This window comes from Ischnura elegans, chromosome 3 (assembly GCF_921293095.1).
Source record: "Ischnura elegans chromosome 3, ioIscEleg1.1, whole genome shotgun sequence".
Taxonomy (NCBI): Eukaryota; Metazoa; Arthropoda; class Insecta; order Odonata; family Coenagrionidae; genus Ischnura; species Ischnura elegans.
Window position 1 is genome coordinate 8,994,858 of NC_060248.1, and position 488,035 is coordinate 9,482,892.

General features: G+C 39.6%; 9 protein-coding genes and 3 long non-coding RNA genes across 22 annotated transcripts; 8 read left to right on the forward strand and 4 right to left on the reverse strand.

Annotated features, from left to right (window-relative positions):
• The first annotated feature begins 22,417 nt into the window (after positions 1-22,417).
• Positions 22,418-65,602, forward strand: LOC124155425 (cytosol aminopeptidase-like). Of its 2 annotated transcripts, XM_046529224.1 has the most exons (11): positions 22,418-22,546; positions 22,719-22,837; positions 32,140-32,306; positions 35,216-35,390; positions 42,028-42,130; positions 48,812-48,992; positions 55,507-55,653; positions 56,161-56,352; positions 59,672-59,821; positions 65,246-65,322; positions 65,407-65,602. In XM_046529224.1, exons 1-11 carry the CDS (start codon positions 22,451-22,453, stop codon positions 65,554-65,556), a joined length of 1,557 nt encoding a protein of 518 aa, XP_046385180.1. In that variant the 5' UTR covers positions 22,418-22,450; the 3' UTR covers positions 65,557-65,602. The 2 variants fall into 2 exon arrangements, with proteins under 2 accessions (XP_046385180.1, XP_046385178.1); XM_046529222.1 differs by lacking the exons at positions 22,418-22,546; positions 32,140-32,306; positions 35,216-35,390; ... (5 more) ...; positions 65,246-65,322; positions 65,407-65,602 and adding an exon at positions 23,522-27,634 and having other exon boundaries at positions 22,749-22,837.
• Positions 47,328-47,797, reverse strand: LOC124155429. The gene is made up of 2 exons (XR_006864188.1): positions 47,676-47,797; positions 47,328-47,535 (listed from the first exon to the last, which is right to left on the reverse strand). It is a non-coding gene; the product is annotated as an uncharacterized LOC124155429 (long non-coding RNA).
• A 174-nt stretch (positions 65,603-65,776) lies between the features above and the next one.
• Positions 65,777-218,895, forward strand: LOC124155422 (regulator of G-protein signaling loco). Of its 2 annotated transcripts, XM_046529217.1 has the most exons (15): positions 65,777-65,889; positions 67,271-69,903; positions 187,593-187,718; positions 191,825-192,136; positions 193,186-193,452; positions 194,362-194,550; positions 194,919-195,185; positions 195,930-196,205; positions 197,259-197,456; positions 198,099-198,186; positions 198,861-199,072; positions 200,274-200,357; positions 201,281-201,500; positions 215,613-215,704; positions 217,379-218,895. In XM_046529217.1, exons 1-15 carry the CDS (start codon positions 65,868-65,870, stop codon positions 218,348-218,350), a joined length of 5,958 nt encoding a protein of 1,985 aa, XP_046385173.1. In that variant the 5' UTR covers positions 65,777-65,867; the 3' UTR covers positions 218,351-218,895. The 2 variants fall into 2 exon arrangements, with proteins under 2 accessions (XP_046385173.1, XP_046385174.1); XM_046529218.1 differs by lacking the exon at positions 187,593-187,718.
• Positions 218,896-219,686: 791 nt separating this feature from the next.
• On the forward strand, positions 219,687-231,870 carry LOC124155427 (uncharacterized protein KIAA0232-like). Of its 2 annotated transcripts, none has more exons than XM_046529233.1 (7): positions 219,687-220,009; positions 220,442-220,929; positions 221,021-221,195; positions 225,015-225,300; positions 227,357-227,420; positions 230,550-230,646; positions 231,279-231,870. In XM_046529233.1, exons 3-7 carry the CDS (start codon positions 221,050-221,052, stop codon positions 231,868-231,870), a joined length of 1,185 nt encoding a protein of 394 aa, XP_046385189.1. In that variant the 5' UTR covers positions 219,687-220,009; positions 220,442-220,929; positions 221,021-221,049. The 2 variants fall into 2 exon arrangements, with proteins under 2 accessions (XP_046385189.1, XP_046385188.1); XM_046529232.1 differs by having other exon boundaries at positions 219,689-220,009; positions 221,024-221,195.
• A 4-nt stretch (positions 231,871-231,874) lies between these two features.
• On the forward strand, positions 231,875-256,689 carry LOC124155424. 3 transcript variants are annotated; one of them, XM_046529219.1, is made up of 5 exons: positions 231,875-233,436; positions 236,599-236,842; positions 243,601-243,816; positions 243,931-244,067; positions 252,228-256,689. In XM_046529219.1, the coding sequence occupies exons 1-5, from the start codon at positions 231,875-231,877 to the stop codon at positions 252,577-252,579; spliced, it is 2,511 nt and encodes an 836-aa protein (XP_046385175.1). In that variant the 3' UTR covers positions 252,580-256,689. The 3 variants fall into 3 exon arrangements, with proteins under 3 accessions (XP_046385175.1, XP_046385176.1, XP_046385177.1); XM_046529220.1 differs by having other exon boundaries at positions 243,934-244,067; XM_046529221.1 differs by lacking the exon at positions 243,931-244,067 and having other exon boundaries at positions 252,228-252,281.
• LOC124155428 lies at positions 255,633-269,077 on the reverse strand. The gene is made up of 3 exons (XR_006864187.1): positions 268,831-269,077; positions 268,092-268,241; positions 255,633-258,985 (listed from the first exon to the last, which is right to left on the reverse strand). It is a non-coding gene; the product is annotated as an uncharacterized LOC124155428 (long non-coding RNA).
• Positions 259,735-291,303, forward strand: LOC124155426 (ornithine aminotransferase, mitochondrial). Of its 6 annotated transcripts, none has more exons than XM_046529230.1 (8): positions 269,419-269,541; positions 273,159-273,333; positions 274,266-274,410; positions 276,781-277,005; positions 278,281-278,504; positions 280,886-281,137; positions 283,124-283,379; positions 290,698-291,303. In XM_046529230.1, the coding sequence occupies exons 2-8, from the start codon at positions 273,295-273,297 to the stop codon at positions 290,859-290,861; spliced, it is 1,305 nt and encodes a 434-aa protein (XP_046385186.1). In that variant the 5' UTR covers positions 269,419-269,541; positions 273,159-273,294; the 3' UTR covers positions 290,862-291,303. The 6 variants fall into 6 exon arrangements, with proteins under 6 accessions (XP_046385187.1, XP_046385184.1, XP_046385186.1 ...); XM_046529225.1 differs by having other exon boundaries at positions 269,435-269,541; positions 273,159-273,390; XM_046529227.1 differs by having other exon boundaries at positions 269,459-269,541; positions 273,170-273,390.
• A 29,511-nt stretch (positions 291,304-320,814) lies between these two features.
• LOC124154949 lies at positions 320,815-327,256 on the reverse strand. Its single transcript, XM_046528712.1, has 3 exons — positions 327,137-327,256; positions 323,717-323,877; positions 320,815-321,281 (listed from the first exon to the last, which is right to left on the reverse strand). Exons 1-3 carry the CDS (start codon positions 327,149-327,151, stop codon positions 320,993-320,995), a joined length of 465 nt encoding a protein of 154 aa, XP_046384668.1. The 5' UTR covers positions 327,152-327,256; the 3' UTR covers positions 320,815-320,992.
• Positions 327,257-335,599: 8,343 nt separating this feature from the next.
• Positions 335,600-344,016, forward strand: LOC124154950. Its single transcript, XM_046528713.1, has 3 exons — positions 335,600-335,697; positions 339,900-340,048; positions 343,645-344,016. The coding sequence occupies exons 1-3, from the start codon at positions 335,683-335,685 to the stop codon at positions 343,937-343,939; spliced, it is 459 nt and encodes a 152-aa protein (XP_046384669.1). The 5' UTR covers positions 335,600-335,682; the 3' UTR covers positions 343,940-344,016.
• Positions 344,017-357,037: 13,021 nt separating this feature from the next.
• LOC124154951 lies at positions 357,038-366,797 on the forward strand. The gene is made up of 3 exons (XM_046528714.1): positions 357,038-357,166; positions 363,032-363,192; positions 365,862-366,797. Exons 1-3 carry the CDS (start codon positions 357,155-357,157, stop codon positions 366,277-366,279), a joined length of 591 nt encoding a protein of 196 aa, XP_046384670.1. The 5' UTR covers positions 357,038-357,154; the 3' UTR covers positions 366,280-366,797.
• Positions 366,798-385,989: 19,192 nt separating this feature from the next.
• LOC124155430 (epidermal growth factor receptor-like) lies at positions 385,990-430,630 on the forward strand. Its single transcript, XM_046529235.1, has 15 exons — positions 385,990-386,148; positions 403,966-404,301; positions 408,726-409,039; positions 410,707-410,856; positions 413,993-414,294; positions 415,165-415,400; positions 418,464-418,596; positions 420,107-420,223; positions 421,792-421,892; positions 423,778-424,001; positions 424,189-424,332; positions 425,725-425,839; positions 426,377-426,600; positions 428,282-428,425; positions 429,606-430,630. The coding sequence occupies exons 1-15, from the start codon at positions 386,040-386,042 to the stop codon at positions 429,696-429,698; spliced, it is 2,742 nt and encodes a 913-aa protein (XP_046385191.1). The 5' UTR covers positions 385,990-386,039; the 3' UTR covers positions 429,699-430,630.
• Positions 430,631-471,174: 40,544 nt separating this feature from the next.
• On the reverse strand, positions 471,175-472,079 carry LOC124154952. Its single transcript, XR_006864057.1, has 3 exons — positions 471,605-472,079; positions 471,312-471,375; positions 471,175-471,241 (listed from the first exon to the last, which is right to left on the reverse strand). It is a non-coding gene; the product is annotated as an uncharacterized LOC124154952 (long non-coding RNA).
• Between the last annotated feature and the right edge of the window lie 15,956 nt (positions 472,080-488,035).

A 488,035-nucleotide genomic window follows, 5' to 3' on the forward strand; every position in this document is an offset into this window, starting at 1 on the left:
GATTACTGCAGATGATACCTCTTTTAAGTTAAATAGGGTAGTTTCCTTCATCAAAGAAAACGAAAGGCATTGATTCCGATTCGTTACCCACCATTGGTGTATTCATAATATATAAATTATTAGGTTTTAGAAATACCGGTTGACGAATGGCTATGGTCCATTTTTATCCTCATTTGAAAACGGCCAGATTGGCGCCCATGCGATGCCACTCCACGTGACGTCACAGGGACCTAGTTTCTATATGAGAAGATAGGAGTTATACATCGTCTGAGGTTACCAATGCATGCATGAGGCACAGAGCTCAGGGAAACATGTCTTAATAATCACTTATTAAAACTGGCTAAGGTCGGAAAGTTTTCCTCGTTTGATAAGTTATTAATAATCCTTATTTAAGCCAAGCGCTACCAGCCAGCAGGGTACTCAGCTACCCGCTAGCAGCCTGCGTCGTATCAGTGCTCAACTCGCCTCAAGGTCACCTCACAGGGCGGCAGCGGGAACCAGAAATACGCCACACGGAGAGATTTCCCAGCATTCATACTTACGCGTCGCGTTTTCGCGCGCTTGAAATTTTTCACTTTTCATTTAATCGCGAAAAATAGATATCGTCATTTAAAAATCTAAAAGCGTGAAATACGTACTCCAGGAGTAATAATCTTTCGATTTAAGCAATAAAAAAATAATAGGAAACCACCCTATTATTTCGTGAATTATTTCGTGAATTGTCACATTTATTAAGGACTTCATGTCATGTCATTTAATTGGTATTCACCCTTAACTCGTAATAAAACCACTCTTCAGCCCGTGGATGTAGATAGGGCACGTTCATCGCGCTGTTTCTTCATCTTGAGATTTGCCTTCGTCCAGGGGAAAATAAAACTCCCTCATTTGCGTCGCGTAAAACAAAATGAGTCGAGATGAGGAGAGGGGAGGTTTTCAACTCAAACTGGAACAAATGACTGGAGACGCGAGGGATCTTTTCTTGAAATCATCGTCTCGCATTCTGTTATTTAGGCTAAGCTTTTTTCGAAGCTTTCCAGCCATCATCAGGAATCGATTTCGGCCTTTCTAAACCAATGCGAAATGCCACGCGTTCAACGGAGGCAAAATATTTTTCCTTTAAGTTAATCTAATTGTCAAATGATTTCCAATGATGTTCTTAGGACATCATCATTGACTTATTAATACTTCCACACCTTTGGTTTGACTCCTTCGGGTTTGTCCCGTTGCTCCGCATAACGGTTCATTGACATTTGACCTCAGCATTGCCATTGGAGGTCAATAGGTTGACAAGAGAGATCATCGGGTCTTTTCAATGACTTTTTCACACTAGACACTTTGCGTGCTATGGGCGTAATACTACGCAATTCTTCTTTTGAAAAATCGTGGTTGCCATTTTTTTAACTTTATCTGGTCCTACAAATGAAAAAAATAACAACATTCAATATTTAAAATGATACCAAAAATATATATCTCGTATCAAAAGTAGGTTGATAAGAAATAGCAAAAAATAATTAAGAAAAATGTCAGCACTGTTGTGTAAATCTACGGTAATATAAGTTCAGCACGGTATAAGGTGTTAAAAACCTAAAGTTGGGTATGTTTCTTGTCCTAATATTACGGAACAAACTTAGGTGGCATTTATCTCACGCATGACTTCTAGAGATCAACAAGTTGGCGATACATGCATCTGGACTGCACCACCGACACATTGAAAACTCAAGTTTCGGCACATACGTAATCAAATTTCTCTTTTGCCACTCTTCTTAAGGTCGATTTAGTCCCATACTGTGACCATATTGGTCATGGTTGGAATTTTTTTGCAAATAAGTGCAGTCCCATTTTTTTCCCCACGTACAAAAGCGTTGGAAACGGCACTTTCTTTCATTTATTCAGATTTTTTTTACCTTGAATTTTTGAACTTTGAAACCATATAAGGCAAAATCAGCTTTTGAATTTGGACCCCCATTGTGCTGTCATGTGATCAGAATCGTCGAATTTGATCATCAAATGAAGCCGACGTTATTGTTAATTCCGAGGAATCATTATTCACGGTAATAAATAGAAAAACACAGTTGCTAAGCGAATAAAAAAAAATTGAGTTCGAAACTGCGCGTTTCACTCTAATTTTCCCGTTAATTCAAAATGAACCCCTTCACGATAGTCTTCGCGCCAATTTCACGAGGTAATATCCGCGCTTATTTTTTTATGATCGCCGCCATCGACGTATGGGTAACTACTGGAATCTCATCCTGAGTGCTCCGTAAGGAAGAATAGGTTAGCTTCCTTCATCAAAGAAAACGAAAGGCATTGATTGCGATTCGTTACCCACCATTAGTGTATTCAAAATATAAAAATAATTTTATTATTGAAATCCCAGTTTAGACGAATGTTAATGGTCAATTTTAACCTCATTTGAAAAAGGCCAGATTGGCGCCCATGCGATGCCACTCCACGTGACGTCACAGAGACCTAGATACTATACGAGTAGATAGGAGTTTTTCATCGTCTGAGATTACCAATGCATACATGAAGCACAGAGCTCAGGGAAACATGTTTCAATTACCTATTAAAATTAAAGTTTCACCTATTAAAATTGCCTGAGGTCGGAAAGTTTCCTTCGTTTGATAGGGTATTAACAATTCTTATTTAAGCCATTTAATATTACCTGTTAGCAGGGTACTCTCCTACCTGATGGCAGCCTGCATCGTAGCGGCACCAAGGTGGCCTCACACGGCTGGAACCAGAATGATGTCACCCGGATTTTCCCAGCATTCATAATAATTCGCGCTTGAAATTTTTCACTTTTCATTTAATCGCGAAAAATAGATATCGTAATTTAAAAATCTAAAAGCGTGAAATACGTACGCTAGAAGTAATAATCTTTCGGTTTAGGCAATAAAATAATAATAAGAAACCACCGTATTATAGCTATTTCTTTCTATAGCCCGGAATCTCTTATTTTAGCCATTTTAGCAGCTGACCGTAATTATTCCATAAAGGTAATAGCATGGCTATAATTGTTAGGGAATTATTCATCTATAAAACTATTTTCATACTTTAAGACTGTCCAAAGGTGGACTACCATTCATATGGTTTCTCAAATGGGCTACATTGTGATGGGCTTTTTCAAAATCTAACCTACAGATAGAATCTTCAGCTAAGAGCCCCAAAGAATAAATTTTATCGATAAGTCAATTTGATTTCTTTCACTATTTTTTTATCCCTCGCGCATAAAAGATGTGACTTCCACGAGATGCGCTCGACTAGGTCCTCCATCGATATATTATAAAAAAGGCTATATGTTTCAAGAATAATTTGTTTCTTAATGACAGGGGCACGAAGCATTTTCCCTTGTGCCCCTTCTTTGTGGTCTCAATTAGATATCGTAGGATGTCTGGCGGGGTGAAGTCCCCGCCTGTCAAACCAAAGGTCACGGGTTCGAGTCTCGCCTGGGTAAGTTACCCTTATCCATGAGGGCATGGATGTTTGAGTGCGTCTGATTGTTTTTGTTATCTAAGACTCCGATGTAAAGGCCGGATTGTGCTGTTTTTGGTGGAGTAGAAATAAATAAATAAATTTGCACAGCGCTAAAATTTATTGCCATTGCAGGTATTGACCGAAACTGTCGAATCTATTATGGTTTGGTTTCCATGTGCAATTCATCACGAAATCCGGCTGATTTTTTTTTATTTTGACACGTGTACAGGAGCTTGTAACAGCCAAGAAGGACGGGGATGAGTGGTTTTGACGAATTAAGTTTTATAGCTTCTTGCTCATCACTGTTATCAATGTATTCCGTAGCACATTTTCGTGATCTAGAGTAAATAAGGCGATGAAGGCGGGCAAATGACTCGCTGTCATTAAAATTCCTCTCACGAATGCAATTTTTTTTTGATCCCGATATGCCTATGAATATGATATGATAAACAAAGGTAATATAATCTTTGAGCAATATTATCCATATTATCGGAGGATAACATTGGAATGTTTAATGGAATGAAAACCGTTCAAATATTGTCGCTATGTATTCTGAGGTGTAGTAGGTGAGTTTTAATTATCCGCGAATAAATAGCCGGGCGTGCAGAAAGAAATATGCGGAAAACCGGGCCTCAATGAGAGATTGTGTTTGAGGACCAGTTATCGGTCAAAATGACCCAATATTTATCATTTAAAAATGTCAGTGACTTGGCATCATAATTCAAAATAATCAAGTAATTTGCTAAACATCGTTGCCACGACTAAATGCTAATTCACTAAATGCTGTGGCCACCGTATCAGCTAGCTGTTTTGTTTTGTTTCTGTTTCATATATAATTTTATTACCTTCTTTAATTCATTTTTACCGTTTTAAGTGCACTTTAAATTGTCATCCTTTCTGTGTGTTATACCATTTTCTTTAAAAACGTAAACGCTGGATGTTACCGAAACCATGGAGTACCCAGTCAACACGGCAATTGTGGCCACAATGTGGCCGTACTGTGGCCATAGTGGGTGGCCATTATGGCCCCAGAATGGTTTTGACCTCCGGCCATAGTATGGCCAAAGTGTGGGCCGCCATAATGTGGCTTAAGTATGGATAGTACACTTTCTTTATATCATTGTAGAATCAACCAACTTCCATTTTAATAACTCACCAACAAACCTGTATCAATAGCAACCGTAATATACTTATGTTTACAAATGTTTGGTTTGGCAATCTGTGGGCCTCCTGAGATGTTTCGAAGCGTGGCCATTGTTGCGCATGTATTTGGCGAGCCAAACTACAGTCGGGCCATAATTAGGCAACCTGTGGCTAGCCATAGCCATAGTTGCCACAGGCAAACCACAATTCGGCCACATTGTGTCCATAATTGTTGTGTTGACTGGGCAAGTACTTACTTACTTTATGCCAAAACTGACGAATTTTCCGCCTGGCTACGTGCCTAAGAGATAATGTATCTACGAGAGAATGAAATGGAATTTCCTTCGCTGACACCTCCTTCAAGTTGCAGCTCGTTTTGAAGATTCTAAGCGCCAACCCCCATTATCAGTGTCCTGCCCAGTCGACGCACAACTCTGTCGCTTCGAAGTATCTCTAAACGCTCGCTCGGGGGCACCACCCCAATTCAGGCCCTATCATCCACCTCTCTCGCCCCTTCGCTGCTTCTCGCGACAAGGATCTCACCGTCTGCCGCAACCCTTCCCTCCGAGGCATCGTCAAATACTCGTTTCGTCACCACTTTCTCGCCCTGATATCGGCGCCGAATTTTCGGAGCTTATCGGAAAGCGGCCATGCAAACCGTCGACGAGTGATATCGGAATATGAGGCAGATGACGTCACCCGAAACGGTGGCAGGGCATTTTGTCACGTGAAAAATGGCCGGGAAAAACCACCGAGAGATTATGACCTATGTTTTTTATTAAAGACTTCGCGGGTCATTACAGCTGTATTATATTTCATGAGAGGGGATGAGATTCCTAAGGGAATAGTGATAATTTTTCTCTAAACAGAGTTAGGGACAGATATTAGGCATAGAAAACAAAGGCGATCAACAATATTTTTGGTAGTGCATTTGATTTTCCACTTGATGTCAGCACAGAACAGGGACTCACTCGTATCCCTTGGCAATCATGTTTTAGTATATTTCTTATATCAACTACATTGAACGTTATATGCAAAGTTGCAGCCATAATTTTCTAGATTTTCCGTAAATTTCACTTGAGGAAACAAAATAACAAAGTAGGTACCTAAATTGTTAGTAGTAAGACAATCAATTGATATCGCGGCAAATTTAGTAGATGTCCTTCGTGTCGTCGTCGTCTAGAACGGATGGTCGAAACCCTACGCTCTTCAATTTTGTTATCTTAAAATCGCCGGACCAACTGTAGTGCAGAGGGCATATCAAAATATCCTTTACTTCATCTGCTAATATTTCACCCTAAATTAAATTTAAAATTTTAATAATTAGATTCCAAAAATGCTCAGGCAATGGTGAACATCATTTTTTTTAATTAAAGCCCCAGAAATTTCTTTGATTACTCAATTTAATATTTCGCTGTTTTTTTTCATTGGCCAGGATCAAGACGCTTCATTTCTGCTTCACCGGTCTTTCTTCCTGACTTCACTCTCATTGGACTATCATCTCAACAGTATCACGGTTAGTGCTTAATTTCGGCCGGAAAGGCGTTCCGGCACCCACCCTCAGGGAAAATTGGCTGGTGTCAAAAAATGTCATCGTTTTATTTATATTGGGTGACACATAATTCATCACTGTAACTTACGTTACAAGATTAAAAAACGGGAAGTTTTAGGGGGTCTTATATTTGGTAATAATAATTGGGCACTTTTTCCAGTGTTTAGTTCACTCACTAAAACCCAGAACGTCGTGGATTTTTAGTTGCCACGATATTCGAATAGGTGTTTATTGTATTAATAAACTTTATTAAATCATTAATTATAAGATCTATCGTCAAAAAAGTAAAATTACCAGCAGCAAAATAACCAAAGTAGTCTTTTTGGGTAGCTTTTATTTCATAATATATAGTATTAAAAAACATTGGTCCTACCCAAAGAGCATTGTCCGTGGACAGACAGGGAAGAGGGGGGGTTGTTCATAGGAGTGTGTAGAGAAGAAGATTGTCCGGTACGTTTGGTTTTTACTTGGTTTAGTGAATGTTTTAACGTTGGAAGAAAGATTTAAGTTCAGTTTTTTTTAAAGAGCAAAGATCATCAGTCGTTTCCTCAAAATATTCAACCACCATGCTCAAAAACCGTATTTATATCCGCCAGTGTGTACAGTCACTGCTCTGGGGCATGTCCCACTTCATACTCAAACTAAGCCGTAAGCGAAAGTCCTTCCTATTTCGAGTGCCGACTTACAAGGGGAATACACGACCTTCGCATCGCCGATTGAGCTCAAATTTTGCGATTCGGTATTTTATGGGTACAAATGTAATATGCCGAAGCGAGACGACGCACTTCTCGTAAAATTCCGAGAAAAAAGCAATTAAAAATCGTAAAAAATGAAAAAATGACGTTGTGGAAAAAATGCCTTTTCTGCTTGTTCGTGGTGCCGCAAATCACTTTGCTTTGCATGTCTTTATGATGAGTTCCATCCTGAAAATTGCAAATAAAGGATTAACTGGAGTGGTGAGTCAGTGTACTGGCCTTCCACATCCAAATCTCGGTAAAGAATTAAGGGGCATTCCTAAATTCAATCCCTGCGTGTAATGTGGATTACACTAGTTGTGCAGTACACCGTCCGTCGGATGGGACGTTAAGCCGTGGTCCCCTTGGCGCCTTTCGTTAAGAGCAGGCTAATTCCGACGCCGGGTCCCACCCTTCATCCTCAGTTCCTAATCCCAAGCTGATCCATTCCTGATTTAAATATTTAAAAAAACTCTTTTAAAAATATATTCCATAGTAGTAACGAAGATAAGAAAACGAACTTTAAAAATTTAAACAATAAAATTCTTAAAAATTTACACAAAAAAAGTTCCTAAGTTTCTTTTGTTTTAATGACCTATACTCCAGGAAATACCATATTATAAAAAAAAGTTCCGTGAGCGAACGTCGAACTCGCTACCTTCACACCCACAGTCGGACGCCGTATCCACTGGGCTGCCGCCCACTTGTTTCATTGACGTTTAATTGAAAGAAAAAACGGGTTATGTAGCGTAGCGTTCATTTTTTACGATTTTTAATTGCTTTTTTCTCGGAATTTTACGAGAAGTGCGTCGTCTTGCTTCGGCATATTACATTTGTACCCATTAACTACCGAATCGCAAAATTTGAGCTCGATCAGCGACGCTAAGGTCGTGTATTCCCCTTGTTAGAAGATGGTTTGTACTTCTGGCATTACAGGTTGAGTGGGGGTAAGTGCCTTTGGTGGTCAAGAAAGTCCACATCGAGACCTTAACTTCGGTCTTACGTTCTTGACGTGGACCATTCGGTGTCCATTTCTGTGTGAAATATCTTCGTTTCGGGTATTTTTAAATGAAAACTGTCGTGCTAAATATCCGAAAATCCGATTCAAAATGCGGAAAAAGGGCTTTCCGTGTACCTGAACTTGTCTCAATACCGCGACATCGAAACAGATTTTTGAAGGAGGGATAGACCTTCGGCGAAAAATGGCTTTGGCCATTTTTTTCCGGCCCCTTTCTTTCCGTTTCGTTTCCCTTTCATTTCCGCTTCCACTGTTATTCCTTTCCGTTCTCTGTCCGTTTACTTTCCCTATAGTTTCCTTTTCGCTTCTTTTCCCTTTCCTTTCCGTTTCTATTCCGTTTCTTTTCCGTTTCTTTTCCGTTTCCTTTCCGTTCCCTTTCCGCTTCTTTTTCGTTTCCTATCCGTTTGCTATCCTTTTCCTTACCGTTTCCTTTTCTTTTCCTTTCCTATTCTTTTCCGTTTCCTTTTCGTTTCCTTTCTTTTTCTTTTCCGTTACTCCTCCGTTTCCTAACATTTTTGTTTTCGTTTCCTTTACGTTTCCCATATCTTCTACGTTTCCTTTACGCCTTATACCGTTTCTTTTCCCCTTCCTTTCACTTACTTTTCCTTTCCGCTTCCCTTTCACTCCGTTTCCTTTCACCTTTCATTCCGTTCTTTTCCATTTTCTTTCCCTTCCCTTTCCGTTTCATTTCCCCTTTCCTTTCCATTTCTTTTCACTTCCCTTTCAGATTCGTTTCGCTACTTTTCGGTTGTCTTTCCCTTTCCTCTCCATTTCATTTCCGCTTTCCTGCCGTTTTGTTTCCGCTACCTTTGAATTTCCTTCAGATTCCTTTACGTTTCTTTTCCGTTTCGTTCCCGCTTCCTTTCCGTTCGATCTATGATTCCTTTCCGCATCCATTCCGCTTCTTTTCCGTTTTATTTCCACTTCATTTCCGTTTCCTTTCCGCTACCATTCCGTATCCTTTCCTCTTCCTTTTCGTTTCCTTCTCGTTTCCGTTCCCCTTTTTTCCGTTTCCTTTTCGTTTCTTACCGCTACCATTTTCATTCCTTTCTATTCTCTTTTCGTTTGCTTTCCGTTTCCTTATAGAGTCCTCTTCCCTTCCAACCGTTTCTTGCCCGTTTCTTGTCCGTTTCTTTCTGTTTCATTTTCGTATCCTTTCTGTTTCCATTTCATTTCAGTTCCGTTTCCTCTTTGTTTCCTTTCCGTTTCGTTTCCGTTTCCTCTCTGTTTCCTTTCCGTTTCCTTTCCCTTTCCTTTCCGTTTCGTTTCCATTTCCTACAAGCGTCCTCTCCATTTCCTTCCCGTTTCGTTTCCCTTTCTCTTTCGTTTCCTTACCGCGTCCTTCCCGTTTCATTTCCGTTTTTTTTCGTATCCTTTATGCTTTCCCTCCATAACCCTTTCATTTCCTTTACGTTTCGTTTCCGCTTTCTTTCCATTCCCTTTCCATTTCGTATCCTCTGCCGTTCCGTTTTCTTTCCGGTTCCTTTCCGGTTTTTCCGAATCTTAGCTATTCCATTCCGCTTTCTTTCCATCCATATTTCTTTTCCATATCGTTTCCTTTCCGTTTCGTTTCCGTTTCCATCCATTCCCTTTTCGTTTAATTTCCGTTTCTTTTCCGTCCCCTTTCCGTTCCTTTTCCAATTCCTATCCGTTTTCTTTCCATTCATCATCCGTTTCCCTTTCCTTTCTGTTTCCTTTCCGCTTACTTTCCGATTCCTTTCCGATCTCCATCCGTTTCATTTCCGATTCCCTTCCGTTTCCTCTCTATTTCCTTTCCGTTTCTTTTCCGTTCTCTTTCCGTTTCCTAATAGTTCCCTTTCCATTTTCTTTCCGTTTCCTTTCCGTCCCCTCCCCGTTCCCTTTCCATTCCCGTTTAATTTCCGTTTCCTTTCCGTTTCCTTTCCCTTTTCCGTTTCCTTTCCGTTTCATTCCATTAACTTTCTGTTTTCATTTCGTTTCCTTTCGGTTTCCATCCCGCTTCTACTCCGTTTATTTTCCGTTTCCTTTCCTTTCCCTTTTCCGTTTCCTTTCCGTTTCATTCCATTAACTTTCTGTTTTCATTTCGTTTCCTTTCGGTTTCCATCCCGCTTCTACTCCGTTTATTTTCCGTTTCCTTTCTGTTCCCTTTCCGATTCCTTTCCGTTTCCAATACGCTTCCTTTTCGTTCTCTTTCCGTTTCCTTTTCGATTCCTTTCCTCTTCCTTTCCGTTCCCTTTCCTTTCTCTTTCTGTTCCATTTCCGATTCCTTTCAATTCCCTTTCTTTTTCCTTACCGCTATATTTCCGTTTCCTTTCTGTTTCCATTCCGTTCACTTTCAGATATTTTTTTTTTCTTTTTGAGCTTCCATTCCGATTTCTTTTCGTTCTCTTTCCGTTTCCATTCCGTTTTGTTTCCGCTTCCTTTTCGTTTCATTTGCGTTTCATTTTCGGTCTATTTACGTTCACCCACCGCTTCCTTTCCGTTTCTATTCCATTTCCCTTTTGTTCCCTTTCCGTTTCCTTTCCGTTCCCTTTCCGTTTCCGTTCCGCTTCCTTTCAGTTTCCTTTCCGCTATTTTTCCCTTTACTTGCCGTTCCGTTTCGATTCCTTTCCCTTTCCTTTCAGTTCCCTTTTCGTTTCCTTTCCGCTTCCATACCGGTTCCTTTCCGTTTCAATTTTCTCTCTTCTAGCTATGATTCCGTTCCCTATCCATTTCCTTTCCGTTTGGTATCCGTTACCTTTCCGTTCCCTTTCCACTTCCTATCAGATTCCTTTCCGTTTCCTTTCCGTTCCGTATCCGCTTCCTTTCCGTTTCCTTTCCGCTTCTTTTCCGTTTCCTTTCCTTTCGCCTTTTTTCCCTTTCCGCTTCTTTTCCGTGTCCTTTCCGTTTCCTTTCCGTTTTTTATTCCGCTTCATTTTTGTTCCCTATCATTTTCTTTGTTTTCCTTTCCGTTCTCTTATCGATTCCTTTCCCTTTTGTTTCCCTTTCCTTTTATTTTCCTCTCCGTTTTTTCCGCTTCCTTTCCGTTTCCTTTCCGTTTCCTTTCCGTTCCTATTCCGCTTCCTTTCCTTTAAATTCCGTGTCCTCTCCGTTTTTTGCATTTCCTTTCCGCTTTTTTTCCGTTTCTTTTACATTTACATTCCATTTACTTTCCGTTTCCTTTCCGTTTCCTTTCCGTTTCCTTCCCGTTCCCTTTTCTCCATTCCGCTTCTTTTCCGTGTCCTTTCCGTTTCCGTTCAGTTTTTCATTCCGCTTCCTTCTTGTTACCTTTCCGTTTCCTTTCCTTTTCTTTCCCGCTTCCTTTCCTTTTCATTTTTGTTTCCTTTCCGCTTCCTTTCCGTTCCCCTTACGTTTTCCTTCTGCTTCCTTTCCTTTCCCTTTCCGTTTCCTTCCGCATCCATTCCGTTCCCTTCCCGATTCTTTTCCGTTTCCTTTCCTATCCATTTCCGCTTTTTATCCGTTTCCTTTCCGTATCATTTCCGTTTCCTTTCCGCTATCCTTCCGTTTTATGTATTTCCTTTCCGTTTCCGTTTCTCTTCCATTTCCTTTCCGTTTAATTGATGTTACATTTTTGTTTCCTTTTCCGTTTCCTCTCCCTTCCCTTTCCGTTTCCTTTTCGCTTCTTATCCATCCAATTCCGCTTCTTTTCCGTTTCCTTTCCGTTCCATTCCCGTAATCTTTCTGTTTCCAATCCGCTTCCTTTTTTTCTCTTTTAGTTTCCTCTCCTCTTCCATCCGTGCATTTTCCGTTTCCTTTCCGTTCCCTTTCCGTTTCCTTTCCATTTCCTTTCCGTTTCCTCTCCGTTTCCATTTCGCTTTCCTTTTGTTACCTTTTAGTTTCCTTTCTTCTTCCATCCGTTCTCTTTCCGTCTCCTTACCTTTCCGTTTTCGTTTCCTTTCCGCTTCCTTTCCGTTCCCTTTCCGTTTCCTTCCCGTTTTTTAGCGATCCCTTCCGTTTCCTGTCCGTTTCGTTTCCGTTTCGTTTCCGTTCCCTTTCCGTTTCCTTTCCGCATCGTTTCTGTTACCTTTCCGTTTCCTTCCCGCTTCCTTTCCGTTTCCTTCCCGCTTCCTTTCCGTTTCCTTTCCGCTTCCTTTTTTTCCTATTTAGCTCCCTTTCCGCTTTTTTTCGTACTCTTTCCATTTCTATTCCGTTTCGTTTCCGTTTCCTTTCCGTTCCTTTGCGTTTCATTTCCGGTTTATTTCCGTTCACCTTCCCCTTCCCTTCCGTTTCCATACCGCTCCGTTTAAATTTCCTTTCCGCTCCCTTTCCGTTCCTTTTCCGCATCCTTTCCGTTACCTTTCTATTTCCTTTCCGCTACCTTTCCGTTCCCTTTCCGTTTCTTTTCCGTTCCCTTTCCCTTTCTTTTCCGTTTCGTTTCCGTTTCCTTTCCGTTCCATTTGCGTTTAATTTCCCGTTTATTTCCGTTCACTTTCCGCTTCCTTCCGTTTCCTTTAAGTTCCCTCTCCGTTTCCTTTCCGCTTCCTTTCCATTCCTAATCCGCTTCCTTTCCGCTTCTTTTTCGTTCTCTTTATGTATACTTTCCGCTTCCTTTTCGTTCCCTTTCCGCTTCCTTTCGGTTTTCTTTCCGTTTCTTTTCCGCTACCTTTCCGTTACTTTTCCGTTTCAATTCCACGTCCTTTTTGCTCCCTTTTAGTTTCCTTTCCTAATTGTTTCCGTATCTTTCCGTTTCGCTTACGTTTCCTTTCCGTTTCCTTTTCGTTTTCTTTCAGTTTACTTTCCGTTCCCTTTCAGTTTCCATTTCGCTTTTTTTAGTTCTCTTTCCGTTTCCTTTTCGTTTCCTTGCCACTTCCTTTCGGTTTATTTTCCCTTACATTTCCGCTTCTATCCGTTTTCTTTCCGTTTCCTTTCCGCTTCCGTGGCGGACGTGTGCGTTGTCGTGTCGTTGTCAAATAGAGTAATTTGAGTGTGTTATTCGCAGTTAACCATTGTTTACTGCAGTTGTTTTGATTTCTGAAGTTTTGCTGAATCCATTGGTGGTGGAATTATCGAAATCAGTTGATATTTGCAGTTTTTGTGATCTTTTTTGTGACTGGCATCAGCATTCCGTGAGCACCCACCTTTAAGTCCCATCCCCTCCCCCTTTGGGCAAGGGTGGCTCCGTCCGTTTTTATGGGCATTGTGTTCGATAGTGCCTACTGTATTGCTTCGCTGGTGCGATTTTCGACTTCCCCAGTCCATTTTTACTGAAGAAGAAGAGTGTTTTTGTGTTCACAATTGTCGGAGTGAATTTTTCATTTTGTATATTTCCCAAGGGTATCTCGGTGTTTATCGTGTTCCATCAGCATTGCTGAGGAAGTTTCCAATATTTTCGTTTCTTTGGCTTGTTTTTCTGTGCCCTGGTGGGGGTTATATTTAGTTTTTTTTCCATTTTGATAACGAGCACGTTGTGAAGTTCCAACGAGTGATAAATTTGAGCAAATCTTATGTCCTGTGCGTTTATTTTGGTCTGTAGGTGTGCGCAGGATACTAAACATTGCAGTTTAATTCCCAGAAAGTATCTTTGTTAATTAATTTTTGGGTTTTTTCCATTTTTCGTTTTTTTTACGTTTTGGCACGATCCTGTTTTGTTTTCGGTGCTATCATGCCCTTATACCCTGAGGTTTTTCCCTACCCGATTATTTCTGGGCTATACCCGTGCGCGAACAGTGAAAACCCGAATAAACTTTGTCTATTCTTTGTGGAGTTTTCGAAATTCGAAAGTTAGGGCGTTTGTGTTGGGACTGAGGTGATCTCACATCCCCTAATAAGCTGTGGTTTACTTTGTTTGGCCTCTTTTTCGGTCTTTTCCATAAGTGATCAGTGCAAACCCCGACGCACTAAGTCAAATTTTTGGCTGATTTATCGATTTTAGAAAAGTTAGGAACGGTTCGTGTTCGCCCAAAGTGACTTCTTACAGTATTTCTCAGGGGTTATTCTTGTACTGTAAGGGCCCATTGGGCCCCAGGGGAGCCTGGGGGCATTGCGTCCCCTTCTCCGTCCCCGAAACGGGGACGTGGGCTCACTAGGGCGGGCTCATCACCCTCCCTCTTGGGCATTGATGGCGCTGGCCCCGTGAGTCGCCGCAAAGAAGGCGGTCGCAACCTTGCTGCAAGTGGTCAAGAGGCATCATTCGCGTGCCTTCCTTCTCCTGCCTCTCTCCAACAGGCTTCGTCACTCAGCATGACCAGCCGTAAGGGAAAGCAAAACATCACTTCTACTCCCGCTCCTATCCCACCCAATTCCCCATCTCCTCTCGTCAAGTCGCCCGAGGCTTTGTCATCCATCGTGACCAGCCAGGAGCGCTCTGCTGATACCGCCACCACGTCTGCAAAACCGCCCGTGAAAACCAATCACCGCAACAATTCCCCTGAGGAATCTAGGCCGCGCTCCTCTGGTGCACCCTCCGGCGCGGCGGGGGCACTCGGGAGAATTTTCAGGAGCCTAACATTTCTTTGCTGACCCCGGGTCAGACGTATGCGGGTGCCGCCTCGAACAACAGCAATGACATCTCTGATCCTCTCGACGAACGCCTTCCGGATCGGAATGCGGCTATCCGCAGAGGGTCTCACACTCGATGATCACCTCCGGGACCTCCTACCGCTGGTAGGTGCTAGGGACATCCTCTACGCATCCAGAATAAGTCACCAGCGGATCTCTGTATACCTAAAGGAATCATGGATGGCCGACAAGGTGGCGTGCTCCCCCCCCCCCCCCACTCGTTTACAAAGAGAAGCAAGTTTCGTGCCGAAAGTACGTTTCCGGGGCCCTCAGAGTGTTCCTCTCGAACGTACAGCCGGATATTCCCGCCCGTGCTCTGATCAACGTACTCTCCCGTTTTGGCAGAGTCGTCGGGAGGATCAAACGACTGGAGGCGGCATGTCACGATCCCAAGTTCGTCCACGTACAGGGTTTCCGCAGGATCGCGAACCTGGTGGTGGACAATGTAGAAAATCTACCATTAAGTGTTCCCCTGGCTCACCTCGGAACCAGGTACAATATATTCCTCAACCTCGAGGATATTACCTGCTCCACCTGCCACAACCAGGGGCACCAAAGTGCCGGGAAAACGTCGGTTCTGCCCAGGCGCACGCCACAGAGGGGGGAGAGCCGCAGACGGTGTCGGAACCTCAGCTCGAGCGCAGAGTCCCCGGGGACCCAAGTATTGGGGAAGCTGGTGACGGCCTCTCACAAGTGGATGTCGAAGATATTGTAACACTACCATATTACGTAACACTACTCACCTGCAATTTATTTGGTTTCGTGTTATCTTAGGATATAAAAACACACTTAATTATAAAATAGCATGCACAAAATATCACTTTTACACTTTTATATTCAGAATATCAAGAAATAAGACTAATTGAGCCCAATTTACAATCGATCATTAGAACAAACAGATTGCATAACTTCCAATTATATTCCAATGGGCTTTTAACTCTTCCCCTTGTGTATTGGTTATAATCATTCAAGTCTACTAATCGGGTTCACTGCTCGCGTCTCCACTCAAACACTACCGGATAGTACAGTACTCCACAACTCCACACTCTGCCTGATATCCTCCTCTGCGATCCCTGTCTCTCGATCACGCGTCCTTCCTTGTATCGGTTCTCTCTCTCTTTTGGGCGCCTCCTTTTTCTTTGCGTCCTCTCTCTTTCTTTTATTCTGCCGATCTTCTTAAAACACGTCTTATACGTAGCTCTCCCAATACAACGACTCTCGCTTGTGTATTTTCTCTCCGCGTCCCTAACTACCCATTCTTGCCTCATCACTACCGTTGTTAATTTCAAATTATCTCAACAAACAACACGGTGGCTTGTTTACATTATGTTACAATATGGAACTCGGACCCTCTTCTTCGGCCTTGAAAAAAATGCGCGAATCCCCGCCGCGTAATACAGCCAACAAGCAGCATATACGGAAGACCGGATCATCGATCGCAGGTGACGACGCCTATGACGACTCTGATGTCGGTTCCACCGGTTCCGACGTGGAGAGCGATCATGCCTGGTCCCAGTCCCCGTCCCAATCCTTTACTTCGTCCGAAGGCCTCCCAGATTCAGTTTACGCCAAGATCATAAAAGCATACACGACCTGGGGCGGAATTCTGTACACCGTACCGACGATTGTCGGTGTCGGTAAGCCGGTCCTACCGATAAGTCTCGGTACGAGCGATTCAGGAGACACGTTTTACCGACGATTGTCGTTATCCCACCGACAGTTGTCGGTAAACCCGTCGGTACATACCGACGATTTCAAAACGCTCGGTAGGACCTACCGACAAATTTTTAGCAACATGGCGGACTTTTGTTTACACTTTTCGGCCTAAGCTGACGATTTTAAATCATAATCTACGACGCTAGATCCGTGGAAGCACTCTAATTGTATGTTATTTATAATAAAAATGATTGATTAAACACTTGAAACGTAAAATTTACATAGTGGGAGCAGTATTTAACTTTATCAATGTTACACGTATATTACATTATGCGTTCCAATAGCGTAAGGTATTTTACATTATACATATTCCGTAATTTTAAGTATGTAACGTATTGCTTTGCTTTTAAATTACTCACAACAAGACACGATAGGTATCTATTGTTGATTCGTAAAGTTTGGATCCGAAATTAATTTATATTTTCAATAAAAACGAATGCCTATTGATGCACTTTCAATGAAATATATACGTGGACATTTCGTTCACTTTCATATTACCTTCAATACCCTATGTGAGCATCTGAGAATGGGGTTTATAATGAAAATAACTCTCCTACCTTCGTAAGTACTCTTGAGAGCATCATACAGCAACGACGAAATAGAAAAAGCATATTGCTACTATATTTTAGAAGAATATAAATGGCATCACTTAACTCCTCTCACTGATGTCGCGACGCGTCGTTACCGGTGCACAAAACTTCCCGTAAAATTAATGCTGAATTTACTTCACCATACTAACCAAACACCGTACGGGACTTCAAGATAGATTTTCATTATTACTATAAGAGCACTGAGTAGGTACGTACCGTGTATTCCATCGGTAGAAAGGGGCAAATAAAAAGAATGATTGCACGAAACAAGGAAACATTTAATGAATTATTCATCATAAAACTACAAAAATTACATTTCAACACGAGAAAACCTTCATACTTTCAACGGTATATCACAAATTAACACTGATCAAGCGTATTTAGTCAAAGTCATATCAACGCAAAGTTTGAAATAACACACAAATGGTATCAAAATGCAAAAGTTAACACTTCCAAATAGATAGCGAAAAGTATGTCACTCAAGTTCACAATCACAACACTTGACGCGATGATACTGATGATACCTTCCGTGACATCCGCGGAATCTCGGTGTTTTTCTCAACGAATGTATTTTAAATAGCCCAAAATGTGAATTCAAGCGACAAAAATGTTTTCTAATTAAATAATTACCCTTGTGGAAGTATCGGACTTACGGCGAACAATGAAGCCAGCGATGTAAACAAGCCGTGGCTCAAGATGAAGGTACATTGTTACAATACTAATAAAAATAATTTCGTCACTGCTAATCGCAAGAATACGATTATAATAAGCGTAGGTGAACAATTATGTAGCAGACAAAGTCCTCTTCAAGACAATTATACTTGAAAATTCCAATACATTGAGCACCATATGTTGCCGGTGTTCTTCTATCAACGACCGTTGAATCCTTGAATATAAAGGCTTTTTTACTTGGGCTAGAAAAAATCCGATGGTAAATACAGCAAAATCTCGGAATACAAGCCACATCGTACCAACGGGAGTAAGAAATTGTGTTCGCAGAGTGATTAAACATCGTAAATATCTCACAAAGCAGTGATCAACTCTTTTTAACTTCTTCGCGGGCTGACGAATAACAAATGGCGTTTTCGGAGCCTCATTTGTTTAATGCAAATAAAGGAGAAATATGATTGGTCGAGGCGCCTAGCCTCACGTGCGGGTGCCACTTTCGTACCGACAAAAGCAATACGTCACGACTTTGTCGGTTGCACCGACAATCTGTCGGTAGCGGCGCTTTGTGAATCACATTTCTATCGGTGCTACCGACGATCGTCGGTAGCTACCGACACCGACGATCGTCGGTATCCGTGTACAGAATTCCGCCCCTGGACGCCTACCTCGTGAGGCTCGGCGTCAACCGGAATTCCCTGGTGGCGAGACTCAGGAAGTTCCTGGCTGATACCCCTAAGACCGGCAAACACGGTCGAATTAGGTACCGCTACCGCAAGCTTCTCCAGCGGCTCAAAGCAAGCTTTTCGGAGCAGTGATGGCGGGCAACACCACGAGACGTAACGATTCCTCCCTCCAGTTCACCGTCGCTCACGTTAACGCAGAATCCCTGAGGGCTCATTGGGCGGAGTTTGCTAACGTTTTCCTCTCCCGACGGGATTCAATCATAGCAGTGTCGGAGACCCATCTTTCCAGTGCGATCAGTGACTGTCCATATGCCTTATCTGGATAACTCTTACGCAACGACCGACCGTATGGGTATGGTAGCGGAGTGGCCCTATACGTGCGCGACCATTTTACAGTTAGGGTTATCGAGAGGTCGCGCGCCTCACAAACTAATCGGATGGAATACCTCATTGCCGAAGTGGTTGCTGCGGGAGTGAGGGTCTTGGTAGGAGTCTCATACTGTCCCCCTAAAATGAGGTCCCCGCAACAGGTTATGGCGCGGTTTTCCGCTATTACCGCCGACAACCACTACTCCTCCGCGATACTCGCAGGGGACTTTAATGTCCGTATAAATAAGTGTGACTCGACGGCGCGGAGTTTTGTGAGAGCGACGGAAGACTATGTGCTTTCTATAATCTCTCGGCGGCCTACATTCCACACGCTCTATTCACACAACACCCTCGACTTTCTGGTTGTCTCCGATCCTCGAGCAGTAACATCGAACGGTCAAGTTGCGGTGCCAGGGATATCGAGGCACGACCTCGTTCATTGCACCCTCCGTATTGCGGTGCCCGCTCCTCCGCGTAAACCGGTGCAATTAAGGAGATAAACCTTCCGGACCTTCTCAGTGACCCTCTCCTTGACGTCCTCGAATCCAACTCGGAGGATGGGGACGTCAACGCTAACGCGGCTCTCCTCAGGGACGTCATTACCGCCGCGATGGACAAGTAAGCCCCCTTAAAGACGAAAACAGAGAGGCGATCTCCTGCACCATGGCTCAAAGCCAGGGACGAGGCCTATAGGCGGTTCACCAAGAAGAAGTACACCTTCACCTGGGAGGCTTACAAGCGGCTGAGGAACAGCATAAAACAGCTCATCCGGAACGCCAAGGGGAGATATTTCAAGCGACGGCTCCAGGAGGGGCCAAGAGGATTCTGGAGGACAGCGGGAGCAGGGTGGGGCGAGAAAGGAGCCTCTGGATGACCCTACTGTTCCCCATGCGGCGCTCCTGGAGGCCTTCACTTCGTCTCCGGCGGATGGTGTCGCCCTCTCCCAGCGGCCCCCCATCCCTTCCTTCCCCTACCCGGAGTTTTCTTTCTCTGCCATTGCCGGAAAGGACGTCGAGTCGGCCGTGGCCAAGTTACAGTCGAGGACCCCCGGACCTGACGGGATCACACCAGCTATCATCCGCATCTTACCTCCCGCCCTCCGACGACCTTTGGTCCACTTGTTCAATGCCAGTATCCTCCGCTCTCAATACCCTGATGAGTGGAAGGCCCCGCAAAGTGTATTGCCCCGTATTATCCCCCTCCCCAAAGTTCGGACGCCCACGGCACCTGGACACCACCGGCCGATCGCAGTCGGCAATTGCTTGGGGAAAGTCTTTGACCTGATTACGCTGGAACAGCTTACCAAGCACATCGGAGACAACGAGATGCTGAGTGCGGTGCAGTCAGCGTTCCGGGCTCACCATTCTACCCAGCTGGCCCTCGTCGGAGTCTTGGACCCCATCCGGGAGGCCATCGACCGGAGAAGGCTCTCTCTCGCCGTGTCTATCGACCTCTCCAGAGCCTACGACTCCGTTCGCCACGACCATGCTGCTGGAGGTGATGAGAGGCATGCGGTTCGGGCGGGATGCGGTGGAGTGGCGCGGTCGAGAGTTACCTGTCGGGGCAGCGAGCGGCCATTTCATCGCGGGATTCCTTCCCTTTTCCTTTCCGCTTCTTATCCGTTTCCATTCCGTTCCCTTTCCGCTTCCTTTCCGTTTCCTATCCGTTTCCTTTCCACTTCCTTTCCTTTTCCTTTCCGCTTCCTTTCCACTTCCTCTCCGTGCCTTTTCCGCTTCCTTTCCGTTTTTTCCATCCCGTTTCCTTTATCTTCCTTTCCGTTTCCTTTCCGTTACCTTTTCGTTCCCTTGCCGTTTCCTTTCCGCATCATTTCCATTACCTTTCCGTTTCCTTTCCGTTCCCTTTCTGTTACGCCTTTGTTTTTTTTCTTTTTTTCCCTTTTCTTTTCCGCTTTCTTTTCAATTCCTTTCCGTTCCCTTTCCGCTTCCTTTCCGTTTGCTTTCCGTTTCCTATCCGCTTCCTTTCCGTTTCTTTTCCGTTACCTTTTCCTTTCTTTTCCGTTCCCTTTCCGCTTCCTTTCTATTTCCTTTACGTTCCCCTTCCGTTTCCTTTCCGCATCATTTCCGTTTCCTTTCCGTTTCCATTCCGCGTCCTTTTTGTTCCCTTTTAGTTTCCTCTCCTATTCCTTCCTTTCTTTTTCCGTTTCCTTTCCGCTTCCTTTCCATTCCCCCTCCGTTTTCTTTTCTCTTCCTTCCCGTTTCCGATACGTTTCCCTCCGTCCAGCGCTTCATCGTTTCCTTATCCTCTCAGTCCAATTCACCTTTCCATTCTTCTCCATCCCCACATCTCGAATATCTTCTATCTTCTCTCGTCTTCTTTCCTCAATGTCCCCGTTTCCGCACCGTGGAAAGCTACATTCCAAATCAAACTCTTAACTTACCTTTTCTTTAAACGCTTACATTACTATCCTCTCAGGAGCTCATGCCTGTTCGTGTACGCCTCTTTTGCTATAGTGCACATATACTACAACTGAGTCGTGAATTTTGGGAAGAATTAACAATAATGAGTTGCTTAACAATATCGTAATTTTTATGTTTCTCTGGAATAACTACGGAAGGTCTGGCGTTAGTATTATCATGCTTAATTTCGAAAAAAGTCAATGCGGGCCAAGTAATTTGTTTAAAAAAGTAAGCTATGTTAAACGGTTTGCGTTAAAAATGCACTAATATATTGACAACAACTGTTCTAATTTTCAAATTCTGCATTCAAAAAAACCTTTTTTTGAGGTTTTGTCCAGCTTTTTTCGATTTCAGCCCACTGTGCGGCGGTTTTCGCTTCCCTCCGGTTCGTTTACGTGGCAGGAAGGAGTAAGGAAGCGTATCCTAAGCGAGGATATATATTCCATTGCCTTTTCGAAAGGCAATAATTAGGGACATACATATATGCATTCCGTAATAACTTTTCCTTAAAAGTGCCATGCAATAGGGTCTCGAGCATTGACCACTTGCACGAATTATTGGCATAAATTATAGCTTTATCTGTACTTGCATGTGCGACTATAGTCGTAAAGCAACTATAGTTACTTTGTAAATGTGTAGTTTGATTTGTAGATACTCGTAGTATGTTATAAATAACATCTGCAGGTAAGGCCAATTACTTTTTCTGTGAACTTCCCATACATGACCGTTGTTTCATTTATTACAGAAATATTAACTCCTGGGCTCTTAGAATTAACTTCCTTAAACCGGTAACTGAATATTTACATTCCAGTTAGAATAATGAAGAAGGTTTAGCACTGAGAGAAAATTTCATGATGCAGAAAATGAATCGTAGTGTCCTCTTAATATAATACAATGAAATTAGATATAAATGTTACTTCGTTACAACTAGCATTACTTTTTTAGTAAAACACGCAAATTACCGATTCTTATAATTGTTCGTTGCACTATAACATTTCATTTTAATGAGAATTTCTTTTGAACCATAAAAAAACATTTTAAATACCTTAAATTTACTCCCACGACTTACTTAGTTATTTTTTCATCGCTTCATGTACAATCTTAGAATGCAGGTAGAATATTTATAAACATGGTTTTTGTACAATAAAATATAAATACATGATTCAAAGTGTTATTTTAAATTACCTTTAATGTAACCTTACTTTTTTGTGGCTGAAGACCGTTTATGCAACGTAGTTTTATGCTATAAATGTCATGGTACAATCTCAATAATTATCGAAACGGGGTCATCATCATTGTTTTACGACTCACTTTGGTGCCGGTATGAATACTGTGGAAGCATCGATTTTGGTTTTTTCTCATAATATATTCATTAATAATAAGCTATGCCGAATCAATTTTCAAAGGTGAAAAAAGTATTTTGTTATATCTTAATTGATCACTTCGATGCTGGAAGCTAGCCTTCGTTGACGCTTATTTATAACTCGCGGGTTTGATTTAGCGCATTCAGAGGTGAATCTTACAGAGAAATTTTTCATACAGCTCTTGTTTCTATTCGCAACACGATTTGTTACCGACGCAGAGGATTATGGGATTCTGTCCGTGATGGCTACTCGGATGCTGTTTGTGGCGAAAAATATTAGAAAGGAATTAGTGTCCACATCTTACAGGAATTATTCTTCAGACGCTTCTGCTGTCAAAGTATGTGTTATTTCTTTTCGAGTGATCGGATTAAACCTAACTGTTGATGGTTAAAATTTAAGTTTGAGCACACCTTCTGGAGCGCTAGCAACCGGAATTATTTGAAAGTGTTTCTTCGTTTATACCTAGTTTCTTCTCTTTTTTGTGAAAAATGACCTGTTTTGTGTTACAGAGAGGATTGGTTTTAGGAGTCTATTCTGACGGGGACAAGAAAGGAGAATTGAAATTGACATCCTCTGCCGAAAACTTTAACCAAAAAACTTCTGGGAAATTTGGATGTCTTCTTCAAAAGTAGGTCATATTTGGAGTGTACCGCTGTATATTATCGTATTTGCTACTATTATTATTTAAAACTTCTGTTGTTGAGTAGTTTAACAATATCGATGTGGTTGGCTACTGACTTCGATTATTGCTGTTTTGCCTCTCTATTGGGAAGCTCTGTTTTCGTTTGGCATGTCATCCTTGAGTGCGGGATAGCTGGGTTTAATCTTGCAATTTTTGGGTAAATGTGTGCAATGAGGGTCTTTTTTATTATGTTCTCGAAAACAGCCGTTTTCGTGCAGTTCATTTTGTGACTAGAGTGAAATCCACGGTTGGGAATTTTTTCTTTAAAAGTGACACACTGCACTCTGTAACCGTTTTTATTACTAAGAAGAGATTTTTTTATTTGATGATAATAACAAAAAATTTAATGTTTGCATCTTTGTAATTTTTTGGCCCACAATATCAGGTGCTTAGTGCCCTATGAAATGCGTAGTGCTACTCCCTAATGTTGCGTATCCAATTCAATGTGGGAATAAAATGTTTCCTATTAATGAATTTAAAGCTCTATTGACGTGTTAACAGTGAAAAGTATGCCGAGTAATTCTTACTAAGTTCAGTAAGCTGACCTGAAACAAGAATGGTAATGCTTATTGAGCATACAGCGGGGAATTTTATTAATTTGCTCAATACTGCGTTATTTCGTTGTTTCAGATCAGCTGCTGACCTCTGAAGACTCATAGTGTCCAAACTTCTACTAGCTTTTGAACTTCCTGTGTCATCATCTCTGAGATATGGCAAGCCGGAGTGGCGCAGTCCCTGGTGGGACTGGTGGAAGCTCTCGTGGCCGGGCTTCCAAGCGGCATCACCCTGCTGTCTTCAACGGTATTGGAGGCTCTGCTGAGGATCGCAACAATGACTACTTGTGTCCCATATGTTTTGACCTAATAGATGAAGCCCATATAACTAGATGTGGCCACACGTTCTGCTTCAAATGTATTTGCCGAAGTCTTGAGGCTAGCTCCCGTTGCCCTAAATGTGGATCGCCTATCCCAGATATTGACTCTTTGTTCCCAAATTTCTTGCTCAATGAACTAGTCTCCAAATACAGACAGCGAACTAGTGCCTCAGGAAGGGCAATTCAGGGTGTAGGAGAAAGCACTGAGGGTACCCATGAAGGTGGATTAAGAGATTTTGTCGCTTCCGAATCTAGACGTCTATCACTCCCTGATGTCAATGCTCTCCTGGAAGTCCTGACTCAGCGAAAACATCTGCTTGAAGCCGAATCATGTGCGGCTCAAAATCGGTTGCTTCATGAGTTCCTGAGACATTTGTTGAGACAAAAGGAAGAGCAACTTGCCCAGTTGGGCAAAGAAGTTGCTCTTGTTCGTAAAGATCTTGCCCAAGTTGAGGCAATCTTGCGGGATGTTCAAGAAAAATGTCCCAAAGTTAATGACAGTGGAATTGAAGAAGGTGCCACCTCTCAGGTGGAACAGCCAAAGGAGCGCCTCATTACTGATACAGTGGCATTGACAGAGAAGCCGATTAAGACAGAGCCGTGTGAGATGGCCTCCGAGGGAGCTGGGGCGGCAATCAGTGCAGGAGCTCCCTCCAGCGATGGCTTCAATGGCAATGCTAAGGGAGATCCTGCATCCTTGGCTGCTCGAAGGAAACGAATGCATGCCCACTTTGATGACTTTGTCCAGTGTTACTTTGCATCTCGTGCAAAAGAGCTAATGTTTGGTCCTGCGTCCATTGGAGAGGCAGAAAAAGTCCCTGTTGATGGACATGGTTCAGGTTCCTCAGCTGGTTCTGAGGGCCTCGATCTTTTCCGTGAGAATCTTGTCAAATTTTCTCGATATAGTACACTTCGACCTCTTGCTACTTTAAATTACTCTTCAGACATTTTCAATAATTCCACAATTGTATCCAGCATTGAATTTGATAAAGATAATGAATTTTTTGCCATTGCTGGTGTTACCAAACGAATTAAAGTGTTTGAGTATGGGACAGTTGTAAGAGATGCTGTTGATATTCATTACCCTTGTGTGGAAATGGTTTCTGGGTCTAAGATATCATGTGTGAGCTGGAATGCATATCACAAAGGTACCCTGGCAAGCTCAGATTATGAGGGAGCTGTGACCATTTGGGATGCTGGGACCGGATCTCGACTCCACTGCTTCCAGGAACATGAGCGTCGATGCTGGTCTGTTGATTTCAATCGAGTTGATGCACGACTGGTAGCATCTGGTTCCGATGATGCACGGGTGAAACTGTGGTCGCTGAATGCTGAGAGATCCATTGCCTCCCTGGAGGCCAAGGCCAACGTGTGCTGTGTTAAGTTCAATCCCAAGTCATCTTGCCACCTAGCATTTGGATCAGCTGATCACTGTGTTCACTATTATGATCTCAGGCATCCCCATGAGCCCCTTGCTGTGTTTCGTGGCCACCGTAAAGCAGTATCATACGTGAAGTTCTTGAACAAAGAAGAAATTGTATCGGCATCAACAGACTCACAGCTGAAAATGTGGAGTGTGGGAGCAGTTGGTGGAGGTTCTGGTTCAAAGATGTCGGGAACAGCTCCTTCATGCTTGAGGTCTTTTGTTGGTCATGTAAATGAAAAGAATTTCGTTGGTCTAGCCACTGATGGGGATTATGTGGCGTGCGGCTCTGAAAATAATGCTCTGTATGTGTACTATAAAGGCCTCTCCAAGCAGTTATTTAGTTTCAAGTTTGATGCTGTAAGGAGTGTATTAGAGAAGGATAGAAAAGAAGATGATGTTAATGAGTTTGTCTCAGCTGTTTGCTGGCGACAGAATTCCAATGTGGTTGTGGCAGCTAATAGCCAAGGTATCATCAAAGTCTTGGAATTAGTGTGAGTGACTTAACTTCACCATTAGGTGTGCTTCAGCAATATTTTTTCATTTGATTTTGCTGATTTATCGTGCTTAACATCTTAAGTTGATGTTTTATTAAAATAGATCTGTATTTTCCTCTGAGCAATGGTATTTGCACATAATTTTTGCTATGTGTCTTTTGATTGAAGCTAGGAGGAAATGTCGATTGTGAGTTTCATGTGATAAATGTTTCAGCACCTTTATCCAATGACATGGTTTCATTTCTACCGTGTTTTATGGAATTTGCTAGAGAGGACTTTAGTTTACACTTGCTGCATAATTGTAACCTACATTAAAGCATCTGTTTGGATGGTATAGTGTGATTTGCCTAGGTTAAATTGTGTCATAACTCACGGGCAATGTAATTAGATAAGTTGCTTCTGCATATTGTGTGTTTTCCCTCTGGTGTCCCTGCACAAAATTATGAACAATGCAAGTCATGATGCTCACATTTTTACAAATGTTTCTTAGATTTGTAAATATGTACAGTTGGTTTTTAGATTTTTCATTTCCTGTTGTTCAAACCATTTAGCCCCTTAACTAATATTTCACTGCTGAGGAAAACATTTTATGCAGTTTTGTCAAATTGTTTTTGTCATTTTTCTTGGTAAAATTAGTGAAGTTTTTTTAATCATTTTAATATTCTGATTGTATTTAACTCTTGATAATCCTTCCTTAAACTTTACATAAAGTGATATACATGTATCACATTTCTTCCATATGAGGTTTTTTTACACTTCACTCACTTACTACTCTTTAAAATGATGGTGTGTTACCGAAGTAGTCTATTTTTGATCAATGACGTTGCTTTTATATATTTAGCTATTGAACTCCTTCCTTTTCATGCATTTCCTTTTATAGTCTTCCAGTGAAATGATGGTTAAATAATTACTTGACGATATTTTTTACAAAAATTCATTGGTGGCTCATTAAGTGGCCATTGCGGTATGAATCTCGATGATCATGGATTAAAAATCAACTGATACTTGAAGAATATATAGTTTTTATTTGTATATTTCACTTGTGAAGTAGAGTTGTAATGAATGGATGTAGAAGAACGTGCTTGAAGGAGAGAGTAATTGTTAAAAGTTGCCTTGGTGGCTGTAGCTTACGCTGCTGTGAGCTGATCATAATAAGCAATATTTTTATACAAATAGCTCAATTTTAATTCCATGTTTACTTGTACCAAATCATTTATGATTATTTGTTTAATGTGAAGAGGTATAAGTTTATGACACTTCATGAAAAGCCAAGGTATTGGTTGCCAATTAAGTCACTTTCGTTTTTTATAAGATTGTTTGGATTGAGGTAGTATGGTATTTGATAGAATAAATGGTGAATATTAAATTGTGTATTGTTTTCTGTGTGTTTGAAGATGAATTTTTGCTGCTTTTGCTGGAGTTGTTTAGTGTGTGTTTATCTCACGAAAGTGATTCTAACATTAAATGTACATGTTTGCCAAGAAATTGAAAAGTGGGAGTGTGGGAGTAATATATTTTGTGCTCAATTTATGTACAAGTGAGATGAAATGTACATTTCATAGGCCTGGGGTGAAAGGAAATAATATTAAATCAAATAATTCTGATGTTTATAAATGTTATCTTTGTTGTTTCTTGAAAAACTGAGATTTAAATTATTGTGTTGTATTGTTTCTCTTCAAAAGGAGTTCACCTTGTTAAAAGCAGACTTCCGTAATTTTACTGTCACCAATGGTCATTGTGTACCATGAAACTTCTCTAAAATTTTCATTGCTGTTGTTGATTTCATTTTTCTCAGCCTCCTATTAAAACCTAGGTTATGTAGCTGGATTTTATTAGCCATTTGTACAAATGTTAATGCAGTATTATTTGTATTAAAGTTATTTGTGCAGCTATTTACATAATTATGTATACAGTAATTGTTTTTAAATAAAGGATTGGATTTCAAATTACTTATCCCTTTCGTTTCGGTTACGTTACTTTTAGTTTTTGCTGATGCAAAATAGATGACACATTCAGGGTATCTGTTTCCAATTCTGCTACCATTGACATTTGTTTGATCCTGCCTTCTAAGCTGTTGGGGAGGAAAGTTAACTTAATTCAGCCATCCCTCCTGAAATGAAAACCATAAATAAAAATCAATAATAAAAACCAATACATATTAAGTACATAATGAACGTGGATGTCATTTCTGGCATTCCTGAGTGGCCTGGTGGTCTTCGCATGTCTAGTTTAAGAGATTGATTTTATGCACTGATGTAGTGCTTTCGTGAAAAGAAAAATGTTTGTCAAAGGCAGAAATATTGCTATTTATTCATAAAGGAAATCAAATAAGGAAAATTATGAAGTGAACCATTCATCACTAAATCATCGTGTTCACCAAAGTTGAATTTTACTGTTAGAAATGTTTTAGTCCCATAAGGATTCAAACCTGTATCTCTCAATTGCTGAATACATTTTCCCAGTTTTTTTTACTTGGTTGTCATTTTTAATGGCTAGTAACTGATGCAATTCTGTGATAAAGTTGTTTTCATCGCAAGTTTACATACAAGTGCAGGACATAGTTCGAAAAGTAAAATGACTTCAAGTGTTACTACAATCACGCTTAGGATGCCATGAATTCAGGAGTATAATAATATGCTTTGCCAACAAGTAGGTTGTTTAAATGATGCTGGCTGAGAAGGAAGTGATTAAGTGTGGAAATATGGATGGTAATTTGTTAAGGATTATTGAGGCTGCTTGATGAGGGCCACGTAGGGAAAGGGAAGTGGAGCTCTGGGATGAGTGGATGTTAGTGCTACGTATATTGTCTGTGGTAGGGATGCACATCATGGTGAGAGGTAAAAATTTTGGGGTTTTGTTTTACTAGTGTGACTCAGTTAAGCATATAAAGGGATGGAAGTGTGAGGATGACCAATATGAGGAGGATCTTGGTGAGACAATGAGCACTTAAGAGTGTTGTAGTACACAAGGAAGCAGCAAGTACAAATTGGTTTTGTGTGAAACATTGCAGAGCCAAATGTAATCATTAATACTGCCCGTAGATAGTAGGTTCCTCCTATTCTGCAGTAGGGCATAAATCTGAGGTGGGAAACATCTCCCATCTACCTTAGCCAAGTTGTGGTGCAGTGCAGGCTGTGGTCACCAGAGACAAACTTAGACAGCACTGATTAAAACGAGTTCAGTGACCTGGCAGTGAGATCTAGGAATATTGCATATGTGTGTCTTTGTTTAGTACAAGGAAAAAGTACCCTACACATTGTACTGCATGGAATTTTAAATATCTGGCTATTTTAAAAATCATATGGAGCCTTGCCCTTACACATTTCAATGTGGCAATACCCTGCTACTAGGTGCTTTACCCAAGGTTGGATAGTTAAGGATAGAATTTACTCAAGACTAAGCCGTAGCCCAGTGTATGAGACATATTCTGGGTAGGGAGGTCAATTTTTTCCCAGATCTAAGTCTGTGCAAGGATTTTTTTTAAATAAAGCATGTCCAGGGAGTAACTAATCTACCTGCTGCCGTGGGATAGATGATGTTGTGAAACCTTCATTGGCCTAGCAAGGCATTTCATTGAGTCTATGAGTGAGTTTGATGTGGAATATGGAAGAGTCGGTAATGTTTCATTTAAGCAAAGCAAAATGTTAGTGGTGTATAGGTCTGCTTCTGAAATATCGATAGCCGAATGTAATACTAGATTCAGGGTAATTTTTTGAGCCTGTATCATGTATTAGAAAATAATAAAGGGAGAAAATACTTTGTGATCCACTTACATATTGTGTTGTTTGGGAAGGAGGGTTTGAATCCTTAATATTGTCTTTGATGTGTCAAGGAATAAGGTCTTGAACATACTGAAATATAAATTACTGCCCATAATGACATGGCTGTGTAGCTTTTTTTGAATGCAATTTATCAATTAGGTGGAGTTCCAGCTTGATCCAAAGCTTAGAGTGTGACTAGTGATTTTGGTCACAGTCATGTGCAAGGGTGCAAAATTATTGGTGTAAATGACGTGTGTGTGTGACTCTAATATCACTTAGAAATACTTATATCACTTAATATGTTGCTTTGGAAAACGTCTGTCGCTAAATAGTGACAGAGTAGGGTTCATATCTTTGTGAGAGTGCCTTAGTAAGCACGACCACTGTCTACTGTGCCACAAAATTGATGCCACCATTTTGTTCAGTAAACCCAGTCTGCAATTTGCCCTGAGGGAAGATGGCTTGTTGGTGTGATGTAACTGGTAGCACTCCTGACCGGCAGTCGGGAGATCTGATTTTGGATCCCATCTTGGCCAAATGATTTTTCATATTGAATTTTGCCCTAGGGGTTAATTCCTGCTTGGTAATTCCTGCTGCTAGTGGAAAATATTCTTTAATCACTGTCACCAAGTTTTATTTTGTCTCTTAACTTTCTCGCTTTGTTATTTACTACTTTGCCCTCTGTTTGTGACTTGCATTCACTTTTGTGAAGGGCCTCGTCTTGCATCATAGTTAAAAGTTTGGTACCCTTTAGTCAGCATGAAAGTGCTCTTTCAACCAGGCTACCACAATCCTCAGGGTGTATGAAGTAAAAACTTACCAGCATTTTCATGTATCATTAATTGGAAAATGTAACCACAGTACTATTTTCTCTCATGTAAAATTTATAAATTTCAGAAATTCCCAATTGCTAACGTGTAGTTTAGATACCATGAAAGTTTCTTAATGTTGCTCAAGTTTAAAATAAGTAATACAACAAAAAAACAAAGTACAACGTGTTGAGCATTATCGTAACATTCATCTTCAGCTTTGTAATTTACAGTTTTATATGTACAAGATGCTGGTACAGATACTAAATTTTGTATTTTTAAACATAATGATGGAAGAAATTTACTGTAATTCTTATTGCTAAGTTGAAAACTTTGTTTTCATGCCATGTGGTATTATCTCATCAGTCGTGGCATTGAAATGTTATTGAAGTATTAATTGATAATCATTGTTCTTTATTTTATGAGAGGTGACATGATGTGGTGGAAGTTATTTTTATTATTTGAATTAGACATTGTAATATTTCCACTGAATAAATTTTTGCACAACGCATTTCATTGTTACGAGAACATTTTCCAGTGTATCATGTGGAGCTAAGTTCTTCCGTAAATATCCTTGAGCAGTAGGGCATATTTTAGGAATATAATGCGCTTGGCTGCATATAATGCACTGACACAAGTTCATAATATTGTATGGGGACTATTGTAAAGGGGAAAACAGAATGTAGATGGATATATACATTTTTTCATAAAAACTAAAATTCCTGATATTTTCTGAATTCACCTCGTATTTAGATTCTAGGGCTATTTTTGCACATGATACAAGGTTTCCAGTGTTGGCACTTTAGCTGATTCAATGCTCTCATATGGAAGCTTTCAAACAATTTCCTGTGCTACGGCAGCAAGTGATGAACTTGCAGTTGCTGGCACCACCCGTGAGAGAAATGAAAATCACTTTGTTCGTTCCAAGCTGTACACTCATTGACACCCAAAATGGTGTTCAGGATAATGATACAAGTATGGAAACCATGGTCAGTGTCAATTAATATACAGTGTGGAATATTCAACATAATTTTTATTTCCCTCTATCGATTCACAAAATGAAGACTTACCTACATAGGCCACCATTGACTTCTGATGTTTTTAACTTCACATTTTCCCACAAATTCTGACTTTGATGGTGGTGGAGAAAATATTAAATTGAGATGTCTCCGAGATCATGTCAGAAAAAAAACTATATATGTATGTCCTGGCAATGCCAGTGCGTGTGAGCATGATCTGTGGCCAGTGCTGGAGCTCAGGCATCAGCATTAATGGCACATCTGGAAATGGCCAATGGGTTGAATTGTAAAACAACAAAATTGGTGCCATTAATTATAATGAAAAGAAACATAAATGTTTATATTTATCTGTTTTAAATTACAAATGTCTAACTTAAATTATAGGTATTGCTGTAACACAGGGTTCATACTGGTCAGGACTTCAAGTCAGGGAAATAAGTTAATGGTCGGAGAAAAGGGCTAGAGGTGCTGCAAAAAGATGAAAATTGTGGTTTAATGAACGGGGCAGAGTTAGAGTGGTGAGGCGGGAATTTTGTTTGCATCCTGGTCTGCATAGAATGTTGTAGCTAATGGTGTACTTGGACTATTTAACTTCATTTCACTGAGTGCTTTGCCTCATTTTTTTCCCACAAACTCGCTATACACAACTGCTTTGTCATTGATATTTAGTCAGGAAAAATTTAGAAATTCAACTGCAAGTCAGGGGAAATGAAAGTGGAAAGTTGGAAGTATGAACCCTGTAACAGTATCTTTGTGCTTTTAAGCAAGTTTTCCTTGAGAGATATGATTTATCTATTTTCTTCTTTAATAGTTGTTTGTTGAGGCAAGTGTGTTCTTCAATTGTTTCAATTATTCGCACCCATAGGTCAGGCCCTCCTCTGAAGAAGGGAAAGTCAAGGGTTTTGTTTGATCTGGACGAATGCTTCAGCACAGTGGCCGTGGTGGGGCTGGGGAAGCAGCAAGGATGTGCAGAAATAGACGAGCAGGAGAATATTGACCAAGGGAAGGAGAGCATTCGAATGGCAGCATCAGGTTTGTCATTGAATTCTGCTACATTCATGTTTTGCTCCTTCTTACGCAAGTCAACATTCTTTTAAAAAAACTCGATTGAGGCAATGCTGTTGTCAGAAGAACATTTATCATTCTGGAAAAATCATCTGCCATTGCTAAAAACAATACTTTTAATACCTAAAAACAAATAATTTAATTGCAGCGATGTAGTTTTTCTTAGTTTTCCGCTATCTTTCAATGCAGGCCATTGTTGATGGTCAGACAGTTGGACTGAAAACCACTTAATTGTGTCAATGCGTTCAGAAAACCTGTCATGCATGCTACTGGTTGTCTTTAGGTGAGCCTATGAGTAATTTCCTTCCTCAAGGGAAATTTTTTCCTTTCTGTAGAAACATTGAATCATGGTTTCACTAGTAGTAGGACCCGCCCGCCTCTGTGACGGTGTGGGATTCCTCGTCCCTTCCTTTCCACTCCCATCCACTCCTTGGAGGTGTCGTCGGGCTCCTATCGCGGCAGCACTTCCTTCCTTTCTTCTTCCATGTCCTCCCCCTTCCGTGATGAGGATGAAAAAGGAGAGCTTACAGACCCTGCCCCGGGAGTGTAACCCCGCAAGCCCGCCCTGGAGTTTCGTATCCACTGTCTTTAGGTGCGCATGTTAATGAATTACATGTACATAAGCCTCTGAGATTAGAAAAAGATTGCAATGCATCCTTGTCCATCTCACTCGTTACATGTTCATCTACCTCTGAACCCTCTGGTGACATTGTGACTTCAAAAAGAAATAGAATGAACTCATCTTGCCATAATTCGTAATAAAAATATGATACCCCTTTCTTATTTTCCCATTTATGAGGTTATTTTCTACTTTAAATATTTTGGAGCAAATGATGTGAAAATGAAAAAATTTTTGGCAGTGAAACTTAAGGTGTAGAGCTCTGCTAGCTTTATCCTATGATCGAGGAGGTGCTTGTGCCACAGTCCAGCAGCTGCACCCTTGCTTTCACTGCTTGCCTTGTTGACTGCACGAGAGAGCTGCCGCGTTAGGTGCATGGGAGGAGGGAGTGGCAAGCTGGGAGGGGATGCGAGTGGCATGCTGCTTCTCTCCCCGCCACACCACGTGGGCGTTGAAATATTTTCTTTGCGGATTGGCATTTTGTGGCTTAGAGGTGGCAGATACATCAAAATGCACAAAAGTTTTTCCCTCAAGTTTAGTGATATTCATCGATTTGTCTCCCTACCTCATAAATGGCTAATGAGCGAGGGCCAAGGGTTTACTTCGATGCCTCCAAATTTTTTGGCCTTATTTTGATCAGTTCCACAACATTTTTCATTGGGCAAGGTATCCTTGAAAATATTGCTTTTTCCAATCCTCTCATATGTTTGAGGCACTAAGATGTCCCATAGAACTTTCATTATGAAATTAGTTGAGTTAATAATCTGCCTTAAATCGAGAAAAGAGTTGCTGTAGTCTTTGCAACATCTTCCTTCATTAGTCTGGGATCTCATGGAAAGTACAGCTCAAGGTGCCACAAACACATGTGTGGACAAAGGTATGTATGTATTTAGAAAATTTGAAACAAGTGCTCTCATAGGTAATTATTATGAGGCTGTTATTGTGGAGCTACATCATAACACTGTCTTTTCAAATTTATTTGTCTCTGATTTCATGTTTTTATACATAATAATATCAAAAATAACGTTTTGAAATGTCATTTTTATCATAAAACACACTATTATTACCAATATAATGAGGCACTTTTTTATTTTGCAAGAAAATTTTTTTGCTGTGTGATAATTTGTTTTGCAACATGTACAATTTTTTTCTTGCACTATGCCTAGCACATAGCACTTTATCGTAACACTTACGCAGTCCTTAAAAAAGCATTACAGAGTGAAATGAAAGGGCACAAGAAAATAGCAAACAGTCAATTGGCCTCTAATGGTATTAGTAGGTATGCAGCCTGTCCCAGTCATTCTAGTGTTAATTGCTGTGTACATTCCATGGATTTCCAAAATTACAGAGAGGTGAAAGTGCTGATGTGGCATACAACTCAACCAGTGGTTACCTTACACCTCCGTTGTGCAACAATCCTTAAACAAATTAGGAAACATTTGGTATGGTTCAGGTTGTCATCCTTTGTCTACCATTGGAAAAACTAAGAATGTGACTGGTTATGGCAAAATGCTTAATTTTCTGTAGGTAAATGATTTTACTCATTATATATCTACTGAAGATTAGCCACCATAGAAACTTGAAAATCATCAAAGAATCATTTAATCCGGTTTGAAGTCATGAACTGTTCAGCATTTTGCCCTTTCTTTCTTCCTGCGGACAGCGATTTTTTTCGGCTCTGGCTACGTTGTAAGCTAGATCAGTGATGATCGTGAGTTAATGCTGTCATGAGTAAGCTCAAATTGTGATGCAGTATTGCTCTCTGCAGGATAACCACTCTCCTCGATGCCTATTATAGGTTTATCAACTTACGAGCAATGTCTCGGAATGCATATTTTTCATATATCAAGGAGGTTAATTCATTTGCATATATTATACACTTGACTCTGAAGATTAGAAGTGCAGGAGATTGAAAAGACAAGAAATTTTGACGAAGTATGTTTTTTTTTCTTTCGATAATTCCTAAAAGAAACGTTCACACGAACTCCGTTATTACGAACCTCCAGTTTTTCGGTCCCATGAACTTAATGATAACGAGAGTCTACTGTAGTCATTGACTAACCATAATACATATCGATGGCTAAGTTCTAACAACAAGTTATCTCAAATTCGGCAGGTTTGAGACAGGTATCTTAATTGCTTATTTTGTTTGTTTTTAATGATTATCGAGGTTGATTAGTTCTCTTTTTTTTGTTGTTTTAACATGAGGAAGTGGCCAGTAATTGACAATGTTTTCAATGTCTATTCTCATGAGTAGCAGGTTGTAGGAGTTTGAAGGAGTTGGAGGTGGATTTCATCGAGCTGGAGGATTTTGGTCAGGCTGAGGCTGCTGCCGAGGGTGGCGTCCTTGGCCTCTGGACGTACGCTGGCTTTCGCTGCAAGACCCAGCAGAAGAAGAAACCTCACCTGTGCCCACATGGAGAGTTAGATCGGTAATTATAGGACTGAATTAGTTCAGATAAGATGCTGCAGAAGTTCACCTCACGAGTGTTGACCATATTTAGTGAGAGGAATGATTTTTCATTTCAACACCTGATTTTAATTAATATGAGATTATATCCAACTTCAATCAATATGAGAGTATGGGCAGTATTCCAGAATGTTACTCAAGTTGTGATCCTGATGCAAACTTGACTCGGATGCCTTGTTGGTATTACGAGACCTCACTCAAGTCCCAACTCAAATTGAGTCGCTGAGTTCCAAGATGTCTACTGCCGTCACCCCAGGTTTTTAAATTAAATTATTATTATTATCAAATTTTTCTACTGATTAAGAGAGGTTTGCATGTAGTATTTAAGAAATATTCTGGCAGTCTACTATCCCTTATGGACTTCCACCTTCAAATTATAATAAGGCCTACTCCATATCATTCTACCTACAAATCCTATTCTCTTCCTTCCTCTCCCTTATTTACCCTACAACATTCTACCCTCTTACATTGACTTCTTCATCCCCTACCCACTAAGTACTCTCTCCATCCATACTTTCTGTCTACTCCGTATCTCATCTAAAAGCTGCCTCTCCTCACCCACCACCTCCAGCACTTCATCTTTTCCCCTCATCTACGTCCACTTCACCTTCTCCATTCTTTGCCACACCCACATCTCTAACACCTCCAGTCTTCTCTTGTTGTATATACTAAAGCTTCTAACTAATTCACTGATTGGACGATTGATACATCCAGCACAACCCTAAGGGTTATGGTTTTGAAATGTTTGGTAGTGAAACTAAAAAAAAAGGTCATCGGGAAAAAATCGGAAAATTCAAAAAAGTCGATTCTTTCAGGAGCCTTATGTAACTAAAACTTTTTCACTGATGTCAACATTTTCTTAATGTCTCAGTTAAATGATCCTCCACTGATGGAAACTAGATTTTTTGACGATTTTTTGGTGGAGTTATTTTTTGACGAAATCTATTCGAACATAGTCAAGATTTTTTGAAAATCGATAATTTGTTTCTTATGGCACTAACTTTAGAATTTTTTGACCCACTTGCAAAAATTGTTAGATGAATTCCTGGAAATGCAAAACACTGGATTTTTTGTCTGATTTATAGGCTATCTTAGAATTCCAATATGTCGAACAAATTCTGAGGACGATTTTTGATTTTACATTGCTATTGCTCAATTTCGTGTTTTGGCCTTGAGGCTTGGGCATCCTCATATGTACATACAGTAAACTCTTGATTTTACGAAGTCAGTGGGACCGGAAAATTGGCACTTCGTAAAATCGAGTTTTGTAAATTCAAACCTTTTTCGTAAGTCACGAAAAAAATGTTCGCTTTTGTTTCTTCCGCCGTTTTTGTCTTTAGTGGTCTTATTTAAATGTTTTCGGTGGTTATTCTCGGTATAATTCAAAGAAAAGGCTTTTTGCTATCGATTTATGATGTGAAAAATCGTTAAATAATTATACCACCATAAAATTCCCATTTCTTGTTCATACTTCAACATCAACGATCGCTAAAGAAATTCCCGACCAGTTTAGAAAACGTAATCAAATAATGAATTGCAATGTTTATTATAAGAATTAACAGTTATAAATTTGTGGTTAGGAGCCAATAGCTACTATTAAGTATGCAAAAGATAGGTATTTGTTTCTGACGCCCACGGAATTTTAGCGGCAGCCGGCCTAACCACCATTTATGTCGCCCTCTATCGCTCAGTGACGAGAAAAAAAGAAAAACAAGGGTCTTAGCCCGTTTCCAAAATAACCTTCGTAAGTTAATATTTCGAGTTACTTCGTATTTTCAGCAGAATGTGCTCTATTTTCACTGAGATTAATTTACGATCATAAATAACGTAGGATGTGATTATCTTCTGGCGAATATTTGAAGTAAATTCTGTTTGAGTTCTCTGTCCGACTACTGTGTTCCATCATCTTCGCAGACGTTGCCATAAAAGACTTAATTCTTCATCAGGACTGTATTCTTCATACCGGGTGTGAGGTGACCTGTTCATAAAGTATGTTTCTCTCCTTTTAAGCCGACAGGAGCAAGGTTCCAACCGGAAAACGACAGGAGAAACATCTTACAGTATCGGAGAAATATAGATAGAAACGTTATTATCCACATTGATTGTTTTCCTACAAGAGACGTTTTATCATTTCTCAACGTGGTTAAGTATTGGTTCGCTAGCGTGAATTCCCAAAAAATGACACGCAAAAACCTGTACCGTCACCTCATTTAGTTTTCGTGTTCCTTTCTCCGCCGTATTGAAAGTTAGGCAAAGGATCATTGACATAGAGAATAGATTTTCTTAGTTTTAGCACTAAAACATAGTCGCGCCATAATCGTAAATAAATATAGTGTGGAAAGAGCAAAGAAATTAATTTCAATTGAAAAGTCAGCTGAGAAGAAGAGAGACAATTATAAGCGCGGCACCATTTTCCCGATAGTGGAAGATACTTCTTCCGCCTCTCTCCGGTTAATAACTTCCCCCCGTTGCAGGTAAAGATGAACCATGCCCTTCTCCACAATCGGGGAACGTTCCCAGTGGGTGGGGTGAATAAGAGTGGGATGGGGATTGCCTGAGGGAAGAAGTGTGGTCAGCACAAGGAATGGTGAAGGGGGCAGGACAAAGAAGGGTGGGGAAATGGCCTTCAGCTCTGCCTCAGTCGACTTTTGGGGGCCGTATTTTTTTGCGACGCACACAAGCTCAGTCTCCTTAGGGAGGGAGTGAATGGGAAATGCTGGGGAAGGAGGGGTTTGGGATGCGTAAGGTGGGTGTCAGCAAGATCTGCCAAAGGCGGCAGGAGGGAAGGGACGGCTTTGGAAAGACAGAACCCCAGCATGGGAGAACGGGGAAGCGCGTGAGAAGAAAGTTCATGGTTAGACTTGGAAGTGCGTCTTCATTACGAGAAGCCTGAAACAAATTGGCGGTAAATAGAGCCCAGTACTTAAGATATTTAAGTTGTTCATTCACAAAGGCCAATATATACACGAAAAGATATTATGGCGCGGATTGCATGTATCAACGTCCATTTCGGGATGTTATTAATTTCTGTTCCCATTTATAAAAGTAGCAAATAGATTTGAAAGAATGATAATCATGAATAAAAATATCTAAATCGATATCCAAACGCACATGAGCAAAATAGATGAATGTATACATACCGATCCATCGCAAGTAATACCGCTCAAGCTTCTTCCGGTATAGGACTTTAAAATTCTGGATAATGCCTTGGTCCAAGGGCTGGGACTTGCTAGTCGAGTTCGGGGGTAAAAAGAGGACTCGAACATTAGCCAATTTTAGACCTTCCACTTATTTATGAACGGTGGCATTATCCATTGTTAAAACAATTTTGCTGTTCTCTCCAGCAATTTTTCTCTGTAGACGTATAACCATTTGCTGGAAAATTTCTCGGGTCATCCAGCTGTTTTTATTTGCATGGTAAAAAACGGGGAGGGCTTCCAATTTTACATGTTTTAAGCACCGTGGCCTTTCAAATTTCCCAATGACAACGGGCTTATTTTGTCCGTGCCCGTTTGGTTGACGCAGAGCCCCACAGTAACACGCACTTTACTCTTTTTCCCCCATGGCACCTTTGCCCTTTGAAACCCAGGGTTGCGTCAGGTAATAGCCCAGTTTCAGGGGCCAGCAAGGGTGAGCTCGTCGAGGAAAGGGTCCCGGATTAGGGACCCTTCGAAGTGCTTCGGCGAAAAGTAGTCAAGTAGTCTTCGAAGTACGTTCACAGCAGTGCAAAGGGTTAATTAGGGGTGTACGAAATACTCCGCGCGACCTTCCTGACATGTTAAACTACGAATTATTGTCGATGCTATGTTTACGAACAGGCACGTAAATAGGGGCATAATGTCAGCCGCGATATTTTAACTTAACTCCTACTCCCCCTAAATTCCCACAGTGAGGTTTTTGGCGACCCATTTCTCTCCAAAGTTGCATTATCATTTATGATTTCGCACTTTTGATGGACCACAGTTGGAAGCGCTGATTTTTTAGCTACTTACGCCGGCGTAACTAGTTTTGTTGACAAATTTTTCGCCGTAGTTCGTATAAACGAATGCCATTTGCTCCTAGGGACCGAGCCGAGGTTCGTAAATTCAAAACATTTCGTATAATCGAAACTTCGTATAATCGAATAGCGCCATGTATTTAGCATAGGCTTTTCACCGGGACCGCAACATCACTTCGTATAATCGAAAACTTCGTAAAATCCTGCTTCGTAAAATCAAGAGTTTACTGTATTTGGAATCTGCAGGAAAAAAGCGTTGAGGGAACTTTCTGCCATCATGGTCTATCCTGGAATTTCAGTAATGCCGTTGGTTATTTCAGAATTTTATTCTGAAAAATATCCTGCGTGTGAAAATTCTTTGTTGTCATTTTTTTGTTGGGGAAAATGTTTGGATTTTCTACGTAATCGTTTGAGTAATATCAAATCGACTTTCCTAAAATGCGATTTTTCGCTCGTAACTTTTTTCCTTAATCTGTATACATATGTTTATAAAAGAGGATGTCTGTTTGTCTGTCCGCAATGCATTTCTATACGGCTGCACCGATTGCAACCAAAGGAAGTGCATAGGTGCACCTCATGCTCCCAAAGCCTGTAGTGCTACTTCTGGTTGTGTCTGACATGTCCTTTTGCGTTGTTTTCTCATTACTATTTGTTATGTCACGTCATACGACATCTGTGTTATGGTAGCATATACTTCCTGCCGGGTGGGCACACCTCTTGACACATTAAAAGGCAAAACATAGCTCAAAGGATTCTACACTTGACTATTTATCCTCTTGGTGCAAACCTTTTCGCTGGAGTATGCATTCACACGACGCTTTTTTGTCTGCGCACGCACGGACACAATATAATAATCATTGTTGTGGAGCAGGGTATAAACTGATCCCATGTTTGGTTTGCAGAAATAGTTTTTGCTGTTGTTTGCCGTTACATATGTGTACCATCATCATATCTGCTTTGTTCCTTCACCTAAAAATCCTGCCATTGGATCATAAATTCCAGGTTTCCCACTTCTCTGGGTACTATCCTTCCCATGCAGTGCAATGTGGCCTGCTAGTAAGGTATAAAACTGAAACTAATGTCTAAATTTAACATTAGGGAGAAAAATCAAATAAAAATTATAGCAAATGAATCCAGTTTAATACAATTGATGATATAATTAATGCATATATGCATTTGATTTATGCAGTCTGCAGCATTATTTTTGTAGCAGAGGAAATTAAATTTATATAATGTATTTGGGCAACAATGTGTTAATTTTACATGACACATATAATGATATACATTGCTTCATTTTGAAGACATATCATTTTAAATTATATCGGTACCATCCAATTCCGTCATATTGTTTTATAGTTACATTATTTTTTGATGAGCTGTAGGCCATGAATAAAAATAGTTTATGTAAATGAATTTTTTTCATTTACCACATTTAATCTAGCTCAAGTGAGTTGAATCGAAGTTAGTTTCTAGAATACGACCTGTAAATGAGACACAACTTGAATTTTAGACCTGAATGACCAAGCTACATATAGTGAGGACTCAAGAATGAGTCATTTTCTAGAATACAGCCTTATGTCCGTTGAATATCTATATGATTTGCCACTTTACCAGTTCAAGTACATGTTTGTTTGTCTTGTCCACTCCTAAATACATATTCTGAGATTTTGACAGATCCTAGATAATGATGCACCAGTGTTGACACAGGGTGGTCTTGAATAAAAATTATGTGAATGTATTACATGCAAAGTTGAATCATTTCTTGTAAACTTAAAACTAGTATTTTTGTGTTAACATTTGGGACTTACTCGCCTTCACTACGGCTGACTTTATTATGCATTTTTACAAAAAATTTGTGTAATGTTTCAATTTTGTCAATGAAATTTAGATTTTTAAATGTTTTTAAAGTTTAGATACCTACTAACTTACGTTTAAGACCTGAATGACCGAGGTAGATTAAGGACTCAACTTTGAGTCAGGTTCTGTAATACATACAATCATAGGTCCATTGAAAATTAGCTTAAGTGCATTTAGTGAAATTAATGACTTCATGTATATTAACTCATATGATCACTATAGTGTGTCATGTGCTTTTAGTTTGCACATTGTGTACATAAAAATAGATTTTTGTCCTCCGACCAGAAAAATATATTCACATGCTATTTATATGGTGATGAGCAACTGCTATACCATTTTTCCGAACTGATGGCGGCTGGGTGGAAAATAGAAACTAGCCAATGAGAAGCGCTGCCCCTTCCACCTCTCCGTTCCCCTCCATCCCCTTCCCATTTCCCCTTCGCTCCCCTCCATCCGGCCGACCGGCGTTGCCAGCCTTGGGAATAACGGTACCTACTTTCGGGGGCGGCAGAACGAGTGCCGTACGATCTCATAAGATTCGGCTTGGCAACACTGCTAGCTGGAGAGCGATGTGCACTGCACGGAGTTCGGAGAGAGACTGTGGGTTCTTTCACACTTCCTCCTGTCGCTCTTCTGTGATTGGCTAGAAGAGCGGGTGGGTTTCGAGTAACCTCAAGGTCAGCCGCCGTCAGTTCAGAAAAATGGTATAACTATATTTAATTTGTTGCCTGTTTTTGTTTTACAGAGAATCCTGGGATAAAGGCATGGTAAAAGCAGAAGCCCAAAATTTTGCACGGCTTCTGATGGAAACACCAGGGAATCATATGTCACCAACTATATTTGCCCAGGTGTGTTGGCTTTAACGATTCGGTGCAAGGTATTCTGTGGGAATATTGTTTGTGTAAATAGTTAGTACAGCAAGTCCTTTGTTCCAAGCTAAATCCATTTGGTGGTGTACTCTTGAAATAATGGATTTGAATTAGACTCTTAGGCCCGTATTCATAGTCGCGTCTTGAGCATTTGCTTGATGAAGATCGCCTCAAGCACGAGCTTATTCGCTAATTTCGTTTCATAGTCGTCAAACAAGACGGTCTCAAGTCATTGTTGAATGAGACGAGCTTGATCAAGCTCGCCTTGTAATAAGGCGAGCTTGTCCGCTTTCATAGTCGCGCCTTATTGTAAACAAGCAAATGCTCAAGCGCGCCTGTATTCATAGTCGTCAAAGGTTGTCTTGTTTATCAAATAAGACAACGAATAAGATCGCCTTCGTCAAGTCGACGTCGACCCCGTCTTGAGCAAATGCTCATTCAAGATTGTGTTACGTTACCCGCTAGAATCCGGACAAATTACAGTTTTCTGATGTTTTTACTCGAATTTTATTACTAATTATGGAAATTATTAGTATTTTGCTTCGAAATTCGGCGAGTTATGAAGTGTTTCGAAGAATAGATTAGGCTGGAAGGTATGGAAAGGAGTGGTGAATATATTCCTAAAAAGAAGGTTTAAGGACGTAAAATTGTGGCTGATTCGTATCCTGCGGGTTATGCCGCAAAGTCTAATGTAATCTGTGCCAACTTCTCGGACGACTTGATTCACTTCATTGCTGTCACAAAATGGGAAGTGGACAACCGGTAAAGTGTGTGTAAAACATTGTTTTTCATTGCAAGGAGAGGATACCTCGCCTTATATGCTTCAGTAATTACACTTCGAATATCAATGGGTCTTATTTGACGTGGATTACGTGTTCGAGTGGAATATTTCATAGATAAAGTGGTGTCTGAAAGTGCGAGTAACATACCGTTATCTACAGTTTGCGATTGTGCTCCTGGGCAAACCTTTTGTGGCATAAATTGTTCCATTTTAATTGTTTTACACATTATTAACCTTGACATTATGCGTATTTGATTATTCATGACAGTAACATACTCTTCAGAGAGTACCTAACGTTTAAAACAAAGTCATTGTACTGGAGTGCTTGTCAATCAGTTATGAAATATTTTGTTCCTTTTGAAAAGAAATACGAGTATATCCTTTAGTTGCACTGTGTAATTCCTGTTCTTCCAGTTATTTCTAACTTCTCCAATTAGTGGAATGCATGTCTGTTCCTACCAACATGTATTTTGTGGATCTTCGAGAGTGCAATAAGAATGAAATAGGCATACATCTTGAAATAAAGTAAATAGCTGCTGCTTTGAAGACTGCTGTAAAACAGTCTTCGATGGGACCATTGTGGCAGTGTATAAGTTGTGGTATTTTAGTTGTATTGTGATGAAATATTTTGTGCTCTAAAATGGTGACAATTTTTTAAAATGCTCTTCGAATATCAAATTAAGCTACAGCTTGAGATTGGCCTAAGCTTTTAATATGTGTTTACATTATGCTGCTGTCTATTTTAAGAGAGCCTATAATAGTACCTTGTATAGCACATCTTTTGAGTACAAGTGATAGAGTAAGTGACGATAAACGAATTATCCCTGCCGATACTTACTTCCCTTGCCAACATAGAGAAGGTACAGCTATATTACCTATTTGAGCTAATAGTACAATCTCTTCATGTCATACTACCAGTATGGGGTCTTTCGTTTAACAAATTTGCCATGTTTGCATTTTCTTTTCACCCACTATCACTTAAATGCCAATTTTGAAAAATATGCTCTCAATAATGAACATATTTCTATAATTAGAGGAACTAACTAGTAAGTATTGCCTCTGGTGTTTGGATTACGATACCATAAATGTGAGTGATACTCGATTAGTATTATGTAAGCATAAGATATGATTGTTTTTAAGTCAATTTACATATTGTAGTAGGCCTACTCCAATACCGGTACTTCCCCTAAGTATATTTCACAATCAGTGGGGAGTATTTACCTCTCTGTTTTTGTTATAGAATCAATTGTGGTTAATTGTTCAATAAAGTTCCTTCAGGGCTGTGGTTCTTAACCTACCTAGGGCCATAATACTAAAATACTTTTCTTGCTGCCATTACCTCCATATAAAAAGCATGGAATTTTATTCATTGCTACTTTTATTGTATTTATTATCATTGTAATTTTAAATATTTTTTCGTGATGGTTTCGGAAAACCCTTGTGAAAGGGTCAGTCCACATCACAAGTGGTCATAACCGATAGGTTGGAAACCTATTCAATAAAAGAAGAGCCTCTTTGAATTCAAATTACTGAAAGTAAAATCCAAACTGATTTCCAGGAAATGGTTTGGTATGATGTCAGGCTCCCATTTAATCATTTATTCCTGCAAAGTTGTCAGAAAACGAGGTTTTCATGAAAATTATATTCTTCAAATCTTTGATATAATTACAAATGTTTAATATTATTATATTTTTAGAAGCAATGTAACTCAATGACACAATTGCTGTTGTACATAACAAAATAATTCTAACACAATACAATTTGTTGATTGTAAAACATAAAACAATGTTTTACAATCAACGAAACACATAACACAGTAACACATCTGGGATAATGAAAGAAGCAACAAAAATTCATAGTTCATTCTTTTGCATTAGTTTCCTATAGCACCCTCTTTTCAAGGCTAACTCGGATGTAGCGAAGCCTTTTTCCTCCCTCTGTTCTTGATGATGCAGGAGCTGTAATAAAGTTATTTACTTAGGAAAATTTACTCAGTTTTATAATCAGGGAACTACCACTAAGGGTTATATTTATTACTTGTGTGGTATGCCAGGTGGAGACTGCATATTCTAATTTATAAGAATCAATCTTGTGATCAACAGAAACACTATAATTTTAATCTCTTATATAAAACTGATAAGGTAATTTCATTTAAAGCTCATCATGGCCTCTAAAATCAGGATATGAAAAAAAAGATTAGCTATTTACTCCGGAAATCATTGAGTTAAATTCCAAAAATTTTATAATGCTAAGGTATCCATAGATATGATAATAGTAATAGTGTTGTTTCTGTGGTTATTGAATGCTTTATTTTTCATTCATTCTGATGAGTGAACCTAATCATTCAAATTTTCATTGCATCTATTTGCTGCCTTATGGAGAACCTGGTTGAATGAAAGTATTCAGAAGTTGAATTCTTTACACCGGAATATGTATAATGACAGCAGGGGCTGTTTGAGAAGCTGGTCCAAGGTGTAGAATATTATTGAAAGGAACAGTCCTGGTTTTTTTTTCCTGAGACCACATAATGTAGGTGGAGTGTAACTTAATGCAGATGTTACATTGGAATCACCCCAGATAGTGTGGTGCACATTAATTGGAATGCCTGTAGAGAGTAGGTACTCGAGTACAGGAAACCAATATAACTTCATAACGCTTCTAAATACATCATATTTAAGTTAAATAGATTAGAATCTTATTTGGAGTCATATTGGCAATGCTGCTAACTAAAGCCTTATTTTTTCTTTGTGGAAAGAGTGTTTGGCATTTGGAAGAAGAGGTTTCCATGCCTTTCAAGGAGTGTTTCCACAAAACTTCTCTGGTCAGCAAGTGTCTTTTTAGCCTGTGCTGCACAACTTGAGCCTAATATTCCATTATGTTCTTGTAGAAGATGTTCATAGAGAAGATTAAGTGGTTACAGTTGATTCACTGACATGCATCCAGGAGATGGTTTTGCTATACGACAAGCATTAATTGATCAAATCTTCCTTTAATTTGTGAGAAAAGAATTATCCCTTAAAAGCATATATTATATCATTAATATTTTCTTGTTTGCAGTTAAAATTTGTAAATGTGTATTTAAGTAATCACCAACAAAACCATTCCTAATTTTGGATTCATTAACAGATAATGCATGTACCTCGGTGAAATATTGTGCATTAGTTTATTTATTGTGTTTTGGTTAATGAATAAGAGCTGATGGACACCAACCTCGATACTGACTTCACCAGCCTAAAGGTTATGTATTTGTCTTACAAGCTCACAACCCATTTTTTATATTTCTCTCTCTGATATACATCTAATCAAAGCCATCTCCTCACTGGAATGAACCCATGATGAAACGTATGGTGTTAGGGCAATCAATGCTGCAGTCAGGGTGTCGTAGGGTGAAATTATCAAAAAATTAAAGGTTTACCCATTGTACCAAACAATGCCTGCTTTGCACAGCCGACAGAAGTACTGTGTAATTAAAATATATGTTCACGTATGATAAAATCAATCCACCCACCTTGATCTAATGATGCCTCACCACACTGTGTGTCATGCATGCCCACCTCCACTTCATTTGCATCTACAATTAATAAATGAAGCAAATAAATTGTTATATTTAATAATGTAAACAAGTTTAACATCTCTCCCTACTTACAACACTGATTGAAGTTTATTTAGCTATATTTTAGATTTTGTAATTCAATAAAATACTTGATAATGGTAGGTACATGATACTTAATTGATTCTTGCCTTGTGTGCATTTGCAAAAGGAGAAGTATGAAACTATAAAATTTTATATCTTTCAATTTACATACTTGAGTTACCATAAAATAATTTTAAAATAGAATTTAAAATGTAACTACAAATAAATAGCATGTATATCCATCATTAATACCCATCCCTTAAGCATATACCTCACCTGTGGATATTACTTCAATTTTTTCACCTATTTCTTGTGATATGAGGTCTGCTTTTTCTATAAAATAAAAAATAATGACATTAAAAGAATGTTGATGACTTTCATAATTAAAATGCTACCAAAAATGAAAAATTAATTGGCACAGCAATGTAAGGTTGACCATCATTAGCCATAATATCTGCAGTTTAATTATTCCAAGGATACCGAATACATGTTAATCAACTATGAGGGACAGTGATAAAAAGCCACTAATACAACATGAAATATTTCCGAAAGCCCTATAGTTACATCAGTTTGTTTAATCTTCCTAATTTTAAAATCGTATTTTATTTATCTATTTCAAGTCTCAGCTATACTTTATTTTTATTTCACTTCTATTTACATATACATTTAAATATAATCCGCAAGTATGCATGCACATTCTTTAAGGAATAAATTTTCATGGACATATTTTCTAACTATTTATGCAACACAAAATATTTACTTGCAATTTCATCAGGAGGCATGTTGGAATTAAAAAGTATCAGGGTTCTATCCATCAAATCCGGAACAATATTTTGTACCTCTGCATCAATAACCAGGGATTTAGGTGGCCTGCCTCCGCCAGTTTTCATACGATTTTGCTTTTCCTTGGTCGATGCACTCCTTTTGTTTTATGTTAGACCACCATGTTTTGAGTTAGGCCTCCGATCGCTGCAACATAATAATTACCTCTTATATTAATGTTGCAAAGGCCATTGAAATGAATGACTTTTCGTGCTTTCACATTTTACCGGTAAAGTAAATGAACACAGAGGTATTCCATACTGTAAAATTATAAAATGTTAACCTACCTCTCGCGTTATGACAGACGACGTGTGGTACATCTGCGTTATTTGTCGCCAAACATCTTCCTTTCGTCGATGTGTTGCCATATCTCCTCTTTTATCTTCTTTTTTATACATTTGCAAGTATATCCAGGGATACTTTCCTTTCCATTGGAGTATCATGTCGATATTTATTAGACGCGGATGCCGTGATCGCGCTTCCGTGAATGTTATTAAAGTCACTTGAATTTACCGCGGTAGTGTGGCGCTGGTTGTCAAGTAAACAAATGTAACGTCTTCGGTGATTGGTCGATCAAATAAGCATTTGCTTGAGCATTTGCTTGACGAAGCTCGCCTTGTTTCAAATAAGGCCAGCTTGATCAAGACCAGCTTCGTCAAGACGAGCTTATTTGTTGACTATGAAAGCGGCAACCAAATAAGCTCGCCTTGACCAATAAGGCGGTCTTCATGAAGACGGTCTCAAGTAAACAATCAAGACGCGACTATGAATACGGCCCTTAAACCCCCAGAGTAAATATGATTTTGAGTACGGGGTGAGTGTGATATTTGAGGTGTATTGTGAAGGTGAGCAGTGAAAGTTCAGGTGAATCTGATGCTAGCCAATTTAAAGATTGTTGTGTATGTTATATTTATGTATGTTTTTATCAAGTTGTTCATACGTAATTTTCTAGATGAGTATGTTTGATAATGGTTCTAACATACTAAGGTGACCATGCATGATGATGTTTACGATTTACTTTGATGACAGTGTTAAATTTACTTCGTCGACTATGTGATATTGTTGTATAAATTATATTGCACAACTATTTTTCCATATTATATGGTAAGATGATAAAATAATTTTTTAAATAAATAATATACTGTATTTATATGAATATAGTCCCTCCTTTTTTTCCAAAACTGCCCATGGTAAAAGTAAAGGGGGGTCTATATTCAAACTCTCTTTTTGAATTTTTCCCCAAAACTGAAGCCTCAAAATTAAGGGGGGATTATATTCAAAGGGGGACTATATTTTGAGAAATACGGTTTTTCCTTTTCATTATGATAGCATTATATACATGCATACTGTTCTTTGTTAAGGAAGTAAATTGAAAACTGGTAATATTAAGCAGAAAATTTGAAGTTAGTGTTTTATTTGACAGGTAGCTAAAGAAGAGCTTTCAAAAAATGGCGTGCATGTCGAAGTTCGGGACAAATGTTGGGCTGAGAGTATGAAGATGGGATCATTTCTTAGTGTTGCCAAAGGATCGGCAGAACCTCCAGTGTTCCTAGAAATTAAATATTGTGGAAGATCTGATGAAAAAGACCCCATTGCCCTCGTTGGTAAGTGCCCTCCCTCTACTCCACAGGTCATCGTGATAACTTCCTAAAAATATTACATGGATGCATCTGTATTTAATATCCATATCAAAGATTTCCTTCCATTACCAGCCCTTAAGATGCATTGACCAGTGGCGCAGCGAGGGGGGGGGGGGGGATTCGGGGATTAAAAAAAAAACCCCAGAGCTCAGAGAAATTTTTAAGTTTAATCCATTTTACTTAATTGGATTTATATTACTAATAGAATAGTGTAAGGGTTAATAAAATATCCCTCAGAAAGCAGTAAAACTCACCATTTTGAACCATTTATCTTAACATTCCGCAATATTTTAATCTCGCACCTACCGCTTATCCTGGTGGGTATTTCATACCCCCACACACCCCGGTAATAGTTGCACTTAAACCTGTCCCAGCCTTAATACCTAGCTGCGCCCCTGGGATTGACCGCTATGATATTTGATATAAAGTATATCCTTAAGTTTGTTTTTTTTTTTAAGAAGCCAGCAGCAGTGATTTTTATACACACTTCTAGCAATACAGCAACAATAAATTTTATTGGCACTGATAATAATAACACTTGTTGGAATGAGCAAGTATCCTTTTGTTGTGTGCCATTCATTGAATTTTTGGTATGGTTTTTGTTTGGTTCTTTTATTTGAGCAGTGACCAGTTGTGATTTTTGTTTTCTAATTTGTTTTTAGAGGGAACCAAGTTTTTCTTTTAACCACATTTTTCTTGACTAGTTAGTCATTGTCAAAACACTCGTTCCTATGAGATGAGATCTAAATAAGTTTGAGCGATAAAAGTTTTTGCAAACTGGATTTCCACATTTTTATAACACTGACTTTGCAGTTCAATAGCCATCATCATACCTTCACGTACTAAGTTTACATAAGACTCGATGACTTATTTTTAGTCTTTGATGAAAGTAAGCTGTGTTGCTTCATAATTATTTGGCACATGCATTGGAAAATCTTTCTGATTGTTGGTCTAACTAATCCTATGTCTCTTCAGCTGCCATATCTTTGAGAACTTCTGTGGCCACTCAAATCCAAGTCAATTTTTGGCCTCGCCAACAAGCACCGTATAAGCTTGTGTAAGAGGCGCACACATGTAAGAGGCGCACCCCTATTTTGAGGATCGAAGCTATAAAGAAAAAACATTTTGCGACATTTTTTTTATCCTATCGTGCGGTGTTGCAGACGTATGTCTGGAATTTCGACAGTTATCGAAATGTCCTCTTTCAGTACTATTTGAAAGAGGAAATTTTGATAACTGCGGCGGCATAAGAGGGAGTTGAAAGAGTTCCGATCCTCTCTTTGCATACGCCATCGCTCTACGTTGCTTGTCCTACTCACGAACAATTTTGTTTAAAAGCTCTCGCAGGAGTATTGCAATAGAATTGCAGCCGTGGAAAATTTTAAGGCAAAACACGACAGGCAAATGGCATGAGCTTTCCCAAGAGATTGAACAACAATCGGGGCAATCTCAGCGCCGTAGGATAATAACCACGTCGTAGATTTAAGGCCCCTTGCACACACACCGATTTTGGACGGCCGGTAAAATATCGGCCGTCCACATTCCAATAGTGAACAATGGGAGAGCATTGGAGCTTGCACACGTACCAACCACACGCCGGCACCGGCAAAATGCCGGTTAGCTGCCGGCTATTGTCACTGTGGATCGCCGACGCCGGCTCAAAAACTTAGCAACGTATCGTTTGACCGGTAAAAATCCGGCGTGTGTGCAAACATCGCTTCGCCGGTAAAATATCGGCCAATATTTTACCGGCCGTCCAAAATCGGTGTGTGTGCAAGGGGCCTAACGGAACTACACTCGGCTCTCCATCAGCTAATGCCTCTGCCGTTTTTTTCCTTTCCGAGACTCCACAGGAAAATATCAAGTTACAGGGGAACAATGGAAACGTGATTCATCCCTACCCCATTCCACCGACTGACCTTTTTCGGTATACCAGGTTCAATTCCCCGAGTTTCTGGAGGTCAAATGCTACGTGAGTCACCTTCTGAGCTCGAAGATATCTCGATATCTTTCAGCAATTGTATGACACGCACGAGGTTCTAAAAAGAATTAGACCTAACGCGACGTACATATATCTTACAGCATTTAAGTTTTTTGAGCTCTAATTGATTGACACAAAGATTTATAGCTAAAATAAGGCTACTAATATTCAACATAGTCCAAACAGCACAATTTCGGAAGAAACAAGCGTAGCATAAGCGCATTCAAACAAGACGAGACGGACTGGAAACTCAGGCAACGCAAACTGCGTATATCACTTTGCTGCGCCTTCGCCCCTTCGCTTTAAAGGCAACGACGTCACATGCAAGATCGGACGTGTTCTTCCCTTGCTCCTTCGCTCGTAGCTTTAAATACGGAGGGGAGGGAGCCCTCTTCCCCTCGACCTCTCCTTCAGCGCTCTTCACTTATAAGCATTTCCGATTTCTTCTATCCACCATTAAGTCCAACAATGAGCACACTCGTTCGAATTTTTTCAACCGCAGGTTTTGACACCAATATTACTATATGCAGTATAAATGCTGTGGGATGCCCACTCGTGGCAATAAATTTAGCGCGCGCTCCGGAGCGAATCACCCCGCGCGATCTTTTCAATGTTCACCTCTGGGGTACCGACGTGACCGCGCGATGCTTGCAAGAAATTCAAACAGGAGCATTTTAAAAATACGTCACTAAGGGAGAAACTCCCCTGCCTGCCGCTTGATTTTGACCCAGGGTTTCAGATGACTGACTCACGCTGAAAACCAAGGCCACTCAGTTCCCCTTGAACTTGCAACCGGTGAAGGGGAGGGGGGGAAGATAAGAAGTTTGTGTAAGAGGCGCACCCCCATTTTCGGCTGCAATATCTGGGAAAAAAGGTGCGCCTCTTACACGTGCTTATACGGTAGTCTCCAGATTCCTCTGTTCTCACCATGTCAACCTCTCCCCCAACTATTCAACCACTTGGTCATTCCATCTTAGTCTTGGTCTCCCTGTGGACGCCTTGCTTCTAGTTGACCTCTCCACGCCCTTCTTATTGCATCCTCCTCCCTTCTTGTTACATTATCATGCCACCTAATTTTCCTACTTCTTATCACAGCCACAATATCCAGTCTTCTGTACGGGTTCCTGAGCTCTTTGTTTTTCAGTATTCTCTCTACTCCTTCAAATATTAGGCAGCTCTTATATCCTTCTCAATATATTTTTTTTTCAAATGTTATAAGCTTCTGGCTTTGCTAGGGTCCATACCTCCGCCCCATTCAAGAGACCTGGCTGTATGATGACTGTGTATATTCAAATTTTTGTATTTCTTGACAGGAGTTTAGTCTTCTGTAATTTTTATTGCCTCCAGTAGCACCCATTACCTGCATTTAACCTCATTTCTATCTCTTCTTCTATTTTAGTTTTGCTGTTAATTCACAAATACTTAAATTCTTCAGTCATTGTATAACTGTAAACTCGCACGCTCCGCGCGCTCGTTAAGGGGCTCCGCCCCTTAAAAACCCCGGTTCCGGCTTCGCCGTCTATATTTGTGTTCGCTCGAAGACTTTTTAAGTTCAAATAATCTCACCTCAGCTAGGGGCCGGCTTCGGCGGCCAGGGGGTAGGGAGGCGCCACACTCATTCCTCGGAACGGCTTCGCCGTTCCTCGCTGAAGGGCGGCTTCGCCGCCCAGGGGTTCAGTGTGCCCCCCCGGGGCTTCCCCGCTTAATACTCGGAACGGCTTCGCCGTTCCTCGTCTAAGGTCGCCATAGCCGCCCAGAGGGCGAAGGCATTTCGGAGCTGTTTCACCGTTTTTTGTTTGAGGGGAGTCCACAGCTTCTGCGCCGATTGAACATCGGGGCGGCTTCGCCGCCCGAGGGTTACTGAAGCTCCTCCTCGCCTACGCCAGTTACTCCTCGGAACGGCTTCGCCGTTCCTCGTTCTGGGGCGGCTTCGCCGCCTTGGGATTGAGGATTTTTTTGTGTGATGTTCCAGGAGGTGATCGGGGGTTTTCTGGTATTTTTCCCGTATGGTTTACGGTGGCTCGCCCTCACCAAATATTCCGGATCTAGAGCTCAGAGGGGACGGGAAGTGCGGCGTAATGTTTGAGAGAAGTTCCCAAATGGGAGACTTAATGGCACATTTTACATTTGGGGGGTATTTCAGGGGGATTCCGGGGGTTTATGTGTGTATTCCAGGTGGTCACCATCCGTTCAAATACTTTCCGTGGGGATGAATCGTTGGGGGCGGTGGTATACTCACGAAAAGTGCCCAAAAAGTAGAGTAATATGAAAATTTTATTTTTAGGGGGGTGTATGTGGGTTTACCGCGGGTTTATAGGTTTGTCCTACCAGGGGTCATCAGTCGTCGACATCAATACCGTAGTGATGAGTGGCAAGGCTTGGGATAGTGGCGGAATCGTGACGAAAAATACCCGAAAAGGCTACTTATATGCAAATTTTAATTTTTAGAGGGTTTCGGGGGGTTTAAATATGACGATACCATATGGTCATATTCATTTGCTGTCATATTTAACAGTAGTGTGCCCTATGAACTCCATATTTGAGGAGTAATACAAAAAAAAGGAAACCAGTCCCCGAAAAAAGTGAGTAGTGCCCACCATTTTTATTTTTTCGCGTTTAAATCCATTAAATCATTTACTAGATGTTTATGTTTTCTGAAAGACAATTCATAGTTGTATGTAACTACAAAGTTTGAAAGAAATCAGTCTGGTAAAAATTGACAAAACCTTGTGTTAATCTTTTGGAAATCGTAATTTTCGGTGATTTTCGGAATACTTTAATTTTTTTCTGAGTAACCAAGCACGATGAAAGAAAATTGTTACCTACATTTCGTAGACGAAGTGATGAGCATATATAATAATCATTTTCGTTGTCCAACACCTTAAATTAAGTCGAGGGGAGGGGAAAGTGTGAACTTTTTTTCGAAAAATCAATTTTTGGTCGCCATTTTAGCTGTAACTTTCTCAAATGGAAACTAATAAATTTACTTTATTACGTGCCCACGTTCATCAGCTTTCAGGAAATACATTAACGATCTTTGTGGCACACACCATTCGCGCGCAGTAAAATAAAAACCGAAAGACTGCCCCCGAAAAAAGCCCAATTTCGGCCATTTTGTCGTCTTAGTGACGACACGTGGCGGAAACTTCCGGTTTTCGGATTTTTCCTCCAAATCATTTCAGGTTCCCCGCACGCGTGCCAAATTTCAGCTCTCCAGCACGTCTGGAAGTGGTCGGGAATTTGTATCCATCAGTCAGTCAGTTACCCCAAGCGCTGTATATAATAGAGATTGTATCCTATAATATACAGCGTTAAATCATTTGGCTCTGCCACTCTTCCAATTTTCATATTTACAGTTTTGTCTTCATTCACCTGTAATCCTACTTTTAGTGCTTCTTCTAAGAATACTTGTTTTAATGTTTCCAGGTCAGTTTTACTATCTGCTATTAAGGCCTCATGGTCATGATATTGCTTTAGAAGGCTTTTCTAGAACCAAGTTGAGCACAAGGGGGAAAACTCATCACCTTGCCTTTCTCCTCTGGTGATATTGAAAGTGTCTCCTTATTCTTTTTCTATTTGGACCTTTCCTTTCGAAACTTCGACGTAGGTACATTTTTAAGTGTCTAATTGTCTTTTCTAGAATTTTGTTCTAAGCACATCCCATACCTTTGATCTAATTCAACTATAAATAGGTGTTTTAAAATCAATAAATAATATGCATAAATCTTTATTATGTTCGAAGTACTTTGAGGCCAAGGGCATTAGCTCTTTCATAACAAATACTTGGTCATTAATTGATTTCCCACTCATAAATCCTACATAGTGCTCACCAATTATTTCTTCTTCAGACTCTCTTAATACCGTTAATGTTACTGCAGACAAAATTTTATAGGTACAGTTAAGTATAGATATTCCTCTATAGTTTGAGAATTCTAATTTTGCCCCTTATTAGTATGTATATGGGAACTATGTATAACTGCTTCCTTCCATTTTTTGGGCATAATTTCCAGGTTTCATTTCCAGTCTTTACTCTATTATTTTATGAATGAGCTTAATCACTGGCCTACCACTGAACTTAAATTTTTCTACTGGAATTCCATCTTCACCTACAGCTTTTCCGTTTTGAAGCATCTTGACTATATTTTCAATTTCTTCTACAGTTGGCTTTAGTTCTACAGCGTCCTTATTCTTCCTGCTTTCAACATCTTCTTGATAATTTCCATTATTTACATTCTCACAGTTCAGTAGCTCTTTAAAATACCCTTTTCATGTTTTAAAATCTTTAAAACCTACCTATCGTTATTTTTGTAGTGTTCAATTCTCAACTCTGCTACTTTATCAGGTCCTTCTTTGGTTATTTTGATACAAACAATGATTTGCTTCTACTTGATTTCCTTTGGTTTATTATAATGTCTTTTGAAGACCCTCCGAGTTATGTCTGACATTTCATTTTATTTGAACAATTGAAATTAACCATAGGCTCTTAATACATTACAGGAAAAGGTGTGACATTTGATAGTGGTGGGATCAGCCTTAAATCTCCGTCAAAAATGGATGAAATGCGTGCGGATATGGGTGGAGCTGCATGTGTGGTTGCGACAATCAATGCCCTTGCCTTGCTCAAAGTTCCTGTGAATGTGATGGGTAAGTGAGTAATGAAATATCTGATGTATAGAGTCTGTCAGTAGCTAGCTCAGAGAACTACTGTATGCATTTTTATATTCACCTAAATAGAAGACAACTCCTAGTATAGATGGCGCTTAAAACAGAAAATTACCAAAATTTATTTTTATTGTTACTTTGGTCATATGCATTGTCTATCTAATATGTATGCTAGTTTTTTATACCATAATAGTTTTACAGTAAAGACGTTCTTCGTACTGTATATAATATAATGGAAATAAAGGCAGTATTAAATATAAAATTTAGGAGTAAAAGTACTGAGGTTTTGTTACACATCCTCAATTCTTTGCATAGCTTTGCCTTACCATGAAATTTTACTTCATTTTTTACATCAAAGACAAGTTTTGACATTTGTTGGTGAAATTACCAAAAAGTGTAATAGTGTTGGCATGCATTAACATGAATGTAGTTGTTTTCTTGGTCTCACTAGTGAGCATTTTTTATTACTATATACTTCTTTTTTTTAAGGATTTATCCCACTCTGTGAAAACATGCCTAGTGGAACTGCCAACAAACCTGGTGATGTTGTAATTGCGATGAATGGCAAATCAATCAAAGTTGACAATACAGATGCCGAGGGAAGACTAATCTTAGCTGATGCTTTGTGCTATGCTCAAAGTTTTAATCCACAGTTCACCTTAGACATTGCTACATTAACAGGTAATATTGATTTTTTTTATTCTTTTATAATATTCTTTATTTTTCTTAAAACATCCCATTCTTGTCTAATGGGTTCTATTTTTTATAATTAAGTCTCAAACGCTAAAACTTAACAATGGCTCTGATGTAGGTGATGACTATCATAATTAGGGATGTGTCGATTTCACTTTTTTTCGATCCCGATTCCTTCAAATCGATTCCCGATTCTCGAATGTGATTCCATCGATTCTTATTCCTTCTAACTGGTGGGATATATACTTGTCTATAGCATTGCTGTCATTGAAATTTAAGAATTGAATGGAATAAAATAAAATAACAATAGCCGCAGTGGCTGCATTGTCGTTTGGCCGTGGTGGCTAAACAGTAATGTAGCGTTCATTGCGTCCATACATACAAGAGCACCCTGGCGGGTGCGTGGTGGCGGCCAAACGCAACCTGTCGAGTCCGCCTGGAGGCCGCGGCAGCTTATGCCAAGCAAGTGTCTAGGTACTTTCTCAAGGGTTGCATTGATGAAACTGGGCTATACAAACGCGAAAGTGTCTAAATTTTTTTATTATTGACGCAGATGCGTGTTAGTCTAGAAAAGTTGTATATAAAAAACCCGCTCTCTGCGCGTATTTATAAGAAAATTTTTTTTCACTGGAAAACTCGCTCTCTGCATGTTTTTATAATCATCAGACTTCAAATATCATTCGAAAATAAAAAAATATGTTTCGATCTATTATAAGTTAAAATTGGTGGCCCAGATGAATTCTCCGATGATGATTCATAATCGCAATAATTTGATTTGCCGTGACCAGCGGTTAATAAAAGAATGAAAAACGCATGCATTGCTTCTCTATCCCATAGTTTTCAATTTTTTTTCTCTGAGAGTTGCTCATGAACACGCGCCATTTCAGGGTTCGTCGGTTTGTTGCTCCTGCCGACATTTTCATGTTTCTGAGGCATCTTAGGTATGTTCGTCGCAGCACCCGCGTGCTGGGCGTATCCTCCGCACGGGCAAGGTTGACACCGCGACCGCTTAGGTGTGTGGCAGCCTTTATGCCCCAAGCTTATAGTGTATGCTCAAAACCTGGAATCGATGGAATCAGAATCGACTTTAGGTGATCAATGCTCGTGAGTCGGTGGAATCGAGAATCGACATTTTGAATCGACTCATCCCTAATCATAATACATATGCAGTAAAACCTCTTTGCATTGTAATGGAGGGGACCAAAATTTGGGCAATTTGATGTATGGAGGTTCAGTATAGAGAGGTTTCAGTGATATGCACCATTTTTTCATATCCTTTGGAAATGAAAGGCACTACTCTCTTTAAACCATTATATTCATGCGTTTATATAAATATGTATGCATTAGTGAACATATATTTATTATTTAATGATAACACAATGCGAGTGATATTGTGTGATTTTTACCATGACTCAAGAGAAAACGATGTGATCTATCTTAATTCAACAGTCATTTAAAATGATTAGGATAGTTGAATATATTTTTTCTTATTTACTGTTAGGTATGCTCTCATATGGAACAAAATGGCCATAACAAATGGTTAACGTGAAAATTACAGCATATTAAAGGTGTAAAAGAAAAAAAATAAGTATGAAACATTTATTGCTGAAAATGTCATTCAATGTATGTAATCGCAGCTGCATTAATGGTCTCTAGTTGTCTCAGTACAATTTGCGGAGGTAGTTAGGCAGTCTTGGGGGTGTCTCTTTGGTATGATAAGTGGAGGTTTTATGAGATAAAGGGGTTCACTACAAATAGGTTTCCCATAAATTTACATGTAAATCTGACAGGACCGTAGGGGTGGTATGAATTATGGAGGTTTATGATATAAAGAGTTTCACTACATAGAGGTTTTACTGTAATCCTTTTTTTTATTGTCGATTCCGAATACATACTAAAGACAATGGTATTCTGTTTTAACATCCTCTAAATCTACCTATATTAGCCGATTGATTTAAAATGGTTCTTTGCTTCTGCCTTTTCCTTGAAATCAGTTCAGAACCAAATCCTTTACGTATCTCTAATTCAATATGTTTAAGACCGTTAGTACAATAAAAATGGTTTTGATTATTACACCACTTTGTTTTCCATGGTTATTTTGTGAATTTCTTCAGTATTTAGTGTAATGATAAAATAAACTATAAATAATTTTTTGGCCAATGTTTCACGTAATTGAATATTAAACATCCTCTGCGAGTGACACTTAAAAATATAAATTGTAATTTACCTTCCCTATGAGGGCACTCAAACCTCAGAAGGACTTTATCCTTGCTGACAGCTCCTTGCCGCCTCTCAAGAACCTATCAAGTAGAAACTGCTCCAACTCTTCAAATGTATTTTATGATTTGGTCCTTCCAGCAAAGTTGTAGCTGTCCCAAAGGTTGTTTTCCTTTTGGAAATTCTTCTGATACAGCATTAATCATTGTGGTACGTTCTTTCCTCGATACCTGGCCTCCTCAATCGAATCTTTATTGGTTTGCGTTACCACATCCCGGTCATTATGTAACTCTCATAGGTCTTTGTTGGTATGGATCCTATACATTGCATCATAATTGATAGGACCATGAATGCATCTGCAGTTTTATTTACGAACACCATCAGCTTTTTTTTTTTGCAATAAGTTGTATTTTTAAAATTGTATTTATTTTTTTTCTTCATTATAGAAATAGAAAAATATGTACATATATTTAAAAATTAAAATGAAACAATGCCTAAAATACTTATTCAAATATGTGACGGTGTGAGAGGTATCCGATCATTCTTTTCCCCCACCCCAACTCACCTTATACATAAGTCTATCTAATTACATATCTTCAACCTCTCAATGCCCGCTACCCCCTGCTAGCCACCACATGAGCTTGCATGCACAAGCAAGGTGAGAAGTACTTTGAGCTCAAGCATATGAGGGCAAGCGGGTCAATGGGAAGTGAGGGAATGCTTCCAGACAGATAGAAAGAGAAAGGTGTCTGAGGCAGTCAGCATATATCCTTGTGTATGGTGACGTGTATGCAAATGTGTAGTGGAATACATACTACAATATGAAAATCAAATCAGAGTTTCCTTCCAACATTCCCTTCCCTCTTTCAAGGCATCCATGCAAATTTTGGCCAGACAAGTTTTTTTCACCATTTTACCAAACACTCAAGAACCTTACAGAAGAAATATTTTCTAAATGCTTATAATGTGTCATGAAACCTCTAGGCCATTGAGTCATCTGATTCTTTGATTCTCTGCCCATTCTCTAATATTTTTGTGTGAGTAACGACCAGTCTGCTTGAAATTTCTAATCGATCTATTTCGATTACAGGAGCCATGCGAGTAGCTTTAGGTTCTGCGGCCACGGGGGTGTTCACCAATTCCTCCTGCTTGTGGCAGAAATTGGAATGTGCTGGAGCACTGACAGGTGACCGTGTCTGGAGATTTCCTCTGTGGAAACACTATACCAAAGAAATCAGTGGTAAGAAATAAATTGCGTTAATTTCCCCTCATTAGTGCCTAAGTGATCATATTATATGCAAACTTGACTAACTTCTATAATGTAAACTTCTTGAGACTAGTAAATAATCAGATTGAGGTTTATTTTATTCAGGTTAGTGTGGTTGGACTACAAAATAAGCAGTGGGTAAATTAAAGACTAATGTTTAGGAATTTACTCATTAACAAGATGCTTTGTTGCTGTAGCCATATTATTAAATTTAATTTAAAGCCATATTATCAAAATTTTTACTTTACGACTCAGATGGTGGCTATTTAAGATGATGGACAACAGACAGAATGGCTGAATCTGGGTAGATGGGCATAGCAGGGCTGCTTCCTTTCACCAGCTCTATGAAATATATTTATATATTGAGGAGGTAGACAGTGAAACCTTTTAAAGTGGAAAAATGACAGGGATTGAATGACAAGTGATAAAAATCATCAGGTCTGGTGATGATATGATTATCCTTGCTAATGACTACTGGGCACATTTGAGGACTGATAAAAAGTTTAGAAGAAGGAATGAAGGACTGAAAGTAAATGTTGAGAGAACAAAATGTATGCGAGCAAATAATGACAGAAATATGAATGTTATGATCAATGCGGGTAGAAAAGAGCAGGTTAGAAGATATGGATACCTAGGAGGAATACTGGCTGAAGATTGGAGGAGTGAGATGGAGATAAAGTCAAGAATAGCAATTGGAAAGGAAGCATTTAATAAAAAGTGTGTGGCTGCAATGTGGACCTAGAACTGAGGAAGATACTGGTGAAATGTTATGCGTTTTGAGTTATGTTTTATGGATGCAAAACGTGGACCATTGGAAGAAGAGATAGGGATAGGATCAACGATTTTGAGATGTTTGGGTGTGAATTAGGCTGGAGAGAGTGACATGGGTGGATGAAGTACGAAATGAGGAAGTGCTGGGGAAACATTGGAAAGGAAAGAACAGCATGAAAGAAAAGAGAATGGGGAATGAATTTTGCATTTTTTGAGAGGGAAGGGTATTTTAAACACTGTAGTCGAGTGGACAGTGGAAGGGGAAGAGGAAGAAGAAGGCTGAAGTTGACACACTAAGGGAACGACGGACAGATCAGGGAGAGTAGGTCTGGGATAGGAGGAAGTGGAGACAGCTATGGTGTTTGGGACCTGCCAGTGGGTGGACAACCAATAAATGATGATTATTAAAGGGATATTGTCATCATAACATAAGGAGGAACAAAAATGGGGCAACTGACATACTTTTTCTCCATACAAGTATCACACTTATGTGGAGATTCTTTTTTATATATATTCACCAAAATCAAGAGGAGAGTGGTCGTCTATTGAAAGAGCCTTAGTTATCAATGCACTCTTAAGCGATGAGCCAGCAAATTCAGATGGGTGGAGTTAATGAAATTCTAGTGACAGCTTAGCACAGGGGTGGCCAACCCAAGGACCACATGTAGCCCTTCTGGAACATTTTTCTGGTCGGCACAATTCATCTCACAGTTACAAACATCACACAGTTTCATAATGAATAAAGTATTGAAAACTAATATACTAAAATTATAAATGTTTTATGTTATCTGCATTTGCATATGAGAATAATTATATACTTAATAGTAACAAGGGCGTACCCAGGATCATAACTAGGGGGGGCAAACCATGGTCTAGGAGGGGGCAAGCCAAGTTGTGACATTTTAGCATGGGAAAGGTGAATGAAACCAACATTTTAAGAAAATTATAACAGCGCTTTATTAGTCTATGATAATAATTCCTTGAAAAAATAGTTTTATTTTAGTTACGTATCGTGTACAAATACATATTATTTCTCGTGGGTTAAAAGAAAATTTGTTGAATACTTTCGTTTCAATTCAGTACTGATTTTGCTTAAAGACTCGCGATTTTTGCTTCCAAGGGGGGCAGCTGCCCCCCCTCCCCATGCTAGGTATGCCCATGAACAGTAACACATAACTCAATACATATTTTGGTTTTTTACTCCAAAAAAAAAAGTTTATTTTGGATCTTACTTTAATACATGCACATGTAATTTCACTTGTGGGCCAGACAGTTATGATACATTTCTAAAGTGGCCCACTAGATAATGAGAGGCTCAATGAAGAGAGTTAACCGACCTATCAATCAAGAGAGGAAGAATTTAAATGGTAAATTTCACTTGGTTACAGATTATACTCTGGTTATTAAGGCTACCATATTATAAGGGCTGCCACTTGTTTGGTAAAAATCACCAGCAGGGTTATTCCACTAATCATATGGCCGGGCCATAAGTCGAAATCGACCATAACTATGGCCTCGAGACATACGTATGGCTTCGAGCGATTCTACTCTGAGCGAAAGGCCATAAGTCGGGCGGTAGCTATGGCCTAAAGGCCGTAATATTATGGCCTGCCTAGGAGGCGGTCATAACACGGGCCATACGAAATAACATTGCTCGCCTAAGGTGTTATAAAAGAAATTTACGAAGTGTCATCGATTACATAGCGATTGTTTCAAGAAATATATGAATATTGTGGGTGAGCACATACGGATTCAACGGGCATTGGCTAGATATATTAAAAAAAGACGTCGATTTCATAAGGAGGATACGGGATACGTGTAGGTAATCCGTTCGCATACGATGACGATATTTTCATTAACTATTTCCGTGCGTCAAAAGTTGTTACTTAATTTTTAAGTAGATATAGCGGATGAGCTAAAAGTTCGCTTGTAGTTAAAAAGTTAGGAATACTTTTAACGGATGCTCTGCTAAAGTGAACGGAGGAACGGGCCCGTTCCTCTTCCCGGAGCCGGCTTTTATTTGCTTTCTGTGCTACATTCGCTAGCAGATTCCTTACTTGTTTCGAAAAGCTGTAGGTAGTTTGAAATATCCGCTATTAAATGTTTTATATTTTAAGATTCTCGTAGCATAACGGTTCATGAGGGAGGATATCTAAGAAACATAGGGCAAGAAATTTTTTTTGGCAGTAAGGCAATCTTCAGTAAGTCGATGCGTAAAGGACAAATGTCGTCCACAAATCAAGGAAAGAATGATAGTCTCATATTGATGTTTTAACTTTATACAGCTACCGAAACATAAGCCTCTGATAATAAAATTAATGAAACTTAAAGTTTCAATTTCATGTTTAGATTTCGTGCATTGGCTGGATTTATAAGGCTTTTGGGGGCAAATGATACCAGCCATGAGACAATAGTTACACCATTGGAAGGAGAGGAAGGGGGTTAGAACTACAATAGGATGTCATGTTCTAACTCTATCCATTACATGCACAATTCACGAATATTATAATACTGTACGGTACAAATTTCTTCTGCTTCTTCTCGCCCGTGATTTGCGTTCTTCACTTGTTTTAAAGATCTTCAGCGTCTGCCGCTAGATTAGTGTTTAAAGAAAATCCAAATTTATCCTTTAATAAGAGTCCATTTCGGTTAAGGAACATATAATTAATTTTTTATTCACGTTGGAACAAACTTCCTTCTCAAAAAAATGACTAGTATATAAAAAAGTGAACCAAACTTATAGTACCAATTATAATTCTCATACTCGCCTGCAGAAAGGGCGTTAAGACTTTTGGCCGGGCCATACGATAAGGCCCCTAGAGAGTGGAATCGGTTTAGGCCGTAATTTCGGGTCAGACCATAAGAAACTTACGGCCGGCCATACGTATGGCCCCGTTTAGTAGAATAGCCCTGCAGGAACAGACACAATAGAAGAATTAGAATGTATTTTGTCTGATTGATAGGTAAAGAAAGTTGTTTGAAAGGGCCACTCATCGGTGGCATTTGCCAAATAATTCAAGATGTGCATCTCTTTAAAATGCTGTAATAAAATGATGCTCCAAGTTGAGGTAATCTTGAGAAGATTTGTTTTAAACATTCGAAACTGGTTCTGGTAAGGAATGAACATGAATACTCATTACTTTATTATTGGGCAAGTCCTTAGTTATATACTGCAATAGATCTTGAGATATTCTAGAAAACACCCTCTGGGCCATATTATTTCCTCTCCTTACTTCAGCTCTAGTCGTAAAGAGCAATTGGTGAATGCTTCAATGCATACAACCTTACCTGTGATGCTAGTGGACCAAAAAATGCTTAGTGCCCAGTAGGTGGGCTGAGAGCCTAGCTGGGTCTTGAGTCAAAAAAACTCGAATACAGTCACTCTGTACTGCTCACAACTTCCTATAATCTATGGATTATGGGCCCAAACGACTTGGAATACACTCCTTTTCTAAAATTTTCCATAAAATCCAGTTTTCACCTTCGTCAAATGCATGTAAAATTTCCAAGTTAAAATGAGATAAATGGCCACAGGTTATTAAATGTTTTGCAAATATATATTTTTCATCACAGTTGAACCCTTTCACTGCTGTGAATGTCACCTTTTCTTCCTCGCTGCCATGCACTTGCGCTGCATGTGATGGGCAGGTTTCCAGAGAGTAAGCAACAGCGAAAGGGTTAAAAATGCTTTTATTTCATTCCTCAAATCTTAGATAAAATTCCCTCCCAGTCTGGCCAACATAGTAGCAACTACAACCATTTGTGTCAGATCTCAATAAATAAACACCACCGGTGAAATCTCCTCGGGTTTTTGACCATGTGAGTTGCTTGTAGGCCGACATTTTAGTAGCTCCCTCTGCCATCATCCTTAGGGCATTTTGCATTCTTGGGCAATATGTAGACACAGATATCCTTGCTGGATTTTTCCAATATGAATATTACTGCTTTACCATTGAAATGAAGCCTGATTAATGAAAATAAACGACTGAAAGTCAGGGAACTTGAATATGGAAAGTTGCTATGAACCATGATGTAACTCATTTTTATTTGTACTAGCCTGAAATAAATCTTCGTTAAAAAGTTGCTCTTCATCTTTGAATGGTCACTTTAACATAACTTTGTGCTGTAGCATTTGTCAGTTTGTCAAGGGGCTTCTAGGGAAGATGGGGTCTGTGAGGTTGCTATGGAAATTATATTACCTTTTCTGTAAATTATGAGGTACGACTTATCTTGCGTGTGCTATTTAATAAATTTTATTTTCGTTGCACAAGTGCCTTCCAAATGTTCCAACTTTGGTGTTAAGTTCGTGGAATTTATTTTTCTATCTCCATATTATTATAATATGAAATGACCCAAAAAATATCATCTGCAGAAATTTTATGAGCACAATTTCATTGTACAATTATTTAATAGGCCCTTACAAATAAATTTTCGTGTGTTAAAACGTGGTTTTCCGCTGGAGACTTCAACGGAAGCAACAACCTGTTGCATTTCCGGACGTCGTGACACCTTCTGTCCTACGTGGCAGTTAACATTCAGTTTCTAAATTTGGTTTGCTATGTCTCCATAACAGACGGGAATCATTTTTGAGTGTGTTACATAATGATTTTTCGTTACTTCTTGCAGATATCAGTGGAGCCGATTTAAATAATCTTGGAAAAGGAACTGGGGGTGGTTCTTGCACTGCGGCTGCATTTTTAAAGGTAAAAGTACCATCGTTTATTCCTACCTACCATTTGTCAGCTTTCAGTTGTGGGTGTGTTACTCATGGACATTGTTTTCCGCAGGAATTCGTCGCACGCGGGGATTGGATGCACCTCGACATCGCCGGGGTTATGAGTTCAACGGGTGAAAGCCCTCCATACATTTCCAGAGGGATGGCTGGCCGCCCGACACGTACATTAATCGAATTCTTGTCTCAATTCTCTGGTCAATAATTCCTGTTCTCGCCCTGGTAAATTTTTAATAAACAATTTCAACACAGTTGTTCCGCTGTCCTTGGCATTTATTTCCTACCCACCTACGAAGTGCAAACATTTTGCCTTGACTATGATTGCAGTCGTCTCTCGCCTGCTCTCGCCTGCAAGCCAATGTTAGTTGGAATGCTTGTCTGCAGATGGCGTGGACGTGAAATTGGAGCCGTTTACCGTGAGAGCGCCCGAGGCGAAGTGTTTCTGTCTGGAAATGGCTGTGTTGGAGTCCTTTTGAGTGTTGAATTTTAAAGTATGGTGCATTATGTATCCAATATATGTCAGTTTTAGTGGAAAATAGTAAGTACCGTTTCGACCTAAAGTGCATATGGAATTACTTAGTTCGTAGCCCGAATGCCAGCTATGCGAAGCCATGTAACGGGCGAATTTGAAGTTTACGTGGGCTAGTTAATCGTATGCACTATGCTCTCTAGCCTAATTAATGAGGTAATTCGTGTTTTCCCTTTATTTTATTGGCTGTTCCTAATTTTTTGACATGCCTAGGGGGCTACTTGGCTCTTTTATTTTTCGTTTCTGCTTTACGTGAATGTCAATGTTCCCTTTATTTACCTTTTACTGGCTAGTTTTCAAACGTAATTTTTTCGGTGATCCCTGTCCCATCCTTTAATTAATACCTCTCTAGTAATATTTAGTGTTTAGTTATATTTAATACATATGTTAACATTAGTAATTTTGTTAAATTTTGACTGCACAATAACACGAAAATATTTTTGTTTTGAAATCCGATTCAACAAGCCATGTTATGATTTGTTTATTTGGTCACAAAATTTGGCTCTTGTTAACGGTAGGAGTAGTTCTACCTTGAACTCTCTCTTCGTTTCAATCATAAAATATTCTTAGAAATTTAAAAAATGTCACTTATTGCCTAGTCAGGTAAGTGCATCTTAATTTTTACATTTATTGGATGGTTTCTGCCCATGGATTTTCCATACTTTTTGTTATGTTTTCAAATAGGAGCGACAGAAATGGTTTTAGGATAAGTAACTCGGGAAACTTTTCTGCTCATAATTTTATTTGAAGTAATGTACAAACTTATGTTCATGTCAACATCTATTTCTGCAAAAGGTCTAAATGCACCCATATGTGTTTAGACGCATTATTTCTTAAATTGTGAAATCATTAATATGCTTAAGGGTTCTATTTCTCATGTAGAAATGCATATAATATGAACTTGTATTCATTTATAATTTGACGTTTCTTAAATACTGCATGATTTGGACTATTTTGAAACTAAAATGATCAAAATATCAAAGCATTGAAATTATAAAAGTCGGTTCTTGAGAATGATTGTAAAAGTCTTGCATTTCCTGTGAAATAAGTGCAACTATATGGTACAAAATTGAGTCACTCACAGTGTTAATTATTTTATTAATTTTTTATGAAGCTTAGTAAGTTTATCAAATCATGTTATTTAACATTGTTTAGATACAAGGTAAAATGTCTAGAATTTGAGTTGATGATAATTTTGGAATGTATAAGTTGAAACTTAATTGATACAAATAAGGTGAAGCTATACTGCTATTTATCTTGTACTATTCTAGAATATTATAATATAGTTTTCCCTTGTTGATGTTTCTTTTTTGTGCATTTGGTCCTTAAGATGGTAGAATGAATGTGTTTCTATTGAAACTTGCATCATTAATAATATTACTTTCTGCAGCTCCGCTTGCAGGTGGAGTGCTATCACCAAGAGTGTTAGAAAATCAACAAGCCATGCACCCAGTCTCCACAGGTGTTCAACGTCGCCGTCGACGGAAACTCACCCATCACCACTCCAGTCACCATGGGCACCACAGTCACCATCACGGTGGCGTACGCACTGTGGAGCTCCGGCGAGGCAGGGGTGGTTTTGGCTTCACCATCTCGGGGCAACGACCTTGCATCCTCAGCTGCATTGTTGCTGGTAGTCCTGCCGAGAGGGCCGGCCTGCGACCAGGGGATCATTTGGTGTCGGTCAATGGACGTGGTGTTGCAAGGGCACCTCATGATGATGTGGTTCGCCTCGTTGGTGCTTCCGCCCCTCTCCTCACCCTCAAAGTTGCCGAGACATACTACTTCTCCCCTTCCTCAGACACCACTGCCTCGGACACAGAGGCTGCCTCTCCGGTCGCATCTTCATCTTCATCTGATGGTGATGATGGGGAACTTAGGGAGAAGTCCCACAGGGGTGAAGGGTTGGTCAAGTTGTGCGGTGCCATTGGGGGGAGAATCCCTCCCCCGGACAGGTCTTACATCAGACCCCGCCCCCCCAGGTTACGCCACCTCCACAAATCGAGGACTCGTTCGTCTGGGGGAGTGCGGGTGCCGGGAGGGGGTCGATCCCCAAGTGCAGCGAGGGGTGTGTCATCGTCCGCGGTGCAAGCCACTCCCGCCAGGGCGGCGCGGGTGGTGCAAGACCTGCGAACGGGAGCTATGTTCCAAGAGATGGCCACCATGTGGGGCCAGCAGACGGAGTCCCAGGACCACTGCTTAGGCCTCCCCATCCCACCCTCCATCCTGATGCCTCCTCCCGTCGTGATACCCAGCAGGCCTCCCCTCCGGAAGGAGCGCAAGGAGAGGAAGGAGAGGAGATCGGGGGGTGCCGCCCTGGCCGTGCCACGGCACAGGGAAAGACTGCCCGCGATGCCGTACGCGTCCAGGGCAGACATTCAGGATGAGGTATTGGACGGGGACGAGGTGAGGGGAGAGGGGCTGGTTGGGGAGGTGGGGAGGAAGGCGGAAGGTGTGCTCAGCCCCTCCCCCATTTACAAGGCTGTCGTGGGTTATCTGGGCAGCATAGAGATGCCGGAGGAAGGGCGAAGGATGCAGGTGGTCAGGGGTTGTATCAGGAGGATGAGGGCAGAGAGGCGAGCACACGCTGTGGTGTTGTTATCGGTGCGTTCTGGGCGTAAACGACGAAGGTGCGTGGAGGTTATGTCTGCATCGGGTAACACGTTAGCTTCCTATCCTGCCAGCAGAATAGCCGCCCTGTGTGCATGTGGTGATGCAAGGTTTTTCGGTTTGGTGGTGACCACTTCTGCTGCTTCACTCGATGCTGATCACAACGTGAGCCACCCTCCCTCTCTCCCACTCACCGGTCGCAGTTCTTGCCATGTTTTTGCCGTGGAGCCCGGGTTGCGTCCCCACGAGGCCCATGCCGCTCATGCCCTTGCGTTCGGGATCAATTGTAATGCCGGTTGTCTTGCCTTCCCCGACTCAGCCATTCCGGTCCTTCAGTCCATAGCCACAATATGTGGCGGGTCCATTTCCAAAGGAAATCATTCTGGCACTGCGTCCGGCACAGATGACTTGGATTCTCCGGGAGTGCCGAACCGGAGGAGGAAGGCTAGGGCAGAGAACGTGCGTGCCTCGTTGGGAGACCTGCTTCTCTTTGTCGACCCCAGTGCGCCCCCTGCTCTGGCTTCTGTGACACCGTCGCTCAGTAGCGGAGGCGGTCGGCACCCTAGCAGCACATCTAGTAACTCTGATTCCGGCATTGGTTTCCGAGATGACCGTGGTGCCATGGCTCTTGATGTTTCAGACCGTGAGGCGGCAGTGCCCCACCTCTCTCACCAAGGGAACACGCCCCCCAGTTGCCCTTGTGCGTCTGGTGGACGGCTGACTGTCAGGGCAATGCCCGATCCTGTGATTGTCAATAAGTGCCAATATGCTGATGGTAAGGAGGGAGAATCCACTGGAACCAAAGAATGCACCGAGTCGTGGGTGGCCAACCCTGGCTCTTCTCTTGCCGCACCACTGCCTAAGCCATCTTCTTCATCGTCTCTCTCTTCGTTTGGCCATCGTCCCACACAGCAACCCGAGAGCGTGATTGAGGATCCAGTTCTTTCGTACAAATTGAGCCCCAAGGTGTATGGCCTCCCTGTTCCCCTCAACGTGAGTGATGGGGTGAGGTCTCCCGTGTCTGGTGTCACCAGCCGAGACGAGAGGAGGAGACGGCGGCGCAGGATGAAGTCTTCGAGGGAGCAGGGGATAAGTCACAGTTTGGAGGACATTAAGCCTCACGGCTCGTCCAACTTTGAAGAGTCTAATAGAGAGTCCCTCATCAGCCGCGTTGGCCAAGGTTCGTTGGAGTGTGTTTCGGATTGGTCGATAGCGAGCAAAGTGACTACCCCTGCGCACCACATGAACATGTCGGGCAGCGGGGGCGGCCTGTGGGGCAGCCTGCAAGACATTCGATGCCTTGAAAACTCACCGTCTGCGTCTCGACATCAATTTTTGAGCCAAGCAGAGGTTGAAGTCGAAAGGAATGCGGAAGAGGAGGGCGATGGTTGCATGTCTGATTTGGAGCAAATGGTGAGCCAATGCTTTTTAACTCATTACACGTTTTCAAGGACCATTTTGCACGTTGGGCTAGTAAATAAGGATAGTTCAGTTCCAATCGTTTGTTGGTTCTGATTCCAGTTTGCGTCTTGGCATCAGTTTTTGATCCCAAACCTTGGTTCCGGTTCTTAATGAAGTGTTTCATCTTCATTCCTTAAATTTAAAATTTTTTCATGACTTTGGTAATGGTATCATAATATTATAAAATCAACCACTCTCTGAGCTTAGTTATGTTCTCTCTGGAGTGTTGGTGGGTAAATATTTATTCTGTGCTGAGTAATGCCAAATTTTTAATCCATTTACGTTATTCTACCTTTTTTAAAGTATAATACTCATTAAATTTATGTGAACAGTCTGTTTTTTGAGATGAAAAATAACATTATTGGAATGAAGTTAAATGACTATTATTTTAAATTCTTAAGGACAGATTGTTCAGAGTAATTTAATGAGTTTACTTTAAAAAAATAAAAGTAGATGTGATGAAGGCAAATAAATTCAATGAAACATTGTCATTATTCTAAAGGAAAGAATATTTATTTCCTCACCAACTTTCCAAAGTGAACATAACTGAGGTATGATAAAAACTGCCTGAAATAACACATCAAATCACCTCAAAAGTGATAAGTTTATTTATCGGCACTCAATTTTAAGTGTGATGTGTAAATTATCACCAAGAATAATTTTCAAATTGGCGCTCACTCCAATTATTTTAAGTTTATTTAGAGTTATTAAGGACTTTGTTAAGGGAAGAGGATGTAGCTAGGATTTGCCGTGCTCACTCTAAGTGTATATCTCATGACACCATCATACTACTCATAGACCTGTTTGGTTCCTAATGTGCTGCCTGGTCTGATTTAAATTATTCCCCCCAACATAAGGTGGTCTTGAATTGTTTGAGATTGGTTCTGGCCCATAACCTAGGACTCACCTACGAATGAAGTTATGAGCATTTGGAACCTTTTGGAATGATTCAAGCACTACCTTAGTAGTCCGAGAGTCATTGTATTTTAAACAGAGAGTTTCAGCAATAAGGTTGTTGTGTAAAGGAAAGAAAGGAACGTAGGGGAGAGATGACAGACTTCATGAACGTAATTTAGGGGACATAATTGATCCTATGCTTGTATGGAGAAGTGAAGTTTACGTCTGGGTAGGGACTGTCAGGGGTAACCAGCAATAATGATTATACTTAGTATATTCTTCACTTCCTTATTTCAAGTACCAACTGTGGTTCAATGACTAAGCATCATAGTCGTGGTACTTGATAATCAAACTAAAAAATGTTCCTTAATTTGATGGCCATGTACGGTGAATACATGTCGTTGAAATAGCAGTCAGTATTTGTAACAAAAGAATGTGGAATATTAAGCAATAAGGAAATCCTAAGAAAAGCCGGAGAAAAGAGAAGTCTTCTAAAACCTTCATGGAGAAGACGTGACAACTTAGTTGGCCACATTATGGCACATGATGGCCTGATGAAAACAATGCCATAAGGGCAGATGGTAGAGAAGAAGGTCAAAGTTTGAGTTACATAGGAGAGGTTGTAAGGATGTAAAGAGAAGAAATACGTCGCTATGAAAAGGCTAGCGGATTGGGGTGAGGAATGGAGAGCTACGTTAAATTTATATCAGGATTTTTTACTACTGATGACTATGAATATACATTATGTCCTATGGTTTTAATAGAGCTATTGCCTCAGTCTTTGATAATCGCGCAATAGGGTAGTTTCCTTCATCATAGAAAACGAAATGCAATGATGGCGATTCCTTACCCACCATTAGTGTATTCATAATACAGTAGATTCCGGTTAATTGGGACACATCGGGACAGGCACACTTTGCCCCAATTAAGCGGCTGCCCCAATTAAGCGAACTATCCCATACATGTTCATAAACAAACTTTGAAATGATAGAAAGAAGACTAAAGAATGGTTATAATGCAAACAATGTTTATTAAACTATTAATTTGTTTAATAAATCAGCGAGATTAGTTAATTTATTAACATTTTTAAGAATGATAGTAATCTTGAATGTTGAAAATATTTTTCACAGTCTCAGGCGATGCTGGATGAAAGTCATTTATTAACTTCTATTTAAGACAAATTCACGGTTAATTAGTTAATAATATGTGATTCCATAAATTCCTAAACATGCAAGTACTTTCATTTCAAATCGTATCTCCTCGCTCAAGGAATTTTTCTAATGTTCTCTGCAGCATTCTCGTCATCCTCGTCGTACGACACAAGTCGGCACAGAAATCCAATGACGACCTTGGGCTATCTTCATTGCCTTTCACATGAAGAAGAGTCGCAAACCCTCAATGAACCTTCTTGCATCCAGAGTTATCACTTAGCTACGTTCAGGTGTGATTTCATCTCCATCACCATCCTCACCTTCAGCTTCAATGTTGCCTGTGTAATATGGTTTCAGCAATATCAAGTTCACAGTTTTCATTGGTCCAAATTGCAGTGAATATAATCGAGCTCTTCATGGCTTGTTATGTGGCACAGTTTTGAGTTGAATACATTTTCAGATTCTGCTGTAATGTTGTACACTGCACTGAAACTTTAGAAATCGCAATGAAAAAACAATGTTGAATTTTTTGACATTTGACATCGGGCCATCTTTTAGCCAGAAACAATATTGCTTGCTGAATGTTCACCTTTGAGCTTAGCGCGTTGGAGGTGGATGATGATATCAGAAGGTTATATTCTATAGATTCTAGAATATTATCTACTTATTTCCCACGGTAAAGTGTTCTCAAATTTTTTATGATCCCCATATTCATTGGTTGCTCTAAGGACGTTATGTTTCCAAGCAGAAATTCCAACTGATAATTTTTTAACACACATTTTGGCAATTAGCATGTGCCGTACAGTTTTCAAGTACAAGAAGAACCTTTCTTGATTTCCATGCTAATTCTATATCCCCACTGGTCAATCATTGCGTAAAGAGACTCACTGTCTATCGCTACCTTGCTATTGGCTTGGCACTCTGATGGTAAACTGCTTATTCTTAACCCTTAAAAGCATTGAGGCTTAGCACTTTCCAGAATTGCCAGAAGAGTTTTTTGTCAGTTCACGAAACATTTAAACAATACTAAACAGTGACGCGATTCATCGATTTTTTGAAGCCCTTTGGTCCTACATGACTGTAATAAGAAGAGCCATTTGGTGTTGCTCGGTATTACAGCCCCGTTTCATTGGCATTGTAAATGCCATCAGGGCAAAAATTCAGGAGTAACTTGGGCAGTTTGTTCAATTTCCACTCCTCTGCACTCACGACATTAGCACTTTTTTCTCCGTTAGCTCTCTTGAATTTTATTTCGTTTTTGGTCTTCCATCGAGATGCCAACCATCTGTTGCCTTAAAATGGTCATGACCAAGTTTCAAAGCTAGTTCCTCCGACTTCTTATTTAATATTGGACCGCTTACACAAATCCCTCGATCGCTTACAATGGAATACCATTGATCAAAAGCGTCCTCAACATCTGGATCCTTACGTTGACGCTTGCGTTTCATAGACGATGCTTGCTTTCCTTTTTGACTCCATTCCTCTCTTAGTTTATCCTGTTGCTTCAATAACTGAGCTATCGTCAATTTTGGCCTCCCGGTAATCTCAGCCAAACGGAGATGACTGGATTGAGGATAATCTTTATTTCTGTCGCGTACCTATTGCAAATTTCAGCGAGTAAAAGGTCTTAACGTGGTATATTGTTCAATAAATGGAGCGTCACTGAATCTCAGAACTAAAAAAATATCACTTATCCTAGGTTCACTTAGATCGTAGAGCACGAGATAAATCCCACCAAATATGCGCACCATTTAAACTGGTTTTAGACTGTTAGTTCATAGATGACTAGGTACAAGTGAAGAGAAAAGTGTCTTTTGTGGATGCATAGACTACTGGGAGAGTGATGGGAAAAAGAGAAAGGAACGAAGAAACGTAATTTTCCAATAGTGACTACTCAGTTGTATAGAGGAAAAGGAATTAAAAGGATAGATTTCATGAGTAAGTTGAATTTTGTTCAAGATGCTGCAAACAAAAAGCTCTTTTAAGCGAAATTGTTCGCCTCGTACCGTCTCCTATATTCAAAAACAGCCAGTAATTCTTAGAAATTGGCCCGTACTCGCTCTTACACCCGGGATAGTTAGAAAGAACTAATGACACCACGGGTGTCATTAGTTCTTTCTAACTATCCCGGGTGTAAGAGCGAGTACGGGCCAATACATTACATTACATACTATCTAATACATTTTTCCCGGTGTATAGGCATTTTATTATTTTATGGTACTTGTTTCATTAATACCTATACTTTTATTAAGCATTTTACTTAACATTTAACACAATTTCGATAGCACAAAATTTCTGATAAAACAACATGAAAGAAGTGGTTCAATTTATATTGGTTCAAGGTATATGAATGGTTCAAGTATGTAGTCTTAGCTAATACAATCAGCAAACGGCAAAATCCCCACTACCTTATATGTGTATACTTCGAGAGCCATTCCGGGATTTTTGCATTGTCAAGTTTCTCTACACTAAATAAAGCCTGCTGTTTTTAAAGTTTTGCTGCATTAATCCACAAGCCTGAATTAAAAAGTTTGTAATAACCTTTCAAATTTACAAATTGGATGAATGGATGCACATCAAACAGAAGCAATGAAATTATGTGCCTTCTTATATAGAACTTCTACGGAAATCCCACTGCTAACTTCACATTAGTTTTTAAATATTGCCTATTTTTGCTAAATGCATAACTTATAAAAGTGGCCTGTAATATATGCATGTAAGCTATAAAACAGCAAGATAACCTTCTGTAGTTTGAAAGTAAGATCATATGGGATGGAAGGCTCAGTTCAAGAATAATATCTTCATTAATTATTGTTGCAACTGATACTGTGTATTGCAAAAATCCCTTTTAATCGCACAAGAGGCCCTATAAGTTTTGGGACTGTTCCCTGATGTCACTTTCACAAGGTAATGTTAATCAGGGCACGAAGGATGCTTCATGGCTGATTGGGACACAATTTGTGTGAATTAATAATTCTTTAAGTTCTTTTTTCTTCAATTTTTAGCCTGGATATCGAATATCATTTCTAAAACAAGTACAACTACAATATTATCAAGTATTTGAAAATTTTTGGCCCTGACCTATATTGCTGTTTCTGCTATGCTAATTTTTATGGCGTCTCCTAAATGTTTGCATGTACAGTGCACTACACGCCTTTGGAAAGAGTAATGCATAATTCCAATTCTGATGAAAGGGAACTTGTACATTGCAATATTCTTTGCTATCATTGCCTCATGTAGAAGTTTCTCAGTGGAGTTATTCTTGATTACTTTTAATTACGAATCAGTTTACATTCAAGGTCGTGTGTTCTGTTACTGTTGAGCCCAACTTGTCTGTATTCCCATGTCCCTTTCGGGTAACCTCATGGCCTATTCATTTTCTTCATTCTTTCTGAGAAATTTCTCCTCTTCTCACTTTTTTTGCTTTCCCAGCATTCTTCTGATTTCAGAGTTTTCACTTCCCCTCTTTCCTTACTGCACCCCTCATCCACACAACATTTTGTCTCTTTTTTTGGATTTTTGGGAAATAGCTTTTATAATATGCATTCCACTTGTCACACAGGTTTTTTTTTAAGGAAGCAGAATTGTCAATCTTCATGATGACCCTCTGAGTCCTCCTTATCTCATTGCTCAAGCAACAGCCATGTACTAATTGACAAATGCAATATTACTAACTATACATGTATTGTTTTAAGCCTTTCAAACTTTTGCATACCAATTCGCATGGCCAGTGTGGGCTTATGTGAGTGGCATGGAACTCTAAATCGATCCCCATAGCACTCTTCACCTCTTGAAGCCTAAAAAAAACTCCAGCACTTCAAGTGCATGACCTGTTTTGAAGTGTAGAGATGGGCAAAGTCATTCTTTTCAAAGATTCAATCTTTATGAATCGAGCCGCTAGAATGATTCAATCACTTCATTCTTGTGATTCTCAATGAATCAAAATATTCTCTAAAGGCAAGTGTCATTATCTAGAACTGTAAAATTTGTATGGTGTCATTTTTAAAACTACCGTCCTACAAACAACTATATTTTGAAACAGCTAGAGCTTGAGCTTAATTTCTATGGCTTGCTCTGCTCTCTAGGTTGAGCAAGTTTGAGCAAGCTTCTTGTCGCATTTGCTTGGCTTGGTTTCTTTTTTGGGTAAAATTATCGAATAATCTTTTGTGGTGAAAATTATTATCAGATTTTAATGTTAAAGTTTTACTGCTAGTAAAACTGACTGGCAGCTTTCCATAAAAGGCTTAACAACAAAACTGGTTACATTACTTTTGTTATCTTTGTCAGTGAGTGACTTTGTCTCCAGACGATGATATTGTAACCCGTTATCTCATTGAACCTTTTCATATAAAGTTTTCCATCAGATAGTTATCAATATGCCAATCTCCCTACAGTTAAAGCCAAAAACTCGCACTATGCATCTTTTTTCTTGAGTACTCTTTTATTGGAATATGTTTTGGCATGCATGCTCTCCAGAATCTTTGATGATTGATTGAGTGGCCTGAATTGGCTCTTGGAATGAAGATAAGACTTTCATTTGTGTCAACATTCGATTTATTTTTCATGATGTGGTGAGATTGTTACGCATTTTTATATTCATCCCCCTTAATGCCATGGATCAATTGAATCCAGGAAAAATCGGAAAGATGGTATTCGTTGAAGTGTTTCTACAATTTTTCCCAAATTTTATTTCACTAGCTTAACAAACAATGTTTGAAGATTTTATTATGATAATTTAAGAGTACTTTAAACCTTCTTGTTGAAGCAGATACGTTATCACTGAAACATATTGCAAACCAACAAGATGCGGCTGAATGTAATGCACTTCTCCCCCCTCCCCCCAACTCCTCTAATAATGGCCCATAGATAATGCCTCTAATACCCTTCTGTCGTTCTGAATGTTCTAAATGCTGAAGATTTTAGGGAAAGTGAGTGGAATTTATGGAAGTTTAAACTCTTGGGGATATCATTCCCTTTTCTTCCAGACTTTTGATTGTCATTTTAAAATTTCCTTTGTTGATGAGATGACTACTGTAATCTTCAGTATGAGGAATTTGTGTTAGACTGTGTTGGAAGCGGAGCCAGAAATTCTTGTTTTCAACTTGAAACAGTAGAAGGTTGAGTTAGTCTTCTTCCTTGTTAGAATACAATCAAATTCAGTTAGAGCTTTGATAAAGGAGTGGAAATATGTATTAGCTGGTAGGAAATTTGAGTTGAGAGCTTTGTGATAATTGAATCAGGATTATAGGTTAATGATAGCACTTTATACCTGCCAACTTCTTTCTATGTCTTTTTTTCATTTGGTATGAGGATTGAGCTCCTTGCGCTTACTACGTTCTCAGTGTTAGAAGATGAGTTGACTCTCCTGCTTGAAGTTGTATCATTGTGGTTAAGGGACGCTCCACAAGTTATGGCAGAAAATTTAGGCACTATTAATTTTGTGTTATGCCTGCTTTATCCTGTGTTCAACTTCTAATAGATTCGCCCTACGAGCTGAGCTAATTTTGCGTGTGCCTTGTGAATTTTTACCAATTTTGTTCCCACTCGTACAGTGGGTCATCAATCATGTAATTCTACGCTTATTTGGTAATGAAAGGCATTTTTCAATATAGGAATATTTAAATGCACTGATGCTCATTGAACCGATTCCTTGTTCTGAAATAATGCAGATTAAAGATATGTTGATCCTGATGAACAAATTCATTTCATGAAGTGAGGGTCTGCAGTGCAAATATTAGACGTGATTGTGTCATAAATGCAATGGCATGTTGGCCTATGAGTTAAAATGATGTGGTATTGATCAAGGGGCGCCAGGATGAAATCGCAGCAGGTAAGCCACCTGCAAACAACCTCTAAGGTGTTTATTTGGTTCTTAAAAATGCATGCTGGTGACTCACAGGGTGCCATTACATAGAAAAGAAACTGTCTGCCCCTCCCTGAGTGAAATTCAAACTCAAGTGGCTGAGGGAGAATTTGGAGGAGGCTACCCGCAGCTTATATCTTTTGTACTCTAAGGGAGGTATGTACTCCAGCAACCACAAATATCTGTTTCACTATCTGTAGGGTTTGCAGATCTTAATTTTGGGAAGGGTGGCATCCTCTTATCATTCAACCAGTGGTATTTCACCTTTAAATATGTGGGAATAAAATTATGCATTGCGTAGACTGAATGCAGCAGCCATGCCCTCACAGCACATGGTTCCAGTGGCACAGCAAAGGGGGGGTTTTGGGGGATAAACGCCACCCCTCAGAGCTGAGAGAAACTTTTAAGTTTAATCAATTTTACTTAATTTGATCAATTTACTTTTTGAAGAGTGTAAGGATTAATGAAATATCCCTCAGAAAGCCATAAAACTCACCATTTTGAACCATTATACTTTTAAAAAATTTCTGGGGTAGGGCCCCCACACCTCCCGCTTATCCTGGTGGGGATATCACACACCTCAGGTCTAGTTGCGCCTAAAACTTCTTTTGTACTGTAAGGGAGGTATGTACTCCAGCCACCACAAATAGCTGCTGTGAATCGGTCAGTAGGGTTTGCAGATCTTAATTTGAGGTAGGGTGGCGCCCTCATATCATTCAACCTGTGTTATTTCACCTTTAAATATGTGGGATTAAAATTACGCATGATGTACACTAAATGCTGTCCCCTAGCCTTAATTCCTAGCTGCACCCCTGCGTGGTTCATTCCAGAGTCCTCCATATTTTACTCTCAACACTACTCTCTATCCAAGTCAAGTAATCCCATGCCCTTCCATTACAAGAAAGGTATTGTCAGCCCTTGTTAGGCTAGACATCGTTAACCCTCAGTTTAAAGCATTTGGGGCGTGAAAGGAAACAGCACTTGTCGGTGTGAAACTTATTTTTTCTCGGCATTAACTGCGGTTGCCTGCAATCTTCTGGGCAAATATAATGCTTTTTTGATGTACATTGAATGTATGAATAATGTCGGTTATTCAAGAAGAGTCGAGATGTTTTCTGGAGTGCATAAGAACCAAACTATATAAACATTTGAAATGCAACAACTATGGGATCGTCGAAGGTGAACTGAAAACCCTGAAACTCATTGATGGTGTTATTAGAAGTGTTAAATGCTGACGAATCGTACATTTCTCTTAATTTTCAATCAGAAAATAGAAAGTAAACTAACTCCACACGTGTTGAAACCTCTGCTTCAGGGTTAGTTACTGCTGCCATTAGTGGTGTGCCAAGCAACGCCACAACAATGAGTCAAGCTAACTGCGACGACTCCACTCCTTAGTTAAGACAATCTAGAAGACTTTACTTCATTCAGACCATGGAATTTATTTCTTCTTTATTGTCTGGTGGGGCTTTGGCCCCTGCCCCCCTCTATTTCAGGGGTGGACTAACTTAGTAGTTTTATGGGAGAGGACATATCCTAAATTTCAGGGCGCTTCGGTGGCTTACAGTCAGGGATGCAGCTAGGAATTAAAGCGGGGGGGGGGGGGTGCAACTAATACCGGGGTGTATGGGGGTATGGAATACCCAATAAGCGCTAGGTGCGATATTGACGGCTTTGTGAGGGATATTTTATTAATCCCTACACTATTCTATTAGTAATATCAATCCAATTAAGTAAAATGGATGAAACTTAAAAAATTATCTGAGCTCTGGGGTATCCCCCAAAACCCCAACCCTCGGTGTGCTACTGCTTACAGTAACTGCGATAATTTTTCTGATGTGTGAGATCTTATATGCCCCGCTGATACCAGTGGCTTTTAGGTTGTGTATCAATTGTTTTTAACCACCGTTTGTTTTTATCCGCTTAAATTAAATCATTCACTGTAGAGCAGCCTTTAAGATTGCAGTATCATCTGTTTTTTTCCAGAAGTAGTGGTTGCCCCTTCTTAATCCGCCGCTGGCCTACTCTCGCCCTTGGTCTGTGGTGAACTTTACCCTAATCTATCCGAATCAACCTTCGGTTTAAAGCATTTGGGGCGTGAAACGAAACAGCACTTGTCGGTGCGAAACTAAATTTTTTCTCGACATTAACTGCGGAATTGTCGTTCAAAGAGAGCCGTTTCCAAGCAATGGACCGAATCATGTCGCCCGCCGACTTTCCGTGAAATTCCTCCTCTCATCCGCGTGTGTGATAGCTTCGGAGAAAAAAGAAGCAGCCCCCTGTCGTACATTTTTTTTTCGTCTTCCTCGTGGTAACACCGCTGTGGATGTCACTCGCTGCTGCTCACAGTGTCACGTCGTCTTAGGAACGGAGGAAAAAAATCCCAAAGAGAAATCTCGCTGCTCCTCTTTTGAGTGAGTCTCGGATGACAACGCGGTGTTCATGTCGTCCGCTAGATGGCGCGACCACCCTCTCGAGACCCAGTCACCAGAAGAGGGGAAAGATGAAAAAGTGTAAATTTTTTTATTCGTGTTGTTTTTCCTACGATACCCTCATATTTCGAACTATTCATAAACCTTCAAACTGTTTTTTAATGCCAATATCCTTCGCGAGCTTAGTACACTGCATTGTTCAATTCTAAAGAGAGCATTATTTTTTCTAAAACATTCAAGGCACACTCAAGGACGTACTGAGGATCAAAAATTAGGGGGGGGGGCAAGCTATGGTCGTTCAAGTTGTGACATTTTAGCATGGAAAAGGTGAATTACACCAGCATTTTAAGAAAATGATAACAGCGCTTTATTACTTTTTTGTAAATATTTGCTCTAAAAAATATTTTAGTAGTCTTATACTTATGTCTTATGCTAATATCATTTTTCGTGGGTTTAAATTAAATTTGTTGAAAACTTTCGTTTTAATCCATTCCTGATTTTCCTACAAACTTACGTGACTTTTGCTTATAGGGGGGGGGGCAGCTTCCCCCTCCTGCCCCCCGCTGGGTACGCCCATGGGCACTATTAATTCAAAATATGTGAAAGTTTCGTAACAGTCATAATTTAAGAAGTAATACGCCAAGTTTGATTCGTAAATAACTGCAAAATGGAAGGTAAGGGGTTTTAATCAGAATATCGGGTGAGGGGAAACATCTCTACAGTATTGGGTTATCAATGTTGCGATTCGGAAAGTTTTCTTTTGGCTTATATGTTAGGTTGGTGGGCTTGCCTCTGCGGGAGGTGGCAAGTCTCTTTGTTTATTGTAGTGTTGGGAAAAGAACGACTTTTTTCCCCATGGACGTTTTAAAAAGTCGAATAAAACACTTTTTTCACATTTTTTCCTGTCTTGAATTAATTTTTTTCTCTTGGAAAGGCATGCCTTCTGAGAATTAAGTTTATATTATTCCCGAAAAATATACATTGATATGCTATCTTTTCCAAGGATCAGTTATTGTATAGAAATTTCGCAGTGTAAAATGTCACATTATTGCGAAATGTATGTATGTATTGAGATTTATGTTGTCTTTAAGACCAAGTATGCGCAAAATACAGGCCGAGGAGTATTTTAAATACAAAGTAAAAATAGTATTTTCGAATGAGTTGCATAGGACAGGTTATAAAGTATGTGAAAAAGAAGAAATACGTCGCTATGAAAAGGTTAGCGGATAAGAGAGAGGAATGGAGAGCTGCGTCGAACCAATCTTAGGATTTTAGACTAATGATTATGATGAAATACAAGACACATTTGAATGGAAACGAAGAGATCTTGAAAAAATATAACTTGCCTAGGCGCGTTATGGATTGTTGCAAACATGAAGAAAACGATTCTAGCGGAAACGAAATAATATCTGGAGCATAATGTAACAGAAGTGTAGTCAGAGCTACTTCAAAAGTATTTTACAAAGGTATCTTTTATCATGGAAATACCGCCCAGCCCTGTTTAAAACCACGCTACAGCATTCATTGTCGGTGGTATCAAACTCTTTATTTTGGGGTATCGTCGTTAAGAAACTGAATGAATGAGTTAATTACATGTAAAAGGTACTAAATAAGTACGACACAGTACGAAAAGCACAATCAGTAAAGTTAATGAAAAAAAACTTTTTTTTTCACGATCTTTTCAAGCCAATTAAGAAAAAAATCTTTTTTAAAGCGTTGTCAAAATTGTCGTGTTTATTTCGAGAATGCCATGGATCAGAGCGTTGGGTTTTGCGACGACCCACCTCTCCGGGAACAAATATTACCCCGATTACAATTACAGATGAGCGAAAGCACCGCGGCATTTCTTTCTCTTCCGCGTGTGCCTGTGTGTGACCAATGGCGTGACGAGGACTTCAGTGGATGGAGATGAGATCGAATAGTACGCCACAGCAGGTAACATTCAGAGATAGGTGGGGAATAACTCAATTGCCGGTAGCCATTACATTTCAGGTACCTATTTCGTTACATTTGAATAAATGTAAGTGTTACTTGTAATGTACTCATTGCTTCCTGAGAGTAATCGTTAATTCCCATTACCTCTGTAGAGACTGTTGTCTGCCAAGAACCTTGAGTGAACTGACATGTTCCTAAGCGTATAACTGCCAAATTACTAACTGAAAGCAATTTGTTAGAACTTGCATTTTAACGAAACATACAACACACCCTCCTGCAGGAATCTCTTAAGGTTTTAGGATGCGTAATTGTGGCTGTGATTAGTTACTTTTTGAAATTGTAACTATTACTTCTATCTGATTACAAATTTTAATAAGTTATTGTGCCCAGGTACTATACCCGTCTCTGATATTAATACACGAAATTTCTTTGTATTGGGTGTATCAATTAAAGAAACCTATTGAATTATTAGAATTCCTTAATCGTGCAAAAAAACTATTATTTTTAATGAATCATAGATTCGAATTCAAAAACGACTCATTTAACTACCGCATTTCAAACAATAATATAGCTGTTGTAAAGAGTCGCCGGCCGCCCCCGGTAGTTAGTCGCTGTCTGCAACCATTCGGCAACAGTATTTGCCTTTTTAAAATGCTAGAAAAAGTTCACATTCAGGTATAAAAGGAATAGCCAGTGGCTATTCACATGTATAAGGAATAGTCAAATATCACTCAAGTGGTCTCACCTAATGTGTTATTTGGATGCGTGAAGATAGAGTTCATCCCGATTTCAGCTTGTAAATGTCACTCTTTCAGGGTTAGGGGGTGCGGGTATAATTATTTCGTGGTGTCCGAAGGCTTCACCTGGGAGTCGAACCCGGCACCTTTTGATCGGCAGCCGTGTGCTCTACCCACTGGGCTACCTGGCTCTCGTATTGAAGCATGCGAAACTTTTTAGAACTTGCTGATATGATATAAATGCGAAATTATAAGCATTACTTGATTATGAAATTTGTTTGCTTTTGATTGTGTTGTACGTCGAAAACGTATTCGCATATTGAGTTGTACCGCCGAGTCACATTTCTGATTATTTCTCTCACACCACCTCCAAAGTCTATTGGAGTTGGTGTACTCAATTTTTCGCTTTCCGCTATGAATTGCAAACGTTCTGTTTTCCATTTAAATGGTTGTTTAAGTTCCATAAGAGGTGTCATTTATGGTAGTTATGGCTCCTAATCAGTTATATCATTGTTGAATTTGGTAGCAATCGTCTCTTTATTGTAAATTTTAGCATGGAAAACAGTATTGTAGATGTATCGGTGGCATTTTTGGAATTTACCTTTGCTATGGAATCGTTTTAAGTTGTTTCTATGTTATCGTAATGATAACAATTACTAAATGTTTTGTGTGCCACTAAACATTAATTGTGATTCAATCTCAGTGAGATGTGGTGCACTAAGGCTACTTTGGCGCCCGAGGCTAAATAAATGGGAGCCGCCCTACCTTTAATAAGTGTGAAGGATTCAAATTTGGCGTCATACCTTGGTACGCTGCAATATTGCACTCATCACTGCGATTCGTGTTGAGAGCGGGAGTATGTTGTTGTGGTGTGGGCAGCGGTAGCCCTTGCATTGTAATCGCCCCCCCTCCGCCTCTCGTCCATTGGTCCAATTGAGAGAGCGTGGTAGAGCACAGCGGGGGAGGGGATGGAAAGAAAGCGGCGGCGGTGGAGTGAGAGGGAGATGCCTGTCTCCGCGTGGCTCGTCGTCCCCAATCCACCGCGGGCCTCCGCCGACGACGAACGCCCTCTGTCGGTGCGTGGGAGGCAGCGCAGCTCAGGCGGGCATTTCGGCCACCCTCGCCTCCGGATGTCACTATCCCGGGTGTGCATTGTCCCCGCTCTCGGAGCGACCCACTGGCGGCGGTGACAGTGGCACCACTTTGAGCCGTGGTGTCTTTGTCGCAGTGGATATCATTGTTGCAGTCCGTACCCGCGATTGCATTGTTGGAATTTATAGCGGCGAGAGCATTGTTTTTCTAGGCAGCTGCAATTGCATTGTTGAATTTGATAGTAGCCGCAATCAAACTTAAAACACGGTTTTCAACAAAGAGTGCCTTATCATATCGCAAGGGTGTACAATCGTTGTTGCAAAATTGAATTTGGTAGCAGCCACAGCATTGTTGGAATTGGCGGCGGTGATAACATTTTTGCAACTTTTGGTGTTGTTAGTATTGTTGGATTGAGTGTGTTAATCGCAAGAGTATGATTGAGTGTCCCGGTGGTCGTGAGTTCGTCTCCCGCTGTCGGATAATGGTGTCCGTGTGATTGCGACCAGTGAAGCACCAGTGGGGGTGTACAGGAGGAGGACTGGTGTTCGCGGTGATGGTGGGTGGTGATGGTGAAGCGGGGTGCCGGTCGGTGGGCTGGAGGTCCTTGGGTCGCCCGCCCTTGCCGCAGCCGCCTACAGGGGGGCCCAGGGGGTGGAGTACCCCCGCGACCCGCCCGCCAAACCTCCCCGTCCCGGTTCGTAAATATTTTGGTCTCTTGTCTGGTGGGAGACGGCGTCATACGGCTTCTCACTCACATATCCTTTTCGAGGTTGGGGGCATTGCTTGTGAGCGGTAGCAGTGGACCCGAGTCTTTCTTGGCGTTCGAGAGTAGATGCTCCATTGGACCGAAATGTTGGTTCCTGAATCACTCTGTTTTTATGAGGAGCTAGCCTAAACCGTGGACGTCACATACATGTTCTCATTCTGCTTCCAAATCGTACGTGAATAAATATATATCGGTGATTGAATGTGGTCGAGAAATTAGGCGTAACACCTGAGTTATTTCACTTTTAATTTTCAAATGATTTATCTTCCAGTTTTTTCTATAATGGGCATTGGTAATAATTTAACCATTGCCAAATTTTTGCGTTTTCTTTCATTGCTTTGTGGCTAACATTACACTAATTCGTCATCGGGGTTATTCATCGGACGAGGCAGATATGTATTAATAATTATTATTGTATATTTTGAGTTAGTTGTGTCTGGTACTAGAATATATTCTTCGTTCGTAAGAAGACGCTTTATCGGCCACATCTTGAGACATGATGAAAAAAATCGTCGCGGGTGAAGTGGATGGGCAGTACGGAAAAGGAAGACCTCAAATATGAAATGTATGAAGCAGGTAATGGTGTATGTGAAAGAGAAGTAATACTTAAGCATGGAAATATGAGCTGATTGGAGAATTTAGTGTAGAGCTGCAGTCAGACCAATCTTAGGATTGTTGACCGGTGATGATGAAGATGATGGTGGGGTAATAATATTTGCTATAATAAATGTACGTTCAAGATTTGAGTTCCTTTCACTCGTGGTGAGCATTACTCTCGAGCTCTTCGTAGGGATGAGTCACCGATTGATATTCTTTCCACTCATGCGTTCGTCTTCATTCTTCTATTGAGTGCACGTGTGCTTTTGTCTTCTGCTGATGTTATCGCCGTAGGTGGCTCCACCACCGTGTAAGAGAGCGTTCCTTAGACGAATACTGATAGTGAATGCAACGGAATAGATGAGCCTCTTGCCGCGAGAATTTTGAATTGTAAACCCCCCCTCCCCGCCCCCAAACTTTGGGAATGTGATACGCTCGGAACTATGTATTATCTTTAGTCGGCCACTGGATGTGTCGTCAACTTATGTTATAATCGAATATTTATATTCGTTGTGATTCGTTTAATCAAATTCATGACTTCCCAATGGCGTTCTTTGGGAGTGAACAAATATGTATTGTAAATATCGAGGAAAATTGGATAGCTCTGAGCTCATCGCCGCTTTTCGGATATTTTTGAAAACCAGTTCGTTGTCTACGGTTGGGAGAATTCGAATTCGAAAAGAGCTGAGATGTCCCCGGAGCCAATAAGAACCAAACTACAAAATTTTGAAGCGAGACAACTATAGGAGCGTCATAAATAAGGTGACACTCATTTATGGAGTTTTTAGAAATGTTTATTAGCAACGCAATCCATGTCTCTTAATTTTCAACTGGAAAATTCTAAGTTAACTCCACACGTATTCGCGCCGATGCATCAACACAGTCCGGCGTATATGATGTCCCAAGCAATGGAGGTCTGCGATTACTTCAATTCATAGTGATATTTAGGCAACGTAGAGGACTCTGCCACAGGGCGGACTGGGGTCCCCTTGGTAATGCCTGTGATTCGGCTGACAATGAGTATCGTTGCTTGGAATCCGCTGGAGGTCCAGGCTGTTTTGGATACTGGCGCCTCTAGAGCGCCGTATGCTCCCCGTCTTTAGTCTTTACTTATTATTAGGGCGCCGCTGTGTCCGTCTATTAGAAATTCAGGACGTCACTCACTGGGGCTCTTGAATCCGTTACGGCACGTGTCCTTAAATTCAGTCAGAGATAATGGTGCCTCGTTTCATCTCTTAAGGCAAGCCCAAAACTTTCCTGGATGAGTAGTAATCATTTGTGTAGTTGGTGTCACCCAAGTTTTCTCGTAAATTTATCCTACTACATTGTATTTCGATGTCTAAGTTCTAACAACACGTATCTCAAAAATAGCAACTTTTCAGGAGAGCAAAAAAACGATTAATTTCTTTTACTTGCACACTGAAATTAAAAAGCAAAAGTTCACAAAACTGAAAAAGAAGCATTCATTTGCCAAGAAAGAGTTGTTCTTTACATGTATTTTTTTTAAATGTCATTACACTTTGTTTATGATAGCTGACTCGAACCGGCCGAATTTAAGATACGTGTTGTTAGAACGTAGCCATCGATTTGTCTTATTGGGAAAGAAGATGTTTCTCTCGATTTGTTTTAGTTTATTCCAATCTAATTCGTTTAACAGTCCCCTCTATGCAGGGACTCCCTGTAAGATGATAGGCTGCATGTAAGTTATGTGTGCATGTAATTAATTTTATGGTCATAGGGACAGCGTTTCATTTAAATATTTTGCTATAGCTCACAACTTCGTTATATCGCCTAAAGTGTCTTGGAAATACGTAATAGCGTGTTTTGGCTAGTATTTTTTCTCGCCATTATGGCTCTACCTTCGCCGTGGCCAGCTCAATGGGCTTCATTCGAGGGCTTATTCTCACAGTGAAATGGAGAGTCAGCAGTTGGATAAAAGTGATCCAAGTACAGAGAATTGTGGTACTGCGGTAATTATATTGAACGATAAAAGTTGTATTTCTCAACGAACGAGGACGTCAATTTTACAATCCGTCGTGGAAACCCCATTCGGCTGGGAAATTGGCTGCCCGTTTTGTGGTTTTGAATCCTTGGGTAAGGGTAGCCGCCGAGGGTTGTCACTGATTCATTCTTCCATCTTCATATCCCTTGTTGATAGTTCATTTTTTTATTAATGTTCCCGGAATTTACTTTCTGATATCAATTCCATGGAAGAGTATCTGAAGCAAACAAGACTCAATAAGATCTTCCGGTTTTCTCCATTGTCGGTTCACTATTATCTCTGTACTCTTGCTCTCATTGGCTTACTGTCTCGTGTTTCTTTTACTTGGGTCAATATTTGTTTTTCGAGACCTGCGGCTCGATAAAGACTTGGGTGTATTCCCTCGAAGCTAGAAACTAAAGTGATTCATGAATGGATACAGTTACGATTTTGAAGGCATTTTGTCTTTGCGTTGCAGTCACTTTTGAGCGCGCACTTCCTACTATTTTATTGATTAAAATTAGTTTCATGCTCATTGTCAGTGTATTGCACAAAAATAGGTATTTATAAAAGACTGATCTAGGCTCTACGTTAATGTCATAAGTTGAAGCCAAAATTACGTACAGTTAGAAAGTAGTCACTAAATATATCAGTAGATATCTTTAATGCAAATGCTCTTTATAGGAGCTATTCTATGGCTTGGGCGACAATGGAATTTCGTGATCTATCACGATATTGAAATACATCAGGAATCCGATTTTGAGTTTTTAACACTGGTGATTAATTTCTGTCCAATGTATCCAGCCCGATATTTCTATCGGTCCCGGTTAAAAATATCTAGCCCGATGAATTGTCGCCTCCCGATTAAATATCACGATGTATCATATGATATTTCCATGGGGTCCGATAATTATCCTCCCGATATTTACTGAAGATATCGACGTTAAAAATTAATGTCAAATTTTGGCTAGCGCCCAGGCACCTGCCCAGGGTGAATCGCCTGCGACACTTGGGCTCACTTAGCAGAGGGAGTGGACGTTGGATATTAAGGTCAGCGAATCCGAAGTATCACGGCTGTGGGAAAGGAGGAACTTGGCGGAATTTCCACGCTTCGCACTGTCGTAGCCTGCCTCAACTTTCTCCCCGAGTTGGTTAAATGGGATCATAGCACAGCCATGGTGTCTTTCAAGATCTTCTCAATGATCGAACCTCCATCCGATCCGGTGGTGGTGCTCCGTGAGATGTCCTTGGGCGCACCTAACGCGGGGGGGTGGGGGGCAGGAGGGGGCAGTTGCCCCACCGTAGAAACAAAAATAATTTATTTTAAATTGAAATTTTTGAACAAATATCCTTCAAATCCAAGAAAAATTATATTAGTATAAATGTTGTAATCAAAATAAAAATATTTTAAAACCAATAAAGCGCTGTTATAAAGTTCTTGAAATTTTGGTTCCATAACCTTTTTCTGTTACAACTTGAACGACCGCGGCTTGCCCCCCTCCAGTTTTGATCCTGGGTACGCCCCTGTGTATGACTCAACCTACTTCCTTGTCATTTGATAAGGCTGATGCCGTTGAAGGCTAAACTCAGCTCGTCATTGAAGTTTTTTTTGTGAAATTGGCAATCACTGGTGGTGATAAGGATACAATTCATGTGGACCTATGTTTGGACCTTCCTTTTTTTTGGCAGTGAGACATTGGCGGTAACAGCAGGAGAGATAATGTGACAAAATAAAAAATGTTTTTTTATAAATATCACGTTTTATTAAAAAAAGAAAATAACTTCCTACTCCCCCTTAAATTGTTAAAAATTTCAAGCATGGTTAATGGCAATGTTAAAATTAATTCTAGAAGAGATTTTCAGATATAAAAAAAGGAAAACGTGGTGCGCATGTAAGACTACACGTATTCGCTTTCGCTAAGAGACAAGTCTCATTTGTTCTGCTAAGAGATAAATCTAATAGAGCTGCTGGTATTAACTTTATAGTACACAGGCGGAGAATATGGGCACCGCTTGTTCTCTTTTCAATTTCTCTCTTAATAGTTGTGAGACAAAATTCAAGTTTATTTTTTCATTCAGAAAATGGGATGAAAATAATTCCCCCTCATCACCGCCCATTCTTACGTTTTTTTACGCCTGCTATCACGTAGCTTATCAATCACTCGTGGGACACTACTGTGTTGATAGCAGTAGCGTACTATCGTTTCTGATCAGTAATCTTGATATTGTCAGCTATAATACTCAGCTTCGACGTGATCGCAAGGCTTATGTAACGTTTCATTCCTTCTAGATCGAATCGAGAAGCACCTCGTCCTCAATGTATTTGCACTTTTTTGCAGTGCTTCGCAGTGCAGCGTAATAATTGTTGCCATAGTAGTGAACACCGACCTGTAAACCATTTCGTTGAGAAGTGGGAAACAGGTGGCGTCACGACTCCGTTTCCCACATGTCTCGTGCGTTTCGATGGTAAACATTTAATTATTTATAATAATATATTTATGTAACGGGTTAATTGAAAACCCTTTATATTGTTGTACATTGATTACGAGTATTCAAAGTAAAAAGAAAGGAAAAAAAGACTCATCAAAAATATCATGGCAATAGTAACAACTGAAGTAAGACAAATTTTAAAAAAGAATATAGATATCACGTTACATAAAAAAGGCAAAACTGTCAAGAAACATTGCTTCTCACATATCTTTTGAAGGTGCTTGAAGAGGAGGCAAAAAAGTCAATCTCCCTCAGGATTTCATGTGCATCTCTCATTGCACGGTATAGTGTGGCATCTAAATAGAGTAATTATTCAGTAGATAAGGAACAGTAAACAAATTTCTCAGTCTGGTATTCATCAAATTGTGTATTGTGTCGCGTGTCTTGCGCACGATCAGCGAAATGGTGCACCATTGCAATGGTGCAATTATATGCTAAGAAAAATCGTTCATGGAAGGCTAAGTGACCTTTACTTGTGAGGTTAGTTAAAAATAGTCAAACGCATTTTGATACGAGCCTAATTTTTCCTCACGGGCTCATTTGTGTGTGAATGTCCAAGTGGTGCATACATGGGCATACCCAGCAAGGGGCAGCTGCCCCCCCTAGAAGCAAAAATCGCAAATTTCTTAAAGGAAAATAATATTTTTTCAAGCAAATAATTATATAAAGTAATAAAGAGCTGTTATAGTTTCCTTTAAATGTTGGTTTCATTCACCTTTTCCATGCTTAAAGCTGACCTTAAACTTGAACAACCATGGTTGTCCCCCCACCCCCAAGTTTTGATACTGGGTACGCCCTTGCGTACATACTATGGGTACTTGTGTTTACCGAAGAGGTTGCTATCCACCCGCCCTCTATTTACTCCTTATGCCTGAATCACACTGTAATTTTTTCCGTCCCTTCCGAGGGATCGCTCCATTGATGGCGGAAATATACCCGTTACAAGCAATCGGTTTCCGCGATGTCTCCAGGGATGAGGATCCCGTCCCTTTTTTCGTCCCTGAAGCCATCGCTGGCACATTCCCTTAGCGAAAAAATGTTGAAATTTCAACAGTTAATTGGGACCACTGTTAAAACTAACAGTAACAGTTAAAACTAACAGTAACAGTTAAAACTAACAGTAACTATTAAAACTAACGGTAACTGTTAAAACTGACAATAACTGTTGACTCTAACAGCAACAGATAAATCCAACAGTTATTGATGAATTCAACAGTTACAGTTGGATTCATCAGTGGTCTCAATTAACTGTTGAAATTTAAACAGGTTTTTTCGCTAAGGGTTCTTTCAGCCAATCAGAACGTACGGCCGCTGACAGCGATTGTAACGCCACTCTTGGCTTATAATTGAATGACAGGTGTAAGCACTGAAAGAGACGGAATAAGCAATTTAAAAAGGGAGTTAGGTACCGTGAGAATCAGAGAGTGACGAGTCGAGCGATCACTCTGTTCGTTCCTCAAAAGCTATCGCTGGAGTTATCACTCTGAGGGACGTAAAATATAGTCGTGTTATTCAGGCTTAATTCTGAGCGTAGTCACAGTCTACAAGTACGAGTTGAGCGTAATAATCGTTACTATAGCAGTTAACTTCGACTTTCGATCCCAGTTGAAGTCGTTCCTTCGAAAGAATGAGTGTAGAGCTGGGTCGACGACGACGGTGATGATATCGTATTCATGCGGCGTTCGTTCTTTGAGTTCTCCTCTCCTCGTCGCATGAGCAGACACACTTCCACTAAATGGTTGAAGGGCAATGACTCTCCCTCCAATTACGATCCATCCACTCCGCCCCTCATCAGGAACATCGGGTGGGCCTCCATTCTTTCATGGTCCTCCGTGACGTATTTCGTCCTCCACACGTCTTTAATAGAATTTCCGTGGCTCAGACCAGAGTATTCCAGTGTCATCATTTGCATTTTGCCGTTTAAATATGAAAACGTTACCTCTATATTTTATATACTAGAAAATTGATTTGACGAAACTTTTATGTAGCTGTATAGTTAGCTGGTTTTTTGCTTTGTTACTATATTATATACATATTTACGTCAATTTTGATTTATTAGGTTACAACATATTTTGCTTAAACCATCAATGTCTGTCATTTCGAAGTTCGAATTTATTCGTTGCGTTAATGTGCTTGGTCCGGAGGCCAAACCATGTTTCTTTTCATGGATTTCACTGTAGATGTTTTTTATCTAAAATTAAAGCATTGCAGAAACTTGTCTTCCGTATAATGATTGGTGGTCGCCAGAATTAAGATATCTTGCTGGTACTCCACTGTTAAATTTTTCATTCATGACAGTAATTTCATTTTTGCAGCCATCAGATGGTTTTGGTCTGTTCTGTGAACACTTGGCCATTAAAAAATCAGCCGTGTGAAAATTGACCATAGTTAATCGTAATAGATGTTTTGCTGAAGTGTGCGCTATTTATATGACAGAATATCAGAGATGTCTATTTTTAACTTGTGATGATAGCTCACTTCCTGTTCGTGATATCTTGCGTTACGGGAGTGGTTCACAACATCAATGTATCAAGTTTTTTTTTATTTTAGCATCCACCAGTTTCCTCTGAGTTAACAAGTACCCTAGTTATTTTAACATTAAAATAAAAATATTTATTTCGTAATGGAACTCGGGTTTTTATTGCTGTGGGAAACGTAGGGATCCAAATGTTTGCTTGCATGTTTTTTTTCGCATTTTCGATAAATATTTTCTGTCTATGTTAAGTATCTCACGTTATTTTATTATTATTTTGTGAATAGTTTACTAAATTCCCGAGAAGACTATAACATCTATAAAAGTGGAATTGGTGAAGTGGAACTTTTGCAGTGGAATATGCTTATTTGCTACTGTAGCTCCTCGTATCCAGGCAGTGCATAGTAATGCCACTTTGAAGGTATTGATTTTTTTATATTTTCAAGCAAGTAATCATAACCAGTTATTTATGTGCTTATTTAAAAAAAATAAATGCGTTCTTTGAATTGACATGGATTATGTGAATTTCGTAGATAATCTAGATAATTCGCATTATATATCACCGTATATATATATATCACCATTATATATTGGACACGTATCACCGTTACCAGCCGTATAGGTAGATGCTATATATTAGAAGTATTATTGATCCAATCTGTACGTAACTGTGTTTGAAAACCATTTCTATAATAAATTTTGACATTGAATTAAGTGTGGAGTATTACCCACGTCTTACATTATGAAAACCACATTTGCTGCTGAGCGGTCTCTTTCATTGGTAGTCATTAAGACGGTAATTGTTTTTCTTTTTTTTATTCGATAAAATCTGGCGAGTAATCAGCGTTTGAGTTAATTTGGCGCGAAATGTTCTTCTAAAATGAGCTCGTTTATTCAGTGAAGAGTGGACGCCAGCAAGAAGTCGTCAATGGCGACTTAAACTCCTCGAGAAATCATCATTACGCGGCGCGTTTTCATTTTTTTTACGAGGTCATTCCGATTGAGTTCGGGGAACGTCTGCTCAGCAGTTGTTGAGCTCGGATGCGACCCCGCCGCGTGGGAGCCTTGCTGTGAAATGTATTATATTTTTATATTATTTGCCCTTAAATCGGCCATAATTGATTCTGCGATTGGGAGACTCAATAAGTTGTCCCATCGTTTGCGGAATAAATTTAGCGTAATGTGAAACGATTCTTTTTATTTTTTTCAGAGTAAGTTGCTTGAATGGGATGAACAGTGAAGTAAATTTCATGTTGCATTCGCAAAAAAATTCAATCTATTATTCTATGCATATGGTTCTTTGACTGCTGTCAAAAAAATGGGTTAAATGGTTGTTCATTTAGGCCCGTAATTGCAATTCACTGAAATAATTTTGTACATCTGACGTAAGCAAAAGACTTTGCCGTGTAGGTATTGTCTTTTATGTTAGCAATTAGAAAATTCGAATTTACCGCCCACATTTCATGACATGGTGGCGTCATTAGAGTTCTATCTCATCGTTGCTATAGCATTCAACATCTACGTGTGAACCATTAGATTAAGGATTATTAGAAGGCAGGTTACGTCACTAGTATGGTCCCAACACCCTCGAGTGTCTCAATGGTATACAGTGATATTGAGTCACATGACTCTCGTAAGATTAGCAAAATGATGCACCATTGAAACGGTACATTTGAGTTCCGAGAAAAATCATTTAAGGGAAGCGTAGTGACGCTTGATAGATGAGTGAAGTTTAAAATATTTTAATTGATACAATTATTTTGATGTGAGGCCAATTTTTCCTCCCGGGCCTATATATGTGTCAACCATAATCCATTTATCCCGCTTGTGTTTAAACCTTTTTGTGACTGCGGCATCATGAAGATATATAATTATCCACCAATCAGGCTTCGTCAATTATCGCTTCCTGCTCCTTACAAACCTCCTTTTTAGTCCTCTACGCTTCTTCCCATTTTGATCTCGTACATTTACCACGTACGTATGGTTACACGTGTTTTCTGAAGAGGGTGCTACCTACCCGCCCTCTACCATTTCCATGACCTTTACATCTTAAAAATATTTGTGGCAGATCACTGACGAAGCTAGGATTCGTCAAGCTTGTCGTGGGAAGATTTTCGGGTGAAAATGTAGAAGAAAAATGCTAATTCACACTCGTAGGGCCACACCTTGAACATGCAGTGAGCAAATGGGATCCGGCGAAGAAACACGTGGTGCGTGAATTCGATAAAATTCGAAGGAAAGCTGCTAGATCCGTCGGTATCTGCTACGAACGAATGGAGACGGTGAAACGAATTAGGCTGTGAGCCGCTGGAGCGTTAAGCTTAAATTACTCGGGCAAATGAGATTGGACATCATTCAGAGCGCTATAAGTAATTGGATATCTTTCGGAGCGACACCAAGAACATAAAATGAGAAAAGCCCGCTATAAGTCCTGGTCGGACAGGAACTATAAATTAAGAGAGATATTTTGCCGAATAGATAGTTATGGGGATTCGTTTTTCCCCCAAACAAAGAAAGAACTCAAATTAATGCTTTGCGTAACTTACAATTAGTTAGGGGATTTCTTTTCTATGTGTAAAAGGCTGGTGTTTTAGCAACCCCCGCCACACGCTTATTGAGGCGGCTTGAGGGGTAGCATGTAGATGCTCCCTTAGGTGAGATCCTCCCCCTCCAAGTAGACGCCCTCGCTCGTATAACCGCGTGCGTTATCAGGTTTCCAAGTGTAAGCACGTCCGTGACGAGGGGCAGATATCGCATTCCTGGGAGCTGTGGGGGAGGTTGTTGGTGGCAGGGGGTAGTTGCGGGGAGAAGGGTTGGCTCTCCTTCCGATCGAGCGACCAAGAGGACAGGGGAGGTCTTGATGGGGCTAAAAGGTGTGGCTTTGGCAGTGCTTGGAAGAATTCCTCAATTTTAACGTGGGAGTGTAGCGAAAACATGGCGGCGGCATCATCAATCTAGCTGTAGCTGAGAACGAAAAAATGCAGATGCTCCGTTATTATATCAGTCGATTGAATACATACATAATTGAATAATGAAGACCTGAGTACAAGTTCCAGATAATGACCTTTTTTTTTTTTCAAAAATGAAATTTCTGCAAACACAAGCTCCTCCTCCCCTTTACCAGCAGACATTGTTACTTTCAACAATAGGTTCCAAATAATTTCAAAAGACATTATTGTAAACTTACGTTCTACGCTGTTAGTGCAATAACAATTATATTGTTGTCATTTTTTCCCGAAACTTCACCTTTGGTTATGAATGATTCTTGCGCGCATATCTTCAATTTACTAATGACACTTCTTTATTCGAATTGAAGGTTGTTTTCGATATATCAGGATAGGGCTTATCCTGGTCAGCCTCAGGCGTTTAAATTTCACATTTTAACGTATCGTATAAAAATAAAGAACTATGTCGTGATGCTATGTCACTATATGCGTGCGACTTTTTTGGCATTATCAAGAAGTAATTTAGACTTTTTTTTAGATAGTATATTTTAAAATTTGGCCTTAACTTCGGATTCTAGTAAGTACCTGTATAATATCACACGATCATTTCTCACGCAAAAATCCAGTGATCGTTTCAGCAATGATTTTCAATGACACGGAAAATGATTTCTTGAGCTGTCATTTTCTATGTTACACGGTCATTTGAGGCGTCCTTGACTTCGTTCGTCATTATTATGCTCATTGGTGTCCTTACAGTGTGCTTTTGGTTTTAAGCGCTCATTTCCTGCTGCTTTACGTGTTCAGAGATGTAAAACGCGACGGCGTTTAACGATGGAATTAGGGACGGCGATCCCTATAATTGTCGCCATCCCTGAAAATTATTATTACGTCCGGGAGTCATCATTTGAGCTGTCATTGCCACCATCCCTAAACTCGTACGTGAAAAATCATCGTGTTATTTATGCTTAAGATTGGATGTTGGTTTTATTTTGCCCATTGCTGTCCATTTTTCCCATGTATACACTCCTGATGGTGATTTGTAAAAAAAAGGCCGTAAGGCATCTTCATTTTTCTGTCGTAAACATCAAATAAACATTAATAAAAAGGCTGAAATTAAGCACTGCATGAAACAAGTGACTTGCTACGCAGTCACGCGCACGGGTGCTAAGTTATACGCGCTAAGTATGAAATTGTCCATGGATATTCGTTTGGATAAGCCGGGATTCGAACACGGATCTTTTCCTCCGGTCAACTCCTTTTTCTGTTATAACCCATTCTTAGATTCGCCATGTTGGTGTAATTGGAAGCATACGTCAACTGAAATCGGGAGATCCGGGTTCGAATCCCCCCTAGTCCAATTGATTTTTTGGTGGCGATTTTCATCTTTGTTATATATGCTGAAAATACGTTAAAATGATGTATGTGGATAAGAGTAGATGCGTTAAGTGCTTGAGTTACCAATACCGGTGAGGAAACTATGCCAGAAATATTACTATCAAATGTGACATCCTTCCATATTAGGAATAAAAATTATGGAATGTGACGAGCAGATTGGTGAATCATGTTATTGGCAAACCAAAAACGCCTTTTTTGATCCCTTTGAGCAACTTCAGCGCCGTTTCAATGAAACCAACATGGTTTGGCTTAAGCTGTACGTGAGCATGTGACTTGATGGAGAATGGATTGAATTAGAACAAGGTTGGATGTTGTTAAGCGAGAGATTGACCAAAGAAAAACTAGTTAACCTCTCTTTTTTCCCGATGACATCAGCAGCTCTATGGAGCGATACCGCGGTAGCAGACTTATTTGTTATCCAGGCTGTACAGTGCAAATCGTAGTCTCCGAGATGTGTATATATAAGCCGGAACACTACTTCCCCACTTTTTTGGACTCCGATTTTATTTCGTCCACTGCCATGCTGTTGAAACTTCTATCATCATTCTGTTATCATCTTTTAGGGCGACTAATTACTTGATTACACCGCAATGCTATTGATTTATGGACTTCATAATTTGTTTTCGACTTCGAGGGAAATAATTTATCAATTGCCGTGGAGTTTATGGCGACGCGTCGCGACGTGTCGTTTTTACTGATTATCCTTGGAGCTTTTTTACGCTTTATGGCTATCAGGCCTAATGACCATGTTAGGTTTCGTGGATTGGTTAATTTTCGAAATGGGTTGAAATTCGCGTTTATTTCCAGGAGGAAAAACTCGTGCGTATAATGATGATAACCACGGCAATAGGGCTGAGTTTACTATATTGGTTCTAACGTTATGATTGAGCCTGAATCATCCGAACGTTTTTCCCCATCCATTGGAGTTACAGCTCCAGTGGTAGGTATTTTAAGGGCCACAAGAGTGATCGCTCCATCCCATAATTAAAACCGGAACATACGACATTGGCATACGTAGGACACATCCATGGTCGGAATGTGGGCCCAAACTGACTTGGTGATTGTAAATAGGGGCTGCATGTATTGTAATTGTGCTTGTAAACAAAATAAGGAACATTTGGCGCTTCATTTACGTTTAAGTCCTCTCACTATAGTGTTACCCAAACGAATTTGCTAGCTGATGTACCAAATACTGTCAATAACTGTCCACCGCAGTCTCTTCATGTACCAGGATTATGCACTGAATTATCTGCAATTACATAATTAAATAAGTTGTATTAGGTTACATGTTCCAGGATTATGCACTGACTTATCTATGATTACATAATTAAATAAGTTGCATTAGGTTACATATAGTTAATACCCGATACTCACTTAACTTTTTACTCTGAGCCTGGTGTTAATTTTCCACGAAGAGTTTGATGAATGAAGAGTTCGTCTGGCCTCCTTGCCCCTAGACGATCGGGTGTAGCATCATGAGATTTCGCTCCCAATAGAAATGCGGGAATTAATCAATTTAGCAAGTTACAGTGTACCTGATCGTAAGTTTCGTTAATGAAAGTTATTTCCGTCGGTGTAAAGTGCTGGTGTCGTGCCCTATTCCTGCCCCATCTTGTGGCCTCTCTATACCTTTGACGCGATCTGCCATATTGTTCTACCTAGGATGAAGCTGAAATGCACCGTTCCTTTGATGTACTGGTTGCGATTATATCAATGATTTCTCAAAGTACAGTCCGACAATCCCCTTTTCAGCTCACACGCGAAGAATGTTTGTTGGATGTGTAACTTTCAAAAAATGACATTTTTTTAAAAGGTAGATGCCAACAAACGCGTTAGTAGATCACTATGAATGCCTTATCAACGACAGGTTTCTGCTAGATTCGCATTTATGCACTGACGCCATCTCCGAATATTTCAATCCCTGAAGCCCCGTTACAGTAAGATTCCACCCTCATCCCCTCCTTGCCAGCGTGATTTTTGAATTGTTGCGAAGGGCGTGGGTGAGTGAGTGCTGAGGCGACCGTGAGTCTCTGCTGGCGATGGGACACTCGTGAACGACCGACATCTTTCCTGTGATCCATTGATGAACGGGATCACACAACCGAACTATACGATTTTTTTTTTTGGCCGTTTGCGACCGACGTCAGTCGTCGATAATCGTCGGTCGTGATATTATAATTTAACAAACACGTCGATCAAATGATCAAATCAGGTGGTAACATACGGCGTAAAAATATGTGTAGCTCAAAAATTACGAAAAATGCGTAAATTATATAATTATTATTGATGTCGGTCGTGATCTATCGTACAGTTTCATCGGTCGTGATTGACGAAGTTAGTTTCCGACGGTCAACTATTCGCGATTGACTCACTCGAGTGAACGGTGAACGGTGATGGCCGTGGCCGGAATGGCTGACTTGGCGCATCACTAATCTCTGCTAGACTGGAAGGAGTCGGTCGCGTTTCTCTTCTTCTCTGTTGCGTGTGAACGGGGCGACCCCTCTTCCCCTCTTAATCCCCGCTGAATCGTTTCCCCCTCCTTTCCACCACTCCACCCCAACCCCCTGCATTCCGGCGGCTGTGCCTGTTCCTCTCTATCGCGCACGTATGTCTCTCGACCACTTCACCTCTCGCCCTCCAACCACTGCCCCCTTGTCACCTTCGTTTCAATCGGAATAGTTCAGGAGAACGTCAACAACATGGGAATTAACAATCGGAAGACTCTATGCCTTCCCGGCGTGCAAGTATTCTTTTTGAAGTCCCGAGGTCAAATCTGTATGTAATCAGCGACCTCATAAACCTATAAATACTCTAAAGTTTGGTTTCCATAGGTTATCGCGCCGAACTTTTATGCATTCTGGACCACCCTAAGTAACTTTCCATGGCTAGAATTATCTGTTGATGCTCACTTGCTGTAGTACGTCACTTATTCATATGCTTAGAGCTGATATTAGGAAACTGGTTAGCAGAACTTTTTGTGCCCTTGGTATACTGTTGTGGCGGATTATTGGGTACTTCCGAGTTTGGAATCTAAAACGGATGACGTCAGGTGTTTAATCAAAAACGGGCATTGCTTGGAGTTTCAATAAGTGACCGCCTGCGGCGCGCGAGTAACACAACGGGCTCACTTCCACGCAAGCGGCTCATTTCCATCGTGTCATTATTGTTTACTCGATTAATTAATGTCTCGTTGACATTCATTTGTCAAGAATCAAAATCTCTCCGAATGTGAGATGGTGATTTTCTGTAGATATTGCCATTATTTGTGAATTCTGAAGCTAGTTAAACCTGTTGTCGATGAGGTCGAGAAGAAAGCTACTGTAATGCTCTATGCTTTATATTTTGAAATGTGGCTGGAGCCGTTTCCCTCAATGGTATTCAGGTTGGAGGGAAATCATCGACAAATATCTACTGGACTTACGTTGCGATATTTCAATGCTCATAAATTTCAGCGATCCATAACAAATCAGAAACTCTAATGCGGTATTTTACTTCCTTATAAACCTTGTTCATTCATTTTTTCTTCGATGTTGATGTGAAATTTGGCAGTAGATAAATTGTGATGTTTTATTCCATGAAGATTAATTTTAGTATGAATTCTTGAGGTTCATGTAATTCTGAAAAAAACGTAATTACGACGTTTCCGAAATTTATTTTCCATTTTCAAAGCTATTTGATGAAAATAAAGGTTAAACGAATAAGAAAGAGATTAGGCATTAAAAATCTATTTTGCAATGCTAATATACCCAATATAACATTTAAAGAAAGAAATTTTGAAAATGCAAATGAAGGAAATTGATGTGACATACCTTTTATTCAGTTGTTTAGTTTTTTGTTAGTTGCCTTGCTACGATATCATATTTATATTTTTTATGTTTACATCAATTTTGATTATTTAGATTACTATATATTTTCTTAAACCGTCTTCGTCAGCTCTCTTACTTTTCACTCAGTGTTTGTGTGTTTTCATTTATAAGCCATTTATTTTCATTATCTTTTTTATAAATTGTTAAAGAACTCGCGGACTCAATGGTGCATGCGTGGTGAATGATAAACCCTGCCTCGTAATTTCACTAATTATTCTGATAGCATCTGAGAACAGCTGCGTATCACTTCACACTCACTTCTTTTACGTACGTGTGCGTGTTTTCCGTCCTTTGATCATTTTTTCTTGCCCTTTGTCCCATGCGGTGGAGAATTTAGCACTTTCTTCGGTCCACGGCACAAGAAATCTTCGACTTCCGTCGAGAGAACGACCCCACAGTTCGTCTCCGGGTAAATAAGTTCTGTATCTCTCTCCCCATCCTCGTCCTGTGATCATTGCGTCATCTCGAGTGTTCGCATCGCCGGAAGTGAGGACAGAGAGGCATAGTGCGTGGATTGGGAGCAGTAGATTATATCCCGAAGGACCGTAGGGGTAGAAATTGTGCGAGTGGCACAGTGTGCATGTACCTACCTGCTTGCTTTCTGAGAATCGAGTCAAGGCTCTTTACATCTGTATTATATTCCTGTGAGACGCCGGAATAGGGTTGGAGATGGAGGGCGTGGAAGTCTGTTTATCTTCTACATTCGTCCGTATTGCACAGCATAAATCGATCGATACCTCTACTGCATAAACGCTCAACAATCGACAACCGAATCAAATGCGCTCGACTAGATAATCCTTATTGTACTAGATGAGCGGATTTGATTCAGTGGGCGATTGTCGAGCGTTTATGCAGTGGAGGTATCGAAATCCTGTAACGCACTAAGATTTTCGGGTGAAAAAGTTAAAGACAGGTACTATTCGCACTCGCACTCGTTCGACCGCACCTTGAATATGCAGCGAGCATATGGGATCCGGTGCAGAAAGACTTCAATCCGTGAACTGAATGAAATACAAAAGAGAGCTTGCGCGATTAGTTAAAATACTGCTGGAGAATCCGAAATTTGGCAGTCATCATGAGTATCGCGGCGGAAAGCTATGCATGAATGTAACTGCTACTGGCGTTCAGAGAGCGTTACACTGATGTTTAACGAATTGGGCTGGGAGTCGCTGGAGACTCGGAGGCTGCGCGCTAGGCCGAGATTGCTTGAATAATAGGGTGATTTCCTATATTATTTTTTATTGCCTAAATCGAGAGATTATTACTCCTGGAGTTCGTATTTCACGCTTTTAAATTTTTAAATGACGATATCTATTTTTTGCGATTAAATGAAAAGTAAAAATTTTCAAGCGCGCGAAAACGCGACGGCTAAGTACGAATGCTGGGAAATGCCAGTGTGACGTGATTCTGGTTTCCGCTGTCGCCGTGTGAGGTGACTTTGGGGCGAGGGTATGTGCTACGCTGCGATGCAGGCTGCTAGTAGGTAGCAGAGTACCCTGCTAGCCGGTAGCGCTTGTCTTAAATAAGGATTATTAATACCTTTTCAAACGAATGAAACTTTCCGACCTTAGGCAGTTTTAATAGGTGGTTATTAAGAGATGTTTCCTTGAGCTCCGTGCCTCATGCATGCATTGATAATCTCAGACGATGTAAAACTCCTATCTGCTCGTATAGAAACTAGGTCCCTGTGACGTCACGTGGAGTGGCATCGCATGGGCGACAATCTGGCCTTTTTCAAATGAGGTTAAAAGTTACCATTAACTTTCGTCTAAACTCGGATTTCTAAAACCAAATAATTTGTATATTATGAATACACTAATGGTGGGTAACGATTCGCAATCAATGCCTTTCGTTTTCTTTGATGAAGGAAACTACCCTATTCTTGATACCCGACTGAACTGAATCTGCTCGGACCACCACGAAGCTTTTTCACGAAAGGCTTTCTTTCGTGATTGGCCGCCGATGACCTAGCCGTGCATGGGCATCTTTTTATAGTTGCCAGTTGAAGTCGCATTGACCCGATTCTGAGGCGATAGTCGTGGGATGGAGGTCGCCTGTTGCTTACTGTTGATCTCGTTTGCTGCCTGACAGCATCCTTCCTTAGGAGTCGCGGCGAATCGATTAGTCAGGACTGATTGACGGACGGGGTTAACTGGATCGCATTGTCCACTGACTCACCGCCGCTGACTGCGTCCCTCATCTCTGAGATGCCATCAATGCCCTGTGATTATTTCCTAATTACTTGTGCGCACCATATCTCAAAAATCAATGCGACCTTTGATGACATCACTGAGCTCATCAATCCATAGCTATTGAAGAAACGACGTTTCTTTTTGCATTTGGAAGGAGGTATCTTTTTCGCTCCTATTACATTAGTTTAGTATTTATTGGGAGTGTGGAACTTTCATTTTTTTATTATTCTAAAAACATGCAATGCAAGGCTATATCAAAATAAGTAAAGGGCTTGGTTGTAATTAGGTGGAAGTTTGAAATCATGATTATAGAATAACACAAAAGCCTTTGTACTTACTTTGTACTACTTTGCTTCCACACTATAATCAAACTAACACCTACCTGGAATTCAACGGATAGCAATCATTTTCAATGTGTCAACATCACTTTGCCGGTGTAATCCGGTGCATCGGTTTGCCGGTGTATCCGTTGCAACCTTGAATTGTTTAAGTTTGATTAAAGTTAGGGCAAATTACGAAAGTTTTTGTGTGCTTCTCTCAACATGCTGTATTAAAATACATATCACTAGATAAAATAAATACCGCCCACCAAAAAATGCTTATGTGACTCATTTTCTATCAAATGAATAAATGAAATAGTGAATGAAATTTGAATGAAATTTGGTGAGTTCTTTCATATTTTCATGCTAGTTTTAATAATGAAAAAGTTCCGATTTTACGGAATATCCTTAAGTTCCGAATAAAAGGTGCCCTATCACCTGTCCTACGATTGCTTTCATCGGGCCATGAAATGCTATGGCGTGGCCTACTACGGTTTCCCGTCTTCTCCTTAAGATATTCGGAAGTCTTCTATTTTCTCCCGCTCTTCTCAGCACTTCCTCGTTACTTACACTGTCGATCCATTTTGTCTTCATCAGTCTTCCAGCAGCACCACATTTCGAATTATTCAATTCTTTACTTCTCTGCAGCTGTCAACGCCCAAACCTCGCTTCCATAGCTCCATATGCAACATCTGATGAATTGCGATAAAGTTTATAAGCCCTTAAAAAAAACTTATATATGATGAATGGAGATCCTTACTTCTATACTTGTATTCTCAGCCGTAATTGTATTCTTCTTTTGTAGGAAGTCCTCTTCTCCTCGGCTATTATACTGAATATTTAATTCTTGCTTCGTCCATCGTCGGAAATTCGGCTTCCTAGATAGCAGAACTCTTTCACCTCTTCAGGCTTTTGTTATCTTAGTTTAATATTTGTCAAGGAGAAGACGGGACAACTTAGTTGGCTATATAATGAGGCGTGATGGCCTGATAAAAATATTCTTATAGAAGGACAGGTGGAAGGGAAGAAGGGCAAGGGACGGCCCGAAATGAGTTACATAGGACAATGAGTTATGAAGGATGTGAAAGAGAAGAAATACGTCGCTATGAAAAGGCCAGCGGATAGGAGGGAGAAATGGAGAGCTGCGTCAAACCAATCTTAGGATTTTAATATAAGACATAAGTCTCAGGCGTTACTTTGTGGAATTGCTTCATCATAGCATAAAACAAAATTACTTTGTTCTATTCCAAACTTTATTTTAAATAGCGCGACCCGGCTTTTAGCATCTAATGCTATCATCATGTGGATAGCATTACATGATGATAGCATGAGATGCTGAAACCCGGGTCGTGCTATTTAAAATAAAGTGTGGAATAGAACGAAGTAATTTTGTTTTATTCTTAGGATTTTAGATTAATGAATACGATGAATGTTTTTCCGGGCCTTCTTTCTCTTGCTGTATACTAATATCGTACTTTTCATTTTGTTGATTTTCAACTGATATCTGGCCATTCTCCTTTCCATTATTCTTCGATAGCACCACTTATCTAATGTTTCCACTCTTTGACTTCTCTGCTGCTGCTATCGTTCATGCCTCGCTCCCACGGAGGAACATGCTCCACGTGTATCATCTGATGTGTTGCATCCTTATTTCTACGCTTGTATTCTCAGTTAAGGCCAGGTCAAGTGTTGTGAAGTGTATTCGCTCTCCCTTAGCGGACTGACTTATTTGGTGGATCTTCGGGTGTGAATGGGCTTTGGAAGAGGCCCCCCTCCTCATGGGCATCTCAACCCGTAGCCCTTCCTCCCGTCCGTGTCACGGAGCGCGTGCTTTGGTCAGGTTTTCCGTCGGGACGATTAGAGTAGATTAGCCCGAGGCGTGGCGGAGGAATTCCGGAGAGAGCCAAGCGGACGAGATTCCCGATCAACTGTACTTTTTCGAATCCTCCGCGATATCATTATATATTATGCGCATCGCGTAGGCGAAGATTTCTCTGATCTGTGTGACAGTATACAGGGTTTATCAGGAGGAATCTGAAATATAATACTTCAGGAGGTGGTAGGGGAGGCAATTTTAAGCATTTTTTGTTTATAACAATGGGGTTGCAATTCCTAGGTTACTGAGCCATGGCAACGCAGACATATTGTTGGATGCACTTCGCAGTTACCATTGTCTATGGTATCCAGCCTTCACGTCATTTTATTTAATGATCTGGATTTTTAAGGACATAAAATTATTAACGTTGGACGAAAATGTGCTGTAGTAATTATCTGAAACAATGTCAGTATGTGTGAGAGTGGGCAATCGTATATTTCGTCCAATCTTAAGCGTCAAATATTTTAATTTTTTAATTTAATGCAAACATTCAATGCAATCTAATTTTAGCCATGTACTTAGCTGTTCTCATTTCCCATGGTGGTAATTCACTCGTGTGCTTTTTTAAAGGCATTCTAATGATGAAGAGACTCAAGTTAAACTTGCTAAGAAGAACTTATTATCAGTCGTGAAATTTTCCGTATTTATGTGAAGTTTTCGTCATGATTTCAACGCTTTTCATTGAAGATGTCAATATTTGTAGTTTTCGGATATTCAAAAATTAAGTTGCTGAGGGAGAGAAGACTCGATTGACTGAGGAAGAATTGCATTCATTTCGTATCGTTTGTAGCAGATTGTTTGAAAAGAAAAACATTTTTATGTTTTCCTTTCCATTTAATGTCTCATCAACATTTAATGCGCGGTCACGTGGTGTGTAGTGACGTCACGGTTATTGCAGACCACCTTTGAGGTTTGGATCAATAATAATTATCCTTTCTTGAAAGACGTGAAGAACTCTTCCTTACCTTCCCCTCCCCGAGTTGTTTTTTTTTGCTCTTGCAGCCTTCAGGAAATACCAGAAAATATACTACATCATTTTTAGATGTTCTTAGTAAGTCAAATTGTCATCGTTTTAATTAATTGTTCATGTTCAATGCAAGATCTATTTCTTGCACCTACGTCAAAATTCTCCATGTAAACCTACCTTGGCCAATTGAATACTTGGATGACAGTTATTATTATGAATAGGTTTAATTTTACTTTCAACCATTCTCAAGTTTGGTATTTAGGTGTATCGTGTCACGGTTAACGCTAATCAGTCACAATGAAAGCGGTGGTCAGTCAGTGGATATATCTCGGCGGCGTGTGCCGAAGCGAGCCAGCTCATTGCTTTCTCCAATTCCAGTCTTCCTCGTGCGTGGATAGCACGTCCTTTCGGTCGGCTCGCGGGACGTGACAGGTGTCACCTAACTCGACGCTGCGGTTTTGCTATTGTGCTCTTCCGCGACGCATTTCCTCCTCTCTGAACAAGTGAAGGCGACAAAGCGTGAACTCTCTCTCTCTCTCTCGCTCGCTCGCTCGCTCTGAAAGCCAGGTTATTTTTCTGTGAGGCCATCCGTCGTCACGTTGGGTATTGCAGCGGCGGCACGGAGGTAGCGGGGTGGTTGTAACCTGTGGTTATGTCCTGGCCTGCACTCAGTTACCTGGTTACCCGGGCGTTTAAGCGGGTTATTTAATTCCCAGTCGCTAACTCAAGTTAGCAACTTTCGTTACGATTGTTGCATAAGTCTCCTTGTGGCTAGTTAATTTTACCAGTAGCTAACCACCTAATAGTGCTAGCTAGTAGTGCTAATTTTAGCACTAGCTAGGAACCCTTAGCGGTGGAAAAAGCAGGACAAAACACTCTGGTTCGTTAGTGATTGAGTGAGGAGAAGATATGAAAGGGTTGGCGTAGAGCCTAGGATTCTCACCCACTGGATCAATGCGTTTATTTTCCTGTTGGGGAGAGTAATATCCTGGTAGGTAGAGCGCTTGGCAGTTGTTCGAGTGGTCCGGAGTTCAATCCCGGTTGAAGCCTTCGGACACTCCCAAATGATAATCCTAGGAGTGCGAGGTGTCCCAGGGAAAGGAACGGCCATGAACCCCTGCCTCCTACCCTGAATTTGTTACATTAACACACCCGTGGCTTAGTCTGTAACGAACTCTACCCTCACCTATTCGAACCACCCTAAGGGTTGCATCACTGATTGTGAGAGTGAGTGCCTTTCTAGTCAGCCTGTACCCCAAAAGATTTTTTCATTTTGCGTTTTACGAAAGATGGAAGTTCCCTTTTTGTATGTTGCTGGATATTAACGGTTTTGTGTGACTTTTTCGGCGTGATGCTCATGGCTTGACCACGGGAGGGTAACGAACAATCTTTTGGTTTCCACACCGAGAAATTCCAAAGCTGGGGGTTGTAAACGCGTGGTTATAAAAACGCCTCCCTTTAGCTTAGCTTTTCCTGGTCGTTACTGTTACCACCATAAAAAAAGCATTCGTGCTCAATGGCTCTTCCGTCCAATATTACAGACTCCATGGAAGGCCCCCATAAATATCAACTCCTCTCCATTCTTCTCAATTCCAGCCCACATCTCGTATGGCGTCTGAGGGTCCCTCCCCCCCTCCCATCCGCCTGTACTTGATTTTCGTGCATTTAGTCAGGCCTGAATCACGCTATTATTATAATCCGTCTCTTCCAAGACATAGCTCCAGCGATCGCTCCATTGATGGCGTAAAAATGACCGTTTCTCGCGATCATTGTCCGCGATGGCTCCAGGGATGGGAATCACATCCCTTTTTTCCGTCACCCGGCATGTCCGTACTCCAATCGTTGGGTCTGCCTTTCTGCCGATCGTCAGTCAGTCAGACCGCTGTCAGTGATTTTTTCACCTAACTTGCCTTTTAATTGAATGACAGTTGTAAATGTGGAAAGTGACGGAATAGGCGATGTGAAATTACATGACCGTGTGATTCACAATATGATGGGTCAAACAGGGGCGCAGCTAAGAATTCAGTCTGAGGGGGTGGGGGGTTTAGGTGCAACTAACACCGGGGTGTGTGGGGGTATGGAGTACCCACCAGGATAAGCGGTAGGTGCGATATATTAATAAATTGCGGAGTTTTAAAGATTAATGGTTCTAAATGATGAGTTTTACGGCTTTCTGAGGGATATTTTATTCATCCTTACACTATTCTACTAGTAATATCAATTCAATTAAGTAAAATGGATTAATAAACCTAAAATTTCTCTGAGCTCTGGGGGGGTGGTTTATACCCCAAACCTCCCCCCTCCTGTCGCTGCGCCACTGGGGTCAAAGAGCGATGATTTTTTGGTCCTCGATAAGCTAACGCTAGAGCTATCACTCCGAGGGACGGAAAAAATGGTCGTGTGACTCTGGGTTTGAGGATGTTAAAACGGAGGAAATAAGGTTTTCGGAGTGATGTGGTGGCTTGAGTGTTGGGTTCGCATTCTGTGGTCGAGGTTTCGAATCCCGGCGGGGATTATTTGATTTGCAGTACAGTGCTTCTTCAATTACAGTGCTCTCCGTCCGTCGTATGGGACGTCAATCTGCGGTCCTCTTGGCGCCTTTCGTTACGGGTAAACTTAAGCCGGCACCGGGTTTCTCTCGCCCTTTCCTCATGGCGCAAAATGTTTCAATATACATTATATGTCTTTCCATTTCTTTAGGCTTATTGCCGCTTCATAATTCTAACGATCTGATCGTTGGATTAATTATTCTTCCTTATAGAATAATCCTCCAAGATCGTTAGAACATTAATGGCTTTGCCTGGTTTCGCTTATAGTAGGGCCCTCTTCGCTTCTATAACGTTGAGATGTTTTGCCCTCTCCCGTTCCTTCCGCACCTTTCCTCTCCCAGGGCCGTCGTCGGGCTCCTATCGCGGCGGCGCCTCTTTCCTTTTCCCTTCATTTCCTCCCCCTCCCCGAGTGTCAGGGCGTATAAGCCACTGGCTTGGTTCCCGGCCCCGGTGCGTTGTATCCTCGAAGGGCTCCCCTGAGCCCTCACACGTTGCCGCTTCATAATTATAAAATATTTTAAGTTCCTTATAGCAGTACATATTTCTAAGACGAATAACTCTCAGTCTAGTGAAAAAGCCATGGAATGCAATTTAATAATGATATTCTTTTGGCGTTTAATCGCTGTATTTGGTGAATTGATCGTTGAATCCTATTTTGCATTTGTGATTGAATCATTTTGTGTTACGTATTGGGAGAAAAGCTCGGTCTTCCCATTGTGTGCGAATTGTGAGTCGCACTTGTTTCTTGAGTCACGTGAATTATTGCGCAGGTCGGTCGTGCGATTTTCCTTTCCCTCTCAATTAATGCATATTCTGCGTTTCCGGGACACGCCGACCTCTTTGTAGTGACCGCGTGGTTGCGTCCGTGTCACGTGATGTCCCCTACCCTCACCTCTACCCTATGACTTCACCCCATCCCCTTCCAATCTTTATTTTTGCTCCGCACATTGCAACAGAGGACTCCCTGGTCGGACACTAATTTTGCTTTTATTTCAATTTATTAGCGTGAGTCTTTATGGCCCTTGAGGCATTAAAAGCACAGTAATGCAAGTTAAAATAGTCAATGAAAATATATATGAGCATAATAACAATAAAAAGTTATAATAGAAGTAAGGACTGTGTTGACGTACGAAAAGCATTGTTTATCGTGCGAAAATTTTGAACAGAGAAGACAAATCACACGCAATACCGTGAAAAAATAGTGAAAATTGATGAAAGTCTGAGCATGTTGGAAATATGTATAATGATTACGGGGAGTTCATGAGTGCCTACATACATATAGTGTACTAAATGCATAGTTATGGGTCTATTGTCTGAATAGTCACATCGCGAGGATTAACTCAGGGGAGTTGTAGATTTTCGGAGCACTTTTTATGGAGTTGGAAAAAAATTCTCTTTTAACGATGTTGTTGATTTTAATTTTTTAGAATAAGGATTCCCACATTCTAGCCGCTATTACGGCGAAATTGTTGAAATGTGAGGGTCATTGACTGGGAATATGGATAAGCAACAACTAGCTTCTATTATAATAACAACTTTAAATCTGGCTGTATGACCTATGGTAAAATCTTCCCGATCGTATTCTTACACCATGTTAATTAACCGTGGAAGTAAGTTCTGGAATTTTGTTCATCTCGATTAACGAGGAGAATCGTTCTTTTCTGTTTTATAACTCAGAATAAACCTTTTGCCGCTTAAGAAAAGTATAAACTACTTCGAGAAATACAATTCTTAAATACGTCTGTTGTATCCATTTCAGATTCTTCCTTTATCTCGTCTGATCCTAATTTATAATTGCGTAAAAATAATGAATACCCGCAATTAGTAGTGCGGAGCAGCCATCGATCAATCGATCATTTCACTAACTCCATTTCAATGATTGTTTTCAAAATTTGAGTCCCTATTGATCACAGAGTAAGTTGATCTCTCGCATTGACGAGTCAACGATTCTTTCGATTCGTCGACATGAACAGTAGAAGGAAGTTCTTGAATCATTTTGTCGTTTCATAAAGATCGAGTCTTTGTAAATAACGACTTCGCCCATGTATATCTAAATTGTTTAGTCCGATTGATTGTTGTCTTCAATCAATCCACTGCCATCTCGCGTGATTCGGTGGAAGCTCCCGGTGCCCGCCCGTCTTCCTTCATTTCTACGGTCGCGTCGTCGCTGTTGTGTGAATTGAAGGGGGGGTAGGGAGAGGGGTCTGTCTGTGCATTGGACAGGACCGACCGCCCCGCCCCGTGTGTGTCGTGAGGGTAATTGGAGCAAATAGATGAGGTACGGACGGCGGAGTGGCAATGTCGACATGCGGGTAGTTGAAGGGTCGATCCTTTGTACGCATTTTTTTTTAATTCTTTTTCTGTCGTTACAATTTTTTAATGCCTCCTCCCTCGTGTGCTGCGCTCCTCGCCGCGTCGCTGTTTGCCGGGAAAGGGAAGTGAGAGAGGCCGCACGTATCCGGTTGCGCAACGCAGTGAAGACAGAGAGAGAAAAAAATAGAGGAAAAAGCTGAAGTGGGTATATGTATATACATATGAATCAGCTCAATCTCTCCCCCCCCCCCATATTAATAATAATAACACCCTGCATTTCGGAGTCTCAACCCTTGAAGGAACAAGGGAGGGATAAAAAAAAACACCGCTTTTCTTTTTCTACATTTTAAGTACTTTTCACCAAATAGTGGTGTACAGTCTGTCCCATTGATCTTGTGTCATTTTTGACCTCTAATTTTAGTCACTTACCCTCGAGTTACGTGGTAGATATGAAGAGTAGGGTCTTCAAAGCCTAGACGTCGCCGCATGCAGCACTAGGCAAAATCTAGCCGCCTTGTCGTGTTTATTGGTTCTTCCCCCTTGCTGTCACTGAAACAGTTTCTAATTAGCAAGATAATTATCGGCGCAGCACCGATTCGCGATGGGCATCCCGGTTGCAGCTCCCGCCAAGTGCGATCTGAAGTCTGTCTTTAAGTTCCTGCATGAGAAGTCGAATGCTCCGATTAAAAAACATCGCCAATTAGAAGAAGAGTGTTGTCCCAAGTGCATAGACTTGAAAAATCTACGGAAGTGGTGCAGAAAATTTACTGCTTACCGCCTCCACGTTCATGGCTTAGATTGCTTGAACAATTGATTATCTTTAAAGATATCCAGAATGGATATCTTTCAGAGCGACACGGAGAACATAATATTATAGCCACACTGTATTTCTAGGTCCGATAGAAACGATAAAAGAGAGATGTTTTGTCGAACGGATAGATATGGGAATTCGTTTTTCCCCCGAACCATAAAGGACTTCAATAAACGCTAGTCCCAACTTCGTCAGAGCATTTCTTTTTTTTAAGCTGTAAATGGCTGTAAAATCTAAAATTTATCTTATTGCAGGTTCGCAGATCGCAGGTCCGAGTCCCGATTGTGTAGGTCACCCCTAAACAGGGCATGGTGATCTGTATTCCGCCATATATGTATCTGTTATAACTCCCCGATATAGAGGCCAAATAATGCTGATTTTGGGCTAATGAATGTACATTAAATAAATAAAAACTTTGAAATTTTCAAGTTGGCTACAACAGACCCAGCGTAGCATTCGCCTCTATCTCAAATTTGAAATTTTATTTCAGTGTTTTCTCAGATTTATTTGATATATTTTGGGTACAGACGATGTAGACAAAGGTGTATTCTGCTCATCTTAAATATTTACAGCTGATGGAGGAATTTTTGATGATTGAGTGTCACCAAAAAGACAACATATGATCGAAGTTAATGGTTTGCGGCGTTACTTGGTGGAATCTATTCATATCGAATGAAAATTAAACTTTGTTTTTCCACATAAATACTTATTCGATCACGACCGCGGTTTCGACGCACTGCGTCATCCTCAGGCGAGGAGTACATTGATAGGCCGCGGTCGTTATCGAATAAAAATTCATGTGGAAAAGCAAAGTTTAATTTTCATTCAACATGTGATCGGTCGAGAGGGCAGTACGCTTCATCCAAACCGGTTGAATACTTCAATGGAAACAAGATGATCCCCGTGTCGGTCACTCTGCTTTTATTTTCGCCATCAGACAAATTCTGTAAGGTGATTAGCAATGGTATATGCGCACTAAATCCTCGTTTGTCGCCTTCTGCAGTGTGTCACGAGTGTGGTGACTCTGTCTGGTCTTGCGCTACCCTCACTTGAGCACGCTGATTCATTCGCCTTTAGAAGTAGTTTCCTTTCAGGCCTCTATGTCGCCTTGCTCGCGTTTTACCACAGCAGTCGACACCATTTGCCCGCGATTTGTTTTCATTGTAGTATTCGTGGTGCAACTCCTCATCACTCTCTTGTGATTGTGAGTGAAAATATTATCTCTATGGAAAATATTCCTTTCGACGGCTGTGCATCGTGTTGTAGTGGTCATTAAGACCTCGAGGCTTTTCAGTTAACATGAGACACAAGTGTGTGTGTGGCGAAGATTTTTGGATAACCCCAGGAAAGTATCGCTGATATAACCCATCTTCTTGATAGCAGTTCGGGAAGACACATATTTTCTGTGGAGGCATTTTTGCCTTATTTTTTTGAAGTCCTGGCGTGTGTTAAGTTCAGCCGATTGGTAGATCTAATTCTCTGGAAGTGCTTTAAGGTGGGTGTTTACTCGGTATCACTGTGTTTTTCTACGCAAGTATTTTTGTGTGGTTATTATGACCTAAAAATGAATTTAGGTGGTCATCTATATAATAATTATAAAATATATTTGGCTGTTAAGAGAAGTATGTAATACGACAGTATCATAATTTCTATGCATATTATTCTTCTCGGTGTAATTCGTATTTATAATAGAGACATCGTTGTGGTGAACCGTATATCGTCATTCGTATTTATAAGTCATAAGAATAGAGATTCAACCCTAAGGTTGGTTTTGTTAGATGAGGGTGGAGCTCAACCTGAACTAAGTCACGGACGTGTGAACTTATCACATTCAGTGTTGGGGGTCCAGTTCCATTCCCTAGTCCACCTCGCGCTTTTGATTGGGCTATCTGGAGGATAAACCGGGGATGTGAACCCGGGACTCCTCGATCAGCAGCCAAGTGCTCTACCCACTAGGCTTCCACTCTCCCCCTACTTTCTGAATAGAGGAATTATTGCTTGAAAATTTAGCACTATTCGCGCACCTTTCCTTTGTATTTTATTAAATACACGGATTTATTCTTTCTTTCCCGGATCCCACACCCTTGCTGCATATTCAAGATTTGGCTACACGATTGCGAAATAGCAACTGTCTATTAATTGTTCATCCGAAAATCTTCCCACTACACGCTTCTTCAAGGCTTTGCCGCAAATATTTCTCATGTGTTCTCCCCACAATAGGTTCGAAGTCGTCGTAACTCCCAGATATTTCTCTTCGTATGTCGCCTTCATGATAATACCATACACAACACACATATACATAGATATAGATGGACTTCTTAGGCAAGAAATGTACCCTCGTGCATTTGCTCTCAGATTAAGTTCCAGACCCCATTCTCTACTCCACACATGAACGTTGTTCAAATCCGTTTGTAGAATTTCGGCGTCGTCAGCAAATGAACGCATTTTATTCAGTATTCGGTACAGGAGACCGTTTATATATGTAATGAACGAAAGGGGTACATTACACTTCCTTGTGGGACACCTGGTGTCACTTTCGCCACATCAGAGCTAATTTTAACAAGAATTACTTCTTGCCTACATTCACTCAGAAATTCGCATATCCAATTCACATTTTTTTGTTTAATCGGCATGCCTGTAATTTGCATAAAATATTTTGGAAATATGAAAATGTGGACCGAATGTTCGGAAGCTGCTCTTGTCGAGAAATGGAGTGAAGGGGACTGCATACAGGAGACCACTTCTCTCGTTCGTCTCTACCGCAAGAGCTATTTTTTATGTTGCTACTTTGGATGCATTTTAATCATATTATGTCTGCAGCGAGGCGAATAGTGCATAGGCATCCATTCATCCTCAATATTTGCAATTGAGTATTTGAAAGCGCCAAGAATAGCCCTGAAAAGAGCCCTCGATAGGCCTCTCTGTCACGAATATAAATTTCGCTAAACAGCCCGCCTTTATCATTGCTTATTTATCCAAGAAATTTGAATCGCTATGCACTCAGCGACTAACTTACAATTTTGAGGTGAATACCTGCAATTTACCACGATTTTACAAATTATACGTACAAGTGTACCTTGAAGATGAGATAGTAAAATTGATACTTAACCCGTAATAAATTTTATGATCGCGGAAAATTTCAAGTTTACATTTCAATATGGAAAAATTCACTCCATCACCCTTGAATATTAGGATTTTTATTGCTAATATTCTATTTTTTTTATTTTAATCCGCCTGCGTGTTATTCGTGCAAAAGTTTTTTTCGTGAGATACCAGCTGTGTGTGACTGCCAATTCCTTATTAGCGTCGGGTGTGTGGTCGATGGTCGTGTGTTTATATATGCGCGCGGCACGTGCAGTGATTCTCCTTTTACAGAGCATCGCCCCTCCTCGTATCTATCTGCACATCCCTCCCTCCCCTTCTGCCGCCAATCCCTTATATGTTCTTAAATCACGGGCAGCGGCCGTCCATTGGCGTTTCTCCTTCCGAATGGGGACGAAGTCTTTCCGAGCGCTGGACGTTTTTAATAATTTATTTGCACTCACTGGGGAAATTTAAGTAAAAAACTCCAATTTTAGCGTGTGTCCTTGTGGAATTCGGATCGCTCTGACGTCAGCGACGCAAGTGAGGATTTGTTTAAATCCATTTAGATGTCCGGTGTGTGAGTTGTCCTCTGGGGAATCCTCTCTTTTGGGATATTTGTGCTTCATCGAGAGTTTCATTGATATAAGTTTGCCATTGTATTTCCTATAGCATCATTATAATGGGAATTTTGGGATCACCTGTATGCAGCAAAGGTGTCAAAAACGGAGTGTTTACATTCGTAGCTTTGATTTAAGTGATGTAGCGTTCGATACTTTCCTCGATTCTATTTTCACCGACGATTTAACATATGGAAGACGTCGCCCCAGACAAGGTACACTAGAAGGAAAGGATCAGGATGGATAGTTTAGAGCAAATATATATTGTTTCGGGTGTAAAAACTAATGAAAACACGTTTTTCTATTTCTTTACGCATAGTAACCCCCCTTGGCCACCAAGTTAAATGGTGATAGTTAGTTTGTCATTGCAGTTTAACTGAATGGGCTCGTTTTCCAATATTCTCCATTTTTTATTGTGATACAGTTTGGTAACAAAGAGGCTCATGTTTTACCATCTTTCGATCCATCGCTATCCGTACTCTGTTGAAATATCACCCTGACCATTTGCCGAATAAGGGATGTATGTTTTCTACTAATTGTAAAATTTTGTCTGAAAAAAGGGTCCGCCATTTTGAGTCGTAACAGCACTGAATATTCTCAAAAATGTCTTTAACTTGTGCATGTTATTGATTAAGTGTTCTGTTTACCAATGGTAATGTTTTTTTACTTCTTGGAAATCCTTCCATTACTCCTATGCCAGCTTAACTTTTAAGATTTTCGGCTTAAGTATAAAGCACCATTACGGAATACCACGTTTTTTTCGTGTTATTCCCCACTGTTCCCCTCAACCTACCACGGATAATCCAAAACAAACCATCCTAACTACGGTTGCTATGTACCTACTAGTCCCGATTAAGCCGCAGTGCAGCGAAACATGTTGACTGTGTTAAATTTTGCGAAGGTCAGTCTCTTATTCGCGATTCGTGGCTTCTCCATTTTAAAATTTCGGGCCGTCCTTGCATTTGTGGAGAGGTGTGTGTTTGGTGTTTTCGCAACGTGAGTGTCAAGGGAAAGCGTGTTTCGAGAGATGGGGTCACAAAGAGTGAGTTGGGAATGCAGTCTCACTTGGCGAGGGAGGTCCAAATTGAGGTCGACCCCCCTTGCTCCCTCGTCCCTCCATTGACGGCGTGATGTTTTCATCTACATGCGTTCTACATTGCAAGCCGCCTTAGTAAGCGTTTGGCGGGGGACATTAGGCCCTCAGCCGCTAAAAAAAATTAAAAAATTAATGCACTTATATGTATCTCATTGTCAGTTATAATGGCCTCGATTAAGTACCACCGTGACCATTTTCCGAATATGAAAAATATATTTTCTACTTATTGTAATATTTTTGCTCATTGCCCCTTAAAAAGGTCCGCCAATTTGAGATGTACGGAAATATCCAGAACTTGTGCATTTTATTAAGTGTTTTTACTAATGGTAATGATTTTTTATTACATGAAAATCCTTTCATTAGTCCTATGTTAGCTTAACTTTTAAGATTAAAGCGGGCGTTGTTTGGGAAAGTGTTTGAGCTTCTGTATCTAATGTAAGTAACGGGATAAATGACTTTCAATCACCGTACCTGTTTGTCCAAAGTTTCAAGAAGCTCAGCCCAAAAAAGCTATTTTGGACTTTTGTCCGGCGACTTTTTATTTTGGACCACTATTCGTCGCCGTCTACTTGAACTATTTATGGCAAAAAAAATCGAAAACCCATTCGCGGATAAGTTGATGACGTCACTAGTCCTTGTTTAGCCAGCGCTTCTTAAGATCAGACACACCTCAGGCTCGGGCATAGTGGTTTCCCACGTGGTTTCGTTGTATGCACATATTCAGTATATGATTTATTCCCTCAATGAGGGAAAGGAGGTTCTTCCGTGAAGAGTTAATGAGCCTAAAATCAAATGACGTCACCAACTCATGGAGAGTGGGCAGCAAATTTCGCGATTTCAATGTATAATAATGGGAGAATTGCTGAATTATAAAGATTTTGTATTATTTTATTTATCCCTCCATTCCTTCTACCGAATTCTTTCATTTATTTCTGAATTCTGGTGTGAGATGACGACCCCATTATCCGCGTATTTCAGTAATAGAAGGTGAGTTCATATCTCATAGCGAGTTGTTTTTTTTTTCAAAACTTCCATGCAGTCGTGGCTTCAATTTTCCAGATACCCTTAATTAGCCTTTCCCACGTTTCCTTTTCAAAGTGAAAGCAAGGTTGATGACTGAGATGAAAAATGTATTCCTTTTGAAAAGGTCATCGCCTTTTTTCTCTGCCCATGATTTATTGCCTTATGTTTTAATTGTCGAAGATAAAAGTGGTAAAGGCCACTCTAGATTATTGAATCTAATCCCTATCAAAGCTTATTCAGAAAAATAAGATCTCGTGTTTTTTTCATATTGTGTCATTTGAGGAGAGGAATGTTCTGTATCAGAGGTATGAATAGAATAGGGTAGTTTCCTTCATCAAAGAAAACGAAAGGCATTGATTGCGATTCGTTACCCACCATTAGTGTATTCATAATATACAAATTATTTAGTTTAAGAATTCCCAGTTAAGATGAATGGCAATGGTCAATTTTAACTGCATTTGAAAAAGGCTAGATTGTCACCCATGCGATTCCACGCCACATGACGTCACAGGGACCTAGTTTCTATACAAGTAAATAGGAGTTATACATCGTCTGAGATTACCAATGCATCCATGAGGCACGGAGCTCAGGGAAACATCTCTCAATAATCACCCATTAAAATTACCTAAGTTCGGAAAGCTTCCTTCGTTTGATAGGGTAATAACAATCCTTATTTAAGCCAAGCGCTACCTGCTAGCTGGGTACTAATCTACCTGCTAGCATCCTGCGTCGTATCAGCGCTCAAAGCCTCGCCCCAAGGTCACCTCACTTGCGGCAGCGGGAAGCAGAACGACGTCACACGTTGTTTTCCCGGCATTCACACTTAGCCGTCGCGTTTTCGCGCGCTTGAAAATTTTCACTTTTCATTTAATCGCGAAAAATAGATATCGTCATTTAAAAATCTAAAAGCGTGAAATATGTACTCCAGGAGTAATAATCATTCGATTTGGGCAATAAAAATATAATAGGCAACCATCCTATTCAAGCTTAACGTGTTACCGGATTTGGTGAGATATGAGGAGGTATATATCGAAATATTAATAAGATTTTCTCTTATCTTGACCTCATCTAATTAATGATTAAATAATTTCTGGAGTATAGGTCATACATATAATGCAAAAAAGTTGTTAGCCAACGTTTCGGTTTCAATAAACAAATACATATGTGCAAAACTAAGCCCTGATGAAGGTTTGAAAATAAACCGAAACGTTCGCTAAACAATTTTTTGCATTATGTATGACCTATACTACAGGAATCATTTAATCATTATATGATAATATGGGTCAGTGTCCGCCAAATAATAACTCGATGGATTGGCTGAATATAATGAGACTCGGCGGTTACGTTGGAAACAAAATGGAAGGAAAAATTGATGGAAAAAAGGAATATGAAGGGACAAGTACCGATGAAGAAGGATACGGAGAAGAAGAGCCTTAAGGGGGTATAAGAACTAGGTTAGGAGAGATATGGAGGAATGGAGGGCGTTAGTATGACATTGATATTGAAATGCTGTGTATTAAAATTGATGGAAAAGTCCTCAGAGGAAGACCAAGGGGCAAGAACAGATAGGACAGTTTAAAAAGGATGCGAGGAAGAAGATACTCTGGGAGGTATAAAAGAACTTGGTTGGGAGAAAGATAGGGAGACATTGAGGGCCACTCTAGGTATGTATAACGATCTTAGGATTGCAATTCACAGAATGAATTAATGAAGGGAATTTTTCTATGGTACATATAGCGATAACATTGACATATACACGAATAGCTTAAAATGTTTTGATTACTGTATCTTGCCGAGGTTTTTCTTTTACTGCTTCATCATTAATCATTTATAAGTCACTTAACCTTTGATGGGAAAAAATAATAATTTTTTAATGCGTTCCAAAAGTATAGACACCTCTAATATAATTTCTAGAAATAATTAAGTTTTACAATGCCTTTGAGGAAAAGCTGTGTCATCCACTTTTGAATTTGCTTTTTTGGATTTGATTTTCTCCAAAAAGAAATGCCATCGAGTATTAGTTGAAAACATTGCTCCTCAATCTGCGTATGTATAATAGTAAATGCTGTTGCCCTTATCTTTAATATACAAATCATGAATGAGATTTTGATGTGTTAAACATACTGGGGGTGTTAGGACAGTGCCGTTAACGAAAAAAAGGAAGTTTTCTAACAGAAAAATGAATTCTCATATCTATCCGTTCGGCGTAATATCTCTCTTTATGTATCGTTTCTGTCGGACTGGAAAAATACTGGGGTTCCAATTCTAATCTCAAATTTTCAAGAATTATAAACCTATCGCGCAGCCTCCGAGTCTTTCGCGACTCCCAGCCTCGTTCTTTATTAACTGTTTAAAGATCTTTGTTCGGCCGCAGATCGTTTTGACGAATGGTAGAGTTTTCCCATGTATTTTATTCAGTTCACAGGAGCCGAATCCCATGTGCTCGCTGCATATTCAAGATGTGGTCGGAAGAGTGCGAAATGGCATCTCTATTTTATCGTTTCATCCGAAAATCTCCCCGCGTGTCCATGTGGTTAGTAAATAAACTCGAAACGTGCGTTCGTATGTGTAATGTATGATTATGACGCGTCATTACATAATGTCGTCATGACGTAAGTAATTACAGTATCGTTTACCATTTTCAAAAAAGTTGAGCAGTCACCGATATTACTTTTCGAGCGCTGCACTTCACGCCGACGTTATGTCTCCCTTTCATTTGCAGTGGCTAAGAAGTGCTCATGAACTGGGGACGGTGTGTCACGACTCAAGATGGTTACCATCCTTCCTCCATTAAAAAAATTGTGCTCTCAGTTTTTTTCTTTGTGTAGCAAATGCCGCCATTTATCCTCCACGGCCACGTGCAAAGCTCCGTGTTTTTATAGATGGGCAGTGAAAGGATAATAATAAATAAGTAGCGAGTAAGCTATTCCTGTCGTTGCTATCACTTTTCGGGGGTGGCGGTGCGTGTAGGTAGGTACACAAACATTCACCCCTCTCTTTCCCCTCCCGGAATTGTGGGTCCATTTGGCATAACGGGCACTCATACATCACGGATACAATACCCACGTCATATTAAATCTATTTACAATCTATCGGATGTATCCGTAATATTGAATTTCATGACTTTCTCCATTCATTATTCACATTTTCCTAGTTTTCACCGATTCTTTTAAATGTCTACTTTGCTGAAATATTCTAACCTTCTCAGTTGTATACCATACCTTACCAATGAGACCACTCAACCTCAGAAGGTTTTTTTTAATACGTATCGAAATAAGACCGATAAAGCAGGAGTGATGCATTCTATTAAATTTACGAGTACATGTAGTACCCGAATAATCAATTGAGATTTTTTTTTAGTTTCGTTTTTGGAAGAATACGTATGGCTTGCCACTACTGAGCAAATTTTCGTGCCGAGCAACGTGATCGTTGGAATTAAGGAAATTGTTTCTGCCAACTCCTCGAATTTTCCGTGACTTTACTCCACTGATTTAGATTCCATATCACTCTTTTTTTTATCGGCTGGGCAATTCAAGTTCGACGAGGCACAGGCATTACTATTAAACAGGCATAAGTTTTACCGGAGCAATCAGAACCCCTAGACCTAGATCATTGTCGGAGATGTCAATTTCCAAATCTCTAGGCTTTGCTGAAGTCCACCGACTCGGCCGGTGTAGTGCGATACGGAAGGTAACGGGAATCTACCTCACTACCATTCATAGCATTGCATTTAGCATATAACATGATGGCATCCCTCCCAATAAATATTCTGTTGGTAAAATGGTTACCCCATCGAATCTCCCGGGGGGGGGGGGGGGGGGGACTTCATGCATGGAAGAGTACAAGATACGAACATGGAATACATCATGTCGAGCGGTTATTGAGAACAAATGTTCGCTGAGATAATATTAGACGTGAAAATAGAGTGAGAATAATGGTGCGTGCAGTTGATATATTAGGAGGTACATTTTGATTGATAAAGGATAGAAGTATCAGTACATATTGATGAAATTTCCGTCCCAGATGTATCATAAATTCCAGAATATGATAACTTTTCGCTTCAATAATAAATTGTCCGTATAAGCAATCCAAAATAAGAAAACCGCGTATCTGTCCTTACAGACAAGTAGAGATTTTGGTGATCTTCCATAAAATATAGATTGCAAAAGTCGAGAGATGTCTTCTCGTCCCTTCTTAGATCCCTCTCGTTCTAATCTGGGGAGTATCTGTTTCGCTTATAATATAAGCTCCTTCCAACTACCCATGCACGCTGTTATTCTACCCTACTTTGCCGATCTTGGGCACGTGCTCCTGAGCAGTTTTTTCTCTGAGCAGTGCTAAAAAAAATAACCGCTTTGCTTTGCTGGCTCGCTTGGTGTTGGTTCGCGAGGGCTTTTACGCTCATGATGTGCATCTTGCTCCTCCGCAACAAACACTCTTTGAGGGCCATGTGGCGTCCTTGTGGAACACCACTCCGTGCTTCGACTGCGCGGGAACGGAGCCTGCTCCTCATTTTTTCCTCCCGCCGATGGGCTCAAGACGGCGGTGCTGATTGGCCCTTTTAAGGCGTGACGTCAAGAGGTAGTTGAGAGAGGAGGACTGAATTTCCGGGCGGGACAGGCACTCGGGGATGGACTAATTTCATTTTCGGTCTATTAAAGACACTCCGCGTCCACAACTCAGTTCATATTATATGGGTATTTAATTCCCTTTTTTTCTTGAAAATTATTAGCTGTAAAATTTGAGGTTATTTTTGTGACCAGGAATTGAAATTGTTGTTTCATCAACACTCGCTATTCAAATATTTAAGTCGATGTGGAGTATTTTCCACTTTGCATACTTTGACATAATTTACTTCAACTATGTGATAATAAATGAGGAAATAGTCGGGAAAGAGGAGTTCGCCTCTCTATGTTTTATATTGTATCACCACTTTTACATCATAGGACATATTTCATTATTATTGCCATCAAAATGACTCTTGTTCTTTATTTTTTATGGCAGATTCATCTAAATCTCTACTAGGTTAGGAATTAATTAAAGTAATGAGCATTAGTCTTAGGTCGAAATGTTATCAAAATGTAAAATAAACAAGTATCTAAACTGTTTGAAGTCGTGAAGAATAAACGGAACGCGTCTCTATAAAGAGAAGGTGAAATGAGAGAACGCAACTTCAATGAAGAATATGTGTCGGTTATAATTCTAAAATTTGTGGCTTATAATTCAGCAAAATTCCTTTTACCATTGCTGGCATCATTGGGTGCACTAAAATTTGTTGACGTTTGTGCCAACAAGTGACAAACGTCATCAAACTTTATTTTACTTGATGATGCCGGCAATGCTGAAACGTGTTGTGCTGAATTTTAACTACAGATTGTAGAATAGTCAGTAGATATTTTAAAAATGTGATGTTCATGTGTAAGACAGTGTCTTGTACCAGAGGATGGTTCTCGAAACCGAAACGCGTCGTGCGCATTGAAATATTGTGGGAAAGAGCAGCCATATTTTATTTAAATATATCGAACTTCCACCATATAGTGCCTGAATCTGTTGAACTTATGAGATATTTGAAATTAATATAAATGAATTAGGCAAAGCCCTATGGCTGTATTTTTTTAATTAATAAGTTGTTAAGTATATTGCGAACTATTTTATTCGCTTTCGGAAAGGGTTATTAATTTTTTTATCAATTTCAAAACGGTTAGTCATTGGGGATAGAGCGCGTCTTGGATCCCTTGGTTGTGGAGGGGTTGTGTCGTCACAAGGGAATCAATTCATATCCGCCCATTCACATCCACCCATTCATTCGGCCTTCTCCTTTACATCATCCCTCACTCTCTCTCTCTCTTCTGCAGTCACGGGTCGGTTGCGTGGTCCATCACGCCCCATTCACGATCCTTCCTCCATTCATCGATCCCTCTCTCTTACTCCTGCAAATGCTTCCCACGGAACAGTTTTAAAGGAGGAGTGGGACTGTTGTATTTTTATTTTTTAAGATTTATTCGATCGACTGACTGCATTAAGAGACTAACTCCATGACTGAACGATTCAATCTGCAAATACTTAGTCGAGATGATCACAACGTGCAATTCTGATTCATCGCCGTCGCTTTACGAGACGGTAACACCTGGGTCGAAGCAAAACATCATCAGCCTCAAGAGACTCGGGGGCTGCGCGTTACGCTTTTAATTCTTGAGAAATTTAGAATAGATATCTTTTGGATATTAGATCGCCGCTATATTTTCTGGTCCGACAGAAACGATAAATTAAGAGAGATGTTTTGTCGAACGGAAAGGTTTTTTGAAATCGATTTTCGACCAAAAAATAAAGGACCCAAATAAATGCAAGACTTAGAGCATTTCCTTTTCATCTGTTAGCGGCTGGTATCCCAACATCCCCCGCCACACGCCTATTGAGGCGGCTTGTGTGGTAGTATGTATTTGTACAATATAGGGGGGACAGGAATGAGGATCTATATTCCTCGTTTGTGGATGCCCTGGTAAGGTAGCGAAAACAGGGAAATAATTCCCGAGCTAATATAAATGAGAGTAAATGTCACCCGACGCTCCACAGCTATACGGAAAGATAGATGTATTCGATTCTGTTCGATTGGATTCGACTCAACTATTTTTTTATCGATTCTAATTAAGTAATTAGGGAATTATTTTGATTGGCAATATTGGGATTGCTGTGACTTCCAAGTCAACGGCGTTTGCAATGTAAATTTTCGATGCTGTCTTTAATTGTCGGTAACATTATTCCCTCCGTTAATATTTTGTATTTCAATCCTGCCGCGCCAATGGCTGTGAAATTTACTTCAATTGCCTTGAAAAGTCAGTCTTCACTGCTACATAACTTTTTCTTTATTAACTTTTCATTTTGTGCTCTAATTTTATACGCGCACTACATGACATATGGCTTGATTAATCCTTTTGTAAACTTTTTTTGTTATACTCTGCGCCATCAACTGCTGAATTTTAAAAAATTCAGCCATATTATGAAGACAGAATATCCTCAGTATAGGTACTCACCAAATCTAACTTCTAGCTCAAAACTTGAGAGAGAGAGAATATGCAAAAGTATACATCAATACGAGCACGTTACGACGTTGAAATTTATAGGTAGGTAGTCAAGAGGCCCGTGGAATCAATCTGATTTTGTCCTAGCTGGTTTTAAAATAATCTTGACATTCTGCGTTTCTTTATTTTAAGGTCATTCCAATTTTCAGTAGTTTCCATGTCTCTCACCCCCTCACAAGATATATTCTCCCTGGCTTTTTTTCGTCTTATCTTTTCTCTCACGCCTAAGATTTTTAAATATGGAAATAAATAAAGTTAACTATAAATATTAATTTGTAATTCATGTGAAGGCTGTGTAACTTTCTTGGCTGGCTGGTAAATTTACGACAAAGACAGCGAAACTTTAAAATTAAGGTGAAATGTATAAATTAAAGAGGACAGTGCTAATATTTATCTATTGATAGAGAAATATGTGATTTTTGGCGTTCTATTATGTCCATTAGTTAGAAAAGGATATCCTCTTGTCTTCACTTTCGCTTTTGCTCTTCTTTTTTTCTATTTTTTAATGTATATTTTTTCTCTTTATTCTCTTTGCAGGTAAGTCGGCATGGTAGCGCAAATAACATCCCAACCTGTGAAGTGTTCCCGATCACTGGTGAGGTGCACTGTTGTCTCTGATCACCCATTATCATTTATTATTTTTCGTGGATGCCGTTTTGATTGATAGCTGGGGGCGATGTTTGTTTCACGTGTTGGATATACATTTCGCACGCATATAGCGAACGAAGAAAGTGGTCTTGCCAATCACGATCACGATTGTTATAAAATGCAGTCGCAAAGTGAACTCGTAGCTTGTGAAACGAATTCAACTCGTAGTAAGTTTCGCTCACAGGGACCATCCAAGTGGAGCAGGTGTACATTTTTTGAAATTGGTTTAAACCTCCTGCACATATACTTTTTATTCTATGCAATATATTTACGATTCCCATGAGCTTTATTTTTCCTGGCGATTTCGTGGTGCCTTCATCAATTCTTGGGTTTACCTCTCCCGATAGGTCCTAGTCCCATTATTCACCTAGCGCTGGTAAAATCGTAACATAACATATCGCTTGCCATCTGTTTTATGTTTCCAAATAAACCTCTTCGGCCTATCTTAAAACATTAAGTGAACGTTTAGTCATTATTCCGTTACTCATGTCACACTTTCAGGTAATATTCAACCCGAAATTTATCTTTCAAATAATGTAACTTCCGGAGGGTGATCATGTCCGTCAAAGTTAGTAGCTGCATGATACGAAGCTGCTGTTTAACGAAGCTCATAGTTTAGGTATTTTTCTATTCTTATAGTTTCCGTTTTTGCAATATTGATGATTTTTCTTGTTTATCGCGATTAATCAGTTGACAACAAATAAATGAGTCGAAAAATGTACTCCAGTTGTAAAAAATTGCAATGTATCTTTCCAATTTTATCTGTCGGGCCTGGAGATATAGTTCTGAGATGACGCTCTCTGCATTGCTTTGCTTAAATGTCCATTCTTAATTACTCGAGCAATTTAACATTCAAGACGTGAATTTATCGTGACGACCTCAAGTTCCGCGACCGACGCGCCGCCCGGAAGAAAGTGGAGACTCGTTGAAGTCTTCTTCTCTCGCGAATCCTTGGGATTTAATTACGTGCGGCACTAATGGTTGCCGTGGAAACTGAGCCTGGAGTACACAAACGCTTTCCCTGTGAAATTGCTCCATAATAAGAGATTCCTTCCTTCTGTTTCCTTTAATTCGTGGGACTTGGACAAAAAGATATTCCGAACCATTTCATTGTTACCCTCATGTCAATGGATGCTGTTAGACCTCGCTTTTTTTTCTCACGCGCCTTGTGGGAAAACTTAATAGGTATTCCTTCTTTTCACGTATTTTTTTATGCATTACTGATATGGTAATGCTTTTCGCTTGTTGGTGAGTTCCTGAACAGCGCGAAAGAAATATTTTTACGCATTTTTATTTAATTCACAAAAATAGTTATATCAGTTTTTAATGAAAGGTATTCGGTGCATATTTAGAATTACTTCCGTTATTTTGGCTGTTGATGTCTGTTTTATTCTTAATTAATATATTTTTGTCGTGGTCTTTTATGAAATTTTGCTCAATTTTTCCTCTGTACGGGAAAAGAAAACTAATTGTAAGTTCTGAATTAGGAAATATGACCTGCAGTGGCTCATACCTGAGACAATCAGATGAAGACAGAGGGCGCCAAAACATTTAATTCGTAAATTAATTTTGAAAAGAGTATTTTGGCGACTTTGATTTGTTTCCTGTAAATTCTTAGAAATCCGTTGTTTTCGACAATGCTGCCATTTCACGGTTGGTTATGCGTGTGGATTAGGTAGATAGCTCCGTATATCCTAGGAGAGCCCTATGTTAATAAGGACAACCACGGGTGCTAATATACGCCTAGGTTGAAATTCACTTCACATGAAAAAGCAATTGTTTTAGACGGAATCCGGAAGTGGGTCTCCCGATTGCCGGTTAGATATATCAGTTATTAAAATATTATATTTATTGCTCATTTAATATCTACTCTAAGATGGCTTCTGGTACAGCAATCAGTAACTCCCTTTGACTTCAAATCATCCTTCACATTCTGTAGCCATCCCTTCCTTTGTTTATTGTTCGTTGTTCTACTTCTTCTTCTTCCGACCCCTTCCGTCTTCATATTAAGCATTAGCTTGAGCATTCTCCCCTTTTCCATCCTTTTTACATGACCCAGCATAGCCATTCGAGGTGAATTGGCAAATTCTCCATCTCTCGCCTTCTCTTATTGGGCAATAGGATCTCCTAATGAACTTCAGTTAAAATTTTCTAAGGGTCTCTTCGTCCTGACTTGATAATGTTCATGCCTCAAATCCATAAGTTACAACTGATCTAAATTAGAGTTTGTATGCATACTCAGCTTTGTATTCCTCGGTATTTACAATTTCAACCCTGGTGCATATTTTTTCAGTTAAATGAGAATGACATTTGCTTCGCCTATGTATTTCAGAGAGCCGCTGTTGTGTGTAGGCGCTGCTTCTGGTTTTTAGAAGCTTCCCTTTACACTCTCTGCATCCGTTACTTTTTCCCACGGAAATCCTTTCTCATTCGCTCACCGCCCCTCCATTGTTTTAGTGGAGCGCTTGAGCGGTGACCCCTGTCGCTCTCCGATTGGTGCCTATGTGCACTATACATACATATAGGGACCACATCATGAATCCGTGTGTGCATGTATGTATATCCTCTTCCCACATCAGTCCGTTTCCTTTCTCCACACGACTTGTTCATCCGATCAAGTGCGCCCCTCCGTAGAATTAGTCTCACCACCCAATTTGACGGCTAAAGAGGAAGCTTCCTCCTGTGCGGTGAAGTCTGAATCATACACGATCGTGTCTTTCCGTCCCTCAGAGTGATCCAGCGATAGGTTTTCAGAGATCAAAAGACTGATCGCTCGACCATTTCATCCTACCCGACACCACCGTCCTGGCCCAGGGTTCCGACGCGGAAAGAACTGCTGATCTTCTTCAAGCACAGGTCTATTCCTGCGAAGAATGGACTGATGAGTGGAAATTACCCATCAATGCCAGCAAATGCTCCCTTGTAGTATTCTCAAGAAAGCCCTAGGCAGTCGAAGGTCCACGATGTCTAAGGGCGTAATGTAAGCGTTACACAGACGGTTAAATAATTAGTCTGGGAGCCTCTATAGAGGCTCGGAGGCTGCGCGCTAGGCTTAGATTTATTGAGCAATTGAAAATTGATATCTTTTTTAGAGATGCGGATAATATCATCTCAGGACCCTTCTATGTTTCTAGGTCCAACAGAAACGATGAATTGAGAGAGATATTTTGCCGAATTTTGAGGTATGGGAATTCGTTTTTAACCAGAGCAATACAAGGACTATATAATAAATGCGAGTCGGAACTTCGTTACAGCATTTTCTTTTTGTTTGTTAAGGGCTGATGACCTTACGCTATACTCCTATCAATGCGGCTTCCGGAGTAAAATGTACAAATAGATTATGGCAACAAAACCATTCCCAAATATTCTATAGTTAATACCAGGTGTGGTAACTAAATACTAAAGTATGAGTGTTGATGGACAAGAAACTCACCTGGTATCTACCATCATCTAGTCATCCGTTCAAAAATCAATGGACATCAGCTCCGCATTATTCCCTCTAATAAATCAAACCTCTCTGCTTCCGACCATAACCAAAGCAGCAATTACAGGTGTGCTCACGCACGCTTCTCCTGCCTGGCTGCAAGATGTTACGACGCAACTCAACCAAAGATTCAGACAAGTGTAAACAAAATCATGAGGCGAGTCATCGGCGCACCGTGCTTCGTTAGCAACATTAACATCCGAAAAGATCTAAAAATGACTCCCATCTTAAAGATAGTAAAATATGCACTTCCATTTTTTTTCGAAAATCCTGCTCTGCCACTTCAAATAAATTATTAAGTCACCTCTGGGACTACGAGCCTCCTCTTAATTCCAAGTACCGATATTTGCCCTGCTTCCTAACCATAACTAATCCCAAACCCCAACTAATCTCAAAGCCTTATATTCCATCGTTCTATAGATTATCAAATGGTGAATATTTTTGATTTTGTTAAACAAATTTTAAGCCAAATACCAGGGAGACTGCCATTTGCCTGGGACAAACATCAAAAACTATTACTACTCGGACTTAGCCGGTATCTAGCTAGTATTTCCTAAGAAATTCTACACCAGCAGAGCAAAGGATACCAGGATAACATCATTAAAACAGCTCTTGAGCTCCTCATACTTTCTTCTGCTTCCTCACTGCACGGCGGTCTACATGAGGTTTTGCCTGTTTCCCTCTCGTTTTGGGCAAATTCCAGACCAATAACCATCCCATAAGAAAATAGTTTCCGAGAAATACCCTTTTTACAATTGCTTCTACATGTTCACTAAAAAAATTAAACTTGAAATAACCTTTAGACAAGCCGTGAAGAGGAATATTCCTTAACGGGGCCCTTGCTGTGCATAATGTCTCAAAGCTACCAATTCAATGTAAATATCCATGTACCCTGGCTGCATTGGAAATAAACATTTATTGACTTGACTACCCGGCATCAACACCTTGAGAACGGTGGCGAAGTAAGCCTTTGAAACGTCGGCAGCTGGGGACCTGACGCGGTGGGAAACCCGAGAAGAATTCATTTCATTAGTTCGCCAGGAAAGATCTAAATACTATGAAATCCTGGATGGTTTTTCTCGGTACTTATTTAAGGGGCTACAGAGCCCTCTGTGTCTCTGCCCCGAAACATTCATCGGTGGGCTTGCCTTCGTCTGAGCCTTCATTATCATTCATGCCCTCCAATTCAGTCTCTCTCTCTTTCTCTATCGCTCACGCGCTCCCCCAATCATCATCTAGCACGAATTCATCGCGGCGCGGCAGTGGGGCGATGGGAAGTGAGGCTGAAACGGAACTCGCCGCCCCAGCACAAGAGGTCGTTCACCGAGAAGAGCCGCTCTTCATGAGAATTAACGATTCGGTCGTCTAGAAATGTTACAGTTATACATCTACATTTTCGTATGAAGATTTTCACGGCTTCTTTTATCAATGTTGGTGGTTGTTTTCGGGAATCGCTGCGTGAAAATTCAAAATCGAGTCAACAATGGGTTAACGAAACCTATAAAAGCTCGGGACGAGAACGGTTTCCTCCCATTCTCTTGATAACGCTCCCAGTAGGAGGAGTGAAACGTTTAGTAAGAAAATGTTACCTACGCAGCAATACCCGAGAACCACCACCAACATTTATACATCTACATACTACCGCTCAAGCAGTCTCAATAGGCGTGTGGAAGGGGGTGTTAGCACACCAGCCGTTAATAATTAAATAAAATAAATGCTCTAAAGAAATTACGCCTAGCATTTATTAAATCCCATATTCTCGCTGCACATTCAAGGTGTGGTCGGATAGAAGCACTCTTCATCAAGTTACACGTACGTATACTTTCACTTATAGATAACGAGCAAGGGTGGCCCATTTAGAGGAGTCCTTAGTTTTCCTCTTCCCCAAAGATCTTTCGTGAACCTGCTTTCGCCTGGGCACATCCATTCATAAGCGCAGTTAAGATAACCATGCAATTACTCGTGGAATCAGAGTCAGGCATTTTTATATTACTTTATCTCCGTTTTCAACGCGCAATACGGGGTAAAATGATTGTGGCAATGTTATGCACCTTACGTGCCACTTCTCCGGATTAAGACACGGTTTAATAACGTCTGAATAGCGCTAATCATAAGATGATGTGGCCTTCCTCTTCACGTGACGGTGGCTGAACGTTCTAGTCAGCCTGAATTCTGATCAAATGTAGAAGATGAACAGAACTTTCAACCACCTATCGGTCAAGTTAAAGGCCATATGATCTTATCGTGAGCGTTAACCGGACCTAAGAATACGATTGACCATAGAGTAGCAAGAATTTGGATATTGGCATTGATAAAATCAATTCTCAGCTCTAATTAAGGTCTCTTTGTGAAGGTGGTGAAGCTAGATTCTTCTCAATATTTCCGAAGGGCAAACCCCACTATCTTTCATAATTTGAATTCTGAATATAGACGAAAATAATAGATTATTTTCTGTTTACCGGCCAATTTTGCAATGTGCCTCTCCGATCGTCCTGGCTGTGCTCCTTCACGCCCCCTGTTTAAGAATACACGATCGTGTGTATGCATGTGAGTCCGCCTCTGACCTTGGGGGGCATTGTGTTTGCGGCTCCAGAATCCGTGATGCGCTCCCTCGCTTCCTTATCCCGATTAATATTTATCAGGGAGGCCTCCTTCGCTGCATGTGCTGTGCTCCCCTTTGTCACCGTGGCTGCTATTTATAAGGACCGTTGTTGTCATCTCAACCCCCATCCCCGACATCCCACTTCCTTCCTTCTCTCCATTCTAACCTCCTCTGCCCACAGACTAACATGAAATGGGGATCTCGCCCGCGCGCTCATCCATCGGCTTAAAAGGCAGTCAGTCACATTTTCGAGGTTCCTCGCTTTTCGACGGGTACCACAACCACAACTTTTTTATCAATACGTCCTTAATACCTCGTCACACGTATTATGAGACGCCTTGCGGGGTAATATGTACCTAGATTTAGGTAACGTTGATGCTCAAGCTTTGCGATGATTTTCGTGGCCAGTCAATCGAACGTTCCATTTCATTAATTGGCTTAAAAACAACACCACCACCCATTCTACTCATCATGACCTATCATCTCCTGAACCAAGACCGTCGTCAATGAAAAAAAATAAAACGTTTCAGTGCTGCTCCTTTTGCCTTCTTGATCCGCCAGCATCCGTGCGTACGTCCCAACGTAGCTCTCTCCCCCTCGCCACGCAGCTCCGCCCTTCTTTTGTCCTATCGGTGAAGTCGCGGTCCCCAGACGCCCCAGTGTCTACGAATTTCCATAGCGGGACGTGTTCTTCCATCTCAATTCCTTCGCCTGCCTATCTCTCTGTATGTACACAGCATTTGTTTATGTTGATAGATACACATTGTGGATTGTGCCTTGTAATGCAACACACCCTCGCGTTTGAATGTATAAAGCGTCGCCATCTTGACGAATGGGAATGGTAATTGGATGGGATGCACGGTGGCTTGTCGGTTGAATTGATTTTAATGCATAATGTTTTTTCCGCAGTTCCTGCCACTCAACAGTCCATCTCAAACTTCACATTGGTAATACAAGCTATACTTTGCGCGTAGCATTCTTTTTTTCCACGCATTACGCGTGGAAGCTAAAGTGTTATCATCGAGTGCCTATCATTCGACAATCGATTGAATCGATATCATCATTGTTGCGCGTGTGAATGGCTAGGTTCCGATAAGGTTATTGGGGAAAATATATATGCTTTCTGGGGATGTGGGCATAAAACAATGCGGGAGAAATGGGAAATTTTACAACTAGAAGAGGAATTTTAGCTGGCTTTACTCCGCAGAAGAATCTACCACAGAAAGAAAACAATTGCCTGCTGGTGATGTAAACAAAGGGTTCAAATGATGAAATCATTATACATTGTATGTTCCACTAGAACCATTATACATTGCACGATCAGATATTTCAGCCACCGCCTGGTTAAGAGAAAGGTTATATCATCTCATGATTAGCGCTAACCAGACGTCATTAAACCGGCAGAGTGGAACCGAAAGTGCATTACACTGCCACAATCATTTTTCCCCGTATTGCGCGTTGAAAACGGATATAAAGTAAAATAAAAGATGTGTGACTGATTCGACGAGTGATTGCATCGTTATCATAACTGCGCTTATGAATGGATGTGCCGAGGCGATAGCAGGTTCGCGAAAGATCTTTGGAGTAGCAGGAAAAAAGCACTCCTCCTCTTGGGCCACCCTAGCTCGTAATCTATTCGTGGAAGTATATGTACGAGTAGCTTGATAAAGAGTGCTTCTGTCCGAACGAGTTAGTGAGCTTAGACTGTAATGGCGTCCCCATCTCGTGAAAAGTGGGCGGCAACTCGTGTTTTCTTCGTTTTTTGAATTTGAAAATTACGATAGAAGGGCTGAATCAGGAAGATTTTCAGTCTGCCGTGACTTATCTTCCTTCCAACCGATTTATTGAAACGAATTGGCTGTGAGTATGTACGAGTCGATCGGTCGCCGAGTGCAATCCACACTATAAATACAATTTTATCTCGAGACGACCAATTCCTTTTAAATACTAAGTTCCACGTTCTTGCTACAGTGCTGTCAATCGTTTCCTCAACCTTGCAAAGTGAAACGTAAGCCACATTGCGCATTGTACGTTCGTTTGTCCTCGTATTGCGCGTTGAAAACGGTGATAAAGTTGCATCATCGCGTGCATCTCGAGTCGACGAGTGATTGGATCGTTATCATTTTCTGTGCTTATGAATGGGTGTGGCCCGATAATGCGATTTGTGAAGTACGATTTCTTTTGAATGAAAAAACAATTCACTCATTTTTTATTTAAGCCTGAATCATACGATCATTTTTTCATCCCTCTGATATGTTTCAGGAATTAAAAGAGAGATCATTCGATCCACGATTTTCTGAATCTCTTGATTATTCCCTCTGTCAGAGTAGCCATCCCTGTTTCAATCGCTGTTTTAGTCTCTTTGCGTATTTACAACTGTCGTTTAATTAAAAGCCAATCATGGCGTGACAATCGCTGTTGGCGGCCGTGCATTCTGATTGGTTGAAATGCGATACCAGCGTTGGTTTCAGCGATAGAAGAAGGGACGTGCTGAATGATGGGAAAAGGGATGGTATTCCCATCCCTGGAGCCATCACGGAATATGATTGCATGAAACGGTCATTATTCCGCTATCATTGGAGCTTTCGCTTGGAAAGGACAGAATAAATGGTGTTGCAATTCATGCTTTATCGTTGCATTCAATGTACAAGATGAGGTAGACGTAAGCATTACTTGTTTCTACAACTTTGTCTTTTGAACCCTGCCCGTCCTCTACCTCGCTTTCAATTCCTCCTCCTAATTCCGTGAATTAGTCCTGTTACTCCTTTCTCTCCATAGGGTGAGGTCCATTAAGTACTGCTTTTGTCTCCAAGACGATCTCAAGCGCTAATGGAATATCGGTTTTTTTCGCCACGGGTGATTCGCTTTTGGACCGTTTTAGGGAGCGTTTGTTGCGAAGTGTCATGGCGGCTTGTTTACTTTGAAATGAGCACGAAATCGAAAGTAAATGAAAGACTTAAGTTAGTTTTGTAGTGGGGTTTATGTTTATTTGTGTTTATTTCTTGTTCTGACCACTTGCTGCCATACTCACTAGTTCAAGCCAGCCGATGAACAAGCCGAATTTCCAGCAACCAAAGTCAAGGAAGAGTTCGATCAAGAATTATTTTTCCTGCGTAAAGAATGCCGCTTGAATATTTCCATTGTAATGTGTGCTTGGCGTCACATGCCTCACTACCCTACGGCTTCCCTTTTAACTACGCAAAAATTACGCAAGCGTCGTGGGAAAGATAAGTTCTCACGAGAGATGCTTCCTCTTGATGAAACGCTTTCGACTTCTGGATGGAGGGGATGGATGAAAAAAGTACCAGCGACCCGTTTCACGCATGAGAATGCTGTTTCCCAATGACAAGGAAGCTAATCTTCATTCCCTCCATTCACTTATTCATCCATCCTGAGTGAATGTATCGTTTCGCCATCCATTATCGTCAAATATATTTCGCCTGCATTCATTTATCTGTGCGTCATATTCATTGATTTTCTCGTAAGATATGTACCTCAGTAATTTATATAAGGAACGTTAATTGTCCATCTTTTCTCTATCATTTACTCGTTGATCCTACGTAATTCCGTACCTTGTCCGTCCTCAGACCACGAAGATTTCGTTAGCATGGGATTAATAGTTATTTCCCTTATGGGTTGAGACTCCCAGAATCACTACAATCACTTACCCTTTGCAGGCCTCGGTGTCGGTGAGTTGAATTCCTCACCTGCTATGCCGAAGGTCGCGGGTTTGAGTCCCGCCTGGGCTTATTTGTCCCTATCCAGGGCATGGATGTTATTTTGCGTTTAGTTGCTAATGCACTAGAGAAACCCAGGAGTAAATGCCAATTTGGTGGTGTTTTCCACTGCATTGGAATAACGTTTTAAAATAGAATAAATGTACAGCAATAGAGTATGTGCACATTTTTGGGAAGTGATCTTAAAAAAGAATTTACACCTCAATTAGGCTAAATTCCGAGTCTGAGAATAGAGAGGTACTTTTTAAGCGAGATATTAATTATTAAAATTTGCAAAATTAATGATGCGCTGAAACACCAGTCGGCCATATTCTCAAGGCTGTGACGTCATTTTGTTCGACGTGTTCTCAGGCATTCCTTATTCTTTAGGGTGAGCCCCTCTACAGCGTATACTGAGTTTGGAAAGAAGCCATGGAATGCCTTATGAACTAGATTTAAAGTGTGTACATGCCATCATCTACATCTTTTAATTCATTTGTTTCTCGGTTACGCTGACGACAAGACTATCAACTTTTCTACCTCGAACTACCTAATCGTATTTCTTACTCCTCGGTTCTCGCACTTGCGTTCGTTTGCAGATTTATAGTGACATTAAAATTAAGAGACACTTAAACAGTGATGATCCTTGAAATAGTACGACTTAAATTTGTGAAAACTAAGTCACTAATTAGTAACTAACTTAGTAACTGTACCCGTACTACCTACTAAAAAACGGAAAATTAATTTTCGATAAAAAGTGATAGTTTGGGTATTCAAAATGTTTGTAATTTAATTCCAAACACAGTGATGCTAATATTTTCCAAATCGGATGTGAAATAAGCTCATTATTACGTATCACACGTCGGGACTACTTTTTGGAAATGCACCGCGCGCAGGGATTCCTCGCTTAATGGATAGTCATAACAAGACACTTGTGCCTTGAAAACCAATAAACTTATGCTGTGAAGAAATGTAAAATGAACCAATTATTAAATTGTGCTAACAAATGCTTCGAGAAGCATATTGAAACCGAATGAATGAAAAGTAATCGTCTCATCTAACTATCAAAAATTTGATTTCCAGCCCGAGAGATTTCCGTCATTCATCCGGACCAAGTTTTCAATAACCAATTTTTAGATATACCTCACAAATGCTATTCATAAACCTCAACCAAGCAAATGTACATCTGACTGACATATCTATGTTAGCGAACTGAAAATAACTTGTAGAAACATTGAGATAATCAGATCTCTGCTTTTGAATACATTAATTCTACGAAAGAACAAATACGTCGACTAAAAGTGCGTTTTTTTTTTAGAAATTAAGATCAGATTACTGCTTAAACTGGACCAAAATGTAACTTCAGTTATTTGTGCTTACGTTTAAAACCTTAAATAGCCCAGAAGAAGAAGAACCCAGCTCAGTAACGGCAATTTAATAATTAACTATGGATATTCATCCAGTCACCACGGGCCATAACTGAATATGAAAAATTATTTTTCGTGAGTCAGTAGGTTAAATAATAATAGAATAGAAAATAGTTAAATAGATAGATTAAATTATGATCGGTATTTGAAATGACAATAATACAAATATCGATAGTTATCTACCTACCGGCACTTTTACTTCCGTAAACCTTCGAATCGTGCTAACAAACTTTTGGCCAATTACCTACTGTAAACAATCTCACTTAATTCACTTATGTTAGACCTAATTTCCGATGAGGTTTCCCGTCCATTTCTCTTTATTATGAATGAGACAAGACAACATAAAAGCCCCAGTTCAACATTAAAACTTCGTGCCGAGGCATGTAGGTATAGTCCAACATAATCAGCACGGTCAATCATTGAAGCATCCACCTTCGGGATATTATTTGAAGAAACCCTCACGAAACCTGATTCCATGATAAGCACTTAAACGTATTTCCCTTTACACAGATCAGATCCACCAACTTTTTCCAATGCACACGTAGTTTATTGAACCATAAACACGATAAACACCTTGCACGCTGATGAGATAGACCAGAATGACGTCACATACCGAGGAGCCAATCGATGAGCGTTTTCGTCTGCCTAATATCGTTGCGAAAACAATGCATATTAAATAGCAATTATTAAACAAACTAAGCAACAATTAATGCTGTTAATCGAAAGTAATGATATTTACGATACACTTTATCGAATAAACTGCATTTCAATCGTATTCCTCCCGAGTGCACATACTCTATTGCAGAATGCATTGCAACGAGTTATTTAAAAAAAATACAAATAGATCACTTTACAATTTAGTTGTATGGAATGGAAGTTTAGAGTGAATTAAAAATGCCAAATAATAGAATACAGCCCTCAAGAGTGGAACAATAGCAACGTATCATATGTAAATGAGTGATGCCAATCCTGAGCGAAAATAGACGAATAAGTGCCAAATAACTCAACCAAAAAATAATATCCAATGGAAAATGTCCGATACAAAATTCCGTCACGCGGAATGGAAGGCCTATAATATGTATACGACCAACTGAACGGCAAATGATGGAATGCAGGTCGCAATATATGGTTCACGGAAGCAGTTGAACCACGTCCGTACCCTTTAAACATGGCCGATTGCCATTTGCTAATTTTAATAGGAAGAATCCCAAAATTCGATTGAAATAATGGTGCATTGTGAGGACAAACATCTATGGGATTAGACTCCAGTAATTTCATTTTCCAAGTGGCAATCTCATCCGAATTATTTGAGCAGGTAAAAAATATTGCGCAATTTACCAAGTATTTCAATGGAGCGCAATTGTCGAGGCTCTTCTCAAGATGGCCAGATGCGCGATACCTTCCCTTCACTTGATTAAGAGGTCTAAACATTCCATTGTTTTCATTTCTGTGAAAAGACCTCTTTTTCGATTTAAAAACCATGTACATCAAATCGAAGCTCGTTTATTTTTTGCGTTTACCCCCTGAAAGATCGCTCGTGAGTGCCGTGGCAACCGCTGTTGACACGCTTTTGATCCTTGCTTCGTTTTTCTCGTCTCTTGCCTTTGCTATTGGGTCTTCCATTTTTATCGTTAAGTTTATCGCGGAAATAATTAATTCATAAAAATTCGTATTGGGTGGAATATATATAATTACGTATTCGTTTATGGGGCTGTCTCGTAAATAATTTTCGAATGTATCCGAATGCTCTTTCTTTGCCGTTCTCTTTCCTTTGGGATCCTTTTTTCCTCGACGTCCTGTTTTCATTCGGTCGCATTGAAATGGGAGTTCATATTGAAATGGGATTAGATTGCCGACGGGCCGCTTAATACGATTCCCCGATGCCCAAATGCTAATCTCGGTCGCAGACATATATCACCCGTCAACCGTGGCTGTTTTTTTTAACATCTGCTCCGCGCGCCTTGTGTTCTGTTAATCGTCCGTGGACGACATAAAAAAAGCGGAAGCCTATCGCTTCCCTCTCTCTCTTGTTTTTTTATTTCCTCTTGTGCAGCGTGCCAATGGGACCCTACCTTCGATATTTCAAGGCTAGCTCCTTTGCAGGGGCAAAATATTGGTCCCAGTATCACGCGCTGAGGAACTCCACATCATTGGCTAAACTTTGGATGCCGCCATCACCATCTTGGACGTAGGAGTCCTAATGTTTTACCATAGATACAGATTATCAGGCGATGGCTGGTACTGAGTCAGTTTTTTTTCTTATTATCAAATCATCTTCATCATCATCGGTCAACAATCCTAAGATCGGTTTGACGTAGTTCTCCATTCAGGTCTGTTATCAGCGAATCTTTTCTCGCGTACATTCTTCTCTCTCACAATCTTCATTATCTGTTTCAAGTATTTTATCCGAAGTTTTCCCTCTCCGTTCTTACCATCCACCTCCTTCGTGAGGCCGTGTTATTATACACGGAATCTAATGATAACAGTCGGCGTTTTTCTATTATGCAATCACCTACTCAGTGTTTCAACCCGAAGGTTGCTTTGAATAGGTGAGGGTATAGCTCGCCCCAAGTATAGCGACATGGATGTGTATTTCTTGCGTTCTCTACAAGAGGGGGGCAGTTCCTTGCCCTGGGCGTCCTAGCATTCAGAGGTTTTTTTATTTGGGAGTGTCCGAATGCTTCATTCGGGATTGGAACATGAAACCTCTCAATCAGCAGCCAAGTGCTCCCAATCACCTTCTGTATTCATTTTTCTTTTCCCGTACCTCCATGGCGAAGTGAGTGAGTGCTGTGGTTCTGAGCCGCTTGCGGGGGCGAACTGATTTGACTGTCGGCCGGAAGTGAATGTGATTGGGGGAGTGGGCTGTTGATTCACGCGACCAATGAACTCTCGCCCCCATGTGACTCTTCTCTCGTTGCGCACCCCTCCGTGGACCCCTTCCTCCCAATTCGCATCTCTACTCTAATCCTTTACTTCCTTCAAACCGAGGAGCACTGAGTGAGTACCGTGAATATTTATAATTAAGGGATGGCAGACTTCGCCGTTATACTTACCTTTGCTGAAGCAGGTCGCGCCGCGGCGCCACCTGTCTATCTTAGGCTACTAGCGAACGAATTCTGTGTAAACTTACGGAGTTTCTTAATATTTTGACTTCCAACAGAACATAAACATGGACAGCTAAGGCGAAAATTATGGCCTTGTCAGTGGGAAATATTGTTAATTGTATGTGTTACAACTGCTATAGAGTATAATTGCATTGGAAAAGACCATACCTATCGCATGTGATTTTAAATTGCGTTGTCCTCATTTTAACTGGTTGAAATCAATTTCATTCGCGTCAGATAGATAACTACAGTAAAATATTTCCCCAATAAACTAAAATTAAACATTGGATGCATTAAAATATCACCAACTAATATAATGTGTTAAAATCTTAAAATTGTCGAATACTACGAGGTCCTTATTACCCTTCAACTAAATTTTAGCCTTCACTCCGGAAAGGTTATCCTTTTTCTTTGCAGCTCCATGCCCTGTAGAGGATCCAGGGACAAAACATGGCCATTTCCCTAGTTTTCACGAAGATATTATTAAATTCCTCTGTCGACTACAAATAACCGCCGCAATGCAATGCGACAATCACGGAAGCCTCGCATCGCTCCCTGCTGCCATCTGACGTCCAGCATAAAATAAGTGAAAATAAAAACAAAGAATGCGCAAGGAGCTTTTGAGGACGAGGGGATATCGACTTCAAATGTATATATGCCCGAGTGTTAAGCGATGTAGTGAAGTAACGGCTCATGCGATTACTACGTTATTTATATGGTTATAAACCCTGTTTTAGTCTTCTCTGAATAGTAGCAATGTAGTAAATGATGTTATAGTTTTTTTAAGACAGAATTATTACTCGAAGTGAGGGAAAGTACCAATTTTTTTCATTGGCCTTGCGATCATGGTGTTTCTGACCTACTAAAAACAGGAAATAATGATTACATTAATTGGAAATCAATACCAGGGGTGTCATGCCATTTCAAATCACCCTGGTTGTGTTGCTCAACATTTTTAATTGTCCTGATTTTTTTATCATTGGCTCCCTACAAGTAGGCAATCACAAAACACCATTTGAAAAAAATTTAGAAGCCATACTTCTTTTTGGCAGCCATTTTTAAAAGAGCGACTGGGCAAATTTTGATGAAAAGTATGGTTTGCATAAAGTTTAATTTCGGAGCTATTTTAAAAGATATCAGGATAATTAAAAAATCAGTTTGTTCATTATGAAAAGAACTTTTGGAAACAATTTTTTTATTTTTCTATAATAAAATACAGTCAGTCAAAATCTTTCCGGAAAAACTCGGGAAAAAGTTGTCAATACTAACTTTTTAACGCCCTAAATTTTTGTGAAGGAAATGAGACTCACTAATAAAACGTTATTTCCGAGTTGATTGATTAAAAAAATCTGGATAATTAAAAATGTCTAGCAACAAATTTAATTCATTTTGGGTGATTTGAAATGGAATGACCCAGGGGTAATAAACTCTGACATGAAAGCAATCACTAAGTTTCATCTTGCAGCAAGTGCTTTTACTTAACTTTCTGTTTATGTCGCGAAGTATTTTTTTTCTCAGGAATAAGAAATCGGAGTAATTTGTATTGTGAATCGTCGAACTTGCTCGGGTGATCGCGTTGAGAATTTCATTGTAGAAACAGTGCTTTCCTATATACCTATTGGATTGGCTTTATTTGAAATTAATTTATTTCATAATTTTTAACGCCTCAGTCCGTTCCGTAGAAGTTTGATGTACGTGTCCGTTTTTTTTTCGATTTTAATGAGCTTCTAAAATATCTGCGGCGCGGCTTTGACAGCAAAGCGTTCCATTAATTCTCAAAATTTGTATCAGAGTGTTACATTTGCGATAAAAGCATTTAAAAACTATAACTCAAAGATGTAATCATGTCACGGTTATAAAGTGACTTAAAATGTCCTAGTGAATTAGTCCGAAGATAGATAAGACGTAATGGAATCCGAAAATCAATCTGGCTGAACGAGAGCTCAAGAATTCATAATGGAAAATTCAAGTTCTCATGCAACACCGCTGCATTGCCTTTCTGTAAGTCTAATAATGTCGTAAACAAAGCAAATCTTCGTACTTATTCACTTTAGCCAATTAGTAGTTCAACTTAATTTTTCGGTGAAACTGCTGGTACCCTCAAAGTCTTGATTTTTGATAATTTTCAAGAGAATGTAGTAATCAGGTTTTTCAGTGTGATGTAATTTGGCGTATTTATGTGCGATTTCTAATTGAAACCAAAGCCCTTGCGCGACTTGTGTGACTTTAGCGGCTTTAGAATAGTTTTACGGAGTTTTTACATGAATGAACTTGGGGTATGTATGATGTTGCTTGTAAAGTTACAGAAATCGCACGATACGTGGAAGGTATTGTGACTGGAATTTTGATTCTTTCTCCTTTCGCATCTTATTTCTCCGTGAGATTCGAGCCGCATTGCCTTCAGCGACGCTATCGGCGAATTTGTTAACGCATTAAAATGTGCGATGGATGACAACACCCTCGGTGGCAAAGTGGAAAATCCTCCCTTGCAATATTCGTTTTGGGATTATTGAGATACCTATATGTGTCTGACCGGTTTTAATACTCATGTCCGCGGACCTCAACTTGTTTTGGCCTTTATCAATGCCACCTTTCCTTTACTTTCGAAATACTCTTTTTAAGTGTTGTTGAGTGCATTGACGGGGGTAATATCCCACCCACCGTCTGGCTGTTGAAGGGAAAAGAAGCCCAAATTCTATCGAGGTCAGTCGGCGTTTTCAAACGACCTGAGAGTCACCTTGCCTCGTTTAAAATTCAGAACTGGGGGCTCTTGCATCACTTGCGAGAAAGGTTTCGCAGCCGCTCTGCTGTTATCGTATTCAGGCGCCGAATATGATTCGCGGAACATTTTTGCATCTCCATCTGCCGCTCCAACGACGGCCGTCTTGCCCGTGGAAATTTGCGTTTTGTATGTATATATATAGCATTGAATGATCTTTTTATAGAAGGGTCTTCTTCCTCTTCTTTATTTTTCGTGAATTTTTCATCGTCTTCGAGGGGGCGAGCGAGCTTCGGTCAGAGTCACGTTGGTGTACAACACAGAGAAGCTAACATCATTCAGTCACAGTTACAAACACCTATGGTATGGTTAATACGTCCGAAGATAGATAAGACGTTATGGAATTCGCTTATCAATACTGGCTGAACGAGAACTAAAAATTTCATGACGGCAAATTCAAATTTTCATGCAACATCACTGAATTACCTTTCTGTAAGTTTTATAATGTCATTAAAAAAATAATTTCGTACTTATTCATAAGGCTCATTCATTAAAAGCTCAACTTAATTTTTTTCAATCATGGTCATTCGGCCGAGCGAGTTTAAAATGTTACTGTTCTCAAAATTCAAGTCACAATACCTTTCTGCTATCGTACGATTTCTAAAACTTTACCAGCAACATTATGCATACCCCAAGTTCATTTATATCAAATCTCGGTAAAACTATTCTAACGCCGCTAAAGTCACACAAGTCGCGGAAAAGCTTAGATTCCAATGAGAAATAGCACAGAAATACGCCAAATTATGCCACACTGAAAAACTTGCTTACTATATTCACTTGAAAATTATCATAAATTATGACTGTGAGGGTACCAGCAATTTCACCGATAAATTGCACGTAATGTAATAGGCTTATCAATATGGTGTGAACGAGAAATTGGAAATTCAGGGAAGCGAATTCAAATCCGCACTATATACCACAAGATAACCTACTGATACGTCAAATTATGTTCTAAATAAACAGTAAATTTCTTTGGACTTGTTCACCTTGGCCAAGTAATAGCTGAGCTGAGGCTACTTATTGGTGAGTTAACGAAAAAGGGATGGCTCTTTTCCACTCGATTATTGCCTACCGTACCATGCGTTTATCAAGTACACTGCGATATAGTTTTGTCGTAAACTCAATGTGTTGTGCCCTTCCACTATATCTCGCCTGTCTCATATTTATTCGGAATACGCGCGTGGCAGTCCAGGCAAAGCTCTTTCAAGGACTTTCTCTGGGATTTCGAAAAGCGGAGTGTAATACTCTGTTCAATGGGAGTTGCCTAAAACGGAAGGTTAATACGGCTCCAGAAACTGACAATATCGGTTTGTATTTGAGAAACTCGTTGTACAGTAAGCGATAAACTCGTGGAAAAACGCCATCTGTCTTTTTCGTTGACTCTGGATGCCCCTCCAATATATTTCGCATGCTCCAGTTACAAATTCTCAGATATCAGTCCGACTTCACGTGGGCCCCGCACGCTAGCAGCATATCCAGTGCAGGGATGCAGTTTGCTCCCTGAAATCCCCTCTGATTTGCCCCCCAAGCACGAGCGGTGCCCTCCGCTGCCCACAGAATGACCGTCCGTGTCACCCGTGACGTGACCCGCCCATCTCTCCCCTTCTCCTCCTCCCATTAATTCCTTCATTCATACCGCTGTGCTCTCATCGTGCACGGGACGGAGTTTTGCCACATGCGCTCAATTGGACGCGGTTGTCTCGCCGCGTGATTGGTCACTCGAAAAGTGCACAAAAGACCTCTGGGCGAATTTCCCGTCGTCCGCTCCTGCTTTCGCAACGACCACAAACACGCGGAGGAGAGAGAATGATGATTGACCGGGCCGAGGGTGGGATAGGAAGTGCCAAGATTGAAAAAAGGCGCCAGCACGTGACCTTCGCGGGAATAAACTGTGGTATGTTATTCTTTTTAGGTGTCCATCAAGGTAGCGGCGTCGGCCCACTTTTGTTCATTATATACATGAATGACGTCTGCTCCCGAATTAAAAGTAAAAGAGGTTTATTTTCTGACTACGATGTCATACATCGCGAAATTAGTGATCACTCTGACTTTGAAGCTATATCATCGGATTTTAATTATGTTCATGTGTGGAACCATGGGTGGGGACCAACCTAATCCGAGCATATGCTCAGCGTGCATTGTGTAGCGGTAATCCTATCGAGGGGAGCACACAAAAGAAATATTTGTGGCAGAAAGCTGATGAAGCAAGGATTCGTCAAGCGTGTTGTGGATGGTTCATTTTTTTCCTTTTAGTTCGAATATTATCAAGGGATTTTAATTTAAATCTTTAGTGGAATTTAACATTTTCTTTTTCTTAGTTCAAGTAGACAAAATATTTTTAGATTATTTTTTAATCTACTGCAATAATGTTACTGAACTCTATTTTTTACATTCGCTCTGCGCCGAATAGCCGGAAACAATTGCGGATTGTCGCAAATCGTTTGAATTTTTGCTGTTGCTAAGCGATTAATAAAAAATGTTAACTGTCGAAAATGGCGGCTCATATTTCCGCTGAAGAACTAAGAGTACCTCACGAATGCATTGTCATCTGGTGTCAATCAATACTAAGAATCACTTTCAAGTCGAATGTTAATTGGGAAGTGAGTTTAATTTGAGCTGCAAGAATTTTCCCGGTGGGGCAAACAAGCAGACAAGAAAGTGAGTTATTGGAAATGTGGAAAAAGGAGTTCTATCGTAAAATTATTTGTAAATCTTGGTGTTCTAATGAGTGCCACCAGAGCTAATAATTATGATATCTATCATTTGCGCCATATTGGGGAAGGGTGGAGAGTAACCCGGCGACAGCATAAGCCTGCTCGTAGCGAGAGGAGTCAGGGAGACCACGGCTTAACGTCCCATCTGAGGGACGGAGTGATGCACTTGGAGCCCCCCCCCCCCGTCCCACAGAGCACTCGAGTAGGGAATCAGGCAGTCCCTGAAAATTCTCCGCCATCACCAGAATTTGAACGCAGACCAATGGGGAATTCCACTGAAAATGGATGGTTATACGATTAAAAAAGTATCCTCTTCCCTGAAAATTACACTGAAAGCAGTTCTAGTCTAACCTACGTATTATTCTTAAGATTCCACTTTTAAAATTTTACAGTAATCTTGCGACCATGAATTAATCTACCTTTAGAATGTTCCCAGAATGCGCCTTTACGAAGCCGAAGTCAGCTATCGCGCAGTACGTACACCGTAAAATCTTTAAAAGCATTCACAACTGTTTTTGACACACCCTTCAAGTATCTCAAGCATTCAAATCAGTATCGTCGTGGCTGTTTTTTATGGCCGTTACTGTTTTGTTATTGCCATGGAGCAGATCTGCTTACCCGCATTCTGACGTCACAGGTCGTTCTTGTAGCACGAAAGAATTTAGTAATTTTCGCGGACTTTGAAGCTCTGTAGCAACAAGAACATTAAGAATTATAAAGTCATATTTTTCATACGTTAATATCTTTAACTTTCTTATGTGCATATGTTAAAAAATAACTATTTTAATTTTATGGGAGCATGTTGGGAAACCAATTGCAAATGGAGAATAGGCTATTTTCCTTCTTCAAAGAAAACGAAAGGCATTGATAGCGATTTGTTACCCACCATTAGTGTATTCATAATATACTAATCATTTGGTTTTAGAAATCCCAGTTTAGACGAATGGCAACGGTCAATTTTAACCTCATTTGAAAAAGGCATTGGCGCCTATGCGATGCCACTCCACGTGACGTCACAGGGACCTAGTTTCTGCACGAGTAGATAGGAGTTTTACATCATATGACATTACCAATGCATCCATGAGGCACAGAGCTCAGGGAAACATCTCTTAATCCCTTATTAAAATTGCCTAAGGTCGGAAAGTTTTCTTAGTTTGATAAGGTATTAATAATCCTTATTTAAGCCAAGCGCTACCTGATAGCAGGGTACTCTGCTACCTACTAGCAGCCTGCATCGCAGCGGCGCACATATCCTCGCCCCAAGGTCACCTCGCACGGCGACAGCTGGAACCAGAATGACGTCATACGGACTTTTCCCAGTATTCATACTTAGCCGTTGCGTTTTTGCGCGCTTGAAATTTTTCACTTTTCATTTAATCACGAAAAATAGGTATCGTCATTTAAGAATCTAAAAGCATGAAATGCGTACTCCAGGAGTAATAATCTTTCGATTTAGGCAATAAAAAAATAATAGGAAACCGCCCTATTCTCCCGTAAATTTCATAATGTGCTACCCCAATAACTGTCACCAAATACTCTGTATTCTCTTGTTCTTTTTACCATGTATGTATTCGTATTTCGAGGAAATGTGCGCACAGCATTCGCACAATCGGTCGCAAGCACTTAACTATTTATCCTGTCGTCGCTGGCTGTGGATAAATTGACAAATTATTCGTAGGAGAGGACAAATAGGCTTGATTGTGTAGTCAGAGAGCGGTTTTGTGCTAATCGTTGAGAGTCTGTTGAATCTTCGTCCTGCCCTTCGACTGAACCTAGGATAATTGATGTCTTGAGTGCAAGCAGAGTCCGACCCGCATAAGGAAGTGAATTGATGCCAAATTGCATGACCTTAACCATCGCCATGGCGACTCTTCCTTGCATCATTCCTGCCTTCCTATTTATCGCACATAACCCTGTCTGAACACTCAACAATGAAATGATCATGTGATGCCAAGTGATTCCACCCCCCCACCCCCTAGTGATGCCAAGATAATTGCGCTTGTGGCCATCTTGACAAGGATCCCGATAATCGCGCTTCATTTAAATGCATTGGAAATCACGCTTCTTTTAGGATCGTTTCCCTGATCAAATAATTAGAATGAAAGATTGCGACCTGGGAGGTTAATTACTTGGATACCATGCGACAGTCTTTGTAGCTCAAAAAACACTATCTTTACGATGGTTGCGTTCCCTAGCAGCCCGGTTGTTGGGATAGTGTATTGTTGTTAACTTCGGTGGCGGCAGGGTAAAGACCTCGCCGGCTAATCCAAAGGTCGCGGGTTAGAGTCCCGCCTAGTTAAGTTATCTCTATCCACGGCATGGGTGTTCTTGCGTGTACAGTTATAAATTGTTGGGATAGTCGATTTAAAAGGCCATATTAAGTTGTTTTCGTGTAATTAGGAAATAATCGGAAAGGAAGCAACTACTCTGGTTTAGCCATGTTAATATGATGAATGACACCAGATGGTCCAAAGCGAATATGTATTGGAATGGAGACCTCCAGGAAAATTGAAAAGATAAAGAGTGAACTGGAGAATACAGGGAAATCAGAGAGAGAACATTAGAATCAAGAGAAATTAGGAAAGAGGAGTGTCATGACTGGAGTATCGAACCACGTGTTTGAAATCAGCAACCGCGTCTCCGTGTCCCCGATTGCTAGCTTACGTATTTTTGTGCTTGTGCCGCTCAGTAGTCGCAAATCGACACTGCTGTCCAAAATTAATAACGTCGTTATTTCACCCAAATCAGGAACGATAATGGTTGAGTACTAATAATGTCGATCGCCTGACTCTGATTTGGAAATTTATTTCATTCTTTTCTCCTCATTTTCACATTTTTTGAGCTGTGACACAATTTTGAGGAAATCACGATGTAGAAATCATAGTGATGGGTTGTTGCTAGTTGTGTACGCACAACTTAAAACAGTATAATTTTGAGACAAAAGATTTAAAAATTTTAGTTTAAAGCCATAACATGAAATTTGGATTCGGAAACGGGATTCCAACCTGCGACCATCAGCATAGTCGGCGATCCGTTGCGATTCTTGATGATTGAATTTTCTTTGGAGTTAACTTTTTCTCTCAATGAAAATAGGGGATGGATGAATTTTTATGGGATATGAATACGTATGATTACGTTGCTGACCGCGTTGATTGCTTTAAGTTGCGCTATTGTGACAGATCGGACGGAGAGTCGGGATGAATTTCGCCAAAAATTAGCAGCGTAATCATGACGTTAGGACCTAAGGGGCAAGGTGAGGCCCATGGTATATCCGAATCCGTGGCTTAGTGAGGAGCGCTAAAAGCAGCTTGTGCTGTATTTTTTTAATTCTAATCAAAACGATTGTTGCTCGCTCCTACCTCCCTAAGACTGTTTATAGATGGTGCTGGCGTGTAGAGTGCAACCGTTTCTCGCCTTCCTTTTCCTTTTGGCTCCTCACCAGAGGATTTTATTTGACAGCGCCCTCTCTCTCTCTCTCTCTCTGCCAAAATGTTTGCACATCCAAGTGTCTCTTCATTCAATGAGACGCATTTTCAAACGCTGCTTTGCTTTTTTTTCCTCGACAGCCTCGCTCGTGTTCCTCATGTAAAGAACTCCCTGGGCGTCTGCGTCTATGTTTCATGGTAGCCTTAAAGTATGCTTAAAACGAAAGCAACCAATCAATCCTCTGGAAAACTTAAAATATCAGAGATTTGTATTATTTTTACACAGTGGCCAGGGGCGCAGCTAAGAATTAAGGCTTGGGGGGTTTAGGTGCAACTGATACCGGGGTGTGTGGGGGTATGGAATACCCACCAGGATAAGCGGTAGGAGCGAGATTAATAAATTTCGGAATTTTAAGATAAACGGTTCAAAATGGTGAGTTTTACGGCTTTCTAAGGGATATTTAATTAATCCTTACACTATCCTATTAGTAATATCAATCCAATTATGTAAAATGGATTAAACTTAAAAATTTCTCTGAACTCTGAGGGGGGTTTTAACCCCCAAAACCCCCCTCGCTGCGTCACTGACAGTGGCTACCCTGTTTTAGCCTGCACGAAAAGTATTTTTTTATCTTGCCGTCGCTGACGTATCTCTTTAGCATACTGAGAATTTCATCGTCTTCCTCCCTTAGTTTTCCCTCGGTGGTGCTCAGAAAGCACTCTTTCACGTTAATGGATGTCTCCAGCATCCTCCCAGCCTCATTGAAGAAATCTTTTTCGTGCGATTAAGACTTTCGGATGAGAGAGTAAAAGAGAGGTGCTATTTCGCTCTCGTCAGGCCACACCTTGAATATACAGCGAGCGTATGGTATCCGGCGCAGGAAGACATAATCCGTAAACTCAATGAAATACAAAGTAATTGTGCGCGATTCGGGCAGTAACTGCTACGGGCCTATCAGTCGAACGAATTGGGTTGGGAGCCGCTAGAGACTCGGTGGCTAGCCGCTAGGCTTATATTGCTTGAGCAATTGAGAATGGGTATCTTCAAGAGCGACAAAGAATTAGAACTCGGCTTTATATCCAAGTCCGACGTAAACACTGAATTGAGAGGGATATTTTTTCGATCGGATAGGTATGGGAATTTATTTTCACCTCGAACAATGAAGGATTTCAATACTTATATGCTCAGCGGAACTTGGTTAGAGCATTTAATTTTTATTTGTTCACGGCTTGTGCCCTGACACCACCCGCCATACGCCTATTTTGGCGGCTTGTGGTGTATTATGCTGATGTAGCTGAAGGCCATCGCCGCACAGGATCGCCTATTTTCCCAGGTGGGAAACAAAATGATTCTACTCCTGCTTCTCCTTCGTTTCTGTAAATTTGACTCAACGTTCCGTAGTCAAGTGATCGAGTAACTCCAATAGGGTGGTTTCCTATTATTTTTTTATTGCCTAAATCGAAAGATTATTACTCCTGGAGTACGCATTTCACGCTTTTATATTTTTAAATAAGGGAGGCTGCTAGCAGGTAGCTGAGTATCCTGTTAGCAGGTAGCACTTGGCTTAAATAAGGATTATTATTACCCTATCAAACGAAGTAAACTTTCCGACCTTAGGCAATTTTAATAGGGGATTATTAAGATGTGTTTCCCTGAGCTCTGTGCCTCGTGCATGAATTGGTAATGTCATATGATGTAAAACTCCTACCTACTCGTATAGAAACTAGGTCCCTGTGACGTCACGTGGAGTGGCATCGCATGGCCGCCAATCTGGCCTTTTTCAAATGAGTTTAAAATTAACCATAAACATTTGTCTAAACTGGGATTTCTAAAACCAAAAAATTTGTATATAATGAATACTCTGATGGTGGCTAACGAATCGCAATCAATGCCTTTCGTTTTCTTTGACGAAGGAAACTACCCTATTGACTCCTCTTTTGCTTTCCCTCTGTCTGATCTCATGACTTCTCAAATTTTCCAAAGTAAGCTTCACTCCCACAGTGTTGAAGTCACGCTACCCTTATACCTTCGGGATAAAAATCACTTCTTTTGCTCGAATGTTTAGCTCTCCTTTGAAGGGATGGGAGGTTTAGGGCGGCTGTGCCTTTTGTGTTGGAAAGCTCTCCGAGGAGAAAATTGAATCGATCGTGATGTCGTGATTACTCCCCAATTATCATCTCGTCTCGAAATGAAAAAGGCTAGGAAAGAGTTGTCGGCTCTTCCGCGCCTGCGTCACGAAGCACGCGTAAAAATCACTCGGATTCAAAATCGCAGATTCCATGGAGCTGGGGCATACTCAGGGCCTTAGTCCGACGTCTGACTCAAACTTGAGTCCTCATTTAACCTCGGAAAGTTGAGTTTGAATTATATTTTTACTCTAGAAACTATCTTCAACTCAACTCGCTGGAGCTAGGTTAATTGTGGTTAATTTCAGTCGTAAAATTTACAAAATAGTAAATTTAACTAAACTTTTGTCGACGATGGCCCTCTGCTCTTCAAAAACTTGCATCATTGGAACATAATATCTCGCGTGGGAGGCTTTTTACGGGAGGTATTTCATTTAAAAAAATTGAGATGAAATATTGTTAAATAAGAGTTCAAAGTTTTGGATGTAATTTTATTGATGCATTTATTCGGCATTTGGATATTTTTAAGTTGATCATTTAAAAAATTATTTTTCTCCATCCAGCGTACCCAATTTTTATTTTAGTAAAGTTTGAATTCGTACGATCATTGTATGGAGAAACTTTAAATACAGATGTACGTATGAAGAAAGTATTGTTTGTGACATCGTTATTTCTTTGTTTTTTGACAAATTGTCTCAAGCGGAACGAGTTAAGTTTATTAAGATAGGTTTACCTATTTTAGATATTTCGACAGCCCCAATAAGTTTTGCCAATAATGAGATGTGATCTAATAAGCTGTATGTTGGAACATCGATTTGATCTCAGTGTCGGGACTAAATCGTGCGCAAATAGTTCGCGCATACATACGTACCCTTCGCGTCCGCGAAAACAGGTTCCTACCCAGTTTTCGAGTGTCAATTGTTTTTTGGGACTGTGCGCATCCTTTCATGGAATGCAGACGGATGAGCGATTGAAGCGACATGAGGACTTCAAATGAGGAAAACAGACGTCCCCCCGCCCCTCAAACCCAAACCCCACTTTTATTCCCTCCCTTGACGCGCTCTTGCCCGAGTCTGTCAGGGGTACCAACCCACCCGATTTTCTAACTATATATTCACAACATTCTATAGTTTTACAATTGTTTTTAAATATTATTTTTTTCAATTGTGAACTTCTATTTTGGTGACAGAGGAATTGTTGTTAAGTAGTTATATCATGTTTAAACTGTGTTTTAATTATTATTATTATTATTATTATTATTATAGTATATTACTCTATCGATTAAGATAGGTTTCCACGAATTACTTAAAAATCATCATAAAATAGCAAAATTAATAGTTTAATAATTTGTATATTATGGTATTTATATTGTCACTAGTTAAATTATATGGTAATTGAAAAAATGAGAAAAGCACAAGGGAGAGAACCTTCTGATGAGCCACATATTGATGAGAAGGACTCAAATGAAAAGGAAACTATGACCTGCTTAAATACATATCTTGTTTCACTCAATTAAGCTCATCGCCGCACTGCGGACGTATTTGAAAACCGATTAAAATGTGACCAAAGCGGCGAGGACAGAAATGCAGCTCCCACGGGGCGGATCGGGGTCCCCTTTAAATTTGCCATGAGGTCAACAACATGAAATCACTCGATTATTTTTTCCGTCCCTTCCGAGGGACAGCTCCAGCGATCGCAACAGCTATAGCTCCAATGATAGGTTTTCATGGATAAAAATATTGATCGCTCGACCCATCATTTCATAGGTCAGCCGATCATTCCCTTTTTCCATCGCTTATTCCGTATATTCTCATCGCTTATTCCGTAGTTACAACTGTCGTTTAATTGAAAGCCAAGAGTGGCGTTGCAATCTATGTCAACGGCCGAGCGTCCTGATTGGCGGTACACCGGCGATGGTGTCAGCGACGGAAAAAGGGACGTGTCGATTGATGGAAAATGATCATTGCGTGAAACGTTCATTTTTCGGCCATGATTGGAACGATCGCTGAAGAGACGTCGCAAGGACAGTGCGGGAAAAGTGATGGCGTGTGATATGATTGAGGCTCGAGCAAAAGAGAGATGCCGGTCCTCGTCCCTTCGTTTCGAAAGCGGTTGGTTCCTTCCGGCGGGAAGCGCGCGATCGTCGCGGGCGGACGGATGAGGGCGCAGTCGGCTGGTGGACGCTGTCGCAGACCGGTCGAAAGTGACTCTTCCTGCATCCTCCGCCTCAAGTAGTATTCTTGTGATTATCCTTGTGAGGGGGCCACCGTGAATTTGCTGTGGAGAATCTGAACGACCGCGATGACGGATTCATAGTGGATGGGAGCTGCTCTGGAGTGTCCTCTGCCCTCTACACCCTCTCTATAGGTGCGTTTCCATTGGATAGTTATCCACTTACCATCTTGCGCGGTTTACCTAAAGAGGAAGCATTCTTTCTGCTCGATCGGTCTTTTTGGTGACCCAACTATTATTATTTCTCATCCTTTGTGTTCTTCCAAAGTTAGTGTATTTCTTTTTTATCTTCTCTTTACATTAATGATTGTATATTCGATAAACTCGATTGTTTCAGGCGTAACTATGTGAAAATCCATTGTAAACAATAAAAAGGTATGGTACATCAGGAATGGAAGTTTAGCAAATGAGAATATTTTTGTCAACTATTCCCCCCCTCTTGGAAATTCCCTTGAAGTTGAGTAATGCTCCAACCCCAACGAAACCCTCCCCTACCAACGCGTAATAGCAACTAAATAAACAACAAAATAACTATAAAAATTAGGATTTCTGTACCTGAAGATGTCGCCTCTGCGACGAAACCGGTCGTCTTAAATAAATTGTGTGAAAAAGTACCGTACCATTTAATTGTTTTGTTGTATATTCGCTTATGGATGCCTGTGTGGATGTGAATTTGATATGCGCGCGGACTGAATGGTTGATTTCCTCTACTTGGGATCGGCGTCCCCCGAAAAGCATGTGCTCTATCCATCCAACTTTCCGTGCGAGTGTGTTTCAATATTCTTTCCATTCATCTCCTCCTCTATTTGTATGATGATGGCGACTCCCCCTGATAATTACAGCATGATGATATAATTTTTGAATGAATAGTTGATGTTTCAAAAATAAAAACATTAAATACGATAAGTCGAGAAGGAGGAATAAGACACGGTTTTCGGCGTTACTTAGTGGAGCTGCTTCATCATAGAATAAAATAAATTATTTTGTTTTATCCCACACTTTATTTTAAATAGCACGACCCGGGTTTCTTCATATCATGCTATCACCTGATGATCTGCAGAAACCCGGGTCGTACTATTTAAAATAAAGTGTGGAATAGAACAAAGTATGTTTATTTTATGAGAAGGAAGTATTCTTCCTGTGAAGAGTCCAACTTTCACTCCTTTTCCTGTGATGCTGATCAAAGTAGAGGACCTCCCTTTCCTGTGAGTTTTTCTTAGGTAAATATCCTTTTTCAGCCTTCGGCATCTGTCCAGTTCTCCCTCCACTGAACGTAAGTGATCAGTTGCCTCTGATATAGATAAACCCATTGCTCGGGATCAAGTGAGAGAAGCTAGGCGATTTCAAGATTAGCGGATGGACATTATTTTTGGCGTTTAAGTTGACATCAGTGTGTGTTTCAATTTGTGCAATGGTCCTGCCAACGATTTGGATCATCTAGGCTGACTTTAAACTGACGACCAATGAGAGGCGTTGGCTCATGAGCCCCTTCGGTTGAGCCAGGGTGGGATGGGTAGCTCCAAAGAGATTTTTCACTTTTAAGATAGTGTATTCTTTTTCATACCTTAAGTGAAAACTGTGTTCTAATGAAACAATAACTCGTTTTAATACCCTTAATTTCAGTTTTGTAACGAAAGATAAATTCGTTTCTGCAGCGAAAGCGAATGACGCTCAATATACGATTATGGGCGTAATTCATGGGAATATGTACTTTCAGCCGTCAGTCAATAATGCGATGAACCTTGTTATGTTGTGGAATATTTGAGCTCATCACTGAAAAATGTTATTCTCACTGAAATTGTGCACATCTCGGGAAGTATTTCTCAAATATATCTACCATCCGGTTTTATCTTTCTTCGCTGTTATCGTCGCCTGGATTTAAAGGCTAAAATTTCCGTCAGGCATCGTTTTTCAGAAGTTTCGTATAAGATTCACCACACTTATCGCTTTGCTCTCTTTGAATATGTAATTTAAACATGCTATTGATTACCGTCGTCAACGAAAGCTTAGGTTCTGTAAAGTGCGGCTCCGATCATCTGGTCCTCATTTTGCTAAGGGGCAAAATATAACTGCAAACTGAAGTACAACCAGCACAATAAATTATCCGCATTGTGACATAGTGAGCATAGTAAAATGCTTCGTGTTTAGAGGAAAAGTACACAGTTATCACCTTCAAATAATTGCTATCATCTTCGGCTTACGCTACTGTCGAAACTTGTGAATTCTGACACGTGGTTATTTCCCGTAGAAGGTATTGTTAATAAAAATTTATTGTATGACATTTTCTTATAATTACAAATTCGATGGATCCTAGATTTCCTTAATTTATCTCATCCCTTCATGGCCTTTACATCAAGGCATCTAACAATCAATAACAGTGGGCTATGAGAAAAATTCTTGCCCTAGATTGGGATGTTATTGGGAAGTTATTCGGATGGGACTCGAACCCGTGACTTTCTGTGTGGTATGTGAGGATAATAACCCATCGCCACCGAGGTCGGCAGCTGGGCACTTTGGTATTTGAATTAGGTACCGTCCGGTCTACCCACTAAGCTTCTACGTTACTCTGGGTGGATTACGTCACCAAAAACGCAGCTTCCCCTGCCTTGTACCGTTTTTCGTTTCACCTACCAACCGGTCAGCCTTTGGAGCTTTTTGAATCGAAGCCTTTCATTTTCTCCAACCGCTCACTTTCTCTGAGCCATCCTACAAACCCACATCTCAAAATAACTTTCGACACTGCTTGCAAACGGTGTTGTTCGCCAATCTCCCATATTTCCCACCATTGCAAATATATCTTCTGCGTCAGTGTTTTCTTTGTATTTGTCTGTAATTTACTTTCTACCCCGCCCTCGACCGCATAATTTTTTGTTTGTGGTTTCCAGGACAACAATTTTCCCCTGAGCCGCATTCCTACGTGAAAATTTTTTGCCGTTATTTTTTTTTTTTGTCTTACGAGTTCTTAAACGTGACTCCCCTCTCGCCCCCTCGGCATACGATATCCTTCAGGTTTTTTTTCTTCCTCGGTCTTGTTCACGCTTGTCTTTCACCAGTATTTCTGACCCATTTGGCTTCCTGCATCAAGCGCTGTCTCTTTCAATCGTTCCGAAGTTCTTCGCACCTACATCTACATACTACATCCCTCAAGGCGCTCTACAGGCGTGTGGCGGGGGGTGGAGATATCACAGCACCTGCAATACATACTCGACTTCATCGCAATTGCTTTTAAAGCAACGGCAAAAAATACATCAAAGTTAATTTAATATTTTAGTGTGTTGAGATTCGGTTGAATCTTTTCCAAGGTTATGCGTCTTAGGTGGGCGATTTTCGCTGGAAGTGCTCGTTATATGTAAGATGTTACATTTGATATAATTTTTTTCTCTGGAGTACGCGCTTTGGGAATTATTGTCGCTGTCTTCCGGCGTTACCGCTCTTAAGTTTATTCGAACTTGAAGATCTTTGATACCGATATTCAATATTTCGTTAAGATTTTCACTGCTGATATCCTCGGAGTCTACTTCAAGTTATTTTTTTACAAATCCCACTAGATGACCTACCATTTAGTGTAAACAATATATACAATGCTCAAAAATCCTATTTTAAGTATATTATGACCTGTCCCTAAATTGTGCATTTTTTCAGGCATAAGTAGTAATTCTTGGTTAAAATAAGGTGGACTAAGTGAGTTCCAATATATATTGCGATGACTTTCAGGTTGAAATTCTGGTAAGTGTTATTCTGACTTCTTTGATATTGCGTTGATGCCTCGTGAAAATTATTTGAATGGCCTATTCTGTCGCGCCTGTCACTTAAGAAATTTTTGCAAGGGGCGAACTTCATGGCCATTATTGAGCCCTTCAACTCTGTGAAAGTACCTCATTTCGACTTCCTTATGGCATTCGGTCACTCATTTATTCAAAACATTTATTTACTGTGTCGATACGTAAGAATTCTTATTCTTCTTATGGAAAACCTTTGAATGAACGTTATAACCGATCATCCTGTATCAAATGGTGCCCAGATATTAGCTAAAGAATGTTTATTTTTATGAAAAGCTCTCAGATTTTGGTCTCGTGCTTACACTTTGATGCGAGTGAAAAGTTGAAAATTTAATTTTGTTTATAGGCTGGCTGAAATTCGAATGTGTTATCTTATTTTGATAGGAATGCACTGGAAATTTATGTAAATATGGGGCCAGGGCATATTGAAATTTGTTTACGAGGGAAGGTGATAGCCGAGGTGGGAGGAGGAAGGAAAACAGAATAGGCTTCGTGGATGTTAGGCTGAGATTAAGAATGGAATTTTGTAAGAAAACGCGTGCATCTATAGACATTTGGTAATTCTACTTCCTCCCAGTTAGCTGCAAGTTTAATTTGCACGGTTATTACGGTAGCAAGTCCGTCGTAGTCTTCCTTGAGGCGCAGAACAGTATGTCATTGGGATATCCCTACAATGTGAGCCTTGAATGTCAGGAGTGAAGGCAGTTCTACACAAAATCGCATTTTCTTAAATAACTCACATACGGTAGAAAGATGTAGAGCATGGTCTTACACGGATTACAGTCTTAGGAATGTTCTCGACAGCGATGGTCGTATTCGGAAATGGCGTTCGAGCGATGATGATTGAACACTTGAATGCCATCCATCCGAATGTTAATTGTTCGTGTAACTTTTACTTACTGGTCGCCCTTTTTTGAATAATTGTATTTTTTGCAATTGTACACATTTGAATTTTTTACAAATCCAGCGGAGCTAACAATTTAGTAGCATCATCCTTGCAGGACCCAAACCGCGTCTGGCATATCAGTTTTTTCGCAGAAGGTAAATTAGTTCTCTATATTTTATGCGCAGGGAATGCATGTATTGATTCTATTCTCCCTATTATGGTTATCGGTGGAGATGAAGCCAATATTTTGTTTCCTGGAAGGAACATCTCAAATCTCGCGTGTTTTTCCCAGGCGTTTTCATAGTTGCCTGTTTTGGAAGAGTGGTTGTATTGTTTCTCATTGGTCTCGAATGTGTGCGCCGCCGTCAAAACAGTCGAGAGAATGAGCGTTGCACCACCTTCCTCTTTATGCGCGCGTGATTGTGTCCGCGCGATAAATGCGTCCGTGGAATTGGGCTAATTGCATTGGCGCCCTGCCTCCCTTCGCTCTGATGCAACGCCGTCCGATCGGACGATGCATTATGGTGATCGCTCTCCTTCTCATACCGTATCCTCGCGAGACTTGTCACATGGGGAGATTATCCTCACTGCTAATAGCCATAGACGGATTTAAAGGGTGGTGAAACGGGGGCACGTGCCTCCGCCCCCCCCCCACGCTTAAAAAAATACGCTTAAATTTTTAATGCAATTATTATTAAATTTTATATTTTAATGTAAAATTTATTGATATTTACTTATTAATAACTTTTATATTAAAATTAAGAATATATTTTGTAGAGCAATTGTTACATGTAGTTTTTTATCCCAAATATGAAAAGACCGTAAAACCTGTCACACCCTGGTGCCCCCCCCAGAAATTAATCCTGAATCCTGAAGCAGCCTTCGGCTACCTCATGACGTTCCACATCTAGTCGACTGTTGGTACAGGCTCTTGTGGAGATTGGATTCCCACGTTAATATCCATTAGCCATCCGAGGCGTTGTTGCCTAATCAAACACGCGCCAGTAAAATGTTAATTTTACTATCTAATTTATCATGATTTATTGCAGTACAAAAAAGGCCAAATTTTTAGGCGAAAAAAGTTAATCTCCATAAAGTTATGCGTCGTGACCTAGGTACATCGTCAGGATGCTAAACGACAGCGTGGAGGTTTGGCAACCCTGTTCTCCGTAAGTCCTGTACTGTCAAGAAAATGTATTCCACTCACCAGCTGTATACAATTGACAAGTTGCCGAAAATCAATTATTATCTCAACGTTTACTAAATTGATTACAGCCAATAAGGGATGGGTAATTTAAGCTTATAACATTTACGGCATTGATGTTATCTACAATCAACACTTTTTTCCTGGCTTTTGTGATGGTACTATTCAAATCATGAGTATATTTGATTACTGCTAGCATATGTAAGTCTTTTTGCCAAAAGCAGTGGGTATAATTTTATTTTATCCCGTAAATGTAATGGTAAAAATAAAATATAAAATAGTCCCTTCGCTACTTTTTGAGCTGCTAGTAAATGAAGGCTAGAATTGTGTTCAAATCACTGTAGTTATTTCATAATCGTTTTTAAGTAGACTCACACAGCTAGGAAAGTACCATCTTAGAATTATAAGGATTGTATTATCCACATCCTGTGTTTTTAAATTTTGATTTTCAAGCTCGTTGGTTTTCGCCTGTCATAGCAAATTTATTTTTTTCATTTACATACGCCCAAATTATTTGTTATGTTTCACGCAATGGCGGACACGCCTTACTAAATATATAAATTGCGTTTTTTTTGCTGTGGCCGCAGATTGAAAACGGAAGTACATATCTTTCTTATCCATGACTCACAATCAGATTCGTCCCAAAAGTATTCAACCGCAAGTTTCCCGGGGTCATGTGATGGGCGTCTTGTTCATCGTAAATGGCGAGTGGAATTTCCTCGTGGTCGCGAACGTGATAGAGCGACACATCTCCGTGCACAGCGGATACAATCACACTCAGTGTATTCGTGATTGCTCATCGACCCAATTGCGATAAACGTTTTTAAAGAAACAGAACTCCGTGCGTGGGCGTAATTTCATTCGCTTGGACTTCGAGGTCATTCATCTTTTCTCTTTACAAAAACTCCATTCTGAGCGTTTCCAGGATTCCTGTCATGGGATGATCGATTCCGGGCGCGATTCTCATGTCTTCATTACGCCCGCGCCGTACGATTCCGTAAAATCTTTGGCCGATTTCCAATTCACGTGAGTAAATACCTTGTACTAACTCAAGTAGATCTTCGTGGCGTACCGACTAACTGAAACGTGCCAATGTACGACCGTTGCGGTCGTACTCCGATGCGGCCGCCAACGAACTGTATAACAAAACAAATCGCTTAGAGCTGCGTTGTGCTGAAGTATATGCATAAAATTAAAGGATAAAAATAGTGACTAACTAGTACATGAAGACCTCCGTGTCGGCGGGAATAAGTCTTCGCCTACCATACCGACGGTCGCGGGTTCAAGTCCCGCATGGATGGGTTGCCCCTTCCAGGACATTTTTGTGATGTTGTCTGTGATCGTCTTTTGTTTTTGTTAAAACTCCCGATGTTTAGGCCTCATTGTGCTGTTTTCGGGGGTAGTTGAGATAAATTAATGAAAAAAGAGAAGAACGTGAGTCTGATAATAAAAAAAATTATAAGCTTCACCTGTATTTTTTAAACCTATAAGTACAGCTGAATTTGATAAAATAAAATTTTAAGATCAAATAATACCAACCCCGTATCCTCAATGTTTACATAATGATGTTGGTACAGCTCCTTAGTAAGCCTTTAGCAGTACTATTCCTATTTTGGTAGTGAAATTTGTCCGAAGTCGCAAACGTGACGTAACTTCTGGAAACACAAGTACGCTATTTAATAGTTGATTTAAAGCCAGCCTTTCATATTATCCGCGAGATGTCGTTTTTCGAACCACGCCCTCAATCAGCGCCGTACTAATTTATTGTGGACTATAGGTACCTGTTCCACCATCAGGTCCCAAAGAGCTTGCTGTCGGTCCAAGTGTCTCTTTTCACTTCCGTGGGCTTGGTATTCGATACATATATCGGTGGCAGGGTGACAGAATATTCTCTAGACGTGGGTGGGCTTGGCGTCTCCAGAGAAACCGCACATGAGCTACGACCGCTGAAGCGTGGCAGATGAACAGCCGCCTCCTGGATTTTCGTTCGTCCACTGTTTCACCCGCAGCGGAGCGACCCAGCCACGAATATCACTACAATGCAATGGCGAGGATTCACCTGTCTGCCCGTGGATGCGATTTTTATTGAAATGGGTTGACTGTAATCGTCACCCGCGTGTCTGATGGCAGAGCGATCCGAATTGCAGGTGGAAATAATGTACAAGCAGGGCTGTTAACAGAAATTTATATTACTTACTGATGATGTGATGTATCGAGTTCTTAAAGTTTCAGTTGTATTCTCCACAATTTTAATTATTCGATTTCAAATATTGAGAGTAAATGGATGGTTCTACTTTCTTTGCCTCGCTAAGGACATTTCTACATCTACATAGTATTCTGTTTGGCAGGGGATGGCCGAGCACCATCATGGAGAATGCAAGAGGAACGCCGCATGCAAACCTCACGGTCATAAAAATATTACGCATAATCACAAAAAATACGTGCCCATTCATGCAAAGTCAAAACTAGTCGGCGGTTAGTAATTCCTGGAGTAAATCCAATCGGCTTATATCACGGAAATTTCGTCGGACGACTCGTCCATCGCGTTCTGGGCAAATAAATAATTTTGGCTGAAAAAAGAGCGTTGAGATGTGATATCTATTCTCAATTGTTAAATCAATCCAGCAATAAGCCTGACGAACAGCCTCCGAGCCTCTTTAAGAGGCTCCCAGCCTAATTCCTTTTTAACTTCTGTGTAACCTTTTCTGTTCGCCCGTAGCAGTTTTTGACGTATCTTACAGCAATGGTGGCAGACTGAGGCCTTCTCTATACAGTTAAGTCCCTTTGGACCTCAACCTCATATCTCCAACTTCCCTCTGCTGAGCTCTATTCGCTTGCGTAACTTTGATTAGCTTTCTCCTCCGTAGGCAATTAACCTGCGCTCGACTGCCAACCCCCTCCCCCTTCCCCTCCCCCATATGCCCATGTCAGTGGATATTAATCATTAAATCGCTGACCTCGTTTTTTAATTCTCGTTTTGTCGCGAATATGACTTCATCATTGTTACTTTTTTCGCGAAATGGTTTTATTTACGTCGCACTCCTCTGGTCCGGGGTGATTTTTTTTGTCTCTCTTCATCGGCCGCTTGTTCATCAGATTATTAGGTGTTATTCTCGTGGCCATTGTTTCCTCAATCACTAAAAGTATTAATAAGACGCGAATAAAAGTATTCTCTCATAAGCTAGTGAATATGTGGTCACCCACCGCGCATTTAAATAGTTAAGAAAAAAATCCTTCCTCATGTCGCTGTGTTCGACGAAAGTTTTCCTAATTTCATGGTGAAATAAGATATAATTTATAATATCAGCCTAAATTTATACTATTTTTAATATAAGTAATATTTCCGGTCTCGGTGGCGGCTGGGTGAAGTAATCGCATGCCAAGCCAGAGGTCGTGGGCTTGAGTCTCGCCTGGGACGGTTTCCTATGGCCATGGCATGATTGTTCGTGTACGCGAAATTGTTTACTGGTTGAAAAACCGCTACGTAAAGGCCAGTATGAGCTATTCGTTACCATGCCAGTCTGTGGCATAAATAAATTATTGCCGATAAAATTCATCGAACTCATAACTTTTCGGTGCCATTCCTGGCGAGAGAGTGTACTCTATTGTAAAAGTTGAGAATAAACTGATCGCTCCGTACTCATCCCCGTGCTAATGATATTTTTGAAAACCGATTATAATCCACTATAATGAGGCAACACAATTCAAACCCCTAAGGAGACGGAGTGGAGCCTCCTCTCTTGCAATTGGGTGGTTTGCTATTATTTTTTTATTGCCTAAATCGAAATATCATTACTCCTGGAGTACGTATTTCACGCTTTTAGATTTTTAAATTACGATATCTATTTTTCGCGATTAAATGAAAAGTAAAAATTTTCAAGCGCGCGAAAACATCGACGGCTGTATGAATGCTGGGAAAACCCCGTGTGACGCCATTCTGGTTCCCGCTGACGCCGTGTGAGGTGACCTTGGGGCGAGGGTATGTGCTTCGCTGCGATGCAGGGTACCCTGCTAGCAGGTAGCGCTTGGCTTAAATAAGGATTATTAATACCTTATCAAACGAAGCAAACTTTCCGCCCATAGGCAGTTTTAATCGGTGATTATTAAGACATGTTTCTCTGAGCTCTGTGCCTCATGCATGCATTGGATGCGTAATCTCAGACGATGTAAAACTCCCATCTACTCGTATAGAAAATAGGTCCCTGTGACGTCACGTGGAGTGGCATCGCATGGGCGCCAATCTGGCCTTTTTCAAATGTGGTTAAAATTGACCATTGCCATTCGTATAAACTGGGATTTCTAAAACCAAATAATTTGCATATTATGAATACACTGATGGTGGGTAAGGCATCGCAATCAATGCCTTTCGTTTTCTTTGATGAAGGAAACTACCCCATACTGAGGTCTCTCGGTCCCTGTGGAGTGGGAGGGACGGCATCTGCGTGAGTCGTGCGCATGCCTCTTCAGATGGGGAGGAATAAACGCGATGGGAAGCCCTCTCACACGCGAATAATTCGTGGCCGAACCACTCTCTCCCGTGTGTCGATGCGTGCTGCTGCCGAGGCGGAATTCCGTTCCCAAGGAAACGAAAAACAAGAGAGAATAGCGATGGGAATAGTGCGGGGTGGGAAGAGCGGCTGTTGGTCTCCATGGAGTTATGCCGCCGATGAGGTGAAAGGCGATGCCATCGCTGCGGACAGCTCTCTCGAGCAAACTAGATATCGTCTCTCCCGGATGTAAAGAAGCAAAGCATTCCGCAAAGGACGTGTCCTTGTCCTCTGCCATCCAGAGCTTAAGCGAACTATGCTGGTCTTACGGTCGCAGTCGTATTCCGCAAATTCCATCATTTTTATTTTTCTCAAAAATTTGTTTTGAGGTCGAAGTAACTTTTCTTGAAACGAGCGTGGTTACCTGTAATATCTTTCCATCCCAATGCAGATACATAGCAAGCAGTAGGCTTAGTCTAAGAAGTTGAAGTAAAAGAACGGGCGTTACGATGTTTCCAGTTCCTGAGGGGCAACATATATAAAATTCAAGTTTTTAAATTTTTCTTTTTCGCCCGTCGTTGACCCACCCAATGCTCATTAATTTTGCCCACAAAGACGGGTTTTAAGTACAATTATAAGTTATGGTGAAATTGAAGCCCCGAAGCTAACAGTATATATATTTAATTTTTTAAATGAAATTCGACTTAATACTCCTCCTTGCCATCAGCAAAACTATATTTTTGCATAATTGCCGATACCTTTTGTGGGTAAATTTAATTCATTTTACTTGAGATCCTTATAATTGTCAATCTATCAATTTACTTGGAAGAAATTTTTTGCGTACACCATTGAACTACACAATAATTTATATCATCCTCCATATATGACAGCACTTCAAACAGAACATATCTAACAATAAGTTTAATGAAGTGGATGGTAGTAGATTGCAGTGTATATGTACATTTTATTCTTGTGGGCCTCGGTGGTGGTGGGATAAAGTCCTCGCCTGCAAGCCGAAGGTTGCAGGTTCGATTCCCGCTTAGTTAGGTTGTCCTTGTCCAGAGTTTTGGTGTTTTTGATTGTAGAAAGTAGAACTTTGTAGTTTTTTTGGTCTCCCCGCTGTAATGCGCTATTTTCAGAACGGTTTAGGTTTTAAAAAAGACTATTTCTAAAAATGCTTTGCATATCTTTCAAAATTAAGTGTTAGTGCCTTGTTAGTTTCCTCGTTTAACTCAGGATATCGCAAAATGAAACTCGCGAAATTCCATTCAATTTATTATATTTAAACGATCGGCGCGTGAGGCACCTTACTACTTAACATTCTTACTGTTCTCCTCTGCCAATTTTTACATCAATGACTTTCACGTGCTCTCAAGATGTGTGTCGATTCGTGGAGACTTATTGTTGGACCCCATCCCTCGCTCCACTTAACCTCGCCCCTCGCTCGCATTGCCGCCTTCATCATCTTCATTGGGAACCATCTCCAGCTATTCCTCTCCGAACTTTCCCCTCCCTGCATCCCTCCTGTAGCCACTGCAGACACGATTAATCAAACGTCCCCCGCGACGTCGCAGTGACGTCGCGGACCCATATCAATTTTCTGTGTAGTTTTAAGATATTAGTATGGGTACAGGTAATACACTGCTTGCAGACATGTAGACTACGACACAAGTATCCCAAATACATACACACTGCCTCATCAAATCGCTTGCCTATGAGTCTTTTCCATGCCTTAATCTCCTTCAAATCACAGGTCAATAATTATTGTTTCTGCAAGTTTTGTCTACATTTTAAATTCGCTGTTGCAGATTTGTCATTAAAATAATAGTAAAAAGAGAAATGAAAAAGCGACAATAAAATAAAAAATCTCAAAATAAAAAAAAATTAAAAACAGTTGTTATTTAAAATACTTATGTAATAACTATGATAATAATAATTACGAATAGCAATATTCAAAAACCCTGTTAATTATTTAGTTTTTAAGTTAACAGACGACGACAGAACATATGCGCTGTCATTTTTTGTACTTTTGCTATCTGACTGGTTGAGGTGAGACTGGCTGACCGGTACAGTTTTTATGTTCGCACCTTCGGCACTGTCAACGAGTGAAAAGATATTAGTATGCAGCGGAAGGGAGGAGGTTAGGACAAACATTAAACTAGGAAAAGAAGAGCTTGAAGAGGAGAAAGAGTTTTGCTACATATGAAGCCTAATTACCAACGATGGACGCAGCAAGAAAGAAATAGTCAGTAAAGGCGAAGAGGGCTTTCTCCAAAAAGAAGAAAACGTCTTCATCATCACCTTCAGCCTTCGAAAATGCTTAGGTTGGCTTGACGCTGATCTCCACTCAATTCTCCTCTCAGCTGATCTTTTCGCACCCACCTATTTTTTTCTTTCTCAGATGCTTCTTCACGTGCTCTTAATATTTTAGTCACTTTTTTATTTTCCTTTCTTGTCATTTACTTGTCCCTAGAAGATGGTCTTCTCGGAGTCATCATGTTTAAATAGCCTTAGGATGAAAATGAAAGACAGCAGTAAATTTTCTCACAATTTTAATGTTGACCGACCTGGTAATGAAACTTGATAATTCCGCAAAGTGTCGAAACCTTGTCGGTCAGCATTAAGATTGTGTGGAAATTTACTTCTGTCTTTCGTCCTCATTCCAATGGACATTCGGCATTTCCATTAAGTTTCGCCGGATACTCTTACATATGCCTCTAATGGTCTTACAATAGTTCACCCTAAACTTGGACATATCAAGCTCTTTTCTTGAATGGGTGTTTTTGAGTTCCTTTAATTCGAAACCTTAAAGATCTTTTCGTTAATGCGAATTTTGGGTTCCTTATGACCTTCCGCGTTTTCCTTCGGTTACTGCTCGATTGAATGATTGGCCAATTAAACGTCATTAACTGCTTGATGCCACTCACTTGAGAGGTCCTTGATTTTTTTCCTGCTGCGGCGAATACGTCAAGGTGCCTCCGGGAATATTCTTCCTCGAATGGGTCTCGCGACCATTTCCGTGATACGTGTGGCAAAAAAATGTTTGGCAAGGAGATTTGGCGCGGCCATTCAAATCTCGTGAGTCATCGTCATGACATGGAATTGGAGCGTTACCATCGCATCTCCATGGTAATACCTTGAGCACAGCGCACGGATGATTGGCAGGGGTTGGAAATAAAGTTGGCCTAGGTTCTCGTGGTTCATAATTTCACAAAAAAGAAACAACTTGAACGCCCAATGAAGAGGCCCGATGTTTCGCGACCTCTAATGGTATCTTTTTTTTGGGGGGAATGGGCTCGTTTACCGATTATTTTTAAATCGTATTGTGATAGAGTTTGAGTAGGTGATTAGTGATTGCGTTTATAAGGTTAGGAGGAAAAGACAACTTAGGGGACGTGGAGGTATGACAACGGGCTGTGATCAGAGTGGAGGTTGAGCCGAAAATCTTCCCACAGAGGTTGCCAACTCTCCAGTGGCAGATCCATGTCGTTTCGACAGCTGTTTCAAAGTGAGGAATTCTCCGTCATGTAAGCTTCAACCGCGGTATCCGGTGTGCTCGTGAACCGGAAAACACTTGTGAAACGCTTGGAACCATATTGAGTAAATTTTCCTCCTGTAAACGGTGTCATTAATTTCATTTAGCGTCAGCGAGCGTCTGCTGTCTCATATATATATGTGCTCTTTCTTTGGATATTGCTTATGGACAAGGATGTTGATTTTCTCGAGTTCTTCTTTAAAAAAAATTCGTGTTGACGAGTATTTAAAGTATTTCGAGAATATTGAGAATTACGAGACGTCTTTTTTTCAAGCAGTAAAATCAATGTGTCCGTACTGTTACTGACAGGAATTTGTTTGTTTTTAACGCGTCTCTAACCCGATCACTGGCTGTGTTGGTATTTTTCTGTCCGAAGAAGTCGTGTGGAGAAGTTTAGGGGAATTGCTTCGGTGAAGTGCAGCTTGATCATCGATTTAGTACCCCTAAAAGTATGTGCAATCGTGTATGTGGATGCAAGGATGAATCTTCTCGGAATACTAACGTTGTGGTGTCCTGTATCCTTCTTGTAGCATTGCAGTACTCCGATAAAATCAGTGAACTTGCTCAAAACTGCAGCAATTGAAACCGGACCGCTTCGCTATCTTTGTCTTCTGATTAACCTGCTGCCACTCACCAGAGAAGCCAAATTGTTAAGGGTAACTAGCCCCTTCCTCCCAAAAACTTCTGCAGTCATTGATTCAATCTTTTACCAAATCTTCAACTTCTCGGAAAACCTCTTTTCTGTTATTTCTAGTCATTTCACCGATGTCTTTCTATTCAAATTTTATCCGTTCATTCAGTGATTCTATCTGGAGTATGGTTGGGATGCGTTTTTATTTTTAGACATCCGGTCCAATATTTTAATTCCCCTTGCGTGTCAGACTGAGGAAATGTTTGAAAAAATCGCCAGCTGACCGTAATCGGATGACCATTATGAAAGATAAAATAAATAGGCTGCAGAACGGAGATTATTAAGATGCCGTTCGACATCCAACTTGTTTAATGATCCTGCATGGATATTTATCCACTTAATAATTTTTTTGCATAGTTAGTGTCAATGTACATCGATGAGAGCTCACACCGCCTGCTGTCATGTACATATGCTATGTCTTTTTTTTTCAATAGCTACGAAGACGTTAAGTGCTACATGTTGATGAAAACGAGGAGCCCCAGCCAATTATACCCCCTGCCAAACATCCTTGATGGAGCTTTATAGCTGGGTATATTGTAGATATATGTAGATGTAGATCTCTGTGTCGCTCAATTATTATTTGAAATACGATTCGTTCGGAATTCTTTGATCCATGGAGCCGCTGGTCGTAAAAGTGATTCCAGCGCCATATCATCTCCCCTCGGAATTCAGTTTGGTGAATTTTAAGTAGCTCCAGGTATCGCAACACTCTCTCTCTCTCCTGTGCGTGCTGATTATTCTGCGGGCAGTGTCTCCGCACTATCGTCTAGAGTTTCCGGTGACCGAGAGGAAAGGAAGGTGTGTTTTCCGCGAGAGAACAGTACGCACTTGTGCGCTCATTTGTCTTTTTAGTCGCCCCGAGGCGTAGCTTGTCCACCCAAGTGACTTGGCATAGTGTCGCCGAACGTTCGTAATCTGTGCCCAGTGCGTGTGCCGTATGGAGTTACATCTGAGGAATCCATGAAGGAGGTTGCGTAATCGCCCGACCAGCTGGAAGCGGACGAGAGGAGTTCAGCACTGAGGCAGGCGAGGGGCGTCATCGATGGGCAATGCTGTATTTCCTCCCGCTTCGATCGGAACCCATTTCCAAGAGGTGACCATGATCGTGTGTGATGTTGTGAGAAAGCTCGGTAGGCTAGTGGGTAGAGAGTATTGGCAACCGATCTAGGGGTCCCGGTTTCAACTCCTGGGTGTATTTCAGCGGTGAGGTTTACGGGATATGTATTGCGTGTGTGTCCATCTTCGTAGACAACCGTTTCGCCAGAATTCCCGCAAGTTTCTTCAGGTAGATGAAGTGCAGAGAGAGGTGGTAACGACGGTCTTTTACACACATCCGTCAGACGTCTTTTCATTGGTCCTTGTAGGAGGCCTGAGACTTCTCATTGGTCCGTCTTCCATGGCGTTTCATGTTTTTCTTTCTCCGATTTGTTCCTTTTAAATGAAATCCACGAAAACTTTCGACGGATGCGAGCCGTCCAACTCGCGGAAAAGAGCGCTCGAACCGACTCGGTGCCTGCGAAACTGTTGTCTACACACGCGGTGATCATCCCATAAATCTCTCAGCTAAATCCGCAAAGAGGCCTTGGGAAAGGAACTTGCCCCGATGTGACTTAGTCTAGGGTGAGCTCCGCCCTAAACCAACCGTCGGGTTTAATCAGTGAGTGATGGAGTCACCAGGTATTGTGTGTTTTCAGTAGGTTCCTTCATCAAGGACTATTCCCAAGAGTACTCAATGGAGTTAGGCCCAAGTCCGTCGCGTAGAAAAGAGTTTTAAGACTATGAGTAAGTTAATATGTCCCGAGAAAGATCGGACGAACGGAAGCTCCTCCATTGCCAAGTTTTCGTATAAAAGATACAGTGTCCGGCGTGATACAGTGGAAATCTTTGATTTTCAGCTTATTAAAGCAACTTGTCTGTTTCCACACTCTTTTATTTTCACCGACCATGGTTTCGGCAACTTGTGACATTACCAAGGCACATAATAGGCAAGGCCTTCATAATGGCACAAGTTGCCGAAACCACGGTCGGTGAAAATAAAAGAGTGTGGAAACAGACAAGTTATTTTAATAAGCTGAAGTTTTCGTATCTTTACATTCATATTTTTGATTCCCAAGCAATGTAAAGTTCGATTGCTTGCAGAGCAGGAGAGGTCTTTTTCAACCGGAAAGACTTATTCGGAAGTGGACGTTAGCGGTTTATTATTTCTGGAACTGCGATTTCCATTTTTATCGATATTTAACCTCAGGCCACCGAACTGTAATCAATGGAATGTTGTTAACACTCTCTCCTCTATTGATTCCAAGAAGTTGCGCATCCGGCCATCTTGAGGGAAAAAACAAGAAAATATCACCCCATTTGAAATAGATTGAACGTGGCGCAACTTAATTAAATCTGTTTACGCGATGAATTAAGGAGGATGAGATTTCGAATTCGATGATTAATTACTTGGACCCATGCGGCAGTTTCTCTGAAGTCGCTAAGCAATTAAGAATGCTCATGTATTTGTTTGCTATAACGCGTAATATTTTTATGACCGTTTGGTCTGCATGTGGGCAAGGGAGGCGGATCCAGGATTGTTTCGTGGATGGGGGGGATCCAGTATCCAATTTACACTAGATAGAATGATAATTTTCCTTACCCCATTTAGCCCCCCTATCCTATGTCCCTATCCTGAATCTGAAAGAAAAACGGCCTTCTCATATTTCAGATTAAAAACAACATACAAAAATTACTGTACGAAATATTCCCTTTATTTTAATTTTAAAGTTATGAATATGAAATTAAACGATTGAGGATATGTCATGCAGAAAGCAAAACGAACTTAATGATAACAGTAATGATACAATGAACCGTAATTATAAAAAAAATCTAGTCCATTTTTTAAGCGTCTGGGAGGGGGGGCACGTGTCCTCCCCCTAAATTCACCTCCGCATGTGGGAATCCTCTTGCATGCTGCAAACTGTTGATTGATCACCCCCCTGCCGAATGCCCTAGAGGTGTCACGTAGGGTGTTTTGTGTATGTAGATTTCCTTTCAGGGATGCCGACTTACAAAAAATATTGGGGGGCTCAAACCGGGGATCTTGCCCCGGGAAATTTAATAAGTAGTGAGTTTTAAGTTTTTTAAGGATTTTATAAGAGTCTTATGATCAGCATCAGAACCCTAATGACTCGAATCTCGATATCTGGACACTCCGGGGAAAATCGACAAGCCTGACGCGTTTATTCCTCACACCCATGACGAATTTTTTAGGGGGCTCGGGCCCCCTCTGGCCCCATGGAGTCGACGCCGCTCTTTCCTTTCCTAGAGCCACGGCGCTCATCGGTGATTTTTATTCTGGAAGTGTTCGAAAGATGCACCTAGGATTGGAACCCAGAACTTTACGATCAATAGCCAACCCACTAGCCTACCTCGCTCCAGGACCGTCTAACATCTGGTACCATTTGTCTCCGTTAAATTCCCCATTCGCAATTAAGTAACTGGGTAGCTTAGTGATCTGCACACTGTCCCAGAAATATATACATGTCCCTCGTTCGATTCGATATTTTCTCAATGGCATTTTATTTTGATTTCACGGTCGTTCGCGCGGCATAATTGAAGAAGCCGAATCAAATATATGATAATTGATATTTTAGTGATCGTTTCCGTCCATCCGATTTGCATGGTGCTGATAATAATACTAATGATATTTTCGACGCCTTCAACTGTTTTTTCGTCGCCTTGGATACATTTTTGGCCCTCGTAGTTTTGGAGCTCAATGTTTGCTTTTGTAACTCTGGTGGATGTGTTTGAGTGCCGTGTTATCGTCAGCTCAATGATTAGTCCCTCCTTTGCGAACTTATATCATCCGATCCGTTCGGAATGGTCGTATTTCCGTGAGGCCTGATTTTTCCGGCTTCCCTCCATTTTCTCTTTATGGCGACCTCTTCACGAAATCGCGCTAATCGGAGATCTCGCTAATTTTCACCCGATGAAAGCGTTTGTTTTTCCTCGCATATCATCCGTGGGTGTTAGTGTGTTGGCGTAAAAATATGAATTTCCTGTTCAAAGCATCCATCAAATGGGCTGCATAAATAGAGGAGGTTCCCATTCCATTCCGTAGCAACTTGATCAATGTTGCCACTTCGCTCGCTTTTTAATCGCTTTCTAAAAATATCCTCAGCGCTGCAATGAGCGCAGAACTATCCATTAATTCCCATTCGTAGCAAGTTAGTAATTATTAGCACTGTTAGAGTGAGGCCTCACTTGGAATATGCTGCTAGCGTATGGGACCATTACGAAGTAGGACTAATAGCTAAAATCAATCGAGTACAGCACAGGGCGGCCAGATTTTGATGGGTTGTTACGACAAAAAGTGCAGCGTTTCCAGTATGTTACGCGAGTTAGGATGGGAATCTTTACAGGAGCGTAGATCGAAGTATATAGGCTTAACTTACTTAGGAAATTCGAAGAAGATATTTTCTCAGACGATGTGAATCACATCCTTCGTTTACCATCGTACTATAGTAGACGTGATCATGAGAATAAAGTAAAATAAATAGATTGCAAAACAGAGAGATTTAAAATCTCATTCTTCCCTCGTACTATTAAGGATAGCAACGTTGTCTCAATTGATAGAATTAATGACGTCGCTCGCTAGGATCACTCATTGCATGTTTTTTTTCATAGTACTAACCTTGCATATATTTGCTCTAGAAATTACTAACCATTAGCAAGTTTTTTTTTATGAATAAGCATGTACATTTTGCTAGTATGCGTAATATTTCTATGACCGTGTGGTGTGCATGTGGCGTTCCTCTTTCATGCTGCATGTTGGTGATTTGTCACCCCCTGCCAAACACCCTAGAGGCGACTCGCAGGATGTTTTGTAGGTGTAGAATTCCTTTCTTATAGCCACGACGTTCTTCGATGATTTTTATTTTGGGAGTGTCCGAAAGATGCACCTAGGATTGGAACCCGGAACTCTACGATCAATAGCCAACCCACTAGCCTACCTCGCTCCAGGACCGTCTAACATCTGGTACCATTGGTCTCCGTTAAATTCCCCATTCACAATTAAGTAACTGGGTAGCTTAGTGATCTGCACACTGTCCCAGAAATATATACATGTCCCTCGTTCGATTCGATATTTTCTCAATGGCAATTTATTTTGATTTCACGGTCGTTCGCGCGGCATAATTGAAGGAGCCGAATCAAATACTTGATAATTGATATTTTAGTGGTCATTTCCGTCCAGCCGATTTCCATGGTGCTGATAATAGTACAAATAATATTTTCGTACAATATTACAAATTTTATTTACAAATATTACAAACAAACAAAAAAATTTCGTATAATAGTACAAATAATACTAACCTTGCATGTATTTGCTCTAGAAATTACTAATCATTAGCAAGTTTTTTATGAATAAGCATGTATATTTTGCTAGTATGCGTAATATTTCTATGACCGTGTGGTGTGCATGTGGCGGTCCTCTTTCATGCTGCATGTTGGTGATTGGTCACCCCCTGCCAAACACCCTAGAGGTGACTCGCAGGGTGTTATGTAGATGTAGAGGTATAGTATTGGAAAGGTGTAAATTCGATGAATTATTACGCCACTAACATATTTTTTTGTTGACAAGAAAAAATATATACAGTCGAATTATAAATTTGAATGATCTGAAATGTACAAGTAAGTGACTAAACAAAAATTATGCAGGCACACAAATTGGAAATAGCAAATGTATATAGGCATATGCTATTAAATGAACAACAAAACACTTTTTAAGAATCGCAGGCATTGCATAGGGAATAGTCAATGAATGAATTAGCATACAACATTAACTTTAAATAATCCATTTAAACTCTTGTAAATTTTAAACGCCTTTGAAAGAACGTTCTTATGGCCATAAATGAGTCATAATGTATGTCTTGAAGATCTGAAGGATATAATCATGATTGATGATTGCCAAAATCGGCCAAGCTGCGATCATTTTTTCTCCTTAGGTGTTTGTCTCCAAATTCAGCCTGAATTTTCGCAAAATGTTAAACTTTTTGGCTCGGGCGGTGGTGGTTAATATTATCCGATTTTGAAAAAAAAAACAGTTCGAATAAAAGACCCCTGATATAAGTGGACAACTAACTTGTGTAGGGCGAAGTTGATCCTGAAAAAATCTCATATCGGCCCACCCTACTACCTAAACATGATACGATATCGCATATCCACCTTTTAAGGCAGTAAGCCAGGAATTTCGTTCTGGGGGCGGTGGGTCCAAAACCAGGGGGGGGGGGAATTGTTTGAAAAACAGGGTACTAAGTAATGGGTTTTAAACTAATTTTAACACTTTTCATAGTCGAAAAATCTTCATTTATGAAAGAGATATTTTTTTAATCACGATTTTTCAATATTTGGTTTTCTTTTTATGAAGGAATATATTTGTGTTTTTATATTTCGGGTGGGGGTCCGGACCCCCAGGATACCCTCCTGGCTACGCCACTGTTTTAAGGGTCTTTCTCTGGCGTATGGTGCTCTTATATTTATCTTCTTCTTTCACTCTGATTAGTACACCAGCTAATGCCTAACCTAACCCGACTATCTAAGTACATCCCGCCAGCCACAGGTCTCTTAAATTTAGGTGCTGTATCTATTATTTAATGTTTAAATGCCTATTTCGACACCTCTGCATCTAACCCTAGTGCTCTCCACAATCTCCTCTCATCTCTACTTGGCGTAATGGAAAAATTTCGACTCGAATCGACGTACTTACCGCGTGTATAGCATACTCAAGGTGGAATTTGCGTGGCGCGATGACGTCACAACTTCGCCATTGTCTCGGCCCCATGATGATAATTGGAAGTGAAGCGCGTGGAATGTTTGTGACCTTTCCTTTGTCTCGTATTCATACTCAACTGTATCTTCGCTGGGTTTTTGGCGTTGAACCTGCTCCTATAATTAGCATATCATTAGGAGTCAACGGTATCTATCAAGATGTGGAACAGCTTTTGAAGAATAAAAAAATTTAAGGGTAAAGATGATGACGGCGATCCAATCTTCCTTAACATCATTTAACTTTTTTATGTGATTTTCAACTATTATTCTTTATTCAGCGGAGAGGTTTATGGGATATGCATTGCGAGTATCTACCTAACAGTTTCGCCGGTATTGCAGCTGACTTCTTCAGGTTGATGAAGTGCAGAGAGGTGGCCGTCTTTTACTCGTCCGTCGGAGTCAGGCGCCTTTTCATTGGTCTTTATAGAAGCCCGGAGTGTTCTCATTGGTCCTTCTGCCCTGGTGTTTTCTTTTGTTGATTTCATAACTTTAGTGGGATATAAACGTTATTCATTTTTTTTTCCTTTTTTGTTTTGGTTTGTTGGTCGTTGTCGTCGTTGTGTTCGTTTTCGGAATCTAACTGGCGTTTTGCAGCTGCATGGATATTTATCCACGTAGTAATTATGTTATTTTTTGGATGGCTGGTGTCTTGCATGGAGCAATGTATGATCGGTGAGAGCTCGCACCGTCTTTTTCTGTATTTGCATGTGTAACGGCCTTTTTTTTCGATGACCACGAAGGCGTAGCGTACTTCATACTGCATGTTGGTGAATACTCACCCCCTGCCAATCATCGTGAGTGGCTCGCAGGATATTATTCTAATATCGATTTCACCTCCTCCCACTCATTTTCGCCAGATGATAAAAAATGAATACGGGTCTCATTCGCCGGTTATTTTTTCATCGTCGATCGTGACAGAGTTTGATAGCTGAGTGGATACGAGTTTTTTTTCCTCTTTTCATTCATTCCTGAGTTATTCGCAACGAAAAAGCAACGAACTTTCGCTGATGAGTTGATGACGTTATAGACTCCTGCCGAGGGGGTCGCTTTCTCTCAGCTCTTCTCCTACCCCGAGTATCGGTTTAGGGAGTGTTTTTTAAATGTTTTTTTAACGCTGTCGTCAGCCATTCCTTCCTTGAACAAACGGTCTCCCTGAACGAGCTAATTAATCGGAATGACTGAAATGACGTCACCAGCTTATGAAAAGCTTGGCGGTGATGTTCTCGTTTTCCCGTTTTAAACTAACCATAGAATAAATGTTTAAACCTTCTTAACGTCTTTCTAATTATTTAGAAGATAAGTTATTCATGTGTAGGTCTGCAAATAAAATACTTTATTTTGCCAGCGTTTCGAACATGATGGTTTAAATGAATTTTTATGAAATGAAAGGAGATATGGACACTCACTATGAGTGATAGTACAAAAAGAGAACTACACACATTCGGTAAACATTAGATATTTAAACATTTTTGAGCAGTATAAGAATATACCTACCTTAATGAAATATAATGGAGTTTACGTTTTTTTACATTGTTACAATTAATTTTGGTGTATCATATTTACTGAAACTCTTCATTTCATTTCTTTTGTTGTAGCTATTTATGTTTTTTTTATGCATAACCCATTTCTTAAGATAATGTTTTTGTTAAATTATGTTCTGTGTATAGAATTTTTCTGCTTTAAAAATTGAAAGTATGTTTCGATAGAAAAGATGAATGGGGAAGAATCAGTGTCATCGTAACCTATGTTTCCCCTCTACCTTCAGCGACGCGGAGAACATCATGTAAGACCCTTACTATATTTGTATGTTCGACAACGATAAATTGAGAGAGATATTTTACCGAACGGATAGCTATGGGAATTCGTTTTTGTTCACTGAGAAATGAAGGATTTCAATTAATGCTGGGATGAACTTCTTTAGAGAATTTTCTTTTTATTTGTTGACAGCTGGTGTCCTAACACCCCCCGCCACAACCCCTATTGAGGCGTCTAATGGGAGAGTATGTAGATGTGGCTCTGCCGTATTCTTTTAATGAATCGCTATCACGGGTATATGTGTGGGCGAGTCCATTGAATGAGTATAATAATAAAAAAAAGAAAAACGCGAGCCGTTCCTCCTCCTGTCTGTCGTCCATCCCGTCATCTCGAGGAGGTTGAAAAAATCTGGAGGCGCTCTATTCGAGTTTTAAGCGTTGTCAGCAATCCGCCATCATGGTTTGACAATATTCGAACTTAAAATTTCAAACAGTGTACGTATATAATCACGTATTCTATTCCTTACTTATCGCCTCTGATTTATAAAATGAAAATGCAACAATTACTCCTTGATTGTCGTCGGAGTTTTCCGATCGTTCGTCATACTACATTATGTGTATATTAAACTGTCCATATAGGGGTAATCGCACCAGTGAATGTCCACTTTAGAAGTTAAATTACAAATTTTGATTTTAGACGAATGAAATGTCGTCTAATTGCCCCAGTATAGAATTTTCTTAGTCTTGAAGGTTCATGTATGAAATTAATACCTTTCTTCTCAGTGCAAATGGATAGAGATCAAAAGTACAGCGATGAAAGGAAATACTCGTAAAAAACCCAGTGAATGTCCACAAAATCCAGTGAATGGCCACAGGTAGTACCAATGAAAGTCCAAGCCAATGAAAATCATCACTAAGTCATGAACTAAATCATTTTATTCAGAAGTTCAAACAGCTTCGAATAGTATTCAACAAGTATATCATTCCAACTTTAAAATTTCCACTCAAGATTAATTTTAAAATTGTTAAATAATTAAAAAAACATGATATTGTTATATTATGATAAGTATTGATACATAAGTTTGCTGAATGAAATCTGGATATTGTCAATAATTATTTTTTTGTTTTTTGGTGGCTATTTCTTGCTGAATGTTCTTACATGATCTTTTAGTGCTCTTCGGCTGTTTCGGTTCGTGGAGATGGAGAACGGAATTTTCGACATTCTCTTTATCCTCTAGCATTTTAATTTTCAAAGCTAGAGCTTCTGCTCGGGCCTGCAATTTCCTTTTCGTTTGTTGGTCCTTTTCCTTTCTCTTGGCTGTGCGCTCTTCTTGGAGAATTCTTTTCCTCTCTTTTTCGTCAGCCTCTTTTTGCATTTCCTCTTCTCTTAGTTCTTTAAACTGTTTTGATGTTATAGCATATATGGGTTTATTCTTTGCTTTCCTTTTTCGGTCACTTGTAGCAATGCGTGGGAAACTCAGGTGTTTGCTCCAAATTGTCTCATACTCTTTTTTCTTGAAAGTTACCTGATTCGAACGAGATTCTAAAGGGGTTAGTTCTTCTTCTGAGGTCTCATAAGTGTCTATTTCGGGTGAATCTGGACACGGGACATTGAAATTCTGAGGCTGATGTCGACCATTTTTCAAATTGTATTCGACGGGGGCCACTTCATTTTCGGTATAACATTCATCATTTGAGGAATTTGGAACCGCCGAAAGTAAGGAGTCTTGGTTCTTTTCTGGAAAAACCTCGAAGATCACTTGTGTCGGGTTTTCCTCAATTATGAGGGTCTCAAGCACACCTGTCTTACATGAAAGAGATATCTCGCCGTTATTCTGGAGATTCTCATAATTTTCAATTGGGATACTATTAAGGCTATCAAAAATCGTGTCATCATAAGTCGAAGACCTGGTTGTGGGGTCATCAATGGGTTGCTCCTGTGGGTGGGTAATTTCAGTTAAACTATTCGTCTTGTGTTTGAATTTCTTCCAGATGTTGTACAAAACTGTTTGGGATGGAGGATTTTTCCCTGATTTTTCAGCATTTTGAAATAGTTGTAAAATATCTGGTGGGATGTCGGCTTCGATTTCTTTAAAGACTGAGGTTCCCTCACCAGCACTATCAATTGAATTTTGGTCAGGTGCATAAGCAATTGTTCTGTGTCTGTTCGACATACACTTGGAGTAATCTGGACGGTTTGGATTGAACGGAAAAATACCACAAGTTTCAAATGATTTTCTTATGAGATCGGGTTTCATTGCTGAATCATAGGCTATCTTGAATAATGGAGCAAAATTTATTTTGGTAATTGGTTTTGTGGACTCTTGGGTGTGTTTTATCACCGTTTCTTTCCAAGCTTTCTTGAGGGGTCGGAATATGCCAACATCACATGGCTTCATAATATGAGAGGCGTTCGCTGGCAAGCAGAATAAAATAATTTTGTTTTTCACTCAAAAATCATGTAAGTCTAAGTTTATGTGCGAACTATGGCCATCAAACAGCAACAGAACAGGGAATTTCACCCCCTTTTCTTCTAGCTCAGGTTTGAAGGCATTCGCAATGAACTCATAAAAAGTAGCACTGGTCATCCATCCACTATCACTTTTTCCAATAACAAAATTTTCAGGCATTGATGCGGCTATATCTCGAGGGATTTTCTTGTAAGGATATACCACCATCGGAGATATGTCTTGTCCAAACGCGGAAAAGGTACAAAGAGCCGTGATGGACTTTTTCTCTTGACCCGATTCAATTGCATAGACATTTCTTGTCCCCTTTTCCGCTAAGACTTTGCCAGATTTTGGGCACAGTTGGACTCCCGTTTCATCTAAATTAAGAATGCGCTCAGGATCGGATAGAATATCGTCGCAGCCCTCTTCCACTAGGAACGATTTTAATTCGAAAAACCACGTCCTTAATGTTTCCTCAGTAACAGCTGCACGAGCTTTTGATAGTATTTGTGCATACCTGAAGCTTATTTGGGGATGTCGTTTAAGAAAAAGCTTCATCCATTTCACTCCTGGTCGGTCATTCGTGAATGGATTTTGTCGTCCAGTTTCTTGCATAATCCTTTGCACCGCATCTTTCACATCGTTAGTACGTACTGGGTAGCCTATTTTAGCTTTTTCTAATATCCACTTTTCAATTCTTGACTCCTCTTGGTCCGTTAAAATACTTTGGGGTCCCATTTTTCTATGGCTGGGCACCTTTTCATGTATTTTATTGAGAAGTGTCGACTTCGGAACTGCGTATTGCTCGGCAGCCTTATTTGCACTCAGTGATCCCGCCCGTACTGCTGCCACTGCATTTTCCAATTCTTTTTCGGTATATCGAAATCTTGAGTAGGGCCTTTTCTTATTAACTGCTTCCGCCATGCTACAGAAAGCGAAAATATTCTAAATTAAGATCCAGAAGTTCGGTGGTAAACAATCATATCTACCCCCCAGAAAATCGGGACATTCACTGGTTTTCTACGCGTTCCAGTAAATGATCGAAATGGACATTTACTGGTATTTCCGCTTATAGCCGATACCAGTAAGGTGTCCGCCAAATTTTAAATGTAATAATTATATATTTTTAAGATTAAACATACCTGAATGAGCTTCAATTAGCAAGCAATCAAATACATACAACGCTATCACCTAGTAACCAGCGTAAATATTTTGGCGAAGAAAATACTTGGTAACCTCTTGTCTTTATCGACTTTTCAAATGCCTCTCGATAATTGAAATGCCACGCACTCGTTTTGGAGATCAAAATAATGTTGTTATAAACTTCCAGACGTTCAAAAACAGAATGAGAATATATTGGGTAATATTATAAGAAACCAATTTACCCAATTACTGCGAGGAATAAACGTGTAAATCTTTTTGCATAGAAGATTCACTTCTGCCGGACATTCATTGATGCATGGACAAAGACTGGTGCGATTACCCCTAGTCATATCGTGGTGATAATATATCGTCGTGGACTTACTTTCGTACTATCAATACGACCGGTCCGCCATCGTAATATTTCTATTGGCTGTAATCTTATTAATTAGCAGTAGAAGTGCAGGGGAGTGGATATTTTACACTTGTAAAATGTTATTTTCGGCCAAGCTATTTGCAAAGCGGAACCGTGGTGGTTGACAATAATCTTTCCTCGGGAAAAGATATTCGAAGTATATTTTCTCGGAGCCTTCCCATAATGATAGAAAAAAGGTTTAAACTGCGTTCGTTTGCGATGGTTTATTTTAACGTAACAGCGATCATGGCCGAATATTTCACCTAATAGATAGTATTGACTCTTAGGGGATTATTATCAATGTTTTGGTGTCAAAGTGGGCGTGGCTATCCTACCCAAGCACCCCCATTCTTGCCACACTGCGCTCAACGCTCGGAACCAGTGGTGCCCCCTCCAGTGTACATATTTACAACTTCCTTGCGTCATCTCCCTCCCTTCTACAACTACCCCCCCGCGATTCACAATACCAGTGCTGCCCTCTTTCGTGCCCCTCCCTTCTTCCTGCTCTACATTGTCAAAAACACGACCCTCCCTCCCCTAACACTCTATTCCCCCCCCTTCCCCTCCTTTTGTTTCCCGGAAACGCGGTCACAATGCGTCCACCTCTCTCTCTCTCTCTTCCGGAAGCGAACGCCTTCTTCTTCTTCTTCTCCCTCAGTCGGTCGTCTTATCGTGTTTAATCCGAGCAGCAGCCAGATATCTCTGTCTCGCACTTAATGTGGAGCACTCCTAGAAACTCGGAAGAATGAATTCCCTCTGCTGGGGACTTCGGTTGTGCTGGGCTCTCGATCCTTAAAACTGCGATGAAAGCGACTTGGGCTGCCAGCCATCAACATGTTTAGTGTTTTGAATTTCAAGAGTTATACCCGAAGTACTACTTCCGAATTGCTATTGCTTATTTACATGGGAAGAGGGGAAAAATGGTTGGAAATATTAGGAAGTTATTTAACCTCATTAATATTACTTTCCGGACACGATCGTCTTGAATTCCCATCCTGCATTCGTATGACTGTGGCATGTTTTGTAGTATTAATCATACTTAAATTAGAATACGCTTAACTGAACAATTATTGTTAATTTTAAACCCGACTGTTGCTTTAACTCAGCAATGGTAGATTAAGATCGATTATTTCACCTCCATCCGGATGTAAGCAAGACAACGAAACATATAAGTATGTTATTTCCAGTGCTAAAACGAAATGGGATGAATTGATTATCGAAATAAAGAACATTGTAATGTAAAATGCTCACTTGAACTTCTTTATTAAATTCTACCGTCGAAAAAGCGACAGCTTTCTGTAATAAATTACAATGAGTGTCCCTTGCAATCTTACAACCTATGCCGAAACGGTAATATTTTTGTGCTAACAACATTTCGGACTGAAAACGTGGCAAGGCTGGTGGCGTGAAACTTTTGTCGCCTGGCTACCCCTGCGGTACCCATAGTAACGAGTGATTAACGCGGCGATTACCGCTAGGTGTCTCCTCCATTGTCGATAGTTCATTCGCACAGGTTGACAAATTAGACCGTTTTTCTTCGTCACCAAAGTGAGCATCAATGATGACACTTTCGAAAACTCCATAATATTAATTATATTCTGACAGTTGTAATCTTGATCAGTGAGTTCTATAGCGGTATGTATGCCTTCATAAGACAATCCCTTCCAAGTTTGATCTGAGGTTTCCGCGGCTAGTCTCGGCTTCCGGGCGTTCCAGACGTTTCATCTCAATGTTTCTTTTCATTTACACCTTTTCATCATTTTTTCCGTAACTTTGTATTTACTGACAATTTCTATCATCATCTTTCGGCTTGTTGATTACGCCGCATTGGTCAACATGGTATTGGAATATCGTCGACCTCTCTGAATATCCCTTTTAGATAATCTTTAATTAATAGCACCAAGGGTGAGATCTGCCAAGGAAAAATATTCCGCTTTAACTCCTTCGTAAGTACCCATTGCTATTTGTTTCTTTACATGGGAAGAGGTAACTAGGGTTGCAAATATCAAGAAATGATCTAACATCATTAATACGACTTTCCGGACACGATCGTCGTGAATTTCGATCCTGCATTCAATTGACTGTGGGGGCCTGGGAAGAAGATGACTTGATGGTGTGAGTGGTTTGCATACCCGACTGTAAATCGGGAGTTATGGCTTCGTGTCCCGGCAAGTTCAAAATATCTTCCCATGGCGTGATTCTGCTTTAATTGTTGATAGGCACGCGTGTGCGCACTAGGCTCGAATTCGGAAGATCTGCATTTGAATCTTGGTCAAGGAAAATGATATTTTCTCTGTAAATTCTTTTCTCTCGCTCGGAACCTTTGATATAACTTAAAATTTTTAAATGCCTCAAAAAATAACTCATGCAGTGCCCATCAATAAGCATATGTGCAGCTAATTGATCACGTTCTGCTAACAATTAGCACAATATAAAAAACACCATCTCCATGCAGCAAATAATTATATATGTTTCTAACAGTTATCCTCAATTTGGTATGGCTTTTATTTAAGCGCAAATATTAGTGTCATAATTAATTATTTGGAAGTTAAAAATGAACCTATTTTATAGGTATTTTTAATATTTTTATTTTTATTTACCGAAAACTTTAATATGTATGTATATCAGGTTAAAGGTAATGTATTTTAGATATAGGCAGGTGTTGATAAGGTTTTACTCTGTATCCCGTGAAAACTTTCAAGGTGATAGTAGAATTATCAATGGACTAAAGGCCGATTTATAGGGGAAAATCAATAAATATGCGTTAGAACTGACGATAAAATAAGCTTCATAGTACCGTAGTTCGTAGAGAATCGATAGTTTGGACTGGACGCCAAGTAACATTCTTCCGCAGAAATGTAACAGCTAATTGCCAGACGCATACGGTGTTGAAATTCAGTTGGGTTGCTTCTTACAATTATCCGAATCCATTTACTTCTCAATTCCATATAATATCCATGTTATTATCCATTCTGAGGTGTCTCCTTCCACGATTGACGGTTAGGCATTAAAAAAAATGACGACTATACTGGGCGTACCAAAGTTTCACGCTAATTTTGGAAGTTGGCTCAAAATCGCACCAAGCCGCACGCTAATATTTTTGCTAAAATGTTTGCGCCGCCATTTGATGATCGCGCTAATTTCTCGGGGCGAATTGTTAATTTGTAATTATTGGTAATTTTTGGATGCTGGCAATTGTTCAGTGAACGCGACGAAGGAAGAGGAAATGCGATTGTTGCGTCGATCGGGAGTCGATGATGCGTTCTCTTCGGTTCTCTCTCTCTCTCTTTTTGCCTTTCCACTGTCGGCTGCAGCCGCCTGTGTAATGTGCGGAGGGGGGAGGGAGGGAGATTGAGGGGAATGGCGATGGAGGAGAAGTGTGTGAGGGGTGAGTGTTTTTCGCGAACCCCTTTTCGCGCGCGCTCATATCTCGCGGTGCCTTGGCCCGCGAAGGAGGGACTCGTCTCCTTCGCTGAGGCGCAAGTGCGTCATCGTCCCCGTCTCTCCTGTGGATGTGCGCTATCGCCTGCATCTCGCGATGGATATCTAATCAAGACACGAGGGTACGTCCAACTTGTCCACCCTTTCGGTGCGATTCTTATCTCGGACGAGACGCTGTTGAGTGTCTCTCCTCCTCCTCCTGTCTTCAGTCGAGTTCAGCTGCTCCCCCTCTTGGGTGCGGTCGCCAGCCGGACGTCCGTATCTGCGCCCGAGACACCTAATGATCCTTGCGTCTCTTGTATAGTGTGTGGTGGATTGAACGGTTTTATGTATGCCAAAGTATAGGAAGTGTGTATAGGAGGAGAGCATTTTGCCGGTGGGACTCTCACGCAATAGGTTGTCGTTGTTGTTTTCCGCTGGTGACCGTGTACGGACGTTGACGACCTTGGAAAGCTTCCATTGTTGCGTCATAATGAATTGGATTAGTCGGGATTTTGACGTGATGTTGATAGTTGTCCAGTTGTCCGTTCTTTCAGTTCATTTTTAACGGGAGTGTTCAGCACTAAATATTGTGTTCCTTCGACTTATTCATTTGTGTTGGATTGACCAGTTCTTTACGTTCAGTGAGGGAAAAGCCCTGGGAGTGTTTTGTTGGTGGTCCACCTGCTAGTGGCTTCCTGTGGACGATAAACGGCCTTGGAAAGTATCGATAGTTGTATCACAATAACTGGATAAGTCGGAATTGTGACGTGATCGGATATTTTCCGTGGTTCCAATAGCTTTCTGTGGTATTCCGTCGGTTGGTGTTCCCCAACTCGCCCGCCTGCTGTGTTCACGGACACAATATCCGATTGCAGCGTTTCCATTGAAGTGTTGTTGATGTTATGAATGCATGTCCCTTGGGCTGTGAATTTTTAGGCATATCTTCGAGGATAAGAAATTATTTGTGTGAAGGTCGCCGTACATCGGTGGCTGCAAACTCGAGGGAATACTTTCCAAGCTATTCCCCACTCTCTCCGTCCTCATTGTTCCCCTATCACTAAACCACTGGCCCTATTTCGGGAGTCCACGAAACTTTCAAAGAGCGAACAATTACGTTGTGACGTGAGGACCTTGAAAATTCAAAGCGATGTCAACTAAGATTATATACACATCACGTTCACCAAAAATTCCTTGCTGATCGTGGTTATTGTTGCGTCACAATAAATTTAATTAGTCGGGATGGTAACGTGATTGAGAACATCATTGTTGATTGTTGTCCAGCAGCCCGTTGCATGCCCTTGCAGATGTGGCCTCTGGTCTTTCTTTGTCCATTCCTTATTCCGGTGGGCTGTTCTTGTCTTTCGCGTCTCCGCTACCCCGTTCTTGCCTGCAACGGGGTTCGTCTCGGCTGATTCTCCCCGCTTGAGGACGTTCGCGTGTAGCCCGTCTCGGGAGACCGTAAGGTTCGTCTCTCTCGAGTGCGATATATTCCTCATCCCCTTCCTTCCGCAACGAGCGGATGCCGGCCTTTCTCCCGGGACGACCTCGTCTCTTTCCATCCACCGGGATTTCCGCGATCGTCTTCTGGGAAAGACCGAGACGCACGCTTCAAGCGCTGACCGAATGCCTTTCCGATTCTGCATAGTCGACGTCGGATACTCGGAAGCGAACTCCGGGCTCCCTCGCCTCGCCCACTGTCGTCATCGTGCCCCCGCGACAATGCTGCCGGCGACGACAATGGAACGCGGCCCGAAGTTAATAATGGAAATTGCACTTGCCTCTTAGCGGTCTGGGCCACCAACCGCCCACGCTCTTATCCGTGGACATTGCTTATCGGAAATGATATCGTAGCGTCTTGAAGCGGTTTGCGAACACTCCTAAAAAGTATTTTTCACCTAAATGTTCACATAAGCAGTAATTAATATCCCAGATTCCCATAAATCTTAACGTTGCTAGTCGGGGTATTTTGTTTATTTTTCCCGTCTTTAAATGGTAGGTGAATTGCAATTAAAATTATATATTTCCTTTGAAGGTCAATGTTATCTGTTTATCATCCCAGTAGCCAAGTGATTGATTAGATTATAGCTGCCTGACAATCTTCACTTAAGTCGTACAACTTACCTCTCTTTGAACGTGTCGTATGTCTGTTTTCTTGCTGTTGTTTTTGTGGTTTCTTCATCTTCATGAGTGGTGAATCGAAATAGCGTTTTCGAGAGAGGGAGCTATCGGTTGAATTCCTCCTATTTTCTTCTATTAGGGAATCCCAACCGCAGCAAGTGGTGTGAATAGACTTGTGTCCGAGATATGTGTCGCCTCATCAATGATTTATTGCTCTTCGATTGGCTGGTGCATTAATATCCCTCATTATTCGGCCGTGGGAGTGTGGAATGGTGTGTGCGGCGAGCCATTCCTCAGCTGGTGTGACCCCCTTCCCCCTGGTACTTCCCACCTGTTGCCGCCATCCGAACGCCCACCGACACGGAATAATTTAAGCTCTCTCCCGCATCTGCGCCTCGTACTTCCTCCTCCTACGTACGAGCGTGTTTTTTTCCTTCTTCTTTTTTTTCTGCTCGCCCTCCAAAAGTATTTCAGAGTCACAGGTGTCGCGGAAGTGTGAGGCAGTTATTTCCTCCTCCCAGTGAGGGGGCTCCGACAGTCTTTTGTTTAAGTCCGTCGTCGCTATCTCTGCGCTCCATCATTACGCATTCCACCTTCCCCGAATGTCACGGACCCTTATGCTGCTTATAAAAACGGACGGGCAGGGATTCTATTCGCTCCCGTCATTCTGTATACCCAGACCCAAACAAGTAAGCCAGAGATCACTCTTTAGTCTTCGACCGTCATCTTCTGCTAATAAATTTTCATCTACATTTACATTATTCTTATTTTATTGCCATTCCAGACTACAAATGACGTAAGTGTGGATGATCAAAAAGTATATCTTATGTTAAAATTTCTACGATATACTTAGTTTGTTTCTTTTGAATTTCTTGTCTTGCTTGTACCTTATTTCTTCTCAAATTCCAATAAAAACTAAGCAAATCCGTGGCCCTAAGTTGCCACTCATAACATTAACTGCAAGTACAGTCTCTAGGGAAGTGATGGAATTTATATCGCACTTCTGCTAGTAGATTGTTCGTTAATGCCACTTCTGTCCGAAGACTTGGGTGTTTTTCTCGAACCTATTTGGTACGTGAGCAACTCCATTGACGGGAGATTTTTTTAACATTTCAATCTATAATTGTAGTGTTTAATTAAGTTGTGTTAGGTATCTCGTTATATCTGCGTGTATTATTTGTTATGGTACTTTTACATTGGGACTTAAGTCACCAAATTGTAATCCCTGAAATAATTCGGTCGAGTAATTAGGGGTATCGAACCGGAAGCATCAGTGCTCGTGAGGTGGTGGGTTGGACTCTTAAGGGAGAGGTTCTCCGGAATCGTTTGCGCATTCTTGGGTGTGTGTCGCTGGTCTGTTGTTTCGGTTTCCACGAGCGACGTTCGTCATCCACGGCCTTTGTTGCGCGACCGCCATTCCCTCGCGCCGCCGATGACTCAACTCCTCGCCATCATCGACTGCGTTGAGTAAGTGGCGACGGTGAGAGGCCGCCTTTTCTTCTTCTGCTGGCGGCGCTCGGCTCCTTCTTTGCGATGTAGAGTTGTTGGCGTCAGGATGAGTCCCTACCGCAGGTCCCCCGTGCACCGGCTCTCCTCCTGTAGCGTCCTGGGTTCGGTCCCCGACTGCGCCAGTCCGCCTCCGTCGGGCCGCGAGGCGAAGGCCCCCGTGGTCAAGGGCCGCGGTCTCAGCCTCAATTTCGAGGCCCTGGATGTCGTGGTGAACCATGTAAATGCCTCTTTTGGAATAATGTTGTCGCGATTGTTCGAGTTGTGTATTTCCTTTCATGTGGCCGCCGCATTACCCAACCGCCGCGGCGCGCCGTCCGTCCCCTCAACTCCCTCTCTTCGCGTTCTCTGTGTTTCCCATCCTTTTGCAAGAGGATGTGGCTTACTTCATTTTATCGCGAAAATAAAAATGAAGTGGTCATGTTTGTTCGGTGTGCGTTATGTCATTGTTGAGTCCATTTTTGCTTGGCCCGTCCCTCCTCCAAGTGTGAATTGTGTGTTTGTGCTCAGAGAACAGTGCCCAGTGAAAGTATTCGTGGTCCCCTTGTCGTGTTTGTGTTTCGGCCGATGAGTCGGCTTGTTCGCTCGTGGCTGTGATTGTAATGCTTCGCCTCTTGTCTCTTTGCTTCGCGCAGAATCACCAGCCGCTCAAGAAGTGGAGTAATGCCACGTGCTTTCGACGAACCTTTGGTGCTGGCGGACGAAGGCTCTCGCCCCGATTTGTGAACTACTTGACGGCGTCCGATGACGATGTTTACAAGGTACGGCGACCGCACGGCATCCACTCCCAAGAAGCCCCACCCCCTAACCCCACTAAGTAATAACGAGGGAATTCGAGACAAAAGAATTAGTGACGTTTCCCTACATGCACTCACGATGAATCATTTGGCCTTATAATATTTTCTAAATTGACTTTCGTGTTTTACTTTAATAAAAATCCTACAGTTAATACTAAGGATAGACGGCGCACGGAACTACATAATTAAATGATGCCCCTCCCCCTCTCCCACACCAACGCTTAGAGGCTGTGGAAATCTGGTGCCTTCACCCTTTTAGGATTGCCGACCCGTTTCCCTCCCCTCCCCTTGCTCTTCACTCCACTGCCAAAACCACTACACGCACTTTCGTGATTTTGTAGGGTTTATGCTTGTATAATAAAGGCAAATTCCTATAATAAATGGTATTTTAATGATTGAGGTAGCTTTACATTATCGTTTTTTTTATTACCCCACCACTCCCCCCCCCCTTAAATTGTACTTCCCTCTTCAATTCACAATGAGGCCTCTTTCATTCTGTCCATAAATCTCATTCTGTTCGTTTCCCTCCCCCGCTTACGCAATATTATTTCCTAAAACACTGTTTTTAACATCCCCTCCCAGCTTTGTATTCACTCCACCAAGACCCTCCCTCTGTCTCCTTAATATCTCCTCTTTGGAATGAACTAGCATACCTAGAAACAGGAATTGTCTCATGCTTCAACCACCACTATAAGCTGTATGTTGCTGGCAATGTTATTGATGTGAGTTTGAAATTTATCAATTTTTTATGACCCTGTGTCCAAACAATAGAAATGTCATCCATATAATGCAGTCATTTTCTCCCATTTAGATGTTGCACTTACAATAGCTTTTTCAGAGTAATCCATTCATAAATTTGCAAGAGAAGGCACTCTTGATAAACCCGTTCACATGATATCCTGGGGAGGTTTTGGGGTGTGCAAAAAGGATAAAAAGTAAAATAAAAAAATTGATTTTGAAGATGGCATTACGAAAGGACTTTCAAGGATCACAACAACTTCAAAACTTCATATTATGATGCATGTTTTTCTGAGTTCCTGAACTCATCACTCATTTGAGGTATTATGCATACCCTCATAAGCTTTGTGACCCATTCAGACTCTCCATAAGCCTTTTAACCCATTACCACTCCATCAGGTCACAGAATTTTTCCTTCCATTTGAAGTAAAATGTGTTACGGCATGAATCAGAAATCTTGGCTGTAGTCTTTTATCATGCTCATACATAACTTCAATAACAGCCTCTGTACCATCGTTAATAAAGATACCGCACAATTTTCTAAAACATCACTCCTCGTTAATCTTTTGTCTTTTAATAGCCTCTAAAAGTGTTTTGATTATATTAACTGTTGATGCTTCCTCCTCAAATTTAAGTTGAAGTATCCCTACCACATACGTGGGTGCTAAATATTAGATTTGTGCCTTAATCCCTTTGATGATAAGTCTTAGAGGGATTCCTTTTTTGGGTTTTTTTGTTATCAGTAGAATCATGAAGAAGATTTGATAGACTTGCCTCAAAAAACACCCAGGAGAGTATTAGTGGCTTGGAAATACAAAAGAAACTCATCCAACATATTACTAATTATTATTATTTAGGGTTATGTTGGATGGATCTCTTGTGAATTTCCACTTGACTTATATTCTTGTTGATGATTTTGTGGTAAGTCTCCTTATTCTTCTGGTTGCATCTTTGTGATTTCCTTTTAATGACTGCTGTTTATAAATTCTTGAATATCCCTGGAGTAGTCTTTGTTACCCATAATAGTAGTGGCATTACCCTCATCAGATTTTACTGTCGCAATGTCCTCTTAATCCTTTCTTAGCTTCTCTAAGGCTTCTCTTGCTCCTCGCTACAAGGCTATTTTCAGAGATGATTCTAGAGTTTACTAATCCACATTCAAATAAGCATTAGGTATGATGTTTTTTTTACCCTATCTTTCTTCCCAATTTCCGTTTGTTCTCCCATGGACGGCTGTTTAACCCCCTGCGCTGTAATTACGAGTCTAGCTCGTCATGAACTTGCGAAGCCAAACCGTGCAATTATGAGTGTATGTATCTCGTCATCGGATTTTCATAATTTTAACACTGTTTATAGGAACAATATAATTATTTTGAAAGCTTAACAATGTCAAAACATTCATGCTATGCTTAAATAATTTATATTTCATGAAATAATGATGCATTGGAAGGATTAAAATAAAATTATAAGAGTAGCGATAGCTCTGTTCTCCATGTTTAATTATCACATTTTATTTACAGTTCTACGTTGATTACAAATCACAAAATATCATTTCGTTAAGTACCATTTAAAAGAGAGCCGCAGAAAAAAGTAAATGGAGAATAGGAGTGCGATATTCGGAAAATAAACAGAAGTGGAAGGGGTTGACCGTAGAGCATCTTATATGTACTACATTCAGAAAAGCAGAGTTCTATTTGGAGTCTATCTGTTTTCCAGGAACCTTCATTCATACAAGTTCCACTGTACTCTCAAGACTTCATCACATTATCATTATTATGGGTCTGCTTAGTTATCTTCATGCTAGGAATACAATGGTACTTACTTCCTGCTTGTCATTTTTTATTCATCTGGTGAAAATTGTAAATATGCAGTTAGTTTTCAGAATAATTTTAGTCCCCACCCTCCTTTATGCACCAAATTCTCTGGCCATGGATTTCAGTTTGTAAACACTCCTGTGGAACAGATCATTATTATGAAGTGGGGGACTACTGCTTAGGGCCTTGAAATTCTGGCATGGTGTGTGTCAAATAATTACCCTTTTATGTAAGTGATTAGAAGGATGCTGCAATCCCAATATCCCATTTAGATAGTCTCGTTAAATGTCAAATACCATTTCAGCCACACCTCTTGAGGTACAAGAAATCCTCATGTTAGGGAAAACTCTCAAAATTGCTTTTCATCCTCACTGATAGGATGCAGAGGTTTCTCATGAGATTAATTGAGAACTTGATAGGTTTTTCTACAGCCTTTTTAACGTAAGAATCTTATAGCTAAACATATATTGTTGTTCTGTGTGCATACTTTTCTCTCATGAGAGGGAGACCTGAATTTATTGAGCTGAGATGAATCAGAAACGCCGCCATATTTCCAAACACAGCCTTTCAAGCTCTATTTTTAAAGGGTGGAATGTGATGCTAAAACTGCTGTTGTTTTCTGTTGTGCTTTATATATTCTGAGTGAGATGCACCAAAGAGTGAAAGTAAATTCAACAGTGAAAAAGAAATATTTTTGCATACATAGATAAAGCAGTTGTGAAGAATAATTTATTGTTCCAGGTTTTGATACTTTATTAATTTCCAAAAAAACATGCAGTGTTCTAAATGTGAGAGGGCTAAAGAAACTGCCCTATTCATTTGAATCCTAACTATGTGCAAATTCAAATGTTGGACAATTAAATCTATTTATCTTCTTCGTTAAAACTTTCGCAGGTGCTCGTCATTATGATTAAAAACTTTTGGGCTATGTCGCCGCGTCAATGCTTTGGGTGGCCCCAACGTTTCCCGACCGATGCTGGTCGCTTTTTCAAGGGATTATGGAGAGATGGAATTTAAGATCTTTTATATAGGTGTCTGTGTCAGGAGGTGGAGGTAGGGGAGCTGGAGGTTGGGGGAGTGGGTTGCTGCTTGTTTCTTCTTATTACGGGTTGCCAAGTACGGCTAATTTTAATGCCGGTGTCTCTGTTGAAACACCGGCATTGAAATTTCAACAGAGACACCGGCATTAAAATTAGCCGTACTTGGCAACCCGTAATAAGAAGAAACGAGCAGCAACCCACTCCCCCAACCTCCAGCTCCCCTACCTCCTCCTCCTGACACAGACACCTATATAAAAGATCTTAAATTCCCATCTCTCCATAATCCCTTGAAAAAGCGACCAGCATCGGTCGGGAAACGTTGGGGCCACCCAAAGCATTGACGCGGCGACATGGCCCAAAAGTTTTTAATCATAATCTATTTATCTTCTTCATAACAAAGTGTCTTTTTATTTAGTTTTTTTCTTTGTGAGAGAGTTCATAAGCCTACAGCATATCTTTTTGTCCTATTTGTTTACAGTTGTTGTCAACGAGGCACTTGCAAGATGAGACGCAGAAGGTAGGCAGTGCATGTCCAATTGTGAGTGAGCCCACTGACACCAAGGCAGAAGAGAAGTCGGCAGATTTGAAGGCAGAGGGTGGGACGGGGCTGAAGAGCGATGCCACGGTAGCTGCCCCCCAGGACGATGGCACTCTGATGGGTCCGCCTCCTCCCCCTCCACCGCCCCCTCCCCTCGCCGAGGAGAGGGGCGTGGACATCGGAAGGGTGGGGGGGTGGGCGTCCTCGTTTGAGAAGCTCCTCGAGGACCCCATCGGCCTGCACACCTTTGCTGTTAGTTACCACTCTCTTTAGCTCTTTGACGAGTTGAGACTGAACATTACTATTTTATCTTTCCAGCCACTGCTTTGACAAGGTTTTCTAAACATGAAGATGTGTGCCAATTTTCTGTACAGTAGACCACTATTTACAATATTAATCTGACTCAGAGGACCAATGTTAAAGCAAAGTATTATTTCCAAGTGAAGAATCAGTTGAAAGTGCAATAGTGCATGATAATGTTGCTATGTAATAAAATGTGTTTAAAAAAATAAGGCTTGGAATTATGTAAGCAATGTCATTGAATGGGTGGAAACAAAATCATCATAATATGAAATTTTAAAAACCAGACACAAAATCAGACCTGATCATATTAATTATCCATCATGATTCAAACCTATGTTAAAGCAGTAATCTACTGTACGTAGATTTGTTTTATTGTGGATCCTTTTGGACTGTTATCAATATCAAGATTCTAAAAAGGTTCAAAGGCTTTCATAATTTTTCTGAATCTCTTTTTACATTCTTTTGGGATGCTGTCAAATTATTGTTAAATGTTGATAACAGTTTCACCAGGGTAGTAGTCTTCAATTTGAAGTATTGAGTCAATTTCAGTGCTTACTAATATGTTGGTCGGGTAGAGTGTGCCGGTGTGGTGGTGTCTTGTGCCTCAGGCCAATCACAAGTTGTCACTGCCTGGGCAGAGTCCTCTTGACCAGCTTATAAGGTCTTAAATGGCAGCTCATTAGTTTGTTCTTTGAGTTTATTTTATTTTTATTTTAACCAATTTGAAAATGGGAAAAGTTAAATTGTAGAAGGACTATATACTCTCTTTTTCGTTACAGCAAAAGGGACAATTTTATAAAAGGTATTCACTCGGTCGTAATAGTTAAAGTCATAATAAGATGTCTCATGATAATGACTACATTCCAATCATGTATTGTGCACATTCATTGCTGAATTAAAATCATCTGTTGAATAGAAAGGTTTTCTATGTCTTTTGCGGAATGGCTACTTCTCTCTTACAGTTAGCATCACACAATTGTGTATTTCTCCTCGTACAGGAATTCCTGAAGAAGGAGTTCAGTGCTGAGAACATATACTTCTGGGTCGCTTGTGAGAGGTACCGCAACACTCCCAACGATCCCAACACCAAAAGCGGAGAGGGCAAGGCCAGTGGAGGTCAACAGTCGAGGAGGGCAGCCTTGGCCCGTGACATTTTCAACCGCCACCTGTGTCTTGGAGCTCCCGAACCTGTGAATGTGGATTCGCACGCGCGGCAAGAGACGGAGGAAGGTCTCGGTGGTGCCCAGCCCACTCTCTTTCTGCAGGTAAGACGGCAGGCAACTCGGGTGATTTCCAAAGAATATCTGAGCGAAGGACACAGCTCTCAAGTGCTCAAAGCAATCGCATGTTAAGATAGTTTTCATGTAATTATTATGTATGTAATTAAAATGTGTATTGTTCTTATTTTTCTGAAAGTAATTGTTAATATCTAATATTTATATCAAATTATGAAAAATACATTCTTGCTCTTTAACCTTGAAGAAATATTTTTAATATCATATAGTAGTAACAGGTTACATCAGCTTGTTCCTTTTAAGATATTATCGGTTCTTGTCACCCTGATGGCAAATTATAAGGCTACTGTTGCCAGTTGTTGATTTCTCTCCGTGTGTTTGATGTGTGAAATTTGTTTAACCTGCACTTCTATCTTGAATAGGTCTTTATTGGGCTGACCTTATTTTGTCATGCTAAACTCTCGTCTCAGAACCCTCTTCACCTTTTTCTTGAGAACATCATTTACTGGTCACCCTAAAATCTAATTGAGGGCTCTTATATGGAGCTCTTTTATGAGCTCTTAGTGGTTTGGACTAGCTTATAACTAGCATAATGAGTGAAATACGATTCCATGCTGTCCCATTACATTATACTTGTGAAGTCCTCTTGATCTGGGTAAGTATGTATTTCAATTGATGAGCATTAATCTGTTTGCAATTCAATATCCATTCCTGGGATAAATATTTAGAACTCAATAAGTCCATGGCATATATTTTGAGAATGGGTATTGAGTCCATACCCGAAATGTCAGCAGTGGTAGAAATGCTTATCTTGTGGTAAGCCTCAGAAGGCTTATCAAGTGGTAAACATATTTTCCGTAACATGATGACTAATGCTGAGGGCATACCATTTTGTTTGGGTAGTGAAGATTACTCATTTTATTGTCATTTTCTCATCAGGCACAGAAGCAAATCTTCAATCTGATGAAATTTGATAGCTATCCACGTTTCCTGAAGTCAGAGCTGTATAAAGAATGCCTGCTCAGGGACATGTCTGGGCAGTCATTTTCGTTCGGTGCGAGCATGACACTTGATGCAGATTTGTGCCTGAACACCAACCAAGATGGTGATGAACTCCAGTCTGGGAAGGTGAGTTTTTTGCTTTATGATGCGTACAGTGTAACATTTAAATCTAATCTCCCTCTGAGTGTGTGTGTGTGTTAAAGAGATCAACTTGCAGAACTCAAAAAAAAAACTTTTATCATTAAATTTGATTAGGTAGTTTTGTTAAATTAGTGATGCCATCTAGGATTTCTGAGATATATGTCCCCATAAAATTGTCCTGCAAGAAATGATCACTTTTGAGAACCATTGTTAATGAGGGCTTGAAAAAATATCAATATTTCGAGATCAATAACTCTGGGATGCTGTGACAAACAGTAGTTGAAATGTACTGCATATTCTGTACCTTTTCTATGAACAAAGTGAATCAAACTGTCTCTTGATGAACTTTTCAGCAACTTAAGAAGAGTCGCAGTGATGCTGAGGAGAGGCGTCGCAAATCCTTACTTCCATGGCATCGGAAGAATCGATCCAAGTCGAAGGATCGAGGGGAGACTGATTACCAGAAGATGCGGGCCGCGGCTGCCGCTCTGATCCCAAACAGCAGCAGTCACACTGGAGGGGACGATGCCAGCTCGAGCCGGAGCGATTTGGCCAGCAGCAGATCCTCCTTGGCTTCCTCCGATCTTGCCTTAATTCAGAGGGGTGCCCTCGCCCGACAGGTACCTATACACATTTCTATCAGACAAGGATCGAGTCTTCATTCATTGGTTCACCCGGTTGTTGACCTTTTAACGAGAATTGGAATGGAAAGAATTGGCTCATAATTAATTTCCACAAAAAACATTTTGAAAATTTATGTTGTGCATAATTTACATTGCCTATTTAAAATTATAAGCTTTTAAATCATAATGTTAAGCTCTTGAAAATTAAAGAGTGAAAAAGAAACGCTCAAATAAGTACCTGGACTGAGAACCAAGTCCGATAATTCATCGATGCCATGAACCAAACTGGAATAGGAACTGACTACAAGGTGAAGCTGACTCATCCTTAACTTTTGTAGATATGTGCTTTGAATTTCATTGGAGGGCTGAATTGAGTTTTAGATCTATTTGTGTTTTTTGTGCATTATTCCCTTTCCTTAAATAAGGTACATTTTAAGTCTTACTGGCGTGAAAATTGTGGTTTTTCCTCCGCTAACCCCTTTGGAGCCTTCTGTCACTTAAAGTATTCCAAAGTATTGCATGAAAAAAGTGACTTAGTACACAGTCACATGCATTTGATTGAAATTGTTTTATCGTGGCAAATTTCATCCTTAGTGTATTTAACTTTTTGCCTGTGCGCATGACTGCAACCTAAGTTGCTTGTTCCACATAATACTTTAGGAGTTCATTTGCCTCCACTCCAATTGACGCTTCCAATCAGTGTGCCCTTCTCACTCAGCTCATGAAACTTTGGCTTTGCAGTCACTGACGTCGTCCGAGTGGAGTGCCGAGAGGGCCGGCAGTGAGGGTGCCGTGAGTGGGACGGCCGTGGGGTCTTCGGCCCCGTGTCCATTGTGCAGAGTCATCCTCCCCGATGGTGCCACGACGGTGGTGAACACGGGTGCGTCTCGGAGCATCCTTCAGCCGCCTCCGACGAAGCAGACCGTGAGGGAGTTGGTGAATCGTCTCCTGGAGAAACGCGGCCTCAAGTATACTGCTTTTGAAGTGTACTTTTGCGACAGTGCTAGTGATGGAAAGGTACGTGAAATTCCATTCATTCACTCTACATTGTGGCTAATTTGTTTTATAATTTATGCCCAACTTTGAAATGGCTGATTTTACCACTATGCAGACTACTACATTGTACAGATTCCTTGATTCCCAATGCAGTGGTTCATGGTTCAAATCAGGGTGAAGGGGAAATTTGTTCCCATGCAGTTAATGTGAATTCCTTTGCTGCTTGTGTACCAAAATATAAATTTTCTTCATGTACATTATTTTGGTGATACATTCCATTTAAAATATATTTTCTTATTTTTTTAGCATACGTATTAGTATTATTGACATACATAGTTGATTTTTGTTTCCAAATGTCATTGTTAAGTTCCAACCCCTGAGGTTGGCTATTTAATCTTTGAAACATTTGTGAGAAATTAATTTACTCTGTTATTAATCAACATTCTTGGGAAATAAAAACATAACTATTGAACTTAGTGGTCAAGTTATTCATTCCTTGATAACTTTTGTTCATTGCCATCAATTTTGGGTTTTCAGTGACCTAGTCACAAGATTTCCTATAACTGTTTTTAAGGTCATTATTGTTTACCTTAATGATGGGACAGCAGATGTGTGAAGGTGTCTCTTTCCCTTTTATATTTCCATGTTATGCGTCATTGAGGTCACTCTCATGAAAAGTCTCAAAACCGCTTTTAAATTTGGTAGAATGTATGTACCAAGTCGCAGTTCACTTATCATTTTTATAAATAAACTATTGAAATTCTCAAGTTCTTCAGGTAATGCTTTAGTCTTTTGCTGGATTGCACCGCTATTTTGTTCCAATGATGCCAATAGATGTGCCATATTTTGCCAATACCCAACCGGGATTGGATTGAAAATGGTTTGCTATAGACTCACTGATCATTATAATAATCAAATCAAGAGCTTATATTTTAATATAGAGTTTTTATGTTTTCCGTTTTATGCCAGCTTATTTTAATTTTCTCCTGGTTAAGGTCGTCTATTGAATTCCCTGACAAATGGAGGTGTGTGATAATAATACTGTTTTTTTTTTTTTCAATTAATCCCTCGCAGCCTTTAGATCTCGAGGAGGACATTCAAATGTTGGGCAGTCGAGAGGTGCGAGTGGAAAGGAGGATAATTTTTCGGGTGGATTTGCCGAGTCGTAAGACCATTGGGGTCAAGTCGGGTCCTGACCGCACGCTGGGGCACGTCCTTCGTCCAATCCTCCACAAGTATGGCTATCGCCTGGAAAATGTGGCTCTTTGTTTGGTATGTACCCCTCCTCCATTGGTCAGCAGTCCATAGTTAATTTGAAAAATATTATGCATGTTCAATTTCTAAATTCTTTGGTAATATGATTTCATAATTTTACTTCCATGTGTATATATCTAAATATTTTTTAGTAATTATGCCAATCAAAGTGATGAACTGATAACTAGTTGCTAAAATTTGCTGGGTGTCAACCATCATGAAGGAGCAAATGTAGGAATCATCGGGAAAAAACGTTTCTATTGGGTGCTGTGAATTCCATATTCATTTCCCTGTTGGGATTATTTTGCACATAAATGGTGGTTCCTTGACCCTTGCATGCTGAAGCTGCTGATATACTTGAATTGTAAAGTGTTTTAAAGAAATAAAATCTATTCCTTTACTTCCTGTGTCTATCAGCCATATGATGGAGATAAGTTGTAATAATTATTGTCAAGGAATGTGATCTGTGTGGGTCTACCTTGTTAGCAGTAACCACAGAACTGTTAATTGTTCCATGTCTACTTAAGATGTTGGGGGAAGGAAAGTTATTCTTAAATCCTGTATTATTTTTGTTTCCTTGAAAGTACCATTTAATATTTACGTGCTAAAACATTACTGTTTATCCCTAAATAACTCTTTCCCCACCAAACACTCTTGCAGATGAGTGAGAATGAAGTGCTGGAACCAAGCGTGCCTGTCACTGCTGTCGACGATGAGAAGATCCAGGTCTTGACCAAGAGTGGAGATGGTAAGTGGCATCTTGTAAATCAGGAAGAAATTTTTTTAAATGCTTCCTTAAAATTTATTAAAACTTTCCCAGGTGGTGTGCTTGCATAGAGGCAGGGTTGCCACACTTAAGGACATTTTTAGAATTTGAAGCGTTAGCAATGCACATGAAATCATGAAGGTCACAGCATCAGCGCAGGTTTTCCTTTGAGGCGACCCCGCTTTCTCATTTCATCATCATAATCAATTCCATGTTATTTGTATGTCGTTGAAAGCAATACATTTTTATTTCTGGAAATTATAATTCAGGGGAAATTATGGAATTCCATCGTGTCTGGAAAATTGTAACATGTAAGGGTAAAGGAGCAGAAAAGTCTGCAAACATCAAATAAGTTTGATTTAAGAGTCAAAAGGTGATTTTTTTCTCATCCTTATGAAATTCTCTTTGGTAAATTTGCTGACCACTTCTTTATTCATATGCCTTTTGAGTATTTTTGAGGTTTTAGTCGAAATTTAAAAAAATTTGCCTTATACTGGCAATTTCCTTTATTCTTAAAGCTTCATTAGTTTGATAAATCAAAAGCCAACAACACAAAGTAGCAATAATTTATTCGAGACTCAACATAATTAATTAATCGAAGCATTCCAGTGTTGGTGTCTGCATGTAACACTTGCCTCTTAAATGTTTCCTTGCAGGTTGGAAGCCAGAGACGGGTGCTCAGGGGAGTGGGCGCGTGGATGGCGGTCGTCCAGCCGTACAGGGCGCCCCCACTCTTGATGAGATCACGAACCGCGTGTTTGAGGAGCTGCTAGCTGGCAAGGTGGCCGAGGAGAAAGCGGCAGGGCCTTCGTCCAGGCACTGCAATGACGAGGGCGCCTCCACCTCGGAAGACAGGGCCTCTGTCAGGGTGAGTGGATGCAGAGGTGGCTTAACGTGTTTGCTACGCTCTCACGTCCCAAGTTCAGACTGTGGTGGAATCCGTTAATGGGTCCCTGGTACTCTCCATTCTGCACAGTGTGTTCCTTTGGGTGTTCCTGTGCCGTGTGACCCACTCTTAGGTCTAGCGCCACCTAGAACATGAACCTAGAATAACTTATTAACTGTGTACTGAAGCTTTCATCCAATGGGGCAGAGTAGAGGGGAAGGGAATGAATATGGAGCAACCACTGTCCTGGCCCACAGCAGCAGAGGAGTACTTTATAGGTTGTGAATTGTGATGCACTTCCAGAGCATTATCTCAAGATGACGTCATGAACATGCTAGACTCAGTGCTGGTAATTTCTGCAAATCTATCACCATCTGGGCATCACACCAAGTCAGTACCAGATGAAGTCATCTGGGACATACCAACAGAACATTTTGATTTACAATGCATCCAGTTTTTGGTAACCCTGTAGCATATCGACCGAAAAATAATTTATGTACCTTCATTAAATGTAATTTGAAGATGGTGAGCTTCATAGTTCACATTTTTAATCATAGATTGATTCCCTTTGGTGTTAAATTATTATGTTGCAAATTCTCTCTTTTCTGAATAAGTTCAACAGATTCAGGCTTCAATTGGTGGAAGTTAGACATATTTAAGTAAATGAAAGGTCGTAGCACTTTTCCACAAGAATTTTTAATGCGTACAACGCGTTTCGGCTCACTGAGCCATCTTGTACCAGACGATGGCTCAGTGAGCCGAAACGCGTTGTACGCATTAAAAATTCTTGTGGAAAAGTGCTACGACCTTTCATTTACTTAAATCTCTCTTTTCTTACTGCTGCAGTGAGTATCTTATGGCTGTCCTCAGTGTGCCATATGAATTTCCTCATATTGTTTCTTACTTTAGTTGTGGCATTTATATTTTATTATATCTTTTTGAGTAGAAGAAATGGTGGAAGCCTAAAATCTTTTGGCAAATACTGAAAGTGTGGCTTGGTTTGTGCACATTATGCTTGATCAGTGTTGTTCAATCTCTTTCATGTCCTTTGTAGCAGTATTTTTTGGCTTAACAGAATTTGTAAAATGTTATCTTATTTGAACACCTATATTTCTTTAATGACTGACATTTCGGGCATGTAACTGATATTACTCATGGTCTCACTATGTCATTTCTATTTCAGTCGGAAGATTGGAGCTCGGAGCATTCGTCAGGAATATTTGGACGATTTCTGCGTAGGGATTCTGCTAACATGGATAAATCAAGGGTAAGCCTGGATATGATTTTATCATTACATGCTTTTGGGACAACTTAAAATGGAACTGGGAACTGGGAAGTATTTGAAATAAATTGGGATCGATGGAGTCACAGAATAAGATTGTTTCTCCATGGCATTGAATGAAACAAAATTTCTGGGATAGTCCCATAAATTTTGATCCAAGCAAATCCTAAAGATACCGACATTTTATTCTAGCTTAATGTAAGATAATTCACAGGCTTTCATTTCTCAAGTCACATCTCATTAATTTTGCATGCATTAAATAGTATTATCTTATTTTGTATTTTTTTGATCGTAGTATTAACTCATTAAATCTACAAAAAAATCTCTGGTTCATTTTAGGGTTAAATACTTACTTAGACGTTGATGAAGGTATCGAAATTTCCATCAGTAGTCAGATATGTAATTGGTTTGAGGAGCTCTCAATGCTCCACTATCTGCTAACTTTTTCTTATTTATGTATTTCTTCTCTTCGACAACCTTAATGTGTTTTTCTATGTAACTCAAGTATAAACAATGACAGTATTATAACATAAGACAATATATTCAAATATTTAAACTCTATTAACTATGAATTTCTTGAAAAAATTGCTTTAAAAACAAGATATTGATTATATTTTTGGATTTTTTAAAGAATTCGTAAAACAAATAACTCCTCAAACCTCTGCAAAAAAACTGCCATTTTGGAAATACCCATTACTCTGCTCTGTTTTCCATTTCCACAAGACTCTTGAAATTGTATTTATTATTTGAGGCAGCAAACTTTTGTCTACCAAGTTTCATCAAAATCTTAGTGGTCAAGGTTCAACTGTTATATAAATGCAATGTAGAATGACCCGGTAGCTTTTTATCATGTTTATTTCTCATTAGGGACGCTCTAAATATGTCAATTGTAAAATCTTCTTTTCCAGGAGTCAAGATTGCAGAAAGCCAAGAAGGGAAGCATGAAGAAAATGAAGCCGACTGTCAACGATGGGTTGTGCAATGCCGGTGTATCGGGAAGCTCAAACATTTCCAGTGCCGCAGCAGTGATGCGAACATTAGCCAGTGATTTTGGTGTCGGTAGTCGAGTTCCTCCCACGCCTAGACTTAAGACTGGGGTTCGACCCCAAGGTCGCTCGGAGAGTGATGGTGAGAAGCGTTCAGCATTTTTCATTCATATTTTCTAACTTGAAAGTATGACCCATGTCACTGGGTGAGGGAGAGTGTCGTCATCATGACAGTGTGTGATGTGCGTTTTTTTTTCTTATCCCCCGAAGAAGTGCGGTAATCATCCCTTTTCTACGCATAAGCATGAGTCTGTTGGAATTGGTGGGTTTGACTTTCTTGGCTGTGTTTTTTCCTCTTTGCTCATTTCGTTGGAAATGTATTCTCATCGGTTTCTGCCTTTATTCAAGAGGTGTTCTTCTTATGCTTGTACATAGTCTCTAAGTGAAAGTGAAGTTTTTTAGAAGTACAACTTCTATATGTATATGAATTATTTTAATAAGAGTAAATGATCACTTTATCTTTAGAAATTTTGGATATTTTCATTCGTATGCACTGGTTAAACATCATTAGAAAGTAATTGGTCATGCTTATGTCATTAGCGGTCAGGTTTACTCTTGCCTGAACCGTTTCATTTTTTCCACTGCACCCTTTTTATTGCCTATGCACAATTTATTGCACTATTTGTTGCTTAATGCGCCCTTGAGTTGAGTAGTGAGCTCCCTGTCAGTAAATTTGGTTAGTGGTCTCTGTGGCATAATGCACAACTGAAGAGGCTTTTGGGTTGCCACTCCATGCCAGGTCGTCTTGAAGATGGTACATAATGGTTTATCCAGCCATCCTGGTGGCATCTTCATGCTATTCACCACTTACATTTTTCCTTAATCCTTGTCTCTGTCTCAGTCATTAAGATTCCCTGCATTTGCTGAGCTCACCATCCCAAATTCTGCCTTCTTTATAAAGTAGCTGCTGTATATTTCAAAATTGAGAGGCTTACAAAAATGGAGTTACACCTCACCATAGTTGCATCTTCCACCAGTGGTCAAATAAACAGGGATTATTTTTATTTTAACTGAAAAACACTAACTAAGATTGCAAATTTTTAACTTTCAATGAAACAAGCTGTCTGCTGATGCATACATTTTTTCCTGTAATTATATATTTCTGAGATATATGCTTTCAAAATGAAGTTGCTTCGATTTTGAAATGTACAGCAGAAGTTTCCTCTCTTCACCCATCATGTCTAGCATTTTGCTAGCTTTCACTTTTGACCTGTAGATGCTGGTGGGAGGGAGGAAGAAACCTCCATTGGATGTTATGCATTCCATCACTTTGCTTATGCTTTGAGGCATTTGCATTACATCAATCTAATCAAATTTAACCACTCACACGGGCATTAATTGCTTTTCATAAGAGACTGGACCTCTTGCTCCTGTGTACATATGTGGGCATTATGCTCTTAACAGACTTATCCTTTCATCTTCTTCAACAACTGTTGCAAGAATCTGTCGATACCAATTGATTGGTAGTTTTAACAATTTGTGTCAATGTGTCTGGGTGAGAGAGTTCTGGGGACAGATTTTTTCATATTCATTATTAACAACCCTGGAGAATCATGACAAAGAACTGGTCTAAAATAGCTAAGGTATTCAATTTGGAATTCCTTTTCGATCACAGATAAATTATTACACAATTTTCCCTGATTTTTTTGCATGATTAGAGAAGCGGGTGGTAAATAAAAATCTCCCAGGTGCTCTGAGACGTGATACTTTACCCAAGCAAACAATTTTATGGCATTATGAAGAAACAGAATGGTACCCCTGGAATCCTGACTTTGGTGGAATATTGAAATAAGGGCCTTTTTTGTCTCAATTTATGACTTGAAGGAATAGCTGCAGATTTATTAAAGGCAGGACTTTGTTGTATTCGGATTTGTTATAAATGGACTCCATGATATCGTACTGGATTTTGCTGATGCTTGATGTGATACATTAGTTGAAGTGGTTTTATTTGGCTTTGGTGATGAATATTATACATTTAGCAATAGGTTGTGATAAGGGCATTTGGAGTCAATAGTTGCGTGGCCAAACATCATCTGATATTCTGACACAAGTTGATTTGTAAGCATATAAAGTTTGTGGGAGATTAGGTTCCGTTCCCTTTACTCCTTCTTTTGGGCTGTTGGTGTGGTATTTGTTGGAGGCAACCAACAGCTGAGGTCATTTGCACTATGAGGGGGGGTGGAGAGAAACCCAGCTTTGTCGTTAGCCTGCTCTTAACGACCACAGTTTATTGTCCATCCGATGGACATAGTTCTCTTCTTGAAGTGCCCTCTGGTGCAGTCAGGCAGCCACTGAGAGATCTTTGCCACCGCTAGGATTAGAAGCCAGATGGTGGAAAGCCAGCACTCTACCGAACATATCAAACCTATCCCCTCGTTGACTGTTACAGCTATACATATTAGACAGCTTCCCCTATGAAAAAATTGTATAAACCTGTTTCAAAATTTTATACAATTTATACAATTGCCATGGCAATGTATAAGATTGTATAAAATTTTGAAACAGGTTTATACAATTTTTTCATAGGGGTTTATACTTTAGTATAATGGTGAGAGGGAGGTTAGCAAAAGAAAAGTTAATAGCAAAAATAGTACCAATAATTTAGCGAAAAAAATGAAGTGGATCTCAATGCAATAGCAGCTGAAGCCTCCTCTGAATCAAAATTGAATTTCACCCGGTACCATTTTGTTGTCGTGTCTCTTTGGTGGGTGATGGCGTCCATTAATTAGGTGAGGTTGTGTTTCGACCCGACCTCATGCTCCCCTAATCTAAATTGAGATTTTTCAAAGTTCTTATTTTTAGTGTAAATATTATAGTATGTGCTCCATTCATTTGGATTTGTTAAAAAAAAAACATTTTCTTAGTTATTTTATTTTAAGACTACTAAGAATTTATGCAATCTCATGTTGAATGTGGAGCCACTCATAATAATAATAATCTTTATTGTCCAGAGACCATATACATGATATAGGATTCGTCAATTTACAATATAATACAGAAATATTTTTACAATTATGATTATCTTTACTAAATGTTTACACAAAATGATTTACGATAAAAAAGTCATTTCAAGTCAGATAAAAGTCATTTTGACATGTCTTGAAAATATTCCTCAGTTGAATAGTACAATTTTTTATGTAGCATTTTTTGAACTCTATGTTTGAAACAGTTTATGCTATTTATGTCTCTTATCTCTTTGGGCAATTTATTATATATTCACAGACCTATAGCTTTAGCCCCCTGAGTGGTTGCTTTGATGCGGGTATAGTTCAGGTGTAGTGCATCCTGGTTTCTGGTGTAATGATGGTGAAAGTCAGAATTCCTCAGCAACTGCCTTAAGTTTGCTTTAATAAATAACAAAGTTACGAGTATGTATACACATGGGAGTGGGAGGATATTAAAACTCTTAAATAAGGGGCTACATGGTGTACTTTGAGGTGCAAATGCCATAAGCCGGATATCTTTTTTCTGCAGTTTGAAGACTTTTACTGCTGCAGTGGTTGATCCCCAAAAAATTATGGTATTAATAATTTGTGAATAGAATTGACCATAGTATAGGGTACGCAATATCTCACTGTTGACAGTATATCTAATTGATTGCACAAGGAAGCAAGTAGAACTAAGTTTAGTGGTGAGGTGGTATTCTTCATTTTTCAAAAAAGTCTGTGTTTCATTAATGTTTCACATCTTCCTAGCTGCACTTTGTAATCTTAAAGACTTATCTTTTCACAGATGCACCATAATAATCATAATGGCTCATTTTGAATGATTAACAGCACTGGCCGAGCTATCGAGTAACGATAAGTCAATGTTTCAAAAATTTGAAATGCACAGGACCTGATTCATGCCTAGAAAACAATATCATGAACGTTATTTAACGGAAATACCTTGGTAAGAAAGATAAAAATTTACTCTCGCAACCCCATCACAACTTAGGTTCCAGAAATTTGGACTCATTGCATAAATTTGGATCACATGCAATTGAATCTCGATACATTCTTAGAAAATTTTAGGTGGTCTCGAGGGAAGGCAAATGATTTCCATCATGATTAGTATGGTTGCAAAGAAAAGTTTGCACTCCGTGCACCAGTGGAACAGTTGAATGATTCAAGTAGAACCATATGTTTCATTGAGAGCCAGCTAATGCCCTGATTTGCTCCTTCCGTCACGTTTACTGATTGTCAAATGACCCTTGTTCTCTGTTATCTCCTCTACACAACATACCATGGATGAAATCACGGTGCTACAACAAGTCATTATGAGATGAATGAATGACATTCACATCAATGTTGTATGGAATTGGTGGTAGTATTTCAATTCTGATCACTTTGAATCGTACACACAAAACGGGCATTCAGTGCTAATCACATTTAAAGTGCTCGTCTTAGTTAGTGTGATGGACTTCATATCAATCTTGCTTATCCCTTCTGTTACTTATGACAAGTATGTGTGGTTTCATCTGTTCGTCTTTTTCAACGTTGGAATCAGTCAGTCAGTACATAGTGAATGATTTTTAACCCCCTTCTCATTGTCTTGAATTTTTTGACAATTGTTTGCTTCTCATGGCAATACAATATTCAATAATCAGACTTTGAATGTTGTGACATTGTGCTCTAATTAAATAACTCAATTTCCAAATGGAAAAGTGGTTCCAAATTTTCACAATAGGGTGGTTTCCTATTATTTTTTTTTTGCTTTAATAGAAAGATTATTACTCCTGGAGTACGTATTTCACGCTTTTAGATTTTTAAATGACAACATCTATTTTTCGCGATTAAATGAAAAGTGAAAATTTTCAAGCGCGCGAAAACGCGACGCTTAAGTATGAATGACGGGAAATATCTCCGTGCGTCGTATTTCTGGTTCCCCCTCCCGCCCGGTGAGGTGACCTTGAGGCGAGGCTTAGCGCTGATACGTCGCAGGATGCTAGCGGATAGCTGAGTACCTTGCTGCAAGGTAGCGCTTGGCTTAAAAAAGGTTTATTAATACCTTATCAAACGAAGAAAACTTTCCGAACCTAGCCAGTTTTAATAGGTGATTATTAAGACATGTTTCCCTGAGCTCTGTGCCTCATGCATGCATTGGTAACCTCAGACGATGTATAACTCCTATCCTCTCGTGTAGAAACTAGGTCCCTGTGACGTCATGCGGAGTGGAATCGCATTGGCGCCAATCTGGCCTTTTTCAAATGAGGATAAAATTTGACCCTTGCCATTCGTCAAAACCGGTATTTCAAAAACCAAATAATTTGTGTATTATGAATACACTAATGGTGGGTAACGAATCGCAATCAATGCCTTTCGTTTTCTTTGATGAAGGAAACCACCCTATTGATGGCATTAGTTCCTGATAGAACGTTTGACATGAAAAGTTGTCGGAGGAAAAAAGTTCAAGCCAAGTCCATTCCAAAATTTTGTTTTTAAAATTTTAACTTTTTATACACTTTACAATCATTTATTATGAAATATAATGCTAACAAGGATTGTTTTGAGATTAAATATTTTCAAATTCAATGCCAAAAAGTAAGCGGGTAACAAAAATCCAGTGAATGGTTCACCAGTAAAAAGTAGGGAATAAAAATACAATAAATAAGTATTAAGAAAACACCTTTCCCAAAAAAAATATAAAAGTAATGATAGTAAAAAAATAAGCTTTTCATCTCTCGGAGAATAAAGCATGGGTGCTGATTAGGTTTAGATATTAATATTGTCTGCCAATTTTACCCTTTAATTGAGGCTTTAATTACACTCATTTCTTACTACCCTAAATAATTACATAATTCGCTGCTCAGTGCGTATAATGAGTATGCCTCCTCATGCTACACCATTTTACTCAACCCTATGCACACAAGATAATGAGTTCGGTGCACTTAAAAGAATCAAATATCAGTGTAAGGATTTATTTGGAACCAGTTTATGATGGAATATTTATGTTGTTTGCCATAAAGTTTATCCTTGGGATGATGAAGCAGTTCTGATGCCAAATCTATTGATTTGACTGCCATCATCATTCATTGCTGGCTGCTGAAATTCTTTGGCTAAGTAGAGAGAGGGCTGCAGGCCCTTGTTGATGTGTTAGACCAACAGTGTGAGGAATATGGCTTGAGAATCAACCACAAGAAGACCGTATTTGTGGGGTTTTTGCTAAGCAAATTTAGCTGGGTATATGAGGATAGTTGGGGGAAAACTTGAGCAGGTGGAGCAATTGAACTATTTGGGCAGCAGACTTGAGTAAAATGGATACATCAGTAAGGACATTTGGAAGGGAATTGCATAATCAAAGGAGGCTCTCATGAACAGGGGGACCTTATGATAGGATCATTATAATAAAAATTAATTAATTATAATTGTTTATTCTTACGGGTGTTAACCCAATGTACAGAAAAAGTGTTACATTAATTAGCATATAGGCATAAAAGAGTGTAAAGAAAATACATAGTTGTGAAGAATCTGATCTGGAGTGTAGCACTCAACGGTGCAAAAACAAGAACACTTAACAGTGTGGAAATATGGGCATTTTGGAAGGAGAATGAGAAAAGACTATAGGTGTCCGAGATGATGGTATTGGAGGAGAATGGAGAAAGTGAAGTGGACAGAGAGGGGAAGGAAGGACAAAGTGCTGGACATAATGGGCGAGGAGAGACAGCTTTCAGATGGGATATGGAGGAGACAGAAGGTGTGGATTGAGTGAGTACTGAGCAGGGAGAGGGAATGTTGAAAACCGTGTTAGAGGGTAGAATGTTAGGTAAATCAGAGAGAGGAAGGAAGAGAATGGGTTTTTAGGTAGAATAAAAGGGAGTAGGCCCTAGCGCGATTTGAAGATGGAATTATAATCTGGGCTGGCTGAGATAACTTGCAGAACACTCAATGTAGACCTACCTTAAGTGGTAGAATACTTCATTAATAATAATTTCTGATGTGCACATTTTCATTTTTTGAGGATTTGCAGTACTCAATTTGTTTCTTATAGGGTATTGATTGTGTGGATGCTTTCACTGTTGGCGTTGTTTTGCTAGCTATAAAACCTCTGTATTTATCAAGATGGGAAAAGTCCAGCATGCAAAAAAGCTAGCAAAAGAAAGTCAATTATTGGCTGATGTCTAATACATATTTGTTTCCTGTACTTTATGCAAAATGTTTTTTGTGAATATTCTGTCCTGATTTGGTGCTCAGTTCCAATTCTTTCTTCTTATTTACACATTTCCCATTTGCATGTGATACCATGCCTGAATCACTTTGCGTTCATTTTTCATTCAAGTCCTGAGACAATTTGAGTATTGTGTTACATTGCTGAAGCCATCATTTAACACATCATTCTGTAACTTGCGTTGTAATGTGGACTATCATTTCAATCCTTCGATTCAAAGTATTGTTTTTTCTTTAACAAGTGGCTAAATAGTATATACATTTGATCATGTGCACTGATTGGTAGCAAGGATTTCACATACCTTCACAATGACCTTGTCATCTTAATGGTCTGGAGAAAAATCTCTGGGTCATCCTTCTCATTAGTCTGTCATCTCATTCTCCAGGAACATCACATCTGGTTTAGCTAGTGGTGGCTCTCGTCGTTTTAATGATGGCTTATGATTCTTCCATTCCTATCTTATCTCCACCCTGGAGTCATTGTTATAGGTTTATTATTGCAACATCACTTTCTTTCCATTCATCCACCTCCTGAGGTCCATGGTGCAAAAGTATGGAACTTGTATTACCAGCCTCGGGGGTGTATTCTGCAGGATCCTCATTCGATTGTCATTCAAACGTTTCAAAAGTAACTGCAGCATATGTAACTGATACTATCCCTGAACCTGAGCATGAAAAATAATAACGTGATTCAGGCTTAATATTTGTAATAATTTCTTTGATGGGGTAATCTTTGATGTTTCCCATGAGAGTGAAATCTCTTCCACTTGATAAGAAAGCAGGAGCTAATGCAAGTCCATCCATTGTCATGTTTACCAACCTAATTGTCTGAGATTGGTCTGTCCCACTCATTCCGAATTGGTAAGCAAGAGCAGTTTGATCAGACCAGTGCGCCAGTGGGCTGACTAGGCTCACTTTCGAAATTCATTACGGACGGGGCCCTGTGAGAGTGGTAAATGCAATGAGGTGATCAATCCCAGTTGCGAATCGCAATCCTTCTTTGTCTCCCAATGGAAATATATGAATAAACTACAAACAATAAATATAAGAAATGATAGATTATCTGTACTTGATAGAAAAATGCACAGTATGGAGCTAAACAGAAGGAGCAATTGGTGAAGATTGACGCATTAAATTCATGTTGGTGAATGCAACATTCCCTGTCAGTTCACTTTCTTCTGATTCGTCTGAAGTCATAACCATCTGAATTTAGTTGTTAAAATAAGAAGTAATATATTGTGGGAATTCCTTGATTTGGCAATTCAAACGCAAGCACTTGTGCAACTACCCTCTCTTCATGGTGAGAATATGGATCCATTATCACCAATTAAAATGAGGAAAATATTTCTTGCTCTGCCATGTCAGGGATCGAGTATCTTGTGCATGTATGTAATTGAAGATAATGTTTGGAACCTGAGAAATCAGTGATTTCTTGGCTGTGTGTGAGCTGCAGCGGACGAAGATAGTCCTCAATTTCCTACCTTATAATTGATCACTATGAATCTTTTATGGAAGCTAATCTTGGCTATGTACTTCCTCCAATGTTTTGAAGTTGGATTCTATTGGCAGGAATCAGCGACATTCCTGCATAATAATCAATTGGTCATAGGGTGATGTTCATTAGTAATTTTATGCATCACAAACCATCGTGTAGTCCTCAGCCAACTTATCACTTGATTTAAACCAATCAGTTGTCTAGATTATAAATCAGACCAGACTATAATGGATTTCAAAAAATAAAGTAACTCATTACTCTCCATTTAATGATCCATCTCTTACTTCTCGAGCCGAATAGTGTGAAAAAGGGAAAGTGGCTTACTTTTGGCAGATAATGTGATAATATCATGGTCTCCCACTGAATGGGTATACACTTTTGAGTCACTCCTTGGCCTTGTACTTCCACCACATGGGGTTCATTGTCGTTATTCCTTCATTCAAGAAGCGGTTCTCCTGGAATGAGTAAATGAACCAGAGCTGAAACAGCATCACAAACTCATGAAAAGCGAGAGGCAATTTTGGTGGTACATATTATATTTTAAAATTATGGAAGAATGGCTTAATAAGAAAGATTTTTTTCTTATAAACTTATCATTCCATTCCACCTACAGAATTCTTTTAGTAAATTCTGATTTTAGGTCATGGTGTGAGTGATCCAATTGAGGAAGCTGAAATATTTATCTCTTTTCCTGTTATCATAGTGAAGGACATGTTGCCAAGATGTTGGTTTTCTCATAAATTCTTCTCACATAAATCCTGTGTTCACCAGAACAATACAGATTGACTGTTTTGAGGAGACTCTTTCACACCCATTTTCCATCAATGTCTTTACTTTATGGACGACGCACTTCCAAGCTTTGTGGAGAGTACATTCTTCATGTGCGTGAATAAAATCTTTTTCCAGCCAGATCTCGATAGCCTCCTTTCCAAATTGTTCCCGGCTACCAGAATCCAGTGGCGGCTCGTGAGTCAAATGCTAGGGGGGGCGCACTCCACCGGGGGGTCATAATTTTTTAATATTTCGTGTATTTTATTAAGTTTTTACGGCTATCTAGGAATTAAATTCTGTGATGCCATACGTTCCGTTTTTTTCAACAAAAATACCTAGTTTTCCTAATAAAGCTTGATTAATAAATACTAAATACAGTAGACTCTCGGTCATACGGATCGGCTTAGTCCGGACTCTCGATGATACTGATCAATGATCTTGAAGACTAAAAATATATTTGCTGCGATATTTTGCAAATACAAACGAAAATACGTAACTTTAGGTTTTAGCGCCTACATTCTTCGTGCGGATATGCCCGCAATACACTTATGGTGTTCGTTTTTCAATCATAATGCGTTATTTGTCAAATCTATTCAACATTTGCAATGATTTAGGTAGCAATGACACTTGTAACACCTGAGGAGGGAGGAGAGTGTCACTGACTTCCACTAGGCAACAAACACTACTAGAATGCGCGCGCTTTGCTATTGCAGATGTAAACTTTGATGGCGGTGTTCGCGTTGCTTCTTGAATAAAGTATGATTTAAAATCAACAATTAAACATTTCTCACACATTTTAAACAAAATATGAAATACTCACAGGCCTTTCGTTATATTGCAAAAGTCCATCCTTCTTTCATTCTGTCCAGCAAAGTGATCAATTACACGTTCGTTGAAATCAGCGCTGGACAACAATTTCTTTCTGATTAAACACATGGCAAGGGCACTAGTCTATAAATAAACAAGGGACGACACAAAATAGGCCGACGAAAAATACGAACAAAAAGAACAAGGTGCCTGGACACAGAATTGGGACAATTTTTCCCTATATTTCCCTTAAAAAAACGAGCACTGTTGATTAATTCAAAATTGTCTTCTTGAATGTACACACAGCACTAAGAAACTTCTTAATCGGCAATTAAGCACAGTTAACCCCTCAAAAATGATGTCTGAACTCATTTCACTCCGTTCTTTCCGAGAGTCTTGCCGTTACTATAAGGAAGACTCAAGGGAGTTAGAAGTCGTGGTCCACTAATGCTGATTCAGCTGAGGGACGAATTTAAGGTCAGCAAAGGCATTCAAGCAAACAAAGGACGTCACGGACCATCTCCTTGAGTCTAAGATTCATATGTGGTAAACACACGAGACGCCAACGGGTCGCATTTGGAATAACCGTGTCTTCGAAATCATTGCCATGATATAATAGAAAATAAGTTCTAGATCGTAAAAGAAGACGACTCGACTGAGCCACAGATGGGAGCTGTAAGGATTTCCGCATTGATATGAACTCTTCGAGGCCACATAAATCAGACCCAAGTGGGCATTTTCCGTCAGACAGCTACCGCTCTGCCGCGGAGGAATTAGGTGAACATGAACTAATACAACAAGGACGGCTAGAAAAATGATGAACCTACACACAAAAGGTGCATTGTACGCGGCACTTCATGACATTAATTGAATGACTCTATTTAAAGTCGCGCTTAACGATTTAAATTATATTTAATCCTTCACCCTTTCACGCACGCAACTATTTCTTAAATTATAAATCAGTGGGGAATGTTAGCTGATTTTTCCTAATACTGCAGGTCTTTTGATAAATTTATCTGAAAAATAGGTACCGCATTTCTAATCATCGGGAAGATATGAATACATTGTTAAGGCCTAAATATTATAATATTAGTTTCCCCAAGGTTCTTGAAATTCGTAATCATAACAGAACTGTGTCAAATACTAGAGAATAGTTTTCCTTCGTCAATACGGCTTTTAACTGGTTGGATTTTATGTGTTCCGGAATTCAAACACCAAAAAACGCAAGCATAATGGGAAAATTTATTTACTGTAGCAATACCTACCAGTAATTAAAAATTAAAATCGTATAACTACACCCAGTACAGTGACCATTCTGATTCCGTACGCCCCTTTTCTGTGGCAGCACCAAGTAGACGCTAGATTATACGCCCGCCGGCCTGCGCAGCGATGTCAGCTCACTCGTCGCTCTGCGCATTTTCGGACGACGTCCCAAGACTTCCATAAGACACAACGTTAGACGCGTCATAGCACCAGCGGCCCCCACCACTACCACTCTCCATATAACTGCATGGGGATGGATTTGGACGTTCTGGCCAGCGCCCCACGGCTACAAATACGAACTTCTCGCGCTATTTCTTTTCGTGTGTTTCCAACACTTTCGATGTATGGGACTGAAAAAACGCTTTGATTAATCAGATGTATAATTATAAATTAATGGATATTTATTTTTTTTACTTTTTCAAATATTTGGGAGGGGCGGCGTCCGAGAGTCCTTATGGGCAAACCGCCACTGCCAGAATCTCTGCTAACAAGTTAGGCATAGTATCAGGCTGCAATGTCCCCTGAGGAAAGGTTATGCTTTGCAACCACTGGCTTAGATGTGCTGAAAGCTATATCTATTTCTTTGATTCTCGTCTGTATTTTTCAATCTGTTCCCTTGATAGTAGTCATGTGGGTAGAGCAATTAGCTGCCCATCAAATTGTCCTGGGTTCAAATCTTAGTTGAAGCCATTGAAAACCCCAAAACGAATCTCCTCAAAATGCAAGTTAAAACATGGTAAGGAACTGATCCTCTCACCTTGAACGCATGACTTTCATATGCTTGTGGCTTTAGCTTGAATCATGCAATCAATTTTCCCATTCCCTCTGGGCAATACAGCTCCCGTGATTGCTCCAGTGATGGTGGAGAAATGACCATTACACACAATCATTCTACATGATTACACCTTTGGCCATCGCTGGCACTGGCTTCCAGCCTATCAGAATCCGCGGCTGCTAACAGCAATTGTAAAGCCACGTTTGGCTTGACATGTTATGACGTGAGGGTTGCCTTGTTAATGGAATGATTGTTGTAAATGCTGAAAGTAATGGAATAGGGGAGAGTGTGATTGACCATGTGATACAGAAAATGATGGGTCAGTGAGCGATCACTTTTTTGATCCCTGAAAAGCTACCACAAGATCTATCACTCTGAGGGACGTACAGTGTGTTTCAGGCTTTTGTCACGGGATTGCTTGTACCCTTTGGGCAGGAGCAGAGAAATTGCTTGGGTCACTTTCCAAGCACCTGCATGTGAAAGGGTTATGAAGGATGTCCGATCACTCAGAAAGTATGGCACTGATCAAAACACGAAAAATTGGAGGGCTTATACATCAGTTGGGTTTATTTCTTTTTTTTTTGTTCATTTGAATGAGAACTATTCCTGATTTAAGTAACATACTCAGTTAAATCATAAATGTCTCCTGTGATGACTGGTTGCTCAGGATATTCTGTCCCAGTGATTCAGCAGCCACTATTTTTATAGTGTAATTATCTGAAGTAGTGCCAGAAGCCCATGCCAAATCAGTATTTCTTCATCTTTTGAAGGTGCTCCTAATTAATTCATGGGGGAGGACTATTTGATGACTGAAAGGAAATTTTTTCACAATGCTTCTTGCACATACAGGTGATAGTGTTTTTAACTTGACATGAAGGTATTAGACCTCATTAAACTTCTTGTTGGTGTCATTTTATATTTTAAAAATTGTAAGCATGTCTATAGGTACCAGAGTCAAGAGCTTCAGGAGCTGTATATGCTGTATTTTCATCAGTGGTGTAACTAGGCATATGCTTTGGTGGCGATCCCCCCCCCCCTCATAGGCAAAGGGGGGACTGGGAAATTTTTTGAAAAATGATATGTCCAAAATACATTTTACATAATTTTGTCACGTAAAATTTAACTTAAAGCAGGTGCAGTTATTACAAGTCAAAACTGGACAATATCTTTAAATATTTTTTTTGTTTCTCTGAGGCTTTGGGGGGGGGGATCTATCCCCCTCATACCCCCCCCCCCCCATAGTTACGCCACTGATTTTCATCTTAAATAATTCTAACTTATTTAGAATATCTGTATGTTATTATTTGCCAATATAGGAGCATCAAAAAAGGGTGATTTCCCATAGATTTTCTTGGTGACATTTCATTGTCTTTGCACCTTGAAGTGTTGCCCAATACGTATTACCTCAATTTTTTTAGAATCTGAGAAAATGTAGTCATGTGTATGTGTGTACAGATTGAGTTCTTGGCCCTCTCAGAAATATTAACCCTTTTTTATTCCTATTTCAAGCATAACTAGACATGAAGTGAATCCAATTCCCTAAATTCAAAAGTGTTTAAGGTCATTTTCTGGGTTCAAACCTTCTCCAAATAGTTTTGCCCTTGACAACTGGCTAAGAGTGGCCAAAAGATGTTGTATGCTGACATTTATGTATATTTGTCTAACTTTTTTCTTGATAGACTTAATGTCCATGCTTTTAATGTATACTTGTCATGAAATGGTGAAAATGAATTTTAAGTTTGAGCTCTGGGTCATTTTGGTGCGTTAGGTGGCAGGTTGCTAAGGGTTGGTCATTCAAAAAATTGTCTTCCCATCTAAATGATAGTTTTTTTATTGTGATGAATAATCAATGAAGGTTGGTGATACATGTTCCTCGTTTTATTTACCAATGATCGACCAAGGCAAGACTAAAAGTTGTTTTTTCCATTGTCTTTTCAGAACTCTATGAAGGCCTCAAACGTGCTCAAAGGAGTCGCTTGGAAGATCAGAGGGGAACTGAGATCAATTTTGAACTGCCTGACTTTTTGAAGGTTAGTTTGAAAAATCGATGTTTGATCCTTGGCCTCAAGTTTAAAGCTTCTAATCTAAGAATACATATTTGGTTGATACAGGCATTTTCATCAATGTACAAGTTCTAATTCTCTCTTGATCCTGAGATTGTTTTTTTTAGCTGCCATTAAGTCTATTCTCTTTTTCATGTTTTTAGTTTTTTTATATTTAAGCTGCTTAGTTCCTATGCATTAAAATCTTAATGTACTTCAGTGCTTGAGAATGCATTTACATACGTGCCTTCAAATACATATAAGCGTGTCTAATTTTAATGCACCGAGTTACGGCTCTTAAATTTTAATCTTTTATTGTTGAACGTAATATTTTTATCACAGCTAGCTTATTTTTATATTTTCATTCTATTTTTTATCAAATCATAAGTATTTATGCCAAATGAAGAATACGGTTAAATTAGATACACATAGTGAAAATTGAAGTGGACCATTCTAGTTGTAGCTAGTGGGTACTAAATGCAAACTAATGAATGTATGATTAGAAAAGAATCTCAGGTTATATACCATACCAATATCTCAGGTTATATACCATACCAATATCTCAGGTTATATACCATACCAATATCTCAGGTTATATACCATACCAATATCTCAGGTTATATACCTATACCAATTAGCAAATACATAGTCCTATTACAGTTAGCTGTTTGTGTTCAACATATGTATCACTTGTGGTATGTATTTTTCCCCATTACATATGTGCCCTTGTCTGAGTGCGCGTAAGATTTTTGGATTTTATTTTGGGGAGAGGGGGCTTGAAAGTGCATTTGAATCTTTATGAGGACAATGTTGAAGAGAGGAGTTATATTACCTTCAATTGAGTGTGTTTGAATAGTGGCTCCTGTCAATTCACAGTGATGTGCCTTTATGGATCAAGTCACAGGAATTTTTTTACCACTAGTACTACTCCCATAGCCATTTATACCTTAAATGGTATTTAGCCTTGCCAGCTGTCTGCCTCCAACTCTTTCTAACTTCTGCATCTGCCTTTCCGACTTCCATTTTCCCCATATCAATCAGCACCTCATCCTGCCATCTTTTACTCAGTCTTCCTGGAGGTATTATTCCATCAGGGCTTTCTGCCCAAAATTGATTTACTAAGGCCTCTTGCTCTCTTCGTAATATGTGCCCTGCCCAATCGCAATCTATGGCTCTTAGCTTCAGCTATGACATCTGGCATTTTTTTTGCAAAAAAAAAAACTTTTTTTTACCAATGGTTATCTAATCGTTTGGCATCGTGGTAATATAATAGGCTTAATTTTCTCATTCAATAGAATGATAAAAATCCACTTTGTTGGTGTGGTACACATTCCACATAGTAAGATGTATGATTTGTACAATACTAATATGTACTTAGTATGATGCAACATCTTCTGCTATTAAATCATTTATATTGTGAATTTTGATCTCATGCTTTTTCTTAGCATTCAAGTTGGAAAAAAATTTTATTATGGCTACTTTGTTTTCCCCTTACCAGTTAAAGCATCTGGATATGAAAAGTTTGTGATTTTACTTTGCCTCCAGTATTGCTGGAATGCAATGTTTTACTGAAGCATTCAAATTAGCAACCATGGATTCTAAAACTTTTGTTATCTCCTTGTGAAAAATTAACGAAGTAATTTGCATTGCTTTTCTTTTCAGGACAAAGAAAACGCTCCACAAATCACGAAAAAGAGTCGGAAAGGTCGACGTGGAGATGATGAACGCAAATTCAGCTTTGAACCTGTTGAACTGGGAATCAAAGCAGCCAGACCAATCACGGCTCCTCTCACTTCAAGTGCAGCTTTTGTATCAAGATTATTGGATTGTAATTTTAATGGAGAAGGGATCATTCCCACGAACCGCCAAGCGGAGCGCTATTTCTCAGGCAAAGGGGCAAGATGCGTGTCGCTCCCTCCTACGCAGACTCCTCTTGTCTTCAAAGATTCCCAAACGGACAACGAGAAGAGTGGTGAGTGCAATCAGTTAAATGGCTCAGCCGTTCCTCATCAGCTGGGAAGCAACGACAGTGAGGGCTCAGATGGAGGGAAAAAGTTTTCCTCTGTCGGTGAAAGAGTCGAGAATCAGAGTGATCTCGATGAAACTTTGAAACCATCCACCCCTCCTCCCATGAGTCCAAGTGGAAAGGGCGAACATTCGGGAACTTCATCTCCCAAATCACCAGTGTCTCCGCAACATTCCAAAATGCCTTTTGGCTCATCCCCGTCCGAGTCTTCGTCCCTCGTCGGTTTATCGTGCCCTCCCAGGTCACCACTGCGACCAGAACCACCCATGCCTCCCCCTCCGAGAACCAACTGTGACCCCCCTCCCTTGCCTCCAAAGCCGAAGAACTTGCCTGCATCGGTGCCATTGACGACTGCTCCCACGGCAGTGACAATCACCAGCAAAGTCCATCCCCTCTTACGTGCCACTCACACCTGTAAAGGTTGGGGTGCAGTGAACCCTACCTTTTGCCAGTCTTCGGGAGATGAAGGAACTGGTCTTAGTAGCCTAGCAGCTGAGAAAAGTGTTCCAGTAGTTCAAGAGAGTGCGCTTAATTCTAAGAGAGATCCAAGGGTTTGTAGAAGTCGCCGAGCCATTTACTTGGATCAACCCAGCAGTAGCTTTGTATAGTTTCTCAAGTGTTCAAACATTTCATTTGTAAAAAGTATTTAATTTTCTTTGCTGTGAACAACTTAAGAAACAGTGATCATAGTTCCATGTGCATTGCCTCTCTGGGATTTGCATTTCATATCTAGCAAGTCCATGATAATCAAGCTCTCTTGCAATTTTATTCTGTAGCAGTATTGTGGATAATTATGGTATCCCTTAGTATTTATTTTAATTGATCCCCATTTTGTCCTGTGATATGCATTTGAATGAAAGAATAATGACACAGTAAATGAAAACCTATCTAAATTGTATATGGATTATTTCCTCTGTTCTATTCTTCACAATTGTTTTATGCCCTGTTTTCAAAATATATTGTAATTAGGGCATTGTTATTATAATGTATATCAGACTGACAGAGTTTTTAATTTTTACGGATCTGGTAAATGGTGCCTAAATTGGGGGATCTTCTACTGGTTTATTTTAGCTAGGAATGATTGTACATAGAAAATCTACATATTGGCATGTATGTATTTGCTTTAAATAACAGTAAAAGTGTGTAATTAAGATTTTCAATGTTTTATTTGATTGGGAAATACTTGCTCCTGAATGTTATCCTCCAGCAGTGTTGGCTAGGATGCCATCAACTAAGAAAAACCGAATTTTACTGGAGCATTACCCGCCTTGATTCATATTTATTGTTATTCCACTCCTTCCCACCGCTTACTATCCGCAGAAGTCGACGGCCATCGAATGTCCTTGAGATGCGGTCCCTCGCAAGGTGAGTCACGATAGCGTCGTGCAAGGGCATTGGTCCCATGTGTTCAAGGAAATATGCGGCCATTCAACCGAAGAAACGTTGACGCAGCGTACATTGTATTTCCTGAAGTGGGTGAGGTTGTTTCATGAGAGTCAATATTTATCGGCAACTGATAACTCGTGACATGTTTACTACGCGTTAATTTAACGGGCTGGTCGAGGATTGCCGATACACTAATCGTATCAATGAACCTCAAGCATTCCTATTAATAGCACCGTACGTATAATGCATACTCATGTCTGATTTCCCCTCAAGAAAGATCTTAATGAGACTTGAGCGCCAGTACGTATTGCACCAAGCATTATAAAGTAAACACTAAGCGCGAATTATAAAGTAATCACTAACTACAAAAACAACCCATGCTCAGGAGGGTTCAATGAAGGCAGTATTAATGTAAAATGCAAGCACGAATATGTACTCCATCTATTCAGTTGAGCTAGGTTGAACAATGAAGTTTGTTAGTAAACTTTCGGAGTCAAGCATTCTCGAAATTCCTCTTCCGCTTATATTAAACACGTGACCATGATGCTGGTTATCACCTGATGCTGAGTCAAGCTAGCCTGCTGCGATTTAACTGCTAGGGCGCAGGAAATAGGATTATCTATAATTAAGCCTTCTATTTCACGCTGGTTCATGCTTTAACTCGAGTACGAGTCACAAAATTTGTTTTAAAACATGCAAAACAGAATTTATCGTTAGGCAGATGAGTTTTTTCTGCCATCTATGTGCAAGAGGCTGAACTCAGCTCCACACCTTCTTCTTGCAATCCTTTGTGGCGCCATTGGCTCGCTACCATGTCAGTGCTAGTAAGGGGAGTGTGATTTCGCATCGGGGACTTGCTGTCATCCCAGTGAAACTTTAAGGTAAAATTTGTTTTTCAACTCAATTAATTTAAGTGCACAGTCTGGCAATTTCATTTAATCAGATTTTGTAGTACAACATTATTAATCATGTAACGCACAATGTCAATGTCGCAATGTTGTTATAGTGTGACTCAGGAAAAATGAATCCATGGTTTCAAGCGGCTGCTGCATGAAACTGGTATTTCTTCAATATAGTACACCATAAAACCTAGCTATTTGAATTATTTGGTGATTTCGCTAACCAATAACATGATATTGACTTATGAGATGTGTAGGTGAATGAATTTAGTTGCTATCATCCTTAATTGCGACAGTTGTCATTGTTTGTGACTTTAGTTAGGTGTGTTATTATTAATTACATTGCCCTTACTGTTGTGTCATGTAACGCAGGAATCAAACTGTTTGTGTGCTAATAATCTTTATTTCTTTCAGTTTCAGAATGGGGATGAAGAAGCTGAAGTCAATGGAATAGCGATGAAAAGAGAATGATTCCCCCAGCGAAAGCAGATTTTTTACCCCATTTTTCAGACCTAGACCATGAATAAACCCCAGTTAAGTGTTTGATTTGGCAATTGTCATCTTCATATTATTTATTTGTTAATTGCTATCAATATTGTAATTGTATCGTCACTAAGTGTGGCCAAGCATATGAATATGAAACGCATCTCCCTGATTCAATCTTCCTTCCCTGCGCCAAAGATGACATTTGTAGAATCTCAGATCCTTCATTTTGATTTATATAAGATTGGAATTAGCTATGGTCATGAAGAATAAGCATAAAGTAAATCTAGTTGACCCTAATTATAAATACGACGTAGGCATAAGTTTGGAATTTCGAATAGGAGAGGAAATACACTTGTCGTCGGAATACGAAGTTGTAAGGAGTGACATGTTCCCAACCTTACTGCTCTTATGCTAAGGTAAAAATTTATGTCTCTTTGTATTTATTGCGCCGTGATTTGAATGAATTGTCTCTAACCATGTTTCGTGTATTTATTTATATTTTTATGGCAGCGTGAGACGCATAAGGTTGCTGGGATATGAAGTACCGTGTTGGTGGAGGGGGTGCTGTTGGTGGGTTGGTACGGGTTGGAGAAGCAGTGAGCCGCGCTCCACCGGAGCTTCGCGAGTGGTTGGATGCGAGGCTGGAGCAAGTGGGGGTGGACCCTTCCCCGGCCTATGCCAGGTACGTGCTAACTAAGATTGCACCTATCTCAGGATGGCCACACACAGTTGGATAATCAGGAAAAACGATTACCCACATTTTCCACTAGCAAGAATGACACATTCTTGGAAAATCATTTGCCACAAATTTCAAGTGGTGATCTTCCCCTGACATCACATTATCTTCAATGTTTGACAGTCCTGTCCCCAACATTCTGTTTAGGTGTTACTCCATGACTTTCAATATCTTCTTTTTAACGCAGCGATTTTACCTCATTTGTTCTTTAAATAGTGTTTGACCACTCTAATGCATGTGTAACGTATGAAAATGAATGTTCAACTAAAGACATGTCATCAGTATGCCTATAGAAAACAGAAAATATAGTCTGGCATGCCTAGAACTGTCGGATTGGAATGTGGCGATAGTTGAATTATCACCCTGTCCATGTCATTATTTGAAAATTCTGAGAGTCGCCTTGAATTAGCTGATCTTAATGACAGCGATGGACTTAATGTTTCTTATCCCTTTCTCTGCTTTTGTCAAATATCTTTCTTGCCCATATCTCTATGCATGTGATGAATGTGCCTTACCATAGTAAATGTTTATATCTACGTGTTTCTCATCACATTGTAAGTGAGATTGTATTCTTCCTAGTTTTGCTGTATCAAGGTCAGTGTCAACTGGCTCTCCAATCTCCGTCCTGTGCATTCTTTTTCATCTGCTTGCAGCTTGTCCCTCTCTTTCCATCATATTTCATGTGATTTCTCATCCCTTCTCTCTGTTTAACATTCCCCCAAGTTCCTGCTTGATAAACATAAATTCTTAGTATATATCTTTGTCTAATTTTTTCTCGCAATATTTCTTAAATGTTTCCATTCTATAGAAATTGCTAGTTGCATTTTTTCATGTCATGACTATTGTTTCTCCTCTTTCATTATTATGGTCCATATTTCAGCCCTTTAAAAAACCATGCTCCACAATTAGCAGTTAGCTAGTGTTTCCAGTGGTCCATGTGGATGTTACTATGTACCTCTTTACACACGTATAGCTTTTCCGCATTGTGCATTACCTTAATGTTTCTCACTACTTCCCCAGTGTACAGCTACCGGGGCATTTATTTTGGTTGTTATTATTTGCTGCAAACTGAAGTTAGCTAAGGAATAATTTATTTATTTATTTATCACATCCCCCGTAAACAGCACATAACGGCCTTTTACAACGAAGGTTTCCAATATGAACAAAGTACAACACAAACATCCATGCCCTGGATAGGGATCACCTTCCCAGGCGGGATTCGAACCCACGACCTACAGTTTGGCAGGCGAGGACTTTACCCCACCGCCACCGAGGCCGGCAATAAGCTACTCTTTTTATGATTGTTGTGATATGTTCTTATAGGTGTTAGATGTAGCCAACCTTTTTGAAGTTATAGAATTAGAATAAATGCCCAGGTCTGTATAGTGTCTTGTGTTATGTGAGTGACATTTGACCTGTGCCCCCAGCTGGATTTTGCTCTCCTTAGGATGGGCAATGAAAATTAGCATGATGTACAGTGCCGCAGTGCCAAGAAAAACCTTGGGAGAGGGAGAGGTTGTCCTTCGGTTCAGTCAGAAAGGAATGTGTAGCTCATTGCAGAAGGGAATATAACAAGCAAAGTGATATTTATTATTGGGTGCATATGATGAGTCTTGGTCTCAGGGCAAGTGTGAATTTTTCACTGAGTTGAGTTACAAAGCATTATGCAGTCGTCCTCCATGGAAGGCATTTTTGTGTGCATTGCCTGTCATGACGTGTCAGAATGAAAATGTAATGCAAATGCAGAATGCAATTGAAAAGTGATTTTCTGGCAACAATTAGATATTTTATATTAAATTCTGACTACTATAATTAGTCTTACACTGAGTTACACATTAGCAATAGGGTAGTTTCCTTCATCAAAGAAAACGAAAGGCATTGATTGAGATTCGTTACCCACCATTAGTGTATTCATAATATACAAATTATTTAGTTTAAGAATTCCCAGTTAAGATGAATGGCAATGGTCAATTTTAACTGCATTTGAAAAAGGCTAGATTGGCACCCATGCGATTCCACGCCACATGACGTCACAGGGACCTAGTTTCTATACAAGTAGATAGGAGTTATACATTGCCTGAGATTACCAATGCATCCATGAGGCACGGAGCTCAGGGAAACATCTCTCAATAATCACCCATTAAAATTACCTAAGTTCGGAAAGCTTCCTTCGTTTGATAGGGTAATAACAATCCTTATTTAAGCCAAGCGCTACCTGCTAGCTGGGTACTAATCTACCTGCTAGCAGCCTGCGTCGTATAAGCGCTCAAAGCCTCGCCCCAAGGTCACCTCACTTTGTGGCAGTGGGAACCAGGACAACGTCACATGGAGTTTTCCCTGCATTCATACTTAGCCATCGAGTTTTCGCGGGCTTGAAAATTTTCACTTCATTTAATCGCGAAAAATAGATATCGTCATTTAAAAATCTAAAAGCGTGAAATACGTTCTCCAGGAGTAATAATCTTCCGATTTAGGCAATAAAAAAATAATAGGAAACCACCCTATTTCAACCCTGTATTCGGACTTAGAATGAGGGCATATGTGCATGTTAAATGTCAAGCGTAGAATTTTCAACCTTTTCAGGACTTTTTCCTTGGAAAAATATTTCTTGACATGGGCTGTTATTAACTTCTTGGAACTTGAAGTTTGCAAATTTACTCTTACAAAAGATAAATTTATAAAGAATTAACTAAACCCTCTCTTAGAGAATATTTTATTTTCTAATAATATTGATGTCAAAACTATTTATTTAAAAATATTCTCAATTAATATATAACCTTTTAACACTACAAAATATCAAAAAGTTAATTCATTCCCCAATTTTTCAATTGCTAATAGCAGTCTGTGTCTCATGGATCCTACAATTCTGGAGCTTAATTATGGAGATACATGTTTCCACTCCTCTTCAATTGCGGTCCAAAGCTTTTCTTGATTTCTTGGCGTGGGGGAATGCATCCAGGATAGGAAAAGAATAAGGAACATGTGAATAGTGGCTAATTCCCCAAGGAGAGCATCTCCCTGAAACTATTATTGGCATCAAATGAACATTCTCTGTCAACCAGTATTACATTACAGTCTTATATATTTGATAGAATATTGCCAGGAAAATAACCAGCAGTGTGTGCTACTTGCATTTTCCTTAAGCACTATATTTATCCAAGAATAGACCCCCTCTGAATAGACCTCCCTCCCCCTTTGAGGCTTCAGTGTGCGGAAAACAATTTAAAATATACAAAGGAATATCGTCCCCCTTTTACTTTTTCCATGAGCATTTTTGGAAAATAGGGGGGGACAGTATATATTCAGATAATTAAGGTATATTGTCTTATAATTCTTAGTTGGGTCCATGGTTTGATTTCTAGTGGAGGTGAATTTTTCCCTATGTGATCTTTGCTACCATTCATTTTTAATTTATTTATCTTCAGATCTCCCAAAAACAGTGCATTTAAGGCCTTCATAGCAGGGAAAACTTAATGAATAACGACATGTGACGTTCACAAGCACCCATTCCCTGGGTAGGGACAACCAGCCCAGGCAGGAGTCAAACCTGAGACCTGCAGTTTGTCTGGCTAGGATTTTGCCCTGCCGCCTCTGAGGGCATCAATGTTCATGCGGCACGATTGAAATATGACTAAACAAAAGTGCGTGGTTGAGAAAGACCGGAGCATATGAGGTGTTGCTTTCATGGTTCCAGAAATGCAGTGATGCGAGGGGCGTGCATATAAAGTGACGTCGTAATGTAATTATGGTTTGTGATTGTTTCAGGTATGTGCTAGGGCTGTTGCTTGAGGGTGGCGAGGAGGAGGGGGCGTTGGGAGAAGAGGAAGGGGGAGGGGGGAGGAAGGGGCGCGGGAAGCAGGCCCCGGTCGGTCTGTCGTGGCCTGGGGAGGGCCCTGCTCACGCTCAGTCGTCCAGGGTCATTGGCTCCGAGTTTGGCAAGTCTCGCAAGAGGAGTCGAGCATCCTCCGGCAGATACCATGGAGTGTTTGGAGATGGGGAGTTGAGGAAGAGGACTGCTGCCATAGATTGCCTCATGTCTGCATCTGATCAGGTTGGCCCCCTTCTTCTCTTCCTCCCCACGTTTTCACTCTTCAGTCTTACATATTTAATGGTGTTCGCTTACCAGGGAAATTGGTGTTTAATTCTTCATGAATTTTCAACAATGGTGGAAGTTTGGGAATTTCTGGTTTGTGTGAGCATTTTTAAAAATCATCGGAACAACGAATCCTTACTAGAATGAAGTCAAAAGTAATAACATTAGATAGGTGTTCCTTCTCTAGCTGAAATTATTGATGAGGAACCTATTTATTCCTTTTTTTAATTTTAAGATTATTGATAATAGAACTACAACTTGAAATTTCATAACTTTCACCTTGTCAAAGGAAAGTGGAAACAGTGAGATGCTTTATATTGATTTTATTAAAGTGTCAGGTTTTCACTCTTATTTTTTCTGCTGCTAAACAAAATAGGTCAGGGGAAATTGTTTAATATTGATGAATAAATTGGGAACCATTGATTTTAACAGCGAGCCATCATATCTGAGCCAGGGACTCGAGACATCATCTCACATAAATTTTCTCTGTGCTCTGTGAATTGTAGCGAATGAAAAATCTGTTAATTATAGGCTGAGCATCGCAAAAATAGATTCTGTTTTCCCTTCTAATGTAAAATATCTTCAGTAGGCTTCATAACTTCAGAGTAGCAAATAAGTATGTATGCAATTCAGTATAGTGGTACCTCAACCTGTCATTCCCACTTTTATCATTCACCGTTCCTGGTCCAAATTATAGTTCCCTAGAGACTGTGCAAGATTTCCATGCATTAATTGTTCCCAGAGGTATTTTTTTCCTGCATCCATTGCTCAATTAAAATGAACGGAAGAATTCGCAATGTGCCGTTTACTGATAACAGCAACAGACACACAGGTTGAATCTCCCCCAAGAGATGGAACTGCCGTATGGAAGAGCTCAGTGCCATAGGATAGTAACTGCATTAAAATTCACTAACTCTTGATTTACTTTGTGGTACTCCATTATAAGTTTTCCTGGATTTCACACAATTGCTTGTACCACTTCTTTTTTACAGAAATGATGATAATTCATTGAAACCGGGGTCGCGCTCTGTAAAATAGAAGTGGTATAAGTAATTGTGTGAAATTAAACGTTAAGGAAAACTTACTAACTGCACTGCTCATTTCTAAAAATCCTCTATCCTCCTCCGTGTTTGATAGAAGAGAATTTTTACATCAGACAGAAGTCCGTCATAGAAGTGTAAATGCCGAGATGGTGTGCTAACATTTTTTTGCTAGGTGTCGTATTCCATTAGAATATTTGAAAGAGATATTATTTGCACCAAGCATATGCACAAAGTTTTTCTCTAAAATGCAAATATTCCTGGAAACAGCTAAATTCCTGTAGGAATCCTGAAAGAATATCCAAATTGCTCACTCCAATCTTGTATTTCCAGCTCCATGGACAATCATGTCTAACATTCTATCATTCATCATTTTTTTCGTCCATCCCCTTTAAAAGAATATTAATACATTCCACTTGGTTGAGGTTCTACTGTACTATTGATGGTAATGTTAAAGTTTTCTAATAAACCCTTGAAGTTACTTGTGATCAAATCGTCCCTGAATTGCTTTTCTCCCAGAGTTTTATTGCAACAAACAGGGATTATATTCTGATGTTATCTATGGTAATAGTTACATTCTACTTTTATGTCCAGGAAAAGTGTCATCCCGACTGAATCATTTCATGAGATTTTGGAGGAGTAAGGACGAGAGCAACCTCTTTTTCTGTCCATGTTTACTAATTTGTATTAAATTGATGAGGTAGCAAAAATATAAATTGTAGTGCCTTGATGATACTCATGATACTTATTGGAGAGAATTGAAAAAGTTCTCATAAATGGTAATTAATCAAGTGAGTGCTGTCTTAATGTTTTTGCAAAAAAAATGTACAAAGAGACTGCAATAATGAATTTTAAATGGCAATACAAAGTATTTTTTCCTATAATTGTTTGAGATGAAGGTTACTATGTTTTATTAATTTTATTATATGTATGAAGTATATTTTCTGTTCTGAAGACATCTGTTTTTATTGCAGAAGAGTGGAATAGAGAAACTAGTTGATGAGCTGTGTGTTAAACTGAAGCAGATACAGAATGAAGGTCAGTAGGTGTGAAAGAAAACTTGTTTTGTTTGTAAGACTAACGTTCCTTATCCTCATTGCATCCCCGCCTCAATGACACCATAACTCATTGTGAGAAGATGATGGTACTTGGTACAATTAAAATCGATCATTGAGAGGCTTGGATCCTCTGCAACTTTAAATTTCATTGGCATTTTTCATAAGAGATATTTTAGAGAAATTTTTACGGACTTAGCTCATCTAAAATATTCACTTGATTGTAACACATGCATATGACTCATCAAACTTAGATTTTTAAGCAGTAAAAACAGTAGAAAAATAAAATGGATGTGCCAATCAGTTATTTGCTCGATGGGAAGTGTTGAACGTCAAGCTACCACAAGTCCAAGGTGTTGATCAGAAACATACTGACGAAGGCATATTAAGGAACTCAAGGAATATACTACACACATTTTACTGATAAGATGTATACCTGGACATTAATTGTTGTAAATTTTCTAGTGAAAAAAAACTTGATACCTATTATTATTAATGAGAGGTAATGGTTTTGAGTCATGGTATTTTAATGTCACTTTTTGTTCAAATCTGTAATGCCATTTGTGCATGTTTCGTTTCTCAATTTTTTTCAGTTTGTTTCACTATTCTTTATGTTCCTCCCCTTGTTTTAAACAAGTACACCCTTGTCTTCATGTGATTTGTATTTACCAGTATTAGCCTTTTTGTGAATGCATACATAACCTTTATATCTATCCACCGCTTTTTTTCTGTCCCTACCAGTCACTCAAAATATAAAACTTTAATTAATTCTGTGAAAGGAATTCTGATTGATTGAGGATTTAGATGAATGACTTGAGCAGCAGGACATTGGCAACAATAATAGTTAATAGATAGAAGTAAATGATGAAAGAATGAATACAATAATAGTTAATAGATAGAAGTAAATGATGAAAGAATGAATACAATAATAGTTAATAGATAGAAGTAAATGATGAAAGAATGAATACTTCTTAAAATAAATAATTATTGGCAGCACTTAATGGAAAGCCTGAATAGCATGCAATGATGAAATCTGTTCTACAACATGTTAATCGAAACATAATTTTTTTTATGAATTTAATGATTACCAGAACTTTTATTGCCTCTAACGTCCATTACTACCTTTGAATATATTTATGATAATTATGAAATGAAGTTTAGAAAGCATTTTATAATTTTGTGCAGGAATCTAATGTACTATTAATTTTTATGTTAAAATGCTTGTTTAAATGCCAGATTTTAATTAACAATGGGCAACGTGCTGTCTTCTTATTCTGAAGGAGATGAGTAGTTTTTTATTAAAGTAAAATGCTGTCTTTGAGTAAATGGAGTGTTGTCTCAAAAAAAGTGTTCAACTCAGTAGCTGATGCTTACGTTTCTTTTTTAAGTGGCATTCATAGATTTTTAATGGCTTGGAAAAAACCTTAAGGAGAGGGAAAGATAGCTTAGTAGACCACATTGGTGCATGATGAAAACAATTGTAAGACGGGTGGAAGAGAAGAAGGGTATGGGATGGCCCAAAATGAGTATGACAGGTTATAATAGATGTAAAAGAGAAAAGAGAGGAAATATGTACATCCCTGTGGAAAGACTAGCGGAATGGAGGGCTGCATCAAACCAATGATCACATTGCTGATTTATGATGATGAAATTTTTCCCCGAGTACTTTTTTAGAATAACCATTAGTTGTGCATGACAATGCATCTCAAGGTGTGGAAGTGCACCAGTCTTAGGATTGCTGGCTTATGATAATGAATGGTATAATGGGGGAAAATTTGAGATATAGGTTGGTCAAGGCAAAACAATTTTCACCCATAGGGGCAGCATATTTGTTTAATCTTCGCTGTGCATAACTGCAGTCAGTAAATGGCTCATGCCAAATAAAAATTTTACTCCTTTTAAAGGTAAAAGTTATGGGCCCTAGCACATGAAAGGCAGGGAAGGTTGTCAGGGATAAGTTAACTGTGGGACCTCTCCTTAAATGTCTGATTGATTGATGCTGTTTTCAGTGAAGTAAATCAATGCTAGGTGCTGTTTTATTGTTTGTGAACAATAAGGCTCCAAACAGAAATTTCCTCATTTATTGTTTTTTAATTCAATATAATGTTTGAAGGTTAGATTTGAACTGCTTTTGTGAGAATCCTGTATTAAGTCTTGTGTCTGCTCTGCATGTTTGTAGCTCTGTATTGTCTTCAGCATCTCCTGGATGAACTGTGTGTAGGATAAGTGTACCGTATAGTTTGTAGTGACAACTGATGATAAAGCGGGACCCACTGAGTGAGTTTGGTTTACAGCAATAATATCTACCAGATAAGGTGATTTTTGTCTCATTAGCTCAATTCATAATGAAATAATGTATTTTACGGACACGTATCCTCTCCCGTGGGCTACAACCTCATAAACATTCGGCCAAAAGATCACTCTAGGAAATAAAGAATTAAAAGGTCATTTTGAAAGACAAAATTTCTGAAAACATTTTTTAATGAAAACAAATTGTGTTCTCACAAAGAGTTATAATTGCATTTTATCTTAACAATTGAATCATAATACAAATATTTCATACTAATGGAATATGAAGTAGGTGATAAAAATTTTAACGAACATTTAGAACCTGTAAAAGTGTTGAAAGAAGCATATGATTATTAAGTAGATTGTAAGAAAATAATTCCCATTTATTTCTTGCATGAAGATGGATTGCGAATCAATTTTAATGTCCTTTCATATTCTCCACTTTTCCCTTTAAATCTCTCCCACAAAGTGGAGACATTTATTTTGATTCATTTCAAGGCTTAAGTCATACTTATCGTAATAACGAAACTAAACTAAAGAACAATATTCAAGAATTGGTGAAATGGTGACATTGAAGTTTTTTACTATAAATAATGTTTAACTCCCAACAATTATGTTAAAGGAAGCCAATATTTTTGTAGGCAGTTGTGATAGTTGCATCAATTTTTCTGTTTAAAGTTGTATGGGTAACTAAGAGGAGACCCATGTAAAGTTTCTGATTCATTTTAACAAGGTCTTGTCCTAATAGAGAATAGTGAATTGGTACAGGCAATTCGAGTTAGCAGAGTGTTTTGATCACCAACCTCGATTGTTTTCCTTTCAGCTATTGATGGGAGCAGTTTTCACTTTGAATTATCCCAAGTTTCTGAGAATCCAAATGGGAATGCAACCAAATGCTCGGCTCAAGATCAAGCAGAGAAGTGAGTACTCATTTGAATATCTTTTAAACTGTCATTTATAAATGTGCAGAGCTCTCACACACTTCCAAGAAATGTGCCTGCCGGTATCAAAAGGTCTTAGATAAAGAAAACTATGTGTGTATCTTTTGAGATAAGGAGTTGACTGATTGTGGCCTCTGTTGTGGTGCTAACGGAAGTTGGCATCTAAGGTTCTTGAAAATGTGACTTGATCGTATTCAATGAATTGAAATTTTATCATATCTTTGGAAGCTCTGAAATGCACTGATAGCAGCATTTAATAGTGTTGGGCAACAGAAATTGGAGATGTTTGATAACATCCAATTGCTGATAACAAGAGTGATATTCATTCTTAGCACTATTTCAGCCTCTCTAACACATTATTGCCAAGATGATGGATGTATTTATTGGTAGTATCAAGAAAAAATTAGTTTTTCCCTCATGGAATTATTATATGAAAAGCTTATTGCTTCAAAGGAAATTGAATTGATGAGTTCTGGAAGTAGGGGGCGTATGTCAGGTGAACTATGGGCTGCTTAGTCCTTTGTTTAGTTTAGAATTCAGTGCAATGATTGTGTTGCTGTGATTTTGTTTTCCTCTCTTTCAATTACCCTCTTCAAATTATCCTCTTTTAGGTACTATGCTGCATTCCCTCCACTGAAGAAGTTAGAGGACAGGTCAACTAACAGCAGTGTGGCCATGTCTTTTGACAGCACCTGTGCCTGGAACAACAGAAAGATATTGTCTAAGTGCGTTGGAAGAAATAAAAAGAATGAAGTTTGGCTTACGGATGATCAGGTGAATGAGACGCAGAATGGTGAGAATAAGGAAAACTTGAAGAAGAAAGTCTACAGCAGATCTTTTGGAGATAACTCTGTTTGGGGTGTAAGTGGCAATGGAAGGGAAACTAATTACCAGGCTGGCCTGAAGGATTTGGGTAGTAAATTTATGTCAAGGCATCAGAGGGTACCGTATTTCAAGTCCCGTCGAGATCAGGGAAGATTTTGCAAAGATTTCACCAACGAGAACGAGGATTTGGGAAATGGGAAGGCTGATCCTGTGAGGATGGTGCTTATGATGGCCCTTGCATCGTCTGCTAAAATGTGGTCTGGCAGTTCTCAGCGTTATTCTTTGGGGGAGAGCGAATTGGAGGAATCCCTTGATTTTGACAAGCAGCAGGTTCGGCGAAGGCTTTATGAGTTGAAAAAAAAACGTGTGGGAGAATGAGAACATGATGGATGAGAAGTTTCCTGTGGAGAGTGAATCCGACGACAAGTCTCTTGCCAGTTTGTTTGCCAAGTTTGACCGTCGAATGGAGGCTTTATGGGAGCTGGAGCCTGACAGCGAAATTCCCCCCAGTTTCTCCCTTCTTGCAAACATGCCAGCCGACCAACACACCAATGCTTTGAATTCTAAAGCTTCTCCAAATTACTCGTTCATCCTCTCGGGGACGAACATCACCAGTTCCATTTGGTCTCAGTGTCCCATCAACAGCTGCCTGACTCCAGGCTTGTGCAATGTGGATAATACGGATGGGAAGGAGGCAACTCCAGATAGCTACAATGGCTCGAGGGTCGTGGGGAGTGAGCTGAAGAAGCTGGCAATCAAAACAGGCCTCGTCACTCCCCAGCTTGAGAATTTTCGCATCATATGGGAAGAGTCGACGACTTTGTTTCCCCCTCAGTTCATCGGAGTGGAGAAGGTTGTGTCTGCTGAGGCCGAGTCGTCTGCATCGACAGTGGTGAAGGAAGAGGAAACACAGGAGCAGCAGCAACCCAATGTGGAGGGAGAAGGTATAATGCTCAGTCCACTTGTTTGCTACCACACGGTGACGAAAGAGAGCTTGGAGGCTTTGAACCACAGCAGAGAGAAAAGTGGCTTCACAGAGGTCACCCCTCGCCTCGGCTCCAAGTGCAGCTCCTGCTCAGACGTCAACCAGTTGGAGTCAAAGCCAACCGTGCCTCCGACCTCCACCTGCCCCTCCACGCAACCTTCCAAAGCAAACTCCGAAGAAGACGAAGAGGTGGAGGAAGATCTGCTGACCTCGGCTCGGACGCACTTCCTTCCCATTCGGCGTCTGAGCGTTGATTCGTCGTCTGGATTGAGCGAGTCAAACGGTGGAGGGGTGCACTATGAGGATGGCACAACATTTTCTATTCAGTCCGCGTTGGAGAAGGTTACTTTTTACCGCAGTGAGAGTGGGAATTTGATCCTTAAGGAGGAGCCAGAAGAGGGTGAAGATGGCAACTGCAAGACTCCAAAGAAATACATGATTTACAAAGGGGCGATCGGCTTGAAGGGGCGCGGATTTTTGGCCGATCAAGACAACAGCGGTTTTTTGCCCAAGTTTTTAGTTAGACAAAATGAGAAGTCTTGTCAAACGGATGAAAGTGACGAGAGCTGCAGTGTTGGTGTTGCTAACTGTTGTTATGCCAGCATTGCTTCCATTGAAATTGGTGAGGAAGAGGTGGACGTGTCTAAGGGGGAGGAGTGTGAGTTCTTTTTTCCTGGAGATGCGTATCTGGCTGATGCGTTGGATGGCATGGATCAGGGGGAGGAGGAGCAGCCCAAGGTGGTGTCGGTGGTCGAGTGGTCCCTGGGGGAAGAAGTGCCCCCCGCCAGAAGACCACTCTCGGAGAGTGGCAGTGAGGGCAAGGAGGAGATGTCTGCCCTCTCTCAGGACACCTCTTGGCCGACCGTCCCCTCGCTCCTCTGCCAGTGCTCTTCCTCATCAATTTCTGCATCGAATGCAGCGCAAGTGTGGGAGCAGAAGGCATGCAGCGGGCAGTGCTGGTAAGGAATTATATTTTGCCATTGCCTATGGTTTCTGGCATAACTTCATGAAATCGATTCATTATGAAAATGAATTATTTAACTTTGTTATTTCACATTCCAAATACATCAGGACCTGAAGATGAGTAAAAACTTGAAATTGGTTGTAAATTTTATTATTAAGCTTTAAGGAATTATACTTCACTTGTTTTGAGCAATTTTTTAATCCTAGCTTTAACTTATGCTGCTATCCTGTTTACTCACTGTTGTTATCTTTTATTTTTGAAGGAAGGGCTTTAGGTCTGTGCAATCTAAATTCTTGTGATATTGCTGCCTTATCTCGCATTTTAATGTCTTACATGTTGACTCTTTCTTTCAAGAAATTTGTCTTTTTTTTTACTCTTGATGAATTGTTAATTATTCATGTCTAGAACTTATAGAATTTCACTGTAAGAGTGAAATTGCGATACATATAGGTGGTCCGTGGCTTTTTCTTGAAAAGTTGAAAAGGTTGAGAAATTAGGTGTGGTGACATGGAGGTGATTCGATGAAATAAAATGTGGTTGTCAATTTGCACTCTTGCATTTCCTTACTGATGCAGAGCAACATTCACTTTAGTTTTATGGATCTTTTATAGACTCTGTGCCCGCGAGCTAGGAAGTCATTCAGATGAGTTGTGCATAGTGATTTAATCTGCACGGTTATGTGCATTGTATCCGTGATACTTAGACGTTTATTTGCTCATGAAATAAACCTCCTGCACCACTTTTTGGAGTTGATTTTTCCATTGTCACTTGTAAAATTACTGACCCGGATGACTTTCTAGATAAATATTTATGCACTCCTCTCAAGAGATATACCTCGCAATACCAAGTATGTAGCGTGGCAGAGATTTCTTGGACTCACTGTACCTGTATTTTTACAGGTAGTCCTTGGCCTTTTGACGATACACTACCATTCACTAGTTAAAACGTGATTCACACAGTATGCCTCATTCAATAAAATGAGCTTCCAGGCTATGTTTAGTGAGTGGTTAATCATCCTCGAGAGATATTTGTCATAATACCGAGCGTGCACCATGGAAGGAACTTTTTGGCCTAGCTACATCCAATTTATTTTCCTTGTACAGCATAGGCCGTTTGATGGTATAAAATACTATCACTCGCTATTAGGAGATTCTCGCAATATGCTGTTCTGCCTGTACCACTTTCACTGAATCACATTCAAATAAATTTCAAGGTATTTAATGGAACATTTCTAGTGGTTGTTACAAAATGGCTTTTCAACTGTCTTCTCACATATGTATATATATATGGGGTATATACTGTAGAACTTGTTTAGTACGTTTCTGAAGGGACCACAGAAAATTAACGTTCTAACCAGGAAAACGTGCTAACGAGGAAAGTAAATAATAGCAGTTGGGGTAATTACAATCTGTGGAAAAGTCGTCATAATTACATCTACTATCGGTAGTTCTCGTAGGATCGCCTTCCTGAACTCTTTTCGCCTTTAAAATGAGCGCTACATTGAAAAACAATACCATGTGAATAAAAATCACAATGTTTCATAGATTTCTTGAAGACAATTACATGAAAACGGCGTCTATCTCCCGTGATTTATCCTATATATATTTATAGGAAGAAGACTAGTAAAGCTAAGTCATTTCTTCTTTCTCAAAGCATACTCGGAGAATATAACAACAACCCTGAGTATGACAACTGGTTGTTTTTAAATATCATAACAATTGGACAAAATTATATTAACATTAAATTACGGCAACGGCCGTATACATTTGCTTCTGGAATGAAACCATATCGATTGTTATATTAATCGATATATCGATTGGTAACACGCAAGATTATTAGATTACGACGTAATTACAAGAAGATTTTATATTATACAGTTGAAATTTACTTTAAAAATTTGTCTAATGTCGTCTGCTTTCATGCCGAGATCAAGTATTTTTAAACTAAGCTTCGCGTGGAGATCCAGAGCATCATCTGCTCCCGCAGCAGTAATCAAGTAAATGCGCACGTACTCCATAGCCTTGATGTCGATTTTACGTGCAGTACTGCTTTGGATGAAGTGGGAATTGGATAAGACTCACTTCTTCGTCATGATAACGCGTGCAATAGCAACAATTGCCCACTCGTGAAATTTGTGCGCAGTGGGCACTCCAGAGGCAATAGAAGGTGAGGAGCTTGGGGTGGGGAAAATCGGGGCTTCTCATTGGCTGCAGTTTAGTTAGTCAGACATTCCCGACATTCCTGATTAATGGCCACATTTTATTATTCATCACGTCCCAAGAATTGAGAAATACGTTTGGATAAATCACGGTCGAAGAAAGAGATGTGGAATGAATGCAAGAATGTCAATGGCTAATAATAACAAATTAAATCATGAATTCGGAGGTTTACGACCCTTAAGAAGATACTAGAGAACGAATTGTGGGTTGCGTTGCGGCAAGCAATTGAGTGTACTAACCAGGAAAGCGCAATTTTTTCAAATGTACTAACCAAATACTTTTACTTGTATTTTGTTCGGATGGTACCCGGGACCGAGAGAAATCGCCATACTAAGGAGGAACGTACTAACCAAGTTCCACTGTATATGTACTCAGCATATGTCCTAAAATGCCCTCTGCCGAAGGAATGGCAACTACTCCATAACCCATCTCCCTGAGGAATTGAGGTTCTCACTCCGAGGCTAAGACTCGTGTGTACCCAATAATAAAAATTACCTTGCTGGTCGAATTCCTGTCCCCGATGAGCTACATACTCCTTTTTGACTGCTCTGTCGAGAAGGCCCTTCATCTTAGCTCTGAGGGGTTGTTGTTCCAATGCAGTGGGATCAATGCAAGAATTTGGAAAAAGATCTTGGCTCCTATGTGGTAACATTTTTTTGTCCTGGATTGAACAAAGTGCAGTGTTTCATCAGAAATGAAGAGGTTCTATGTAAATGCAGAAATTGAATGTGAATAAAATTGTGTTGAAAATCACAATTCTTATTTCCTCAGTCACGTCTAAATTCCACAGAGTGGAGCAAGTAACAGTTTAATTGGTATTTCAACTAAAACTTCCCTAGTACCTATGCTAATGAAACTTAAAATTTTCAAATTGTCAATTTTTAAAAATCAGTTTCCCATATTTCATGGCTGGCCTGTGCTCATTGTCATTTCCAAAGGAATAAAATCTGGAGATCGTCGCCCATTGCCCGCGACTGCTCCCTCCAAGAGATGGACTTGATGGCACCCATCTCACAACTTGCTGCTGCCACAGGCGAGCTGGAAATGCAAAGCAAATTGCTTCGCCAGGAACTGTCCGAGGAGAGCGAGCAGCTGTTTGCTGACCTCCACATGGTCCGGCAGATGTATCTCGGGATGGATTGGATGGGGCCTGACGACGAGCAAGATGATCTTGATGAGGAAGTAAGCTGATGAAAAGCTTGCCATGTAGTCATATTTTTGTAAACCTTCTTCGTTCTCATTTGTAAATGTTTTTCTAACTTAAACAAGCTGTCCACTGTCAAGTAAAAAATTACTTAATTGATTATCAATTTTCGGTTAGAGAATCGTTGGATGATTGTCACTGTCTGTTGCAAAATTGTCAAATAAATTTAGAGACTAATATCTCTAACACCCAATGTAGTATTAAAAATATAGTACATTATACAGTAAACTCTTGATTTTACGAAGCAGGATTTTACGAAGTTTTCGATTATACGAAGTGATATTGTGGTCCCGGTGAAAAGCCTATGCTAAACACATGGCGCTATTCGATTATACGAAGTTTCGATTATACGAAATGTTTTGAATTTACGAACCTCGGCTCGGTCCCTAGGAGCAAATGGCATTCGTTTATACGAACTACGGCGAAAAATTTGTCAACAAAACTAGTTACGCCGGCGTAAGTAGCTAAAAAATCAGCGCTTCCAACTGTGGTCCATTAAAGTGCGAAATCGTAAATGATAATGCAACTTTGGAGAGAAATGGGTCGCCAAAAACCTCACTGTGGGAATTAAGGGGGAGTAGGAGTTAAGTTAAAATATCGCGGCTGACATTATGCCCCTATTTACGTGCCTGTTCGTAAACATAGCATGGGCAATAATTCGTAGTTTGACATGTCAGGAAGGTCGCGCGGAGTATTTCGTACACCCCTAATTAACCCTTTGCACTGCTGTGAACGTACGTCGAAGACTACTTGACTACTTTTCGCCGAAGCACTTCGAAGGGTCCCTAATCCGGGACCCTTTCCTCGACGAGCTCACCCTCGCTGGCCCCTGAAACTGGGCTATTTTTTAATGCATTACCTGACGTAACCCTGGGTTTCAAAGGGCAAAGGTGCCATGGAGGAAAAAAGAGTAAAGTGCGTGTTACTGTGGGGCTGTGCGTCAACCAAACGGGCACGGACAAAATAAGCCCGTTGTCATTGGGAAATTTGAAAGGCCACGGTGCTTAAAACATGTAAAATTGGAAGCCCTCCCCGTGTTTTACCATGCAAATAAAAACAGCTGGAAGGCCCGAGAAATTTTCCAGCAAACGGTTATATGTCTACAGAGAAAAATTGCTGGAGAGAACAGCAAAATTGTTTTAATAATGGAAAATGCCACCGTTCATAAATACGTGGAAGATCTAAAATTGGCTAATGTTCGAGTCCTCTTTTTACCCCCGAACTCGACTAGCAAGTCCCAGCCCTTGGACCAAGGCATTATCCAGAATTTTAAAGTCCTATACCGGAAGAAGCTTGAGCGATATTACTTGCGATGGATCGGTATGTATACATTCATCTATTTTGCTCATGTGCGTTTGGATATCGATTTAGATATTTTTATTCATGATTATCATTCTTTCAAATCTATTTGCTACTTTTATAAATGGGAACAGAAATTAATAACATCCCGAAATGGACGTTGATACATGCAATCCGCGCCATAATATCTTTTCGTGTATATATTGGCCTTTGTGAATGAACAACTTAAATATCTTAAGTACTGGGCTCTATTTACCGCCAATTCATATTTCAGGCTTCTCGTAATGAAGACGCACTTCCAAGTCTAACCATGAACTTTCTTCTCACGCGCTTCCCCGTTCTCCCATGCTGGGGTTCTGTCTTTCCAAAGCCGTCCCTTCCCTCCTGCCGCCTTTGGCTGATCTTGCTGACACCCACCTTACGCATCCCAAACCCCTCCTTCCCCAGCATTTCCCATTCACTCCCTCCCTAAGGAGACTGAGCTTGTGTGCGTCGCAAAAAAATACGGCCCCCAAAAGTAGACTGAGGCAGAGCTGAAGGCCATTTCCCCACCCTTCTTTGTCCTGCCCCCTTCACCAGTCCTTGTGCTGACCACACTTCTTCCCTCAGGCAATCCCCATCCCACTCTTATTCACCCCACCCACTGGGAACGTTCCCCGATTGTGGAGAAGGGCATGGTTCATCTTTACCTGCAACGGGGGGAAGTTATTAACCGGAGAGAGGCGGAAGAAGTATCTTCCACTATCGGGAAAATGGTGCCGCGCTTATAATTGTCTCTCTTCTTCTCTGCTGACTTTTCAATTGAAATTAATTTCTTTGCTCTTTCCACACTATATTTATTTACGATTATGGCGCGACTATTTTTTAGTGCTAAAACTAAGAAAATCTTTTCTCTATGTCAATGATCCTTTGCCTAACTTTCAATACGGCGGAGAAAGGAACACGAAAACTAAATGAGGTGACGGTACAGGTTTTTGCGTGTCATTTTTTGGGAATTCACGCTAGCGAACCAATACTTAACCACGTTGAGAAATGATAAAACGTCTCTTGTAGGAAAACAATCAATGTGGATAATAACGTTTCTATCTATATTTCTCCGATACTGTAAGATGTTTCTCCTGTCGTTTTCCGGTTGGAACCTTGCTCCTGTCGGCATAAAAGGAGAGAAACATACTATATGAACAGGTCACCTCACACCCGGTATGAAGAATACAGTCCTGATGAAGAATTAAGTCTTTTATGGCAACGTCTGCGAAGATGATGGAACACAGTAGTCGGACGGAGAACTCAAACAGAATTTACTTCAAATATTCGCCAGAAGATAATCACATCCTACGTTATTTATGATCGTAATTGAATCTCAGTGAAAATAGAGCACATTCTGCTGAAAATACGAAGTAACTCGAAATATTAACTTACGAAGGTTATTTTGGAAACGGGCTAAGACCCTTGTTTTTCTTTTTTTCTCGTCACTGAGCGATAGAGGGCGACATAAATGGCGGTTAGGCCGGCTGCCGCTAAAATTCCGTGGGTGTCAGAAACAAATATCTATCTTTGGCATACTTAATAGTAGCTATTGGCTCCAAACCACAAATTTATAACTGTTAATTCTTATAATAAACATTGCAATTCATTACCCAGATAGCACAAAGTAAGTGAGTTAACCGTTTCTTATGGTTTTCTTACGGAAAAAATTCATAAGCAGCTTATCGTAAGCTAAGGGACTTATATAATGCAAGGGTAAGACGTTAGGGGCGTTTAGGTAAGGAATGCCGTCAAATATCCTCAGGCAATGTAAGTCACTTCTGTTGGAGCGCCAAAGGCGGCTGAACAGCGTACTACACATGCTACGCGGCTCATCTTGACATGAATTTAAAGGCTATTGGGGAAATTTAGCGAGTTTTTAGAAGGGCTGAACAACTGATAACAGATTTTCCCGTAAATAGAAAAAAATTAATAACTGCAAGCAACCGGCTAGTGAAGATATAAAGCATAATACAAGTACTCTATCCATGCGGCGGAAAGAAAAAAAAATAACGTGAGAGTGGAACCGAACGTGCGATCCTCGAAACCGAAGTACCACGCGCTGACCACTACACCACAGCAGTTGTTGAGAATTGATGGCGTAGTTACTAACTAAATATCCAATTATGTAAAAAAAACTTGTTTGGCATGTGCATGAAAAACTGAATTTATTCAAGGTCCATACATTTTAACATTTATGAATTTTAAATTATGGTTTGATAACCCGACGACTACAATACGTATATTAGATGTTCCTTCCAGCATTTTTATATTATTCTACGTTTGTATTCTTGTGAAATTGTGTTTTTCTTACGACCTTCGTTAAGCTATCACTTCATAAATGTGAATGATTTTCAAATTATGGCGGTATGATGTTATTTCTCCTCATAATATAGAAGCGCCAATAATAAAAACATTGTTTTAATGCATAAAGGCCTTAATTAACACTCTGTAACGATGGGATAATAACAGCATCTACGGAAGTGCTGAAAGTTTGGCATCCATTTTGCCATTACTCTGGATGTTTGTCGCCCTGGCCGTAAGAAACCCATAACAAGCTTACTTGAGATGCGACTTCCTTATTTCTTCCTTTCACCTTATCTCAATGACTTATAATGTGCTAGCTGGGTATTTGATTACGTTTTCTAAACTGGTCGGGAATTTCTTTAGCGATCGTTGATGTTGAAGTATGAACAAGAAATGGGAATTTTATGGTGGTATAATTATTTAACGATTTTTCACATCATAAATCGATAGCAAAAAGCCTTTTCTACGAATTATACCGAGAATAACCACCGAAAACATTTAAATAAGACCACTAAAGACAAAAAACGGCGGAAGAAACAAAAGCGAACATTTTTTCGTGACTTATGAAAAAGGTTTGAATTTACGAAACTCGATTTTACGAAGTGCCAATTTTCCGGTCCCACTGACTTCGTAAAATCAAGAGTTTACTGTATCAACCTTTTCCAATCGGATGTCATTGAGTGGCATTCGACATAGCCTATCTTACTACAAACTCACATGTCGAGTAACACTCAACTAGCATGATTAAACGGTTAAGGTACAGCAGACTGCCGATTATGCGTGCTCTGTTGTATCTGTACACGAGTTTCACTCCCCACAAGAGTCTTAAAAAATTAAATCCAATGCAAAAGCACCAAGATTGTTGCATTTTAAACTGAATTTACGAAGGCTTATGTTTTCCATTAGAAATCCCCACGAAAAAGGTAATTATTTTCTTTACTTGCTGACAAGGAATGTTTCAAGTTTATCTGGACATCTGCTCTAGCATTGCGGAAGACGATGAGAGGCAGGAAAATACTCTTGATTAATTTTAGAAGAATTTTCAATGGTTAACCAATAGAAATATAATTATAGGTTAGAAAAATAGTTATGTACGATCTTAAAATCTATTTTTCATGTCACATATGTGCAATTATTGCCATGGCTGCAATTGCAGTTGTCCGATGTAGCCTTGAATGTTAATGCAAGATTACACCAGGCTAATTAAATCCATTAGAATTTCCTATGTAAAATGAAATTAGTGGATTTACCTGCTGACTGTGAATTTTATCGAGTTCACTCAGACATCTGCTCTAGCATTACAGATGACGATCAGCGGCTGGAAATATTCTCTTGATTAATAAATATGCGATCCGTAAATGTATATTTCATATCGCTAGTACGCCATTATTTCCATGACCTTGCATGCGGTTGAATACGGCCAAAGGGAACCAGAGATTTTGTCGCAGTCAGGAAAGTATATGCCATGACTAGTCAAGGTCATACTAGAAAAGATGGGAGTATAATAGAAGTGTATGTAGCCAGGGAATTGGATGGAGAGATAGTATGAGTCATAGCCAGGCACTCGCTTTCTAGACAGTTTGCCAGAAGCCCTGTTTTCTTATAACTGCTGCTGCAAGATGGCGTGCCAGTTGCCTTCACGGAAGTTCTGTGATTCTATTCCCCTAGCCTTCTTTTCATTATAATTCAAAGAGTATATGTGCACTTGAACTGCAGTAATTCCAATTTAAAAGGTATGCATGAAATATCATATTAAAATATTAACTATCAGATAACATACAGTCGATTGCTGGTTTTCTCTGTGATAAATTATTTTGAATTCTTATCGTGTTAGTCAGTGTGCAATTGCTCTCAATGACCATGGTTCCACGTCCCGCAGCATCTGGGCCACATGCGCGAGACGCGACTTCGCACTGTGGTGCCAGACAGTGTAGTTTCCGACGTCTCGAAGTGGTTTCAAAGCATTTGTGCAAACCACTTTTCTGAATCCATGATTCTGCAGCCACAGTCGCGTGGTTTTCGAGATCCAGGTGTTACACGAAAAATAAAGAGTACATGTACAATCACGTTATCGCTGCTAAAAAGATTGAGATCAGGAAAAAAAGCTCTTGATGATTCTGGAAAGCAATCTAAAATGACAGATACCGTGTGTAAATGATCATAGAATGTTTGATTTGTGTGTATCATGAAAATTAATAGATATTTAAGAGAAAGTTTGGTTTATAGCATGTGTTCCGATTATTCATACCGCCCCTCCCTTATCATTACTGCAAATAATCAGGACTGTGCTGTACTTACATGGGCATAATGAGCTTTGTTGACTGATTTTTTGCCATTGTTCGTATGAACAAATTCCATATGCTCCTGGGGACTGAGCCTGTTGTTTGCAATCATAAAAATTTTCGTATTATTGAAACTTCATATTTTCGAATAACGCCATGAATTTACCCCAGGTTTTTCACAGATGACCGACAATTTGGCTTTGTATTGTCGAGACTTTACTGCATTGGTTTGCAGTGCTTTCATGCTCATTATTTTATGACCTTCTTTTCATTATAATTCAAAGAGTATATGTGCACTTGAACTGCAGTAATTCCAATTTAAAAGGTATGCATGAAATATCATATTAAAATATTAACTATCAGATAACATACAGTCGATTGCTGGTTTTCTCTGTGATAAATTATTTTGAATTCTTATCTTGTTAAAGGAGACAATTAACCTGCTCTACTGTTTTTATCTTTATGAGGTTCTTGAATTTTGTACGTGAAATCAGTGGTTACATGAATTGTCTTATCTCTCATCTTAAAATATAGCATCGAAAAGCCCTGAAAACAATTTTGTTATAACATTGGGCTTGCAATTTGGTTAGTGGGCTTCTCTCAAGGCTAGCAAATAATTTGTAGCAAGTGATTAGAGATATGCTCAATCCTGGTGTGCTTTGTTATGCTTTCTTTCTTTTCCTTTTGACTTCCTACATTTTCTGATCTGTTCATGGTAATTTACTCTGATTTTTTTAATGCTCAAATTTGTCATTTTTTGAAAACTTGTGCGAATTCTTATCCACCAGAATAATTTACTATAAATTTTTTAATTGCATTTTTAGATTGAAAATAAAAGTCTTCCATGCGATGAAATCTTGCCTGTTAGAAAAAGGAACTCATCAGGATGTAAAAAAGTTTCAGAGAATCTTCTAAATCAGGCCCTTCTTGATGACAATATTGTCGCATCGCACGAGAAGGTGAAAGCAAAGAAAATCCCGTATTCAAGCTGCTTGGACTATGATTTGATGGAGGAAATATTTGGGCCCTTGGACCCTGAGGTACGTACATCCTTCGCCTTCTTTCTCTTTTTTAAATAGTGAATGGCTGTTGTCATTTTCTTCCGTTTTTGTTTGATTTATTTTGTAGCTTATGCGTTTGCTTTATATTTGCAGCAGATGGACAATTTGCTTACCACAAATATTTCCCCAATGGCACCTAAAGGGATATTTTTCTCTTTTGAGCTCGAGGCCGAGTGGAGGAAAAACGAGAGAAACGCAAGCATGAAAGCATGCCCGAATGACCACAAAAGGTGGGAGGCGTAGCTTTTATCTTCCCCATGCACTGATAATTACGCTGGTATTGAGCATCATGTTGTTTCACATCCTCTCTATCATTTTTCCATTCTCTTCTGTAATACACGTAAGCAAGAGGCACACTTACAGGCTACAGCAACATTTTTCTGCTTCTAAACTTAGTGAAACCTATTATTTGGCACTTATCTAAAGAAGTTTAGATATGGTCCTACACAGTTTTCAGATTCAAATCAGGTTCGGTGACGTCCTCCATTCTCCATATGCTAAGTAAACCAATTTCTAGCATTTATCATGACCCTTTCCAGCATTGCAGTGATTGGGAGTGTGGCAACATTATTTCCTTTTATAAAATGCACACCATTCAGTAGGTTGTCATGACAGAATGCTAGTGGTCTTGTTCAAGAGGCGTGACTATAAAGTTATGTTTGCGGGAACATAACTTGAAGGTCATGTCTCTTGAGTGAGATAACTATCTTTCTTGTACAGCATCAACCGACTAAATTGTGAGCAATTTAAATAAGAAAGTAATGTTGGTGCACCCTGGTGAACCCTGCTATGCTTGCAAGAGTCATGACAAATGCCAGAAATCGGTTTACTCAATTTATGGAAAATGATGTATGCTACCAACCTGTTTTTAAAAACTGTTGGAAACAAAACTTAAGATATTTGCCTAAAGATAAAAAAATGATTATTCATCGAGTGAGTTTCATTAAATTTTGAAAATAGAAAGTCATGTTGCGGCACCCTGTACAATCAATCCATTGCCACATCCTGTTTTCCCATGAGTATGAGGACCTGCATCTCAAAGACCACTAATATTATTTTGAACAAAGTGCTTCATATTATGTATAGATTTTTTATTTTTGTGTTGAATCTATTTTGATGCAAATAATAATTTTATTACAAGGGGATAGAATTTTAGATTTATTCACAAATGTAGTAGCCAATCGCTTTCACAGTAGACAATTCAAGTTACATGTTATTTCACTCACCAGTAATTTTATGACGAAATTTTTATATGGTGTATTTAGTTTTAAATATAAATGAATGGTCTGGACATAATGGTCTTCAAACTGAGGAGACAGAAATTTGCTGTGGATAGTTGGATTGAAATTTCTATCATCTAATGGTGATTGAAATGGCAATTTTCCACTTAAAAAGTATTTATTGAAACTATTGGTTTTGGCCCAAATGAAACCAACGTCTCAACAAGGTTAAATGAAGTGAAAAATTGTACTTACATTCACCAGCAGACTTCAGAAAAGTTACTTCATATCCATCAAAGTATCTTAACTTAGAGTTTCAGTTTAAGCATGAATAATAGTTACTCTTTAATTGATAAGTGTACCACAAAATGGCTGGGGAATTTTACTATATGGGAAGCACACACCTCATCAGCTATGTATAATTAATTAATAATAATTTAGGTTCAGTTAATGTAAGAGATTAACATTCTAACATTCTCTCTCTTTTTTTTGCATACTACACAAGGGGGTACCCAAAAATAACTGGACAGAAATCGCTGTGCATGTTGCTCTTATATTTTGGTCTTCTACCTCTAGATGGGTGTAATTTCATCATTTCTGAGTCAGTATGCGAAACGGCGTGACTTAGGATGGTTTTACCGAGCCCCTGACAGTTTACATTTCAAGAATTTTTTGGCCTCTTACATTTTTGAAATGGCTGATATGTATTCGAGAGCAGCATGGATATTTTGTTCTCTGCTTGGTGAAATTGAGTTGGACACTGTTTAATATGTTGCCTACAGATTATATAGAACATGCCTTTAAAAGAACTCAAGTGTACGAGTGGTATTCGCAATTCAAACATGGCAACTGGTCGATAGAAAACATTCAACGCTCGGTCCAGCTTTCCAGGTCCAGAACTGATGAAATTGCAGAAAAAAAGCTTTTGCCCTTGTGTACGAGGATAAGACGCGAATCTTTGACGAACGTGCTGAACAACCTGGTCTTTCGTGGAGTTCATTGAAGCCAAATTTAGGTTAAGGTCAGCAAGTATGGCGAATCGCGGCAAAATCCATCCCCTGCTTGTTGACTCCTGATCAAAAAGAGGCATGTGTTTCTGCTTGCCGCAACTTGAATACTTATTTGGTAAAAAATTGCATGATAATGCTTCCTCACCCACCTTACTCACCAGATCTCACACCCTACTATTTCCTTATGTTCCTCCGAATAAAAAAGATGATAAAAGAGAAATGTTTTCATCACATTACAGAGGTGTAAAGAAAATAGAATACAGCGCAGCAAGGCATCAAAATTGATGAGTACCTAAGGTGTTTCGCACTTTGGAAAAAACGTTTTAACCAATAAATTAGTGTAAATGGAGAGTATTCCGAAGGTGACTAAAGTTTTTAACACAAAAAAATGTGTCCTGTTATTTTTGGGTCCCCCTCATAGATACTTCTACATAGATTAGTGTAGTTATTCTACCCCAATTGATTTATATGTACAGCTTTGCATTACTTTCTTTTCTAAGTATATTGTGTGATGCAAGCTATAGTGCTTGACAAAACTTCTTACTGCTCTTTTCTTCCTATAGCAGTAAAACTTGTTTGACAGAAGAAGCATGCCTCCAAAGTTCAATGCTGTAATTTATACAACTCTGAAAAAATGAGAAGTAGAGACAGCTTAAATACTCGATTGGAATCAGCAATTTTAGTTTCTTTAACATTTATGTGTGTACACATGTGGCTGGTTTTAGTAGTTGGTCAAATCTGCCTCAGTGTGATACTGAGTCAGCCGTCTGTGTAATTTGGACAAAAGTCATTTATTTTGTAATGTGGGAATGTTTTAAAATGATAATCATGTCTGGAACATCCTGCACCATGTAAAGGATCAATACATCGAGGAAGGCTAGAAGACATGTTATTGGCTTTGAAGGTGTGATTTGTCCTCTTTAAGCTTAAAAACTTAGCAATCACACTGAGATTCCGAAAGTTAGCTGAAATTTTATCCATTAATAATGAATCAATTGAATGTGTTGTATGAAAACCATGAAAAAAAGAAGCCAGAATTTGATTGTGTGGAGAAGCATGAGAAAAGGCATGATCTACATTAGATGGAGATGAGTTTAAAAGTACTTAATGCTTTCAAGTTATATTCAATTTCTCAGTTAGGTTAGCCAACCACAGATAATTTACTTTGATGCCTTTAATATTGTGTGCTGAACATCTGGAGTGAGGGGAGGGGGGGTGTCTTCCCTCAGAAATAAAAGTGGAATGAGAGTGAAGATTCTGGGAGGGGTGGGAGTGTAGACTCAGGCAAAGAGGCAGGAACCAACCAATGAAAGGAGGGAAGATACCTTGACAACCATATCATCTTCCTTTCAAGTCTTTATGAACCCAGCAACTGAGCCTCGAGGGCTTCACTTACTCCCATCAACAGAAATGGTGTTGTTCGATAAATGTGTAGTTATACAAATATAAGACTGAAAAATATAGTGCATTTATGATAATTTACCATCCTCCCTCTATGTTTGACCACAATTTCAACAAGATTCAAACAGGAGCATAGCCCAAGTAGAAAGACATCCTCATTCCCCCAATCCGTGGGTCGCCCCTAAAAATTGCCCCCCTCTTGCCACATTCTGAAGTATGATGAAAATTTTCTTAACGCTAGAACTGCTGAACTTTCCAACCCTACCAAAACCGCGGCATGGGACTTTTTTGTCCCATTGACAAAATACATTGATCCTGTCATGTTTAAGTATAATTGACGGTTTGTGGTTTGCGTAAAAAAACACGTTTTTAGGTAATGTTTAAAACGTTTTATTAAGTATAACTAGGAATACAGTAAACTTATTTTGACAGCAAAAGTGTTGTTTGTCAAAAGGGATGCAGCGCTGGGCAGAGGTGATGCGACCGCCGCTGCGTGAGTAGGCAGCCGGCGCAGTGCACAGATTATTCCCTTCTGCGCTTCTAACTGGCAGAATAACGGTATCTGTGCATCGATCCCCTGAGTAATAAAGTGTTATTATGCTAAATACAAAATAAGTGTACAAAAAAAACTGAAATTGTATGTTTTCCCCATATGGGACAAAAAAGTCCCATCCCACGGTTCTTGGTAAATCGTCGTTTTTCTCGCGAACCAAACATCGTACAATATTTCTGATATAACCTTTCGAAAGAGCTTAGACCATATAAGAACTAGACCCGCCATTCCCCACCCCTACCCATGTCTCGCCGTGTGGCCAACATCTCCCCTCCGCTCCCTTCCTTCCCCACCCACTTTTAAAGCGGCGTGACGTAACGGTTGGGACGCTCATCGTCGTAGCGCATGGCTACGAATGGGGATTCACTGTATCACTGCGGTATTCTGACCATTTTCTTCGCGATTTTTCAATGAAAAGTACTAATATTTATTGCGTTATGTACGAGAAGTATTCTCTCAGCCATGGTTGGATTGGTGAACTTACAATTAATGAACATTGGCATTTTTCGGCATTGGCAGCGACGAAAAATATTGTGGCAGTAAAATGAAAACAAAGCCCTTTGTAACCTTCCGCAGATTTTTTCTTATCTCGTTAGCGATCTAGCATTATTCGGAACATCGTTATAAAAACATGAAATCTTGTACAAAAGTTGTAAACGGGGGGAATTTTAGAGAGGAAAAGGGTCATGGTGTAAAGAATTTGCCGGTCATTCACGAAGTAACGCGGCAACGCCTTCGCATATAGTAATTTTTAAACGGTCAATTATGCGATGCAAATTGAGCTGCGCGCTAGCGCTACTAAAAAGGGATGTCAACAAATCAGAATTTATATTATTTAGGTAAGTAATTTAGTTATTTCATAAATGCATAATTTTTTACTTAGCAGACAGCTCTCGTGTTATATATATTTTGCGATGGTGGAAAAAGGTCTAGCGCCGGCTTTGCAAGTGACACCTACGATTTACGTACGCTACGGAAAATTCTGGGAATAAATAATACCTATTAACATATTTATAATTAGAAAGAAAGAGAGGATTGGATTAAAATAATTTTAAAAATAAATTTGCTTTATAACAATCAATTATATTTAATATATTGAATAACTTATTAAATATTTTTATGTAATTTTGTACGTATGTACTTACAGAGTTTTCAATAAAATTTTTTTAAACAATTTACGACATAATTTAATTTTTTATATTCTTGTCACAATACGTAAGAAAAAAGGATGTGGATTCAAATATCATCTAAGAAGTGAATCTCATTTTATTAAAAAAATCCAGACGCGATTACTCTGTCAAATGTGTGAAATGTAACAGATAAATTTCTATTTTTCACGGCAGTATGATATTTCGAAGCACTTGGAGACGCAAGACCATAAAAGATATTTAAATACTGCTCTATCTTCCTCCAAAATACAGAAATTTTAAATAAAAACAATTTATGAAAACGAAGAAAAGAAACTAGCATTAGCAGAAGGATGTATTTCCATTCTATTTTTTATAGTCATTCCTTCAGATCTAAGGACTATACATCACAAGTTATCAAATCGGTTTTGCAGCGCACATGATACATAAGGCCGTTCAAACAGCTGCTTTTTTGTTGCCCGCAGATGTGGAAAATATTGTCATTAAAATATATTTCTATTTCTACATTACACTGTGCGTCTTCAAATGCTGAAAGAATTTTGTGAAACTGCGTAAGTCGCATGTATAAGAAAATACTTGGTTACTGTAAAACGCGCTAGTTACCTCTTTCGTCAGCTGTAGATAGAATTTTTAAATTATACCACACCATGAATTCCTACTTTCTATATCAGGCTTAATGTCCTAGAATTGTAGAAGAGAGTTTTGATAAAGAATCCTCAAATTTAGCTAAAGTTTAAAAACAATCAATCACCTTTTTTTAAAAATGCTATTGAAGTTATTGAGGGATATAAAATTTTGGTAATCGAAGTAGCGAATGAAGTTTAAAATATCTGAATCAAAAGCGGTCAGAAAGTCAAAGCGGTCGACTAAAATCTCTATGACCTTTGACCCCCATTATGACTTTCGGAGGTCAAAATAAATTGTTGTACGGATGAATGAACTGCGTAACCGACTTTGGGACCCTTCAAAACCTATGGTTTGACACGTTGGTTGTCATGATGGCCAGACATTTAACTCTATGACCTTTGACCCCCATTGAGACCTCGGTGGTCAACAAATCAACAATAAGGATCTATTAACTGAAAAATCGACTTTGGCACCCTTTAAAACATATGGTTCGAAACCTGGGTGTCACGATGGCCGGACGTTTACCTCTACGGCCTTTGACATCCGTATTAACCTTGGAGGTCAATTAGTGAATAATACAGGTATTTGGACAATACCAATGACTTGGGTGCCCTATAAAATCCATGGATCGACACCTTTGTTGGTATGCTAATCTTTTTGCCCCCCTTATGACCTTGACGGTGACCTTACTGGGTCAACGGTTGAATTTTCGTAAATTAAAGTGTTTTTTTTTTCGGGTTTCTTGTGTCCGAAAACCCAAGAATTGACATTTTTGGTCAATGAAATGTAGACATTTTTCAATCTCGATTTTTTACATTAAAACCACATAAGGCAAATTAAAATTTTTGGTTTGAACCCACATTTTTATGTCAAAAGGTCAAAATTGTAAAAATTTTCCTTAAACTCAACAAAACTTAGGACCTTTCCCCATAAGTGTGCCAATTTTTATGAATATTGCTCGATGCAAAGTTACTAAAATTACGGGTCAAAAATGACACACAACCGTTGGGACAGTCTTAATATTCATCTTCTAGGAATGCCACCGTTAGGTTAATCTACTAGTAATAAGGAATATTTCAAAAATAATTTTGCCTTTTTATGGACCCCTCCCTTCACCCTTTGTAAAATATCGTAGGATTTTGCTCCACGCCTTCTTTTTAATCTCACGTAGGATTTTTCAAAATGTGTATTTTCAGTGTAAATACGTTAATCTAGGCTTCATTGTACTGGGCTTATAAATAAAACGATTTGTTTAATTATTTTTATTGAAGATTACCGAGATCGCAATAAACTGGTTTTTGCGGAAAAAATTACGTGATACTTGCCAGGACCCCTTCTTTTTACCCAGAGGGGGTGAAAAGGTATGGTCTAGGGGGAGGAAAGCCATGGTGTAGGGGGGGAAGCCATGTTCTAGGAGGGGGAGGGCAAGCCAAGTTGAGACATTTTAGCATGGAAAAGATGAATGAAACCAACATTATAAGAACATTATAACAGCGCTTTATTAGTTTATGAGATCATTTCCTTGAAAAAATAGTTTTATTTCAGTTAATTAACTTATGTTAATACATATCATTTTTCGTTGGTTTGAAGAAAATTTGTTGAATACTTTCGTTCCAATTCAGTACTGATTTTGCTTAAAGACTTTTGCGATTTTTGCTTCTAGGGGACAGCTGCTCCCCCTGGCCTTCGCTGGGTACGCCCATGTTTACATATGACATTCTTAATCAATTTATTTAATACGATCGCTTCTAGCTTTATCTTGATTTATTTAGCTTTTTGCTCACAGTCAAGGCTATAAAATGCCTTAGTTCATCGTAAAAATATATTTATTAAGTGTATAATCATTTTGCGTGCCCAATATCGTCACTTTTCAGCGACTTTGCAGCGAATGAGCGTTAAAATATCTCAAGCGCGCATACGGAATATCGTCTGCAGTCCCAACCGTGACGTCACGCTCCCTCATCCCACTCACTTCCCCGCCGTGCGATGTTGGCCACAGCGTTCCGCCCGAATGGCACGTCTACTTACTTAAATGGTCTAAGCGAAAGAGCATAAAAAAATGAGTAAAAGTAAGTAAATTTCAAAGGGATCAAACCACTAGTGCATGAATGGCATACATTTGCAAAGGGCGATGGGACAAAAAAGTCCCGTCCGCGGTTAAACCCTCTACGGCAACCTTCTATCTGTTTTCTTGTCTCTTTTACGTTTGGCTGGACTGTAACTCGACGCACACTTCACCTTAGATGAACATCCTGTTGGTAGCTACTGGCAACCTATAAGTTTTCACTCACACCCTGCTTGAGATGCTTGAACATCAGATATGGAAATCTGATGGAGGGTTGTATGCTTTTGGTGCAGCTCCTGCACTATAACCTTTCGTTTGGTATTGGCGTGTATTTGACCTTTGGCTCTCTCTCGTTGTTTGGTGCAGGCGTCGCCATTCTTCAGGACGAGGACCACGGCGTGACCTGTTGACTCATTCAAATCAGCTCCAGTTGCAGAGGAGGCGCCCATGCAGCTTCTTTGTGTCTGACGGAAGCTGCCATCGCTCTCATTGCCGCTTCTCTCACGACCTCAGTTCTGTGCCGTGCCGCTTCTGGAGCGATGGCTCCTGCCTCCGCGGTATCGCCTGCCCCTTCCTCCACTCGTCTGCCTCCTCCCCTGGCTCCCCCTCCCTCTCCCCTCCCCCCCACCGCCCCCGCAAGCAACACTACATCCCCATTTTCCCCACTGCCTTCGAGCCTGCCTCGGACGACCCTTCTATGAGACCCATCACACTATAAATTTTATTTTCTCTTATTTTTGTCTCCTGTGCCAAGTCTTCAGAATTTGATGTCGATAATGCCATGTTACTCTTCCTAATTAGTAAATGATACTTCAAAATTTATTATTCTTGTCCCCTCCAGGGGTTAAACAGTTTGTTCACCTATATTCCAGCTTTGCATGTGGTCTCATAGAACTCATTCCTACAATTTAAAATGGTGGGGAAGAAAGTTCCCTTTTAAAATTTTATACTGGGAAGAGTATAGGTTTTTTTAAATGTATTAATAGATTTGGTTTTTGTGAGTCTTGATTACTTCTTTAGTACACAATTTCTTTTTTCCACTGGCTTGTGGCATTCCTGTAAACTTGATATTGAAAGTTACTTCATAACAATTTCCAAGAAATAAGAGTGATTCACTTTGCGTGACTTGCGGATGTGAATAATTTTGTTAATTGAACGCACTTCATCATGCTGTTTGCCGTACAACCTCTTGGTGGTTGTCATGGCTCTTATCCTGTAAAAGTTATTTGAGACTTTCGTTGAGAAAAAGTTTTGTCATTTGCTAGAAGCTACAGGAAGGAGTTCCCATCTAGAAAAGCCAATTTTCTGGCTTAGTAATAATTTGATTGTGCTTGTTGCTTTTTTAAGGCTACAGTAGCAAGGCATCATTTCAGTAATCAATAATTTTAAATTATGTAATAATTCTTTGGTATGTCATCACTATTATTTAATTATTCATAATTAAAATTTAAAATGTGCAGGAATGGCTCTTGTATTGAAATTATAGCATTGATTTTAGTTGTTTCTACAAAGTTGCCAATCCAAGACACACAACTTGATGCAAGGCAACAGAAAACAGCTTTTATTTTACTCATGTGCACTGGCAAAATGAGGATTTGCTTTTGTGAAGATACAGGCTGTGTAATGCCGCTGCAACATCTATAGAGTACTTAGTTGCTGTGTTTTAGTTTCTCGTATGTATTGCCAAGTTAAATGGATTGTTTTCAATGCATAGAGTATGGCCTGCACTTCCATGATGTGATTGTAATTTATTCAAAATTGAGCATATGTAGGCCTGCAATTTTATTTGTTGACTCCATATTTGTTAAAATTTTCATGTAGTTGCCATTGATTTTTTGTTTTAAGTCGCCATTCCCGTTAAAATGGATGAGCTAGAGAGGGAAGTTGAGTTGCTGAAGGTGTGCTTTGTTAGCATTGCAAGCTGCTTCCAGGAAGGCAGTTGTTCAAAGTGCCCAATGAAAAACTTGTTTATTGATATCCAAAGAAAGTGCCACATCATTGTTGATTATAGTACGTGGATACGGTGTTATCGAAGCTTAACTATTAATGTTGAAGATGAAGAAATGTTCAGTTGTGGCACCATTTTATAACTTAAATTATTTTCTTTTGAGATGGTAAATATGTTGATTTGTGATATTTAAATGTAAAAGTATTTAGTAGACAGTTGCATTTCTGATAATGGTGTAGTTACAGAATAATTTCTTGAGTTATAAATCTTTGTTTCCTATGCTCATCGTGGTATGAGTCAAAGTAGTCAATTGCCAACAGATTAGAAAAGCGGCAATATTTTACTTCACCATATCAGAAACATGATGCAGGATGCCCCATGGAGACCTTTATTCTTATTTCTGGGTCTGTGGGCATCATAATTAGTGTAATTTTTAGTGACTAGGAAAGAGTTAAAGATAAATCCATTAATTTTTGTTGGGTGACTTAAAATTTGGACTATTTATTCTGTTAGCAGATTTCATAATTAGGAATGAAACTAAATAAATCCATCAGTCTCTGCTTCCAGGTCCACTGACAATATCATATTTACCACTCATCATCTTACGATTTTAAGGCAAAAAATCATATGGCTCTTGTCTTGCCAGTATTTCTGGCATTAGAAACAATAGTTTTTCAGCATTATCTCAGTTTTACGTGATGAATGTGGTTCATTTTTATTTTTTGTGTGCACCAAATTATACTTGAACCGGGTGTTCAATGGCCACCATGCAGGAATCACCAAAACAAATATTATGTGAGCTTTCCGAGTGGGGTTCTACCTCAACCGAAAGAACACAATTAGTTGTGTAGAATGTTAATGTTTTTACACCTTTATTTTAGAGAAATGTTGATGCAATGGTTGATTTTTTAAGGTCAGCATTTCTGTGTTGCACTTTTTTGTTTTAGAGAGAAGGATATCTCACTGTGGAAAAATCTTTTGTTCAAAACTTTTCAAATAAAAAAAATTAAAAAGGAATGAAAGGTTTTTCCAAAAAAAAGTGTTGTAAATTATGTAAATGAGTTTGCTCCTGTGACTCAGGTTTATTCATGTAATGAAAATTATAGAAATTCTTATGCATTCAAAATCACAAATGATGTGTGTTTTTTATGCCATGTGAACCTTTTTAGTAAATCATTTTGGCAGTGTATCACTTCAGAGTGAAAAGTTTTTATGGAATACTGATGGCACACAGCAATAATATTTTATTAGTTTTAGTGAATGAGCTGTGTTTGCCGACTGGCTGTTGAGTTCTTGGTGTTGTGAATACTTTAAAAGAAAAATTTTTACCATGCCGGTTTGTCATTGTCAGTGCCATCGTTTCCATCCATTATGTTTACAGTCTAGAGTTTTGTGTTACTTTGACGTGGACAAGAAAGTGATGTGAATCATGTGTTGTTTTACATATACATACAAATGCATCGAACACTGTTCGGGAAGAGCTAGGAGGAAGTGTCAAGTGTTATACTATTTGGAAGGAATAATGTGTATCGTGAGCACATCGAGGGATAATTCTTAGTAGCCTGTAATCATTACCTTCTTCCTAAGCCATAGTTTTTCAATCAAAATTTAAGTTTTTTGTAATTCAGTGGTGATATGCGGAATCACCCTGATGGGAAGGTCTCTTATTGATGGATCTAAGTGGTATCATTAGAATGCATAAAATACTTTTGCAGAAATTTAGTCAACGCATATTATTTGGAATCAAATGCTGAATTGAAAACCTATGGTTTCCATAAAATGTAATGTGCTTGCTATTTCCTGCCAAATTTTTGGTCATCACGTGGTATGATCTTGCCAAAGTACATAAATACATACCAGCATTGGTTCATTTAAACATATTCATTGTATAAAATGCACTTCAAGAAGCTCAAAATTCTTACGTCTTACCTTTTGACTCAACTTCCACACTTAAGTGGATCGGGCCCATTTTTTTCTCAATAATGCAGTCTGAATTTTTACTTAAGGGATGCAAATTTCAATATTTCTGTACTTGTTACCTTAGTCTATCAGACTGCATGTAGCCAATTTTTTGCATTTTTATTGGTTGACATTGGTGATTGTATGCAAAAGTTAGTTTTTTTCCTGCTCTTGATTACATGCATTAGTATATATATTCTATAACACCAGATAAAGGGTTGTAGACTATTCTAAACTGTAATTTTATCTCCTTTGTAGGTGTGATTACACATCTCCAGTTCCTTAGTAACCCATTTGTGTACCCACAACTCATGGGAGATAATTAGCATTTTAGAAATGTGTTGTGTAAATCCCTATCTATTTGACTGTGTACTGCATTAGTTTTTCCCGTTAGATCTACTAACTTTCGGGATCACTCATCTTTCTTTTGGTCCAATAGGAATAGAATATCTTAATCTCATTCTCAGCCCCTCATTTTGCAAATCTCATATCTCTGAAGACACAATTGATGTGGGTGCATGTTTTTACAGGCGGTAGTTTTGTCATATGAGGCAAATCTGACATTGTTAGTGTCAAATTGTAAAGTAACTTTCAATTATAGTTAACAGGCTTGTGTGAATGTGATTTGCCTGATGATTGACGAGGTCCTGTTGGCAATACTAGTCTGATAGTTAAGGTATTTCTTTTCAAGAAACAGTTCCCAATGTTATTTGAAGTGTTTGACAAGAGATGAGAATGATCCTACACAAATTTTTGATTTATTTATTTCGGCTGATTTAATCATGCATTTTTGGATTTGATTGTATCTATTTGGATTTATTCTAGACAAAATTTAAACTGATGTTTCATGGAAACGATTACGATTTGAATTTTTTGAAATTGTAAGTTCTTTTCAAAGTTAATAAATCCTCTAAACATCAATTTTCATTTCCTTTTTTTTTATAAACTTACTGTGCTGTCAATTTATGAGTAACCACATAGGTCCTTATGAGTTCTCCTGGTAGTGCATATTTATATACATCGTGAAATGTCTCAAGCAGTGGTGTTACCCAACATGAACATGGGCGTATTCGTGTGCAATGTTAGAGAGTCTGCAGTCTTAAGTGTGAACTTGCATGCACACATTTCTCAGTGCCTGCAAGTTTTAATTTTAAACAAAAACTGAAAGGTGTTCAAAACACCATTGGATTTCATCTTGTTTTAGGCTAAACTTTAATAAATTGCTTAATGTTTAATATAGGTAGTGCATGTGAGCTTAATACATCCATCTCACCCTTTTTATTGAGCTAACTAAAAAAGGGAAAGTACTGCTGCGATGGTGGAGATTTTTCAGACTACCCAATCCCTGCTTACATTCTTTGTGCAGGGGTGTTCAAGCACAGCACTGGGTCTGTCGGATGGGATGTTGAGCCATGGTAACTTTCTTTAACAACCGGCAGCTGCTGCCTTTCTCTCCTCTCTTCCTTCACAAATGCCTCAGTAGTCACCTCCTCCAAATACCTGTACATAATTAGTACACTCAGTGGCGAGTCAGACCCCTGCTATCTGTCACCTCAACTAAAGGGGGAAAAGGCATAAGAGTGGGACCTCATGCATCTTTCAAGTGTCTTTGGCTCTTTAGCTTTTGCCGAGGAGATAGCTAATTATATAGAGTGAGCCTAAAAGTTACAAATGTGAGGAGTCTCAAATTTGACCGGATATGATATCTTTATTGACGGAGAGAGAGAGATAGGGCTGGTCCGAAAAGCTTTTTATCATGGATAAACGAGGTTAATGTTCTGCTTGACATTTTTACTTCAAGTTCAATTAAGAAACTAATGACAATCATACTAACTTCTGTTAATTTAAGTTTTACTTCAGTTAAGAGCCATATGGAAATGAAATATTGCTGAGAATAGGTGATCTCCGTTCATGAGCATAAGTTAACACACCTAATGTTGCACCATTGGAGATCCATTGAATGTTTCTCTAGGAGATCCAGTCAGCTTTTATACACAAGTACATATAACCAGTGTTCCCATTTCAATATCTGATGAGTATTACTGGCTGACTGAAGTCTCCTGAATTAAACAGATCAAGATCTAAGTGTGCAAATGGAAATGGGATATCACTCTGAAACTCTATGTCTGAGATGTACATTACCTGAACTATGCTGTGCCCTAAGTATTTTGGCCACAAAATTCATATTGTTCTCGTTTATATTTTTTAAGCTACAAATGGTAACGATCCGAGTCCGTTACTCACTTTTCCCCTCTCCCTTTCTTTCTTCCCCTCCCACAATCTTGACTTGATGTTGCTGGCAGAGTGAAGAGATGCAGGCGTGACTGAGGATATGAATGGAAAAAGACTTTCTAGCAAAGATAAATGCACATTGATTGTGAGCTATGGGAGGGGCCATTGGACCTGCACGGATTTTGCCATTCCTGTGTTGCACCATCTAAACCCCCCCATGTCCCACTTTTTCCAAGGATTCAGAAGCATGTAAGATAGGTATGTGCTGGGGGTGAATTGTACTCCATTTCCCTGAGGAGGAGATGCAAAGTATTACACGAGGCGATTGGCAGGTGCAAACTGGTAGTCTGGCATCTTGGTTCATACCTTGGAATTTTAGCTACCCTCAACGGTGGCCGAGCTTCTCAAATAAGTCTTCCTGAGTAAATATAAGACGATGCGATGTGGTTGGCAGGTGCCGATTTCGAGCACGGCATCTTCAGTGCTCACGACTTTTGAGAATCCGGGCAGCAACGATCTTCCAGAGAGGAGATTCAAGGCATTAAGAAGAGATTAGCCGGGGCTAATTGAAGTGCGGTGCAATTGGTGCTCAGTAGTTTGGGAAGAAGGAGAGTAAACCCCAGGGGACTGGAGCTGTTCTGTATGGGACCTTAGGTCACGCAAATTCATTACTGCCCCATTATAACCCCTAGAACTCTATTCATTATTCCCAGTGATTTTTCAGCAATCAGAGAGTTGAGTTGAGGTGACTGGGCCAAGTCAAGCCTTGTCCAAAGTGCCCGTTACATTGTAAAGTAAAGTACCTATCCTACATGGAAGTACCAAATGCGACCTCGCACAACTTTTTACTTTCAAAGAGTGAACTTGGTCAATTATAAAGATTTCTATGTTTAAGCAAAATAATGAACTGCATTACAATTTTCGATGTTGTTAAATAATGTCATTTCTTCTTGCTGGTGCCTGAAGTCAGCATTTTGTCCACGATCTACAAAAATTGATAATTTTTCGAACTTCATTAGTCGATACAATAGTTATATTTGTCATTGTTTCATTATTATGCCAAATCCTCTCAATTAGTTGAATACATGCAAAGCTGTGAATTTGAATTTAGTAATGAGGGTTATTTGTGCCACCCAGGAGCCGAGAGGCTGTGAAACCATAAAGCATAGCACCTTCAACAATCAATAGAAATACATAAATGCATAAGAGTAATAATTTCATTGCTAATTTCTATTGTTTACAGGCTACACATATTATGAACAATGCATACTGGTAATGAAGGGATTTTAGTGGTTATGTTTTCAAAATTTTTTTTTTGAGTGATTTGTAGATGGTGAGTCCCTCACAGCTCAATTTTTTTAGTAAAATCGTATATGAATCGAATCGACCTAGATTCGATGGAGCCATAAATTTAACCAAAAACCTATCATAATGAGTTTATTAAATTAGAGAAAATTTACTCTTTTCTGTAGTTTTTATTTCGAAAAATGAGTTTCACGAATGAAAGAATAACACAGACGCCAACTACGATTATTCTCATGTTTTCACAATCGAAATTATTTGAAATTTTGATGGGTTATTAATTGTCGATTGAAAATTTTTAAGAGAGTCCTGTAAAGGTGATGTTTATGGTACGTATTTGTTGTGATCATCCTACTATGCTAGATATCCATATATCCATGTTCAAATTTTTCCGCCCGCGAAGTCCGAAATCGGGAATATCGATTGCCAAGTGTTTGCAAATCCGTCATGGATCAACATGCGGTCAGGGATGTGCTTCAGGGATTTGTTATTATTTTGTGTGTTTGGTTCTGCGTTGTTGTCATTGGATACTTTTACTACAGATAAATGGACTTAGTTTAGGTAAAGTAACTTCATCTCTTGCCTGCCGCGATACAATTTTTTTGTATTTATTTTTACTAGTATATTTTCTGTTTCCTGCTCGGAAGGCTACTATCAATAATATTAATGGTGCTCAATGCTCAATTGAGCAAAAAATTAACAATAATATGATAGTTTAATATCTTTAAAGTATATTTATATCGTTAATGTTTAAGTAAACTTGCAGGCTTGTCAATTTTGAAGCCCATATGGTTGTTGTGGAAGCGTCGGCATATGCAATATTTGCCGTGTCTTTCTTGGTGTCCTTGTCATATTTTAGCTACGAAATTTACCACATAATTATGGCCGCTTAATTAAGTTGTTCATGGAATGGAGCAACGGTGGATCATCTTTTGAACGCTTACTATGTCATGAAATCTGTTGACTGCCGATCTTGGCATAGCTTTTGATGATAAACGATACTCGTGTATTGTACCAAGTAGAGGCCCTTATGCTAATGGTTCATGTCTATTTGTTCAATATTTTGAGGACGGATGATTGGCGTAATGGCATGCATCTACGATCCATTGCATTTGGACGTTAGCGTATTTTTCTTTAGCAGAGGATCCCAGAGTTACCTGGGGGCCTGACACAGTTTTGTTTTAGGAGTTTTCACCCACCTCTTCCCGCAAACTTAAACTACTCCAAGGTTGTCGGGGGAACTAACACGATTTGGACCAACTTGGAGTCAGGATGTGCTTCTGGGATATGTAACCATAATTTTTTGGCTATGCGTTATTGTCATTTTACTGCAGTCAAATAGACGAACTTTAGGTAAAGATGCTTCATCTCATAATTGCTTCTATGCGATTGAAGACACAAGTGCGAGATCTAGAAAATAACTAAAAGTTAAGTTTCGAGAACAAGGAGAAAAATAATGGTTTTTCCACTTGGAGAGTAAGAGCGTAAGATTTCAACAATTTCTACTGAGTTTAGTGGGAAATTATTGTTGAAAAAACAGTATCTGCAGGTAAAGGGGCGGAGGGCTTCAAGCATTTGTGGAAATCTCATCATTATCTGGTTCTTGCTCTCAGGTTTACAATTATTTTGTTTTTTGTTTGTATTTAAATCTATATTTTTGATATTCTATTCCAGGAGTTCCCAAACTTTTTTGTACCACGCCCCCCCGCGACACATATCAGCTTTCCATTTTGCAATACCCTATTTCCACGGTGCCGTACATACCAACTCCTACTCGTACAAGTATATGCCTACTTGATACGGTGAGTAGCTAGATTCTTTTGTTCACTATTGAATGCGGTAACACAGAATGGAAAGATTCACTAATTGTACGTATGATGAAAATTAAAACAAGTATTACATGAAAAACGAATATAATTACCTGTAACCTTCTTTGATAAAGTTTACAACTTTATTGAAACTTTACAAAAACAATTATGAAAACTTAGAAAGACTTTATTTCAAAGATCTGAGGAAATTATTTTTGTAATTTTTTTGTTTATTTCATTTGGGAGTCACGCCCCCCCTGGAATTTCTCCACGCCCCCCAGTTTGGGAACCCTTGTTCTATTCAGTAAGGTAGCTGACTTTTGACAAGTGGACGAGCAATTTCTGACTCCGAAACCCTCTCTTTACTGACTTGAATTATTGTTAATGCTCTTGGATCCATTTTTTCCAGTATTTTCTTGCTCTTCATACATGATCTTTATTATCCGTGTGTCTCCTCTTGATAGCTCAATTATTTCTCTTCATAACTTAGGTACCATGAATTGATATTTTTTTCCTAGTATTTTTTTCCTTTATATCATGTCTTTCTTTCATATTGATTTTATTGCTCCTTTTATTTAGTTGGGTGGTGGTGTGATTCTGCTTGAAGATGTGAGTTGACAGCTGCTTGTAGATATAAGTTGATAGCTTTCCTATGTATGCTTGGAGACCCATCGTAACCATAAGTATGATATACCTTCATACAATGAACTATCGAGCATTTGTGCCTATTGGCAAAACACTAGCAGTTGTGTTTCTCTCTGAAACAGATTGGTTGTGTTTCAGTTGGCGATTACTCGGGGGTTTATGGGACCTGGTACTTGGGGGGGTCCCGGTCTCCGCTTGGAATTGAGAATTTAGAAAAAAATACTTGCCCCTATCTACCCTCCGCCACGTAGAGTCATCATAGATATTCCTATCCAACTGCCATTACTATCATATGTTCTTTATTATTTAAATTGCATAGGGGCCTTAGGACCTTCATCCTCCTTACCTTACCTTACATATTTTCTCGTGTGGAGACTACCCGGTTTTCTGATGCATAGGAATTGAGAACAAAATATAAATATAGGCAACCCACATACCCAAACTTCCACCAAAGAATATTTCTGGATACCTTGCACATTTATTTGTTGTACGAAATATTATGCATGGCTTGTGCTTAATTAAAAGTGATTAATCCAACCTTACATTGGGAGGCTCAAGTTGTTCAAAAATCCCCTCCTCTCCCTCGAATACTGAATGGGAAATACCTTTAATATCAAAGTGGTGGTTGACGAGTTGACTTTGTGGAAGTCCATGGATAGTGATAATTGAAACAGCAGTAGTAAAAAAAGTGTGGAAAAACTACTATTGCTGTTTTATTATCACTACATTCGATATGGCCTTAAGTGCACTCCCTCCAAATACATGTATGCCTTTGCCATTTGCATGTTTCCTTCCCCCGTCCAGCGTATTCCCCTCTGGCTACACCATTGCTTTGAGATATATATGTATGTAACGCCTTTTTACTTTGTGTCATTGTGTGCTGAGTCTTGGAGGAAGTTATTTACTTAATTGACATGCATGCGTAATTAATTTGAGCTGATGATTAGCCTGAGAGGATATGTGTAGAGAACTATGGGAAATCCAAATTCCAATTAAGGATGAATGGAAAGTATCTTCTAAATCCGTGTCTTTGATTTTCCTAATGAAGAGGAGAATAGGTTCCCTATGACAGTTGATTAACAGGCTTCGGAGATGTTTTCCTTGTAATTTGAATTGCTATTTGAATTACCAGTTTGTGGACAAATTGATCCGCTTGAAATGATATTTCTCCTTTGGTGTTTTTGTTATTTGTGTGCTTTGGGAGTGACTTCGTGGAGGCTTACCGCTGCTCTTCCATAGATTTTGCATTTTGTTTGCTTTTTTTGTAATTTCGATTGTGACACTACACCTTTGGAATACAAAATACATTTTATTTTACAATGTACTTGGCTGAATTTTTCTTCAAAATCCGTGTGCACAAGTGTTTTCTCACGGAATGAGGTCGGGGAAATGAAGAAGTCGGACTGGGAATCTGGAAAAAGTCGGAGAAATCCTAAATGGATAATTGGTGTGAACCCTGGTGAGGTCTATAGAGTTTAGCCTCATTCGCCTCGAACGGGAAGAACCTTTTGCTAAGCAAAGAAATCGATCACAAGGGTGCTCATGAACCACGCGAGGACGAGGAGAAGCCGAGACATGGTGACCCCCTCTGCAGGAGTCGATGACTTCATTAACTCTTATGCGAAACGGTTGAGGTCGTCGATTTTTCGCCGCGAATAGCAGGAGAATTAGACGGCGGATCGAAATAGGGGAAAATACGTTTATCAATTCAATATCTATCGTAATCGATAATTAAAAAAAAATGGGTGAACGAGCCCATTGAGGATTGTAATCGTGGGATAAGGGATCGTGTTTTCCTCATTCCCGGGGTTAAAGTTAAACATCCCAGGCTCACGTGGAATCAAAATTAAAAAAAAGAAGAGGAGCTGCAGCTGCTCGGTCACTCATTCAGTCTATATGAAAATTACAAAAAAATTAAGCAACTCTAAGTTTTGGAATAGGGGAGCTAAACCTATTGCTGATGCATTGCTTGATTAAAGGATGCTGCTGTAGCACTGAAACCTGTTTTTCTTTTAAGTTTTACCTTTTTCTAAAATTGAAAATAATTGAAGTTACATAAGAGTCAGTTTCATCGAAAAGTAAGGCAATGACCTTGTCGACCAATATTTATTTATTGTCGATTGCGATAAAGTATGAAGTGCAAGGAGACCCTAATCTTTCCGTATTTAGATCCGTCGCCCACTTCACAAGCTGTTCGAGAAAAACCGGTGGCCTTACCTGAACCCTTCCGTAGATAAGTTGATGACGTCGTGAGCGTATGAAGAGCGTCTTGCCGCTACTCCCGCGCATCAACCTTCCGTGAAACAAGTTGTCGTCTGCGCTCTAGTGAACGATTCCTTTTCGTTAGTTCTCCTGGAACGAGTGAATGACTCTTCGCTCTAATGGCGTCACCAACTCATGAAACTTGCGCGCGCACTTTCGCCCCTTTTTAAATCTTAGCTTGCGACAGAGTGACAGACTGAGGGATCTTTTTTTTGTCGTCGGAAATATCTTTCCCATCCATCCATCCATCGAACTATTGAAGTGAATTGAGATATCGCGTCTCAGTGACCCGAAATATTCCCTGGCGACAGACATTGCTTCAGCCGTGACTCCTTACTCCTTGTATAGAAATTTTTTGGGGTAAATTATTCGTTTTGACATGCATGAGATGGCTTTCCTCCTGAGGAAATTCGAATTTGTTGTCACGTGTTCGCTATCGGAGGAATGAACCATCCTATGAAGTGTTGGCGGAGGAGGACAACGTACGAGGATAAGATGGCACGCATTTCAAAGTGACCTTTCCGCCGTGTGCATTCGAAGACCACTCGATGGGAAGGGAAAGTAAAACGGCTTTGAGGACGATAATCAATAACAGTGAGATGGAACGGTCCGTTGACGTCACGATGTAAAATTTCCATTCAAGACGAAGAACGAAAACCATCGACAGGAAGAAGTGTGCTAGTGTCCGAGCACGGGACACTAACACTTCTCTCGGGAGACTGGTGATTAGAGCTCCCGATTTGACGTGGAAGGCGTCAACGAGTGAAGGAATTCATTAGTTTTAGGAAAGAGCGATTAAGTAAACAGGGTTCGCCCTTTTTCGCCTTGTCAACCCCCGGACACAAAGTTGGTCCCTTTGCGTCGAGGCTCTTGCTAATTATACTTTTAAAATAGTTTTGAGTCCAGCTTTTCAATGTTATCAAATTGTAATGTTAATAATGTATACACTCGGTTTTAAGAATTTAAATTGATTGATTGATATTTATTATACTGATTAATATTTATGAAACTCCTTCCAAATCGTGTTCTGGCCGCGTCACTGGTTACGTTTGATCTGCCCGTTTCAAAATAAAGCGACTCGGGAGGAAGGAAGCTTTTATCTCGTTTAAAAGTAAGTGCACGGAAACAGTGGCGCAGCGAGGGGGGGGGGTTTAGGGGGATAAATCCCCCCCCCCAGATCCCAAAGAAATTTTTAAGTTTAATACATTTTACGTAATGGATTAGTATTACTTTTAGAATAGTGTTAAGATTAATCAAATATCTCTCATAAAGCGGTAAAACTCGCCATTTTGAACCATTATTCTTAAAATTTTCTGGAGAAGGGTCCCCACAACTCCTGCTTACCCTAGTGGGTATGCAATACCCCGCATCCCAAAGTATTAGTTGCGTCTTAAACCCCCCATAGCCTTAATTCTTGGCTGCGCACCTGCACGGAAACAAATCTAGTGTAGGTCACGGAGAAAGGCCCTCCCGTCCGCTAGCACAGACCTTCTGGTCGGTGCAAACATCTCACTCGGTCTGTCGCAGTTTTGTAATGTCGAAATTCCAGGGTTGATCATCGTTTGTCATACATGCTAACATTTTAACGTAGTATGACGACAATCTTTTTACTCTTGAAGGATTTTTGCTGTGGCGGTAGACGCACTGGTTTTCGAGATAACTTTACTTTGTCAAATAACTAACAAATTATCAATTTTTTAAAAACTTTGTGATTCTATTTAATCCTCATAATTTAGTCGCTCTTAATAATTAAAAAGGATGTTGGGTTATTCGCGAGTGTAACGAATTTTCAGACCACCGAAGTACTTCTGCCGCCTACAAGTGAGAATACGGCACACTTCTTTTCAACCTTACAGTTAAAAATGGGGCTAATATTGGGATTATATTATTTTGCTATTACTATGTAGCTAAAAATAAAAAAATCGATGTTTTTGCGTTTTTTTCTCCTTGCAATCATGTTTTACCGAGGTTCACAGTTTCAAGCACGTGTCGCTTTAATTGTTATATGGACAGTATCATATAATAGGATAGTCGAGGGCGGACTCACATACACTCAAAGGTACCTGTTAGAATTTTTGTATTTATAATCTGAAATTTTGTATTAGATATTATAATGATTTTTTCATCATACCATCAAATTGTCAATTGGGTATTCAGGCTATTTTATTTTATCTTCGCTGTTGTTCTGTAACTCTATTCAAGTGCAACATTTGATATTCATTCTTTAGGTAATAGATTAGCCAAATAACCCTGCCCCCATTATGACCATCGCTGCGGAAATATACGCAAGAATTTTTAACTTTTCTAACGCTTCGATCTTTTCACCATTTATTTGGTAATAGCTATTGATAGTTATACAATCACTAGGAATGTACAGCTTTGTGGAGTTGGCCGGGAGAATCCACAGCCGTATTGAAACTTGTATACCGTAACACCTTTAACAAAAGGTTCTTCACTAAAAAAAATAACCAGAAACATCCTAATTTGTTTCATTCAGTACTAATAATTTTAAAATATTGTGGTGTGTAGTAAACCTATTCTATTCTAAAAGAAGATGATTCTCTGAGTGACTAAGAGGATTGTCTTTCTGCTCTTCACCTGAATTGTGGGCCCTCATGTCACCTTTAGTGGCTTAAACATGGGTTTGGGACAGTTGACGAAGAAAGGTCTTAAGTGCCCAAGCAGTTGTCAAAGACCCATTCCCCCTCCCCCCCTCCCAAAAGTAAATATGTGCACTTAAGGGGAGACTGTGGAAGGGTGTGGTCAGAAAATAAATATTTGCCTGCCGAAGTTGGGGGATGCAGGCGGTCGTTACTGTCGGACCTAAATATTTAGTCTAGGAGATATATCAAAGGCTATTAGGCAAAAATTAAATAGGTATGTTTGGATAAACACGGAAAAAATGCAAGAAAAAAATATTGATCCTCTCCTATTTACTCAATCATGCAGTCGATTTCCATCAAGTTGATTTCCTCCTAATTAAATCTGTGCATTCTTCGAAGTTGTTTAACTAGCTTGGCTATAAACAGAAATCATAATTAGCACTTGTTTCATAGCTCTAGTTTTTTATTCTTACTCTTATTCAGATGTGGGTTTGTTGGGACCATTGGGTGTTTAAAATATCAAGTTTTTTTCTATAATCAGGTTCAAAAAAACTTTCATTTGAGCATAAATATTACAAGAACAATCGGTCGGGGACCTAATTGCTGAATTGCTTGAGGCACCATGTGAAAGAAGGCTCGATTTGGGCATCATTCTTTTCTTTAACCCAAATAGCTTTCCTTGAGTTTCCTTGCAATAGGAGTATTTTAAGAATTTCTAGTTTTATCCATCGGAAGCTGTTCCAGAAAATCGATATTGAGAAGGGAATTTCAACACCAAATTGATAACGGAAATACGATTTCTCTGAGGTTTCAATTTGGCTTAAAAATTTGCTTTCACTTTGCTCTGACCAACTCTTTTGAGTTTCCCTGGTAAAAGGGAAGGATGCTAGAGACCGCACTAGTGGTTAGGGGTACTGAAGCGGGGCTGGACGACGCTGAAAAAGTGATCAAATTTCTGCCTACAGTCAACTGGCCGAATGGTTTTGCAAGGCAGGATTGAAATTCCATCAAATAAATGAACGCTTAAAAATTCAATGGCCAAGCGACCTCCCAACACATCGTCCTGGCTTCGCCCCTGCCTATGAGCTATGCACACTGCACAGTGCTGCAGTTGGGCCGGTAAGGCATACCCCCTAAAATTCATACTCGTTATAAGCGTACCGGTTAAACTACCTTTTTAAATCTGTAAAAAATAGCCCTACTGTAAGTTGTCCAATGGATTTCAGAAATAATCATTTACTTGTCCAGAGTTATCTCGTAGCACAACTTGGAACTAAAGTAAGAGTTGGAGTTTGACATTTCAATTGCTGGCGGATGTATAATACATCTTCAGTTGTTGGCAATTTTTGGCGAGTAACGCCAAAAATTTTTCCCAACTACAGCATTGGCTATGCGTTAATTTTTTGTCGCCTCTCTACATATACCCTGCTGATTTACCTGCGTGGAAATATTTTTTTGCGCTCCTTTGTACCTTGTCAACTTTCTGGATCTTATAGTTTTTCGTTATCCGTCATTTTTAGGGCAACTTGTGGCTGGAGAGACATCACCCTCACTTCGCGTCGCTGCTCAAGTCGTGGAATGCGCCTCTGTCATCGGCTGCTCTTCTCAATACTCGAAACACCTAATTGCAGTGTAAGTCATGCCATGAAATAAATGCGGGAACAAAATTAGGGTTTTATCGAATTGCCAGTTTTTGCGGTATGGCCACCAAATTTAGGATTCATCACGTATTACCCGTCGCCCGCAATACTAGATGGGACGAAAGCGCTGCGGCAATATTTAAAGTATAAAGAATACAAGAACTATCTTGAATAGGATTGATCGGGGTACCTCGCTACCGGTTGGGGTATGATGTTTATGATAGGGACACTATTTCCCTAACTTTTACAGGGAAAATCACCTGCTCATTTGCTATATTTTCTAATATTTTGCTTACAATTAGTTGCTTGTTGATTCGATCGTGCATTGTCGTCTGTTATGTTTGCCGAAGAAGTCGAGGTACTCATCCGTGGATACACATATCCCTAAACGTGATGATATTTTAATTATTGTTGCAGCACCAAAACTAGTTTTGTTTATTATGTGTAAGAAATAATCTTAAATTTAGTGGCCATCCGACAAAAAATGTCGATTCCTTAAAACCCTATATCACAACAAAATGTATGTAGCATTTGTGTAAAGGATTACATCTGCGGCGTAGGATGACTTACGTTTGGATACTAGTCGGCTCTGCTTCATCGACATCAGGTCAAAAACCTCACTCTTTCGCTGTGGATACTTGGAAGAATTCCCAGCATTGCCCGTATTCCATCGATGCAGAGATCCATTGCCATGCACTCATCGTGTCGTTCGTATATGTGGGAAGCCCCCTAAATTCTTCGTTGTTTTTGGCTTTAGAACGTCGTAACGAAGTTGATCACTTGTGCTGCTTTTGAGTTTTTGTAATAATTTCTCATTTTAGCTGGCATCAATCATCAGCCCTGTTATCTAATACCATTGTTGCATCTCCGAAGCGTGAAATTGTTTAGTTCCTCATTTGTTCCTCATTTACGCGGTTGTGTTGGTAAATTAAAATCGTTCTCCTTTGGATGGTCTCAAATTACGGAGTATTCAATTTACATTTTTTGTCGAAGTTTCCTCTTGTTTCTTCTGTCTGAACATGTCCGTGTGTGCGGTATATGTGCGCGTGTGATATCCTTGAGTTCAGTTTTTTTAATTTTTTCGGAGGGTTTATTTTTAAAGAAGTAGCCGTCTCCCCCTGTGAAGTCTCCTAGCCGAGTCTTGCAGGAGAAATCCCTCGTGATCGGTGTGGAAGAAAGGTGATATCGTGTTTCGAATTCTGATCTGTCTCTCATCTTTATTCCGTGGGAAGTTGAACGGAATTCGCCTGTGTAATCCTTCGGCTGATTGTCAGCAATTGAGTATCCTTTTATACATCGTTACTTCTGCAAGCCGATTATGTGTTGTGCTTATGATTTTATTTATTAATTGCCGGCTGATTAGCTGTATATTTTCCATTATGTCTTGTTGGAGTTGTTTTTTTAGTTGGCCTGAAACAAATCATCTCCCGCTTTCACCTCTTATCAGTTCGTAGACGTCTTTGAAAATTAACTGGATGGGAAATACACTCTTGAAAAGTACCGGTTGTTGCGTTAAATGAAAAGTAGTGTGGAAATTGGTCAATTATTTACAGTTATCGCCTTGAAAGAGGCCCATTATTGCCGGGAGAGTGGTCATTTTTGTTTGTGCAGATGTCATCACTAAACGCTATTGGTAACTGGGTAATCGGTTTTTCTTTCATCAATTCAGGCTTTCCGTAAAGAAGTCTTACTTCATGCATCCCATAAACGTCAATAATTATGTAAACGTTTAGCTGTAAAGTAAGGATAAAAAGTCTCGGTTAAGGGCTGCTTAATCTTGAGATTATTAGTTTTTGTTATTCTACTTATTCCACGCCCACCCTGTTCAATCGTTTACTCTTATAAAAAATCGAAGTTGAGTGACCTACCCCTATATTTTCTAACTCATCGTCCCTTATACGTTTTTTTTTTGTTGTTTGGCTTGTATTTGGAGTCCAGCTGTGTGGACGTTCTTACACGACGTATTTTTTGCGCATATAGTTCACTGAATGCAGCTGTCGTTGCAAGTGGTTGTTTGGCGCTGCGTCGACATAGATACGTTTGACGCAAAAGCAAGCGGGTGAGATAAAGGAACGGTATGTATGTTCTGTGTTCCGTCTTCGCGCTTAGGAATCGCGACACGGTCTCTGGAATATTGTGCGTCGTAAACATTCCGTGTCTGTTGGGAATGGTTTTACAAAGGGAACGAGTGAAAAAAATGCTGGGTATTTTTTTTTCTAGCCCAAAATCTTTCCATGTGTGGTCATTGCCCTCCCTTCTTCAAATTTTGCATCACTCTTCCCTCAGCCTGCGAATCGTTTATAAGAGGACTCGTCACTCGCTTGAACGGTCAAATTTTGCCTTTTTCCGTGGCAGAACAATCTTCAAGTTCGAAAATTCCACTGAGGAAATTTCTTTGTCCTAACCAGGATTCGAACCCTGATCTGAAGAATTAGAAAACCACTTCGTCCACATTTGCGTTCCAATTGCCCTACCACTTGAACTACCAATACAGCTTCATCCTCCGCTGAATTTTCTACTGCTGCATAATACCCTGCGAGACCTACCCTATGGCGTTTGGCAGGGGTTGAACAATAACCAGAACGCAGCATGCGAGAAACTCCTCGCATAGTCATCAAAATATTACGCTTAATAACTAAAACACGCGAAAATTCATGCGAAGGCAAAACTTGCCATCGCTTAGTAATTTCTATAGTGAGTAAATCCATGCAAGGTTAGAAAAATGGAAAATATAAACTTGCAAATAGTCGTCGCAGTGACGCGATTATTTTATTAATCGAGACACCGTTGTTATATCCGATAGTACGAGGAAAGAAGGGCATTTGAAATCTCTCCGCTTTGCAGTCTATTTCCTTTAATTTCTTCTTGTTATATCGCCTACCTTATTATGACGAGAAACGAATGATATTTTTCACGTCGTCTGAGAAAAATTCTCCAAATTTGCTTATTTTTAGTAAATTTAGCCTATATTTTATTCTACGCTTCTGTGAAGATTCCCATCTTAACTCTCATAATGTATTAGAAACGCTGCATTTTTACCGTAATAACTCTTCCCAAATGTAGCCGCTCAGCGCTGTGATCTCTTGATTTCACCTATAAGTCCTACTTCATAAGGGTCCCACTCCCTATAAAAGCTGCATACTCCAAGTAAGGCCTTACTACAGTCAGGTAGCTATCTCTTTCACCTTTCTTTGGAATTTACCGATAATTATTTTTACAGATTCCGGTTTACGGTTGGCTTTCCCGCATGCATCGCGTTTTTTGTTAACCCCACGAGAGATCCCGAGTTATGGTGACCTAAAAGTATTTTACGAACTCGGCCAGTGACGTAACTAAGAGTATGCTTTGGGGGAGCGATGGAATGGCAACGGGGTTTCGGAAAAATTTTTGAAAAAATGACATGCCCTGGAAGTACAATTTACATCATTTTGGCACTTAAAATTTAACATTGAACGTATGCAGTTGTTATACGCCAAAACTAAACAATAGTTATAAATATTTTTTTCCTGTGAGGGTTTGGGGGGGGGGGGAGGACATACCCCCTCATCCCCCCATAGTTATGCCACTGGACTCTGCAATAAATAGTTGGATCCCGTTAGCGTTGTAGCTCCTCCTTGAAGAAACATCCTTTTCCCAAAACTTATCGCCATTGAGTGAACCCTTGTCAACATTTACCTTAATCTCTAATGTAGAAATTTTACTTTTAATGGAATGATGAGGCCGAGGCATAGCCACAGGGGGGGTTTCCTGGTTACAACCCCCCTTGAACATTTATTACCTTATTTCAATAAATACCCGTACAAAATTACTGTGTTGGAGTCCTTAAATTCACGTTTTCAACTCCTAATATCCCATAAATTTGCCTCCCTTCTTCCTGGGGTGTTTTCCATAAACCCCGGGCCCTCCCCGCTAAACCCCCTCCTATTTCAAAATCCTGGCTACGCTACTGTGCTGAGGTAAAATTTTAATATATGAAATAGAGTCAAATATTGGAAGAGGTATAGACTGGATGTTATATATGATGGCGTAAGTTTCAATAGCACAATGCATCACGATGATATTTGAAATACGATCAGTTTGATTTGGGATGATGCTTATCCCCTTTAGCGCAGTGTCACTTAACTAGTGGGAAATGATAATACTTTATCTAGCCCTCTGCTTCAGCTAGATAGTACATTATCTAACCTTCGGCTAGATCACATATCACTCGGGTTATAAACTGCTTGGGCTGTTTTTTTATAATAAAGTCCGTCCGTTGACTTAGGCCCTGAAATCGTAAACGCGCATCTCGAATGTTCGTTATAAAAATTTGATGGAGTTTTCCCTGACCTACCGCCGCCGTGTCACGGGTGGACGTCCTGTGAAATTGCGAAGGCCCTTGACGAACGCGACTGACCCCTATAAGACTCCGCAGTGGACGGGAGGTGTCACGATTTTTATTGCGATCGTAATTATTAATGTCTCGGATGTTCAGGCCCCGTGCGCGAGATTCGACCCGTCCTACGTGGACAGTGTGTTGTCATGCACTATCTCCTCGTGGGGGCAAGCGTGAATAGACTATTTTTAGTTCCGGCGCGATTTATGCAATGGCACTGGACACGACTCCTCCCGACGATGTTGGTGTTGGGGCGACCGGCGAGTTGACCGCCGCGCCGTGGCAAGGCCAGGAGCCGGCGTCCAATTTCCAGTTGACCTTGCGGAAAAATTGACTCCCTCACACCATCACTCCCTCCGCGCCGTGTTTACGCTAGCGAGAGCCTTTCTTTCTCGGGGAATCGTGTGTGTTGGCCCCTCTCTCTCGAGACAAGTGGATAGTCTTTGTGACAGTGAGCAGTTCTCCATTTTAGCAGTCGCTCTTGTTTGTGTGAACTCTCCTTAACTCACCCCTCCCGCATCAGGGTGTTTATAGTATCCGAGGGAGGAGAGGTGCTTATCTCTGATATCGCTCCTCGTCTGATTGTAAGACGCGAGGGAGTATAAGAACCCGGCTTCGCGGTCGCTGAAGAACTGTTTCGCCAACCGGCCGCGCAAGACATGATGAAGAGGTGTGGCGTCCGTCTCGGAAAGCGACTGGTAAACACCCTCACTACCCTGAATTTACTGCGAGGACGCATTCCTCCGACACAAGCGGTTGTATTTTGTCTTTTTTTCTCTACGAATTACTCGTTTCAAACTTACTTTACCATTTAGAAATTTTCATTTTAAATAAAGTAAACATTTTTCTACAATTGGGTCCAAAAAAAATTACATACTAGGAAATAGTAAGGGAAATTAAAAAAAATTGAGTTACTGGCAAATACTGAAAAGACTGTCTGTATATCCTAACATGTTAGCAAGATAGTTTAAGCTGTAAACGAGCAATTCGCCGCGAAATAAAGACTGGTTGAGCGATGAGTTGTGTTTTAGTTACTTTGTGGTGATTTATTTTGCGTATTTATCGGCGTTTTCCCGTGGCAGTGACTCATCGGCGCTCTTCTCTCGCCGCTCATTTGCGAGTTCTTTTCACAAGCATTGCCGGCGAGGGTTTGTCGCGGATTCCTGTTACTTTTGCTACCTATTTTGCCCTCGTTCGCGGAGTGGGTGGATTTCGAATTATGAATGAACCCTCACCTCCACGGTTTTAATCCAAGTTCCAAAGTCTCATGCCAACCCCATCACGTATATATTTTTTTGAATGGATATCTGTCCTTTATTTTTAATTTCAAATTCAACCCTTGTGCGTAATTAATTACCTACATTAATGAGGAGGCAAGGACGAATAGTAAAATTGAAATCTTTGAATTTGTATTTCAGAATTTAAATCAAATCTCATCTGTTAAAGGATATTAATTATTGTACTTGAAAACCTCTAAAACTAATTCCAATCATTGAGTGACTACCAATTCACCATAGTCTTTTATGTGCTAGATAACAGGAATTAACAAAAATGCTTTTCTTTACCTTTCATCGTTTTTAAATCTTCCCATATTTTAAACTATTTTATTGTTTTAATTTTTTTATTGCAGTGGAAGAGCCTTCTTTCCAAGACTGGAGATGTTCATCATGTTGGCAATCGAGCGAGTATATCGTCGATGGAAGTGATTGCAAGGGAAGACAAGCATGGCGCTCACAACTACCATCCACTTCCTGTAGCCCTCTCCAGAGGAAAAGGTTAATTTCTCCATCTAACATAATTTGGCATCAATAATTATGCTTCCAAAATGCAGAAACAGCCTAGAGTATAAATCGTGAAAATTTCAATATTTGTAATTTAGGTAGGGTTGCCCTGCATCTGCCAATGGGAAATTAATTCTTGGTGTGGTTTAGGTTTGAAAAATGAGAAGTGCACACAGAGAATCGAGGTTTGATGTTTTTGCTTATTCTCACAGATAATTAAATATAGTGATGTTTAGGTCTCCTTTCAGTCTTCAGGTTTTTTTTTATAGTCTGCATCCAAATCATGTTTATTTGTAGTGGAGGAAATATCATAAACTTAACAGGTGTGAAGATTCTCTTCAGAGTATTAATCAGTGATATGTAAGCTCTGTGGTTTCAGTGATTGATGATATGTGCGTGGTAGTGGTTATTCTGCCATTTAAGTTGGCAGTAGCTTTGCGGACTATCCTCCAAAAAATTTGATGGGATTGATGGGTGTGTTGACGAGTGAAGATCTAGCTTTTGCCTTGTTTTTACTGTGTTGCTAGTCTGAGACTAGATATCTACACCTTAAACCAGAAGATGATGGCAGGGTAATCAGCCAAACTTGTGTCACTCAGCCAATTCATGTGGAAGAATACCAGTGATTGTATGGAGAGCATTTATCAACGATAAATTGTGTTAGTACAGGGGAAAAGCCCAAGTCATATACCCATGAGAAAACAAGTTTTTTTTTGTAAAATTGAATTTTTTGTCTGTTCTAAGGATTTAATAAGGAATTATTAATCAAAGTTCATTAAGTCAGATAATTAAGACGGTGGTGTACATATGTAGGTAGACCTTCATTTGGAGTGAGTGGCGTTGGGACCCTTTGTTTGAATTCCCCTGATCTACACTCCACCATAATTAATGCCCGTTAATTAAATAATTGTCAGGGATATGGGTACATGGGCTCTCTTTCATCAAATCACAAGGTCAGTGTACTATGTAGTTTGCTGTTTATCACAAATGATTCATCTCTGCAATATCTCGATTGGCTTAAATTGCACCACATATGCTTCTTGTTATCAGATTTGAAGCTCATCCGCTGTAATGTGATATGTACACATGTGAAGTAGAATATTGCTGTGTTGCAAGGAAGGAGAGGAATTTCTTGTCCACGACGATGAACTTGGTTAATAGAAAGATAAAACAGACAAGGAGGTGGCATTAGTTAAAAGTACTTTGGATAATATATTATAAAGAATTGCATTCTAAGGAAACAGGATGGAATAAAGAAATATGGTTTAAAGTCTTGAATTGTAAACCTTTTAATTTGTTAACGATTTATAAAGATTTTTTCAAAACCCATCAGTTATTTGAGGCAGTGTTTTGTGGTTTATCTATGGATGTCAGGGTGAAGGGATGCTTTTCTGCTTTATGCTGACCGAAAGAAAAATCAGAATCTACGAGTGAGGCCAAAGGAACCTGAAAACTGTTGTTGGCATGTTGGCTTTGATTTGAAGATTCCTCCGCAATTCAATTACCTCGTGTAGTGGATTTAAATTTTTTGTATATTTAGAGTTTACCGTCTGTGCCCTACATCTCTCCAGGGGATAGTTAAAGTTTTGAGCCAGTGATACTTCATGAAAAATGCAAAAATACTACCGGTTGAGTGCAGATTACCAGTGTGTCCTCCTAAAACATTAATCACCAAATATTTGAGGCTGCATTGCTACCTGAATACAATTCACACCATTACTTTGGCAAGATTCTATCTGATATTTTAGTCGATGATGAAGTTAAACCGTAAGATACCAATTTAATCTCTTTAAAATATTGTCTTTTCCTTCATTAAATAGGGTTGCAGAGTAGTAAGTAATCTAATAGTACCAAATTTGACTAGATTGTAGATACAACTCTCTTTTGTAAGTGTCGTTGCCCACCTGCCCTCTGTTCCCTTGCCACCTATAATCCATTTTCGCTTAATCAGTGCTCTCCTTTTTCGTCTGCATTTCCCTCCCCAGAATGTCGAGCCCTTTTCTCCATCCTCAAACACATTTATAAACTTGGCTTCATCTCATCTCTCTGGTTATCATAAGCTTCACTTCAGCTTTTGACCAATTTTTTTGCCATTTCCTGTGTTGGCTTTTATGCATTTTCTTCACATATTTGTTTGTATTTAGCCATTGTAATTTTCAGTATTACCCTACATGTACATTTTTAATTCAATAAATCAGTAAATAAGTGGGAAAGTTCAAAACACGTGTATTGAAGCTACATGGTTGTAGTTATGTAGAACCTTGTAAGACCGGTGCAATGGCATGGCAATGTCGTGAATTGCTTTTTAACATGTCTTGAGATGATATCCAGTGGCGTAGTTTTAACTTATTTGGAACTTTCCAGGGATATTTGTTTGGGATGTTGAGGGTAAGCAGTACTATGACTTCTTGAGCGCATATTCAGCCGTGAACCAGGGACACTGCCATCCAAAAATTGTGCAGGCTCTGACATGTCAGGCGGACACACTGGCATTGACGTCGCGGGCCTTCTATTCAGATGCACTCGGCGAATATGAAGAATATGCCACTCAATTATTTGGATACTCGAAATTGCTGCCTATGAACACAGGTAAGGCTATTTCTCGACCCGTCTCTGTCATTAGTCAAGAGTTTTTGACATAACGTTTTGGATTGGTCATAAGCCACTCTTAGTTGCTTTGTCAACCAGTTCTTTTTCTTGCACTGTAATCCTGTACCAAACCATTTTTTACTAGTTTGGAACCGGACCCGATACTAGTTTTTTGTTTCCATGTCAAAAGTTCTCATAGTTTGCTTTTATGGCTGTTATGAATCTTTTTTTTTTCTAAGTACAAGTGCTCTTGTTCAATAAGGATTTGATTTTTGTGAACTCATTCTTAGGATTTTTTTAAATCCTGTTGTTTGATCTCTGTTAATTGCACAAAGTAATGGAAAAGTCTGGTTGTTGTATAGTCTTTTTGAGCACCAGCTTAAAAATATTTAAATCTGAGAAAGGTTGGTAGTTGGATGTTATTTCAAATTATCTATAAGTTTTATACTATGCTGTTTTTATATATTTTTCTTGAAATTTCTTCAAGTTTAAAAATAATTTTTAAGTTTATTCATCCGAAAACATACCAAAATCATATCATAGTCAAAAAATGACTTAATATTTTTTCTGGATATTTTTTAATTACATCCAGAAAAACTGGAAATTTGATGATATTTTCAAATGCTCAGATTCTGCTCATTTTATTTTTGCGGGTGAGCTGGTGTGGCCTAAGCAAGTGGAGGAGATGAGGGGAGGGAAAGTTTCTCGACACGTGACTTTGCCTTTGCCAATCAGCAAACAGCAGGCGTGGCCTAGTGCTTCAGAAATTCAATTGCTCTCAGGCCTCCATTGTGTTAACATCGTGAGTCTGCTCAAAGAGCAGTGTTGCCAAACCTCACATGTTCTCCTTGTATGTGTTTAAGTATGCCTTTCACCAACGGCGCTGCATTCAGCATAGTAGCCGACAATGCCGGCTTCTGTGAAGGGATTTACGTCAATACATTCCAAATGAGTAGGTATATTGTCTTGGCAGTGGGCCTGAAATACCTGTGACCACCCATTACTCACACATATTTTGTGATAAACTATTGCGGCTGTGTACCTTTGGCAACGTTCAATTTGCTCCTGCTCTATGTCTAGGTATTGCCCCTCCCCCAACAGCAAAGCCCTCTGATAGTATTTGTTTGGGCTCTCACGAAAACTCACTAGCAAACATTAACAGGTTATAGCTGATGGAAACTGTAAAAGCAGTCACTACATAGCTTTACAAAATCAATATCCATGCCTGATGCAAATATAGTGTGTATTTGATTTTGATATTTTTGGGTCCTACAGGTGTGGAAGCTGGAGAAACAGGATGCAAGTTAGCCAGGAAGTGGGGATATTTGAAAAAGGGTATTCCGGAAAATCAAGCCAAGATATACTTTGCTGATGGAAATTTTTGGGGAAGAACCATGTCTGCCATTTCTACGTCAAATGACCCAAGTTCCTATGAAGGCTTTGGGCCTTTTATGCCTGGGCTGTGCATAATTCCATACAATGATCTCAATGCATTGGAGGTGAGGATGATTTCCTTTTGTATTTTTCTCAACTGAGCAGGGTCAACTGATTGTGATAAAATTACGTATATCAACTTAATTTAGCCAAAATCTCTACATCATGGATTAATGTAATTTTGTGCCATGTGATCATTCAGTTTGTTACACAATACTCTTGTTCTAATTTTTATGATATTGATGTCTAATGGAGTGAAAAAGTATCTGAAACAAACTTAGTGCGATCATTATTGGTGGATTAGGAAATTGGTTTTCTATCTGATGGAATGTTTTTCTAAGGCCACATTTACAACGAGAGAAACCACGTGGAATTGCCCTCCTTTTTTCATGGCATGTGTAAGTCAGAGATAGAACATGTGCATTGTAATTACCTTGAGTGTCAATCGTGCAGGCCACCTGAATGGGCCACAATAGGTGAACTGACTTTGAAATTATCCGTTTAACCTTCTTTCTGAAAACTCCCCCAATGTTTCCCAGCCCCATTCTTTTTTTAATGTTTGGAAAGGAAATTGCTTAGCTTTTCTACAAAACACACACTTTATTGCCGACTAGTTTCGGTTACACTGTACCATTATCAAGACTAGTCTTGATAATGGTACAGTCTTGATAATGGTACAGTGTAACCGAAACTAGTCGGCAATAAAGTGTGTGTTTTGTAGAAAAGCTAAGCAATTTCCTTTCCAAACATTAAATATGGAATTCTACAAAGTGAAGGCCTCAACAATTGAATTCATCCATTCTTTTTTCCTTTTCTCCTTGCGCAATTCCTTGTTGCACTTGGGCAAGGTCCAACAATAGTCTGCCTACGCTTCCCCTGTGAAAAAAGAAAAACAATGTGTTGTGTTTGAATTTCCCTCTTTGGAATACGGCCTGAGAATAGCATGCCTTGTGGAATGAAATTGAATTTTTTGCAGACTGAGAGGCAAGTTACACTTTAAAGGGGTCCTTTTTCCTCCAATAGTACACATTTTAAAATGAATTGATGAGCCACCAGAAGTCTTTGTGTATTCACAGTAGCAGATATACTGTGCTGGTATCACTATTGAGCAATAATAAAAAAAATATATGCAATAAGATTCATTTGTACATTGTGTAGTTATCGTGCAGCAAGGCATCACAAGACTTCTCACTCCATGACGAGATTTTTGTGTTATCTTTTCAGGCTGCATAGTAGGACTCATTCTTTTTTATGGGGAAGTGCATCGTTAGAATTTTAGATTGGGCACTACAAAAAACTTATTGTAAACTGGCATTGAAATTCTGTAAAAGAATAAATAATGATAATATGTAATTATGCGGGAATGGTAACAGGCATGGTGAAACTTTTGTGAAAATTACTCTTCTTTTATCTAAAGTAATACTGATAATATTCTTTAATGAAAGAGCTAAATCAGTGATTTAAATAATTTAAACTGAAAAGAAACATTTTACTGAATACACTTCTGATTGTGGCTAAGGGTACAGAGTTCACATTACATCATTGAATTTTCCTGTGGAACTGGAGAGCGTAGTACAGGAACAGGGTTCCTAAATGTTAAGCGGTGCTAACTCAGAACAGGGTTAATCAGGTAGTGGTTGTATTTCTTATTATATTTTGTTATGTCTGGCATAAGTGAATGCAAAGGCCGTTTTCTTGCTACCTGATAGTGCTCATGCCATTATTAGGTTGCGTACTTGCATTAGCTAGTTTGTTTTCAAATGTGATGGAGGAGAGATTCTGTCTCAATATAGAAAATCATCTTTGGCACATTTCATTTGTGTGTGCATGTATGTCTTTCAAATCATTGAAACCAAGAGCCTTTACTGGCACTAGCATAGAACTTGCGGAGTTCTGCCCTTGGCAGTACAGGTGCCATGCCGGGCATCATGTGTCATGCTGGTGCATAAGAAAATGGCCTCAAAGTCTACAAGCCCCTAATTGCAGACTAAAATGTTTTAATAGCAATGGCCTCCTGGGAGACCTTAAGTTTTTAAAGATATTATTGTATTTATTTCAATTTTACATGAACATTACATAATAATATCATAATATCAGGTTTTGTGTGGCCTTTGTGCTTTTCGCATTCATTTCTTTTAGCATTTTTTTCTCCTCTGGCAGTTGGCGAGAAGAAAATCGGAACAGGTGACATCACTCTTAAATCTTTACACCTTCTTTGCATATTTGAATTTGTGACTCATTATGCATTGTGTGGTATTGGTTCATGAAATGAATATTACTTGAAAATATTGTGCAGTAAACTACGCAGTTTCAGGGAAGATGTGAATAAAATAACAACTTTGTAGTTGCCTTTGTGTCTATTTTCTTGTGCCATTGTTTATTGTGATTTGTGTATCTCAGCATTTTGCCTTTGTTCCCTATCTCAAGTATGATCTCTTATTTTCAGATTGCCTTACAAGATCCTTATGTGTGTGCCTTTATGGTGGAACCGATTCAAGGAGAAGCAGGCGTGGTTGTGCCGTCCGAGGGTTACCTCCGTGGTGTGCGAGAACTTTGCACCAAGTACAATGTTTTGTGGATTGCGGATGAAGTGCAGACTGGTTTATGCCGAACGGGCAAACTGCTGGCTGTTGACCACGAGTGTGTCAGGCCCGACATTCTTCTGCTGGGGAAGGCACTGTCGGGAGGCATGTACCCGGTATGGGCTATTATTTCACTTTATTATAATTTTAGGTCTTAAAAAATGGCATCACTTTAATAAAATTTTAACATACACTAATTCACTGCAGAGTATTCAATATAGCAAAGCATAGGTCTATAACACTTTGAAGCTCAACTCTTTTGTAAAGCACTTCAATGCAATTCAATGATCTTAATATCGCATTTAACTTTGAAAATAGAAGTAAAACTTTCCATCATTAATTGTTTATAGGAAAATTATAGGGACATGTGAGTAGTGCCTTTTTATCTCGAGTCAAGCATGGCAATTTCTGGACCAGGCAAAAATAACAATGCATGCACCAACAAATTCTCATTTCTCCAACCCCCTAGCGAATTTTCTATTGTGCATGCTAAGCCTGATGTAAAAAGGAAAATATGATGAGTAACGTTAGTGGTAATTATGACAGAATTTGAAGATTAAAAAACATTAACGTGTCTTAAATAGTTCCTTAAGCGCAATTGAAATGAATAAACCTCTAGTAATATATCGACATTTTAATTTAAATATTTAACTAACTGCTAGCCCTGAGTAAAGCCATTTGCATAATTATAATAAAGATATTGTATGTTTATAAATCATGTAGGATTTGATTCTTTCAAATTCGCATGTAGAAAAACCAATTGTTCTGCATGTTCAGGCTGTAGGTTTTGACTTCTGTCTCTATATTACAGTATAAAGGTATTACTGCCCACAAAAAAAATTTTTTGCTATGAACTTGTGTTGCTGGAATGGACAAGTACTTTCTTGCAAAAATTGCAAGATTTAGGAATCTTGGGAGTTTTTATTAACACATTGTGTACGGATGGAGAGAATTCTCGTCATTTTTTTCCCGAACGTTCCGGGATGGATGATGAATATTCTCGTCATTTAGGCGCGTCAACCTAAACAATTTTAAAGCGTACAATACATATTCGTTAGTACGTTTTCAGTTGTTGTTCGTCATTCATAATGAATTGATGCATCATAATGTTTGATTGGGTAAGTTGTATTCTAAACATTAGCTTTTTAACCATGTTTAAACCAAAGGCATTGCGCCCTAATAGGCACATATTTCCAATCTCAGCACCTCCACCCAGAATTCCTAGGAATTTAAATACCCCGGTACGCAACGTGTTAAAAATTATATCAACGTTTTTGATGTATCTTGAATCTTGGTGGAATTAAAATGGACGAAAGGAGCTAACTATAGATCTTAGCTCTTTAGCCTAAAATAAACCATTATTTCTCTCTTCATTTAATCATTCTTAGCAACTCTTATTTAGCAAGTTTAATAAGGAAACTTAATTTTAACAGCGGAATAAACATCGGACATAAGTAGTACTCAAACAGGCTAAAGAAATAGATAAAACACCACTTGTGTCCTCAAACACGGGATTAACCAGTATTGTTCATTGCAACCTAAAAGCTGCACATGTTTTTGTGAGAAATCTTAACAATTTGTATGCTAGCACCCACGTCAATTGCTATAGAAGTTGCTACGTATTAAGCAGGTTGAAACTCCCAGGCCCAGGCAATAGAATGGTTAATATACTTCACAGACCATATTCTTACGTGAATTTGATGATAGCTCCCTCTTGTCAGCTAATTTCTGAACCTAATGGCCTCGACAGCTGTGTAACCAAAACTATTCCACTCGAAATTCGTAATGGTACGTGTAGCATCATGTACGTAGGCATTGAAATCAATCATCAATTTTTTCTCTCGCAAACAATAAAGACAGCATATTTATAGGATACTGAAAACATTTTGCATACACATCCACAATACTTCTTTATTCAGCACTGCATTCTTGAGTGCAATAATTTATAACGCAGTACTCTTGTGAAAGTAATAATTAAATAAACCTGGCAAATCATTTGAAAAGGGCATTTTCTAGCTACTAATTGTCTTAGGAATGCATCCTGTGGTACATTTATTGAATTACTTGGTCTCTTCTGTGGCATGAATCATTGTTCTTTTCAGGTGTCTGCAGTTTTGGCCAATGATGATGTAATGCTGTGCATAAAACCTGGAGAGCATGGCTCGACGTACGGAGGAAATCCATTGGGCAGCAGGGTGGCTATTGCTGCCCTCCAAGTCTTGCTTGAAGAGAATCTCGCCGAGAATGCCCTCAGACTGGGCATCAAGTTCAGAGAAGAACTTCGAAGGTGTTTACCTGAAAGTATTGTGCCAATTGTCCGTGGCAAAGGACTTCTCAATGCGATTGTCATCAATTCAGGTATGCATTGGTATATAGTATTTTAATACAGAGAGGTACTATGGGTCAAAAATATTTCTGAATGAATGGAGTGGAAACCACAAATACTCTTTGAAGATATTTCGTGTCCTCCATTGATGCCACTTCAAACTTTTTGCGTGTAACATTCAAAAGAATTATTTTTGGCAGAGCCTTGAATTAGCTAGGATTCATCAAGAGTTGGTGTCAAGGGAAAGTTCTCTGATGGAAAAGAATGAGAGGTGCTATTTTTACAATTGTCCATCACACCTTGAGAATGCAGCAAGGATGTAGGATTCAGTGCAGAAAGACTTAATCTTTAAACTTAATAAAATACAAAGGAAAGCTGTGTGATTCGTTAAAAACTGCTACTGGCATACAGATGTTAAGCGAATTAGGCTGGGAACCGCTATAGACTCGGAGACCATGTGCTAGGCTTAGATTGCTTGAGCAATCAAGAAAAGATATCTTTCGGTCTGATTTGAGGAGCCTCATATTAGAACCCCACTAGATCCAACAGAAACAGTATGCTAAGAGTGTTATTTTGTCAAATAAATGGGTATGGGAATTTGTTTTTCCCCCAAACTATGAAGGACTCGAAGAAATATTAGGTGGGACCCAGTGCATGCATCTCTTTATTTATTAATTTTTTTGTTATAAGACATGGTCTCAGGCGTTATTTAACTGGTTAACAGGTGGAACTGCTTCATCATAAAATAAATTACTTTGTTCTATTCCACACTATATTTAAAATAGCACGACCCGGGTTTCAGCATCTTGTGCTATCATCAGGTAGATAGCATTAGATGATGATGGCATGAGATGCAGAAACCCGGGACGTGCTATTTAAAATAAAGTGTGGAGTAGAACAAAGTAATTTATTTTATTTTTTTGTTTTCCACAGCTTGTGTCCTAACATCCTCTGCCACACGCCTATTCAGATGGTTTGCAGTGTAGTGTGTAGATGTGATTCTATTCCAAGGTTACCCTTATGAAAATAGTCATTCTAGCACCGGTATGGTCTTTACCAAGATCCATGATGTCTACTGCTAGAAAGACTACAGAAGAAAATAAAATTTCCCACAAATATCTTGTGCATGGTGTGATCAAGCACGGTCAATAAAAAGTCACATTCTTAATGTTCTGTTTCACTCTACTCTCAGATGAAACAAGTAAGCAAGCACAGTTATTATTATGTTACGGTAAGACAAAACAAGCGTAGGGAAAAAATGGATAACCCATACGGTGGCCATTAGTTGCCATGGATGGAATTGTAGAGTGCATTTTGGTGGCAAAAAAATTGTTTCATCACATATGAGATATGGTGAGCCGATTAGCTAAGTTTTGAGACCCTCATGTGGCACGTGCAAGCATGCTGGTGTGTTAGTGTTCCGTTGTTGCTACAAGACTTTAGAATGATATCCCATGAGAGATGAAACTGAATTTTCTACAGAAGAATTTTTGGGAAACTTCTTTGACTCCTAGTACATTCCGAATATATGCATTGTGGACTTTTTATCTGTACAGTAGACTCGCGTTAATACAAACAACATTATTACGAATTCCTCGTTATTACAGAGAAAATCATTGGTCTCGACGAAAAGTCCTATCCAAGCTATAGTAAAAGAAATGTTATTACGAAATTTTCGTTTTTACGAAATTACGAACCTCAATCCCGGTCCTGGCGGTTACAAAATGAACTTTACTACGAAGTTCCACGTATAAGCTACGGTATTTAGGTGGATATTCACTACACTAAGGTTTAATAATCGCACCACGTTTAAGTTCTCCACTGTACTGTGCCCAAGAGCGTCAATTATGGTTCTTTATTCAGTTTACATGCAACATCATATAATACGCTTCATTCCTATGGAGCCATGGTGACCCACTCATAACCGCTCGTAAATTGGACTCACATTAGTCCTCTTCTTATGCACATTCGATTTACGAATTTTCAGAGATATGTGCATTCAAAATTTTCAAATTTCGAATTTGGCGCCTTTCGATTTGGCCATTGCTACGCCCTGTGGCGTTGGGTGCATTCAGGGGGGAGTGGTCACTCCTTGATCAGTGAGCGGACTGAGGCGTCAGAGCTTACTGAGCGATCTCATACCCCCCTGGATGGTGAATGCTCAGTGAGCGCTTTGGTGGGGAACTTGAAATGCAAAACATTCAATACGGCACCCAGCGCTTGTGTATACTTTCGTCTAGCGGCTGCGAAATATCCTTTACTTCCTGTGATAAGTTCATACCTAGTGACTCTGTCTCGAATATATCTATCACTCTAATGTACGGGCCTTAAGGATTTATCGCTAACAGTTCTTAATGAGTCGCGTGATATTTATTGGAAATGCCTTTTGTGTCAGTCGTCCAAACATTTCGTTGGGAATCTGGTGGCTGACATTGAACTATTGAAAAAAGAGGTCGTTGAACTTAAATGGACGTATTTCCCATGTTTAGAAAGCAATACTTTCACATTTGCTAATTCTGTGAAATCCGCTTCTTATAGTTTCTTGAATGAGATCAAATAATTGCTCAAGGGCATCACTAGACGTTTATATTATTATCACAATGAACTGTTTGTGAACATTTGGTTAACCGGTCAAATTAAAAAATGCTGGTGTTATCGTACTAACCAAATGTGACGTAACTTTTGAAGTGAGCTATGTACCACATGAGCTTCTAATTGAGGAATGGACTTTGAATGTGCTCGGGTTAATGTTCCTGCTTATGGCAAATAAATTTTTGTTATCTCTTCTTATTGTTCGCCAGAGAGTAGTTTTAAGTGTTTTTAAAATCGCTGAACAACTTGCTTGATGCCAACTTTTTATTGACACAATAGAGATAATATATTTTTATATGACTGGTGATTTTTATATTGATTTGCTCACAGATCATATGAATGGGGATGACTTCCTTTGTCTTTTGAAACATTAGAATTTTAATTTGATATGCCCTCTCAACATACTTCTCATTCTGCTACCTCAAAGGACCATATCGACAATTGGGCAGGGGATATTTTGCCGTATTTCATCCATGCATTCTCGCGTGTGTTGTAGAAAGTCACCGCTTTACATGACGCAATTTTGATTGCAACTTCATACATATGTCAGCTATTGTGCAATGACGTCCCCCGTGTAAAACAGCCTGAAGGCAATGTTGAAGCAATTACTTAGTTAATCCAGGAGAAAAATTACTCACGCCTTATTTTTTGACTAACCAGGCAAATAATATGTTGCGATTGCGATAATACGATTTGTGTAAATAGATATATTTGAATTTATCTGAAGCGTATGAAACATCAATATAGAATTACAAACACATTTCAACTCGAAAATCCCTTTTTCAGCAAAGACTACATCTGAACTACATCTGGCGTACGACAAAATTCCATCACAGAATAATATTTGGGCTACCTAATTTAGTAAATAAATACATAACAAAAGGCCTTCTGCCAATCGCATTTCATATGCCTACATTACGAATAAGTCATCCAGCGTTCGATACGTTACAACATATAATTAATATGGCTGCCCGACTCGACAGACCTTCGGCACCATTTTGAACTCGCGCCGCCGCTCACTGCTTGGTGAGCGCTTGATCATACCTGGGATTACGCTCACAAATATGGCGGCCGCTCACTAGTGTTCGGGTGGTGAGCGGTCGCATCCAGGGGGAGAGCGGTGGTTCGCTCACCAACCGCTCAGTGAGCTTAGCTCCCCCTGGATGCTGCCATTGGTGAACTCTCACTGAGGGCACAATCTGGACAAAGTATCATTGAATCCGGTGTGAATTTAGGAACTGTTCAGCGTTTCCACCGTTCTTCATCATCGTAGGGAGCTATTTTTTCGGCTCCGGGTGCGTCACAGGTCCAACTAGATCAGTTCGTCACAAGTTCACTCCGTATCACGCGTTCGTAAGTGTAATGCAGTGTTGCGTTATGCAGGATAACCGTACTCCTCGATTCCTTGCATACAGTCCAGCCGGCGAGAGTTGTCCGATGACGGCACAATAGGAGGGGAGGAGAACCTTGCGCCAGCACAATTTACAGCCAATCGCTGTCCCCCTAACGCAGCTCACTCCCCTGCCTCGCCCGGATACCAAAATAGAACCGGGGGAGATGTCTCACAAAAACAAAAGAAAATATATAAATCCACGTGGATCCTTCCCGCATGGGACCTACGGGACAAACCTATGTCACTCTCTTCGAACAATTTACAGAAATTAAAAATATTCCCCTTCTTTGGAAATAATTGCGGGTGGGGGGGTTGCCGATTCGACCTGATGGGAAACGTTCGGATGCTTATGCACTCTTCCACAACGCATTCACGGAAAGAAAAATGAACGGGGTGAAAGGAGTGGCGAGGGATATTTTTCCTTATGATGACCCGTGAAGGAGTTAAAACAAAACACTTTCAGCGAAACAAAATATAATTCAAACAATAAAACTGCATGTGACAAAATAAAAAGAAACACTCTTATAAACTAGTGATGTATGAGTTGGTGAAAACAATTTATGACGCATCAATGATAAATAAATAAAAAACACAACAATATAACTTGGTTTTCGAGATGAAATTGAAATGGCAAATGATTACAACAGATTACAGTTCGGTTGTGAACACGTAAATAATGATACACTTTTTAATTATTTCTTGATGGGGGAGGCAAATGAAAGTCCATCCCAATGAGTGTTAAATTTTACTTTGGTGATTAATTTCACTTTCACTGAGTAACGGGTGCGTTTCGTGACTGTCTGTCTTGACACTCGGCAGAAGACAAAAGGGGGCTTTAGGGGGTGGGGGGATAGTTGCGATCTTACTTGACCGTTGTCCGTGGTTAGACCAGGTTGGATCCAACAAAATCTCGTTCCATTTACTGCACACTCCTTTCTCCCTTGTTGGAGGAAGCTGTATCCAGAACGGAGGGAATGCGTCCTCTTCAGCTGGTCCTTGCTCCTTCGGACAGGGGGGGTCTCTTATTTCAGACCAATCAGTCGCGTGATTTGTTAGGCCCCTCGTCTTCTCTGCCGTGTCGCACCCAAAATTCGGGCATGGGCTCCGCCCGACACTCACTTCAAAATAATGCCCTTTTCTTCCACGTGCACAACCTTTTTATAATCCCCATCTTGGGGTGGGGTAACGCACAAGAAAAGAAGGAGGAACACGTTATTCACGGGAAAAATCCGAGTTCCCGTCCTCCCAAACACACTCACACACAACACTCATAATCTTACATAACCGACATTCATCCCCACTTACGCATTCACGCTTTCCTCCACGGGCCGTGGTCTGGGGCTGGGGTTGGGAAAGTTTAGCGGAACGGAGCGGGCAAAGGGAAATGAATGCGCCGAAATGAATGCACCTTGTGAAATGGTATCTGAACCATTACAATATGAAGCACTGAAACGAGCTTGATCCACCAAAACAAGTGATTCCTCCCCTGAGTCCTTCACGCTTGTCGACCCTTCCGGCTCCTTTCGTCACGGCACCCATTGTAGGCGTTTCGCTTTCTTACCTGGCAGCCTTGCCCCCCTACCCCAACCTAGACCATTCTGCCTGTCATTGGACAAAACTCGACAGCTGGACTGTAGGTTTATCAACTTAGGAACAAGGTCTTGGAATGCATCTAGTTCGCACATCGGACTTACTGTATTCAGGAAGATATCAACCCTCGATTGCGTCATGCTGCATTCTTCTGTTAAGAAACTGAAACGAATTTTCCTGTTTATATATTTTCCACGTAATTTAATCGCGTTTTTAATATACTTTTTTTTCGGCAATTCCAAAAAGAAACATTCATACGAACTTCGTCATTACGAACCTCCGGTTTTTCGGTCCCGTGAACTTCATAATAACGAGTGTCTATTGTAATGAGAAATTGGTACTCCATTGTGAATTCTTGAGGTCCAGAAGAATAATTGCCGTCAAGATATTGAAAGCCACATGGGAGGAGAGAGAGAGTTAGCCGAGGGTTCATAGCTTCTGTCCTGGGTTTAAATGTATGGCAAAGCATTTGCGGACACACAAACACAAAATTCCTCCTAGAGCAAGTGGACAAAGGGAAGGAAAGAATGCCTTTCCTTTCCCTGAACGTGTGAATTTCACTTGCCAGTGGCTTAATCCAGGGGTAGCTCTACCTTCACCCATCAAAGCCAACCACGTGTGAATTACTAAGTATTGTTTCAAAGCAAGATTCTTTAAGGGTTACGGAGACATTGTGACAATGTAGGGAGTGTCCAGTTTAAGTTGGAGTTGACTTTGAGAGAGAAGGGAAAGAAACACCCACTTCTTTCCTCCACTCATTGAATGCATTATTGTCGTTATCATGTTGCTTAGTGTGGGGTGAGCTCAGCCCTTACCTACCTGAAGAAACCTTAAGGTGCTCAATGATGCTCACCTTGTCAATAGTTCTGACATTTTTTGTCCCTGATACTGCCACATACTGATGCGACAACAGGCTATTGTAGCTCTCGCTATAAAGAAAGACCGTTTGGACCTCATCAGTATTATTTTAATTCTTTTGTACATAAAGCCAGTCTTCTGAACTCTCTCTTATCATAGTCATAATCCTATGAATTTCTCTCAGGTTTTGGACTTATATCCCCACAGGGGATCAATTATAGTAATTCTCTGCAATTCATTCTTAATGACTTTGGAGGTCTCTAGAGTGGGTGTAGACTAAACATTCTACTGTTGGCAGGTAAAGCAAAAAGTCAGAAATATTGTGCTACCTTGTGTGAAGCAGAAATACACTGACTCTTATGATTAATATGGCCACGCAAACTCAATATTTTCTAATTTGACAGTTGGACAATCCATTTATGACTCATGCAAAGAAATGTTGTTGGATGTGTAACCTAAAAATATGTATGCATACTATTCCTTGTCAAAGTTAATGATTATTCATCATGTGGATGAATTATATTGTTTTAACATAATTGTTGAATGCCTCAGCTGTCTCAGATTACAGCACCATTTGACTGCTTTACCAGCCAGCCTGAGAACTACAATGTGTGTTTCCAGGACAAACTGAATCATAGGGGAAGTTGGCCGTGATTGGCAGAGCTGCGTGTACATGTTATTTAATGATCATAGGGAAAGTGCAAAAAATTCTGGGAAACAAAGATTTTTTGTCAGGGAATTTGACTTAGAGATTCCAGGCACATCCCTGCAGTATTGAGTTTGAGGACAGCATAGTAAATTAGTGTGGTAAAGTTTTTGGCACTACGTACTTGGCCCACGTGTGATGTGTGTGTTTTCTTTTACCTTTCATACTGTGTAGCTCTCACGTTGATTAATTGATCTTCTTTCCGTTGCAGAGCATGATGCTTGGGACATTTGTGTCAAGCTGTTGGGAAATGGTTTGCTTTCTAAGCCCACTCATGGTGACATCATCCGATTCGCTCCACCTCTAGTCATGGATGAAGAAAATTTGAACAGGGGTATCGAAATAATTGTGAACACTATACTCAGCCTTAAATAACATATTGTTATTGATAATACTCGCAAGAAAAAGGCAACCAAATACGAATGTTCCCTCCAGAAAAAAATCAAAACATTTATTTGAACGGAATTCCATATCTGCTTCTTTATATTTATATTGTGTACATTATTATGTCAATCCAGTCAATTGTGTGTTTTAGTCAAACTTCCAATACTTACTTAACTACAAATAATGCTACTGTGATACTCAAACAACAAATGTTTGAATTTATTTGCTTTTTTTAAGGAATGAATTAATTAATTTTCCTAAATCGCCAGCATTTTTATTATATTTTTGCCATTTTTTTGCATTTAAATTTGTGTGATTTTTTTGCTCTCAGGCCTGCGTATGCTCATTATACTCAATCATTAAAACTTGTCAATATTGACCAATGTTATCTTAAAATTGAGAACATAACTAATAAAACAATTTTGTCAAAGAAGTTTTTTCTTCACTTTATCATCAGCGTTAGTCAACAACCCTAATATGTATCTGTTTGACCCAGCTCTCCATTACACTCTCCTATCTGCCATCCCTTTCATACTTCTTCTCTTTTGAATTCCATAATTATCTGTAACTCATTGTGGATCTACGATTGTTTTCATCCGGTCATCATGTGTCAAAACGTGGCCAGTTAAGCTGTCCCGTCTTCTCCTTAACCTTTTATCGTCCAATGTCGAGGCTGGCTCAGCCAGTCTAGTGCTACAAGCACTAGGTTTGTCGTAGCATAAGGTCTAACTTCGAGTTGAGCTCAACATCACAAGGCGAAGCGATTTGTGCTAGGGCAATGTTTCAAGAGATTACCTGATTTAGTGTACCAGCCTCGAATGTTGGACCGCGAAGGATTAAGGTTCTAGAAGACTTCTCTTTTATCTTTTTCTTCGCATTTGAACAATGTACATTTTTGTAGATCTCCTAGATTTATGTAACATGGATCATGGTTTATGTACCAAGTTGGCCTAAAAATGGTGAATCGAAATTTTCGCTAAATATCTTCTCTTGTGGCATGTTACAATTATGTCGCGTTGTGGTGATAGAAATTTAATATGGATACATGCACAGTTGGAATTCTGAAAAGCCTTCCTTCGGTACGTAATTCTCTTTGCATATCGTTTTTACTTTTTTACTTTTTAACTTTGCATATTGTTTTTGTCATAACTTTTTGGGGTGCTGAGGGAAAGCCTGGGCCACCCAGGTCCCCCTCTTTCATCACCCTGTTGATGATTGTGTATCCCTCATTCCACTGCTAGGGCATACCCAGGATCAAAACTAGAGGGGGGCAAGCCGTGGTTGTTCTAGTTGTAACGCAGAAAAGTTGAGGAAATCAAAATTTCAAGAAATTACAAGTGCTTTATAATTTTTTTAAATTATTTGCTCAAAAACAAAAAAAAAACTCGTGGCTGAGCTTTAAGCCACCGAGTGCGTCCACCGGGTTGCGGATGGTGGGTCAACCTCTAGATATAGAGGTTAGCTGCGGTATAAGCAAGTTTACTTGTCGAATAAGCAGTCGTGGACAAAAAGCGGCGGTTATCCGAGGTGGTATGGGTCTATCCCTGGGTGAGATAGGCCATCTAAATGATACATTAAACCTGTGAAGATACCGTGACTTGGCGATGAGAGGCCGCCAACAATTATGCCTCACATCACCCGGAGGAGAGGGCAGCAGCTCTTCTTCATATGAGTGAAGGTGGAGATCACGATGGTCAGTACAGCGACACTCATTGCACTTCAGGTGTGGTAACATTTACTTTAACGGCTGTAGTACTGCGATGTGGAAGGCAAGGGGAAACCACCACATTATTATCCCGTGGAGGCGCAGCTACTCCAGCTTTAAATTGTCTGACATGAAGGCCCCGAATGAGTTATATCGGACAGGTTATAAAGGATGTAAAAGAGAATAAATATGTAGCTATGAAGAGATTAGCGGATAGGAGAGAGAAATGGAGAGCTGCGTCAAACCAATCTTAGGATTGTTGACTAATGTTGATGCTCAAAAAAATATTTTATTTCAATTAAATGTTTTATACAAATATCACTGTGATTTAATGAAAATTTGTTCTAAATTTTCCTTTAGAACTTAATTTATTTTTGCTTCTGGGGGGGGGGGTGTTGTAGCTGCCCCCCGCTGGGTACGCCCATGTACCACTATGTTATTTAAGCGATGAACCATCAGTATTAAGGCCGTTTTGCACGGGGCATGTCATTACCCAGGTTAGCACTGAAAACATTTTTGAAATATAGCAGGGGCTATTTTGCACCTCGTTACCATGAATTCTCGCATGCATTCTAGCTATTCTCTGGTTTACTGGACAACTTTTGACTGCGCCTTCGTACATACGTCAGATTACATAATGACGTGCCCCATGTAAAACGGCCTTACGAGGTGGCCAAGATCAAGGATAGGATTACCCAAAGAAGGGAAAACCCATGACATTTTATACTGAAACATGTACGAGTGATATTTATATTTTTATTCGTTAAGATTTTCTTTTTGTATTATGTTGCCAGAGTCAAATTGTGTGTTAAAGATTTTTTTTTCGTGTTGAAATATTCTTATATTGTATAATTAAATATCCTTGCATCATTTCCGATACGCATGCAAAAACTTGCCGGTATCCGAAAAACAGGCCTTTTGCTTAGAAGGGCAACTAACTTCCAATTTTTTTTTTAAATATCGTATGAATCCATTTAATATTTTGGAAGAATACATTTTTACCATATATTTCACGTATGCATTTCGGGAATAAGTACCATGTGGAGTACTTATCTCCCTGTATCCCACGCCAGTGGAATCCGCATCGATTAATTCACACGCACTGCCCTTCTTTGGATGACGAAACCCCATTTTATAGCATTCTTTTCCATTCACTCTTGACTTTTCAAGGTTTCTGCTTCGCGGCAGGCGTTCTTTTAGAAGAACAGATGGCGCCTCAAACGAATGAAACGTTTCTCATGGAATACCTATTAAAGACTGGAAATTTAAAAGAGTCCATCCTCACGCCCATAAATATAAACTCAACGATCACGGCTTTTGTGCACTTTTACGCGGTATCGACCCATTTGACACATTCCGATACCCTATACTCCTCGTTCCATGGCCGTAATGCGCTCGCACGTGCGGCATCTGTCTGTTGATGTCCTTTAAAGTATACCAAGGCGAATGATTTTTTCTCTGTGGATCTTTCGCATGTTGATGTCGGTTGCCATGGCACGCGCGCGATGATTTTCGAGTCCATGGGAATCATGGCGAGAATGTGCGGTCCACAGCTCTCTCGCCATGGCTCATCCAATCAATCGCCTCCGTTTCTCCATTCTCTCGCTATCTTTCACTCTCACGCAGAGGCTTATGGGGTGTGGGGAGGAGAGGGGTATTTGGAGATTTTCGGTAAAATAGCCGAGCTTCCCCTGACATAATGCTGCGATGTTGCCGTGTCGCTGGAATTCACGTTAAAGGTAGCATTTGGCGCGAAATTGTTCGTCTTGTTTTTTGCCAAAAATAAGTCTCGCAGGAGCTTCATGAAAGTGAGCATCAATTCGCGCTCGGAGAGGATGGACATGGACGATTTGGATGCGTTGAAAATTTAAAACTGCGTTCCAGGGAACCACTTTTAGAGAAAGTATCACCGATCAAAATTGAGTTTAGTATGTGAAATACAACCTCTTTGCCTTCACTTGGTTGATTTGTGCTTGGTCGTTCTCGTAACTCTTAATTTAATGGCAATATCTTCAGGAGTTTTCCGCAATTTTCATTTGCTTCCCTGAAAATTTCCCGTCTGAGATGTGACCTAAGAAATCAGTAAAACCTGATATTGTATTTCGGCACCATGGAATAACATCATTGAGGTATAAACCTTTATTTAGTTCGTCTTTGATAAGTAGCATCATAAATAATAACCATACCAGGGGAGGATCCAGGATTTTTTTTTCTGACCGGGGGGCACAAGGGTCTGACAGGTCTTCTCATATTTGAGATTAACAAATACAATAATTAGTATATAAATTATTATCTTTGTTCTGATATCAAAGTTATTAATATTAATTAATTAAATTAAATGATAGAGTCTCCGTAATACACAACATAAAAAGAGCGCAATGATAACCGCATTAAAAACCTCGTCCATTTTTTAAGCGTCTGGGGGGGAGGGGACGTGCCCCCTGAATCCGCCTATGAGATTTACGGATGAAGAATTGAAATGAGAAACTCAAGTCGATTATTACTCGATTATATGAAAGCGAAAAACATAGCGGTCTTGTTTTACTTAATATGGAGGAAATTCTATTTTGCGGAGACGTACAAAAAATGCGACTTTTCACTTCCAATCAAGATATTATGCCTTCAATTTTTATTGGCTCTGAGTTAGAAAAAAAGGAAAAAAAAAAGGTTTTGGCCAATTTTTTTGTAGCGCTACGACTTGAATCTGTGTCAAACTTAGACCATATAAGAACTTACTTAAATGGTCTAAGGTGTCAAAAAACTTCTGATCTTGATTCAGCGCTTCGAAGGCCAATTAGAGTATATTAAATCTAAGCTACTCCGATGCTTCATGAGAAAAACTGCATTTTGAATGGGCTGCATACCCAGGAGATACACTTACTGAAATACCTGAGATGCATGTTTGACAGCAATCAAGTATGTTAAGTAATATTCACATCCAAATACTGCGGTTCATAATCTATTTAACCGAATTAAAGGTGATCTACAGAGGCCAATTTCGCTCGTCTTTTATACTATACGTCAATACTGTCAATGAAAAAAAATCAAATCATCATGTCGTTTGAGTAGATTCTCTATATAAATCAGAATATCTAGACAGTCATGAGCAGCCTGCATTCTTGATTTCAAAGCCGTATCTTGATGCCGATTATGGTCCTTGGTTTATCGGATACAATTCTGATTGGCTATCATCTATTAAGTTATCACGCGAAGCAAGAGAGCCATTGTTTGTAACGACTTCATAGAAAAAGTGAACTGAGTTAGGTGCCCTTTTTGATATAGCTACTTAGTGATATGGGGATATTTCATTGCTCAAAGAATTTAAGACCCAATACAGAAAAACGCTACGTGGGAATGAATTAGGTTCAAGACATTAAATGAGGAAACTGTATTTTGTGGCAATAGGCCGCACCCGGCAACGGTCTGTATGCATGTGAATCAAGTTTTGCTCATTTGGCCCCTGGAAAACCTGATTCCAGGTTAACCGTCTGGGATTCAAGGTCGACAGAAACACGAGAAAAGCAATACTATAATTGCCTATTTTGCGATGTTTGGTGCCTAAATACATTGGCGTTGCCAGGAATTTTGTTCGTGGGGGGGGGGGGGGGGGGTCCAAAACCAGGGGGGAAAATTTTTGAAAAACAGGGTGCTAAGTAGAGGGTTTAAACAAATTTCAACACTTTTCATAATCGAAAAAACTTTATTCGTAAAAAAAAAATATTTTGTAAATTCATGTTTCTTCAGTATTTTGTTTTCTTTTATGAAGAAAAATTAGTGTTTTTATATTTCGGGGGGAGGGGAGGGGGGTCCGGACCCCCCTGGCTACGCTTCTGCCTAAATATCTGCATTAATTATGCATTCCATTAGTTTTTTTACATCCCCTTTTTCCAACAGAGAAATATTCCCACCGCCATTAATTTCTTCTTTTTTTACATCCGGAGATATCCCCTTGCCAACCTGTTAGGACTATCCATCCATGTAATGGGGAATTTTCACATTTTTTGAAAACTCTGTCAACATGTAGTAAACCTCTAGGAAAGAATATCTACCGGGGGAAATTTCAATACTAGCGGTAGTTTTTAAGATATTAAAGGTCAAAGTGGAGGAGTGGGGGGTGCGAGCGAAAGTAGTGTGTCCAAGAGGTGTGACGTCATTTCTCCCCAAGCAGAGTTGCTAACGTCCGAGGCGTGGAGTTTGGAGATTGTTGCGGTATACGTACGCCAGGAAGACTGTATGTTTACCTACGTGAAGTGCTGTTTATGTCGAATAATAAATATTGCGTGGTACCTATGTGTTCAAATGCACCACGAAATTCTAATAAAATATTCGTTCTTATGCCGAATAATAAAGCGAGAAGAAAGAAGTGTGATAAGGCAATGAAGAGGAAGAACGAGCTGTCGACGAAAACGACGGAATTTCTTCGCGACGATCACTTTAACTTAAATAATTGCAACAGAATTATGCTGAGAAGTGACTTGAGCGTGAGGTGCGGAGGCCGGCCCTTATTTTTCAGAAGTGAGAAAAGTTTGTACTGAGGACCCTCAATTGAGATTTTTGGGGCCGAAAAGGTGCCACTTCTGTGTAAAACGTAAAAGTAAAGCCCTTTGGAGCCGATTTTCTGTTTGTTTTGACCTATCTCTAAGCGTTTACGAGATATCGTCCGTCGTAACGGAATTCACCCCCAAGGGCGCTACCATGCACCGCGGCGCCGCTGAGGTAGGGTCCGCACCACTTACTAGAGACTTACCCTCCACCCCCTCCCCTCCCTCAACAAAGACTTTCCTTCTGATGACAATATTTACATGCTAGTGGTACAGAATTGAAAAGGTTGTTCCTCTTGTGTCATGATTAATGTTTTTAAAGCCTACATGTCAATCTTAACCCTTCAACGCCGTCCTATGTACTGTGCGCCGACCCCATAAAACTTAGTTTGTTGCCACCATATGATCGCGCACCATTTTTGTTCAAAACTGCTCTTTATGTACAAAATGTTATAAGTATTTGATACAATTGTGTTTTCAAAGAAGAAAAACGAGGCAGTCAGTTCACATTTATGGATCAATGTGGAGAGATAGTTAGTTCTAATTTATAGTGCGCAAAGGATAGGTAGTGCTAAGTTTTTTAGGATTTAAGGAGAAAAGTGGTGAAAAAACTAGTTTATCATGAATACACGTCACGTTCATTTTAATAATAGGCCAAAAAGAAAAAGCATGAAATCAAGACTAAATTCAGAAATTGAACTGGTTGGAAAAGAAAGTGAAGAAATACTTGGCTCAAAGTTACTTACAGTGAGAGAAGTACGGTGTGTTTTTTCTATAACGTAAAGGGTTTGAAGTGTATCAGACTTAGTGCGAGAAAAACAGTAAGGAGCAAAACGGGAATTCCTGTTATTACGGAAAATAAGGCGATTGAAAAGTTAGAAAAATTACACAACGAATGGATGAACATGCGACGACATAAAGAGAGAGTGGAATCTACCGTGGAGATATAAAGAAGAGAATCTTTCGTAACAAAACTTGATGATTTGTTTGACATTGCAAGGGGCGGTCCCATTGAATTTTTGACGCACGCAGTTAATCTCTCGGATAAATGTCCGTGGGATGAAGAAGTATAATGCTAATGCAATCAAATAGGAGCACGAAATGCAGTTATTGGTGGAATAGATTTCAATATGCTCAAGAAGAAAGAAAAAGTCTGGTTCTCCGCTCCTTGTGCTGCATCTGCTCCCAACAGTGACCTTAAGATCCTAAAATTACGAAAGTGTTAAACTGGACATAGCAAAAGAAGGACAAAAGAGGTTTTCAAACCACTTGTGGTACCTGAATGAGGAGTTGGTAGGTTTTTCATTCTTTGACGATTCCTTTTCTGGGTGTGAATAGGAAAACGTGATACGCCATATGAGGACACGTGAGGGAAAATATGATCCACCAAAGATGGCATTCTATAAACGTAAAGGCCTGACCACGGTGTCTATGTCAAACTTTGTCATTACTAATTCGAGAAAGCTATTTAATGCATTGGAAATATGAACTGCATTCTTTGATGTGCCCACACATGAATGGTATGAACATCCTGATTACAAGAACGATTTGCAAATTATTCGGGGTCTTCAAGCGGTAGATAATTGTGCAGAGAGAGGGGTGAAACTAATTCAAGATTTTATGTCAGTCACGTAGAAGGAGGAGAGCTCCCAAAATTAATTACTAACAATAAATGTGAATTTTCATCGTAGCACAACCCCTGACGTCCGCAAATATACTTTCAAAGCCAAAAATGGGGTGTCAGTGAAAGATTATAAATACGAAAATGTATTTTTTTTGTTAATATGTATTGTAATTCATGGACAAGTGAAAATACGAGTAAATTGATCACTTTTATTGGAAGTATTGTCATGGCATTTAAATTCTTTCTAATGTAAGCACATTTCTTCAAAGACTACATCATGCCATCAGGAGCAAAGTCTTTGCCGAGGGAGGGGAGGGAGTGGAGGGGAAGTCTCTAGTAAGATGTGCGGGCCCTACCTCAGCGGCGCCGCGGTGCGGGGTAGCGCCCTTGGGGATGAATTCCGTTACGACGGACGATATTTCGTAAACGCTTAGAGATAGGTCAAAACAAACAGAAAATCGGATCTTAATGGCTTTACTGTTACGTTTTACATAGAAGTGGCACGTTTTCGGCCCCAAAAATCTCAATTGAGGGTCCTCAGTACTTAGGGCCCTTGGGGCACGGGTTGCCGTTATTTTAAACTAACCAAATTTTAACATGTGAATATGAACCTCATTTGGATCATTTTGAGACTAGGAAAACATAACTTTTCTCACTTCTGAAAAATAAGGGCCGGCCTAACGTGCAGTTGCCCTGTTCGCGTAGTACTCGCCTGTCGCTTGCATGCTGTTTTTAATGAGCTATCGTAGGTTGGAAAAAAACGCCCACATAGTTTCTGATATTTTATATTTATAATATTTTTTGAATTTATCAGTGATTAATCATGATAAGAATACTTAAAGGGTTCATACAGTAGGCTACCCTCCCTCTTTCCGAAATCAATTGATTCACATGCATAGTATTCCAACTGAACTCCCTCGAAACCATATTTGCTACCTAGGAGTGTACAATTTGTAAGAAACTCACTGATGTATAATCACTTCCTCCTCCAATCAACTGACTTAGTGCCTCAAGAGGAAATACAACCTGAGGAAGTGGTGCAAAGTCGAGGTCAGGAAAAGTCATGCCAATTGAAACCAGAAACAAAAACTGTCGGTGACTAGAAAAAAAACCTGTTTCCGCCAATGCCACTTCTTCTCCTATGAAGTTCTTCCGCCTGGAAAGATGGTATTGCAGCTAGTGAGAAATGCATTTCAACTACTGAAGAAGAGTGTGAAAAGCGATTTGGCGGCAGCAGCTCTGACTTGGAATCAGACTGGGAGATATGTAGGGCCAAGTACACTTTATTTTTTATGAACAAAACCAGCGTTGTATTCAAGGGTAGACAGTGAAAATTATTTTATTTTCAATTTGCTATCGGAAAAGACAGGTTACTTGTTATGGTTATGTTTATAAAAATTAGATTAAAAGAATCCTTCAATATTTTAGCCTAGGAGACTTAATGTCGCGCCCTCGACAGTAGCACGATTTTTCTACGCTTCCATTATTCCGGTGGCTAGTTTTTTGCAAAAATCTATTTTTTTAGGTGGATAAAAATAAGATGTTGCTTAATATGCCAATTCCCTTTCCTGCTCGCTATTCGTATGTAGAGTCAACTCTTGATTGTTTAGAAATAGAAATTGAAAAGCCAGGTTACCCTATTTTGCAAGGTTTAACATGAATGGGAGCACCCATAAAAAATTAAAATAACGCATTTTCTCTTGTATGGATCAGTTTCTTTACTGCGATTAGTATATCAAATTGCGCTTAGTTTATTACGCTGCGATCGGTATCAAGTGAAAAAAGTGAATTGCGAAAGAAACTCTAAATCCGTTTTTTTTACACGAATCAGTGCATTATACTGCTGATAGTAAAGGAAAATAGAAATAATATTTTTTAAACGCAATTATTTCAAAGTAATCATTTTTAACATAAATGTAAAATTAATGAAATGTTTACAGCTCAAATATTTCTATCTAAACTCGATAAAAAAATAAATAATATGATTTTTCTTTAGAACATTTCATTTCCAGGGGTTATGGTGACCGGGCAATAGACAGTGTCATTCTCATAGACTGGATTTCTTGAGCAAATTTCAAAATGCTGTGGGGTAGTGGTAGATCGTGGGTTCAAACAAACTGCTCACTGATTCATTGGTAAAGTTTGAGAGTTAATTAGACCACCAAGTGTTTCCAAGAATGTAAAGGGCTCTAAAGATGAAGTTAAGTTAACTAAGCAAATAGAAAGCTTTAGGATCCATGTGGAGAGAGTAATAAGAAAGGTCAGAGAATATAAGCCGCTTGTCCTTCATTCCTGAATTGATAACCATATTGTGCATACAAGCAGGATTAGAGGATAGCTTGGAAAGACAAATACTTCTACCATAACGATATTTCGGCTCTGCCTCAATGATGGGGAAATATTGTAGGTAGCAAAGGAAAATACTTTAAATGGTAACATCGATTTGTTTAACGCCGACGAGGCGCCAAATAAGGGACAAGTCGTCTCACTACGCATCCTTTTTCACCTTCTACCATCTTCCGATTTATATAATCAAAGATGAACGCCCTCCTAGCAGCACACGCGGGATGAATTTAGCTGCATTCGAGGCGCGGGAGGGGGAGAAGCGAGCGGGGAGGGGACGGGAGCGGCTTGCTGCTCTTGTATCCGCGACGCTGCGTGGGCGTTGGAATATTTTCTTCGCGGGCGCGGACTCAAATTAAGCATTTTGTGGCTAAACGGTGGCAGATACGTCAAAGTGCACGAAATTTTTGTTCTAGAAGGGCAGTAACTCGGCAAAATCTATAGGGAATGACCATAAAATATTATATTTTTTGAATTATGACCCTACCCCCTAAATTGCATTTGATCGAGGGTCAGGGGTTCACGTAGAGGTCTCAAAATTTACAGGCCTTATTTTTGATCGGTCCCACAACTTTTTTTCATTGGGCCAGATGGATTTGAAAACAATCGATTTTTGCGATCCGCCCTAGTGCACATCCCATACGCATTGGTCTCCTTCTTCCCCCTCTCTTTTCGCTTCAAATTCCAAACACTTCTTCATCACCCTCCTCCCCATTCTATCCTTCAACTCAGACGCAGTGTGACTTTCTCAGGGACTTTGCTGCGATGGTAACAATCGCTTGACCGCGGGACTCAAAGACGACTGCGTCTTCCTGTCTAGCCCGGGCTACTGGAAAGAGAAGCGCGTGGAAGTAGTTCTCCTGTGGGCAACATACTGGTTGACCGTTGCACTTGTACATTTCAAAACATTTCGGGAATGTTATCTTGCCAAGTAATTGCCGTCAAGATTCATATCTGGGGTAGTGCAATGACTTACTCGAGTCTTTTAGTACTTAACTCGTTTGAAGTACTTTTTGGCACTCGGAAAGAAAGTGGCATATTCCGTGAACTATTACAATCTAATGATTCTAAATACTACTACCTCCGAGGCTTTGATCGTTGTTCCTCTGTCGTATAAAACATCTCGCGATAGCATTCCAACTGAGCATATATTACACCATAATATTAGTATTATATCTCTATTATTACCGTATATCCCCGTGAAATGCGGATCGCTCTACCTCTTTTGTTTAGCCGTTTAAATGCGCGGTGAACGGCGTTGCCATTGGTGTTTAAGTTTGAATGAGAGAATGTGGCTTGGAATGCATATTGGAATGGTATAAGTAATGCTTGTTTGTATTGTAGTGTAGTGTAGAACGTAGTGTAGTGCTCGTCCCCCTCAAATCCAACTGCGTCCTCAACGTGGAGAGGGGGTGTAACAGCGCACAGTCATGTCTCACTGAGGTTGTCAAGGAGATACACGTAATAAACAGTCGCATTTTGTTCGCCGGTTTTCTTGCTTTTTTCACATCATTAGCGGAGTAATTTGATTTAACGAAAACTCTGCTGATATGTTTTAAAAATGTAAAACTGGGGAATTAGTTTCCACACATGACTTTGCGCTGGCTAATGCAGTTGGTAACTCATCGTATTTGTATTTATTGCATATGGTGCAAATCTATAATAATTTGTCAGAATTTTGAGTGCCTTTTTAAATCTCCAGGGATTTCATTTCTTTTAATCATAGTCTTTGTTTGTTCTTGATTCCCATCATAATTCTTGAGGTGAAGTCATCCTGTACTAATTTTGCTGTAAATTCTATCTACAAAATTGTATTTTTGATTATACACCTTGATGTTTGCATTGAAATTGCATGATGTACCAATGTTTAACTCAAGTCTCTTCCTATGTTAGTTCATGTGCTACCATGCAAATTCATAACTTAAAATTAATACCTATTTATATTTTGTAAACCTTACAGAAACATTAAATATTCATTTTTATTTTCTTAACTGTGCATCTTGTAATTTTCATGGCAATTTAACCATACAGCTTTATTTAACTGGAACATTTAGGATCTTAATTCATTTGCTAATATGGGAAATCACAAGTTAAATTGTCTATCTATATAACCATCTGAAAAACCAATGTATTTTTTACTTGTAATATTAAGAGTTTATCATGTTATTACTACCTATTAAAAATTCCAGTGAAATCATTTTTATATTTAATATCTTCCTAGTGTATGTGTAGTGGGGAAGATAATTTTTTTAATAACCTATTTTTGTATTTGCGCCTATAAGAAAAATATTCTATCACATAATCGTGTCTTTTAACTTAAATTAATATAATGTGATGCACTCATATATAACTTTTGTTAAGTGTTCGGTTCATTTGTTACTGCCAGGAATAATTATAAATAACTTATTTTTATAGGCAATTTTTTGCGTGGAGTATGTTGTTTATTGTAAATATGTAATTAAGTGTGGAATAGAGTGTGTAATACCGTGTATTGAGAGTATGTTGTTTAGTTTGAACAGGATGAATTTTTTGTGGGAATGTATGTAATGTTGCGTGATGTGAGCATGTTGTTTTGGTGTGAATGACAGAATCTAATTTAGTAATATGGGATTATAATGTTCAGTGTGAATGAGGTTATGTAATTTAATGTGGTGAGATTGAAATTGTTTAGTTGGAATATGAGTGTATATTTTAGTGTGATGTGAGAAACTAACCCATGTCCCTAATATCTATAAAAGTCATTCCCCCCTGAGAAACACCCTAGGGGTAAATCATAGGTTCGATTCAGACCAGTTTAAAGTCCATTAGAGCTCCTACACAAATGTTTCTGGCTGAAGAATACAATCGCGAAAACAGTGCGCAAGGAGATGCAGCGAACCTATACGAGGTGAGAGCATTTATCAGAAAAACTTTCCATTTTCAGCAAATTATTGACTAATATGTGGACAGGATAAGTACTATGGGTTAGTGGTACATCCACAGTAGGTACCGCAAGCTACTCCCAGAGGCCACCCATTAACACGAAGCCTAACACCTCACATCAAGTAGTGCCACACCAGAGAAAGAAAAATAGAAATTATTTTGATCTTGACGTCAAATGTATGAACGAGTATAACATTCTTCTCGTATCACGATCTCTTACTTTAGATTGCCATGTTACGTGCGTAAAGAAAGCTAATTGACATTTTATTAGCACTACTCTATCACTAACCGAAGGGAAGACTCAGCTTTTCTGATGCAGTAACTGAAGCCAATGCGGGGAAATGAGCAGTACGGGACGGCGAAATCATGAACGAAATTCACACAAATACCTCGCTAACTCACCCGCTCCTAAGTGCTGTTGCCATTTTCCGGAAGTCCGCAGCCACATTTTTAGCAAATTTCGCCCAATTTTTATCGCAGAAACACGGTTGCAGTCGGAGCGGTCAGTTTGCGGGAGGGAGCTCTTGAGTGCCGAGGAGAAGGACCAACAACCGTAAGCGACTTTGAGGAAATCTAAGTATGGGACACACCCTACCTGAGGTCTACCTGAGAAATGTACTATATATAATGCACCTTAAACGACAATGCTTTAACCAAAATATATTTATCTGGGAATAAACAGTCCTAAAAATATGGTAATACCCGAAAGGACTAAATTAAGATAAACAATAATTTTCTGGCTATTCATTCCCAAAGAAAGACCACTCCTTCGTTCACTTTTATCCACCCCCAGTTTTCCCCTGTTCTCTCCGTCCATTAGCATGGAGTTTTAATAGCAAGTACTTTCATTTGAGTTTAATGTTGAAAATTATACCACGTATGCAAAAATATTTGAACATGTAGCCTCCTCTCTTTCCCTTAATCGTGCTGCATACAATTTTCCGTGTAAGTTAATCTGCCACTGTATGCACAGTCAGAGGACACAGAAAAATTGGTTCTCTGCTCTTAGTGGTGCATAAGGGAATACATATATTGCTATGAAAAGCAAATTTCAGCACCAGGTGCCAGTTCGGTTAACGTCATCTTAGATGGCTAACGCCACCTGAAAATTACGCTAACCGTCGAAACCATGGTCGTTATTTGATGGAAAATTCTGTGGATGAACAAATTTTAAGTTATCCATTCAAAATTTTCAGCAGTTTCCACAAATTATCACCGGAAACCACCGACTTTATCACGATTGATCGGAAAATGAAAACTTTCTTGGTCACTCAGCTTCGAAGGTATTTAATGAGTAGCTGAGAAACCACGGAAATGACTGAGTAACAGAACTAAACGGAAAGACATGTAACAGAAAAAAATGAACTATTAAGTCATTATTGAGCATTCAATTCATAGCTGTGAACGAACGGTTATCAGTGAACGACATTAATGTGTTACCCGAGTATTTTTTCTGGCACCTCAATCCAAGTAGTGCCACAGCAGAGAAAGAAAATAGAAATTGTTTCGACCCAGACGTCAAAAGTAGAAACGAATGTATTATTTTCCATGTATTGGGAACTCTCACTCACTCACCGAAGGGAAGACTCAGCTTCTCCGGTAAAGTCATTACAGCCAATGCAGGGAAATGAGCAGTGCTAAATGGCCACATCATGATCAAAACTCACTCAAATACCCCGCTTACTCACCTGCTCCTAAGTGGTTTTGCTATTTTCTAGCGGTCCGCAGCCACATTCTTAGCAAAGTTCACCAAATCGATAATTTTTATCGCCAAAACACGGTGCAAAGACGTACTTGTTCGTACTATTGTCGAAAATACCGTGAAAACAATTTTTGTTGCATTTGGCGGTCGTAAAATCTGAAATATGTAGTCGGAGCGGTCAGTTCTCGTGAGGGAGACTATGCCCCGCTATGAGGGCTGATCCCCTGTTCTCTCCGTCCATTTGAATGGAGTTTAACTAGCAAGTACCTTCTTTTGAGTTTAATGTTGACAATTATGCCACGTAGGCAAAAATATTTGAACATGTAGTCCCCTCTCTTTCTCTTGCTGCATACAATTTTCCGTGTTGATCTACCGTCTGTCTAATATGTACGCACAGACAGCGGACACAGAAAAATTAGCTCTCTGCACTGAGTGGCAGTGACAGATACATATGGGGGCGCCGGCGGTAACATTTTCTTTTAATTTGCATGTGACTTGATTATTATTCATTACGATAAAAGCATAGGTAACTCAAGATATCTTTTGCGCCCCCCTTGAGTTTTTTTCTGTATCGGCTACTGCTTAAGTATGTACTGTGTAAGGGAATACATATATTGACATGAAATGCGAATTTCAGGCATTCAAATCACCATAATTCCCTTTAAGTGTATCCCAAAAATAAAGCTACAGCATCCAGCAAGCAGAATTCTGTGACAAGTGGTTGCAACAAAAATACTATCAGTATTGATACTTAACTCTTGCTTTGCAGAATAAAGAATCGGTCCAAATCTACCTTACTAAAACATCTAACACGAATAAATGTTTTGGATGGAATTTTATTACCACATTCAATGAATGGGAGAGAAATTGAAAAATTTCAGCGACATGTATTGAGCGAATTATTCTGGTAGTCAATGTAAGACGACATTCATTTTATTTATTCTTCCAATATCGATTTTCATTCTCGCATGCAGGCTACTTAATTTTTTCTATCGTCAAATATCCTAACGCGAAAAAATTCCATAGAATGATTTCAGAACAAAGGAGAAATTTTAGTTTGTCACGAAGAGAAAAAAATATAAAGAAATAAAAAGATCCTTCGCAACAGGCTCGAGGTGCTCCGAAAAAACGGTGCGTGAGGAGTCGAACCCCATACTTCCACACTTCATGTGCAGTTGTCGGAGTGACCGCAGCTAGTTTGATGAGATTCTCCTGAAGGAGGACATTACGACTTCTTGAGCGTAGGCCTTCAAGGGCCAGGGAGGACCGAAGCCGCTTCATATTAGACCCTCGTGGAACAACGGTAGGAAGACGGCATTCGACGATCATAAGTCACTTTCATCACAGGAACTAACAAAAACGAAAAAAAAGATTAGATAGTATGACCATTTTGTCTGCCGACTATCATTTCTTTCCGCGGACTTACTGCCATTATTTTGTTCACAGGAATAATTTTCCGTAAATATCTGCATGCTCCCAGGGATGCCGACAAACAAAAAATATTGGGGGGCCGAAACTAGGGATCTTGCCCCGGGAAATTTTATAAGTAGTGAGTTTTAAGTTTTTTTTTAAGCATTTTGGAAGTCATATGATCAACATTAGAACCCTGATAACTCGAATCTCGATATCTGGACACTCCGGGGAAAATCGACTAGCCTGACACATTTTTTCCTCACACCCATAACGAATTTTTGAGGGGGCTCGGGCCCCCTCCGGCCCCATGGAGTCGGCGCCACTGCATGCTTCACGAATTGACGAGGTACATTTCATGAATCTAATCTACAAAAAGTAGTTTTAGGAAAAACTATAACAAGGAGAATGAGAGATCAACAAGTGAATACATCGGCAGTAACATATGTAGAAGTCAGACTTCACCTGAATTATATGTTGTGGGTTATCTGAGCATGATTTTCACCCTCCTTTCACATTTTGTGCGATCTTTAACCCTCTCACGCTGAACCACGACCTTAGCCGACGAGCATTCTCATACGCAACTCATACATTCGCTGAAGGTGGCTAGAAGACAACCTCACCTTGACGTCGATTATAGTCGGCATGAATTTTTCAACGCTAACGAACGAATGTCGACTGTAGCCGACGCGAGAGAAGGGAAGTGACCTCTGATATCGGATGTATTCAGGCCCTGCCTGCGACTCAACTTAGCGAGATCTCAATATGACTTCTCGGCATTTGGGCCCGACCCCATCACTCATATACGACACTTCTCAGAGCAGGAATCTGTGCTGAAGTGATTGAATTGTCGATGATTTTTCCAATAAAAATTTCTTGCATAGTCAAATTCTTTTGATCTGAAATAATTTCTGTGTTTCTTTCTTCTGTGCGTAAGCAATTTTTGAACGAAATTCTCGCGCTGATTTTAACGGAGTTCGAGAGTTAAAGTCTTAGTATCTCATGCTTACTAACTTTGTTGAAAAACTGTACCAGAATTAGCTTCAGCGACAGAAAAAAGGACTTGCTAGCTTAGGAATTTGACTTATGATGATTATTAAGGGGAGAGGGTGTATATATCGTGTGGAGGGCGAAATATCGTTTTCGATATACTGTTTACATAGCTTCCATGGTCGACGTGTGAGCATGACTCTGCACAACGTTAACCTTTTGTTCTCCTCCGACCATTTATAGTCCTCCGTTTCTCTAAAGTATCTATACTACTCATCATCATCGTCATCATCTGGAGTTAGCTCCTCAAGGAGTTAGCTCCACTCCTCAAGGAGTTAGCTCCACTCCTCAAGGAGTTAGCTCCACTCCTCAAGGAGTTAGCTCCACAGATCGCATCTTACTTAGAGATCATATTCAAGAAGTCACTCTCCGAAGGGAAGTTACCGCTAGACTGGAAAATTGCAAGCGTTACACCCATATTCAAAAAGTGAAACAGACATGACCCAGGCAACTACCGTCCGATTTCATTAATATCGATTATAGGCAAGATACTTGAGCATATCATCGTTAGCAATATCATGACTTTCTTGGACTGACGTAACTTCCTCCATGACTGTCAGCACGGATTCCGAAAAGGTAGATCATGCGAAACACAGCTCGCGCTCTTTCTTCACGACGTTTTAAAATCTATTGAACCAAAAAGACAAGTTGACGCACTATTTCTAGATTTTAAGAAAGCTTTCGACACTGTACCTCACAACAAACTTTTATACAAATTACAGTCATGCGGATTAAACGAGACGGTTGTAAACTGGATACGCGACTTTCTCAGAGATCGTAAACAAAAAGTAGTTCTTGACGGAATTAGCTCTGATGTTGTAAAAGTTACATCAGGTGTTCCACAAGGAAGCGTAATCGGCCCCCTGTTGTTCATTATATACATTAATGATCTCTGCTCCCGCATTAGCAGTAAAATACGTTTATTTGCTGACGACGCTGTCATCTATCGCGAAATTACTGATCACTCTGACTATAAAATTCTATCATCTGACCTAAACAACGTTCATTTGTGGAGCCAAGAGTGGGGACTCGAACTTAATCTGAGCAAATAAATGGCGGTACATTTCTTGCGGAATTCGTCCTACTCAAAACCATGTTTATGCAGTGCATGGTATTAACATAAAGGCAACAGACGAAGTGAAATACCTGGGAGTTACGATAACCTCGAACCTCACGTGGGGAACAAATATAAAGAATATTTGCGGCATAGCCCTGAAGAAATTAGGATTCGTCAAGCGTATTGTGGGAAGATTTTCGGATGAGAAAGTGAAAGAAAGGTGCTATTTCGCTCTCGTCCGACCGTACCTTGAATATGCAGCGAGCGTATGGGATTCGGTGCAGAAAGACTTAATCCGCGAACTGAATAAAATAACAAGGAAGGCTGCGCGTTTCGTCAAAAACTGCTACGGGCGTACAGACAGCGTTACCCAGATGTTAAGCGAATTAGGCTGGGAGCCATTGAAGACTCGGAGGCTGCGCGCTAGGCTTAGATTGCTTGAACAATTGAGAATGGATATCTTTAAGAGCGACACAGAGAACATAATATTAGAGCCACACTATATTTCCAGGTCCGATAGAAGCGATAAATTAAGAGAGATGTTTTGCCGAACTGATAGATATGGGAATTCGTTTTTCCCCCGAACCATAAAGGACTTTAATAAACGCTAGTCCCAACCTCGTTAGAGCACTTCATTTATTTTTTATTTTTTTAGAGCTGTAAACGGCTGGTGCCCTAACACCCCCTGCCACACGCCTTTTAGGCGGCTTGCGGGGTATTAAATAGATGTAGATCTGCAGCTCTACTGCCTGGTGAGAGCCTTGGCCTCCTATACTACATGCTTCAATTCAGTTCTTCTTGCTTTATCATTTTATCTAGTAAATCCCATTGCCTTCTAATCATCCTCCACATCCTGTACCCATCTATTCCGTGGTCCAGTGGCGCAGCGAGTGGGGAGTTTTGGGGGATAAAACCCCCAGAGCTCAGAGAAATTTTTAAGTTTATATATTATATAATTACTATTAATACTATTACACTGAGTTCTAAGTTTCTACAGATCAGTTTAAAGTTTCAGATCTACATTTGGAGCATGCTCCTATACGGAAGTGAGGCATGGACAATGATCGCAACGGAGAAAGCAAGGATAGAGGCCTTCGAAATGTGGTGCTACAGAAGAATGATGAAAATCAAATGGATCGACCGAGTTAGTAACGAGGAAGTCCTAAGAAGGGTAGGAGAGAGGAGAAGCCTCATGAAAACCTTAATAAGAAGACGGAACAACCTTATAGGCCACATCTTGAGACATGATGGCCTGATGAAGACAATCGTCGAAGAACAAGTGGAAGGCAAGAATGGAAAAGGAAGACCTCGAACAAAATATATGGAACAAGTAAAGAGAGATGTGAAAGAGAAGAAATACGTAGGTGTGAAAAGATTAGCTGATAGGAGAACTGAGTGGAGAGCTGCGTCAAACCAATCTTAGGATTGTTGACCAGTGATGATGACTATTAGTATTATATATTAATATTATTACTTATAGAATAGTTTTAGGAAACCGAAAAATTGCCATTTTGAACTATTGATTTTTAAAATTTTTCTGGAGGGGGGCGCCCCGCAACTCCCGCTTATCCTGGCGGGTATGCAATACCCCCACACCCCAAAGTATTAGTTGCACCCAAAACCCCCCCTAGCCGTTAATTCTGCGCCCCTGCCGTGGTCTACCTCTTCTTCTGACCCTTTCCATCTAGCCTTAAAGTATTAGCTTGAGCATTCTGTTCTTTTCCATCCTATTTCCAAGGCCCAATCATGCCAGCCAAAGTGACTTCGCAAAATTCTATCCAGATCATGCTAAAATCCATTGCATGGGTTTTTCTCCTTCTGTTGTTAAATGGATTACTTCTTATCTCTCTGATCGGAAACAGAAAGTAATTGCTAATAATTTGGAATCCTCTTGGATCCACCTTACTAGAGGAGCCCCACAAGGCTCCATCCTCGGTCCACTTCTATTCTCACTTTACATCAATGATTGCTCATCAGGACTAAATTGCAAGTATCTCCATGCAGACGATCCACCTCTATGCAGACGATCTACAAATCTATTTGCATTCCACAGTCAATAATTTAAGCAATAGCTTGATGTCTATCAATGATGACTTAGCATACCTCCAAGAATGGTGCAATAATAACTTCCTATGCATAAATCCTAATAAATCTCAAGCAATACTAATTGGTTACCCAAGAATTTTAGCGAGAGTGCAGAGGGATAAACTGCCAAATTTACGTATCGCCGATTCCCCAATTTCTTTTTGCGATGAAGTCAGAAACTTAGGATTAATTATTGATCAAAATCTCTCTTGGGCATCACATGTAAATAAAATCACTAAATCTGTTAATCAATCACTTTATCCCCTATTAAAATTTAAATATGTCATCCCTACATCTCTTAAAGCGCAATTAGTATCTAATTTAATATTACCTTTCTTTGACTATTCTGACATTGCCTACCAGGACCTTTCTCAAGAACTTAGTCTTAAGCTTCAACGTTCCATGAACAGATGCATTAGATTCATATTTAACTTACAATTATCGGACCATATAACCGATTATATTAATAAACTGTCATGGCTGAAACTTGACTCTCGACGCCGGCTGCATACTCTTTCTCTACTATATCAAATTCTAAACACAAAAACACCTCCTTACCTATCATGCGAATTCAGGAGTCTTGACACTGTCCATATGACTAACACAAGAGGGAATCACAATCTTGTTATACCTCATCACCGAACTGTCATTTACAACAAATCATTTACCGTTACTGCATGTAGGGAATGGAATAATCTTAACCTTTCAATTAGGAACTCATCATCATTGGCATCTTTTAAGAGGAGGCTACACAAAGCACTTTTCACCTCACAACAAGTAGGTATACATGACACTGAGCAGCACCTGCGACAAAGTGATATGCATCACTGAATGCTTGTATATATATACATGTTATATTTTATATCTTAATTGCTTGTGTAATATTTGTGTATCCTATGTATCTCATGAACTATGTTGTATTTTGCATGTAACATGACATTAGCTTTCACTCAGTAGGTTTTCGCAGGTTTTTCACGCCCCCCTTCTTGTGTGGGCGTTTTCCTGCAGTGGGTTTTTTCGCTGAAGGATATTACACCCTTATCCTCATGTTTTTTCCCACCAACTTAAATCTTTTTTACACAAAAATTTCACATATAGTTGTTTATATTTTTTGACATTTCACAAACAGTGTATATTGTATATTCTTGGTACTGTAAACGTTTGTCTAATATTTTATAATATGCTTGCATTGACGTTATCGAGGGGTTAGGTGGAAGAGGGGACTTTCCAGTCTCAACCTCGCCCGAATAAAGGCATTTTATTATTATTATATCCTCCCTTCTCCCGTATCCATTTCCCTCAATGATATCCATGTCTCACGTCCATTCGTTTCAACTGGCCTAAAAAGTGACTTATAAATATTCAGCTCTGTATTCTTGACAGTGGAGTTAATTTGAGCTGTGTTATATTCGCAAAACATGTCTCGTTACCTTCCACTACCCTTTGGTTGATGTATTCAATGGATGTCTTATAACAATACTCAGCTTTCTCTCACTCTTACTTCATGATCGAAGTTTTAATCGCAGATATAACACTGGACAGAGAGTATTTACCGTTCTTCCCATTCAATGCACATTTTATTTTTGAATGTTCAGAATTGTCTACCTATTATGTTTCAGAGTTGTGGCAGTTAAACAGATCAGTACTGCTTGAGGTTGATTCCGCATAGCATTGAAATAAAGACCATTCCATTAATCGTGCGTAATTTTTAATCTCTAATTTAAGTCATAAATGGTGCGATTGTGGTGAATGCAAATCAGAAGAGGTTTTATGTTTTGTTTAAAGCAAACCAAATTTCACAACTTTTACACAATGACCTCATTATATGGCTACATGGATAACAATATAGTTCATCTTACGAGGTTCCATTGTTAATAATTTTCAAAAAAAGACAGTGTGAATTTCTTGGTGAAAATGACATCTCCCGTTTTTTTTGGCCATGGGAACAACAATGGAACAATTTTTATATGCAAAACAAAATCCATTCATAACCCTCGTAGGGTCAAAGGTGTGTACACCACCGAGGTCAAAGCGTTAGCAAAAGAATAAGAGACCGGATAGTGACATAGCAGTGGATTACGAAATGTAATCAGCATTTATATCTGCATGTCGACGGTGGCTCGGCGACTCCCAGAAAGATTCGCTATCAAAATTTCGAACTATAGAATTGAAATATGCAGCCATAAGAGAGTATAACTTTCTTAGTGTCCAATACGGCACCCGCCGTTCTCCGTATCTTGCAAATTATATTAATGAGAAAACGGCAATATATTCTTTTAAACCTATTCCAACATACCCCGAAAATAGCTCGCAATGCCTTTTACAATGAGGATCCCAACAAATAACAACTGTACAAGCACGAAAACCCATGCACTGGATAGAGGCAACTTGTCCTGTCGGGACTCGAATCCGGGATCGTTAAAGTAGCATGCAATGACTTAACCCCGCCTTCATTGAGGCCGGCAATATAGCCCCTTGCACATTACACGTTTTCGCCCGTGCGGGAAAAAACCGCACGGTTTTAAATCGTGCACGACTGAAACCGTCTGGTGTGAAAGAGTGCATTTTTTTACGTGGATCACTGATCAGAAAGACGATACGTTAGCTTTGTGTCCCCAGTGGCACTGGACGGCTGCGATGCGACTAAAAATTGTGCCCGTGTTTTAACCGTACAATGTGAAAGGTCTCGTAAACGTCTTCGGTGAACTAATTAGAAAAAGGCCCGTTCCTCCTATATGGGCAGAAGGACGACTTAAGTCGTAGTGATACTTAACCTTAGGTGCTCTATAAACACTTTTAGGCTCCACCCATTGGAACTTAAGTTTGAATTTAGGAGCGACTCTCGTAATCAACTGTTACTTTCAGAAAATAGCGAGCACAAGGTAATTAATAATTACAATTCTAGCAATTTACCCGACAAAAATTATCAAAATTCAATAGATTACTCAATTACTCTCTCTGCTGATAGCTCTCTCCCTCTCTCTGTTTTATCCCTGCAATTTCTTAAGGGTTAAACGATCATCCCCTGAGTGTCGACCAGGTGAGGAACATCGCCGAGTGGACAGCACACTCCAAGCAGTGGCTCTCATTCATCCTCACGCCCTCTACTCCTTTTCTTTTCTCATCTCCACTGTTTCTGACCCACGCCTCCTCTCCTCCAATCACAGCGCTCCCTTTGCCTCGTTTTTCCTCGTTCCTCCGATACGGACAGGAGCATTGCGACCATGTCCCGTGGTGGCCTGACGGCGGTTTTTCAGGTTTCCCGCCGTCCTAAGGGCAAATACCAGGCCAATACCACTCCCGTACCAGTGTTCAACCCCAGTGGTGCTGAAGAGGCGCAAGCCTTAACAGCTCCGCGAGATGTATATTATTTTTACTTTGTTATCCTGTTTATATTGTTATTATCTCGTGGAATAAACCTTGTTGAACTGAACTGACCAGTCTGATTGCCCCCCCCCCCCTCCTTCCAAGTGGAGCGCGGGGAATGGACGACAAGAAGAGCAGCCGCCACCGCCGTCGCCAAATAAATTGATATCGCCATCGTTTAAGAAGCACGCCACAATAAGAATAACAGCAATAGCTGATTATCATGTAAAGTAATTGGATATACATTTACCAAAATTGCGTTGCGTTAGTCAGGTCTACACTCCTATCTTACACTCCGTTTTTGATACAGCTTTATAACATATTGTTAACCACCATTTCACTTTGAAAAAATAACGGTAATTACAGTACTGAGACCCCTGGGAGGGTGGGAGTTTGCATCTACCTGGAAGGATGGGCAGGAGTAATTTTACCCTTTAAGTTTTCTAGCTTCATGCACACTTCTGTCTTCAATCAGTCCTTTTGGATTATTTTCATGAAACGGAGTGAATTATACTGGTACAAAAATCTCTGCAAAACATGTAAGTAATGAGGAACTTGCATGGGTCGTAGATTGCTCTAAAAACTATTTTGAATAAGTCAAATGGATACATTAGCTCGCAAAAATACCTTCAGTTTCTCCATTCAACATCAAAAGAAATAAAAAAATTGCATTTAAAATCGAGAAAAATTTCTCTGAGCCGACCACTGCGCGAAGACACCCGAGCGTTGCCGAGGCCAGGCGTGACGTCATAGGTGCCTAAACAACCGTGGGGAGTAGGGAAATACGCTGAGCGCTTGGAGTAAAATTTGTTTTGAGGGAGTATTTAGCCGCTAATCGTCACTTTATTTTGTTCTGTTATTCTTGGGCAAGTTTTCCTATTGCTATTGTGCCTAGATTATTACTTGGGATATTAATAATGCGGCATCGGGATGATGAAGTACAAGCGTTTCACTTCGTGTTTTAGTTATCAGAAAAATGGATGATAACGTTGCCACTCGTTCGAATAGTACACCTGAAATTCATCTACGTCTACATAATATCCCGCAAGCCGCCTATAAGGCGTGTGGCATAGGATGTTAGGACACCAGCCTTTTTTTAGGACACCAAAAATTGATGCCATGACCCTCATGGAATTTGTTAAGACAAATTATTGCTATATGTTGGCGGCAAATCGAGTTGTAAAAGAATTGTAATACTGGAGGATAACGATCGTAAGCTGTGCTGTTGACATTAGAGTAAGCTGTGCTGTTGAATTTGGCAACGCCGGATTAGCGGAGAAGGTAGTCCTATCCGTCCTACGGTACGAATGCACAGCAAAACAGTCTGCACACAATCCACATGTGAGATCGCGATCGGTTCCGCTGCCAACACACACACAAGCTACAACCTATTTCAATAATATAGGTAAATCCATAAATAATATGGACAGACTTCGTCCTGTCAAAAAAATTTGTAATGTGGCAGTGTTTTGTTCCTACCTTTTTTATATTCTTTGCAAAAAATTATCCTGAACAGAACCGTCACCCTGGTAATAATTCGGTGTGAATTAAAAATAATTAAATAAAACACTATAAGCATTTAAAAGTAAGTAATTTTAATCATGTAAATCATAATTATTAACAAAAAAAATTCAGTTCTATCTTCACCTTGCCAAAATATAATGGGATATTGCAGTGCATCATATGAGCGGTGTGTTTCCTTTATACGTTGTAATTGATCATTCCGACGATGTAAAACAATATCACGGGATTCAAGGTTTTCTCCAACTACAACGATAGCAACTTCATCAATAGTTGGTGCATTAAAACGTCTTGCATGTTGACCCGCAGGTGTTTTATCAGCTCTGATTACAATTTTGTGATTGTCAGATGGCATCAGATCAAGTGCAGTTTTAAACAATATAATCAATTGATTGTGTTCATGAAAAAAAGTTTGTAATTGTTCTACAATAGGCCTCTTTACTAAATTGTTATATGCACAACGCTGATCTATTTCTTGTTGTGAATTGCCCATAAAATAAATTTGCAGGAATTCATAGTTGCTAGCTGGCACTGGTAACAATGAACCTGCTCTGTGATATATTTGGCCTTGTATCTGTAAATTAAAAATATATATATTATATTTGTACCAAAAACACTATAAAATAAAATAAATAAGCAATGTGTAGAATAAATTTATGTATTGTCAGTGATCAAACTTAAATAATATTTGTTATTATAAATTATATATCAGAAAATATTGTTCGCTAAAATAATTATGATTAACTGCTTTAATACATACCTTGAAAGTTGGCATAAAATTTTCCCGAACCACATTTGTTGCCCCAAATGAAGTCATTTGAAAGCAATTGTTATATTGTTGGATATTTTTCAAAAAGTGTATGGAATCTGTTCCTATTCGTGAAACCAATGAGTACAATGGCTCTGGTGGTGGATTCAATGGTATTAATTTCACTTTACCATTTGCGCAACACAATCCATTGGCTTCGTTTTTGTATTTTAATGCTTTACAATGTGAGCAAACCGAGTTCATAGAACCAATAACAACACATTGGTAGTTACTGTAGTCAATTGACACATCGTAACTGAAAGCAGCTCGATTCAAATTTGCGCGATTATTACTTGAAAGTCGTGCTCGCGCTTCACGTGTTTGTGATATCCTAATTCTTTCATGTTCATTTCGGTCGTCACGTTCTTGTGCAGTACGATTAGATCGGTAATTAGCTTGGTTTGTAGCATTTCGTGTTCTTCTACTTAAATTGCCTCGTCTTATAGGAGGCATTATTAAAATATTGTGTCACATGCAATAACTTTTTTTTCATAGGTAGATAACAAAACACTGCAAACAAAACAAAAGCACACTCAGTAGAGTATAACAGAAAATCCAAGAAAAACAACACCGGCAAAGGCGGCAAATCGACATTGACAGTTGTTTTTTTAATTTGTTTTTTTTTAAATCTGATATGTCTTGAAGTCAAATCCTTTAAAGCCATACCAATGTTTTATTTTTTTTTGTCGCCTGCCGAAAGTAAAACAAAAGAAATAATATCGTGAATCCAACCAAGTTGATATTATTATATTTTGTGACTATTCAATTTGGTCGGGTCCGCGATCACTTTTTTTTAGTTTCGGAACGCGACATTAAATCCTCCAACGACGTATTCTGTGCTCCAACGCACACACGCACACTGTTTTGATAGATATTATTGAATTTGAACTTTGTATAGCGGTAAGAAAGTGAAAATTTACTTTTTGACGTTAGGAACACACCTACATTTCTTAGATAACAGTGAGTGCTTGTAATTTAATATGAACTTTATATAATAATAGCAATAAAGCTCACATTGATTCTACGTTTTAGTTAGAAAACGTATGTATGTGAAAAAGAAAAGGGCTTTTTTTAGGGTTTTCCCGGCAATTATTCGATTTTTTCTCGCCGTAAGAACCATCCTTGAACTTCAACGAACATTTTAAAAAAAGAATTGGCCAAATTGGTCCAGGCGTTGTTGAGTTATGCGCTTACCAACACATTTTGCGATTCATTTTTATATATAAGATTATATAACTTTTGGTTTAACTGCTCCAGTTTTATATTTTATGCCCGTACTCAGATATTAATATTATAAATAATGCAAAATATGAGGGCTTCCAAGCCTCTATCGTCGGATATTTATCTTTAAATATAAAATAATCAACACGTCTAACAAACGAAGCTCTCACAACTGCTGGCAACTATTATAAACAATCACAACAATAGCTTCGCGTGATGTTTAGGCTCATCGAGGCTTCGTCGGCAGTGGCTTGGGGGGTGAGGTAGTTTTTCCCGCGCTTTAAAATTCGTAATATTTATCATTAAATATCTCGCGAAGGAAAACTCAGATATACATGCGGTTTTCTTTGTTGTATTCAGAAAATAATTTTCTATCCGCCTGTGAAATAAAAAAAATTCATGCAAGTTCCCCATTGTCTTAAGTAAGAGTAACATCGGATTTTTATATAGGTAGTTTCGAATATTTTACATAATTACTTTCAAAACGTTTTTAGGGATTATATAATATGTCGGTAGAACAACAATGTCAGTTAATGGCTAATTATCTTCGGACTAAAGTGTATCGCAATATCGCATATCTTATATCAAGTTTAAAATTTATTAATATTTATTCGACAAATTACGGCGTGAATTTAGAGCACTTTCTTTCCATGGATTAACTCTGACGAATTCAAAAAGAACGGCCGTCTCCTCTTCGAATGCTTTACTTTCTGTTTTCTTTCCTCCTCTCCCATTTTGGTGCTGCTTCGCCTTCTTCTTTTTCTGACCTGCTTTCAACCAACTTGCTTTCACACACGCATAAAATAACGCCAACCATGGTCGCAAAACGGTGGTCAGAATCCCAACCGCGGTTAACGGTAACTTGTGTTCACACCTCGTCTTTGAACCACGGTCGGACGTAACCAGCGTGACAAAGGCGTAGTGTGAACGGGCCATAATTGAATTTAAAACCATACTGGGTTAAGTCAGACGGAGACCACACTCAGTGGTTCAACCCTAAGATTCATTGGATTAGTTAATGGCAGAGCTCACCTCGTACTAGGCCATTGGCGTGTGAACTTCTCACATTCTGGGTATGGGGGTCCAGTTCCTTTCTCTGTGTCTTCTCGCACTCCGAGAATTATCATTTGGGGATGTCCAAAGCGTTAATCCGGGATCTGAACCCAGGACCTCTCGATCAGCTGGCAAGCGCTTTGCCCACTAACCCACCATGCACCCCAGGGCAGGTTGCCTGATTATGTTTTGCCTGCTGTTTATTTAAATGACATAGTGGTCCAACTCTGCCTGAAACTGTTCTGTTTATTATCACCCTCTCTTTACGTGAATGATACTCACCATTGCTTAAACAGTTAATTGTTGGTTATTCCTGTATTAACTTTCAAACCGTTCAAAAAATCTATAGACGGATTGTGAATAAGACACCAATAATATGTGAAACAAACATATTGCTGAGCATTGAAGCCGAGTGAAAAGTTTTGTTACTATTAGGCCATTACACAAGTATGGTATACATAATAGGGTGGTTTCCTATTATTTTTTTATTGCCTAAATCGAAAGATTATTACTCCTGGAGTACGTATTACATGCTTTTAGATTTTTAAATGACGATATCTATTTTCCGCGATTAAATGTAAAGTGAAAATTTCCAAGCGCGCGAAAACGCGACGGGTAAGTATGAATGCCGGGAAAACTCCGCGTGACGTCGTTCTGGTTCCCGCTGCCGCAAGTGAGGTGACCTTGGGGTGAGGCTCTGAGCGCTGATACGACGCAGGATGCTAGCAGGCAGCTGAGTACCATGCTAGCTGGTAGCGCTTGGCTTAAATAAAGATTATTAATGCCTTATCAAGCAAAGGAAACTTTCCGACTATAGGCAGTTTTAATAGGTGATTATTATGACATGTTTCCCTGAGCTCTGTGCCTCATGCATGCATTGGTAACCTCAGACGATGAAAAACTCCTATCCTCTCGTGTAGAAACTAGGTCCCTGTGACGTCACGTGGAGTGGAATCGCATGGGCGCCAATCTGGCCTTTTTCAAATGAGGAAAAAATTGACCATTGCCATTCGTCTAAACCGGTATTTCTAAAATCAAATAATTTATATATTATGAATACACTAATGATGGGTAACGAAACGCAAACAATGCCTTTCGTTTTCTTTGATGAAGGAAACTACCCTATTACTGTGTATAGCAGAAAAAGTTATCCAAGTCATTGCTCAAGGTACATTGAGGTTCATTAATACAGTTTGTAATAATAATTAAGATACATTAATAGAATTAATGGCGTCACTTGCTAGGATGACTCATTGCAAGTTTTTCTTTCCATAGTTCTAACCTTTCTAGTATTTGGTATAGGAGTTACTGACCATAGTCAAGTTTTGCCTTTATTTGAATATGCCCGTATATTTGGATCATATTCGTAATATTTCTATGACCGTGCGGTGTGCATGTGGCGGCCCTCTTGCATGCTGCATGTTGGTGATTTGACACCCCCTGCCAAACACCATAGAGGTGGCTCGCAGGGTATCATGTAGATTGGGCTAAGGGACTCCGACCTTTTATCATCCAGATTGATCATTAGAGTTACCATTTAAAGCATGAGTGATATATTTTGAGCAATACTACATCTTTCATTTATTGTTAGTTCATCAGTTTTCAGAACAAGTTAATCATATCTTTCAGCCTTAGAGGCACGTAGCAATCGCTGTTCCTGCGGCACCCAACACGGCCCCCAGCGGTCCCCCGGATAATCCGCTCGCGTTACTTCCTAGATTAGGCAATGGGGGCATCGCTCCTCCCGTCCCTGACGAGGGGCCCCAATCGCCTGGCGCGCCACTCTCGGGTTGTGCGGTAACTCGCCCTCGTCGGGATGTTCGTCGGGAACGAGCCCCGGGTACAGCCTCGTGGAAGTGGTTGACCTTTGTGCCTCAGTCTGGGTGATCGGCTGCAGAAGTGTGTCTAGTAGATTCGGGACTTGGATATTCAAATTTAGTCCCTTCTTGTCCTCCTCTACATTCTTACCATGGTTCGATAAGACTTCTGATGGAATTAAAAACCTGTTACGAATAAGAAAAAATTATATAGTTTGAGCATGTTTAAATCGATGATGACTATATGCCACAACCTTTGAAAAACGATACGTGCGAGTCTTTTTCGCTTTCAAGAATGAATACTAAGTGCGGAAAATCACTGAGGAATGACTTTTTTTAAATGGTTTTTATATAACTTACTCAAATGATGGAAGGAAATTTAATTATATTTAAAAGAAAAAATATTTATCATCCACCTTGACTCTGGCAAAATAAGAAAAGAGAAAAGTCTCAACGAAGGAAAATTTCAATGTTTATGCAAGATAGTTCGCATTGTTTACCTAATCAAAGAAAATATGTGCAAAATTACTCCTAATATATTTTGTATGCTTTGTAATGTAATTTTGCTGCCATGAACGAAAAAGATCTTATGGAAAGAGTGAGTCACATCTTAGGCATTCACTCCCAGTAGCCTCAGCGACGATTATACATAATATATGCCCGTCCATCTCCTTAGGCACATTGCCGCTTCTTATATTTACTGTTTTTTGCTAGCACATATTTTTTAAGAGATAGGACTCTCAGTCTAATAAAAAGGGGAGCGGATAATATAAAGAGAAAGTAAACGGTACGTATAATGATAATTATAAAATTAAAAATAGTGGTTAAATAATAATAACAACTTTTATTATATGACTTAATAACGATACACATTGGGTGCTTTCCATTCATTGACACACGTCGACACAAGTCGACTTGCGTCGCGGTTTTCGTGTTCCATTCGGTGTGTGTCGCCGACTGTTGTGACACAAGTCAACAAACGGTAACGCTCAGGAATAGGAGAGCTATAAACAAATGACGCGAGTAGACACAAGTCGACGCGTGAGTCGCATGAATGGAAAGCACCCATTGTGTGCTTTGCATTCATTGACACACGTCGACACAAGTCGACTTGCGTCGTGGATTTCGTGTTCCATTCGGTGTGTGTCGCTGACTGTTGTGACACAAGTCAACAAACGGTAACGCTCAGGAATAGGAGAGTTATAAACAAATGACGCGAGTAGACACAAGTCGACGCGTGAGTCGCATGAATGGAAAGCACCCATTTATTGCAATGGATTTGATAGTCCTTTAAATATTGATTAATGAGCGGCTTAAAATATTCTTAATAAATGTTGTACATAACATTAGAATGTAATCCACCAGATAAAATAAATAATTTCACTTTTTATTTCAATTATCTTTGAAGTTATCAATATTTTTATAGTATCATTATAATATTGATCAATATCTTTGAAGTTATCAAATTGAAAAAGTTTCTTTTAAAACTTGCGATGGATGAACATGCTTTGACATTATCAGGCAGCGAATTACATCTGCGGGAAATAGTGACCATGAACGATCTATGGTGCATCTCTGTATAATGGTGTGGGATCTATATTTCGCAAGGATGAGTTCTTGTAGAACTTTTTTGTTGTATTCATTTTTAAGACAAATTTCTTGGACAAATAAGGCGGACATCCTGCCATAAGAATGATATGTAACGTAATTAGAGTAAAATGGACTCGTCATCCACGTGCTTTTAACCATTTAAGAATTCTGTATGTCTCACTTATATGCTCCTAATAACCTTAAAGGTCGCATATAAATCATACTAAAGCATTACTGCTAACTAAAGCCTACAGTTATACCCTCGTCTATATAAAATATCATGCTACAGAAAAACTTGAAATGTTGAAAGGTTATTGCGCTTACAAATGACTATCGGAAGTTGAAGGGAAGTTGCTTCTTGACCCTTATCAATTGATGAAGGTTTTCTGAAACACTTAGTTCTAAACTGAGTGACCTGAATACGTATTCTTAAGCCCCTGATTGAAAAGTAAACTATTTCGCGGTAAATAGGTAAAATGCAGGATGTAGAGGGATACACAGAGTGATGGCAGATGGAGAATAAAATCCTTACATTACTCTCCACGGATTTGTATCGTAGACCTCCTCACAGCCTGTTTGAATTAATCCTAAATTCCACGTAGTGTAGCGATACCATCTTGTTCACACTTCATGGGCAAAAGGCTAAGCTTAGAGAGGCGTTTATGGTTTTGAATATTTTACTTGGCTTTCTATAATTTTGTAATCTCAATACCTGGTAATAATGATATTTTATATCGACATTTAGCGATAACGATAACTTTTATCGAAACTATCATTATAGGGCCCGAAAGAAAATCGGGAACTTGATGGGCAACATAGGACATTAAAATAAATCTTCTTTATATAATTATTGTTATCTTTCGTGATGATGATACAGTTACGATAATTTTACTTTCTTAATTCTGTCGACCCAGTGGAGAATCAGCAGAATCATACCCTGATTGTAAGATAAGCTCAAAACCATGACTTTAATTTAATCTTTATATTTATCATAAATTTTAATTTATTCTTTAATTCAATTAGGAACTCACATCAGACCGTTCGAACGAGGCAGAAGTGCAGCAGAAATGGAGCCGATTAAATGTGTAATTGCGGTAGGATTAACCTTCTCTTCCAAATCAGAGGTTCCAGAGGGCAGTGGGGAGGCAGGGGAACCAGCTGCCATCGAACCCACGGCGGTTGACAACAACACCTGCGTGCAACATGCAAAAGAGGAAGTATTAGCAGATGTAGCTACACATTCACAATCATGGTGAATGCGATGTACTGTGGTGGAAGGAATAGCGAGAAGAGGATTAAGAATAAAGACTACGAAACAGAGAGAGATTCAAGATGTCGTCCTCAAACTTTCAGGGATCTCTACTGATCACAAGTCGTAAAATTAATCTCGCCACTCACACGTACTAGGGTATCAATTATTATTCTCACTATCCTATCACCGAAGGTGCGGTTGAAATAGCCGGTTAGTCCACTGACTCACCACGCCCAGTCAAGTAACATAATGAATGATTTTTGGCGCATTTGTTTGCATAATGTAAATTTAAGTGCAAGACTGGAGTTTTTTCTTTTTTTTGTTTTGGTAGTTGCATTCGAAAGTGCGAATTCATCATATTTTGGAATATTTGTTTTTCATTTGACGCATTTTTTCTAAGATTTGTTTTTCATTTGCATGCTAAAGATTAGTAGGAGGTTAAGACCTATGATTTTCTCATAAAGGAGATATTAATTAGTGAAGCCGTAAATGTAGTAAGGATATTTGTGCCATTGTCCCAAATATCCAAAAGAAGTGTATTATTACTGCCCATATTCCGGGTTTGATGAAATGAAATCTATCGTTAACCCTGTGGTAATTTACGCATCCGAAATGTACGCCATCAAAAAAACAATGTTCAAAAGGCAAAAATCATTCCAAAATAAATTTATCCGTTCCCTATTCCATCTGAGTAAATTAATTAACATATCACATACCGGAAACGCTTATTTACTCACTTTTTTGGTATACGTGCCTACCTACTGTTGAATTATTCTCGGGTTCTCAACCAGGTTAGCTCAGTCGTATAGTCGTAAAGAGTTCATTCCCGAGAAGGATTCATCACTATAACTCACCAGGAGAATTCAATTATGCCAGGAATAGACACGGTGATGAATAATCTCCCGCAATGCACAATGTTTGCGAAAAATCCACATAGAAAAAATAATTTGCCTTGACCGGGATTATTTTGGAATTTTCCGCACAAATTGTGCATTGCGGGTAACTCCCGTAAAGATATCTCCGTGGCTAGTGCCGGTATACTTAAATTCGTCTAGAGCGAACACCACTTTGTGTTTAAAGTTCGGTCTTGGCTCTCCGACTGTGGCGTTGTGCGAACTAATTGGACTGCTAGTCGCATAATATGCTCAGCAGTCCAGCAACACCTTGTCCGGTAGAGTCCACAAATATCCACAGGGGAGAATGACGCTTCGATAGCTCAACTGGCTATAGCACTCGGCTGGAAATCGAGGGATCCCGGTTAAGGAGAATGATTTTTTCTCCGTGAATTTTTCGCAAACCAGGAGAAACTAAAATCGTTTTTGCCAACCTATTGTTCGCTTATTAGTATTTCCCCTGCCGAACATCCTATGCGTGGATCGATGGTGATACAGAAGTAGTTTAAAACACATTCTAGCCCGTCAATTTCACATCTACATCTAAATAATATTTTTCGAGACACCTTTTGGATGTTTGGAAGTAGGTGACCAATCTACAGGATGTAGCATACATGCACACCAGAAGGTCATTAAAAAATACACATATCAACAAAATCAACTCGTACACATTCAGGCTGGCTATGTGAGCTCCCACTAAGCGTGTATCGCTCAATAATAACCGAGACCTCAATATAAACACGCTCTCATGGAAAGCTAAAACTTGCCAATGTGCAGTGGACTGAAATCGAAAAATGCTGGATTAAATTATGATATGACCTTTGTAAAAGTAGGAATCTACAATTTTCCAACGACATTTTTTGAAATGATTGCCGATTAATTAAATCGATATCAATTTCCATTTATATTCACAACTGCACCGTTACAGGCGAGAAAGGCTTATAAAAGGACGGCGTTTTTCGATTTTCTTGAAATGTCTTTAAAATTTTGTACTTTGTGATGCTATTGGAATATTTAGATGGGATATCAAAGGTGTCCATCTAATGATCTATGCATTTTCTTTGTTTTAACCTAGGTTTAGAGATGAGATTTTGAAATGAGTTTATATACCATCATGTCAAATAATGTTGTACGCTAATTTTGCGCGTATTTTGACATAAAATTAAACAAAACTTGCGTTTATAACAAGTGAACGTCGAAATATTCTTAATGGGGATTAAAAAATGTTTTGAAAATAAATATATATGATGAAAATTTAAAAACCTCTTGCAACGCCGGAAGGGACAGCAACAGATGTGCCAAACAAAATTGCAAAGGAATTATTTAGACGTGGGCTATAAATCGGAATCCATTTTTAAAAAATTCGATAAATAGCAGACGAGGATAAGGTGGTTCAAAAATTAATCTTCCTCTTTCATCCAATATTACATAAGTTTAAAGTATTTAAAAAACTTCTGAGCTGCCGACCCCATTTCATGAGTAAGTGACTTCATTAGGGATCTTATTGTAATTAATTCGCTCTGGTAGGACTTTTCATCGATCGCTTAAAAAAGTGCAAACAACAACAGGCCACACACGGCACAAGGCCGAGGAGTATCGGAGAAGTGGCTTTATCTCGATTTGAGATAGTGCCGTCATCAAAATATTATAGTGAAATGCTCATTTCGATGTCGATTTTTCTAAGTAGGAGACGGATCGAACAAATGAAAAATCCTCTATCTATAATCCTCCGTCTATTTATAAAAAAAACCTAATTCAATCAAAAATGAAATTAAATTGGTGAAAAACAGCAGATTATCATGTAAATTTCATATGCATATTTAATGGTTCTCCAAGTAGTACGCTTGATCGGATGTCAGGCCGGTGTATCGATTTATGAAATTAATGGCGTCACCCGCTGGGATTAATCATTACATCTTAATCTTCCTCTAGTTTCCCAACCTTGTATGTTTAGGCATTAAAAACCGTTCCGAAGTTTTGCATTTGCATGAATTAGCACGCATTTTTTGTTATTATGCGTAATTTATTAATGACTGTGTGATGCGCTTATAGGATTCCACTTGTAAAACTCATGCTGCTGATCGGAGCCCACCTGCCAAAAACCGTAGATGAGTTTCGCAGAGTATCATGTGGATTTAGTTCCTCTAGGTGCCTTTAGTTAATAGCAGACTAATGCCGATTCCGGGTCTCTCTTCAGCCTTACTTCTGTAGCGCAAAAAAGACCTAAACTGTCGGTCGCCTTCCCAAAACATGATACTATGTTTTCTTTGATCGTGCACCTCGCAATGTACCTGAAGGTGACTTACCAGGGGTAATAACATCCTTAAGTTGGTACTTCAATCCGAAAATTCACCAAATAGCAGGCGTTGAAGTCTCTCGAGTGAAGGTACCTCTCTTAGCTGACTCCGGCTGGACGGTATTGTTTCCAGAAGCGATACCTGCTCCCTTATATACAACGATCTCCCCGTGTTCTCTCTAAATACCCTCTTTTTACCCCTTCCCCCGTTGCAACTTAACACGTGCTCACAAATTCACCGCTGGACGCCGATTCGACGTTGCTTTTCCTCGAAGCTAAATCAAACCTCCGATTGCAGAGCGGATTAGTCAGGCCATTCGATGTTTTTAATTTATTTCCCGAGCAGTAATCGAAAGACTGGGATGAATAAATTCCAAAACACGTGAAACTATGGCAACCAATCGGGAAGTAGTCGTACAGTCTATCATAATTTCCGTCGCTTTCGATGTTCATCCAATATCAGCTCCATCATGTTCATCCATCGGAGAGACCTTCATAAAGACCTCCGTAACATCCCGGTCCTGCAAAAAATTAAATAAAATTCAAGCATCTTCAAAAAAATGACTTCACCGCATCTAAAAACATTTGAATGGAAAATCTCTGGAATAATATGCAAAATCCAATAGCGAGGAACAAAACCGACTACTCCGTTTTCCTTCCCAACCACATCCTTTCCCCTTTAAATGTCACCTCCCAGACTTTAATATTTTACCTAAAATAACCGTGTTGAAATGCAATGGAGACAGCCAAGTAGGCTGGGACTATCGGAACAGACAGAACAGAAAGTATGTCCCCAATATATTTATAATTATTAATTTTGCATCTCTGTTTCGATGGAGGGTCTGTTATGAACTTTTTCTATTGTCCTCGTGCTTGTGAGAACTACCAAGAGCGACTTTCCATCTCCCTCGCGTACTCTAATTAGTAATACTTACTATTAACTCAAGATCATAAAGCCGATTGAGTCATTGGGGCCACGCCAAATCCAATAGCGAGGCACAAAACCATTCCCAACCAAATCCTTTCCCCTTTTAAATGTCACTATTATTTTATACGCTATCGCGCCCGCTCAAGGGTTAGTATAATAATAATAAAATGCCTTTATTCGAGCGAGGTTGAGACTAAGAAGTCCCCTCTTCCATCTAACCCCTCGATAGCGTCAATGCAAACATATTAAAAAATAGTGGACAAACGTTTACATACAAAGGATATACAATATTGTGAAATGTGAAAAATATGAACAACTGCGTGTGAATTTTTTGTGGAAAAAATATTTCTGTTTGTGGGAAAAAACATGAGGATAAGGGTTTAGTATCCTTCAGCGAAAAAACCTACTGCAGGAAAACGCATACACAAGAAGGGGGGCGTGAAAAACCTGCGGAAAAATTAAACTCAAAAAAATTAAGCGAGGGGGGGGGGGGGGGTTCATCTTCAATATTTCCGAATGATTGTGAAAGGCGTCGGTTACAATCGCACTCAACTATCCGTAGTAATGTTTTTTCCTTTCCTTAGTATCGGAAGCATTTGGGAGCAGCCCTCCACAATCCACCGGAGTGGTGGGTAACCAGTAGCCATATTTGAATCCAGTCATTTTCAGATGCGTAGCAATTTTTATTTAAGGGAATGATTAAACTATTCGAAAAATGGATTATAATTCATTTTAGCCTTTTCCTTATGCTACCAGTGAGCTCTCGTATATATTTTTTTCATTTCGCTCAATTGGAATGTTTCACAACGAAAGGAAGAAACATTACTACCAATAGTTGGGTGCGATTGTAACCGACGTCTTTCACAATAATTCGGAAATATTGAAAATGAAACTCCCCCCCCTCTCGTTTAATTTTTTTGAGTGAACTCGATGAAAATATGGCCACGCATTCTTTTAACGTCTTTTCACCGGATTTACTGCAGTATTCGCATGAGTCTAGCATGGTACCACGCCAATCCGTTCACGATTAGCGATTATTCTTGTAAGCAATCGTAATGGCCACAACAAAATCGATGCTTCGGCGCACATTCAGATCCCCCTGGATACCCAAACGCTAGAGTAACAATTACAAATTATACTCGCGATTACTGCCGCCATCTGGATAAAATCGGAAATAGTAATTAAGAGATGAACGACAGAATGACGTAGGGAAGAACTTCGCATCATAGCCATGATAAATATAAACAAAAAAATGGTATAATGTTCACACTTTAATATACAACTCCATTACACCGACCAAAATTTCGTTACTCTAAGGTTAAAAATGGCATAGAGTGTCGTACATATGGTCTGTAGTGGAGTTGTATGTATTTAAGTGTATAAATTACCATTTGTTATTTATATTTTTCATGGATATATTGCAGTTCACTACGTCAAGCCTGAACCGATTTCGTAAGTACCTATCATAGCTTTGAATTCTATTTTATGAGACTAACATATTGACATAAAAACCAAAGGAAGAATATATAAAACAATATATGAATGAAAAGAGGAAGGTTAGGGGGGAATTGGGGAATACAGTGAATATGGAGAGAAATGGAAAGGAGAGGAATGAGAGAAGAGGGGAGTGTTATGAGAGAAATGAAGAAGGCAGAGAAATGGAAGCGGCGTGCAGGAAAAGGACGACAGTCGTAATCAACCAGCTCCACAGAAAATTCGCTCACATGGGTATCATAAATAAATCTTCTACTTGCCTTAGGGTGGGCACACAAAAAAATTTAGCTCGATTTTAAAAGAAGAAACGATAAGGCCTGGTTACTCGGTACATAAATACGTACAAGTTAATGTCAAAATGCACGAACGCGTGAAACAGGCCGGAAAGTATAGTTTGGGAAATAAACAAATGATCAGCGATATATTACATCAAGAATTTACCAGTTCATTAGGTAAGCCGAGTACAAAGTAAACGCTGCGCGATATTTAACCCTTTCGCTACTAATGACGAAAATGTGCGGCTGGACGTTTCTTGACCCGGGAGACGAAAGCCACAAGTTTTCGTCGGAGATTTTTCGCGAAGTTTTCGGGTTCGCGAAGTCTTACTTTAGGGACCCAACGAAGCGGGCCGTACCCTCGAAAACCGGGAGAGGGTACCCGGACCCTTCGCCTTATATTACCCCTCTTCGTGGTCAGGGACCACGGCCATTCAATTGTTCATTCAGTCAGTTTTCGAAATATATGTTTGTTCCTTTCTCAAAAAAATATAAAATAAGAATTGAATTATTAGAGCAGCGTTTACAATTTTTAAACGGAATTGTACGACAAATATTGACTTATATCTCGATTTCAGTAAAAAAATCAACGAGGAAATATGGGAAGCATTTAATCCGTTAATATTGAAGATAAAGCTTCGTTCAAAACGTGACAATGTTCACAAAAAATGAGGAATTCATTTCAGTTTCCAATTTACGTGCAAGTAACAATTATCCATATAGCTGAATCATATAAAAAAAGCATGATTGAGCGCGAAGCAATGCCGCTGCTAGGGTTATAAACCCCAAAAGGAGGGAGCCCAACTACCATCAAGGACTGAGGTAATGCAGAGTCCCCACTGGGAGGAGGGGTCGAAAAAGGTTGGTGCTGAGAGTGTGTGAATATCCGCGAGACCCTTCTTAATGAATGTGCTGAAAAAATGCTCCATACAGAGGGGACGGAAGAGTCCGGGCTCTATACTTGGGGCTCAGTAGAGCAGTCATAGGTACTGAAATGTACCAGTACCAGCTGTAATCGATATCGGGGAGTAAAAGTTTGGCATCCTCTACTTCATAGCTACCATAAAATGAGGGACGTAAAAAGTCATTCTTTACTCAGAGTGCTGAGGATAGCATGGGATGTCTCGAGTGTTAACATTAATGGCGTCACTCGCTACGGCGACTATTTGCATGTTTTTATTTCTCCATTGTTCCAGCTTCCCATGGATTTGCTATTGCAATTACTATTAAACTGTTTGCAATTTTGGACTTTGCATGAATGTGGGTGCATATTTTTTTCGATATGCGTGATAACTTTTATGACCATGTGGTGTCAACGAGGGAATCCTTTTGCATGCTGGTGATTGGTCAACCCCTGCCAAACACCCTAGAGGTGGCTCATAAGGTGCTGTGCTGGTGTGGATATAAATAACCGCTGCAGAGCAAGTGAACAAAGTGGATGAGGACAGGCTCTGCTCCCAGCAGCATACCCTCCACACAGATGTCTCGGTCGGAACCAAGGTCACGCGCAGCATCTGTGGACGAGACGGCCTTGGGCAATCCCAGAAGGAGCCCTCCATAAAGGAAGAGATGTATATTGGCGATAATACCCGCATGGGGATCTAGAAGAACAAGGGCCCGGGCGCATCATTCGCCGTCTCTCCAATTGAGGAAGCGGTCGCTAACATTGTTCCTTTTTCACGAGAAAACAGAAGGTGGTCGACGGACTCGCGGAAAACATATGCAATAGGTGTACATCCAACATCTCTAATACTTCTACCCCACTTGTTAACCTTATCCTATGCACTGTATCGTGCTAGGAATAATACACTTGGTGACGTCACTTGCTTGGACGAGTCAATCCATAATTATCGTTTTTCATTGTTCTAATCTTGTTTTGATTTAATATAAGACATGGGCTTAACCAGTGATGGGCAGAAAGGAGCAGCTGCCTCCCCTCCCTAAAAGCAAAAATCGCAAATGTCTTTAAGGAAAATAATATTTATTCCATCTAATAATTTTAAAAACTAATAAAGAGCTGTTGCAGTATCCTTAAAATGTTGATTTCATTTACCATGCTTAAATCTTACCTACAACTTGAACAACCATGGGTCCCCCCCCTAGTTTTGATCCTGGGCACGCCCTTGCTATAAGAATTACTAACCGCTGGAAAGTTTTGACTTTGCAAGAATTTGGATGTATTATTTTCAATTACACGTGATATTTTTATGGCATTTATTTTTCGTCGTGGGGCATCTCCATTGGGGATCAATGTTACGAGTTATTGAAGGAAATAAGCATAGTAGTTCCAAATGTTGATAGCCGGTTGAAAAGAGCATTTTACATATCAAAGGTTAAAACAAATTATTGTTTCAATACGCCAATACGAAGAATTTGTGTAGCATATAACAAAAATTTCAACGATCTAGACCTGTTGATGCGTAGTTTTCCGCGACGTTGTCTAGATGAACATCATCTAGACTTGTATCAAAAGAAAGACTGCTTTGTAAAAGATGTTAAGAATATGTTTCGCGACTGTGATAGTATTTAGTTAATATTTTTCAACATTTGTTATCATGATTGCTACTATTTTTTGTGGCTGCGACCAATTGATTTTCAATTATTTCTATAGTTACATTCTTGGATTGTTCACCCTATAATTATGTATATGTTGGGTGAGCATAAAACGTGATAAATAAATAAATCTCTAATGCGTGTGGTCTGCAGGTGACGCATGCGGTTGGTGGGGCGGTACGGAACACAGAGTGCAGTAGATTGCAGGTCGTGGCTCATGTTGGAGCCAACGACGCCATGGACCGTGGATCATAGGAGATCGTAAATTCTCTCACGGAATTGGACTTCGAAGTGAAACGGATAAGTGGTGCCGAAGGGGTCGACATTTGTAGTCTTGTCCCGAGGATCGATCGTAGCTCTCTGGTTTGAACCGAGTGGAAGGCATTAACCAGAGGCTTCATCGCTTTTGCAAGGACGTTGGAGCATTGGATATAAGGCCGGCAATCCGATGTTAGTTCAACTTGTAGCGGGTGGTGTATTTTTGTAACGCGGATTTTTTTGGCAGGTAATAGGCCAAGGTGTATTCCTTATAGTGGGTTGATATATACTGGGGAAAATTCAAATGCTTTCAGCGACAAAATGTCTACGGAAATCAGAATAGAGTAGGTACTAACAGGAGACCAGGTTTGCCTTTACAAGAATTTGCACAAATTATTTCCTTTAAGATAATAATTTACGACCTTGCCGTATGCATGTGGGGCTACCCTTGCATGTAGCGCTGTGGCGATTGTTCACCCTCTGCCAAACACCTTCGCAGTGTCTCGAAGGGTATCTTGTGTATGCAGAGACATTATCATCAGTCAAAAATCCTAAGAGTGCTTTGATGAAGCTCTCCATTCCCAATTAAGGACTGTTGAATCCGTGAAATATCTAGGGGTTAGACTCAATAATGATCTATCGTGGAATAAACATATTCGGGAAATAACAGATCAAGCCAATCGTAAATTGGGTTTTGTTAAAAAAATATATGGAAAGTGCGACGACAGAGTGAGAGAAATTAGCTACTTCTCCCTCGTTAGACCCCATTCAGAATACGCTGCCAGTGTTTGAAATAGGCTTAATTACAGAGTTAAAACGCGTGCAAAGAAGAGCTGCCAGGTATGTGAAAGGTCGTTACGATAGTCTTGTTAGTGTAACTGACCTCTTAGATAAACTCGGATGGGAATCTCTGTCGGACCGTAGATTGAAAAATAGAGTAAAACTTTTAGATAAATTCAAGAGCAGTGTCTTCTCTGACGAAGTTAACAATATCTTACGAACGCCAACATACTACAGTAGATCAGATCATGTAAATAAAATAAGAGGGATAGACTGTAGAACAGACAGATTCAGAATGTATTTTTTCCGCGATCAATTAGAGATTATAACGGCAGCGATAGAACTAACAAATAGATTAGATGACTTTGTAGTGTAGCCTATTAACTGATGCGTACTTTAATGCATGTTTCCGAATTTTATTGTTATTTCTAACAGCATGTGGTAGTATAACTTTTAACTATGCGTAACGTTTTTTTGTACCGTGTGGTGTGCATGTGGGAATCCAATTGCATGCTGCATACTGGTGATTAATCACCCCCGGCCAAACACCCTAGAGGTGGATCGCGGGGTATTATGTAGATTCCACTCTCCTATCCGCTAGCATTTTCATAGCGACGTAATTCTTCCACTCGAAAAGTCTCCATCTTCAGGCCACTTCATTCCGATGATTCCTAGCACGTGGAGATTCGATATTTGCATTTCCACCTTAAGGCTTTATCGCTTACCGCAGGTCCTGAGTGATCTGACGTCCCATGATCCTATCCTCATTGCTTTATCACAGGTGACCGATATACCCTCTCGTTGGAGTACATAGTTTCGACTCCTCGGGTTAATTATGCGGTGGTTTCACCTTACCTTCCACATCGCAGTACTATAGCCGCTAAAGTTAGTGTTACTACGCTGGCAGTGAAATGAGTGTAGCTGTACTGATAACTGTGGCCACTACATTCACAGGCTTAATGTATCATTTACATGGCCTATCTCACCCAGGGATGGACCGATACCACCTCGGAGAGCTGCCGCTTTTTGTCCACAACTGCATATTCGGCATGTTAACTCGCTTATTTCGCAGCTAACTTCTACGTTCCTAGGTTGACCCACTATCCGTTACCCAGTGGACGCACTCGGTGGCTTAAATGTCAATGGCGAGATGTGTGGGATATAAGCAATAAAACTGCAGTTTTTAATGAAATTGTTATTTTTAAGTGAATTATTTATAATTTAAGAGTTCGCGTACAAGAAAACTTATCATAAATTGTGGATTTACCAATTTCCTGTAAAATAATCTTTTAAAAATATTGATAGTTATTATTTCAACTGTTTTAGCATGCGGAGCAGAAATGTCTAACCCATGGGTTGCCGAACCTGGCACATATTTTACAATTTTTCAAAATCTTTCTATTTCCCATGTTATGGCATTTTAATCAATATTTGAGACGATTAGTGGATATACTTGAATAAAATTTCGACCTGAAAACGAAGAAAGTGAAGTTAGGTTTCCTAGATCCAAATTCTTACCAATTACAGCATCAAGCCTTCAGTTGAGAAATATTAGTGCTCGTATATCCCGCTCAAGTCTTAGGATTAATGTTTCGTGAATTCTCTCTCTGGCGCAAATATATACAGGAACCTGCGCACAAAATACTCTATCTGTTATAGGAATACGATGTATATGACTATCGTTAATCTTTTGCTCAAAATTTAAGAAGAATAAAATGCTTTGAAATAGAAAAATGAGCCATGATGAATCGCCAATTATTATCTCATCCAACCAGACTGTTTCCAACCAGTACTCCTCCTCCATTGTTCTAAACACACTTATCTTGAAGTGACATGAAGGTTTATAGAGTGTACGTATGTAAAATATTGATTGGCTAATCGACTACTTCCCGATAGTTTGCCATAGTTTCACGTGATTTGGAATTCATTCATCCCAGTCTTTCGATTACTGCTCGGGAAATAAATTAAAAACATCGAATGGCCCGACTAATCCGCTCTGCAATCGGAGGTTTGATTTTGCTTCGAGGAAATGCAACGTCGAATCGGCGTCCAGCGGTGAATTTGTGAGCACTTGTTAAGTTGCAACGGGGGAAGGGGAAAAAGAGGGCATTTAGAGAGAACATGTGGAGATCGTTGTATATAAGGGAGCAAGTATCGCTTCTGGGAGCAATACCGTCCAGCCGGAGTCAGATAAGAGAGGTACCTTCACTCGAAAGATTTCAACGCCTGCTATTTGGTGAATTTTGGGATTGAAGTACTAACTTAAGGATGTTGTTACCACTGGTAAGTTACCTTCATCTACCCGTAAACCCTAACACCAATTCTACATATATGTATTAGACATTAGGTCATAAATCAACGCTGATGAGGAAGGAATATCATTAACCCAACTAGGTGTTATTATATAATCCTGATCTTAACAAATAATACCAATCCAGGAAATCATTAAAGCTCCCTCCTAAGGATGACTAGATGTCAGCATTGAGTATGAAAATAGGTGTACCATTTAACCTACAAATATTAGTTATGCAATATAACCAACAGAATTCAGGCAGGGGTAAGGTATCTGAAGAAACTTATAATAGGAATTGAGAATTCCTGTGAAAAGTAGAAAACTACTATAATAAAAATTATTTTGCTGTTTCTTTGCTTTGGATAATTTCTCTAGTAGCTTCTCCAGAACTAAAATTAGAGTTATGATATGTAAAGCGCGGGTTGATAGCAACCTATTTGGTAAACGCGAGTTGCCATCATATGACGTCATCACGTTACGTGAGATATTTATACACCAAATATACCGGGAGGGAAAAGTAACGCATATCAAAATGAATAACAATGTATTAAAATATTTTTTAGCTTTTCTCACCAATGGATGGTCTCTGAGCTTCCATTGAATTGTTTTCCTTAGATTGGAATTAAAGTTGTGATGACATCCGCACTGTACTAATCATTACTCCACAGAATTGATCGTATTGCGCCGGTTACAGCCGAAGTGGCATCAGAAATATCATAGTATGTCATTTAATGGGACCTCTTTATGTAGTTCCCAGCTCTTCCCGGTTCTAATAAAACCCTTTCTCTTCCTTCACCTCAAACGTTTACCCAACACTCTTCCCCCTAACAATGTTTTCAACATCCTCTTCTCGCTTGGCACTCTCTCCGTTCCACACGTCGGTCTCATCCTTATCTCAATTAGAGGCTTCCTCTCCTCACCCACCATGTCCAGCACTTCGTGGTTCCTTTTCCTCTCCTTCCAAGCCACCTTTTCAATTGTCCTCATCATCCACATATCATGTCTGTTCTTATTCTACGCATAAGAGTGACCTTGTTTTCGTATCGTTAAGCGCAACACTCAAGAACACACTCATAAGCTATGAGTCGTTTGTAATATGGACGCAGAAATGGAATGTCGGGAAGAAAAATAGCATGGATAGGAATTCCCGTTCAGTAATCCAAAAGACGCCGTGATGCCGACAATCCCCTAAACAGAACGACATAATTGTATGACCGAGAGCGTGAAAATAGATATAACATTCCCTTGAATGTAAAAGTATGCCTATTGAGCACTATGTATTCATTTCATCGGGCATACCTTTTAAACGATGTAAATTATGTTGGCATAAAGGGTTTGAAGATGAAATTATTCTGAGAATTGGGCTCAGAAACCACATTCGTCGCATGAGTTTTCTACATCTACATCTACAAATTACCCTGCGAGCCACCTCTAGGGTGTTTGGCAGGGGGTGATCAATCACCAGCATGCAGCATGCATTTGGACTCCCACATGCACACCACACCGTCCAAGAAACGTCCCGTATAATAACAAACTATACTACTATATGCTGTTAGAAATAGAATATAGAATAGAAATTCAGAAACATGCAGTAAGTTTTACATAGGTTAGTAGGCTACACTACAAGTCATGCAATCTATTTACGCGTTCTATTGCTGCCGTTATAATCTCTTATTGATCGTGGAAAAAATGACATTCGGAATCTGTCTGTTCTGCAATCTATCTCTCTTATTTTATTTATATGATCTGATTTTCCGTAGTACGTTGGCGTCCGCAAGATATGGTTAACTTCGTCAGAAAAGACACTGCTCTTGAATTTATCTAAAAGGTTTAGTCTATTTTTCAATCTACGGTCCAGTTTTCATTGACACGCCACAATGAACAGCACATATCATCGCTTACCATGCATGAATTTCGTTATTACTTAAACAGCTAAAACTGTGATAAGAAAAACGTCGTCATCAATCGATTACGATTAGAAATTCCTGAGCTTCTAACACTCAGCATATGTAGCCGAGCCCCGGGCACATGAGGTAAAATATTAGCGTAACTTTCGGCGTCGCCAGCGGTTTAAAAATATTTAATCAGGTACATCGTATAATCAATAATGTTTTAACGCAATTTATTTTCTATTTCTTGTCAAAAATCATGAAAAATAAGCGTCCGCCAATATGTGACGTAGATTCACCCAATCTCAGTTCAACATCGCTAATAAGTCTAATTATGAAGGCTGCTCGGGTTCTCCATCGCTTAATCTCCCACGTGTCTGCCGATGTTCCGGGATGCGAGTCGCACTCAATCCTCAGGGTCGAATGACGGCCCTGAATGTCACTCGTCCCTGAAGATGCAGTACGACTCGTATCCCGGAGATTCGGAAGGAGAATTACCCGAGCAGCCAGCATACGCCGGCAAACCATCAGACCTTTTTTCATCGCTTAACCTGCACAGTATGGGATACGGTTGGGTTCATGTTTATATGATTTATCTGATTTTCATATTTTGGAATGATTATAGTTTTTTATGCATCGTTATGTTAATGGTATAATTTTGCAGGCATGCAGTGCCACCGGGCGAATTATCGATTCCTTTTCACAACTTTCAAATAATTTAAAAACATACAGGGGAACATGGGGCAGAACGGGGTACGGGGTAGAATGTAGCTCGTTTTTTTTGCTACAAGGAGGTACTGTAAACTATCAGATAATATTGGAATTATATTAACCAGTAAATTTACATCTTCTGCAGCCATGTTGGTTTAGTTAATAGACTTTTAACACGCGAACTGTGAGTTGTGTGAATTTTAACTTTTGTTTTCAAAATTAGAAAGATTTTGTAGCTATTGGAAGTAATATTAAGTGCTTGAAATACAGTGATCCTAGGTAACTGTTTGGAGTAGGGGATATCGGGGTAATACCATCCGGCGGGGCAATACCGTGCACCATAATTTTAGATGCAATGGAGTATGTAGTGAGCGCTGGGAAGTACTATTGCGTAGCGGAAGGAAAGCGAAACCGATGATGAAGACAATCTGGGATCTTCTGCCTTTACGGACGTACATGTGACGAAAGTTTTTCTGTTTTGTCAAATTTTCTCATAATTTGAAAGACTAACTCGAACTGAGGTAAGGAAAACATGTTATTAGTGACTATACTCAAACTAGTAGCTTTTAATGGCCAATATCAAGGGCTATTTTTTATACAAAACACAAGCACTATATTGCTCTTATTGTGTACGCTATAACCCCCTCTCCCCTACGTCTAATTATCGTTTGTTCCGAGTAATTTAACGCCTGACTAAACGTTATTCTCAGTTGCCAGTTCGTAGGTAAGGTGTGGTAAGGGTAAATGTTTTCTTGGGGCAGAACGGGTGGGGCGGAACGGGGAAGCAAGAAAAATGGAAAAAAGAATGATGGGATATAGCGACAACTCTTTTAGCTCTTGGGAAAAAATATATAATTTAGATTTTTCTCTTTTATGGTCTTGTATTTTTGTGTGCAATACATTTGAAAAGGTCTAATACAAATGCGAGGCAATTTCATTAAACCGTTGTGTGCTTGTTTTTTAATGGTTTGCACTTGATATCCCATTCTGCCCGGTTTCCTCTATATTCGAAAATGTTAGGAATTCTGAATTTAAAAATTCAATTATAAATGAAAATTAAAAGAAAAAACTCCAATTTTGAACAGAAAAAAATATAAGTGATGTCGCAAAGAAAAAATCAAATAACAGTAATGAAATTAATTTTATTAATATAGAAGTTCGATTTTTTAAATATATCTACATATTATGCAAAAATATTATTGCTCAATTGTCCAGTTGTTAGATACAAGTTATTCTTTTTCACGCAATACAGTCTTATCCCCGAAAACGCAATTAAAGTCCCAAAAAATATTCTTTTATGAAAACTTCCTGGTTTAGTGATTCAATGGACTCACGGGGCTTGCAAAAACACCTTCGATAATAGAATGGTGAGAATAAAAATGATATGCTGAGCGAATGGCGCGATTAATCCTACGATTTAAGAAATTCCTGAAAGTACGAGGATATAGCGGCATCTTAAATATCGCTGTTTTGCAATCTTTATTCTTAATTCTCTTCTCGCGATCCCTTCCACCACTGTACGTCGTAATCATCATGGGTGTGAATGTTCAGCTTTATCCGCTAACACTTCCTCTTTTACATGCCGCGCGCAGGTGTTGATGTCAACTCTCGTGGGTTTGATTGCAGCAGGTCCATTGCCCTCTGAAACCTCGAATTCGGAGGGAAACGAAAATCTAGCAACCAATTCAACATTAGACCAGATAAATACTCCAGAACTTACGCCCCCTGCCACCATTGAGAGGTGAGTTCGTATGCCAATTAGAGAATATATTTAAATTTATGAAAAATATTGCTAATTCAGCGGAGAAGATAAAGGACTATGCATCGCCGGTGTCGATCTCTGCCTACGACAATTTCGCCAACATCGCAGCTGACTTCAGTCCCTTTTAAGGCAAACATTGAGATGCTAAAGATAAACTTCGAAGAACACAAGACATGGACAACTGCGTCTTTCAGCCATGGCTGTGCTCACCTGAAGTGGGGCTTTTCATGACATTGGCTGTGATAACGCAAAAGTGACTGCCAATGAGGAGAGATAATATCCGCGCATCATTAGAAAAGCGATAGAGTGTGGAAACCCACGAAAGCATTCAACAAAGAAGACGTGTATCAGCTATTCAAGTTATTGAAAAGATTGCTCAAAATGTTTAGGGAGCAAAAGAAAAAACCAGGGTGAAAGGACCAGTATGAAGTCTGCTTTCTCCTATATGGACCATTGAGAAGACGTTTACTCCGACGGATATGTATTAACAGGATCAATGCCACCTCTCTGCGCTTCTCAGCGATCCGGGGAAGTGCCACGTCCACAAAGAAGATAATCCCGCTCGGAGTTCCGCAGGGGTCAGTCATTGGGCCAATCCTCTTTAACATCTTCACGGCGGATATCCCCAAGGACTTCTGGTGGAGCATCCATCATCACCTTCTTTGCGGACGATTCAACAGTAGTGGCAAGATCAAGACGATCTATCCTCTATCTTGGAGTGAAATTTGACAGGGTCCGCTTGGCGCGGACGCTTTCCATGGGCGTGAAGCTGGGCTCTGAAAGTGGCCGAAGACATCGCACTCAAGAACATCATCAGTCAGGACTGAACATACTCTAGAGAATAGGGTAGTTTCCTTCATCAAAGAATACGAAAGGCATTGATTGCGATTCGTTACCCACCATTAGTGTATTCATAATACACAAATTATTTGGTTTTAGAAATACCGGTTTAGACGAATGGCAAGGGTCAATTTTATCCTCATTTGAAAAAGGCCATATTGGCGCCCATGCGATGCTACTCCACGTGACGTCAAAGGGACCTAGTTTCTATACGAGTAGGTAGGAGTTTTACATCGTCTGAGATTACTAATGCATGCATGAGCTCAGGGAAACATGTCTTAATAATCACCTATTAAAACTGGGTAAGGTCGGAAATTTTTCTTCGTTTGATAGGGTATTAATAATCCTTATTTAAGCCAAGCGCTACTTGCTAGAAGCCGGCTCACTCGGCAGCATCGGGAACCACAATGATGTCACACGGGCTTTTCCCAGTATTCATAATTAGATGTCGCGTTTTCGCGCGCTTGAAAATTTTCACCTTTCGTTTAAACGCGAAAAATAGATATCGTCATTTAAAAATCTAAAAGCATGAAATGCGTACTCCAGGAGTAATAATCTTTCGATTTAGGTAGTAAAAAATAATAGGAAACCACTCTATTACTGTATGCCCTGACAAACATCGACCCTATAGAAGGGAACCTGAACGCCACATCGACGGACTTCTTTAAGAAAAGCGGAGGAATCGGCAATCGCTGACATCAGGAACATTGCCACAACAAAGCCAACAACATACGAACGCTTAAAGCATCCATATTCTGCGACCGGCAAGTAAGAGGACGTGTCGCAAAAGAAGCGTCGGAGGTGAAGGACCCTCACGAAAATTAGCGATGGGAAATTTCGCCATTTACTTCGAAGCTGATAAACAAAACGCTGAGCAGCTAAATCGTCAGGCAATAACGACTGCCTGACAAAACACTTAAAAACAAACCTACTTGTCTCTCTGCGCTTAACCCCTTACGCTGCAATGACGTGTCTAGCTCGTTATGAACTTTCGACGCCAAACCGCGCAATGACGAGTGTATCTCGCCATCGGATTTTCATAATTTTAGCGCTGAAAGCTAAAAAATGTTAAAACATATATATTATGCATAAATAATTCATATTTCATGAAACATGATGCTTTGGAAGGATAAAAATGATTGTATTCGAATAGCGATAGCTGTGTTCTCCATGTTTAATAATCACATTTTATGTCACAGTTCTATGTTTATTACAAATTACGAAATATCATTTCATGCAAAAGCAAACATGGAGCCACAGAAAACAAAATGGAGAATAGGAGCACGATATTCGGAAAATTAATGGGATTGGAAGGGGTGAATGGGCCCGAAGAAGCCATCTGCGATTCCGGCGAAACTGTTGTCCGCAGGGATGGATACAAGCGGTCTCGGGAATCTCTTCGCTATACATTAGGATTTGAAGAGGTTGATTAATTTGAGCTTCTTACAAAACCAATGGATGATCCCATCGATTCTCAACTGGGTGGATGAAATTAAGGAATGACACCATAATTCTAATACAATCACAGAAAACACTAAATTTTCCCGTTTTCATTCCGGTCTCGGTGGCGGTGAGTTGAACTCCTCTCCTGCCAAATCATACGGCGCAGGGTTCGAGACCCGCCGGGGTATTTTCCCACTATCAAGATTATGAGTATTACTCATATTGCAAGGTTGCTGACTTTTATATATTTCCCGATGTAAATACTTTATATTTTCAATTTTTGGGGAGGTGAAGATAAATAAATACGTTCATTAATGTGATAAACTAACTCTGGCTGAACCTTGTCGACAAAAAATAGATTTTTAACTTGATCAAGAATAAATTGTAAAAGGATTTCTTTCACAATTTGGCATGCTCCGGATGGTAACATATGTTGGTTCACCCATTGTAATGCAGAAAAAACGATTACACATTGTTCTCTTCTTCCGGGACACACAATTAATATAATATTCGGGAAACTGGTGCATCTTCCTATGAACACTCACTGCCACTTTTTTTGGATTTTATTAATATTTTATTGGCCAAAACTTGGATTACCTCTCTTCATTCCTTCCAAAAATCTACATTCCTCCTTACACAATCTAATTATTTGGTCACTTTTCCCACAATCGATAAGAATAAACTGCTCTGTGGGAGTTTAGACCTACACTTCACCACGTGTGACGGTCAGGTTGTACACATACCCTCAGCCTATAATTCCATTCCGTGTAATCGGAACGTGTCAGACCATCTGGGGGTACCCATATATTGTAAGGGATATTTAGCAACGACTGGACGAATTATCGATTTATTGAGACATATCACGACATTTAACTTCACTGTGAGCACAGTGTGTATGTTCAAGAATATTTTTTGGTTTTTCAGTCATAACATTAAAACATATAATCAAACACACCTCCATTATTTTTCAGAAATGCATTCATAAACCTGTTGGTACTCTTAATTAGGTCTTTTGCCTAATCGGGCACCTTACTTCAAAATATGTTGAATGCTAATTAATGTTGATGATTTTTGGTTAAACAAATAGAGTATTATTATCTTCCCCCATAAAATTGAATCCTTTCCTGAATGTTAATGGCATCCCTGACTGGTTTTTCGCTTTGAGTGCTCATTCTTGAAAGCGGAAAAGATTCGGACTAATCATTTTAATATGATGTGACAATAAATCATGGAATCATAAAACATGGAATTACACCTAATCAAGTTTAACACCATTAACTCTTTTTAAACAGGTTGAAAATCAAAGCAGAAGTCATTGAGAAGGATGTATTGAACGTAGATGAAAACAAGGAGGAACCACACGTGGATACGGAAGCCTCGAATCCAACCACGGACGCACCGACAGAACCGGCTACCGACGATGTGAATCACAAGCACCATTGGTTCCTTAATCCAGACTGTGATCCTCTGAAGGCGTTTCTTGAGAGCTTATTGATAGATCGTGCCACTGAACCAATTACCGCCCTTGCGGCCACCTTAGACAATATTCATAAGTCCTGCATTCCATTTTTAGGCCGAAAGACATGAGGAGGCAATATTAATTTATTCTTGCAGAGAGAAAAATTATTAACTGTGAAAAATTCATGTTGTACACCTAGTATTGTATTAAACGAGCATGTTGCACAATGACTTCTCCAATGCTAATTCTAAATACCTAAATATTTGGTTACCCTGACTAATGATAAATTGATTCAAGATTAATTTATTCATGCCGAGAGAAAACTGATTCACTGTGAAAAAGTCATGTCGTACACCTAGTATTGTATTAAATGAATGACTTCTCCAATGCTAATTCTAAATACCTAAATATTTGGTGACTCTAACTAATAATAAATTCATTCAATTAGTACTGACGCAATCAATGATACATCGCTGAATCCGCTCCTTCGAAGGGGGTTAAATGAGTATTTTGGAATGAGAATGACGGAGCGTCGGAATGAAACCATATAGATGTTGAATCTCCAAATGGATCGTTCAGTGAATCATTCGTTGCTCGAGGCGACCCGATTGAAAATCTCATCGTTCCCGTGGCAGTGAACCCTTGAAGCTTCCCGCTACTCTATCTACATCTACATAATACTCCGCAAGCCGCCGAAAAGGAGTGTGGCAGGGTGTGTTAGGACACCAGCCATATACACATAAAAAATGAAGTGCTCTAGCGAAGTTGGGACTAGAGTTTATTGAAGTCCTTTATGGTTCGGGGAAAAAACGGATTCCCATATCTTTCCGTTCGGCAAAACACCTCTCTTAATGTATTGCTTCTATCGGACCTGGAAATATATTTGGGCTCTAATATTATGTTCTCCGTGTCGCTCTTATAGATATCCATTCCCAATTGTTCAAGCAATCTAAGCCTAGCGCGTAGCCCCCGAGTCTCCAGCGGCTCTCAGCCTAATTCGCTTAACATCTAGGTAACGCTGTCTGTACGCCCGTAGCAGTTTTTGACGAACCGCGCAGCATTCCTTTGTATTTTGTTCAGATCGCGGATTAAGTCTTTCTGCAACGCATCCCATACCCTCGCCGCATATTCAAGATGAGGTCGGACGAGTGTGAAATAACACCTTTCTTTTACTTTCTCACCCGAAAATTTTCCCACAATACGCTTGACGAATCCTAATTTCTTCAGGGCTATTCCACAAATATTCCTTATGTGTTCCCCACGAGAGTTTCGAGGTTATCGTAACTCCCAGGTACTTCACTTCGTCTGTTGTCCTTATGTTAATACCATCCACTGCATAAACATGGTTATAGTTGGACGAATTCCGCAAGAAATTTAATTCAATTAATTTATTATCGTGGGCCATTTGGCCCATGAGATAATTTACAAGTGCACAACAATTACGTAAAAATCATTTGACAAAGGTTCAAAGAAAAAATAACACTACAGCAAGACTCAGTAAATTCAGAAAATAGAGGGAAAAAAACAAAAAACAAAAAACAGAAACAAAATATAGATCTATACAAGCGTACCTATACGTACAATTGCATCCTGAATGCGGATACCCGGGTATCTAGCCACACAACATTTTCAGACATATTAAATACATTGGAACAGGATCACTGTTTATTCAAAGGAAAATATTCAGGTGTAACACAAAAACGTAGGACTAATAGAAAATTATGTCATGAAAACAATATATACTCCCCTCATCCACATCAGTACTCAAACACGTTAGCATGGTTTATTACACTGGGAATTTCCATGAACTATCATTAAACAACTTATATACTTTATTCCTAAATACATCTATAGATGGAAAATTTCTTATTTCTATCGGTAGAAAGTTCCATATTCTGGTAGCTGTAGCCATGAATGATTTATTGAGGTGAGATGTTCTATGGTGGGGGATATGAATGTCAAAGTTGTGATTTCTAGTGGGTATGAAATGAATATTTCTTTTCCAAATAAATGTTTCGTACATATAAGGCGGGTTACCAGAACAAAGTATTTTGCATGTGAGGAAGGTGAGATGATAAAGGCGACGTTGTTTGAATTTCATCCAGTTTAGGCGGGCATACGAACTACTAATTCTATCCCAATTTTTGAGGTCAAAAATAAATCGTATTGTAGAGTTCATTGCCACTTGTGATTTGTTGCTGTTGCTGTGTCAGCTAAAATTTTTATCTCCGTAACTATGTAAATAAGCCCAAAAAATGGCTCAATCGAATACAACCTTGTATCGATCATAACTTGTATGACTTTCATGTTCAAAACTTAATTAACAAAAAAGTTATTAGCGATTAAAGCGTATCGAAGGAGATTTCTATCGATATAACTCGCACATAAATCGATCGAGCGGAATTATCACCATTGCAAAAGTTGACCATTTTAATGATGCTATTACCCTGAAAATTTCATTCATCTAGCTGGAACGGTTGCTATGATATTCAAGATTGTATGCCCCACAAAAAAATGGTGACAATGATTTTTCGCGTGCAGGATATTTTTCGGAATTTAATTATGAATTAACCAAGAGGGTTACCGCGAAAGTAAGCTTAAACGTGAGGGTACGGAGTACCCTCTACGGTTTTTCTAGGAGATTCCAAATTTTCATATGTTACATGTCTCAAGGCTGAAATCCGAGTTTGAAAATTCGCCCGTCACGACAATGTAAAATCGAAATCGTTTATTCCTCGGAATTGTTTCGACGTACGAAAATTCCAAGATAGCCAAAATATTAACCAAAGAATTCTCTACCTTTTTGGCAAAGGAATTTGTCGTACGATTATTGCAAGTTGGTCAAACAAATTCCTAAAGTTTTCCCATAAGAAAAGCATTGAGAGCATTCAAACAGTAATAAAAAATACTAAATATCAATTCGTCGCTATGGCAACCATACCAAAAAATCGACCAAAAAATCTAGTCCATGTCCATTGAATATCATGTTCCTCGGACGTTTAAAAGTACAAAATAAAAGCGAAAAAGTCGTATGAGTTGTATAAGTCCCATAAGGCTCCCATGTTAATTCAAGTCGATGTATCTCGAAAACTAATCGACACTTTGAAGATTTCAGATTTTTCCTCCCGATGAATTTTTTTTTACTTTTACGTACAATATTCCATATACCCACACCTATCACAGTTTGGGCTGCTAATTTGTATCATTCACCCAATCAATGAATCAGTTTCCAGCTATATAGGGGGGCGTCAACACCTGAAATGGTGAGGTAGAAATGTGCCTCTATATTCCCTTTCTGAAGCCTCTTCGCCTTTCCCATCTCCTCTTGTCTGAGGCTCCAAGCAATGAAAATGTACATTTTCGTTTCAATTTCTATAATAATATGAATGATCATATAATAAAGAATGTATTTCGTATTTTAGAATGGGAAAATACCAAAAATCAGTATTTGAATTACAATATGCTTGATACCCTAGTATGCAGTAGTATTAGTACTGCAGTCTTGCTAGTATGCGTAATATTCCTGTGACCGTGTGGTGTGCATGTGGCGGTCCTCTTGCATGTTGCATGTTGGTGATTGGTCACCGCAAACATCCTTGAGGTGGGCATTATGTAGATGTAGATACACAGTTCATGTATTAGAAATATCAAATACAAAATGTAAATCTATTTCAAATACATATTTTAAAATACTTGTATTTGAAAACCTCCCAGCCCTGACTGTAAGCAACGTGTTGCGCCTATTAGCGTCTCAGGTTAATCTACATCCTTTTTTATATTTTCGTAAATATGGATTTCAAAATACAGTTTATATAATTCAATTGCTTAAAAAATAAAAACAAAAAAACATTAAAAGTAAAAAACACTCACATTTAAATATATTTATTTACTTTCTTTAAGTAAATATGTTTAACTTAAACTGCCTCTGATTTTTTTATACAAGATAAAATGATTTCCTATGGAAACCAAGTATCTCTTTGACCCTAGCTATTTTTGCAATGCTCCTAAGGAGGTAAAACCACATTCCACCGGAGTTATTCGAACTCAAGGGTAACATTGGCCCAACGAAACACATTTAAAAATGAATAAAAGTTAGACAAGTAGTTTTAAATATCCAGATGCATTACTAAAGAGGGTCTATACGTATTATAATATTCTGAAGGCCTGAAAAGAGTGCAATTAAAAAATAGGTGAACATTCTTAAAAAAAGTGCATAAGAGTGAGCCTTCGTAGCCCTTACCTATCCTATATTCTAAATCACATCAAATGAAGCACGCGTTTGGGCATGACCGCGCCACGAAGAGATATTCCGTCATGTTTAATATCATTTTTCTCCCCAGATTATATTTAATTCAAACTCAGCAAGTGGTGCCCATGGATAAAATGAGTTCTAAAATGAGCAGTAGTAAACTCCTAGAGTTTAGTTCTATGATCGTTGTCATTTTTTTCAAAATTATACGATGGTGGACAATAGGGTAGTTTCTTTCACTAAAGAATACGAAAGGCATTTATTGCGATTCGTTACCCACCATTAGTGCATTCATAATATACAAATTATTTGCTTTTAGAAATCCCATTTTAGACGAATGGCAATGATCAATTTTAAGCGTATTTGAAAAAGGCCGGATTGGCGCCCATGCAATGCCACTCCACGTGACGTCACAGGGACCTAGTTTCTATACGAGTTGATAGGAGTTTTACATCGTCTGAGATTCCCAATGCATGCATGAGGCACATGCTCAGGGAAACATTTCTTAATAATCACCTATTGAAAATTCCGATTGTCGGAAAGTTTCCTCCGTTTGACAGGGTATAGGGATGGGATAATCGAAATCAGGGGGATAAACCTTATTTAAGCCGAGAGCTACCTGTTAGCAGCCTCCATCGTATTGGTGCTCATTACCTCGCACCAAGGTGGCCTCACACAGCAGCAGCCAACGTCACACGGGCTTTTCCCAGCATTCATACTTAGCCGTCGCGTTTTCGCGCGCTTGAAAATGTTCACTTTTCATTTAATCGCGAAAAAAAGATATCGTCATTTAAAAGTCTAAAAGCGTGAAATGCGTACTCCAGGAGTAATAATCTTTCGAATTAGGCAATAAAAAAATAATATGGAACCACTCTATTACTTACGTAACACATTTTTGGTGAAAGTGTATCCAGTTATTTTACTTGATATTCAGATATTGACGGTAATCGTAATAACGCCTTTTCCTTACATTATGGCGACATCCAGTTATTTTACCATTTTCTGTGTATTATTTTGTAAGAAGCGGCATTGCTCTCTTCGATCTATCGTATTTTAAGTGGGTTTCTTCGTTGTAACTCTAAAGCGGTTGTAATCTACATCTACATAATACCCTGCGAGCCACCTCTAGAATGTTTGGCAGGGGGTGATAAGTCACCAGCATGCATTTGGATTCCCACATGCACACCACACGGTCCAAAAAACGTTACGCATACTTAAAAATCGTACTACCACATGATGTTAGAAATAATAATAAAATTAAGAAACCTGCATTAAGTTTTACATAGGTTAGTAGGCTACACTACAAGTCATGCAATCTATTTACGAGTTCTATCGCTGCCGTTATAATCTCTTATTGATCGTGGAAAAAAATGACATTCTGAATCTGTCTGTTCTACAGTCTATCTCTCTTATTTTATTTATATGATCTGATCTTCCGTAATATGTTGGCGTCCGTAAGATGTGACTAACTTCATTAGACATGACACTGCTCTTGAATTTATCTAAAAGCTTTAGTCTATTTTTCAATCTACGGTGCGACAGAGATTCCCATCCGAGTTTATCTAAGAGGTCAGTTACACTAACAAAACTATCGTAACGACCTTTTACATACCTGGCAGCTCTTCTTTGCACGCGTTCTAATTCTGTTATTAAGCCTTTTTCATGAGGGTCCCAAACACTGGCAACTTATTCCAAATGTGGTCTAACGAGGGAAAAGTAGCTAATTTCTCTCACTTTGTCGTCGCACTTTCCTAATATTCTTTTAACAAAACCCATTTTACGATTAGCTTGACCGGTTATTTCTCGAATATGTTTATTCCACGATAGATCATTATTGAGTCCAACTCCTAGATATTTTATAGCTTCATTCCTGGTGGGAGGGATAAAGTGATCTGCGAGGCTTTATTACACACTTTCACATCTAATTCATTGTTTCAAATAGCATCCGCACCGAACAGAGGAGAAAATATTCTTGATTTATTAGCGACAAATATACCACATCAGGTAATAAACGTTGGCACTGTCGAAGGAATAAGTGACCATAGGGTAGTAACTGCAAAGTTTTCTCTAAATACCGCTGTAAACTTTAAAAAAGAGCGTAAAGTTTTCATTTTTAAAAGAGCTAATTTTGATGGGTTTAAGAGTCATATGAAAAATGCTTTCCCCGAGTTTCAAGAATCAGTATTAAAGTTAAATGTAGAAAATACTTGGAAAGCTTTTCTTTCGCTCGTAACTTCGGGAATAAATAGCTACATCCCTAGTAAAATAGTAAAAGAAGGCAGCGAACCGAGATGGTACGACGCGGAAGTGAGAAAATCATTGAGGCGACAGAGAGCGTGTCATGCTAAAATGAAAAAAGTCAGCACGGATTTATCCGCTAATGAACGCGAGCTAATAATAAAAAAATATAGGATGACTAAAGCCGCCACGAAGGAAGCGTTCAGGAATGCGTTCACGAATTTTAAAAGAAAAACACTAGTAGAGCAGTTACAGGATAACCCAAAAGCATTTTGGTCATATGTTAGGGAAGTTCAAGGTAAACAATCTACCGTATGTTCGCTGAGAAACGACAATGGAGATGTGTTGACAAGCAGTTACGATAAAGCCAATTTATTAAATTCCTACTTTAAGAGCGTTTTCACGGAGCCTTCCGAAAACTCACCCGAGACCGATGACAATCCCTGTCTACGTAAGATGCCAGCTATTGACATTAGTACGCTCGGAATAGAAAATATATTGAAATCGCTTAGTCCAAATAAATCACCTGGTCCAGACGAAATCCCTTCTCGCGTATATAAAGAACTAGCCTCAGAACTTGCCCCCTACTTGCAGTTAATATTCAGTAAATCCATCAAGCAACACGAAGTACCTAATGACTGGAAAATCGCTAATGTAACGCCTATATTTAAAAGTGGAGACAAGGAACAGCCATCTAATTACAGGCCGATATCTTTAACGTCCATCTCTTGCAAAGTCCTTGAACACATCGTAGTCAGCTCGGTAATGAAACACCTAGACGCGCAAAACTTATTAATGGGAAATCAACATGGATTCAGGAAAAGCAGATCGTGCGAAACTCAGTTAGCGCTTTTCGCCCACGATATTTTAGTCTCCGGGGAAGACAACATTCCAGTAGACGCGATTTTTCTTGATTTCAAAAAGGCATTTGATAAAGTACCCCACGGAAAGTTAATAATAAAACTGAAATCTTATGGTCTAGACGAAGATGTCATTTCCTGGATTAGAGAATTTTTGAGCGACCGCGTCCAAAGAGTAGTATTAGACGGTGCAGTCTCCAATGAGGTTAGAGTCACTTCTGGCGTTCCTCAGGGTAGTGTCATTGGCCCACTCCTATTCCTACTTTATATAAACGACATTGGCGAAGTAGTGCAGAGTAAGTTACGATTATTTGCAGACGACGCTGTAGTTTACAGAGAAATTCGTTCCAGCAAAGATATAGATGAACTAACGAATGACCTTGCTGCTATCCAAGCTTGGTGCGATGCCTGACAGTTAGAATTAAATTTGGAAAAATGCGTCGTAATGAATTTCTGGAAGAAGAATAACTCCCTACAGCGTAACTATGTCATTCGGGGCACGCAGTTAAAGGCAGTTGAATCTGTGAAATATCTAGGGGTTAGACTCAATAATGATCTATCGTGGAATAAACATATTCGAGAAATAACCGGTCAAGCTAATCGTAAAATGGGTTTTGTTAAAAGAATATTAGGAAAGTGCGACGACAAAGTGAGAGAAATTAGCTACTTTTCCCTCGTTAGACCACATTTGGAATACGCTGCCAGTGTTTGGGACCCTCATGAAAAAGGCTTAATAACAGAGTTACAACGCGTGCAAAGAAGAGCTGCCAGGTATGTGAAAGGTCGTTACGATAGTCCTGTTAGTGTAACTGACCTCTTAGATAAACTCGGATGGGAATCTATGTCGTACCGTAGATTGAAAAATAGACTAAACCTTTTAGATAAATTCAAGAGCAGTGTCTTTTCTGACGAAGTTAACCATATCTTGCGGACGCCAACGTACTACGGAAAATCAGATCATATAAATAAAATAAGAGAGATAGATTGCAGAACAGACAGATTCCGAATGTCATTTTTTCCACGATCAATAAGAGATTATAACGGCAGCAATAGAACGCGTAAATAGATTGCATGACTTGTAGTGTAGCCTACTAACCTATGTAAAACTTAATGCATGTTTCTGAATTTCTATTCTATATTCTATTTCTAACAGCATATAGTAGTATAGTTTGTAATTATACGGGACGCTTCTTGGACGGTGTGGTGTGCATGTGGGAGTCCAAATGCATGCTGCATGCTGGTGATTGATCACCCCCTGCCAAACACCCTAGAGGTGGCTCGCAGGGTAATTTGTAGATGTAGATGTAGATATTTCACCGATTCAACAGTCTCTAATTGGGTACTCCGAATCAAATAGTTACGTCGTAGGGAGTTATTCTTCTTCCAGAAATTCGTTACGACGCATTTCACATACTGTGGTTGGTGTAGAGATCTACATCTACAAATTACCCTGCGAGCCACCTCTAGGGTGTTTGGCAGGGGGTGATCAATCACCAGCATGCAGCATGCATTTGGACTCCCACATGCACACCACACCGTCCAAGAAACGTCCCGTATAATAACAAACTATACTACTATATGCTGTTAGAAATAGAATATAGAATACAAATTCAGAAACATGCAGTAAGTTTTACATAGGTTAGTAGGCTACACTACAAGTCATGCAATCTATTTACGCGTTCTATTGCTGCCGTTATAATCTCTTATTGATCGTGGAAAAAATGACATTCGGAATCTGTCTGTTCTGCAATCTATCTCTCTTATTTTATTTATATGATCTGATTTTCCGTAGTACGTTGGCGTCCGCAAGATATGGTTAACTTCGTCAGAAAAGACACTGCTCTTGAATTTATCTAAAAGGTTTAGTCTATTTTTCAATCTACGGTCCGACAGAGATTCCCATCCGAGTTTATGTAAGAGGTCAGTTACACTAACAAGACTATCGTAACGACCTTTCACATACCTGGCAGCTCTTCTTTGCACGCGTTCTAACTCTGTTATTAAGCCTTTTTCATGAGGGTCCCAAACACTGGCAGCGTATTCCAAATGTGGTCTAACGAGGGAAAAGTAGCTAATTTCTCTCACTTTGTCGTCGCACTTTCCTAATATTCTTTTAACAAAACCCATTTTACGATTAGCTTGACCGGTTATTTCTCGAATATGTTTATTCCACGATAGATCATTATTGAGTCTAACCCCTAGATATTTCACAGATTCAACTGCCTTTAACTGCGTGTCCCGAATGACATAGTTACGCTGTAGGGAGTTATTCTTCTTCCAGAAATTCATTACGACGCATTTTTCCAAATTTAATTCTAACTGCCAAGCATCGCACCAAGCTTGGATAGCAGCAAGGTCATTCGTTAGTTCATCTATATCTTTGCTGGAACGAATTTCTCTGTAAACTACAGCGTCGTCTGCAAATAATCGTAACTTACTCTGCACTACTTCGCCAATGTCGTTTATATAAAGTAGGAATAGGAGTGGGCCAATGACACTACCCTGAGGAACGCCAGAAGTGACTCTAACCTCATTGGAGACTGCACCGTCTAATACTACTCTTTGGACGCGGTCGCTCAAAAATTCTCTAATCCAGGAAATGACATCTTCGTCTAGACCATAAGATTTCAGTTTTATTATTAACTTTCCGTGGGGTACTTTATCAAATGCCTTTTTGAAATCAAGAAAAATCGCGTCTACTGGAATGTTGTCTTCCCCGGAGACTAAAATATCGTGGGCGAAAAGCGCTAACTGAGTTTCGCACGATCTGCTTTTCCTGAATCCATGTTGATTTCCCATTAATAAGTTTTGCGCGTCTAGGTGTTTCATTACCGAGCTGACTACGATGTGTTCAAGGACTTTGCAAGAGATGGACGTTAAAGATATCGGCCTGTAATTAGATGGCTGTTCCTTGTCTCCACTTTTAAATATAGGCGTTACATTAGCGATTTTCCAGTCATTAGGTACTTCGTGTTGCTTGATGGATTTATTCAAATGGAGAGATGGAGATATTCAAATGTTTAGACTGCTTCGATCAGATTTGGAGTAAGTGGCTAATTTTTGAAGTATTCGTGAATGTAGGTGTTGTGAAAGAACCAGGGAGCCCACGTGATTGTTCTTAGTGTCTTCTTTTAGATTGCTGTTAGATTTTATTGTTTGGTATTCGCTATTTTGCCCCAGGTGGAATAACCGTATGTGATAATTGGGTTGATCGTAGCCATATATAAAATTTTCTCGTTGTGTTGCTAGTTGTGGACATTTTATTGGAGGGTTTAGGGAAACGAGGGAGGGAAAGGATAAGAATAGAATGTTAGGTAGATTTTAAAGGGAGTAGGCCTTACAGTGAATTGAAGAATGCAGTGCTGGAAGGAAAGGGAGGCTCACAGATCACTTCTTTAGTACTCCATGGAAACCTACCTTAATCGGTAGAAAACTTTTTTTTTAAATATTGCTTCAGCTGCACGTTTCAACTTTTATGGCAACCGTAGTGTTGGCGTTCCACATTTGATTTTCATCCAGAGTGACCCTTAGGAATTTCGTTGCATTACTGCGGTTCATTCTGGAGGGAGTTCAGAAATAAGGGGTTATTGGCCTTCTCAGCAGATGTACCAAGGCCAGTCGCCACGAGGGGCTTTGGTAAATTCAGGGGGGAAGGCCCCACAGCCCCTCCCAATCTATCCGCGTGGATACTCCCCCCAGAAATGGGGATCTGCGTGCCCCACTGCTCCTACTGCTGCTTTCCTCCACTCGGAGTGAAGGAGGGCCATCAGACTGGTCTCAATGCTCCTGCCCATATCGGAGGAACGAGGAAAAACGCATCGAGGCAAAGGAAGCGCTGTGATTGGAGGAGATGAGGCGTGGGTCAGAAGCAGTGGAGATGTGGAAGGACAGGAGTAGAGGGCGCGTGGTGTGAGGATGTCGCGGGAACGGAGGGCCGCTGCTACGAGTGTACTCTACGATGGGCGCATATTTCTCAGCGAATTTAAGCTGATCGCCACTGAAAGAATGATCGTTTTAACCCTTGAGAAATTGAAGGGATATAACAGAGAGATGGCCATAAGCGGAGAGTATTTGAGTCATCTATTGACTATTTTGATCATTTTTTCGGGAAAATTGCTAAAAATCTAATCATTACTTACCATGTGCTCATTGTTTTCAGAAAGTAACAGCTGATTTTGAGAGTCGCTTCTAAATGTAAACTTATGTTCCGAAGTGAGGAGCCTAAAAGCGTTTACAGAGCACCCAAGATTAACTATTACTACCACCTAACTATCTTTCTCCCCAAGGCCGGATCCAGGATATTTTTCTGGGGGGGGGGGGGGGCACAACGGTCTGGAAGGCAAACGGTCATCTCATATTTGAGGCTAAAATCTACATACAACAATTACTATACGAAATATTATCTTTTTTATGACATGAAAGATATTTTATGAAATTAAATGATTGAGGCTTCATTATACGCGAAACAAAACGAACTTATTGATTACCGTATTAAAAGTCTTGTCTATATTTTAACGTCTGGGGGGGTACGTACCCCCGTGTTCCCCCCCCTTTATCTCCGTCTATGCTGATCCCTATACTACCGTTTTTAGGATTACTATAACTTTGAAGATGCGGAGACTGGCGGCCGCCGTATTGGACACCAAGTGATTTGCCCACTCCGATGGCTAGCCTATAACGCAATATAGAGAAAAATAGTATCAGTAAATATGAATCATGATTGACAACTAAATTAGCTTCGGGGCGTACATAGAAAAAAGTAGCATGGACTGCATGCCATCTACGAATCTTATGGACAACTACAACAGCGAACTACCACACATGAGTATTGACACTGAGTGAAGCAGCTTCTTCTCCGCATCGGTTCCTTTGCCGGATTGAAATAAATATTTGCAGTTCTCGACGATTATAAAATTTATAACGACCTAGGTTTCAATGCTACTACATCATCTTCCAGGTACAAATGGCAGCATGTTGTACAAAATTTAATACACACAATTTTTAAGTTAAGCGAGGAAAGTAAGGGGAGATAGAAGGGGAAGGAGGTGGGAAAACCTGATGATGAGAGTGAACGGAATAGATTGGAGAGGAAAAGATGGTTATGCCTGGAAAAACCGGAGAAAGAGCTGGTGAGGTTTAACTCCAACAAACCCTGTATTTTCCGTGCTTCTTCCGTTACTAACCTTGGATAACTAACGAAATTTGGTTATCCAAGCCTCCAAGATGTGGCCGCAGGATTATTGATGGCTTATACTGCTACACCAGACAAAACACGCAACCATTTTTACGTGTTTGTCGAATTGCATCAAAATCGATTAATTTTTAAGTGCATTAAATTACTGATAAAAAATTACACTCGGTTAATGGTATAACCCGTATTTCTGAGCTTCGTGAAATTGATCGTCACTTTGAGACTGATGATTTTCACCGCTAAATGTGCAGAGATAAAGTCTACTATACCCCTTCGCTCCTTTTCCTATCCGTAAATTTCACCTTCTCCATGCTCCCCCACACCAATATCTCGTGATGAGTTGAGCGTGAATGGATATTTGTTATAGCCTCTGGTAACCGCCTCTAAATACCAAAGCATGCAAACTATCAAGCACAAATACTCATCATTAAATTGAGGAAAAAATGAATGCGTTAAAAATCAAAACGTGACGAGACAACGCAGTTTCACAAAACGCCAGAGAAAACCGATAACTATGACCTGACTTATTCACCCTGGAATCGTAGCTTTGATTTCGCATCGAGGAAAAGCAGCGTCGCTTCAGCGTCCGGCGACGAATTTGGAAAGCAGACTTTAACCTGCAAGGGTATGAGGAGGGAGGAAGAGAGGGAGTATATATAGAGGTCGCGAGGGATGTCTAAGAGGGAGCTAAGCTGGAAGCAACAACGCCCCACTGACGTCGGACGAGACAGGTACTCGAGGGACTTCAACGCCTGATTGCCAGAGTGTCTCCGGCTACCAACCGGTTCCAAGTACCAGCTTAAGGATGCTATCACTGGTAAGTCACATCTGTATGCATTTTTATGTGACTCATGGGGTTGTACCAATGAAAGAAATGGCTGAGTGCCTCAAAATACATGTGATCAATAACGGAAACTGAGACGTATCACTTTCACTAACGTTTCCTCACTCGCACTGGAGGCTTATTCAAAATTTATAGGTTAATTCAATTTTTTCGGTTACGGGGAACGATTTTGTGGCGGTTTTCATTTACAAATTAAGCGTCTCAGTGTTACGCCGAGCATCAGCCCATTGTCTCGATTTGAATAATCCCGGTGTTTTCGGATTTTATGCCCCGTGATAAGGTTTTTGAGTTATTTTACTGTGTACAGAGACACTACTGGAGAACACACGAAAGTGCAATTATCCAAAACGATGGGTTATATCACCACGCATTACGCGCATCACGGAGAAAATGTCCCGAATTTTTGAGAAATTTGGTGAGGACACTGCTTTTATACCGGTGCTCAAATTATAAATCTCCTCAGAAGGATAAAATGTTGGGACAAATAACAAACTGTATTTGTTTATCGGGTCACATGTGAAATCTGTAAATGCAATTTAATCGAAAAAACCGGAAGAATCATTCAAATCGGAATAGGAGAACACATTAATGCTATAAATATAATCATAAAATAACTCATGCTTGAGTTATTGCATGATTATATTGCATGTTTGGTCGAGTCTTTTGGCAAGGAGATGATTGGGAGCTGAGAGAGACTAAAGAGAGACACATTTGAGAGAATAAAATAGCACGTTGCTTGTTTTAAGCATAATGATTCTAATTCTAACTTCGCTAATCACCTGCTGAACAATGGACACACATGTGACTTCTCCTTAGAAATTTTACATTTTGACATGCTCCAGCCTTTTGAGGAAGTGGAAATTTTTAAAATTGTGAATACAAACTGTGAAATTGTAAATGACCTTCTGCATGCTTACCGCTCTCCACCCCTCAACCTCACCCTCTTCCATTAATCCCTTATCTTCGCATTCTATAGGTTTTCCCCTTTCTCCCTTCTCCCTAATCCTTCAACTGTCCCCCACCTTCACCTCCGCTGAGGCTCTGGAGCATGGAAACATTGTGTACCCTGTTAATGACCCACCGTATTCCTCCCCCTCTTCACTACCCAACCTCTTTCGCCCACCCTTCACTGCAGTTTTACAGTCTGCTTGGGTGCATCGGCCTCACCTACCTACCCATCCCCCCACATTCCCTTGGCTTTTACACCCTGCGGAAAGCCCAACCCCACCCCCTACGCCCTCCCAACTTCCACCCTTCTCCCCCCACCTCTACTGTTTGCCTCCCCTCCCACTCCCTTTAGTTTGTATGTCTAGTAATTAAGTTGATGCACCTGATGATGTATTCCTCACCAGAAGGTGACATTAACCATCCATTAACCATGGTCGTGTTATAAGAAAAAAATCAATGGAAAAACGAAGTTTTAGGTTATTCTTTCAAAACGCACTACAATTGAATTAACCGTTACAATCCGAGAAAACTTGCAATACAAGAGGTAAAACGCCAGTTCATGCGATTAATAAATACGCGGAAAACGCCCCAAAAAATTAATTTGTCATCAATGGTCTGCAAAAGCTTCCATCATTCAGTAGTTCGTAATTTGAAATGAAAATACACAATCCTGGTAACTTCTCACTGGAATATTATTTGTTGGTACGACGCGTTTCCACGCTGAGGCGTCATTCTCAAGCTCGCCGGGTACTTTGAGAATGACGCCTCAGCGTCGAAACGCCTCGTACCAATAAATAATTTTCCAGTGAAAAGTTACCAGGGTTGTGTATTTCCATTTCAACATGGATTTTTACAAAGTTAAAGCCTAATCGATTGAATTCAGTTCAGAATTTGTATAAATTTTTGCCTCCGGCTGGGGACAATATTTCCAGTTTTTTTAAGTGACCAATTACTAGATCTACATAATACCCTGCGAGCCACCTCTAGGGTGTTTGGCAGGGGGTGATCAATCACCAGCATGCAGCATGCATTTGGACTCCCACATGCACACCACACCGTCCAAAAAATGCCCCGTATACTAACAAACCACACAACTATATGCTGCTAGAAACAATAATTGAACCAAGAAACATGCATCAATCCTTACATATGTTAGTAGGCTAAACTACAAGTCATGCAATCTATTTACGAGTTCTATTGCTGACGTTATAATCTCTTATTGATCGTGGAAAAAATGACATCCGGAATCTGCCTGTTCTACAATCTATCTCTCTTATTTTATTTATATGATCTGATCTTCCGTAGTATTTTGGCGTCCGTAAGATATGGTTAACTTCGTCAGAAAAGACACTGCTCTTGAATTTATCTAAAAGGTTTAGTCTATTTTTCAATCTACGGTCCGACAGAGATTCCCATCCGAGTTTATCTAAGAGGTCAGTTACACTAACAAGACTATCGTAACGACCTTTCACATACCTGGCAGCTCTTTGCACGCGTTCCGAACTCTGTTATTAAGCCTTTTTCATGAGGGTCCCAAACACTGGCAGCGTATCCCAAATATGGTCTAACCAGGGAAAAGTAGCTAATTTCTCTCACTTTGCCGTCGCACTTTCCTAATATTCTTTTAACAAAACCCATTTTACGATTAGCTTGACCGGTTATTTCTCGAATATGTTTATTCCACGATAGATCATTATTGAGTATAACTCCTAGATATTTCACGGATTCAACAGTCTCTAATTGGGTACCCCGAATTATATAGCTACGTTGTAGGGAGTTGTTCTTCTTCCAGAAATACATCACGACACATTTTTTCAAATTTAATTCATACTTCCAAGCATCGTACCAAGCTTGGATAGCAGCAAGGTCATTCGTTAGTTCATCTATATCTTTGCTGGAACGAATTTCTCTGTAAACTACAGCGTCGTTTGCAAATAATCGTAACTTACTGTGTACTACTTCGCCAATGTCGTTTATATAAAGTAGCTAATTTCTCTCACTTTGTCGTCGCACTTTCCTAATATACTTTTAACAAAACCCATTTTACGATTAGCTTGACCGGTTATTTCTCGAATTTGTTTATTCCGCGATAGATCGATATATATACGGTATAGAGCCTGTGAATAGTCTATTCGGAAAAGCAAATCAGAATTATTCCCGAATCGCAATAATACTAGTTCCGAAGTTTTAATCGTGGCTGTGGTTAATTGTCGGAGTTTAAGAAATAAGATTCCCAAATTCCACCATTTAATTAAAAAATAAATTCTCTTATCCAGGAAAGGACATCTTAATCTTTACCATAAGATTTCAGTTTTATTATTAACTTTCCGTGGGGTACTTTATCAAATGCCTTTTTGAAATCAAGGAAAATCGCGTCTACTGGAATGTTGTCTTCCCCGGAGACAAAAATATCGTGGGCGAAAAGCGCTAACTGAGTTTCGCACGATCTGCTTTTCCTGAATCCATGTTGAGTTCCCATTAATAAGTTTTGCGCGTCTAGGTGTTTCATTACCGAGCTGACTACGATGTGTTCAAGGACTTTGCAAGAGATGGACGTTAAAGATATCGGCCTGTAATTAGATGGCTGTTCCTTGTCTCCACTTTTAAATATTGGCGTTACATTAGCGATTTTCCAGTCATTAGGTACTTCGTGCTGCTTGATGGATTTACTGAATATTAACTGCAAGTAGGGGGCAATTTCTGAGGCTAGTTCTCTACATACGCGAGAAGGGATTTTGTCTGGACGAGGTTTTTTATTTGGACTGAGCGATTTCAATATATTTTCTATTCCGAGCGTACTAATGTCAATAGCTGGCATCTTATGTATACAGGGATTGTCATCGGTCTCGGGTGAGTAATCGGAAGGCTCTGTGAACACGCTCTTGAAGTAGGAATTTAATAAATTGGCTTTATCGTAACTGCTTGTCAACACATCTCCATTGTCGTTTCTCAGCGAACATACGGTAGATCGTTTACCTTGAACTTCCCTAACATATGACCAAAATGCTTTTGGGTTATCCTGTAACTGCTCTACTAGCGTTTTTTTTTAAGTTCGTGAATGCATTCCTGAACGCTTCTTTCGTGGCGGCTTTAGTCATCCTATATTTTTTTATTTTTAGCTCGCGTTCATTAGCGGATAAATCCGTGCTGACTTTTTTCATTTTAGCATGACACGCTCTCATTCGCCTCAATGATTTTCTCACTTCCGCGTCGTACCATCTCGGTTCGCTGCCTTCTTTTACTGTTTTACTAGGGATGTAGCTATTTATTCCCGAAGTTACGAGTGAAAGAAAGGCTTTCCAAGTATTCTCTACATTTCACTTTATCGTCGTAAGATCGTGAATAATAGTCTCCAATTTCAGAGAAAGGGATACAAAAGAAACACAAATCTTTTGGAAATAATGATGTCAAAATCTCTTGAACAATCACAAAATCCAAGCTTTACTTGTATTTAAGACCTCGTTAAAGGGAGTTTATTTCTCCGTGAGTGATCTCCTGGGCTTTAAGGGATAAACATCTTGGTAAGTTTACCTCTAAAATGTTACGTTTTTTTATTTTGAACCACTCTCCAATTGATGACGAGCACTTCCATTAAAGCATTGTGGCGTAACCGGCGTAACACATATTACGCACCTCGTCTGTGTTATTTCTTATCGTTTGTTGCCCCTCCCCTCCCCGACTACACCAAGTTTGTGCACTGGCAGTGCCGACGCGAAGAGAGGCCTCAATAGAAGGAAGGGCATGCAGCCACGAACATTTTTCGCATGATTTTTTTTCGAGCTCTCTCCATTTCATTTTGTGCCGACGTTCGGCTAAAGAATTTATGTTTTTATTTATCCTTGTGATTCTAGTATTTTTGCAAAAGTGTAGAGTTACTTGCATCTTTATTTTTGTTTTCTTGAAATTAACAAATTCAACAGTTTGTGCTTGTGTCCCACAGTGGTTAGACTGCTTCCTTAACCCTCGAGATCAGCCAGCGGTGATCCCCCATTAGTGACACACGTTATTTTTATTTTTTTGCGGTTCCTGCCGGAACCTTGTGGTTTTAGTCAAATCGTATTGGTGCCAATTACTTTTGTTGTGAAAGGGGCGCCTGATATGTGCTAATTTGTCCAATTGAGGAAATCAATGTTAAAATATGAGCGAAGAGGAAGTCATTTAAAAATCCTCAGGTTCCTTTCTCCGAGGAGCCTTTTTAATAGGAATGAAAATAGACAACGTATTTTTTTATATTTTTTATTTTTAAAGAGTGTAGATATGACCTTGCTCTCGTGCATGAAATATCATCACAACTATTGCTCATTTTTAATACTAAATTAGTATTTGAAATCAATGCAAGGGAATATATCATTATGGAAGTTTAATGCGTCAAAGAGTATGAACCTATGATTTATTGTTCAAATAAAGCAGAAACATGGAGATTATTCCGATTATATTGGAAAATACGTGATTAAAAATTATGGAGGAATTAAAAAAAATACTCTACGAATACTTATAAAAGGGATCTCTTCTTGCATTTAAAAATTAATTTTTTAGGCATTCATGTTATTTTAGAATCAAAATATGGTTAACACAAAGAAATAAGGGTAAAATATTGATAAAAATTTTAAGTTGAGGGAAATTTTATGAATAAAAAAACAAACGGAAAATAAAGTCATGCAGTCATGCAAGAGTCGTACCAGCGAGAGCCGCAATAAATTTTGTGTCTTGACAAATGTAGCCATTGCTGAAAGTCCGAAGAAAGAACGACGCCTTAAATATATATTTTTGCAGCCTTTATTCTTATTCTTCCTCCCGTGATACTTTCTACCATGGTTACGTCGCTATCATCATGATTGTGAATGCTCGGCTATATCAACTAACACTTACTCCTTTACATTTTTCACGCAGGTGTTGCTGTCAACCCTTGTGGGTTTAACTGCAGCCATTCCTCAGGCTTACTTCTTGCCCTCGGGAATCTCATATTTGGAGAGGAAGGAGAATCTCATTCCATATTCGTCACCAATTCAGTTGGATCCTCCAGTGTTCGTACCCATTCCTATAAATGCGAGGTGAGCTCAAAACTGAAATAAATCTGAGAATAAATGGAAAAGTTATGAGAAACATAATGGACCAGCGAGAGGTACCCGTTTCAACTCAACGGGTAGTGAATACGAAACTTTGGCTTTACCTACAATTATCATAGCCAGTGGCGTAACTACGGGGGGATGAGAGGATAGATCCCCCCAAAGCCTCAGAGAAATTAAAAACTATCGTCTATATTTGATATATTATAACTGCATCTGCTTAAAGTTAAATTTTAAGTGCCAGAATGATGTAAAATGTATTTCCATCTTTCACAAATTTTCCCAGACTCCCCGTTTCCTGGGGAGGGGGGGAGAATCGCTCCGCCGGGGACCCCCAAGGCATATTCCAGGTTACGCCACTGATCATATCAGTGCTTTACTGTTTACAGAGGTTTGAGTAAACTCATTGTTATCCCAACTCCTATCTTACACATTGCATTGCATGCCTAAATTATGAAAATACATTATTTATCGATGAAAATCGATAATCGATCTTGCCTCTCCTTCTCCAACTTATTAATCGCCTTCTCCTAATTCATTTTGCCCTGACATTTAAATTAAGATGGATTACGGGAATGCTGCAACCTCTTATTCCGCTTTAATATTAGGGTGGTTCGAAAATGAAAAGAAGTCCTACGAAATAAATCTGTGGAAATCAACGAAGTCTCCCATTCATTTTTGAGCATTAACTTCCACATAGTTGAGCCTAACACAATTGAACGAATAGGGTGGTTTCCTATTTTTTTCAATTGCTTAAATCGTAAGATTATTACTCCTGGAGTAGGTACGTATTTCACGCTTTTAGATTTTTTAATGACGATATCTATTTTTCGCGATTAAATGAAAATTGAAAATTTTCAACCGCGCGAAAATGCGACGGCTAAGTATGAAAAATGCGATGGTGGTTGGCGTAACATGGTGAAACTCCTTCATGATGCACAAAGGTTAAGAAAAGACTTCGCTGTTTCACAAAATAAAATATATTTGCGACCGGTTTCGATACAGCGTATCATCTTCTGGCAATTACAAGTATCAGAACATAGAATTTATACCTCTTCGCCGGACCTTTATACCTTTATACCTTTTTATAACGCCTTCAAGGGTATAAATTCTATGTTCTGATACTTCTAATTGCCAGATGATGATACGCTGTATCGAAACCGGCCGCAAATATATTTTATTTTGTGAAACAGCGAAGGAAACTTTCCGACCTCAGGCAATTTTAATAGGTGATTATTAAGAAATGTTTCACTGAGCTCTGTGCCACATGCATGCATTGGTAATCTCAGACGATGTAAAACTCCTATCTACTCGCATAGAAACTAGGTCCCTGTAACGTCACGTGGAGTGGCATCGCATGGGCGCCAATCTGGCCTTTTTCAAATGCAGTTAAAATGACCATAAACATTCGTCTAAACTGGGATTCCTAAAACCAAATAATTTGTTCATAATGAATAGACTAATGGTGGGTAACGAATCGCAATCAATGCCTTTCGTTTTCTTCGATGAAGGAAACTGCCCTATTAGCTCTATCAGTTTCTTGCTGGTTCTTACTCCAGTTAATATCTGTTTCAAAAGTAGTCTCTCCCTGCAAACCATTATGCCTTTCGTTCTTTCCTCATCCACTACGTATTCCTTATCCTCAAACTTACCCTAACCTTCGTTATCTGTGGCCTATTTTAGCTCTCTTGGTCTCCGTAATCCTGCTCCAAACTACACATCAGGTCATTTTACGACGCCAATTCCGCCAAATACCGTTACCCTTTCGATGAGAACTCCGTGTCGGATTCTTTCTATCTTAAAAAATACCTTGCTTACTTATTTTATTTGAGTGGTTATTCTTTATGATTCTTTTCCAGGTCATCGGCTATTACTTTTATATATTAATATTTTTAGGCAGTGAGAAAATTCTATCGCTGGCGAAGAATGGCATATGATATGGCTGTTTTATTCTCTTCAATACCCCTTTACAATTTCAATAAAAATATTTTGAAACAATCACTCCGTTTGATTCTGTAAATTCGACTGTGAACCATAATATCCTTTGGTCTCACAATTTTCCAACAGTTCAGGAATTGATTAGCTTACTAATCGAAGGTATGGTCGATCGACTGCAGCTTACACAAAATTCGCTTCTGGTTAATATTTGGAATAACGATGGAAATCTAACAATACATCCACTGCAAAAACATATCACCCGCCCATCCTGTGTATTTCCTTCCTCTGTCTTAGAGATAGTGAAAAAATACGAAACCATTTATTAAATTAAAGCTATGTCATAAAATAAAAGATAATGTTACAAAAAATCAATGAAATAAAAATATATGATAAAGAAAACGACTTTAAACAATCCAAAAAATAAATAAAGACTATAGCGGCAGAAAAACTGCTATTTTTCATTTAAAATGTTCTTTTTGCTTGGTAGGATTAGTTTTTTAGAATTAAGTCTCCAAAAAATTAGTTTCTTACGTACAAGTCACCCATTTCACTCGTCTGTTTTCACAACCGCTAATTTTTTTCACAATCATTTTATTACACTGGTAGTGATGGCTTAAAATCACCCAGGACAGTGTTAAACGGGTCTCTTCGGCGCTTCAAGAAGTCTTCGTCTCTATGATATCATAATTTGACACGATAAACTTTTGTCTAAACAGATTGGACGGTTCAGTGAAAGGAGCAGCAGAAGGCGTTGAGGAAGAGAGCGCGAACGCCGAGGAGGAGGACCACGAGAAGGAAGCACGAGCGGATTCCGAGGCCTTGAATCCATCGCCTCTCCAGCCTCACGCGCAGACTTTCGGCCGAACGCAAATCGTATTCACGAGGCTGTTCCCGTCGCTGTATCATCAGCGATTCGCCCGATCGGTGCACGGCGAATCCACGGCGCACAAGAGGAGAGTGGCCCGTCAGGTGCTGGGCAGCCCCGTTTGGGACCGCAAGGCGATCGACTGGGCCTCCAAGAACTGTTCCCCTTTGCCGATAGTGGGCGGTGCTGTGGCTGGAGCAAGTGGAGGACCCGTTGGTATCGCTTTGGGCGTCATCGGCGCTGGTATCGGAGCTTGCAACTTCAACTGAGAGAGAGAGGAGGCAAGATTCAATCGTTCACATCACCATAAAATGAGAAAACAATTGTGTATTTTTTATTACGCTAGTATAGTCTGTATACCGTAGGGTGGCTTTCGGGTCCGCCAGCTCCGGGGAGAGGAAAAGACCGGCCATAAAAACTGCATGGGACCGACTCAGGTCGCCTCCGCGGCGGGTCCGTGCGCCACCCTACGGTATACAGACTATAATTGGTTTCGCTAGAAGTGGGCCCCGTCTTATCATTGACGGCGCGGGTTTGTCCCTATTCCCTACCTTTTTCCTATCCTTTCCCTGGAGGCGTCGTAGGGTCTCATCGCGGCGGCGTCTCCTATAATTTTTTCCTTCCTCAGTCCTTCCCTTTCCTGAGACTTACGGGAATAAAAGTCACTGACTTGGTTCCCGGCCCTCAGGAGTACGAAGGGTGGGCCCGGACTTCGCGGGCCCGCCCTCCGTACCCCTTTCCATTGTATATTTCTACCATCGGTGCCAAATAAAAATATAATTCTTGAGATGGCAATCCAATTCAATTCTGAGAGAATAAAAACGAATGACCTGCTGAAAAATGATCTGGTGCTTTTCCGGCGTTTTAATTGAACGAAGTGCTCCCTGGATTCCAACCGGGTGAGAGAGTTCGATATATATCCGACGCTCCGAAGTACATCATATTCCTCGTCTTCCGGAAATGATGCTGGTGCCGTTTAATTTTATTACCTATTGATCACGACGCAGGCTAGTACCGGTAAACAAATGTTCAATTGCTCAACCCCACACAGACAATATTAATTATTTTGCGCATTTGCCTGTGTTGTGTGTATAGTGTGGTGTTTTTGTTAGCAGAAGCTTAAATATATATAAATTGAAAACATGAATTAGATCATTTTTTAAACAATTAAATGCAGAATGTTATTCACAGGGTAAATATTTTTATCATAAACTGCGATGCTTTTAGCAAGTAGAAAATTTTGTCTCTGTAACAAATTTTTATTTCATTTTTTTTACTTCAGATAAGATAAAACAAATTCAATAAATGACATTACTAGATTGAGAGAAAGTGGAAAGGCATAGGACAGACTGATAGGCGAGTAACTTGGTATGAACACTTGATACCGTAGAAAAATAGTTCCAAATGTCTGTAGGGTATGTATTATTAATTGCCCCGCGCCTGGACTGAAAGTTTTGCCTAGTTGGGAACTATTAAATTGGTTTATTTTGGGAAGCAGTGGGGGTGGAAAGGACATCGGAAATGCAGGTTAATTTCGAGTGTTTGCTGTAAATTCTCCAATGAAGTATTTGATGTAGTTGGACACAGCTCATCTCATCACCAAAACATTCTCTCGGCAGTAGGGTAGTTCACTCAGACCAGAAATCGCACTTCATCAAGACAATAGGGTAGTTTCCTTCATCAAAGAAAACGAAATGCATTGATTGCGATTCCTTTAGCGTATTCATAATATACAAATTATTTGGTTTTAGAAATTCCAGTGTAGACGAATGACAACGGTCAATTTTAACCTCATTTGAAAAAGGCCAGATTGGCGCCCATGCGATTCCACTCCACGTGACGTCACAGGGACCTAGTTTCTATACGAGTAGACAGGAGTTTTACATTGCCTGAGATTACTAATGCATGTAATAATCCTTATTTAAGCCAAGCGCTACCTGCTAGCAGCCTGCGTCGTATCAGCGCTAAAGCCTCGCCCCAAGGTCACCTCACACGCCGACAGCTGGAACCAGAAATACGTCACACGGACTTTTCCCATCATTCCTACTTAGCCGTAGCTTTTTTGCGCGCGTGAAATTTTTCACTTTTCGTTTAATCGCGAAAAATAGATATCGCCATTTGAAAATCTAAGAGCGTGGTATTAGTGCTCCAGGAGTAACAATCTTTCGATTTAGGCGATAAAATATAATGAGAAACCACCCTATTCAATAGATGCATGGGTAGGAAAAGTTATGACGAAAAAAAGTCTTCCTCGTTCAGCCAGTTGCTCATAAATACAAAATGTAAAATTTGACGCCTATTTTTTATGAGTCAGTGACGCCATTAAAGTTCCGGTCCGTTAACTCGCTCAGAGATACCCGATCCTTGACAGAGGGAACCGTTCATTAATGCACTAATGTGAACAAACCACGTGAGGGAGATACCGAGAGATGACCGAGGTGTGGTGGGGATGAAGTGGTGGGCCGCTATTGGCAAGAGTAAGTGACGTCATCAACATATCAGCGGAAGGGGTAAACCCGACGATATTTCGCCGCGAATATCTCGAATAGTTGGCGACGGATCCAAAATCGGGAAAATACAGGTATTTTTATTTTCCAAACTCTATCGCAATTATTATTACAGTATTCTACCGATTAAGGTAGGTTTCCATGGAGTACTATAGAAGTGATCTGGGAGCCTCCCTTTCCTTCCAGCGCTGCCTTCTCCAATTCACTGTAAGGCCTACTCCCTTTCAATCTATCTAAAACTCCTATTCTTTTCCTTCCCCTCCCTCGTTTCCCTAACATTCTACCCTCTAACACCATTTTCAATATCCCCTCCTCGCAAAGTACTCACTCCATCCATACCTTCTGTCTCCTGCGTATCTCATCTAAAAGCTGCCTCTCTTCGCCCACCATATCGAGCACTTCGTCGTTCCTTTTCCTCTCCGTCCATTTCACCCTCTCCATTCTTCTCCATACCCACATCTCGAATGCCTCCAATCTTCTCTCGCCTTCTTTCCTCAATGTCCACGTTTCCGCACCGTAGAGAGCTACACTCCAGATCAAAGTCTTCACTAACCTTTTCATAACCTCTTACATAACGATCCTCTCAGAAGCTCCTTCCTGTTCATGAACGCCTCCTTTGCTGATGCAATTCTCTTCCTAATGTCCTTACTACTGTCTCCATTTTCCTCTAACGTACTGCCTAAATAGTTGAAGTACTCAACCTGCTCCAGTTTTTCGCCACCCACTTTTATCTTAAGTCTCACATTCCTCGTTCGTGATGCTTTACAAAACCGTATAACCTTAGTTTTCTTGTGATTAATCCTCATCCCATACTCCTCGCAACGCTCGTCGAACGCATCCACTAGAGCTTGAAGCCCCCTTATGCAGAAAAAATAAAATTGTGAACGAGTAAATGGTTGGACATGCATGGACCGCACCCGAACATGAGATTAGCTTTGATAACTCAAGAGTGATCGTTAAGATTTATCCCAGAGAGGGTATGGAGATTATCAAAACGCCATGAAACTTCAATAGAGAGTGTTAGCTGCCCGACTGGACGAGACTTTTTCAAAAAACTTACTCCCAAAAACGATTTCAGCCGGAAACCTAACTGAAATACGACCGCAAAAAGAATCACTTCGTGATATACGCATGCAGGTCCAATTAGCATCATGGTCCTATAGTTCCAACTACGTACGTACAACCTCATCAAATTACTCTCTCTACGTGCCATACCCATGCCTTTCCACGTCTTCTAGTTTTTATAATCCATTTCTTGTATGCGTACTCTGTATTTGAAATATGAAAAAGAAAAATTAAAACATATAAAAATTGCTATTTGCGACAAAAAGGTAAAAACGTAGCAAGTAATGATAAAAAAGGTAAAATAGTAGAACTTATAAAAAAGCATTTACTATATAAATAACATTCTTAATGGATCTGATTAAAAAACTGCTACGATTCATGTTTTTCAGTGTGTAATTTTTAAGCTCCTGTTGGTTAAAAGATTTTGGACTCTGTCGCCGCGTTAATTTTTGGGTGTCCTCAACGTTTCCAGACCTATGCTGTTCGCTTTTTCAACGGAATCCGATGGAGTGGGATAGAATATTGGGGTGAAAGTGGTTTAGCGAGACAGACTGTATCTACCTACGCGCCTTCGGAGCGATCAGTAATGAGGAGACGCATCAAGCTCCACTTCGGACCTAAAGATGACGGAAGGACTGTCGGCGAAACTGTAGTCATCAGACGTGTAAAAACGCGAAGGAAACCCGGAAACCATGAGAGCATAAGCTGCTCACTGCTGCAACGTTCCTCTTTTCGCAAATATGATAATTACATTTTACAAACACTTTTTAACAATACTTTCGGCGAAAACATCGGGATCGAAGACACGCGAACCAGAGGCGCAGCGAGGGGGGGGGGGTTTGGGGAGAACCCCCCCCCCCCCCAGAGCTTAGAGAAATTTTGAATTTTAATCTATTTTACTTAATTGAATTAATAATACTCATGGAATAGTGTAAAGATTTATAAAATATCCCTCCGAAAGCCGTAAAACTCACCATTTTGAACCATTTTACTTTACTTTCCATTATAAATCTTTTATAATTTTTTTTCTTATCCTGACCTCGTTTAATTCATATGAAAATAGTTCTTGGAGTGTAGGTCAACGTATGTTATGCAAAAAAGTTTTAGCCAAAGTTTCTGTTTACTTTAAACCATCCTCAGGGCTTAACTTTGTACATATTTATTGATAATTTTTTATTTATTTTTTAATTATTTTTTATTTGTTATCAATAAATATGAACAAAGTTAAGCCCTCAGGATGGTTTAAAATACACAGAAACGTTGACTAAAACTTTTTCTGCATAACATACATTGACCTACACTCCAAAAAATATTTTAACTTAAATATGTTCTGGGGGAGGGCCCCAGCACCTCCCGCTTACCCGGGCGCGTATGCCACACCCCCGGACTCCCCAGTATCAGTTTTGCCTAAACCCTCCCCCCCCCCCTAGACTTAATTCCTACATCTACATCTACAAATTACCCTGCGAGCCACCTCTAGGGTGTTTGGCAGGGGGTGATCAATCACCAGCATGCAGCATGCATTTGGACTCCCACATGCACACCACACCGTCCAAGAAACGTCCCGTATAATAACAAACTATACTACTATATGCTGTTAGAAATAGAATATAGAATAGAAATTCAGAAACATGCAGTAAGTTTTACATAGGTTAGTAGGCTACACTACAAGTCATGCAATCTATTTACGCGTTCTATTGCTGCCGTTATAATCTCGTATTGATCGTGGAAAAAATGACATTCGGAATCTGTCTGTTCTGCAATCTATCTCTCTTATTTTATTTATATGATCTGATCTTCCGTAGTACGTTGGCGTCCGCAAGATATGGTTAACTTCGTCAGAAAAGACACTGCTCTTGAATTTATCTAAAAGGTTTAGTCTATTTTTCAATCTACGGTCCGACAGAGATTCCCATCCGAGTTTATCTAAGAGGTCAGTTACACTAACAAGACTATCGTAACGACCTTTCACATACCTGGCAGCTCTTCTTTGCACGCGTTCTAACTCTGTTATTAAGCCTTTTTCATGAGGGTCCCAAACACTGGCAGCGTATTCCAAATGTGGTCTAACGAGGGAAAAGTAGCTAATTTCTCTCACTTTGTCGTCGCACTTTCCTAATATTCTTTTAACAAAACCCATTTTACGATTAGCTTTACCGGTTATTTCTCGAATATGTTTATTCCACGATAGATCATTATTGAGTCTAACCCCTAGATATTTCACAGATTCAACTGCCTTTAACTGCGTGCCCCGAATGACATAGTTACGCTGTAGGGAGTTATTCTTCTTCCAGAAATTCATTACGACGCATTTTTCCAAATTTAATTCTAACTGCCAAGCATCGCACCAAGCTTGGATAGCAGCAAGAAATAGCTAGCTATTTCTTGCTGCTATCCTAGCTGCGCCCCTGACACGAACACCCGCACGCCACAACTTTCACCACAATACTCCCCTATTCTCTCTTCCGCGCCGTCATTACATTACAATTGCCGTCCCTCGTATCTCTTGTCTCATTGTTTTTTTCTACCATTAATTTTTGCATTAACATTTAACACAAAATGATTTCTTACACTGCGGAGGCTTTAGCGAGAATCACCCGATTATTCTCGTAGCGACAAAATATTTCGTCCGGGGTTTTCCTCAGCCATTTGAGATGCACCATGTATTTCGGTTTTCCCACGCAGAAAACAACGAAGACGACGTCTGTATGATACGGGCGTTTTACGATCGGTGAGGGCATTGGTTTATCGGCCAAGGTCACGAGGAAGAGACCGCATGTTAGAGATAAGCGGGGAAAGCATCAAGCGCGTGTGAGAGGCATGTTAATCGGAGGGAGCTCTTTGGACATTTTTTGGCAAATATCCAGTACAGAGATAACTCCGTTGGAGCACTCTGCGTCTGTCGGTCACTTGGGACAACACGACTTTTTCGGCTATTGCAGGGTATTATCATTTCGCCAGTTTTAGTCGGATTATCACAAGACTTAAGATTTAACACTTATTTTTGACATTCTGAATTACAGGAGATCAGTGGCGTAGCCAGTAATTTCATTCGGAGGGGGGGGGGGGGCAAAATCAGTGGGGAATTTTTTTTTAACAGGGTACCAAGTAATGGGTTTTAAACTAATGTTAACACTTTTCATAAGCGAAAAAACTTCAATTGTTAAATAAATATATTACATATTCATGATTTTTCAATATCTTGTTTTCTTCTAAGAAGGGAAATAATTGTGTTTTTATATGTCGGGGGGTTTGCGGACCCCGCGGTCCCCCCTTGGCTACGCCACTCCAGCAAATATGGATGGAAACGCTTTGACGATAAATAAAATAATCGTCACTGGTCAGAAATCCTAAGATCGGTTTGACGCAGCTCTCCACTCAATTCTCCTGTCTGCTAATCTTTTCACACCTGCGTATTTCTTTTCTTTCACACCCTTCTTTGCCTGTTCCATATATTTCATTCAAGGTCTTCCTTTTCCGTTCTTGCCATCCACTTGTCCCTCGACGATGAAATATTAATTATAAATTAACTACTTATTTTGACTGGGGATGGGTACTCCGTTTCATCCCACTTCCATATAGTGCGATGAAACTGGGGAGTGGGTTGGGTGTTGGGACGATTCGGAGTTTGGAGTTTACAATAAGTACAATATTGGCGATCAATGAAGGATAAAATCTCTCACGAAAGTATAAACAACCAAGAACTACGCGCGGTCGGGGAATCACAGATAACGGAGTGACCCGCTAGGCAGCAGTCGGTTACGTCATCAATTCATTAGCGAAAGTGTTAAGGCAGTCGAATTTTTTCCGCGAATAGCTGGAGAAGTAAGCGATGGATGTAAAAAGAAAAAGGTATTGGTATATATATTTTTCTCAACACAATATTAACCAGTTAAGTGAAGCACAGGGACCCTCAAATGAAAGATATGCCCACTAACACCCATCCAACTTCCTCCCTCTCCATTCACATTCTTCCTCGCCACATCATCATCAGTCAACAATCCTGACATTGTTTAGACGCAGCCTCCGCCCTCCTATCCACCATTCTCTTTATAGCAACGCATTTCTTCTCTTTTACATCATTTTTAACCTGTCCTATGTAAATCATTCGGAGCCGTCCCTTGCCCTTCTTCCATTCCACCTGTCCACCTTCTACATCTACACAATACCCTGCGAGCCACCTCTAGGGTGTTTGGCAGGGGGTGATCAATCACCAACATGCAGCATGCAATTGGACTCCAACATGCACATCACACGGTCCAAAAAGCGTCACGCACACTAACAAATTATACTACTATGTGCTGTTAGAAATAATAATAAAATTAAGAAACATGCATTAATTTTTACATAGGTTAGTAGGCCACACTACAAGTCATGCAATCTATTTACGAGTTCTATTGCTAACGTTAAAATCTCTTATTGATCGTGGAAAAAATGACATTCTGAATCTGTCTGTTCTACAGTCTATCTCTCTTATTTTATTTATATGATCTGATCTTCCGTAGTACGTTGGCGTCCGTAAGATATGGTTAACTTCGTCAGAAAAGACACTGCTCTTGAATTTATCTAAAAGGTTTAGTCTATTTTTCAATCTACGGTCCGACAGAGATTCCCATCCGAGTTTATCTAAGAGGTCAGTTACACTAACAAAACTATCGTAACGACCTTTCACATACCTGGCAGCTCTTCTTTGCACGCGTTCTAACTCTGTTATTAAGCCTTTTTCATGAGTGTCCCAAACACTGGCAGCGTATTCCAAATGTGGTCTAACGAGGGAAAAGTAGCTAATTTCTCTCACTTTACCGTCGCACTTTCGTAATATTCTTTTAACAAAACCCATTTTACGATTAGCTTGACCGGTTATTTCTCGGATATGTTTATTCCACGATAGATCATTATTGAGTCTCACCCCTTGATATTTCACGGATTCAACTGCCTTTAACTGGGTGCCCCGAATGATATAGTTACGCTGTAGGGAGTTATTCTTCTTCCAGAAATTCATTACGACGCTTTTTTTTCAAATTTAATTCTAACAGCCAAGCATCGCACCAAGCTTAGATAGCAGCAAGGTCATTCGTTAGTTCATCTACGGTTGTCTCAATCAGGTCATACTTCTATTACTAACGGAAATGAGCTATTCTACTAAGTTTTTAAATTTTACCCTCAATCCGATGCTCTTATTCTAAGTTGTGGATAGTTTCTGCTTATTCGCCTGGGCTATTTTACTATCTATTTCTTTCTTGCTCCGACCATCGTAGGTAATTTTTTTTCCTAGGAAGCAAAACTCTTTCGCATCTTTAAGCTTGTGTTTTTCTAGTTATTTTTTGATAATATCTACATGCAGAAATATTTTATTATTTTATAGTGGCTCAATTACAAACAAATACATGAGTGAAGACAAAAATAAAGGCAATAGCAATAGTCTGTAAGAATATGAAAGAAAGAAGAAATGAAGCGATGCTATTGATTATCGGAGAGATGAGATAGAGCCACGTTTTTGGATGCGTTCGTCAATGGGTCGGCATCTAAGTTTTGAGGATGAGGATGGGGAAGAGGCGGCGGAAAAGAGTGTGCGTCGAACGAATCTAGAGCTAAAGCTAGAACGAATCTAGATCTGATATGGAGAACTAATATTTGCTATAGTTAGTGGGTTCACTTTGGGAGGGCGGGTACTCCTCAGTTCAGAAGGAAGGAGTTGAGGACAGTGTGTGAAAGACTTGAGGAAATTTCGGATTCATCATTGCGGTTAAAGGTCATTTAAAATCCGTAGACTACTTAATGTTTCTCTTTTGGAGCGAGGCTTGGACGTTGTCTGCAGCAGAGAAGCCGAGATGGAAGCATAAGAAATGTGGTGCTACAGAAGCTTGATGAAGATAAAATGGATCAACAGTGTAAGTAACGAGGAAGTGCTAAGAAGAGTGGGAGCAAAGAAGAGTCTTCTAAAAACCTTAACCAGAAGACTGGAAAACTTAGTTGGCCACATAATGAGGCGTGAGGCGTAGAAGGACAGGTGGAAGGGAAGAAGGGCAAGGGACGGCCTCGAGTAACTCACATAGGACAGGTTATAAAGGATGTAAAAGAGAAGAAATACGTCGCTATAAAAAGTCAAGCGGACAGGAGAGCGGAAAGTACGTCTAAACAATCTTCGGATTGTTGACATATGATTCACATGCATCTACATACAACCCCGCACACCTCCACAAAAGGTGTGTCGCAGGGGGTGTTAGGAGGGTTAAAAACGGATGGAAAATAGAAAAAAGAAGCGCGCATGGAGTGCCACTTCGTGTTTAGGCTCAGCTCAGCTTGTGAACTTGGGTTGCTTTCATCGCCAAAATAAAGTGCTGGCGAACATATTTTTACTCTCTTTTGCGATAAATATTCATAAAAAGGCAGAAAGCAAAAGCCGATGAATGTTCTCAAATATATCAATTTATCACGTTGAATACTAATTATTTTCTTTAATTACTAAACTACTGCTTTTTATTTTCTCACGTAACTTACCTGATCACGCATTAATCTTATTTTCGTCATCGAAATCAAATAATCCTTCCTTCTTTCAGCCGATTTAGTGATTTTAGTAGAAAAAGGTCAATCTGTAATAATTTTGAATACCCCGTTGATTCTCAAAATGCGTTTGTTGTACGCGGGACAATAATTCCACGGTACATCTACATCTGAATACCTACCCGCAAGCGTGTTGCGTTGTAGGACACCAGCCGCTGACAAATATAAAGGAAATGCTTCAACGAAGTCCCGCCTGGCATTAATTTAATTCACTTATTATACTCGGGGGAAAAACGAATTCCTATACCTATCCGTTAGGCAAAATATCTCTCTTAACTCATCTTTTCTGTCATACCTGTAAATATAGTCGTGTTCTAATCCAATATCATCAGTCGCCACATCATCATCAGTCAACAATCTAATCCAATGTTTTCCGTGTCGTTCTTAAAGATATCCATTCTCAATTGTTCAAGCAATCTAAGGCTTACGCCCAGTCTCCGAATTTCTAGCGGCTTCTCCCTAATTCTATTAACGTCTCTGCGACGCTGTCTTTACACCCGTAGCAGTATTTTACAAATGGCGCAACCCTTATTCGTATTTTATTTAGCTCCTGGATTAAGTATTTCGGCGCCCGATCGCATATGCTCACTGCATATTCGCGGTGTGGCCTGAGGTGGGCAAAGAAACACCTCCCTCTCGGTGTTTCATCAAAATGAAATCGAAAACCCTGCCCATTATAAAATTGCTATTACCTCTTCAATTCGAAAAAAAATATATTTTTCATCTGGATTCAATGGATTTCTATTAAACTGTATTAGGTAATCAACTACGTGGAAGTAAAACACGAAAATGAAATGGAGACTTTGTTAATTTCCACTGATTTATTTCGTCCGTACGACATGTTTCGAACCATAGAGGTCATTATCAAGTACAACAAGTTTGAATAGTAAACAATCATATATACTCCTTGAATGCATAGTATGTAATGGGAGTATACTCTTTCATATCCCTTCCAAGGAGTATATATGTTTGCTTACTATACAAATTTGTTGTACTTGATAATGACCTCTATTGTTCGAAACATGTCGTATGGACGAAATAAATCAGTGGAAATCAAGGAAGTCTCCTTTTCATTTTCGTTTTCGAATTTCTATCAGTTATTATGGACAGCGGCAGCATGTTTGGAGGCAATCTGCAAGGAAATAGCTCACTTTAAGGATTTTATTTTAGTTTAAACCCGTTACCTGGGAAACAATATTTAAAAGGACAACGTGTCAGAGATATCTACCATGCAATTGCGTGAACAGATGCAATATTTGTCGAATAATGTCTCGAGTGTTGCCCATTGCGATCCGGAAACGTGGAGTCTTACGAAGGAGGATGAGGAATAACCGTTCGAGATGCGGGTGTGGAGAAGGTGAAGTGGACGGAGAGGAGGAGGAACGACGAAGTGCTGGATATGGTGGGTGAAGAGAGGCATCTTGTTTGCATAATAAGTGAAAGAGAAACAATTTATTCGCATTCTCAAATGTTTACCTCCGTTTATGCACATTCACGGGATACTCATGAAAAAACGGACAGCCGCTTACTTGGAACAAAGAGTTTCCGTGTCCCAATTGACCGGATGAAACGGATGGCATTTCTAAAAATGAATAGTCTCCTAAGAGGTGGAAATTTAGAGGCTCATGTAAGGAGTCAATACGGTTAGAATAACATTGGGAGCAGCGGCCCAACAATGGGGAGATGAGGAGATAGATCCCCCCACCCCAAAGCCTCAGAGAAATAATAAAAACTATTTTAAACCATTGCAATGGTTTATAATAGTTTTTATTAACAATGCATTGTTTAGTTTTGACATTTAATAACTTCAACTGCTTAAAGTTAAGCTTTAAGCGTCAAAATGAAGTAAATTTTATTTACAGGGATGTCATTTAAAAAAAAAAGTTCCGGGACCCCCGTTGCCGGGGGGAGGGTCGCCACTGATGCTTATTTATGGCTGTGAGGCGTGGAAAATTACAGCAGCAGAGAAGTAAAGATCGGAAGCTTTCGAAATGTGTCATTATTGAGTAATGATCGAGTTAATCTCGATCTAATTAATAGATCGTGTGAGTGATGTAGAGGTGTGAGAAGAGTAGGATAGAAGTCATGTCAAAACTCTCAGTATAAGAAGGGATAAACAAATCGGCTTCATCCTGAAACACGATGGTTTAATGAAAATGATCGGACAGGCGAAAGGGAAGAAAAGCAAAGGAAGACCTCGCATGAGATACAGTGAGCATGCGAAGAAGGATGCAGAACAAAAGAATTACGAAAGGTTTATAAGATTATCTGATTGGAAAAATGAATGGAGAGCTGCAACAAACCACTCTTTGGATTGCTTACGCATGATTTACAGTGAAGTGTATGAACGTATTTGACGCAAAAAATCGCATGGCTGAACAATAAGTTACTCCTTATTTCGTATATACGTGATTATTTTGTTTTATTGCTAACTTTTTGTTTCTCTATCACTAGCTATAAATTATATTTGCACGGTAGCAAGTTCGTGTCCTTAGCCCTCTCCTAGCTTCTGGTCTGACCGCGTGTCGTTGTCCTGAGTATTTGGCCTGTGCCCTGCGAACTAACGCATTTCTTATTAAGGCTATGATGAGTACTGCATGTCTGGTGTGCAATCACCCCGTGCCACACTCCCTGGGGGTGGCTCGAACGGTATCATGTAGATGTAGATGTAAATGAACCAAAAACACATCTAAACGTTCCGCTTCAAAAGGCTTTCAAATGCCTCCCTTATTTATTTTATTGTATCCCATACTACCGAAAAAAACTCATATTTATCTATGGAATCAAGTTTTTTTAATACAAAATAAGGATTACAAATTTACGAAAAATCATGCCCGGGATAGGAGTAACCTACCCAGTCGAGACTCGAGCTCTCGACCTCTTATTAGGCAGGCGATGACCTAAGCCCGCCGCGCCGCCACCGAGGCCCGCAATACCAACCGATACTTGACTGACCATACCTTACCGATTGCCTTCTGAATTTGTGCATAAATTGACACGAAACGATCATATTCAAAAACGGCATTCATTGTTATTCCAGGGAAAAACGAATACCCATACCTATCCGTTCGGCAAAATGTTTCCATCAATTTATATCAGTTTCTATCGGACATTGAAATATAGTAGGATTCTAATATGATGGTCTCCATATCGCTCTTAAAGACATCTAAGTGTTCCCAAATATGCAAGCGATCAAAGCCTGGCGCGTATCCTCCTGTTTTTTCTAGCGGCTCCATGCGTAATTCGTTTGGGATTTGAACCCAGATCCAGGAAGACAACACTCCAGCCACAGAGAATCAGGACACCAAGGTGGGTCCTCAGAGGGTTACAACGCACCGGAGCCGCGAACCAATTACGAGACTTATACGCCCGCGCTCCCGGGGAGGGATTTGGATGGGAAGGAACAAGGAAAGAGGCGCCGCCGCCGCGATAGGAGCCCGACGACGCCTCTGGGATAGGGATAGGGTGGGAAGGGAAGGGACGGGGTATACCCTCGCCGCTATAGAAGCGGAAAGAGCCCAATAAATAGCGAAACCAGGCAACAGCCATTAATGTGCCAACGATTTTGGACGATTTTCCCATAAATAAGAAAAACCCATCGATGAAATAGTTGGATCATTGAAGCCATAAGAAGTAATGGGGGCTCAGGGGAGCCCTGTCAGGATACAACGCACCGGGGCCGGGACCCTGCAATCGTGCTGATTCGCCCGATCACCCTGTGAGGGGGTTGGATGCGAAGGAACAAGGAAAGAGGCGCCTCCGCGATAAGGAGCCCTTCGACGCCTCTGGGGTAGGGAAAGCGTTGGAAGGGACGGGACAGGGAAAAACACCTTAACTCTATAAAAGCAAAAAGGGCGCAAATAAACAGCGAAACCAGGCGTAGCCATTACTGTGCCAGCGATTTTAGGGGATTTTCCTATATTAAAGAGAAAAACCCAGCGATGAAATCGCTAGATCACTGAAGCCACAGTGGCAACCCGATCAAACAGAAAATCTCGGTTATTTATCATGAGCACTGAGCTGCTTTGAAAGTGCCAAGACACAATGAGCGATCGCCGGTATTATTTTTTACAGATTCCGCGTTTGCGCGGCGCGGTGAGCCCCAAGCGTATTTCCCGCTGGACCGGAAGGAGGATATCCCATCATGCACCTCTGCGGTTGGAAAAGTACGGGCCGGTACGGGCGAAGAGGAGTCCTTGGCCTTAAAGGTAGAACGAGGAAAACATCGGAAGGAGGGGAGGGGGAAGTTTCGAAAAGGGAGGGGAGGAGGAAGTCTCTTGGATTCATTATTTTTCGAGTGGTGTGATTCGGATCGTGCCGATGAATGAGTCTTTCAAATCGTTCACAGCCTTGCACTTACCCATGTGAAAAACAAAACTGAACGCGACGTACGATGCGAACCGAATAAGCACGGCAGATATTTAAAAAAATGAACCCTTCGAACTGAATGAGCGAGACGTCCAGATCTCCAAATAATGAAAACGGGTATTCCAGATTGGAGTCGAACGCCTGATTTCTTCAGAAACAAAGCCTTTTCAGTGAACTAATTGTCTTCATTAAAAAAACGGTAAAAAGCACCATTTAACAAAAAATTGCAGCTAGACCGTGACATTATTTCAAGCATCGTTATCTCTGCGATTGCAATTATAAAATGAGGATGGCTTTTTTATTTTTTATTATTATTATAATTATTTAAAAAATTGTCACAATTCGACCATGTGGTCGGTAGGTAATATATGGCAACCAAAATACAAAATATATAAAATTCTAAATACGAAAAGGCTTTCACAGGCACACTTTAGCACTTTGCGTATTATTACGTCGTAGTAATACTTCTGAAGATTGCCTTGTACGTAACATTACATGTAAAACAACATCTTTTAGGCTTTCCTTGAATAAAATAGTTCATATCGAACATATTAAAAAATTACAATGCAATTAATGACTGCAGATCAAAAGGTTTCAACTTTTTTTATTTTAAAAAAACAGTAGATATATTTTCATAGTTACATGACATATTTAAAAATCAGCAAAAAATTATTTAACTCATTCGTAAATGAAAACAAAGTTAATTTTTATTGAACCGCTCCTCGTAATAAATATAAATTTTCTGCAACTGTCTGCAATAATATAAATATAATAACATATATTATATGAATTTATTCAAAATGGCCGCATTTTTCAGAAAGGCGAAAGATTAGCGACCGGAACATTAACATTTTCTATCTCGTCATAAAAATCCGAGTATTAATTCGGAAGGGCTCCAATACTTCCGTGGTGAAAGCATTCCAATCTATATATATCGCCCAATGCGGGAGGGAAAATGTTTGGCTTGCGATGATGGTCCCGAATTTCAATGGGAAATTCAAGGAATGATTCACGTGGACTTCCAGCGCCCTGATTATGTAACTGTGAGAAGGGTGAGAGCGATGTCGTTGCCAGGGGCAACGCGATTCCCACGACGGAAGGTGATAGCAGCGATTATGAAACCGTGATCGCTCTCTTTATCACGCTGCGAGCGTCATCGGCCTATCACGTTCGAAACCCATGGTGACAAGCATATGCTGACATAAAAACGAGCACGAAATGCATATGTTAGCAAACAATTATTGTTTATTTAATTTAAAAATGCCCTATAACCGATTAAAAACCAATATAATTCTTAATTATTTCAACTGGAGTGCTCTGTTGACTTTATAGTTGCCCACGTTGTTCAATTGTTATATGCGCACGGTAGTGAATTCGATAGAGCTGCTTTATTTCCACACAGCAAATTGGAAAGTACAGCTAATTGAAGTACATCCGTGATTTAAACGTCAATTACTTTATATCGAAGTTTAATTATCAACATTTGCCAAGTACGTTCTCCAACATATCAACATCGTTAAACTCAACTGATTTGGGCGTTACCTGTTGGGACTATGAAATGTTCATGATGAAGCAAAACTCAGAACTATTCCACAAACTTTTATTTTAACAGACAGGTTAGTCTTGATAATGACGGTATAAACGTCGAAACTAGTAGACTGTTACAATAAAAGTTTGTGGAATAGTACTGAGTTTTGTTTCACCATGAACATCGTTAAACTCCTTTTCGATTTTTTAATCATCATAAATCAACTATATAACGAACAAAATATATGGAACAAGTAAAGAGAGATGTGAAAGAGAAGAAATACGTAGGAGTGAAAAGATTAGCTGCTAGGAGAACTGAGTGGAGAGCTGCGTCAAACCAATCCTAGGATTGTTTACCAGTGATGATGATGAAATCAACTATTAACTACTTACATTCAAATCGCTAGCGCGATTACACTTCCATTATCATTTCAAAATTAATTAGTTTCAATCCAAGATCACGACTTTTTGGCCATTCTCTACGATATAGTAAATGACTGCAGCATCTCCCGGCGAGCATTAGCATAATGGATTACGTTATCACACATCGGAAAGTAATACAACACTTTCCCCATAACTTTACCATAATACGAGTACTTTATTATAATATTATCTATTGGCGAAGCGAAGTACTTAGCTTTGAACTGCATCCATTTTATGTTTTCGTTGTTTGTTATTGTTATTTCAAATACTCCGCAGACGACGCATTCTTGGACAGAGATGTGTCGAAGGATTTCATTGGCTCTTCAGATTTCTCAATGATACCAACCTCACGCGCTCGTACCTGTATGATACGCGCGATGACGGTGGCTTACATGATCGCGTGATACAGCGGAACGTGATAGGAGAACGTGATGGTCATCTCTCGCCGTCGTCGCTGTCACATTTACATAATCAGGGCGCAGGCCTTGAGAACATTCAAGATTATTTCAAGATTTCCCGGCATTCAATGCTCCCGATTCGCACACTCCGTCATTTTTCCCATGAAGCGAGCGTTCACGTCAGATTATTTTCTCTCCAGTACATTTGATAGCGGTGATGATGAATTCACCACGAAGAAAAATGAAGTAAATGATAAGAGTATTTCGCATGAACCCATTAAAACTAATTGAACACAATTACGACGCGAATTAATTGAACAATACTGATCTCAATTTAACATATAGTGGTTATTTTTCAAAACATTGATTATAATTCACCAATGGCGGTAATATTTGCTCCACAAACGTCGAAAATGAAAAATTATAATTGCTATTTTGTTTCTCCATTAAATCCATGATGATATTTTGTCCATCTTATAGTGCAAATTTTTTTTTCTCTTGCGTAGCAAGCAGACAGATTCCACGTTTTTAACTATCTCACCTTTCTCACAACAACACACATTTCTCACCCATAGACAGTAAAATAATAATCTTTTAATATTTCTGTATTTCATCTGAAATAGAAGCTTTCAAACAAAAATCCGTGTGCTCTAAAACGTAAATTACTTAGTCTACTAGAATCATTAAAAGGGTAAAATAAAATTGTACCATCTCTCTCAGCTGTTCTACCGATTAAGGTAGGTTTCCATGGAGTACTAAAGAAATTATCTGGGAGCCTCTCTTTCCGTCTAGCACTGCCTTCTTCAATTCACTGTAAGGCCTACTCTCTTTCATTCTATCTAAAAATCCTATTCTCTTCCTTCCTCTCCCTCGTTTACCTGACATTCTACCCTCCAACAACGTTTTCAACATCCCCTCCCCGCTAAGTTCTCCCTCCATCCATACTTTCTGTCTCCTCCGTATCTCATCTAAAAGCTGCCTCTCCTCACCCACCATGTCCAGCACTTCGTCGTTCCTCCTCCTCTCCGTCCACTTCACCTTCTCCATTCTTCGCCACACCCACATCTCGAATGCCTCCAGTCTTCTCTCGTCCTCCTTCCTAAGTGCCCATGTTTCTGCACCGTAAAGCGCTACACTCCAGATCAGACTCTTCACTAACCTTTTCTTTAAATTCTTACACAGCGAACCTCTCAGAAATTCCTTCCTATTCATTTGCTGATGCAATTCGCTTCCTAATGTCCTTACTACTGTATCCATTTTCCTCTAATGTGCTGCCTAAATAGTTGAATTGGTCTACCTGATCAAGTTTTTCCCTATCCACTTTTATCTTGAGTCTCACATTCCTCGCTCGCGATGCTATACAAAACCGCATTACCTTGGTCTTCTTGTGATGAGCTCGGTAAACTAAATAAGCTCTGCGACTCGAAATGAAAATAGAAAATTAACGATCATTGCGAATCATAACGAACCAGGGACGAAATCTACAAAAATCAAAATGAATAATGCTAACAAAATGATGACAACGCCTCAAAATAATAAGAAGAACACCAAATCCATCGAAGACTGAGCTTCGCATTGCTGTCGGTTTTGTCGACAGTGAATCAATAGCATTATTGATGTAAGCAAATTTTGTACTTGAATATTTCAAGAGCACTTTCGAAGTAAGAACGTAAAATTAATACTTTACACTAACGTTTTACTTGTTTGCTGAAACAGCTTAATTTCTAAGGTTAAAATTTTCCTGGAGTATTATTTGTTTTACTCTTCTTCATGTCGCACAATGGTTTTAATCCTCGTATTTTCACTATTAGGTTTGATAATATTTTTCTATAATCACTGCAGGAGGCCCAGAATCCTTAGCGTGAATTAGTCCTTTCCGCGTGAATCCATTTCCCTGAAAGCGGGGAAACTTAGCGAACCGCAACATAGACATATGCCGGGTCTACACTAGTAACTTAAGTGACTACTTAAGTTGGCTCTGTACTTAAGTTGGTAGTGTAGGTGTCACCAGCTTCATTTAAGTACACCTTCACTTAAGTCATCTTAGAACCCAACTTAAATTGCGTTGGCAACTGTTTCCGCACGGTTGAAGCTCTTCAAGTGTTGAAAATGGCACATAATACCCATATCTGAATCATCCCGTTGATTATGTTCTAAGTTGTGCTGTATTCTATGATGTGGTTATTGAGCGTTCTATTTCGTTAGTTAATTTCTAGTGTTGGGGATATTAATTCGACGAATTTATTTTGTAGTGTTTCTTATCTTATTGTTGGTTTTATTTCCGTGAAAACTATGCCTTTTGCTCACGGTGAAACTCGATTTATAAAACTTACAAACGTTTTAAGGAATTTTAAGACTGACAATGAGACGACGGCAGAGGATCCGGTAAAACAGTTTATTTTCCATGGTGTCATAATCGAAAATAACGTAAACGAATGCACTCAGTAACTTCCCACACACTGTTATTGAAACTATTGCATAGGGCTTTAATGTTAGTCCTAGGGATGCCGAGGGAGATAAGATGTGGCGATTTCATTGGACGTGGGAGGAATTAATGGTTGAAATTTAACATCAATGGTTTTAATAAAGCAGTGGAATTTGACTAGCAATAAGTGTTTTTGTTTACGTTATGAATATGTCATTCCACGAAGTCACGCTTAGTAATTCTAAATTCCTCTGGCTCCATCACCTCTCGCCATATAGCGTTCCCTCAGGAACTGAAATCGGTCTTTCCTTTTAACCTTCTGAATCCAAAATGGTTAATTCACGGAGTTTGGAAGTTTATTTCAAATAACAGTCGCTTTGGATCAAAGAATCACTAATTGCTCTCCTAGACCTTCATCTGTCAACATAACTGTTTCCCGATATAGACAATCACGGTGCTGAAGTCGACTTAAAGCTCAAGTGTAGCTACCGCACCACATTTAAGATTATATTTAAGTGAAGTCACTTAAGTTAAGTGTGTAGTGTAGACAAGGCAATACGGATTACCTGATACACTGAGAACCATTCAAAACAAATGACGGGATTCGGACTGTTCAGTTCATGTCGATGATTCGTTCGAATGAGCGATTCGTTCGTGAACGGGGTAATGAAAACACGAGGATCCCTCCGCGGTGGCCGTCGCTCTGCCCTCTCCACTCGTGCTCTTGGCGTCGCGTCGTCGCCTTCGCCAGCATGGAGCTCCCAGCATTATCATCACCACTCGCGATGCGGCGCGCTCTCCTCCTTCTGCTGACGGCCTCATGCGCTGTGATCGCATCCGCAGCAACCAGGGAAGAAAAAGGTACGGCACACAACGGGCACGCGCGCCACCATTTATTCACGACAGCGTTTTTCTCTTTGAGCATTCAAGGTAGGCGTGGGTGGAGTGATTAGCTAGTTATGAGTAACATCCCTCGTTTGAATTCTCTCTTCAATTCGTAGAATTTTCGCGAACAGCAATTTGAAATACAGTTTATTTCAACAATATTCGTACCGATCACTGTAATAAAACGTACAAAATATGTCTATGGTGTATGCATAACCTTTATTTGCAATCTGTACCTATCGCAGCCATGTAAACACAAATCATTCAACTGGACTCGTTAGTTTTCTTTATTCGCGAACACTCCTCCACACTAAAATTTACGTATTTGAGGTAGCTATTGAACAAATAAATGGACCGCCCGCATTCTTCCGTGTCTACTCCTCGAATTAGACGCAGCGAACATTCACAGGACTCAGCCCTTTCGCCGATGAATTGATCAGGGCCGGATCAAAGGAGAGGAGCCAAGGGGCCCGGGCCCTGGGACACCGACCAACGTAGGGCCACCCGCCAAGTATGAGTCTTCCTCCAATATGTAGATAAATCTTACAAAATCGGAAAAAACAGACAAAACCATCACGTTTGAGGGGATTCGAAGTGAATCTGGGTTGTTTTTTGTTTAACATGTAGTCGTAAACATTGCCGTAAATAAATGGTTAACGCTACTGTCAAAAACACTTCATCCTTTGGCGTTCTTAATTTATCTCTGAATGCAACCAGTGACACGCTAATCCTGTTATTATATTGTAAAAGGCAACCCCTTGAAACAGTGGGTGTCCCACCAAAACGGGCCCCAGGCCACCCACATCCTAAATTTCGGCCCTACAGTTGATGACGTAACGAGGTCATTGAGATGGGGTCACCGCTGCTCACCCACTTCTCGACCTTGTGCATGGGCCTCGCGTAGCTTGTGTTTGTTCAGGCTCTTGTGAGCGATTCCTTCCCCAAATTAACGGCACTTTCCCAACGAGTAAAATGGACCTGAACTGAAATGACGTCACCAACTCGAAGAAAAAAAACTGAGCGACAACTTTTCCTTTCTCTTTCTTCAGATTTACGAGGGAATGCCTAAATTTGGACGATTTTTTTTATCATTGATTTTATTTTACTTATTCTAATTGACACGATTCGTTTGCAATTTATTTTTTCAGTGTGTTAGATCTTTAGAAGTAAAAAAGGAAGAAGTATTTTTCTAATTTTCAATCCGTCGTTCAGCGGTCTGAAATCGAGAAAAGGTGGACCATGGTTCAAAAATGACGTTTTTTGGAATTGGAAATAAAAAATGATGAACTTGTGATAAGGAGTTAGTGATCTAGATGGGCATCTTATTTTGAAAGATGGATACATGGTTTGCTTAGGGAAAACTATCGTCAACTGGAATGCCCAAATGAAAACAAATGGCAACTATGAAAAAAAAATGCTCAAACATGATTGGCATTTGATGAATGGGATTTCGTTTGGGGTGTACATCCTTCGCTCTCTAACACAGCCACTCACAAATGAAAAAAATGTCTGACGCCCTGTGGGTTTCAATTCTCTTGATTAATCGTACACCAGTACAGGTTCTTTAGAAAATATAATTTTAGTTTTTTCCTTATTTTGTATATTTTTTATCTAATGCACTATTCCATGATATCCAGAGCGACATTACGGAGCGCGGTGAAGTGTAGGTGAAAACTCTCGCGGTGAGATCAGTAAGACGACACTATGAATTCCGTTTTGTAACTATCTTATTATAACCTCCTATTTTTTTTATTTGACGGTTTTTATATGACATCAAAGCAATGTAAGAAACGAGCATCTTCTTACACAGTCGCACGAAAAAGTACAAAGTTACACGAGGTTGATATTCATCGTTTAAAAAAATATTTTGCCAATCCGGGATTCAAGCCCGGATCTCCCGATTACCATGAGGTAGTAGTCCACTAATTACACCGCCAAGCCCTCTTCTTTCAATGCAAATCTCAGGATGGGTTTTACCGATCAAGTTGTTGACGTCTCAAGTCCATTAACGGCAAAGGAGATATGCATTTTGGCGAAGGAGATGGAGGTCGTGGTTACTGTAAGCAATTGTCGGAGGAATAAACCCAACTTTTTCGCTATTCCGCGACGGACGTATTTCAAAACACAGCACGAAACAAGCGACTTTGTTCGAACAGTTTTTACGCGGTTCGATTCCCCGTCCAGGTGAATTTCTTCGCACGGCTATTAATGTGGTGTAGCTTTTGCAGTAGCGGAGCGAATTCTCAAAAATTACTAGAGTCAAACAGAATTTTATACATTGTTGACGCTAAATTACTGTCCTCCATAGGTTTATACATTTTTACTGGTTATTTGTTTAATAGCTCTGGTGGTTTTTGGCGCTTTATTTTTTGTAAATAATGATACGTGTATGGGTAGCATCATTACTTTTTCTTGATAACGAGTTCTTTAAATTTTTTGCTGTCCCTATGAACTTTATTTTCACATTATGGTTTCTCATTCAATTATTGTTTTTTTCGGCATAGTTCATACATATAAAGGCATGGTCAGATAGGAAATATATATTTTTGTTGGCATAAGTGATTTCTGATAAACTTACGCTTTCGTACACTCATACGGTCCATCTCAATCCAATTTTTAATTTATGGTTACACGTAACGATTTCCATTTGAGACGATGTCTCTCAGCAGTGGCGAAGCCAAGAATTTCGTTCGGGGGGTGGAGGGGGGGTCCAAAACCAGGTGGGAAAATATTTTTAAAACGGGGTACTCAGTAATGGGTTTTAAACTAATTTTAACACTTTTCATAATCGAAAAAAATCATTTTTTAAATAAATATTTTGCAAATTCATGATTTTTCAATATTTTGTTTTATTTTATGAAGGAAAATAACTGTATTATTATATTTCGGGGGGTCCGGATCCCCTTGGCTACGCCACTGTCTTCCAGCCATGCTGTTTTGATAAAAGTGTTTATACTGCATGTGATATTACAATGGATTCAAGGAGTTATTTCTTCTGGAAACCAGCAGATGAGATAAACGTTTAGGTGACATATTGTACGTGACTGAGCTGAATCCCATTAGCACGTACCATTCTGTTTCTAAATAATTCGCATTTATTGCGTTCAGAGCGACGTTTTTAAGAGATTGTGCACGGCGTCCGCAGGAGCGAAATTTTTGGCATAATTTATAATAATTTAGTTAACAATAATAAAAATGACGATATAAAAGTTTTAGGTTTATGGTTAGATAGAACACACGCATTTTTTTCATTTTTGATACTATGCTTACAATCGAGCTTAAGCATAAGCTTTAATATCAATTGCGGCGAAAGATCGATGCCTTAACCCTTTCGCAGATAAGTAGATGACGTCACGAGTACCAGCAGATTGGGTAACCGTTTATGGGAGTCTATTAGTGGATTACGATTTAGCGTCCGAGTGAAACTCATTCCAAGTTTTTAATTCCAAATGTTTTAAAATTCCCCATTTTGTTAGAATGATCTCTCCGTAACCGAATGTAAGTTATTTTTACATAATTAATGCTGATAATGTATTTTCTATGGTATATTTTTTATACATGGTAGTCAATCGATTGGGTTAGGTTTGCTTGGAACATTGTAAGATCGCCTGCTTCCCATCCCACATAGGACTTTCCCCATCAGTTCACAATAAAGCTCGTATGACACTGCCCAATTTATTGGACATTGGATTTTCGGCCAACTGACACACTCCAATTTCTAGTCCAATATCCTTTTCACAATTTTGGACACAATTTCTCGCCCAATTTGGAATTTAGACCAGGATCTATTTTCTCGCGGCCAATCTCCAATCAGAAGTCAGTTTTTTTTACTCCTAGTGGCCAAAACAAGAAGCTCTTCGCAAAACATCATTAGGTTTGGGTGTAAAACATTGGATTTGTTCCGAAAATTCGCTTGAAGTTTTTAACATGTGGACGAAAGAAGTTGTTTCGATACTGATTAAAGCGTACAAATCACACGAATGCCTATATACAACGTGAAATTATCGAAATACAATGGCGTCCTCTAGCGGGACATTTGAACACTATTTCGGCCAACATTGGTGTAAATATTGATAACATACTGTACGTAACTCCCAATATTTTAAACAATCTTGCGCGCCGATTTATTGGCCAATAAATTGGAAAGTGTCATGCGGGCTCAAGGCCTTGATTCTAATCGCTAATTCGTTAAAATTCTATCCAATATATTCCCTTACTCCTCCTCTCTTGGTAATCCAACATCCTTCCCTCTAACATGGATTTCAACCCTTTTAGTGCCAGCCTATTTTTCCCTATGGTATGCTGAAGAAGTACAGAGCTTTATTTTGGCGAATTTGTAGGTTTGCACTTAAAAATTTACATAAAGCTTAGTGTGCTTTTTCAGAAACTTTTTTTTTATGAATCACACGATCATTTCCTAGTGATCACTATCGCGATCAATAGAGCGATCACTCGCAAATGATAGTCGCCGGCAATTGTTTTTCGCGATCAGCGAAGAGGATTCCCATCGCTATTTTTCATCACCTGTCCGGTCGCTTTTTCCGTCGCTAAAACCGTCACTAAAACCCCATATCAGCCAATCAGAAAGCATTCAGTATTGAGCGATTGCAGCGCAACGTTTGACAATCGTGGGAACGACATAAGTAAACATAAACACGCTATACATATTTTCGTGATGCGGGTCCCATGACAACGAGCTGTGGTATATGGGAAGTGATGCGAAAGGCGACGGCGGGAGGGACCGTGTGATTCAGAATAATGATCATTATAGAGCGATCACTTAAATTCCCGTCGCGAAAAGCGATCGCTCTAGCCCTTTCGCGCCGGACGTTGAAATGAATTCTTCGTTTTGTTCTGTACCGAGGCAAATTTTTAGACGGAATTTTAGCGTTAAAAATAACGGATTTCCGGACTTATAATCTTATTACCTTATATTTACTAACTTTGTTGTTAATAACGCCAGAAACCCGTTTAAAATTCCATAATGCTTAAAAAAACGTTAGTGATTATTTTAGAAGAGTAAATCATTTAAAATCAACTACAATGTTTGGTTGGAAAAAAACACCGGTAACGTAATAAGTTGACCGTTGATTCGTGCTATGATAGGGTTAGAGGGTGAAGTCCAGTGGGAGGGGTAAGGGACGGGCACCCCCTTGAGTCAGGCCCCAAATCTGAGGGACGAAAATACCCAGGCAACTCACCCCTAAAAAAGAGCTCCTTAAATATTGTTTGTATTGTATTTTGTGCAGAGAGGTTTAAAATATTCTTATGCTACTCGCAGTACAAAAACGTTTTTCTATTGTAGGCGCCGGCGGGAAAGGGCTGGTGATAACTTTTCGCGGCGAAAGAAAATGATCGTGTGATTAAGGGTTAATATCCTCTCCCCGCTCATTACTCGCTCAATCTGTTTCCTCCACATCTTATTTAGGAGATTTCTCTCCTCGCTCACCATGTCTAGTACTTCATCATTCCAATTCCTTTCCGTCCACTTCACCATCTCCATTCTTCCTATTCTCCATGTTCCTCGCAGCGCTTGTATAACGAACCCATTAGAACCTGCTGCCCTCCGACTGACTGGCTGATCAACGCCTGATCATCCGGGAACTACCTCACTGATTTAAATGTCATTCACACCGCCTTAATTCCAGCTTCCAACTGGTCTCGCGCCTCCCTTAGCATCTCCTCAGTAGGTATACTCGCTGAAAAGTAATGGCGATGGCGGACAGCCTTGTGGCATACATAACCTCCCAATATATGTTTCCCCGGCTTCCTTAAATGAGTGTAATTCGCACTCATGTGTTTTACAATTAGTCCAGGGAGAGCTCTACCTTCAAATAGCCAAATCGATCTCTGAGAGAGTCACTGAAACCTGGCCTGACTCATCGGTAAATTATTTGCGTACCCAGAAACCGCAAAATTCCAGATCAGATTCTTTCCTAGCCTTATCTTTGAATTATTACATAACGATCTCCCAATAAGCTCTTCCCTATTCATGGATTTGTTTTTATTATAAAAAAACTACAAAATAAAGGGAAACAATGGAAGTTTTGTCATTTAAGCAAAAATCAGATTGGATCAAAAATCATGATTATCATTTGAGCTAACTTTCTCTATCCTTCAGAAACGATGCTGAAAACACGAAAGGTAGAGAATTGAATGAGGGATTTCATTTTTCGTCTTTAAAGTGATCTATTTGGTAAGCATTGATGAGTTCATGAGTTGCGGACTTTTAAAATCGAATTTTCAGCGAAGAAGCATGGGTCAGTGGCGGTTGCGTGTGTGTTTGGCGAATAGCTCGCGGGAGGGAAGGTCAGCGATCGCTGGGAGTGAAACCAGTTTCCGAATGAATCAAGGTGACATTGACCGCGAGAAGTCTTACGCGCTGCTGGATCTGCCGTGCCCCTACAATCGCCGAACTCCTAAGCAATGGAAACAGCAAAGCATAATGGCAACGAAGGAGATAAGCAGAGCTGAGAAAGTTACCGAAAGAAAATATACTTATTGGAAATAAAGAAATATTACCTTTTTAAGGTTCACTGTTATTTAATTATGGGCACGACCCGGGTTTCGTAACTTGGTTACATCGTCAGGTGACTGATCTTGCATGCACCATACATTTATACACAAAGCACACAAAGTACACAAATATGGCAGTGAGGACATCTATCGGAAATGAAAAGGAAAGGATAAACCTTTTCCTTTCCGATAGATTGTGTTCTTTGTCACTGTCATTGTGTTCAGAATGAGAATCAAGGCATTGTGTTCACTGTCATATTTGTGTACTTTGTGTATAAATGTATGATGCATGCAAGATCAGTCACCTGACGATGTAACCAAGTTACGAAACCCGGGTCGTGCCCATAATTAAATAACAATGAACCTTACAAAATTTTATTTCTTTATTTCCAATATGGAGAGGTTTCACAAAGTAAAGCCTGAAGTTATTAGTTAAAAAACACTTAGTTGAAGGAAAAAGTTACTTTTCTAGAATAGTGACTGAAAAAAGTAATTTTTTAATTTCCTTTAAAAAGTAACTATAAATACACCTTTAAAATCCATTATGAGCACGGAAATGAACTCGCGGCGAGGAACATCCGAAAGAAATCATTAGGAATTTAAAGATCAAGGAAATTATTAATGTAAATAGGCACAATAGTGGACGAAATAAGAGAAAAGCAATTGGAGTGGTAAAGAATAAAGAATAAAGAAATATTTATTGTTCTTGGACCTTTATGGTCCACTAAGAACATACAAGGGCTTACATTCATATTAGAGCTCAGTGCACTGAAGAATAAGATACATGCAAAAAAATAGAAAATAAATTGTAACAGAATATAGTGGCATATTGGTACAATTACATTTTTTCTTGTAATAGCATTTTAGTGAACATTAGATTTTTAAAAGACATCAGTGATTTTGCGGTTTTGATTGGTTCAGGAATACCATTCCATAGCCTTGACCCAACAACTGAAAATGAATTATCAAATGCAGTGGTTCGATGTTGAGGAACAATTAAAAAATCAGCTGATAATCTAGTTACAACATTGCGATATTTCTCTTTACTCTGAAAAAATTGCATAATGTATTCTGGCTGTTTGCAATTAAAAAGTTTGTATAAAAAAGAGGCAAGCATGTATTGCCTCCTTGTTTTTGCTTTAAGCCATTCTAATTTAGAGAAATAAGGGGATATATGTTCATCTTTTTTAAGATCATAAATGAACCTAACACACATATTTAATTGCCGTTGAATCAGGGTGTTAATCTTTTCGGTTAGGTCATTATATACAAGGCAGCAGTAATCAATATGGGGGAATATTAACGAGGATACAAGTTGCTTGCGTGTATGAGAGGGCATAAGGTTTTTATGAATTTTTAGCTGAAACAAGATCATGTTGATCTTATTGCTGATGGCTTTAACATGGTTTTGCCAAGACAAATTAGGCATCAATAAGACTCCAAGATTTTTAACGGAGTTGGTATATGATAATTCGGCATCACCAACAAAAATCTTGGGCAGAACATCAAAGTCGACATGTTTGAGTAGTTTTGAGGTACCAAATAACATAGATTTTGTTTTCCTAGGGTTAAGCACAAAGTTATTGTCTGCAGCCCATGAAGTGATGGCCTGAACGTCCTGATTTACTTTGGAAATTGCATCATTCAGCTCATACAAATGACAGTGAAAATAAATCTGTAGGTCGTCGGCATATAAGAGATATTTACAGTTTAGAATACACCTGGGTAGATCAAGGACATACAGGGAAAATAGGAGAGGACCAAGAACTGACCCTTGGGGGACCCCGCAATGGACAGTAGTCCATTGCGATGTATTCCCATTCGCGTCCTTGACTGCCTGTTGACGATCTTTTAGATAGGAGTAAAACCAGTTAAGTGAGGAACAGGAAAAATTAAGGTTTTTCAACTTGTGGAGAAGTTTGGCGTGATTAACAAGACCAAAAGCATTGGTGAAATCAAATAGTACCAGAATTGTAACCATCCGTTTATCAATTCCTTGACGTATATCATCCGTTAATTTGAGTAGCGCTGTTTGCGTAGAGAAGTTTTTCCGAAATCCAGATTGATATGGATCATGCAAGTTGCATTGGTCCAGATAATTCGTTACCTGCTGAAAAAAAATTCTTTCTAAGCATTTAGAAAGAGAGCACAGAATAGAGATTGGCCGATAATCACTGGGAGAAGTTGGTTTTTTAACTTTTTGTATTGGTGTGATTAGTGAATATTTCCATACATTCGGAAATTCAGATGACGATAAGGAAAAATTATAGATATCAAGTATTACAGGTAGAAGTACAGTTGACGCGGCCTTTATAAATTTAACTGAGATTCCATCGACCCCAGTTGAGTTCGATTTAGAGAGAGATAACGTTTTACGTAGGTTGTGTGGGGTTACGTGTTGAAGAAATTTCTCTCGTTATAAGGTACAAGTGGATCAAGGTTAGAGAGACTGAATATGTCAGCAATGTTATTTGCCTCGAAGGTAAAGGCGGGAGTGAAGTGCTTGTTTAGATCATCGATAGATAATTCATGTAAGGGCTGCTTGTTTCGTCGCTGCACGAGTCCAAGACTTCTAAGTTCCCTCCAGACCTTGTTTGGTTCTGTCAAATTGGAGAAGGTGGTTGCATAATATTTTTTCTTGGCTTCCGTGACGAGATGCTTTACCTGATTACGCAAGACGATAAACTCAGTGTAAGCAGTCTGGCTTTTTGTTCGTGTGAAAATTCTACGTGAAATATCACGTTCCTTCATTTTTTGCTTAATGTCACTAGTCAGCCAGGGGGCTGAAGGCCGTCTAGGTGCGCATGTTCGCAGGGGGGCATGACAATTTATGCACTCTAAGAATTTCTGATTAAAGAGTTCTAATTTTGAATCAATGGACGAGGAGCTAAATATGTTGTTCCAGTCAAAGGTGAGCAGATCGTCCTGAAACTTTGCTGTATCGAAATTTTTAAGATCACGATAGAGAATTTTAGGAATAGGAAGACGAGGGGAATTGAATGAATAAGAGAGTAAAATTTTGTCATGTGCGGAGAGGAAAGGCACAGGGAATTGTGAGAATGAAGAGAGTTTTTCAGGGGAATCAACTATACAGAGATCAAGGAGAGTATTACTATGTTCTGTATGATGCGTGGGCTGCGTTGAGGCCAGATGAAGATTATAATTAAAAATGAAATTCCTGATGAAGGAAGAATGACAGCTGTCCCGTAGCAAATCGGCGTTAAAGTCACCTACAATTACAATGTTTTTATAGTTTGGACTAAAAGTTGTATATGCTTCTTCAATATCAGTCAAGGACCCAACATTTGGAGGTCTGTAAACAACAAATAGAAGAAGTTTAGAAAGGTTTATACCATGCACTTCAATAACTATGAACTCGGGTCGGCATTCATAGGTCGCGGAAGAGGTCGCCAGCACCGACGAACTCAGTCGATAATGAATGAAGGCACCAACCCCGCCACCGCCTTTCCCGATCCGATCATGTCTCAGCAAGTAATGTTCACTAAGATCAACCATGCTATCAGGAATATTTGGTTTTAACCATGTTTCGGTTAAACAGATTATATCACTTACACAGGAAGAAAAATGAACCCGAAATTCGTCGATATGACACAGTAAAGATTGACAATTGACGAGGGAAATGTTGATTTCATTAGCAATTGGTACGTGGAACGAATGGAAAATGAAAAAACCCCAAGGAAATATTGCCGTGATCTCTGAAGGAAGTCGAGGGATGAGAGGCAGGCCTACGGAAGGCTTGATTATGTGGTGGGAAGAAAGAAGAAATGAATGCTGAAAGAGGATTGGATGAAGAATTGTGGAAGGAGGCAGAGAGGAAGAATAAGAACCGGAAGATATAGAACGCCGTCAACTGATACATCATACGTGTTAAAGGGATTCAATATCTCTATGAAATGCTAAATGCTCGAAAAGCAATTTTAAATGAAGATTTCAATATTATCGATTTCAACATGTAAATTTTGAAATTGATGCACTTCATAACTTCCTATGGTTTACTGGCGCGACCCGAGTTTCAAAACGTAGTTACATCGTCATGGTTGAGAAACCCTGCTCACGCTCACTAAAAACTTTTCTTACAAAGCTTTTCTTTTTCTCTCAAAGCTTACTCTTAAAGTTATCAGTTACATTTTGGAACAGTACTTACCAACAATATAAACAATGCTATACAAATAATGCAACAGGAACAAACTAGAAATAATATTTTCTGATGATAATTCAGGGAGGCAAATTTTATGAAAATAATGCAAAAAGTATGAAAACAAGGGTAGAAGGACAGGTGGAAGGGAAGAAGGGCAAGTGACGGCCCCGAATGAGTTGCATAGGACAAAGGGTTATAAAGGATGTGAAAGAGAAGAAATACGTAACTATGAAATGGCTAGCGAATAGGAGAGAGAAATGGAGAGCTGCGTCAAACCAATCTTAGGATTGTTGACTTATGACGATGATGATGGATAAAAAAACAAAAGATAACAACTTCGTAAAAATTCGGTTCAGTCAAACGACATTGCTTGCTAGGTAGGCTCCGTCATATTTACCATCAAATATTACTTGGCATCTAACATAAGCAAAGATGAATGAACTTATACCGCGTTATCTTACGGGTGAGAAAAATTAAGGCAGAGGACGATTCAGGTTCCGAGTCGTTGCCCATTCCCAAGGGCATATGTTTCAGTCGCCCTGAGAATGGACAACGAGACGGAAGCCGAAACGTCGGCTGCCTTAATTTTTCTCACCCGTGCGCAAACCCGAGAGAAGTTTATTTATAGCATTCGCCGGGAAATTGTTAAATTTATACATAATAAGCAAATACGTTCAGCTTTGGTTCTATTGCAGCGATTACTATCCTTATCTTTAATGAGGTCGCCATGCAAAGGTACAAGCTATGCGTAAAAAGCTGGATTGTATGCATAAAAACCTATTTTCAAATTTAAATATGTAGCGGGACCAGTCACTGAGATATTTTTTTTTACGGATGTCACCCGCAATGCATAAAGTTTGCGAAAAATCCGCTGAGAAAAAATCATCCACCTGGTCAATCCCGGTCAAGGCGAATGATTCTTGAAACGAAATTTGAAAACACGAAAAATCCACAGAGAAAAAACATCATTCGCCTTGACCGGATTTGACCGGGCAAATGATTTTTTTCTCTGTGGATTTTTCGTATTTCCAAAATTTTCCCACTTTTGTCCTTCAAAGTTTAGGATAAAAATGGAAGCTTGAGTTTATATGTTCCATACTTATCAATGAAGTACGTATTTCATACAGTTTTATTTGAATAAATAGCACTAATGTTTATGGCAAACATGTGATGTATTTCGTCTTGGATGGAATAACACAATTTTGAAAAACAGGAAGAAAATGAGATTTCACGTCTAATTTTCCCTTAAACCTATTTAAAATGAACGATGATACGTTATTATTCAACTGACCCATTACTTCCTTAGAATCCACAGAAAACTTTAAATACCCAGTGCTAGTGTGTGCCCTAAAAACTAGTGTTTCCGCAGTTGAACTTCTAAAAATGTTAAATATTACAATTCCAAATGTATCGATTAGTCGGAAAATTTCGGTGAAGTGGCTTCTTATCATTTCATTCAGATTTTATCATGATGATCCATCTCTACCAAATTTGGATTACAATAGGGTTGTTCAAGCCTATCAGAACGGTCTAAAAAAACGAATGTATATCACTTCTGATGTAATTTCATTTTGATTGGGATGAATGACAGATGCGTTGAAAAAGTAATGATGGAATTATTAGCAATCAAAATTCGAACAATTTTAAACGCCGCCAAAAACGGTCCGCCATCTTGAAATAGAGGTGATGACGAAACAAGCCTGTACCCTCGATCGCTCGATGCCAAGCTGAGCACTCTGCATGCCGACTGGACATTTGCCAAGGTTATTCCTTATTTTGAAATGGCCTATGTTGTGCATGAAGCTTCCGGATGGATCAAGGCGACATAAAATCCATTCTTCAAGTTAGGCAGGCAACGTATGTAGTGTAATTGTTGACAGGAATTGAAAGTTTTGTATAGCTGCATTTGCAAGGAAACTACCTACGTGCAGTGAACTTTCATTTTGCCGCTAGTGCAAGTGAACAAAATTTGTGCCCTTAATGTACCCCTGAGTGAATTGATTGCATATAGACGATGAAGTAAAGAGTGAAGTGAGTTGTGAATGTAACGTCTTCGACGAAATTATTTATTTCTTCCATGCTGGTTCAATCAACCCTATACATTTCGATCTAAGGTATCTAACTATTGCGAAGGATATGTTTCATATTTGAGCTAGTTGTACTTAGAGGATACATCGAACTTATATTCATTTTCATTCGTTTGTTCGCCTCTAAGTTCTGTTTGATTTTAATACCTGTTGCCAATTCATTTGGAGCATTCGTCAGTGTTTACATTTCACGAATTTCGTTGCGCTGTTGTTTGTTTTGGTCATATTTTGGTTACGGTAGTAGTGAAAGTGAAATTCGAAGTTTTTTGATGTTACAATAACTGGTTTAGCTAGTTTAATAATTTGTTTCAGCCTATTCATTTCATTGTCTTCGTAATGTCAACGTAAAATAACGTAAACTGATTCCAAGTCGTTAGTGATGAGTGGTAAGTGAGGTGTGGAGAATCCTTTCGAACTTTCGAACACAAATTGTTTTGTGTGTGCAGAGTGATTGGAAAACCGATTTTCATGTTTTATTAGTGTTACATAATAGTGTTTTATATTTATTGTGAGCCAAGTTTTTTATTGAATCAGTTGATTTGGAATATACTGATTATACGTATCAAAAAGACAGCTTGTGAAATGTGTGCGTTGTAGTGCTATTTGTGATATGATGAGCAATAAATATTTACAAGTAAGGGTAATTTTGCTTATTATTACTCGTATTAAAGGATAAATTTGGATTTTCTTTAAACACTGATCTGGCGGCAGACGCTGGAGATCTTTAAAAAAAGTGGAATAACCCTGCTGAGCCACTTCAAACACTGCAGTAGGGCATCTACAGGCTTGTGACGTCACACATCAATTCAAGATGGAAGTAGGCCTTTTTGGCGTAACGTAAAATTTGTCACTGTTTAAAGCCTTCTCTAAACATGTACAATGAAGAAAATAGCGTAATATAATTGTCATTGCTCCTTCTGAAGCACGATCTTTCAATTTCTTAAATAAAAAAAATATGGTGAACAACCCTATTACGGCCTCATTTGTAGTAAGCAAAGCACCACCGAATCACGCCACCAAATTCAGGCTTTAAATCGCCCAACTAAAATTATACGGAAAGCTCACTATTTTAAGCTTCAGTCAGTTCGATACATGGGCAAACGCAGCGAGGGGCAGCTGCCCACTACCCCCCAAAAATCGCAAATGTCTAAATGGAAAATAATATTTTTTCAAGCAAATAATTTTAAGAACTAATAAAGAGTTGTTACAGTTTTCTTAAAATGTTGATTTCATTCACCTTTTCCATGCTTAAATCTTATCTACAACTTGAACAACCATGGGTGTCCCCCCCCCCCTGGTTTTGATCCTGGGTACGCCCATGGTTCGATAGGATAAAAATCCTCTTAACCCTATAAGATTTTCGTGTGTGTCCTTTGATTTTCTCTCTTGCAATAACACTCTGTGCGTCCAATACGTCAAAAAATCACCCCACCATGCCTACATACTCTCGTAAGTTTCACGGCCGCTTCTTTGTTCCCTACCTTTAGGATTTCTCTGCAATTTTGGGGCCCCGCTGAGGACAAAGCAGTCGCTTTACAATAAAATCACGTGTTCTTCACATTTACCAGAGAATCTCAAAGACTGCAGAATGTAGAGAAGGGTATATGTCGTAACAGGAATTAAGGCTAGGGGGGGTTTCAGGCGCAACTAATACTGGGGGCTTGAGGGTATTGCATACCCGCCAGGGTAAGCGGGAGGTGCGGGGGCCTTCCGCCGGAAAAAAATTAAGATAAATGGTTCAAATGGTAATTTTTACGGCCTTCTGAGGGATATTTTATTAATCCTCACACTATTCTATAAGCAATATTAATCCAATTAAGTAAAATAGATTTAACTTAAAAATTTCTGTGAGCTTTAGGGGGAGTTTTATCCCCCAAAACCCCCCCTCGCATAAGTCAATCACGATGAAAACTTGGCGCGTAATCACTCGGTCATATTAGCTTATAATATCAACAGATGTGCATGGATTGAATCGCAAACGATTGTGAAGTAAGATTTCGTGCTTTCCCGGCGAATATACTGAGTGAAAAGTTCTCCTGATCTGCCAGTTATGTAGTTATGCAGTTCCTGCCTGACCCGGTGGCGATCCCGAGAACTCTTCACTTAGGTTGTGAAGTAACATCGACTCACGGTGGTCAAATTCCGAATGAGGCCACATGACTGCACAAGCCTGTTTATTGTGAAAGACCAATGAAAGCTGAAATCCGAACTACTGTATTCCTTCAGAGGACTCTGACTCAATATTGCTGGCTGCAAAGTTCTGTTCTAGCCATTTCTTCGTAGTTCTCCTCTCCCGGTAAGAACATTTCCATGAAACACGGCATCCAATCATCGTCGCCAATCTGATATCTTAGACTGCGAATTAAAGCCTGAGGTGTTTTTTCTGTCCCTTTGCTTTGCTCTTAGGTTGGAAGACTTTTAATTTATTTATTTTAAATCTCATGCTACTACCAGAAAACAGAAGTATTACTACTACTAGTAGAAATATTTAATAATAAATAAACCCTACAATATAACTCCAGCCATAGGTTTTCAGGGATCAAAATAGTAATCGCTCTTTGACCCATCATTTTCTGAATCTCACGGACATTGCCACCTTCCCTTACTCCATTGCTTATTCTGACACAATTTTACAATTGTCATTTAATTAAGAGCCAATCGTGGCGTCACAATCGCTGTTAGCGGCCGTGAATTCTGATTGACTGAAAGACGGTACCAGCGATAGAGGAAAGGACGTGTCGAGTGATGGAAAAAGGGATGGGATTCCCATCCCTGGAGCCATCGCAGAAAACGATTGCGTGAAACGGTCATTCATCCGCCATCATTGGAGCGATCGCTGAAGCGATATCACTCGGAAGGGAAGGGCAAAAAATGATCGTGCGATGCAGGCTTAGTACTCACGATGGTCGGAGTCCAACTGAGGCAGCTTGGCCGCCACAGCTCCCTTATTGTTGAAGACAAATGAGTGCTGAAATACGAACTACCACAGAGGCAAGGGGGGTGCAGAGGAGGCCCAATCCCATTCCATGGAGGGCCGATTTCTCTTGCCGCCTCCGTCGCATTTTTAATGTTTTCAAAAATGTCCACGGCGCGGTGATGAGTGCAATGCGAAACGGTTTTTTTTTCAATATTTTGCAAAATTACGTTTGTAATTAGGAGGAATGGCATTGAAATGGGCGCTAATATGGCCTTTTTAAATGAAGTTAAAATTAACCATTAACATCCGTCTAAACCGAGATTTCTAAAACCAAATAATTTGTATATTTTAAATACAGCAACTGTGGGTAACGGATCGCAATCAATGCCTTTCGTTTCCTTTGATGAAGGAAATTACCCCATTGATTCCTTAACTACGCGGTCCCAGTAACATTGAGCATGGCGAAGGATTTTGGTGTCGTCCCATTTAATAGCATGGTCTTCATTAATGCTGTGTTCCGCCACGGCCGACTTTTCTGGTTGCGCTAATCTGAAAATTCTCCGTTGTTCTTTCAGCCTCGTCTCAATCGTTCGGCCTGTATCCCCCACATACATTTTGCCACATTCACAAGGTATTCCATAAACCCCTGGTGTCTTCAACCCAATCGGGTCTTTCACCCAGCTTGACCAAAATCCTTTGCCATGCTCAACGTTACTAGGACCGCGTAGTTAAGGAAGCAATAGAGATCCGCCTCAATCCCAAAAATTTCAATCGGGACACCGGCTTTCATCTAAGCACTACATGGAGACCTGTAATCAGCTGTATGAAAAACACATGGGTTGAACGCGAAGAATTTCAAACGACCTACAGCCAATCGGACGACACCTGAGCCGTATTGTTGTCCTCGGTAAACGGTCGATCCAGTTTAATGATAAACATGTTTATGTGCATACTGTATTTTTTCAAAGAACTGTCGACTTGCTTTCGATTGATCTATCATTTGGTTCAAATTTCGATTTTTGATGAAATGTCGAGCTTTTCATTTCAATCAAAAATCATTCAATCGACTGCTCGAAAAATCAATTTTACCGACACTTTTCCATCACTACTCGTGACGTCATCCAGTTTTCTGCGAAAGGCATCGCCACAAATAGCTCGAAAAGTTGGTGTCGGATCGAGAAACGAGATAACACGGGTCTTTTCAAACTCAATCGATTTCTACAAAAGAGAAAAATTCCCAAATGCTCCATGAAAACCTATCGAAACCGGTCGAATCTATGTGTATTATTTTTTTAGAGTGTAAATCAGTTAGTCATTCTGTTTCCACCATGATTTTATTTCCTCTCTCTAGTTGTAAGCAAAAAATTAATATAGAAATGAGGCTTGTGCATTCAATATGAATGCTCTGTCTTCTATCTGAATTGGTTGTGGCTGGCTGATGGCGCAGGAAAGGAAACAAAAAAACGTGTTTTTCGCTATTAATTAAACCATTTTTCTCTTTCCTGTTAAAAGTTGATAAAAAAATTAGTCCAGGCCGAAAAAGACTTGCTGCAGTGAAGATAGCCTTTAAAGGATTTTGCAGCTATAGTTCTCTTTCACAGCCGGCTTAGCTGATTTTTCATGAAGGAGAAATATATTTTTTGCAAATGTTCTCCCATATAACACTTTCCTAAAATTGGGGGATCATTTTGAGATTGCCTCAGCGACTCCTGCCCGAAATGCATCCAGCTTGACTGCTTCTTGTATGTATCTAATTGATAATGCATTTTAGAGTTTTCCTGTTCAGCAAATGCATAATTTTCTCTTCTAAAATTTGGGAACAAAATTCAATATGCTGCAATTAGGTGCACTACAACACCCGAGGCTTTTTCTGAAAATCACTGCTAGTGTTTTGATGAACATCACTGCTAGTGTTTTTGCCGGCCTCGGTGGCGATGGGGTAAAGTCCTCGCCTGCCAATCCGTAGGTCGTGGGTTAGAATCCCACCTGGGTAGACGGTCCCTATCCAGGGCATGGATGTTTGTGTTGTTGTTTATCCCCCGTTGTAAAGGCCCTAAAGTGCTGTTTACGGGGAAGTTGGAAGTAAAAAATAAAAACATCCGTTTGATTTCCAGTGTGCGAGGGAACACACCGAGGCCTGGAGGAGCCCTCCAACTACGACTCGTACCTCAGTGACATGCGTCAGCGCTACACCGGCTGCACTTTTGTCCGGGGTAACCTGGAGCTGACTTGGCTTCGAAGCCAGGACCTCGACCTGTCCTTCCTCAGCGACATCCGAGAGGTGTCCGGATACGTGCTGATGTACAACGTGGGCGCGCGCAGAGTGCCGCTCACCAGCCTTCAAATCATCCGGGGAGAGAAGCTGATGAAGACGACGGCAAGGAGCGAGTCCTTCGCCCTCCTCGCCACAATCGTCACCACGCAGTACTTGGAGATGCCCGCGCTGAGGGGTGAGTAACTTCATCACCACTCGACAATCCTAAGATTGGTTTGACACAGCTCTCCACTAAATTCTCACACCTTAGCATTACCTACTTCTTTTTCATATCCTTCTTTACCTTTTCCATTCATTTCATTCGAGATCTTCCTTTTCCGTTTTTGCCCTCTCTTTAGCCTCTCGAAGATTGTCTTCACCAGGTCATCACGTCCCAAGATACACAAGAGGTTGTTACGACTTCCTATCGATGTTTATAGTATGTAGAGTGTATGGTAGTGTGTAGAGTATTTATGGGTGGAATACTCGAAATATCACGATCCCAAAGAAGGCAATTTGGTGGCCCATTTGCTTGCTGTGGCGTCGCTCGCGGGCCGCTGTGTGCGCCCTGTAACGTCGTGCCTTTGTCCATCGCCATTTGTATTTAATTCGTATATTTAATTTCGTTCCTTACTTGGGTTTTTGACTGCATTAATTTTTTATGATAATGCATTTTTTTGCTAGGTTGATGTTTTAGCTTGTTTATTGTTTGTTTGAAAGATCAATGCTATGTGTTGTTGATAAAAAGAGGGGTATTATTAAAGAGAAAGCTCAAGGCAGTAGACGTGTAATAAAGAGGGTCAATACAAAATTGAGATTTTCAAGAATTTCTAATTACTTTGGGGATCCAGGCGTCGCAGCCCCGCAGATTGTCTGATTGGGAAAGAGAGGTAAGCGCAGCGTGCGGATGTCCGGTGATGGAGTCAGAAACCAAGTGGTCTTACAGATTTGAGGAAAACAAGCATTTTTGAGGTCAAAATGTCCGTAATGCCACAGGAAGAAAAGCTGTTTTTGATCTGTCAACGAAAACAAAACCGACAACCAATTTACGACACGTTGACGCAGACTACACTGCCGATTAAAACCGCTGGTCCTCAGATAATAATGCTCAAACTCTTCGCTCTTTTATGGCTGCTAATGTGTAGTAGTTCGCTGTCTTTAGTTTTGTGGCTAAATAAATATAATTTTTTTTATTATGTTTTGTTTTTCAAGTAGGCTATAAGGGCTATGAGTTCCTCGTATCAATGCACGGAATACGCAAACTGTTCCGCTCTGCGTGTTTTGGCAGAGAGAATCGACCAACGTAGTTGAAAATATTTCATGATTTTAAAGATTTTTTTTCTTATAAGAAACATTTTCTTCGTGCCATGCAAAGGTCCCAGATTACACTGATATTCTATGCATAAAGATCCTACTATCTCCATCGTATCGTAAGTACAAGACCGTCTTTTATCCATTGCCGGACTTAGTGGCAGAGGGGTGAGGTTCTTGCTTGCCAAATCAAAGATCGTGGGTTCGATGACCACCTAGTTAGGTTGCCACCATCCAGGGCTCGGGTGTTTGCGATATTCCATCATTGTTAATTGCTAAAAAAAAACTCATGTTAAGGCCTTAAATGTTCTTTTTCCGGGGAGGTGAAGATAGAGAAGTAAAGAAATTCACTCAGGGCTTCACTCAGGAATATGCCAATGCCCACAGGTCACTGAGAAATATCATTTTAAAAGTTCCTTTATGGGATTGGAAAAGAGGGGGGATTCATTTCAGGGAATTCATTATCCTATGCCCGAATCGTCAACGCACGGTCCCATGATGTACCATTTACTATTGTGCCCTGTGCCTCCGCCAATCCTTCCCTTCTCCTCCTGCACTCCTATCCTCATTTGCCCCTCGGTTCCTCGCCTACTTCTCCCTCTGCTGGTCGAATATCCATCAAAAATGGGAAATCCACCAAACATAAGTCCGCTCCTCCCCCACCTATCTATTAACTCTCAACTAACCCCACCTTTTCCTGATGTAAAGAAATAAAATTTCATAAGTTGAAACCCAGAGCTTGCATAATTACAAAGAAATAAATGCAATAAGAAGCACCTTCAAATACCATTCAGGGGGTTAGCTCTCAGTAATGATACACTGAATTTAGACAGAAGCACTTATGATATAAGATTTAGATATTGAGAATAAACCACTGATACTAAGCCCGTTTTGGTAATTAATAGAGATAAATATAACATTCGAGGTTATATTGACGACTTTTAAAGTTTATCAAAAGAATTTCATTCTTTTACGAAGAGTGAGAATGATGAACAAAAATTGAGCGCATGCAACCCGCGTGCCACCCAAAGTGTCTGACTGGGGTGGCGCGCGCTCACTCTCGGTGCGATATCTCGGGAACCAACGGACAGAAATGAAAAACAATTGAGGTGATACTCTTCAAATGCCTCAAAAGTCGTTGTAGGAGACAAGAACGTGATAGAATAATCCGAGAAAGAACATTATCTTCACTTATGCCCGAAAAACACCCAAAAATACCAAAATTTCTAAACTTAAAAGTGCGATACTTTAAATGCTTTCCCGGTATCCGATTGCAAATATAATTTTAACGATTTATTTTCTCACCAAATGGAACAAAACTGGGGGGCGTTTTCTCACATTCAGTGGAGTTTCAACCCAGAATCAAGTTCAGTTCAGAGGAGTTTCAACCCTGTTTCAAGGGAAAAATTTTTACTTGAGAGAGATAGACTATGGGGACATTTTATCTTTCCACAATTCGCCGTATGAGGGAAAAACGGATGTGGAGAGCGGTGCTAAGGATGAGGTAGAAGAAAAGGTAAGGGACCCATCTGGGAGGGAGACAATAGCTATTGCAAATCTATCTTTGGGCCCTTTTTCTGTAGCGGGTGGTTCCAGTATTCCACCCCTAACCACCACACCCTCTACCTTTGCTTCTTACCCCCCCGTCACCCTCACCCTCTACTTCTCCCTTACCCTACCCCAAACCTCAACCTTCAAGACCCTCTCAACCAAGCAGTACTGTGACGGTTGATAATCTGGTGGACCCTCCAAATATCCCTTTAGGGTGGGGAACAGGCCGCAAGATTATTTTGATCTCCTATTTACGGGTAGTGTTTTTCAATCAGTTGTCGAGGAAACAAACATATTTGCGGCGATTCTTTCTCAGAGGTGTCTCCCGAAAGAGCTCGTATAACGGAATGAAAAACCCTATCAGCGTAGGAATTCAAAGTTTTCCTGGGACTTATCTTCCTCATGGGGATTATTTCTCCACACCAGCTAGCCGACTACTGGAGTACTGATGCAAAATTTGGGCATCATTATTTCTCTCGTAGCATGACCCATGGCCCAGGACATGGCGGTGATGAACACGAGACATGTTCTGCATTTCGCCATAAATCCGGTGGATTGAACATCTAAGGATCCCAATTTCAAGATTAGGCCTATTGATTACCACTTTCACCATATTATTGAAACGGAGCATTAGACACGGCAGAATCAGTGTAGGTTTAATTGAATGTATGGTGGCTGGGAAAGGAAGCTTCCGTTCCGCCAGTACATAAAATTGAAGCTCGTATTTCATTTGTTTCCTTCGAATATTTCCGAATCCTCTGATCGAATTTTGTGGAAAAGTTTCTGTACTTGTAAATCAAGGCAACAGCGGTGGAAATGAATTCATTTTCATTCATAACGGAACCATATTTTATCGTTCATCCAGTATAAGTTATACTTGCTGAAAAAACTTCGTATCATTTGAACCGGGATGCGACGTCGCATCGTATGTTGATTTCACGACTCAGAGCAATGCGTCCCCATAGCACAGCCAATGTATTGTTTTGACTTATGATAATCCCCGACACTAATAACAAAAATCCAGCGCCAAATTGACACAAATAGCGTTATTACAAACCAGTGGTGCAGCAAGAGGGGGGGGTTTGGGGGATAAACTCTCCCCCCTAGAGCTCAGAGAAATTTTTAAGTTTAATCCATTTTACTTAATTAGATTGATATTACTAATAGAATAGTGTAAGGACTTATAAAATATCCCTCAGAAAGCCGTAAAGCTCACCATTTTGAACCGTTTATCTTAAAATTCCGCAACTTATTAATCTCGCACCTACCGCTTATCCTGGTGGGTATTCCATACCCCCACACACCCCAGTATTAGTTGCACCTAAACCCCCCTCCCCCTAGCCTTAATTCCTAACTGCGCCCCTGTTGCAAACTTCGTGAATATTTGTCCTGAAATATATTCAACACACTCATTCTTTTTTGCCTGGCGATATTGAAATGCAGAGTACGTAAATTGAGGTGGTGCCAATTTTTGCAAAATAATAAATAATTTTGCTCAAATCATGTAGAAACATGTATAAGGAACTGTACTAAACACAAATTAAGCAAAACAAAAACAATTTTCATCGCCCTATTCTGACGACTTCCATGAAAATCAGGCCCACATTGAATGTGTTAATATATCGACTTTATCACGTGTACAATTTTTACATATATCAACTAATGGCCAAAAATTAATTAAAGGACTTAGCCCCTTATGTATGCTACACATTTATTTTGTCAAACGTTAAGAATCAATTAAATCTACTTTCATGACAGAAATTCGAAGAGGAACTGTTGGATTCCTTCAAAGTTACAACTTGTGCCACATCAAGGAGATAAAATGGAAATACATAAACAACGACTGGAATTCAAATATCTTCGACATAAATGATGAGGATGCACAATGTGCACCCTGCGATGCTACGTGCAGTGATGGATGCTGGGGGCCTGGACCGCAGAATTGCCAGACGATCAACAGCATCAACTGCAACTCAAATTGCCCGGGGAGATGCTTTGGAGTTGGTGCCATGGAGTGCTGTCATTCCTATTGCTCTGTCGGATGCAAGGGTCCAGCCCCAAATGACTGCATTGTAAGTTACGTGCATATACAATGTACCTCCAGAAAGTCAGTTTTCTTTTTCTTATAAAAAAAACAAAGCCAATGGGAAAACTTTATTGGCAACACATGCTAGCGCTCAAAAATGTTTCCCACAATAATGAATGGTGGACTTATTACTTTGGAAAAAATTCTATTTTTTCTACTGTTGCATGTGAACCAAACTGGGCACTAGAAGATTGATATAATTTGCTGAGCACATTATTTTGGATGCTGTTACCCTAATTGAAGTATTTTTTTTAAATAATTTAAGAAAAAGCAATGAGAACAGTGTAATTTGTATAGTTAAAATACCTTCACTGTAGAGAAACCAAACACAGTACATATTTCTAAAGGCGTATTCTCCATAATACTATTTCCTTATTGAAAAGTTAAAAAAAAACACATTTTTAACCTTGCCCATGGCCTTAGAATTATACTCAGCCGTGGAGAAGGTCAAATTTTGTCAAAGGGAATCAATGGTTTCACTCAATTCACTGGGAAAGTTTTTTTTATCCAAAGCACAGCAATGTTTGATCTTTATTTTCACTAATCCACTTCCAGAATAGAGGCATGTATCATATCATGGCATAAACCATTGTATTTGTGTGTTGTAGAAGTCTGCCACCTGCGGATCGGCCCAGCGTGCTGGTCCTATTCAGCTGCTGTGACAGTTGCCATCAGCTCTTTGCTTTAGTCAAAATGCTGAATGTAGGGCTGGAATCACTCAAGCAGAAAGAAAAAATGTTATCTATGGGAGCTTGATCAGGACTATATGATGGACGAGGAAAGAGCTGCACACTGAATTCCTGCAAAATACATAGTCACTGTGCACCAAAATATTTAGCATGATGAGTGAATATTGTCATAGAGTAGCACAAACCTGATCTTACTCCCAGCAATCTTCATCTTTTCTAGTGCCTCAAGAAATGGTGAGAATATTCCACTGAGAAGAATTCATTTGCCTTTACAGAGATTCAAACCCACATCTCCCAATTTCCAGTCGAGTGCTTTAGCCAGTTAAGGGTTACTGAGGCATCTTTCACCTTGGTGGAAATTTTGTCGACTCTACAGGACAAGATGGTGTTGACAGCTTAGCATGTCATGGAAACAGCAGTCCAAGTCGCGTCCACAGCCCAAGAGCAAAGCACAAACTTTGATTACCTACTAAGAGATGTTTGCCCTGACTAATTTAAGTTTACTGCGACTCGCCATGGAGTCACCCAAAAATCACCCATAAATTACCCCAAGAAATTCCCGTCCACCTGTCAGCACGTTATGTATGTACCACACACAGCACGAGCTGGAATATGCTCTCGTTCCATTCACAGGCAGCTCTATAACACAGGAATACAAAAAGTTGATCCCACAATGCAACTGGAGTCTCAATTCTGGTGGTGGCTCCGTCAAACATAACAAATACATACCTCGCTGAAACAGCACTGTATCTCTTGTATAGTTTTATTTGCTAATTTGTTTCCTTTTATTAAAAATAGGTAAACATACTTTCTGATTCACCTCATGTTATACCTATACTTACCTGTATAAAAAAGAAGGATAATCTGTTGGCGTTAAGGGGCTTATCACTTGTCCATTGCTTACTACACAGTTTTCACTTAATTACATATATTCATGGAAATATTTATTTTTTCCACCCATTAGGCTTGCAGGCATTACATGAATGAAGGGACATGTGTAATTACTTGCCCCCGAGGCAAATATAAGTACGGAGCCACCTGTGTGAGAAACTGCCCAAGCCCCATGGTCAAGGATCACGACGCCTGTGTGCCGTTTTGCCCCCCAGGAAAGAGGGTAAGTGACATGCGTGCAGAAATCATTGAGACCTCATGATAACCTGCCACAAAGAGCAAAATGGCATCCCTGTAATATGCTGACTCCATACCAGTGGCGGCTCGTGAGTCAAATGCTGGGGGGGGGCGCACACCACCGGGGGGTCATAATTTTTTAATATTTCGCGTATTTTATTAAGTTTTTACGGCAATCTAGGAATAAAATTTTGTGATGCCATATGTTCCGTTTTTTTCAACAAAAATACGTAGTTTTCCTAAGATAGCTTGATTAATAAATACTAAATGCAGTAGACTCTCGGTCATACGGATCGGCTTAGTCCGGACTCTCGATTATACTGATCAATGATCTTGAAGAATAGAAATATATTTGCTGCGATATTTTGCAAACACAAACGAAAATACGTAACTTTAGGTTTTAGCGCCTACATTCTTCGTGCGGATATGCCCGCAATACACTTATGTTGTTCGTTTTGCAATCATAATGCGTTATTTGTCAAATCTATACAACATTTGCAATGATTCAGGTAGCAATGACACTTGTAACACCTGAGGAGGGAGGGGAGTGTCACTGACTTCCACTGGGCAACAAACACTACTAGAATGCGCGCGCTTTGCTATTGCAGATGTAAACTTTGATTGCGGTGTTCGCGTTGCTTCTTCAATACAGTATGATTTAAAATCAATAATAATACATTTCTCACATATTTTTAACAAAATCTGAAATACTCACATGCCTTTAGTTATATTGCAGAAGTCCATCCTTAAGAATTCTTTCCTTTTGTCCAGCAAAGTGATCAATTACACGTTCGTTGAAATCAGCGCCGGACAACAATTTATTTCCGATTGAACACATGGCAAGGGAACTAGTCTATAAATAAACAAGGGACTTAATAAACAAGGGACGACACAAAATGGGCCGACGAAAAATACGACCAAAAAGAACAAGGTGCCTGGACACAGAATTGGGGACAATTTTTCCCTATATTTCCCTAAAATATAAACGAGCACTGTTGATTAATTCAAAATTGTCTTCTTGAATGTACACACAGCACTAAGAAACTTCTTAATAGGCAATCACGCACAGTTAACTCCTCGAAAATGATGTCTGAACTCATTTCACTCCGTTCTTTTCGAGAGTCTTGCCGTTACATTAAGGACGACTCAAGGGAGATAGAAGTCTCGGTCCACAAATGCTGATTCAGCTGAGGGACGAATTTAAGGTCAGCAAAGGCATTCAAGCAAACAAAAACGTCACGGATCATCGCCTTGAGTCTAAGATTCATATGTGGTAAACACACGAAACGCCAACGGGTCGCACTTGGAATAGCCATGTCTTCGAAATCATTGCCATGATATAATAGAATATAAATTCTAGATCGTAAAAGATGACGACTCTGAACCACAGATAGGAGCTGTAAGGATCTCCGCACTGATATGAACTCTTCGAAGCCACTTAAATCAGACCCAAGTGACATTTTCCGTCAGACAGCAACCGCTCTGCCGCTGAGGAATTAGGTGAACATGAACTAATAGAATAAGGACGGCTAGAAAAATGATGAACCTACACACAAAAGGTGCATTGTACGCGGAACTTCTTGAAATTCATTTAATGACTCTATTTAAAGTCACGCTTACGGGTTAAATCATGTTTAATCCTTCACACTATCACGCACGCACCTATTTCTTAAATTATAAATCAGTGGGGAATGTTAACTGATTTTTCCTAATACTGCAGGTCTTTTGATAAATTTATCTGAAAAATAGGTACCGCATTTCTAATCATCGGGAAGATATGAATACATTGTTAAGGCCTAAATATTATAATATTAGTTTCCCCAAGGTTCTTGAAATTCGTAATCATAACAGAACTGTGGCAAATACTCGAGAATAGTTTTCCTACGTCAATACAGCCTTTAACTGGTTGGATTTTATGTGTACCGGAATTCAAACACCAAAAAACGCAAGCATAATGGGATAATTTATTTTCTGTAGCAATACCTACCAGTAATTAAAAATTAAAATCGTATAACTACACCCAGTACAGTGACCATTCTGATCCCGTACGTCCCTTATCTGTGGCAGCACCAAGTAGACGCCAGATTATACGCCCGCCGGCCTGCGCAACGATGTCAACTCACACGCCGCTCTGCGCATTCTCGGACGACGTCCCAAGACTTTCCATAAGACACAAGGTTAGACGCGTCATAGCACCAGCAGCCCCCACCACTACCACTCTCCATATAACTGCATGGGGATGGATTGGGACGTTCTGGCCAGCGCCCCACGGCTACAAATACGAACTTCTCGCGCTATTTCTTTTCGTGTTTTTCCAACACTTTCGATGTATGGGACTAAAAAACACTTTGATTAATTAGATGTATAATTATAAATTAATGGATATTAATTTTTTTTACTTTTTCAAATATTTGGGAGGGGCGACGTCCGAGAGTCCTTATGGGCAAGCCGCCACTGCTCCATACATTTCTCCTGGTTATTGTTTTCTAGTGATAACTTAGCACTGCTACTTTTATATTTAGGTACAAAGGTCTTCAGTTACACATGTCGAAAACATTGATTTTCACATGTGAGTGTTGACTTCGAGATTTCCCTTGACTTCTTTATTTGAGGAGCCTCTTAAGGACAGCAAAAGGAGACAAACATGAGGGAGTAGAAATGTCAAAAGAAGAGCGTTGACCAAAACAAAATGATTCTGAATTTTGTCCAGCAAATATCAGTAACTTCATATTTATAATGCAAGATAACAAAGGGAATTTAGATCTGGGTAAAATATTGGGATGCCAAAACTATTTAATTTATAACCAACAACTTTGCAAACAAATCATGCAGGACAAAGGAATCATTACAAGAACAACAGAAATTATTAAATTGCCATTCAACTTTTGCATAATTTATTTTAATCTTATGACAGAATGGCTGGAGAGAGAAATTTTATTTTGTTGCAACTTCTCTTTTCTTTCTGTGGACTGCATTCTTTTTATGAATTGAAATTTTGGATTTGAGAGAACGAGCTCATTTAAGACTGTCCTTGATTAAATGTTATATATTGGGTGTCCCTGCTTCAAGTACGCACAAATTATTCGACCTATCACAAATATTTGACAAACGTTTTGTTTCAGGCTGTGCAAGGAGAATGCATTGCCTGCCGAGGAGCTTGCGAAAAAGTTTGCGATGGAGTGGGTCTCATTCACGCAGGGAACGTCGCCAGTTTGCGCAACTGCACCACAATCCAGGGCTCGCTAGAGATCAAGAGCATATCTTTCACAGGATTCCAGCAATTCCACTCCAATTTTGCAGCAGGACCTCTCATTGAGGAGATGAACCCACATGCTCTTGAGGCGTTGAGCACTGTGAAGGAAATAACTGGCCACCTCTCAGTCAGTGGTACACATACAGAGTTCAAAGATCTTTCATTCTTCAGGTAAGAGCTCCTCAAGACTAACGATGGGAGTTTCTTGTGGTTATTTGAAATTATGCAATCATAATTTGTGGAACCAATTCAAACCTACATTCTATTTTCAAATTCTCTGATTTGAACTACGAATTTCTAAAATTCCTTTGACATTATATCAATGGTAAAGCAGTCATTTCTTAGGCATTTTACATAGCAATTCAGCAATGGGTTGGTGTGGGGTCTAGAGGACTGGCTTCACAACCTGTGGCCCCAGGTTCAAATCCCAGCAGTGGTGCAGATTTTTCAGAGCCTCTCTGATCCCTGCTTCAGTTTTTGCTGCGGGTACCTCATGGACAGCACTCTGTTTATCGGATGGAACGTTAAACTGTGGTTCCCTCAGTACCTTTTGTTAAGAGCAGGCTAATGCTGATACCAGGTTTCTTTTTGACCCTCCCTCACGGTGCAAATGACCTCAGTTGTTGGTCGCTTCCTCGAAATACCATTTCAATACAGCATGATACATTGTGAAATGAAGTTAAGCTGTATGTATCAATTCATTTACACATTTTCAAACCCAACAGCCACATCCCAACAGGCACAAAAAAGGTGCCAAATATCACCGAATTGTACCAATAAATCATCCAATGTCTGCCTTTAATGCAAAAAAATGTTTTGTGGAAAGAGAGCTGAAAAAGCAATTGCCTGCCTAAGATTTACAACAAAGTAATATTTTTTTAAAATTTTTATGCAAATATTGTAAACCTATTGTGCCTATTATTAAAAAATTAAATGCATTATGTATAATAGTAATGTGACAATCACAAACTTGCGGTAAATTACTGTGTCTTAAGGGGAAGTGGAGTCTATGCTGAAATAAATTTCACATTCTGTGATTAGGAGCCTTGAAGTCATCAAAGGTGATGTTTTGAATGAGGACCAGGCAGCTTTATCCATTGAAAGAACCTCTCTGAGGACTCTGGACCTGCGATCACTGAAAACCGTCACAAATGGAAATATTATCATCCGTGATAACGTGGACTTATGCCTGTTGAAACACAGAGACTGGAATGCAGTGAAGAAATCAAGAACCCATTCTGTTCAAATTGAAGGAAATCGCCCGAGCAAAGTTTGTGGTAAGTTTGGTAACTGATAATAATATGCATGTCCTGTTGCAACTGACAGTTCGCAGTTAAAGGCATGTTTTCATGGTATAGTTAATGGATAGTAATTCTTTTTTATTGTAAAATTTTTTAAAATTAAATAATTTTAAATTAATTTTTCAAAGTGATCTTGTTTAAATGAAGCATTATTCGTAATACTAAATACTGACAATAAGCGAGGTTTGCATGGAGTACTTAAAAGTTTCTATTTAATATATCTGTGTTTCTAGTTCTAAGTATAACTATTAACCCTTAGAGTGCCGGGAAGCGCTATCGCACTCCTCCTATCTCTCGCAAAAAGTGCCTGGAGGACAATAGCGCTCTTCCTGCTATGACTCTCTTAGATGCTGATAGTTCACTAATAATTCAATAGTCAGTATTCATTTTATTTTAACATTACCTAACTATTTTCTTTTAATTATAAAAAATTAACTCATATTACCAAAAATTCGTCAAATAATACATCAAAAAGGTGAAACCACATATAATTAAGATTTCTTAAAGTTTTTGAATATACCCTATTGAAAATTCTTATAAGAAATTTTCTTATTAGAATTTTTCTTATAAGAAAATTTCTTATAAATATCAATTAGAAAATGTTATTTATAAGAAATATTCTGATGGAAATATTTATTACAAACACCATATCATCATGCTTAAAACACTTGTGCAAACTTATATAAAAAGCTACATATGATTTACATTCTTACTGAGAGTACAAAGTTAGCATTATACCTAATTTAATCCAAATGTAGACGCCTATATCTGGTATACAGCAAACCTAATGATTTCCCATGAACCAAATGTAGATGCCTATCATTAGTGTACATCAAGCAAGGACATTCAAGCTCTGTAAAGTTCACCTGACTTGCCAGACAAAGCAAGATACCATAGAGGTCCTTCAGGTCATGGGTTCTGCACAGGGTTAATGTCCCCACATGCTAAAAGAAACTAGAATCAATGAAACCAACGATAGCCTACAATGATGGACTTATAATAGAATATGACTTTGGCAATCACTACGCAATGAAAGATATAGGAATTGTAACATGAAATATGATTTAACCTGGAAAATTGATGAAGCAAATGAAATAAAATTCAAGATCGACTTGGAATACTTCAAGAAATTATATGGGAAGGAAAAGGAAATTTTGATAAATCAAATGTATATGAGCAATGTTTATTTAAGATACCAGAGAGAATGACCTCTACATGCAAATTTGGATAGTTAATGAAAGAAATAGACAAAGTAAAATGGAATTTGATGCCATTTGGAGAAAAGGATACGTAGAAAATGGCTAACAATAAGTGCAAGATTTAGGGAAATTAATAGGAATCACAGAACCACTGATTGAGAATAATAGTTGATGTATTTTCCATAAAATAATAACTGTGCAGATGTTATTTAGGTTTACTCATACAAAATTCATTCTCATTCTCTTCAGAGACGACTAAAACATTCACTTTGTCCATTGAGACACTGTTTTCATTAAAATTTCCACTTATATTAGACATGCCACAATCTGAAAAATATACATGTCTATCTAAATTAATGATGAAAAGTTTAAAATTCAAGGAAACTGTCTGTTTAAGGTAACATAATTTTAGGAATGCCAGTTTTGTAATACTTACCAAATGAGGTCAATGCCTTATTTTGGTTAGAAGCACACGACTTATTTTATTTAACTGCTATCACAAAGACATAGTGAATGATTAACATATAAAATCAATCCCTAGCAACCTAACAACCAAACAAGGTTTGGTTGTTAGGTTGCTAGGTTGCCATGGGAACCATGTGAACCGTATCCTGCAACGTATGCAATCGTAGTATACATCGTGGTTATTCATGGCCCATATCGAACTTCCATCGATTAAGTTATCTGTAGACTCGAAACAGACAGATCTTATAAGTCTACAATTTTTCATGTGCCCTCAGGGATATATATATGCTAACAAGTCGCATTAAAGAAGCCTCCGCTTCTTGGAACCATTTATGTCAAATACCATGCTGAAAACACCAGAAAATTAGCAGAACATTACTTAAAAAAGAGTTATACATAATTTCCAAAAATTATCTTATGTAGAATTCCTCAAATAATTATCAATTGCCAACATAAGTTATGGTGACACGCCTGCTGGATAAAAACCTGAAAGGTATGCGACCCGCGCAACATTCTTGTAGAATTCTCTAAGAATGCAGAGTTCTTATAAGAATTTTTGTAAGAATTATAGAATCCTATAAGAAAAGTTATAAGACTTAGAGAATCCTATAAGAAATCTGTAAGACATATAGAATCCTATAAGTCTTACAGAATTCTTAGAATAATTTCTGTAAGACTTATAAGAAATTTCCAATAGGGAAGGTGCTTCATTTGATGAAGAAAGAGAAGAAAGAGGAAACATGAGGGGGAATTTCTGGCAAAAGGGTTAAATATAATGTCTCAAAGACATTATGTGATTAAGCAGTAGTTATTAAATACGTAGAATTATGTATGTGGAAGACAAGGTCGTATGCTTCATTATTTCTCACAGTGAAGAAGGCCCAAGAATAAAATCAGGAAGGAAAATGATGTTAGTGATCAAAAATCCAAATGATTACTAACTTTTGTATAGTCTATTCATTCATAAATGCGTCAAAGGATATTATTTTCTATCTCCCTTTTTTGCTTTTCTCTCGTTTTTAAAAAGGTGATGTAAGGATTATTGTGACTTGTTCTGAAGTTCAGGTAAAGCAAGAAGATTGCTTGGACTAAGCTAGAGAAATCTTTGTGATGGAATCCTGTAATTTGTTGCAAAAACTGTGTTAAACAAATATCTACATGCTGAATGATGGATGCCGTATACATGCTTTTTGTTGCAATTAAAAAGATGCACCAATCTAACTTAATTGGAGACATTTTTAGGAATCCATCTCATTCATGACTACGGAACCATATGAAGGCACTCATGCATGGAGTACCGAAAGGGTGCATTAAACAATGCAGTGATTTCTAAAAGGAAAAATTACTCTAATTCAGTGATGCTTACATTCCACAGAGGAGAATGGTTTCCTGTGTCACCACCAATGCTCGTCTGAGGGATGCTGGGGAACGGCGATGGATGAATGCTATTCTTGCACAAATTATAAACTGAAGGAATCTTGCCTCGGGCCATGCCTAAATCAATCAGAGTGAGTACTACCCAGACACAACAAGCAAACATTCATTAATAGAGGGAGCCTTATCAATTAATATGGCCATGTATGTTGGTAGACACAAGCTACATTAATTGACATGGTCTGCTTCAATCCATCTATCCTAAATTTATGTATTAATGTACACTGTATCTAATTTACTTTATGGAATTGCTCTGCAATGGAAATAATGGGCAAAAATACTTTATTATTCTATAAAACAATCCCTATTACATGACCTGGATTTACTCAGGGATTAAAATCATCAGGTATATTCTTGATACATATACCTACTGATATATGTGACAATTTAAAAACGAGTTCAAATTGTACAGCCATGTTATAGATGCAGGAAGAAGACCAAACAAACGTAAGAAACAAAAGAAGTCCTGAAATTTCTGAAGGCCAGCCCATGATGCCATATAATAAAGATGTCATCAACATATCTCAGGAAACACTTACAACGTAACAGAGATGATCAAAGTGCTCTTTTTTTGAAGTCCTGCGTATAAAAATTGCCAATACATAGCTGGTGACAAAGGGGATCCCATAGCAACTCCATCTGCCATTCCATGGAAGCTACTGTTGTATTTGAAAAAGGTGAATGTAAGCATATTATGGAAAAGCTTTACTGTCCCACAGTCAAGTTTCTCCTCTTAAAAGGTTTAACGTATCAGTGAGTGGGACCCAAGTGAACCAGGAAACAACATCCAAGCTAACCATAATATCTGTTTTCTCCAGTGTAAGTTTTTCTATGATACCCACGAAATTCGAGGATTTCATGTGATGTTCACAAATACCTACAAACGGAGACAATATTCCAGTGAGATAATTTGCCAAGTTATACGTGGGAGATCCAATGACACTCACAATTGGTCATAGAGAAACACCAATTCCTTGTCTACTTTAGGTAGTCCATACAGTCTGGGAGGTGGCGGAGCATGAGGATAGATATTTTGGCCACTTCCTCCAAAATGCCAGACTTTTTAATTCAGGATATGGTCTTCCTTGATTTGAGTCTGTAGGATCAACTTTTAACTTTCGTTACACTCGATCTTTAAGGATTTCTCCAATTTTTTACTGGTATTCCAAAGTATTCATCAGAACAGTGGCATTACCCTTATCCGCAGGTAAAACCATAACGTATTCAATTAAGAGTTGGTCACTTCTCTTCCCCTACATCAGCAATAGTGGACATCTGGTCGTTTGCACTGAAAAACCCATGCCAGCTATATCAAACATTAGGTCTTCTGCATATGAAACACTTCGTCTACTCCTCCCAATGTTCAGAGCGATAGGGTTAAGACTCATTTTCAATGACATATCAAAGTTTCATGAACAAATATGTAATGTGCAACTGATGAAAAAATCTGATGGTATCTAAGGAAAAATTTTAAATGCATCAAAGGGGTCAATTGTTTTGACTCTTGTCTCCTTTCATTATTTGGAAATAATTCATCAATAAACTAATTCTCAGACTTTTAATGCTCATTAATTTTTATTGCAGACAAGCAGGAAGCATGATTGATGATCAAGAAGTCTGCTTCACCAAGGCATTCCTTCCAGGAATCTCCTTGTACATACTAAACGAAAATACAAAAGAACTGGTTGAGGGGCTAGCATGGTGAGTGAAATTACACATAGACAACTAGGAAACATAAAAAAATCAGTGTCATTCAAAGCACTTGTGTCATTTTTGCAATAATATGTGGAGAGTCTGGGCAGTTATATTGATAAATGAGTGCATTTATTTTGTGCAAAGAAATAAAATGGATTACGTATTGCACATTTTCATGCATCAATGCTCATGTATTACCTCATTGATCAACTCATGTAAAAATTTTGCTTCTGTCCAATGCCACTATTGACGTTTGAAGCAACAAATTTAGCAAAGTAGAAGCAAAAATCGCAAAAGTCATTAAGCAAAATCAATACTGAATTGAAACGAAAGTATTCAACAAATTTTCTTTAAACCCACGAAAAATGATACATATGTATTAGTATAAGATATGTAACTAAAATAAAATTTTTTTCAAATGATCTCATAAACTAATAAAGGGCAGTTAGAATTTTCTTAAAATATTGGTTTCATTGACTTTTTCCATGCTAAAATGTCACAACTTGGCTTGCCCCCCCCCCCTTCCCCCTAGTTGTGATCCTGGGCACGCCCTTGGATGCATTGGACATTTGTCAAGTCTTTCTAAAGAGTCATGGTAGGCTCAAGTAAGCTATCCTCATATCACAGGAACTGCCATGAAAGGCCCACATCTTTGAAGCTTTTGCATGCGTTGGAGGCCATGTCACCAAGGACAGTGACAGAAATAAAGGAATCCTTTTGGAATATTTGGAGTTTCCTCTCGTTTCACCATGGTGATTATTTTCTGCACCAGACTAAGCTTAGAAACACTTTCTCCATTAACTCAATTTTAACGACAATATTCACTAAGACAATATAGAGTTTTGCCATTAAAGAAAGAGTTTAGAAAATATTTTAGTTCAGAATTTAGTGCAAATAATCATTTACACTCAAATTATCATTTACACTTAATTCTGAGAGCGATTATCAAATTTGTCTTTAACAATGAACAGCTATCAGAGGACATTCTAGGAGGCTATTGTAATGCTAAATTTCGGTTTGACAACTTTATAATGCAAGGGATTGCTAATTGTAACCGATTGGAGATTTTCATCCACTTGAAAATTCACCACGACAACTTGAGTTCATTTATTCACAACGGATATTTATGGTGACAGTGCATTTTTTTACAAATATATGTATCGCTGCTCTTCATCATAAATAAATCCGCACTTATTTGTGGCTTATCTCCGCTTATCTTATCTTCCTCTCTCTCACTTGATAACTCGTACTATTCGTAAGTAATGAGTCTTCAGCTATCTCTTAAAATATAGTCTCGTTTCGTAGCCCGTCCTTCCTTCCAAAATTTCCCTAGTTTCTTATTATAATAAATATAAAAAAAAGCATCGTGCAGGAATGAGAGGAAAAACTATATATAGTTCTAAAAATTCATTATTTTTTTATTCCCCCAAATGCTTTGGCCAGCAACAGACAAAAAAGCTTGGAAGACAAGGCACCTCACGCAGGGGCTATCAGAAGTGACGAGTGAGAGTAATCCATGCGGCAAAAGCCTTCATTGCCCCACTTTAATGACTACCTACTTCTTCTATTTGCAGGGATAGCAACTTAGCACATGCTTACGTTACCACCCACAAGCAATATCAGATATGGATGAAGCATTTAGCTGGACAATCCGTTTCTTCACCCCAGAATGAAAGTAAGTATGAGCCAATAAATATTATAAAATTAAACAGTTTTAATATTTTATTTCAATCTTATTTTTCGTGTAAGTAATAAGTGATTTAGATCTCAATTGACATCACCAACTCGTGAAAAGTTGGGTGGCAACTGACGTGTTTTTTTTTTTTTTTAATTTTCAATCAATCAGAAAATGGATGATTTTGAAAGATTAAATCACACCTAGCTAAGAATGGATTAAACTTTGATTTGAAGCTCTCAGACTCTCTCTTCTAGCAGCTGCCCAACATTCAATGGGTATATTTAAGGATATCCCAGTTGTGTCCACAGAAAAATTAAACTAGCAAAAAATAAAAAAATTCATTATTACACAAAAATGTCATCAGTTGTTAAATGGGCTCTATGACTTTTGCATATGTGAATTTCTGTGATCTAATGCACTATTTCTGTTTACACGTGACATTTAAGCTTTTTGGCTTATAATTTTCCAAATTTCCCACATTTTATAAAGGTTTTTTTGATCATTTTGCCAATTTTTTGCCGCAAAACCTTCTTGCCTTTTCTTCTACCTCCTCTACCTCCCTCCGAGTTTTCTTCTTTACCTTTTTGAACCTGACGTACATCTTGCTGCTAACCATGACATACTGAAGAATCCTTCCTCCTGGGTTACTGATCTCATATTGCTGGTGGCTATCCTTGTATCCTTCGATAGTATCCTGGGATATTTAGATAGCTGAAACCTTGTCCAGACTGGGTAGGCAACAAAAACAAACAATAAGTGCATTCATTCTGTTTCTTATCAGTTATCAGTGATCACCAAATCAAAATGGGGAAGACATTAGCGGCTATTGTACTATCTTCTAAGTGCTATATGTGATGAATACTGTAGCCATGGGTGTGTTAAGAATTTTTTCCCATACACTCCAAAAGTCTCCTATGATTTCCCCCCGTTTATTTTAGTCTCTCGTATGAAGGAGACATTTCTCATGTGAAGGAGAGGAGGTTGGGCGAAGATTCGCAGGCTTAGGGTCTTTAAGGGTTATCTCGAGCGAAATAACTGCGCCCTATGTAACTTTGAACAGTGTATCCATTTATTGAGGCACAAATACAAGTGCATCGCACTCGGGAAATAGGCGAATCGCGATGGCCGCGGATTCAGTCACAGGGTCGTGCTACGGCCGGCAGGTCTAACTCGTGAGGGTTCCGGGACGTCTCTCTCTACACAAGGGCACCAAATCCCTAGGGTGTCATTACTGGCGCCAAGGGTCCTCTGCCTGTCTCCCTCCAGGCGGTAGCGTGCAATGATTTGAATGCTACAGCAGGCATAAGAGCTTATTTTTACTCATTACATGTAATGACTTTTGCCTATTTCTCGTGATGGATTTTCAGGATAAAGTTTATACTTCATACCTCTTGTTTTGGGTTCCCAAGACTACCTACTTTTGAGCCCCTTGAAGATTGTGAGTGGGTGCCGCAGCAACCAACGGAATCCACCATAAACATATCCATGGCTGCATCTATTCTATAGAAATACATACCAATGGAATCCTCCATAAACATGTCTATGGCTGCATCTATTCTAGAAATATATACACCATATTCCTCCAAATATAGTCCCCCTCTGAATATAGTCCCCCCCCCCTAATTTTGAGGCTTGAGTTTTGGGAAAAAATGTAAAAAAATGGGTTTGAATATAGTCCTCCCTTAACTTTTATCACGGGCATTTTGGGAAAAAAGGGGGGGCTATATTCAGACAAATACGGTACCAATGGAATCCACCTTAAACATGTCTATGGCTGCATCTATTCTCTAGAAATATAAAACAAAGGAGTGGACAGCTGGAATTCATTGCATTGCACGTATCCAAAAATTGCTTCTAAAATGTTCTGATTGTAATTTTTCAGCGGACGATTTGAGGGATTGCCCAAATCGGAATGCCAATTGGGTGGATGCATCCAATGGGAACATTCCACCTGGAGGGTTCCTTGGTGGCACTGACCCCAAGTGCATGCTATATGTTGGAAGGACACGTCACGACGGAGAACTACTACCGGGAAAGATTTGTCCAAGATACAATTCCGTGTACGTAGCTTGGAGGGGGAGGGAACACATTTACAACAATTATCAGGCAAGTTGTCATAGTTTTAATTATTTCACTAATAAAAGAAACTTGCATAATTTTTGATCGTACTTTGGATTTTTAATTCCTTAAATTCTGCTTTTGATAGAGTAGATTTTTTTTTCATTTCAAAGCATGATACTTGACAGCAAATTAATGTGGTTTAATAATTCTTACATGTGTTTCCCCTCCCAAGGTTTTGGTTGGATCCAACTACGAGTGGGTTCTATCCAGTGGAAGGCGCATTCCGTCCTGTGCAGTGGAGGGGGGCAAGTTGAAAGATGGATCGCCCGTCTACATTGGAAGGACGTACAATGCAGGGGCCCTGGACATTGGAAGGGTTTGTTCAATTCCCTCACATGAATTTGAAAGTTTTCTAAGAGCAATACATGAGAATAGGTAATGGATAGGTCAAAGAATAACAAGCTAAGGTTTGAATCAAGACACCATGTAGATACTGTAATGAGAATAAAATGATATGTACCTGAGCAAGCATTCCAATTAATGATCGGACCCTTCCCTCTAAAATCATGATTAATGTCATCATGGCAGATAGTATGTGGGTGCCCCACACTAATATTTTGATGTCGATTTTCGCATCTTAGAAAACTGTAATCCATTGAATCACATATGTATTTCTTTTACATTATGCTGAAAGCTGAATTCATCATTGGTTTTTGGTAGAAATTATGAAATGAAATTATTTCAAAAAATGGATTGTCATAGGATAGGTGCTCCCTGGCTAGTGGTCTCCCCAGCGGATGCATTGTGGCTAGAGTTGCCTTCAGAGAAAATATTTGGGGGGGAGTTGTTCTGAAAACCCCCCCACCCTGGCGACATGCCTGCATTCTGGTTCCAGATCAGGAATTTCAGCTCCACGCTTGTTCTAGAAGATCTGATTTTAATTGCAAACTGGCATTAAAATTTTGATTGTGCATGTCTTGAATTGGATCGTCCCCTTGAATTGGATTCATTTTTTGGTTGAAAGTAAATAAGTGTGACCTATTCTAGATAGTTGACACAATAACTAATCTGCATGCGCTTATATTAAAGTCTAACAAATTTTCTTTACCCATGCATTTCTTTCAATTCTTTTAGGCCCTTGCTTGTGGTAAAAAAAGAATACACAGTAAAACCTCTTTACATCGTAATGGAGGGGACCAAAATTTGGGCAATTTGATGTATGGAGGTTCACTATAGGGAGGTTTCAGTGAGGTCTTACCATTTTTTTATATCTTTCGGAAATGAAGGCACTACCGTCTTTTAAACCATTATATTTATGTGTTTAAACATACATGCATGCATTAGTGAACATATATTTATTATTTAATAATTAAAGAAAGCGAGTGCTATCGCATGATTTTTGCCATGATTTGAGAGAAAATGATGTGATCTCTCTCAATTCAACAGTCACTTAAAATGAAACATTTATTGCTGAAAATGTCATTCCATACGTGTAATCGCGGCTGCAATAATGGTCTCTGGTTGTCTCGGTACGATTTGCAGAGGTAGTTTGGCTGCCTTGGGGGTATCTCCTTGGTATGATAAGTGGAGGTTTTACGAGATAAAGAGGTTCACTAGAAAGAGGTTTGCCTATAAATTTACATGTAAATCTGACAGGACCATAGGGGTGGTATGAAGTATGGAGGTTTATGATGTAAAGAGGTTCACTACATAGAGGTTTTACTGTATGATGTATATAAATTCTGTGCCCAAACTCTATTAATTACAGGTTAATCCAGCCGATGGTACCCTATACATACCGTACTATGAAAAGGAATACAGTTTTCCAGCATATGAGATCCTTGTATATAAATCACAGAAAACTATTGATGCAGAGGCAAATGGTAAGACATTTTGTCTATGTGAGCAACTAAGGCAGAGAATTATCAAGGGTTCATCTTTGTTTGATCTTTTACCTCATTTGAAGTAAAGAGAAAGCATTTTTGAACCAGATATTCAGAGATTTTCAATGAGATTTGAAACCTTGAGATAATTGCTTTTATGATATACACTCTCCAAAAGTTTGTTTGTTACAGACTTAAAAGCCTTTTTTTTTAGTAAGATCTGGCTTTTACAGCAATGAAGAGTTTTAATTGACATAAGAGCATAAGCTTCGTGTGAATATAATTCTGTACTTTACAACATAATTTATTAGTAATACCACACTATGTGGCATCTTTGAACCTTAATGTAACTTTTTCCCCATATTGGCAAATACCATATGAAATTCTAATTTTGAACTTCTTTAATAATTTCTTGACGTGTCTTATATCTTTCTTCTTTGATACATCTTAGGACAAAATAATATAAATATTACTATAAATAAAACCAAAGCCATCACAAAAGAATGAGTAATCACCACGATGTTGTCGTTTTTCCAGAAATTCGTTCATCACAATGCACACAGATGATTCCCGTGTGGGAAGAAGCTCCAACTGGAGAAATTGCCACCGACAGACTAGTTGCAACAAATAACCCCAAGTGCAATTATTATGTCGGAAGGGCCTTTCATGACAGAGACTTGATTCCAGGGAAATTCATACCCGACTGGCGGAATGTGTACATTGCGTGGGGAGGTGAAGAAATTGCCTATCAGAAAGCAGAGGTACGTGCTTGATATGCTTTGGAGAAAAGCCTCTTTTGGTTTCATAATGTAGACAACTGATAACTATCATCCACTGTTTGAAAGCCAATTTTGTTGAACCTCAATTTCATGGCTAAGTAAATAAGTGGTACATATGTCCTTGACAATGTTGAGAAAGGCTTGAAACACATCATGCAGTGAATTGAGTTTTTCAGTGGAACTTGCAAGATCATTTTTGTCTAACATCTCTATATTTAGTTAGAGAAGAATACTTGAGTGTTGAAAACAAAGATTTTAACCGAATAAAAATTTAGTGCGGCATTTTAAAAAGTTTTCATCCACTTGTTTTGCATCAATTGATCACTCACTCTTAGTGATTCAAGCCTAAGATTGCTTTGGATAAGTGAGGATAAAGCTTACCCCAGACTAAGCCATAGCCATGTGAAATTCATTTAATCCAGGTAGGAGGTCAGCTTATTGCTTGGTCAGGATTTTTAACTTGGGAGTGTTTTTCTCCCGAATTAGAAGTAAAATATGTTGATATGCTGTCAACTATTGTGAAATAAATGAACACTCTCACCATGAAATCCTCTCACTGAACCTAAACATCATTTGTGCGTGGAGAGAATAGTGTGGACAAGAACACGTGATAATGCACGGCAGTGCGTTTACTCATTTCTTGCATAGAACATCCCATTAACCAAATTTACATGTTGAGTGTGAAGTGAAGTTCGAACATCTTGCATAAAATTTACTAAAACAGTAATAGTAAACTTAACTTCTCGGAACACATTCATTTAATCAAGAGCAAAGTTATGTCACCTTTAGGTCTCCTCTACTGCTACACAGAAATAGCCGATCCCACAGCTTTAAAATCATATTTCTCGGCATTTATCCTTCCAGTCACCGGATATTGCTCTCCCATATGGTCCATCGCAGCCCCCTCTAACCTCACCTCTCTTGACAGTATAACAAACTTCTTCGCCAGAATCGTAAGACGCAGAGTTCCCCACTTACGTGACATGTCCACCAGCTCATTCTTATCTTCCCTATTAATGATTGATCTCTCCCAACAAAGGATTAAAACAGACTTAAAACTTATTCACAATATTCTAAATTCACACATTGATTGTCCTGATTTGCTTTCATCCATTAATTTCGGAGTGCCTTGCCGACCCACTCGTACACATTCCTTACTCCATACGCCTATCCCTAGACTATCCCTCGTTAAGCGCTCACTCCAACACCGCCTTTGCTCCTTGCTCAATTCATTACCAGACAATATTGACCCGTTTTTTCTGCCCTTAAACTCATTTATCAAACTTGCCATGTCCCATTCCTCGGCTAATAAATAAACCTCCCTCTCCACCTCCCTTTCCTCGTGCCTTCTATTTTGTTCTTTACTATCTTATGCCACTGCTCTCTGTTCCAATTTTTTATGTTAAAATTTTATGTTTGTTACTGCGTCACTATAAATAGGCAGAAATGCTGTATGTGAGCAACTCCTTAAATAAATAAATAATCACCAATAATTTCATTTCTTTACTTTATTACCAGCCATCACTGACTATACAAATATTCCATTGGTAGTGAGTCAAAGTTTCAGGGACATATGAAGAGTGCTTACTTACAAAATGAAATTCTACCGCTCCCATGTATGGCTAAATGTTTGAAGTATTTTTTTGAATAAAATTTTTTTCAGCTACTGATTGGGAGCAACTATGAATGGGTACCAGCGGTCAGAGGAAAAATCCCAAGTTGTGCAGTGAAAGGAGGCTACACTATGGATGGGACACCCCTCTACATCGGAAAAGTCTTGTACAACGAGTGTGACGAGATTGGAAAGGTATAATTTTTCATGATGGTCAGTTATGTTGGTGGACAGTTAAAGGAGAAGTTAGTGAGAGTGAATCAAACAAAGAACTTTGTAATTACGGGTAAAATAGGTACAGATTGCACGGACAGACAAAGCACTTGTAATCACTACTATAAGCTCTAAACACACAAGTAAGAGTAGGTCAGCGGAGGCTAATTGACATCAAATTAAATGAGTGAAACGCCAATTCATCAATACTTTGAGATAATATATGAGCACATCCAGTGGTGCAGCAAGGGGGGGGTTTTTGGGGGATAAACCCCCCCCCCCCCCAGAGCTCAGAGAAATTTTTAGGTTTAATCAATTTTTACTTAATTGGATTGATATTACTTATAGAATAGGCTAAAGATTAATAAAATATCCCTCAGAAAGCCATAAAACTAACCATTTTGAACCATTTATATTAAAATTCCGCAATTTATTCATCTTGCACCTACCGCTTATCCTGGTGGATATTCCATACCCCACACATCCCGGTATTAGTTGCACCTAACCCCCCCCCCCCCCAGCCTTAATTCCTAACTGCACCCCTGAGCACATCAATTACATATTAGCATTAGAACAATCATACATTGATACCACACGATACTGCTGCTGGGTGACATGCTTTTGAAAGCACAAGAAAATGGTAATTATATAACCTTCACATTAGGCATTGGCTCCCAGATATTGCATGCAATAGTTTTAATGACACCATTGAGGCTGTATATTGTCATAACAGATGTATATCAACAAGAAATACTGTTGGATGACAGTTCGTAAAGAAAATGGAATGGATTAAGGAGGGGAGGAGTTTGCAAAATGGAAAGAGAGTCAGTCCAGCATTTCATCCCCTTCAAAGTCCCCCGTGCTGCCACTTATCAAAATATCATATATTTTCAATGGAAAAAAACTAAGTGTATATCCAAAATCAGAGTTGATTTTCATTGCTGAAGTACCTAATTATTTTTACTACGTGTCAACCAAAGTGGACTATAAATATAAATGGTAATAAGCTTCTATGATAATAAAAAATGCTAGAGACTTTTAAGCTAAATTACATTAAAATGTACACACATACATATGTATATATGTACTAAAATAAATTGTAGCAAAATCAAAGTCCAACAGCCACGTAATTACTCATCAATTTTTGTCAATTGTCTTGCAGGTGAATCCAGTGGATGGGCTTCTCTACGTGGGATATTTCAACAAAGAATACACTTTCACAGAATATGACATCCTTGTTTTCAAGACGCAATAATTGCACTTGGTCAAATAAACTTTCGATATCAGGCAACAAAAAAATTTCAGATAGGAATCAAATTTCAGACAATGATCATAATTTTATGAACTTTCTTGATACCTCAAATTTCAACGGATCAATGGCAACAATGACCATTTTCTCATCACATTAACTCAAAAATCTCTCATATTCTTGTGGTAAGTGCTTAATTTAAGCACATATGTACATAGATGCAAAATACTGATTGTATTAAAAAAGCTTCGAAACATAAATGTGAAAAATAATGGAGTACATATACTTACATATTTGTATGCAATCCTGGAATTGCCTCTCCTATCAAAGCGAATTTGAAAAACTATCACACGGAAACAAAATGATCGATTGTACACATTAAATTGAATCTTTCCCTTGAACAATTCATAAATTGAATGCAAGAAAGTTGCCTTTCCATTCAGCAGTAGGAGTTTAAAGGTATTAGATGATATATTCTAAATTAGATGATAATGATTTATATTTTGAGTTGGTCAATAAATTACAATATTTATTAATTGCCAACATTTAGGCAACAGTTCCATCGTTATATTTGAGCAGAAATCCATTTCCCATTGACCTTTATGCACAACGACCCTTACTTCATCAACCATATGGGTCTTCAACAAAATGCATTTTGCACAGCTACCAATATGCTGTCAGCCTTTTGCTGCTCATCTAATTGCCATCGACCTTTATATTAATTTACTGACATTATGTGATACCTTTTGGCAACTGTACTGTCATCCTCAGAGCTGGGAATTGAATTATTAGTTATCCCTATCAGTTTACTAAATCAAATTCCCATCTTTGAATGAAAAACATTTGTAAATGTAATTGTCAAACCATTGACAAGAAATTGATGCAGTCTATTAATGACCAACCTGAAAGAGAAATTAAAAACATACTTATTGAACTTAGTGGTCAAAATATTTATTCATTAAATAAAATCTGAACTTCTGATATAATCATTCCCTGCGTGGCTGAAAAGGATCCTTGGTTCAACAACTTCACTCCAGCCAATATATGTACCATCCAATCAAATCATAGTTTGGTCTCAATCAAATGCAGTAAAGAAGCAGACTGGAGGGGGATTTAGCAGCTGTTTTCCCTCAAAAGTTCCCCTGGATAACTTCAATTATTGGTGAGTTAACATGGTAAAATGCTTCCCAACTTACCGGCACTTTAGGGACTTTTTAATCCTCTGTTTGGAGCTCTCTGGAGGAGTAGAATTGTGCTTGTAAATCTATCGCCCCTCCTCGGTGCCAGTGGTGCCGACTCCATGGGGCCTGAGGGGGCCCGAGCCCCCTCAAAAAATTCGTCATGGATGTGAGGAAAAAATGTGTCAGGCTTGTCGATTTTCCCCAGTGTGTCCAGATATCGAGATTCGAGTTATCAGGGTTCTATGTAATGTTGATCATATGACTCTTCTAAAATGCTTAAAAACTTAAAACTCACTGCATACAAAGTTTCCTGGGGCAAGATCCACGGTTTGGGTCCCCCCAATAATTTTTGTAAGTCGGCTTCCCTGCTCTGTGCCCAATCGATACAGCTGGACAGCAGGCCCTTCTCCCAACATTTGTTATAAGGAGTTATGGCAGTGGTAATAAGAGTCACACAGCGTTAGTTCAACAAGATATATTCGGATATAAACGGATACAACTCAATGGTACATTAGGCGCGAACACACAGAGAGACCACTAGCGTGCACCGGAAGTGCGCGCGCACACAATCGACAATCATCCAATACAATCGATAGTATCGAACAATCGATACAGGATCATAGCAGACAGACATAAAGAAACTATTGAGCACACCCTTCAACACTCCCCTTTGCTCATAGTTGCAGCCCCAATTCTTTAGTGAACTTCTGAGTCTTTATACGGTTTAATCCCTTGGTTAAAATGTCAGCTACATTTTCAGAGCTTGGGATGTGCACATAAACTATTAAACCCTTGGATACACAGTCTTTGACATAAAAGTAACGCACTTGGACATGCTTTGAACTTTCAGCAGTAAAACAGTCTTTGAGGACAGTAAAAGGATTGCCCTAATTCCTTCAACAAGGATGATACCCATACAACCTCTCTAGCTGCTTCCTGCATTGCAACAAATTCTGCCTCACATGTTGATTGAGATACAATCTTTTGCTTCCTTGACAACCAAGACACAGCACTGCCAGCCAGTATAAAGACATACCCACTCCTGGATTTTCTGTCCACTGTGCAACCTGCGAAGTCTGAATCACAAAACACCCTTAAAGTTTTTCCAGTCTTTCGATAAACAAGTTTCAACTCTTTCGTTTTGAGCAAATACTTAAACACACACTTCACAGCTCTCCAATCAGACAAGGTAGGATTTACACACTTTTGACTTAGTTTACCTATGGCACATGCAACATCTGGACGGCTTACCGTGGCAACATACATTATATGACCAATAGCTTGCTCATACAATTTTTTATCAAAGGGTTCATCACAATCAATATCAAAACCAGCTTCACACTCCTTAGCTAAAGGTGTTGACACCCCAGTCTCATTCATAATATCAAATAACTCTAACATTTGACTCACTTGGGCAGATTGGTCGAACACAACTGTCTCGCTGTCAGGCATATGTAGATGAACAGAAAGAAATTGGGTGTCAGAGCCCAACATTTTGACATCCAACTTTTCTTTAATCTTGCCCTTAAAACCTTCAATCATAGACCTTTTCCCAACAATCAAAAAATCGTCAACATACACAGCCACAATGAGATCCTTAGTTTCATTTTCATATACACATGAATCACTCAAACAAGGTTTCAAGTCCATACCCTTCAAAATATTGTTTATGTGTTTGAACCACATTCTCCCTGCTTGCTTCAACCCATAGAGACTTTTCTTTAGTTTGCACACATATTGGTTCCTATTCTTTCCCTCAATTTCGAAAAATTCAGGTTGCTCCATATATATATCCTCATCTAAGACACTGTTCAGGTAAGCGCACTCAACATCAATGTGTTCATAACACCATTCATTCTCAGCACAGAGAGCAAGTAAAATCCTCAATGTTCTGCGTTTTACAATTGGACTGAAGGTTTCAGTGAAGTCCACCCCAGGTCTCTGCCAGAATCCCCTTGCTACAAGTCTAGCCTTAGGTCTGTTTGAGTCCCTTTTAATACTTAGAACCCACTTACAATCGATCACATTTGTATTTAACGGTCTCTTGACAATGTCCCAGACATCCTTTTTGTAAAGGTTCTCTAATTCAGCCTCCATAGCTAATCTCCATTTTCCAGATTCATTTCCCCTTAAGGCATCATTTACAGAAATGGACACACACAGATCTTGAGCCCTACAAATCATTGCAATGTTCCCACAACAAGAATGAGTCTTTTCTTTTCGAAGTCTGGAAGACCTCCTAGGAGCAAGTACATTTTCAACTCCCAAGTTAACCCCATCGTCAAGTACCCCCTCATGATTTTCATCTCCATTCATCAAGTTCTCCAAGAAAAAATCATCATCTCCTTCCTCATACTCACCATCACTCTGGACTTCAGGCTCATCCGGTTCAAAGGTCCCTTCATCATCCACATGCCGTATCCAATCATTACATCTCCTTGGAATGTGAGTGGTTTCACACACCTCTTTACACGGGAACACCCTCTCCTCAAAACGTACATGACATGATATAATGACACTCCTACTTTCTGGCAAATAGATTCTGTACCCCTTCACTTCTCTATCATATCCCACAAAAATACCTTCATCTGCCCTACAGTCAAACTTATTTCCAGTTGGACTCACCAGATACCAGACCTTACAACCAAACACCCGCAATCTAGAAAGCTCCCCTTGGATGTCAGCCTTCTCTCCTTTCCATAATTCCAAGGGAATTTTGTTCTCAATTGCAGACGATGGACACAAATTTCTGATATGACATGCTGAACTTATTGCTTCAGCCCACAAGAAAACAGGAAGCCCTGCTTGAATAAGCAAACACCTTGCCATTTCCACTAGTGTTCTATTGGCACGTTCAGACACACCATTTTGCTCGGGGTTTCTAGGCACACTTTTCCGATGCAGAATACCCTCAGCCTTCAAATAATTCTCAAACTCAACACTTGTGTATTCGCCACCATTGTCTGATTGAAAAACACTTATTTTCACCTGATGCTGAGCCTCAACCTCTCTCTGGTATTCTCTAAAGCATTTAAATACTTCACTTTTTTTCTTGATTATCCTGACATTTGTGAATCGAGAGAAATCATCAATGAAAGTCACAAAATAATGACCTCCCCCCAACGATTGACACTGTGCCCTGCCACTTACGTCACTGTGGACAATTTCTAAAGGGCGTTCACAATTGTGATGAGCAACTTTCGGAAATGGCAACTTAGTCATTTTACCCTTCACACAGACTTCACATAATTCATCGTCCCTTTTGGAATCCTCTTTCTTGAGATCAAGACCTGGGATTCTGTTCATAGCACCTTCATGGAGATGTCCTAATCTCTCGTGCCACAACGTACTCTTGAAGGCTTTGGCCTGAAATACTTCGATTTCTGTACCACCATTGCACTCATCGTTGACAGAAACATTTGCGACGTAGCTCTCATCTGGCTCAGTCTCTAAATAATATACACCATTTTCCACTAAGGCATTGAACAACACATCACCGTCATCATGCTCTCCAATAGCTTCATTTAATCTGAACACGGTCTGTACACCTTTCTTCGCCAGCTGTCTGACAGACACAAGATTCACGTCCAACTCAGGTACCCACAGAGCATTTGATAGTGACAAGGTCCAGCCCCCACAAGAGTTTGCTAACTTGATGACAATAGTTCCCTTCCCCTTCACGGCCAGACGTCCCTTTCCAATCTTTACTTCTCCGGTGGCAGGTTGGAAATCGAAAAATCGGTGACGGTCTGGCGTCATGTGGTTCGAAGCACATGAATCGAGGTAACTAACACACTTTCTTTGGGAGCAAGCCAAAGCAAACGCAGATATGAGTCCTTTAAACTTCGGCTTGTCCCCTCCTTTCTCTTGTCTCTCCCGTGACTCCTCGCCTTTTTCTTTTCTTTCCTCCGACTTGTCTCCCCTTGGCGCCCCACACTGGTAAGAAATGTGGCCCCACTTACCACACTTATAGCATTTCTGATCAGCAGTGCTCCTCTGCTTTCCGTTGTTGGCTGCTCTCGTCCTGCTGAACTTCCGCGCTGCCAACGCACTGCCATGCTCAGAGGACTCCGCAGCATTAATCCTTCTCTCCTCAAGCAGAAGGTCTGACTTCACCGCCCTCGACGTCAGGCTCTCATTGATCTTTGTTATTCTCACATACGTAGAATACTGTGGATCCTTCACGAGTCCCGCCAATATAAAGGAGGCCACAACGTGGTCTTGGAATACGATGCCGTTTTTGGTTAATTTACCGCAGAGCTCCTGTATCCTCCCAGTGTACGCTGAGATGTCCATCGCCTCTGTCTTCTCAATGCTACCCAGCTCTCGGAGACACATAGCTATATCCATGGATGTAGCCCTCCCATGAATCTCTTCTAAGGTGTCCCAACACTCCTTGGCTGACCTCAAATGGCTGATGTCTGTGAGATACTCCGGGCGCACATGCCGGAAAATGTATGCGCGAGCCTTGTTGTCCTTGCGCATATTTTCTGGTCTCTTCAACTCGTCTGCACTCAGCCCCGGGTTGATTGCGTCCCAGCAGTTCAGAAAAATCATCGACGCCTCCGACATGGTCCTCCAATATTCGTAATTATCCTTGCTCAGGATTGGATTCATTTGCCTATCCGAATCCAGCAACTCATCTTGATCCGCCATGGTCTCGCCTTTCTATTATGTCCAATTTACCGAATCACTAACGTCTATCACCACACAGCACGATCCCTGGGCCCATAACCTGTTATAAGGAGTTATGGCAGTGGTAATAAGAGTCACACAGCGTTAGTTCAACAAGATATATTCGGATATAAACGGATACAACTCAATGGTACATTAGGCGCGAACACACAGAGAGACCACTAGCGTGCACCGGAAGTGCGCGCGCACACAATCGACAATCATCCAATACAATCGATAGTATCGAACAATCGATACAGGATCATAGCAGACAGACATAAAGAAACTATTGAGCACACCCTTCAACAACATTTGCCACAATGCTTCAAAACTATTGAAAGAACAACACCCAATTTAATTAAACATTAATTATTAATCAAACAGATTTTGTTCGAATAAAACTCTCTATGTAGTAGTTATACCACTCATTCATGCTGTGAAAACAGCTGCTAATCCTCAAGAATGTCGAGGCTGATCGAGTGGGGATGTTCACGGCATCCCATTAAGTGAGTTACGGTCCAAGGACAGCCAGTGGTAGGTATACCCATGTGGTTCTACACCTCTACAGCTCTGTGCAGAGAAGGAAAAATGTTCCAAAAGAGACCAAACTTGGGAATGTAGGTTCATACTTTCTTCCACGAGACTTCTTCATTCAGAGATGAGAAATCAGAGATGATACTCTCTCAGTGATTCAAGCTGATGATTGGTTTGATAGTTGAAGGCAGGGCTCACCCTAAACCAATCCAGAGGTGTTGTGAATTTCACAAATTGAGGCGATGGGGGCTTGTTCCTTTTGCTGGGCCAACTTTCACTCCGAGGATTTTATTTTGCAGGTATACGAAGGCCTCACTCGGGATGTGAACCTGGGACACTATGATCAGGGGCCAAAGTGCTCTACACTACCACGCTCCCCAAAAGATGATTTCCTGATTGATTTCCGCTGCCCTCCAATGATCAGAAGAGGAAAACATGAAGTTGAAGTTGTTAGTGCCTACCTCAGCATTTGATCGATGCTCAGCCACCACGAGAGCTTTCGTTTGCATTTAGTGAGATTAGGGGGACTGGAATACACCGATAAATGTACAAACGATTTAGGTGGCAAGTGGGCTGTGTGGGCCAGAGTGCTTTTTCCCCACCCCGTGGGCCCGGGTTCAAAGCCTGGCGCTGGCAGATTTTTCGGAGACTGTCCGATCCCTGCTTGAGTGTTGTGAGGAGGGCACTTCAATATAAGCACTCCCTTCGTCAGATGAGACCATGGTCACCTAGGCACCTTTCGTTTAGATAAGGTTAACGCCGACGCCGTGTTTCTCTCCACCCTTCCTTCCGTACACTTACCTCACCTTAGCTACACTTCCCCAATGGATGCAAATGACCATGTCGGTCGCCTCTTCCAAATACGTTGCCATGCCAGGCAATGTAGCAGGGCCAGAACTAGGAGTTTGGTGAAGGGGGGCCAAGGTCAGTTTGCCCCCCCCCCATATCTAATATACTTTTATCTTAATGAAAAATAATCAATTTACATGCAAAGTTTAAGAAAGTTTTATTTAAACTGATTATACACAAATACATGACAATGCCATCTTATGATATAAAAAAGTTACAGTGTTACTATGTTCGGCAATGAGGGTGGCCCCGCTAGGGGGGGGGGCGCACCCCCCATATGTATCACCCACTGCTAGGGGGTGGGAGACCTTCAAGCTGGCCGGATCGCCTGTAGTCGTCCTTACGGACGCGAAAGCTACTATGTTCGGCCCAACTCATTGCAAAATGTACTATGGGGGAAGAAAGTATCCCAACAGAGTTTTTTGACGCCACCATCGCTTCGCAGGAGAATGGATTCCCTTGCTAACGGTATATAATCTTTGGAACGAGACGAGGAAAATTCAAATACGGTCTTTTTTCAGCCACCAAGGTCGTGACGGTGAATGCCTCGAACCGAGGCTCGAACGTAATGCTCGCCAGAATGTTGGCGCATTCGATATCCTTAGCTGTTGTGCCTTCCTTTGTCCCGCTAAGTATCTTCCTCTGACCCTCCTTTCCTTTCCTTCTTCGCACCTACTCTGGCACTCGCTCTAAAATCCACTTAAAGCCCATCTCCACTTCCTCGTCTCTGAAAATTTGCAGCATAAATATTTGCCAGACGTAATCTGCGAGACAGCAATGGTGAGGAGCGATTGTTAGCATCAGGAATTAGTCTAAATACCTAAACAGTCATCACTTTCAAGGTTTTAGTGCGACAATTATGACTGAAAATATTTCCTCAATGCATATGCACATGATTGCTACAAATGCAAAGGAAAACACGCCAAAGGAAAATTCCATAGATTGGTAAGAAAATTAACATTTTATTTTTCCCTAGTCAGTGGCCAAAACTCAAAAAATAAATAAATAAATCATTTGTTCCAGTTTGGTACACATCTTTCTTTTCAATTGCTTTGAAAACCAATTTTGTAAAATTGAAATAATTCATGATATTCAATATATGTTTGATAATTAAAAAAAAACATCAGGATCATTTATTATATGACTTGTTTTCCTATTTCTTACCATTTTAAGTCACATTTTCGTACATTTTTTTATCTTTGCCGCTTTGATTGAGAGGTCAAACTAAGTCTTTCCTCCTTTTCGTTTCTTTTTTTCTGCGAGAAAGGGGCACCTGGTGAAATCATGCTTGTCAATGTCATCCGCATTACTATGTATATATATATATAAGTTGTTTCACAACAATAATAGCACTTACACTCACGTAATGAGCACCGTGAGTCAGTTTTATGGGCGGACGAATACTCATGTTATGCCTACAAACACTAAACTACGCGTGCATAATTTTCATCCAATAGAAATATACCGCGTTGGGTACCTGATGACTATTTCTGCGCAATTTATACAAACTATATTTATTGGCTAACAGATGTACTGCTTGGGATGTGGCGGTGTTTAAGTTGCGGAAACTAAGACGCCGACGAAAGAGGGACAAGAAGAAGAATGAAGGCATCCGAGAGGTGAGAATAAAAAAAGAACGGAAAAAGTGAGATGGACGGAGAGGAAAAGAAATGAAGGAGTGCTATCCAAAGTGGAGAGATTTGAGATGAGGTGGGAAGGGAACGATATGGATAGAATGAAAGGGCCTCATGCGAATGGGCATTGCTGTTAATTAAAGTGGTAAGTTCAAGTTGGAAGAGGCGCAAGGGTGGTGAGGTGGTGATTCGTAAAATATTCCGTGTAATCCAATATAATGAGGATACCATTAATAATAACGAAATGTTTTCATTTAAGAAGGGCAGGTAAATTATTTTTTTTTCCATAGCCACCATAAATGGTTGACTCACAATCATAATGCCACGCTGATGTTGCTCGCAGGGGCGCTGCTAGGAATTAAGTTTAGGGGGGTTTTAGGCGCAATTAATACTGGGGAGTTTGGGGGCATGGAATACCCTCTGGGGGAGGGGCGGGGGCCCTCCCCCAGAAAAGTTTAAGGTAAATTATTCAAAATGGTGAGTTTGACGCCCTTCTGAGGGATATTTTATGTATTTTTTTACTTTATTCTATAAGTAATATTAATCCAATTAAGTAAAATGGATTAAACTTGAATATTTCTTTGTGCTTTGGGGGGGGGGAGGGGTTATTACCCAAAACTCCCCCCTCGCTGCGCCACAAGTTGCTCGCATTATTTAAAGAAATACGGAACAGTACTAATGTAAGAGTTTTCCCCAGAAAGAAAAGGAACACTTCCTAAAACACATTAAGGTCTAAAAGCCAGACACTTGACTCAATTCCCATGAATATCTCGCTACTTCTAGTGAAAAATTATATTTATCTTAAAATCAATTCAAGGCAATTCGATTGCTCATCTGAAAAATATAATGCAAAAATTATCCTCCCTCATGAAACAATTGCCTTAGCGGTAGTTTTTGCCGGGTGTAATAATAGTATTCTAACGATTGAGGTAGGTTTCCATGGAGTATTAAAGAAGTGATCTGGGAAGAAAAGATCCCTTTCCTTCCAGCACTGCCTTCTTTAATTCACTGTAAGGCCTACTCCTTTTCAATCTATCTAAAAATCTTATTCTTTTCCTTCCTCGTTTTCCTAACATTCTACCCTCTAACACCATTTTCAACATCCCCTCCCCGATAAGTACTCCCTCCATCCATACCTTCTGTCTCCTCCGCACCTCATCTAAAAGCTGCCTCTCCTCGCCAACCATATCCAGCACTTCGTCGTTCCTTTTCCTCTCCGTCCATTTCACCTTCTCCATTCTTCTCCATACCCACATCTCGAATTCCTCCAATCTTCTCTCGTCTTCTTTCCTCAATGTCCACGTTTCCGTACCGTAGAGAGCTACACTCCAGATCAAACTCTAGTCTAACCATTCCTTTTAAGTCTTACATAACGATCCTCTCAGAATCTCCATCGTGTTCATGAACGCCTCCTTAAATAGGAAGGAGGTTGCCGGGTAAAAAATGAGAATATTTTTTCTTAATACCTATGTTTACAGGATGGGAATAAGTTGCTGTATTCAAAATGTAGGCACTACTTGTATTTCGAATGAACTTAAACTTGGGAGTAACTGATATTTCATTTGTGGACATTGAAAAATAACAGAAAACCCTCCGCCGCCGACACAGGCGAAAGCGGGATCCATTGGTAATAGGGTGGTTTTTCTATTATTTTTTATTGCTTAAATCGAAAGATTATTACTCCTGGAGTACGAATTTCACGCTCTCAGATTTTTAAATGACGATATCTATTTTTCGCTATTAAATGAAAAGTGAAAATTTTCAAGCGCACGATAACGCGACGGCTAAGTATGAATGCTGGGAAAAGCCCGTGTGACGTATTTATGGTTCTCGCTGCTGGTCCGCCCTTTGAGGTGACCTTGGGGCGAGACTTTGAGCACCGCTACGATGAAGGCTGCAAGCAGGTAGCAGAGTACCCTGCTAGCAGGTAGCGCTTGGCTTAAATAAGGATTTTTATTACCCTATCAAACGAAGGAAACTTTCCGAGCTTAGGCAGTTTTAATAGGTGATTATGAAGACATGTTTCCCTGAGCTCTGTGCCTCATGCATGCATTGGTAATATCAGACGATGTAAAACTCCTATCTACTCGTATAGCATCTAGGTCCCTGTGACGTCACGTGGAGTGGCATCGCATGAGCACGAATCTGGTCTTTTTGAAATGAGGTTATAATTGACCATTAACTTTCGTCTAAACTGGTATTTATAAAACCAAATAATTTGTATATTATGAATACACTAATGATGGGTAACGAATCACAATCAATGCCTTTCGTTTTCTCTGATGAAGGAAACTACCCTGTTGTGCCACTTCTCTACGCATGTCAGGCGTCGGACGAATTACCCTGGAGACCCATTTCCCCCCCATTATCCATACCACCAAGGTGCTGAGGAAGGTGGTAATTCCCATTCAAAAACAGAGGTCTTTATCCGTCCCTCTCCATCCCGTGACCAGTTGCGGGTAAAGAAAAAACTCTAGGGCGGGGGTGGGGGGGCGCATAAGGAATCTTGAGCTACTTTTACCTTTGTCGTAATTACAAATAACTAAGTCACATGCAAAGTTTAACAAAGTTTTATTTGAACTGATAATAGGCATGTACAAGAAAATGCCGTCATATGGTATAAAAAAGTTATTATTGTGGTTCGGCAATGTTAGGCAATGCGGACGGGCCCGCAAGGGGGGGCGCGCGCCCCCTACGCCCCCCATATGTATCCGCCGCTGCCCGCGACCAATGCTCATACAAGGGGAGGAAATGTTGAAATAGCTACGCCAATTTAGTCAAGCATAACCCAACCAAAATTCAGCCTCACGGTGAATTACATCAGACATTTTTGTCATACAATAAGTCATTCAAGGTTTGGGGGATAAACCCCCACCCCCCATAGCTAAGACAGTTTTTTAAGTTTAATCTATTTTAGTTTTAAGGACAATGTAAAATCGAAATCGTTTATTCCTCGGAATTGTTTCGACGTACGAAAATTCCAAGATAGCCAAAAAATTAACCAAAGAATAGGGTAGTTTCCTTCATCAAAGAAAACGAAAGGCATTGATTGCGATTCGTTACCCACCATTAGTGTATTCATAATATGCAAATTATTTCGTTTTAGAAATACCGGTTTAGACGAATGGCAATGGTCCATTTTTATCCTCATTTGAAAAGGGCCAGATTGGCGCCCATGCGATGCCACTCCACGTGACGTCACAGGGACCTAGTTTCTATACGAGATGATAGGAGTTATACGTCGTCTGAGGTTACCAATGCATGCATGAGGCACAGAGCTCAGGGAAACGTGTCTTAATAATCACCTACTAAAACTGGCTAAGGTCGGAAAGTTTTCTTCGTTTGATAAGGTATTAATAAACCTTTTTTAAGCCAAGCGCTACCATTCAGCAAGGCACTCAGCTACCCGCTGGCAGCCTGCGACGTATCAGCGCTAAGCCTCGCCTCAAGGTCACCTCACCGGGCGGGAGGGGGAACCAGAAATACGACGTACGGAGATATTTCCCGGCATTCATACTTGAGCGTCGCGTTTTCGCGCGCTTGAAAATTTTCACTTTTCATTTAATCGCGAAAAATAGATATTGTCATTTAAAAATCTAAAAGCGTGAAATACGTACTCCAGGAGTAATAATCTTTCGATTAAGGCAATAAAAAAATAATAGGAAACCACCCTATTCTCTACCTTTTTGGCAAAGGATTTTGTCGTGCGATTATTGCAAGTAGGTCAAAAAAATTCCTAAAGTTTTCCCGTAAGAAAAGCATTGAGAGCGTTCAAACAGTAATACAAGGGGAGGAAATGTTGAAATAGCTACGCCAATTTAGTCAAGCATAACCCAACCAAAATTCAGCCTCACGGTGAATTACATTAGACATTTTTGTCATACAATAAGTCAATCATAAGTATACATATATGTATGTCTACCATCGATTTTTTGTGCGGCATCCATTTCTATCTATCTATTTGCATTTGGCTATCTTGCTATTTCAACATTTCCTCCCCTTGTATTACTGTTTGTTTCCCGACGACGTTCCCAGTAAGTGGACCGAAACGTTGAGTTAAATATTAAGCACGCAGACGTATTCCCGAAAATGAATTATAATAGTTAATCTATTTTATTTATTTGGATTGATATTACTTGTAGAATAGTGTAAGGATTAATAAAATATCCCTCAGAAGGCCGTAAAACTCACCATTTTTAACCATTTATCTTAATTTTTTCTGGCGGAGGGCCCTCGCACCTCCCGCTTACCCTGGCAGGTATGCCATACCGTCAGACACCCCAGTATTAGTTGTGCCTGAAACCCCCCCTATCCTTAATTCCTGGCTGCGCCCCTGGTCCTTCTATTGGAGAGAGTGATAACCAATGAGGTCCACTTGGAAGTACATAGCCCTGGGAGACCTCATCCACTTATTTTGTGAAGCCACAAGTGATATACGCTAAAAATGAGTTATGAGAATAAAGAAATATATTCCTACAGCTCTAATTTATAAAATGCATTCCAGTGAGAAGTCAGCATTATCTCTGCCGTCTGAGGTTCTCCGAGCTTCCGAACAAAAGACAAGCGAATTAGTTTCCTTCCGAAAAACAGCCTCTCTTGTCGCCGGCTTGCTTATCTCATATTTTAACACTCACCCACTCTTGCGGGTCTGTCATCAGCGGGTGGAATCACGCGCGCTTCACGGCTGGGTCTTCTAACTTACACGCGTGTCCTAATGGTCGAGTGCGGCCATGGCCGAATGGGTACGCGAGTCGAGCCGAGAGTAATGGGGCCCTGCGAAGGGGCGAGGGAGAGGGGGGAGGAGGTGGAGAGAAGTAAGGTCGGTAAAAGCCTTTTACCGACCTTGAAGTGTAGGGGTGAATGGTCGCGCCCCATTTTACGAACCTCAACGATGGACGAAAAAAGGTTCGCTGATCCGTACGTCTGCATTTCGTAAATGGACGGTTGCTGGTTGTTCGTTTTGGGAAAAGAATTCTCGGCAAGTGCGAAGACTACGTAAGAGGAACGGGGTATTTATCCCCCGTGAGACATCTTTTAGAGTACGATTATTATTGTAATATTCTACCGATTAAGGTAGGTTTCCATGGAGTATTAAAGAAGTGATCTGGGAGCCTCCCTTTCCTTCCAGCACTGCCTTCTTCAATTCACTGTAAGGCCTACTCCCTTTCAATCTATCTAAAAATCCTATTCTATTCCTTCCCCTCCCTCGTTTCCCTAACATTCTACCCTCTAACACCATTTTCAACATCCCCTCCCCGCTAAGTACTACCTCCATCCATACCTTCTGTCTCCTCCGTATTAGAGTACGATGCTAGTATGTATATCGATGGCCTAGTTCTAACGACACGTATCTCAAATTCGGCCGGTTTGAAGTAGGCTTATTAAACAAAGCGTAATAACATTTTAAAATTAAATACAAGCAAAGGACAACAATGAATGCTTCTTTTTCAATTTTATGAACTTTTGGTTTTTATAATTTCAGGGTGCAAGTAACGAATATTAATGGTTTTTTTGCTCTTCTGAAAATCTGCTACTTTTGAGATACGTGTTGTTAGAACTTAGCCATCGATATGTGATCCTCACGAGACAGGCTTAATCAACGAGCTAGAGCGAGTGCAGTGGTTTTTGGTTTGGTCAGTTATGACTACATGATATATGTCTCGACCAGCTGAAAAGCAACTTTTTTCTCACAGCAAATGAAGATGTTTTCTGCCTATAGGTACCACTGCATAGGCGGATTTGGGGGGAGGGGGCACGGGGACACGTGCCCCTCCCCAGACGCTTAAAAAAATAGACGAGATTTTTAATACGGTTATCATTAAGTTCGTTTTACTTTGCGCATTACGGTGCCTCAATCATTAAATTTAATATTCATAACTTTCATCTCAAAATAAAGAGAATGTTCTCTGCAGTAATTGCTGTATATTTTTTTTAATCTCAAATTTGGGAAGACCTGTCAGACCCATGTGCCCCCACCCAGTAAAAAATCCTGGATCCGCCCCTTGTTACCAGGCATATGTAACTGCGAGTATCTATCAACCTATTTAAGATCTGAGGGACGACCTATTGCCGTTGGCTTAGCAGAAATATGTAAAGTTCGGACCCTCGCGGTCAGGAAAGTTGGGTTAGGGGTAATGTATGGAGTACCAGTGGCGTAGCCATGGGGGGGGGGGGGCGGGGGGGGTCCGGACCCCCACCCCCCCGAAATATAAAAATAAAATTATTGTCCTTCATAGAAGAAAACAATATTGAAAAATCAGGAATTTACAAAATGTTTCTTTAACAAATTAAGTTTTTTCGATTATGAAAAATGTTAAAATTAGTTTAAAACCCATTACTTAGTGCCCGGCTTTTCAAAAATTTTCCCCCCTGGTTTTGGACACCCCCCCCTCCCGAACGAAATTCCTGGACAACACGGAGAACATAATATTATAGCCGCACTATATTCCCAGGTCCGACAGAAGCGATAAATTAAGAAAAATATTTTTTCCGAACTGATAGATATGGGAATTCTTTTTTCCCCCAAACCATAAAAAACTTAAATGAATGCTAGTGGTAATTTTGTTTGAGCTCCTGCTTTCCATATGTAAACGGCTGATGTCCTAACACCCCCTGCCACACGCCTTTTACGGCGGCTGGCGGGATAGTATGTAGATGAAGGTTGAAGTTCGCTACTAAAATATATTTGGCTTATCCGGGATTTTACATAATATTTTTTAATGTTGAACTTTATCCTTCTCCTCTATAACTTCTCTAACTTCTCCTCTATATCGCTTCTCCTATATAACTTGCACTCGTGCGCGTGGCTACGTACGTAGTCACTTGTTTCATGCAATGCTTTGAAATTTTCATTTGTAGTTTTTTTAGAGGTTTTTATTACCTACAAGCTTTCTATTGTATAAGCTAAATTATATCTGAGAGAATAACGGAAAAACTTAAACATATGATTAAAATTATTGGTTAAAATGGTTCGTATGGCCATCATAGTCATTGCTAGACATTCCGTGAAGACGCTCTTCTCTGTCGTTGGGCCTGTGGAAAATCCCATTCGCTTCTAATGCTTGCCTCCAAGTCGAATCGGACGATATCCAATTCTCCGCCTGAGCATTCGGAGGGTGAATTTTCGAGTTGTGCGGGACATAGCAGTCATCGAACGCGCTCTCGGCCTCTTGACGGCTATCGGTAAACGGGCCAGACTGCATGCAGCTCCTTATTATTTGCGGTAAGGGTGGGAGGGAGATAGATGGTCGTGTGATTGTCAGTTGTTTGAAGCCGGCTCTCAAGAATGTCGTCATCTTCTCCACTTTTGAAAGGTCCTCTCCCATCCTATCCACATTATTCTTACGAACACCTTTCAACTAGAGTTCTCCGATTCAATTTTTCTGGAGTGTTCACGCTGAATCAGACGGACCCCTGTCTTTCCCCACCCTCTACTCTTTCCACCCAACCTACGGCTCTAGATGTGTATATAAGGCCAAGAGCGGTATCTACTTATTCTTAATGGTTCTTCGTCCGCCGTGCTGTTAACATTAGTGAGTGGTGTCTTTGATCGTATTGTACATGTTGAAGCGTTGGAGTGATTGCGGATTCCAGGACATCGTGGTCGCCGCGTCACGTATTTTCAGAATGTAAGTAGATCATGGAACGCTTTGGAATAAGTAATGTTATAACTGACTGTAATGATTTATTACGAAGTATTTCGGATTTTAAAATGGTGTTCGTTACCACTGGGAATATTCTTTGTTTCACTTCGTAGTGTGTAAATGTCTGCTGATGTCATGGGCCTCATTCAAAGTTTCTTATTCAATGCCTCGCACATAATCTAAATTGATTTATATAGGTTTTCTGTATTAATAACATTGAAGTGTTGGATTTAATTTCGATATTAACACATGCTTATTCCATTTCTTTCAGGCATTGGCGTTGCGAGTCATCGTGTCTGTCCGTTTTTCAGTTTCCTATTCCGTGTTTAATGCTATCCCAGCCGTTTCTTCACTCCACTTATCTTCTTTCACACTCCTAGCACTTCGTAAGTTGTTCGTATGCCTCACTATTCTTCATTTTTCCTATAAAGTATTTCTTATTCAATGCTTCATTTGTGGCTGTGCACCTGAACCTACCTTCACAGAGTGTTTCCATTACTCGTAGACTTCCGTATTTCTAAATGGCTTGCGCTGCTGTTGACTTTGGGTAACGCTATTTGAATCTTCTCCTCAATGCTTGCATCCCTCCCGGAGCCTAAGGTCATTCATTTCTATATATATTTCACAAATTTACTCCAGAGTCTTCACTACCTTCTACATCATTGGGTTAAACTTTGCTCCTTTTCCAGTGTATTCAGTGTAATTTCTCGTTGTTCAAACATTTGCCTTAAATTGTTATTACAATAATTTTCTTCCAAAGCCTAATTCTTTCTTTTGCTAGGCATCAAAGGCACGGATTCTAACCTGCTGTCTTCCGTCTTTTTCTAAATTCTTTTAACACTCATTATTAACGAATATTCAGTCTGTTGATATTCACTAAAGAGCACAAAAATTTCAATATATGTTCTTCATTTGCAATTCTCACAGTATAATTTTCTTAAATCAATTTGTCTTCTGTCTTCGTTTACGTAAATTGCGGCTTCGATCGCCTCACCTTCCTACGCCTTCTACGAGATCATCATTAGTGCAGCAAGCATCAGAGAAGAGTGATTAGTGCAGTGTTAGTGTGATAGTGTTCTAGTGAAATGGTCAGTTGTGTGATTAGTGCATTGCGACGTGGGATCGCCGATGGAAAGCAGAGTTCTTCCGCCGAGGGATCTTGCAGATGATTCGAGGTAAGGGATCGACTCTTCTTACAGGGCACACGGTGTGTAGGGTGCTAAAGTTATTTCACGAGACATGGCCTATTCGCGGTAGGGCCCTCCGACGGGGCTTTAAAGAAACATTTTATACTCTGTTCACTGCTCCAAGGTGATGATATTGCGAATTCTATCCCGTTGAATTCATATTTGCCTAATTTGAAGTTACTTTGATTAGGGCGTAGTGCGTAGTTTCTTTTTCAGGTGGACGAGATTATAGTTAAAGGAATATCTTGTTTTCATTACTTTTGTGCTTAAACTGATTTCGAAAGCGCTTATTTCTTAGTGTGTTTTCATTATGTCGTGTGTATTTTTTTCAGGTTGCTGTGATGAATTTATATCCGTAGATCGTACCGTAATTTTTAAATGACTTTGATTGTTCTGACAGGGAAATAATTTTTCTTTACATAGGCAATATTTTCCATAAATCTTAAATCTTGTTCCGCGCGCGTAATTTAAATTAGTTATTTCGTGTAGTGGTAATTAAAACCTTCTTGGAGCGTGCAGAGTATAAACCCCTTACAGAAGTGGAGGGAGAATAAAGTGATTTAGCTGATGGGTTAGGCAGGACATTTAAAGATATTAGGCAATTATTGTGACTTACAAACACACACTTAAAGGCATTAGGAAATTATATGAGACTCCCATTCCTCCATTAATGATATTATTGCAGCATTTGGGTTCATTGTGAAATATTGTTTTTCTAATGTGTATTTGTATACTATTGTAAATGCTTGTGTATGACCTTACCCTTTCATTAATTGTAATTCTTTTAATCAAGTGCATTTCTTTTGTACAATACCTTATTGTAAGCATTATGCGACTCTTTATATTGTAATAAAGTATTGTTAAGGAAATATTAAAATATTGTCTCGTCATTTCTCGTTTCCGAAGGCAGCCTTTCATCCGCCTGTTTTGAAGGCGGGGCTGTAACATGGCACAGTAGGACGTCTCTCGTGTCTATCATCATGAGAGGTGTAGATACGAGATGCGTGATTGGGCCGGCCATTCGGCCTTCGTCGCTTCTATGACGAAGGCCGAGAATTGGGTCCCAGCGATGCTAGTACGGTACCCCATTGGGTGGCAACAGGAAACCCGTGCAACCTATCCCGTTTTCCCTATCTCTAATATCTATCTCTTTGTCCTCTCATTGATTTTTTTGTCTTTTTTCCTTGTGTACTTATAGATGTGCTTCGCTTTTATACGTAGGTACGTGGTATTAAGGAAGACCATAATACCCTTCGACCATAGCTTACTTATCGTTCACGCTCGCCTGCTTCTATTTAGATCATTTTCGTGTCTTGCTGTTAGGTCGTGCTTCGGGCCTTTGCATTGATATACTTTGGTCATAGTCTGGTAATTGCATTTCTCCAGGTGCTCTCAGATGGTTAATAAATTTCAATATGCGTATTTATTGTGCATTCTAATAAGTTATGTCGACTGGAGACATTGATGCAACGATATCTTTCCTTCGGATAGTCACAATTTTGAGAATTTTCGTGTCTCAAATTCAATTCGAAACTTAGGCTCTCATTTTGAAATACTTAACATATTCCTGTGCTTAAATTTCTCAATTTGTCGGCCGATTGTCACCAAATTTAGGATTCTTCGTTTCTTTAAGATTGTAATCACTACTATATTTGGGAGGAACTGCCGTAAAGAAGCACTGTTGTACGTATTGCTGCATTAAAATCGGAAAAATACGCAATTCAAATAACATATGGAGCGTGTGGCCTTTATATAAAAAAAAGTTCGTCACTGTCATTTTTATGGTGCACTTTTGGGCGACCTCGTAACGGTACGCAAATATGCACCCTGCGGTCATTCCTCCAATTAAGAATAATTTTTTTTCCGAGGGATAGGGAAACTTAAATAGTGTATTTTACATTCTATTTATCTTAAATATCAAGATGATAGCCGCAGCCACTACGGGATAATAGCAATGAAACCGGCTTAGTTTGGGTGATGAATTATCAGAGAGGTTAGCTCAACTATTTAAATCAACGATAGGACTTTACCTGCGTTCTTTTGGAGTGGGTTCGTTGCCGAAGGCCATGAGAAAGTAATTTTTTAGCAGCTGGTCTTGATTACGGTTATTATATTTATTAGATCGATTTGAGTGGGACAATAATATCATATTTCGTTGAATGTTTGTAATTTTGTTTTCAGTTGTTACTTGCAGGTTTGATACGAGGATCTTCTTAAGATTATAGTTTCTTTTTCGAAGTCCTAGGTTTTGTCTAGCGCCAGCAAATACAGTTCATTGCGGTGAGTATTAACCATACGGAGAGTTGCTGAAAACCAGTTGACAGTACGTGAGATTACCCTTAAAAGAGCCACTGGGATTAGCGCAATTGCTTGATGTCAGCCAGACACTGATTTCAGGTAAGTGGGGTGGCCTATACAATTAGTTTTATTAACTTGTAGGAATAGCGAAATTTTCCCGTTAACTTCGTGTGGATTAGATTGTACTGTTTTGGACAGCTCATAAATATCTTCGTGGGGGCTTAATTATTCCTTGGTTTCGTTTTTTACTTTTAAATTCGCGGCTGCCAATTAACCAAATCATTATAGCCTCATCAGAAACATGCATATATAATTTAATGAATTCAATGCACTTCATAAACAGGAAATTCTCCGCAGTACCTATGAAGGGTCTACCAACACAAATTGTTTCTGATTGTGGAATAAAAGTCTGATGGCATCACAGAATTCTCCATGCACGTATATACTTCGAAAAAATGTAAACTCAATCAGTTGCTTAAAAATAAAAGTCCTGTCGATTGCTTTCAAGCGGCAATCCAAGAACTAAAACATTCATGCATTTGTAGATTTTTACTTAAATTATTCAATCATGAATTCTAAATTATTTTTTAATTTTTTTTCTACGCCTCAAATACATATTTTGAGGTTTTTATGAATGGATTACGGCCATATTGTTGCATAAAACGTATTTCAGTAGTACTTCTAGATTAATCGATACATCGGTTCATTTTTCGGTTTTTGTTGAAGAGTTAAGGAGCTTTTCCTTCCCATTAAAAATAGGTTTCTGGAAAAATCTGTTCGACGGACATCTTTCCATCATTAGTCTGGTGTACAAATGTACGCAGATAGAACTTCACAGTGAATGATTTGAAATGTAGGCAATAAATGCTTTGCAAGGAAAGAGTTAGTGAAGAGAATAGCTAGTGCTATCTTGAGTGGACGATTAAATGACAGTATTTACGGTAAAGCATAGGTATCTTGGGGTTAAGATTGGCATTGTTGCCAAGTATGAAAATGTGTGCAAGCATTAATGTTGAGAATTTATCTGCAAATTTTCATTGAATAAGACGATATTTATCCAAGAATAAATATATTAATGCTGCCATTTTCTATCACAAAAGTGTCTTAACCAGTTGATGAACCTCCACAAATTTACATCACCATCGTGGCTGACATTATTGTTTTACTATAAGCCAGACGGGCGTATAAACATTTTTAATGAACGTTTTTAGATCTGTGTAATTTGCACTTGAATTTCGGAGAGCCTCAACAGTCTATTGGCCGTTGTAAGCCAGGGGGAATGGGCCACTTTACCTGGTGCCTTTTATGCCAAATTTTGGATTTAATTCCAATTAACACAGCATTGTAATTTTCCAAAAGATAGTGCTGATCAGTGACCACCGTATTTAAGTCAATTTGGGTAGACAATGTTGATGACAAAGGTTCAAACCCTACCACAGCATTGTGGCATTCTTGAATCAATTAGCAAACAGGTCCTGTAATTTGGGCCCCTAGTTCGCCCTCCCAATTTTAATGTTGCAATACTGAGCCAACTTATTTCAATTAGCAAATACACCACTGCAAGGGACTTTGAAATTGTGCAAACGTAGCAAACTTTCAGGGCGTTACTCCCTTGTTTACACCGTATCCATTTCCTTAAGAATTTGGTGTATCTGCCATTAATTTCGCAAAAGGCTCTTCCCCCCGTTCTTCAACTGCCGCTACATTTTCCTCAAATCTTCGTTTGTTAATAGCCCGGTCAAAGTAGCCCAAAAAAAGGGGGTACCCTGGCATAAATTGCCAACAAGCTGAAAATTTGCATGAACCTCAAGGATACCACTCTAATGAAATCCTGAAAAGTCCCCATCGATCCCGTGTGTGCAAAAACTTTAATTCAAGGTCAAAGGTCACAAAAATGGGGTTTTTGCATTTTTTTGGCCAAACGGTTAGTTTTATGATAAAAATTTCTCAGACCAAAATTGTAGATCAGAAAATCATCTGCAAAATTGTCGTTTCACTTTTTTATCTACGATTTACCGTTTCTGAGAAATGGTCGTTCGAAAGTTAGCTGGAAGTGTATTCTCCGTAATATGCATGACTATATTATTGCGCTCTCCGAATATTATTGGACGCGTAACTCGCATATTGGTTACTAGCTCTCAACTCCGCCAACAAAAATATAGTCATGCATATTACGAAGAATACAGCTCCAGCCTACATTCGAATGGCTTTTTCTCAGAAACGGTAAATCTTAGAGACAAAAGTGAAGTGACAATTTTGTAGATAGTTTTCTGATCTACAATTTTGGTCTGAGATATTTTTATCATAAAACTAACCGTTTGGCCAAAAAATGCAAACAACTCATTTTTGTGACCTTTGACCTCGAATAAAATTTTTTGCACACACGGGATCGATGGGGACTCTTCAGGATTTCATCAGAGTGGTATCCTTGTGGTTCATGCAAATTTTCAGCTTGCTGGCAATTTATGCAAGGGTCAATGTCTATTTTGACCGGGCTGTAAGTCCTCTTTCCTGTTTTTTTAACAATGCTGGAGCGTGATTTTGGTTCGCCCCGCGTTATCACTCCGGGTTATCGGCCGACGAGGAGGAGAAGCAGTTCCGCGAAATTGCTGGGCGGAAAAGGTTCAAAAATATGAAAGTAACAGAAGAAGGCGAAATATAGTGGAATGATATCCTGTAGTATTAAAAGAATAGAGAGATGGCACTTTCCTACAGGTTTATTTAAGGTACAACGCGTTTCAACCGTTAGGTCATTTCGAGTACAATGAGGATTAGCTGGTCCCGAAGCTGTATTTATATTAAATGAATGGGTGGTAGGTGGAGGGGTAAGTTTAAGAGGGGCGTACGCCATTGGGTGGTGCGCTTTGGGAAATGGTGTATGGCAAGGAGTGGCGTGTTTAAAGATTGAGTTCCCCACCTTAAACAATCGGGTGTTTACAGAATAAAGTGCAAGTACTGTACTAAAGTGTACATCAGTCAGACTGGCAGGAGTTTCGATGCTCGCGTGAAGGAGCACAGAAAATGCTGGGAAAAAGTAAATATCACCTCTCTTGTGGCGAAACATCTCCTCGAGGATAAACATTCTTGTTATTTTGACCCGGAGATCGTCCACGTGGAGAGGAAAGGCCGAATTGGAGAAACTGAAAATTGTGCACGAAAGAGCCATTGATCTTATGAACGTACACATATTTTTTGATGGTTAAATAGTTCTTGGAGTATACGTCCAATGTAAATATAATTAAATATTTTTGGACATTCCCCACTCCTAGCCATACCTTTCCCAAAGCGCACCACCCAATGACTCACACCTCTCCATAACTCCCCCTTCCACCTGCCATCCATCCGTTCTGTATAAATACAGCTCCGTGACCAACTGATCCTCATTGTACTTGATAACAATGACCTGACGGTTGAAACGCGTCGCACTCTCAATAAACTTGTGGAAAAGTGCCATTTCTCTATTCTTTTTATACTACAGTTCAAAAATATCTTCTATTTTAACCGGACACTTTTGAGTACGTTCTTTCCATCATCGGCCAAGCAGTTACTGAGACAAACATGTTAAATGTGAAAGCAGCAGGAAGCCCATAGATGCCGATAAGCACCTTATTGCGCTATGGTATTTAGGGACACAGGATAGTTGCAGGTAGGTAATGTTCACAGACTTACGATTGTAGAAAGTTGAAGGTGAACTTTATTGATACGACAAATTCCCTAAATACATAAATATGTGAAAATTCTCTAAATAATATGTGATAATTCCCTAAATAATATGTGATAAGCAATAAATCTACGTTTTAGTAATTATTTCAGATCTTTTTGTGAGAAAATTATCATGAGAAAGCCACAGCAGTCGCGCACGCTCTCCATTGTATGGCACCCAGAATAATAAAATGGCCAAAGGGGGAATTGCAATTGAGGAGTCAAAAGATTTTAAGCGATAATACGGATTTCCAGGAGTCATAGGGGCTGTGGACGGAACGCATATAAGAATTGACGCTCCGATAGTGGACCCTCAGTCGTTTGTGAGCCGCAAAGATGTTCAAGCAATACATCTACAAGCTGTTAGCTACCTTAAGCCTCTGAAAATGCAGTAGTTCGTTGAAATTTTTAATGAATGGGCGCAAGGAATACTAATGTAAAATATAATTTCTCATAAATGATATCATTACTTATTTTCCGTTTAAATCAAATTTGAAGCAGTTTAAAATAACTCTCTGTTCTAGATCTTAGCTCTATAAGAAAATTCTGATTCATATTGCTTTCTTTGGGCTGTATGTGATTCCCGAGCGTGCGTAAAACGTGCGTATTCGCGCTCTTCCCTCGCAGAAGGATGGCCACGAATGGCAAGAGATGGACGGAGGCTTAAAAACAGAGGGGGAGGGAGGTGAGGTTGAGCAGCAGGGGAGGATTGCCATATAGAAGAAAATCCGTGGCGTAACGCGCAGATAGAAGGCGCGATATCGCTCTGAAAAATATAGGCACTATATTTTCCCCAAAAGAAGCCGCAACTTGGAATCGGTTGCAAGACGCCGAGGGGCATTGCCGAGGAGGGACTCAAGGAGGTGGAGCTGCTACAAGTCAACTTCAGTTTCCGATGGGATGGTAAGTCAATCTAAAGGTAGATATTGCACCATTGTCCTAGTCGTTTAACAATTTGTATATTTGCCGTGTAGCATTTCCGTCAGGGGCCGTATTCTGTACGATCGGTTTCCCTTTCAAGTCCACCGACTGGACATCATTCCGTACTGACAACGGTTTCCGTACCGACGACGGCACTTTCAGCGATTCTGTAAGGTCGTCGGTTTCAAACCAGTCGGTATGGTTCCCACTCCTTCCCAAACAGGGAAAATCCCAATATATCCGAAGTTAGAAGTCATCTAACGTGTTACCACCAATGAAAGAAGGGTAAAAACAAGTGAAGACTCATTGGCACAGTTTGTTGTCGTCATTCTCAATCTTTTTATTTGCGGAAATTACGACTTATTGCTAGATTAAGATAATCGATATTGGATAAGTTGTAAACAATGCTTATATATAATGTGTGGTAGTAATGCTGTACCTATAGAATCGAAGGAAACAATATTACAACATCACAATAAAGTTTGTATGTGATGGAGATTGTTGTTGCTGGAATGAATTATTGAAAATATCCTAAAGATCGTAGTTTTTTTTTTATTGGTTCCATATATTGCTATTTATTCATGATTTGGTAATATAGTTGTCTTTAAGTAAGTTCCGTCTAAATGTTATCTACGGAAGGTTATGCCATTGGCATCGTAGCAGACGAAAATCACATATACCATGGAACATGAACGTAGGTTTCAAAAGCAAATGTAAATGTTATATTAGAGGAAAAATTAAGGAAATTGTTATAAAACTATGGGGCTGGGTGTAATTAAAAGAAGTTTAATGACGAGGAAGTAAAGAAATTGTGATTTGGTGAAATACATATGTATAAGTTGCGCATTCCAAGTGAGAGAAAATTATAATGTAGCGGCAAACCTCATACTTATTAACAAATATCATCTTTTATCGTCAAGGGAATCAATGGCTGACGATAAAATTAAATTTAGTTGCCTATTACAAATGAAAGAAACTGATACCGTTGCGGTAAACTTCATATTTAAATAAAAAGATCTTATTTCTATGTCGAGAGAAACGCTAAATGATGATTCAGTCAAATAATAGTTGCCTATTCAGAGTGAGATAAAGTGATAACATTGCGGCAAACTAATATTTAATCAAATAAATCTTTTATTATGCCAAGAGAGTAAATAAATGATGATAGAGTGAAATAAATCCTATTCCAAGCGAGTGAAAGTGATGACATAAATGAGAGAAAGTCATAATATGGTGGCAAACCTAATGTTTATCAACCAATATCTTATATTTATGTCAAGGTAATCAATAGATGATGACACAGGGAATTATAGTGATCTATTCGAAGGGGGAGAAAGAGATAAAATTGCGGAAAACCTCATTATTTACTCGGTGATGAGGTGAAAACAAAATAAAACGTGCAATGCGCACCGGGGAATTCATGAAACCCACTAGTCGGTGGCCGTACCGACACCTATTTAGTGTCGGTATGGCTACCGACGATCTCCCGTTTTCTTGTCGGTGCCGCACCGATCGGGTGCATACAGAATCGCACGACGAGTCGGTGTGGCGTCCCACCCGACGAATCGGTGCCGCACCGATCGGTTTGAAGATTCAGAATACGGCCCCAGGTAAGGTTCTTATAGGACGTGGACCTTGGCGATTTGGTTTTTTTCCTCTCCGACCTCTAAAGCCGGTGTCCGACGGTCAAATCTGCATCAAAATTATAGAATAAAAATTTGATACAATGGACACGCACCATCTCCCATGGTCAATTTCGTGTCCAACTAGCTTTTTGGTCCAATCGTTTGTAACAAATTCACAAGAGTAGGTGAGAAATGGGCATTCTGGGGGAGTCATTGACCCCACTCATCCCACTCCCCCGTGACCTTGAACGTCTAGACTCTCCGCCCAACCCACCCCCACAAAATCGACGAACTCGTCAAGGTTAAAGTGGGACGGGAGGTTCCGCCCATCCCACCCCCACGAAGTCGACGAACCAATCAAGGTTCAAGTGGTGTGGGGAACCTACCATATATAAGCGAGTACAGGAGGATGCGAGCTCATTCGTCGTCACCATGAACACCAGAACAGCCGCTCTGCATAGACATCCCGAGGCTTACCTTGAGGGTACTGAGCTCGTGGTGGAGAGGCAGTCAGATTCGGATACTTACATCATCTACATCCCTCATCGGGGCACAGATTTTGTGCTCACGGTACTTTTTAACGCGGAGTACTGTTGTGTATTCCGACATCAGAACAAGAAAATTGAAGTGGTTGGACAGAAGGTGACTTTCTCCGGCTTCCGAAATGAAGCAGGGGCGATCGTGGAGAGATTTAATGTAACCAGTCAGGATAACATTACCGATCCGGGGAAGCGACGCCTGGCGGAAGAGCAGCGCCCGATCATCTGGTTGGATGTGCACGAGTGCTACCAACCTCAATTCCATTTAAAGGCAAAGGGAGGAGGAGGAGGAATGATTCAAAGTGATTGTGTTGATGGTGCAAAACCTGTGTGTTACACGGACCATATACAATCAAAAGTGAGATATGGTACCACGGACGCTATTATAGGTACTCGTCTGCATGTAATGAAGTTTATACTTAAACTTGAGAAAGATGTGGATATTTATTGAATAAAAAAACTTACTATTTAAATTGTTGTTGTGATTTATCCTTCAAAAAATAAAAGACCAAGGTAAAAATAAATAGATATTTATTACAATAAATTTTACATAATCATCCACACATGGATGAGTTGGTTATATTATTCACCATATTCACAGTTTCATAGTTCATATCACCACCTCCACTAATGTTATATTGTTCTTGAAATAGTTGAACAGCATGTCTGAGCGCTGACAATCCTCCAGCACTCTCATTTAAGTAATCATACTCTAGTAAATATCCCACAATGCAATCGTACCTTCTCATTTGCACAAAATTGTAAATGATTAAAGAAAACGTGACCAAGAAAAGAAACGGAACAATACAATTTACTATAAAATCTAACATACTTTATTTTTTTCACACCAATCAGCCAGCTTAAAACAATTCTTTCTAGCACACTGCTGATTTCCATCCATATGATTTTCAATTAAACATCCCTCATTTGTAGTTAATCTTTTTAACGAGGGACAACCATAAAGTTCCAGATTGACCACACAAATTCCCTTGGGAAGAAAACGGGTTAAGTAAGACGCCTTTTGCGCACCCTTGGTGAATAGTATTTTGTACTGCTTTGTATAGTTGTACAGTATGCTCTCCAAATCCTGATAATCTACGTCTCCAGAATATTCAGTCAAGCCGTGATAGTTATTTCTCAGCCAGTATGTCTCTTTTGTAGAAAGCAGTCTCGGTGGTAATTTAAATAACCACGTATTACAACATTTATTCTGTACAGCAATGATTGCCAACTCCTTGACGATAAAATCTCCTTTGCTGTCCGAGAATCCTTGAAATTCGATAATGGCGCTCATCGCGATGTATGTTCAACTTACAAGGTTTTTACACCCAATGCCAGGGGTTGAACTTACATCAAGACTCTCTAACTTACAGAACTCTCATTCGTGCCAGAGGTTAAAAAGCCTTTCACTCACACACAGGCTATTCATCAGCCAAACCATATGTTATGAGTGCCATCTCTAATTCAAGTCGTTCAAAATCACAATCTGTGATGTTCTTTGCTAGTTTGGTGGCGAGAAAATGTCTCACTTTGTCACGACCAACCGACAGTTTCTGGAGGAAAAGATCTATCAGCTTGAAGAGTTTCACAAATGCAAACCACTCATCTTCCTTAAAGTTAAAAGTCTTTTTAATAACCAAATGCGTCTTCCCAAAGTAATTTGCATACGTCAAACAGGAAGTTAAAAAATGCTTTTCTCCTTTGTAAAAGAACAAAGCAACATCCTTTTCACAGTTCAAGATACTTTTCCACTCGCTTTGTGAAACAATCACACTTTTCTTTCCAACTTGATTAAATTGCACGACTGATTCAAAGTCACTGCTGGGATCGTATCCAATACACACACTTTTTGTCTTTCCACTGTTCAAGTAATACACAGTTTGAAGCACTAAATTCTTAAAGTCGTGGAATGAAGCAGAAATGGGTTGTTCAACGGGCCTCTTTCTTTTCACCGGTGAAGGTCCTGATGTCTCCGACGTCTGCATGACGACTGATGTATGACAAGCAATGAAACTGCTTAAGAGGAGGAGGATGACGATGGAGGAGGGGTGGGGGAACAGTCATTAGAGCATGGATCAACTTCCGCCTTGAGACGGTTGTACTGAAACCATTGCGCTAATGAATGTGCATCTCTCAATGCGCAGGTACTATTGCGCAACTTGTGACAAGGATTGAGGCAGGAATAGGCAGGAAAGGAGCATTTTTCGGGAGGAGGACAGTGTAATTCTTTCTCGAGAGAGATGAAAGTACGCCCCGTGAGATCGGTCAGGAACTCACACTCTGCTTCAGTGTATGCATAAAGCGCCATTGCACCCTCAGTCAAAGCTTCCAAGGTGGATGAAAGTTCCACGTGAGATATGAATCCCTCGTTAAAGGAAGTCTCATCACGTTGTAGGGGGTCTGCAAAACGAAGTTTCTTTCCTCCAGCCACGAGCTTTCCATGTTTCTTGAAACTGCCCCAAAATAGACGGTTTGAATCTACATCAACTGCTGCAAGCTCCGTCACTCCTCCTTGGTTGAAAGTTATAGATACTACGATCTGCATTCTGCGACTGCTTCTTCTCAAATAATCACCTCCTCCTTCTGCTCATCATATTTATTCGGGAACAGCACCGCTGAGCCCTGGGATGACATTTGGTCCACCTCAGCTGGTTGAAGGTTTGTCGAAACAGCTTCAGGACTCGACAGTCGTTGAGATGAGGGGTGGTGTGATGAAAGTGTCTAAGGAATTTGTGTAGTGGTTGACCTAAAGATTTACTAGCAGTATAGAGACAACAATATTCACCGCAAATATCCGAACGAAAGCTTTGGATTTGAATGTGATTGCAAGTGACTGAGAATGGTTTTAAAAATTTTAAAATGTTTGGGATAAAAGGAGGTAGACCGTACGAATCAAAATATTCGGCCAAATGACTGTGTAAACAGACTGCAACCCAGTGTGAACCCGGCAATGTAGATGGATCTAAATTTATTATGTAAACTCCATTTCGTGGTGATTTCGGTAACCTATCGGATGCGTAAACTCCACGGAATATATTGAGTGGTCTTAGTAACCTGTTGATTTGAATTCCATCCATGACTAAAAGTTTGTGATAATGTTTCTGTTTTTATCAATTTCCAATGTTGCATCATACTCTGAGAAAAGTAAACACGTGACCGTTCTCGATAATTCATTCTCAAACCTCGCTTCTATTCTCACAACTCCTCTATCTCCAAGACTTATATAATTCTCGTTTCCAGAATCATCAGGTGTTAAATCAAAAATTAGCATAAAATAACCGTGTCCAAACATGTCGTAAGTGATTTGATTACCTCTATTGTAATGCTTAATACCACTGCCTGAGAATATCGTATCATACGCACGTGCCCAATACTTTTTACTTGAAAAATTGCATTGTAATCCCTCGGAAGGAATTTGCACACCGTTCACAAAGAGGGAAAAATTCTCGAGCGAATAGTGAGAGAGAGCAAATGGATTCTTATTCAAACCTCCAGCGTAAGCTTCATTATCCACCATTGCAAAAATAATTGTATTAGGTATTCGACCCACGATTGCATTGTCGAGGCTCAAAGTTCGCCCACCGGAAGGAACGGTAAAAGTTTTCAACTCGGTACGTTTGTAGTGATATTTCGCATTATTACTGGCTAAAATTTTATTGTGTGCAACTAAAATGGATGGGTTGATATCGAAATGTTGAACGTATAAAGTTGCGTCTAAAATCTTCAATAGCCCATCTCCGCCCATAAGATAGAAAGCATGATTAGATAACAATAGTCTTATACCGATATCCACTCGATCCAGCATCAGTTCGGATTGATTGAATACATCAACATGCAATTTACCATACAACTCTACCTCGGCACTATTATTGAACCACTCCTTACGCTTGCTAAAACCTGCATTTGAGGCATCTGTCTTATTGATGTCATCCCCCGTATCCAGTTCCCAACCCACATTTCGCAAATGTGTTCTGCTCGAATCAGTACCATAATTCAAAGAATTTTCCAAGTAGCTCCTATAATGGTAATTATCCTCCGACGGAGTGACCAACGTCCCATTGAAATAAACGTTACACTGTTCGAAGAGAGAGTGCAAAATATTGTTAACTACTCCTGGCTGATTCGTGTCAGAACTAGCGTAATCATTCCCGTCTTTTTTACAAAGTTTCACTTTGAGTCTTAGATATATGCTATTCAAATCCTTGTACGCATCCCCAGAGTCTTTGATAAGGAATTCTATGACAGACCGATTATCTAGCGAAGAAATGGGCTTATAGGATACGAGTCTTTTTGCTAAGATGTTATTTTGGACGGGAGGATTGGGTTGAAATAAATCCAACGAAGACAGCATGTGCTCAGCCATTATCGTGAAAAGATATCTCCTCCTCCAGCGACCTTCTTTCCTCCTCGCCTTCTCGATGACTGTTGCTTTTTACGTCCACCGCTATGTTTTATTTTATTAAGCCTTGGACGTTTCGCGATTCTCAACCCGCCTCCAGACATGCCTTTTATCTTTTCCTCAGCCTTTCGTTTCAAGTTCTGACCAGCCTCGTTTATTCTACTGCGCAGTATCTCCTTAACCGGTTTCGTTCCAAGGTCTCCGAGAGCTGCTGCCCCAGCGCTCGCGGCTTCCTTACCAACAGTCTTAAGCCCACTAAAAAGCAAAGGTTTCGCGAATCGCCAGAGACCAGCGAGGAAACTCCCGATACCCCTCCCCTTTTGCACCCTAAAAGAGGCTCTATACAAAGGCCCAATCTCTCCCCCCACCTGCTTGGAATAATAGCTGTAATATCGATCCATCGTCGGTGCCATCTCGTCGTAAAATGATGCACTAATGTAAATCAATTCTTTTTTATAAAGTGTAACACCACTATAGAGCTTTGCTCCCCACTATGAAAAGAAATCGCTTCTCCGAGTTTATCACTCAATAGAATTTCCACACTCTCGATATTGTTTTTCTCGACGGGGTAATAGTAAATAGGGTTGAATGTTTGATATTCTCCAATTTTCGAATTCAAGATGCGGATGCAACGACTCACAGTGTCTCCGACTAGTTGAGGTTTCACTATATCTGTGTAAACGTAAAGATTTTTTGAGGAGTTTGTAATACCTCTTTTTTCTCTTTTTCCTATATTATCCTTAGCGCTAATCTCTGCTCTTGCCCCATCAACGATTTCAGCTAGCTCATCATCTGTCAACGTTGAATCTTTAAATGATAATCTAATAAGAACAGCTGATAATAACAATAGGTCATTTTTTATCTTTTCCTTGCCTTTTCCACTAAAGCCTGACAAAGTTCTATTGAATAAGCTGGTAAACGATTCATACGTTCCTGGAGACAATGAGTATTTTACTCCGCTCGCTGAAATTTGCACAGACCGTGGTAATATGCGTTCATCAACTCCAACCTGATTAATCCTTACACTCAATCTATCAATATAGCGCATTACTTCATTTGAAATGTAAGTTTGTTTTCGTGCGCTGGAGGCAATGTATGGCCTTGCAAATGCCACCGCAATGCTGTCATAAGTACCAATGGGAATTGTAAAGTATGAATCATCTTGAAGTTTCACATTTATAACTTCTTTATCCCCTCGAACTAATCCCTCTTCAGTCCGGGTCCTATTATCCTTAGGAGTCAATTCGTCTGCTCCGCGAGAAGCTGGGGTAAAGTTATCGATAACGGTAGGTGTGTCTTCGGGAGCTTTTTTTACCTCAATAGGAGGAATAGAAATTTCAGCAGGTGTATCTTCGGGGGCTTTATTTACCTCAATAGATGGAATGGAAATCTCAGCAAGACCTACATACCACTCGTTATTGTCTAAATCGATGCGATGACTCAACTTTGTACGATAATGAGCTATCGTATTTCTCGGGAAAAAATCCCTCGAGCTGTCGCTGGGGAGTGTGAGATAAAATTCATTCATACCTTATGAACGGAAGAAGCACGAATCCACGAGTTAAAAGACGATGGGTATCCGTCCCACTTGATAAAGTACTCTAAATTAGAACCACTCCCCCGACGTCTCAAAATTTTCTCAATCCTGTACTCCGTGTCGGGAGACACGTTGACTTTTACTAATTCCTCTGCATAGAAACATCCTTTTATATCCTCCCCGTTCAAATCTTTCAATTCATACGTCGGTATTGGTTTTGCTCGATCAATGTTTGAAACTTGAAATATCTCCTTAGTATAATTTGGTGTGTATCCTTTGGCGAACGGAAGCCTCTCTTTGCTGATTCTCACGTAATCATCCTTATTGAATGTTACATTCACCTTTCTTAAGCTTTTTCTCCGACTGACAATGACAAATGCATTTTTTGCATTCACTTGAGATGGAGCTACCCCGATACGTGAATGGCTGCTATCATTATATGATCTAATGAGTTTCTGAAGCACATCGATATATTTATAAGTTGCGTATTTTGTAAAATATTTATACATTTTTGTCTTGAGAGTTCTATTAAAGCGTTCCACGAGGCTAGCCTTAATTTCGGGATTATTAGTAGTGTAAAACTTTACTCCTTGATTCGAGAGAAAACTTTTAAACTTACTATTAACAAATTCCCCTCCCTTATCGCTCTGAATTTTCAATGGTTTGCGTTCGCGAAATATGACCTTAAATGCTTCTATAATTTCCTCTGGTCTTTTTGACTTGAGAGGACTTGCCCACGCATAGCGGGAAAATATGTCTATTACGGTTAAAATGTAACAGAACCCATTGTTGTATTTTTTCAAACTTCTCAAATCATTTAAATCACATTGCCAACACTCATCTATGTAGTTTACTTCGTAACGGTTTCTAACAAACTTTTTTCTCGCCGGCTTGTGACGCGTGTACGCTTCTTGAGATTCCAACCACTCGCGAATTGTTTTTATCGGGATCCCAGTCGCTTTATTTAATTTGTGTTCTGTGGAAAAACCAGCAGGATGTGCGGGATTGTTGTACACGCTAGCTAATACGTCGTGTCCCACTCTTCCCCGAACATTTTTGGTACCCTTTTTCGCTTGCTTCGCCTTGGAATTGATCTCGGAGATGTCCATCGCTCCTTTGGAGATATTCTTTGCGCCCTTGGAGGTGTGCTTGGCTCCCTTGGAGGTGTGCTTGGCTCTCTTGGAGTTGCTATTATCCGCTTCATTTTTTTCGGTGGAGAATCGCTTTCGATTTGTTCCTTTATTCGTGCCCATGTCGAATCTAACTCTGAATTTGTCCTCTTAATTTCGTCTAACCGCCTTCTCATTGCATTGCTACCCTCAACTACTTGTGTTGGTGGTGTGTGTTTCACTATTGGAACGTGTATGGGGGATTTAAAGTCTGACACTGAGTCGAGATATTTATCGAGTATCCTTTTATACAAATGCCACTTGTCAATATCCTTGAGCCTTTTACTCGCTAACACAAGTTTCATTTCCTTATCCAATTTACTCAGCCTAGCCTTTGCACGACTTCGATCAAAGACTTCGGGACTCACTACGAGCATTTTATGCAAACTCATTTTCCCAGCAGGCTACCGATCACACCGCTTAAAATCGAACCCAGTAGTAATGGCAAAAAGCCTCCTTTTTGTACGAGAAGCGCTCGTTTTCTTTTTACACTCGTCCCCCGTTCAACCAACTTTCTCAGTGTGTTACGATGCTTGGATAATTTTCGTTTCAATCGCTTATCGATCTTATGATTTCCGTTTAGAGTATTGAGGCAACAATCGCAAATTGTTTTAATCAACTCCTCGTCCGAGCTATTCAATATGGCAGTACGTAATTTAGGCTTTGCAGACTTTAGGACGTGGAGCAAGTGTTTATTGTTCTTCAATCTTTTCATCGCGTTGGGGCATGTAAATGACAGTGGCCCCGTCTTGGGGAAAAATTTTGGTTCTAAAGCGGAATCTGTCGTCCGTGTCCTGACCAAGATCTAGAACCAAATAACCGAATGGTTCTTGCGTAACTTGCTTATATACCCTCTCCAATTCCCCCGATTTTTCCGGATAGACCTGCCTAGCTAAATGACCAAATTGTAACTTATCTCTGGGGTTTTTGAACGCGACAATATACTTTGTATTCAATGATATATTTCTCGATTGTGGGCTCTGATAGAAAATATTCTGCGTGATCAAAAACACTGAAATGTTAAAGTGATGTGAACCTCTGGTGAATAATTTACACACATCTTTGCTGTAGGCTCCCTCGCTCATCAAGTCATCGATTATGTATAATGTTGGATTGCCACCAAATTCTTCAAAAGGTGGTATTTCGGAGAAAAAGTGAACAGGTAATCGAATTTTAGGCTCACTTCCTGGAGCACAGCACCAAATTATCTTACGTATGGGACTATCTAACATATAGTTCAAGTTCTCTAAAAACCTTGTTACGAATGTGGTCTTCCCACATCCTGACGGACCTGCACAAATGCATGTAAAAGGATGTTTCCATGTTAACGTCATGATTAACACTGGAAATTTTTTATTACTTTTTTATCATTTATAAAACTTTTACGAAGAAAAAAAAAAGTCAAAATATTGATTAATATCGAAAATTTCTTAGAGCGACGTCCTCTAAATCGAAATATACCTCGTTTGGTAAACTCTGATATACGTCATCGCACATTACCGTTTCAATTTGACATTGAACATTCGGTTTAATGCGATGACGCACGATAGGTTCGTCACTCTCCATTATCCTTTTATATGCTACATCGAATATATTATTACAAATATATTCGATGCAGAGGTGATACAAGGTTTTTGGATTATTGCTATTCATTGTGTGCGTGTGTGTTAATACTGAAAATAAAAAGTAAAAAAATTACACATGATGATGTTATAAGTAACACAAAAATGTTTTTATCATATTTAAACTAGTTCTATCAATTTCAAGTGTTACCAAACGCCTCATCATGTGTACGTTTTTGAGGAATTCTATAATGCCCCCAAGCAAGAGTATTGATACCGTCCTCACAGATGTATCTTTTATCATCAAATGGGTTTAAAGCGACTTTATTCATTTCTAATGTAAATATCTTATGTTTCCTACTTCTAATTACGTTCATTTTTCGAAATTCTGTCAAATTTTCGTATAAACATTTTGAATAATCATTAAAAGATAAGCATTTATTTATTACACATTTTGTTATACCTTTAGCTTTCTTTTTCTCCTTACTCCCGTCAACCTTGAAAGAATAAAGTTTACTTCTGAGACCAATAAAATGAGTCATAATATTTCCATCACATTCATCTTTAAATTTCCCCAACACCTTTTTATTTATTATTGAGTAACAAGGATGATCTTTGGAATAGTTTGACGTATCGAAAGATTCTAAATTTTCTAGTATATTTTTATATACATCATCTGTTTTTATTTCGTAAATAAAGCTGTCAGTATCCATGTAAGATAACTTGATGTTTTTATCATATTTGGGTAGCATTTCATGATAATGAAAATTATACATCAACGTCTTACTTAATTCTAATACACTAAATCCAGTAGAAATTGGTTTGTTCATTTTAATGCTTGTCCTTCTGAGGTGAACTGCTGCCAGTGACTTACTAAAGATTGTTCGATCCAAAAATTCAGATTTTGATATTAGTTTATCTAATCTTTTTTCGCTTGTTACTAATTCTAATCGAATTCTTTTTCTAACATCTTCCATCATTTTCCCGTATATTGCATTAGAAAGCAATTTGTAAAAATCTCTGTCAAAATCGTTGGATGCTGATTTTCTTTTTTCAGTATTTAGATCAATATATGACTTTAACCACGGTGATTGATTGAATTCAATTACTCGATGTACTTTAAGGAGTTTCATGCCTAGGGAAAGAGCCTGCTTAAGGTTTACATAATGAATTATATATTTAGTTTTATTTTCTAGTGTTGTTAAAAGTTTTTTATGCTTTCCACCGGGAGGAATTTTGTTTTCCGGACAAAGAGGTAGATCATTATGATTATCATGAAGAGAATCTGGATATGACAAATCAACCTCTAAAATGTATCCCACTTGACTATCATCTGGAATGTTTTTAACGATCAGATTATTTATTTCCTTGTCAGTTAACCACCTAAACTTTGAGTGAGGAAGTGGTCTTGACAATGCCCATCCATACAAGTTATTAGCATCTAGGTATATTAAATAATTAGATTCACAATCAGATTTAAAATTAGTCATATACCTATTGTTAGCCTCGCAGTATCTTTTAGAACACTGTGATATTCCACCTCGAATACCTTTCTCAATCATTAACAACATATCATAATCAGTTAAAAGTTCCAATTCGATGTCTGTATACTTTAGCATTGCGTCGAAACTTAAGCCTGGAGTAGTATAGTACCATGATGGATCAAGTTTATATGTGTCAATACATATGTTTCTAAAGTTTTCAAAGACATCTGCAAGAAGAGTTACGTCACTTTTTAGGTATACATCACTATAATCACCTAGCGTTTTACACTTAAAGGAAGACCATACATTCAATGCATGTGTGTAATCATCGTCTGATATACATTCATCAGTTAATCTGTTATAAAATTTTTCTTTACTCGGTAGAAAACAATCATCAAGTCTCTCAACACAATTGGTGTAATCATATGGATATACACCTTTTCGCGTAATTATATGAGCTAAATCACCAAATATTTCATTTGTGAATTTAAATTTTCTCAAGTTAGATACAAGTGTAGCTAATGATGCAGACATAAATCGAAACGTATCAACGAATCGAATTTTAAATTTTTTTTCTATTTTTTTTGCAAAAGAAATGTATTTTTCCTCAGTGCTTGGTATTACAAATATTTCTCTCTCATCATAGGCTAGCTCACGTACAATGAAATGACCATCGTAGGCTGACAAATTGTGTATAAATATGGGTAAAAAGTCTGGCATTTTATACTTTAAGTTACATAGTTTATGTGCTGGACCGCGATACCTTCCTGTCAAATGGTCATGATCTTTGACCCTATCTTTACCTAACTCTTTCTCACAAATGTGACAATTCACTGAGGTAAGAAATATACTTTCTTCTTCCTCAGTCAGCGGATTTATTGGGATAGTGTTCTTATATATTTCATAAATTTTCACTGCTTCGTCTTTTATTCTGTTAATGAATACTCGTGCTGCATTTGGTCCTCGATATAAAATCGGTTTTTGACAACCATCTGGTGTAACTAACATATAACAGAAACTAAATGGTTCATGCGTTTGAATAACATTCGTAAAGGATTCCTTTGGTGAAGGATTACAAGTGCTAACATCCTTTAAAAGACATTCAAAGTCTGCATAGATTACATAGGGTATGCGAAAAAAACGATTCAAATTTGTAAATTTTAAAATTTTGTTTTCTTCATCTGGCATTATAACTTTACTAGGCACACCTGTTCCCTTACAGAGAGCTTTATGTTCCATAAATTTTGTCATATCCCTAAAATGTATAAAGCAACGTTTGCAAATACTTATACTGTGGTGATGTTTTGTAATTTGCGATTTAATCAATTTATTGAAATTTTTAACCCAGCAATAATGTCCTGTCTTATCGTTTGTGATGTATAGCAAATCACGATGATCATCTAATTCTTCATCAACTATTTTCATTGGATACACATTGTTCTTTTCATCTAAACCAAAGAGATTAATTGAAATATTATTCATCCTCTCAAACTTGATGATGTCCTTTGGATCAACCGGATACTTGATACAATCCCAATTATATGCGTTTCGAAATTCATTATTATTGTAATTCCAAACAAGATTTGGATGATCTATAATGTTTTTGGACCAAATAGCATACTTAAAACAATAACGATCATTATTCTTTACATTTACAACTGATTTAGTATTTTTTATTTTAGCCGGTAATTCAATATATGTAGATCCGCGAAGTGGATTATATTTATTAATGCGTAATTCCAAACCAATCACTTCAGAAAGTGACCAACCAGAGCCTTTGGCTTGGAATTCAGATTTTTCCTTTAGTATTTTGGAAAACGCTTCATCTATTATTTCATCAATCATATCGATAAGTAAAACACGTGTATTAGGTGTTTTAAATGCCGTGTCAAGTTCTTCCTTTTCATTCTTACGAAATTTACAGATTAACACCAAATTAAATTTAATTGAATTGTTTTCAATAACTCCTTCGTTAAGTTTTTCAAATAATTTTTGTTTAATATCGTTTAGAAATGAAATAACATCTATACTGCTATTTTGCTCTGGTGTTATCCAAAACGTTTTAAGTCTGGACCGAATTGCGGATTGTATTTGATTAAAACCTCTACCAAGTTGAACTGTAACATAATGCCTATGCTCATTGGTGTTCTCATGAGGCATAGCCTCATCAATGCTGTAGAAGGTTTCACAATAAGTACAATATCGTCGACCTTTCAAAATGTCTAATCTAGCTTTTAAATTTCTGAAAGTTTCCAAATCATTAATTACATCGTTTTCAAAAATTATTCTTTCATTTATGCGTGTTAAGGCAAACTCAATTTCTTCTTCCGTATTATAGACCCCAGCTTGAAAATAATTAAGAATTTCCTCATTGTTTAACGATTGAGTAAGATTGTGTATATGGTTGGTTGTGTTATCGTGCGGTAATTCATCACTTAAGCAATAATACTCTTCGCAAGTTCTACAATATTGTCTGTTTTTTAAATTATCTATTAAGTTTTTCATATTTTGATAAGTTATTTTATCATCTATAGAATCATTATTAAATATTACATTATTGTGAATATCATTATGCGCTTGAATTAATTCCTCAATTGAATGGAAGAAACCAGAATTAAATTGATTAAAAATTTCTTGATTGGTTGACATTTTTTGTTTGCGTTTAGGTATGTTTGAATGTGAAACAGCCTGAAATAAGAATATTGCTATATATTATAACTGATGAGTATAACTTTCTAAATATATGGAAATTGATGGTTGTGTTCATAACGATCATTGTCACAATCAAAACCCATTTCGAATAAATATGCTTCTTCCTCCAAAATAACATGATATGTCACTAGATTGAATATATGTCTTGGTAAAGACTGGCAAAAAATCATAATGATATTATCTGTATTGTTCTGTACTACTCTATGAAAAACATATCCTTGTGTATCTTCATTGTTTGTGATACTATATGATTGTCTAACAATAACTTTCGATATTTTTTCCAAGCATAAATGAAACAATGTATTCATTGTAAATGTGATCTTTTTTAAGTTTACTGCAATGGAAAAGTAAAACATATCAAAATGTGTTTACTATTTCTTTCTCAATTAATATATATATCTGAATGGGAAGAACATTTAAGTAATATTTCAAGATCAATTTAATGTTATTCATCAAGAGAATATTATGTGAAATTTGGCTACAGCTTAAAGGAAGTGCAAAATTCGTTTTCATTTCTGCAAAATATATTATACTGTCTGTAATTTGTTGAATACATAATAAACGTAACGACTTCATAATTGCTTACCTCTAGTAGTGCGAAGAGACTGAAGAATAGGTACTGGACCAAGAAGCAAAATGGTGCACTCTGCTACAAAATGCGGTACTGATGTGTGACACAAGTAGCGTGAACATAGAGAACAACGTTTCTCTTGAGAAGCAAGGAGATGAAGAACTATGATCTGCACGCTAATCGTTAAAAATCAGAACTGTACTTTCCTTTGGAAACGCTGCTGTATTTATAAACGCATCCGATGTTAAAAAATAAAAATTTCTGGAGAGATGGAGTGTGGGTACATCATCCAGTTAAGACTTGATTCGCTCTCCAAGGAGGCTGGTGTATGCAACGTGATGTGGGAAAAGTTCAAGGCTAATGGGTGGAGGCGCTTTGCTCGGAGCGAAGACATGCTTGAAGGTGAACTTGAGGTGAACAGACTATGAACGCTGGAGCAGGTGGCTGACGTGAGAAAATGATAATAAATTTAAAGAAGGAATTTTCAAAGCTAAAGTGAATGCATGCTCCAAGGAGAAATTGAGGACGAGTATAATTCAAGGAGAGTCGAGCAGGTGTACATGATGTGAAAAAGCTCAAGGCTAACTGGCTGAGGACGCTTTGCTTGAAAGGTTAACACACGGTCCAAGGAGAAAATGAGGACGAGTATAATTCAAGGAGAGTCGAGCAGGTGTACGTGATGTGAAAAAGCTCAAGGCTAACTGGCTGCAGACGCTTCGCTTGAAAGGTTAACACATCTCCAAGGAGAAATTGAGGACGAGTATAATTCAAGGAGAGTCGAGCAGGTGTACGTGATGTGAAAAAGCTCAAGGCTAACTGGCTGCAGACGCTTCGCTTGAAAGGTTAACACATCTCCAAGGAGAAATTGAGGACGAGTATAATTCAAGGAGAGTCGAGCAGGTGTACGTGATGTGAAAAAGCTCAAGGCTAACTGGCTGAGGACGCTTCGCTTTAAAGGTTAACACACGCTCCAAGGAGAATCGGACTTGAGATAAAAAATGAAATAGCACTTACCTTACCGCGAACAGGGGAGTGGGATGAGGGTGAAGTGTGGTGTGAGTTGCCCGAAGATTTTGTATATAAGACGATCCTTTTCGAGGTTGCATCACAGCGTCTTACCGTCGTCCTCACCGTCGTGGTACACCTTGCAGTTTGCCTTAGACCGTCGTCACCGCAACTCCAAGCCTGCTTTCGCCGCACTTCCAGCCTGCAATTGTTCTCATCATCGTCGTACACCTTGCAGTTTGCCTTAGACCGTCGTCAACGCAACTCCAAGCCTGCTTTCGCCGCACTTCCAGCCTGCAATTGTTCTCATCATCGTCGTACACCTTGCAGTTTGCCTTAGACCGTCGTCACCGCAACTCCAAGCCTGCAATTGTTCTCATCATCGTCGTACACCTTGCAGTTGACTTCTACCATTGCCGCAGTTGATTCCTGCAATCCAATCCATAGTTCCAGCCTTCTAAATTGTAAGTAAGAAAATATTATTAATATCATTCATATGAGAATCATACAGATGTAATAGATTGACAATACATCAAGTTTCAAGTAAAAATGATAATATGATAATTCTTAAAAATACTTACTGAGATACAATATTACATTCAAACTTATGCCTTATTTTATAGACCATGAATACTAAACCGACGACTACCACCACTGCTGCTGGTACCTCACATGAACTGACTTACGCGACCGTGACGTCCCGTAAGGGTAGCAGCAGAGCAGCAGCAGCATCCGCCTCCACTGCCGGATCATCATCCTCCGTCATCTCGCCAGTGTTTGCATCGCTGATGAGATGTCAGGAGGAAAATTTGTGTGTGAAGAAGGAGAAGCTGGTAAAACAAATGAGATATCCGGTGGAAAGTTTAGAGAGCATAAACACGCAATACGGTGATGCACTAGTGGCACATTTTCTGTTCGATGGGAGGAAGAGGAAGCTCTTCCTCCCAAAATACTTTAAACTAACAAAAAAGGAGATAAGTGAATACAACTACTTTGAAGAGAAATTTTCAATTTACCTAGATGTGGATAATATCATTAAAATTGAAAATTGAAAAATAAAGATAACTTAAGTGATTGATTCTTGTGTCTTATTCATCAACAATGTAACCCTCAAATTTTCTCCTCGGATTTGGAAAAATATAAAAAATGCAAAAAAAAAAAAAAAAATTAAAAAAAAAAAATTTCAAAAAAAAAAAATTTAAAAAAAAAATTTTTCAAAAAAAATTTTTTATATTATTCCTAGACCTAGACCTAGACCTAGACCTAGGCTAGACCATGGCTACACCATGGCTAGATACGAGTTATTCTATGGTTGATATTATCGGTCAACGTTAAGGGGAGGTTAAGGAATCATTTCTGCTATCCCTACACAGTCTGGGATTGAACTATACAAGCTGTATATATTTTGTCAACCTTTATGAGTATAGGTTAAGTATTTTATAGCATTCACTTAGCTAGCATAGCATATAGATCCGTTCATTATTCTCAACCTATTAAGCTATAGGTTGCTATGTAACATGCTTGATGAGCATAGCTTGATGAGTATAGCTTTAAGAGCATAGCTATGAGAGCTTAGCTCTAGATAGGCGGATAAGTTCCACCAGTACTTCATTAGGAAGAGTAGGTACTTACCCGAGCTGCAACTGGTGATTCCAACGAAGTCCTCAGTCCTCCCCCTTTGGGGAGGGTGGTGGGCCCGAAGGCCCAGGTGAAGTGATTCCAGCGTATGCTGCACGGCTATTTATACGAATCTTAAAGAGGCCAACACCCAACTTCTCCTCATTTCCCCCACTATACGTCTTACCCCTTACGTACCAACCGCTAATATTACATTCAATCGCTGACTGAGATACCAACCCATGCATGATATATATTTGAACGCGGGAAAATTTAAATTTCAGAATTTTCGTGCATTTATAATTTTTATAATTTATTTTTCGTGATAAGTTACAACACTATCGTCATGTGTAATGTATTGACTTAAAGTACATTCTTATATCTTTCTAAAACATAATTTGTCGAGTGATCAATTATCCCAGTTGACTAGATAAAGGCTAGGCAATGTTGATGAGGAGGCAGAAAATTTTCAGAATTAAAAGAACTAAATTGTTTCCACTCTATATATGAATATAAATGTAATTTATTTTTTACTTTTCGTAAACGGCAATTAAATATCTTCCATCTCACATCATTTTTTAATTAATTTATTAATTTATAACTAGATGAAATTAGGAAAAATATCTTAATCGTAAAAAGTTTCTAGATTTATTTATTGTGAACATGATATTATGCAGATGTGTGAGGGTGACAGTATTATTTTAATACATCAGTTGCTTACCTCTCCCTTCACATTTATTACATATCCTTAGCAATGTGTGGTTACATAGATAATTGATATTTCAGAGGAAATATTCACAATACAATTGTACTGACTGCCTCTCCATCAGGAGATCGGTATTCTCAAGGCAAGCCTCGGGATGTCTCTGCAGAGCGGCTGTTCTGGTGTTCATGGTGACGACGAATGAGCTCGCATCCTCCTGTACTCGCTTATATATGGTAGGTTCCCCACACCACTTGAACCTTGATTGGTTCGTTGACTTCGTGGGGGTGGGTTGGGCGGAACCTCCCGTCCCACTTTAACCTTGACGAGTTCGTCGATTTTGTGGGGGTGGGTTGGGCGGAGAGTCTAGACGTTCAAGGTCACGGGGGAGTGGGATGAGTGGGGTCAATGACTCCCCCAGAATGCCCATTTCTCACCTACTCACAAGGAGACACACGAGAGTGATGTTCGGAATCCGAAGTGATCATGGGCGCTCCCCCAGTGTCCTTTGCCGCGTGCGTCCAGAGTTCGAGTCCCGGTGGAGGCAACTTTTTTCTATTTGCATATTCTATTTTAGAAATCACTGACACAACCCATCCCCATTCGTTTAATTTAGTTACTTGGCGATTTTTTGAATTTTCATATTAGTTAATGGATTTTAAATGTAATTCCAAATCGTGCCTTACCACGCGAATTTGAGGATGTATATAATTATTGCGACCCCTGTTCCAGCGACCCGTATCGCGTTTATCATGAGTATCAAAGATCTCCTCGGAGTCATCGTGGGCGAAGTTGGGAGGGGAGTTGCCTTTTCCAACCCCCCCATCCCCTTTCCTCTCCCTCGACGCGCTTCCGCTTCCGTCTCCATGTCCTGGCGCACAGTGCACAGTGGGCTGAAATCGAAAAAAGCTGGCCAAAAATCAAAATATCGACTTTTTCATTTCGAACCGGGAATACTTCATTATCATTTTAGAAGGTCCAGGGCATGTAAAACTGAAGTTCATTTTCTGTCAAAATCTTTTGTTTAATTTTTATAGCTCGCCAAAAATCTATGAAATCGTGAGTGCGCAATTTATGCATAAAAGTTCAACGTTTGTTCCTCATGCAATGGAATAAAGTTAATAATTCGGAATTTTTGAGGAATATGTATTGATAGTACCACTCTTTTAGTTAATTAATACCGAACTTTTGTTTTAGTCATTTGTTATTTATTAACTTCATGAATTGTTAAAAATTTCATTGTTTTTCGATAACTTTTTACCGACTGCTAAGATAAAAGTAGTTACCACCGCTTGCCGCTCCTAAAATATTTACACCTAGAGTTGAACTGAAGTCTATATTATTAGACGGAAAAGAAAAATCTTGCTCCAACTTGCTCCCCTCCGATTTTTTCGTGGTAAAGCAAAATGATTTCGGGCGGTTGTCGCGCCAGATGACCCGCAATACACGGCGTAGGCACTCGGGAACTTAGGATAACATGCGTCGTAGTCCGTTTGAGATACTGGATTTTCCCTTGATTGTGAGTGCATTGTACTCAACTACTTGTTATTTGCTGTTATTAATGGTTTGTAGGTACCCTCTTCTGACGATTTTATCCCTGGGTCTTTCCGCAGGAGCCGCGTGCGGATGGTAAATTACCTAATGGTTCGCGCGCTCTCCAAGCCCTTTGTCCTCGGCGGCTACCCCTTTATGCACCCAGATTTTTTCTTTTACTATGAACACGTGCAAGCGTTTCCATTCTACTAATTGCGTTTCCCCAAAATATGCCGTCTATGCGATAGGCACGCTCATTTCTATCCGAGTGTTCAGCATCATTCTCCCTTTAGTATTCCTTACTGAAGTGTGTGCCGAAGGACGTTCACAGTTTAGTTCCCCAGTTATGGATACAGCATTAATGACTCGCCAAGATTTACATAGTGTGGTATTGGCAAATAGAAGGTGGACCATCAAGCAGTAGAAATCGTTAGTACTGGAGTTTTTACACTAAAAACTTTAATTGGGAGGAGATGAGAAATTAAAAACTTTGCTTGCGGTCTTCACTCAAAAAGTGGGATGCGTGCACCAGAGTGAATAGTTGATTTCTGAAGTTGAATCATATTTGGTTAAAACAGCAACAATACTTCCTGACTCTGTGTTAAAATATCTCCCATGTTCTCCTTCAGGTGAATGCTGATGTTTACGGATAAATGATAATAATATTATGTTCTGCACACATATAAAACTGCGCGAGTATTTAATTCCTTGTTGTCCTAGTCCGTGAATTGTAATTATTCCGTTATTTAACATAGTTTTAGGCTTAACTGAAAGCAATCCTCGTGGAAGACCGTCCCTGCATTTCGCCAGTGCAAGTGAGTGGTCTAAACGTAGAAAAGTGATAAAACTGAGAATTTCTACTTCAGTAGAGGAATCAAGTGTAGCAACTTCCATGGAATTCGTGAAAAAAACACCAGGAATATTTCTAGAATTGCCACAAACTATCACCTTTCCATAGGCTTCTGCTTACGTCAGATCCTTTCACTTCTTGTTCTGCGGGGGTTTTTCGTAAAGTAAAAAAATTACCAGAGGAGGTGAAAAATCTTCTGGTGAATAGCGAAAATAGTTTAGAACATGATGAGTCTTTATCCTCTGATTCAGAATAGAATTAAATAAGGTACATAAGGTTATTTTTTTATTAATTTTTATGTTAAAATACCTTATTAAATGAAATATTTACGTTTTCATGTTTCGATTAAATTCAACTTGATAAACCGAAACTGAATAATTTACTGCAATATGCTACTTATTTATGTTTATATGTGATTCACATATAATTAATATGTTATCAACTGTATTATGTCTGTACTTTGCTGACCACTAATGTAAAACTTGTGCTCTAAGGGGTATTGTACACAGAGGAAATAAATATTATTATTATTATTTACACAGGGAATTGAACGCCCTCCAAAGAACATGAGGTCCCTCCCAGGGCCTATGCCAGTCGGACAATTCCCTTCTTTCATCATCTCACACCACTACGCCATCTTTCTATTATTATTATAGTATTCTACCGATTAAGGTAGGTTTCCATGGAGTACGCAAGAAGTGATCTGGGAGCCTCACTTTCCTTCCAGCACTGCCTTCTTTAACTCACAGTAAGGCTCACTACTCTCTTTCAATCTATCTAAAAATCCTATTCTTTTCCTTCCCCTCCCTCGTTTCCCTAACATTCGACCCTCTAACACCATTTTCAACATCCCCTCCCCGCTAAGCACTAACTCGATCCATACCTTCTGTCTCCTCCGTATCTCATCTAAAAGCTGCCTCTCCTCGCCAACCATATCCAGCACTTCGTCGTTCCTTTCCCTCTCCGTCCATTTCAACCTCTCCATTCTTCTCCATACCCACATCTCGAATGCCTCCAATCTTCTCTCGTCTTCTTTCCTCAGTGTCCACGTTTCCGCATCGTAGACAGCTACACTCCAGATCAAACTCTTCACTAACCTTTTCTTTAAACTCTTCCATAACGATCCTCTTAGAAGCTCCTTCCTGTTCATGAACGCCTCCTTCGCTAATGCAATTCACTTCCTGATTTCCTTACTACTGTATCCGTTTTCCTCTAACGTACTGCCTAAATAGTTGAATTGGTCAACCTGCTCAACTTTTTCACCACCCACCTTTATCTTGAGTCTCACATTCCTCGCTCGTGATGCTTTACAAAACCGCATAACCTTAGTTTTCTTGTGATTAATCCTCATCCCATACTCCTCGCAACGCTCGTATAACGCATCCACTAGAGCCTGAAGCCCCCTCGCTGACTGGCTAATCAGCGTCTGATCATCTGCGAATCTCACTGATTTGAACATCACTCCTCCCACTTTTATTCCAGCTTCTAACTCATCCCACGCTTCCCTTACCATTTCTTCAGCGTACACTTTAAGGAGCAGCGGCGAAAGAGGCCAGCCTTGCCTCACACCTCGGCCAATGCTTGCCCACCCAGATTCTCCGTCCGCTACCCTCACTTGCGCAGTCTGGGCCATATACAGATTACACATCAGTCGTCTATCCCTCCAATCTACACCTATTCTCTTGAGAATATCCATTAACTTTACCCAGTTCACCCTATCAAACGCTTTCTCAAAATCCACGATGCATGCATATACGTCCTGGTCATATTCTAGGTTCCTCTCGACGAGGGACCTCATTATTGCTATTGCATCACGAGTTGACTTCCCTTTTCTGAAACCAAATTGATCTTCGCCCAAATACTCGTTTGCCCTCGCCTCCATTCGTCTGTTCAATATCCTCAGCACCACCTTCGCCGCATTCGATATTAGGCTGATAGTCCTATAATCTCCGCATTCCACAGCTTTCTTCTTTTTCGGAAGCGGAATTAAAACCGTCTTCACGAAATCTTCCGGCCAACATCCCTCCTTTAGGTCTAATAAGTCTTTTGAATCTTACGTTGCATTTCATGAGCACTAAATTGTGGTCCGAATCCGCATCCGCTGCAGGGAAGCTGCGCGAGTTTTTCACACTATTCCTAAACCTCTTTCTTACCATGATGTAGTCTATTTGATATCTCCCCACATCCCCTGGACTTTTCCATGTGTACCTTCGCCCTTTATGATGATTGAACCACGTGTTTGTGATGAATAATTTGTTTCTCCTACAAAATTCTGCTGCTTTCTCTCCCCTGTCGTTTTGTATTCCTAAATCAAAATCTCCTATTTCGTGCCCATCCCTCCCTTCCCCCACTGAGGCATTCCAGTCCCCCATCACTACCAGATTTTTCTTACCCGGTGTGTCTCTAATTAATTCCTCGAGCTGTTCATACACCTCATCTACTTCTTCTTCCCTATGATTGCTAGTGGGCATGTAAACTTGGACCACCACAAGGTTGGTGGGCCGCGCCTCAATTTCTACCACCAGAATCCTATCGCTTACCTGGTCTATACCTACCACACGCTTACCCATCTTCCCGTTTAATACTAAAGCTACCCCTCGCTGGCTCTCTTCCCCTCCACTATATATAACCCTATACCTATCACTCCAATAGTCCCCGCCATCCCTCCACCTCACCTCGCATAATCCTAAGATATCTATCCTCCCTTTATCCATTTCCCTTTTGATATTTTCTAACTTCCCCGCCCTCATCATAGTCCTCACATTCCACGTCCCTACATTTATAGCCGACTTCTTCTTTTCCTTCTTCTTGGTCTTCTTTTCTTCCTTCTTCATTGCTGCTGCTGCTGATGATGATGATGATAAGTCTTGCAAGGATTTCGCATGTTGGCGACCCCGAGGACCTTGCCGACCTCGCTGCCGTGCCCGATACCCGCCCTTTGCGGACGGGTCCCGGGCGATGAGATACCGAGGCTCATTTGGTTGTACTCCATGTTTTCAGGGAAGACATAGTTGGTAGGGTTTCCCACTTCCATTCCAACAGTGTTTTTCACGTGACACGATCACGTGGACTAGTACTCCTAGTCTGGCTCCTACCCTTCGACCTATCTGGCATGGGTGGCCCTACCGGGAATAATTTAGAATTAATCCCGCCAGTGCAGCTCTAGGTATCATAGGAACGCGCAAGCCTTTCCACCGCGACAAGGTTGTAGCCCAAGGGAAAGGCCATCTTTCTATATCCTTCCTAAAATATGTAAAACTAATTACAACAAATTTTATAAAATTAGTTTTAATTAGTTTTACATATTGCTTTAATTAGTTGAGCACAACTCCGACATGCTTACTATTTTGGTATACTATGGTCAAAAGAACAACTTCCGCTGATAATCCGCCATCTTTGCCGCAAAGCATTAGCGTTGTGCCATTATTTGCTCACGTGATCTCATGAAAAGGATTCGAACATGAAACTGTCGGCTTACCATTCATGCCAGCTAACTACCTCGGCCAACACACCATTCGGTTGAGAGAGTAGACGCATGGGTATTATATAATGTAGGACTGGAAGTTTCGGAGCGTTTTTCTCGCGAATGGCTGGCCACATAGTCTTAAGGCCGTTTTACACGGTACACGGAATTGCGCAATCTGACGTACGTGCGAAGGCGCAATCAAAATTGCGTCGTGTAAAGCGGTGAATTGCTAGAACACATGCGAGAATGCGTGGATGCGAGTCGTCAAAATAGCCCCTGTTCTAATTTCGTTCATGCATTCGCGCAATTCCGCGCCATTTTAGAAATTAATGCAGCTCTAACCTGCGCAATTCCGTGCCCCGTGTAAAACGGCCTTAACACTATGTGGTAGTGCTGCAAACACGGGCCATCCCACTCCGAACTTCATTTCCCATTAACCCTGGCACTCCTCTTGTGTAAGATTGAAACGATATAATGATATTTATATTTTGTTAAATTCTTCAGGTAAATTGGTGGCTGGCTGAATATTTGACGGAAATGAAGTTGCAAACCACACAAATTGAGTTTCGCGACAGGCTTACTCAAAAGATGTATCCTCTGCAGTTTGTCAATTATTTTCTTCCATAATTTATGCCGCATTTTTTAAAGGAAAATCTGTGGGATCTCCTGGAGGTTATGATCACCTTTTTGGATTCAGTCATGAAAAGGTTAGTTGGATAATATTTTTAAATTTTCAGAGATCTTGTAAGTTATTGTTTTCAACTAATGGAACTAAAATTAAATATCAGTGTTTTTTCCCTTAAAGCCTCAAGCGTGACTTTAAATGCCCATGGTCCAAACCCCTGGGCCCACAGATAAAGACAAAGAAAAAATGTACGAAGTCTATTACCTTCTTCCTTCAGGTCAGTTGTTGCATTTCGGCAAAACTTTCTGAGACCGAGTCGCTCTTCAATTTTCTTTTACTTTGTTAATCGTAACAAAACTTGACTGAGCATAAGTTCTGCACTGTTAAGAGGCTAAATTGTGGTCTACAACTCTGCTTCTAATTTTGTCTGACATTATTTTGACATGTTATTCATTATTTGGGAGAGAATATCAGGAACTAGTGGAAAATAGTATCCAGGAGATTGTATGCAACTGACTGTTTAGGAAGGGTGGGATAGTATTATAACAGGAGTGGTCAAAGCGGCAGAGAAATCAATCGGTTATGTTGACGGGAGAAGGATAAAGCCATGGATTACAGAGGCAATGGTAAAGGAAATAGAGGAGAGAAGGAAGAGGAAGAACGTTGACACAGAGTGGGGTAAAAGAATGAATAGGGAACTAAATAATCGATTACAGCATGAAACTTAGAGAGTAATGGAGGCTTGGTGGAAAAGACAGTGTGAGGAAATGGAAAAGTTCCGGAAGGAAGGAGAAGTACATTGTTTTGAGTTGTACGCCAAAGGTTAGTCGCTATTTGGAGGCAAAAGAGGAAAAGTCATGTCAAAAATTAAGGCTAAAGATGGAAGTTTGCTAGCGGAGCGAGAAGAGGTACAGAGTAGATGGAAAGAATACGTGAAGGATCCATATGTTAGAAGGAACAGGCTGGAGAGATTGACTTTAGAGGAGGAAGGTTCAGTGGAGGAAGGTAATCTTGGGCCGGGGATATTACATTCGGAAATAGAGATAGCACTTTGTGATATGAAGGCTAGGAAAGCAGTAGGTGTGGACAGTATCCCGTGTGAGCTTCTGAAGAATGTAGGGAAGAATAGTAAGAAAAGGTTTACAGAACTAGTACGCGGGTTCTATGAGGAGGGATGGTGGCCGGAGGATTTCGTGAAGACGGTTTTACTTCCGCTACCAAAAAAGAAGAAAGCTGTGGAATGCGGAGATTATAGGACAATCAGCCTAATATCGCCTGTGGCGAAAGTGGTACTGAGGATATTGAACAGACGAATGAAGTCGAGGGCAAACGAGTGTTAGGGTAACGACCACTTTGGTTTCAGAAAAGGGAAGTCATCTCGTGATGGGTAGCAATAATGAGGTCTCTTGTGGAAAGGAACCTAGAATATGACTGGGACGTGTATGCCTTTTTCGTGTATATTGAATGAGTATTTGATAGAGTGAACAGAGTGAATGGATATTCTCAAGAGAATAGGTGTAGATTGGAGAGATAGGCGACTGATGTGTAATCTGTATATGGCCCGGACTGCACAAGTGAGGGTATTGGACGGAGAATCTGGGTTGGCAAGCATTGGCCAAGGTGTGGGGAATGGGTATCCTCTATCTCCGCTCCTTTTTAGCATGTACACTAATGTGTACGTATACTAGGGTAAGGGAGCATGGGATGGGTAGGAAGCTGAAGTAAAAGTGGAAGCAATGATGTTCAAATCAGTGAGGTTTGCAGATGATCAGGCGTTGATTAGCCAGTCAGAGTGGGGGCTTCACGCTCTAGTGGATGCGTTAGACGAGCGTTGCGAGGAGTATGAGATAAGGCCTAATCACATGAAGACCAAGTTTATACGGTTTTGCAAAGGATTGCGATTGAGGAATATGCGACTAGATAAAAAGGTGGGCGGGAAAAAACTTGAGCAAGTAGAGCAATTCAACTATTTAGGCACTGCATCAGAGGAAACCGGATATAGTTGCGTAGGCATCACGAAGAGAAGTGCACCAGCAAAGGAGGCTTTCATGAACAGGAAGGAGCTTATGGGAGAATCATTATGTAAGAGTTTACAGAAAAGGTTAGCGAAGAGTCTGACCTGAAGTGTAGCGCTTTACGGTCCTTAAACATGGACATGTTGAAAACAGTGTTAGAAGGTAGAAAACAGTGTTAGAGGTAAACAAGGGAGGGGAAGGAAGAGAATAGAATTTTTAGATTGATTGAAAGAGAGTAGGCTTTAGTGTGAATCGTAAGGGCAGTGCTTGAAGGTAAGGCAGGCTCCCAGAATGCTTCGCAAGTTTCCATGGGAGCCTACCTTAATGTTTAGAATACATACGATAATAATAATAATTAATCATTTGATCTTGCATGAAAAAGACATGCACACTAGGTCAGTGCCATGTTAGCATACTTGTAGACCTGTTTTTAGCAAAAGCAAATTATCTCTGGTGAGAAGATAGGTATGTGGAAACGAGTCACAAGAGAAGAGAGTGTAAAAAAATCAACTTTCCAAGGGATGTAATTGGGACATTAGGCAAAAGTTTACTATGCGTAATAATTCATATGGCTTTGCATTTGGGGGCCAATTATGAACGGCTCACCGCATGTGGTGAGACTCTGCCTGTGGTGTCGTACCGTCCAAAAGCGTGTTCACGGCCCCCGAGCGATTATGAGTGGCAGGAGTCGCAGCATGGCTATGGGGTCGGTGTGATGCCACGTGCAGTCATCCTGCCTTAGTGATACTGACCCCTAATGGCAGACGTTTGTTTACCTTTTTTTGGTCGAGCTGGCGTTTTTATAACAAATATCCGACGATAGAGACTCGGAAGCCCTCATATTATGTATCATTTATAATATTAATATTTCAGAAAGCACATAAAATATAAAACTGGGGCAGTTGAACAAAATAGTTGGGTCGGTACGACACCGCAGGCGGAGTCTCACCATATGTGGAGAGCCGTTTGCATCAAGCCCCCATCTTAGTGCTGTGCAAGACTCTCGTCTCGGCGGTCGAGACGAGAATTTCATTTCTCGGCATTGTCGGGACGAGACTCTCGGCGCGGCGAGAGTCTCGCCGCCCCTTCGAGATTTCTCGACACACGTCGAGACTCCCGTGAAAGGCGAGAATTTCCGATGAATACCGCAATCAGTCGATGATAGAGTTTACTAAGGTATCCCTTATGACTTTTACGGATTCATTCACATAATAAAAATATTTTATTTAATGATACCCTCTGCATCCAAGTTTTTAAATAGTATGCACGATGCTAATAGAGTTCCCAACGATAGATTTGGAAAAAAATGTATTTCCTTTTCTTGACCTCAATATTTAATATCAAATTTGAACCATGGAGTGTAGGTTTTTAAATTGAAATTTAAATTTTGCCGACGTTTCCGTTTATTTACAAACCATTATCAGGGCTTAAAATGAAATTGAGCCTATAACTTTGATACATAGGCATGTTAAATGATTACATCAATGTTTCTTGTAATAGTAATATAACAAAAAAGAAACATTCACTTGTAAATTTATAAAAAAGAGGTGATCATAGTCTAATTCTATAGGATTGTATATAATTCTTTTTGCAATGTTTATTTAAGGTAACTAAGGTTCATAGTCACCTGTCAATTTTGGTTTATCAAATGATAAAATGTGCTTAAGTTATCATTGTCGATCTTATATTACAACTATTTTTGGTTTTGGAAACATATAACATGTCTTAAAATAATCTTTTTGTTAAATTAATTTCAATGTCTAAAATAGAAAAAGTTCTATTTTTTCGGGGAGCTGGGAGTCTCGACGGTTGTCGAGAAATCTCGAAGGGGCGAGACATCTCGAGTCTCGTCAAGACTCTCGACCCAGGCGAGACTCTCGCCGCGCCGAGTCTCGTCCCGACCGTTGAGACTCTCGGGTGGTCGAGAGTAACATATGTTACTAATTGCTCGTACGTAGGAATTTGCAATGTAATAAATATATACCATTCATGCATTTACCGTAACAGTATTTTCTTTACGATTCTTTTCTGCATTGTAAAATTTTTAAATTTTCCTTTTCCACTCCAACATTGTGTATTTCTGCTTTTCGAGTATAAATGTATATAATACTGACGTTGCTAATTATGTTTTTTCATACTCATCACGCATACACCGAAAGGAAGTACACATACGAAAGTAAGTATCCGAAGTGCAAAAAATATGCAATACATATCATCAATGAATACACGGCCGTTTGCATACAAGAATAACTCCATCTCAAACATACAAATGCTTCGGTATTACGCTTTAGTCTCTCCTTTCTTAATGGTAAAATATTCTCTTATGTAAAAAATATCTGCGATGGATTTAAATCGATTTATCCATTACCGAGTATAAATTTCTATGCATCAATTTCATTTATTTGAACGTTTTACTTTAATGACGAATGAATAGCCCTTATTACAAGTGAGAATCGTTTGATTTCCCACTCGTTTTTTATTTGAAACAAAGCATTTTTATTGGTTCTTCACGCTATCGTCGGCTTCGGATTCAATATTTTTCATACCTATCTGCTCTTCCTATCCGATACCGAGAATTAGAGTTTTCTCCGGTAGCGGCCCGGAATTGATTTTTTATCCGCCAGTTACAGACTTCAGTCGGGAGAAAACTACGGGACTACAAAGCACGCAAGGGCGCATATTTGAATACCAAAAATCCGAAACAGAGGGTATCGCTGTAGTTTTTCAAAAACAACTCTCAGATCGAAAACAAATGGGTTGTTCTTCAGTATTATCTACTTTTAATGAAGCTGTTTTTGCATTGCCCATGGAGAATTCATCCACCAAGTCTAATCAAGATCTCCCCTTCTTCTTTCTCAACAGGGCCATGAAGCCGGGTCGGATGCAGTAAATGAAGCCACGAAATATTCCCGTCATGTTGAACCAGTAAGAGCTTCATTGCCATCAAAGCTGAAAGCGGAACGAGGGCTTGTTGGAGAATCTTTACAGGGTGACTTACTGTACATGTGTAAACAATTAACAGAAACATCATTAACACCAGCTCCACTAAACAAGCTATTGAGGCACAAGAAACCCTTGGCGAAGCATGAAGCATCTGCTACGCATAAGACTTGGATGGGACAATCTTATGATGAACAATTTCTACTACCATCTACACATGTGAGAAAACATATATGTGAATCAACGACAACAAACGTTTTGTCAAGTAGGGAAGGTAAAAAAAATGTTCAAGCAAGAGTATGCTTATTTTTGGAAAATTTGTAGGGCGAAATTCAGGTAAACTAATGATATTTGTGTTAACTACTCAAGTGGCTGCTATTCAAGCATTTAATGACAGCACACGAGTAGATTTTGTTTCAGAAGGAAATGCAACTGATAGCTTTTCCATGAGTCCTATATTCGCCATAAATCAAGCATCGTTCAATATAATCCAAAAGAACACCCCTGATCTTGCTGAAATCCATCAGTATGTGGACATAAGTGAAGAACTACTCCTAAAAATACTACATCAATCAGACACTATTATCAATGGCCTACAAGAACTAGCAAACTTTTTGAGTACAAACAAGGATGTCAATAGGTCTCCAGAAGAAATATCTAATCCGACTACTTTATCGCGTATTGTTAGGTCTTTACCCATAGAGGAATCCATTATGTGTGAAATTGAACAAGATACGCTAATTCATTTGAGAAATGAGCTAGAAGCTACTTTAGAACTGCGTAATGAAGGGAATAGTAATAATTGTCAGCTTAATTTTGACTCTAATAGGTGTGAAGAATTAATAAAATTAATACAATGTGGTTATTCTCATCTCAGAGATGGGTTTATAGCTGCTAGAGAAAATGTGAGTGGAGTTGTTCTAATGGGCAAGAATATCGCAGAATTTAAGGATAAATATATGAGATTACTTGATGATGAAAATAATTTTCATTCACAGGAATATAATCAGAAGATAATCAAGTTGAAAACAGAGGTGCAGGCACTGCAAAACTTGTCGAATACCTCAATTTTTCTGCTAAAACAACAAAGAATAAAATCTTGTATTTCAGAAATAAGTAGTGGAAAAATTGAAAGTGCCACACAAGACTTCATCTCAATAAATGATGACTCTGTCCTAGCTAAAATTATAAGGTCTGTTTATGGTGAATATGAAACTTTGAGTCAAATAGATAACATAGTAAGTTTTACAAAAAAAGCTCCATTCTTGTGTTCAGCATAACATGTCCTATACAGTTTTACTTGATGAGATGCGTAAAAAGGATCACTTAAGTAGCCCAAATGTGTTGATTGTTGCTCATGCAGCTAAGAGTTGTATGGGAAGGACTTTCATGAAACCTTACGTCAGAGGGGTCATTGTTGCATGGGCCCATAAAGTACGCATTAACAAGGATTATGCAGACATAATAGACTTTAATAGGAAACATTCGAATGAATTCAGGCCTAATTTGCCTGACCTCATTGATGAAGCTTATGTGAATAAGCTAAGCAATGTAGAAAATTTAATAATGTTTTTACGTCAGCTGCCATACATCGAGGATGGTATCATAGGCCACTCCACATTATTCAATAGGATGCGATCCAATGGGCATGTGGGAAGCTATCAGACACTTATCCTAGCTAATAGAATCAAGGAGTATATGGAGATGCCTAATTATCCTAATGTGGGGCAGTATTATAAAGATATGCTCAATTCTTTGAGAAGTAATCTGCCTAATTCAGTAAAATGGTTAATCTGGAGCAGTAGAAATGGCTGTAAAATATTTAATCCTTATTATGGGGAGTATCTGTCAGTTTTTGATACACTCATCCCTTTTTTTCATGCTTTCCCTCCATTTACGTGGGTAGCTGCTGCGTTTCTTTCCAGCAAATATGAAATACGCACAATGAACCTGGTTTCAACTAGTAATTATAATGATTTTTATTGGGAATTAGATATGCTAGAGAAAGGTAAATATTTCAAAATTAAAAATACACGTCATAATTTTTTTTTACTTTCCTCAAATGAGAAATATAATTCAGCAAAGCGTCATCTAGGTTTTGGAACTTGTGGAGATTGTGTTGACACTAAATGGAGGCTTGAACTTGAAGGTGACAATTTTTTGATTAGGAGTATAAGTCATGATAATTACATATATGCTGACTATAATAAAGGGTATGAGCGCTTTGTATTTGGATAGTCATCAGTTTCCATTCCAGATTCAGTAAAAAAGGAGAGAAGATGGATGATATTTTGTTGAGGTTTTATATCATAATATTATGTATCCACCTATTTTGTCCGATCAATCATTGAGTGTTCCCGATAGAGCACACAGAGGAGATATTTGTTCTCGCTGACTAAATAATGATTAGGTAATTGAATGCATGCATCGAGGGTGTCAGTTAATGGGCTACCGGCATATAGCATCAACAGAAATGTCACCTTTGGATTGAGCTGTTTTATTTGGTCAAGATGGTACCTGTCCATAAGATTGCTACCAATGGCTAGTGAGTGAGAATTTTATTCCCAATGATATAATCCTGTTGCATCTTCCAAATGGTATACAGTTTTATCAATCAGACCCAGGTAAACGAGGGCTAAGTAATTATTATAGCATAAGCAAACAGAAGATATAAAATTCATTGAATTTTTCCATTGGAACTTTTTAGGGCCATTTTTATCCTAATCTAGCTGTATTGAGACATGTGATAATTACGAACAGATCAAATTTTAAACATCAACACTGAAACCTAGCAAACATTCACTGCTTACTTTAGAGGTTTACATTTTGGTGTGCAGGTGTAACTGATTTTCCCGTCATACCATAAGTTTACACCATAATCAGGGGTAGATCCAGGATTTTTTAATATGGGGGGGGGCACAAGAGTCTAATAGGTTCTCTCATATTTGAGATAAAATATCCAACAATTACTGTAGAAAGCATTCTCTTTATTTTGGTTTGAAAGTTGTTAATACTACATAAAATGATTGAGGCACGAAATAAAACGAACGTGTTGATAAATGTCTTAAAAATTGTATCTATTTATTAAACGTCTGGGGGAGCACATGCCCCTGAACCTAAATCCACCTATGACCATAATGAATCACAAGTCATTGGACTACATATGGCTTGTGGGTTATATTTCTATGGATTTAAAACTTATTACTTATTTGTGAAAGTGCATCTGTGGAACTAAATAAATGCTTCTTCTTGAATAGAAAAATCCAAAACAGCAAGGGTTTGTTTATTTTTTGGAGACCTAACTGACCATGTATGAAGTTGTACTACACTTATGTGACAGTAGCCTTTTAGCTATTAGTACAATAATA

Excerpts from the sequence above, each read along its gene's own strand:
- LOC124155427 (XM_046529233.1), top strand. The coding sequence starts at position 221,050 with ATGAAGTACCGTGTTGGTGGAGGGGGTGCTGTTGGTGGGTTGGTACGG. Across the intron at positions 221,196-225,014 it reads CCTTCCCCGGCCTATGCCAG|GTATGTGCTAGGGCTGTTGC; the intron begins GTACGTGCTAAC and ends TGATTGTTTCAG. Across the intron at positions 227,421-230,549 it reads GAAGCAGATACAGAATGAAG|CTATTGATGGGAGCAGTTTT; the intron begins GTCAGTAGGTGT and ends TTTTCCTTTCAG.
- LOC124154950 (XM_046528713.1), top strand. Across the intron at positions 340,049-343,644 it reads CCCCCTGCCACCATTGAGAG|GTTGAAAATCAAAGCAGAAG; the intron begins GTGAGTTCGTAT and ends CTTTTTAAACAG.
- LOC124155425 (XM_046529222.1), top strand. The coding sequence starts at position 23,602 with ATGGCAAGCCGGAGTGGCGCAGTCCCTGGTGGGACTGGTGGAAGCTCT.
- LOC124154951 (XM_046528714.1), top strand. Across the intron at positions 363,193-365,861 it reads CCCATTCCTATAAATGCGAG|ATTGGACGGTTCAGTGAAAG; the intron begins GTGAGCTCAAAA and ends TTGTCTAAACAG.
- LOC124155424 (XM_046529219.1), top strand. The coding sequence starts at position 231,875 with ATGATGGATGAGAAGTTTCCTGTGGAGAGTGAATCCGACGACAAGTCT. Across the intron at positions 243,817-243,930 it reads TTGGGCCCTTGGACCCTGAG|CAGATGGACAATTTGCTTAC; the intron begins GTACGTACATCC and ends TTATATTTGCAG. Across the intron at positions 244,068-252,227 it reads TGCCCGAATGACCACAAAAG|GCGTCGCCATTCTTCAGGAC; the intron begins GTGGGAGGCGTA and ends TGTTTGGTGCAG.
- LOC124155426 (XM_046529225.1), top strand. The coding sequence starts at position 273,295 with ATGATGAAGAGGTGTGGCGTCCGTCTCGGAAAGCGACTGGTAAACACC. Across the intron at positions 277,006-278,280 it reads ATTGCTGCCTATGAACACAG|GTGTGGAAGCTGGAGAAACA; the intron begins GTAAGGCTATTT and ends TGGGTCCTACAG. Across the intron at positions 283,380-290,697 it reads TGCGATTGTCATCAATTCAG|AGCATGATGCTTGGGACATT; the intron begins GTATGCATTGGT and ends TTTCCGTTGCAG.
- LOC124155422 (XM_046529217.1), top strand. The coding sequence starts at position 65,868 with ATGTCAGTTTTAGTGGAAAATA. Across the intron at positions 194,551-194,918 it reads ATGAACTCCAGTCTGGGAAG|CAACTTAAGAAGAGTCGCAG; the intron begins GTGAGTTTTTTG and ends TGAACTTTTCAG. Across the intron at positions 195,186-195,929 it reads GGGGTGCCCTCGCCCGACAG|TCACTGACGTCGTCCGAGTG; the intron begins GTACCTATACAC and ends TTGGCTTTGCAG.
- LOC124155430 (XM_046529235.1), top strand. The coding sequence starts at position 386,040 with ATGGAGCTCCCAGCATTATCATCACCACTCGCGATGCGGCGCGCTCTC. Across the intron at positions 420,224-421,791 it reads CTGGTTGAGGGGCTAGCATG|GGATAGCAACTTAGCACATG; the intron begins GTGAGTGAAATT and ends TTCTATTTGCAG. Across the intron at positions 424,002-424,188 it reads ACATTTACAACAATTATCAG|GTTTTGGTTGGATCCAACTA; the intron begins GCAAGTTGTCAT and ends TCCCCTCCCAAG.
- LOC124154949 (XM_046528712.1), bottom strand. Across the intron at positions 321,282-323,716 it reads CCTCGTTCGAACGGTCTGAT|GTTTTTAATTCCATCAGAAG; the intron begins GTGAGTTCCTAA and ends TATTCGTAACAG.